The sequence below is a fragment of the Meles meles genome, chromosome 6 (genome assembly GCF_922984935.1).
Source record: "Meles meles chromosome 6, mMelMel3.1 paternal haplotype, whole genome shotgun sequence".
In the NCBI taxonomy this organism is placed as follows: domain Eukaryota; kingdom Metazoa; phylum Chordata; class Mammalia; order Carnivora; family Mustelidae; genus Meles; species Meles meles.
This window is the reverse complement of record NC_060071.1, coordinates 121,494,644-121,911,312: the sequence shown is the minus strand read 5'-3', so window position 1 is coordinate 121,911,312 and position 416,669 is coordinate 121,494,644. Positions and strand designations below refer to the sequence as shown.

Sequence of the window (416,669 nt, the reverse complement as noted above, 5' to 3'; positions counted from 1 at the left end):
TTTCCAGGCCTGGCCAGAGAACCCCCTGCATAACCACTCATGCTTTCTTCTCTTCCCATAGCAACTACAAAGGTCATGTTCTGAATATGGGGGTACCACCTGAAGAAGAGCCACCCTGACCTACATCAGACTGTGATGTAAACCATAAATAAACCTGAGGCATAAGCTACCAAGGTGTTGGGGTTGTTTGATACCAAAGCAAAGTATCACTTACCCTGACTATTTCATAAGGGAATTGTTGGAAGGGGAAGGGGGAGAAAATTTTAGGATGATGCAGATGCCAAGTCCTGAGGCAGGTAAAGAGTCTATGTATGTTAGGGGTTGAGAGAAAGTCAGTGGGACCATAATGCAATGAGCAAGAGATGAAGTCAAGGAGGCAGAGACGCAATCATGAAGTGTATGGAAGGCCTTATTAATATTTCTGGAGTTTCTCCTGTGTGAAGTCCAAAGCAATGGAAAGAATATAAACAAGAGAATGATACAATGGAATATTATTTTCAGAAGTCCCCTGCGAGGGGCACCTGTGTGGCTCAGTGGGTTAAAGCCTCTACCTTCAGCTTAGGTCATGATCTCAGGGTCCTGGGATTGAGCCCCGTATTGGGCTCTCTGCTCAGCGGGGAGCCTGCTTCTCCCTCTCTCTCTCTCTCTGCCTGCCTTTCTGCCTACTTGTGATCTCTGTCTGTCAAATAAATAAATAAAATCTTTTTTAATTAATTAATTAGTTAATTTTTTTTTTAAAAGGGTCCCTGCGATTAGTGTTTGGAGCCTAGGCTGGAAGAAGCAAGAGGGGATACAGGGAGACCAGTTGGGTGGTTATCACCGTAGTATGGGCAAAAGGTGACAGTGAATGCAGTAGATATGGTAAGGAATGGAATGTTTCTAGATATGTATTTTGGACATCATAAAGGACTGGATTTGCTGAGTGAGGAAAAGAGGGCACCTAAAATGACACCGAGGTTTTTTAGCATGAGCAACTAGGTGTAGAGGAGGACGGAGGTATCATTTAATGAGAGGGGTGAGTTAAAGGAAGAGCACACTACCAGACGGAAGATTTTTGAGACATCCAAGACAATATTAAGTAGCTATGTGGCTATGAGAGTCTGAAGCTCTGCAGAGAGGTCGAGGATAGAAAAGATATATATTTAGGAATCGCTGGAAGATAGATGGTGTTTGAGGCCAGAGATAGGAATAAGATTGCCTGGGGCAAAAATGTACAGAAGGAAGAAAGGAAAAGCCAAGGACTGAAGTCAAAGGAACTTCAGCACTGAGATACTGGAATGAGAAGGTAGAGCTGCAGGTACAGGAAGAAAACCCACTGAGTTTTGTGTCTCAGAAGCTAAAGTGTCTCTAGAAGGAGGGAGGGGTGAGCTGAAGCCCATGCCCTGAGAGGTCACATAAGAGAAAGTCTGGAAAGATCCTGTGAATTTTCCAACTTGGGTGGCATTGGGGACAAGATGCAGAGTGGTTTTTGTAGAGCTAATGAGAGGTGAAGGGGTAGAAATAGTGTGTGTGTGGACAATTTTTCCAGGAGTTTTCTCCCTGAAGAAATAGAGAAGGAAGGCCCTAGCTGGAGGGACCCAGGGAGGTTTTTTGTGTTTTTTTTTCTTTTTATTTTCAAAAGTTTTTTTAATTCCAGAAAAGTTGCGAAAGCAATACAGTTTCCCCATACCCTTCATTTAGCTTCCTCTAATATTAATATGTTACATACCACAGTTCAATCAATAACACTGAGAAATTAACATTTGTAAGATATTACTAAATTATAGACTCCACCAATTTCACCAGTTTATCCATAAAAATGACTTAATCTTTTAATGGTTGAAAAAGAATTAGAAGAAGAATATTCTGTGACACATGAAAATTACAGGAAATTTAAATTGCAATGTCCCTAAGTAGAGTTTTATTAGAACACAGCCATATCCTTTCTCTGTGCCCGTATCCAATTCAGGATCCTATGTTACATGTAGTTGTCATGGCTCCTTAGTTTCCTCTAGTCCTTGGCAGTTCCTTAGTCTTTCCTTGTCTTTCATGACCTTAACTCTTTTGAAATGCAGTGGTCAAGTATTTTGAAGAATGCCCTTTCATTTGTGTTTTCCTGATATTTTGTTATGATTAAATTTGAAGTAATACATTTTTGGCAAGAGTAACAAAGGTGATGTGCTTGTAAATTCACCATATCAGGGGTAAAAGAAGTTTATATTCTTATTACTTGTGATCTTAACCTTGAAAATTTGGTTAAGGTGGCATTTGCCAGATTATTCTAAAGGTGTTATTTTTCCCATTGTAATTAATAAGTATTTGGGAAAGTATGTGAGATTACTTGTATACCATGCAAATACCTGGCTTCTGGTTAAACTTTCACCCACTAATTTTATCATCCGTTGGTGGATCTGGCCTATGGCAGTTATATCACTGGGATAATCTACAGATGGTAATTTTCTATTTGACTCTCCTTTAAAATGAGAAATACTAGAACGTGTTTGAGTGGTTATGAATAGATGGATGGGGAGAGGTAGAAGAACCAAGGAAGAGAGTGTCTGAAAAAGTGAATAGGGCTGGGGACCTGAGCTTACTGAGAAGTTTGCCTTTGAGCCTTCGATGGAAGGAATGGAAGGAGGTTCTTTACTGTGGCCAAAGAGAGGGAGGAGGGGCTGGAATTGGGCAGAGATTACCTTGTAGACTCGGGGCTAACTTACTTGGTCATCTTATCTCAGTATCCCCGGCTTCTAGAATAGGGCCTGAACTTTGGGATGTTTTTAAAGTTCCTCAAGTGATTGTTAGGTAGAACTCTAAGGCAGAACCATCAGCGTAGAGGAAGGTAAAAAAGAGCACACTGGAGTTTTGAAATAACAGCAACTCTTTATAGGTAGTGATGGTGCTAGATAGGGTATGGAGAAAAATGACAGATCAGTGGTTGAACACACCCCTGAGGGAGGGACTTTGCTGAGAGCAATAGAGTGGATGGTTTAGAAACCAAGGAAGAAGATCTGTCGGAGGCACATGATGGTCGGGATGTAGCTGTTGGAATTAAGGAAAACATCACTGTTTCCTCCAGCCCTGAGAGATGGACAAGTAGCGGGGGAAGACCTGTCCGTGAAGAGGCTGGGAAAGGGAAGGTGTCGGTGAGAGCATCAGTTTCTGCTAAGGCCCAGAAGAGTAATAGAGGAAAAAGCTTGAAAATATGTTTTTCCCCCTTAGAAACTGCCTTTCACCAGGCTTGCTGGTTCCTGGTGTCAGAATGGGTGCCCCTAACCACCCCCATCTTTATCTTTATCTTTATCTTGTGAGCCTGTGACTATGGCACCATGCTGTGACCTCCCTTGTCCTTAGCATGGGGGGAGGGTCAAAGCAAAGTTGGGATAGACCTTAATTGGTGTGAGGCTTTAGGGCTTCATGATCTCATTATTCAAGCAATGTGAGCAGAGAGCCCCTCACCTTTGGATTTATAAGATTTGGGGAACACCAGAGGCTTACCCCATCTTGCCCGCCTCTAACTGATTCTATCAAAATACTTAGATATACACTCAGAGAAGAAAGGAGTTCTTTCAGAGAAGTCAAATATGACATGATCAACATCTTGAGTGTGTTTTTGACCTGGTCAGAATCTTTTCTGTGTGAGAGAGATCCAGTAAATGTAAGGGACTCACTGCAAGATACAGAGATGACAGGGGGTATAAGGTTCATACTCTCAGAAGACACCCCACCACCGCTGAAGTTGACATATGGCCACTTGTTCTCAGAAAGGATGTTGGGAAGGCGCACCCACACCTGGAGTCCGCAAACCGGAAGAAAGTTCTGTGAGGGGGCAGCGGCATGAAGGCTGTTTCGCACTCTACCTTCTGGTATCCCAGATACGAGCTTAGAGATCCTGGAATGTGGCAGACGCAGAGTGCTGGGCTGAGCTGGAAGATCTGGTCGGAGCTCTGGCTGTGTGGACCTGTGCCAACTCGTGCACAGCGGGAGAAACTTCAGAGGAATGCCCTCACAGATGTATCCAGCGAAAGATAGTAAAGATATTTTTTACCCCCTACCTCCCCAGCAACTCCCCCACCCTCAAAACCTGCTAAAAGCCACAAAAAACAAAACAAAGCAAAAACACAGAAAAAGCCCCGTTTTTAATGAAACAAGGAAACTCTCAAAACCTCAAACCACAAACCATGAAGTTTGTCTGCCAAATGCTGTAAAATCGGTACTGAAATTGGTGAAATGATGAGAGCCAACCTACACTGCCTCCAGCCTTGAGCAGGAAACACCTTTTCTTAGCTGCTAGTGCCACAGTCCCAAGGGACTGAGTCACTGATCCTTGAATGAGAGTGAGGTTTCTCAAAGGCCGGGGGCCTTGTATTACCGGGGGAACAGGAAACAAACTTTAGGTGGTACATGGACAATCATTTAATTACATCAAATAACATAATGAAAAAGTCATTCATTTAGAGTTTTCTTTCACTGGTGATTACATTGAGAAGAAAGTCTTGGTTTGGTGCCAAGAGTCTTTAACTTATTTCTAGTTTGTAGTAATTTCTCTTCTAACCAGGAATATGTGGCCCTCTGAATCCACTTGCAGCAGACAACCGTATCTAGCTAAAACATACTGTCATTGTTTCGTTTTTGTTGCATTTATAATTACCTCCTATTTATCACAAACAGTACTGGCTTTTCATTTCTGACAATGAGATGCCCTCCTTTTAAATAAGTAAAAATTAGGAATTGATTCAAAGAAGAACCTTGATTACAATAGAGATGATATACAGATGAAGCAAAATTGTAGAAGGGGTACTCAGGTCACTGAAATTTAGATCTGCGTAATAAGATCTAAGGACTTCAGAGGAGAAACCGGGAGTGTTGTAGCAAGAACCAGGATAACAAGGAAGGTCAATGCCAAGGAGAAACCAGGCGGATACTCATTTTTTTCTATTGTCTGTCACCTGGTCTCTATGCCAAAGGAGTCTTCTCGAGATGATAGGGTAAGGGATGGAGAAGTAATTTCTAGATTATAACCCAGACAGCTTTAGACTGAGAGGGCTCTGCTGGGAGCCTCAGTAACCTCTTCGGTGCCCAAACCTCAGAATCCAAGAGACATTCTCTCATGGAGAAGAAATTAACAGATTTGGAAACACACCAAAGAAAGCTGCCAAGTGCCTCAACATTGTTCTTCTACCCCTTTCATGTAATTTTTTTTTTTTTTACACCCCTTCCATGTGGTTCTTTAACAGAAAATGCTCTGGGGCACCTGGGTGGCAGTCAGATAAGCCTCTGACTCTTGGTTTCAGCTTAGGTCATGATCTCAGACTCATGAGATGGAGCACCGTGTCAGGCTCCACACTCAGTGTGGAGTCTGCTTGAGATTCTCTCTCTCCATCTCCCTCTGCCTCATCCCCCTCTAAAGTAAATTTAAAAATCTTAAAAAGAAGAAGAAGAAGAATGCCCTATCCCAGTGGGGAAATTACAAAATTACAGAAAAAAAAGCTCAAAGAGGAGGTTCAGGGGTACAAACAAAGAATTATGTAACAGCAAAAGACAATGAGACTGAGTAGCAGAGCTCAAGAAAGTAAAGAGAGGAAAGCCCTTTGGAATCAACCAAATATGGGGGATCCTGGATGGTTCAGTTGGTTGAACCATCTGACTCTTGATTCTGGCTCAGGTCATGATCTCAGGGTCATGGAATCAAGCCCTCATGTTGGCCTCTGTGCTCAGCTTGGAATCTGCTTGGGATTCTCTCTCTCCCTCCCCAGCTTGTGCACATTCTTTCTAATTAAGTAAGTAAGTAAGTAAATAAGTAAATAAAATCTTAAAAAAAAGAATCAACCAAAAATAGAAGGAAGACTAGTAAAAGACATAATGAAACAATATTGAAAATAATAAGAAATATTATAAAATATACAAATGCAAGAGCTATGGAAAATAAACAATGGAGACCCAGGACGTAAGTAATTAACATGCTTGAAGAAGAACCCGGAACACAGGGAGCAGAAGGAACTTAAGTGAAATAAAGATTGAGTCAGCAGGTAGAAAGCATACACTGTGTGTCAAGGTAAAATTTGTTCAGAGTGATCAATAATAAAATATACCAGAAAAAAAATCAAAAGTCACACCTAATATTAAATAACAATAAAGCAAGCTCTACAAACCTTAGGAGCATGAAGATGCTATGATTCATGAATTTTATATTCTGCCAAGTTGTCCATTAAGTACAAAGTCTATTGGCAGTCATTCTCAAACACGAAAGAACTCAGGGTTGCCACATTCTTGAAAAACATCCTTTATACTGAAATCCAGTCAACCAAGGGACGAACCAAAAGAAATCAAAAGGAGAATTAGGGATTTTTTTAAAAATAACCAAGATGAGTTTTGAATCATTTTAAATATGGAATTAAGACTAAACAGCTGTGAAATTTATCATTAAAGAACAAAATGTAAATGCTGAAAAGGCTTACACTTTAAAAATAATTATATACCTAACAAAAATTGGGAAAAATTGGAGTGGGAGTACTTGGGAAGATGTACATTTACTCATCTTTAACGGCAAGGAAATAATCATTGCCGCTTTTTTAAGCAAACATAATTCCAACTTCTTTATGATTTTTTTAAAAGATTTTTAAAATTTATTTGACAGAGAGAGATCACAAGTAGGCAGAGAGGCAGGCAGAGAGAGAGGAAGGGAAGCAGGCTTCCTGCTGAGCAGAGAGCCCGATTCAGGGCTCGATCCCAGGACCCTGCGATCAGGACTTGAGCTGAAGGCAGAGGCTTTAACCCACTGAGCCACCCAGGCACGCCTTCTTGATGATTTCTATCATAGCTTTTCTTATCTTCAAAGGGGATCTTGTAAGGTTTTTTGTGGTATAGAATATGTGCTGACAAAGCGAGCACAGGTTTTTTTGTGGTATAGAAACATTTAGCTCAAGTTCCGTTTCTTTTTCTATAAGATTAATTTTAATCATTTTACTTAAAAGTAATTTGCAGGGGTGCCTCACTGACTCAGTTGGTGGAGTGTGTGTGTGTCTTGATCTCAGGCTGTGGGTTCGAGATTACCCACGTTGGGTGTAGAGATTACTTAAAAATAAAATCTGTTAAAAACAATAAAAGTCATTTGCAAAGTAAAATCCCACCGGTGTCTAGTGATCTTTTTGTTGGTGTTGAATCCACAAGGACCTGCGAAGATGATACTATTCCAAATGTTGATGCTGTTTCTGGTGAGATTTGGGGCACGTTTTTTTAAAACTTCCTCTTTGTACTTTTCTATGTTATTTTTATCGTAAAGCATATCATATATAAAAATAACGGTCATGTTCTGCGTGGTAGAATGATAAAAAAAAAAAAAAAAAAAAATGGCCCCTGTGACCTTTGTCCCCGGGTGTTGCTCCTGTGATTACCTCCTGTTCTACAGCAAAAGGACTTTACAGATGTCATTAAGGTTACTAATTAGTTGACTTTGAGATTGGGATGATCTGGGTGGGCCCAGCCTTATCACATGAGCACTTGAAAAGCTGAGACTCTTCTCCAGCTGGCCGCCAAAGTCACGGAGACTACGAGCATAAAAAGGCTTCCATTCAAGAGAGATATGCTGGTGCTGGCTTTAAAATGGAGGGGGGCCCCTAGAAAGGCCCTGAGAGCAGCCTCCTTTGTCAAAAACCAACAAGAAAACAAGGCCCTCGGCCCTTCTATAAGGACCTAAATTCAGCCAACCCTGAGTGAACTAGGAAGTAGATGCTTTGCCCCAGCCCCCAGACAGGAGCCCCCCCTGGCCTAGACCTCAGTTTCAACTTTGTGAAATCCTACACAGGGACTCTGTTTGATCTGACAGGTTCCGACCTGCAAAACTGTGAAATACGAAATGGATGTTGTTTTAAGCTGCTTAAGTGTGCGCTCATCTGTTACACAGCAATAGAAAACTGAAAAAAAAAAAGTAGTAAACCTTTTTTTCTCCATGCTAGACACACAGAATCAGAATCATCATCGTCAACATCATCTTCCTGCGCCTGCCATCCTGACCCTGTTGCAAGTCCTTATTACTCTCCATGCAGAGCTCAGAAACATCCCCAAATGCTCCCACATACCCTGTGAGAAAATGGACAATTTTGTGTAACAGATGGAAAACTCTAGTTTGGGATCAGATGTTCGTGGAGACTTGGAGTCAGATTATGCCGGTTGTACTAGCTGACTTTTTAAACCAACCAACCAACCAACCAATCAACCTAACAAACAAACAAAGGTTCTAAGTGAATAAAGAGACAAGAGAGGGCTAGAGAGCGAGAGAGGAAGGAGATGGGGTGGGAATGGGGGAGTCGTGAAGAGGACAGCAACACAGTGCAGGGCTGAATACACAAGCAGAATGAAAATACTCCTGCCCCACTTCCTCTTTCTCCCAGTCCTCGGAAATAATCATGTTTATCTCTTTTAGGTTTTTCTTCTGGTGTGACCTCTATAGCTTTAAGTAATTTGCTTTTATCACTGTTGATTGTTCGTTTTATACCTTAACTAATGTCCTCCTTATGTGATAAATGTGGATTTCATGCATTTTCTCCAACACCCGCTCTCCCCTTTATAAGGTTACATAACTTTGTTTTTCTAGAGTTTTCCTGTGTGGCGTTAATATACCTTGATTTCTTTTTCCATCAACTAAGGGCAGTTATCTCCTGACTGCTCACAAAAAAGATGAAGGCCACAGCAACCCTACACTCTCATTTGTATCTACATTTCAATCTCTGCCATATATAATTTTAAGGATAAAGAATATTTATATTCTTTTCTTGATAACTAACTCTCCCATAGACTGAGCACAAAAAATGACAATCATTACCACATTTACACTGTTGTGGCTTTTTCAATATTGTGTTCTGAGGTGGCAAAAGGTTTGTCTTCTTCATCCAATCAGGTATTCTGTGGAGTTTTTAAACCTTCCCCTCTGAGGCCCACCATCCATCCCATAGCAGACATGATGGGGTTTCCCTTGATGGTTTTCCTGGTTCAATTCCAGACTTCCCAAGATCCGTATCTTCCTACTTAGATTACGTCTTCGCTTTCCTATTGCACATTTTCAGGTATCTTCCTAAGAAATAGCGGGCAAGAAGTCAATTTTCTGAGCCCTGTTTGTCCTGAAAAATCTTTACTCTGCACTCATACTTGGATGATAGTTTGGCTGAGTATGACGTTATAGATTGAAAATCCTTTTCCTATAGAATACAGAAGGCATTACACTTTGCCTCTAGTATCTGGCATTGCCCTTAAGATATCTGTTTTATTTTCACTCCTTTATAAAGGAACTTTTGTTTTTGGAAGTTTTCCAATTATTCTCTTTAACTTTGATGTTTCAAATCAGATTATGTGACTAAGTGGATCTTTTTTCAAATTCTGTGTTTACCACTCTGTGGGCCCTTTCTGTCTAAAGATGTATGGGTTTCAGTCCTAGACTATTCCCCTGGTGTATTTCTCTGCTACTGTCCTCTTCCTTTGTTTTCTCTGTTCTCTCTTTCTGAATCTACTATTAATTGAATATTGGACCTCTTGTATTTATTTTATATATCTTCTTTCTTACCTTTTAATGATTTTTTAAAGATTTTATTTATATATTTGATAGGGAAAGAGAGAGAGAAAGCACAAGTGGGAAGGAGGGGCCCAGGGAGAGGGAGAAGAAGACCTCCTGCTAAACAGGGAGCCTGAGGGGTACAGGGCTCAATCCCAGGACCCTGAGATCACGACCTGAGCTCAATCCCAGGACCCTGAGTTCATGACCTGGGCCAAGTCAGATGCTTACCCCACTAAGCCACACAGGTGTCCCTCTTACCTTTTTAAAAATTTTCTGTCTAGGGGAGCCTGGGTGGCTCAGTTGGTTGGGCGACTGCCTTCGGCTCAGGTCATGATCCCAGAGTCCTGGGATCGAGTCCCACATCAGGCTCCCTGCTCCTTGGAGAGTCTGCTTCTCCCTCTGACTTTCTCCCCTCTCATGCTCTCTCTCACTGTCTCTCTCTCAAATAAATAAAACCTTTAAAAAAATTTTTTCTGTCTTTTGTTCTCCATTAAGAGAGAGTACCGTAATTTAATGATCACACTTTCCTACTGATTCTTTACAACTTTAGTGGGCATATTTCCAGTTGAGAAGAACTCACCCTGTTTGTCCTTTATCATCGCATTCTGTTCTTTTATGGATGAAATAGCTTCGTGAGTCTTTCTGAATCTATTAATTGGAGCTTTTTAGTTCAATTTGCTTTAATTTGGGTTCTCTTCCTCAAATAATTGTTTCTTCCAAGATCTTTGTGTTTTTCCTGTTTACTTTTACTTCTGTTCGTTTTATTGAGACATAATTGATTTACATCCCTGTATAAGGTTAAGGCATACAGTGTGATGATTTGGTTTACATATCCTGTGAAAAGGTGACCACAGTAGTTTCGGCTAACATCCATTTTTTTCCTGATCATTTTAGTTTCTCTCTTTTATTATGGAGTCTTTTCCTGAAGTATCTGGAGTTCCTTCATTGTCCCTTCTTAATTAAGAGTGATGCTCCAGGGCACCTGGGTGGTACATCAGTTGAGCATCTGACTCTTGGCTTCAGCTCAGGTAGTGATGTTAGGGTCTTGAGATCAGGCCCCTGTTGGGCTCCCCACTCAGCGTGGAGCCTGCTTGAGGTTCTCTCTCCCTCTGCGCCTCCCCTTGCTTGCATTCTCTCTCCAAACAAAGAAAGAAAGAAAGAAAGAAAGAAAGAAATTAAAAAGCAAAAGAAAGAAAGAAAGAAAGCAATCCCAGGAGTGATTTGGTGCATGCCTAGCTTCTCGGCTCGGTTCTCAGACTCTGGTGACAAGGGGCAGTTTTTAGCCAGAGGCCTGCCTGGAAACTGGGAAATGGACCAGAAACCATTTAACATCATTGAGCCCGAGCTTCTGCTTCTATTAAACTGAGATCATAAAAATAACTGCTTGTACTTCAGAGTATTGTTCCGAGAATCAAATGAGATAATGTGCAAAGTGGTGGTATTGTGATTGCAAACACACTCTCACCTCTGCTGGAGAAATTAAGCATGCATTTGGATTGTACCAGGTGGGGGCAGGAAACAACCCACAGAAATATCCCAAGGTTACTCTGTGATGAAATTTCCAGTCATTTCAGGGTTGATGTCATCCCATCTGATGCAATGGACTGCAGTTTATTTTATTTAATTAAACTTCTTTAAATAACAAGATACCTGAAATAACAAGATACTTTGGAAAAGAAAGTGAGCCCGTCATCGGAAGTCCTTGGAACACGCTGACTTCCCACATCCAAATGACGACGTGCAAAGAGCATTTCTAGAACACATGCGTTCTCAAGTTTTCAAGAGCTCTGTTTATGTGCTGGTCTCCTTCCTCCCAAAGAATCCCTTTTACAACTTTCAGTCTTTCGGGAAACGAACAGAGAATTGTAGTGTCATGGCCACACTGAGTTCTAAGTCAACCCAACCATTAGGAGAGGAGGGACTTCTAAATGTCTTTTGGTTGGGAGATTATGTCCAAGACTCAAATGGTGTCTGCTCTGTCATTCAGTTTCTTCTTTACTGCGTACATTTCATATTGAAAGACACAAAGATTCAGGCACGAGTACATTCACCGAAGCAATTTTTATAAGTGCAAACCATTTGAAAATGACATATTTGCTTAACAACAGGAAAATGGTTAAATAAAACATTTTATGATAAAGGATTATCAAAGCATGTTTGCACAATGGTTCCTGCGGGGGGAATGGTAGCAATACAGACATAGTTCTGCTGGTCTGGTCCGAGGCAGACTGGGAACATCCACTTCTGACCAGTACAAGCTAGCTGAGACCACACGGAACCATGACTTTAAATAATGTAGCACGCTGTGCAGTGCTGGTAAGTATCTGCAGCCTACAGACAGGTGAGGGCTGCACCTGTCAGAGGTGATGCTGTTCGCAGACACATCTGGAGCCTTCCGGGGAAACAGGTCGTACAGACCCTGTATAATCTGTGTACACTTGCATCTGGGAAACACCCCAGAAGCCATTAGTAGTACATTTTCTGAGAAGGCCGCATGTGGGGACACAGCTGCCATCAGCGATTTCACCTGGAGTGAGAGGAGCCAGGTCACCAGGTCATGGAACGAAAGATCTAAGAGGAGCTCAGTCATGTCTATCAGCAGAAGTGGAGATCGGTATGCTTATTCTAAGCTGTTATTGAATCCAAAAGAAAGTTGCAATTAAGTCATTGCTGTTGTACTTGACCCTGGGATTTGTAACAGTTGGAGGGGAAGGGGTGTTACCTCAAGTCCAAGGGAATGGGTTGGATAAGCTCAACAGAAGACTGTTTTCAGAGGAGCTAGAAAGCCTTAGAGAGTGAGCATCCCAGGAGAAAAAGCGCATCCAGGCACAGAGAGATTTCCCTGATAAGAATGTCAGGATCATTGGAGAAATAGGGTGGTTCTGACGTTAGTCTCTGGGCTGGGCCTTTGAGGCTTCTCCCAGCTCAGGCTCCAGTGATCTTTTTAAAGATTAGTTGTTAATTTATTTGATAGAAAGAGATACACGAGAAAGGGAACACCAGCAGGGAGAGTGGGAGAGGGAGTTTCCCACTCCCCAAGCAGGGAGCCCGATGTGGGGTTCAATCCCAGGACGCTGGGATCATGACCTGAGCCGAAGGCAGACACTTAACGACTGAGCCACCCAGGTGCCCCTCCAGCGATCTTTTCTGTGAATTCTGCAGAGTGGGGGCTGGACATGGAAGGGTTATTTTGCCAGAAACTCTTTAATATTGGGCCATAAGTAGATAGCTATGGGCCCCTCAAACAGCGAACTATAGACAGGACAAGGCAACCTCCCTCCCAAGTCATCCTAGATGACCCACCATATCGCCCTGGCATCATGGTTGGAGTCTTGACCCAGGGCACCAGCAGAGTCCACCGTGACTTGGCTAGACCATGGTGGTACCCAGAAGGCATGGGCTTGTAGGGGTGGGACCCCTAGAAGTCATGAGGGAGGCTTCAACAGGGACCAAGGGCCCTAAATAAAAAGGTGGGGATGAATACTAGGAAAGCTGGCGACTCCATCTTTGCCCACAATATGTTGATGCTTAAAAACCAGGTTACATACAGATGGGGAAACTGAGGCACAGGGAGGTTAAATCACTTCCTCAAAGGCATAGATCTGTCAAGTGACAGAATCCAGATTTGAACTCAAATCTTCTTGACTTCTGCTTGTTCCTCTGGACCACGAGGCCTTCCAGGAGAAACCAGAAATCATCCAAAGAACACCAATAATCCAGTTGGATGGAAAAAGTTATCAGGGGAACAGCAGTGGTCAAAGCTCGAAAGATCTTGGGACTGTCTTGCGGAGGAGCTTGCAAGAATTTGGGCAAAAGTGGCCCAAGGATGGGCCACATGTGGCCTGCGGACAGAATCTGCTCCCTGTTTGGGGGCCGCGAGTTAAGAACAGTCTTAACAGGTGAACATTCACCATTGATCTGCTGAACTTTGAACCCCACTTAGGTGAAATATTACCCAGTAGAAAATAATTCCATTCTTCTCATTGGTAGACTGATACGATAAAATATTCAATTATTATTATATTTTGGCTTCAATAAAAAGGTGTGGAAATTTGTTATCTGATTCTCTATATAATATCCTTGATTTTGCCTCTTGGCCTACAGCTTAAAATGTTTACTATCTGACCCTTTGCAGAAAAATGTTGTCAACCTCTGGCATAACCAGCGACTGAAAAAAGTCACAGAGTATAATTATGTGATTGCATACTCTCTCACCAATAACAAGTCGGGGCATGCGTATCCTGTATGTGCGTATTATTTCATATTTATTGCGTACTACACTACTAATGTCCACCAATAACGCAGTCAGGGCTATGAATATAGTTAGACTAGCAAGTTAAATTGCCTGAGTTCAAATCCCAGGCCTGCCCCAACTAGATTTATGACATTAGAAAAAATTTCCTAGTCCTTGTGCTTTAGTTTCCTCCTCTGAAAAATGGGGATTAAAATAGTATCTATTTTATTGGACTGTTGCAAAAATTAGGGAATATATGTAAAGTGCTTAGAACATCCCTGAAACATAGTAAATGCCAAATAAGAATTATTAATAATGGCACAAACATCATGTTATCATTTGTGCACAACAAATAAGAATTTAAAACAAGGGGGTGATAATAAAAGTCTGAAACTGTTCCACAGGGAGACAGACATGGGAGCGAGCATGTGTGATAGTGTCTTGGGGGTTCTCAAAAGAACCTAGAGAAGGTGAAAAGGGGTGAGAGGCTCAAGCCTAGTGCAGGGGTGGGGAGGGGAAACCTCACAGGGATGGCCATGGTAGGGTTAAAAGAAAGATGCGTGGGTGCGAGCTAGGGATGGAGAAGACATTCCAGGCAGGCAGCGCAATAAGACCAAAAACAAAAAGACACAACACAACCCAGGAAGTCCTGGGGACTGTAAATGCCCGGAGTCATGAGGCTACACGTGGGGAAGGGGGTCCAATGCCAAGCCATGCGGCCATGGCAACTCCGAAGAAGCTGGGAAATCCCTGATGGTCAAGTAACAAATTTCTTTTGAACAACATCCTGCAAAACAGACCCTGTTTCCCAAGTTTTTCTGGTGCAGTGCACATTGCCAGGCTTAAAAGAAAAAAGAAACTATTTTGTTTTCATTATTTTTAAAGGCAGTCTCAACGTCAATAAAAGCTACTTTGGATGGTATGCTAGGGAGCAGTTAAATTGCGCTCCCCTCAAAAACTGAATTTAATAACCTTGACCTTACATTTACTTTCAAGGGACTTGGCCGTCCGCTTTTATTCTGAAAGCGGAAACTGGTGGTTTTAGAACCTAAGTTTTCATGGTGAGGTTTCAGTGGGAGAGAACAAAGCAGTCCCCACCCCCCCACTCCCACCCCAGCCGGTTTCCTCCTTAGAATCCTTTTCTCTCTCTGTCTTTTCACTCATTTATTTACTGACTCGTCCGTCTGCATTTCTGTGGACAAGCTTGTGCCTTTTTGTGAAAACGCTAGACCGACCTCCACAACTAGGATTGAGCAGCGGTTGTCAGAGAAGAAGACACTCTTGTACCGGGAGGATGTGGTAGCCCCAAATGAGCAAGAACTAGGCCACAAGGAAGATGTGGGGTTGGGGACATTTTGGGGTTTTGGTTTGGGGTCTTTAAAATAATACGTTTTCTGAAGAAAACTGGAGAACACAGGGTAGCAATAAAGAAATGGGGGGGAAGTAACTTTTCCCCAAACATGAGGGGCAAACATGGGAAACTTTCTCCAAATAATTTTATACTAAGTTTTTAAATTTTTTAAAAAAGATTTTATTTTTTTAAGTGGTCTCAACACCCAACATGGGGCTCAAAGTCACAACCCAGAGATCAAAAGTAACAAGCTCCACTGACTGAACCAGCCGGATGCCTAAGTTTTTTATTGTTTAACACACCTGGAAATCATACGAATCATACAGAAGTATACTCCGCCTTTTTTTAAGTGGTAACATTATAATACAATATAATGTTAGTAAAACTAACATGTCCATAAAATATTGCATCAGTAAGATCTCTTCATGAACATGAATTTCTAATGAGTGTCCGTGATGTGGATATATATTAATAGCCTGACAAATCACCAGCTAATAAACTTTAAAGTTTTGTAGAATATTTTATAACTCAAAACAACATTGTGGTGAAGAGGCTTCTGCAAAAAAAAAAAAAAAAAAAAAGGAAAAAATTGCTCGCATTTCATATTGTTGCATTAGAATAGATTCAGAGAAGAGATTTTAATGTTTTTTACGAATTTCAAAAAAACTGTGGAAAAATATATAAAACGTAGTATGTATCACTATAACTGTTTGTAAGCCTGCTGTTCAATGGCTTAACTCCATTCACCATGCTGGGATAACATCACCACTATCTGTACCCGAAACATTTCATCATCCCCAACGTAAATGCCGTACCCATTATGCAATAACCCCCAATTCCCCTTCCCCTGCTGTTGGTAACCTCTACTCTACTTTCAGTCTTTATGAATTTGTCTCTTCGGGGGACTTTATATAAGTAGAATCCCATGACAATCTCCCTTCTGTGACTGGCTAATTTCACTTTAGCATGGTGTTTTCAAGGGCCGTCCAGCAAATTTTCATTCTGGTTTTTTTTTTTTTTTTTTTCGCTAAGAGGTGTTCCATTGCATGGAATATACCACACATTTTGTTTATCCATTTATCTGTTGATAAACATTTGGCTTGTCTCTCCCTTTCGACTATCATGAACAATGCTGTTATGTACATTGGTGTACAGATGGCTTCGTACCAACCTTCCGTTCTTTTATATATCTGGAAATAGGTGATTATATGTTTAACTATTTAAGGAACTTCATACCATTTTATAGAGACCCAAACTGGAAATTACAGGTGAGGTTTGTGTGTTATTTCAACAAAAGTGACTGGAAGGAACTCCTATTAGCACACACTCCAAGTCCTGGTCAATCCATCAAAATTTGGTGAATGTTTACCCGTTTATATGTTTTAAGTTAAAAGAAATGTTTAGAGAAGGTGTTGCCATTTTTAATGGTTTCCCCCATTTTATCCAACAAGTCCCAAACTCATATGAAAAGCCTTCAGCAATAAATATGAAACCGGTGCAAAAGGGGGGGTCCTGGTGAAAATGTATGTATGTTTTGAACTTTCAGAAAAGGATCAACAGATACATGAGTACCTTTTGTGTACTTTGTGCAGTGTTCATTCGTCTGAGAAATATAGAGAAGTCCAAGGAAAAGTTTGTTTATTTTTCATTCACTTATTCAAAAGCATTTGCTTAGAAAGCTCCATGATGGGTAAAGGCCTGCTCCCTGTTCTGCAAATGCCATGTCTACTAAGCCAAGGGAGATGTTCAAGAAGAAAACAGGAGGCATATCCCATAACAATATAATATTAACTTTCAAATGACTAAATAGAAAGAAAGAGGCATTCATAAACTAGAACAGTCCTAGAGGGCCTCAGGTCTGGGCCTACATAACTTTTCCAAAGGTTGAAGGATTTTAGCTGGTGTGTTACTTTCCTTTTGCTGTTGTAATACATTGACACATATTTTGTGGCTTAAAATGACGCACATTTATTATCTTACCGTTCCAGAAGTCAGAAGTCTGAGATAGGGCTTCTGGGCTCCAATCAAGATGCTGGCAAAGCTCTATTCCTTCTGGATGCTCTCAGGTCACATCTGTTTCCTTGTCCTTTCCAGATGCTAATGGCCATCTGCATTCTTGGCCCATGGTCCCTTCCTCTGGTCTTCAAAGACTGTCTGTCCAAGCTTTATTCCTGTTGTTGCTTCTCCCCTCTTTTCTCTGACCCTCCTGCCTCCTTCTTACAAGGACCTTGTGATTACATTGGGCCCACCCAGAAAATTGGGGATAATCTCCCCATCTCAAGATTCTTAACTGAATCTCATCTTCAAAGTGCCCTTTAGGCAAGGGAATGATGTAGTCACAGTTTAGAGCAATTAGATCGTGGACATCTTTGGGGTTCCCTATTCAGCCTACCCCAGCTGGGTAGGATTTGGAAAAGCAGAGAAGAGGAAAACTGTGCTAGAAACAGCATGTCAAGGGCATTTACCAGTTTGAGTGCCAGCATACAAACACCCTTTCATATTTGAGAGTAATTCCCAGAAGAAACGTGAGACAGGCAACCCTCTTCCCATGAAAGAGGTTCATGACCCTGGTGTGGCCCATGCGACGATCCCAGCCATGATTCTGACCAAACTGCTTTGCTTCTGCAAGTTGCTCTTGGCCTTGCACTTTAGAGATCTTCTAAGAAACAGCCACATAGAACTTGTTACTGCGGTTACTTGAGAACCAAGTGTAGCTCCTCACAACTTTTAGGAGGGGACATGTTTCCTAGGTCTCAGAATCAGCAAGACCGAACAATTCTTTTAAGGATAAGGCCTACATTTGACCTGTTGAGGTTGTAATTCCTGTAATTCAACATTTCCTAGCCCTCAACGTGGAATGCTGGTATTCTGTGAGACTGAGGCCAGATCTTAAGGGTTTGATGGTGTCTATTAATCACCCACCTTCCCTCCTGTGTTGGAAACCAGTTTAAGGCAGACTTAAGGACTCCAGTGAAATTCATGTTTGGTATAGACTCCATCATCCCCAACAAAGGCTTTTGGTTAACTTTGTTGGAGATACAGGTGTGCATCTTTCATTCAGAAAGGTCAGCAGCCACTGTGTGCCCTGCCCCTACTTTCAACCCTAAGTCTGAAGGTTGGGAACAACATAGGGGAGTCTCGATTGGGGCCCTGCTCTCAGCACATTGACACCTCAGCCACACTGAGGGTTGTGGTCTGCCTCGCTCTTACAGAACAAAGAGAGAAAGACCCAGTGAAGAGTGAGTCTCTGGATGTCCAGCCGTGTTTGGGCAAGAACAGAAGGAGAAGGGGAATATGCTCCGTGAAGTTCCTTCTGGGGAATGGAGATGTCTCCTTGCTTCTGTGTTGACTTAAGAACAGGATACTAGCAATGTTCATTCTTTCAAAAAAAATTGTTTTAATATATAAGAAATAGGTGTTCCTGCCCTGGAGCCCTCGATGTTCTGCTCCCAGATCTTCCCACAGCTCTCCGCTAAAGAATTGCCTTACCGCCATCTCTCCACCTGCCGTGTTGTCTGCCCTGCATTGACTATTGACCAGATGGTCTTGTCCATGTATTTATTTGCTTGTTTGCTGCCCATCTTCCTCCTTCTAGAATGCAAGTGCCATGGAAATTGGGGGATTCCTTGTGCTGGACTTGGCTGAATGGCCAGTGTTCAGCACCATCTCGGGCACACAGCAGGACTCATAGTGCATGTGAGCCAGATGCTCTGGATCAGGGCTCTGAGCTCCTGATTGCCCCACATCTACTCAGTTCCACGCTTGAATGGTTCTCTCCTCCACCCCCCATCATGAGCTCTCTCTTCCTCTCCATCCTCCCTAACACCAGCACGGATGTTCAGCCCTTAAGACAATGGGAGGGGTTCTAACTGCTCCCTCTGCCTCAGTCTCTACCCCACTCTGCCACCAAGTGTTCCTCGGGCTTCCCATTCACAAGCCCGACTTTCACCGCCACTTTGTGCAAATCACTGTGCAAATCTGGTGACAGAGAGGGGCACCCCCCCCCCAGGTGGCTACGTTGGAATGGGAGGGGCCGAGTAAGGATGGGGATGTGCAAACTGAAGGCAAAGCTGTGCTTTCTCGCCTGCCTTAGCTTTGCTTTTCTGTACTCACAATATTTACTTTTTCTTTTTTAATCAAATGTTGTTAGGGGAGGGCCTGAGATGTTCGTGTTTATCAAGGAGGCCAGGGTGTGGTTTGTCAAGTTACGGGGACCTGTCGATCCGAGGTTATGAAACGTCAGCCCTCTGCCCTGCCTTCACCCACCGGCTACTCCCTCCGGATCTCTGCTGAGGAAACGCGTGCTTCTCTTCCTGGACCAGTTCAAAGGGCACGTCTGTGATGCCTGCCCACATGTTTTTCTTCTTCCTCAGCAGAACTAACTGCCCACTCCCTAAGCTCCACAGCACTGTGTCCACAGCTCTGAAGGGTAATTATTTTGTACTTGCTCTATTTCCTCTCAGACTGGGCAGGACAGTGGGTGGCTTACTTAGCCAGCTCAGGCCGCCATAACAAAACGCCATGGACCGAGGGGCTTTAACAACAGGATTTTATGTTCTCATAGTTCTGGGGGCTAGAAGTCTGAGATCAGGGGTTAGCATGGTCATGTTTGGGTAGGAACTCTCTTCCTGGCTTGTGGTGTCCACCTTCTTGCTGTGTCCTTACACCATAGAGAAAGAGAGAGTATGCAAGCTGTGTGGGGTCTTTCCAAAGGACACTAATCCCATCAGACCAGGGTTCTACCCACATGAGCTCATCTAAACCTACTCCCAAAGCCCCATCTTCAGTGTATGGTGTGGGGGTGGGAGGGCAGGGGAGTTTGTGCAAACATTCGGCCCATAACCCTCAGTAAACATTTTTAAGTAATGAAAGAAACTGTGCTTCCTTAAATTCCCCTTGACTGAGGACCAGACTAATTCCAGCACGGACCCACCTTTCAAAGTCAGAGACACAGATGAAGTCTAGAAATTTGCTACAATGTTGATGTCAACTGATTTTGTCCCCTGGTTTCCTTGCTACAGATTGAGAAAATCAGTCCCTGAAGAAGTTCCAGGGGACTCTATCCATGCCTTATTCATCTAGCCTGTGCCTAGAATCGAATATGGCTTACGAGATCATTTTGTCCATTCAGAAAAGATGTATTGGTCATCTACTGTGTGCCAGGAATTGTGTTGCCCTCCAGAAGCCCCCTCCCTGGTGGGGGCCACAATAGGGCAATATGGCCGCTGTGCTGTGAGACAGCCCGTGGGAGGAGCCGCTAGCCCAGCCTGGGAATCCGAGGAGGTGTCTTAGAGAGGGGACATCTGAATGGGCTCTCTGGAGACAAGGAGGGGTTAGGCAGGCAAAGGGCCAGGAGAAGATGTTCTAGGCAGAGAAAGCAAGCCGGAAGCCAGGCAGAACAGGGCCTCACTGGGAACTGCAAGTAATTACTGAAATTACTGGGAAGTCAGTGTGTGCCAGCTAGTGCTGTTCCCAGCTCTGCGGTGACAACAAAGTAGAAAACAAAGACCCTGCCCTCAAGGAATTTAAGGTAAAATATACTTGAAGGGGCACCAGTGTGGGGTGGGGGGTGGGGAGGTGGTACCTTAAAAAAATAAGGTACGTGAAAAGTGAAATAAATAACAATTCATAGCATTGTGTTCAACCGCACCTTTTCGGGGGGTACTTTTTTTTTTAAAGTAGGCTCCACACCCAATGTGGGGCTTGAACTCACAACCCCAAGATTAAGAGTCACATGCTCTACTGACCGAACCAGCCCGGCGCCCCACCAGGGGGTGCTTCATAAAATGATAGCTTATACTCTCTCTCTTTAAGTAAGCTCTATGCCCACGGGAGGCTTGAACTCCCAACCCTGGGATCAAGAGTCAGAGGCTCTACCATCTGAGCCAGCCAGCTGCTCCAATAAAATAACAGTTTGAATGTGCTTTTGAGCCCCCATGCCATTGTTTTGAGGATGTAGTCCTCCCTTCTTGGGGGCACCTCTATAATTCCCACAATCTCAGGGCTCTCAGTCCTAGTGACTCTGCCTCTTGGCGAGAAAATCAGAAAAGGTGAGGAGCCCGCGGGAGGGTTGTGTTCGAATCTGTTATTGCTGCTGCAGCCCACGGTGCCTCTGCTGACCTGTGGGAGTCTGGGGCGGAGCTCATCCAGGGCAGAAAGTGTCTCCAGGACGGAGATGTGGCCAGTTGTCTGGCAGGGGGAAGGGAAGAGGTCTCCTTTCCATAGGGTCACCCTCAGCGGGGGATGCTATGGGCCAACGTGGACCTCAACCCCCAGTGCCTCCGGTCCTGTGAAGACAACAGACAGACAGGCTTGCGCGCGCACGCACGCGCACGCACAACTTCAGGGGCCAGGAACTCCCGACCTAAAGCCACATGCATTCTGGGATCCAGCATCTTTCCCCAGGAATCCCGCCCTGGAGCAGGGAAGCCCCCCACCCCCTCCTGCTCTGGGACTTTCTGCAGGGACCATGAAGGAAATGAGTCCTCTGTGGTACATCAGTAACAGCCAAATAGTCAGAAAATTGCCACGGGACTCACACGGTAACTATTGGATGTTGACTGTGCCGGACACGAAGGGGGCGTCCATTCTATACCCCTCTCCTTTCTCCGTGGTCTCTTGGTTCCCTGGAGAGCCCTGCAGCTCCCTGGCCCTCCCACCCACAGTGTGGCCTGAAGTCCCTTCTTTGGGACAGTTGTGCACTTGCAGCCGAGAACGGCAGTGTCTCTAGGATGACAGAAGCTGTCAAATGCACAATTCCAGAGCGGGGGGGCAGCTTTGTCTCGAAGACAGGACGGGGCTGCAGAGTGAAAAGGCACCGAAGCCTCAGAGTGGAGAAAAGCAGAAAGGACGGACAGCAAGGGGTCACGTGGGGTGCAGGTCCCTGGTTCCCACTAGGTCTGACTGTCCTGTGGACCGAACCACAGAACCTCCCTCTGCCTAAGCTACTTTGTGTGCATTATGTAAGTCTGTCCCTCCTAACTAGGATGACCAAGTAATGTGTTGTCCAAACCAGGACAGTTTGAGAATGAAAGAGGCCCTAGTAATGATTACTCGGGGTCAGTAGTTGTAACCTGGGCCAGTGCCGGGCAGACCCTCCCTATAATCGACCGATGCGGGGATGGGAGAGATCAATCTGTGCAGCGTCGCGGTGTGGCCGGCGGGGCCGTGAACATGGAGGGGATACCGGCCCGGGTAGATATGGAGCTGGCAGCTGCCAAGCTGTGGCCAGCTAGCTTTTCCTCCCTCCCCTCTGCCCAGCCACACTGTCACTACAGCACACAGAGGAAAGCACCTGGTCCCAGCCTTGTTCCAAAACTGCATGGGTTCTCGTGGGGATAAACCCACAGGTCGGGAACTGGACTGGTCCCCGTCCTAACTGTGGAGCTCAGTAAAGATCACGTACTCTCCTCTGTGTACCCCAGTTTCCTCAACCCAGAAAAGGAGAAGGGAAGGAAATCTGTTGAATGGCAGCAGTGCTGTCCCCACGGGCTCTGCTCTCCTGTTGCAGACGTCACTGCCTTCTGAAATATCACCTGCCTGTGACTTTTCTCAGACCTCCCTTCCCAGGTTACTTTGACCATGAGCAGCCCTCCGCATCTGAGCTGAAGAAGACAAGGAGGCAGTGTCTCCTCCTGCCTAGGCTCTGGGGAAAGTGAGTCCTACTTAGGACACTAAGAGCCCCTGGCACAAGCTTGTTGGTGGTAAGAAAGAGTCCACTGATGGCCACGGCGTGCATGACCCAACCTCCCACCCCTATCCCCCAAACTCCTCTGGTACAACTTGAGGAATCACACAGGTCAGCTCTCAGGACAAGTAGGAAAAGGGAGATGCCCACAGGTTCTCATGCAGCCAAGCTGTTTCCTCTATGCTGTCCTGGTCCGAATCCCAGGAAATGTACACCCCGAGGTGGGGTAACAGCACTGTCCCCCAAGTTCACTTAGGGTGAGCCATCAGGGACTATCAAATCTCAGCCCCAGAGGCTGCCTTCCTGGGGATAAATGAACCAGTACTCCGGCTTCTCGAAACATCCCTCCCTCTTAGTCTTCTACCCTTTGCCCTCAGCAAGAGTGGGAGAAAGGTGTGGCCAGTGTGGACTTTGCCACGAGAAGGGCTGTTGCTTCTAGGAGTGTCGAGATGGGAAGATATCTATAAAACCAGCATGGCAGACTTCCAGTCCAATTGTCCATTCCTAGGGTCATAGGCCTTTCCCTGAACCTTGAAAGAATGCAAAAAGTTGTGGAAGCTAAGCAAAAGTCCATAGCCTGTCCGGGCAATTCAAATTTGCAGGTCTGGAGCAGAAGAGGGTTGGTACAGAGGGCAGACAACTCAGTTGCCACATAGGAGACCACTGCAAGTACAGACCCCTGTTTCATCCCTGGTGGAGGGTCTGTAACAATTGCAGCCTGGAAACAAAGTCCCTGAGTTCCCCCAAACCCATCCCTGGCTCCAGCCTCTCCTGCTCCAGTCAGGCTGAGTTGCCTGGGACACACCTTTCATTCAACCATCAACTGCACTAAAATGTTAGGGCTTTTGGCTGCCCATCTGTCACCCTTGCCACTCTGGGGCTCTGACCTCTGACCTCCTTAGCATGGGGACTGACTATGTCTCCCGGATCAGACCCTGACTCCAGGCAAGCCCATACTCCTTACTCATTCCCCTCTCTTCCCGGCATAGAGCTCCCTGCCCTCTTCAAACTCTGCCTGTCCTTCAAACCAGACTCTTCCTTATAAGCCTTTTCTGAGCATTTCAGGCGCCACTAATCTCATTTACTATCCATGTGGCTAATGTAACCATTGGTTTTAATAGGGTTCAGGGTAGGTGGCCCCAAGGTGTGCCTCTCTTGCATAATAATTATTTTGAATTAAAGTTACTTAGGAAACAGCCAGTGTAAAAAGGACACTCTGACCTTCCTCTGTCCCCCTAAAAGCAGTAAATAAATTTCCCAGGTGAAGTGTATCTCTCTGCCCCTGGAAGGTAGAAGGCATCCTTATTGCCAGAGATAGGGAATTCAGGATCAAGAAGGTTGCACAAATAAACTGGTTACTTCTTCGTTAACTTACTACACCAAACCTGAAGTTGTTTGTCTTGTCAACTCTTCACAAAATTATTGTTTGTCTGAAAGGTTTAGAAGCTATCTGCTTGGGTCACTCTTTGGGGTCTCTTATCTTTGGGGCCCCAGTACTTACAAATTAAATTACATTTGGTTGGTTGTTTGTTTTTGTTTTGTTTTGTTTTTTTTCCTGTTAATTTCTCTTTCATTGCAGGGAGTGTCTCAGCCAAGAACCTGGAAGGGTGAAGGAAAATGTCTTTTCCCATCCCTGCAATTTGGTGCAGACACATTTCCTAGTGTACTGGCCTGTGGATCTGGTCATCTCAGTTTCAGAGCGTGCAGGACAGAAGCTACCCTCGGCTTATTCATATTCCTACTCCCCCACCATGGTGCTTAGGCGAGTACCAAACTCATCGTTGATGTTCGATCAGCTCCTGGGCATGGTTTGCTCCCCAGACTGAGCAGAAACGCTTCCATTTCTTTTGGTGTCATCGTGTGCTGGTGGCTTCTAACCTTCCCAACGTTGAAGATCCCCACCTGAGATGAGTGGTAGTCTGAGTGTTTGCTGGACTGAGGAAGCAGATGATGATGGAGGCTTTGGATGACTTGGCTTTTATTTATCTCAACAGCGACCACCCACACGTGAGAGACAGTCACGCCTGTGTGCGCAGGAGACTAAGAGCCGCCGCTGGGCACCGTAGAATGTTTGCTGCAGACATGGTTCAGGAACTCTTTGCTATAACCGTGCAGCCAAGTAGCTTCATGGTCCCCAGACTGGGAACCAGTGGGGGATGCATTCAACACGATGCCAGCAAGTATCTAATCCATGCATCTTCCTCTCTGCTGTCAACCCTGATGGCATTTAAGCTATTTTGTAAAACAAGTGGACGGATACAACTGAAAGAGTGGTTAGGAGGAACTCATGTACTCCTAATGATAGTGATATATTGAGTGCCGTTTGTGGTGATTTGGGTCACTTTGTTATATATGATTTAACCCTCCTAGGATGCTATGAGCCATCATTATTCCCAGGAGGAAAATGGGAGTGGAGTCATCATAGAAATGGGGAAGGAGCCAGGCTTTGTGTTCGGGTAGATAAGGTGCAGAATAGCAACAACAGATACACAAAGTGTGGTCTATCCATGCAAAAGAATACTATTTAGCCGTAAAAAAGGAATGGAGGGCTGATTCATACTACAGTGTGGACAAACTTTTTTTTTCTTAAGATTTTATTTATTTGTTTGACAGAGATCACAAGTAGGCAGAGAGAGAGGGAGAAAGCAGGCTCCCTGCCGAGCAGAGAGCCCAATGTGGGGCTCGATCCCAGGACCCTGAGATCATGACCTGAGTCAAAGGCAGAGGCTTAACCCACTGAGCCACCCAGGCGCCCCCAGTGTGGACAAACTTTGAAGTAGCATGCTAAAGGAAGGAAGACCAGATACAAAAGGCCACTTACTGTATGACTCTGTTTATATGAAATGTCCAGAATAGGTAAATCCAAAGGGAGAGAAAGCAGATTAGCAGTTGCCAGGAGCTATGAGGAGGCGGGGAAGTGGGGAGTGACTGTTCAGTAGGTATGAGGCTTCCGTTTGGAGTGATGAAACATTCTGGAAGTAGCTAGAGCTAGTTAGTGGTTTCACAACACTGCGTACCCTGAATGCCACAGAAGTGTACACTTTAAAAGTGGCAAATTTTATGTTATGTGCATTTTACCACGATTTACAGTAGCAACAACAAAACACACAAAAATAGCAACAGCCCATGTGGAAATGGGATCCCAGACACAGAACAACCTTTCAGAAAAAGCACTTGAGGAGCCTGTAGACGCAGGTGGGAGCGCTTTGGGGTCACAAAACAGTCACTATCGCTAAGAAATGAACCCACCCTTGCCCGTAGAGCACCCAAGAGCCATGGCTGGGAGATGCTGTTTCCTGCTGAGCACAAGAAGCAGTGCAGCTGGTTCTCAGGATCCTCACAAGGTGCCCCTCACCTTCCAGCCTGATCTTGTTCTCACCACCTGCCACAACCAGGCAAGTGGCCCGGAAGAGTGTGCTCCCTGCTACCTATCTGCACGTGAACGAAAGCAAATGTTCGATGCACTCCATGTTCTTTCTTTTCCAAGGGAGTGATTTCCTCCTATTGGAGTCCAGCCTCTTAAAAAAAAAAAAAATTTCTTTTGTGGATTTCAAAAGAGATGCTTTATTCAGTTCAGATATGTGGCAACAGCTGGAGAGCAGAGGCAAAGAACAAAAACTTGCAATTATTTGTCGTATGGGATGGGAGGAGAGGAAGAAGACTGTGCGAAGAGCAGAAAGATGGCGGTTGAAGGAACCAGATGGAATGGAGAAACACCCCAGATTTTTCCTCAAATTTGGGGACCTTCTCCTTCCTATATCTCTTCAGTGGTACTCTTCAATGGCCCTCCCCACCCTTTGCAGTTTCTTGTCTGGTCCACTTTTCCCCAAAAACATCCTGTTTATAATCTAGAATGATTACTACTGGTTACCACCTCAATCCAAACCTCACATCTCCATTGCATGCAGGATACAATCCCCACTCCCCGAAATGGCATCTTGCTGGCCTGAACCACTTGACCCAAACCCACGTCACAAGAATCTTACCTGTAGCCTCTGGGGGCCACGGCGTAACTCAGAGGAATCTTAGGGACTTCAGATACTACTGCTGACTGGAGGTGGGCATTTATTTTGAGATAGTTAAGTCTTCATCATGCCCTCAAGTTATACTGCACGAGTGGCCACCTGAGCCAGTGGAGTGAGGCACTGTTGAAAACTGGGGTGTGAGACCCTCTTTTTAATCCTCCTGGGGCCACCAAGTCAATGGTGGAGCCTAAACGCTTTGAGCTTCCTCAGAAATGTCTAAAGACTGACCACACCATGTTCTCCAGAGACACAGCTGTCCTTGGAAGTCTCTGAGTCTATAGTCACATCGGGTTGCTACCTCAGTGCACAGCCCCCTAGCTTGCTTCTCCAAATTCCTCAGCTGTCACGATTGCAGCTCACACCTTCAGCACGTGGCCAGCTCAAAAAACAACTCATCTCTCCTCTATGAACTTTTCCTCCTTGCTCCATCCCCAGGGAAGCCAGGTGGCCCACTGGGAGGGAGTGGGTCAGCCACAATCAGGAGGCTATTTTGTCAAGCTTGCCCTAGGGGATCCTGGGTAAATTACTGACTGGCACAGGGCACGCAACCCATGACATACTCTCCAAGATGAACTCATACAATTTCTGGTTTCTGTGTCAGCTTTTTTTAAAAACCGCCTTAAATCTCTGAAGGCAGAAAGTAGATTAGTGGTTGCCTAAGACTGTGGGTGGGGAGGGGAGTTGGGGCGAAATGGGGAGTGTCTCCTAATAGGTACCAGGGTTTCTCTCGAGGGTGTTGAAAATGTTCTAAAGTTAATTGTGGTGATGGTTGCACAACTCTGAATGTACTGAAAAAACTGCGCACTTCAAATAGACAACTTATATAAGCTTATGAATTACATCTCAATAAAACTATTATTGAAACAAATAGACTCATCTTTCCCTCCAAAGACAATTCGACATTGACATGTAGACAGATTTACCCACCAATACCCTTACCCCATCTCTCTCTACTTAGCATTCAAGGACCAATTAGAACCATCCCCTCCAAATATTCTTTTTTTTTTTAAGATTTTATTTATTTATTTGACAGAGATCACAAGTAGGCAGAGAGGCAGGCAGAGAAAGAGGGATAAGCAGCCTCCACGCCTGGCAGAGAGCCCAATGTGGGGCTCGAACCCAGGACCCTGAGATGATGACCTGACTGGAAGGCAGAGACTTTAACCCACTGAGTCACCCAGGTGCCCCCCTCCAAATATTCTTATTATCCATTTGGTTCTTCTGCCTTCTGCTATCACTGGTAGGCCCTAGTGTACTACCACATGGCTAACAACCAGCTCTATAGAGGGGTGGGAAACTATCCCTTGGTCAATGTCAGACTATCTGCCTGATGGCTGCGGCAGACTTGGGAAGTGCCTAGCAGAGTGCCATTAGGTAACCCTTCTACCATACAGACTTTAATAACGTCAGGATCATAGTAAAACATCAAAAGGTGGTTGGGAAGGCATGACTTTTGAGTGCGTATCAACTTGGAGTGTTTCCATCATCTTTATGATGAGTTTTGAGTGTGTACCTTTAATTTACTTAGTTGTACATTTATATATCTTAATTTTAAATAATAGCTGCTTTTTAACCACGGCTCACAAAATCCCTGAAAATTTAACAATTGACTCCTACAAGCTTATATGAGCCAGCTCCAGCACCCCACCTTTCCCATCCTGGTCATGCTTGCCCTTTTGTGGAAAGACAACATTGCCTACAAGGCAGCCTGGACACCACCAAGAGCAGGGACAGTGCCCATCTTGTTGGTCATCGAATCATCTGTGGGGCTCGGTGGCCAGCAGCACGAGACAGGCTCATGACATGCTTGCTGGCTGACAGCAAGGGGGCTGTCTTTGAACCACTGCAGCAATTAAAGTGTGCTCGCCAAATCAGAGGCTACTGAGCAGTAGAAAATAATGGAATAAGAGAAAAATTAATGCAAATGGGTCTTAAACCTATTCATTTTTTATAAGGTAAATCAAAGTGAAAGATGTCTGTTCTGCACTGGACTCTCTGCATTTGGGGTCTCTCTGCATTTGGGGGCTAACGTTAGAGGAAGATGAAGGAAGATGAGGAAGACCAGAGGAGTCTGTATGCAGGAAGTAGTTTTAAAAGAATTAATGCAAAGAAACTGGTCTGCCTTCTGACCTACTAAAGAGAAGGAAAATATTAAGCAGGGAGATGACTTGGCAGAGGACCAGCGTTTCTAAACTCTTTTTAACACGTGCCCCTTACCGATAAGCATAAAAATGTCCCCTTTTCCTCAGTGATTGTAATCTGTCCCCCTAGGAAATATAACCATTGCCTTTGGATGACAACCTCGCATACTCAGGACTCCTGGGTCTCCCCAGAAGCCCAGGGCGATTTGCAATTGTATTTAGGAAAGGGGAACATTTTTGGTGGCATGAGCTGTTTTTTCCAATGACCCCTCCCCATGCTCACCACTACCGGCTCCCCCCAAGCCAAGAATCAGGAGACAGCCCAGGACTGGCGGGCGGCACGATTGGGTTCCCAGGCTGCGCCTGCCCTGGGAATTGCTGTCGGGCCTTCACAGGTTCCCGCCCAGCCCCGCCCTGCCCAGCTCCCCGGGCTCAGTTTCCCTACCACCAGCTCTCCCATCTTTAACAAGAAAATTAGGTGGTTCTAAAGTTTCTTCTCAGCTCTAACATTGCATGAGCCCAAGTTCAGTTTTCATCCTGACCTAGATTTTAAAGATAATGTACTTAAAATATTACAAAATGTGAAAGTGATCAGTTATCTCCTCCGCTTGGCAGTGTCATCGCTGGAAGTGCATTGGTGGGCGTGGGGGGGCTATTTTGGTGCCTGGATGCTCAGAAGAGGAGGAAGAGAGGGTGGAGAGATTACCAATTCAGTAACCTCCTCACGACTTCTGAGGCCAAGTCGATGCTTGTCTTGAATGCCTAATCCAAAGAGCTAGGAGTTGTGCAGGTGTGTTAGAAGAGTGATTAAAAATAGTTGCCTCTTTCTTTTACTGACTGCCTACTGAGGGCCGTGGACTTGACATGACTCTCTTTGATTTGCAAAACAAGCTCTCAAAGTGGGCAGTATGATCCCCGTTTTATATAAGTGAGCAGTGAAGTAACTTGCCCGGGCTTCCCTCGCTTGATGGAACCAGGATTCAAACTTGAGTCTGATGCCAACCAACACCTGTCTCCTTCCACTCTGCCAGTGGCTATAAAGTGCGGTCCCCAGAGCAGAGGAAGCAGCATCCCCTGGGAGCTTAGGTATGCAAATTCCCTAGGTCTGCTGCATCCAGAAATCTGGGGCTGGGGCCGGAAAGCCCTCCACGGGATTCTGATGGATGTTCATCGGGTTTGAGAACTCCTCTATGATGTTAGGCTGACCTTGCCAGTAGCTTGGTTCAGCAGTCACACCATGGAGATCCTCAGAAAGCCAACATTTCTGATGACCTTGCAGTGATATGACCGGGACATTTGAAAACCATCCATTCCCTGGATAAGGGGTAACAGCTTAACACTTTAGGGATGTTCTAAATGCCACAGAAATCCTAAAGTTGGTTTATTGAAGAAACCTTGAGTCAAAGATAAACTGAGTCAAAGTCAAAATTAGTTGCCAGAGATCATTTTTCTAATTTGACTTCCTGGCTCAAAAAAAAAAGGAGAGGAGATCAGCGCTCCAGAATTCCGGGTGCTCTCTGAGAGAAAATGGATGGATTCCAGAAGGAGGTGTTGGGGTGAACTGAAATTTCTCTCATTGGAATTAACTTGCCTCATGTCTAGAAGAGGACGTGCCTCTTTTTAAGATGAGCAGATCATAAGGTGTAGAATTTTGCATGTTGATTCCTACATGGAATGGTTGCTCAGACTCGCTGTTCCTCTCTCTGGGACTGGGAACAGTAGGCTAAAGGAAGATGTCTTTGGAAGTGGGAAACAGACATGACTTACAGAGGAGCAGGGGCGTCCTTGAGAGAATGAGGAGGATCAGTGGACTTTGGGTAAAACTTGGTGGGCTCACAGGTGTGCACACAGAGGATAGAGTTGGAGGATGGGGGATGGGCTGGGAGATTTGTGCATCTGCTCCCAGGGATGAGGGTGCTATGGCCCCTGGTTCTTGATCTTGAAGGTGTACGGTTGCCTCCTGCTAAAGGAAGAACCACCAAACGTTGGGGCTTGGCCACCTGGGGGGAGCTGTGGCCAGTCACTAAAGTCTTCATGCACCTGCCCCATGCTGACGCCAGCACAGATGAAGTTACTGGGAAAATCCTCACACCGCATCAGCTGGCTTCATTTCAGATTCCTGGTCTCAGACTGCAAATGGGCCATCAACACTACCTCTCCTCCTGTTAGCTGGCTTTGCTTTGCTCTCATACAAGTATTGTGCCTTTTCCTCCCTCCTCCTCCCCGCTCTCCATCCCAGCTTCTACTGCTGACCGAGGCCGCGTGTTTGGTCGGGAAAATAGAAACCAACAGATGGAAACTCCCTCCTTTTGCCACCATCAAATGTACACATCTTCCTACATCTTCTTCGGCAACACGCTTCTCTTTCTTCTCTTACACTGGAGCAAGTGTTTCTACTCCTTCCAAAGGCAAATCCCTCAGCCCGTGGTCTGTGTCCTACTCCTTCTTGCTTATCCCAGAAAATCACATCTTCTCTCTCTCTCACTCTCTTTCTCTCTCTCTCTCTCCTTCCTCAGCAGATTTTCACTCTACCCTGGATCATTGCCATCAATCTCTAGATCTCTGTGTCTCATATGTATATAGAGAGTTTTTAAACTTTCAAATATAAGAATAATATACATGTGTGAAAATAAAACTCATGTATACACGTATGTGTGTATGTGTACATAGGCATATATATACATACACACAAAACTGTATATAACTTATAAGCATATATGACTCTTACAGACAACAAAGGTTATTCCCATTGGCCCCGCCTCCCACCTCATTTCTGCCTCTCCCCTCATGCCTCCCATTCTCTCCTCTTGTCCCTCCAGTCTAGCTTCTGTTCCTACCACTCCGCAGAGCAGTAGTTCTCAACCTGGTGCATTTTTGTCCCCCAGGAGAAATTTGGCAATGCCAGGAAATATTTTTGGTCATCACGACTCAGGGGAGGGGTCCCCTGGCCCCTAGCAGATGCAGTCTGGGGATGGGGCTTAACAAGCTACAGTGCACCAGACAGCCCCCCACCGCAGAGAATGATCTGGCCATGAATGTCAATAGAGCAGCCACTGAGAGCCCTGCTTCAGAGACTTGGCTCTTGCCAAGGTTCCCAGGAGCTCCCATGATGCCAAGTCTGAGCAACTATTTTCCATACTCAACACACCCAGCCCCTCTCTCCTGGATTCTCTGACGCTTCTTTCTCTTGGTCTTCCACCTATGATTTGGGCCATACCATTGTACGTTCTTCTTCTGCCTGACACAGTCCTGGGCTTTCTTCTCATATTCCTCTTCCCCCTCTTCTTCCGAATTGGCCTGTCCAGTGGCTTTCTATTATTCGCATGCGGGCTCTGGAGCCAGCCGGTCTGGTTCGGATGCCAGCTCTCAGCTTCCCAGCTGTGTGACCATAGTAACAATTTCTTCTCCATTACTGGGCAGCCTTAGTCTCTTCTTCAGTAAAATGGGGATAATAATAGCACTTACTGCGCTGAGCTGTAATCACTGAAAGAGGAAAACCAAGTAAAACTCCAGAGTTTAAATGCATATCAATTGTGATTGTTGGTGTTTCTGACTCTGTGACATGAAAATCGCATGTCTTTTTTTCCTTTTGACCAGAGAGCTCAAAGATAGATAGCTACTGAGGACTCACCAGATCAAATCAACACAGGGGTCAAGTTCAATCTGATTCCAAACCAAACCAAACAAAACAAAACAGAAGCACAGTTTGAGCATGAGATGTGTGCCAGGCACAGAATCGGGCTAGGAATTCCTGCCCTGTAGGGCTGACTTGCACGGAGGACACAGGAAACAAACACAGAAAAGTACAAGGAAGTGATAGCTAGGGTAGGATGGGCGCCAATTACCGGAAAACCAGTTCTCAAACAGGATTCCGTGAAACCGATTGGTTGAGAGGCTTCAGGTAGGTCCTCAAACTCCTGGATTCCAATGTCTGTATTTTTTTCTATTGAGGTAGCGCTGACACACAGCATTTTCGTCTGAAACGCACAGTGCCATGATTCCATATTCAAATTCCTATTTCAACATATGCTTTAAACTATTTTTTAAAACTGAGATGTTTTAGAGTATTATTTATTTATCTATTTATTTAATGTAATCTCTACACCCAACGTGGGGCTTGAACTCATGACCCTGAGGTCAAGAGTCACATGCTCCACTGACTGCACCAGCCAGGCACCCCTCTTTCAAACCATTTTAAAATTGTAAAAAGAAGAACACACTCATGAGTGGGTTGCGGGCTAAATTGCAAGATGGTTGAGAGCATCGACACCTTGAGTTTTGTTTCAGGTTGACAGATTTTCGTCCCGACTGAGGAAGTGAGTGTCTCCTTCCATCTCTGTTTCGTAAAAGAAAATCTTCATCCATCTAGAGAAGAGTTGCAAGAGGAACTATTTTGCTTAACAGCTTTTTTTGGCGTTATAGTTCATATACCAAACAATTCACGCATTTACAGTTTGAGGAACTCTAAGTTTTTTCTTTTAATAGTTATACTTTGCAACTGCTTACCTTGGGGAATCAGATTCTGCTGAGACTGTACAAAGAAAATAGGGGCGCCTGGGTGATACAGTCAGTTAAGCATCCGGCTCTTGGTTTAGGCTCAAGTTGTGATCTCAGGGTCATGAGTTGGGAGCCCCACCTTGGGCTCGACACTGAGCGTGGGGTCTACTTAAGCTTCTCTCTCTCCCTCTGCCCCTCCCACTCATGCTCTCTCTCTCTCTCTCTCTCTAAAATAAATAAATAAATGAATCTTTTATAAAATAAGAAAATGCAATAACAAAGTAAAATGATGGTGCTGTGGGGGTGATGCCCACAAGTGTCCATAATATCAATTTTCAGATTTTTATGTTCAAGTAAACCCAAATATTTCTTTTTTCAATTTTTTAAAGCTTTTATTTATTTATTTGAGAGAGAGAGAGGGGATGAGAGAGAGAGAGAGCATGAGAAGGGGGAGGGTCAGAGGGAGAAGCAGACTACCTGCCAAGCAGGGAGCCCAATGTGGGACTTGATCCCGGGACTCCAGGATCATGACCTGAGCCGAAGGCAGTCGCTTAACCAACTTAACCCAGGTGCCCCTGAAACCAAATATTTCCAGCGGCTGCCTTTCTAAGTAATTACATAAAGCTGAATGTAGAAAACCTTTGTTTATGTGCCTTATATGTTGAAGTTTCCCATAAGAGTTAGAGGAAGAGATTTAATTTAACAAATTTTTTTTAAAGATTTTATTTATTCATTTGACAGAGATCACAAGTAGGCAGAGAGGCAGGCAGAGAGAGTGAAAGGGAAGCAGGATCCCTGCTGAGCAGAGAGCCCGATGCAGGGCTCGATCCCAGGCCCCTGGGATCATGACCTGAGCCGAAGGCAGAGGTTTTAACCCACTGAGCCACCCAGGCGCCCTAAGTTAACAAATATTAATCCAGTATGGGCCACACACTGGGGCTCGTTCCAGGTTTTGGGATTCAGCCATGAACAAACAGGCACCAGGCCCTGCTCTCACGAAGCTTAGATTCTAGTGCAGTGACTGGAGAGAAATACATGAGAGGATGCATCAGATGGTGAGATGTGCTAGGAAAAACCCAAGCAGGCCCTGAGGGGTCAGGAGCTGAGCAGGGGAGGGTGGGAGACAGGGAACAGGCCAGTGAGGGGTCATATTAGTGCAGGATCCAACCCTGTCTTCATGTGAAATTTTGGTATTTTGCTCATCATGAGTTTTCTTCCATTAATTCTCATTTTTCATTTTTACTCAGTACTTTCTGTTACTGAGTTCTTTGGTGCCCTCTTAAATTTTACACCCTGGTTTCTGCCCCGGAAGCAGGGTCTGTGTAAATGTGATCACAGTCACGCAAGGAAGGCTAAGATGCCTGACTAAGTCGTCAGACTTTACTCTGTGGTCTTTGGAAAGGGCACTGGAGGGTCTGGAACAAACAGACGAGTGACCAAAAATACCACCTGGGGGCTATTGGTCTGCAAGCCGTGTGGAGAATGAGCGGAAATGACCAGCGCGCCAGGACCAGTTGGGGGAAACGTACTGTGAATTATCTGGGGATGCCGGAGCAGCAGGCAGTGGAAAGGAAGGCTGGTGGCCCCATGCCCTTCGTGTGTCTTTGCCTGCCCCTAAACCAGCCCCAGAAGTCAAGCAGCTGAGCAGACACAATGGATCCCGGTCTCTTGCCTCTTTCTGTTTTTAATATGGTTGATTTGTGCAAAACAGGAAATTCTGCCGTGACAATGGCATTATTTGCGGCTGAGAAATGCACTTTCGAGAACTCTAAAAACCAGCGGCCCCTTGTGCAGCAGGTCAGCCATGGTTATGGAACCTCCTCCCTTTTCAACAGGGGCCGCGATTTCCCCCAGCTCTGCCAGTGAAATGAACTCAAGAGCTGCTCTGTCCCTAAGACAGGGGACAAGGTGGCTTAGCCTTTCGGGAACTCCCAGCTGCCTGGGGCCCTGGCACCACAGAGGAGAGTGTGGCTGGCTGAGGGCCAGCCAGGTGCCCTGTGAAGGCAGGGAGCTGTACAGAGAGGTGGCAGGAAACCCTCCCCCGCCCCCAGGCTTTGGTCCTAGATAAACGGTTCAATGGGAGGTAGAGCTTTGGGCTGGGGAAACTCAGAGAGGTAAGGTAATTCAATTCCTGGAGAAGGAGGCAGACAGGAATGTGCCGTGAGCCCCAAGGGTCTGGGCCTCCAGACCCTTCAGCAGCAACTTCTAGTCCCTGTTCAGTGGACTTGGAATTTCCGGCTCTGATTCCTCTTGGTGGATTCACTCCCTGAGACTTCTCTGGTCATTGTCTAAAATGAGATTTGACCTTCTTTTACAGACTAGTCTTTTGGAATCAGAGTCCAGTTTGAAACCTGCCTGTGGCTTCCTAGTAGTGTGACCTTGTCCAGGTTGCTTGGCCTCTCTGAGCCTCAGTTCCTTCATGGAGTTTACATGAAAAAACCCAGCAAGAGTCAAATCCCTGCTTCTCTGCTCGGAGTCCCTAGGATGGTGGGCCAGACACTTCGCCCTTCAGAGCTTTGACGTTCTTGTCGCTGATAGGGCATAACTGTAGAGCTTACTGCACTTGTCCGGATCAAAGGAGACAAACCCCTAAATAAGATAAAACATGAACGTGGCAAATAGTAGGAACTCAGTAAGCATTTACCGTGATTACGGCTATGGTTGGAATTAGTAGCTCTTATAACAGAACTCTGGAATAAGCTTCAGCAAACATGGGAGCAAGTTGAATTTCAGGGCCCCAGTGAGATCCTTCAGAACTCTCCCCTGGCTCCCCTTGACCGACCCAGCCAAGCGCTGACGGAGCACCTACTCTGTGCCAGTCCCTGTGTTAGGAACAGGGAAGCCGGCAGCAAAACAGATATGCTTCCTGCTCTCGTGCAGCTTAATGTCTAGTGGGAAAATCAGAAAACCAAATAATTTTATGAATTTAGAGTTCCCTAAAGTGATTTGAAGGAAGAATCTGGCAGTTAGGAGAACTTACCATAGAAGGTGCCAGCTTGGTCTAGGGGGCCAGGGACACTTTCGGAGGAAGGAAAGGTTGATTTGAGATCTGCTGATGAGGGATGTGATGAAGCCAGCCCTGTGTCCCTCCCGGGTCCTGTGGGGCTGTGATGCCTGGAGGTCTTCATACCTCGGCTCCCCTATACTCTGGGGGCCTCCTCTGCCAGGTGTTAGGTGCAGTCTGTAATACCCAGGGATCTCCCTCCCTGCTCTCCCTTCCAGGAGTCGAGCAGACGGGAGATCAGAGTAACAGGTGCCTGTTGCAGAAAGGGGAAGTAGTATGATGCGCTAGAAGGCAGAAAGGCCGATGGAGACAAGAGCCGACAACCAGAACCCAGGTCCTTCCTGGCTACCTCTGTGGACGCAGCAGACAGGGATTTGCATGTTCCCTGCCTAACCCAGACTCCCCGGGCTGATGTAAAATGAGTGAAACGAGGCAGAGGGTTGCTGGCTGTGGGCCGGTGGCGTGCGGTTTGTCCTCGAGGACTCCGTGGAGTCAGAGCAAGGCATGGCCTTTGATCTCTCTTCAGCAGTTGGCAGAAACCTCAGGTCTAACCGGAGGCCAGATCTACTTTTGAGGACTGATCCCTCAGCCCCACCACTGTCCAGGGACAGCCACTTCTGGAAGCTTCCCATTGAATTCAGTCTGGGCAAAGCATCTCGAATTCCCATTTCTATCACCCACTCAATCCCTTCCATGGCCTACCCTTTTCTTAACTTCGGAATAGTTTCAGTCACCTGTCATACAGTAATCACCTGGGTTTAATTTTTTTTTTTTTGAGGGGACTCATGTTAGCTAAGCAATTACCAACAATAGCTTGATTATACTCCTAAATTCTTTGGACACAAGCAACTGCTTCTTCCCCCAAGCACGCTCTGACGCTATCGGAACATTGTACTGGTTCCCTCCCCTAGCAGTTTTGCTGGATCTCACCCCCTGAAGAAACCAACTGTAAATATTTGACATTCCTCGTACCTCTGGTAGTCCCCGCAGCCTAACCTTCTGGGGCTTTCCATTTCAGCTTTATACCTCAAGGAAAAAAAAAAACAGAAAGAAAAGGCCAGGGTGTGTTCCAGGTCCTGAAGATCTTTATAAAGATTCTTTATAAGGGGCACCTGGGTGGCTCAGTGGGTTAAAGCCTCTGCCTTCGGCTCGGGTCATGATCCCAGGGTTCTGGAATCGAGCCCCACATCAGGCTCTCTGCTCAGCAGGAAGCCTGCTTCCTCCTCTCTCTCTGCCTGCTTCTCTGCCTACTTGTGATCTCTGTCTGTCAAATAAATAAATAAAATCTTTAAAAAAAAAAGATTCTTTATAAATAATCACCACTTGTGGGATGGGCCTTAGTTAAGGTGTCCCCGTGGTTTAGGATACTAATAAAGCCTTTTGTGTGTGTTCGGTCAAATATAGACATACAGAATTTACCATTTGCACCATGTTTAGGTGTGAAGTTCTGTGGCGTCAAGGACCTTCACAGTGTCGGTGCATCCATTTCCAGAACTTTGTCATCGTCCCAAACACGAGCTCTGTACCCAGTAAACAGAAGCTCCCCATTCTCCCCTCCTCCAGCCCCTGGTAACCACTCACCGATTCTGACTCGACGAATTCGACTCTTCTACCTACCTCATGTAAGTAGAATCAGGTAATGTTTGTCCTTCGGTGTCTGACTTTTTTTCACCTAGCGGAATATCTTCCAGGTTCATCCATGTTGTGGTGTGTACAGACTTCCATCCTTTTCTAGAGATCCCATTCTGTGTTTATAGGATACCTGACGTTTATCCACTCATCTGCTGGTGGGCACCTGGGTTATTTCCATCTTTGGGTTAGTGTCCAATAAAGTTTAACGTAATACATGGGCTCTGGCTCCTCTGTGACTTAGGACCAATGTGACAACTACCTTTTACTTTTAGTTCATCTTCTAGAAACAGGACGCCCATCAGAGCAACTTCCTACTCTAGGGCTCTGCAGGCAAAGCTGAGGCTGGGGCTGGGGCTGGTGAAGGAAGAGCATCTGTGGTCGCTGGGGACCTTGGCAAAGTGACACAGGAGGAGGGTCTGGCTTGTCAGAGGTAGCAGCCAGGTTGGGTGGGATGGTGCAACATGGGGTTCCTGATTCTATAATACAAGAGAACTTTCATTCATTCATTTGAGTAATTAATCCATTCATTCTATTGTCCTCTCACTCATTGATTCCAATATTATTTAACACAGTCATGAGCTCAGACTTCCCCGAGTTTCCAACCATCAGAGGCAGAGAGACAAGCGAAGCCTAAGGGTATGGGGCTTTGGGAGGAGAAGTACGGCTGGGAACCCAGAGGAGGCACCTGTCCAGTACTCAGGAACCAGGAAATGCTGTCTGGAGGAAGCTCACACCTGTGTCAAGTCATCAGGGAAGGGAAGAAGTTAGCCAGTGGAGCAGAGGATGGAAAGAGGGAACCAGGCCTGGGAGGGGCACACGAGAGCCCAGAGATGAAATGGCTTACATGCGTGTGACTCATGTTTTAAGGTTGGGGGTGCAGAGACTCAGGAGAGGCAGGAGGGGAAGCCACGGATGTGAGCAGGGACCATTCGGTGAGGGAACTCGGTGGTGTTTAGGCTTGATCCTGGGGCAAAAGAGAAGTCAGATGGCTTTGAAGCAGGAGAGGAAAGCAGATCTTGTTCTGCCCTTGAGGGAGCCAGCATCCCCTGAGCCCTTTCCGAGGGCTCCATGCCTCCCTCAGCTAACCCTCACAACAGCTGGCCTCCATGAGGGAGGAGGTCCCGGGCTCCCCATGGGGGCGGCAGGGTGCTGACACCACCATCCCCTCAGCTCTTCAGCTCGGTCTTTGGAGCTGGTTGGAACCTTGGCCCTCTACCTTTTGGATCTGAATCTGCCTTCGAAGGGGATCTGCTGGCGGTCCCTGAGCACACTGAGGTCAGAGCACGCTGGGGTGATTCCCAAGACTCAGTGCATATCAGAATCTCTGGGACAGTGCTCCGGCCCTACTCTGGATCACAACTTCTGGGGCTGCCACTCAGGCATCAGGACTTTTCAAAGTTCCCCCAAGCCCCTTGTATTCCATGTCCCCTTTTCCAGGGAGTGCAGGCTGATTCCTGCGGCAAGCACCGGGCGCCCAGCAATTGGAGGCTCTGCCGCTTTAAGAACGGGAGCTGGCTGCCTGCCCAAGAGGCCGCGGGAGGCCACCCCGCCAGGGCAGGGACCGAGTGAGCACGGGCTGCTGGCTGCCAGGGTCTGCGCTGGGGCTGGCCTGGGCTCCCAGACCCGAGCCCCACGAACAGCCCCAGCGGCGCGGTGGCGCGGGCGAGCCGAAGAAAGGGGACCTTTATGCTTCTTGGGGGAAGCACACATTCTGCGAGGCCGTGGAAACAAAGAGAGGAACTGTTTGTAGCCCTAGTCCCGACGTCCCAAATCAACAGTAAGTCAGGAGGGCGCAGAACACGACACAGCCCCTCCCCCCAGGACAGCACACACACGCCCCTCCCCCGCCCCGCCACCACCCAGGGGCTGTTCCCTGAAATTCTTTCCCTACGGGGTGGGGGGGGGGAGCCTCTGAAAGTCAGGGCTCAGCTCCTGACAGGCAGCACCTGATGACCTCAGGTGTGGGTGGTGTTTCTCCATTCTGTCCCCCTCTCCTGCAGGGGCCTGGAGGTCCGAGCCACTGTCCCCAGAAGCCCAAGGTCCTGTGAAAGCAGAGAAAGTAAAACTGAAACCTGTCAGTGTAACTGTCGGTCTTGGGACCACAGGTTTTCCTGGGGACGAGGCAGTGAAGCTAATGGCCACAACAAGGATGGCCATGGGGGCTGTGGCCGGCGTGGGGCAGTTGGCCTGCACCTAGGCAGGGCCCTTGAAGGAGGGAAAGGGGCGTGGAGGCAGGAGCCTGGTCATTGACTGGAGGCTGAGCTCCGTGAATCCCATTCCAGGCTCTCTCCAGGCCGCGCAACGGCTTGTCAGGCTTGTCTCCACTGGGGGCTGCAGTGACACGCTTTGGACCGTGCGCCACCAAACGCTAAAGGCAAAGCCTTGTGACTTTGGAGTGTCTCTCCTCTCATGTTATCTGTACCTTCCTGCCCCCCTTCTTCATTGCGGACAATTGAGTGCTTCCTGAGACCGTGTGCAAAAATTATCATGCATTGGGGGCGGGTAGCAAGTTGAGATTATGTTGGCAGAAAGGAGAAGGTTGGCATTGATTGGCACGCAGAGGAGGGAAGCTGCTTTGTGTCTTCAAGATCAGTGGGTATGCGCTAGAAGGAAGAGAAGGGGAGGTCTGAGAGTAGGGAGCAAAGAGAAAGCTGGCTTTACCAGGGGGTGGAGTGGAGATGAGGAAGAAGGAAGAGGAAGGTGGCCTGGGGTGAAGGGCAGCGCTTAGGGTCGGGGCGCCGACTGTGGCTTGTCCAAAATGATGATGAAGCATCTGAAAGAGCCAGATGAGATATCCAGCAGCAGGGCTAGGTCCCGGAGATCAGTTGCTGGCTCCTGAAGTGTTTTATTTATTGATTAATCGGAGCTTCCTTGGAAAATGGGGAAATTGCCTGTTTGACTCTGAGAGGCCTGGACACCAGGCTTACACAGCGGTCCCCACTCATACGCAAACATGTTGCCTGCCCCTCCCCAACTCCCGACTTCTGTACCTGTCCAGTTCCCATGGGCATTGTAAATTGCTGCAACTCCTGGTCTTGATAATAATGATTCTTTTATATCGAGCCTTCTATTCAGTGTGTGTGCATGGGACTCTGTGTGTGTGTGTGTGTGTGTGACTGTGCATGCGTGCACAGCAGGCACACAGGTGTGCTCTCTTTCAATGAATTTCAATTAATCTCTCCCTTTTTCCGTTGAGGGTGACAGATGCACAAAACCAGACATACCCCTCTCCTTAGCAGATTCCACAGCCTTTCCAGGCGATCTGCCAAATTGCTAGATGACATTTGCTTTAAAAAAATTTGAGTGCATTTTCTTTCTTTTTAAGATTTTATTTATTTGACAGAGAGACAGCGAGAGAGAGAACACAAGCAGGGGGAGTAGGAGAGGGAGAAGCAGGCTTCCCGCCGAGCAGGGAGCCTGATGGGGGCTTGAACCCAGGACCCCAGGATCATGATTTGAGCCGAAGGAAGATGCTTAACGACCAAGCCGCCCAGGCGCACCATGAGTGCATTTTCTTATTCTGATCTGAAGCATTTCCCGGCCTGCATTAAGGTGCTATTTCACCTACGCCACACTTGGTAGTTTTGAAAGCATTCCTTAAACATACGTGAATTCATTTTCTCCTTCCAGCAGTTCCGTGAGATCGATAGTTTGGGTCCCCTTCCTGTGCTCTCTTGGAGAAAACTGACAGCACAGGAACCAAATGACTTGCCTTGGCCCTGCAATGATTTTGAAGAAAAGTTAGTAAAAGTAAGCTGTGTCCTTTACACTGCATGGAACTAAAGACATTCTGCTCTGAAAAGCATAGTGGCTAAGGGTTAGGCTCTCCATCCAGATACTGGTCTGACCGCTAGTTAGGCCGCTCAGTAGCTAAGCATCTTCAGACAAAGAATTGTGTCTCCCAGGGCCTCCTTCTGTCCAATGGAGATCACGGCCCTTACCTAAGGAGGACTGGCCGGATTAAATGAGATAACATATGCACGGTATCTAGAACCGTGCCGGGTACACTGTAAATTTTTAATAAATATCCCACTGGGTTCTCAAACTGTTAGTATCTGTATCTCTGGGAAACGCTTTGTATGGCTTTGGGCACGGAGTAAGTTGTAACAAAAAGACCCCAAAATACATTGGCTCCAAAAGGATAGAAATGTATTTCCTTTTCACCTACTGGCCAGGAGGTAGAAGGTTAGTGCAGGACAGGGAAACGACTCTGCTCCATAGGGTCATTCATGAACCCAGGTTCCTTGACCTGTGTTTCTTCCCACCCCCTCAGGGCCTAGGGTGTGTCCCCCTCTTCACCCTAGTTGTAGCTTCTCAACCACATCCATCTTCTGTTCCTGCCTGCAGGCAAACAGCCCCCTTCTTGATGACGTACCTCAGAAGCTGTTCAGGCCCTTCCACTCGGATCGCTCTTTGACCAGAACCGGGGCACACTTAGCTGCAGGTGAGTCTGGGAACTGTAGTCTGTAGCTGGGCCAACTAAATGTGCCCAACGAACACGAGTTGTCTTACTAAAAGGAAGAAAGGGAGGGTAGAAATTGGGAGCAGGTCATGGTCATGGGGCTGTAACGTCCCAGAGGTGCACTTTAGACTTGAATCTGGACTGGCTAGTGTCTTCTCAGGCTGCCAGATTCTCAGCCTACCTGAGCTCTACTTGTTAGGGATGCCTGATTTTCTCTGGGATTTCTTCTTTAGTGAAATCCAGGGACAGCTCTTGGCTCTACATTTCAGACAAACACCTCTGGTGGCAGCATGGTTATCTCCTGCCGGCTCGTCAGACTGACTGTCCATTGGGTTGGGCAGCCTTGTCCCCTTACCACCCAAACCTCCTAGCAAGGGTGGCATTGGCTCTGTTTATTTGTTTGCTTTCTTCTGGATCTTTCAACAACTTCCCCAACCTGCAAGAGTCCCTATTCCTTGTGATCTTGAGTCCGGGGTATCTGATGAAGGAAAGGTCCCAGCTCCTTCCATTCTCCTGGAGTCCACGCTTGCATGTGCGGAAGAGGGAACCCTCTCCCCACATCATCAAAGATTACCCTCGAGCCGACAGGGCTGTAATGAAGTGATCAAGCCACACGTTTGGTGGGTGGTTGGGCAGCCATGTGGTCTGGCAGTTCTGTGGTCTTAGAGGTCAACCTCCATGGTGCCTGCGTTTCTGAAAGCGCTGCGTTCAATAGCAACCTGGCTCAATAAAAGGAAGTGTAGATCAACGTTCCATTCTTATCATTGCAAGTAACAGCTTGGATGGGCCAAAAAAGGGAATACCAATGGTAATCCCTTCTCTAGGGGCAGAGAAGGTAGTTTGAAGTATATTGCCTAACAGATGAAGGAGGAACTTTGCATGTGTTGAGGCCCTACCACGTGTCAAGCACCTGCTCCAGGCAGAAGCCAGAGCCCTGAGTCACAAAACAGCGCCTGATGGAGTCTACAGCCTAGCAGGCTTGCTCTGCATTAACCATCTCACTCAATCCTTGTACATTCTGCAAAGCAAGTATTTTTCCTATTTTGTGGACCAAAAATGTGAGCTCAGTAAAGGAAATGGTAGGGACAGTTTTAACCCCATGTCTGCCTGATTTTAAAACTCCTGCTCTTTCCATTTTCATTCTGTCTGCCCCCAGACACTGTCTTTGTTGAAGAGGGTCTCGAGCCTACACACAAATGTGACCTGGCCCCTGTGCTAAACACCTGGACCGGTTATTGCTATTAACTCAGGGCTTGGCTTCACTTGACTGTGGTGGTTGGGATTTCGCTCTAATCTGCATCTCTCTCTCTCTCATCCCTCTTGCCTGCTTATCCTTCTGTGTGCATCTACCCAGCTAAACTATTTTGCTCCTTCCTGGGGCTCTGACTGCTGTAGGAGGAATTGCCCATCACATCATCTGGACCATTAGAGTCCTGGGTTCCCAAGGCTGCCGGGAAACCCTTCCAAGGGTCCCTAGAGCCTCCCCTGTCCCATTTGGTCCTTGGTGTCTCCTCCTGACTGTTCCTTTTCCATCAAGCCCTGTTCGAACCTCCATTGCTTTGTCTGTCATTATCATGTTAGAGGATCCATCTTGTCCACTGATAAAACTGAACAAAACTGAGGGCCCAAGAAATTCTCAAGATCTTCCCTGGTCATTCCCACAGTGTGTCTCCTACTCTGCTTCTCTGCTCCCCCCACGCCAGGAAAGGGGTGTGCCCCTGCCAATGGCTGACCTTCACTGTGTGCTGCTGATGCCCATCTCCCTTGGAAACCCCCCGCTGTGTTCTCTTGCTCACGTCATTAGCCTCTTGTCTACTGATATTCTCATCAGTCTCTCCCGTCTGAACAGGACTCTGTTCTGATCCCATATTTCTGTCTAACTTCTCCCTTCAGTTTCCCTTTCTCTCTCCCCTCACAGCCAAGCTTCTTGAAAGAATTATCTACACTAGCTGTCAACACTGTCCACCTATACATTCAGACCTCCATCACCCATTGTGATCTGGTATATGTTCCCATGATCAAATGCCAAGACGGATGTCATGAAAGGCAGCCATTCTCCAGGTCCAGCTGGTGTTTTTCTTCCCGGAGGTGACTCCATCTGTCTAGAACATTGGTACTATTGCACACGCCCACATTTTGAGCCTCTCTCTCGAGGTGCCTCTGCTCTCTAGGTTTCCACGTTACTTTGCTGGACACTGTTTTCCATCTCTTTATGGTCTCTTTATGGAGACCTCCTGTTCCACTCATTCCCTTAATGTCCCCTGCGCCTCTGTGTCTTACTCGCTCCTCTTCTTGCCTTCTCCCTTGGTGTCCTTGGTGTCCTCCCTGCTCTCCCTCCTGCCATCGGGTCCTGAATGTCCAGTTTTTCATGGACACCTGCTGGGGCTGTCCCCAGGCTCCTCCCACTTAGCATTCTAAAGCCAGACTCCTCATCAGGCTCTTCCAAGACTTACCCATCTTCTTATGTCCCTTATTTTCAGGAATGGTACCATTACCCCAGCTGCCTGTGCCAGAACAAGGAAATCTAGTCATTATCTTGGAATCCCACATCTCATTGCATCTTTTGCTTTCAATCTGGTAACAATTCCAGTGAATCTCGCTCTTCGAACTCCTGTAATCCCCCTCCTCCCCCCATTCTCCTACCATTGGGGAAAGACTTTATTGCTTCTCACCCAGATATGGCAAAGGAAAGGACCCTTGAGGGACTGCCTCTACTCCTGTCCTCCTTTGGAGTCCTGCCATAGTCATCCCTCTAATGCCTTTGGCTCAGGGCATCCTCCTGCTCCTTAGTGCTCCCAGAGATCTCCAATAAAGTTCACGCACCTTCAGTTAATCACCTGACCCTTCCGAGTAATTTCTTGCCTACCTTTCAAGTGTCCCCACCATTCGAGGGGCCGCAGGTTCATGCCTCAGGACATGCCTTCACCAGCAGGGCCTTCTTCTACCTTCCTCTTGGGGCTAATTTCCAGTTGTCTGTCAAAGCTCAGCTCAGGCAACATCTTGCAGACCACGACTGCTGGCTCTGCTCTCACGATCTCACTCACCAGTCTCCCCATCAGCAGCTCCGGGGTGGAAGCACGTTGCCAGCACATAGAAGGTGCTCTACAGATGGTAAAGGAATGGACTATTTTTTCAGAAACTTCTAACTCTCACTCAGGAAGCCTGAGGCATCAGGTTAAGGTCCTTTGTAAAAAAAAACAAAACTCTTCAGGGTGTATCCAATTTTTTTAACGGAAGCGCGCTTTGGCCTTGACTATCAGACATGTAGAAGCGGCACTGCCAGTCAGCTGAGGACAGGGCTAATCCGCCCTCCAGGAGCTAAGCAAAGGAAAGAAACACTACCGTCCCTCCTCCCCACTGTGTCTTTCCTCTGGGTTGTAAGAATACACGGGATTTTTGCATTTGCCCAGGGGTTCTTTATTCTCTGGCGTTTCTGAATTCCTTCAGTTATGGCATTTGGTCTGGGGGGTTGATGGTTCAGCAAGATTTAAGGCTTCAGGTAGGAAACAGGTCTCTGTGGGGGTAGCAGCTGGTGCTGGATTGGACTTTCTGTGAGCAGTGACTTTCCTCAGCAAGGAGCACAGAAGGCTGGAGAAAGCACTGGTGGAAGGCGATGCTGCCCGGGCCAGGGAACGCCTTGTGCTCCAGATCCGTTGTTGGCATCTCGCTCGGATTCTGTGGTTCAGTAGAAGCAAATCTTCATGTTTTACAGAAACTTGCATTGTTCGTGATGATGCGATTTTACCTCTGTGCTTGAACTTTACTTGGCTGCCAAATACGTTCTTTGGAATGGCTGGGATTCTGTCTGTGGTAATCACCTCAGCGTTTCAGATAAGGCACTGGCCAGCTGTCCAGCTGGGCGGACTGGGCCTGGTCCAATGGCCCAGACCATGAGTGCCAGAGATGCCAGGAGCCTCAACCCTGTCACCCGAGGAGACCTCTCCTTCTGCTGCTCTCCCAAGTGTGGGCTCCCTGTGGCTGAAGAGATCGGTTGGGCTCAGCTACCTCTCCGAATGTGGAGATCAGGACCCGGGGTCTGCAATGGACAGCCCCGACTTACGTAAGAAAGATGAATTTACTGACCGAAAATCCCAGAGGGAAATCTGTATTTAGCTATGCTTGTTTGTAGGGTCAGGGATAGCCTCTCCCTTCCTACCCCTTGGCCCTGCTTCCTTCTCAGCTGACTCCCTTCTCAGGCCAGCTCCTTCTATGGAGGGAGAGAAATTGTCCTTGCATCTGGAGATTTCAGGGCAAGAAATTCTTCTTTCCCAACAGCTATACAAATACGAAAGGTAACTCTGATTGCCTATTCTGGGTCGTGTGACTGTCTGAGTCTATTTGGGGTGCTAAACAAAAACACCACAAACAAGGGCTTTAAACAACTCCCATTTATTTCTCATGGTTCTGGAGGCTGGGACATTCAAGACGGAGGTGTTGGCAGATTTGATGTCTAGATAGAGCCTGCTTCCTGGCTGGCAGATGGCCATCTTCTCTCGAAGACCTCACAAGGCAGAGGGGAAAGGGAGCTCTGTTGGGGTCTCGTCTACAAAAGCACTAATCCCAGTCACGAGGGCTCTACCCTCATCACGTCATTACCTCCCAGACGCCCATCTCCTGGGGGTTAGGATTCCAATATACGAATTTTGGGGACAGATGAATAGTCCATTGGAGGGACCATCACCAAACCAACCAATGTGATCTTGGGGACGGGGCATTTCGACAGGTCCCCTGGGTCTGAGGGAGTGACTGACAGCCCCGCTGGGAGAGGGACAGTCAAATGTCTGGGCATGTATGAGTTTCTTGGGACTGCCACAATAAATTTCCACAATTTGGTGGCTAAAAACAACAAAAATATATTATTTCACCCTTCTGGAGGGCAGAAGTTTGAAGGCAAGTTGTTGGTGGAGCCACATTCCCTGCAAAGTCTCAAGGGAATTACCCTTCCCGGCCTCCTCCAGCATCTCTGGCCCCCGGCAGCCTTCAGTGTTGGCTTACGGCCCTATCCTCCCAGTCTCGGCCTCCACCGGGCTGTGGCTGCTAGTTCTATGTTTCTCTCGTTCTGTGTCTCGTCCTCCTGTAAAGACACGCGTCACTGAATTCAAGATCCACTGGATTAATCTATAATGATCTCTTCTGGAGATCCTTCCCTTAATGACATCGGCAAAGACCCTTTTTCCAAATAAGTTCATATTCAGAGGTGCTGGGAGTTAGGACTTAGACATACTTTTGTGGGGGAGAACATAAGTAAACTAATTCCAGGGCAGAAAGAAACTAATGGATAGCCACTGCACTGTACCCCTTGACTGCCTAGCGTACAAACAATTTCAGAAATGCACCACCCAGCCTGGTACGGGCTGCCCACATTGCGGCAGAGCTGACGGCTGTACATTCTTCTTGGTTGGGTCTGGATGTTACTGCTAAGAATCTGTCAGCTGACAGCTAACGATCAAGTTCAATACCCTGGCATCATTTAATGGTGGCGGAAACAAAATAAGACCCTGGGAAGAAAAGCCACTTGGCATTGAACAAAGGGACTAAGGGAAACAGCCTGTTGTGATCACTCGGCCAACAGGCTGTAGATGATGGCTGGCAAGAAGCCAGATCCTACCTACTGGAAGACAGGAGTTCCTCCATCATCTGAGGGTGCCTGGGGTTCTGCGCTCTGGAAGACTTTCCCTGGCTCACTGCCTTCCGTGAGTGGCATCAGAGAGGATGTGTCTTCTGGAGACTGTACCCTCCAGCAGACCCTTGACAAGGCTCTCAGCCCAGAGGTCCGGGCCCGGCCCCAGCAGTTGAGCAATTTCGTGCTGTGGTTTGCTAGAGGGGGTGTCTCTGGCAGTATGAGTCTCTAAACTTCGAGACAGTTGCTGAGCAGCAAGTTTTCTGATAAGTCTGTGAGCTGGCAACCGGGACTGGAGCCCAGTCAAGTCAGGCTCTGGAATCTGGACCCTGTCCTCACCCCGTCTGTCTGCTAACATCATCTCTGGGCTCTGCCCTTCCCTAGCTCTCATTTAGGTTTACAGCCGTTAGGCCTCTGCCCTGGACACACTGGGTAGCGGGGTGGGGGAGGGTTGGGGGGGCAGGGCTAATCAGTCTGCTTGTGCTCAGGCTCTTTCCCAATGGACACCGGTCCACGCTGGGGGGAGTAGTCACTTTGGCCAAACCGGGAGGACCCAGCAAGGGCTGCTGGGAAGAAGCCCTCTCCAGCCTTCCTCTCTTATCTCCCACTGTGTTTTCCTTCTCTCAGACTGTGCTGGCACCAACCTTAGCCCCACACAGGGATCTGACTTTTGCAATACCAAAAGATGGTGTTCTGGTTCTCAGCTCGGTTGAATTACTGGCCACAGGCACAAGGAGGATCTCATGGCTCTGTTTTCCCATTTCCCTGCTTTCAGAAAGGCAAGCTGAGATTCAAGTGTGTCTTTTTGTTAGAGTACCTTACTAAAGGCAGAAGAAGGGCACCTGGGTGGCTCAGTCAGTTGAGTGACTGCCTTTGGCTCAGTTCATGATCCCAGGGTCCTGGGATCGAGTCCCACATTGGGCTCCCTGATTAGTGGGGAGTCTTTATCTCTGCCCTTCCCCTGGCTTATGTATGCTCTCTCTCTCTCTCTCTCTTAAATAAAGACATAAATAAAATCTTTTAAAAAGACTGAAGATGTAGCCATCGCACACCCATTACCTGGCTTTTTTTTTTTTTTTTAACAAGGTCTTTGAATTCCCAAACTCACTGAGCATTGTAGTCTGAATTCCCAAACTCAACAGGATAGAGTTTAGCAGCTTTGCTCCATGTATCAGACACTGCTCACTTCCTGGTCAGGTAGGGGGAGCTCCACACTGCTCCACTCCCCATCCCAATACGGCCCATGCCACATATTAGGCCTTGTCACTTGCAAACCCCTGCTCCTGATACAAAATTCTGTGCTACACAGCACGTTTTTGATCACAGCTGGATCCACAACTGTCTCCATGATGGGAATCAGGAATAGCTGGATCCAGGCACTCAAATGACAGGATGAGGACTTTGCCTGTCTCTTACCCTCTCTCTGCCCCTCTGTGATTCCCCAGTCCTCATTTCTGCTTTTCTCTCTGCTGGCTTCATTTTCAGGCTGATTTCATGAAGCTCTAGGCTCACCATGCATTACATATAGTAATATTCCCTCTTTCTTGATTGTTCCAGTAGAGAGACATGGACAGCTCTAATTGGGCTGGCTTGGGACCTCTGTTCATCCCTGTATGTTCACCACTGAGGCCAGACAAGAGGAGGTACCCTGATTAACTGTCCTGAGTCGCATGCCCACCACACAGCCCCTCTGGGTTGCAGAGAAAGGCAGTTTCAGAAAGGGAAAAATGCTTGAGAGGCAAAAATAGATGTTCAGAAATTAAGCCTTCTTGATCTGCATTTTCCTGTTGGTCCAGAGTATGACAGACTGCCCTGCCTTTGCCTGCCCTTCAGAGGATTTGACCTCTCTCCTGCATCCTTAACCATCACGGAGAGGCTCTTTATCTTTTATGTTATTTTTTTAAATTGTGAAATGTATCATGCATACTTATAAGCCGTATGTTCATCTTAAAGAATAGCAAAACAAACACCTGCATCCCCACCTCCCAAATTAAGAAATAGAACAGTGTGAGTTTCTTAGAAGCCTCAGAATGCCCCTCCCCAGTCAATACTCCTCTCTCTATCAGAGAGCAGCTACACAGAATTCATCTGCCGTGCTTTTCTTTATAGTTTTACCCCACACACACACAAACACACACACACGCACACACACATGCATGCACACACTTAAATCTCTAGTAGTATATTATTTGGTCTCGCAGAGCGTGGATGCCTACTTTAATGCTATATTATAGAATACAATACATATTCTTCTGTGACTTCTTTCATCCAACATTACATTTTCGAGATTCCTTACTGTTGATGCAAGTCACTGTAGTTCTTTTTTTTTTAAAGATTTTATTTATTTATTTGATACAGAGAGAGAGAGCAGGAACACAAGCAGGAGGAGTAGAAGAGGGAGAAGCAGGTTTCCCGTGGAGCAGGGAACCTGACATGGGGCTCGATCCCAGGACCCTGGGATCACAACCCGAGCCCAAGGCAGACACTTAATGACTGAGCCACCCAGGCGCCCCACTGTAGTTCATTTTTACTGCTACATACTAGTACGCTGTGGGAGTATCCCACACTGCGTGGGGCTCTTCTATTCTTTTGAGTGTATACCAATGTGTGGAATGGCCAATCTGAAGGACGCTCGCACCTTCAAGTCTCCTGGATGGTGCTAATTTCGCCCCACCCAGCCCCCCAAGAGACTGTAATAATCTACGCTTCCAATAGTGGTCAGTGGTAGTGTTTTGGTTGATCTCATTTTTGTCAACTCTAATTTTTGTCGGTCGCGTTGGCATGGTCCGTGGCTCCTTTTGGTTGTAATTTGTATGTATCATTTTCTTTTCCTCTGCTGTGAAATGCCCTGTTTATGTCTTTTGCCTATTTTTGAATGGGCTGTTGATATTTTTTTATTGATTACTAAGGGCTCTTTAAGGGTTTACAGGATTATAATCTGGTATCAGTTCCGTACATTCAGATATCTACCTGCAGCTTGAGATTGCCTTTGCATTTTATTTATGGTGACTTGAACAGAAGCTGTTCATTTTCATGTGAGATTTTTTTTCTTATCCAAGACAGCTTTACCAAGCTGAGTCATAAAGGTATTTCCCGATACTATCTTCTAAGAATTTCTTATTTTGTCTTTCATATTTTAAGTGTTAAATCTTTCATGTTTTAAGTATTTAATCTACCTGGATTTTATTTTTGTGCTTGCTGTAAGATGCTTGCCTCCCAGTTTTACTTTCTTCCCCATTTATTTGCAATGTCCTCTCCATCAGAAGTCAACTTTCCATGTTTGAGCGATTGTGTTTTTTTTTCCCTCTAAGCTCCCAAACTTTCTGTCTTGAAAGGGAGAGAGAGAATCTCAAGCAGATTCCATGTTGAGTGGAGCCAGATGTGAGGCTCTGTCCCATGACCCCAAGACTATGACCCGAGCCAAAACTAAGAGTCAGAGGCCCAGCTGACTTGGTATCCAGGAGCCCCTCCCCCAATCTTTTAAAGAAATGTGGTAAACTATCCATAACTTCAAATTTACCATCTTAACCATTTTTAAGTACACATTTCAGTGGCATTAAGTACATTCACTTAATATACAACCATCAACACCATCCATCTCTGGAACTTTGTCAGAATCCCAAACTGAACCTAGAAACCTAGCCCTAGAAAGTGGAATAAGTGGAATCACATGGGATTTGTGTCTGGCTTACTTCACAAGTGCAGTGTCATCAAGGTTCATCCATGTAGCACGTGTCAGAATGTCCTTCCTTTTGGGAATATTCCGTTATATGCATGTACCATATTTTGTTTATCCATTCATCCATCACTGGACCTATTACAGAATATTGTGAATAATAATATTGTGACTATTCCACCTGCGGTGGCTGTTGTGAGTAGTGCTGCTAAGAACATAGATGTGCAATGTCTGTCTGAGTTCTTGCTTTCCATGCTTTTGGGTCCATACCCAGAAGTGGGGCTGTAGTTTGACGTTTAATGATTTTGAGTATCTGCTATACTGTTTTCACAAAGGCTACCTACACCATCTTACATTTCCATTTCTACCTGCAATACACAAATGTTCCAATTTCTCCACATCCTCATCAACACTTGATATTTTCAGTTTTTAGGTATTGTTTTGTTTTTAATAACAGCCATACTAATGGGTGGTGGAGCAAAGTTACATCTTTTTTCAAAGATGTATTTATTTATTTTAAAGAGAGACTGAGAGAGGGACAGAGAGAGTCTTAAGCAGACTTCGGGCCAAGCGTGGAGCCTGACGTGGGGCTGATCCCATGACCCTGAGATCCTGACCTGAGCCAAAACCAGAAGTCAGGTGCTCAACCAACTGAGCCACCCAGGCACTCCTGAAGCAGTATTTTATTTGGTTTTTCTTTGCATTTCTGTAACAATTAGTGATTTGAGCATCTTTTCATATGCCTATTAGCTCTTTATATAATTCTTTGGAGAAATGTCTTAAGTCCTTTCTTATTATTTCATTGGGTTGAGGTTTTGATTTTCTTGGTTGTTTTTTTTGTTTGTTTGTTTGTTTGTTTTCAGCTTGTTTGTTTTTGCTTTTGAGTTGTGGGAGTTCTTTCATTTACTCTTAATTGCTATGGTTTTCTAAGAAGTCTTGATATCTGATCAAGGAAATGTCCTCTGCTGCCAAACAGACCCATACGTATCTGTCCTTTAAAAAATGATCTGGCATTTCTTGGCCCTTTGCCCTTCCAAATAAACTTTGGCATCAGTTTGTTGAGTATCTTTTTAAAAATCTTGTTCAGATTTTGATTGGAATTGCCTAGAATATGTACATCAATTTGGGGATAACTGATATATTTACAAGATTGACTCTTTCTGTCACGAGCATGCTGTCTCTCCACTTACTCGGGTCCTTTAAAGTCTTTCAGTAAAGTTTTACAATTTTCTCCATAACAGTTTTCTCATGTTTTGTTAGATTTACTCTGAAGTGTTGATGTTTGCTCATGCTCTTACAGGTGGTATCTTTTTAAATTACATTTCCTAACAGCTACGGGTAAATGGAAATGCAACTGACTTCTGCATATTGCTTTTGTATCCAGAAAACTTCCTGAGCTCTCATACCAATTTTAATAACTTATCTGTAGATCACACTGGGTTTTCCATCCAGACAATCATAAGAGCTGCAAGGGTATTTGTCCTTCCTTTCCTATCCTTCCACGTTTCGATTTCCTTTTTTCCCCTTGTTCTACTACACTGACCAATATAATGTGCTGATAATGGGACTTCCTAGGCTTTGTTCCAGATCTTGAAAGGAGTGCTCTCAACATTTTATCATTAAGTATGCTGCTGGGCTTTTTGTTCTTTTTTCTTGTCTTGAGAAACAGAACCAATAGGAAATAAATCTGTATTATCTATTGCATCTTATGTATAATGTATAAGAAATTGCTCAAGGGATTGTGGAGGCTGATTCACAGTCTGTTATCTGCAAGCCAGAAACCCAGGGAAGCCAATGGTATACTTTCAGTCTATGCGAGTCCAGAGGCCTGAGAACCGGAAGCACCAGGGGTGAGGTCCTAATCAGAAGGCAGGAGTAGACCAGTGTGTCAGCACAAACTGTCTGGCAAAAGGCATATCTCCCTTCCTCTGCCTTCTTGATCTATTCAGGCCTTCCAGGAACTGGATGATGCCCACCCATGAGGGCCAGTTTGCTTTACTCAGCCCACTGATTCAAATGCTAATCTCATCTGGAAACACCCTCACAGACACACCAGAAATAATGTTTAACCAACTCTCTGGGCACCCCATGACCCAATCAAGTTGAGAGAAAAAAATTAACTATCACAATATTCTTGGTTTTGTTACTTGTCTATTTTATTATTTTTATTTTGTTCTTTGCTATTGATATTGTTCCCCTCCTCCTCTTTTTTTAACAATGCTTAAAAAATATAAAGACCATTCTTAGCTCACAGGCTATGCAAAAGAATTTGCCAGTCCCTGGTTTAGATTACCACCCCATCTCAATGAAGTTTTCCTGTTTCCTACAATAGAGTGATGCCTGTGTGATTTCTTAAAGTAAATATCTTCGGAGGTGCTGAGTCAGAGACACAGTCACCACCCACCACGCTAATGTACACCACCCAGCTGTGAAATTCACACTACTGTGTCTCCACCCACCAGATCTGGTGTCTTTTCAAACTAGTACCAACCTGGACCACACCAAGTGCCTCCAACACTCAGGCATGGTAACTGGAAAGGCTACAGTAAGACTCTGGCTCTCTCTTGCTGCCCTCTCCTGGCTGGCTCGTTGTTGAGAATTTGCTGTGAGTCCTGGTGGAGTTCCTGTGGATCATGATACCTCCCTGTCCGGTTGCTGGTCTACAGACTTGTCAAAACCTGTAGTGGTAGACTCTTAACACTGGTTGTGATGGCCAAGTTTATTTCTTGTACATAATAAGCTCCTGAGACCTTTTTGAATGCAGTATTATATGAAAAGAAGAGTTAGCATGCAGTGAATGTTTACTAGACGGCAAGCATGGTTAAACAAGCATTATCTCGCTGCATCCTTGCAGCAACCACAGAAGCACCATCCCTCTTGAGTGTCTAGCATTCCCCTGGTGCAAGTGATGATCGTGAGACCCAGAGAGATTACATAACCTGGCCAAGGTCCGCAGGTAGTAGGGATTGGAGCTGAAGCTTGGGGTTCAGTCCATACTGATCTGACTGTAAAACCCAAGCTCTTCACCTGTGACCCAAGGTTCTCCATCTCTGGTAGCGTCTAAACCAGTGGGAATCCTACTGAGCCTGAAGTTTGCAATTTTATCAAGCACTGTGTCCTGAGGATCTATACTTTGAGAGTGCCGCCTCCCAGAAACAGATAGAGAACTGCTTCCAGCAAAAACAAAGAACCATTTAACAGAAGCCTTTTACCAGAAGCCTCATCCTGGGGTGGAATGAAATGCTGGGCAGACCTGCCTTCTCTGAATACAGGAGGAGATGAGAAGAATTGATAACATGTGGGGCATTTTATCTCTTCCTGTCCTTCGGGCTTCCCTGCCCCACTCCCCGCCTTAGCCACAGAGAAGTGCAGCTCATTTACTGAAAGAGGTAGGACATTCCCCTCCGGCTGACAAAGAGCCCTGAGCAAGTGTGTGCTGGTTATTCGAGAATGCTTAAAACCTCAGGGGGAGTCTGACTGTTTTGAGGAACAGTGTCACATCTTAATTGAAAAAATACAGACTGAACCACCCAGCAAATCCCCTTTCCTTTCTTTAATAAGTTAGACCCAGGGCTCAGGCTGTCAGATCTGGAACTGTTCACGGCTTGCTGGGCAGAGACAAAAGGAGAAACACTTCGTTATAATCCAAACACAATGAACTTGCGGTGAAACAAAGCAGCGTGAGCCATAACCACCCCTCCTCGGCCCACTCTGGCTTTCTAGCTGCTAATCTATGTTTGGCAAGGAAGGAGATGGAAAGTTCTCCCCACCTGGTGACCCATGTTTCCTTGAACTCTATCTCCCTGGCTCCTGGGTAGGGCTGGCCAGCATCCTGGAGCTAGGGTGTGGGACACACACCTATGTGAGAGCCGGCCACTGGTTCGTGCTCAGCAAAGAAGAAACATAGCAGAACAGAGCCAAAAGGATGCCGGGCATTGCGCTGGGTGTTCCATACAATGGAATCTTCCCACAGCCCACAGAGGTGTTGGGATTGGATCATCATTTGACAAATGAGACAACTGAGGCACAAATACACAAAGTAACTTGCCCAAGACCAGCCAGATAATAAGAAGTTGAGCCGGAAATCGAACCCAGAGTCCTGGCACCTGCCGTGTGCCACAGTAAGGGACCCTGCCCTCTATGTTTGTTCTTCGGGAGAGAGCATACACTTTCAGTCCAAACAGGTTCTGCTCACAGGCCTTGGCGAAAGGCCACTTGCCCTTGGGCCCAAGAATAATGTAAATACAGTGAGCCATTTTTTAAAAATGAGAACACATATGTCAAGCGCTTTGCCCAGCGCCTGGTACTTCTTAAAGAACTCGGCAGATCTCCGGGCATTGTCGGGCCCCTGGCCAGGGTGTTTCTGGCTGTAGGAGGTTCCCTTGGCTACTGGGTAACAAACACATCTCACGTGACTCCAATGGATGGCCCAAAGAGGAAGAAAAAATGGCTTTGGACTCAAGAAAATTCGAATCCTAACTGGGGAATTAAAATAATTCATATTTAGAAAAAGGAATAAAAGCTTACTCATAGCCTCCCTATCACACAGGGTCCTCATTTCTAGTCCCGGTCTCACCAACTAATAAACGGGTAGCCATGGAGAAAATGTCACTGGGGCCTCATCATTTTCAGTGGGAAACAGAGACACTACCAATTTTATTGTGAAGCTTCCATGCATGGCCGAGTCCTAAATAAAAAGCACACAGGAGCCCAGGGGAAAGGAGGTAATAGGATTCGTTGGGCTTTCTTCAAGAGCTAGCTTGGGAACTGAGGTCTGAAGGTGATGGCGGCTTTGGAACTCCCAAGAGGAAATCATGTTCGTGGTGCATTTTTCCTCGTGTTATGGAAAACCCAACTCAAATTGCTTTACACCAAATGGGATTTATTGACCCCACCCCTGGGTGGGGCTTTGGCCGTCACCCTTCGAGTGTCTGTTCTGCCCAGAGGCTGGTCTTGCTTAGGAAAGTTGGATGACTGGAGCGTTCCTGGCCTCACATCTACAGCCCCTATGGACCTTCTGTTTCCCATTCGCAAGACAGTCACAAGGGACATTCTGATTGGACCCACAGAGGCCCCATGAACCACTCCCTGGACGCAGGAGATAGAAATACGTGATCGCCTTACCTCCGGCCACAGGCTCTGTCCCTAGCACGTTGGAGGGGGGTCCAGTTTCTTGGAAACACATGAATCCTCAAGTGGAAAGTGGGCCCTCTTGGGGGTGGGACTCGGCAGAGAGATAAGCATTGTGGGGAAATTACTTTTACAAAATAAAAAGGGACAGGTAGGGGTGCCTGGGTGGCTCAGTCGGTGAAGCATCTGACTCTTGGTTTTGACACAGGTCGTGATCTCAGGGTTGTGAGATCGAGCCCCGTGCAGGGAGTCAACTTGAAGATTCTCTCTCTCCCTCTGCCCCTCCCCGCCCCAGTGAATAAATAAATCTTTGAAAAAAGGAACAAGTAAGACATGTGTGAGAGCGAGCCCACCATTTTGTTTGGCAGAGTGTTCTTGAGAAGCGGTGGTGAGGGAGGCAGCCAGCAGAGGCCCCAGAGCCAGCCATGCCAACCCCAGAGGCCCCAGAGTCAGCCATGCCAACCCCACGCCTGGCCTTGGGTGAGTTTGGGAGTTTCAGCATCTACCAGGACCTCAGCAAACTCAGGAAACACACCGGTTTCCTTCTATTATAAAGGCTAACACTTACTTCATTAAAGAGAGTATTTACTCCACCTTAAAACATTCTGTGGGGGAACAGAGAAGAGGGGAGCCCACCAGGTGCTGACTCTGGACTGGAGGCTCTTCCTGCCTCTTCTCCTTGAGTGCCCCAACCTCCCTCTGAGACAGGAAGCACAACCCCATTTCACGGATGGGGAAGGAAAGGGAAGAGAAGTTGAGTCACTCAGGCAACAGATAGGCAGAGGGGAGATTTGAGTCCCTAGGGGCTGCTTGACTCCAAAAGCCCACAGGCAGAGAACTGGGTTGGGATTTTCTCCTGTTCAGGGGGATTTCATTGTCCTGTGTGTCCCAGTAAGTGCCAGGCTGATGAGCCTTCTGCCTGGCGACACCTGCTGTGAAGGGTGAGCTTGTCCTCAGCCACGAGTGTGCCCAAGGACACAGAGGAAGGTGCCACGTGTGTGCCCAAGGACACTGAGGAGGGTGCGGGTCTGGAGGCAGGGGGCAACTCAGGCCCAGGGGCCCTGCTCATACCTGCCCCACCAGGACGGAGGCAGGAAATCCAGCTGGGGAGAAACAGGGCAGGCTGAGCACTCTGTCCTGACCATTGTCACATTGTCACCGCCCCCCTCCTCACAGCTTCCTCTCGAGCAGCTCTGCGTTCTCTATGCTAGATGCTAGATGCTCTATGTACAGTGCTTCCTCCGCACTCACAAAGCTCTTAAGGCTGGCAATGCCCCCATTTCATAGCCGGGCAAACCAAGGAAGGACCGTGAAGGCTGAGGTCACAGGAAGTGGCTTGTCCCTGCTAGACTCCAGAGCCTGGTGTGAGGCCTGGGCTGGAAAGGATGGCCCTTAACTTAAGGAAAACCTTCCAGGAAGCTGTTTGCCTTCATGGATCTCCCCCTGAAGAGAGTGTCCCACGTCCTCCCAGAAAAGCTCGTGATCCGCTTTGTTGGAATAAGCGCGTCCTTTCTTGGGTCATCTGTGTACACTGATGTCACCATCCCTCTCCCCTACGCCCCACTATCCCCCCCTTCCTGAAACACCTCCCAGGAGGCCTCGAACAAACTCTGGGAGGGGTTTTCGGAGGGGCTGCCTGGGCCTGGGAGTTTTACACCCGGGGCAAGTGGAGCGCAAACTCCCCGGAGCCTCGCGCCACATCACCCCCAAGATGAGGCGGGTGCTGAGACCAAGCCTTTTGTTTTTCAAAGCCACCTCCAACAAAATCGCGGAAACCGGGAAGGCATGAGGTCTGCGTGAGCACGCCAAAGGTCTGACACCAGCTGCGGGAGAAGGGGACTGACTGCGGAGAAGTGAATTGCCCCCCTTTCCTTCAGGTTCTGTTTTTAGCCTGTGTTTTTCAGAGCAAGTAGGTGCCATGGTGACAGGTACCATAGAAATAGATGGGGCACCCCGCCTAGTGTGGGGCTGCCGAGCTGTTCCCATGGAGATGCACTGAGAGCTGGGGAGCCCGGGCTTCGGCTGTGTGCTGGCTGCCTGCCCGCCAGGACCCCCAGGGGCCCGGCACACCTGCCAGCCGCTCGGTCAGGGGAGAAGGCGCCACGGGAGGCTAGCCCGAGGAGGCTCCTCACTCTCTCCCTGTGACATCTGAGCTCTCGGTTGGCATCCACCCAAGGGCACCAGTGGGGGCCTTCTCTCTTGGGGCTCCCACCGGACCCCCTTCGGGGGCTTGGCCTTTGCCCAGCACGGGGAGCACCGAGGCCAACAGCGGCCTCTGAACTAATGCCTGGCCGTTATGGTGCAGCGCGCCATTCCCTGCAAGGTCCCCATCCTGCTCACATATGGGACCGGCGTGAAACTCGGTGTCGTGCGATGGGCAACAAGGAGCTTGCAGTGTGGGCTCTTGGTCCCGAATGGCTGGTATCAGGAATACTCATGAAAGGAAACCTCCGAGAATCTCAGCCATGACACAGAACGGGGAAGGACACCGTCCCTTCTGAGAGTGTGGTTTTCAGTTCGTGAAAGCTCCAGCTGTCAGGACCGAGGCCCGGCCTTGACTATTTCTGGATGCAGCTTTAATGGGACTGAAAGACCCTTTGAAACAGTGGCCCAGGCCATCCTGGGGCGTTCACACAACCGTCTCCGCACAGCTGTCGAGGGACGCACGTAAATGAGACGGGTCCAAGCTTAGCTCATTTTTACTTGGGTTTACGTGAATGACGGTGCCTTCTGAAATGTGACCCATAGATACATATGTCCTTTAAACCTGAATTGTACTGGGCCTGGCATAAGAGGGTAAGTCTAAAGGGCCTGTGTTATTCCTGCTGCCCTACAATATCTGTTCTGGAACGGGGCTCTAGTCCTATAGTATTTGTTGCCGTACAAGTACGCTATCAGGTGGCACGCTTCCTTCAGGGAAGGGCAAGCATAATTCTGGACTAATGTATGGTTCTCAGACCAATCATTCCAAGAACTGACCAACTAAGAGTTAGTTTTACTCTCAAAGACACACACACGCCCCTAACAAAGGAATTAAAAAAAAAAAAAAACCTTTAATAATCAATACCTCCATCTACTCATAAATTATTGCCAAGTAGTTACTGATTATGAAAACCATAGAACTGGAAGGCACTAAAGGGTCTATCCTGGGGACCCTAGGTGACTCCGTTGGTTAGGCATCTGCCTTCAGCTCAAGGATCGAGCCCCGCATCGGGCTCCCTGCTCAGCAGAGTCTGCTCCTCCCTTTCTCTTTCTCTGCCTCTCCCCCTGCTTGAGCTCATGCGTTTGCACGCTCTTCCTCTAAAATAAATAACAAATAAAATCTTTAAAAACAAAATGTTTCTTCAGGCATGTCTGCCATTTGACACAAAGGAACCATGGCCCAAAGTGTCAAAGTGCTTTTCTGTTTGGGTCACCGTAACTTCTTCTGTGCCTTGCCAGAGTATTACCACTAGGCAAGATCTTTCCCAGCGGTGGAAGTGCATGGAGCCATCAGCCTCTCCAGCCGGAGAGTGGTGCTCACTGTGACCCTGAAGTAGCCTTGTAGGTCATGCCATTGGTTGAGCTGTGCAGTGAACGGCTAGCTAGACATTAAAGCAACTGTTGGGTTTATCCCTAGCATTCACCCATGGGACTACGTGACAGCATTTACTGTTAGTGATGTCATATACTTAACCTCCATCTGGATGCCTGTGTCTCGCTTCATGGCTGTGGGAGTTTGCTCTGACAGAGCATTCCAGTACCTCCGTATTAAATATGCAGACGCACAACTTCTAGTTTTATAGGGGCAAGCAAACGATGAAACAGAAGGGTTTGCCTTGTTTGCCCATAGCAATGTCATACCTTGGAGTTCTGCCACTAGGTTGGATTGCTTTATTTAGCTAAGTTACTGAAAGCAGATTTACTTTGAAGAATGAGCTCTCAAATATTCTATAACTCTCTAAGAATGGACATTCACAGCCACGTTTGGCAGAGAGTTTTTCCTAAATTTCTATGAAGTCGTAAAGTTACTGCTTGGCCATGTGAAGCATAGACATGAAAATTTTCCTTTTCCAAGATGCGCTCCCTCTCTTGGCACTGGAACAGGAACCCTGAGCTGGAGATATTTGACACTGAATCCAAGACACACACCGACACCTGTGTCACTTTTCACAGCAATAGTCAGAAACTGAACATCAAATGTGAATGCGCCTTAACGATCTCAGTTTCCTTTGTTCAATTTACATGTCATGTTGTGGTAAAACTGATAGAACATAAAATTTACTCTCTTAACCAGTTTTACATGTACAGTTCAGTGACATTGAATACATCCATGTAGCCCTACAACCATCACCACCCTCCATCTCCAGAACTTTTCATCATCCCAGACTTACAGTCTGTTCCCGATAGACACTAACTCCCCGTTGCCCCCATCCCAGCCCCTGGCAACCACCCTTCTACTTTCTGTCTCTATGAATTTGACTATTCCAGGTACCTCTTATAAGTACCATCACACAGTATCTGTCCCTTGTGGTGGGCTTTTTTTACTTATCATAATGCCTTTTTTCCCTTAAAGATTTACTTATTTACTTGAGAGAGAGAGAGCCCGAGTGGGAGGGGCAAAGGGAGAGGGAGAGAGAATCCCAAGCAGACTCTGCACGGAGCATGGAGCCTGATGCAGGGCTCGGTTCCACGACCCCGAGATCAGGACCTGAGCCCAAACCAAGTCAGATGCTCAGTCAACGACACCATTGAGGAGCTCCACTCATCCTAATGTCTTTAAGCTTCATCCTTGTCATAGCATCTGTTAGAATTTCCTCCCTTTTAAAGGCTAAATACTATTCCATTGTAGATATATGTCACATTTTGTTTATTTACAATTTAATTTTTCAATACTTGTTTCTCATCATTTTTGAATTTTGAAACAATCACAAAGTGACAGGAAAATTGCCAGGGTGGTACCAAAACAACAACAACAAAAAAAACCCTCTTTTTTTTTTCTTGAACTTCTCAGGAATAAGTTGTCCCCATAACTCCATCATCTTCTAATACTATCCTATGTTTTTCCTACAAAGACACTTCCCCAACTAACCACAATACAACCAATTTTTGCAGTCACGTCTTTTACCACAAGAGGATCCAGTTCAAAATCCATCTTGGATTTAGGTATGTCTGTTTAGTCTCCTTCTGTCTAGAAGCACAGCTTCTCATTGTCTCCTTGACTTTCATGATTTTGACACTTTTAAAGATCACAGACATTATAGAACATCCCTCAGTTAAGATCAGATTTAAGTTATGCATCGTGGCGGGAATATCGTAACAGTGACTGCCTTCTCCTTGTACCCTACCAAGGGATCCGCCATTTTGGTTTGCTCCTATACTTTGATCACATGATCAAGGTGGTGTCTCCCAGGTCTCTTCATGATAAAACTAGTCTTTTCCTCTTCGTAATGGATAGGTATTTTATGGCGAGGTACTTCGAAACTGTCACTATCTCCTTCCTCATCAACTTAAATTATTTCTATCTCCACATGAATGTATGGATTCCTATATTAGTTAGTGGGTTATATCCATTCCCATCATTATTTAATTTAAAGCTCACACTGTCCCCAGTTTGACTGCTGAGATCTCTTTCATTCTGTGTCCATTCTGTATGGCCCCATCATTCTTTGAGCATGTCCTCACTTTCTAGCACAACGAGATGGTTTAGGCTCATCTTCTGACTTCCTGGCCCCGGTTGTGGAATCAACCATTTTTCCAAGGACTCCTCACTCATTTTAATGGATGATGGTATTTTGAATCCAAGAGTGGGACACCAGATGGGCTCGTACCTATTGAAATGTTGCGGCTGCTCCCAGGCAGAGCTAAGGAATATGTGTTTCTCCGCATGTAGGTGTACGCACACACACAGATACATGCACACGTGGGTACACTCCTTACCCTCTGATGCTACATACCAGGCCACCATTCTCTGACCCTAGGAAGCATCCCTCCTTGCCCTGAATCAGGCAGTGACACCACAGGCCAGGCCACCCTCCCTGGGGATGTCCTCCTCATCACTTGAGCTCCAATCCCCTGCTTTGGGCCACCATGACCCCCCCTTCTCTCCCCCACCATGGACCTAACGGCCTTAGGTAGGACTGAACTGTTTAGGAAGGGGAAGTAAAAGGGACCACCATTGGCTTTGGTTGAGAATATGTGTTTTGTTAACAATCTTTTTGCTTATTGGGAGCATGTGTATCTGACCTCTTAGATAAACAGTACTAAACATGACTGCCAGCATTTCCCCTGATCTTTTGTCTCTGTGATTATAATGAAACTAAATGTATGAATTATTTATTACAGTTAGGATGCTTCTTCCATACGACGGCATCTATTTCACAAATGTACCATTGTATTTGGACTGTCATCAGCCACTCTCCTGGCAAATGTTGAGTAACTCCCACCACAAAAATTAATGAGTGAAGAAAAGGTCTGTACACCTACTTGTTCTGCTCTTCCATTATCAAGTTGTAGGACTCTGTGCAAGGGATCCAGGGACCTCGAAAGAAACCAGAAATGGAGTTTTGTATTGCTGTGAATTGGCTTGCGCTTGTGAATAAGTGAGACCCTCCTGGCAGGGCTGTGAACATCAAGGAAATGGACTGGGTCTCCTACTAATTTTTTCATACCCTTCAAAGTCAGGGGCTAAGCACAATCCTGCTTCTGGTGTGGTGCTCCCCGTGCTTGTTAGCCGGCAGAACCGTGATGACTTCATCATGACAGTGAGGGAGAAAGGGTGTGAGTTTGAAGTGCTGATGGATGCTTGTTGGGCTTTATCCTCCTTGACCTCCATGATCTCAAATTCCTGCTTGCAGTACTTGCTTCCCTGGGTTTCTGAGCTGTATGGTTTCTCTCTTGCCTCCCGGGCTCTCTCATCATGGTTGTCTTTTTGCCTGTCACTTGCTCTGCTTGTCTCCCCAAACAGCGGACTTTTATTGGGTGTTTCCAAGATACAGCAAGGAATAAAGCAGATCAGAAGTCCTTCCCTGGGAGGACTGAAGGGAAACAGAAAGCCTTCCTGTGTGTGTGTGTGTGTGTGTGTGTGTGTGTGTGTGTGTGTGTGATTTTTCTATCCCCATTTCAGAGGAACAACAGTTATGGACCCCGGAAGGGTGTTGAGTCCTCGCTGGTTCAGCCCAGCAATGAAAGGTTAAGGCACCCACTCTCCTTCAGTGTTCTTGTCTAGGAGGGAGACTTTCTGGACGCTCATCCTTCAGCCGGTCTCCCCCTCCTCTGCCAGCCTCCTACTTAGCCTGCCCCGTGGTCCAGTCCCCCACCTGTTACCTTCCTGGTAAAAGGAGAGTCTTACCGAGTCCCTCTACCACGGACCACCGTGACTTCCCTTCGCTCTTGGATCGCGCAGGAGCTGACTTCTGCTTGCCCTCCCAGCCCCTGCTCCCCCACCTCCTCCCTTACCTCAAATATTCCAGCAGCACAGGAAGCCGGTTCCCTTCACACGCCTTCCTGCTTTTGCTCGCGCTGTCTCCTGGCCTAGAGAGCCCCCTCCCCACCCGTCCACTCATCTGACCCCCACTCTTGCTGGTAGACCCAGCCTCTTTCCCTCCTCCCCACCCAGTCCACGCGGCCCGGGAGCGCTCAGCACGTGGTGTTGCAGCTACAGAAGACAGATAGGGCGGTAATTATGTGCTTCACGTCTGTCTCCAGGGATGGTAAACCCCCCGTGAGCGGGGGCGGGGGCTATCTTCTTCCCCGAAGTCCCTGCCACAGGCTGGGTGCCGAGTGACAAACAGCTGGCCCTTCCAGGGTGCTAAGTGTGGATCCCTGGCCAAGAACTGTTCTAAGGCTCTCACATGTGCCAGCTCCTCAGATCCTTCCCACCACTCAGTGGGGCACAGATTCTTATTAGCCCCGGTTTACGGAGGAGAAGGTGGGCACGGGGAGGTCGGTGATCCCCTGCCGAGTGTGGAGGCAGGTTTGGGATCCTCACGGCCTCCCCCAGCATCTGTGCTCTCTGCCGTGATGCCTGCTGGATGACGGTTGGAGGATGGGTTGTATCTGGACTCTAGGCACCTAGTGGGCACCCAGGAAGTGACAGCTGTCATTGTTATCACCGTGCTGTCCACTCTCCCAGGCGTGCAGGACTTTTACATGGGGATAAGTTTTGCTTTACTCACCTCTGTGTGTTCAGTGCAACCCATACAGTAGGAACTAAATAATGTTTCCCAAATGAATGAAAAACTTATGACAAATGTATAAGGAATGACTTCATATTAGTATTATTTTATTATTATTATTTGTTTTTAGAGAGGGAGAGAGGAGTGAAGGAGAGGGGCAGAAGTAGAGAGAGTCTTTTTTTTTCTTTTTAAAGATTTTATTCATTTTTTTGACAGACAGAGATCACAAGTAGGCAGAGAGGCAGTCAGAGAGAGAGAGAGGGATGGAAGCAGGCTCCCTTGCTGAGCAGAGAGCCCGATGCAGGACTCAATCCCAGGACCCTGGAATCATGCCCTGAGCCAAAGGCAGAGGCTTTAACCCACTGAGCCACCCAGGTGCCCCAGGAGAGAGAGTCTTAAGCAGACTTCGTGCCTGCAATAGAGCCCAATGGGCTCAATTTCGCAACCCTTGAGGTATAACCTGAGCTGAAATGAAGAGTTGGATGCATGGGCGCATGGGTGTCTTAGTCATTTAAGAATCTGTCTTCGGCTCAGGTCATGATCTCAGGGTCCTGGGATCGAGCCCTACATTGGACTTCCTGCTCAGTGGGGAGTCTGCTTCTCCCTCTGTCCTTCTCATTCTCTCTCTCTCTCATTCAAATAAATAAATAAATAAATAAATATCTTAAAAAAGAAAAGAGTTAGATGCTTAACCGACTGAGCCCCCAGTGCTCCCAGGAATGACTTATTTGATTATAATATTTTATTTCTTTAAAAAGAACCTAGTCCTGGGGTGCCTGGGCAGCTCAGTTGGTAGAGCATATGACCCCAGGTCTCAAGGTTGTGAGTTCAAGCCCCACACAGGGTATAGAGATGACTTTAAAAAGATCTGATTCTTGGGACGCCTGGGTGGCTCATTGGGTTGGGGCCCTGACTCCAGCTCAGGTCATGATCTCAGGGTCCTGGGATCGAGCCCTGCATCAGGCTCTCTGCTCAGCGGGGAGACTGCTTCCTTTCCTCTCTCTCTGCCTACTTGTGATCTCTGTCTGTCAAATGAATAAATAAACCCTTTAAAAAATAAAATAAAATAAAAAGATATGATTCTAACTTCCTTATATATGTTTAAATTAAATGTCATTTTTTAATTACATAATATGTCCATGTTGTCCCACTCAAAGGTGCAGGAAGGACAGATGTAAAAGATACCTCTTCCCTCAGGGCCACCCCATGGCACAACTCCAGAGGGCGCCATTCACATAAAATACAGTGTGGCAAGCCACTGCTCCTGCTCAGGACCCCATCCACCTAATTTCCCTCTCAAAGGCAGCTCTTCTCCAACCTTCCAGAGATCGTCCAGTACACTCAAACACATCATGGGTGTTATTCAACATAGAATAACCTTGCCTCGTGTTATTCATTTTATCCATTTTCCATTGTTCATTTTATGTCTTTGGGAAATTGTTTCACATGAAGTGTATAGACTAGCCTCATTCATTGTAATGGTTACATAGTATCTCTTTGATTGGTAGGGATGTACCATAGTTTAGTTACTCTTCTATTTAACCAGTCCTCCATGTATCTGATCAACCTCTATTAGGTTGTTTCTAAATTATTTCTATTACAAATAGGGCTGCCATGTGCTCCCATCATTTGGCCTCACTGCTTGAGCACATCTGGAGCATGTCTTTCTACAACTGGATTACTTGGGTAAAGCAGAGAAATTAATTTCTAATGGTGGAATTTCAGTTATCTGTGACAGGCATAGCTGAGATATTTTTACACTGAGCTTTGGAGCGTGTCAGATCCTTCTAAGGAACTGATGGGCTGTGGGCCCCTCTCTGGTATATTCATGACTAAGAAATGATATTTGTGGACCTGAAGTTTGTTATTCTCTAAAGAGAAGGAAATTCAAAGTGTAAAGCAGCTTCTTAGGGTCCAACCAGGGCTCACTGATTAGTCCCTTACTTAGAGTAAGACCTCACTGGGCATTGAGGCACCTGGACTACTCAGGGCCACTCAGTAGTGAGTTCACTGGAGGCCCTGATGGAAAGCCTGAGAAACTTCACTTTGTGTGGTCTAATGGTTTGAACCCATTCTCTACCTTTGAGTTCAGTCCCTCCAAAACACATAGAGAGCCAAGAGACTCTGGCTCTGGAATCACCCTATGTGGGAAAAGGGGAAGGTCCCTACTATTCTTACTGAGGATGTGATTCTTTTTTTTTTTTTGAGAGAGAGAGAACATGAGTGGGAGGGGCCAAGAGAGAGGGAGAGAGAATCTGAAGCAGACTGCTCTGAGTGGGGAGCCTGACATGGGGCTCGATCTCACAACCCTGAGATCATAACCCGAGCAGAAACCAAGAGTGGGATGCATAACACTGTGCCACCCAAGCCCCAGGATGAGATTCCTATTAATAGAGAGGATGGGGTGCCTGGGTGGCTCAGTGGGTTAAAGCATCTGCATTCAGCTCAGGTCATGATCCCAGGGTCCTCGGATGGAGCCCCACATTGGGCTCTCTGCTCAGCAGGGAGCCTGCTTCCCTTCCTCTCTCTCTGCCTGCCTCTCTGCCTACTTGTGATCTCTGTCTGTCAAATAAATAAATAAAATCTTTAAAAAAAATACAGAGGATGGATGGTGGGATCGATGGATGGATGGATACATATATATAGACATAGGAAGGTAGAGTCAGTCAAATAAGCATGCACTTAGACTTTGTTCTTGGGGTTGGGCTCTACAATTTACTAGTTATGGGATTTCAGGGAGTTTCTTTGGTCTCTGCAAGACCCATTCCTTGTCCATAATGGGATTAACAATGTCTTCTTTGTGGGGCAGTGGTGAGGAAGCAATGGTTGTAAACCAGTGAGAAGAAAGGGTCTGGCTCACAGTGGGTTCTCGTATATGGTGGGTTGGTGACTGCTATCATTTATTATATGATCAGGCATTCTGTGGTTGGTGTCTTGAAGGCACTTCTCTGGCAGGAGCCAATGAGCACGCACTTCATGCCCTGTTTGACCCCTGCCTCCAGGGGATGACTCTGTAAGGGAGGAGTTCTCAGTCTTCTTTCCCTCCTGACATACACAGTGGATGGTATTTGCCTGCCGGGCACCCTCCCAGTGTACATTTCACAGGGCAGGATTTCGAGCTACCTTCATTTATCTGCAGGCCAGGAAAGCAACCTTATTACAGGAATGACCTAGATCCACTTACATTTATATTAAAACAATAAATAAATAAAAGAGAAGAAAATAAAAGAGAAAAAAAAAGAAGGTTTTGGTGTTTGGGCTATAATTTGTTGGCAAAACAGCACCCCGCTCCCACCGGCTATCTTCCTGAGTGATAATAATGAGGGGAAAGGGCTCACAGGTACCCCTGGGGTCTCTCATTTTGGTAGGTTTGGGGTAAAATCCATTCTCTCCAACAGATATGAAGTGAAGGCCATTATCAGAGGGGTCTGGCCACCATCCCCACACCATTATGGAGTGGTTCTCTCTTTGACCTTTGCTGGGTGCCTGGCTGAGGTGCTAAGCCTTCTGCTGTGACCCTGGGGGAACCACAGACATCAGGCCTGTAGCTGGCCGACAGGTCAGGCCTGCCGCATCCAGGAGGACTCTCTCAGCCCAGCAGGGAAGCTCAGGGTTGACCTGTGGAAGCAGCTGCTTTAATACTCAGTATCTTCCCCTGGGGGATGGAATCCTACCTCCCCTGACCCTCCAGGCATACAGCCCCCTCAGCCCTGTGGGACCAACTGTTCTTTCCTCTGGGTCCCTGAAGCACTTTGTTCTGTAGCCATGAAAGCACTCACCGTTGCTTTAAAATACTTCTCTACCTTTTCCAGGGCAATGATTTCTTATGTTTTGTTTGTTAGAGTTTTCACACAATCTCAAATTCTCCATTAAAATGGCTATGGAGTTCGCATGGTTTTCTATCTATGAACCTGGAGTTGAAAACATACGTTGGTGGTTTGGAATCTCATTGGGTTCTTCTCTAGATGGAAATGGTTGTGGAGGGGCACCTGGGCAGCTTAGTCTGTTAAGCATCTGCCTTGGGCTCAGGTCAGAACGCTGGAGTCCCGGAATTGGGATTGGGATTGAGCCCCACATCAGGCTAGCTGCTCAGCAGGGATTCTGCTTCTCCCTCTTCCTCTCCCCCCTACCCCAGACTTGTGTTTTCTCTCTCTCACTCATTCACTCTCTGTGTCTCTCTCAAATATATAAAAAAAATTCTTTAAGAAAAAAAACACAGAAAGGATTGTGAAACATCTCGCTTGTCTAGAACCTTCACTGTGGACACTGCCCTGGTTTCCTGCTGTCATCCATTCTGCAGTCAGCTAGTCATTCAACAAACGCTGAACTCCCACCTTTGTGTCAGGCACGGTGCTAGGCACGTGGTATATTGGGAGGAAGAAGACTGGGCTGTGCCTTGGAGGCTGACACGATGTGACGCTCTAAGCCTAGATTGTTTTGTAATTGAAGTCTAGGTGACATACAATGTTGTATTAGTTTCAGGTGTACAAATACTGATTTGATAATTGATATGCATTCCTCAGTGCTCGCCATAAGAGTGATAGTCTCTGCCTGTCGACAACACAGGACTGCGGTGTTATTGACCATATTCTCTATGCTGTACTTTTCACCTCGTTTTTTTCCTTTCTTCACCTACCTTAGCCCTAGATTTTAAAAATAAAACTTCCAGCTATTTGACTAGCAAAAATGGGCCTATTTGGAGATAGCGGAGAATTGCAACTCAGGGCAAGTCAGCTGTGGCCAAACCACAGGCAAGTCCGGAGGCGGGGGGGGGGGGGGGGGGGGGGGGGGGCCCGCAAAGGAGAGAGGTAGCTCCTTCCCAGAGAACAGCTGTTACAGAAACAAAGAGTCATTGGAGTAAAGTCGGGGTTGAGGCTCCTCATTGATTGGGCTGTTGTGGGAGAGGAGGACACCTTTCTTTCTCCTACTCGGGTAGTGAAAGTGAAATAGGAGCTCAAATCGAACTTGGGAAGTGCGAGGTGGAGGGCTTCTGTGGGGTGGGCCAAGGGTAGGGTGTGAGAGCGCCCCCTGCTGGCCTCCCAGCTCCATTTTTAAACTAAACTATAAACCGAAGTAAAGGAAGGTTTCGTTTTAAGAATTTTCACAGGAGGGGCGCCTGGGTGGCTCAGTGGGTTAAAGCCTCTGCCTTCGGCTCAGGTCTCTCTGCTCAGCGGGGAGCCTGCTTCCCCCCTCTCTCTCTGCCTGCCTCTCTCCCTACTTGTGATCTCTGTCTGTCAAATACATAAATAAAATCTTAAAAAAAAAAAAAGAATTTTCACAGGAAGTCAACATACAGGATTCCTTTCTGGGTGTAATTTCCTAGAGCTCGGACACCATCTCCATATTTGAAAATCTACAGTATTTTATTCATTCACCAAAAATCTCTGTGAGGCACGGTACCTAGAGTCCATGGGGGTGGCGCAGGGAGTATAAAGCAGAAAACATGAAACCTGTTCCTTCTGGGCACCCAAATCTAAGTAAGAGGAGTCACACGTGGGCGGAACATCTGGCCTCTTGTTTCGTTTGTGAGTGCCTGTGGTATGCCATTGTCTGTTCTCTGGCACGGGAGTGCTTCAGCGGCATAAGCCCTGGGAGAGGTCCAGGAGGTAGCCCTGCTCTCCAGACGCGTGGGAGTCTCCCTGGGAAAGAGAAAGGGGGGATTCAGAGTCAAGTGAAGCATCAGGCCCAAGTCAGTGGCTCAGAGAACACTCTGGGGGCGCAGAGGCCCAGCAGCAGCAGGTGTGGGCCTCGGGGCTGCTGCCTAGATGGGGAAGATGCCAGCCAGTGTTGAGGAATGGGAAGGCCTTCAGGAGGGAGGAATGGGGGACATTTCAGGGCAGGGAAGGGCTTGAGCAAAGCTCTTGAAGTTCTGGGCATTTCTCATTAGAAACTGAGACATGAGGGGCCCTTGGGTGGCTCATCTGGTTCTAGGTTTCCGCTCAGGTCATGATCTCAAGGTCAAGAGATTGAGCCCCACATTGACTGCGCACTTGGGCCGGGCGGGGGAGTCCGATTGAGATTCTCTCCCTCTCCCTCTGCCCCTCCTCTCTCTCTCTCTCAAAATGAATAAATAAAATCTGAAAAAAAGAAGAGAAAGAGGAAAAGAAGTAACTGAGATATAAGATGGGAGTTTACTCCAAACAGTGCCCACCCAGGGCAGGGCCAGGAAAGGGCCAGCAGGCAGGTGGTAGGTATCTGAGGCCGAGTCTGCCATCTTTGGGGAAGCTGTGCCCCTCATTTTGTCCCCCTTCTTTCCTTCACCCAGACTCTGGCCCCTTCGAGGACGCCATGATACCCTTCACACTCCACCTGAAGTCCTGCCTTCCGCCTGCCATCAGGACCCTGATTCTACAAAAGAAACCAAACATCAGGAGTGTGTCCAGCATGGCTGGGGGTGAGTGGTGCCAGACGGGTAAAAAAAAGAAAGAAAAATTCCTTGGGAATACTAGCTGTCCTGGGCCCAGGAATCCCTGAGATTTCTAGCTTCTGCTAGGGAAACAGGAAGTAAGGGCAGGAGGCTATTACTTCTGGTCGCTACTTAATTTCGCAGAAGGAGATGTGGCACCTGGGCCAAGACTCAGGTGTGAAAACCTTATCAGACGGCTCAGCACCAGCAGTTCTGCCTGGTCACCTCCCCACCTCCACGGGGGGGGAACCGCCCATGGCCTTAGAGCATGCAGTGGGTTTTCCCTCGGGGGAAGGGTGCCCCCACATCACACTGCATTTTAATCTGGCTTTGATTCAGACCAGTTATCCCTGGTTTGGTCTCCTCTGGGTGCACCGTCTCCTGTGAGAGAAAACAGACATCCAAGCTGTCACTGACCCGAGTCCCAGCAAAATTTCATGACAAGGAAGACTTTTCTGGAAAGAGGAATGGCCAGAGGGAGAGCCAGCCGCATGGTTTCAAGTGCTAGAGCAGGACAGTTTTCATTGCTGATTGACACGTCTGGCTCTGTTGCTATTTCCAGGCCAGTAGAATTATCTATTGTTGCATAACAAAGCGCCCCCAAATTAAGCAGCTTAAACCATATTCTGCCATGAGGCTATGCAGAGTGGGTGGTTCTTCCGCCTCACGGGCTGTCCTGTCTGCTGGGGCTGGACTGTCTATGAGGGCTCCTTCCCTCATGTGTCTGTGGAGTGTCCCCTGGGAGGATCTGGAGCAGCCAGGGCTGGCCTCGTGCTTCTGTCTTGCCAGAAAGCCTCCCCAGCAATGGCAGCCCAACTTCTTTACAAGGTAGCTCAGGATTCCAGGAGGATGGGCCATAATTAGCACATAGTAAACACCTGCTTGATTCATACTTCCTAGCGTCCCGTTGTCAAAGCAAGGCATGTGGCCAAGGACAGAGTCAACTGGGAAGGGGCCACTCAGGGCTGTGAACACGAGGGAATGTGCCTTATTGAAAGCCACCAAGGTTATGGTCTCCCACAGCCCTACATGCACACAACGTACCAGGAAACACCAGCTATACCCCACAGCTCCCTAGAACTTCCGGGAGCCAAGAGAGCCATGTGCATCGGAGAGACTGGGTGCGAGTCCCCGCTTGGCCCCTTACTGACCAAAGCTGTGGGTGAGCCGTGTGACCTCTCTAAGCTCACCTGGGAACTGGAAGTAACAATACAATCCTCCCTAAGGAGCTCATGGGTAAGATGGTCCGTCCAAGTTGGCCGCTGTCATGGAATGCGCCACAAGGAAAGACGCTCATTTTGCAGAACATCTGGAACACCCCAGTTTGGGACTGTCTTCCAGGGATTTACATCAAATTAGGAACATTAAACGGGCTTTTCTCTCTCTCCCTCTCTCTCTCATCATTAAATAAAAAAGGAAAATATTGCATTGAGGTAAAAGGACTCAGAAGACTCACTTCATTCTCTTCACAAAGAAAAAGCCATCAGGACCTTAGCTAGAGCTCGAGAGACCCACGGGATGCAGCGATCACTTCAGACCCTCCCCTCATGCGTCCATCACTCCCTCTAAAGAACCACCCGTCACAGAGCCCTCTCTTGGTGTCCTGTCACTAATGGGGGCAACTCAGGGGACTCTCTCCGATCTGCAGTGGAGATGAACAAACCTCAGTGGAGATGAACCAACCCCGAACACAGTGCCCTCTGAAGTACATTTAATTAAAAATGAAACAAAGAAGCTTTGTGCACATAATACCTCTCTGATTTGTGGTATTCAAAATCCAATTTGCTCTCCCAACAGGCTTTGGAGGTGAGAGAGGGCAGCTGAGGAAAACCGGGCTTCTAGGCTGGCTGAATTCCCTTCTACCCCACTCTAGAGTATTTTTGGAGACACACTGGGCTTGCTCGAGACGTGCAGTCAGCTTCCTTGGGCTTGCAGGGGCTGGGAGTGTCCAGTCTGTCTGCATTTTGAAAGTCTGCAGCGTTGGCAGGCACTGAGGTTTGAGGTCAGGAGTTCCAGGCTGTTAGACACAAAGGCTTGTTCTAGAACTTTCCCTGCGGATGGTTGCAGCTGCTTCATTCTACCATCCCCGAGGAGGAAGGTACCAGAGGGGATGGTGGACCCATCCTCAGGAGGCCCGGTGCCTGCAGCCATGTGGTGACCCAAGAGGGACTCGGAGGTCGCCCCCCATCTCAGGCTTAAGTCCTGGCTGTGTCACTCGCCAGGTGTGTGATGTCACTCATCCCTTCGAGGCCTGTTCTCCTCGTGTATAAAATACAAGTGACTACATCTATAAATGACTCTGCACGGAGTAAGTACTCTGAAAGTATTAGCTGACAGTTTCATGGTGGAAAAGAGAGGGCCACACGTTGATACAGCAAACTGAGCTCTTAGAATTGTCACCAAGGTCACTTCTTCAAAACGGCGTAATTATGTTTTTCTTTGAGACGGTCTTTTTAAAGGAAATAATTTTTTAAAAAACATAACTTTTCTTGTTTGTTTTTGCTCCCGTTACAGAAAGATACTATTTATTACATAAATTTTAGAATATTGAGAAAATCATAAAAGAGAACATAAAAAAGCACCCAGTCTTGTCACTGGAGATCACCAGATTAACATGCAGATGTATTTCCTTCTAGTTCTTTCTCTCATCAATTTTATTAAAAGGAGAATAAGCCGAACATACTGTTTTGTTATCTGCTATTGTTTCTTTTTAACCCTACGCTACCAACATCTTTTCATATCATTAAACATTCCTTCTGTCCCATAATTTTAAATGTCTACACCACATTCCACTGAATGAATGTAACTCCAACTCCTTCTTCCTGTACGTCTATGTGTTGGGTAATTGATGCACAGGAATGAACTCACGGGGTTCCCTTTGAGGTGGGTATCATTACAGCCATCTTGTCCGTGGGAGTACTAAGGCGGAGGGTCACACTGCTGCTCGGAGGCAGAATCAGGATTCAAACACGGTTTTGCTTACCCCAGAGGAAGTCATGGCATGCAAGGTGGGGTGGTCGTCCTCCGTGGCTGCAGCAAGCCCGTATACTTGGAGGGAGAGTCAAGGATTCTGGGAGCCTGCTCAGCCAAGAATCTGCCCAGACAGAAGACACACGCAGTCTCTGTCCCATAAAGGATATCCAAATGGCTAATAAAATGTGCGGGAGGGCTCCCAGCTGTTTCCAGCCTCAGGGCAACATGACCCCAGAGTGCACCTGCCAAGGGGCTAGAATGCAAAGATGGGCAACACCAAGCATTGGGGAAGAGAAGGAGCCAGCAAGAGCTCATGCAACCATTTCGGAAACTGCTTTGCTGGAACTCCTAAAGCTGGACATGTACACACCCTACCACCCCAGGTCTATGCCAAACAGAAATGCACGCAGGCATGCCCCGAATTCCATCCATTAATATGCTCGTGAGAGTACCATTGATAAGAACCCCAAACCAGAGGCCACTTGAATGTCCATCTGCAGCTGGGCTGGGTAAGTACGTCGCGGTAGAGACAGTATCACCCAGCAACGAGGTTGAACGAGCTACTGTCAAACGTGGCAGAAAGGATGGCTCTCCTGAACTCACAGCTGAGTGACAGAAGCCAGACCCAGAAGGCTCACGCTGTAGGATTCCATCAGAGGAAAAACAGGCAAAAGTAATCCGTGGTGTTAGAAGTGGGGGGTGATGATCATGAGGGGCCCGGAGAGATACTGGGACGTTGACAATGTTCTGTTTCTTGACCGAGGTGCTGGCGACCTGGGTAGGTTCATTTCCTGAAAATTCACCAAGCTGTATACCAAAGGGCGTTGTTCTGTGCTGGGCTACAAGAAAGAGTTCAAATGAAGTTTCCACCAAGAAGCAACTGACGAGGCATGTGTCTCTTCTCTTGCCCCAAACCCAGGGCTCCGACCCGCCAGCGTGGTGGTCCTGCACCGGTCCCTGGCTCCAGCCTTTGAAAAGTTCTGCCAAGCCAATAATGGCCCTCTGCCTCTGCTGGGCCTCTGCGAGCCAGGCACGTGGTCCCTGCCTGCCCTGAACGCAGTCCCGGACCCCAGGTAAGATGCGTGGGAGTGTATCAACAGGGACCTCTATGTCCAGCCACAGGGACCCTCCATGCCTGGCACAGAGTGTTGCTCATAACTCTCTCAGAAACGAGCTGTCCTCCCCTCCATTCCCATCCTGTCCTTTGCCCCATCTCCGGGAAGAATCTTGGGGATCACCCAGAAAGTCCCGCCCTGGCTGCGGAAATGCTGACGCCATCTCCCACCCACCTCATCACCCAGGCCAGAAACCATCGGCACAGCCTGCAGGAGAAGACAGAAATACTCGTATGGGCCATCCCTGAAGACAGCCATTGTTGACCCTGTGCGGCGTGTCCTCCCAGACTCAGGAATAGAACATACGGCTTCACGGCCCCGCGGACTGCTTCCACAGTAGCATTGCAGGGAGCCCCCCGTGCTCCCACCACCCTGGCTCACACTCCCATCTTCTCTGGCTTCTACTCGCCCACCAGAGCGACTTTTCCCAATGCGACATCTGGTCGCCTGATTCTCCCATTTCAAATCCTCAGTTCCTTCCCATGCCCTGCATCTTAGCCTGATGGCAAGACCCGTGTGGGGCGCCTGGGGGAGGGGACTCAGTCGGTTGAGCGTCTGACTCTTGATTTCAGCTCAGGTCATGATCTCAGGGTTGTGAGAGCGGGTGCGTTCTGCAGGGAGTCTTTCTCCCTCTCTCCCTCTCCCTGCTCACACACGTATGCGCTCACTCTCTCTCTCTCAAACAAAATCTTAGAAAGGCCTGTAGTGACTTGGCCCCAGCTCCGTGCTCTTCCCCACCCCTGACACTCCAGCCATCCTCAGTCCTCTCCCCAGAGAGAACGCTTCTCAAAAACATTCTGTTTTTACGTTTTGTGGACTGTGGTGTGGGAGGGTCCCTCAGAGACCCACCCTGGACCCGAGGTCAGCTCCTTGTGTTTTTCCCTCACACCCCCTCTGCTGTCAGCTCAGGGACTCCTGGAGCAGATCATCCCCTGATGGGTCACATGTTTGAGGCCTCCTGCTGTTCCCATACCGCTCCCTCTGCCAAGGATGTGCTTTCCTCCTTGTCCGACTGGTGAACTCCTATTCGTCCTTCAGGAGCCCAGCTCCGTCACCACCGCCTTTGTGGGAGAGAACGGATTTCTCCCTTCTCAGAGTCACTCCTCTACCTGGACTGTTAACACCCTTGCCCGACTGGTGAACTCCTATTCGTCCTTCAGGAGCCCAGCTCCATCCCCACCGCCTTTGTGGGAGAGAATGGATTTCTCCCTTCTCAGAGTCACTCCTCTACCTGGACCATTAACACTCGCTGCTCTGTGTTGCAAGTGTTCTCTGCTGCCAATGTAGGATGGCAAGCTTCTTAGGGGCTGGGCCGGTGTCCTCTCTATCACGATGGTCCCATCACCTGGCTTGTGCCTGGCATGAAGGAATGGCTCAGCAAATGATTTTGGAGTGAATGAAAAATAGGCTTATAACAACTCTACAGAAAAGTTTCTTTAAGGGAAGAGAAAGGCCTCACCCACTGCTAGCCCTGGAAACTTCTTGAGACACATGTCCTTTGTCCCTTTGGTCTGCTGGCCCGGCCTCAGGGGCAGAGAGGCCGCCATCTTTTCTTCCTTGCTGGTGTGGTTGGTCCTGGGCGGAGGTGATAGAAAATATAACAGGGTGGGATCAGGGAGTACACTATACGCACGCTGATTTAATAGTTTCCAGTCTGGCGTGACTTGAAGGATGCCCGCAAGATGCCCGAAATTTCAGCTCCAGACATCCTCTTCATTCTCCCTCATCCGTTTAAACAATGCACGGTCGGGGGCCGTCTTGAGTCGGGACTGTGAGCTTTCCCTTGTGTCCCCAGGACGGGCCGTCCGCAGTTCCGGAAGTACGAGTTCGGTGCCTGCACGGGCAGCCTGACCTCGCTGGAGGAACACAGGGAGCTCCTGAAGGACATGGTGGCCTTCTGCTTGGACTGTAGCTTCTCCCCGGAAGCAGCCCTGGAGAAGGTGGGGCTCCCCAGAAGAGACTCCCCAGGCCACGGCCATGCGGGGGCCTACAAGGTGAGGGCACAATCGACAAGGGGCAGGATGACCCGAACAGGTGGGTCACCTTGAGTTTTCTCGTGGCAGAGAGAACGCTGACACGGGAGGCAGGAGACCGACGTGGCCCCAGCTCAGCCACTTCCTAGGCGTGCAGCCTCTCCGAGCTCGCCCGCTCAGCTGGGGAATGCGATGTGCAGCCTCTCCCCTGCTGCCGTGGGATCACTGTGAGCGCCCCGTGTGTCCTTGGGCCCAGGAGTCGAGCTCTTACAGACGGGTCGTTGCTGCCGTGTATGCCGAGCCCATTTGGAGTTTTGTCTGGCTCCTTTAACTCAGAGCATGTCAATAGCTTTTTGAAAAATCCTCCTCGGCTCCAAAATCCTTGCTGGGATCAGGGAGAGCGTGCCTGGCCCGTGCAAGACCTGAGGATTTGTGGCAGAGCCTGGGCCAGCCCGTGGGCGGCTGGGCTGGGTTTCTCGGCCCACAGTGGCCCCCGGTGGCCCCCAGTGGTCGCCTCTCCTGAAACCCTCGTTCTGTTGGGGTTTCCCAGCGCTGTTGGGTGACCCCCCTGCTGTGTGTCTGAGCTTCCACACCAGCCCCTGGTCATCAAGGAGAGAAAACCAGATTCCCTCAGGCCACTGACCCCTCCCAGGACATCTGTGTGAAGCCCGAGACGCCACCGTGCTGGAGGGACAGTCGGCTGTGGGTGTCTCTGTGGAGACCTTGGGCTACAGATGTTGTCCTGGGCTCCCGGGTGCTGATTAAAATTGGCTCAGTGGGGGCTCCTGCCAGGGAGGCCTGAGCTGCCTCTGATGAGAAGCAATTTTATTCTCTCTTTTTTAAAGATTTTATTTACTGATTTATTTGAGAGCCAGAGAGAAAGAGTGAGCGGGAAGGAGAGGGAGAGAGAATGTGAAGTAGAGCCCAACACGGGGCACGATCCCGAGACCGCAGGATCACAACCTAAGCCGAAACCAAGAGTTGGATGTTTAACCAACTGAGACACCCAGGGGCCCTGAGAAGCAATTTCTACGTGTGAAGTGTGTGCCTGAGCGGTTTTCACAGGCAGAGGAGGGCAGGGGGCAGAAGTGCAGCTACGGGAGTGGGGGCGGGGGTCCTGGGCACAGTCTGCCCTCCCCCCCGAACACATGGCCATGTGCAGCAGATGCCCACGCTCAGCCTTTCATTTAGATGAGGAGCTGAAAGCCCGGAGAGAGACAAGGACTTGCCCGCCTCCCCAAACCAGCCTGGAACCCAGAACCCCAGCTCCTATCTGTAAATGTCACCGGTGGGCGTGTAACACGAGGAAGGGATGCTTGGCACAGAGTGCTCGTCACTGCCCCTAGTCCGTGCTCAGCAGAGCTGTCCTTTTCCCATGACCTTGCACCTAACCATGGGCTTTGGTTCAGCACGGTCGCTTCTGGCCCACGGCTCTATCCACAAAGGCCCACCAGCCCTCCTGGATTCAGTGTTGACCCTGAGGGGAACTCGGCCTGTCCCCTGTGAAAGTTCCTGACCTGCGTCCCTTCCCAAGTGCTGTGATTCACACGCCAACCGGGCAGACACAGCCAGCGTGCTGCAGGGGAGGGAAAGCCGCCCCTTCTTCCCTTCGAGGTCCTTAGGCTGGTCTACTACTTAAAGTGACCTAAGATGGATCAACAGGAGAAGAATAAGTTTAGTGTCAGACCTGCAGGAGCCCCAAAGGGGTGAGGCTCCAAGAAGTGACCAAAGCAGCTGGCTTTTGTGCCTTTCAGACAAAGAGTGGGTTTGGGAAGGATTGGCAAGATGGAGAAGTTTGGGCTTGGGGTAGTAAATCAGCCAGGAAGTCCCAAGTTTGTTGAGAGAGCTCTCTCGTCTTGGATGTCCCATCGCTGGAGACAAGGATGCCTTCTACCCCCCTGGTGCAGGGAGGGCGCCTTCACATAGGACGTTTATTTCTTGCTTTTCGGTGGGCGAGGGGAAGGGGTGTCGGAGTGTTCTTCTTGCACTGGCATTTTCTCAGGTAGCTTGAATTCAGAATGATAGTATGCCGAAGTGCTGTGTTTGCCGGTAGCCCATTCCCCCCTCAGCGCCAACAGCAAGCCCTTTGGGCAGCAGCCAAGACTGTCCCAGCGGGTCATCATCCTGGCCATGTCCTAAATCTTTCGTAAGCCCCACTGCAGTGACCAGAAACCACTCAAGGGAGAGAACACCACCACCAGAGAAAGGCAGGCAGGTCATTCCAAGGCAGAAGGAGGGAGGCAGGGCTCGGTGGGGTCTGGGCACAGACCAGCAGCCCCCTGTGTGGACTCAGGAGGAAAAGCAGACCCCAGCGCCTCCTGTGAGATCCTTGTCCCTTGGGTTGCTCTGCCTCTGCCTCTCCTGGAGGTCTTCACCTGTGGTCCACGGGGCCTTCTGAAGTCCGTGGAGAAAATTCAGAGGCCCATGGAATTGGATGCAAAAAATTACATTTTGCTATTCACAGACTCACACGGAGACTGAGCATTTCCTTCCATTCCAAACGCAGGCAACAAGCCGCTGTTGCATCAGCAGATCCCGTGACCCTGGCTGCCCAAAGGACCCCTTATGCCCAAATGCCCAGATATTTTCTTGTCCCACAGCAGTTCTTCCTGAGAGCTCAGAAATATCCTATATGCCGGTCACTACTTCACATTCATATCGGTATATCTGCCAGCTCGTTCCTTAAGCTGTTAATGAAGCATGCATGTCCCTCTATCACACTTTTTCATAATTTGTTAGTCACATTTGCAATATAACTGGTTTCCTTTGTAAACCTATGCATTTCCTCGTATGCAATCAAAAACTTTCCTCAGAGTGGGGGTCCCTAGCTGCACCACGCTACCAGAAGGGTCCACAGCACAGACAAAGTGAAGGTTCTCTGTTTTAAACCAATCACTGCCAGCAGCCTTTCTCATTTCTATGTCACATGAAAGTAGAAGCTGTATTTTTATACTAGCTAGTTGGACCCCCTTCTTCATTCAGCGGCCCTGAACTCGGTGCTCAGGGTTTCCATCTGGGTCAACTCTGTTTTTCAACATCTTTTCCTTGATTTTTTTTTTTTAAAGCAAAAAAAAAAAAAAAAAAAAAAAAATTATTGTGTTGTGTTAGACCCCGTTGGAGCCAAGATGCCCTTTTCCTCAATTTCTTTTCAGACAACCGTGCCTTGTGCCTCCATGGCTGGCTTTTGCTGCCCCCTGGTGGTCACAATGAGGCCCATCCCCAAGGACAAGCTGGAAAGGCTGGTGCAGGCCAGCTGCTCCATGGGAATTAAGGGACAACCCATTCATATCGGCGACCCAGGTGAGTGTCCACTATCCTTCATGATTCTGACAGCCACCCATGAACTTCAGCCTCAGAAGACGGGAACTTGCTATGTTCCTGAACTCCCCTGGCTTGTCCTCCTCCTCCCCAGAGTTCCCAGGGGTCCTGGACAAGGCGGAACTCAGGAGGGCTGGGTTTACAGGGGCCCCTCAGACCGGGGCGGTCTGAAAGTGCCGCTCCAGCCTCACCCACTCTCTCCTGTGAACTTCAGGTGAACCTGGGGTGGGAGGAGCCGGTGGCAGAGGATGGCAGCTGAGCTATTGGTCCTGGAACTTGAGCTCTGAGCCACCTCTAATTTAGGCTGTTGCTCAGTAATATATTTGGGCAGGGGAGGGTTTTGTTCCAATTGTTAACTTGAACTGATCCCCGGTGTATTAACTCGGTCTGAGAGCAAGGGAGAAAATCCCAGCTTGGCGGCGTCTAGGCCTCTTTGTGGTTCTCAGAGAGCCTGATGAAAACTTGGGTTTGGGTCTCGGGTGACAGAGATCGGTGTACCTGGACTTCAGAATCACACAAAGCCTGCGTTCTGCAACGATGCAGTCAGCCCTGGCCACCTCTCTCGTAGAAAGATCTTAGGACCAGCCAAAGCAAAGTGTATTGCTGAATCCTTGACTTGTTTTCTCATTAGTGGAGCAGGGTTGGGCCCAACACATCCATCTTTGCTGTCCTCGTGAACCTTCTGATGCCGGGCCACGGGTAGAGACGCTGTTGTTGGTAGTCAAGCGACAGAGCTTACATCTGTGTTATGTGACCGGTAGCCTGTGCCAAGATAAATGCCAGCTCACAAATGCTGGTTTGGGTTAGCAATCTGCACGGGATGTCAGGCTGAGTGCACCCCGGGCTCCTCCAGCAATCACAGCAGGTGTCTGAGGTCCGTGTTCTGAAACTGTACTACTCAGAATGCACTAGAACTTAGCCAGCGTCCTGCGTCCTTAAGGTCCCAAATCCTTTTCTCTGGTACCATCAACGGCAATCCTATGATCAGAGTTTCTCTGGGAGAAAGAAACATAATCTATTCGATGTGCTCAATCTGGATGCGAACTGCCAGGGCAGGACCCGCAGGAATTCATTTTCTTTTTCCATTTGCAGAATGGCTGGGAATCAAAGATCTTTCCAAACCTGACTATGGGGATCCTGTGGTGTGTCAGCCAGGGGACGTCCCTGTGTTCTGGCCTTCTCAGATGACCAGTCTTGAAGCCGTCAGCAGCTGCAGTATGTTGGGGCTTGAAGGGGGCTCTGACTATGACCCAGGATGGAAACGGCTGGGTCTCCAGCTCTTGGAAGCACAGGGTCACAGTGCAGTGGCTTAGGAAACTGAGTCACAAAACAAAACATAAAACAAACAGCTCTCCCAGGGCTGGATCTCACCAGCAGCTTGTACGTTTTGATGAAATATATTTCCACCTGCAGAAAGACCAATATTTAGCTTGACTTTCTGAGACATCCTGAAGGTTGTAGGGCTTTGAAAATAAGAGTGAAGGCAAACAGCAGCACTAAACACCCTATTTCACGTGGTATTTTCAGGATGCAAGGTCCCCCCCTCCCCATAGCTCCACTTCCTGAGGTTTGTTACCTGCAATCAGTTGTGGTCCAGAAGCCCATGACAATCCTTCTCATGAATCAGAGGGTCACAGTGGCCTCAGGTCACGACGCATGCCTACTGCACTCCCCTCTCTTCCTCAAGTCGTATGGGCATGTTTTCATCTCACATTGTCACAAGAAGAAGGGTGAGGACAGTACAGTAGGGTATTTTTGGAAAGAGAGACCACATTCACAACACTTTTATTATAGTATATTTTCTAATTGTTCTATTCATTTTTAGTTATTGCTGTGAATCTCTTACTGGGTCTAATGTACAAATTAAAATTCATCATAGGGATGTACAGATAGGAAAAAACATAATCTATAGAGGGTTCAGGGCTATGCACTGTTTCTTGTCCACGGGGGGTCTTGGAAGGTATCTTCATAAGGAGGGGGGACCTCTGCATTTTAAAGCAATACTGTCCACTTGTTTTTTTCAAAGACATAGGGTGATATTACAACAAAGAGACACACGAGGGCGCCCTAACCAGCTCGCTGTAAGGTAGGGAAAGTGCTAGAAACATTAAGAATAACTATGGCAGCCCATTTCATAGACACCAGAAAATTCTAGGTCAGCCACACTTGCATGACAAATCACAGAATTTAATGTTATTTATTTATTTATGGAAAGCATTCATATAAGTTTAGCTATCAGAATGGCCTCATGATAAAGGAAGATTACTTCTAATATGGCAATGAGGCATAAATGCAAGACGCATGGAATTCTATTCGTTTATTTTTTTAAAGACTTTATTTTTCAGAGACAGAGAGAGAGAGCACAAGCAGAGGGAGGGGCAGAGGGAGAGGGAGAAGCAGAATCCCCGCTGAGCAAGGGGCCCGATGCAGAACTCAATCCCAGGACCCTGGGATCATGACCTGAGCTGAAGGCAGACACTTAAATGACTGAGCCACCCAGGCCCCCCTATTCCTTTGTTTATTTAACATTAAATGTATTGGACACCTGCTATGTGTCAGGCAGGGACCCAGATCTTGGGAACACAGTGTTACACCAGACAAGATGCCATTCTCAGGGAGTTTGTGGTCATTTCCGAGTGTGTGTGTGCTCACGTGTGTTCACACACCCACACATGGGTGATAAATATGGTTCAGCACGATGGCATCACACATGTTCTGCACCAGCCACGGGGGTTGAGGTGAGCAGGGGGTTGCAGTGAGCAGAGGGCTCACTGCAGCGGGCATCCCGGCAAACTGCAGGCATTAGCTCTGGCTTGAAATAGCACAACTGCTTTGTAACTGAGGCCAAATGACATCATTGGCTTAGGGACAACCCTGAATAGTTCTAGTTTTATACAAATCGTGCTGGGACGCCTGGGTGGCTCAGTCCGTTGGGCATCCAACTCTTGATTTCTGCTCAGGTCATAATCTCAGGGTTGTGAGATCGGGCTCTGAGCTCAGTAGAGAGTCCGCTTCTCTCTTTCCGGCCCCCCCCTGCTTCTCCCCCCACTAGTGCTCTCTCTCTAAAAATAAATAAATAAATCTTTTTTAAAAATCTTGTTCAAACCTCTATATAATATTTAAACTTCTATTATTTTTTTCTAAAATTTTTATTTATTTATTTGACCGACAGAGATCACAAATAGGCAGAGAGTCAGGCAGAGAGAGAGAGGGGGAAGCAGGCTCCCATTGAGCAGAGAGCCTGATGTGGGGCTCGATCCTAGGACCCTGGGATCATGACCTGAGCTGAAGGCAGAGGCTTTAACCCATTTTAGGTGCCCCTAAACTTCTATTATTTAAACTTCTATTAGTGGGGGCCAGGCTGTCTCAGTTGGTGAAGGGTTTGGCCTTCGGCTCAGGTCATGATCTCAGCGTCCTGGGATCAGGTTCCCTTCCCAGCGGAGTCTGCTTCTGTTTCTCCCTCTCCCTCTCCCCCTGCTCATACTCTCGGTCTTTGTCTCTCTCTCTCAAATAAATAAATAAAATCTTTTTAAAAATAAGAAATAAAGAAAATAAACTTCTCTTGGTGATAGATCAGTTGCTATATTACAGACCTCACAGCTGATGGGGCAAAAGCCTGTGTCACCCTTGAAGCTGACTAACCTGGTGTATGCCTGGCATTAGAATGACCAGTTTTCGGTGCTGTCCAAAACACAGAAAACCAGTGATCGCATTCATCAAAATCCTTAATTCTTGCCTCTCTAAAAATTACGTTAGAATGCTTCGTGCAATTATCAGTAGATTTTCCTTCTGAAGTGTTCGTTCGGCTTTCTGTTGAATTTGAAAACAAAATGTTACTGTTTCCGGTGACATTTATGACATTGTTACTTACTCAATTCACACCAATTCACACGGAGCCCCTTTTATGTGCAAGGTACTACGCGGTGTTCTGAGATCAGTAAACAACGGTCCTCGTCTTTGGGAGCACACAGCTGAGTGGGGTTAACGTACCCCAGGGTAATAATGACACTGAAGAAAGCAGATGGTGTAAATTAAGTATAGTAAATATGAAGCCCCTCATGGGCCAGGCAAAAGGACATGGAGACACAGTAACACAAACCTTCATTTACCGAGGGCTGACTCTGAACCACGTTGCGAGAAAACACTTCTATGTGCATTTTCCAGCTTAGTTCTGACAACAAACACCTGAAGCATTGTCATTATTTTATAGTTGAGGAAACAGGCTTTAAGAGAATCAAGTCTCATCTCTCTGGCACACGAAAGCCATGTTCTTATTAGCGACACTCGAGTGTTTCACATTGCCTGGAATTTAGTACGGGAGAGTTTTTTAAAGAATGAAATTAGCAAGCAAGGTAAAACTGTTGTGGGAAAAACAGATGCTACGTTCAGAGAGAGCTATTTATTAGCAAGGTCCAGAGAGGTGTCTTCATGCATCTGAAAGCGTTCAGTAAGTACTTTCTGATACCCCTGGGATTCAACTGATGGAAATTCCTATCTAGAGCTGTGGTGGTACCTCCCTCTTTTCCCACACTCAGCTCATCTTCACTTTCCTAAACACTGGAAGCACCTGTTTAAGTGGGGCTTGATTTAGTCATCAACTGGTTTTTCTGATTTGGTACAACAAGCCGTGTGAGGAGCGCTGTTGGCAGCGTTGATGCCTGGCACCATCTTGCCCATCAACCGTGGGCTAGATGAGAATGGACTGAATTTGATGGCATGAGCAGGCTCAGTCCCTCCTGTTGTGTGTTTTAGAGACCCAGCTGGCTTTCACCAGTGCACCGGGTTGCACCGTCATGACCAACCTGAAGGATACAGAAGCTCCAGCCCGTTGTCTTGCCCCTGAGGGAATTCCAGAGGTCCATCGCATTTCCCAAGATCCTTTGCACTACAGCATGGCATCGGCTTCAGCTGTTCAGAAGATTAGAGAGCTAGAGACTATAATTGCCATAGACCCAGGTAAGAAACAAAGCGTTCTCACCTTAATGACCTGGAGAAATTCATCACTGGTGTAAGGATCAGTGAAAAAGACCACATGCAAACCACCTGCTTCTACAGTATGAATTTTTTTTTAAAGATTTTATTTATTTATTTGACAGAGAGATCACAAGCAGACAGAGAGGCAGGCAGAGAGAGAGAGAGGGAAGCAGGCTCACTGCCAAGCAGAGAGCCCGATGCAGGACTCGATCCCAGGACCCCGAGATCATGACCTGAGCCGAAGGCAGAGGCTTTAACCCACTGAGCCACCCAGGCGCCCCATGAATTTTTTTTTTATTTTTATTTTTTTATAATCTTTTTTTTTTAAAGATTTTATTTATTTATTTGACAGATAGAGAGAGATCACAATTAGGCAGAGAGGCAGGCAGAGAGAGAGGAGGGAGCAGGCTCGCCACGGAGCAGATAGCCCGATGCGGGGCTCGATCCCAGGACCCTGAGATCATGACCTGAGCCGAAGGCAGCAGCTAAAGCCACTGAGCCACCCAGGTGCCCCTGAATTTTTTTTTTTAAAAGAGAAGACTATAGGGGCGCCTGGGTGGCTCAGTGGGTTAGGCCGCTGCCTTCGGCTCAGGTCATGATCTCAGGGTTCTGGGATCGAGTCCCGCGTCTGGCTCTCTGCTCAGCAGGGAGCCTGCTTCCCTCTCTCTCTCTCTCTGCCTGCCTCTCTGTCTACTTGTGATCTCTCTGTGTCAAATAAATAAATAAAAAATCTTTAAAAAAAAAAAAAAAAGAGAAGACTATATTCCTCTTTATTTAGCTAACACTATCAAAGAGAAGAGATTGATATTTTATCGAGAAAGCAGGCTTAGCCTTAATGTCATGTAACGACTATAACATTTTTCATTAGATTATGAAGATTGAGACTTCATCCAGTGAGAGTTAAGTTTCCACCTGTAAGGTCATTCTAAAGCACAAACCTCAAAAACCAATGTTATAACAAGGCTTCAAGGTATTTAAAATCCAAACTCTTTAAAAAGTACTTGGGAATCATTAAGGTATTTTCTTGAGTCCTCTTTCCCCTCCACCTCCACCTTCATTTAGAAGGATCAGCTGCCTGAACTCTCTTTGCCTCTACTGTGCATTCCCACAGTGCGATTTTTCTAAATGCTTAGAGCGCATATGAATCCCCAAAAGAAGTAAATGGACCAAAATCCGGATGTTGATGATCTCTGGGTAGTTCAGTTGTGAATAATTTTTGTTTCTTTATTTATGTTTTTCCCCAAATTTTCAACACTAAACATAAGAGGGAGTTTGGAAGGCAATCTTATTAGCTGGGCACATTGCCATCGCGATTAAATTGGGACTGGGATGGTAAGAAAAAAGGGCATAGTGTGGTTCTTAAGTCATCAACTGCGACCGTTTAAATGAAGTCATCCTTGTGTCCCCAATCTCCTTTTGCACCATTGCCCTGGGGTTGGATGTGGAATACATTTTTTTTATGCTGGGCAGCAGAGGTTGGGGCAGGGGGCTGGATCCCCACTCTCCTGGGGATGCTGGTGTGGCAGGACCCAGCAGGGAACAGCTTCACAAGACTTTGCAATCAATATTGTGCATTGCGTCTCAGACAAAGGACAGCCCTTCTGTGGCTTGCACCCCGTTGGCTTCTAGAGATGGAATCCGCTAGGGGTCTTCTGGTTCCAATTAGGAGGAAGTTGGCCACCCCCAAGTTGACCACCCCATAATCATGTAAGAGCCGCATGTCTTATCCAAGCTGGCCAGCAGAGGGCGGTGGTGGGCACGGAAACAATCCATTTGCCCCCAAAGGCTCCAGAGAGATTGAAGGTGCAGCCTTCCCTGCCCCTCTCTGCCTCAGTTTCTCATCAGTATAAGAGGAGAAATAACACCTAGACCTCCCTTTTGGGGATGTGATATGTAATAAGAACGACAGGTATGATCTACTGAGTTTTACCGTGGGCCAGGCATGTGCTAAAAGCTTTAGGAAGTTTCATCTTTAATTCTTCCGCGGACCCTATGAGGCCACCTTGACTAACAGCCTTTAACAGACGAGGAGACGGAGGCATACAGGGTCAAGAAACTTGCCCAAGTCCACAGACCTGGTACGTGGTGGGAGCAGACGTTGAATCCTCACCCACTGACTCCAAGGTCCACGACCAATAAGTACTAGAGAAATTGGAGTCTGGGTTTGCTTTGTATTATCACCAGGCCAGTCCCTGTGGGAAGCAGAGGGGGGAGGTCAGCCTGGAGAGCTCGAGCCTCCTAGCCAGAGTCCCAGCACCCAGACAGAGCTGACGACAGTGACGCTGGGACAGAGAACAGCACCTGGGCGGTGTCATTGTGCCACCAAGCTGGGTGTATTTTTGAGTGAACAAAGATCATCGCCAGAACTGAACAATGCAGAACAGCCTTAAAAATGTCTGCTCTCTCCCCTCGGCTTGGGACCAAAGGTCTGCAGTAGCAAAACTTCCTTCAGAACTACAAAGCCTAGCTTTTAGATGTTTTGTTTGTCTGTTAGGTTGTTCATTCATTCATTCTTTCCGCAGAGAGTCTGGTTTCTTTTGCATATAAACCCCCAGTAAATTCAGGGTCTATGCCCCTCCTCCCCCGCCGATGCCCCTTTTGGGACACACGCACCCATAGACATGGAAGCCCGTGGCTGTGTGTACAGAGCCTCTTACATAGCTGAGCTCCTGGGTGGATATATTTTTCTAAATTTTTGCAATCCTTTCTCCCTCACAAACATTTTTACCCAGGCTTACAGACCCTTCCATCCAGCACAAGGGTCATGAGGGAAGAAGAATTATTAACTCTGCCATTAGCTCAGATGAAAAAGTAAGTGGGAAGTAAATTTATGGCAGACCCGGGGCACCCGAGCTTAATTAAAATGACCCGGGAGGTCATCCACAAAACCCCCCTTGGGGGCCTGTGCAGAAGGGGTCTAGGTTTGCAGCATGAGTGAGGGAAGGGCAGATTTACGACTGCCCAGAAACGCCCATGCTGTAGATTACGGAGCATCATCAAGCCTCAAGAACAAGAGATGCTTTGAGTCCTGCTATATTAAATAAGCCCAAAATAAGATTAATGGCATTATACTGAGCATTGCTCACTGGGCTTAATAATAGAGCCGCTCAGTCATTTTTGAGAGGACGTTGGCTTGCATTTGAGGTGCCTGAGAACAAGAAGGAACCGCAGAGTTCATAGTGACGATGTCGGCCCTCATGCTAAAACCATCACAAGTGATGAAATCATTGACTGCCCTAAATTTGACAAAGTTCTCTCTCTCCTCCTCCTCTCTCTTTTGATGCTTATCCCATCCTATGAAATAGGTTACATTCTGATTTTTTTTCTGGTACAGTGTTATACTTCTCCCCTTCCACTAACAGCCATTCACGTTGGTTGTAGAAATATCAGAAAATATATGAATGTAAAGAGGCTGTGAAAATCAGCAGAATCCCCTCACAATTCACCCACCGTTCAATATTTGCCCCTAAAGTCTTTTTCTTCAGTCCTAAGTCTGCAAGGCTGAAAAAAGAATATATATTTCCTTTTTTAATATATTGTGAACACCCTCCCATGGCATTAATCTTCTACAGCATCCTTTTCAATGTTTGCATAGAATTCCATTTTGCAAGCATTCCACCATTTTTATCATCATCCATCATTTGACACCATAGTCAAGGCTGAAACAACCACATGTGTGGACCTCCCCGCGATCACTTTATCAGGATAAATTCCTAGATGCGAATGGCTGGAAAGTACGGATCTGAGTGGAACGTACAAATCTGAGTGCTAATGACCCTCCGGACAGGGACTCCTGTCCCCACTCCCACTACAGGCATGAAAAGAGCCCTTTCCTGCAGCCTCCCTCCACCCGGAACCCCCACCCCCACCCCACCCATGCTCCATGTAGGAAAATGGAGACCCGGAGCAATCCAGGGACGAGGTCAAGGTCACACAGCTACTTTGGACTTGAATGTAAGTTTCTAGATTCCAAGTCTCGAACTGTCTCTTTACAACAGGAACCCCAACTCTGTGTCCTTTCGTGTTCTCCTCGCACCTCAAGGGGAAGCTGACACCCTCTGGCCACATCCTTCGGTCTACCTGTCACCTTAGCCAAAACGCAGGGGGAAATTCTGAGTCACATCCTGCTATCACCGGGCACAGATATGCTCTGAGGTGACCTGAGTATGGACGGGGCCACAATGATACGTGATGGGCCCTGGGGGACTGTGCTGCCCAGCTGGGACCAGGTTGGCAGCCACTGGAGGACGTTAGAGCAGATGCTGCTGGCGGCCTGCCTGTCTCCCCCGCACCCAGCGGGGGATGGGAACAGGTGCATCAATGCCCGGTCCCCCGTCCTCTGGCAGAATAGCCCTGAGGTGTGAACTCCACAGTTTCCTAGAGCAGCTCCATCGGACCAAAGCCCCAGTTGCCTTTACGGTTAAGCTGTCACTCATACATTCATTCTGCAGGACCTCTTCTCCCTGTCTTCACACTGCCTCCATCTTCTGACTTCCTGGGCTCACTTTCCATAAAAATACCTGCTCCCAAGTCCTTGTCGGAGGCCTTCTTCTGGTCACTGCCCTACTGGGGCAGTCCCATTGCGCCTCCTTCGACTTTCCTGCGTTAGTTAGAGTCTGCTAGACTGCTATAACAAATTAACCCCTAGATGCTTTCCTCAAATACAGTACGAGTGTGTGCCTCTCATGCAACCGTCCAGGGCAAGCCTTCTGTGGTAAGTATTAGGGTTCAGCAGGAAGGGGGACCTGCTCCAGCCAGAATCTTTGCCCTGATGCTCTGTGACCTCAGGAGGTGCTGGTTGTCAACACCCCAGCAGCCTGGAAGAGAAGAAGGCAGGGGGCAGGGATGGCAGGCCTGGAGGGGGCCCCCATGACTTCCGCTCCTGGTCCCTTTGACTGGTCTCCGGATGCAGCAGAGGGAACCTAGGCTGGTGGAAGACTGGAACCCCTAACGGGAAGAGCTCCTGGTCGGCCACAGATGGGCTTCCCTTCATGACCGGGAGGGGTGGAAAAGCCATTCTGGGGAACAACTAGCCATCTCTGCCACATCCCCTCAAATCCTCTCCAGAAATAAGAGTAAATAAAAAACCAAACTGCTCCTTACATAAGTTTCCACTTAAAACACAGGACGTTATTTTGTGACTTTAAAAAAGAAAATAACGGAGCATATGGGTGGCTCAGTCAGCTGGGTCACCGACTCTTGGTTTCAGCTCAGGTCATGATCTCAGGGTCGTGAGATCGAGCCCCACGCTGGACTCCCCGCTTAGTGTGGAGTCTGCTTCTCTCTCTCTCTCCCTCTGCCCTCCCCCTTTCTCTAAAGTGAATAAATGGATCTTTAACAAATTTTAGGCCAGCGGGGGATCAGACACCTGCTCGGTAGAGATGAGCTGCTGCGAGCCTCCCTGTCACTGTCCCACGCCCACTCCGTGCTCATCACCACTGGCTTCCCCACACACTTCAACCACCAGCCCTCAGAAGAGACGGATGGGCCACCGGGAGCCGTGGCCCTCGCCGCCTTCCTGCAGGCCTTGGGGAAGGGGGTCTCCATGATCGTCGACCTGAGAGCCTTGAGTTTGTTCGAGAAGCTTATGGAAGAGGCTGTTGAGCAAGGTGAGGAGTGAGAGGAGGACTGTCCGTTTCCCCCAAATGGGCCTTTGGGGGCAGAGGATGTGGGAGGTAGGGGGGACCACAGTGTGTGCAATTCCTGCCAGACACCCAGCTCCGGGCCATACACTGGACAGGGGGCGTTTTCCTTCCTGTTTGAACCTTCTCTGGTATCAGCAGCATTAGCCCTATTTTATGGATGAAGACGCTGAGTCTCTGAGAGGGGCAGGCAAGTTCCCCAGGTGGGAATGGTGAGCTCCAGTTTGAACCTGGGTCCTCCAGGCTCTGGAGCCCAGTGTCCCACTGTGCACCTGCTCCCTTCCCTGTGTGGCCTGCAGGGACCTCAGCAACCCAGGCCAGCCCTGGCCCCCCCAGGTAGGAGGAGTCAAGAACAGAGATGGCAGTGCCCCCCTCCGCAACCCCGCTGGGCCAGCTGGGCAGGGATGCCCCACGCTGCCCAGGTTCCTGGAGCACACAGGTGCATGACCGCAGGGGACGCTGGCGTGAGGCCGTGATGCTCCGGTCTCGGGCCAGAATCGGTCTGGGGTGCACGCTAAGAGGACGCTCTTCAGCTCTCCTCTTTCTGCAAGGGTTGTTGGGGCATCAGTGGAGAGCCTGGTGCTCTAACCTTCTTCCCACTGCCTGTCTCAGTGTCCAGAAAATGCGTTCTTTAGAAACACATTTTTCCATCTTAGCCTCTCAACAGGCTTTCAACCCAGTAAGACATGCCCTATAGCACCGTGACATTGAAAGCTTCCCAAAGGCTGTGTCCGAGCACACAGAAGCCACGTCACACAACAAATGTGTACGGAACACCTGCTCTGTGCCAGGCACTGTCGTGGGATGTTGAGAGCCATCGATGGCTACGACAGACACCGTCCTGCCCTCATGGGCAAGCGCATCCCAGGAGAGCGTGGCGGGCGGCAAACCACATGGGGATAAAGCACGTGTGTGGCCCGGAAGCAGGTGTGAGGCTGGGGGTGGGGGAGCAGACCAGGCTAAGGGGAGGGGGACTGGCAGCCCAGGTGGTAGGCTGCTGTTCTAAACAGGATGGTCAGGGAAGGCCTCGTGGACAGGGTGACCGCGGAGCCAAGACTGATGAAGTTGCTGAAGGGAGAGGCCCCGGGCTGTGACCATGGCCAGAGCAGAAGCCAGGCAGCCTGGGAGTCCTGGCAGGTTTCAGAAAGGGCTACCGGCCAGCTGAGTGGCCTGGTACACATGAGGACAAGAGAAGCCAGAAAGGGAGGACAGAGGGGTCATGGGGGCAGCCTGGAAGGGCCTCAAGGGACATGTGAGCAACTGGGCTTTTCTTCCAGGTGGGAGGGGAGCCCTAGAAGGGCACTGAGCGGAGGAGGGCCACATTCTGGCTTCAGCTTTAAAGAATCACCCAGGTAGCTGTAGGGACAAGGGTAGAAACTGGACAGGTCCCTGCAAGGAGGAGATGGGGTGGCTTGGGGTGCCCGTCCCTTCGGTCCCCAGTGACTTCAGCCACCGCTGGAATGACCACACGGGGCACCACACGGACCTGACCAGACCCCATGGCAAGCTGGTGGTTTCAGGTTTTCTTCAAAGCTGTGCCAACCCACTCAGTTCACTAGTAAGGGAACTGATGCTTCTGGGAACCCCTCAACCAGGAAGGAGCCCTGCCTCTTGTCTCTCAGAGACAGGCAGGTCCCTGCGGAACTGGGACCCCATTGCCTAAAGCAGTGGCCTCGAATGTGCCCATTCCCTCCTGTTGGTTTTTCCTCCTTCCCGCCCTCACTTTCTGCCCGTCACCTGCCTCCTGGGATCATCTTCCCAATACACCGCCTGCACCCAAGTCTTTGGGTCAGACTCTGGTTTCAGAGAACCCCAAACAGACGAATGGTGTGGGTGGAGGTTTCGAGAAGCAGACAGCTCTGTCTCTATTTTGAACATAGGGTCATGATTCTGGGTGGATTGGATGCAGGGGTGAGATGGGGGAAGAGGAGGCCTCCACAGTTCGGGGAGGGTGATGGAGAGGGTGCGGCGGCAGGGAACCCACATCAGCGGAGACCTCAAGTAGGCAGATATACAAGTCAAGTTCAGGAGAGCCGTCTGGGCTGGAAAGATAAATTGGAGACCAGTTGGCATGTTGATGGCATATTGATGGCCTTTTACGTCCAGACACGGAGTGAGATCACCCAGAGAATAAGAGACAGAGAAGGTCCCAGGATTATACCCTGGGATGCTCCACATTGAAAGGTCAAGGAGGAGAGAGGGAGCCAGCCAGGGAGGCTGGGAAGGAACTGCACGGAGGACCAAGGGAAACTGAAGGATGGTATGGCGAACAAGGAGGAGGCACGGGCCACAGCGCTGCTGCCAGCCGCTGCCAGCAGGCTCAGCAGCCTCCCCCATCTGACAAGTGGCTTGGATATTTTTTTCTGTGTCCACTTTCCCAGAAGCAGGTCTGCCCTCGCAGCTCACCGGCTGGCCTGGCTCAGAGGCTCCCGCTGCCTGGGAGCTCAGAACTGGGGCTCACCCATGGGGTGGTTTCAAAGGTGGCATCTGCTCTATTCGATTTTGCAGAACCTTTGTGACATGTGGACGAAGAAAGGGAAAGAGATTTGGCCTTTTAATGAAAATTAGTTCAGTTCCTCTTATAACCAGAGGCTGAACATGTTTAAAGAAGAAAAAGCTTAGTCATTTCTTCCCTGTCTTGGGCCTCAATGGACCAAATGGATAAATGGATTCTTCGCAGCTCAGGTGCAAGTTCTCATCTTGCTGACGTTTCTTTGCAGAGGCTCTTTCGTTGTGTGCCCCCTGAGGGTTATGTTATGTTCCCTGCCCTGTTTGGCTCCCTGGTGCCCCTTCTCACCAGTATCCTGTATCCATGATCCAATGTTAGGAAGGAAAAATGCACCAGCTTTAACTTACCACCTACTACATGCCAGACCCCCAGCTCACACCATTGCATCCACAGCAATCCTGGCTCGGGGGACACATGACTAACCCCATTTTGCAGAGGAGGAAACCCCAGCTAAGGGAGTCTCTGTGGCTTGTCCAAGGTCACACAGCTGGGAATGTTGTTTGGTGGTGGTCAGTCCCCTTGCCAGGTCACCAAGGCTGCTCCTCCCAGCACAGAGAGGGGCTGGATCTTTCATCTTGTGACCACGCCTCCAGCCCAGCCCCAATCCTAGGCTTGTCCCTTATAGAATGTGCTCAGTGAGTATCCCCCGATTGACTGTTCTCTCCTTGACTTTCCCCCTTAGACAACGGGTGGGTCTGGGGAGGGAGGTTGGAAGGAGTCACATTGGGGGTCCCTTAGGGTCTCTGACAATGATTCTGTCTCCTCCACCCACTGGGGAGGCGGTGGCAGCTCCCAAAGGGCTTGGGGCGGCCCTATTGTGAAGCTGGGGTGGGAAGCAGCATTTATAACACGAGCCCATGGTTTTAAGGTAGACGGTGTGCTTGCTTGGGCTGTGGGCCACAGAGCAGGGTGGCGGGGGTGGGGGGGCCCTGTAGAACCAGGGGACCCATAAGTGCTGGGTCCGTCCCTATCACAGACCCACTGTTAACCATCTTCATGGAGACCTCATCCCGGGCCCGGGAATGCACAAGCCTTCTACCCCAACTGCTAGGACGTGGATTCCTTCATAAAAACCAAGTCACTCTTATTTTAATCTGGGGTCTGTGTGTGCTTCCCACGTATTCTCTGTTAATATGTATTGCTAGTGTAATTAGGGAAGGTGCTGTTTTTGAGAGTCAAATTCACTCTGGCAATCACTCCAATACCAGTAGCCAATTCCACACCCAGCCTCTGGGACTCTCCACTGTTGTTCTGGAACTTCCCTGAAGGTATGCAGGGAGGAGAGCAGATGAGAATTTGGAGTGGAAACTGAGGTCGGGACCCTGACCTCCATTCTTGGCTTCACCCAACTTATGTAGTACCTCTGAGCCTCCATTTTCCTCTTCTGTAAAATGGGCTTAATAATGGTTTTTCTCACAGAGAATTGTTGTGACAATTAAGTGAGAGCATGCATGTCCCATGCTTAGCAGAGGGCCAGCTCCCCGTCACCATGGGCACCGCGTGTCCCTGGCACTCACAATGGCAGTGAGCCAGAATAGGCCTCCGTTCACGGGGTCTCGTGGACTATCTACAGGCAGCATATTTGCTCGCCCCCAAGAGTGGTGAAATAGCCCAATTCCATGCCACTCAGGGTCACACAATCCACCAACCCTAGGGTTTACTCAGGACTAAAAGTCAGCAAATATTCTTGTGCTGAGGTCTCGGGTTTCCTAACAAAGTATTCGACAGGTAGGTGCAGCTCCGTAATGACAGTGATACTTTCCAAAGAAGCTTTCGAAAAGCCACCATGAATTCCCAAATGCAGCACCAGGACTGACGTGTCCGTCCTTCGCCTTTATTTTCAAGGTGTTCTAAAGACAGCAGTCCCCTTGCTAACTTTCCAAGGTGAATCAGTGGGAGCCGCTCAAGCATTTCTCTGCAAAGATGGGGACCCCAAGTCACCGAGGTATGTGTGTCCCATTCCAGTGTAAGCCAACAATGGTCGTCACTTCGATAACTCCAGGAAGAACAGAGCCATGAGCCCGGGGGTGTCTAATGGGGCAGACTTCTGAGTTTCAGGGTGTCCTGGGGGCTTCTCAAGGCATCTCTGGGCATAGCAGCTCCCTGAGAGTTGGCATGTCCATAGACGGAGAAGAGAGGAAAATTACAAGAACCAAAAACTAGCATGGGTCAAACTGGGTCATGACCCCTTAGAGAGCAGGGAGTCATTTTGGTGGGGTCACCGGCACGTTTGCAAGGAGAATGAGAAGTAGACATACCATCGTCCATCCTGTGTGGTGACGATAAGTATGCTGTTGTGACATTTTGTGCAAGTGGGTGTGTTTTTTACTGTGTATTGTGATCAGATATTTTGAAAAATACATCTTTATTATGTAGGGTGTATTTCAGATCTTATCTTTTTAATAGTGTTTTTTAAACTTTTTTGACAACGGTAATGCCTTTTGCACTGTAAACTGGTATGCACACGCGTGTATACACACATATGCACAACTAAAACAAAGATTCAGAAAACAGTATTTACCTTTGCTATGGGTAATATATTCTGACGTTTTCTATCCCAGTCTGTTCTAGTCTATTCTACAGTGTTCTGTTTTACTTTTCTAGAAATGTCAACCTGGCCTAATAAATTTATTTCACAACCCACTAATAAGTGTCCAGTTAGAGCTTAAAAACACTGCTTCCATAGGCCTGGCAGGCATATGCTGTTCTGCAGCTCACAGCAGAATTGATGATCATAACAAGGACCACGAGTCACCAAGACAAAGTTCAATTGTGGCTCCCATATGCTATTTAAAACTGCAAAAACATGTGTGGTTCCTATTAGAGATGTTTCTATTCTCCAGATGGTTGACATGTAAACAGAGCTCCGGATGGTCAGGGAGAAGCTAGAAAATTCTCTTGGGTGGGATTCCTGATGCCTGTTAACGCAGGAGCTGCTCTGTTCGCTGAGCGGAAGGGGGCCAGGCAGATCAGATTATCGTGGGGAGAGGGGCGTGTGCTGTCTTTGGAGAAGATGTGTTAACTCTTCCCAGGCAGCCGGCTTCCCAGGAGTGCATTACTTCCCACTGTAGCTAAATGGATCCTGCTGGCCTGAAAAAAAAAAAAAAATCAATCCACCCATAAGGTATATAACTGACATTCTCCTGGGGGGAAGGTCCAGAAGTGGTGTTCTCCCTGACAGACAGAGAACATACTGATCTTAGTCAGAGATCCTATTCCAAACAGGCTTTCATCACCATGGATATAGGTCTAGGGGAAATTCAAGGTCAAGTCTTCTTCCTCCTATTGACTCTGCTTCTCGGTGGCTGCTTTTCTTTGGCCCCGGGCATGTAGTCTCAGGATTACATTCTAAAACCTTCTCAGTGGCCTGATCCCAGGCATCTATGATGTCACCACATTCTACCCAACGGGGGGCATAGCCAGGCACTCAGAGTTTAGATTTTTTTTTTTATTAAGGTAAAATATACATAACATAAATGTTACCATTTTAAGCGCGCAGTTCAGTGACATGAAGGTCGACTTGCACCGGTGTGCAGCCATTCCCACCGTCCATCTCCAGACTGTTTTCCTCTTCCCAAACGGGAATGCTGTACCCGTTAAACAGTGACTGTCCATTCCCCCGGGATCCCAGCCCCACCTTCTGTCTCTGTGAATCCACTGCTGTTTGTCCTTCATACCCGTGAGACCATCCGGTATTCGTCCTTCAGTGACGGGATTATTTCAGTTCGCGAATTATCCTCAAGATTCGTCCACATTGTGGCGTCTGTTAGAATTTCCTTCCTTTGTAAGGCTGGATAATATTCCCTTGTATGTGCGTGCCACAGTCTGCCTCTCTGTCCCTCTGTTTGTCCCTGTCGCCTAGTGTGAATAATGCTGCTGTGAACAAGGGGGTCCCGGCATCTCTTTGAGACCCTGCTTTCAGTGCTTTTTTGGGGTGCGCACCCAGACGTGCAATCACTGGACCCTGTGGTGATTCTATTTCACATTTTTTGAGGAACAGCCACATGGTTTTCCACAGCAAAGATTTTAAAGAAATCTGTCATGGGGCGCCTGGGTGGTTCAGTCAGTTAAGCACCTGACTCTTCATTTCAGCTCAGGTCACAATCTCAGGGCTGTGAGATCGAGCCCAGCTTCGGACTCCATGCTCAGCGGGGTTCCCTGCTTGAGATTTTCTCTCTTCCCTCGCCCTCTGCCCCTCCCTCACCCCTGCTTGCTCTCTCTCTCTAAAATAAATAAATCAACCTTACAAAAAATAAAGAACTCCATCGTGGGGGATTTGGAGAGCTATAAAGGTGCAATTTTCACAAGTTGGTTTATCAAGACAAGATTCCTCCTGATAATGGCAACTGTCACCAAGACCACAATTTACCGTGCACTGAGTAGGTACGGGCCTGTCTGCGAAGTACCTCTCGTGCATTTTCTCCATTATATTGTTGAAGCCTCTTTGAAACCCTACGAAGTCGATAATGCAGTGTCCTACAGTGAGGCCGAGGGAGGTTCCTTTCACCACTGTATGAGACCGTCCCCACGGTTGGGTCATCGGATATAGTGAACATGGGTCGGAGAGGCTAAGCACTTGGCCAAGGCCAGGAGCGTGAGGGTCTGGACAGGAACCTACATCTGATTCGCAGCCCACAAGCCTACGTCACTGTCTATGCCGCCGATCTAATCTCAGTCTTGCATTAGATTCATTTGTCTTCCATTTCAACTCTTTAAGTCTGTCTGTGTACATAAACGGAACAAGATCCTGGGAGAAGGCAGCGGTGTGCCAAGAGCAGGTAACGCTCAGACCTCTGGGTGCTGGCGCCCACCAGCTGGTGGAGATTGGGCCAGGACAGCAGCAGCATCCAGCATGTGACCCTGACCGTCAGCCTTCCTAGTTTCACAGCCTCTGACTCGAATGAACTGTTAAAGATTCTGATGATATTTTCATTTCTTAAAAGATTTTATTTGTGTATTTGAGAGAGAGCATGCGTGCACGCGTGCACGTGTGCGGTGGGGAGGGGCGGCGGTAGAGAGAGAGAATCTCAAACAGACTGAGCAGAGCGTGGAGCCCAACGCGGGGCTCGATCTCACAACCCTGAGATCAGACCTCAGTCAAAATCAAGAGTCGGATGCTCAACAAACCAAGTCACCCGGGTGCCCCAAGATTCTGATGATATTTTTCTAAATGATCTGATAGACAAGGCCCCAGTACAAGCCCTGGCAATTAGACCTAAAGGCTCAGCCAAATTCTGTAGGAGTGAAGGAATTGGAGAAAAAAATGCAAGGGGTCCTTCACACAAACACATGACCCAGCCAGGCAGCCACCCTCCCCATAAGGTCCCCATGACCTTGCTTCCTGGCAGATTCGACCATCTGGTGGCAATAGAACGTGCAGGAAGGGCTGCCGATGGCAATTACTACAACGCCAGGAAGATGAACATCAAGCACTTGGTTGACCCCATTGATGACCTTTTCCTGGCAACACGGAAGATTCCTGGAATCTCATCAACGGGTAAGCGGGGAGCACTGAGAATTCAGCAAGACTGTGTCAGCACTAACTGCCTTTTCACTGACTATAGAACACTATAGAACGACAAGGAGGAGTTCTATGGGGACCGTAGCTTTCTGCCCCAGCATTGTTTATTATGGCCAGTTTAGATGATAAAGACACCATCGCTTAGAAATCCAACATTCCCACAAGCAAGAAAGGGAAATGACGCTTAATCGAGCGTGTCCTACTGGCCCAGCTCTAAAATATTAAAACTAATAATCAAATAATAACAATAATAAAATCGACACAGGGTGTGTACTATCAGTCATTCAGGACACAGGTACCACGTATACTGTTTCGTCTTCTGAGTGCACTCATTTTTCATATGACTTAAATAGGTGATTAGTGCAATGTTTTGACTGCTAATGATATAGCAATGTGACCATTTGTGTTTGTACGGAACTGTATGGTCTTCAAAGAGGTTTCACATCCATATGTTGTCAAAGCTTCTTTAATACCCTGGCAGGTAGATAAGGCAGGCAGAGTGTCCAAAAATGAGGCCGAGGGAGGTTCCTTGAGGTCACCTAGCCCATTAGGGTTGCGGGTAGAATTTAGGAGTCCAGACTCCCAGAATCCCTTCCGACATGTTTTTCATGGAATCCTGTTGCCTTAATGAATTTCTGAAAGGCTTGACACAACTCCCAGAACAGCGTTCCTCCCCTGGGGGTAGGTATAGACCCTCGGGTAATGAAGGCAAATTTCTCGTTCTGTGTTTAATTGTTCTCTTTGTTCAGACACTTCAGAGTGGTTCCCGGACTCATTAGTCACCTTTGGCTTTTGAGGTTTTGATGAGACAATGAAAGTCTTCCTGGTTGAGTAGAAAATTTCTGCAAAGCGCCTGGTCTTTCCCAGAAGAAGCCTTGGGTGTGGTACCCACGGCACACTTGGCTTCAGCTTCCTGCCTCTCTGGGCTGGACAGGCCGAGGACTTGAGGGCTGGAGGAAGGAGTGCCCAGAGTAGAGAAGGAAGGGGTCTCCAAGTCAAAGGGGCAATCAGGATCTGAAGGTGCTGTTCTTCCCCTGCCAAATGGACCCCCAATCTTTGCTGATCCCCCCAAGGCTGCCCCCAAGACTGCAGAGGAAGCAAGTAGAACTGGCTGTTTGTGCCTTCAAACTACTTCCCCTGTGGACCTCTGGAGCCTTCTCTTATCCTCAAGAGCCCAGGCTTCTCCTGTGGTCCCCATGGTCTCCTGCCCTGTAGGACCATCCCTGTCTGTTCTCTCCTCTGTTCCATCGACACCCCGTTCCTCAGTTTCCACAGGCCGCTGGCTTGTCATGGACATAACACTGACCTGCCACTTAGCACCAAGCTCCTGCGTCTCTCAGAGACCCCGGGAGTGCCCTCAAGTGAAGAAGACAAGGCCCGGGCAGGACTGAATGGGAAGCAGACAAGACAAAATTCATAAAGTATGAAAGACCAGAGACAGATGTAGACAAACACCAATGCTAGCTTTGTCATGGTTTCCCTTCATTCCGTCGCTGCCATGGGCCTAGAAAAGGATGTGTGTCAGTCCATCTTAGTCTGACGAAGAGAAGTCCTCAGGGTGTGGACCTGAGGCACCAGGCCATTGAGATCATCTGATTCTCTCGGCTGCGTCCAGGTCTCCGGTGCTCGAGGTGGGGAGCTCTCGTCCCCGTCCACCACCTCACGATGCATGTGGCCTCAGGTGGATTTCTTGCATGCGTTCTAGGCCTCCGTAGAAACCCACACAGAAACAGCCATGCAACCATGCCTCAGGCCAGCGCCTGGGGGAGCTGTTACCTTGAAGCAGCGACAACTGTCTCCCTGCTGACCTTGACCTACAGAATCCTCCAGAAACAGCGGAACCCAGGACCAATGGTGGTCCTCTAGCACCACCCGAGACGGCGGCAGGCTGCGGGGTTGGTTAGATTATTTTCACCTTGTGAAAGGTGTTTGGTATTTATTTTGGGCCAATCCCCCTGTCTCTAACACCATTCACCAAAGAGTTAAATAATTTCGAACACTGATTTATTCTAGCATGTTTGTTCTTGCATTTATTATGCGAATTAACAAACCCTCAGATGCCTGATCAGCCTTTACAGCTGGTCTCTTTCACCTGCCAACCAACTCCCCCTGTGGTAGGCAGTCCTGATTCGGCTACTTCCCAGGGCGTCGGGCACCCCTCTAGCGTAGACGAAGATGAACTGACACACCTGTATTTCATTCTCTTTCACCAGAAACCTTTAAAGTAAATGGCAGAATTGACCTTAACCATCTCTACCTGTTCCCCGCCACGCAGGTGGGGCTCACGACCTTGTAGCCCCTCCCTGGGCAGGAGCCACTCAAAAGTTGAGGAAAGCCACACCTGCTTCTCCCATGGGCCTGGTAGCACCAGCATAGGGGTCCCTATCTGTGACTTGAGAGCGTGACTCAGTAGGGGACATGGCTGCACGCTGGTGAGTTCCAAACTTCAACTCACTTTTAACTAAAGAAGCCTCTAGAAGACGTGAAGGAGAAGTACATCTTCTGACTGTCTAAAAATAGACCCCGAGCCCATCCTTTTCCCCTTCCTGAGGCAACACAACACAGGTGAAGGGGCTCCCCTTCCCCCAAACAGTCTCCCCCCAATTCTGTCGGATCCTGTACATGGATTGACTTGGTTCTTCTTCCCTTTAGGGGTCGGTGATGGGGGCAATGAGCTTGGGATGGGCAAAGTCAAGGAGGCTGTGAAGAGACACATACGAAATGGGGATGTGATCGCCTGTGACGTGGAGGCTGACTTTGCCATCATCACTGGTGAGTGCTCAGATGGTGGGTCAGTCAGGCCCGGCTCCCCAGGAGGAGGAACCTGGAGGCCTGGAGCCCATCCAGCCAGAAGCTCCCCTCCTCTGTGAGTGGAGTCTCCAGTGCACCAGGTCAAGATGGGGACCTGGTTCTCAGCCTTAGGCCTCTCATTCAGTCATCCAACAAACACTGGTCCTGGAGTTAGTGTGGCAAGGGTCGGGCTCCACAGGGCGCTTGCTCTAGTGGGGGTAGATGGACAAGGAGCCCTAAGAAATCCACCAGCTCATGCTAGGCAGTACGAGGAGCTACAGGGAGATGAAAGGGCAGGAAGGCCACTTTAGATCGGTGGTCAGGGAAGACCTCTCTGAAGAGGAGTCATCCATGCTTTCCTCTGTGCCTCCTGTGTGGTGGAAGGGAAGTGAACAATCTGGTAAGTGTTCGGAGGGGGCAAAGTTCTTCCCACCTCTCTTCAGACTTACCTCTGCCCCAGGCTGCCCTGTCCCTCCCTTTCCCATCAGGACCGACCTTGCCCATGTCCAGGTCCTAAAGGGCTCCATCTCTCCTCCCTTGACTGCACCACAAGTTTCAGGACTTTTGACAGATACCCAAGAAAGGCTCTCCCAGTTCATCCTCAAAACCGAGCCTGGAGAGGAATAGAAATCTCTGAGGGCATTAGTACCAGGGTAGGAAAACCTGCAACTGATGGATGGCTGGAGGTTCAGTGTGGACAGGTCTAAGAGTTCAAAACTCCACGGGGCCCTGGTCACAAGGGGTCCCCACACTTTTGTGACTTTTGCCCCCATTAGTTCCACCTGGTCCACACCATGGATATCAGAGAAAAATCCCCTTGTGCTTTTGGGGGTAGAGGGAAGAAACCATTTTGAAATACATCAGAGCTCTCCATTCTTTTATTTTTTTTCAAGATTTTATTTATTTATTTGAGAGAGAGAGAGAGAGCAGGCGTGCACAATAGGGGAGAAGGACGAGGGAGAAGCAAACTCCCCACTGAGCAGGGAGCCCCATGCAGGGCTTGATCGCAGGACCCTGAGATCATGACCTGAGCCAAAGGCAGGCGCTCAACCCACTGAGCCACCCAGGCGCCCCCGGAGCACTCCATCCTTAACAAGCCCTGCCCTCAGGAGAAACCGTTTTATCAGAGCCTAGCGGGCTGGGGTTTTATCAGATCCTAACCTACCTGGGGGGAAGGGAAACACCCCAAAGTAGTCAACATGCAACAGCAGTTGGTCCTATAAGCAGAGACATGGAAATTCTGAGAAAAAAATGAAAAAGAAATGCCAGAAATCAAAAACACTGCAACAGAAATGATGAATGCTCTCAATGGGCCCACTGGCAGGCTGGACACAGCTGAGAAAAATCACCTCTGACCTTGAACATACAACAACAGGAACTTCTAAAACTAGAAAGCTAAGAGAAAAGACTGGATGAAACAGAATAGGATATCCAAGAATTGTGGAACAATTACAAACATCCATGTAATGGGAATATCAGAAGGAGAAGAAAGACAGAAAGGAAGAGAAGCAATATTTAAAACAATAATGAGGGGCACCTGGGTGGCTCAGTGGGATGAGCCTCTGTCTTCAGCTCAGGTCATGATCTCAGGGTCCGGGGATCGAGTCCCGCATCAAGTTCTCTGCTCAGCAGGGAGCCTGCTTCCCCTTCCTTGGTGCCTGCCTCTCTGTCTACTTGTGATTTCTCTCCCTGTCAAATAAATAAATAAAATCTTTTAAAAAACAAATAAATAAAACAATAATGACTGAGATTTCCCTCCTTGGATTAATGTCAGACACCAAACCATAGATCCAGGAAGCTCAGAGATCACCAGCAGGATAAATGAGGAGCTCAGGTAGAAATTACATCCAACTTCTCCTCAGAAACCACACAGGCCATAGAGTAGCATGACAAATTTCAAGTGTTGACAGAAAAAAAAACCCACTAACCTAGAATTCCGTGCCCTGTGAAGTTATCCTTCAAAAGTGAAAGAGAAAGAAAGAATTTCTCAAACAGAGCATTGTTTCTAGTAGACCTGCCTTGCAAGAAATGTTAAAAGAAATTTTCAGGGAGAAGGAAAACCGCGTAGGTCAGAAACTCAGATCTACACCTAGAAGAGCATTGGAGAATACATAAGTGAAGGCAAAATAACTTTAATTTTTCTTGTTCTGAAATTGCTCTAACAGATAACACCTTGTTCAAAGTAATAATAGGAATGACTCATTCAATTACGTTCCTGGATGTAAGTGAAGTGGTTGACAGCAATCATTCAAGCAGTGGGAGGGAAGAATGAGGAGCGTTTGCCCTAACTGTGAAATGCTTGTTTGAAAGTGAGCTTGGATTTGTTGTAAAGGTTATTGCAAACTCTAGGGCAACCACTAAAAATAATTTAAAAAAAAAGAGGTATTAAGAATATGCTAAGAAAGGAGAGAAAATAGAATCCTATAACATGCTCATTTAAACCACAACAGACAGAAAAGGGGTGGAAGACAAAAATAGGGGTGAAAAAAAAGAGCTAGAGCAACAAACAGAAAATTGTAACCAGTGTGGAAGATATTAATTCAGCTGTATCACTGATCATCTTACATGTCAGTGGTCTAACTACCCCAGTTAAAAGGCAGAGATTGTCAGAGCAGATCAGAAAATAAGACTCAACTATAGTTGTAAGAAACCCACTTTAACCATAAAAACACACATAGATTAAAAGTGGATGGAGGGAGGAAAATCTACCAGGCAAACTATAACCAAAACAAAGCATTAGTCACTATATTAATCTCAGACAGAGCAGACTTCAGAGCAGGAAAAGTGATCAGCGGGGCAGTCCATGATGGAAAGGGGTCATACTCCAAGAAGATGTAACAATTTTTTTGTTTGTTTGTTTGTTTGGGTTTTGGTTTTGAAGACGGAACAATTCTTTTTTCAAGTTTTATTTAAGTAATCTTTACACCCAGTGTTGGGCTTTGAACTCACAACCCCAAAGTCAAGAGTCACATGCTTTTCTGACAGAGCCATCCAGGTGCCCCAAAGACATAACAATTTCTTTTAAAGTTTTTTTTTTTCATTCATTTATTATGAATGAAATATGAATGAGAGAGTATGTGTGTGTGAGTGTGAGCCAGGGGAGGGGCAGAAGGGGGAGGAGAGAATCCCAAGCAGACTCCTCAGGGTTCAATCCCATGACCCCGAGACCACCACCCGAGCAGAAACCAAGAGTGGGACACCCAACCAGCTGAGCCACCCAGGTGCCCCAAGACATAAAATTCTTCATGTGTATGCTCCTAACACAGAGCGTCAAATATGTGAGGCAAAAGCTGATAGAAACACAAAGAGAAATGGCTGATTCTACTCTAAAATCTACGGAGACTTATTAGCCTTCTGTCAGAAAGGGACAGATCCAGCAGGCAGAAAATGAGTAAGGGCATGGTTGAAATCAACAACACCATCTAACTAGCTAGAAATAATTGATGGGCGCCTGGGTGGCTCAGTGGGTTAAACGTCAGACTCTTGATTTCGGCTCAGGTCTTGAGATCAAGCCCCATGTTGGGCTCCACACTGAGCGTGAAGCCTGCTTGAGATTGTTTCCCTCTCCTGCTGCCCCTCCCCCAACCAGCCCCTTCCCCGCCTCGTTCTGGTATATGTCTTCTATTTATGTGCCACACGCCTCTGTACTCACTGCATATTGGGACTTTTTCCTACCTCCAGGGCCCCCACTCTCCACCCTTCCTCTGATAAATCCTGCCCAGCCTACAAGTCCCATATGAAATGACCCCTCTTGTGTAAACTTTTCCCAGACCAGGTGGGATGAGTGGTCCCTCCTGAGTGCTCCCATCACCCTCCGTGAGCACCTCCCTCGCCTGGTGTCGGCTGCATGCACAGGCCCTCTCTCCCCGGGTCCAGAGCTCCTCTTTCTTTCTTCGTTCTGACGCCCAGAGTCTAGCAGGTCCTTCCTCAATCCTTCTTCAGTTGAAGGGAGGACTCCGGCAGGTGTCAGAGAAGAGCAGGTGTCGTCCCCGTGCTGAGGAATAGGTGCCTTGGGGCTGACTCACGGAAAAGGAAGGCAGGCAGAAGCTAACTAGGAACCCTCTTCGAGTACAGTCACCAGCCCCTCTGGGGGCCAGCTTCTGCGCAGCATGATGGACACCGGTCCGCCATGCAGGAGAGTTTCTTTCTTTTTTTTTTTTAATTTTATTTATTTATGTGGCAGAGATCACAAGTAGACAGAGAGGCAGGCAGTGGGTGGGGGGAGTAGGCTCCCTACTGAGCAGAGAGCCCGATGTGGGGCTCGATCCCAGGACCCTGAGACCATGACCTGAGCCGAAGGCAGAGGCTTAACCACTGAGCCACCCAGGCGCCCCAGCAGGAGAGTTTCTTAATGTCAGAAGATGTGCAGCAGCTTCCTAGGTGGAGAGCCTGAAGGTTCTCGGCTGGTCGGTGGGTAATTGTAGGTAACCCAGGTGGTTTGGAGCAGTGCCTCTCGACCTTTAACTTGAATCAGCATCCCCTGGAGAGCTGAATAAAACTCGGTGTGCTCCCTGTCTCCCCTGCGGAGTTCCCCGGACATAGGTCTGCACTGGGGCCCAAGGATCTGCTTCTCACAAGTTCTATGGTGCCACGCGTGCCACTGACCTCAGGGCCATTCTCTGAGGTGAGTTCTAGCTGCTGAGTGGCAGGGTGACGGACCCCATTACCTTTCCACTTCCGTGATAGAATCTTTTTTTGTTCTAGGTGTTTCTAACTGGGGAGGCTATGCCTTGGCCTGTGCTCTGTACATCCTGAACTCATGTGAGGTCCACCGACATTACCTCATGAAGGCAGTTGGGCCCTCCGGAGCACCTGGGGAGCAGAATTGGACTCAGGCCCTTCCATCTGTTGCCAAGGTGACACACCAGGTGGCCACACCCTGGCGTGACGGGCAGGCCTGTTCCCGGCTATAAGCTGAGGGTTCCAGGCTATAAACCAAGGATTCCAGGTTATAAGTCGAGGGTTCCAGGCTATAAACCGAGGGTTCCAGGTTATAAGTCGAGGGTTCCAGGCTATAATCCGAGGGTTCCAGGTTATAAGTCGAGGGTTCCAGGTTATAAGCCGAGGGTTCCAGGTTATAAGCCGAGGGTTCCAGGTTATAAGCCGAGGGTTCTGTGTTATAAACCAGCGGCCAACACCACTGCTGCCTGTCAGCAGCCAGAAGCAGAGCCTGCCTCTGTAGGGAAGCAGAATTTGCCACCACACAATGTGGCTCTTTGACATGTGGATTATTTTAGACTGATTATTTTTAAAAAACAGAAGGACTCAATGACTCTGCCATTCCCTTCTTGGGCCTCAGTTCCTGCGGCCCCACCTGCTGACACTGATTCCAGGCTCAAACCCACCTCTTCATGCCCTGCTCCTCCCAGAGCCTGGAGCACCTTCTGCTCTGAATTTTCCAGAATAATTTGGATCTTGGGAAATTGGTGCCAAAGCCCCGACTTTATGTTGAAATCCCAGGCCTGAGGTGACTTTCCCTGTGAGCTCTAGTTTCTGTCTGAGCATCCCCTTCACCTGACAGCAGGCAGCAGGCTGACAGGGCTGCAGAGCCTGCATCAGTGGAGGAAGCGGGGGTGTGTGTGGCCTGGAAGGGGCAAGACTGGGGGGCCTGAGGCCTCACACCTGAATGGTGTCCTGGGGGAGGAAGACAGACCATGCCCTCGGCCACTTGAGAGAGACAAAAGCTGGCTGAGGGGCAGAGGTCACAAGAGTGGACTATGGTTCACGGAAAGGAAGAGCTTGCCTTCTGCAGAGCTGCCCAGCCTTGTGAGGAGGAAGGCCCTGACACGGGCCCAGTCAGGGTTGAGGGAGGGGTTCCCGCGCTAGGTCAGGCTGGGCCACTCCTAACCGGTCCAAAAGCAGTCTCCTGCACCTTCCCGCCTCACGTTCCCAGTGTGGTCCCCCAGAGGTCTAGACTGTTAAATGCAAGACCAGGAACTGAATTTCTTGTGTCTGCTTTTCTAGCAACCAGTGGAGGGAAACAGGGTTCTTGGTAAATTCTAGTAGAATGAAGGAATAAATGAACAAATGAAAAACACATGGATGGATGGATGGACGGACAGACAGACTCAGTGCCCTGTTAGGACAGCAGTTCCCCAACCTCAAAGGCATCTGAATGACCTCAGGGTCATCTTAAACCCCAAAGTGCAAAACCCACCCCAGTCTTCCTGGCTCAGTCGGCCTGAAGTAGGCTGGACAAGCAGCCTATCTGACACGTTCTGGGTGACCGCACTCGGAGACCCTGGATTCGACGGTTGGTCAACAGGAATGCAGTCTAAGGGCAGGAAGGTTCCCGAGCGTTGAGCCTGGACATAACAGCTCAGGTCGGGGAAGCGGTTGTGATGAGTGCCCAGGCAGCCAGTGGCTGAGGCCCAGAGCCTCTCACTGCTGAGAGGCAGGAGTTTCCAGAGCCTGGTGTCTCCCTCTGTTTCTCTTTCTGCCTCCTGCCAGCCCATTTCTCCCCAACACCTCTCTGGATTGACGTTGTGCCCACTTTACAGATGAGGGAGCTGGGATTCCCACAGGGGAGGTGGTTTGCCCCACACACCCAGCTGAGAGGGGAGCTGGGACCTGAGTCTGGGTCTCTCTGACTCCATTCTCTGGGCTCATTCCAGGGCTCAGAAGTTTCCCGGTTCCTGGTAATGCCAGGGTGCCACGTGGGGTGGGGGGGCGGGGACTAGAGCTGCTGAAAGGTATTTTCAAGGGAAATGGCCTGTCCCAGTGGTGCCCAGGGGGCCTTGCGTACTTTCTTTGCATTTCCTGGATCTGAACTGGAAAAAAAGCCTCAGGGGCCTGCCTCACCGCCTGATTCCTGATTCACAGACACAAAAGAATGAACCCAGCCAGGAAAATTCATACAACCCAAACGCTTACCCTCCAGGGATGGAAAATTTTCCCTTTGGGTTTCCACACCGTCCTTCATAAATACATTAATAATGTATCACCCTTAGGAGGAAAATAAAAGGGAGCATTTTTTTCAAAACAAAAGTACAAACACATGTGTGTTGAGCCCCTCCTCTGGGCCAGGCCAGCTTTGCTCTGGGAGAAAATGGAGGGTCAGACCCAGCCCCTGGGTAGGGACCTCGGGATCCGCTGTGGGTGGGTGGAGGATAGACGGATGGAAGTGTGCAGGGCTGTGGGGACAGAGAACAGGCCCTTAGCTCATTCCGAGAGCTCAGGAAAGGCTGCCTGGAGGAGGTGGCACTGAGCTGGGTCTTGGAGGGTGACCAGGCTCTAAGTAACCAGGTAGGAGAGGGTGGGAGGGGCCTTCCAGGCAGCAAGACCCATAAAGCAAAGGTGCAGGGGCATGACGCAATGCCGCGTGCGGGAGAAAGAACTGGAATCGTCACAGTGGAGCTCAGTAGGTCGCTCCCTGCACATCCCTGAGTCACCCAGGAGTGCTGGGCAGAGCTGTGGCACGAGCAGGTGGTGCAGCCGGATTGGCTAAGGTGCGAGGAATGTCCTTCATCTCGGCAGTGTGAGTTGCTTGTAAGCGGGGCCTCCTGTCTCAGGGGTCTGATCTGATCGTGACTGTGACGGGTGTGGGCACCATGCGGAGGGGCCCAGGGAAGGCGGCCGCCACTCATCTAGGGCACACCCTGCCCGCTCTGGCCTTTCCCTGTGCCCGGGAGGTTTATCTGAGGGCATTCCTCAGACCTCATCAGGAGCTACAAGCTGACTGATGACAACTTACAGGAGGGACTACGGATGGATGGACAGATGGATGGATGGATAGATGGATGGATGGATAACGCAGATAATGGACAAGGCAGGAACGTGGCTTCATCCTGGGCTCCTATTCTCTCCCAGCACTCCCATCCCACTCCATTTCTCTTGCCAGCTTTGAAACACTGAGTTACATGGAATAGAGAGGTGCTTCAACCGTAAGTGGACAGTAGGTGGATTTTTCCGTATGTACACATCCACGCAGCCATTGCCAAGGTCATGGCACAGAACAGTTCTAACTTCCCAGAGGGCCCCTATCTCCCAGCCCACTTTGAAGAGCAACATCATCCCCCCACCGTGAATATCAGCCTGCCAGTCTCCCCTTGTGAATCCCAGAGACCACCCCCACGCTCAGCCTCCAAGCCCAGAACTTATCTGGGCCTCTTTCCCTGCTCACAGTGCACTGGGCCCCAAGCCCTGTCCTCCCGGTCTCACTTCAGGCCTCTGTCTCTCCCCTCATGCCACGCTGTCACTGCCTGGCCTGGGATGTCACAGGAGGTCCTCTGCCTCCAGCTCGGTTCTCCTCTCCTTCTGCCACCTCCTCCACTTGGTGGAGTCTCTTGGAAGGTGGTGAGGTGATTCAGTGATTCCTGGAAATGTGCCGGCTGTCCCTGCTGGCCCAGCTGTTCCTTGTGGCTCTTCCTAGAGGCTGAGTGCCAGCCCCTTCCTAAGCTGCTGATGGCTCCCATGCAGCCTGACACCCCCAAGGACCCTCCCTGGGGCCCAGATGGATGGGAATGGTGCCAGCAGGCAGTGTGTGGGAGGAAACGCACCCCCCAACTCCCGGATCCTAGAAGCACTCCCCCATAAAGAGAGGATATGACCCAACTGGGAGAGAAATGGAAGAATAAAACCCAAACAAAGGGCAGGAAATGGCATTCTGGGCCAGGCAGCCTTTGGGAAGGGGCTGGAGGACAAAGAGATGCCAGGAAATGCCCTTGGGTGTCCCTCCCAGGGCAGAATGGAAATGCAGGCTCTCAGGCCAGCTGAGAGGAGAGCCATTCCCAGGCGACCTTTGCCAGCTCATTCTCCATTATTTAGACAAGTTTGCAGTGAGAGCTCCTCAAGCACCCCTGGCTTGGCTCATTCCTGCTCTTTTATCACCTGTGGTCCGAGATGCCCCTCCTCCAGAAAACCTTTCCTGAGCCACTCTGATAATGGGGGTTGGATGCCCTTGCCCTGTGCCGTGATCTCCACGGACCATTCCTGCCTGATCAGTCATCTGGACAGTGAGCCCACCAGAGCAGGGACCGTGTCGCATTCACCTCTGTACCCCAGGTTCAGGGTGTGGCAGGTAGCAGGTGAGAAAACTTTGACTTTGACAGGGGTGGGATCACTGAGCAAGTGCCTGGGAAGGAAGGTGAGAGCCCTTCTTAGATGAGCATTTTTTTTTTAAATTTTATTTATTTGACAGAGAGAAACCACAACTAGGCAGAGAGGCAGGCAGAGAGAGAGGAGGAAGCAGGCTCCCTGCGGAGCAGAGAGCCCGATGCGGGGCTTGAGGATCATGACCCGAGCCGAAGGCAGAGGCTTTAACCCACTGAGCCACCCAGGCGCCCCGAGAGCCCTTCTTAGAACCGTCCTAACCTTTCTGTTGGAGAGTCATTGGTCTTCTCCACCCATCCCCCTCCACTGCTGGTGGAGGAGGAGGGAGAGGATGGGCTGGACTTTTGCCCCTCAGGTACCATCCTCCTTGTGTCTTCACTTAAGACCCACCTTTCTCAGGGTGACCAGAACTTTCCAACCAGAGGGAGATGCATGGAGGGCAAGTAGGCAAGTAGTTCTTTGGGACCTTACTTTCGGAGGAAGGGAGGAGGATAATCAAATCACTTAAAAAAAAAAAATCAGCAAGTACGGCAAAGGAAAAAAGCTCTGGGTTAAAGGCCAGGGGACACAACCCTGCCAATAATAATTTACCTGATTTCATGAGCACCTACTGTGTGTCAAGGACCACACTAGGTGCTTTACTTTCATTAGCTCATTTAATCCTTACAACAACCCACTCAGAAGACATTATTACTATTGTTATTATTAACATCCCCATTATACAGATGAGGACACTGAGGCATGGAGAGGCCAGGGAAGACCCAAGTCAGACCTGTCTGATCCCAAACCCTGCTGCTGGGCCCAGGATCAGGCTGCATTTCCTGCAGAGCTCTGTTCCCTCCAGCTGCTCCCCTATCTGCTCTGGGGAATGCTGAGGGAGATGGGACATGGCCCACACCAACAGATGATCAGAGCTGAGCAGAGGCTGGTTTGCAGGAAGTAGCCTACGCTGTACCCACAGAAGTGAATCTTCCGTGTTTTTAACAAATGCTAAATGCAATTTTCCATAATAACCACAATTTAGTTACATGACTATAACTCCCAGAAGAACACCCCAGATTCCTCGAAGTGGCTGCTTCTGAGGAGGGGCTTGGGGCAGTTGGGGCATGATGTAGGACACCTAGTCTTCATCATGAGTCTTTCAGTGGCATCCATATGGTTAAGTGAAATTTTATTCTTAAAAAAGAGACCACACCAAGTCAAAAGCTCTTCCTCCGCTTATAAATGTATGCATCTCTTTCTTTTTCCTCCCCCCTCCCTCCACCACTTCTGTCTCTGTCCTCTTTTTTTTCCAGGAAGAGAAGATGTTGGGCATCCTGGTGCGGCACAAGGTCCGGAGTGGAGTGTCGGGGGTCGTGGGCATGGAGGTGGACGGGCTGCCCTTCCATGGCACCCACGCCCAGATGATCCAGAAGCTGGTGGATGTCACCACAATGTGTATGTGACTGTGCCTGTGGCCCACGTATCAGATGGTCATGCCTGGATACGAGAAAGTGTTCCCCAAGGGTCTCAGCTTCTGTCCACGACAGCCTTGCACATGAACCCTCGCTCTGGGTGAGCCCTGCCCAGGATCCTACATGACCACTGCTGGGACAGGGTCATGCGGATGATACGGACCCAAGGAGAACCGTTCTTTTCTTCCTGAGTGCGTGGAAGCATTGATTTCAACCCTCCTCCCCTGGGCACCCACGTGGTCTGCTCTGAGAGTCTTCTGATCAGTCCCATATAGGGACACCAGCAAAAATATTCCTTGCCAGGCAGACACAAGAGTAGGCATGACCAGGGCTGTGAATAATCCCACAGGCTCATTAGGAAATACTAAAATGTACAAATACGGAGTGCCTATTTACGAAGCTCTGGGACTCTACCACCAGTACCTAAATATTTATACCTTTGAAATGCTTTCTTATTCAAACAACGTTTTGTTTATGTGGGCCTTCAAACCTGACGCTTCTCACCATCACCTCCTATCTGCCCCCCCACTCTCTCTACCCCCACAGGTCCTGGCACCTCCCACCCACCCTCCCCGCAGAGCCGGACACTTCTCCCACTCCCTCCCCGTATGCTCAGCCCCAGCCAGGAGCCAGCGGCTTTGGCCTTCCCACAGAGGAGGGCAGGCACACTCCTGGAGCTGGGGGCTGGGTCGGGATGGTGTTGGGCTCAGGTGCCTCATGGGATCCTTCCGGACAACTGCAGTCAGCCCGCCCACATCTCCTTCACCATCTTCCACTGCATATTTCCCAAGAAAATTAGAAGTAGAGTCACTGACCCATATCAAACGGGGACAGTACCTTGTGCTGGTTCACGACTGAGTGATGGCTGACTCATCCAGATGACGGAGTCTGGCTTCCCGGCTATAGGCCCCACATGCTTATTGGGGCTGCTTCATTTGATTTCCTTAAACGCATCTACTCCAGTTCTTTAAGGGGCCTTAGTTGTAAAGCGTGGAACACATGCTACCCCAAATTGTCTACCCAGCTGTAGAAGTTAAAGCCTGAGTTTACAGTAAGCAATCTGGGATTCACTTCCAGCACGCCCTACACCAGGGCATGGCCAAGAGCCCCTGGCCAGAAGCAGCTGGGGTGGGGACCTTGTCCCCTTGTCATTTTGGCTGAGTGTTCCCACCTACAGGCCTGTGCTTCTGCTGGCGTGAGCTCAGGGCTGATGTGCTCATTTAATGAGCTCACGGTCCCTCCACCTGCAGTTTCTCGCAGCTTGCCGAGTCCCTCCCAGCCCCAGGCTTCATGGGCCAGGGGTCCTCCAGGGACAGTTTTGGTCCTGATTTGCGATGGCTGAGCTCCATGTCAGGCGGGTCTCTGAGAGCATCCCCTGGCATTTTTGAAGTCTCGATGGCTAGGAGAGAGGAAAACTCCTCTTTGGTAAAGCTGCCATCACTCTTCTGATTCATATTTTGGAGAAAGACACTAATGGGCCTTTGGTTTTACAACAGTAATAATAGAGTTTTGTTCTGATGTGGAGCGGTTTAAGGCAGGACCGTGTAATAAATTATATGCACTGTGGCCAGAAGTTTATGGGGAGATGATGAACTTGTTTGGGAAAGAGGCTGGGACGCAGGTGGAGCCCAGAGAAGACTGAGAGTGGGGGGTCCTCACTCTGGAGTGAGGCACCCAGAGGCCCCCCTGCAGGGAGAAAGGGGCTAAGGTGCAAGAGAGAGCCAGGAGTATACCTCTTAGCTTGGTCCAGCCCAGGGACCACTAGAGCTCTGAGCTCCAGGATCCAGTTTTCATGTGTTTCTGTCCCACAGTAGAGATTCCTGGTCAAGCCTTTGAAAATTTTGCTCAAATATGTCTCATCTTGGCCATATTTTGATAAAAAGCCTGTGTCTACGTCTGGGGTAGCATGGTGAGCATGGCTCCGACCTTGGGGAAGCCAGTTACAGCAGGACAAGAGTGACCCACAGGGAATGGTAGGGCAGCTCAGGGGAAGAGATGGGTTAGGGTATCCATAGATTGGATGTGTGGGGCAAGTGAACATCTCTGGGCATTTCCAGGAATTTAGGGGTCTCCTGGCAAGCAGGATCTAGGGTGCTCTTTGGGTGTTCAAGGGCAGGCTGGAGACGTTGGGCATATGGAGGAGCACATGCCCTGTAGACCCTGCAGGAGGTGAGACTCAAAGGCAAGCAAGGTAGCTAATGGGGTCAGGGTTCCTTAGCCCCCTGCTGTCCTCTGGTCCAATGTTGTCCCATTGCTCATCTGGGCAAGACATTCCTCTGAATTCATTTCCTGCCCCTCTTTGCCCAGGCCCTGCTGATGGCCAGCGCCCCCCTCAGTCCAGCCCTCTACATTGTTCTACTTCCTACCTGTCCGTGTAGTTTCCTCTATCCCTCAATGAAGTCTAAGTCTCAGAAGACCCCCGCTCCAGGCAGGATGGAGAAGATGTGGCTTAACATCAGTTCCCATAAACTCAACATATGTCAGTCATGATGATTTGTTTGCCAGAAAAATTAATGTGTCAACAGAAGCACAGGGAGGTAAATGGTCCCTTTCTCCTCAGTGCACATCAGACAGGCTTAATTTCACTTCAGATCCAAGCATCACATTTGAAGGTGTGAGTTTTGTTCAGGTGAGGTGCAGAAAGGTGAGAGTTTAAAACCTGTTGAGTGGAGGGAGGTGGCTTAAAGAGCTGTCTGTCTGAGACTGGGCTGGATGCTCACCGCTTCTGCTTCCTCTTCCTGTCTACATAGGAAAACTACATTTCCCAGCCTCCCTTGCAGTTGGGTTGGACCATGTGACTGGAATCTGGCCAATGGAGTGTGAGTAGTAGAGCTATCAACCACTTCCAGACTTGGCCACAAATGCGCAGAGAGATTTTGTTGCTTCCCCACCCTGTGTGGATGGAAGAAGACACCAAGATGTTGGAACCTCTTGACAAAAGGATCCTGAATTATATCCATCACTTGGATAAAGACTTGCCAGAATTGGCAGCTTCTCATTGGACTTTGCGTGAACAGGAGACAAACTTTTCTTGTTTTAAGACACTGTGATTTGGGGGGCTATATTTGTTACTATAGTATAATGCAGCTTTGTCTAATTCAAATTTAGAGAGTTTAATACTGAGTAGTGGGATAAGACAACTGTCTTTAGATGCTAGTACCTGAAGGACCATGTGTCCCCAGAGGCACAGTTCACATGCTCTAAGGCCAGTGGGGAAAGTGATCTACCTTGGCTCATTCGGAGTTAAGATTTTCTCCCCAACCTTGGAATGACTTATCTTGGTTAGTAGCAAATTGGTGTCATTAGTGGTATTTGAAACTGGACCATCATTTGGGGGGAGGGGATATGTCTGGGATAATTCAATGGAGAGGAAATTGGATATCATGACCTCTATGGTACATTCCAGCACTGCTATCTAATGTCTAATCTAGCAGTGTCCCAATAGTTGTTGAATTAAAGCAGATGGAATTGAAATCCTACCATTTCTCCTATCATTGGGTACTATAGTGACCTGAGGGTGACTGCCATCAAGGGCCATTGTCTTGCTAGATGAGTTCCAGGCATGGATGCTATAGGATCACCAGCTTCAAGAAGCAGGTTTTTGAGAAAAGCACTGAACCAAGCAGACCACCTTCTGGCTCTCTTGGTTATACCCATCAGAGGAAAGCAGCAGATGGGGATGTATTCCGTGCTGAAAATTTCTCCCACTCTTGTCTGGCCAACCCACAGACCAGTGTATATAAACAGGAAGATGAGCCCTCATCTTGCTAAGCAACACTGGTGAATGAGAAAGGAATCTAATGACTCTGTCACCTTCTGTCCAAACCAGATGGGCCTTTTCCTCCATCCATTCTCTCAGGAGAGAAAGGAGTCTTAATCTCCAATGACGTCCTCACTTAGTCTGTTTGGAAGAAGGATCAATTCTAGCAGAATCCTCCAGGACTCCAGGAGTCTGACCCAGGAAAGGATTAAGTATCCAAAACCAAATTTATGTTTTAATATGATGCAGCCGATCTTGAGCAATAAACATGTAGCCTGTCACTGTTGAGAAAAAGCTAAAACCTCAAAGGTCTGGTCAACAAATGTGAGCCTCCCCAAACAAAGCTCAAGTGGTGAGGACAGCCCCTAGAGATGACTCAACAGGTCTTTCTACTTCAGCTGTCTTCCTCCCATTAATGAGGAGGGTGGTCTGTCTGATCAAGCCTGTCTTCACTGTGGGGAAAAGCCACCTAGAGGGCAGAAGGGGCCATGTGTCCAAGGACAGAGTGATAGTCTCCAAATCACAGGGTCGGACTATGTCCTCAAAGGGGAGGGGGCCAAATTAAGTCCGAGAGTGGATTTGCAACAATGTGCTGAAGAGTTGAAGATACTTTGTAACTCTCAAGAAGAGGGAGAGAAGACCCAACTTCACTTGAAGGCTCCATCCTTGTGGGTCACTGCTGGGTAACCAAGGGCAAATGCCCTAATTTCTCTGAGTTTTCTCTAAGAAAGCCGATCCCTGGAACATCCTGACTCTGCTGGATATTTCAAGAACCCTCTAGGCTCCCCCTGGTATCAAAACAGCATTTCCCCCCTAAGGACTGCGGCACACTCCAGCTGTGGCTGGTTACTTTGCTTTATTTGCAGACTCAAGTTTGCTACATAAATCCAGTGCACAGTCCAACACGCACATACTTGGCATAAAAGAGAGGACAATACAAAAATACAACTCTTGATAGTAAAAGGAACCACCCTCAGCTCACCCCAGCCCATCCCAGTGGGAATGCCCATGTTTAAGGTCAAAATAGGAGGAAATTTGGGCTGAGGGGGCATGGAGGCCTCAACCAGTGCCATAGCCCCAGTAAGATTCTGGGGTGAGACTAGGTAGACTTTTCTTGGCAGGATGGCCATTTCTGCCACCTTCATATCTGGTCACTTCTTCCTTCAGGAAGGGAAGAGAAGCTCCCCAGGTTATGGGAGGCCCTCCCTAAGGAGCTACAGTGGGGCTACCCAGTCAAAGCCAATGTCACTTCCAACCTGGGGCGTCTGCCTCGGGATAGCCCTGATTGGAGGGTAAGAGAATCAGGATAAACGTACTTCTCAGAGAAGGACGGGAGGAGAGGGGAAGAGAGATTGGAGATATTCTCCTTGGCCCTCCTTTTAGCCGATTCCAGAAATGTTCTGTGGATGCCAGCTTGAATCTCCCCATCCCTGGTCCCATTCCAGGCTTCAGTCCACCCAGTCCACCCAGCCCCTTGGTGTGGGGAGCTTAGCTTGAATCCCAGAACTCTGAGGGAAGTCAGAGCTGGCCCCAGCCCACGGCCAGGAAACCTGAAGGGCTAGCATTTCTGCCAAGGTGGCCAGATCCTTGGAGCAGCGAGAAGTTCTTCTGGTCCTTGGCATGTGCGCCAGGGTGGAGGCTCAACATGGCTGGGCACAAAGGTGTAGGAGAGATGAGACCCGCACTGAGCATTCGGGGACAGAACGAGAGAGAGCAGTCAGTACCTTGGGCTACAAGCGGCTCCTGGGACCTGCTGTCACCTTTCAGGGAGTGAGGTGGGCCACCCGGCAGATGAGCCGTACTGGGGAACAAGGGCAGCAGAAGGAGCCCAGGGCCCCCTCCTCTCCTTGTCCCAGGAGCTATTTAAACCATCATGAAGCTTAACCCCAGGCCTTTGGGCTGGGAGATGCTAGAGAATATGTCTCTGTTTTACTTTGTTAGAGCTGAGAACAGCGAGAGGATATCATGAGACTGCTGGACACTCCACAGGGTGTTTGGCAGGGGACAAAGTGGGAACTGGGGGGCAGGGGGAGGCAACACCACCAGCAGTCACACAACCCCAGCCTCAGTGTCTTGGCACACAGCTGTCATGGAGACTGGCATTTGAACCATGAACACATGCACGTGTGTGCGCACACACACACACACACTCCCCAGCTTCCGCGTCCGGTGCTTCTGGGAGATGGAAACAGAAAACTAATGAGGAGGACTGTGCGTGCTGGGAACTCTGTCCTGACACAGAGCTTTCGGTACTGGCTGTTTGAAAGGACCACAGGGGAACCCTGGGACTTGTCTTCTATCATCCTGGGGCTTGGGAAGTCCGCTCAGCTCTCCCTCTGAACGTGAGATGAGCCTGGAGCCGGGGTCTCTCCTCTGCTGTCATTCCCCTCACTGTCCCCCAACACACACTCCCAGTGCCCAAACACCTCCCCACCTCCCTTCTCCCCATCCAACCTCCCAGCCGGTCCTCTTCCCACAAAGGGGTGAGGCCCAACTGTCAGTGATGACAACACAGCTTCACGTGTCATGACCCCAGGAAGCACTGGGGCCTCCGGACAGGTGTCATCTGTGACGATGATGGCACTGGAAGGTCCTTGCATGTGTGCTCCCAGGAACCCGCCCTCACCCCCCAGTCCCATCCTCCATGCCCTCACACTCTGCACCAACCCCCTCCCATCAGCTTCTCTTCGAGAACCTCGTGAAGTGACAATTCGCCCCCTTCTCCTCCTCAGGAGCCCAGCCAGCAGCAGACGACACCCATCAACTCCCGGGGCTCATCCCCACCGGGTTCAGCAAGCTGGAGCAGGCTCCCTGGGCCAGAGAGGTTCTCACTCCAGCAGAAAGAGGCACCTGTCCTTGGCCAAGGGCAGTGGCCAGTGGTAGCCAGCAAGCTCAGCCCTCACCAGCCCCCTGCCGATGGTGAGACACTCCCCACTGCCCTGAACTAGGCCAAGCCGCCTGCAGGGGACCCCCCGGCTCCGGGTGAGTTCGGGGCCTGGAAGGTTGAGTGGAGCCTGGTTAGCAGCTCGGGCTCGTCGCTTTTCCCGGAGGCGTCTGCGGCGCCCAGCGGGTAGGCCTCCCGGGCGCGGCCACCGCCAGCGCAGGCGAGGAAAGCCAGGCAGGCCCCACGGAGGCGGCCCAGGTCCCTGTGCGTGGACTCGCTGACAAAGCAGTAGAGCACCGGGTCGGCCACGCAGTTGAAGCTGGTGAGCAGCAGGGAGAAGTGGTAGGCGTTGAAGATGGCCCTGGCGAACTGGCAGCTGGCCTCCCAGAGGCTGCGCACGAGCAGCAGCGCGTGGTAGGGCAGGAAGCAGGCCAGGAAGATGACCACGGTGCTGAGCACCAGCCGCTGGATCTGGTCCTTGCGGCTCTTCTGGGTGCCGTGGCTCCGGCGCACGGCCCGCAGGATGCCCCGGTAGGAGGCCAGCAGCAGGCAGAGCGGGAAGAGGAAGCCCACCAGGAAGCGGTAGTGGTTGATGCCCCGCTGCCGCGGCTCCAGGGGATAGTGCTCGAAGCAGACGCGGTGCCGGTCCCCGTCCTCCACCACCTCCTTGTGCAGGAAAAAGTAGACGCTGGTCAGCAGCTCCTTGACCCAGATGAGCACGCTGACGGCCACGGCCGCCTTGAGCGTGCGGAACTGGTGGAAGCGGAAGGGGTGGGCCACGGCCAGGTAGCGGTCGATGGAGATGCAGCAGAGGAAGCCCACGCTGATGTAGATGTTCTCGTACAGCAGGATACCGCACACCTGGCAGGACAGGTCCCCGTGCGACCAGTTGTCGTGCTGCAGCACGTACTGCAGCCAGAAGGGCAGCGAGCAGATGTAGAAGAGGTCGGCCACCGTCAGGTTGCACAGGTACACGCCCAGCTCATTGCGGGCCTTGATCTGCAGGTACCCGAAGTAGAGGGACAGGCAGTTAGCCGGGAAGCCCACCACCAGCACCGCCACGTAGACCACCGGGGCCAGGGTCTGGTGGATGGTGTGGTCAATGTTGCACAGCGAGGTGTTCTCCGCGGTGGCGTTCCCCATCGCGGGGCCCCAGGGCACCTCACCCCTCACGGGCGCAGGGAGCAGGCAGGTCTCTCCGCGGCCATCTTGCTAGTCGGATGCGGCTCTAGATGTATGGAGAGCTGAGTCTCCTCGGTGGTGGGTAAGGCCCTGAAAGGTAAAGGTGGGAAAGGCTTCAGAGAACGGCAGCTGACATTTATGTAGCGCCTACTGTGTGTCAGGTACTGTTCTCTTTTTTTTTTTTTTTTTTAAAGATTTATTTTTTTGACAGATAGAGATTACAAGTAGGCAGAGAGGCAGGCAGAGAGAGAGAGAGAGAGAGGAGGAAGCAGGCAGGCTCCCAGCCAAGCAGAGAGCCCGATGCGGGGCTCGATCCCAGGACCCTGGGATCATGACCCGAGCCGAAGGCAGAGGCTTTAACCCGCTGAGCCACCCAGGCGCCCCTGTCAGGTACTGTTCTAAGGGCCTTCCTTAATGGAGAAGATGGACCAACCTCAACCCAACTCAACTATCTAGTTGACTCTCTTGGTCACATGCCAAGACACTAAATGGTAGTTTATGCCTCCCTGTCCCCCCTTCCCTGGCTTCCTGTTCCTTATTTATTTTCCTGGTCACTCAGGGCAGCGAGCCAGGAGAGGAGCTCTTATGAGCACAAATTCACCCTGAGCCCCACTCTCCAAGGGACGCCCAAGGTGAAGATCAATTCCAACCCACACACAACAGTGAGGGCTCTGGCCACTCTCCCCACGACAGCACTAGGCATCATTCACATTTTCCTACTTGCTCCCAGGAAGGTACCAGGTCAGTCAGCACTGAGGCCACAGCCGCTTCTGGGAGCCTCTCCAGACAGCCCGGAAGTGGCCCCACCTTGCCATATCCTAGTGGGCTCTGGCAAGAAACGAAGACCACACTTCCCACGGGGCATGGTCTGGACCCCCAGGTGCTCATCAGGAGGTGTTACCTCACCTCCTCTCTGTGGAATTGAGGACACAGTGCAGGGAATAGCACGAGGAAGCAAGAGAAATGAGCACCAGACCAGGGTCAGCTGCTTACAGGCTGGGAGAGTGGTTTCCCCTCTCTGAGCATCTGTGTCCTCATCTGTAACCCGGCCATAGAAACACCTGTCCAGAGGTCAGTATCAGGGCTACGTAAAATGATGGGTGATGGATGGATGGATGATGGATGCCAAAATCCACAGCATTGTTTTGCCAGAGGCAAAGGGGCAGAGTAAGAGATGGGAAGTCTCACATTGGTGAAAAGCCCATATTGTTGAGAATTTAACGAAGAAAATGCTATTGCTGTGTGTACAGATTCATTGGAACAAGAGAGAACAAAGATTTCTGTTGTAAGTCCGCTTTATAAATTAATATATCGAAACGAAAGGCCGGAGCTACTCTGTTGATTGAACTCTTCTGGCTCCACTGAAAAATCTCACTGCCTCTAAATCAGGACTTCTCAATTTTTTGTTTGTTTAAGAATCATCCTCCCAGAAAGCCTCATTAGGCAGTTTTTCCCCCCGACTGCCCCCTTCCCATGCAATTTTAATACCCCAGATATATTGCACATCTGTTTGTGTACTGGGGCCCTTCGAAGGGCGACAAATCATTGTCATAGTTAAGGGTTTTTTCCACCCCACCCAAGAATCAATTTCAGCCCTGCCTTGAGCATGTACAGCCCACATGATTGCAAATTCTGAGTGGGTGAGGTTTGAACGAAGCTGTTTTGAAGTATCAGGAGATCCACTCTGCCCTTTCCACTGTCCTGCCACCACAGTCAAGCTGAGCTCGAGGACCCAGAAGGGAGACCCCTCAGAGTCTGCTGCGGCCACCTCACTACTTGCTGACCACGGCCCCTCCGCCCACCACCTCCCCCCTGCAGCTCTGTTGTGGCCCCTGCCTGGCCCTGGTGTCCCCTGGAGCCAGGGCTCAGCCTGGAAGCGGGTGCAGCGTGCTGGGAAGGGACTCAGAGACACCCAGCCCAGCAGTTCCAGTCCTGGGGTGCATGGAGGGAAAACTCGAGGGATTCCCCTCCAACCCCCTGCTCAATCTTATAAACATGTAAGTATGGGCATTGTCCCTGGGAAAGTACCCTGCAACTTTCATAAAGTTCTCTCCTAAACGGGCAAGAGATGGTCCTACCAAAGCTACCCTCCTCGCCTGGGTTCCCTGTGGCTCCCTCCAGCACCACTCCTCCCTCACCGAAGCTCTCCCGTCCACACCCCTGCCCATGACCCACGTGGAAGCCACAGCCCTCTTTCTCTAAAATAACCAGGCCTTTTCTTCCTTGCTTAAAAGCCACTGAGATGGCTTCTTATCACAGCTGCAGTAAAACCCAAACTCCTCATAGGACCTATAAGGCTCAGCGTGATCTGGCCCCAGCTCCCTCGGCGTCGCCCATCACGGCCACACACCATGAACTTGCCACAAAGGCCTGCTGTCCGTGGCTCAGGCCTCGGCTGCATAAGTGGCGGCCTCTCGGGGTGCTGTCTCCTGCCTTCCCCCCCACCTCCACCTCCACCTCAGGCCTGGCTCCCTTTATGCAAGATCTCCCCTGACTGCCCCACATAAGCAGCCCCCCACCCCGCCACCCTCACACCAGCTGCTTGACGGCTCCCCAGAGCCCCCAGAAGCACGCAAGATTGCTCTTGCCGGTTTGCTTGTCTGCGGCTGCTGGTCTCTCCCCTCCACGGGGATGCGAATCCCAAGAGGCCAGAGTCCAGGGGCGCCTTGAACGCAGCCTGGCACCTCACACGTACTCACGAACACTTCTGGAAGGAATAAGTGAAGACCATCGCCTCATTTCACAGGTGAGGACACCAAGGTTGCCAGACGCCAGACTGAAGAAGGAAGCCTGGGCCTTCCCGCTGCATGTCCCACCTCCCTGCCCCCACCGGAGACTCACTCCCAACCTCTCAGTCTCTAGAAGACGAGGACTCCCCCTCCGGCTCAGCTCTTTATCCTCTCCAGGACACAAGCCTGGAGTCTCAGTGATGGTGCTGGAGGGGAGTGCTTCTTGGTGTTTTTAATGGTGGTGAGATATATATAATATACCATTTACCACGTGGAGCATTTTTAAGTGTACAGGTGATCACTCACACTCTCATGCACCCAGCACCACTGTCCGTCTTCAGAACTTTCTCAATTTCCCAAACTGGAACTCTGTTCCCATGAAACACTAACTCCCCATCCCCCTCTGGTCCCCAGTCCCTGGCACCCGCCGTTCTGCTCTCTGTTCCTGTGAATGTGATGATTCTAGGGCCTCCATCTAAGGAAATCGTTCCGGGTTTGTCTTTTGGTGACTGGCTTATTTTACTCAGCGAAATGTCCGCGGGATTCATACCTGCTGTGGCATTTGCAGAATTTCCTTCCTTTTTAAGGCTGAATAATATTCTATTGTATGTATTTACTATATTTGGTCTTTCCATTCATTTGTCAGCGAACTTGAGTTGTTTCTGCCCTCCCTGTTGGCTGTGGCTGCAATGAACATGGATGTTCAGTTATCTATTTGCGTCCCTGCTCGCAGTTCTTTTGGGTAGATACCCAGAAGTGGAATTACTAGATCATATGGTAATTCTATTTTTAATTTTTTGAGGAACTGCCATTCTGTTTTCCACAGCAGCTGCACCATTTTACATTCCCACCAATGGCGCCCAAGGGCATCTTCTTGTATTTTGCTTTTTGTGTGTTTTGGTTTTGCTTCTACATTTTGATGGTGAGAGGAAGGGGAAAGGGGCAGCTGAGGTCTGTAACCCCAATACTCAGCTCAGTGTGTCAAACCATGTCTCCCTTCACCTTCCTCTTGCCAGACCTCCTATCCCCAAATCCCAAGCCCACACCTGTGGGGCCAAACGGTCTGGCTGGCTTCTGGATGAGAAGTGGACCGCAGCACAGGGCCCCAAACAGTCCCCCGGAGCACTTTCTCGGGTGAATGAAGTCAGAGCGAAAAACACATCCTGTCAGGTCTTAGGAATTCACTGGGAGTCACTAGGCTGAAGCCTATTGTTTACTAGCAGTGAGTGTACACGTGTGTGTGGGAGGGGGAGGGGGGCAGGGGGGTTGGGGGCAGGGTGGTGCCGGGGCACTGGCTTGTCCCTTCCTCCCTCCTAGGCCAAGAGTAATCGAATTCTGGCGACCAGAGTCAAAAATATTCAAGTCTGCAGGGCATAGAAGAAACATTTACTATGTTTAGATTCAAGTACCTCCTACCTTCACTTGTAGCCAAAACAGGATTTGGGTGTTCGAAGAGCAGTGGCTTTCGAATTTAGGTAACATCCAAATGCCCTGGAAGATCTGTTGAAAACAGATTATTGAGCCTCCCCTGTGGGGTTTCTAAGTCAGTGGGTCTGAGGTGAGGCTTGAGAATTTCTAGCATGTTCCTAAGCTGATGCTGGTGTGGCTGGCCCTCTGCATTCTAGAAGGTCTGGGATTTGGCTCCCGATAAGTGGCAGGATAACACAAATTCCCAACCTGGGGAGCAGAGGTGGCTGGAGTGGAAACTGAAGCCCCAGCAGGACCTTGCGGGCGGAACCAGGAGACGGCCCATGCGAGGTCAACAGCCTGATTCAGTCTCTCAAGAAGCAGTGACTGGATCTGTCAGGATACTCAGCCCTCGTATTTGCAAAATCCTTCGCAGAGCATTTCACACATGCCCCCACCCTCATCTTTGCAACGGCCCAGTTATTTCCCCCATTTGAGGGATGAGGCAGCTGAGGCCCAGAGAGATGGAGTGGCCTGCCCAAGGGTCCAGCTCCTCTGTGTTTCTCCCGCCCTCCAGGGGCCTCCAATCTCACAGGACAGGAGCAGCACATGCACAAATTACTACCACACGACAACAAGGCAGGGTATGGCGGTGCTGTAAGCATCCCTGACACTCACATTTAATGTTGGTTTATTCTTTTCACTCCACACACACCCTCTGGGGCACAGCATCCCTCTGTCCTGCCAGGTGGATGGCGGACATCACCAGCGTCCTCCTGCCTCAGTGGCCAGGCTCAGTGAGACCCACCCCACTTCCATTGTTTCTGCACAAATCTGCTCTTGGAAGGGGCATCTCTACCTGTCCAGCTGAAGAGCCCTCAGCTTCTTTCCTTATCTTCATCCAAGGCCTCCAGTTAACTATCCTGTTCTACCATTTTCAACTCCTAAATATTTCCCACATCAGTCTCTTCCCCTTCAGTTTCCTCACCAGTGCCCTAGACTGGCTTGGTCAAGATGTCATCCCCAGAAGCAGCGCAGTGGCCTCCTATTGGATACTTGGCTCCATCTTACCCTCTGTAAAGCCATCCACTCAAATACAAATCTAACATAACCGTTCCGACTTCAGATCCTTCAATGGTTCTCCAATCTTCCTTCCTTCCATCCATTCATGCATCCATTCACTTACCCGTTCACACGACAGAAACTTACTGAGCGGCTATTGTATGGAAGCCACCGTGCCAGACACTGTCACTCAGTGTAACTCAAGCTGCATTTACTCTCATGGGACAGTGAAGAAGACAAGCGAAACCAGCTCCTGAGGAGAGCACAGGATTTTAAGGGAGTTCGTAGGAGGTAACCCAGCCCAGCCCCAAAAGCTCTCCTGAGCAGCAAGTCAAGCTAAGACAGAAGAAGGGGGAAGGGCTGCCCCAGCAGAGGGAAGTTTCTGTCTGTGGAAACAATGTGTGCAACAGGCCAACTATGAGAGATAATGGGCACTTCTGGGGAACTGAGAGTAGCCTGGCATGATGGGGTTTAGGTATGAGGAAGTGTGGCCAGAGAGGGGAAAGAAGAAGCTGTAGCCACTGACAAGGGAGGTGGATAAATCGGAGCCAGGGGCAAATCTGAGATGTTCCTCAGCACTTGGTCCTTATGAGCTGTCAGAAATTATTTGGTAGGTGGATGGAGAAGTACAGAGGTACATGGGTGGGTGGGTTGAGTGGGTGGGTAGATGGAGGGCAGGTGATGAGGACATGAATGTCTGAGGGTAGACGGGCAGATGGGTAAGCGAATGGGGAGAGAGATGGAGGAATGGGTGGGTGGATGGGTAGACGGATGTGTAAACAGCTAGATGGGTGCCAGGTAGGTGGATAGATGGGTGGGTTAATGGGTACAGAGATGGATGAATGGGTGAGTGGATGGGTAGAAGGGTTTGAGGTTGGGTGCTGGGACAGTAGGGATGTCATTCATAGAAAGAGAAAAGGAAGAAGGGAGATTTACTGTAGATTTCACTCCAGCAGCCGGGAATCTATACAAGGCTCCAGAGCTGGTCCGAGGCTCCAGCTTTCTCACCTGGTCTAATCCCAGCCAGCCTCCCCTTCTACCGGTTCCCGACAACATGTACCCTCAGATGGCAACTACGCCTTGCCAGGAGTGTCCTTTCTCTACCTGGTCTCCGTAGGAAACTCGCTTCTCAAAAATCAAGGGTCACAGTGGGTGCAAAAGTAATCTGTAAATGGAAGAACGCAGACAGAGTGGCAGGACCAAGCCACGTCAGCGGAGAGCCGTCCACCCGCCAGGAACCTTCCCGTACACTCGTTCTCTTTCAACACCACTCTTATCAGTGCTCACTTTACAGATGAAAACACTGAGGCGCAGAGAGAAGAACCGACTCGCTCCAGATTCCACAGTTACAATGTGGCCGGCCAGGTTTTGAACTCAGATCGGCCCACACTTTCTTCTGTGCCATGTTCTCTTTCTCTCCATCACGATTATCACTGAGCAGTCACCCCCCACCTCCAGGCCTCACGGAGCCCCAGTCCTCAGATGCCACCAGGAAGGCCCCCAGGCTTAGTCCTGGGCTAGCTCCCTGCACCTGGCAGGTGCTCTGCTAGGTCAACTGTTTCCTCAGCAGCCCCTGAGGAAAGCCCATGGTGTGCCGCGTGCGTGGCTGCCCAAGGGGTGGAGGTCGGGGCGAAGAACCAACACAAGGAGCCCCTCCGTCTACCTCAAATGCTTTCATCATGCCTCTAAGAAACCGAGAGACTCCACACAAAACAACCCAACACCTCGAGGCAAATCTTTACACAAATGCCCATCAGCAGGGAGGCCTCCGAGGACTTTAACGACCATGAGAAATGAGCCCTGAAAGGAAGAAAGCACGGCTTTGTGGCAAACTCAGAGTCTCCTGCACATTCCCAGCCAGCAGGCGGAGGGGCTTGACGCTGGCCTTGAGCTGATGCATAAACAGTGATCTAATCTTCGCGTCTCTTCCGTGAGCAGCACACAGGCACGCACGCAGTTACTCACGGAGCCCCGAGCCCATGGAGTGGGGAGTTCCCGGCAAGCCCAGCTTCCCTTCCCTTCAGCGGTCAAACCTCTACATGCTTTTGGAGGCTGACATTTCCCTCCAGGACAGAAGTAGAAAATATGGACTATATTCCTTCCTTGGTCCTATTTGGCTCCCAACTGTCCTCACTCCAGCACCAACAAGGAGGAGACAGTGTTGTTTCTAAAGCCCTCGCAACTGTTTCGAAGTTTGGTCCCATCGGGGCTCCAGCGGTCCCTCTAAGGCGAGTGGGGCTGGTACCACTATCCCTTTGAATCCAGAACCCAGGATCATGGCATGAATTTGCTGCCTTTTAAGCTCTTTCGACCACAAGCCACAGCAAGAACACACTTGACATTGTAACCAAACCCGCACAGACATTATACACACGCATACTAAGAAACAAACTTCCCCAAAGCAATACTTACCCTACTACTTGTCACGCACTCTGATCATTTCTATTTCGTTTTTCAAAATGCAGGTCGTTAGCTACTAAATTGATTTCTTGACCCACTAATGAGTCACCATCTTCAGTCTGCAAACAACTGGGCTGATCCCCCGCCTTGCTCGGCCTCCAGACCCCAGGAAGGCGATGGCAATCTCTGCCGCCAGGTGAGGAGCAGGCAGGGAGCAGCGGCGAAGGGGGACTCTGGCTCTTCTCTGACTGTCCACCCAGGCTGAGCTCTGCCCTCAAACCTCAAACAGCCAGGCTCCCTCCAGCTGCTCCGGAGAAGCCTGGAGGAGGAGAGTGGACCCACTCTGATGGGCCCAGAGGAAACCCCAAGCCGGCCACCCTGCCGCCAGGACCTGAGCTTCCCCTCCAGAGATTTTCCACAGACCACACCTCCCCAGCTCGGTCTAGAAAATCCCAGCTGGAGGCTGCCCATTCCTGAGCTGAGGCAGAATCATGTGAACTCCGATCTGGTATCAGGCTGGGCGGTTGCCGAGGAACACTCCCCAGCCAAGGATGAGAGCGGGGGACTGCATCCTTGCATCCTCAGAATGCTCGTCACACACCCCAAGGGGGGCAGGGAGAAACCTTGCCAGGGCTGTTCAAGCTTCTGTTAGGGGCGGGGGCCTGGGGAGTGGGAGGCAGGGGATGCCGGGAGGAGCCAAGGGTACTAATTCTACCCATCAAACCACCTTGAGCACCTTCAATACCAGGAATGGGGGTGCAGGAGGTTGGACCCCTGCCCCAGGGGTCCTTACTTGAGCCATTCAGACAAGCCAGGGCTCCGGTAACTAGAATGTACTGTGGACACAGGCAAGGACAATGGGATAACGGCCAAGGACAGGGGAGCATGGCTATTTCCGCTCGCATTCCCTGCCTGTCACCCTTCAGCCGCTCCCAAGGAACATCTGGGTCAGTGGGTCATACCTCACCTCAGAAAACACCTGGGGAGCTGATACAAATGAATGCCAGCCCCCATGCCCTACCTCGGATGGATGAAGTCATCCTTCCTGGAGGGGAGGCGTGAGCACCAGTGTTTCTCAAAACGTCTCTGGACAAGCCCAGCTGGCAGCCAGGTGCAGCCGTGCTGATGGGGTGGAAGCAAGTTGGGTCCTGTTTTGCGGACCAACAGAACCAGGGCGGCAGAGGAAGGCTCTGGGCGCTGAAGAAGGCAAGCAGCAATGTTGTAAAGCGGCCTGGCCCTGAGCAGGGGGCCGGCCCAGGGCTCTGGCTTCATGGGGGCCTGCTGTCTCTCAGGAGCATTTACTAAACTTCCTCAGTGCAGCGGGATTGAAAGAACCCCTGGTGGTGACCCAGGTCAGGCCCCTCATTTTACAAACGGGGAAACTCGGGCACACAGGGGCCAAGGCTCTAGACCAGGGCCTTACGCTAAGCGAGAGAGCCGCTGGCTTCAGGCGCCGCGCTGGGTCGGGAGATCCTCCTTCCCTTTGACGTGATCTCCTTGGAACCTGCTGGTCCGATAACATGGCTGGAGCCAGAAAGCCAACATCTACCATGTCTTGCGGCCACTGAGAAAGTGCATTCTCTCTGGCCCATCGGGTGATCTGTGGGACTCATCCTCTCCAGAGGACGAATGGCTGTGACAGTCCCTTGGGGGGCGGGGGGACTATATTGGTAGGAGTGTCAGAAAAAAAATCTCCTCCTGTGGGGTGGGGCCCGCCAAGCGCATGCTTCGGTGGCAGCTGCTGCTAAAGGCTGCATCTCGTGAGAGAGGGGTGGAGCAGGTTAGACCCCGAGGTTTTCCCTGAGCCACGGAAGTGTGGCTGGCGTTCCCCCATGTCACAGGAGGAGCGGGTGCGCGAGGGGAGCACGGTGAACTTAGTGGGGAATGCCGGCCCCCGGCGGACACACAGGCCCGGGAGAACGCCTCTGGCTCTCTCTCCAGGCCGGCCCCGCCTAACCAGACAAACACAGACGGGACGGTCTGTACCTGCGGGAACCACAGATGCCGCTGCCTCCCTTCCCCCACCCCAGGACCCCCAGAAGAGCTGCCTCCAGGCTGCCCAGCCCCCTCTGCAAGCCATAGACACCATATTTTACCTGGAGTGGGGAGCCTTCCTCTCTCGAGGGCCAGAGATCCCCTCTTCCTCCCCAGTGGGCCCTCAGGACTGTAGGTGCAGGGGTGATGCTTACTTTAGTTTAACTCAAATCAGCTGAGCCCACATCCTCTGAGACACCCACTCAGGAAGAGAAAAAGGAGCCCGTGCTGTGTTCTACTTTGGTGCCACGATTTCGTCTTTAACCTAAAACGGGAAAGAACGACTAGAAACTGTGATGATGCCACGTCTTGAGCTGGGTGGCCTGAGGGGTCCTAGGGACCCCACCACTTTGACTCCCCTAAACCTCACTCAGTACAACTAAGTGCAAAGTAATGAGTTTGTAATAAAAACAGCCTCCAGAGAAGCCCTTGGCCTGCCTGCCCCATTCATACTTCTGTCCTTACACCCAAAGTGACAGGATCTTGGAGCGGCTGTTGAGCAAAGGGGGGAATTTCGTGAAGGGCAAGGGCGCCTGAGCTCCATGGGATACGGTGACCTCCCAGGGGTTGCCAGGGTCCACCTCTGTGGCTCCCTCCATCCTGGAAAGACCTAGGGCCTAAACTGTGCCAGGCCTGCCACCTACAATCATGGTCTCCTGCTCTCAGCCCTCGGTGACAGCAGTCAGGAAGCATTGTAGGTCCCCATGAGAACAGCAGCCCCAGAAGGTCAGACTGAGCCCTGGGCATCCCTGTCTGCCCCCAGCATAAACATCTCCTCCAAGAACCTTGACTCTGGAGGGCTGGTGGACTTTTCCGAGCCACTCTGAAGCCTATGATTTTGAGGGCAATAGCACCGTAGGCCGTAAGGCTCTTGGGCACCCACTGGCCCCTAGAAGTCCAGGCAATTTAAGAATCACTGTAGGGAGAGCCGTGGAGTCTGCCCTGAGCTGGGAGCAGGTGGCAGCAAGCCCAGGGGCAAGAGATGAAGGTTAAATCGGAGGCTCTGGGACAGACTGTGCAGGCTCAGTCTCCGTGCTGCCACTGTCTGGCTTTGACAGTGACCTTGAGAAACTTCAGACCTTGCTGACCGATGGTCTCCTATGAGAACCAGAGAAGATGAGGTCCAGCAAACACCTGGCACCTAGACGGTCCTTAGATGTTAGTCAGGATACGGTGATGATGGGCCTGGTGATGATGGCGGAAACAGGATAAAACAAGGATAGGAGGTCCTGCCCCATGATCTGATTTACCCTGGGAGGAGTGAAGGGTGGGCAGGCCAGCTTGGTGAGGTGGTTGTTACAGTGCACTACCTGGTTCCCTTGGCTACTCTACCAATTTGGGGCTAGCTGGGGGAAAGGACTTGGAGGCTCCCTGAGGGCTCAGACAAGTACAAGTGTCTTATCGTGAGCCATGTGCTATTCGACTGCAGGGACCTTTGTTGGCTTGGGTCTTGAAGGCTGGCCTTGGCCTTCCCCAGGCCTTCTACTTTCCCACAGGCTTACATCAGAGGAGCTGATGCAAGGTGCAGTACCGTTGCATTTAAAGGTGGCCAGGTGTGAGGTTAAGATGGCTTCAAGGACCAAAAAAAGAACCAGCAGGGAACCTCCTGGAGTGCCTGGCACCATGGCCTTGGTGGGGTCAGGGAAGAGGTGGGAGCGACTCAGGATCCAGGAGCATGGTCATTGCCAGTCGGGGAGCGTGTGCTTAGTACCTGGTCTGAGCACCTTTCAGATGCTTCCTGTTGTAACTTTTGCATCAGTCCTGTGTGGCGGGTTTATCCCTGTCTTCGAGCTAGGGCAACGGAGACTCAAGAATGCCAGCAGCTGGCCTGGGGCCCCATCACTAGGGAAGAGCAGTCTTTGGGGGAACTGACCCCAAAGACTCTGGACCACTGTATGAGTTTCTTGTTGCTGCTGGAACAAATCCCCACCCACTTAGTGGCTAAGAGAACACAAATTTCTTGTCTTACAGTCTAGTGGTCAGAAGTCTGACATAGTTTCCCTGGGATGAAATCAAAGTATTGGCAGCCCCGCATTCCTTCTGGAAGCCCTAGGGGAAAATTCCTTCCCTTGTCTTTTCCAGCTTCTAGAGGCTTCTGGCATTCCTTGGCTTTCAGCCCCCTTTCAGCTTCCAAGACAGCAGGGATGGGTTGAGCCTGTCTCTTGCCGTTTACTCTGGCCTCTGCTCTCAGCCTCATACCTCCTTCTTGACTCTGACCCTGCTTCCCCCCTCCTCCACTTCTAACGATCTTTGTGATGGTACTGGGCCTGCCCAGGTAATCCAGGACATGGCTCCTGCTATAAGGGTCAACTAATTAGCAAGCTTGATTCTACCTGCTCCCTTAATTTCCCTTTGCCACGTATGGTAACATATTCACGGGCTGCAGGGGCTACGAACTGGACATCATTTGGACGGGGGTCATTATTCTGCCGACCATGCCTCCATATTGTCCTTATTAAAAACCCTACAGAGCAGTGCTTCACAAATGTCGGTGTGAATCTCCCAGGAAGCTCGTTTACATGCAGAATCTGGTTCAGTAGGTCTGGGGTAAGGCCTAAGCACATCTAACAAGCTCCCAGGCCCCTGAGCCAGGCCTGCCTTTCTCTCTTTTGTAGCCCCACAGTGCTTGGTACCATGCTGCCCAAGGGGCTGGCTCTAATAAATGTTTGATAACTAAAAGGGGGGGGGCGCGCAGCTGGGGTGAGGGGCTCGGAGGTGGAGGAGGTAAGGAAGGAAACAAAGACCTGGGCTTTTCCCCCCACGCCCACTCTGAATTCAGGACCAAGAAGGGAGCGTGATGGAACCAAAGCCACGTGCCCAATCCATAGAGCCACCTGGGGAGGCGTGGGGAGTTAGGATAGAGCCTCTGGGCAGGGGGTGGGCTTGGAGCTGTGTCCCTGCAGGGGAGGGCAGGCAAGATGGGCAGAAGGTGGCTAAAGTGTGAAGGAAATGAGGAGGCCCCATCAGCCCTTGCTCTGAGGCTCAGTCCATGGCCAACCACTTCCTGACCTCTTCTTAGACTCTTCAAGGCCAAATCCCTGCTCTGGTCTTCAAGGCAGCATCTCCCAGACGAACTTTAGGAAGCCCACCTCAGTATTCCTGGGCCTGCCCTGGATTCCCTCAAAAAGAATCACTTCGGGATGAGGTCCAAGAGTCTGGCCTTGGAGCAATTCCTTTGGGATTTTCTGACACATGCCAAAATCTGAGAAGCAGAGCTTGTTCAAGGCCCAGTTCAAATGCCACTTCCTCCACACAGCCCTCCTTGGGTTCTTTTTGTCTTGCCTTGACCAACTCGAGACTTCTGAAAGGTGAGGTCTGGGTGTTCCACTGCCTTGACTGCCAGGGAGCTGGGACCAGGGCTCCTCCTACAGAGAGAAGGCGGCTGGCGAGTCCCGAACAACAAACAGGCGGTGGACAAGGGGACGCTGGGGGTCGGGGGACGATTCTTACATATTTGGAGTTACCACTACATGTGAGACGCCGAGCATCCCAGAGCGTGCCTTGGTGATGCCTCACAGCAGCCCCGTAAGGTAAATATTATTATCCTGGCTTTACCACCGAACGGACCAAGGTCACAGAGCTGGCTCTCGGCAGGGCTGGGGTTCAAGTCAAGTCTAAATTAATTATATTTCAAAGATTAACAGGGCAATGGGTGGGAATTTGCTCATGCCTCTCTCCCCTTCTAGACAGTAAGCCCCAGGAGGAAGGAGGAGCAGGGTCTGTTTTGTTCTCTCCCAGGGAGAAGGTGGGTCAGCCCCAAATAAACACACGACACAAATGTGTCAAATGTGTGAATGAATACATGAATCTCAAACCCACTTCTTCCTGCAGTCCAGTGTGGCTGAAACTGAAGTCAGGAGATGAAGGACTGGGCCAGACAGTCAGGCTCTGGGGTGAGGCAACAGGAAAGAGGGTTGGTTTTGACTCTGAAGACATGGGTGGGTGGCCGTGTGAAAATACTTTACAGTGGAAACCTCTCTCTTTGGAGCGTCTGTGGTCTTTCTGAGAAGGTCTCAGCTGTCTTGGGCATCCTTCCTGCTTGGAGCCAAAGCACAAACCACAGACCTGGAGGTTGCCATGGCTACTCCCGGGGCCTGCTGCCCTCTCCGGCCTCCTGCCTCCCCACTCACGGTGCTCCAACCCATCAGTTAATAACCTAATAATGTAGGACAACAGTCACTCCAAACACCCAGGCAGCAACCCTCTTGGAAAACAAACAGATTTTTCCAGGGAACTGAGAGAACGTTGGTGCTCATTACATTCAGCCGGAGCCACCTACTAAAATCCACTTTTCTGAATCCAAATTACCTACCCTCTTCCTGGCTTCTCCCTCTTGTTTTAAGGACAAGGGATTGGCAGAGCAGGGGACTGAAGCCTCCAAGGGACCAAGGACACAGACACTAGAGAAGCCACTATTTAAGGGGGCCTGCTTCATCAGCCTGGAATCAGGCCCAGAGAGTGATCCTGACCAAAACAGGCTCTGTGATAAGGCCCTCGTTAGGGATATCTGGATCTCTACTGGTCTTCTTTGCAAAGCTGAATGAATTTGTCACCATGGCACCCAGCAGGGGGGAAAAAAAAAGCCAATGCACAGGGAAGGCTTTCAAGTTGGGGTGGATTCAAGATAGTCAGAAATTATGTGATGTTTTTCTCATTGAGAGACAGCCTCGAAGTCCCCTCCCCTTGAATTGCAGTGAGCTCTGTTGCTACTGAGGCCAACTCTGAAGAGACTGGAAGCTCCCACCTCCTATCACGTGGGATAGTTGCCCTTAAAACCTGGCTGCCATGCTGGGAGGAGGCTCAAACAGCCTCTTGGAGCAGCCCACATAGACAGGAAACCAGAACCTGAATGACGGTCCCAGGTGAAGGCCAGGATTACCTGGCTTGTCGCATGAGCGTGTGATCTTAGAAGAAGATTCTTCTGTCCCAGCTGGCCGTATCAGCCGATGCTGCAAGGAGCAGAGATATGCCATCCCCCCACCCCAACCCTGCCCAATCACAGATTCCTGTGCAAAATAGATGAATGCTCTTATTTTAAGCTGCTGTCTTTAAAGTGGCTTTTAACACAGAAGGAGATAACTAGAACAGGAGTTCTAGTTGTTTTTTTTTTTTTTTCCAAAATCAGGTGAGCGTTTGTCATGGGCTAGATTCATTCATATAATTTTCATTTTTTAAACAACCTTGTGAGGTGGATACAATAATAATCATTTTCCCCATGAGCTACTAAGTCTCAGAGAGGGAAGGTATCTTGTTTGAAACCAGTCAGCTAGGAAGGACAAAGCCCATTTTCCCACTGTTTGTTGTTGGATGAGGCTTCTCTCCTTACAGTGTTCCTGTGCCCAGAAGGGTGCGACATAATGGCAATAACAATATTCAGACATAATGTTTAGGGAGCACTGCAAGGCTTTCAAGGCAAAGTCTTCAGCTGCATGATCTCAGGACCACCGTAGGAAGCAGGCTCTACCATCATGCCCATTTGACAGAAAGTAACACTGAGGCTTAAAAACAGAGTCACCGATTGGCCTAAGGTAACAGGGCTAATAAAAGGAAGAGCTGAGATGTGGGCTGGAGTCATCTAGCTCTGGAATGGAGCTCTCAGCGGCAGATGCCCTAGTCTATAGCTTCCACACTGCTCCAGCCCCTATTCCTCTGTTAAGCCTTCTTTTCTTCAGAAGCTTACCTGTGCCGGCAGGCAGGGGGAGCAAGACAATCACGTCATCTGAACTTGGCCCATTCTCACATCTTTTTTGATCTCACCACCCGCCATGCCCATGCGGTGGCCCGGGCTAGTAGTTATTTCTGATTCACAGAGACCCGGCGCCAGAAAGTGACAGCCTCTGGCTCCAAGTCAGCGCTCCCTCCTCTATTCCTCCTCCTAAATCCCCAAAGTGTCTTCCTCTGCCATTTGGCCACCACGTCACTGTTCTCCAGCTTGAGGACAACGTGTGTGTGTGTGTGTGTGTGTGTGTGTGTGTGCGTGCGTGCGCGCGTGTGCGTGTGTGTGTGTAATTACCAGGTGGTCACAGAGCCGGCCGAGGGGGTGGCTGCCAAAGCAGGCAGCAACCGCGGACAGAGACATTCCACCCCAGAGAGGGACCGGGACGCGACGGCGGCGCTGGGGGGCAGACACTAGGCTGGCCGCAGCCGCAACCGCGTCTGCCCGCTTCCGCTAGGCGTCCGCGGCGCTCATCCCGGGTGCGCCGGCACTTGGCCGCCTCCGCCCGGCCCCGAGCGCACGCGCACACGCCGCCGCTCCCGCGCTGGCCCGCCCCGCCCCGTGCACCCACGCGGGCACGCGGCGGCTACCGCACTTCGTCGCTACCGCACTTGGTCGCTGCGCCCCGCGCACGTACACGTGGTCCCCACGGGTCCGCAGCCTCAGCGCGCGCTCGCGGGGCCGGGCCCGGGGAAGGCGCAGAGCTGGCTGCCGGTGCCTGGGACCGGGCCGCTCTCCACAAGCGGTTTCCTGGGGCGCCAGGGACCCTGCGACCGACTGTGGCGAGGGGAAGAGGTCTGGCTCCGGGGGACACATACCTGCGCGGTGAAGGGCCCAGGGTGCCGGTCGCAGTTACCCCGCGCGCCTTGTCCGCGCCCCCTCCTAGGGCCAGCGCGCAGCACGCAGGGTGGGCACTGCGTCCTCTGGTTGCGGGCAGAAGCGGTCTGGGAACGCTGGCGGGTCCATTTCCTGGCCGGGCCTTCCTCCTCCTGGTGTCCCGATTTCTCCCATCCTCTGTCCTCTTCCCCTCCTTGCCCCCGCCCCCCGTCGGGCACACCCAGCCCTTGCAGGTCCTTGCCCTGCCCTTCATGACCACAGGCCCCAGGCTAGGCGCCTGCCAGGAAAAACCACAGTTGCTCAGACCTGTCCTAGAGGTACAGCCCTCCCAACCCCCGCTACCATTGTGTCCCCCGCACAGGCTCTGGAGCGCCTAAATGTGGGCTCAGACGGGCCTTGCTTGCAAAAGGACAAGGGTCCTTCTCAGCCACATCCCTAGGTCAGCTGAGAGAAGAGTCCAGGAAGCACCTTTCTGTACTTTTCAAGTCCTTATCCACAGCGCTGGCACCTGGTAGCCACTCAGTAAATGCAGTCTGTAGCGGCTGCCCTGAGCCTTTAGCTCAGCCCCAGTGGCCCAACCTGGGAGCCTGCCCTTAGGTTTTCTGCCTCCTGGATCCCTGCCCTGGTGCTTCCTGGCCCAAGTGTGCCTGAGTCATGGGTGGCCCGGCACAACACAGAGGACCTCCTGCTGGTTTTGTTGAGAATTCAAGGAGGCGATACAGCCGGGCTGCCTGCCCTCTGCCCCCACAATCTCCCAGAGAACAGCAATAACCATAGCCAGGGCTTGCAGTGTGGAGCACGTAGTGTGTGCCAGGCACCGTGCCAAGCACTTAGAGGCACGGAACACAACTGATCCTCGCCCCTCTCTTAGGTACATGCTGTTATCATCACCATTTTGCACATAGGGGGATGAGGCACAGAGAGGTCAAGTAATGAGCCCAAGGCCACGCAGGTGGTGAGTGGAGGCACTGAGATTCAAACCCAGGCAGGTGAGGTCAGAGCCAGTATCCTACCCAGCCTAGCTACCTTCAGCAGTTCCTCCAGCATCTCTGCTCTTTCACCCTTGCAGATCTTAACTCTGGCTCCTGTCCTCATCTCTGGAACTCCAGCCCCAGTTTTTAGACCCAAAAGTCACTTTCCCTATCAAGACTTCTTGGCTCTCCCAGGCAATTTGTGCTATGCTCCCTTGGCTCCCTTCCCAGCATCTTTTGCACCATCCACTGGGGGCACTGGCACCCAGTGGTCTCTGTGCAGGACACTCACTCCTGGCCCAGCCCCTGGCTCTGAGGAGAGCACCCTATTCCTGTTTGCAGAACAAGTGTCTTGGAGTGACACCGCGGGAGTCTGCAGAATCTCATGCCATCATGGTCATTAGGACTGATGATCAGGTGGCAGGATGGAGGGCAACCAGAGAGCAGGCAGAGAGGTAAAGAGAGAAGTCGACGTCTCACCTTCAGCTAAGCCCTTCGGGTGGCTCAGAGCTGCCCGCTTTGTGACTGGGTCCCTCGGTGAGTCTCCGGAGGGAAATGGACAGTGACAAGAGGGGAGAAGCTACCCTGGCTAGGCAGGCAGGGGAAGCAGAGGGAACCCAGAACCTCCCAGCAAGCTCTTCTCAGAGGCTGCATGAACCCCTTGGCTGGTCCTCATTTTGAAATTCTTCCTCCTTGCAAAATCTTCACAAATGGAGTTTTCTGGATTAACTATGCATGCCATAAAAATGCACATCTGCTTTTGAAAAATCGCCAAGCTGAGAATAGTTGTTAAGAATTTGCCCTCAAAAGCCAGAGTATCTAGAGTTTGAGCCCCAGCTCTACTACCTACTAGTAGGGCAACCTTGGATAAAACCCTCAACCTCTCTATGCCTAGTTCCTTATGTGGGAAATGGGGACACTGATTCAAAAGGGAGTTGAGACGATTCCACAATAAATCAGGAAAAGTTCTTAGCTCAACACCCAGCAGATATTAGGGTTCCATAGATGTTCGCTGTTACTGTCCCCCCCTACACACCCTCTTATATATGGCTCTTACCTTTTGAATGCTTACTGTGTCCCTGGTGCTTATGAATGGTCTCCTCAGGAAACTGAGCTTCAGTGAATTACCCGAGGGCACTCAGTTCTGAGTGTCTGAACCCGGACTTGAACAGAGTCCTAACTAAAGCTGCTTCTTGCAGCAGTTATGATCGGTCTCATCCTATCCCCCCAGGAGACAAGTGGGGTGTTTTAAAGCCCATGGTCAGTTGCCAGATCCAGGATTCTGGCTCCCAAGGGCACAGTACATGCTGTGTAGGAAGTTTGTTACAAAGTGAATCCCATGTGGGCTACCAGGTGCACAATTCAGGGTGGGGGGTGCGGGGAGGCATATACATTGTAACTTACAAGATGGTGGTCCCTTCTCTCCCGGTCTAGCACTAGGGATCTCCAAACCCAGAACCTTTTACAAGTGTCAATACTCTTCAATTAAAACAAGCTCCGTTTGGATTCATGCTTCACTTTTTAAAGACAGAACAGCAAGGCACCTATTCTAGTTATTTAAAGATCCAAAATTGGCCAGTGGAAAAGGGTTGGCATCTCTGGCTCTGCTCTCCCTAAGAAGATGCTAGATTTGGAGAAGTGGAGATTCATTGTGCTGCCTACAATGTCGCCTTTTGGCTAGACTTTGCTCTGTTTCTTGGTGTTAAGATGTCCAGTCCTTGGCAAGGGGAGCAGAATTTGTTCTTTTGTAAGTAAAACCTGGCCTTGTAAACAACAAACAGCTCACTAAGTTAAAATGATGTATGCATTGTTTTCCAGAATCTTCCTGGTTCTAGGGGATGGCAAATTATGGCCCATGCTCCTGGAATGCTGATTTGAGACACTGTACTAATAACCATCTTCCTTGCCCACAGCAATCATCTCCCACAATGGGCTGGCCTCCAGAGACGCGGGCAGAATTTCTCCATACCCGGCATGAGTGACGTTTACGTCCATTGCTTCTTTAACAGCCTCTCCTGCGTTTTTGGTCTCGGCGTTTGCTTTTCCCAGTGTCTGCTTAGGGAAGCCCCTGCAGGTGGTCAGAAATGGCAGCAGAGGGGATGGATGAAAGACGGTCGCACCAGGGCCAGAAGTGTGCCGAGGACTTCTTATCAGCCCATCCAGAACCCCTCTCTACCTGCCTCCTTCCTAACTCCATGGGTTGGATCGCAGGCCTCCATTGCCCTCTGGCTTCTGTTGGGTTTGGCATTGGGAGGCGCCAACTGGGATCAGAGGATGGCAGGAGAGTGGAGAGGAGGGAGTGTTTCTCCCCCTGCCAGGCTGGCTGTCTGCCTTTAGCTACCGCTGGAGTCCTTGTCCGGCACTAATCTTCCCTCTCCTTCCAGCCTGGGGGAGTGACAACTGCCCCGACATGCTTGCCTCAGGCTCGTGCACCGTCCTGCCCTGGTTCCCTTCCCCCAACCACACCTCGGAAAAACCGCGCGTGGGTTAACCTCCCCTCAGTCACCCTGCCCAACAGTGCCTCTGCTTCCTGCCAAGACCCTGATGCACAAACGTGGAGACCAGATGTCTCTTCCCTGCAAACTCGCATGAATGGAAGAACATGCACACAGTTTATGTGCACAGATTATCTACTTTTAAAAAATTACTGTTTCTTCCAGTTTGTTCTTCCAATTAGCACAGCTGGCCAGCCTCAGAGGAAATCTGTCTTTATCCCCGGAAGAGCGGAATGAGGTCCTGCTTCCTCACAGGGCTCCAGCCCCAACCCGTCGTCGTCGCCCCTGCTCAGCTGCGGGGCTCTGCCTCTCACGGACTCCCCTGCCCTGTGCTTCCTGTTGCCGTGAGCCTCCTAGCTACTCCTTTTGGTGTGTCAGACTTTCCTTTTGAGAAATGCTTGTCACCATAGAGTCAGGCTTGTCCCTGGACAGTTTCAAGCAGCAAGAAGCTGGCTTTTTTGAGAATTCTCTTTCCTGGCACCAGCCATACTCCAGCAGGTTTGGGCCTGAATGGATTAATCAGACTGACTGACTTGGTTAACACAAGGTTGTTTCCGCTCCCACTCAGATAATCCTTGGGCCCTCAGACAGTGTGACTAATAGGGCCACCCGAAGGCAGGAAACTCTGAGGCTGGTGGAGAGGGAGTGCAAGTCCAGAAGAAGTGTGAGTGCACACATCTGGCACACTGGGGAAACCCTGTTGCGTGCCTGGCTGGACTTCAGACTTCTGGAGGAGGCCTTCAGGCTAGGCTCGCTCAGTCTTAGGCAGTTGGGAGAGGGATGGGGGGAAGCATCTGATCGTCTGGGTTCAAATCCTAAACCTGTTGCTTTGTGGTTGGGGGAGCTCTGGCAAGTTTTCAGGTTCCCTGCAGTCTGCTTTTCCTCCTTCAAAAATGGAGGCAATAATGAAGTTCAGCGTAAGCATGAAATAGAAAAGTGCTCTCAAGAAATCTGTTGACATAGAAACCAAGGGCCCGGCCCAGCCCAGCAGGTGCTAAGAGAGCAGGTTATGCTAGGAAGGCACAAAGGGGGCTTGGCCGACTGTCATCGGGTGGGTCCCAGCCAGCTTTGACCAGCCTCTGCCTTGGTTCTCCTGCTTATGGAGAATGGACGGAATCCTGGATCTTCATCCTGGCTATGGGACCTCGGAAAGTTACCTGACTGCTCTCTGCCCCCATTGCCTTATCTGTAAAATGGGGATAATAACAGGACCTCACAGCGTTGCTAGAGTCAATGAATTAATAAGTATAAAACTCTTAGAAATATGCCTGCCCCTCCTGGGTGCTCAGGGGATGTTAGGGCACTCCTCTCCATCCAGTGCCTGTGGAAGGCTTGTGTGTTCCCCTCTGGCTCAAGTATGCAAGCTTCTCCATGATGGCGAGCTAGGAAAGTGTGGTTTAGTGTCTTTGGTTGGTTTCCTGTGGGGCTCATATGATTGGGGTGTGGCTGTGGAGGCAGGGCAGAGGTGAATTTGACTGGCGGGTGGCATCCAGGGGCTCTTCCAGACTCACCTGCCTGGACCCCCGAAAGAGAAACTTTGAAAGCTCCCTGCTGTTCCCTGGGATAGGCTTGGGTGCCTCTAGTGGGGAGGAGAAAGGGCTGACATGGGAGGGGACTGGCGGAGAATCTGTGACCCAGATGGGGTCTCCCCCAGAAATCTCGGTGACAATTCTCCCTCTGTGTTGGGCTTCAGACCTTGCCTGGTCTCTCCAGGCTCTGGGATCCTGGAGGTGAGAGTGGTGACAGAGAGGCAGTTAGGAGGTGAGGAGGTTAGGAGGACGCACATGGTGGAGCCAGACTGCCCAGGTTCGAATCCCGGCTCTGCCACTTGCCAAGGTATTTAATCTCTCGGTGCCTCTCCTGTACAGTGAGGGTGATAATGGTGGCACCCGCCTCAGGGTGTTGGGGAACGTGCTCAGAACGGTCCCTGGCCCAGAGTCAGTGTTCAGTAAACGGCAGTTATTATTAATACATCACTGGCCACAGTGCCCTGTGATGAACCAGGACAGCTATTACGCAGCCTGCATAATGTTCATCCTCAGAGATGTCCATGTCCCAATCCCCAGGACCTGTGACTGCGTTGCCTTTCATGGCAAAATGGACTTTGCAGGGGCTGAGTAGCTCAGCTCAGGTCAAGGATTCATGGGTCATGGGATGGAGGCCCCGTCTGGATCCACGTTCAGCGGTGGGAGGGGGCGGGGCGCGGGTCTGCTTGAGATGGTCTCCTTTTGTCCCTTCCCCCACTCTCATGAGCACTCTCTGTCAACTAATTAATTAATTAAAAAGAGGGAGCAATGGGGCATCTAGGTGTCTCAGTGAGTTGGGCGTCCGACTCTTGGTTTTGGCTCAGGTCATGATCTTGGGGTCCTGGGATTGAGCCCCGTGTCTGCTCAGTGCTCAGGGGAAGCCTGCTTCCCCTGCTCCTCTCCCCCCTGCTCTCTTTCTCTCTCTCAAATGAATAAATGGGTCTTTTTTTAGGAGACTTTGCAGGTGTGATTCATTTAAGGATCTTGCGACGAGAGTATCCTGGGTTTTCCACGGGTGGGAAAGACACAATCAGCAATAGTCGGCTTTGAAGATGGGAGCTGGCCACCAGCCAAGAAATGCAGGCAGCTTCTAGAAGCTGAAAAAGGAAACGAGATGGATTCTCTCCTAGAGCCTCCATAAAGGAACTCCACTGTGCTGACAGCTCGAGACCCACTTCTGACCTCCAGAATTGTAAGATGAGATTTGTGTTTTAAGCCACTAAGCTTAGAGTGATTGTCACAGCAACGCTAGGGAACCCATACAGTGTCTCGGAGCCAACACAGACGCGTCCTTGAAGGGGGAACCACGCTGAGCCACTGCACATTAGATATCAAGCTTCTGTGGTGTCACCCATACTGCTTGTCCCGTGCAGGTGTGGGGAACACACTGGACCATGGAACTGAATGTCCCCTGGGCACAGGCAGCGCCAGGGATCGAAGATTCAAGGGCAGGGTGCTCAGGATGGGCTCAGTGGGTTGAAAAAGGCCTCCTGGAAAAACTGGGCTCTCAAACAGGGCCTTGAAGGATGGAAGGTGTGGGGTGTGGGCAGGGAGGAGGAAGTGGAGGAGGAAGGAAAAGCCTTGCTGGAGGTGGGGGTGCCCAGCAAACCAAAGTCAAGAAGGTCAACCCAGCTATGCATTCATTATTCATTCATCTATTCAACCCCTGTGCTCCAGGCCCCGTGGGGACAGACACCTGGATAGTGAAGTGAGTGAGATGGACCTGGTGGTCGTTCTTATGAACTTCTGCTTGGGAGTGGAAGCCAATACTCCATTACAGTAGAGCATAATGACCCTTAAAACAGGAGAAGTACAGCTGGCTAAGGAGGCCCATCTGGGTGGGCTTCCTGGAGGAAGTGACCCTTCAGGGATGGATACACTGAAGGCTTGTTCTGCATCACTTCAGGCACAGTGTGGTGCTCTGTACTCAGTAGGGGCTGACTGATAGAAGTTTGGCCATGTATTTTGTTCTTCCCTATCCATTTCTCTCTTAACCTGTTCTGCACTAAGGAGAAAGTCTAGCTGGGTGTCAGTATGCCTTTAATTCTTAATTCTTGTTAATCTCCCTTTGTAAACTAGAGAACTAGCCTCAGCTGTGTTCTGCAGGCAACAGGTGCTAATCTAAGTTTAAGACCAACACTGCTTGGTTTTCCTTGTTTTTATTTGTTCAATTGCCTTGCTTTTGTGGCAGAGGATACTGATTTCCCACTTCTCTGAGTGAAACACAATTTCCTTTTAAAAATAAGGGTATTTAAGTGCCCCAGAACCATGAGTGTGTGGGGGGAAGGGTTCTCCCTCCTGTTCTGGAGTTGACCACTGGGGTCCAGTTGAAGACCAAAAGGAGCACCGAGAGTGTCCCTCAGCAGTGGGCCTGACCGCTCTGGGGCTTCCAGTCCTAATCCGGGTCCCTGGTCCACATCTGCAGGGCTGGGGAGGGTGAGCCCTGAGAGGCTAAGATTCTCCAAGTGAACTCTCGTGGAGTGGGGTTGGGGCCGCTCCAGAGAGAGGAGCCCAGTGGTCCATCTGCTTAGGCAGGTGATGCTAATCAGCTCGGTGCGCCTTTTTGGTCGGGAAGGAAAGAAGCCTGGAGAAAGGCAGGAGCCGGCCAGGGGAGACTCAGCCCCCTGCATGTCCTCTACTTGTCCTGCCCGCTGGTGTGGCTAAGTGGATAGGGAGGACAGGAGCTGAGCTCCCATAGGGCTGTCTGTGGGTTGGGAGCCAAGGTGCCGTGTCAGGATCTGGACAGTGTGGAGACCCCAGGGGTTTTTTGCATGGTGTCCCCGAGGAGCCACCCAGGGGCCATCAGGGCCAGTGCAGGCTGGCCAGAGAAGGGATGACCAACAGTGAGAGGACATCGATAGGGGAAGGCTGCATAATGGGACACGTCCTGTCCCTCCTGCCCCCAATACAGGAAGGGAGTCAGGCCCTAGAGGGGTGAGAAGGAGGGGGCCCTGGTCCCTGTCCTCTCTTCAGAATATAGGTTCTCTTTGTCCTCTGTCAGGTGCCCCAGGGGTCATTCTGGGGTATCAGGGCTTGTCCCCAAGGTACCAAAAAGCTGATGGACTCCGCATCAGAAGTTGTGAAGCAGCCTAGGGGAGATCTGAAAATAGTGGCAGCGAGAGATTAAGTTTTAAGTTTCTGTTTCCTGAGTAGAGGTTCTGCCATAATACAGTTCCAAAGTAAAATAGTCAAGAAAAATATTATGTGTATAATAAAATGGAACCCGAATGGCTGAGTTTTTTAAATGACCTAGCGGGGGAAACTAGGATAGACACAGCAATGACAATACTCTGATTACAGCTATGAGCAGAGGATGATGGGCAGGGAGGGCAGTCAGGGTAGCCTTCCTGGAATAGGTGACTTTTAAAGTGAAACAAGGGGATGAGGGAATGAGGAGGCATCCTGGGAATCCTCCCAGTGACTGGTGTGTGGGTGCTGTGGAAGGGGTCCAGTGATTATTGATGGTGGGGGCGTAAGAATTTCTCATCAGTGCAGGGATAATACTGCCTTAGATTCTGATCGGCTAGGGCAGGAAAGAGCAGCACGGCAGACCTTCTATCAGTTAGAGTGTGAGTTGTATGGGCAGGGACCAGCTCCCTCCAACCCGTGTTTCCGCCTGGCAGAGGGCCCATCGGCTGAATGAGTGATAGGGAGTGGAGGGGGCACAGCTGAGGCAGGTGGGAATGCTGACGGAGAGGTACTGTCACCGCACTGAGCAGGCACTGGGGAGATATCAGTTTGCTCTCTCCCCCTCTGCATCAGGAAAGTCTCCAGCCTGGGACCTGGTCTTTGGACTCCGCCCGCAGTGCTCCTTCCCAGGGCCTTCGCTGCAGTTATGCAGGGTCAGGGCATGTCCCCAGAGGACCTGAATGGTGTTGGACTTTTGAGATCTAACCCACCGCAGGGACCCTGGGCTGGGCAGCCCCTCTGGCCTCCTGTCCCCTCCCCCAAATGCCAGCGTTGTGACACACCCTCTGGGTGGTAGGTCCCTGGGCCCCCAAAGCGCTATGGATGTGGACCTTGGAATGACAGGACCTGCTTCCCAGCCCTTCTCCTCCTCCACTCCCCACAAAGGCCTTTATCCAGAGACTGGATTTTGAATTTTCCGCCGCAGAAGATGTCGGGGAGCCGGTCTTGCGGAAGGGCCAGCGGTCGGCTCCGCCGCCGTCATCCCCGCACTACCTGCCCCGCTGTCCGGGCCCAAACCCCAGCTGCCCGGGCGCACTCACCTCTCTCGGGTTCCCGGCGCAGGAAGCCTGGCGGCGGCTGAGCACGATCCGCTGCGGGCGGGAGGCAGCGGAGGGACGCGCGGCGGCGACGGCGGTGCGGGGACCGGGTGAGGACCGCGGGGGCGGCGGGGACGGGCGGGGGGCGTGGTGCGGGCGGCCCTGCGCAGCGCTCGGCTCCGGCTCACCCGCCGCCTCGGGAGAGGGTGAGGGGGCGGGGGCTCCTCCAGGGGCCCCGGGAGGGAGCGGCTTCCAGAACCATTGCTTTAGAACCACCGCGCTGCCGGTACCGAGGGCCCGGGGTTTTCTGCCCGCTGTTTCTCAGGGGCCTCTTGGGAGAGGGGATGGTGGGGGGGCGCAGGTGGCTGGCCTTGCTCCGCCAGCTCTCAGACTGACAAGGACTGCCGGGGCCATGTGACCGCCCATAAACTTAACCTGAGTGGGCTGGACCGAAAAGCCAGAGCTTGGGAAGGGGAGGACTGGTTGAGTGTGGCCACGACCCTTTCCCTGTCCCCAGGAAGTACCAGACCTGCCAGGACACCGGGGCTCCTGCCTGACCTTGTGTGGTTCACCGCCCTCCTTGACAGAGGCAGAGGTGATGGGCTTTCCTCAGGCCCACTCTCCCCCTCTGCCGCCTGCAGAAGGGCAAGGGCGGGGATGGAGGGGAGCGAGCTGCCTGGGACAGTTTCCAGCCTCCCGCTGTGGCTCGGTGGCCCTGTGGGCCCTGGGTAACATGGAGTCGGTGGTCAGCCGTTCACGGGTTCCTCCTCCTTTGGTCACTTCTCAGTTGTTCTGTGTCTGCTTTTTCAGCCCATCCCTAAAGGATTCTGCAAAGCCCTTTGTGAAACAGTCATCATTAAAAGCTGACTTATGTAAACCTCTGATTAAATACTGTATATTAAAAATGAAGGTAATAAATACATAAAACCTGCCACTTCCTAATTATTTTACTGTTTCTTACACTCTTAAGGTTATTTACACCCACTGTAGAGGGGTGTGTGGGGGGTCCTGTGACAGGGGCTGCTGCACATCCCTTCCCACCTCCCTCCACGCTTCCTGACACCCGGTCAGCAGCTTGGAATCAGCCCTAGTGAGAGTATCGATACCACAGAAACTGGCAAATATTCCCAATCCAGGCTTGATGTATGTTTTCTTGAGGGTCTAGACTTAAGAAAACGATGGAGAAAATGTTAAGAGGCAGATTAAACGTAAAAGTGGGTCTGGGGTGCATATTAATGGCAGGTGTGCTGTGTTCATAGCCAATACAATGTGAACAGTGGGGAAACTGAGGAAACTCCTGGTCCTGCCTTCAGAACCATCGCATGACCGAGCAGCCATGCCATCATCCACCGGTGTGTGGGGGGGTGGGGGGTGAAGTTCTGACATGCATCTTTGGCTTGTTTCACTTTCATCTTTCTGGTTAACATAAACGAAAATACGAACCAGCCTTCCTGCAGGAACGACACGCATCCGTGAGTGGCACGCATACGTTGGCTATAAATACACGTCTGGCAAAAATCAGTGAGAGCTTTCTAAGAGAAGCAATGGGATGTGTGGATTTTGCAACAAAATGTATTGCACATTTTATTATTTGTAAGTTTTGTTATATATTTTATATCAGCAAAACTATTCACACACACACGTGTGTGTGTGTGTGTGTGTGTGTATGCACACACATTCTTTCCTCTTCCCCCACTTGGTTGATAAACATTTGGCTGGATGTTAAACGCTGGCTGGATGCTTCCCAAGGTTTCTTCTATCCCTCTCTCATTTTCTCACTTTTGTGTCCTACTTAGGGTGAGCCCCTCCTGTCCCAGAGATGATCCCACTTCTCTTTCCAGGCAGACCTCACCCCTCAGCAAAGGACATGAATACCAGCTGTCAGTTGGCTCCTTCCCAGCCACAAGGTCACACAGCTACCAGGCCAGTGCAGAGGGTGGGGGCCTGAAGCTCAGGAGACACATGATCTGGGATGTCCCGCTCAGCAGCAGGACCCTGGGGTGCCGCTCACGGGGGGAAGCTTGCCAGGGTTGGGCTGCGAATGTGAACGAGGTGTCAGAGTTGTAACTTGCTGATGAAGTCATGGATAGGACACGGGGAAGTAGGAAGGGGAATATTGGATCTCGTCTAGATGTAAGGGGACAGATAGGACAAGATAGGGAATGTAGAGAAGCTTTGGTGGGGGAGGATGGTGACCTCCATGTTGAGCGTTCTGAGTTGGTGGTATCTTGGGGACATCCAAGCTGGAAATGCAGGTCAGGTCTAGAGGTTCCAAGGAGAGGCCGGGGCTGGAGATGTCTGGAGCCTTCTGGGAACAGATTGTAATTAAAATTGTGGATGTGTATGAGCTTGTCTGGGGTGAGAGGAGGGAGTGATAAGAGGGCTGGGTGCACCTCAAAGTGAGCCATGCCGAGGACCCAGGCCACAAAGGGATGGGTGTGGTTAGTGTGGAGGTAGGCAGAGGGGGGATGGTTCAAAAGGTCACCTGGGGTGAATACCATGAGGACTAAGTCATCCAAGGCAGGCAGCTTCAGCCAACCCCGAAGGCCAGGTGTGTATGCGACCTGGGATGAGAACAGCTGGCTAAGATAAAGGGTGGGGGTACAGATTCCAGACCCATCCTCAGTCCAGGATGTGGCCTATAACATGCGGGGTGCAGAGACAAGGGCCAAGCCTTTATCCTGGGCTTCTGGTTTTTGTGATCGCAGGACAGTTTGCCCCTGGATGAGGTAGAGGAGCCAGAGGGGTGGGGGCGGGGGTGGCCAAACCCAGGAGTTGAGGCCTGCAGGCCCAGCAAGGGGGAATCGGACAGCAGGTGTGACCTCAGGCCTCAAGGTCAGGACTGGTCAACACTCGGCTAGCCCTGGGGGTGCGTGGAAGGGGAGGCCTCTAGGACCTAGCACTTTAGCTTTTTTTGTTGTTTTTAATTTTATTTACATTCAATTAACATAGTGTATTAGTTTCAGAGGTGGAGTTCAGGGATTCATCAGCTGCACATAACCCCTAGTGCTCATTCCATCACGTGTCCTCCTTAATGCCCGTCACCCAGCTACCCCATCCCCTCACCCCCTTCCGTCCAGCAGCCCTCAGTTTGTTTCCGATGGTTGGGAGTCTCTTACGGTTTGTCTCTCTCTGATTTGTTATTGTTCCCTCCCTTCCTCTCTGCTCCTATTCTGTTTCTTAAATTCCACATAGGAGTGAAATCATATACTTGTCCGTCTCTGACTTATTTTGCTTATGCTATACCCTCTAGTTCCATCCATGTTGTTGCAAATGCAAGTTTTTTTGTTTTGTTTTTAGATTTGTCAGAGAGAGCAAGCACAAGCAGCGGTCGGGACAGACTGAGGGAGAGGCAGGCTCTGCCGAAGAAGGAGCCTGATACGAACTACATCTCAGGACCCTGGAACTACATCTCAGGACCCTGGGCCGAAGGCAGATGCTTAACTGAGCCGCCCAGTCGCCTCAAGATTTCGTTTTTTGATGGCTAATATTCCACTCCTTAGCTTCCAGTGAGTTTGTGGAGAGAGTGAGTGAGTGAATGAAGGGCTGGCAAGTGTGAGCACTGAAGAGACATTCCAGAGGGCAGAGATTCACAGGCTAAGTTCGAGGAGTGACAGGCCACGCGTCAAATCCCACCGAGGCCCCACAGGAGGAGGCCGCGCTGCCCAGTTGGGCCCAAGCTTGCAGGCAGCAGCTCTCACTGAGCAGTCACGGGCCAGAGTGCAGAGCTCCGGAAGGGACAGGCGGAAGGAGAGGGAAGAGGGGACTTTCACATCCAGGGAGGGAGGGAGGAGACACTGAAGAAGCCGCTAGACAGAACAATTTGAAGAAAGATGTTGTCATGTGTGGGCAGGTCTATGCCAGTTTCCTTCTCTCCATCTGACTTAAGCATCTGAACTGAGGCCCCGGAGATCTAAATTCCAGATCCGACCCTTCAGAGTTGAGTAGCTGCAGGAAAACCCAAAGGACCAGCTGAAAGCTGAACTTCTGTCACGAGATGAATCCCACACCAAAATGGGATCCAGCTCTTCCAAGCTGAAAATAAATGCGAGTCTGGGAACAAGCCATTGCAGAGTGAGCCCGAAAAACTTGCTCTTTTGTGTTCTGTGACCTGGAGGCAAAGGGGGCTGTGGGTTCCAGCAGCCGAGAAGGTTCTCTGGGGTGAAGCCGGGCGCCCAGAGAGCCCTGAGACCCCCTGAGGTCCCCCCAGCCACCATGGCCGGTCCAATGCCACCAGCCCCGCCCAGTGAGAAAAACCAGGACTCGAGTCTCTGCCGTTCTGTTTTATTATCAGCCTGTCCTCGTGTTCCAGAATGAATGGCTATTTAGTACACAACCCAAAGCACTCCTACAACTGATCTTGTTAACAGAAAAAAGTCACCAGGTTTAGTACATCCCAGAAAGAGCACCTTTACTAAACAGAAAACGTTTGTCAGGAATCCGACCAAATACACAAAGCAGCAGGTAAGATTCCTGAGAGAAAAGACAGACTCCCAATGGAACATAAATAGATCCCCCTCGAAGTATATATATTTCACAGGAGTGTGTACATATACAATATATTAAAAGAAATTTGGTTTCTACCACAAGAAGTTATTCAGAAATAATAAATCAGTCTCTCCTCTGAGACTGGGGAAAGGGAGAGGCGGCAGCCACATTACCAAGCAGGCCTACGACCCACTCCTGCACGTGCTTCCCCTCTGTACACGACGCCTGCTTGCTGGGAGGGGGCCGAGACCGGCGCTCCTCTCTGCCGCGGCCCCCAGCCCCAGAAGATCCAGTGTTTCTAGAAGAGTGAGCCAGGGAAGGCAGGTCTCCACGGGGCCCCCAGAGCCTACCGTTCGGAGCCCAGGAGCCAGCAGTGGGTGGGCAAAGCCCGAGGCCACCTGCCCTGGGGTAAAATGGAATTGCTTGGGACCCCAGGAAATGGCGTGGCCGCACTTCCGGTTTTCAGCAGCAATTCTAATTCTGGCGTCTCCCCGAGGTCCTCAAGCTCTTTGTAGTTTGGCCAGTCTGGACTTCTCCTAGGATCAAATGGCTTTTAGGAAGAGGACATGGAGTTTCCAGAACCACTAGGGCTTGGCCATGGGAACGTGTGTTTGCACACACACAAACACAAGTGCCTTAAGAGAGGTCGCCAAGTTGTAAATGAGTGTTCTGCCGGGACGCGCTCAAATAGTGTCTACTCTGGGGTCAGTTGTGTCACTGTATTCTGAGTGTCCCCATGCTGAAGTGGATTTGTTCAAAAGACAGCGGTTGCTGGAGGCTACACATACAGCAGACACACACACACACACGCACGCACGCACGCACGCACACGGGAGTGTAACCCTCTCAGGGCTTGGCACAGTGTTTTCATTAACAGAACAAGCGGGAGAGATGCCCAGGAACCCCGGTCCGCATTCTAAGCCCCTTCCCGGCACCACAGGCAGACAGAAGAAAAGGCCATCGTAATTAGAAGGTGAGTCAGTCGCTGGGAGGTTCAGAAGCCGCTGGCCCAGATGAGTCACACGCAGCCATACTCATACCACACCGTCTGCGGGTCCCCACCAGGCTCGGGGGACGCCGGCGTGCTCTTCAAGCTGCTTCCGCGGCTGAAGTCCTCCGGGGCCCGGCTGGGGTGGGGAGCCAAGTCAGGGGACCTCCCTGGGCTCTTGGTGGGGAGCCCCTCACTGTGGCCTTGCCTTGGGACCCCATCACACTCGGAGAGGCTGAGCGGCCCCCGGACAGGGGCAACGGCGGCCACCTCTGCCGCGTGGGGGGGCGTCTGGGCTTTGGTCCTGGTGGTCTGGGCTGCAGCCGGGGGGAAGTGCTGGGTCTGGGAGCTGCCGCTGCAGGAACCACCAGCTCCAGCGGCGATGGCTGGGGCTGTGGCGGACTGCTGCAGGGGGGCCAGCCTCTCCTCCTTTGGGGGAGCCAGTGAGAAGCGCCTCACATCCGGGGGCCGGCTGCGGGGGCCTGGGCCCTGACCAGAGCCGCCAGTCTTTCCCACAAGTGGGGTCCGCTCCCGGGCCAGGCTGTGGGAGCTGGGGGGTGTGGGGCTTTGCAGGACATGGCTGCCCGTTTCTCTGCCCCCTGAGCTATCAGGACCCCCCAGCTTCTGAGGGGCTTCCTGTTTGCAAGCCTCTGGCCCGCTGGCCCGGAGAAGGTCGGCAGAGGCGAGGCTGAAAGCCCGGCTCAGAGACGCGCTCCGGCTAGCAGGTGTGTGGGATGTCCGGGGCATGGCAGCCTGCCGGGGTCTGCCCAGAGACAGGCTCTGGGGAGGTTGGACCTGCCTCGGGGGGCCACTGGGCAGGGCCTCGGCCTCAGCAGCTCTGAAGCTTGGTTTCACATACTGCCCGGGCTTCGGGAGCTTCCCCTCTGAGGTGCTGATGGCCGTCTTGATGGTGGGGGCCACAAAGCTGGTGGGCATCTTGACCCCTTCTTTCCTGGTAGGTGGTCCTGGCTGGCCTCCAGTGGCTGGGAGGTCGCTGGCCTTCCTGAAGTAGTCACTCAGCAGGTCATCCCGGCAACTGGGAGCGTCCTACAGGGAGGAAAGAAGAAGTGAGAGGTGGCCACGAGGGCCAGGCCGGTGCTGGGACAGCCCTCCCCCCAACCCCCACCCCAGGATGTCCTCTGGGCAGTGCAGGTGGCCAGGGCGGGGTTTTTTTGGCTCCTGTTTGGCCTCTTCGAGGTCTAATGTCGCCCCACCACTCACACACCACCCCTGGTCAGGCTTCAGGGGCTATACATGGTTCACCAGGGCGAGAACCGCAGACATCACTGTGGCAGACCCGTAACGTCACAAACAAGCACACACACCGGACAGGAGAAGACTTCCCACAAATCTCATCCACGCTATGGAAAGGTCGGGACTGAAAGCCTGACCGCAGCTAACTGTCCCCATCTGTTCTTGCTGTCCTACCAGGCAGGGCACGGGGAGCAAGCCGACCCCTAGTGCTGTAGTCAGCCCACCACGCTCAGACACACCCCAAGGACTTTGTCTGGGGCCACTGAGGAAAGGGAGCAAGAGCGGCTCTTAAAAAGCCAGAACCCTCACTGCCGCTCAGACCACTGCCCCGTGAGAGGCGGGCACGGTGGGGGTGGGTGGGAGCAACAAACGCAGACTGCCCAGGACCATGGGGCTGCCTGGGGGGGGACCAAAGGCAGGGGATGGCACAGCCCACCAGTCTGCTCCCCTCAGGGGCTGGGCTTCCCCTGGCTGGTGAACCGGTGTCCTCTCCACCACCCTGCAGGCACATAGAGTCACCAGAGGCCAGGGTCTATGATGCCGCTTGGTAACTTCAGCCCCCTGTCAGGACCCAGAGCCTGGAGGAGCCAAGCAGAGGTTCCTCCTTAGACCGACGGATTCCGAAAACCCAGGATAGGAAGTACATTCACGTGGCAGGTGGGGGTGGGGAGAGCTGAGCTCAGAAGCCGTCCACACCTGCCAACAGCTCCTGGCCCCTAGAAACATCTGGATGCTCAAATTGATGGAGGCACACTCTGCTATCTGATGCTCAGCAAGGACACAGATCTTGGTGGAGCGTGTGTTAAGACCTTCCATTGTTGGGGTGCCTGGGTGGCTCAATGGGTTAAAGCCTCTGCCTTTGGCTGTCACGATCCCAGGGTCCCCTCATCGGGCTCTCTGTTCAGCAGGGAGCCTGCTTCCTCCTCTCTCTCTCTGCCTGCCTCTCTACTTGTGATCTGTCAAATAAATAAATAAAATCTTAAAAAAAAAAAAAAAAAGACCTTCCATTGTTAACACTGACGGGAACCCTTTCTTGAGTGCCAGGCTCTGTGCTAAGAACTGTGGGTGTAATCACCAAGAAACCAAACCCTCCCTTCATTGTCAAAGCAACCTTGCTTTGGACTAAAACAATCTTTAGCAGGTGAGGAAGCTGAAGCCTCAGGGTTGCCACAGGACCCGCATCTAGAGAGCAGACTAGGGATGAACGCCTCCTGCTGCGTGACGTCTGACTGCAGCGGCTGATAGCGCCACTTGGGTCCACGTGGCACATTTTTAATTCTCCATATGCACCCTCAGGGGGCCACCTGCTCTGGCCACCCAGGAGCCCATTCTGAGACACCCCTCTCCCAGCATCATCAATACCCAGGGAGTGGAGGCCCGGGTGGGGCAGGCTGTGACTTCCCTGGGGCGGGGAAGGGCCAGGTGCATGGGGTTGGCAGGGGGTCCGCATCCTGGGCAGGCAGAGAGGTAAACGTGGCTCTCCAGGGCCACATGGCAGCCCCCAACATGAGCTGCCACCGTGCAAGTTTATTTCGGGCTTGTTTAGGCTGTAAAGGGACAGGTGACAATATGGAGCGTGAGTGAGGAGCAGTGCGAGGGACAGGTCTGAGCTGAACAGGGTGGGCCCTGTCGCTTTGCACAGAGCTGCTCCTCTCCCCTGAAATCTGCAAAGGGAAAGCAAACTCACTGTGACATGTACGTAGTCAGAAAAGAGTGGAGAAGGAAAGTCTCCCAAGTGCAGGCAGCCCTGCTTTCTGGACTATTTTCACTTATTCCACCAGATCGGGGCTTCTTGGTGTGGGATGCCTGGACACACGCCGAGAGCCAGAGCCTCATCCGGGAAGCCAGGACAGCTGCAGATTCTCCAGGAGCCCCAGCTCAGACTCACGGAGCCCGAAGCTCTGGGGGCAGCCTGTGTCCTGGCAAGGCCACCTGGTGAATATGGGAACCACTGAGCAGACCCTAAACTTCCTGAAAGAAGCAGGGCTTTTGTCTGGTTTCTCCAACTCCCAGCACATAGAGTAAGTGGTTGCCAGATGGAAACATCAAGGGAGGGAGCGCAGGGACCACGTTTTCCATTTCCTTTCAGGGACAACACGAGACCACACTAGCAAGTGTGCCATTTGCCATTCACTGGTTTGCTCTGGCTCTCAAGAGCAGGCCCTAGGCACACTGCGTCACACACGGTAGGTGTTCAGTAAACAGCTACTGAACGAGACTGTGTTCCCCCACGGCCTGCTGACGGGGCTCACAGAGCTTACCGTGCAGCTAAGGAAAGTTCAGCGGTCGAAGGAGAATGAGACGGAATCCTGGAAGCATTAAAAATCCTTAAAAGAGCTCAACTGCAAGACAGCATGTTCACGTGTCCAGTAACGCAGCTGCTCACAGACTGAAGTCAGGCACAGAGTGCAAAAGACGTGCCTGTCACTTCGGAAGAGCTGAACTGAGGCCCTGAAGAGGGGACAGAGGACGGGGACCCCCATGTACAGGACATCCGGGGGTCAGAGCCGCAGAACACAGGCCAGCAAACTCCAGCTGTGTGGCTCAATCTGTTTGCCACAAGTTCTTGCATGGCCCATGCGCTAAGAACAGCTTTTATGTTTTTAAATGATCGAACAAAATTTTTTAAAAAGAACAGCCATGGGGCGCCTGGGTGGCTCAGTCCTTCAGTATCTGCCTTTGGCTCAGGTCATGACTACAGGGTCCTGGGATGGAGCCCCGAGTCGGGCTCCCTGCTGGGCGGGAAACCCTCTCCCACTCCCCCTGCTGGAGTTTCCTCTCTCACTGTCTCCCTCTCTCTGTCCAAAAAAGAAATAAAATCTTAAAAAAAAAACAACAACCCCCCCCCCAAAACACCCAGCCTTACGTGACCCATGAAAATTATGCGAAATTCAAATGTCAACGTCCGTGAGGAAAGTTTTGTGGGCCTACAGCTGTGCCCGTTCGCTGAGAGATGGGCTCCATCTGTGTTCTCACAGCAACGGCAGAGCTGAGCGGTCGACTAGAGATCTTACGGTCGGTCGGGAATGCCCAAGACATTTACTCTCCGGCCCTTTCCAGAAACAGTCTGCCGACCTCTGCTGGTGAAGGCTCAGGGTGAGTGGGTAAGTCAGAGCTTCACCACAAAATTTACTGTGAGATCCTCCCCCTGCCAAGTGGGGGGCTGGCCCTATCTTGAGAGAAGCTCCTAGGTTGGAGGGGCACACCCCATCCCTGCCCACCGTGCTGGCAAAGAACTCCTGCTGGCTCACTCCACAGATGGAGTCAACGGCCCCTGGGGTCCGGGGCTGGTGGCCAGTGTGTGTGGCTTGCCGGCTGGTGGGCAACCTTCTCCACCCACGCCAGCTCTGCACCCAGGCCACGGCACCCCTGCCCTGGCCCCTTCTATGCCTCTGCTGTCAAGGTCTCTGCCCCGGGTCCTGACTCAGGGAGAGGGCGGGGGAAGAGAGGCACGCGGTGTCCTAGCCCTGGGCCACTCACAGGGGTCGGGGAGCTCCGGTTGCTCTCCTCTAGAAACTCTTCCAGCGTGACCATCTCACTGCTCGGCGAGGGAGAGCAGGGCCGCCCCCCCGCATGGGGCTGTGCAGCGCCTCTCTTCTGGACGCTGTCCTGGGGGAGAGGCCCGTTCCAGGGTGGGGGGTGCTCATGGCGGCCGAGGGCGGTTCGTCCTGGGGTGCTGGCATCCCGTGGCAGAGCAGTCGTGTCCCTGCTGGGGATCAGGTCTTCGCTGCTGAAGCTCTCAGACCTGCCGTGGAGCTGGTCGGAGGAACCTGGGTGGTGGGGTGGGGTGGTACAGAGGCACACACCTGAGTCTCCCTCCCCTCTCTTGCCTGCCTCCGGAGCAGCTCTGGACTGTCTTGGGTTCACCCAAAACAGAACCCTGGCAGAGAAGCCGGGCGCACTTCTCCCAGGCTGGGATTTTTTTTTTTTTTCCATTTTATTTATTTTTTCAGCGTAACAGTATTCATTGTTTTTGCACTCCCAGGCTGGGATTTTGATAGTAAGAACATTTAGGAAAGGGGCGCCTGGGTGGCTTGGTAGGTTAAGTGTCTGACTCTTGATCTCAATCTCAGCTCAGGTCGTGAACTCAGGGCTGTGAGTTCAAGGCCCATATTAAGCCTACTTAAAAAAAATTTTTTTTTTTGAGAGCTTCAGAATTTCAGTCTGGCATTTGTTATTTTTATTTAAATTCAATTAACATATAGTACGTTATTAGTTTCAGAGATAGAGGTCTGTGATTCATAGTTGTATGTAACACCCAGTGCTCATTCCATCACCTGCCCTCCTTAATGCCCACCACCCAGTTACCCTATCTCCCCAACCTCCTCCCCTCCAGCAACCCTCAGTTTGTTTCCTATGGTTAACAGTCTCTTATGGTTTGTCTCCCTCTCTGAGTTTATCTTGTTTTATTTTTCCCTCCCTTCCCCTATGCTCTTGTTTTTTTTTCTTAAATTCCACATATTGAGTGAAATCATATAATTATCTTTCTCTGATTGACTTATTTTACTTAGCATAATACCCCCTAGTTCCAGCCACGTCATTGCAAATGGCAAAATTATTTGTTTTGATGGCTGAGTAATATTCCCTTACATATCTCCACCACATCTTCTTTATCCACTCATCTGTTGATGGACATCTTTCCATAGTGTGATTATAGACATCACTGCTATGAACATTAGGGTACAGGTGCCCCTTCAGATCATGACCTTTATGTGTTTGAGGTAAATCCCTAGTAGTGCAACTGCTGGGTCATAGGGTACCTCTATTTTTAACTTTCTGAGGAACCTCCGTACTGTTTTCCAGAGTGGCTGCACCAGCTTGCCTTCCCACCAACAGCGTAGGAGGCTTCCCCTGTCTCCGTCTGGCATTTAAAAATAAAGTAACTTGAGATAAAAGTGGAGAGCTCTTGGTGAAGTTCAAGTGACTATCTAATATTCATCACTATGAGGCCCCATGCTCGTCAGGTGTCATCCGTTCACTGAAGGGTTATTTAGGCCTGCTACATGCTAGTGTCTTCCATGGGCCGGTCAGGTGCATGCTAAGAGAAAAAAATTTTTGAAAAGCTTCTAGTCTTGGGACAACATACACGTCCTTTTCAAATGCACAGAAATGTTCGTTAAGACAGACGATACCGTGCACTACAGTGGTTAAAATATGGAAAGAATCAGAATGGTGCAGCTGTGCTCTCTGCCACCCCAGACTCCTGGTCCTAATGACACCCCACTCTACAGATAAAGTAGTGGATTCAGAGCAGGGGTGCTGGGCCCAGGCACCCTGGGCTGGGCGGGGGTAAAGGGATTCACTCAGACACCCGGGTCTGGCCCTGAACCCGCATGACATGGACTATACGTGCAAACACGTGAGGCAGCAGAGAAGCCTGTGTGTTTGCTCGAAGTATAAAAATAAATGAGCCCAGAACCAAAGACCCAAATATAACGAGAAGTGCACGGAAGTCAAGGCTGACCTACCTTTCAGGTTAAGAGGCGAGCTGTCGCTGGATGTGTTCCGACTGCTCTCCAAGCTGTCTGGCCGGGACACTGGAAGGAAGAGACACTCAGCCTGAATGGCCAGGGGCAGGTGGGCCCCCGACCGAACCATCGAATCCAAGAAAAGCTGCGTAACAAAGCCGCTCTACGCTGAAGTTAAGGCAACGTCCTCCGGAAGGGCGGACTCTGGGTTTCTCTATGTTCTCCCTTCAGGGGATCCAGCTTCACCAAAGTGGGTGTGAGGCACAGCATCCCACAGGCGATCCAGAAACGACCACTAGCTTTGTCTTTATTAGCTCTAGTGCTAGGGACTCTGGCACTGCAAACAGACTGGAGAGAAGGGAGGCTCGGTGTGAGCCAACAGCTGAGGTGGAAGGACTCACTCCCCTGATGGCACAGAGCTTTCTGGAACCGGGGAGACCTGGAGAGAGTGGGAGCCGGGCATCTGAGGGTCGCACACATGCACCTGTGCACAAGGGGGTGTGGGCTTGCACACGGGCACCTTCACTCCGGTGAGCTGCAGGGGCCGGTGCAGGAACCGGGGAGGGGGGCCCGGGGTGGGGGAGAGCTGGCTTTCCCTGGCCATTCGTGGTCCCTCAGCTCCTTGCTTCCCCATCTCAAATGCACATCTACCTGCGAGGGGAAAATCGACCTGCACAGGGACAAGGGCCAGAGAAACCAGCCCTTGTGGCTGCTGCCAGTGTGTGCCCGATGCGGCGTGTGGGAGCTCTCAGGTCATAGGCTGAGTCAGCAGGAGGGGCAGCTCTACCCCTTCAAGGCCAGCAGACCTGCTTCTCCTGGTCTGCTCTTCCAGGAGCCCTGGAACCAGGAACCACTGGGGACAGGGACCGCACTTCTGTCATCCCCATATCCCCTCAGCACACAGCAGGTGTTGGGTCGAACTATAGGGAGACCTGGAGACAGGCCAGCATGGGAGATGCTCTGCTCCCCATGCCCCAGGGACGCTCTCCTGATTGGGTCTATAGGGTGCGGGGTTCCCAAGTGCTGTGCACTCTGCAAAGAGCAGGCATCTGGAAAACAAGTATTAGCAAATGGGGTTTGGGGAGGAGCCAAAAAATACTTAAGTTTTCGTGAAAAGCATAAAAGCAGAGTTAAATCTCCTCTCTGGGAGGGGAAAAAAAAGACAGAAAAAATGCACATCTTTTTAAAAGGAATGAAGTTTCATTAAGAGGAAAGGGAGATACAAATCAATAGGACCCAAACCACTTTTTTTTCTTTTTAAAGATTTTATTTGAGAGAGAGAGAGAAGGGGCGGAGAGCATGGTGGGAGGGAAGCCAAGGGAGAAGCAGGCTCCCTGCTCAGCCCAATGCAGGACTCAATCCTAAGACCCTGAGATCATGACCTGACCCTTAACCAAAGGGAGACCCTTAACCGACTGGGCTACCAGGAGTCCCCTAGTCCCCAAAGCACTTTTGCTTTTCCTTCTTTTTCCTGCTAAGAAAAGCTCAAGGAATCAGAGTACTTAGGAAGAAAACCCCTGAGTGGTCAGCTCTTGGAGCACCAATCTGGCTCCTCAGGGTGCCTTAACAGAGCACGGGGGCCAGTACTCCCAGGTGTGCTCCCCGCCCCTCGGTGTGAAGACACGAGGGCCCATGCATTAAACTGTTCTGCCACAGAACCTGTATTTTCTCACGCCGAGTGTGGTGCCTGTATCTGTCCAACACCAGCATCACAGAAGGTTTACGACAATGACTAGGGTAGGAGGGGCACCTGCGTGGCTCAGTCCGTTAAGCATCTGACTCTTGATTTCGGCTCAGGTTGTGATCTCAGGGTCGTGAGATGGTGCCCCGAGTTGGGCTCCATGCTCAGCAGGGAGTCTGCTTGGGATTCTCTCTCTCTCTCTCTCTCCCTCTGCCCCACCCACCCCCAACTCATGCTCTTGCTCTCTAAAATAAATCTTAAGGGGCGTCTTGGTGGCTCAGTTGGTTAAGCGACCACCTTCGGCTCAGGTCATGATTCTGGAGTCCCAGGATCAAGTCTCACATCAGGCTCCCAGCACAGTGGGGAGCCTGACTCTAACTCCCTCTGACTTTCCCTCCTCTCATGTGCTCTCTTTCATTCTCTTTCTCCCAAATAAATAAATAAAATCTAAAAAAAATAAATAGGGGTCCCTGGGTGGCTCTGTTGAATAAAATATCTTGAAAATAAATAATCTTTAAAAAAAAGATGATGACTGGGGTAGGAGACAACGCTAGCCCCTACATTTATTGTTGACTAGAAATAAACAGAACTCGGGGCGCCTGGGTGGCTCAGTGGGTTAAGCCTCTGCCTTTGGCTCAGGTCATGATCTCAGGGTCCTCGGATAGAGCCCTGCATCACGCTCTCTGCTCAGTGGGGAGCCTGCTTCCCCCTCTCTCTCTGCCTACTTGTGATCTCTGTCAAATAAATAAAATCTTTAAAAAAAACAAAAACAGAACTCACTGTGAGTTCTGAGGGTTTTTTTTTTTTTAAAGAATTATTTTCCCACCCTACTAGGACTTTTGTTTTTCAAAAATCATTAAAACCCACAGCAGCTTTTAATTTTTGAGAAGGCTGGTATATAATTCACTGTTTCCCTTCTGCAGAAATTTACAATATAGCTCAGTCAAATGGCCGAATGCTTCTAACAATTTCTAAGACCACACACATCTCAGAGCTACTCTAGATAATTAAAATCCAAGTGAGAACAATGAGCGGCCTCCCTGCCTCCAGGGCTCCCACCGGGGTCAGCAGAACATCCTGGCAAACCTCAGGGGCATTTTCAAGCAAGGGGAGTTGGAACCTGTGGAAGTGGGATACTCTTAAGGTGGTGAGTTCCCTGTCATGGGAGGTATGGAAGCAGAAGTCACATGCCCAGGCCCCTGGGGAGGGTGGAAAGGAGTCTGGAGGAACCGTGGCCCTCTGCAATCCCATTCAATGCAACAACGTCACGTCTACCTGTTTTCCACATGGGACTGAGCTCGAAAGAAAAGCACTGCTGATGAAACCCAGTCTGAGACGCCGGGCCCAAGGGTGCGAGGCTCTGAGCACTCACCGTACGGCCTGTGGTTGAACTCCAGCTCCAGGGATGGGTCACAGAGGCTGTCATCTGAATTATAGCCTATGGTGGAAGTAAGGTCACTGGTTAAGACAGGGTTTTCTGGAACACTCTGAACAACTATAGACTCTTATTTAGGAAAAGTACATTTTTATTTGTCCTTTGACAGGACAACCCTGCTTCTAGAAATCAGCTCTGGGGGTGGGGTGGTTGAAAGGATCGAGATGTGGGCATTTTCATTAGCATGGAGCTAGAAAGAGACTAAGAAAGATCTCCATGATATATGCCCGGGGGAAAAAAAAATCAAGGTGTGTAGATTTTGTTTATTTATTTATCATGTTTTTGCTTTTGAGTAGCCTCCACGCCCAATGTGGAACCCAACACAGGGCTTGAACTCACGACCCTGAGATCAAGACATGAGATCAAGAGTCGGATGCTGAACCTACTGAGTCACCCAGGTGCCCCTATTTTGGTTTATTTTTACAGAAAGAAATACCGGGAATATAAACAAGGGACTAAGAGAAAAGCTTATCCAGAGGGTGTTTTTGGGAATGGAGTCGCGGGGACCAAGGGGGAGAGAGGGCACCAAGTATACCTTGTCATGTAATTCAGGTTTTCGAATATTTTTGGTTTGGTTATTTTACACGTTAAAACACACAGGGTTACAAAGAAAAAAGTCTAAAACTAAAAACAGGAACAAAGCTTACTGTGTCAAACTGTTAACCTTATCAGAGAGAAACAGTGATCTGCAGTGAATTTTTAACGTAAAACTCTATGAGAGCATCCTTAGTGAGACAAAATCCAAGGACTAAAAAGAACTACAAAGAAAACATTGCTTGCTGAATTTATGCTGACTGGTAGCACTGGTAGGATTACTTTTTAAACCATTATTGCAGGAATGCCTGGGTGGCTCAGTGGGTTAAAGCCTTTGCCTTCGGCTCAGGTCATGATCCCAAGGTCCTGGGCTCGAGCCCCACATTGGGCTCTCTGCTCGGCAGGGAGCCTGCTTCCCCTCTCTGCCTACTTGTGATCTCTGATTGTCAAATGAATAAATAAAATCTTAAAAAAAAAAAAAACATTATTGCATATTTTCAGGGGAAAAAAATGTTTCAGGAGACAGGCATTCTATAAAGCAAAGGACGTGCAAATGTGAAATCCTGCAATGTTAAATCTGTATTGGAAATGGACACAAACCAGTAATATATATCTGTCCTCTCTTCCTTTACTGGAAGGGCCTAGAAGCAAAGGCAACTCCACAGGGCCCTGATCCTGTTTGTTAAATTCTACTCTCAAAGAAACCAGAATAACTTAAAAAACGGCTGATTCTAAGGGGGTTTCCTTCCACTGAAACTGGCTATGTGCCCACTGGACGTGAACACAGGAGTGTGAGAATGGGCTGCTGGGAAATCGCGTGGCCAGGGCAGGGTCTGCAGCAGTGACTGACTTTCCCATGGACTCTGTAGGTGTAGGAACAGCCAGAGGTGTTTCTAGGCTCAGACTCTGGTTTAGGAACGGGACCTAGGCTGACACAGCCCGTGGGTTAGTCTGAAGGGCTGGCTGGCCCTTGAGCCACACAGGCCGCCGAAGTCTGGGGGGATTTGGGAGTCCCCAGCCCCCACCCAGAGACCAGACAGGGCTTCTGTACCCCAAACCCAGAGAGAAGGGGGAGGGGAAATGTTGACTGTCCGTCCCAGCTGGTACACGGCCCCATTCCCCTGACCCCCAGCAGCAAGCGACTTGCTGCTTCCAGGATCAAGCCGGGAGCAGAGAAGGCCTGCATGGCCGCCCTGTGCTCGCCCCTCTCCTCTCCCCAGGTGCACCCCGAGGGCGGGGACCCTGTGCACTCTACCTGTCAAAGCAAGGCTCTGCGCAGCCAGGTTTCAGGAGTCGAGTTGGGGGGTGCGATGATGAAATGCAATCGCCTTTCCCAGTTCTGACTCCCGACACCCGAGAGGCACCCCTCCCGGCTCCGCCAGCTGTGGCTTCGGATACGCTCTTATCTCTAGTTACACGAGGGATGTCGTTCTTAGTCTGAGGCTTGATCTTCCTTTCTGTTCGCATATTTTAGATTGCCAAGAGCCTTTCCCTTCACTGCTCTCGCTTACAGCATCCCGTTCCTGTGCTGTGGGGCGAACGCGTCACCTCGCCCGACACGCCAAAGACAGACACCGCACAGTGGCCGTCTCTGTGCTGCATGTCGGGTGACTCTGCGGCCCCACACTCATTTGGGTCACTGCTATTGTATGTCCGGGGAGTCCCTGAACTTTCAGAGGTTTGCTTGACAAGATCTGACTGAGCCGCTCTGTGGGGGAATTTCTCAGGCTTATCAGATCCCTTGAAGAACACTTTAACCTCATATCTGAAGGTACAACCAGGCATGGCTGCTGGCCCCTGGGAGAGACTCGCTGTGTAAACCCTTCCCCGGATCCCCTTGTGTTCAGTGAAGGAGCCCTGATTCCTACTCCCCCAAGCCACCTCTGGATTCAGAGACCCGTCACGTCTCCTCCACAGAGAATAAGCCTCCAAACTCCTACCAACGTGGGTTAAGGCGTTGCCTGCTTTTAGCCCAAACTGTCGTTCACGTCCCTTCCGGAGCTACTTGGTACCACCAATTCCTGAATGGAGGTGGTGAGAGCGGCTGAGGATTGGGCCGCTAGGGGGTGAGGTTGTCCGCCCCACACCACACGGCTGACGGGCCAAAGCTGGGTCTATGGGACGGCAAAGCAGGTCTACAGCCTCAGCGGCCTGCTGACCACCTGTCTCTGCAAGCCTGAGGTCTTGGGGAAGGACCCGTGACTCACCTTTGGTGCGGCCTGGGTGCCGGGAGAGGGAGGTGGAGCTGGAAGGGGTTGTAGTGATAGCTGAGGTCGAACAGGTCCGGGAGCTCAGCTCCGAGGGCCAGAGCTTCACGGCTGGGTCAGCGGAGGCATCTGTGCGGTCAAGGCTGCCTCTGTGCGGGGACCCTTGCTTTGGTTTTAGGTCCCCAGGGCCTGGGGCAGAGAAGGACATTGAGAAACAGAATGGCATAATCCTGTGCAAGGCTGGGCTGCCACACTGAGGCCTAGAAGCAGGGGCACCGGGGGTGCACAGACCACAAGGACGGAAGCTGGGCTGCGGTGCTGACAGGAGGTCCCTGGCTACGGGCCTGTGGTTGGGGCTGGGGGCAGAGAGGCTGGCCCCAGCTCCACGCATGGGTCAGACTGGGGACCCCGAAAGGCTGGGACAGGAGAAGGACTCAAGAGGAGGAACCAGCTGTTGCCAGAAGGCCACCATGTGAGCTGTGGGCACGTGTGTAACTCGGATGCCTGATTATAAAGGATCCTGATGAAGTCTTCTCAGGGTTTTGCTAGGCCTGCAGCCAACGTCCCGAAGGTCCAGGATGGATGGATGGACGGAGAGACGTGCATCCTGCCAACTGGCTTCATTTAGGATTTGAGAAGGCAGCTTACCCCTACACTAACAATCACTTAAGAAGCCTGAACCACTGTACGAGTGACTTTTTCCATTTCTTGTGCTCGTCTGCAATCGCTACATTATCTACCCTGAACACATACTCCCATTAAAAAAATTTTTTTCTGTAAAAACATTAAAAAAAAGAAAACAAAAAACTCTCCCACTGCCTAGTAGTAGGAACAGGGCCAGGCTCTCTCAATGGAAGATACGTGTGCGGCCAGAGCCCTGAGCATGAGGACAGCCCTGTTTCGTACCATGTCCCCCTCTAGGTACCCCAAGGCCGGGACCCGGTGCCACGACCTCCCGCGGGGCTGATCCCGCCGGCCCTTCAGCCACTTGGGGGTCTGCACTCCCTGGGACGTTTTCAATGCCCAAATCTTACAACTTGAAACCAAGGCAAAATTTGGATTCTGGAAGATACCCTTGATGAGAAGCAAGATTCAAGTCTGGAGGAATGAGTCGGGACAAGCATCCAACAGGTGCAGTTAAAATGAGGAGCGGAGGGGAGGTGGAGGGGAGCGGACAGCACGGATGGCAGAGAAAAAGGACAAGGCCGACAGCATGCTGGCGAGACAGGGTCCCTGAGGACCGGGGCCATGGGTGCCCAGGGTCCCCGAGGCGAAGCATATGACATGAAGTCAGTGCCACATCAACCGACCTCAACAGCTTAATCGGTATGTATCTGTCCGTACAGTTACCTTGCTTTTGTAGTGACACCGGTTTCTCACGGACAGTTGCTAACAATCTCTCCCTTGAATTTAAAATAAATTTAAGCGATAACAGTGAGTCAATTCAAGGGAAGACATGTACATGAACCACACAGGTGGATACAAAGATGTGGCAAAACTCAGAAGACGGCATGAGAACGACAGCAGACAGCAGACAGCGCAGTAGCTAAAGGCCTCTATCGACCAGCGTTCCCCCTGCTCGGGGCGTGAGTGGTGTGCGGACGGGCTTTCTGTCCGAGGCCGTCTAACATCCGAGTCCAAGAGGTCGTAAAACTTCATTCTGGGCTGACCTCTGGCTTGGCAACATCGATCCAATTATACAAACTGCTGGAACACAGCCATAAATCCTTCGGGACCCAGAGCACGTCTACAAAGGGCCTTGACAGCAAAAGCCACAACTCAGTGCTCTGACGGAGGAGGAGGAAAGGACAGCAGCTTTAAATTCAGCTGCTTAGAAGTCTTCAAAAAAAAAAAAAAAAAAAAAACCAAAAATCTCACTTGACAGAGGCCGTCTATTTTAGGAAGCAAAGCAACAACTGACCAGTTCTGCTTCACACACGGGCGCGACATAGGGCTGCGAGTGCGAGCGTGGGGGGGGCGGCACCCGGCCACCGGACTTACTTAGCGCGGACATCCTGGCCCACGGACCTGCGCGTGGATGTCCCGAGGCTCCCTACAACTGTGCTGTGCTGCAGAAATGGTCCAGAGGGTGTGACAACTCATCTTCTCTTTTGAAATCAGAATCCACGCTGGCTACTTTAAACTTGGCTTGGAATTGGGATCAGGAGGAGGAGTCCACTGGGGGTCATCAGGCCTTTAGGTACTTTTTTTTTTTTTTTTTTGGTTTGTTTGAAGTTCAGAAATGAAGGAGGATGCATGATGAAAACACATGATAAAGGAAAAGGATTAGAAATCCCCAATTTCTGAAAAAGGGATAGGCTCGTTAGGAGAGGATGGGATGTCAGAGGAAGACCAGAACCGCAGGCGTTTAGAGAGAGTCGGATGGGCCGTTGGAGACTTGTCTTTGTCCTTGCTTTTGCTTCTCAAAAAGGGACTCTTTTTGCGCTGAGTAGCTAAATGGTTATTCCCCGGATACCCAAGAGAGGAAGGAAAAAAAACAAAAAAAAAAACAATAAATGAATGAAATGGATAATACAACAAACGACTCTAAATTAGCTAAATGCAGGCAGGAGGTCAGAATCCTGTCCGACCCAGGAAACATGGGAACAATACCCAAGACAAGCCCAGAATCAGGACTCGGTGAATCGTTTATGCTCTGACTCAACGTGATCAACGCAGGGGCGTCTTAGCGCCAACGCTTCTCTCTGCACGGGATGAGAACTGTGTATCGCTCAAGGAGCCGAAGGCTGAGACTTTTTTCAATTTCGACGTGTTAAATTATTAAAGGAGGATGTTTATTCATTTAGGACCCGGCTTCTCTTACTCATCCATTTTAATGACAGGCCCCCTGACACTCTGGGGCACGCCCCACTCCCATTCCTGTTCAAGGGCCCGGGAAACACCTCACGGTGTGTTTCTGGCCTGATGCCACGGGAGGGCGGTCTACTGAAGCACTCACCAATAATTCTGTGCATCTCAACCTCTTCTGATGGGACAAGTTTCAAAATAATGAAAATAGCTCTTTTTGCCCCCCACCACCAAGAATGTTTCCTTTAAAACCTCCTGCACACCCTCTACTCCAGTCCTGTACTTCATGGATGGTCAGAGCCCTCAGCCGTATTTTCTGAACACGACGCATATGGACACAGCAGGGCCACGGGATTTCTGATTTAGGATCCGGGAGGATACCACGGCCTTGCTTATTTCTGCCACCACAGCGCCACCTGGTGGTTGGTGCTCGCGCCACAGAACAAGGGGCCCCAGGTTCTCCGGCTCGTTCTAAAGGGCTTTACCGGCACATGCAGGTGACGAGCTCCAGCTCCGCAGCCCCGCGTGGGCATCCCAGTTCCACCAGAGATTATACTGGCAAGTGTTTAACATCTCGTCAAGACTCTCTTTGAAGGAATGATTAATCATGCCCACCTCAGGGGGTAGTTAGAACTCCGAGAGCCGGGTAAAGCGTGTCAGTCAGCTAAAAGGAGCCCGGAAGGGACGCCCGGTACGTGCACAGCGGCTGCTGCTGTGAATGATGTTCCCTGACCCACTTGTCCACGGGCCGGCGCAACAGCCTGGACCAGTCAAATACTTTTTTCCTCCCCAAGTTTTCCTAGCTCATTAGGCCGATGGTAATCAAGTCAGTTCAGAGAATAACACAAGTTGAGGGGATAAAGGCCAACAACTCTGAAGAGCCTACGGGAAAACCTGAAGTGAGAGCGCCCAGCTAGACAGAAACCAAGGTTCAGCCTCATCATCGCTCAGTGGCTCCTGAGCCCTTTACCTAAACTGGTCTCCAGCATTCGTCCCCACGTGTGCGCACATGCATGCTTTCTCCTCTGCATTTGAACGTGACACAACAAGACCCACTGAATGGTGCCCCCAAAAGGCTTGTGCCCACGTCACACTCACGGGGCAGCTTGTCACCACTGGCCCTCAGCACCATCACAGCAGCCTGCGGGGGCACAGGGCTCTCAGGCCTAGGCCTGGTCTTCAGAAAGTTCCAACGTCCTTCACAAAAATTTAAATTGCTCAGGGTGCACGCCTGGCGGGTTTAGGGGTAAAGGATCCATAAACTAATATTTAAAAAGTAAAGCTGAAAACCTAACAATGTTTCTGGCAATTCCTGTGTTTAGTTGCTTCTGAGGTACACAATTTCCCCCATTCCTTCACATCTCCGCAATCCGGACACAGCTCCGATGGGTCTGATGGTCACCGCTGGCCAGGTGGGGCCTCTGACGGAGCGGTCACGGGCACACCCCACGCACGGCGCTCCTGTGTTCCCCGTGTGTCTGTGCACAACAATCTGAGTCTGCAGAAGAGCCCTCTAACCAGAGTGTGACACAACCACGAACTCCTCAGGCTGCCTGTGCTTCTCCCGGCAGTATAGACAGCAATTACACAGCATACCGCTGAGAGCCTCTTAGGTTAGAGGAAATACACCACATACGACTAGGAATCCATGTCAGAACTTCTGGCAAACTCCAGAACACAGCTGTAAGTACAAAGGTAGGCAGGGCTCCATGGCTGGGAGGACTCGGGAATTCCTGAAGATCCCGTGTATGCACAGAAGGGATTAAATGCACCGAGGATCTCCCTCCAGAAACAGCTGCCCCTGACTCTTTGACACACACAGCCCTGAAACACACACCCCTGAGCCCGTCTCCACTGCACCTGCGTCATCATCGGCCCGGGACGCTACCACAGCTTACATGACGTGGGACACTCCTCGTTCTAAAATAACAAAACTGTCACAGGACGAAGCTGCCAATGTGAATTTGTATTCTCTACTGGGCGGCGAACCTAGGCAAGGAGGCAGATCTTTGTGCAAGCCACACGCCCTCTTGTTCCTATAGGCACGCGTGTGACACCCACACTCTGTCTCTCGTCCTGCCCCATCCAGGCAGAGCCCTTCCGAGCACCCGTCCCCTCCTTCGCCCAACGGCAGCCTGGTCAGCTGCTCCTACCTTTCCCCACAGGCCCGTTGAGGGTGTCGCGCTCTTCTGTACTGTTGGAGCCAGATGGGGTGGCCTCGGGGTTCTCTGGCTGCAATCTGAGGGCCTGAGGAGATGGCGAGGCCGGGTCTGGGGACTCCACCTGCCAAGGAGGGCTCTCGGCAGTGGACTTCAGTCGTTCTCTGGAACCTTCTTTCTTTGGTTTGATGAACTTGACTAAGGCTTTGGCACCAATCCAGTGGTTCTTCCTAGTGAGAAGCAGACTGTTAGGAGGATACAACCAACCCTCGATGCCGCTCCAACAGGTCACGGGGTGCCCTGACGTGAGCCGGGCTTTTCTTCATAAGCCGTTAATTTGGGGTTCAGAATGATGGCGCTCCTTGCCATCACTACGATCACTGGATTTGGGGCGCAGGGATGGTAGAAATGCGCACCGTGGCAGAAATCCACACTAGCCTCTTGGGGAAACAGAACTTCAGACATGGTGTAACATTCCAACTCTTGATTATCTGTGCAAAATAAAGTCCCACCCATGGGCGATTTTTCAGTCAAAATGCCATTTTGGGACTGTGTCACAGACCTCCTTGTTTTCTGCTGATGTTAATAGTAAGTGGAATAAACTGACATTCTTCAACCAGTCCCTGGCATGAAGGAGCCTGGGAGAGCGGGGGCGGGGGGGAGGGAAGAGTGGGCTGTTTAAATGAAAACCAGCAAATTTCAAGAGCAAGCGATAGAGCTGCAGCTGTTGGGAAATGGGGGCATTCTGATATCACCAAAAAAGTTAGCTCCGAAACTAGATAGTACTGCATTTGCACAAAGCATTGGGTCTCATCTGGGCCTCCATTTCTGCCAGACAGAGGGAAGAGGACTGAGGTTCGGAAAATCTGTGGTTCACCAGAGAACCTTAAGGATTCACGGTGATCCTAACTTTGAGGTTGGGCTGGGTTGGGATGTGGAAAAGGTCGGCTCCTGAGGCTCAGGCCTGATCCAGGGGAAGGCCTCCCGTAGGAGGCTGGCACTCCGCAAAGACTGGGCCGGCCCCACCGCCAGGGGGATGCTGCTCCCTGGAGAAAGGACTGAATTTGTGAACCTGCCCTGGGGTTCAGGGAGTCCAGAGGAATGTGTGTGAGGCCCGGAGGTTCCCGTGTTTAAAGGGTACAGGTACACAGCTTCCGTCCCCCAAACAGGAATGTGACATCCAGTGTCTTATTAAATCGTGAGACAGAATCTCATATGGCCACCCTTCTGTCCCACATTAATGGCTCCCAAACCACAGACTCTCTGCCCCCCCTTGCCAAGGGTTGTGGCTAAATAGTGTCTCGTCAGGGTCAGCTGGCATCCGCTGACCCTCCCAGGACAAGCTGGGGGACAGAGGGTGAGACTGAAAATCTAACTCCTTCAGTCCCGGGGGAGGCCTGCAACACTGAGGGCCTCCACAGAGCAGGAGGCATGGGCCCTCCAGGCCGGGCGCCGCTCTAGGTGGGAGCGCGTTCCACTCCACTCCTGCACGAGGAAGGGCTCTGCTCTGGGCTTACGTCCCCGACACATGAATCGACTCACTTCTTTGGAGCAGGATCATAGAATTTGTACTGATCCATGATCTTTTCTTCCAGTTTCTCCTTATGCCTCCGCAAGGCATTTAATTTGTCTCTGTGAAGAGAGAGGGAAGGGGGGGTTGTCAATCCCGTTGTAAATAAAGTAATGTGAATTCATCCGCCCAGCCCAGGACCTTTTCTGGGAATTGGACGTCATCGTGCTCATGACCATCACGACCATGAAGTCGGGGATGTGTGCGTGGAAACGTCTGGCATGGCTCCGGGAACCTGGATACCTTGCAGAGTTGTGCTAGAACACTCAGGGTTGGGGTGCAAGTCAACTCAAGCAAAACCCTCACCATCTAAAACTTATGTACTTCTAGAAGCCCCAAGGACTTGCCAGCCAGGTCGTTCACAACACTAGGCATGAGGGGTCGGACACAGAGTTTGTGTATTAACAACACCTGTGGTGAGGGGGGAGAGGTGTGCCTCTCCCCCTCGGGACGCTGGGTGGGCATCAAGGTCGAGAGAGTCAGCTCTGCCAAGGCACACCTCTGACCCAGACCCACTCTGACACCGGGTTTCTGATGACCTTCCCACGGGGGCAAACTCGAAAGCTTTTGCGGGCCAGACCAAGGAGATAAAGAGCAAAGCAGGCCTGGAAGGAGCAGGGGAGTTGTGGGGATGGTAGCCCCGGCAGCTGGCCACCAGGCAGGCATGCGCGAGACCTATAGGGCAGATCTGTCAGTTTTTCAGAGAAGCCAGGACACCGAGGTTACTGAGCCAAATCTCCTGTAAATGTTGGGAACCAGTTCACGTTTTCAGAAACACGGAAAGGATCAAGACACGTCTGGACCCCAGGCCTTGCAGTGCTTACGCTTTATCTCAGGGAGTCATGGGGGCTAGAGCCCTCAATCCGCCTTGCCCACAGCCGCCAGGAAAAGGAGGCCTCTGAACCAGAGGCGAGGGCTCGGGCCCCTCTGCTGTGAGGCTGGTGGGGTTCCACCTGAACTGAGTGCCGAACCCGCAGCACACAAATGCCTCCACGAAGAGTGACAGCTTCGTGAACCTTCCGTTTGAGTTCTTTCCCTGAGATCCTGCTTGTTGGCACCGTCCTGTTTGTTTTTCTTTAAGATTTTATTTATTTGACAGAGATCACAAGCAGGCAGAGAGAGAGGAAGGGAAATAGGATCCCTGCTGAGCAGAGAGTGCGATGTGGGGCTTGATCCCAGGACCCTGGCATCATGACCTGAGCCGAAGGCAGAGGCTTTAACCCACTGAGCCACCCAGGGGCCCTGGCACCGTCCTGTTTTTACAAGTGAGCTTATATTCCAGAAGCAGATTCCGAAGCTTCTGGCAGTAGGCATTGCCTCTGAACAGCAAACTAGAGCCAACCACGACAGGTGCACAAGCCCAGACCCATTCCAGGGACGACAAGAGAAGGACGTGCTGGTAAGATGGACTGTCCCTATGCCCTCGGGACACCAATGGGCCCGGGGGCCGTTCCTTGCCCAGAATGTCATAGGTCCTGGCACGGGCCCGGGGAAGCCAGAGCCCCTCGGTCTACAGGCATCGCTCACACACACATCCTTACATGTACTGCTTCTGCTCCTCATGGTACTGTTCCTTACTCTCCAAGTTCTGCTCCAGGAGCAGCTGGTTCTGCTGGCTCAGCAGCTGGATCTGGCTCAGCAGATGATGATTCTCTTCCTCCAGGTTCCCCTTGAGACGGGACAGCAGCTAAAACACACATCAGCATGTCAAACAGTGCAACCCCAGGATTCCACCGCTGGGAACCCGGCTTCCAGGGCAAGGTCACACGCACAGAGACGTGCTCCTCTCCTCCTGTGAGAACCTGCAAGGACCGAGTGCGCCACCAGCCCAGGGACAGCCGAATCCCCACCTGCCCCGCCCCAGCTGGTGGCCATCAGCCACGTGAGGCCATGGAGCACTGCAAACGTAGATGGTCTGAGCGGTGACATGCCGAATTAAACAAGGATTCCGAAGACTTCATAGTAATAAAGAAGGGAACATAAGATATCTCAGTAAGGGTTTTGGGGGGTCACACGTCAAAATGGTATTTTAGATATGTTGGCTAGACAGAGTAGATTATTAAAATGAGTCCTGCCCCCCTTTTCACTTTTTTAGTGTGGTTACTAGAAAACCGTAACTCAGGTCTGTGGCCTGCATTATATTTCCGTGGGGCAGCTCTGCTCTGGACAAGGGTTGGCACACCTCTTCTGTGAAGGGCCCAAAACTAAGTATTTCAGGCTTGCCCGGCCGGCCGGGGGTGTCTGTGGCAGTGTTCCCACTCGGCCGCCACCACCACCGGAAACAGCCACGGATGGCACGCAAACACACGGGTGCGGCTACGTCCCCATCACAGACACTTAAGTTTTTGAACATTTCCACCCGCCACAACCTATCGTTTGGGAGAATCTCCCCACCCCTAAAACTGTACACAACGGTCTTAGGTCACAGCTGTCCGAGAACAGGCAGCGGGCTGGACGTGACTCTCGGCTGAGATTTGCCAGCTCCTGCCTCGGAGTACCGCCATGGAGATGCAGCAGGAACATCGCAAGCCTGGGCCTTAGACAGCCTCGGGGATCCGGCCCCCAACCTCCTCCACACACCCCGTGCCCCAGCCCCAGCACAGGGGAGCTCGGAGGCAACTGTGTGCCCTGGGCCTCTGTTTTCTCAGCTGTGATGTCCCACCGGGCTACTGGGAGCTTGAAGGACAAGGCCTCTGAGAGGGTTTCTGGACAAACGAGAGGCAAGAGGAGCTGTGTCCCAGGGAGGCTGCTGTCCTTGGGGCTTCTTGAAGGGGGATGGGACCAGGCCGCTCTTGCCAGCTCCACCCACTTTGCCTTCCTTATCTGTCCTGGGATCTGCTCATAATCTCATCTGAGATGGTTCTGCTGCTTAAGAAGACAAATTTCCCACTTAGCACAGCACATGGGACAGCTCTGCCTCTCTGGAAACCAGGGAGCCCCCGAGTGAGCACTGTCCAAGCTGCCCTGGGAGCCGGAGCCAGAGTCAGCCACCCACGCCACTTCTCTAGAACAGTGTGGACACGGAACTGCAATGGTGAAAGACAAGGGTAGACACAGCGGCGGGGCTGGATAAGAAACCACCCCTGCTGCTCCCATGCGCATCCCCGAACCTGAGAGAAGCAAAGGGCAGCTGGACAGGTGCTTTCTGACACATCCCTGCCCACCATGGCGGCTGTCTCCCTTTCCAATGCCTCCGTTCCCTCTTGGCCCCTGGGCCACCCCCACACGGTCTTTGAGCGCCAGCGTCAGCGCCGACCCACCAGCACCCCGGGCGCGGAGCTCTCGGCCGTGTCCTGAGGCCTCACCTCGCAGTGGTTGTCCAGCTTGGTCAGCGAGATGTCCATGCTCTGGTGTTGCCCCTTCAGCTCGTCGAACCGCGCCTGCCAGCGGCTCAGCTCCAGCTGGGAGTTGTTCAGGGAGGTCTTCAGCTCCTTGGCGTGGGCATGTAGCTCCTCGTACTCCCCTCTCAGCTGCTGGTGCAGGAAATTGACCCTGGGGGTGGACAGCCACAGGCCAAGGGCTGAAGGGCATGACAGGCTCCGTCCCCGCTGGGCACCCTGACACAGGACGACAGCCTCTCTGGGCCTCAGTTTTTTCCAGGTGTAAAATGAGGGGGCTGAACAGAATAAGTTTTCAAACTGTGCTCCTTGGGGTTTCTCTGAGGGTTCCCCCAGTGCCCCATGGTGGGCTGGGGGAGACAGAGTGGGCAGGCTCAGACACGTGCCCCAACGCAGCCTCACCGTGATGCTCTCTTTTACATTTAACGCTTTGGCCTATCCACATGCGTACTTGGAAAAAAGAGTTCGGCTGTTAACTTTTTTTTTTTTTTTTTTAAAAGAAACACTGATCCAGAATATTTTTGCCTTAAAATCGTGTGTCTAGGGCGCCTGGGTGGCTCAGTGGTTTAAGCTGCTGCCTTCAGCTCAGGTCATGATCTCAGGGTCCTGGGATCGAGTCCTGCATCCGGCTCTCTGCTCGGCAGGGAGCCTGCTTCCCTCTCACTCTCTCTGCCTGCCTCTCTGCCTACTTGTGATCTCTCTCTGTCATTAAAAAAAAAAAAAAAAAAAAAAAAAAAAAAAAAAAAAATCGTGTGTCTACGTCCAGCTCTTCTTCCCAATTTCAAACTCTTTTCTAATTTCACCTCCTGAGATGAATAAATTAGGAGATGCCAGGGAATTAGAGAAATCCTCTAAAATTATCCTCATCGTCACTATCATCCAATCAGGGCTTCTGAGGGCAAGATTTGGAGGCCCACAGACTACATCTGCACAGATGTCCCTTGTTCGGCCTAAAAGCTTCTTTGAAATGGATCAGCGTGCCAACATTTAAAAACCTGAAGGTCTCACATCCACGCTCAAATGTCCTATTTCTCTTACAGAAAAAAGCGTAAGACGGAAAAATAACCTGGAAAGCTCTGGGCAGGCTCTCCCTCCCCCGTGGGCCCAGCCTCCCCAGGTCCCTGGAGGCCGCCGAGTGTGTGGCCCCAGAGAACACTCGCACAAGGACTTGGAGAGGAAGCAGCTTCACACGGTCATGCCTTTGTGACGAGACAAGGCCTGATTCACGTCCTGACTCTGCCATTCACGGGAGGCACTAACTCTGAACAGGTGAGTTCATCCCTGAGCCTGTTTACTGAACTGTTGCTTAAAAGGGGGGCGGGGGGGAGATGAGATACTGGTTGTACAGCAGAGTCTTGTTATTCAAGGGAGTGATGCTCTAGGAAGACCCCAGGATCACTGGACTGGCGGGAACTGAACCATGGCCTCTTGGAGAAACACAGGGTATATGTTCCTGCAAGCTCTGGTCACACTGCAGTCAAAGGATCACGACATCGATTATTCAATCGGGGATTCTGTTTGAAGACCCCTCAGGGAACATACGGCCACAGCACCATAGCTCGTGCCTGAACGGAGCTTCTTGAACGTGTACTTTCTCCAGAAGGGAGCACAGCCTTGCACTAGGAGCCCTACACCACACTGCAGCCCTCACTTGGGAGCTATTTTAAATAACTGTGGGGGCGCCTGGGTGGCTCAGTGGGTTAAAGCCTCTGCCTTTGGCTCAGGTCACGATCCCTGGGTCCTGGGATCGAGCCCAGCATTGGGCTCTCTGCTCCGCAGGGAGCCTGCTTCCCCCTCTCACACTCACCCTGCTTGTGTTCTCTCTTAAGCAAATAAAATCTTTAAAAAGAAAAATTAGCAAAATTGCCACCAAAAAGCGCAAAATTATAAAAACACCATGGCACTGAAGAGACTTCAAAAAGGATGCTTCTTCACGGTACGAGAACTACAGTAAGAAAGCAGAGCACCCTTGTTCGCCCTCAGCCAGAGACGTCTCTGGGTCGTCCTGGGCATGTGAGTGAAAGCACCTTCTCCGTATCAATCTGGGGCGATTGTAGCAAGGAGGTGAGTTCACAAATAGGGAATGTGTGAAGAATGAGCATCCATGGCGTGTCCTTCCTGAGACTGCCACGTGGCCTACATCAGAGGAGGGTCCGTGCTGGATACAAGGCGCCATTCCCAGGTGTCACTTGGGTCCTTCCGTCCCAGCCACCAGCTAGAGTTCCCTCTCAGCCTGTGCCCCGCAGCTGTGAACATGCCAGCCAGGGGACCCCAGGGACCACTTGCGGTGGGGCAGGGTGGTTGTGGTGGGGCAGGGCGGGTCTATGTGAAATCTGGGAGGGCAGCTGTCCTGCACGGAGCCTGACGGGGTTCTGGGTGCTCACCTGTCCAGCTCGCCCCGCAGCCGCTGGTTCTCACCCACGGCCATGGCGCCCGTCCTCTGCTCCTGCTGCAGAGCCTCCCTCTCAGTGTTCAAAACCTTCTCCCGCTCATCCAGCTCTGCCTTATGCTTCAGCATGTCCTCGTGCCTGTTGGAGGGGAACGTACCCATTGGGAGCTTGCCCGGGGCCTTCCCTTCCTCTGGAACGAAGTCCCCGGAAGACTGTGGAACCTCCCACAGAAAACGGGGTTCCTCTGGCCGCTGCTCTCTGCAAAGCGGAGGGGGACAGGGCAGGGAACAGGCGGGGCCTCTTCTTCCCACCTGACAAGTCCGCACAGTCCCCTGGACTTCCTGCTGAAGCAGGACCCCCTCCCTTGGCCACCTGGGCACACCGAGACTCTCTTTTCTGCACTTGGACCCCTTTGCTTCGGGAGTTACAAATACTTACTAGGTGGCTCACCAAGCACAAACAGATCTAAAAGGAACCACAAAATAAAGAGCTCCATTCCAGCAGGTAATCGCTCTTGACCAGGGGCTGGGTAAGCCCTCTGCCCTCCTCCCCTTGGGAACCGAGTCTCCCTGCTCTGGGTCTGTCTTGGCTGTAGGGATGGAGGCTTAACCGGCAGGGGCCCAGCAGCTGCCAGAGGCCAGGTCTTCACGTGCACACACGTGTGTGAGCACACACACATGCGCACATCCCCTCCCCTTTCTCATGGGCCCCAACCACAGCCCTTTCCCTCCCCCATCTGCTCGGTTCCTTTCCCCCCTTCCTGCAGCCCCCGTCTCTGTGGTTCTGGCACAGCGGGCTCTGGAGGGCAGCAGAGCGCAGATGATGAGCTCTGGCTGTCCCTCCTGCGCACGCAGCATCCGTGCTCAGAGAGGACTCGGGATCCCCTTCTAGACCAAGGCAGTGACTGACACACCGCCTTTCAGCCGTCCGCGCTCAGGGAAACCCTTCTTTCCAGACCCCCTCCCTTGTCTGAGCTGTTCACACTCGCAGACGGTCAGACCACAGTGTCCAACCCGTCTTCAGACCTCCACCCCTGGGCTCCCAGTCCCCACGGCAGCCGCGCTCGAACCATCCTGCCACCAGGAATCGTCGGGGAGTAAAACTCAGAAACACGCTCGGGCGGCTGTTCAAGGACAAACTTTCGCCCGGCCTTCAGCCCCAGGGTGGAGGCTGCCCCACTGCGGACAGGTGTACGGCGGGAAGTGGAGGCTCGGTCTAGCTCTTCAGGTGATGACAAGTCTCCAGGTTTGACAAATCAGGGCCACAGGCAGATGATTAAGGTTCCCCAAATCCTGCTTCCCTACTATAATGGCTTAGAAAAGGGCCAGTGACCAGGGATAACTGTAACCACTAGTAACCACCGAAGGGCAGGACACGCTGGGCGTCTTGCTCATCCGTGAATCCCGGGTATGAGGCCGGGCACTCAGTAAATCTTTCTAAGAGAATTAAGAAACAAGCATCTAATGTCAGAGCCATCACCCCTGTGTTCCAGGTACCTACATTCTCAAACTCCCAGCCCTGCTGCAGACAGACCAAAGGTGCCTCCAAGCCACCTGCCCAGCCAGGGAAAATTCGAGTACTACAATAGTTCCGCCCGCTGTATGGACAAGGAACCAGATGGCAACCAACAGTCACTCCTCCCTCAAGGCTGGTCCAGATTCCACCTGCAAAAACCTTCCCCCTCTAATCAGACACTAAGAATACCACGGGGGGCTATCATAACACATAGGTGCCTGGTGAGTGGTGGGCATGGAGCTCATTCCAGAGCTCAGGGAATGCTGTGGGCTCTACTTCCCGAGCCAACTGGGAGCACCCCTCCATGTCCAGACAGAGCATGTGCACATAGTACATGCTAAGTGTTGCATGAAGTATGGGTGGGCTCCAGGGGAGTGAGGGCGGAGATGCCTGGAGACAGAAGATGCTGATTTTGGCTTACTGGGGGCAGGTGTCCCAGCAGCCCCTGAAGGAGGGCGATCTGGGTGGGTAAAGCAGGTAGAGGAGCCCAGAGAGAGGCAGAAAGGAAGCAGCGGGTGAGTGAATAAATGAACGTCACCACCTCTGTGCCCTCGGCGTCATTACACGCCCTCACAGGGCTCCACTGACCCAGCGATGAAGGCGAGTCAAGGGAAATGCCAGCCTCTCTGCAGAGACACAGCTTCCTCCTGTGTCCCAGCCAGGTGCATGCCACCCCTCCCTCCCGCCAGATCCCTGCCATAGCTGCCCGGGTGCCAGGGCTATCGGGGGCCCACCCAGGGCAGGAGCTCAGGCAACACAAGCTGACCCAACAGACCCGACACCCAGGAGTCTGGGTTGTCAAGGGCGCCAAGTGAAGATCTGTCCAATTCAGTGCAGACAAATTTGAGGTCAGGTAAGTAAAGGAGAGCAGGCAGGTATCAAGAGAGAGGGATGGCTAAAATGGACTTGGTTTCACTCTACTGTTCTCTTCCCTTTCTCCATATTCCAAAGCTGCCAAAGTTGAAGGCTGGAAAGCAAGGGTCCCACACCCAGACAGGGAAACGAAGCAAGTCACTGTGGATTGGCAGTGGCGGGGAATGTCCTCTTTATGCCCGATCTGGAGTGGAGTGGGGAGGGGGTGGGAGCCCTCAGGGCAGCAGGGACCCTGAAGCTGGGTTTCCCTGAGCTGGGATTCGCCATGGCACTGCCTTCTCCATGCGGGGGGACCCTCCCGTTGCTCAGGCTCCAGCTGCACGTGCTCCCAATGGCTGAGAGTGACTCCTGATTTTACACCCCACCCCCTTCTGGAAAGTTCCGGAGTCCTGGGCAATGTGAAGCAGCGGGGCCAAGAGGGAAGGCGGGGGAGGCCCCCAGGCGGGGAGGTGACCCCCGGCGGCCCCGACGCCTGCACGCACCTCTCGCGGAGCTCCCTGTGCTCCAGCTCCAGGTTGCGGTGCAGCGTCTTGAGGCAGCTGTGCTGGCGGATGAGGGCCTCGTACTCCGAGGACTGGCGCTCGTGCAGCGCGGCCAGGTGCTCGTGGTCCTGCATCAGGGCCTCGTGGGCCGCCGCCAGCCGCTCCTGCTGCCGCAGCAGGTTCTCGTTCTCGCTCTCCTTGGCGGTCTGCTGGTTCTGCAGCTGGGTGTACTGCGCGGTGAGCGCGGCATTCTGGGAGCTCAGGGTGGAGTTCTCCACCTGTGGAGGGAGAAGGGGCAGCCTCACAGACCCCGCGTCCCCATGCGCGGCCACCGCACCAACACAGGAGGCAGATATCAAGACCACGGGGACCCTCCAGGCAGGCAGCACCCGCCACCGGGACATGGGTGCCATCGCCTCTGAACTTCAGAACCACTCTGGGGGATGGGGGCACAGCAGACCATCCCAGGCGGCTCCGTCTCGTGCCCCTCCCCACAGGTGGCCTACTGAGGCAAATTGTGTCCTTTTTCTGGATAAGCTCCTTGGGCACCCTCTTTGACCACTTTTAAAGGTCTATTTTTCTAGGACCCGTAGAAAATCAGGAACAAGAGAGAACACCTGAACACCACCAGCAGCCACCCTCACCGAATGAATGTTTACAGGACCACGGCCCAACAACATCCCAGACCCCCAGAAAACCAAGCAGGGAGCGCTAACTCACTCTGGGGCTGGAGTGACCAACTGCAAAACCAGACAGAGACCTCCCCACCACCACCACCAAAACCATGAACTGATACCCTATTTCATTATTTTTGTTTTAAGATTCATTTATTTATTTATTTGACAGAGATCACAAGGAGGCAGAGAGGCAGGCAGAGAGAGAAGGGGAAGTAGGCTCCCCACTGAACAGAGAGACCAATGCAGGGATCGATCTCAGGACCCTAAGACCATGACCTGAGCTGAAGGCAGACGCTTAACCCCCTGAGCCACCCAGGCACTCCCTATTTTGTTATTTTAAAAGAATAAACCCCAGCCCCTTTGCCAAATAGTTTCCTACATACCGTCCCAACCCAGGCTGCACATTTTCAAATGCTTTTCTCACAAATGGCATTAATAAAGGATTAGTTCATTTCCCTACAATCTGTCAACCATAAATAAAAACCAACATCCTCGACTAGGTGGCATGGGACGGGAGTTTTGCTAGAAGCTCTCAACAGCCTTGCAGCCATTTCACCCCCTACTTCCTTCGTGAAGACTCAAAATTCCCATCAGCTTAAAAAAGGCTCTGCCAGCGTTTATAGTAAACACACCTCATTAACTCTGTTGAGCTCAACGCGTCTGAGCCTAGGATCTCTTTCCAAGTCACTCCTAGTAAAATCTCAAGGAACAGACTTGGGGAAACAGGCAACCCTACAGGGCAGAGCAAAGAAACCGAGTCGCCAGCCCTGCCGTCAGACGCTCGGTGGTAGAAACGGCTGCACACCCGTACCACCTTCCAGCACCCTGAGGCTCAGCACCCCCCACTCACAAAGAGTCTATGAAACACAAAACAGAACAGCACAGCCTCCCACGCGTAGCCTGGCTTCCTGAGGAGGAGGAGCTGGCGTGCATGCTGGGGCTGGTCTTGGGGAGACCCAGAGATACCCTCCCCCCGCCCCCCTCCCCGGGGCCCACCGCATGGGGCTCACCTGCAGCTTGGCCGTCTGGGTCTGGAGCGTGGTGTTGTGCTCCTGTAGGAAGGCACTCTGCTTCTGCAACGTCAGGATCTGAGAGCTGAAGGCCACGTTCTGCGTCTCCACGTGTTGCAGCTGTTCCTTGAGCAGCTGCTTCTCGGCCTGCAGAGCTGCATTCTAGGGGAGGCAGAAGCAAGAGGCCCATCAGACATCAGCTCGGTCAGTGTTCACTGGCCCCAGGCACAGGGGCTGTAAGGAACCGCCAAGAGCTGACACTTTGGGGACTAAAGCCAGAGTCCACCAGTTAAGAGAAGTAGCCTGTTTCCCTCCTGGAAAAGACAGACGATCAACAGAACTGCAAGGGAAGGGGGAGAGCGCTCCTTTTCTTGGTATGTGCTTTCCAGACAGAAATGCATGCACATCATGGGGACACTGCTTCCAACCTAAGCATCTGAGTGCAAGGCCAAGGCGAGCTGGGGTTAAAGCCAAGGGATCTCTTCTCTCATTAATGCTTCTGCGGAACACCCCATGAGTGTACTTCTCTGAGCTTGTCTCACTGGACAGGGAGTCAAAGTCTGGGACCACACCTCACCTTGCTCAGGAGTGACAGCAGATAGAGTAAATAAGTTGTTCCATAAGACTGATAAAGACTGTGTAAAATATGCCACCAAGAGGACAGGTGGGCTCTAGCCTGGTGCTGTCCCTCGCTAACACGGGATGTAGCATCGAGTCTTTATTATTTTTTTTAAAGATTTTTTATTTATTTGAGAGAGAGTGCACAAGCAGGGGGAGAGGCAGAGGGAGGAGCAGACTCCCCACTTAGCTGGGAGCCTGATGCAGCACTCAATCTCGGGACCCAGAGATCATGGCTTGAGCTGAAGGCAGACGCCTAACAATCTGAGCCACCCAGATGCCCCATAGGGTCAAGTCTCTTAAACTCTATCTCCACTTTCTCACCTGCCAATGGTGAAAGTCCTGACTACCTGCTTCACAAGGTTGTTGGCAGAGTCAAACAGCATCAGGGGATTAGATGTGCACCGGCAAACTCTTCTGTAAAGCGACGGATTGAATTTGGGGGTTTGCTAGGCATGTGGTGGCCTCTGCCACCACTATGGTGGGAAGACGAACCCACACAGTATGTAAATAAAGGGCATGTCTCTGGTCCAATAAAACTTTATTGACAAAAACAGGTGGCGGGCTATGCTTTGGCAACCCCTGAGAAAGCACTGTGGAGATGGAGGACTGGTGTACAAGCTGCAGGCCAAGTCTCATGGGCAGGCAGTTGGATTCGCTGTGGGAAAATGTGAATCCACACCTTTCCACTAGAAAGGGCAAAGGGATCTCAAATGAAAAGGAGATTGTAGGACTTGCCAGGACAGCTTAAGAAGTATTCAACTAGAGAAGGGGCACCTGGGTGGCTGTTAAGCGCTGTTAAGTGTCTGCCTTCGGCTCAGGTCATGATCCCGGGGTCCTGGGATCAAGTTCTGCATCGGGCTCCCAGCTCAGCGGAGAGTCTGCTTCTCCCCTGCCTCTCCCCCTTCTTGTGCATCTGTCAAATAAATAAAATCTTAAAAAAAAGAAAAGAAAAGGTATTCGATGAGATCTGGATAAATCTCAGCAGATTCTGACCTCCTGGGTCCTTCCCATTGAATGGCGGCCCATCAGTGGAACAATCACTAGGGCACAGCGGCTTGCACCCTCTCTCTGAACCCAGGCAGCAGGGGCAGCCCACTCACATTCCGCTCCAGCTCGATGGCCCGGTCCTTCACTCGGAGCAGCTCCATGGTGGCCTCCTTTTGGCTGGGCCCCCAGGGCTCCTTCCCCTGGTGGCCGGCGACCAAAGTCTCCACAGGGTGTCTGAAAGAGTTCTGTAAGTGCTTGCCTTCCTCCTGGTTCCGCCTGAGGATCTCACACTCTGTCTTCAGCTGCGGGGTGTGGGAACAGGAAAGCAGACTTGGGGCAGGAAGAGGCCGGCTCAGAGCTCTGTGTTCACTGCTAGAGGACAGTCCCACAGCGAACCCAATTCCTCAGCGTCCCTGACCCCTCACCTGGTATTAGGGATAAGCCTGACACCTGGCTCTTGCTCTGTGGGGAATGCCCACAGCCTAGCCCATCCTCCCCCTTTCTCCTTCCAGAAATCTGCCTCAGTCCCAACTCCAGTCTTCTCTCTTCCCTAAGCCTCAGCAGCCCACTCCACAAAATGGAGGCGAGTCTGGGGAATACGGACCAGGGGAGGTTATAAAGTCGCTTCTAGCCCGAGAACTCTTTTTCTCTAGATTCCTTATTCAATCACACAGCCAAGAACTGCGCCAAGGCTTCAAGAAGGAAAGATGGAAATCACGTATGTTCCAGGAGTGGACATCCTGACCAAGCCCCGGTGCACCCACACCTGTCCCATCTCAGGGTGCCCCTGGGACTCTGGGTCTTTCTTGGTCCTGATGCTCACGGTCTCATGCCGATTCTCGCCAGTGTCCCAGATCCTGCCTAACAGACTCAAAGCTGCTCTGGATTTGGACTCCTCTGCCCCCAGGCCTCTGGTTCACTCTGGTTCCATCTGGCCCCGATGCGTATGATTCTGATGGCAGCCCCGCTCAGAACCCCGTGGGTCAGTACATCTGCTCCGGGAGATGGGCATCCAGCCACCCCTCTGCTACCAGGGTGAGGGACTGGAGAAGGTGAGGCAGGGGCCTCATGGCTGGGACTCACGGTTGGCCCGGAAAGGGGTCACATCTTACCACCTGGAGTTCATTCTGTAACTGGCGGTTCAGGCTGGCTTTCTCTTCCATCTGTGCTTCCAAGAACACAATCTTTTCTTCTTTCATGGCTAACGTTGTTTTTAGTGCTGACTCATTTCTGCCCTCCAAAATATTGCACTTTCTGAAAGATACAAATATACAGTAGTTTTTAGCTGTCTCTTCTGCTCACAGGCTCCCAATCTCCCAGCTGCCAACAACTGTCTCCCCCACTGAGCCGGTTTCCTTTGTAATTCTTCAGCATTTGGCCCAGAAGAACCATAAGAGCCACAAGCCATCATCCAGAGCCCTCCCCAGGGTTCTCCATAGAGACACCCATGACAGCTTCAAATGAAATGTCACTGCTGCAGTTCTACAAGCAGAGTCTTAGGGAGGGATTATCGTGGCCATTTTACAGATGGGGAAACCAAGTCTCAGAAGGGTTAAGCAATTTGCCTAAGATCACAGCGCGAGCTAGGTAAGTGGTAAGTCTGCGTGGCCCTTTTGCCACACCAACGGGGTGCCACATCACCCATCACGTGGAGCTGGGACTCTAGGTCTCTGCAAAATATTGGATTCCCTTGGAAAATGAGATCGTTTTGGAAAAGAATTGCAGGCGAAGTTCACAATAGTTAATTTTTTTTTTACAATTCAAGGTCTGGGGTGGGGGAGAGAGGAACGAATAAGTAGGCAGAGCACAGGGACGTGTGGGGCTGTGAAAACGAGTCTGTAGGATCTTGTACGTAGACCCGGGCAGCACACCTGTGTCAACACCCATGGACGTGCAGCATGAGGAGTGAACCCTAAGGTTCCCTGCGGGCACTGGGGGATGAAGGGTTGACGGGGACACAGCGAGTGTAACAGGTGCACCACTCTGGTGGGGGCTTACGGGTACGGGGGAGGTTATTCCTGGGCAGGGCAGACAGCATTCAGGAACTCTCTGTATCTTCCCCTTAATTTTGCTTTGAACTTAAAACTGACTTTAAAAAAAATCTATTTTAAAACAATTAAGAGGCCTTCTCACTGGACAAAAGAGTCTCTTTGCACTCCTCCCCGGGACTCTCCAGGAAGAAGCCCTGTCCCATAAGGGACGCCAGCCTCTTCCAGAGCCCACATGCAAGCCCCAGGCCGTGCAGAGTGAACTGAGCTCTGGAGCTGGGTGCGTGCAGCGCGTGCTGAGAGCGCCCACAGACCGCAGCAGGGGGTGCTCACATGTTGCCGTGGCCGCTCTCGTCCTGCAGCAGCAGGTCCTTGTGGAGGCCGACCTTCTCCAGCCCCTGGCTCAGCTTGTCCAGCTCGCTGCTCAGCTGCTGGCTCTTCAGCTTCTCCAGCACCAGGTCCTGCCAGGACAGGGAGAGGACGGGGAGAGGACGTGGGTGGGATGGAAGCCCAGTGGGGAGGGCCTGGCATGGGCCCCTTCTCAAGGCTGAGCAGCTGCCTTCCAGAGTCACAGCTGACTCAGGTGTCCTGAGGGCTGAGCTGACAGTTCAGTGGGGACAGGTGAACCCCAGGGATGTCTTCCAAAGGGCAGGGGAGAGACACACGTTCCCAGCCTCCTCGCACTGAAGGTGACAAGACTACACGGCAATGCGTCCAGGATGTGTGTCTGCAATACCATTTCTGCTGACCTTGGAGGAGGAGGCCTGGATTCTGACATGCCTGCCTTTTTCTGTGGAGTCATGGAACGAAATACTTTTTCCTATTGCAAATTCTCTGCAAGAAGTACTAGGAGGAGAAAGATTTTACTTTAAACCCTGGTTTGGGGGCACATGGGTGGCTCAGTCATTAAGCATCTGCCTTTGGCTTGGGTCATGATCCCATAGTCCAGGGATCAAGCCCCACATCGGGCTCCCAGCTCAGCGGGAAGCCTGCTTCTCCCTCTCCCACTTTCCCTGCCTGTGTTCCCTCTTTTGCTAAATCTCTGTCAAATCAATAAATAAAATCTTAAAAAAAAAAAAAAATCCTGGTATTGGTTCGCTTTGCCAAAGTGGGGCTCTCCTTTAGGTGGGTCCCTTCCTGGAGGCCCAGCTTCCTTCCACGTGTCTCAGGAGCTCTCCAGGCAGGTACTGCTCTCTGCCTGGTGCCACAGCTCCTGGCATGTGAGCCACCACCCCTGCCCCAACAGCAAATCCTCAGGCCTGAGATGGCAGTAATGGAGTGGGGCTCACCACACATTCCATCTGCTCCCCCAAATTTCCCAGCCACCCAGCAGCTGGCGGGTAGTTCTGGGCAGCAAGTTGCAAGTGGACGTGCCCTGAGTTATCGCAGGCCAAGGCACGAGCCTCTCTCCTGCCGCAGTGACTGCCTAGGCCCTGTGCTGGGGGAGGAGGGGTGGAGCCACTCGTCCAAGCAGCCTGGACTGCGGAGTCACAGCACAGAGGGCAGGGTCCCGGGGGGTGGGGGTGGGGGTCGTACCTGGACTTTCGTGAGTGAGAAGCAGCCAGGGGTGAGGAGCTGCTATGATTCTGGGCTTGTCTGTGACCTCAGTGTAACTGATGTGAAGCTCACAGAGACAGGGGTGAGGGGTGGTACTCATGTTGTGTGTCTCCCCCCACAGCATACAGACTTGCCTGCATCATTGTCTGTGCTCCTTTTAGGACATGGAGACGACTGTGTGGTCCTCAAACCTACTTCCTTTTCTCCCCTGGCACACAGCTAATGCACATCTCCTCGCCTGACCCGCAGCCAGACGTGGCTGGGTGATCGAGTTCTGGACAGCGCAGTGTGGTCCCCCTCACTCACGCTCTCCCTCATCCACCTGAGGCCACAGGACGGCCACGCCACCAGGTGGCAAAACCGAGCTGCCAGACTCACTGCATTTAAGGCTGCCCGTGAACAGCCATGCTGGGTATCCTACAGGCGCGAGACCCGACTTCTGTGCCACACCCTGTGGATGTTTGAGTCATTCCCAAAAGCAGTTTATTCCCCTGCCCCAATCCTGAAGGAATAGCCAGATGACCTGGGGGATAAATACTGGGGGAAAAGGAGGACACAGACATAGTAAGAAACTTTAAAATGCTCATACCCGTACATGCCATAGTTTCACTTCTAGGAACACAGGCTGGAAACAGAGATGTGGGTGTAAAGATGTCCAGTGTTATTTAAAATAATGAAAAAAATCGAAAAACCACCTAAATGTCTAAAAAGTAATTGCAGTCAATCTACAGGATCTACAGAATTAATATCTCGCAGTCATTAGAAACCCATGGCTTAAAGCTTACTCGCTACACTGAGGAAAGTTACAGGAAGTGAAAGGCAAAAGAGGTTAGGATGCAGGAAAGGAGGATGTCAAGCACGTACATGTGCAAACGCCCACGGGAGGTGACGGGACCCAGAGAGCCAGAGTGGGAGTGGTGGTCAGCTCTGGGCAGGCACACCATAACAGGTGACATCCCCTTCATTCTTCATCCCCACAGACACCATCCCGAGTAGCATCAGGGATGACACATACAGTCCCACTTCTGTTTGGGAGGCGCACCCCACGGCGTGCCCCTGTGCCCTGGGACCGAGGCGCCAGCCCCGCCCCGCTCACCCTCCCCTGCGCCCGCAGCAGCTCACCTCTCGCAGGGTCGTCAGCGTCCGCGTGTGCACGGTGACTTGCTTGGTGAGGTCCCTGTTGTCCCTCTCCAGCTCCTTCAGCTTGCTGGCCGCATCCCTGCAGCGGGCCAGCTCCTTGTCCAGGGCGCGGCTCTCCTTCTCGGCGGCGGACAGCTTGGCGGTGCTGTCGTCCAAGACCGCGTCCTTGAGCTCCACCTGCTGCCATAGCCGCTTGGCCTCCTTCTCCAGCAGCTTCTTGTCCTTCTCCAGCTGGGCCACCTCCTGCTCCAGGGCCTTCCGGTCCTTCTCCGACCTCTCCAGCTGCTTGTTGGCGAGCCGGAGGGCCTCCAGGTCACGCTGCAGGGCCTGGTTTTCGGCCTCCAGCTCCCTGAGCTCCTGCTCCAGGGCCTGGGCCTTCTGGCCGCTGCTCTCCAGCGTCTGCTGCAGCCGCAGGTTCTCGGCGCTCACGCCCTGGTAGCTGAGCTCCAGGCGCTCGGACTTCTTGCTCAGGGCCTTGAGCAGCTCCACGTTTTTGCGCAGCTCTTCCTTCTCCCGCTCCAGCTCCTGGTTCTCGCGCTCAATCTGCGCCATCTTGGCGCCCGTGAAGCGCAGGGTCTCCACCATGCGGCGCAGCTCCAGGTTCTCCTCGTCCAGTTGCTTGTTGTCCCGCTCCAGACCCTCGAGCTGCACCGACACATTCTGCAGGGTGTCCAGCGACTTCCTCAGCTGCCGGTTCTCCAGCACCAGGCCCCGACTCTCACGCTCCAGGGCGTCCGCCTTCTCGGTGGCGGTCTTCAGGGAGGCCACCTTCTTGGCCAGCTTCTCGTTCTCCTTCTCCAGCCGGTGCAGCTCCCTCTCCAGCTCCTCCGCCCGCTCCACCTTCTCCTTCACCTGCTCGAAGTCCTTGTGCAGCTGCTGCTTCTCGAACTCCAGCTTGCTGAGTCGGCTGCTGGTCTCCGTCACCGTCTGGTGGAGGGCTTTGTTCTCCTTTTCGATGTCCTTCGCGCGGGCCTCACTGCTGACCTGCGACCTCTCCCGCAGCGACCACACCGCCTGGTTGAGACGATCCTTCTCTTGCTCGAGGCCCTTGATCTGCAGAGAAACAGAACGGGCACGAATGACACGGCGGCTGCACGGATGTCGTTCAGTGATCTGGGTTCAAACTGGGAGACTCAAGTTCAGGCCCCTGACAGAGCAGCCAGAGCCGTCCCACTGCTTCCAGGGGGCTGGTGTGAATAGTAGGTAAAGGGCACTCGTGACTTTGTTCAACCCAAAACACACCCACAGCAGCCCGAGTGATTCAGAAACACAAGCCACAGCTTGCGTTTGGATGAGATTTCCTGGTACCTTTCACCCTGGCTGGTGGGACCCCCACGACCTGGGCCCGTCCGCCTGTGGCCTCCCCTTACACCACTCTCCCCCAGAAGACACTGCAGGTGATCTCTCTGCCTCGAACATTCACCATCCTCAATGCCCCCACCCAACACCAACCTTTAGCAACCCCGGCTCCCCCTCATCCTGCAGGGCTCAGGGTGACTGTCAGTTCTGTGCCTCTAACATGCCCGGCACGCCATAGGACGCATATCTTAGGCATCACGATCTCCTTCCTGCCCAGAGCTTGGGGGTGACAGAACGGGAAGAGAGAGGCCTGGCTTCTGGCTGGCATCCCCGAGCCACTGCACCAGACCTGGGCTGCCCACCCCAGGACTTCTTGTGGCGTGAGCCAAATAAAGCCTGGAGGCTGGCCGGGGCTGTCTGCTAGGATGCTGTGGATGCCTGCAGCTGGGTCAGTTCCTTGTCCTGTGCATTGCAGGACATCTGGTAGCCGTTCTGACCTCCACCCACATGCCATCAGCCCCTTCTCTCCCCTCCTCCCAATCACGACAATCAAAACCAGGACAGCCGGTGTCCCCTGGGAGGCAAACTCTGACCACCTGCTCCTCCATGGTCAGTTCAAGAATTGCTGGTTTGGGGAGCAGCTCGGCTGGGCAAGTGGTGACCCGTGTGTCACTCATCCACTACCAGGAAATGGCTGGAATCCTGGACGTGCCCTGTTGCGGGCAGGAGCATCCGTCCCGGAGACACCTACCTGCCTGGCTCTGTCAGCCTTCAGGCTCTCCATGTCACTCTGCAGCTGCTCCTTCTCTCTGATCAGCTCCTCGCTGAGGGTCTCCAAATCCTGGTTGCTCTGCTTCTCCCTCTCCAGCTGCGTCTGTAACTTCTCAATCTGTGGAGCCCAACACCCAGCCCGTGCACGAGTCAGCCTCGCAAGGCAAGCTCCGCTTTAGGACAAACCCAAACCCGTCAGCTTCGCAGAATACTCTACTAGGTCTCTTCTCGAGGAAAAAAAAAACATCCGGGGGCGCCTGGGTGGCTCAGTGGATTAAAGCCGCTGCCTTCGGCTCAGGTCATGATCTCAGGGTCCTGGGATCGAGTCCCGCATCGGGCTCTCTGCTCGGCAGGGAGCCTGCTTCCCTCTCTCTCTCTCTCTGCCTGCCTCTCTGCCTACTTGTGATCTCTGTCAAATAAATAAATAAATAAATCTTTAAAAAAAAAAAAAAAAAAAAAAAAAAACCATCCGGACGGTGTTCTGCAGCGACCTCAGTCCTGAGCCCACACCTTGCACTTCTGGCTCGGCGGGGACGGGAAGGTCCTGGTCGCCAAGTCCTCCTCAGCCTCACTACCGTGTTCTCAGCCTCCTCCAGGTCCCTCGCCTCCGTCTCAGGCCTTGTCCACCCAAGCGAGGGTCAGACCCCATGCTCCAGGGCCACCGCCTGATGCCCTGCCAGGAACTCCTGCTCACCCTCGTCCCTCCCCCTCCCCCACGACTGCCGCCTGGGTCGGTGACACTCCTGTTCACCCAGCCGCTTGGAGCCATCTTCTGATGCATCTCTCCTTCCTCCTGCACCCACCAGGTAAGTTTGTCCCCGAGTCGTGTCCTGTCTGCCCATGCTGCTCCCCGCGCCACATGCCCATCTCCTGCCCCAGGCCAGACCATGTTTCATCTTGCCCGGCTGACCACCCAAGCCCCTCCTGGGCACCAAGCTCTCCTGCTGGGCCCCACCAGTGCCCGGGCTTCCTAAACATGAGCCATCTAGCTCCAGCTTGTCACAGTTGTGCCCCATGCTCAGGGAGCGTGGTAGAAGCTGACTCAGCGGGCTGAGGCAATGCCCGTGGTGCCGTTGGCAGCATGAGGGTTTCAAGGAGGCTGCTGGCCCTTCCTGCCAACACCAAACTCCTTATCACTGCGGACAGGAGTTGGGAAAAGGGCAGGGACTGGCGTCAGAGGGACAAGGGTTCAGGATCTGGTCCCTTGCTCCTAGCGACAGGACCAGGAGCAAGTCTCTCTAATGGACAGGGGGCCAGCAGCGTCCACCTTCACGAGCTTCTACCAGCACGGAGCGCTCAGCAGACACCAGGCGCATGTCAGGCGTGCCGATGTCAGCTGACCTCCCTGAGAGCGTGCGGGTGGTTATGACCAGTCACCACACGGAGGGCGACTCTGGGCTGGAGGAGCTCAGTGACGCACCCAAGGCCTTACAGCGAACACAAATCAGAGCTAGGACGCACACCAGTGGACGACCCCAGCCCTGGTCTCATGCACAGTCTGGGGGCCTGTGGTGCGTGCGCCCTGCCTTCCCAACTCACCCCCGAGCTCACGGTTAATCTACCTCACTGTCCCTTGTCTCCCAGAGAGAGGCTTTTCGACTGAAGACATGAATTCCCCACATTCACCCGCCATCACTGCTGGCTGCTCACTGTCCTCTTTCTTCCTTTCTGGTTCTTTCTGCCATGAAACTGGAGCCCCGATTCTTATTCATCCCTGAGGGACCGCAGTGACGCTGGGGGAGCTCGCTGCCATCCTGCTAGCCCAGAAAAGGCTTTCTGTCCTTCCTCAAGACCCCGCTCAGGCTGTGGGCTCCCAGGGTATGTGGGTGCCAGGGACTTTCCTCTCAGCCGTGGGGCTCTGTGCTCCCCCAGAGGGTTGCCCCTTCCTCTGAACATAAGGATTCTTTACCTCTCGGCTCAAGGCACAATCTCTCATGAGATCGACATAAAGTTACAGTCACGAGAGGGAGGCGGTTTCGCTAAGGTCCGTGGAAGTTCTGTGAGTGAGAGGGAGGATATTAACTTTGGGGAATGACGTTTCCCACAGACACTGCAAACCTAAGCAAGCTTACAGCCTGGGCTACACTCGGGTTGGTGGGGAGAGCCAGGCTGGCACCAGGGGTCTGGGCCTCCAGGTCACTGTGTCCCCGCTGGCCCGTGTCCGTCCTATGCTATGCTGTCTGGACTAGCTCCGGGAAAGTCAGTGTCAGGCCATGTCCCTTGTGGGGCTCTGCCAGGTCGGTGGTTCACCTATGGGCCAAGAAATGCCAGCTGGTAGCTGAAACACAGCCCACAGAGAGAAGGACAGCAGGGTGAGGTGACCAAGGCTGGGGAAAGGAAAGAACATAACCACCCACGCCAGGTCAGAACAGACCCAGCCAGGCCCTGGGCAGGCTGAGCAGAACAGGGAGGAGAGGCGCTCTGGGGGGCAGGAGGACCTTCTTCCAGGGCTCCTGGCACCAGACACAGAGGACTCCAGTCTGGGAACAGGGGCACCTCCTTTGCACCGGGAATGCTGTGCCAAGACACGTTTCCCATGGGCTGTGGCAGGGGAGGGGCTGTCCCCTGGGGAACTGATGCAAGAGGAAGTGGGGAAGGGCGAGAGACGGGGGCTCAGGACTACGCTGGGCAGGCAGCCCCCACCACCAGTCCTGTCTGCAGCGAGGGTGCGGGGGGGGGGGGTGGTGGTGCTGGGGCGGACCCCAAAGGCAGAGGAAAGTGTGAGTGGTGGCCTCGGAGGCCAGCTGGCAGCTGGGTCAGCGAGATTACCCTGCAGCTTTTCTATGGCTGACCGTGAGGACCTGCGGAGTCAAAGGTTCTCATCTCTCTAAAGGTCAATTTTTTTTTAATCTTGGCTGAGGTCAGATTGCCATTTATAAAGACATTTCCTGTGCTAGGCCCCCGTGAATGTAAAACCCCAAACCGTCTCGGTGCCTTCCACTTGCACGAGAAGCCAGCACTCGAGAGGGGGTGCTTCCTATTGTCCTCCGGGAGACCACAAAGTATCCGGCACCCAGCAGGCTGCAGAGCACACAAACCTTCAAAGGGATGAGGAGGGTGAGTGCTGGAGCTGGGAGGCCCCCCGGAGGGGACCGGAGAGAACGTTCCAGCCATGCCTCACGCGGCGAGGACGTGCTGGGAGAGCCAGGACCGGGGTGTCTGGTCTACGGCCTGCAGCCCCCATCCCCTGCCAATGCAGCCTCCGTACACGAGGCCGGCGGGACCTGTGTGCAGGACGGATCCCTGCACCCCTAAAGCAGCCATCCTGCGCAGCGGTCGGCAAGCGAGAGCTCCCCCGCCCTTTCCCCCCGGTGGGATCCGGCAGCGGGTATGCTCAGAGCCCACATAGTATCTGTGCCGTACCGTGTGGGTGAGGAGTCCGAAAGCCCTGGGACCAACATGCAGGGGTAACCCCTAGCTCTCAACGGCCCCCTCGCGCACCCTGGCATGAACTGGGGTCCTCGTCACCACAGAGCAGACAGTTGGCAAGCCTGTGTCTGTCCTCCCAGAGGTCTGGGCTCTACTGTGCTATATCAAAGACCCAGCCATTGTCCTGCAAGGCAAATACAATTCAGCCATCTCTTCTTCCTCATCCCATAATCCAAGAGAAACTGAGCTCTGACCTTGTTTTACCACCAGCAATGCCCTAAAACTGTCCACCCATGTCCCATACACATACAAACACACACATGTGTGACTTACATCGCTGCTTCCTCTCCCATGTCCCATCCTATGCTTTTTAACAGTGCACTTACTCTGTGCCAGACCCTTCACCTACAATAAGTCCTATCATCCTTATAATCCCTGTTAACCCCATTTCACAGATGAAGACAACAAGGCACACAGAGGTCAAGTCACATGTGGGCCACACGCTCAAAGAAGTTGTGTAGGGGCGAGCCCCGCGGCCTCTTAACTCTTGTCAATGACCTTCCTGTCCCTCTATTACAACTGACTGTGGCTGCACCGCAGTCAGCATCTCTGCCGGGCTGTGCGTGCTCGCTACTCCTATGTGCTCTGCCCGCTATATACTACAGACAAGGGCTGGGGGAGGAGGTCACCCACCCCTGGCTGGGGTTACCTTCTTGCTGAGCTGGTGGTTCTCCTTCTCCAGCTCCCCGCACTTCAGGCTGTTCTCCTCCAAGGCCAGGGACGCATCCCGCAGCCCCTGAATGGTGCTCTGGAGGCTCTGGTTCTCCTTTTCTAGCTTCAGGATGCGGCTGGAGGCACACTCGTTCAGCTCAAACACAAACGACTTCCTAGAGGCTAAAGCACAAAGTCGGGTAAGAGACCAACAGAGATGGCCAGTCGGTGACATTTCTGTGCCTGCCCTGGGAGGCTCAGCAGGAGGGGCATGGTAATAGGCTAGTTATGTCTGCCCCAAGCAGTAAGGTGGCTGTGTGGGTACGTATGCCCGGTAGCTGCCATCCTTCAGACAGATTTTGTAATTTCACGACTGTATTGGAAAAAAATGAGACGATATACACAAATTTGTTTAAAATTCTAAGTGAGATGAAAATGTGAGTTGAAGAGAGAAAAAGGCAGATTATCTATTCTGCCCCAAAACAGCTCAAATACAAATGAAGAAGGGGGCACAGACCCAAGAGTCATGAACTAAACTTCTTGGCCCCCTCCTGCCACAAGCCAGGAAGGTAACTCGGGGGGCTTTTTTGGAAAGGAAGAAGGAATGTACATGAAAGCCCATGAAAGAAGGGACTGTGGGGGGTGGTGATGGTGTCTGGGTGGCTCAGTCGTTAAGCGTCTGCCTTCGGCTCAGGTCATGGTCCCAGGGTCCTGGGATCAAGCCCCTCATCAGGCTCTCTGCTCAGTGGGGAATCTGCTTCTCCCTCTCTCTGTGCCCCTCCCCCCCGCTTATGCTTTCTCTTTCTTAAATAAATAAGATCTTTAAAAAAAAGAGAGAGAAAAGAAAAGAAAAGAAGGGATCGGGGCTGTCCTGTCCCCACCTGTCCCGTCAGTAGTTCCACATGCTCTGTTCTGGGAGCCTTACCACACTTGCTAACACAGCCCCCCCACTGGCTTCTTATTCATCAGGCCAGGGGCTAGAGGGACACAGAGGGGACAGCTTTCCTAGCAAGCACATCAAGCTGGAAACAAAACGTGCATTCACACCCTCTGCCTGATCGTAAGAACTGGAGGCATCAGCATCCATCTTGAAGCGTTCTTCACCCACCGAGGATGGCAGGACAGCTCCAACAAGCCGAAGTGTCCTACAGACCCCAGGCAACAACAGGCACACCGCGGAGGCGGTGGCAGGAGCATCCACCATGCCAACCCTCCCAGGCCGGCGCACACGTCAGCACAGGTGTTCTCAAGGGACACACATGCATGGAGGGGCTTAGTCCCCACCATGCTACAAATGCAAGGAGCCCGACCTAAGACCCTAGGGACTTAGGACCCGGGATCACTCGGACCATACCTCTGCAGCAACCATGGGGAAAAATAACATTTTTAAATTGTGGTGTAATCCACAGAACATAAAATTAACCACTTTAATCATCTTCAGCATCCAGCTCTGTGGCGTTCAGTACAGTCTCACTGTCCTGCCATTGGCCCCGCCGTCTACCTCCAGACTTTGTGGTCATCCCCGACCGCAGTTCTGTGCTCATGGCGTCAAAGCGAAGGTTCCACAAGTTAAACAATGGAACTGATTACAAGCCTCATTTCCTCTTCAGTGAAAGGCAGGACCTCAGAGACCACAGTTGTGAGGACACAACGGTTTATCACAAAGAAAACCAACGGCTCTTAGCCGAATGCTGTGCTCATCAGCATCCCCAACAATCAGGAGGTGTGGGATATGGATGCGTGTGTGCGCAGGTGCATGTGGGGGGGGGATGGGTTTTGATGTGACCAAGAGGAAAGGTGCTCCACACAGATCGCCTGCCCGAGGGCCAGGCGCAGTGTAACGCTTCTTGCCTCCTGTCACTGGATATTCACGGCAATCCTGTGAGATGGCTTCGTTACCCCCATTTTGCAGGATAAGAAACTGAGGTTTAAAAGAGGTCATCTAGGGGCGCCTGGGTGGCTCAGTGGGTTAAAGCCTTCGGCTCAGGTCATGATCCCAGGGTCCTGGGATCGAGCCCCACATCAGGTTCTCTGCTCCGCAGGAAGCCTGCTTCCTCCTCTCTCTCTGCCTGCCTCTCTGCCTACTTGTGATTTCTGTCAAATAAATAAAATCTTAAAAAAAAAAAAAGAGGTCATCTAGCCAGCTGCTCTGACTGGAGAAGCCACCACAGCACACACACACCAGGATGTTCAGGCTCTGCTCCCCCTATGCCGCCATGCAAACCAACACTCATCAGCTTCCAGATAAGCACTAGGAGCTGGGACCACCAAGAAGAAATCATCATCACTGACCTGAAAGGGCTCACAAACATACTTTAGTCTGAATCAGTGAGGCTTCCGACCCCATCAGCTGCCCCTGGTCTCTCACTGAAACCCTTGCGGTTGGTCTGAGCCTGTCCTAGGCAGCCTGCACCACCTCTCTGCTCCACCAGGGGGCAGCGGTCCTCCCCAGTGGACCTCAACTCGCAGAGCAGGGGATCCCTGTGACCCCCCCAGCCCTGCGGGCCCACCCCACCAACAGCACCGGGGCACCAAAGCTCGGACAGAACTAACTTCTCACATTGATTAACAATTTACTCAACTGATTTTAGGTTCGGAGCTTGAAGATAAGAAATAACCAGCTGCTCTCAGCGACCTTTCCATTATGCTCAGGGACTGTACTAGATTTGAAAAAGCCATCCCCAAGCCAGCCAATGCCCTACCAACGGCTCCGTAAAGTTCTAAGTAAACATTAACTTGCGCTATCAGGTGCAGGAGTACTATTTTTGAACAAAGGAACTGGCTTATTGTTTGCCCAGCAGGCAGAGCTTCCTGCTGCCGGGCTGACTCCTGCCCCACCCACCTTCCCCCAAGCCAGCACCTCGTCTGGGGTGCTGGGCAGCCGCGGACACGTAAGCACAGGGAGCGAGAAAGAAGAGAAAGAGTCCTGCGAACAGCAGCCACTTAGCAATCCCCACCCGGAGTGACAGAAAACAGACTGCATCCATCTTGCCCAATTATGCAAATGAACAGAGGAAATAACGCGGGTGGTACAGCTAGAGTGGAGATTAATAGCCCCTGGGGATGTCACCTGCCATCCAGAGCTTTCAACCATCCACAGAGAAGCCTAAGATGTCCTCTGGGGGTCAGCATGCTGTAATCTGGAAGCTCCTAGGACAGCCCATATGGGAAATGAGACAGCGGGCAACACTTAATTTGCATTTCACATCCCGACACGGAGGCTGCCAGACCCCTCATGTTCTCCTGGGGGAGAACTGCAAGGAAACTGTTCCAAATGGCACTTGAAAGAAATCCTTTTTACTCGAGGGCGAATGGACAGACTGACATGGAAGATTCTGAGCCAAGTGTTCAGCTCCCCGGCCGAGGGAGAAGGGGCAGCCGGATCGGCTGGAGACACTAGGCGCTACCCACCGTCGGACAGGTCCGCGTTCTTGGACAGCTGCTCCAGCTCCCATCCAAGGTGGGCGGACTCGTTCATGCTCTGCTTCTGGGCTATCTCGAGGACCATGTTTTCCTCCAGCAGCTCCTCGATTCTCTTCTTGTCTGTGTCCCGGTCCTGGTGTAGAAAGAGGGAAGGAGTAAGACCCCGGCCCCTCAGGCACCTGCCCTCATTTCCCCCAGGATGAAGGGACTCCACACACCTGCTCACTGCAAAAAAAAAAAAAAAAAAAAAAAAAAAAACACCCAAAAAACAAAACAAAACAAACAAAAAAGTCCAGCTGCAAGGAAATGTCTCCAACCCTACATCCAGCTGTGAGAGTTACAGCCGCTAAAAGACACCCTGTCCCAGTGACCTGGGTGATGAACAGAGCCCCGAGGTCTCTAATGACCGCTGTCTGCACAGAGTGACATACCACGTGGGGCCTTAGAGAAAGTATCTTGAGGCCGGGCGGCTCTGTGGCCTTCAAGCAGGCCCAGCAGGCCTTGAAGACGATCCCGCATCACAGCTCAGCCCACACCATGGAGGCCAGAAGAGACCTTCTTGCAACAGACACACGTGGACATCCATCCTTATAGGAAGGCATGAGCAGTCGAGTCCCGTCTCGTAGGCATCAAGTGCTGCCCCCTCCACGGCCCCCGGGACCACCACAGCAGCAGCAGCAGCAGCAGCGTGAGCCCAAGCCGAAAGCCCAGAGAAGGGCAGAGTGTAAACCTGAACCTGCCCCAGTCCATGGAGGATGCAGTGACAGCGGTGGGGGCGGGGGGGGGGGGGGAGGGTAGTGGCGGCAATACCAGTTCCAGGTCGTGAAGCTTGGACTTGAGCTGCAGGTTCTCTTTCTCCAGCTCGTGAACTTTGTCGCCCCGGGCCCGGGCGGCGGTCAGCTGCTCCTCCAGCATGGCCTTGGTCTCAATTAAAATGATGTTGTCTTCTCTCAGCTCCTGCTCGGCAAAGACACACATGAGAACGGTCAGATGAAGGCACCCGGGTCACAAAGGCTCAAGGCCCAGACACATGCTGCAGGGGTGAGGCTGGGCTGCAGTGCTGGGGGAGCGGTGCGGGTGTGGGCACGGCTCCACCTCTCAGCACCTGCACCCGACCGGTCCCATTGCGCCAGGCCAGACGGGAGTCGTTGCTGGGAGAGAAAATTCACCATCAGGCAGCTGCCTGAACTCCGGCCCTCCTTCAGTGCACTTGTCTCGGTGCCTACTTCGTGCCGCCGTGGTAGGAAGGCGTTTGGCACCTACAACCGCATCTGGGCGGACAAGTGGACGCTGCCGACCGACATGGGACCTTGCCGAGCCCCATTTCCTTAAGCAGGAAGAGGTGGGGCTGAGAAACAGTCCCTGGCTCGAAGGCTGAGTCCAGTCCTCGGGACTCAACACGTGTTTCGTGCTCGGGGTCCTGGGAGGAAGGAGCTTTGACACGAGCTTTCGTTCCAAACCTGGCTCCTATCCGGACATCCTACGTACATGCTCTTGGACAAAAAATGGTTCTAGAAATGGGGAATCTCTAAGACTTAAGTCACAAACAGAGGCAAACCCCACAAATTAGCACCCCGCTCCTTGTGTGTTAGGCACGTGCCAGGTGTGGAACGTGATGGCCATTTCCTCGCAGAGCCCCTTCACGTAGGAGGGGCCGCTGGACTCTTAATCCTGCACCAGGCAGGGCCATTTCTCCTCCCCTCCCTACCCCACTTATGGGGCCTCTTGGTTTCTCCTCTCCCCGGAGCCCTTCCAGCACCACTCAGTATGTTGGAGGCACTGAGTTTCCCCAAATGCCTTCACAGTGTGCAAACACCCAGATGTGGGGACGTGTCTGCTTTTCTCGGTGGCGGTTTTCAAAGGCCTGTCCCGCTGACAGCTGGGTAGCTCCTGCTTGCCCACTGCGTGTTCATTTCCCCTGCTTCGGAGATTCTCAGGAAAGGGGAAACCACGTGCCTTCTGGTCAGCGGTCACGGTTCTGATCAAAGGCTGGCTGCTGAGAAGGCTTTAAACCTCAGGATTACCCAAGTGCCCTCTTTCTGTTAAGAGAACATGTCCACCATGAGGCTGGTCCTGCACTGGGTGCTCCCTGCCCCTCCCTCCCTCACTCGGCCCCATAGCCCCAAGAGGGAGGTAGGGACTGTCCCCTCCTATAGACGAAGAGAATTATTTGGGTAAATTAAGGAATGAACCCAAAGCCATGAAGCTCAAGAGGAGTTGGGATTTGAATTCTGTCCCGAGAGCTCCAGACTTGGTTCTCTCCACTGCCCTCAACTGTCTGCAAACCATCCTCAAGGGGTTCATAGGGGAAAGAGGCCCCAGCCAGCAATAATGATGTGACCTAGAGCACACACAGGGGTTTTGAGCAGAAAGAAGGCCTGGTCTTCCCTCTCCGGTCCCCACAGTTCACACCCTGAGTTCCAGCAAACCCACCCAGCCGCACTCCCCATATCACCTCACGGCTGAGCCCTCAGCTCTCACCGCACAGGCTGTCCCTTCAGCCTCATAACCAACTCCTAATCAGCCTGCAAAACCCAGCCTGGGTTGCCCCCTCTGAGAAATGCTTGCAGATTCTTTCTGTCTTGCCTGCTGAGCCAGGTACTTGGGCTCCAGAATGCTCTGGACACATCATGAGGCAACGTGGCCTTCCCTCCTCCCTGAGATCGTCAGCTTCTCAGGGTAGGGCTGTTCCACGTCTGTTCTTGTGGGCCTCAGAGATATGTTCAGTAACGCCTGTCGGCTGAATCATGCCATGGTAAGGCAGGGGCAGAAGGCATGTGACATGGGCCCTGAAGGACTCAGCGACCTCCAACAGGCAGGGATGGAGAAAAATGTACAGGAGTGAAAGAGAGCATGGAACACGACGGTTTTTAACTACTTCCCAAATATGTCTCCATCATTGCTTCTTGGCCTTTTGGCTAAGATCAAGTGCAAATACGTCTCCCATCTTCTGGCCTCCACCTCGACCTCCACCGTATTCAAGCCAACAGAAATACCTCAGCTTGCCTTGTACACCCTACTACCTCAGAAGCGAGAAACCGGATCTGCGCGAAGTTGTGCCCGAGCTGCTACAGCAAGCCGAGGGCTCGGCCTGGAGGACTGAGAGGCCTCATTCCTCATGTCGGGGCAGCAGCCGAAGCCAGCCCGCCCCCCTGCAGACCTGACCTCGACTGAACCAGGAGGCTATTTCAAGGCCTGACCCAGCCCCGCGAACAGCTGAGGGGCCACATTTAGGCAGTCACAGGCCAGGCCTGATGGCTGGTCCCCAAGGGCTCGAGAACTGCCACCGCTAATCTGGCACGGTGACCGGGAGCAGGGACCGGGGATATAGGCTGACAGGCTCTGGCTCCCAGGCCTCCCAACACGCCATTAGCCATGGGACGTGAGGCAAGAGCTTGTCCCTCCATCAGGGATCCCTCCCTCTCTAACACGGACAGGGCGGACCCGGGATCAGGTGCGGTAATGCCTGGGATATACTCCAGACACGGCGCCCAAGGCCCGGGGAGCAAGGGGCTGTCACCATCTCCTCACACCCCTGGAAGACACTGGTCAGCCCGGCAGCCTCTGAGCCTCCATCCACCAAGCAGCAGGCAGACACTCGTTTCATGGGGCCTCCTTGACCCCAGTGAGCGCCAAACAGCAGAGGCAGCAGTGGGGTGGGCCTGGAGGGTGGGGGCAGAATCAAAGACACAACCAGCTCCTTCCCGCTGGGCTCAGACCGCAGCACCCAGCCCAGAGGTGTCCTCGGGAGGGAGACAGGGCCCTCCACTCCGGCAGGCGGACCTCCTGCTCATTCCGTAGAGATCACCTCCTGGCGGAACGCCACCTACTCGGCCTTTTGCATCGCGGTCTGCTAAGCTTAGGTCTGCTAAGCTCCATGGAAGGTTCCAGAAGCGCGGTGGACTGAAGTGTAAGCCCAGCATCAGATCTAGCCTGCTTTAACTTTGCACCGTACCGAATTTTATCAGAACTCCTTAGAACACTGAGAAATGCAAAGTCGCTTGTGGGAACGGAAGATCAACGCTCCAAGGTTCTTGCTCCGTTCCCTGAGTCTGAACCTTCCCTGCTTACGGCATGATGTCCAAATTCCCACATGGACTGCTGGAGGCCAGGCCCCCCCTGCTCTTCCGCCATCACCCCCTCCTCGAGGCCCCCCATCTCACCTCTCCCCTGTACCCTCTTTGTCTCTACAAGCCCCCACCCTTATTTCCTTCCCCAGCAAGGTCACAGCCCTGCAAGCAGACACACGTGTTTCAACATCAGGTGCGCCTCCTTACTGGCAGGGCAGGCTGCACGAGGGGTGGAGGAACCCTCAGCTTTCCCAGCTGGAGAAAGTGAGAGGAAGCCGCAGTGGCCGCTAAACCTGGTGGGCCACCCCGAGGTTTACGTGTGATGATGTGGCTAGAGCTTAGCCACTCCTGGCAGGCAGAAAAAGCTCCAACAACCCAGTTCTTCCTGCTCATCTAAAAACCTCACTGTGCACCTACCCTGGGCCAGACCACAGCTGCGTGCTTCTGGCTTTTCAGGCCATCAGTTTCTGTCACAACGCCTCAACTCTGCAGGTGTACCAAAAGCCGCCGCAGAAAACACTGTGCGTGGATGGATAAGCGACGTTCCAGTAAGACTTTACACTTACAACGGATGGGGGGCGGGATTTCAGCCTTGATGGACTATAGTTTGGACATCCCCAAGCTACACAACATGCTCGAGGACTCAAGCTCTAGGTCAGTGAGGCACAAGTCGGCGGGGACAGAGGAACACTCACCATCACAGCCCCACGGGTTGAACACTGCTGGGGGCGTGCAGGGGGCCTACAGGAAATGAGAAGCTTCAGAAGGCCCCGCACAGCTTGACCTACCCTCTCCTCATCCGGCCCTGCTGGGGGAGACAGACTGGGCCCAGGATGCCTCAGTGGGACGATGGGGGGACCTGAAGTGGGTGAGTGCCCGGCAAGGGGCAAAGTGTGGATTTTATCCCCAGAGCAATGCACAGATGCCTGAGGAACTCTTAGAAGGGTCACCATGATGGCAGGACAGAGGGATATGAATGAGGACCGACGGAGGCTGAGCGGCCGGTTCAGATGCTTGTGGAGGGCATCCTGGGGGTAGGCTCTGGGGTCAATGACCAACGACAGAAGTGGGCAGAGGCCCTCACTCTTCAGCCTGCCTTTGGGCAGCAGCAAGGACATGCTGGCAGGTGGGGAAATGGGCTCTGGAGGATGGGGAGCCCCTGGGGCCAGGCGGGGCTGGGGTGGACTGCTCACAAATCCAACTGCTAACTGCCCTGCCAACAACCCACCCCACCCCTTGGTGCATGATCAGTCGGTTCCCGTGTCTCACTAGGATAAGTGCACTGGAAACACGATGCCAGGGCACCCCCTTTTACAGATGGGGCAAGCCTCCCTCAACAACCCAGCAGGGGGCGAGGCAGCTAGGACTGTGCCCTGCTCAGTCTCCACCTCTCAGACTGTGTTGACTTTGGAGCCAGCGCTGCCCAGAAAGCCATAAATCTCAGAGGAGTGAGGACAAGGTCCGTCTTACCTTTATTCTGCTTAAGACGCACATGGTAGCGAGGCACCTGCCCTTTGCTGTTGGGAATTTCAGCCAAAAGCAAACTGTGGGACAAGACGAACCTCCAGGAAGCAGCTCTGCCTCTGTCCTCCTCCCACATGCCCTGCTGGCAGGAGCGAGGCGGGACACCTGCTTGCAAAGGGGAGTCAGGGACCACCGGTGCACCCACCCCAGGCTTCCCTCCATGCCGGTCTCCTGCCACGTAAGCCCTCGTATAAACCAGACTGTGAGCCACAGAAGAGTTACCAGGAGCGTAACAACAAAACGTGGAAACTCACGGTCCATATTTTTCAAACCACAATTAACTCTGCCCTCGCCCTGAACTCCAAGGCCTTTGATCAAAAGTATCCTCCCATGCGGCACTAACACATGCTGCCCCCCATGACACGGGTTACCATGTTTCTCCTCAGTGAGACTGGCCGGGATCTCTGGGAAGGCACCTGGGCCACCTGCCACGCCCTGTGTCTAGAAGTGGGTCCCCTATGGGGTAGGTATCCACAGCATGAGTGGGCATGAACACAACAATCATGCTTGTCTTGCTGCCCTCCAGCCTGTTCACACCCAACACCACTCCCTCCTGGAGGGGACAAGAGCTCTTGATCCTTCCTGTCCTTGTCCCCAGGTTAAGTCTCTCCATTGCTGAGCAAAGGGGCTCTGCCCGACTTGTGGGGTGATTATGAAACACCCAGTGAGTGCCAGGCCCTGGGGCATGCAGTCTGGTTAAGACACGGTCCCCGCCCCCAGGGGCTCCAAGGGCACACAGGAGGCCTCCCGCCAAGGTCCACCCACAGACCTGCCGGCCACCCCGCCCACCCCATCTCTGGCCCAGAGAAGCCAGCAGGAAGGAGAAAGCACCCTTGGGGAGGCCTGGGAACCTCATGCCTGGCAGAGCAGAAGAGCCATCTGGGTGCAAGCCCGCACATTCCTTGTGGATCCACTCATTGTGGAATGCACACTCCTGGGGTCCACTCCCAGGACCAAAGGTGGAACCCAGGAATCTGCATTTTGAACAGGCATCCTGAACGGACGTGGACACGGCAGCAGGTGGATATAGACATCTTGAGAAACAGAGATGATCTAACACTCACCTCGAGTGGTTTCACAGCTTGAAACTGATTAATATTTTACATTATCTCATTAGTAAACTGATGTTAATCCCGAATCAGCTTATTCAAAACAATTAATGCCCACTGCTATCTTTTTACTTTCCACCCCTCCCCATATTTTGTTATGGAAATTTAAAGTACCCTGAAAAATTGAAGTAAGTATTCTAAACGTCACGCACAGACCACCTAGATTTGTAATTAATGTTCTGCTTTCTCTTTGTCACACGTCTGCCCATCTATCCAGCCCTCTGTCCATTTTGTCTTTGGTTTTTTGATGTGTACACATCATCCTTAGCTCTTTTCTAATCTGATTTTAGCATATGCAGGTCAATCTCAAGTCACAGCCACATTTCTGTATGTCACTGCACACTTCTCATTGTTCAGAAATCGTTCGGGAATCTTACGGTGAATCCCTTGGGAATGGGCATCAGCACACCCTGGAAAATCTGATTTTCCATAAAAGCTGGGAAACCCTGTTTACTGAAATACAAACACGGGCCCATCCAACACACCTGTGCATCAAGGCGGTGTTGCCCCTAACACAAAGCACTGGGGGGGACCAAGTGGCCCAGGCCTAGGCCCCCACATTCGGGGCCAGACAGCCCACCTCCACCCCTGGGGGCCCCCAGTACTGCTGGCTCTCCTCCTAAAGCAGCCTGCTTTGAGGTTTGTGAGCTGCATTCCAGGTTCACTCCCAGCACAGAGCCAAGTACTCTGGTGGGCGGCCAGCTGCGAGGGGAGGGGGGGCGTCCTAGGCAGGGGTCTGGGAGGGGGATACTCCACGTGGTCCAGCGGCAGCCAGCTCTGCAGACACTGCCCCAGGAAAACCCCAGACAACATTCTTTCAACAAGTGTCTGTCCACTGGTCTAGATGCTGAGCATGGAGCCACAATCACAGCAAACACACTCCCCACCTTGGGGCCTCCGCCAGTGGGAGTGAGGAAAGCTGCAGCTGAAAGGGAGCCTGGAACATGAGGAAGACCCCGGTCCGCACGGGATGCCACCTACCCCGTGCGGTCCATGCAGCCGCCCTGAGCTCACCGCGTCCCTGGGGTTGCTGTGAGAAATGAACGAGAGAACACCGCTGTTGCTCTATTCCTGCTCAGCCCCTCCTGGCTTTGTGGCAGGGAGCGGGCAGGAGGAGGTGGGCCCGTCCGGGCGGGTGATACCTGGCTGGTAGACTTCTCATAGCCCGTGGCTTCCTGACACCCCGTGACCTGTTCCCACCCAGCAACCCGAATGTACTTTCTGAAACAGAAACCACACTGTTCCCCTCACTGACACGCTTCCTGAGGATGGCAGGTACCTTCCACGCGGGGGCCCGGGACTCCCCTCCAGACAGTGAGCAAGGCTCATGTAACTACTTCAGATCTAAGGAGGAGTGCCCACGTACTGCCGTCCGCTGACCCCCGTTATCACGGGCATCACGGCACAGCACGACTCATTCTCTCTCCGGCAGCCTGAACTCTGCAGACCAGCCCCAGGGCATCAGCCAGCCTGGGCTGCAAAGCGTCTGCAAACCTGCCCCCTGCCCCCAAGGAAACACCGTACGGAGACACACGCTATTTCTTTCGTGGCTAAAAAAAACTAAAACAAAAATTCAGGCACTGCCAGTTTCATGGTAGCTCTTCCCTAGGACATGCATCAAGGTGAAAAAAGTCGTGGTTGCCACAGAGAGCCATGAAACACGAGAACTGGAGAAATCGGACCGGGGGGTCCCAGGAGAAACCCTGAAAGTCTGGGAAGCTCCGTGAAGCAGGGCATCTAGATCCCTCACTGCCACTGCAGCTTCGCACACCACGGACGCGCCATGGACTGTGTCTGGAGAACTGCACAAGGCCGCTCGGACAGGGCCAGGCATGAGCACGAAGAGCAGAGGCCGGATCCTGACATCCACCACCCTATGGGACAGAGTTGGGGGAAGAGGTGGGAATCACACTCTGCCCCTGATCCCATCTGGGACTGCATCAGGTCCCCCCCGCCCCACCCAGTATGCAGGAGGGGCGGCTGGGGCAGTGGTCTGGGCAAACATGAAGGACAGTCTTTCCTTCTCCCAACTATGGCATTTCTAGTGAGGAGAGGCCCTGCTGGGTGCCCACATCCCAGAACCTGTCTCCCAGGATTTATGCCTTTCAAATTCAGCACCGCCAGCCAGCCAACCATTTCCAGAACAAAGCCAGAGCTGGCGTCCCATCCGCACCCCAGGCTCAGGCCAAGGCCGCAGCACCAAAGGCGCCTTCTCCGCAGGAGGTAGGGTGTCACATTCCTCAGGGAACAGATACTCCTTGGGCAACTAACAGGCCCTGCCCCTATGGCATCCCACCCACCTCCCATGGTCCCAGGGCAGGGCCCGCCTGCTGCGGGAGAGGCTGTCTGGTCTTCAGCCACACAGCCTTCCCCAAGCGCCTGCCAGCAGCACGGCTGGGAGAGGACCACTGTGCTCGGTCCCCTCAAAACCTCCTGGGTGGCAACTGGGATTATTTCTTACCAAACAAGCCCACTTGGTATGCGCTGACATCCTGATTCTACCAGCCCAGAACAACTACTTCCAGAGCCCCCGGGGTTAGTGATGGGGGCAAAACCCCCGAAGCCTTGGAAAAGAGGGTCCCAAAACCTGCGGCTGACATGAGGCAGTTGGGGTGAACGGCTGAGGCATCAGGGACCCCACCTGGGTCTTGGCCTCCAGTCCCCTCAGCCCCGATGCCCTCCCAGGCACCATCTACCCAGAACCTCAGGATCCGGGTGGATTCCACGACTGAGGGCTTACTATGGGACCAGCCCAAGTGCCAGGAATTCTGCCCCTTTCATCTGAAAAAAACAAAAACAAAAACAAAAACAAAAACACCTCGTGAAGTGGTAGGACTATCTCTATTTTAAGAATAAAGAAATGGAGTCCTGGCAAGAGTTAACCACCAAAAACAGCAAGAAGAAGAAAAAGAAAAGTCCTTGAGTAGAAGGTCATCACTGTGGTATGAAGCAGGAGAAGGAAAACCCCTAAAAGAAATCAGAGGACTTCATTACAGGAGCTCTCCCTCCTTCTCCCCCTGCCCTCCCCACCTCCGGCCAGGCAGGGAGCACAGAGAGGGACCTTCCAGGGAAGCGTCGCCATGGAGATCCCAAAGCTCCCTTTGCCCCACACCTGGCAGGTGCGTCTGGGAGGCACGGGCTCACCTCCATGCGGGCCTTGTAGAAGTCCACGTCATGCAGCTTCTCCTTGCAGCGCACGAGCTCCATCTCCAGCCTCTCCACGCGGTTCGCCTTCTCCCTCAGGGAGTCTAGCTCGTCTCGGTAGGCGCGAGCAGAGCGGGCGTCAGCTGCCAGCTGGATGTTCTGGAAGGCGGGAAAAGGCAGGGGAACCCAGCTCAGGGCATCCCTCTGCAGAGTGAGGAGGGGTAGAGCCCCGGCGGTATAGTATTTCCAGGACGCCCCGGGGAAGCCAGGTTCTAATGGTCGGGCAGGTCCATGTTGGGGGGGGGTCCCCCACACACTGTCATGGACACACATGGTCACTCCCCCACCAAAGCAGTTCTGAGGACAACTGGCTCTCGGGCCGTGCTGCTTTGGGCCGGACAGAAACAGAGGCCTTTGCTGGAAGCTCCTGAGGCCGCATTCCCAAACCTCCAGGCCACAGTTCTGGGGGAGCCCCAGCCACCACCAGCCCCTCCCCCCAGACATGTGCACAGCCCCTCCCGCTCACCTCCTGCTTGACTTTCTGCAGCTCTAGCACCAGCTGGTCCACCTCGTGCCTGGTGTCCCCAAGCTGCTCCGTCTTCTCCTCCCTGGAGGCGATGTGGAGGCACCATGGTGAGCCCTCCTCAGCACCCCTCCAGCCCCCTACCTCACGAGACCACAGCAGGGCGAGGGAAGGGGACACTTCCGGGAGCCAGGAGGGCAGTCGGCAGACCGAGTCCACCAAAACGTTCCTACTCAAATTCTTCTCCCGTTTCTAACTTTTAAAAACCTGCTCTCAAACACCCCCCACCAGACACCGGATTTCCTTCTGAGGGTGCGGACAGGTAAGAAGGCTCTAACTACAGGTGCATCCCCACAGCCAGGCAGGCAGCTAGGGGGAGGCGGGCAGCTCCCTGGGTGGGGTGAAGTGAATGTCACTTCACCTGCTGCAGGAAAGAGGGGTCAGCAGGTTCACCTGTTGGGGGAAGTCACATCCTCCCTCCAGGCAAGAAAACCTCCCCCCGGGTGTGATCATTCCTGCCCCTGACCAGACTGATGTGGACAGACGATCTGTAACCTGGACTCGCAGGACCCCAGACAGGGAGGCGACCGGGCCACATTCAAACTGCGACCAAGCTGGGGGCAGAGCCCGCTGACACTGGGGTCCACACCAGCGCGCTCCGGTCGGCCACACCGCATCAAGGGAGATGGCACGACAGACACTGTGCTGGCGAGCCCCCACGCGGCAGCAGAACGGCAGCCCGGGGTCACTGGAGACTCACAGTTCCTGCCTGACACGGCGCAGCCTGGCCTTGGTGTCGGCCAGCTCCACGGCCAGGTGCTGCTTGTCCTCGCTGGAGAGGCTGCTGGTGGGGCTGGGGGTAGACTCAGTGCTGGACGACTTGAGCGGGCTGGGCGGCTGCTGTGCCTGCAGGTAGTCCCGCTCCTGGGTCAGGTCCACGATCAGCTGCGGCATGGGGGAAGGGGGTGCAATCTCATCAGTGCAGCCCACACGGTGCCCATGCCCCCCACCCCTTGGCCACACACGTTAGAAGACAAGGAGAAAAATCCCCACTGGGAGCCAGACACCCCGAGAGAGGGAGGCAGGAGAAAGGGGGTAGGAGTTTTAAGAGACGAAATATTCATTGGGATGACTAGGAGCGTATGAATAGAGGAGCCCCCCTTGACCAGCTCGGCATTTCTAGAAAATTCTCCCGCTGGTGTCAGAGGACGCACCTCTGTGCATTCGTCTCGTTCATCGATGAGCCTCCTGAGATGAAACACCATGTTCCTCGAGAGGGCCTCCAGCTCCTCTGGGGCCACGTCTGGGAGCTCCAGCCACTGCAGGTCAAACACGTTCTCCTGGTTGTGGGTCACCTGTGGGCACACGGGGAGGCACTGCTGAGGCCGGCCGGGAGCATCCACCTCTGGCTGGCTGACTCGCCCCACCGGCTGGCTGACTCGCTCCACCGACACCAGCAGCCCTTCACCAACAAGCCCTCTGCTGTGGGAAGGGGGCTGCATAAGGAAGTGCCAGCTCCCCTCAGCAAGTCACTCCCACTTTCAACACTGCCTGAAATGAGGACCTGGGGGTTGGCTTTAATGCCAAAAAGCACTCCTCCAATATGGTATTTTCCTAAAGAGTCCTTTGATGCTGTTCCCAGAGTACTGCCAGCTTCCAACGCAAGGCAGGGAAGCCTCAGGAGCTCCGAGGGGGAGGAGAGGGACCGTGTGTTATTACTTCCAACTCAATGGGATACACCAAATGTTAAATCAAACTCTTCGCCAGAATGTTGGACACACGACAATTATATTGGGGGGGGGGATAGGTCTGAATCAATCTAAAGCAATCTTCAGGTAAGCCTGTATCTCACCCCTGAAGGTCATATGAGATCTTCCCCTTTCCGACAGGCGTGAGCGGAGGCCCATGGCTACGTCTGTACTGGGCTGCCTCTCCATGGTTTCTGCCAGCCTGACTTCTTACCTCCTCCCCTTCCAGACCTGCCAAGGGTGCATAAGCCCCCTATTTTGAGTACCTGATGTTTCAGTTTGGGAAGAGAAGTAATCTCAGACTCAGGTCTCAATAGGAAAATAAAAAATCAGGGCTATCCACTCAGTGAGGCACACCAAAAACGTTCTTAAATGAGAGGCAGGGGAGACGCCTGGATGGCTCAGTTGGTTTAGTGTCTGCCTTTGGCTCAGGTCATGATCCCAGGGTCTTGGGATGGAGTCCCACATTGGGCTGCCTGCTGAGCTTCTCCCTCACCTGCTTCCCCTGCTCCCCCTGCTCATGCTCTCTCAGATAAATAAAATCTTAAAAAAAAAAAAAGGTAGAGTCCTTTGGTTTCTCAAAAGGCACCCCCTTTCTTACCTCTCCCCACCTTACAAAGGAAAAACAGATGTAGCTGATCATGAAGGATAAGGAGAAATCTCAGCCCGTCGTCCAGGGCAGGCTCAGGACGAGGAGTAGAGGCTGAGTGCTAGGCCTGCCCCAAGCCAAGGCTGCGGAAAGGCCCCTGAGGAAGGAGCACAGGAGCTCAACCCCAGGAATACGTCAGTTACCCAAGGAGCTTTTAAAGGCTGGTGCCCGTCCTCCCCCAGTTCTGTACACCTGGACGTCTAAGCAGCACCCAGCCAATCGTGAAGGCCAAGCCCCTCCACCAGCCTGAGAGGCATACAGGACTCCTTTCTGGCTACATCCCTTCTAGCTCTCTAATATCCCGCTGTCTGACCAGGAAAGGCAGCAAGTGGAAAGAACTAGCGAGTCTCAAGGACCCCAGTCCCGGAATAAACACTATTTTCCAAATACACAGACATGCAAGGAAAATTAAAGAGCAGAATCATTCTGAGGCTCACCGTCGCTCAGCCCCTGATATGGGGGCTGAGAATATCTGCTACATTACTGACTTTCCCTGACGGCCTCCCCTCCCTGTGACGAGCTGCCTCCATCTCCTGCTTCCAATCCTGGCTCAGAGCTCACCAGCCTTACGCACCATGCCCTGCACAGCTCTGGGAACCCCCGAGCCTAGGAGCTGTGGTCCCTGGTACTGGCACGGGGAGCTCTGCCCCCAGCTGCCCCTGCCAGTTATCCACGTGCTCCTATGAGTTCCCGCTTGTGTCTTTTTTGTGTCTTCACCGCAGGCTGAACCGTATCTCCGGATGTGAGTAAAGCATACAGTGCTCCTTCTGGAGACAGGGTGGGGTGGTGGTTGGGGGAGGAAATCAGGTAGGCCCTTGCCTCTCCAGGCTCACTTTCCAGCGAAACCACGTCCACCTAACGGCAATGGGGGAGGGGCTGCTCTCGGTGCAGAGCCCTCCTGACCCAGGAGGCCTGGTCTCCTCACAGCCCCCCTGGGACTTGCTGGTTTTTACCTCCGCAAGTGGGGGCGGCTTGTTTCTCTGCCGTGTCACCAACAGAGGCGGATAATCTCTCTATATAAAGATCTACCATTCGAAGGAGGGTGACATTTGCCAGAAGACATCCTCAGGGTCTGTAAATCAAATTCTGAGCCTAAACCACTTGACAGCTCTTAAAAATAGTCTGAGTCCATATTAGGCAAGAAGAAGAGGCAAAAGAAGACTTGATTGAGGGTTTAAAAAAATTTTTCTTATTTTTATCCCGTTTTAGCTTGCCGATGGTTACCTTTCCAAATAGAATCAGTGTGTCTGCAGCGTCTGAATCCTATTAGTGGCAAGATCATTAACAGGTGACCTACTCCGTAAGCTTTTCCCCGGTAGAGCGTGCTGCGGTCCGGGTGGCCACAGGAGCAATCTATAGCCACGCCCCCCCAGAGCCACACACCTACCTCCTGTATATGAGCCACGATCCCAGCTTGGGTCTCAATGTCCAGCTGTTTGATTCTTTCGATAAATTCCTCTTTCCTCTCACACTGTGGAGGGTTACAGGCATTAAAGGAAGCATCGTGCGAGGGCGACCTAGGGCTACCCCACCGCCTAAGTACAGTTTCAGACCAAACTGGCCAGCTACCCAAACCTTCTCCTGGCTTTCTCCTTCACAACCAAGCAAGCTCCTGTCCACCCACCAGCTCTCCCATGGAGGTTTCTCTAGAAGTTGTCAGACGACCCGCATCAGACCTACAGCAGAATCACGTAGGGGGGTGATTCTGAAAAAGCTCATCCCAGACTGACAACACCAGGTGGGGTGGGGGGCGGGGGATGCCGACATCTGTAATTTAAATCAGCTCTCCCGGGGATTCTTAAACAAGCAAAGAAGAAAAACACCCAGTCTAGGCCAGAAGCTGGCCAACTTCATCTGTAAAGGGCCAGATGTTTAAAAAAAAAAAAGGTGGCCACAGGCCCTAGTTTACTGATGCTCCTCTAGATCTCTAGATGCTTCGATACTGGGGACAGTGCACTAACAGCATCCTGGCCCATGGGTCCCCACCTGCTGTCTGGCCCACAGTGCCTTGTGCCAGACACAGTGGCCACCGCGCTCCCAGGAACCCTAGAACTCCCCGCTCAGGAATCCCAGCTCAAGACGGCTGAGAGGAGGAACTCCCCATCCCTGGCCCAGTCCTTACCTGGACGGCACAGCCCAGCACCAGCAGCAGCAGCTTCTTGATTTCTTCCATGCTCTTCCCTAAACCGAAAGAACAACATATCTAGTTAAGCTCAACTGTTCGTGAAGTTTCACCGGGGAGCTCTGTCTGCTGCAGGGGGGAGGGAGGAGAAACCCAGCTAGAAAAACGGTAGTCTTCCTGCCCAGCGATACTCATCTAGATCAACACACTCCCATCTGTTTTCTTTATATGGGTGATTTTTTTTTTTTTAACAAATGAAAATTCCGTCCGTAGCTATCTGTGGCCCTTTTCCATTCCGATAACATAAATATCCTCTCATGATAATGAATGAACTGCAGAAGCAGCAGCTCTTTTTCGTGTGTGGGAAGCAAAGCACAGGGGAGAGAGTCCTCCCCACGGGAAATACCGAGTCCTCCAAAATAAGGCTGCATGTAACTCCACCTTTCCATCATGCGGAACGTCAAACAGACAAGGGAGTGCAGCTGCAAACCCCCCTACCCCATCCCCCCCCCACCTCACAGAATCAACAGTTTACCCATCGGTTCCACACCCCTCCCCCACGTCCTCTGTATTAGTGTTTGGTTGGAGTATTCTAGAGCAAATCCTAAATATATACGTGTCATTTTTTTTTTTTACAGTTTTATTCATTTGCGAGAGAGAGGTAGAGAGTGAGTGAGCACAAGTGGGGAGAGGGGCAGAGGGAAAGGGATAAGCAGGCTCCCAGCTGAGCAGAGAGCCCGACACAGGGCTTGAACCCAGGACCCTGAGATCACAACCCAAGCCGAAGGCAGATGCTTAATCGACTGAGCCCCCCAGGTGCCCCTATATGCATCATTTGTGATGGTCTCATATTGACTTTGTACAAAGGCCAAACACTTAATCAATACCCTTCAAGGGTTCAAGTCTTCACTATTTTGATGTGAACACTGCTACAGAGAACACCTCGTGGCTAATTATGCACGTCCTTCCTTCCTTCTTTAATAAATTGCCCTGCAGAAAGGCTTTACCATTCTACTTTCTCACAACCCCAAAACAGCCAGTCCCAATACCCCCTTCTCCCATGCCTGTGTCCTTTCAGTCTGCCTCCATTTTGCCAAAACACTCTTATTTTGCCATTTCGCACTGTGTCTCTCCGATTATGGTTGAGGCAGCAGGCACCCTCATCGGCCGGCCTAATTGGTTTTGATCACGTAAATAAACAGTCAGATACTGGGCTCCACACCTGCTCCGTCACCCAGAGAGGTGTGGCTCCGACAAGCCAAACTCTGTCTGGCAGGCTTGGTCTCCGTATCTACGAAACCGTCTCTCCACTTTCCAATGCGATGAGCTGGGTGACGTGCAAGGTTGCTGCCAGGTGAAAAATTCCACGGGGCTCTCCCTTTCTTATCATGTCCTGTTCTATTGGGGAGAGAGGCGACAAGCCACCAATAGCTCGGTTTTCTTGACAGACTTACTGGCACCCACTCACTCTGGGCAAAAATGGCCCAAAGTATCCCCAGCAACCACTGGGACGAGCAAACCCAGCCGGAGCCTCAGGAACTAGTGTTGTGGTTCATTTCCAGTCCCTGGGTATAATGTGTGTGTGGAGTGATGTGCGATCTTGTCCTAATATTTCTCAACCAAGAAGCAGATCAACATGGCTTTTCCCGAGATCACGGCTGAGTCTCGGGTATGGGGGCTGGACATTCGCTCAACCAAAGCTGCACTCCCCGTTGTCACCTTCCAGCCTGAAGGTGGGCAGGACGGGTTGGGGGACTGGGCCTTGGGGACCCCTGAGAGCACTCAGATCCACAGTCCTAAGAATATGCTTAAGGTGTGGCACTGCACGGGAGGCAGATGGTCAAGCCCTTCTCTTTGCTGATAAAGTGCAGAACTTCATCAATGTCTGAAATGCAAAAATTTCAGACTAAAGCCTTTTGTTACCTGGAGGCCTTTCCCTTGGCCCCAGAAGTCCTAATCCATAGACAAAAATAAATGCAAGACCACAATGACTAACTTCTGCCTTAAACCTGAGCTGATAATCAATCACAGTTTTAGTCTGGATGACAAGGAAATGCCCACGGGAATATTGAGAGCCTGCAGTCAGTCTCACCAAAATCTTTCCCCGGCCATAGTGCTGTATCCAGCCCACATGCGTGTTCTCACCTCTGGCCCCTTGGTCAGTCCCCGGACACCTGACAAGTGCCCCTCATAAGCCTTTGGTGGACCTAACAGGTGCAGGACCCACCCACCCCCCGCCCCCCGCAACCCCCGCCAAGCTGTTGCCAGTGATGATTCACCTTGCATAGGCCACGCACCTGGTGTGTAACCAGCAGGGAGCGGACATGCAGAAGGAAAGCATTTGGAAGGTCTCAGATCGGCCCAGACGGAAGTCAGAGGTCATAAGGCAAATCTTTACATGCTCTGTTCACAGGAAAGGCCCCAAAGGTCCTAATTATATCATACTCTAGAATAATTTAAACAACTCCGATGATCCACATTCCCAGGTCACAACGGATAAAAACAGCAAACTGACAGCGGGAACAAGCCCTGGACAGGCCCACTGCCAGCAGCAGGGGCACCGGCTGCAGGGAAGAGCCCAGAAACCCCGTGTGCGTGTACACAAAGGGCTCAGCCCACATTCTGCTGCTCGGTGGGAGAACAAAGGGTTCTGTTCCCTCAGCACCCAGCAGCCACACACAATGACAACCGTGAGTCACTCACTCACTCATACCCCTTAGAAGTACGGAATTCCTGTTCGCTGTTTTAGAACAGAGTCGGCGCAGAGGTTTTAAAGGGAGAGAGAGTCTTTGAAAAAATTTTCATGGAAAAAAAATTATTTAAAATGAACTTCTTGGCCATGAACAGGGTCCTAGGGAATTTATCTCTGCCCACATTCATTTCTTTAAAGATTTTATTTATTTGAGAGAGAAGGAGAGAGAGCACAGCACGTGCACAGAGGGAGAGGGAGAAGCAGACTCCCCGCCAAGCAGGGAGCCCGGTGGAGGGCTCAATCCCAGGACCCTGGGATCACGATCCAAGCCAGAGGCAGATGCTTAATCGACCGGGCCGCCCACCTCTGCCCTCACTGAAATGAGGTGGAGCTGTGTGTGCTCGGTCTCACCAGGCGAAGTGAGTACAAACATTTGCTTACAACAAATGCACCCTGTGATTTTCACCCCGTACATAGATTCCTATGCAATTAAAAAAATAAATACATTTTAAAAAGCACAAGATTCCTCGTTTTTCCTGGGAAGCTGCTGCCCAATTTCTCAAGATTTCAACAGTAAAGCGAACTACTGCTATTTTCATAAATCTGCCTGATCTGGGTTTTGAATAGTTTCAAAACATACCAGAAGACTCTGTACTGGGTCCCTGCCAGCGAGACTGGCTCAGTGACAGAGTTAGGGAGGCAAAGAAGAAACAGACCTACCAACAACGCCCTCCCAAGCACCTACTGGGTGCCAGGGGCTCGCTGAGCTCAGGAGCGCAAACCAAGACTGCCAGCAATTCTAAAAAGCCGATAAGCACTACAGAAACCCCGAGGAAGGACATCCAGCTTGGAGTAAGGCTCAGGCAAGGCTTCCGCAAGGAAGTGACCTCTGAGCTGCGACCCAAGGATGAGAAGCCATGTGGGAGGCAGGAGAACCAGAGCTTTTCAGGCACGGGACCAGCACATGCAAGGCCCGGAGGAAAGGGAACAGAGCGTGTGTCAAATTATAAATGCTTCCTGGTTAAGCTCACTAGGGTGGTTTTTCGGAGTGAGAAATGGGGACAGGGCACGAAGCGATGTGCACTTCTGTACTGAGTGAGTCATCAGCAACCAAGGAGTGGGGGGAGGGCTGAAAACATCCAAGAGCCTCTACATCTACTCGCAACCCCAGGGGGAATCCCATGACGGCCTGATCTGATGGCTGAGTCTAAGAAAAACCTTGGTTACTTTACTACCTGCTTCCTGAAGCCCTGACACAGAGAAACTCACAGTGGCCTTTCTTCACAGAGCTGGAATGCATCTACTGATTGAAGCTATGTATAAAGCTACAGATGTCTGTGGTAATCAGCTTCCAAAACAGAAGAGAAGCTATCTGACATTGCACGTGGGGTGAGGGTGGGCTTGGGGATAGGACCAATTAAAGTACATGAACATGGGGCGCCTGGGTGGCTCATGGGTTAAGCCTCTGCCTTCAGCTCGGGTCATGATCTCAGGATCCTCATCTGCCTACTTGTGATTTCTCTGTGTGTCAAATAAATAAAATCTTGAAAAAAAAAAAAAGTACATGAACTTCTGAAATATGGCAGCTGGGTTAGATCTGGGTTGGAAAATCCCCTCTCTCATCTTGCGTCCATGGTACACGTGGCTCGTCATCTCACCAGCTTCTTTTAATTAATTAATTTGACAGACAGAGATCACAAGTAGGCAGAGAGGCAGGCAGAGAGAGAGGAGGAAGCAGGCTCCCTGCCAAGCAGAGAACCCGATGCGGGGCTCAATCCCGGGACCATGACCTGAGCTGAAGGCAGAGGCTTTAACCCACTGAGCCACCCAGGTGCCCCATCCCACCGGCTTCTTACGGAACCTGGAATGAGGCCTCAGAATCCTCCTGAACAGAGCACACGACAGCCACTGTCGATCAATGGAAGTTGACACATGAAACAAAACCCGTCCCCTGTGCCCAGTACACGATCTCAAGAGTCCTTTTTCGCTCTACTCGGATTTGCTAAGAGGCAGCCACTTCCTAGTCTCTGGATACGGAAAACAAAGCTCATCGTCTGTAAATGATCACTGAGCTATGAAGGTGGGGACTTGGGCAAGGGGACACCAAGGCCCCTCTTAGATGGAGCTCCTCCAGCCCCCAGCTGCACACCACCCTCTGCCTGGCTGTGGTCGGAAGACAGCGATTATCTTTAAGACCAGAAAAGGTAGTGACTCAGAGTCCCCTCTGTCTCGCTAACTCCCCTCTCCACAACCACAGAGGCCCAGGATCTGCAAACGGCCACCAAGGCTGAGGGTTAAACCCTCACAGGCTGGAAAATGGACCCATTTGAGTTAATTCTGTCTCCCCACATGTCCGTCACGCCCACAGACCATGTCTGCCCTTGCACAGAACACACGACCATTGGACTGAACCCCCAGAGAACAGTATTCTCTCCATCTTACAAACAAGAACAGGTTTCGACAAGCAGGGTCCCGAACTCAGATCTGGTTCCAGACTGGCCACTGCTTGCTTTGCCCCAACTCCCTATCATCCCTGCCATTACCGATGGTCCTAGTTCCTTCCAGAGCAAGGCTCTATCTAGTTGAGCATCTGATCCCAGTGTGCTAGTGGGCGGGCAGTTAACCAGCACCTGGGAACTAGACCAGTCACCTGAACAGCTCACATCGAACCCCCGGCAGAAGGACCCAGAGAACAGGCTCGCCTTCCTTCCCTGCCGCGATGGAGGCCTCGCACACACACACACGAACATACTTTTCCTTAATACTTCCTCACGCTGCTCTCCTCTGCTTTATGGGCTTGAGTCAATCACGAACTATGCTCTTCCCAGTTTCTTATTTTAAAAACGGCCGTTTCCTGAGGATGATCATGGGCCTGTTTCGTTGATTTGAAACTAGCCCTGCGCTGAGCATGACCCGTGTATGTGTCTCCTCTGTGGAGACACCCCGGGACTCACCCACACGGGCACAACTCTGCGGGCCCTCCTGGGGTTCCACTTATATCAAGAACAGTTGTTTATTACTATTTTAACAGTCAGGGTCGCCTTCCCCGGGTGTTGCTGGTAAATAGTATATAAGGGGGAATTCCTGGTAGGTGGGCCCATGGGGACCCTCCATGTACCTGTCCCGGTACGAGCCGGCTGAGGAAGGCACCCCCCACACACCTGCTACCTCCCTGTCTGAAGCGTGAACCCTGTGAAACCTTTACCTAGCTTTCTCTTACGCAGAATGCGGCCCCCACCAGGCATTACCATAACCCCTTTAATTATTAAATAAATGGTCATCACAGGTGGGCTCTGGCAGGCTCAGAGTCACATGTCTGTGCGAAATGGGGCAGAGGCCTCCCAAGCGCACAGTGACCAGCGGCCCCCTCATCCCAGTGTCTGTCCACTGCCCACAGCAAGTCCGCCCCCAGCCCTTGGGCCCCCCCCCCCCGCACCACCATGTGGGCAACAAGAGGCCTCTGACGGGAGGCAGCTGCTCCCAGATGACAAAGAACACCCGAAACGGTCCCACCATGCCCCTCCGATGGCATGGACCCCTCCCCCTCCCCCTGCCGCTGCCGCATCCAGCCTTCCCCGGGCCCAGCAGGTGAGAGTTACTTCTCCCGAGCAGCCAGCAACAGAAGACCAGAAAAAGCAGAAGTGACCACGAGAATTCAGCTGGAGACCCAGCGTCTGCACGGGCAGGAGAGGACAGGAGGCAGGATCCCTCCAGACCACCAGGCAAAAGACTCAAAGCCCAAATCCTCTTGGGGACCATAAAGACCTTTCACAAATAACATCTCGTCCCTCCTCGGCGGACGGCCACGGCCACAGGGCACAGTCCCGCTGGAAGCCATGGTGTGGTGATCGCAGCCAGCGGAGCCGTCTCTGTGTACAGCCCATCGCTAAGAAGTTTGCTAAACAAAGGCTGGTCTCCAGGCCGATCCCACAGGCTGTTCTGAAGGCCGGCCTTTGGCGGTGCTGGAACGCTTGCCTGGGCCTGGTGTTAACCAAACTCCTCACGTTCCTGGAGGAGCCAAGGGCTAGCTTGCCGATGAAACGCCCAGCAACCCCCCCGTGTTCTCGATGGGACTGAAAAACTCATTTCTGAATCCAGCCAGCAGCACAGAAGCCAAGGGGCACGATGTGGCCTCGCCATGCGAAATACGGTTTGGGAGATTTTCTGAGCCTATTCCCTCAAGGAGGGGACAGGGAGCATAAACAGATGGCTGCAAGGCCTTGGTTTTCCTTTTTGTTTGCTTACTTCTTCCCTCTTCATTTCAAGGACCTGAGGTTTTTATAATAAATCCAGAAATAAAAATATATGCATACAAGACAAGATCAGACTCAGGGAGAAATGAAAAAAAAAAAAAAAAGTATGGAGAAAGAACACAACTATGTCTCATTAACCCCCAACGGTGGATGCTTGCCACCATGTCCCTTGCCAAGCAGGACAGGGGGGAGGGTAGGACTGCAGGAAGATGGCAGGAGAAGGAAGCCAGACCTTGTGGTCTTTAAGACAGTACTTCACAGGGACAAGAAGATTATTCCTAATAGTCCAGACTGGGCCCTCTTTCCTGGCTGTCATGGGCACACCAGCCCTGCACAATCTCCCTGTTCACCACTGAAACACGGAGCTGCACAGTGTGGACCATGAGGGAAGGCTTCCCTGGGATCTGAAAAGTACTTCCAAAGTGCCCTTGACAGGAGAGCAAGCAAACACTGTTAAATTCTGGGAGTCTCAGGGAGCTCCGTTTCCCTCTGGCCTTTGAAATGTGTGTCAGCTGTGTCCTGAGTATGATGCTGTTCATGGAATTCCCAAGACAATTCTACCCCTCTGAGCTCCTCCATCCCAGGACACCTTCCTTTCTGATGCTCTGCCACACACCTCCTCCAGGAAGTCTTCCTGACCTGCCTAGGCAGAGCTCATTACCTGCTCTGCACTCTGTGGAAAGTACACTTGCATCACTTCTCACCCTGGAACAGATCTAGTAGTTACCAATGTTGCCTTCCTCCCGTCCTTTCCCCAACAAAGACTGGGAGCTTCTTGAGCACAGATAGCTTGCTTGGTTCTGGGGCCCCTGGACCCACCTAGAGATGGTGGGCATTGATACAAACGCTGGAGGAGAGGGACAGGCTGAGCTTCTCTGTGGGGGCTCTGGCTGAGGGGCAGGTAGCCTTCTCAGAAAAGGAAAGGTATAGGGTCATTCTCATCTACTATGTCGGGGGGGGTGAGGCGGGCGGATTGGAAAGTGGCCCTCTGGTTTCCTCAGCCAGAGCAGCGATCAGAATGGAGGCCTGCAAGGACTGGGAGGAAGGACATTCACAGGATCTGTGGGCTCAGAACACTCTGACACCTCACGGTGCTTTCTGTGTCTCTAGAAGCCGTTCTAGGACCCCCAGTACATGGAGAAAACCAAAGACCAAGGGCAAGCACACTGAATAAGGATAAATGGAAGGCCCCAGCTCTCCTCCAAAGCTCCAGCCGTGTTCACACAGGGAGCACTCTGTAGGCTCTGGGGTCAGCCTTCCCAGGGACCAGGGATCTCGCCGGGTGTCTGGAATACAAGCAGCACCAGGCAGAACGCGGAGGGCGGCCGGCACTTCTGCCTGCCCACGTATGCATCCCCCTGCAGAACTCAATGACAGATATGTCTCTCTCCCACGAGATCCCCATGCTGTGTGCCTCTGAATGCCTTCCCTCTCCTCTCTGGGCTGGGTTTCTGCACGTCAGTGGCTCCCTCCCTCCCGTTCTGCACGTCTGAGGTGGGATCAGCCATGTACAAGTCAGAATACCACCGCTGCACTTGGGTACAAACCTGGCAAGAAGAGCCATGCTTTCCCCCAGCACGACTATTCAATGACTCAGTGGAGAAATTAATTTGCTAACACCACCCTGGCTTCCCATCAGGCGAATCTAGTTTTTTGTGTGTGGCACGGTGACAGGTCTGGCTGCTGAGAAAACAGGGCTTGAAGGGACGGGGAAGCTGGTCTAGGTCTGGTCCAAAACCTTCTCTCTTTATGGACAAAGCGGACATCCAGAACAGACTCTGGTAAATCACGCCAGGGTACTTAATGGATGTGCAGCTGGCAAGATGGTGGGGTGAGGGCAGTTTCCAGGGCCTTGGCTCAGGCCTCGTGGAGCCGCACACACAGGCTTGGGCAGAGAGCAGCTCTCACAAGACCCTGACCACGGACATCCGACCTTCATATCTGGGAGAGCTTGTGTTTAACCCTTCTCAGGAGCACTCGCTTGAAGGAACAGGAAAGTGAGGACAGGAGAGAGGATGAAGGTGGGTGTCCAGCAGTCTTCATTTACTGAGCACCTACTATGTGCCAGGCACTGCTCTAGACATCTGGAACATAGTGGCAACAATAGAAAAATAAAAAAAAAAAAAAAAAAAAACAAAGATCCTGCCCTCATGAGAGATTACATCGTTGTGTGTGCGTGTACACGTGCGTGCATGTGTGTGTGTGGGGGGGGTGATAAACAATGCAACAGTCATGAAAAATAAATGATCAAGTGTACTGGAGAGTGACAAATACTGTGAGAAAGGGAGGGCAGAGCAGGATGAGGGGAGGGGATCCCAGAGGCCGAGGGGCTGCAGCCACAGGTGGCCCCTGAGCCAAGACCCGCGCATGCCTGGGAAAAGGGAGCCAGGTGGTGGGACCAGCCAGCATGCGCAGGTCCTAGCACCAGGAGGGAGGGGGCGGTAAAGTAACACAATCTGACTCACTTGCTAAGGAGACCAGGGCAGGGGACAGATGGCGGGGAGCAAGGACAGGGACAGCAGGTGGGCAGAAGGCTACTCTGGTGTGTAGCCAGGGGAAAGTCAGGGGTATCTGGAACCGGGGTGGCAGTGAGGCAGGAAGAGGGAAGAAGAGCTCAGGTGTTTGGAAGGTAGAGCCGAGGCATCAGCCTGACAAGCGAGTGTGGGTGAGAGAGGAGGGCAGGATTCGGACAACCAGGAAGAAGCACAACACACGACACCCTACAAGACCCAGCCTTGAGAGCCACCAGCACAAGGCTTTCCCACCAACAGCTGTCATATAAAAGTGAGCAAGGGGCTCAGAGCAGGGTCCTGTGAGACCCCAGGCTGGGCTCTAAGACATGGGGTCCACAGTAATGAGGCACTAGACAGACACCTCCCAAGGGACTGATATCCAGTTGAGAGACCGCTGCAAAACCAAATACCGATAGAGAGAAAACCCAGAGAGGCCATCAAGGTACAAAAGAGACAAGAGAGAAAGAGGATTTGGGGTCAGGCAGGGAAAGACACTGAGGATTTTTTTTTTTAAGATTTTATTTATTTATTTGACAGAGAGAGAGCATAAGTAGGCAGAGGGGCAGGCAGAGAGAGAGAGAGAAGGAAGCAGGCTCCCTGCCGACTTAATCCCAAGACCCTAAGATCATGACCTGAGCTGAAGGCAGTGGCTTAACCCACTGAGCCACCCAGGCGCCCCTGAGGAGAGATTTTAAAAGCAATTTAAAGTATATGAAGTTCTTCCTCACTTTTTTTTTTTTCATTTTATTTATTTTTTCAGCGTAACAGTATTCATTCTTTTTGCACAACACCCAGTGCTCCATCTTCCTCACTTTCATGGAGCTGTCCCTGAATCCCATCCAAAGCAGAAAAAAAAAGAGAGAACATCCTTTTGTTCAATGGGTGTGGCAGGTTCTACACACAGAAAAAATCTCATAGTAGTAGGAATTATGACATCTTCCTTCCCTAGGTCGGAGGTTGGGGGCAAATGCTTGGTGTCTTGGGATGGGTGTCACTGTGTGTGTGTGTGTCTGACTAGACACTTAGCTGGGTTCTGTCCCGCCCCTGGCACCGGGCTCCACTGAGGTGCATTTGCCAAAAGAAATTAAAAAAAAAACAAAACAAAAAAACCCACCCACCAAACAAAACCATGAACTGTGAAACGTTGTAAGTAACAGTACGGTTCCCGCACCAGCCAGCAAGAGCACAGGCCTGCCCCTAAGATATGTGTGGCAGCATTAGTGAAAAGGCAGCGCCCCTCCCAACTCCCAAACCCACTTCTAGGCAACCACACAAAAAAGAAACCAAAAGGCTTTGTTCTTTATTTAAAAAGAAACCCCAAATGCTTCTTCCCTCATCTATGTTTTAAAATTTAAGACAGAACACACTATTCCATATACATGCCTCTGTGTCTTCTCGCTGGCGGGCCTCCCTTGCCAACCTCCCCTGTTCTCAGAGGCCCTGGGACCCCTGTCAGAACTACCCAAGCGTGCACCCAGCTCACAGCTCCCCGCGGTGATGCCTGGGTGAGGCGGCCCCAGCCCCCTGGGGGCGAAGCTTGCTGAAGCCACGGGGAGTCAGGCCGGCCCGGAGGCCCCCCCGAGCTTGCTGCCAGGCCAGCGTGCACGCTCTCTTCCCCGCCTGTCCGTCAGAGCTGGTGACGCCACCTTTTCGACGGATGGGTACTGACTCTGTTCGGTGCTAGGGACACTCCGTTCACCCATCACAGCCTCAAAAGCAGCCGCTCCGCAACGTTCTAAGCCTGAAAGATGGTGAAGGCTGCCCAATTCTATACACTTACAACAAAAACTACGTTGTATCCTGAGGGGGAGCGAATGTGATGGCACAAAACTAGAGCTCAATAAAGCAATTTCAAAGACAAGTCACGGTGTCCACACCCTTGTAGCTTCTTCTGCTCTGCACCAGACCCGAAGTGGGGACCCGGGTCCTCTGTGTATAGACACCCCCTCTGGGCCCATGTGGTTCAGAGGCTGGAAGAGAGACTCTGCTAGGGGAGAGGCTGGAGCCAGGGTCCCAGGGTGTGGAGGTGGCTGGTGAGGAGGCCTCTAGAGGACAGGCTTCCAGATGGCAGCAGGAAAGGGGGGGGGGGACACGGACAGGGAAGAGGAGGGGCCCCCCTAGAGGCAGGGCGGGCAAGTTACACAGCACGATGGGGTGACAGGATGGCTGGATGTGGGTGGGGGGTGGGTGGGATGTGTTTAATGGCAGGTTGAACCATATGCCACAGCCATGTCTGTAGGTCAAAAGGGTCAAATCCTGGCCCAGCCTGGCCTGTCTGCGTGTGACACAGGCGGGAAGCTCAGGCTCCAGGGCCTGCTAACAAGCCATGTAACCGCAGGCTTGTCACTTAGACCCCACGGGCCTCTGTCTTCTCATCTCTGCACCCCAGAAGCACGATCCCATTCCCCTGTTTTAACACATACACGACGCCCAGCACGTGGCGCGCTCACCAGGGGCTCGAGGAGGGAGCGCTCTTCTTTCCTGCTGCTCCACCTGCCTCTTCACCTTACACCGCTGGCTGTCCCCAGAGCGGACAGAATAGCGGAACTAAGTCTGAATCACAAACCTCCCACGGGCATCTCTCCCCGCCCCTAGAAAACCAGCCGCCGAATAAATCAGGACAGGAAGCACAATTCTGCACAGTAAAGCAGACCCCCCACTTTCCTGACGTTACCACGGAAACACGGGAGTGCCAACTGCCCCTGGGGCCCAGGACTATGGCTAGAATGGGCTGCATCTGGCATCCTCAACCTGGGGGAACCCTGAAAAAAAGCCAGACGGCCCGAAGGCAGAGCCAGAGCCAAGGCAAACCAAGGGCTCCCTGTTACCGACGCACAGAGTGGGGAAGGGCGTTCGCTGCCAGGAGCCAGCAGGTGGGCCAGCAGGTGGGCCTGGGCGGCCTCTGCAAAGCCATCACTGTGCAAGGCCGTCAGTGTTCACGGCCCACAGCGCTAGTGATCAAGGGGAGGCCCAAGAAACCTCTTCCTTTTGGCTCATGAGGAGACAAGGTGACATGCCAGCCAGCGGGACCCCTGACGACACCTGCCACGAGCAAAGTGATTTGATGTTCTGTGGTCCTAACTTGGTGCCTCCAGATACAAGGGCAGCTCCCGGGGCCATGGCACTCAGAGACGGCTTCTCTGTGGGGACTGTCCTAGGCCGGTCACTCAGGGTTCTCTTCCTTCAGTCCTGAGGCAACACCAGCTACTCTCATAAGAAAAGGGCAAGAGGGGCCAGATGCCAATTGGAACAGGGTGAGGAGATGCCGCAGAGGAAAGCTTGTCTTTTCTGTAAAAGCCACTCTTGTGTGGGACCTTTCCTGCACTCCTGGACCCTCACCTATTCTAGGAGGCCAGAGACCAACGACAGCCAGGTCCCCACCGGAACAAGTCCCAGCCAGCGAGTACACTGTCCCTGGGCCTGCACGCTGACATCCACGAGCCATGGGTGCAGGTCACGGCACACGATTGTGGCCAGGAAAAAAATCGATCACCCTCTTCAACTCACTCGGTGAGTTAGCTGGTAGGTATGAACTAAGCTCTGCTTTCCTGGAAGGTGTCCAGGTGGACATTTCCTTCAGTCCTTCAAAGTCACACCGAGGGTCCAAGCCCAGGACTTAGAAACCTTGCCCTACACTGATCTCCAGAGACCGGTGGAAGGCGTGAAAGCTGAAACAAGACAGGGCATGCCGGAGAGATCCAACTCGGGGTCAATGAAAGCATGTTGGGATCCCCGAGGAAGGGACGTTCGTTCCCACAAAATACTGTGACCTTCTTGCCAACAGGTAATATGGTGTGGATTCGGTGCTTACTACGGAGAGACCCCCGGCAACTCCAGAGAGAGCAGAGGGTTCACTTGCCTCTGCACTTGCAAACGAGGGGTCGGGAGGACTCATTCACAAGGGAAAAAAATTCTGTCTTCGCTTCACACCTCCGGGGAGTAAACCACCGTTCTAGAAGCTCACCCAAACGATCCCGTGTTTTCACCAAGCTGGCTCAGAGCTGTGCGTCCAGCAGCTGCTCAGAGCCCACGGTGATGCCCGGGTACCCCAGGGGGCAGCTGCCACTCACCAGACAGCGGGTCTTTGCCAATCATCAAGACATTGGGCAAATTCATTACGATCAGCTGCTGGAGAACTTCCTACAGAAACAAAGGGGGAAAAGATACCGTTAAGAACAGGAAACAAAATTAAAGAATGACTAAGAAAATTACAGTCTGTCCCTGGATGAGCATGCGGCCAGTAAGTGCTAAGTCTGAGGATCCTCTAAAATAGGAAGGAATATTTAGGACATAAATAAACGTGGAAAGCCCAAGTTAAGTACGTTTCTGCCTTGATCACTAACACATAAAAATCATGCCTACCCATGCAGAGAGAGACCTACTGCAGGCCAGGATAGAAGATTAAGTCTAAGTTTCTTTTTAAGAGAGGTCTTTATTTTTATTGTACGGTTTGCTGGTGCAATTAAAAAAAAAGTACACAGCAAAGATGAGAGAGAGACTACGGAGTCTTTATAACCTGATGATTCAGGATCCTAGCATGCGGCAGGTCTTTGGGACGAGCTGTAAATGAGGAGACTTCCCTCATTTACAGCAGCCGTGTCCTGGGGGGAGGGGATAAATCACAGCTAATCTGCACCCGTTAAAGGAGGCTCGAGGAAATGAGCTGCCTTCTGGCCCTCACACCGAGGGGCTTTGAAAGAAGGGCCCAGGCACCAGCCATCAGTCATGCCCCCGTGTCTAGGGTCTTTAACAAGCTCCCCCAGTGGAGCGTGCCGGCTCCAACTCCAACGCGCCGAGCCCCTGCACCAGTTTCCCAGAGCACTTCTAAGGACAGGTCGTCTTCTCTGCCCAGATGCGCCTTGTTTTTCACCAATCGGAAGATTAAAGTCTCATTTTTACAGAAGACAAGGAAGGGGGGGTAGGTTTCCCTAAGTATTCTCCATCTGCAAACATTACAAAAGGGGTCACTACAGAAATTTTTCACCGAAGCTCCTCCTGTGCCTTTTTTTTTTTTTTTTTTTAAGATTATTTCTTTACTTATGTACTTGAGAGAGAGAGAGAGTGAGAGAGACAACACGAGCAGGGCCGAGGGACAACCAGACTTCCTGATGAACGAGCCCGGTTCAGGGCTAGACCTCAGGACCTGGGGATCATGACCTGAGCCGAAGGCAAGTGTGTAACTGACTGAGCCAGCCAGGTGCTCTTCTCTGATGCCTTTTGGAAAAATGTTTCCAGCAAGACAGCTTCTTTGCAGCACCACTCTATTGCACCAGGTGAACTCGAGCACCTCTGTAACCTGTGTAATGCCAACTAGCCCTGAGGAAGAAAACAGGAACAATCACACAGTCCTCTAACACTACGGGGCCCAGCTGAACAGCCCAGAACGATGTCCAAATTGTCAGATCAGAGTAGTAGCCTTGGAAATCATGCCCGGAGAGGCCAATACCTTCAAAATATACATAAAGTGATTTTCTCCTCCCCCCTCAGTGTCTCTCCATGGCTCCTGTCCACGCCAGATTAGGGGCAGGGGGAGAGGAGCGGATGCAGACCCAGACACACTGGACCCCTCTCCACTCAATGCCGGCGAACGTTTTTATTATCTGGGGTCGCAGATCACCACGTGAGATGCTAATGGTCTCTCAAACACATCTTCATTGGGAAGTACCTGTGCCAGACAGAAGCATGAATTATAGAGCAGCCTCAGCCCTCCTTCAGGGCCTGAGGGAAGTCAACACACATACAAAACAGTCTCTCAACTGAATGCTCCCGCCAAAAGATTCCACAGTCTCTCCCTGGGGCAAAACACACACGGAGAGTAAAATCAGCAAAATCCACTTTCCAGCTCGCTCATCCAGCCAAAGGAAGGACTCCAGGCCAGATTAAGCCCATTCCTTCACGGAGTCGCTACTCTGCCTCCACGCTGAACTCAAGGGCTCAGCCCGGCTTCTGGAAGATTTACTTGCTGTCACCATCCAACCAGTTACAGTCCCATTGGAAGCCCAGGCTGGTTTCCCTCTCCCACCATCCAAGGGTCAGGGGCACCAGAGCTATGACCCGGTGCTCACGCTTACAAAGGAGACACAGAACGTGAAATCATCTCAAAGAATTCTCCAGTAATAACAAGGTGGTATTTTTATGCTAATGATCATCTCAGCAAAAGATCATTGGAAACACTGCTAGAAACTATTGCTAGAAAAACCACGTATCTTCTCCCCAAACACAGTATTTCACATCAGTGTTTTTAATTTTCCCACAAGAAATGTGTCTCTTGTGCAATCAAGAAGTATTACTTTATGAACTGATGATTTTTTAAATTTGTTCCTTTCAAACAACAACACTGTAGATCTCCTAAGATCTAATCCTGTGGCCCAAAGCACTCCTGAGACATTAACGTTCTCCCTACAGGCCCACCAAGCACATTTTCAGCAAAAGCAGGCTCCAAGGTGTGAGGACACGGACAGAGCTATCCAGTAGAAATACAATATGAGGCACACATTAATTTCAAATGTTCTAGTAGCTGCCCTAAAAAGGATAAGGAAAAAAAGGTGTGTTTGCGTGTATGAAAATACTCGAATAATATGTTAAACCAACATATCCAAAATATTATCATTTTGCCATACAACCAACATAAAATCATGAATGAGATGTTTTACATTCTCTTCTGGTACCAAGGTCTCTAGAATCCCTAAGATTATACCCACAATCCGTGTCAACTCAGACGCTAAATTTTCACTGGAAACACTTGATCTGAAAAAAGTAGTTTCCCAACACACTTATAAGTCTTCCAACGACCGAATCAAGTGTCAGTTTTCAAATGTCAGGAAAATTTCACTTCCTCAGTCACACCAGCCACACACGGAGGCCCCAACAGCCACATGTGACTAGCAGCTGTCATGCCCAGGACATATCAGTCACTCCCCAACACCAGTGACAAGAGGACTCGGTGGCAGTCAGTCCCTGAGGAAAGCCGAGAAAATACATCCCTCGTCCCCTCGGGGTGGCAGGGCCTCCAAGGCGACAGGCCAGGCCCTCCATCTAGTGGGGACGTGAGGTGGTTGCTGACAAGGAGACCCTCCCTCCTGGGACTTAGAACAGAAAGCCACTGTGCAGACCGCAGCTGACTCTGGACAGCTCGGCGGGCACCTGGTCACACCCCAGACTGCGGCGTGGGTGGGAAAGAGCCAGGATGGAGGACACAAGCCCAGGGGTGTGCTCTGAGCACCCTCTAACTTGCCAGCAAGCCCTCCTGGTGCCAACCCAGGCCTCTGCAAAGAGCAGCAGCAAAGGGCATAGTCACAGGCAGAGGCAAAGATGAGGGAAAGGGGCACACACGAATCTCCACGCAGTTTCGTCTTGTCACCGCATCCCTGTGGCCTGATGGGCAGGAGGGAAGAGTCAGACTCAGGGTGCAGCTTCCCCAGAGACATTCACCCCACACACCTTCTGCGCAGACTGGGGAGGACGAAGGGTTAACTCCGGAGATCCAGGAGGGATTCTGTACCTCTTCTCTCTGCCTCCCCTGGTCCCCTCCTCTGAGTGTGTTCTTAGATCCTAACATAAGATGCTGGGGAAGCCCCAGATGTTCCTTTTCATAAACAAAGCCGCACTAATTGCCTCCTAGAAGGGTCCCATTGGTAACTGCTGTAAACAAATCCAGAGTCCTGAGAATGGGTGAGAGGAGGGTGGGCATAGCGGATTCTCAGTGGCGGAGGGCTGGAAAGTGCTCTGTGATGTAAGAAGGGGAGAGAGCCCCCCGGACACCAGCCGGGCTACAAATCCAGAAGCTGGATCTTACCAGAATTCTGAAGTTCCTTGCTGGGGGAGGGATGGGGTCAGCCAGGACACTCTGCAGGGAGCGTCTGTCGCCCCAGTTGGCGGTGCTGAGGGCTGCGCATCTGTGTTTGCACATGGTGTCAACAAGCCTGGAGGCTCCCCCTGACGACATCCCGGCCCCCATCCAATTCCCAGCTTCCTGATTTCAGCAGCAACCCAAGGATGAGAACGCAGGGCCCGGTGGCATGGCTGTACAGGTCACGGCTGGGGAGAAGTTCTGAGAACAGAACCAGGGAGCGGAGTGGGAGGAAAACGCTCCCTTCCTATTACAATTCTCTCCCGGCAAGTACAAATGTATTCAATGGGGGGAAAACACAGGAAACAGGAGGGGGAGCCCCATTCTGGGCCTCACGGGTCCCCGAGCACAGCTAGGGACAGGAAGGACGACAGAAGATGCTAATGAGCAGATTCCAGAGGCGGCCGGGACGCACACACCTCACACTTGATTACAACGAAGCGGGTGGCCCTGGTGGACCCAGGAGCGTGGCCTCACCACCGGTGATACCAAATGCTTGTCCTGCTGGTCTTTGAAGCCACCGTGGGGCCCGGGCCACAATGTGGGCTGACGCCACAAGGTCAAGCTACACCCTCAGCACCCCTTCTGTCCCCAGCCCTTCTCCTCAAACCCCCTCCCACCTCACTCCTCTCCGGGACGTTCAAGGTTTCCCGAACGTCTGCACTAGGCCGGTACCAGCAAAGTCTCAGGATGAAAAGATCTGGAAGGCTCTGTCACTGCCCTGTGGACAGAGCTGCCCGGCTAGAGGCAGGAGGTCACAGTGAGGGGGAGTCAGAGGCCTGAGGCAGCACAGCAGGGGCTGAGAGGGACCCGGGATGGACCCCAGCAGGGGCCTGATGGGACCCCCTCGCTCCCAAAGGCTTGTAGATGAAGCTCAATTGCTGCATTCTGTCCAGCCACTCCATTAAACTGTGAGGTCCCAGTGGAAGCTGGGCCCCCAATTCCATTCTGGCCAGTCCCCATTCAGGGCTTACAGACAGCGCACCTGTCCGCCCATGGCCGCTGAACGTCCTGGAAGAACCAGAATGAACCCGTGCTTTCTCCCAGGACCTCTTCTCTTGGTTTAGGAATAGGGGGACACAGCTCAGGCCCCTCAAAACCTCTCCATTGACCCCGGGCATCAGTGCACGTAAACAGTCCACCTCACAATACCACTGTCAACGGCAACATAGTAAACGGAGCGCCAAAAACAGCCCCCCAACACCTCAAAATACAAAAGAAAGGATGACAAGGCATGCGATCGAGGAAGGGCACCTCCGCACGGTGGCTACGAGTGGATCCCGGGGGCGGGTTAGGTCCGGGGAGATCCAGCACTCATCCCGGGTTCCTGGGACCATGACAGATGCCTGAGACAGGGATACACGGCTGCACGGGCCGTCCTGAAGCCACGTAGTAAAGAAAGAGAAACCCACAGAGAAGCTACCAAAATGACAGCACGTTCTTTCCTACAGCCACCATGACAAGGGCACTGCCCAACATTTTCTAACGATCCTGGGGCTTGTACCCCCTTAAATGACGCTATTTTAACCCCATGACCTGGCTTCTCAGATTGTGTTGGCAGCATCGATTTGCCAGTGACGGAGCTGTGCAATGACAGGCTCCCAGAAATCACCTTTTCCTTTGAGACAACTCACCACGTATCCAAGAGGAAAATGACGGGATTTCACTTCCGTTTTTTAGAACACCAGGCCCTGCTCCCTCATCGAAATGCACTCTGGCATCTCCCACCAGGAAACGCAAAGCCTCCCTCAGCTGGGAAGAGCAGGTGCCAGCCAGTAGGACCCCAGTGACCCCGGACAGGTGGGGGGTGGGCAGAGAGGGCTCACTCCCCGCTGCATCCTGGGGATGGAGGCTAGAGACCCTGGGGGGAGGGGTGGGCTCCCGAGCACCAGGCCCTTGAAGATAGGGGCTCAGGTGGTCCCAGAAAAGTTCCATCCACTACCTGGGGCAGTGTAGGGGCCTCCCTGAAAAGACTCACAATCCCGCCAGGGCCCATCTGGACCTCTGCGCCTGCCCAAGCAGAAAGATCGTCTTCTCTCGTGGTGGAAGAGACGCAAGGTCCTGGAGAAGTTTCAGGGTGGAAACACTTGTGTATGTGTACTTGTGCATGAACACTGGGACTGCAGGATCAAGGACACGGGTGTCATGAAGACACTGAAAGAATTCTTTTTCTCCCCTCCAAATGAAACTCACTTTTATGGCTTGATATTATGCCAGAAAGACAAAATAAGTGCTGCCATAGGCCAGGTTCTCAGAATCACGAGTGACCCTCCATAGGGGTCAGAGCAACACAGCACAAGGAACAGCACTAAACCCTACCCAGGCAAGTCTGGGAAGGCTTCCTGGAGGTGGCTTTTGAGCTGGGCTATGTAGAATGCTTAGGAGTCCCACAGGAGAAGGAGAAAGCCCAAAGATGGCTGAACTGCTGAATGGGGCCAGCAAGTCAAGCCTTGGGTTACACTGTACCACACACTCTGCAGGTCCCCGTGGGGCACGTTTTCTTCCCCCCACATCCCTAGCCTGCACTCCTCCCAGTCAGAATCCTAGTCATCCTCCAAAGCTCACAGCAAGTATTACCTTCTCCATACAGCTACCTTTGATGCCATGAAGCACATGCAATTTTCTTTCCTCTGAATTCCAAATGCCTCATTTGTCCACATCTGTGGTCCTTTCGCGTTTTGCCTTGTCACGCAACACCCCCTCCCCACTCAGAGGCAGCAAAAAGCTGCTACAATGCCAGCTGACAAAATTAGACTGATCAGAAAAGATTTCTCAAAATTTATATTAAATTTTTTTTTTAATGGGGGCACCTGGCTAACTCAGTCCCATAAGTGTCTGACTCCTGACCTCAACTCAGGTCTCGATCTCAGGGTCATGAGTTTAAGTCTCACATTGGGCTCCACACCCAGCATGGAACCTACTCAAAAAAAAAAAAAAAAAAAAAAAAAGTCTCTTTTTTTTTGAGGGAAGAGGCGTCTTCTCCATCTCTTTCTCACTAACGGGGAATCAGATCCTGAAAATCACCTGCTTTGCTCCACCACCATGATCGAAGGAACTCAACTGTCTTTGCTTGCAAACTTGGTAAAACCGGCGGCCGCAGGCCTTAAGAGTCACCAACCTGCAGGTGTTAACAAAAGTTAAAACATCTCACAGTGAGTTTGTAATGCTGCTTTGGATATGCCATGCTTTCCTACTGTTAATTCCCAAATATGATTGTTCTAGGAGCAAACAAAGCAAAACAAGTTTCATTTAAAATTCCTACACTACCGAAGCGAGTCCGACAAGGAAGGTATCGCCCGAACTCCAACGCTCCCAGGGTCTATTCCAGTGCCCTATATGAGAAGACACATCTAACCCCCACAGCAAGAACCCTGCCAGGGAGTGCACAGCACCAGTGAGGGTTCACGCAGAGGATGTGCCTCTGGGACTCCACAAGGCTCAGATGCTCATGGAGCAGCCCAGACAGACCCACAGAGCTGGGGTAGTGTCTGGGCCCTCCGCACACATGTCCTCCTCACTGTTTATGCTCATGTCACCAATGAGCTGTCCTCCCAGCGATGCATCTCAACACCTTGCACCCGGATCTGGCCCAGAGGAGTTCCATAATATCCTTTGGTACTCCTCGGTCAAAACAAAAACTGCCCGAAAGCCTGGCCTTGCCAGACACATGCCCAACCACAGAAAGGGTCCCATCTCTTTCCTGCTCCCCTCAGTCCCGTGAGGCGGTTAGGAAAAGAATCAGAATTTCCAATCTGAGGGAACCAGAGTGCGGTGTTGGTAACGAGGCTTCGTGGTGGGGTCAGAGTAGGGGCCAGGAATGGCACTCTGGGTAGTAAGCTCTCCCCAGGACCACGCCACCTGCCCCATGGCCCAAACCAGAGCACTCTGTTATTGGTGATGTTGGCCTGTACCTTCCGTGGGGATTCATGGCACCCACAGCCTGCTGCCCTCAACCCCCGGCAAATCTTGCCTCCCACAGTTTTGCCCCATCTGAGGTCAATAGGGACCTGACCCCAACCGTGCGCCCCAGCCCGCTTTCTGGGGTATCAACGCCAAGAGCATGAGTTTCTAATTGAACTGCTGGGAGGAGGTGTAAGCCTGATGATTTATCCTCGGCCGGCTGTTCAAAGCCTGGGCCCATGGGGCCACGGGCTTGTAATCCCATCTGGACAAGGGGCACTGGCTCCTAGCGCATTCCCTGTGACAGGGGCAGGGAGCCCCGGCAAAACGAGTGGTAATGAAGTACTTTATGTTAAGAGGCTGTCACGTAAAGCTGCTGATAGATTCAATCCATCTGTTCTAACCCCTTTCAATTACTCCGGGGTCCCCAAGGCCTGACACCAGTGCAGAGTGGCACGAGCCTGACAGACAGCACGGGCTCTCCTAACTAGGCTACACCACGTCACAGCAGCCAGTGATTGAAAGCTACCCGCTGGGGCCACCCGGGCTTACAGCAGCAGAAGAAAACCGCCTGCCCCCGTGTTCGTGTTCGTAGCAGCCTCTCCCCGTGGCTCTGTTCACAAAAACAAACCAAGACCGCGCTTTGTTCACAGAAAGGGAAGCAAGTGTTTCCTCCAAGCAGATCGAGGAGCAGACCTGTGGGAAGGAGCCCCTGGAAACGCAATCACCACTGTGTGCGGGCAGAGCTAATTGCTGTGTGACCTCAGGCAGGCCACAGTCCCTCTCTGAGCCGCACCTTCCTCAGTTCCAGGACAGGGACCATCTCTAAGGGATGTCTGGCTCCTTCCGAAGTTGGGGGAGGGGAACTGGGAGAGGAGACGTGGTGCTGACACAGAGGAATACAGCACACTCTCATGTAGTCACTAACTTAGGGCGGCCAACTCCGAACACGGGCAAGTGCCCACATGGCCCGGAAGAACCCAGGGGAAACCCAACAGGGACAGGGCTGGAGGACGCTCAAGTGTCCCCACAAATGCCTGTCCCCTCCCCTCTAGGGCTGGTGTGACGCCTGGGGAGCTCTCTGTGGGAGGACCTGTCTTATCTGATGCTGGGAAGTGCCTGTTCTGAGCCCCTGGACCAAAAAAGGTGGTGGGGGAGCCCCGGAAGCACGGAGAGGGCACTGCATTCGGCTCCTCTGAGAACAATTTCTGCCCATAAATGGTGTTTCAGGAACCACTTCACATGGTAAATACAAGCCTGTCACCAGCACCAAAAGTGGGGCTCTAGGGAACAACGGCAACCGCAGGTGCAGGGGGTGGGGGCACAGGGCCCCAGATGGCCCAGCAGAGGCACACACGGCCTTGCAGACAGACCCCAGCCAGCAGCAGGGGGCCAGCGAGACCAGCTCTTGAAACAGAGCCTTCCAGTTGACCTACAGAGCAGGGAAACTGGGGCCCAGAGAGGAAAGTCACAGACGTGCTGCATCACCTTTGGGTCTAGAAACCCAGGTCTCCTCTGACTCTGCCCTGGAGCTCTTCCTGCTCCAGCAAGGAGCTCACTGCCCTCCATCAGCGTCTACGGAGGGCCTCCTACACCCAGGACCGTGCTCCAGGAGGGGCCGCAGGGGAGAAAGGGGTGTCCTGTCCTCACACTCGCCTGGAGTGGCTCAGAGCTGCCCGGTGCTCTCCCCCCAGCACGAACATCAGCATTGGTGCTTGGCACTGACACTTGGTTCATGGCAGCGAGGGATCGCACAGCCGTGCGCCAGCCCCTGGAGAACCTTTCTTCAAGCTTCTCGGCAGAGTTGACATATGTGTTAACCGGCAGGTGAGGGAGGGCGTGGGGCTCATACTGGCACCATCTGTTGACCAGAGGGCCGCGGGCGTGTGCACACAAAGGGAAGGCTGGAGGAGCCACCAACGCCACCTGGTCCACGGGACCCAACTGCTCCCCTGCACCCCCAGCAAGTGGGAGCCCCAGGCTGACTTCCTGGGCACCTTCCGCCCCAGGCCTGCCCACAGAGCAGCGGAGGAGAGGCGTGGCTCTCCCCTGTCCCAGCAAGCTGCAAAGGGCGTCTGCGCGTCCGCCGGGTCCCACTCTCTTCCCCGCCCGCCCCTAGCAGCCGGGGCAGGGCTAGAGCTGGTGCCACACCCTGGAAGCCATCCCCACTGCCTGCGGGTGCTGTGGCGGCTCCCACGCTCCCAGGATACAAGTCAGAGCAGGAGGGGCACAGAGTACCCGGGAGCCTCCAGCTGCTGCACGTGGCAACCTGCTGGGACCTGTGAGGGCAGGGAAAGGCAGGTGGGGAAGCCAGGCCATCACACCACCCCACAGGTGAGCGTCAATGCTCCCAAGTCAGCCAGGCCTCCACACATCCATCCCCCCAGGGCAGAACAGAAGGGCAGCCGATCCCTCTCTCTCTGGCACCACTGTGTTTCTGGGTACCTAATGGCTGTCAGGGGGTGTGCTAGTGTATGTGAGGGGGTAGGGGGTTACACAGAGAAGATCTCTGTCCTCAAATCTATGATATGCAGACAGACAAGTTCAGCAAACCTGCAAAAAGCAGTGAGGGTGTCCCGGGTGCATGTGCAAGAGCCTGGGAGGAAGACCCAGGGACAGACTCGCCAGCCAGAGGGGATGTGAAGCATCTGAACTGAGGCACAACAGGAGAGGCCAATCCAGGAAGGCTTTCAGGAAGAGGGGGCACTGAGCTACAGAGGGACAGAGAAGAGCAGATGCCATCCAGGCATGTGAGTATGGACGGATGTCATGCTGGTGGCTGAAGAAGCGGTCCCGTCGCACGATCACCCACCTGGGAATGACAATAAAAACAAACACACAGTACAAGCAAACAAATGTTGTAAGAACCAGTCACTTCTCATCGTTACGGGAGTTTGCAAATGACGGCCAGACTTCATCTAGAGAGCAAGAAACGCTGGAAAGTTTTTTTCTGTTGTTGTTGTTTTTTTTCTATCACCAAAAATGCATTCTACAGCAGGAAACTGGGGGAGGGCAGCTCAGGACACAGTTGAAAACTGGGGAGGAGGAAGGTTAAGAAATGACAAGTCTGTAATGGGTAATGTTTTAGCAGGAAGTGAAAATCTCAACAGATGGTATGGACTTCAAGGCAGCTGGACCAGGGGTTGGCGGGAGCTCGACCCCCTTACCCCCAGCACTGGAGGCAACCCTCCCCACGCTACAGCACTCACGTCCAATGCCACCCTGCACCCAGATTCCTTGGCTAGAAATAACAACTCTCTCCTCTGGGCCCCCCTGAGCTCCTGCACTGTGTAGCCCCACAGTCAGTTCAAGGTGACTGGGAGCCTCAGGGTCTTGGGGTGCTGTAAGGTGCTCCTCTCCGAGTCCCCCCTCCCCACCCCAGGCCTCCTGCACCTGCTGTCCACAGATGCTCACTAACCGCTGGCTACACCAAAGCCACTGACCACAGGAGAGGAGGGTCTGGTGAGAACAGAGGCCCCAGGACCTCCGCCCATTGAACCCAGCCTCACCCTTCGTCCAGAGGTCAACAGACCCTCGCTTATGGACAACAGTCAGAGAGGGCCTAAGGAGCCAACCTTCTGGATCCCCAGGTCCTGGCTGGCTGGCTATTTGCCAGGGCAAGATCTGTTTGATCGATGATGATTTCGGCTGGTGGGGATCAGCCAGTAAATGAGAACAATGAAGAGGTCAGTGAGTGTATCACATGTGCCAGGAAATACTAAGTGCTTAAGAAAACTAAGCAGACAAGACAAGAGTGAAGGAGGGGCGCCTGGGTGGCTCAGTGGGTTAAAGCCTCTGCCTTCGGCTCAGGTCATGGTTCCAGAGTCCTGGGATCGAGCCCCACGTCGGGCTCTCTGCTCAGCAGGGAGCCTGCTTCCCTTCCTCTCTCTCTGCCTGCCTCTCTGCCTGCCTGTGATCTCTGCCTGTCAAATAGATGAATAAAATCTTAAAAAAAAAAAAAAAAAAAGACAAGAGTGAAGGAGAAAGAGATTACAGAGGGGAAGCCAAAGAAGCCCCACCCCACCCCATCGATGAAGCGACGGTGGGACAAACATGAGCGGAGAGGGTGGGAGCCAGGGGGACATGAGGAATGGGAGAATTCCAGCCGCAGGGACCAGCAAGGGGGAAAGTCTTGCGGCAAGAATGTGCCGTGCAGTCCTACTGAGCGCGACGCATGTGGAGAGTGGGGCCATTTCCAGGGTCAGACAGCCCCTGCTGATGCCTGAGGAAGCCCAGGAGCTCTCACACAGGGCACTCGGCAGGACACGGGGCTTACATAGACTCTGAGCCTAGACACCAGGCACAGGGGACAGGTCGTATCAACCGGGAGTGCCATGGTGAGGGTCCCGAAGCCAGGGCTCAGAGTCAGAAAGTGCCCCCATCGATGAGTGATGTCTGCTCGAGCTAAGCGGCGGGGACACTCCCTGCTGTAACTGCTTGTGGCATATATATTGTGGGGACGAGAGGAAAGGGACCGGCAATTCTCAGTCCCTCGTTATGAGGCTGCGGACTGGGCTTCCTTTGCCAAATCAGCTTCACTTCTCAAGCCTTCTTACCAGGCTGTGGGTTCCCCAGGATGTGGATTGGCCATTTCCCTCCCCACGGCTCCCCCTCAACCAGGACAAGGCACCAGGAGGGGCTTGCTACGTATTTGTCAGAGGAGCTAAGCTGGCACGGGGGCTCACTGTGTGAACAGCCTGAGCGCAGATCCCTACAGGACAGGGACAGAAACCGTGCCCTGCCTTTCTGCACTGAGGATGTGAAGACCGAGGTGTGTGTGTGGGGGGGGGGGGTTGCTTTCCTTCAGCTGTGGGTAAGGTGGGTATGAGGACCACCAAAATCAAAGAACATTTGGGAGGAGGTGGGAAAGCGAAGGCACGCAGACCCACCCCAGCACCTGGTCACAAGGCTGGCCAGCTGCTCTGGCTCCCCGTGGGGCTAGCTGAGCGCCTACACTTCTAGACAAAGGCACCTTCACCAGCTGTTCCTGAACTCAAATCAAGCAGGATGACGGTCTGTGCCCGACCCGCCACGCAGCAGGTGGCTTCTCCCAGCCCAAGCCGATGACGATGAGACTCAGCCCTGCACACTGACCGAGCACCCACTGCCGGCACCCACATTATGCAGGCTGCGTGTGAAGAAGAGCTCACTCTGGTCCAGGGGGGACAGAGCAGCTCCCAGTCAGTGGGGCCGGTGCCCATTTCACATCCGGCTCACGGGGACTGCATTGCCTCCTGAACTCAGTGTCACTGTCCTCTGTGCTTTGCACACTCATGGGCTGTCTCACTCGAACGCTCATCAGAGAACTCACTGAACATGTATTCACCGAGCCTGGGTCGATTCCAGGCAGCATGCTAGGAGTCGGGGACGTGACAGTGAGTGAACATGGGCCCATGGCCGAGCCGGCTGTGCACCCGCCCCCCTTGAGAGTGAGCTCAGAGTCAGGAGCGGAGCTCTGGTCGGGCCTGGGGGGGGCTCCGGGTAAACGTTTCCTGAATGAACGCAGCTGAGAGAAGGCAGGCTGGAAGGCCAGCAGCCGGCCTCATAAACCCCACCTCTCACCCAGGAGCAGAGAGGAAAGACGCAGAAAGGTGGGGCGTGCTGGGCCCTCCCAGCCAGGGCCACAGGCCCGAAGAAAGACTGTGGCCGTGGGGTAAGCTGCAGCACTGGGCTCAGCACATGGCGGACTCCCCAGGGCAGGGGGGCACACCGGGGCTGCAGAGGCAGGAAAGTCATTTCTCCCACAGCCACGCTCCTGCTCCCTGGCTGTGGAGATGCAGGAAACAGGCTGCACATTGGCTCCAGGTGGGCAGGCTGGCTGCCCCCAGGGGCTCCTGTGGCTGCCGCTCCACGTGCACGCGAGCCTCCCCCTCCGCCGTGCCCCTTAGGCCAGCATCGCCGCCTGCCCCCTGCAGAGGGCCTCTCACCCTGCATCTGAGACACCGGTCTCTGCTAAAGGCAGGAAGGTAAGGAGAAACTGAGGCCACGAGAAAGCACCCCCACCCCCGAAAGAGCAAGCTCATCTCATCTCACACCGTCCACCCTGACCCTTCTCTAGACACTCGGGAGGTTGCTGTGACGGCTGAGGGCTGGCAGCATCAGGCTGGGTCACGGGGGGTCGGGGCGGGGGGCCTGAATCCATTCTGGGGGAGCAGCACCGCTGCTGAGGGCAGGCCGAGCTGTGACTTTACTCCTCACAGTGGTACTCCGGAGCTCATGGGGCTGCTGAGGAAGTGACAGCACCCGGGACACGGGGCTCCCCATAGCTGGCTGACCATCCATGCTGATTAACTCGGGTGCCCGCAGGCACCGTCCTAACTCCCTGAACTAGCTGGGTTCAGAGGGGTTAAGTGACACCCAGGCCACTGGCAGTTGAGGGGAGCGTGGGACCCAACGGCAGCTCCCGGGAGTCCAGATGCCAGTTTAAGGCCCCACTGACCTAACCCACAGGCCTCACTGTGCGGTCACCACCTACCTTATGGGGCTAGAAACTGTGGAGATGGGGGCGGGTTCCATGGTAACAGCCCTGACAATGACAGTAATCTGTGAGTACAGACGACCTGACAACGGAGACAGACCCAAGAGTCAAGACATGAGAAGCCAGACTGACCACGAGAACCACCCCCCCATCCCCTGCCAAGCATGGCTCCAGGTGTCAGGGAGCTGGGCACCTCGAACATTCCCGGCAAAGGCAACAGGCAGCTGCTCAGAAAGGCAGGCTGCTGCTTCCCAGGTGGGCTTCCCCGAAAGGGCCCTCCACACTGCCCACTGACAGGACACGGGCCCCAGGGCCTGCCTCGCTGGCAGCGACTGTCTGGAACCCTGTGGGGTAAGCGGCAGCGCTGGGGATACTGGAGCTGCTTTTAGTGAGGGGGAGAAGGGGAGAGTGGCCGGGAGCTGGCGAGCAATCTGCCATGTAAGGTAGGAGATAAAACACGACCTCTGGCCTCGTTAGAAAAACTCACACATGTGGAAATGATTGGGTGAGGCTGTCTCTAGCCAGGCCCTTCGACACACAGGAAAGAAGTGGTTAAGGAAGAACAGAGCCACGAGCTGCGGAGGTTGCAACAGCCGGCAGGCCTTGTGGAAGAGGGGGGCGTGGGGGAGGTGAGAGAGCAGTGGGGGGGGGTGGTTCTGGAAAGGGGGACCCCCTACCTCCACATGAACACCAGGTCATCACAGCCTTTGCTCAAACGAACTTGGCAGTGGCAGGCGAGGGTTGGGGGCGGTGTATGCTGGACCCTCCGAGCACAGAACTGGGTTAATTATTAATTACAGTCCTTGGCTCACAACACTCCTCTGTGGTCACACATGGCTCACTTTCATGTAGTTACTTTTCACAGTGTAAGAGCCGCCTGCACACCCACCGCCCCGCACACAGGCTCCGACCCTGATAATCTATCTAACCAGATGGCGACCCCTTCCCGCCCCGCCTCCTCCCATCCAGGAAACCTCCATCCCGAATCACAAATACACATTCCCTTGCCTTTCTTTTTAACAGCTTTACTTCATCCATAAATATTCCTGAAAAGCACAGTTTTATTGCTTTTCACGTTGTAGGAAGAGGAATGGTGCTGTATGTGATCTTCGGGAGCACATGCTCTTTTTACCTGGTATTTATAATTGCTAAAATTCATCTACATCACTGCACGTCGTTGCAGGGAATCCATTTCAACAGCTGCCTAATATTCCATTGTGTGGCCACATCTCTGTATTCATCCATATTCCTACACTGATGGGCATCTGAGCTGTTTCCAGGTCTCTGCCGTTGGGAACAGAACTGCTATGAACGTTCTTGCATGAGTCTCCCAGAGTCCACATGCCCGAGACTCCTTTGGGTACACACCTAGGTGTAAAATGAGCGGGATGCCAGGGTACATGGATGCAGAACTTTTGGCATTCATGCCAGACTGTTTTCCAAAGTCGCTGCACCAATCTGCACTCTCTAGCAGTGTTTGAGAAACAGAAAACCAAGCAGAGCAGCAACACCCAAGCATTAGCCAAGAGCTTTAACCCTTCCCGATGGCCTCTTGTCAGCCTGGGAGCAAACACTGACCCAGCGCCACGACCCCCAGATGCATGCAAGAGCCGGGTCTTGACCCCTTGCCAACCTGACTCTAAAACCCTGCGTTCCTAGCCACAAAGGCCTCCCACAGAACAGGCCAACTCCTGCCAGATGGAAAAGGCTGGAAGGGCAAGGATGAGGCTGCAGGCAGAGCATGACATCAAAGACACCTCAACAGGATCAAGGTCAATGTCAAGGGCTGAAACAGAGATACCCCAGGTCAGTCTGTACAGGATCCTGCCCTTGTCACCCAGGACTAGGGATGAGCTGTTGCGAGGTCTGGTCTAACTGGTCTTCCATGGCCAGAATTTTTCTCACCCTGCCGTCTGCTGCCCCGGGCTCTCGAGCCTCCTCCAGGTGAGCCTGTGTGAGGAGGAGGCTGCTGGGGCCACACAAGCGTTGGCCCCTCGAGCTTGCCTCCGACTCCATTCCAGCACCTGCTCTCATTCTGGGCTCCAGGGACAGGTGACAGCAATGGCCTTCCATGGTACCCACACTGGTGCTTGGGCCTCCCATTGGAGTGCCTTGTTCCCACTTCCAGCGGGTCTGCTGGAGATCCACACACAAAAAACTGAACGTTCCCTGCCCTTTGGTACTTTAATGACTGGTGAAAGGGTCTACCATGAGAACAGAAAGGAAAGGCAAAGGGGTCTGGGCGGACTGTAAGTGTTACGGGACATCAGGCCAGGGTGACATGGCTGGGGACTGGACAAGGCACCTCCACGCTATGCCATGGGGCCTCAGGACCCTCCCTCTTCCCAGGGCCTCACCTTCCAGCTTCACGAGTCATCCCCACACTAGCGGGGCCCTTCCCCCACGTCACTTCCGCACAGTTGTCTGGCCTTCATACACATGCTCAATAAACACTTGCCCAACGAAAACAACACTCACATCACTATTTATACAAGAGCACCCAAAACCTTTGTAAAATCCTACAGATAGAATTCTGGTCATCCTGGGGGTGGCTGAACGTTCCGCCAACTTTTCGGAAAACAGTACATGAAGAAGCACATCTGTTTCAACAAGCAGCAAGAGAAGCAAGGACACAAGAGCCCAGTGTCGTTCTGAAAGTCAGACATGCACCTCGAAGTAGGTAGAGAAGCTTAATCGAAGACCATCAAAAATCACACGCAAGCCAAAACATTTCCGGAAGAATCCTATACACTTTTAGAACAAGGTCCTTGTGGAAATTTTCCAAATGGAAATAAAGGAAGACAACAGTGCAACCAGCAAGCCCCATGTATGCATCACTCCAACAATGTGCAAGACCTGGTTCATCCATCATGTCTCCCTTTGCTCCAAAAATTATTGTAATGCAAACTCCAACATCACATCATTTCGCCTCATCAGAATGTTTCTCTAATGAACAATGGCGTTTTCTTACATAACCACAAGTACATGCTTTCATTTTTTTTTCCTATGTGCTTCTTAAAATGAAGCACTCTGTACATTTTCGGAGGCCAGCCGGAAGTGGAAGAGAAGGGGTGGGGTGGGGAGTGAGTGGATACAGAGTTCACATTAGGGAGCCTGCAGAAGCTCCAGGGCGGGTTTCCTATATGCACGCCCATGAGGACTTGTTCCTTCTGTGACTCTAACCACTGGCCAAGGAGCATGTGAAATGGAGGGGTGGGGCAGGCGGGGACTGACAACATGCAAGGGTGTGGTTACATATGGAGAAGTTGGACGTGCAGGGGCTTCTCTGGGGGGAGTCAGAGTCTCCCATCCCTGGCCTATCCTAGGAAGGGGGCTGTGACCCACCAGACCCATCACACATCACCAAAGGGGATGCTTCCGGGGTGGGGGGTGGGGAAGAAAACCTCAGGTCTCAGAAACACCAGTGCACAGATGCAGGGGACACAGCAGGTGTGACAAGCCAGCTGGCCAACTATGGAAAGCATCTCTTGGGTTTAGGCTTTTATCTTAAGACTCTGCATTCCCCTACGCCCACAAAGTTACACATTCCTCCTGCTACTGAAGGTCAGTGCTTCCAAGCCTGACCCATCAAGAGAAGGCTGAAGGCAGCAGCTTCTGCACGTTCTGCCCTAGGTGGCCAGGCTTGCCTAGTGGCGGGAAATAGCAGGGGAAATAGCAGAACTGCCTTCTGTCCAAATGGGCCCTCTCCTGCAAGACCCAGCTCACTCCCCTCTCCAGCCCAAGCCCATCTCCCAGTCACCTTTCTGATTCCTTCTTCGGTATATTTTTCTGACCAGCCCATTTGACCCGGGCCAGTCTTATTTCCCCTCCCTGCTTCACCCTTGCATGTCTGGCCTCTCTAGCTAGGATGGCTTCTTCAGTGTCCGGGCAGCAGAAAGAGCCCTGGGCTGAGACTGAGCAGCCTTAGGTTCTGGTCCCAGACTCACTGTTAAACACAGAGTGAGTCCGAATTTCTCCAGGTCTCTGTTTCTTCATCTGTGAAATGAGAGGGAACACCCATTGTCCTCCTCCTCCCACCTCTGTGGCAGACATTGCTACCACAGATCCAAGTCACAGCCTCTCAGCCCTTCTCGACCCAGGACTCGGGGCTGCCACAACTGCTCTTTCTGTGCCCAGGCATAAACCCATCTGCTATCTCCCCACAGCGAGATGGTTTCTAAGGACACTGTAAATAAGGGGGGGGGGCACAACACAACACCCAGGCCCCTGGAGTTGGGGTGACATCTCCCGTCTCTCCATCCTTCCTCAGGGCCCAGCCCCAACCACCCTATGCCCTAAGGCACCCAGCAGTTGAGGGAGAGGGCAGAGGAGGAGGAAAGAGACAGCTGCTAAGGTTGAGGGACAACGCCTCCCCTGACTTCAGCCTGAGAAGGGGGTGAGGCACAAGGGAAGGATCTTCAGGGTCCCACAGACTATCTGGTCTACAGAAAATCCAAGGGGAGACCACAGCCCTCCTGGACACAAGGCACAGACTCGCCCACACCAGGATTAAATCCTGACTTATCCCACTCAGGACACACAGCCTCATCTGACTGCGCCTCTTTAAACATCTGTGCCAGGGCGTCTGGGTGGCTCAGTCATTAAGCGGCTGCCTTCGGCTCAGGTCATGACCCCAGGGTCCTGGGATGGAGCCCCGCATAGAGCTCCTGCTCAGCGGGGAGCCTGCTTCTCCCTCTCCCACTCCTCCTGTTCGTGTTCCCTCTCTCACTCTGTCTGTCAAATAAATACAATTAAAAATAATAATAATAAACACCTGTGCCATAGGAGGGAGAGGAGGCTGCCATCCCTGTTGGGGGGGGGGGGCGGCGTTCCTTAGCCTCAAGCCTCCAGGGAGAGAACAAGGCTCCTGAAATGCCGGCCCTCCACCCTCCCAGCTGTGGCTGCCCTCCCTCTTCCCAGCTTCTTGTGCTGCAGCCTCTAAGATCAGGCTGAGAACTGCTGAAGGACCCCAGGGTCTGGCGCCCAAGCCTCACTGCACCTCCTCTCAGCCCCAGATGTGCTCCAGAGCTCCAGGGCCTTTCTGCCAAACCCTGCCGAGAAACTTTAAAAAGCCCACAGCCGGACTGCAGGAGCCCCCTTCTCACCTGCTCCGAAGAGTCAGGGGGATGAAAAGGCTCATCCCCCCAAGGGATCTGTTTTAAGCCCAGGAGTCCCCCCACCTAGTGAAGGGCCCCAGGCACGACCGGCCATGCCGATCAAGCCCTTCCCCTCACAAGGCCGAGGAAAGGCCAGGCCCTCCCTCATTCTGCGCGTGCACTCGAGTGTTAAGGACCCAGAGCAAAAGGGGATGGGGGAAAAGGCCAGGAGCCAGGGTCATCCGGCCTCCTCAAAGGTCTGCCAGTAACTTATTAAGCTGCTCTATGCTTATTCGGAAGAATCCCCGCGGAAGTATCAGTTTACTTTGCAAAACTAGTTTCTGCCCCTTGAAGACCGGGCTGGGGCACTGGGAAACCGGACACCCCTGGGAACAGCGCCGTTCTGGCGGAGAAAGAAGGCGCTGGGAAAAGACACAAGCGCTCCCGCAGGTCATCAACCACTTTATTGTCCACTGCATGCTAGGACAGGGAGCTGGGGCCACCCGCGGAGAGGATGGACCCCCGAAATGTGATCACTTCAAACTACAGGAGCTCCGTTTTTCTCCCAGGGAGACAGAAACAAATTTATCCATGTGGTTCAACTCTTCCAGTAACAGGTGACACCGTGAAGCCTGCAGAAAGCCGGCATCCTCCATTTCCATTAGGGAGCGGGGGGTGGAGGTGGGGGGCTTCTGGACAGCCACGGCTGCAGACCCCGGAGCACCGGGGGATCCAGGGAGATACTCGGAGAGCCACACCTGCGGACCACGGTGCTCTCGTGCCCCCGGTAAGCCCAAGGGGAGATAATAAACGCATTGAAATCCAAGCCACGGGGATCCTCCAGATACTCAGAGGAAAGGCCGTGACTCCCACTACCAGGCTGTGCGCCACGTGCCAGCACAAGGGAGAGAGGGCTGCTCACCATTCCTCCAGCAACCCCCAGGGCCCCATCAGCCACACGCTCCTACACTTCCAGCGGCTCCACTGGCCAGCCGGCAAATTGGGCTCCTCACGATGGGCTTTGCAATCTTCGCTTCCCTTTCTCCCTGGTCAAGCCCACGTGGACCCAGGCCCACTGTGCCCTCAGCCACCAGAGAACCCCAAGACAGAACACACGGCTGAATCCGGTGAGGCCTCAGACCCATAGCATGGAGCGGCTCTTAGGTCACCAACCACCCAGCATCAAAGGACAGTACGGTCCCTACTTCTCTGAAGATCAACTTTTCCATTGTTTGCCTTCAAAGTAACTTCTCCCCGGGGATGCCCGGGTGGCTCAGTCGGTGAAGCGTCTCAGGTCACCATCCCAGGGTCCTAGGACGGAGCCCCATGTCAAGCTCCCTGCTCAGTGTAGAGTCTGCTTCACCCTCTCCCTCCCCCACCTCTGTGCTAATAAAATCTTTTAAAACACACACAAAAACCTAAGTAACTCCTCCCCATGAAGCACGGCAGTGTGATTGCTTAGGTCCCCAAAACCCTTCCTAATCAACCACATGGTTGAGACCAGCACCCACAAATTCTCCCTTTCTAACAGAAAAGGTCCATCAGGAACATGGGCCCCAAGACGGTACTACTTTGAGGTTTCAGTTCAAGGGTATCCAAGACTCCAAAGCATTGGAACTGCAGGTGAAACATAGTTTGTTGGCCAGGATTTATCTACAGGATTCCGGATACTTTTTTTTTTAATAATTTTATTTTTTATAAACATATAATGTATTATTAGCCCCAGGGGTACAGGTCTATGAATCACCAGGTTTACACACTTCACAGCACTCACCACAGCACATACCCTCCCCAATGTCCATAACCCCACCCCCCTCTCCCTACACGCAATTCCAGATACTTCTAACAAGCTGGGAAAACAAGGAGCCTATCAACAAATTCATCCAACCAGAGTCCCAACAATACCTTTACCCGTCTCTGTGGTAGAGAATCATTCTCTCGTCCTGCTGAAACGGGTAATTTTAACACCAGCCATGCCCCCATGGCTGCCCTCCCCATCAGGCCCGTGGCCCAGATATTCTCTGGTTCCGGTTCCGACAGCAGCCTCTAGGCATGCATCACGAAGCTGGGAGCCACCTGCCACCTCAACGAGAAAGGGAGCCGACGGGCAGGAACTCGCGAGGTGTAGGGTGTTTTGCATCTCCGCTGGCCCTCCACTGTGGAGGGGGGGGTTTCCATCACAGCAAACCTGTGCTTGGAGACGGGCTTCAGGTCACCAACTGCTGGATGACTTTGAAGCCAGAAGCTGGTGTCCTTCCTGGGAAGTACAGGGTATGCCCAGGGATCTGGATATTTGGGGCGGGGGGTGTTGTCTTTTTGTTTTAAATTTTATTTATTTATGGGTGGGGGGAAAGTGTGTGTGTGTGTGTGTGTGTGTTTGCGCACACACGAACTGGGGAGGGGCAGGCGAGGAAGAGAGAGAGAACGTAAAGCAGACTCCACAGTGAATGTGGGGCCCCACTTCCGGCTCAAGCTCACGACCCTGAGAGTCAAAGGCTTCACCGACTGAGCCACCCAGGATCCCCTATTTCAGGCGTTAAAAGTCTATGTCACGGGTACAAGGTTTGTTGCTCGTGACACATCTCCGCCCACCTTTCTCATCGCCTAGAAAACCCACCTGCGTATTTATTTGCGAGGTCCCCCAGCACAGAGGAAAACACTGCATCGGGACCAGAAAGGCCCAGTTTCCAATTTCAGGTCTGACTCCCACGAGTTGCTTGTGACCCTGAGTCAGCTACTTTGCAAAGGAAATGAAGCCAAGGCCTCATCTCCTCATCTGTGAAATGGAGTTGATAATCCCAGAGCCATTCGCCATATACTTTTTATGGATCTTCTGAGGACTGGGCGTTTTCTCTCTCTCTCTCCTATGATGAACCTACAATTAACATAAATGCGGGCAGCAGACTCAGGCCGGGACCAACGGGATTTGTGTGTATTTGCACATGCGTGCACACACACATCCTCACCATGGTCACATCCCGATTCCTCCCTGCTCTGGTGGCTGACAGCCTCCGTTGCAGAGGCCCATCTGTTTTCTGCCCGTGTAGCCTGCCTCCTGTGAGGCCACCATCACGGTGTGGGACATGACTGCTCAGACTCGGGGAGATCCTCACCAATTCCTTAGGCTGACACCCTTTCTCCTCACACCCCATGCTGGGATGACCCAAGGGACCCAGAGGGCCCGCCTAGCCCCCTAGACCACCTCAGGGGCCTGAGAACTACCTGCGGCACCTGCCCGAGAAGGCGGCCAGAACCCGATGCCACGGGCTGGTCTGGGCCCCCTCTACCATCAGACGCAGTGATGACAGTGCTTGCCAACAGTTACCTACGGAGGGCCAGGCCCTCCACAATATCCTGGCTGCCTTATCCTCTGTCCAACCTTGTTATGATTCCCATTTTACAAATGAGGGAATCTGAGGCACAAAGGAGTGGAGTCACAAGCCCGGGGTGACATCAGCTTTTGGTGCCACTGTTCATGTCAACATGGGTGTAGGCCTCTAACAGGGGGAGGCATGTTGGGAAAGAAAATGAACCACAAGGCTGGAAACACAAAATGCTTCCGCGAAGATCACTGAACTGGTTTGTGAGGTCTGTCAACAGAGAGTTCGGGCTCCGAACCTGGTGAAGGTGTTGCCTTGGCCTGGTTATGGTGCCGAACCATTGGGCCGCTCGGTTCCCGAATCGCAGAGCCTCTCCGGGCACCATGGAGAGCTGTGCGCGCACAGCAGGCGCTCAGCCCAGAGGCTCCCAGCCTGCAGCAGGGCAGTGACTGTGGGCAACAAGCACCCCAGGTTTTCTGCGGAAGGCTTTCAGCAGAGCAGCAGCGAAACGGAAAAGAGCATCTGACACTCTGGAAAAACGCCTCCGGATGGTTAAAGCTTGAAACAAGATAATGACACCGAACAGGAGCAATCCATCTGCCTAAGGACAACCTACAAGGTCTCTCCCAACAGCGTGTGTTTTCCAGCCTTATCTCGAGGGGCACAGGACAAGCCAGCTCTGGTTCAAAGGGCCCGAGTTGATAAGGTGAGCCCCTGGAGGCAAGGCTCCTGCTCAGATAGCTTGGGGGCTGTCCTGAGCGCTGTGCCAGGCAGACCAGGGAGAGAAGCCAGTCCGCAGCCCTGGGAGGCCTGGCCATCAGGCTCCCCTGTGTCCTCTCCCAGAAGCCCGCTCAGGCCATGCCACCCGAGCGGCAAGCATCGTAGGAACCACACTCCAGACAAAGCCGCCCTGCGACAGCGCGGACAGCTGCCGCATGCATCTGCGCACTCACTTTCTGTCCCCCGCGATGTCGCAAAGCCGGCAGCAACTGAAAGCCGGGAGCCACCTTGTCCTGTCTGGTCAGGCTGGGAAAAGACACCGAGAAGCAAAGGCAGGCGTTCCCAGGTCGATCTGCCTCTGAGAAGCTCACAGGCACGCCAGCCACCCCAGCCACTTTTCACAGCCTCAGAAGATCTCCCAGACTGATGCTTGACCTGGAAACAAGGCAACGAGGGGGAGACAGGAGCCGAGGCCTCGGGTCCTGGGCTCAACCGCCGGCTGCCTCCAAATCGCAGGAGGAACAAAAGAAAACCACTCCACGACCTGGGGCTTCTGCCCCCCCCCGCCCCCCCCCCCCCAGTCTGCTAAACGAGGAGCAGGCTGGACAGGATCAGAGGCTCTCAGCCTAGCGGCTCATCACAGTCATCCGATTAGAAGCTTCGAAGAGAGCTTTGAAACAGTACTGATACCCAAGCCCAGCAGGACCAGCTAAAAGCCAAACCCCTCCCTTTGGGGCAGAAGGGTCCACACACTGCCTTTGGGGAGCTCCGGGTATTCTGGAGTGAGAATGCTGCACTGAGCCACTCCTCACTTCCCTCCTGGCTTTCACGCTGCCAGCCAAGCCCCATTGTTCGGAACCACCCCCCACCCCCCACCCCTGCCGCCGCCCTGGCCCCATTACATTCTCCTGAGCCTGACCACCACCATGTATCAGGCCCCAGGCATTTCCCACCTGCAGCTCTGGCCAGCAAGAGAGAGGATGGGGGGGTGTAACTGAGCCCCAGTCAACGTACACAGATTTTGGTCATATCACAGGAGGTCTGACTTGCAGCTCTACTCACCGTGTGGCTGCAGCCAAGCCCTTCTCCCATTCCCCCTGCCTCCCACCCCGACACCCCTTCCCCGGTAATAAAACTCAGCACAGCCTTCCAGAGCTTTGAGGCTGCCCCTAAACCCTTGGGGTCCCCAAACACTAAGATCCGATCTCAGGGTACCGGGGGGCACCTGCCCCAGGGACACCCCAGACCGAGGAGTCTATCACGCTCGGCCACCGTGACTCTAGATCCTGGCTGAGAACCTCAGCCGTTCCCGCGAGACACAAGCTCCAGGCACCACTCAGAGCAGACCATGTGTATGTCTGCGCCCAGGCCCTCAGTCAGGAGCTCACAGTAAGCTCTCAAAGCCATCTGTAAATAAGAAATACACACAGCAAGCTGTCAGCCACTGGGGCAGCACAGAAAATGACTAAAAAAGGCTCGAAAACACTCTAACACATGACGTTTCAACCAAATAAAGACCAAGATCTGTTCTCACAGTGGGCTGTGCCCCAGAAGCAAGCTTGGGGGCAGAGAGGCTCACTCCTCCCCCTTTGGGGCCTATGTGAAGGACTTCCTTGGGTATTAATAACCCCCAGCTGTCCCCGAGAAAGCCAGAGATTCCCTTCCCAGGGCAGAGCCACAGGCTGGGAGGGACAGTGAACTCCAAACCACTTTCATGTGCTGAGCTGGCAGGATGGTAGGAAGACATCTGCCTTCTCTCTTTTTATGTGATGCTTTATTCTGAGTACCATCCTGTTCTGTGGTAACAATAGAAGGCAGCAAAGAGAGCATCCAGATACCTGGTTCTGGAGAGTGGGCCAAGATCTCCTTCACGGGGCAGGAGGCGAGGGGGGTGTGTTGCGGAAAAAGCTCATTTCCAGATGGAAAAGGACCTCTCCCCCGGCAATTGTTCCCCAGCCCAAGGCAGGATATCAGTCTGGATGTCAGGCCACCACAGATCCAGGACCGACCGAGGAACGCAGGGAGCATGCCTGCCTTTCACCTGGAGGAGGATCCAATTAGTTCACAGTAAGGCCATGGCAGCAACCGCCAAGGGCAGTGGGGCCATAGGTCAGGTGGGGTTAGGTAAGGGGTCGTGGGGGCTGGGAGGAAAACAGCTTCATCCACTCTCCAAGTCCAGACACTAAAATGGGAATAGGAGGGGCTACAGGCCGTCACCTCCACTACCAGCTCCCTCCTCACCCTCTCAGTTAGAAAGGGGAGGGAGTCACAGACCGCTCTTCTAGACAGACAGTGATCCCAAATTCAAAGCGGAGGTCATTGACCTAGACCCAAAAGACTTCAAGGGGAAAGGGACGCTTCTGTGTCTGACAATTTAATCCTTGTTTGATTTAAGCAAGAGCTTCTAAAAAGTCCTCAACTCCCAGGACTATCCATCATCCCCAGGAATATCCTGGCTGCCCGAATTTAAGATTAATTGCTTTGAGGTGGAAAGACCCCTATGCTGACTCCAGGTGAAAAGGTTATTCTTTTAAACAAAAAAAAAAAAAAAAAAAGGAAAAGAAAACAAGGAAAGATGGAGGATAAAGGGAAGGGCAATAAAGGAAATGCTGACTGACCCTGCTCAACTAGCCACACAGGGTCTGTCAGCCACTGGAGTGGGACAGACACACGCCACTCTTAAGCTGGGGCCGAGGTTTCAAGCCCTTGGTGACCAACATCACGTACACCAACATTCACGAAATATTCTTCAGGAAAAATCATTCTTACTAGATGCCCTCTTCATTCCTGTGGAAAATATTTGAGACCAGTGTCTGGCGCAGAGCCACATGTTCCATAGAAACCTTCTATCCTCCTCTTCATTTATGCTTTTAGCATCTCCATCTCATCATGGTATGGAGGGGGGCATCTAACTCAGTGCCACACCCACACGCATGCCTCGAGCTCTGTGCTAAATGCAAGAACACCACAGGCTGGCATGTACCAGGTACCAGTGCTAAATAAAGCCCCTCCCCCCCCCGCCCCACTGCAGAAATCCTTGGGGCTGTGATGCACACGTCTCCCGGGAGCATGCACCAGCCCAACCTCTTGATTCTCTAACTGGCTGTGTCTAGTCCACACTGCCAGACCCGAGGAAGTAAAGCCCACAACTACCCCCCATCCCCCAGTATCCTCCTAAAAAGTGTCACTGAAGCCACCTTCCTGGTACCATATGCAAAAAGCCAACAGCTGGTCTCATTCTACTATGAGGATTCCCAGAGCCCAAAGGAATTAGAAACAAAGAAATCCAAAACAACACAGACTCTCCCAAAAGAGAGAAAGGAGTGGAAACTTCCTACTTCCTGTCCCTGGGTCACAGGTCACCCATCTGAACCAGAAAATGGAGGGACCAGAGGCTTCCACAAGGAAAGGGTATGGGTTCAGTCCTTTATTTCTTTATTTATTTTTGGTAAAACTATGTAGAACACACAACATAAAAACCACAGAAAATACACATTCACACTTACCAGCTTAACTGATCTCAAGTGTACAGTGTAGTAGTGTTAAGTACATTCACAATTACACCAACCTCCAGAATCCTCTTCATCCTGCGATGTCAAACTCTATCCCACTAGACAGTGTAACTCCCCATTTCCTCTGCCCTGTTCCCCAGTCCCCGGCAACCACTATTCTGCTTTCCATCTCTACAGATCTGACTGCTCCTGGTCCCTTACAGTGGTGGGATCATGCAGACTGCGTGTCTCCGTGACTGGCTTACTTCACAAACACCATGTCATCTAGGGTCATCACGCTGTGGCAGGTGTCAGAAATTCCCTTTATAAGGTGAATATCCCATTGTATCCATAAATACAATGTATTTTGTAATCCATCCACCCAGAGATGGGACACTTGGGTCACCTCACCTCCCGGCTTTTACGAATAAATCTTCTACTAGCATGGGTGTTCTTCCTCGCTTTTTAAGTCAAAGACGATTTCTAAATCAGATAGCCTACTCAAAGACTAAAAGGTCAATTTTCCTCAACATACCATGTTTTTATTTTTTCTCTTTCTTCCAGTTGTGATCTCTTACACATTATAGACTCCTCCCACCCAAATCTGAACACACACTCCAATTTCAAAGTCATATCATGAATTCCCTTCCCAACTCCCACCAGTTTCTCCCAGCTCTTTGGGGACTCTCAGGGTGGCAGCCACCACCAGGACCACCATAAAAGCCATTCCCAGTTGCCCATGTTCCTGCCAACCTGGCCATCCCCAGTGGCTCAAGCTCTCCCGTCCACAGACTGTACCTAGGAGCTCCAACACACTGGGAACATAAATGACCTACAGCTTTGGCACTGGGTCACCCCTCTCTACCATACGCCTGCCCTCCAGCTCCCAAAAGAACACAACCCTCTACCCTTTGGAGGTGGAGGGTGGTTATGAACATGGAACCCTCATGCCCTGACCTTGACCTGCCAAGAGCAGAGAGGGAAACCTCAGTCAGAACCAGAGGAGGAAACTTTCACAGGGAAAAGAGGAAGGTTCTGCTGGTGACAATTCCGATTACTTTCTGTCTAAAAAAGGCTGCTAAATGGCTTCTCAAAGTGACTTTGCCTTTGGAAACCAACGTATCCCACCTTTTGAGCCCCAGAGTCAATAAAGACCCAGAGTCTCAGTGCAGGGAAGGCACTCCAGCAGGAACACTGGACCCCAGCCTGTCACGGACAGCTTGCCCTGGGCCACTTCTTTCAGACACAGCTCTTGGGATCACACCAAGTGACAGGGTGGCCCATCCACCAGCATTTATTAACCCCCCAGTCCCGGGGAGGGCACAATCCCGGGGAGGGCACAACTCCCTGGGAGGGAGCCCTGCCCTGAGAAAAACCTGCAAACTGGTGTAGGACCCAGAGAAGGCAGGTGGGCTCTGAAATGATGGGGATCAGGAAAAATCATTAAACCCAGGTTTGAAGAGGTAGGCAAGGGAATGTGCTCCGATGGGAGAAAGTGCCGAGAAAAGATGTAGAGGTGTATGGGGAGGGGGAGTGGGCATGGAAGGAGCAAAGACAGTACTACAGGCTGGTAACAGGTTCCATCCACCCGCACCAGCCTCCAGCTCTGCAGTGAGTGCCAGGCTGCCTGCCACGTGCTGCCTGCCACACCCTCTCTGACCCAGGGAGTCAAGGGCAGCTGTCCCCCTTGGACAAAGGAGGAAATGGCGCCGAGGGTCAGGTTGCTTCCCCGGGGAAGGAAAGACCACACGGCCTGCTGTCTGTACAACAGTGGGGGGAGGTCACCATCCAGAGGCCTCCCCAGGACACTAGCCAGGGGCAGACAAGTTAAAGGTGGCCTCAGAGTTTACCTCCCAGAGGAAGAAACCGGAGTAGTGACAGGTGATGACAGGTGAAGCAGGTCAGATCTAAGCACCTCTACCTCCCCGGTGACCTGTACCACTGTCCCCGTCTGCCGTCCAGGATTAACTGCTCCGGGCAGCCAAAGAAAAGAAGGGCCTGGACTCATCAGAAACCACCAGCTCTTCTTTCTTTTGGCATCTCAACCTTGGGACATCCACAGCTATAACATAGCTTCCATCTGAAAAGTCCAATTTTATAAACTGTAGTCTATAAAACTCCAACATCACAAATTCTCACTGTAAAGGGGCAGGGCCGGGGAAGCGTCTAGAAGAACAGCTTTGCACCAGAAGTGCCAAACTGCCTTCAGAGTTTCTGATAACTTCAGCAGCCACCGTTCCACACTGTAAAGGGAAGTAAGCAGGAGGAGGAGCCTGTTTGGTGGTTGTGGTTTGGAAAGGAGGCATTCATTTTCAAGTTTTAAAATCATTAAGCCTACACGCTACAAAGCTCTGGGGAGCCTAGCTGGCTAGACAAAGTTGAAAACAACCAATGTAATTTCCACCCCCCAGGGACTGAGCCTTCCCAATACCTGACATATGGCATCTCCATCAACAAAGCGGAACACCACATGAAAAGCCTACAGGTTGGTGTGAAAGCAGCAGGGGACCCCTCAAAGACTGGGATTCAAAGGCTCTAGCTACCCCACCCCAGCCGCTCCCCTGCATCTCTGACCTCCTCAATGGTCGGGTCCTAAGTCCCTGAGATATGTCAGGCACTCAAGGGACACAGAACAAATAAAGCAATGCCCTGTCCTCCAATTACTCAGTCTACAAAGCAGCCACAGGGCAGAGAACTTTCTAGGGCCATTCTAGCCTAGAGGCAGGATCCTGGGTCCAGGCCCGGTACCATAACAAGTTTCCCGAATGCCAGGACTGACCAATTTTCTGAATTGCTTACTCCAGACTCATGGGTCCTGTTGTGTTGCATCTTGTCTCTAACACATGCTACTGGTAGACCTGTTTCCACGCTGGTGGGCTGGGACCCAAAATGCAGTGCCTGCTTTTAAGAGAGTTCACTGCTGGCAGCAGATAAAACCGTGAGCTAACAGGTCTAGACACTCAGGGCACTGTAAGCACACAGGAAGCTCAAAAAGATCACAGAGGAGGGAAACGCATAGGGTGAGTCAAGCACGTATGGACGTGGTTATTAGACTGATCCAAACATCTCACAGTGGACCACAGTGGACCCCGGGGGAGGGCCTTCCTCAGACTCCCCACTCATGTCAGTGAAGCATGACCAGTGAGGCAGATCGGCTCACGACTCTGCCCAACCAGTGGGCGTCTTACCCTCGAAGTACGGGCACCAGGCCCTCACTCAACCCCCGTCACGGTCCTTAACGCAGACACTATCAATATCCTGTCGCAGATAAGAAAGACTCTTGGGAGATGAAGCTTCCCAAGGTCACAGCGCGAGGGGTGAGCTCCAGGGAACCCCACCTCTACCTCCTGCCTCTGCAAACAGGCCCCCGCCGCTCTCCTTGCTGGCTCTCTGGGCTTGGCCCTTACAGGATACAGACCGACTGCACTCAAGGCCTCCAGAAACTTGGCATCACTCCAGGTGAAGCACAGCAACAACTGCAATACGGTATCACCCCAATTTTTTTTTCTTTTTTTTTCCCATTTTATTTATTTTTTTCAGCGTAACAGTATTCATTGTTTTTGCACAACACCCAGTGCTCCATGCAAAACGTGCTCTCCCTATTACCCACCACCTGTTCCCCCAACCTCCCACCCCTGACCCTTCAAAACCCTCAGGTTGTTTTTCAGAGTCCATAGTCTCTTATGGTTCGCCTCCCCAATGTCCATAGCCCCCTCCCCCTCTCCCAATCCCACCTCCCCCCAGCAACCCCCAGTTTGTTTTGTGAGATTAAGAGTCATTTATGGTTTGTCTCCCTCCCAATCCCATCTTGTTTCATTTATTCTTCTCCTACCCCCCTAACCCCCCATGTTGCTTCTCCATGTCCTCATATCAGGGAGATCCGAAGGGGCACGTGTACCCGAATGTTTATAGCAGCAATGTCTACAATAGCCAAACTATGGAAAGAACCTAGATGTCCGCCAACAGATGAATGGATAAAGAAGATGTGGTATATCACCCAAATTTTATAGGTGAAGTTACATGATGCGCCCTAAGTCACAATGGTAGTAACAATGACACACACGTCTCTAGACCCCTGCAAGGATTAAATGACCCGACCTGACAAAGCAGTGAGCTTGCCCTTACTTCCTCCCCTACCCCCACTCTTCCATCTGGTTCTCCCCACTCTTGCTTCACCTTCCTGCCCCTCCCACCCCCTATCCACTGGGGGCAGTGGCCAACCTGCTCCCCCGAGCTGAGAAAGCAAACCTGACTCCTCCCCCTCCAGAGCCAACACCAGGACCATCCCCTGCCAGGGGGCGGCCAGTGGAAGTGTGGAACAAGACATCCCATTTTCCAGCCCCTTCTTCCTTTCCAAGGGATGAACTCTTGACCTGGGCCAGAAGTGGCAAGAGTTTAACAGGCAATTGCTCATAACATTTCAACAGAACAACTGACAGTCGTATCGCAGGAGGACAGGAAGGTTAATACATACATACCCGGGACAGTTCTGTTTGCTGGCATCAATAATATAATCAATGAGAAAGTAATCAGAAGCAACCCAGCTAGTCAGCCCTCAATTAGCCGTTGGGTTTTCCCCCCCTCTTCTCTTCCCTAGGTACATCATGTAATTCACCTTTCTTTCTCATAAAAAAAACCCTTGCTTTCCCCACACAGGTGGGAGACTTTTCTGGTTACTCTGGGATCTGTGCTCCCTGGATTGCGGTTCTGAGACCCCGAGTGAAGAAGGCCTTGTTCTTCAGTTCTGCCTCTTTTCTGGGTGGACAGAAGCAATGGGAGGCATCCCTCCCCCCACCCCGGGAACAACGTGCCCCCTTTCCTCCCTCACGGCGTGGTCCTGTATTCAGAACACCTCCCCTCCCCTCTTAACCTGTGGAGAAACCTAATCCCAAGTCAATGGAACCCTCGCAGAGCATACCCGGCAGCCCTTCTGAAACCCTCCCCTCCCTTCAAAATATCACCCACACACTCCAAGCTAGGGCCTCTCTCATCCTTGGTGAACCCACCGATTTCGGAAACGCACTTCCTCATCCTCCTCAGGCTTTCTCCTCAACACCAGAAAAATGACTCAAATTCAATCATAAAGGGAAAGGACCAAGGCCCTGAATGCCTCGGCGCCGTTGCAGGAAAACGCTGCCTTTCCAAAAAGAACAGTTGAACAACAAAAACTGTTATTAGCCTTGGAGGTGAGCCATGCAGGAGGCCCGACGGAGGGGCGAAGCCTGCCCGGGCAAGTTCTTCAGAGACTCCTTTTGACAAAGCAGTTGTAACATCCAACATGCGGAGCTTGGCACCGAACACCAAAACCCAAGGCAAGGGAGAGACTCTTTTTTTTTTTTTCCCTCCTCAAAACAAGAACTCCATCTCCCTCCTTCTCATCACAAAAGGAATGGGTACCTCTTAGCACTTCCTCCGCCTCTCTGATGACCCAGCAGTGCTGGACTCCCATGGCCCTGCCACTCGCAGCCCGGTTCTGAACCTGACCAACAGGAGCTAACTGAAAAGGAGGGCTGTTCACCTCCCCTAAGAGCAGTGCGGCCCGCCCTCGGCATCTGAGCGCTTCGCAGTCGCGGCTTGGCTAATATTTTGGTGCAAGAACACATTTAGACCACCTGCCCGATGCGTGGGTGTGACCCCCCCCCCCGGCCCCAACTTCCACTCCCAGGTCTCTTCTATGCCAGGCTGGAAAAAGGACAATTCTTACAGACGTGGCCACAGACCACGAGAAACTTTGAACAAAAAGGTATGGAGAAGTAAATCCATGGTGAGAGAACAGGTATCAGAAACAGGATTCTGGAAAGAAGTGCCATTCAGAGTTAGTAGAGGAGCCAGGACAAGGCTCAGATCTGCAGATGCAAAGGTCTGAGTGGGCCATCCCTGTACGGGGTGCGTGGGCTCAGTGCTGTGCCCAGTGGCCAGAGCCAGGCGGCGGCCCACGGGGCCTTGGAGGAAAGGAGAGCGTGGCAGCGTAGGGGCAGGAGGGAAAGCCCCAGTGATTCATGGTCTGGACTCAAGGTCAAGAGGGGAAGCCCAGAGAGACCAGAAAAAGGGTGTCTACATACATTCTCCCCGCCTCCTGTCTCCGTACCTCCCTCTCTCTCTCTCCCCTCGCCTTCAGCCTCCACGGTCTGGCCAAGTTCCAGGTCCACTAATTACATCAGACCCACCTTTCACCCCTCCCCACCCTCCACAGTTAGCCTTGATTCTCTGCTTCCTGCTGCTTTGGGGGTGCAGCCTGAGGCCAGCTGCTCCCTGCATCCCACCCCTGGCCCAACCCTGGAAGTGGTGGCTTCAGAAGGGGCCTGAAGCGATCCGGTCCCTTCCTCTGCGGCTCCAGGCTGGTGTGAAGTCTAGTTCTCAACAAGGGGGAGGCCAAGCAGGAGACCCCCAGGAGGCAGCACTCCCAGCCTAGCCTGCCACAGGAGGCTCCTGGCTCAGGAAGCCCCCTCACACGGTGTCCTTGCAGATCCAGAGGGGCCCTGCCCACCTTCACAGCATTGTGCCTCCGCCTGCCCCAAGCTACCTCCCGGCACGATACACACAGAAAGCCTGATTTTCAAAAAGACATTTCGCCAAGCAGCCGATGACCGAGAAAACCTGAAGCTCTCTGGGGCTGTTTCTAGATCTCATTCGATGAGCCTCACTTTACTAATCTGTAAAATGGAGACAGCAATTTCTTCCGCGCGGAGCCAAGGCCTGGCTCACAGGAGGCACTATTACCTTCCCTCAAGCTTCTGACTGGGCCAAGAAGCTGAATCTCGAAAGTCCTGGCTTGCTATTCAATATGTCTGGACAGCATTTTTTTCTAAAAACAGGAAGGAGAAAAGACAAGTCAAGTCCATCCGACATGTGGTCTCCTGTTGGGCAGAAACAAAACCTGCGTCTGGAAAGGTCTGGGATGGTGCAGCTCGTGACCAGGTATTCTCAGCCCTGGTTGCTCCATCCCTGGTCAGCAGGACAAGGAGGGTCACAGGTCAAGAGCAAATGCCTCTGTTTAGTGTAGAAAAGGGGAATTCCAGCGGCCCTGAGAGCGGCCCCCTCCTGCAGTGGCTCCCCCTCCCGCTGACCGAGCTTCAGCCACTCAGCCCCACGGGGCAGGCCCTGAACCCCGAGGCCCTGGTGAGAGCAGGGAGATCTGCTGCAGACCTCAGAAGTCTGAGGCCTGGGAAAGCATTTACCTTCCCCTCAGATGCTCGCTCCAGGTGGGGCACGGAGGAAGCTGCCGTCCACCGCCCCACGTGGGCAATGCCCCACGTGGGCAATACCCCACGTGGGCAATACCCCACGGGTATCTCTCAGAGCTCGTCTCCTCTGTCCCTGCTTTGGTCCAGGCCCCCACGATCTGCACCGACTCCCCACTCCCTCCTGATACTAATTCACTTTTTTTTTTTCTTTTTAAGATTTTATTCATTTGAGAGAGAATAAGGGAAAGAGAGCATGAGAGGGCAGAAGAAGAGGCAGAGGGAGAAGCAGGCTCCCCACCAAGCAGGGAGCCCAATGCGGGGCTCGATCCCCGGAGCCTGGGATCATGACCTGAGCTGAAGGCAGATGCCCAACCAACTGAGCCACCCAGGGGCCCCAACACCAACCCATTTTTAATATGGGGACCAGCATTTCCTTTTTTCAACTTTCCCTTTTAAAAATTCTCCTGGGGGTGCCTGGCACAGATGGTTAGCCATCTGCCTTTGGCTCAGGTCACGATCTTGGGGCCCTGAGATCTAGCCCCGCATCGGGCTCCCTGCTCAGTGGGAGCCTGCTTCTCCCTCTACTGTTCCCCCTGCTTGTGCTCTCTCGCTCTGTCAAATAAATAAATAAAATCTTTTTTAAAAATAGAAATGTTCCCAAAGACTCTCGAGTCCCCCAGGATAAAGTCTGAATTCATCAGCATGGCATCTGCTCCCGCCACCCCACCCCGGCACCTCATCGTCTTCCTGCCTCACCAATCACCACCGGGAAAGACACCCAACCTCTAGCCACCTTGGAGAGATTTAATCAGCCTTCAGGCTATTTTATGTCTCTACAGCTTTGCAGATGCTGTTCCTCTACCAGGACACCCCCGTGGACCGCATTTTCTGCCAGTCTAGTTCACTGCCAAGCTTCCAAGACTCAGGGCAAGTGTCACCCACCACTAGAGAAAGCTCCCTATGAACTTCACCCCTTCCCAGGCTGTGATCACTCAAGTGTTACAGCGGCTGGTTTATGGCCTCTCTCCCATGCCACTAGATGAGGGCACCTCAGGCATGGAGAACGGCCTTCAGAACAAGAAAGGAAAGAACCAGGCAGCCCCTGGCAAGGGACACCCATCTCTCCGGGTTCCCAGAGCTTCCCCATCCCCCATTTCATCACTACCCTAGAGACAACGAGGGCCAGGAAGTGAGATGAAGGAAAGAGGAAAGGAGGGGTCCATGCAGACCACCGCCCCTCTCGGGCTCACTTCCCAACAGAGTCTGGAAGGTCCCCTCTTGAACTGTACACGGACAGTTCCCAGTTCCAAGGAAGCAGGAAAGCTCCCGGGTCAAGTCCACAACAGAAAAAGAGCTCCCACTGCCGACCTGGGGACAGGACGCCAGGGCCTCTCTATTGAAGACTGCCCAGCCTCACCACCATGCCGTCACCGCTGGAGACTCCAAACCAGCCTCTGACAGTACTCCCCATGCAAGAAACCCCCCCCCCCAGGTGTACAGTAAAAACTTCAGCCCTTCATCTGCATGGCAGAGACCCAGAAATAGTCGTCACGCACTTAACAGCAACATGAAACATGGCAGGTCTTAATACTACATGAGGGGCATGAACGGGCAAGTTGGCAAGAAACACAGAAGACCTCCAAGTATTCATGCCCTGTGACCTGGGAATTCCATACCGGGCCTGTCGTGCAAGGAAATGAAAACATTTGGTGAAAGGGTTAAGTACCAGGTATGTTCATGGTGGTGGTGTTTGCAATTCGGAGACACGAGTAACTCAGTATCAGCCATAATGGCAGCCAAATGATGGGAGGGCCGTGTAGACACAAGTAACTCAGTATCAGCCGTAATGGCAGCCACATGATGGAAGGGCCATGTAGACGCTAAAATTCCTACTATGAAAGAACATTTAACGACGTGGGAAAACACTCACTGCACAGTAAATGAAAAGAAAGATAACACCTGGTCTAGATAAGGTAATCCACACTTTGAAACCCAGGTGCCCACGGACGCAGAGAGGGAAGGCATCAATACAGAAATGTTAACGATGGCATCTCTTAGAAGTGAGATAACCGGTGAACATCATTTTCCTTATTTCTCCCAATCAGCAATCAGAACATATCTTTTTAACACAAGAGACTACTTTCTACACCCTCAGACTATAAGTCCAAGTTACAAAATCTAGAATATTCAATCTCCTCCTGTGGAGCCTCACAGTCCTGCTCTATAAAACCGAAAGCAGAAGGGCACCCGGATGGATCAGTGGGTTAAGTGTCGGACTCTTGAGCTCAGCTCAGGTCATGACCTCAGGGTCATGAGATTGAGGCCTGCATCCAGAATTCAGCATGCGGCTCTGCACTGAGCTGGGAGTCTGTGTTTCTCTCTCTCTCCCCACTCCCCTGCTCCTCTGCTCCTGCCTTCACTCTAAATAAATCTTAAAAAACAAAACAAACAAACAAAGGGGCGCCAGGATGGCTCAGTGAGTCAAGTCTCTGCCTTCAGCTCCCGTCATGATCTCCCGGTCCTCCCTGGGATCGAGCCCCGCATCAGGCTCTCTGCTTGGCAGGGAGCCTGCTTCCCCCTCTCTCTCTCTGCCTCCTTGTGATCTGTCTGTCTGTCTGTCTCTCTCTCTCTGTCAAATAAATAAATAAATAATAAATAAATAAATCTTAAAAAACAAACAAACATTGGCAAAAGCTCTCCCCTGCAAATGTGATACACTGTACACGTCATAAAGCAAATTCCACTGATACTGTAGAAATGGCCCATGTGGACTGTTGTATGTTCCCCCGAACACCGTCCCCATCCATGAAAGCAGGTCATGCCCATCTACGCAGGCTTCACTTTAACTGAACACTACCTCCGCCCCACGAATGGGACAGAGCTACGCGAGCTTGCCATGTTCCCACCGACAATATCAAATGTATGTTTCCCTCTATTCTTACTTGTGACAAGTCTTTCACTTCTCAAACTGAGTGCTCATATTTCTAGAGATAATTCTAATTTTAACTAGTCAGCCCATGCTTATCTAAAACAACCACCACTGAAAATGGACAGATCTCAAAAACAGGGAGAGTGGGGAAAAGGTACAGGCCAAGTGTATGGAAGTTTTATCTAAAGGCACCACACAAAACATATATATATATATATACACACACACACATAAACACACACACACACACACACACACACCCATATATACAGAGAATGAGAGTATAAAATCGTGAAGCGGATACCCACAAAATTAACAATGGGGATTATCCCTAGGGCTGGAAGAAAGGATAAATGGACACGCTGTTAATGTCCTGGGGACTTTGATAAGAGAAATTTTATTTAAGGGGGAAAAAGGCCTCAAACAGCTATGAACTATATTCAGGTATTCATATTTAACAGATACACAAGTGTTCATTCGAAACATCTGTACTGCTTTAATTTTCCAAAGCAATAAAGAAAAAAAAATGACATAAGATAAAGCAACCCCAGACTCTTCATTGTACCATTTCTTCTGAAGTAAAAAACAATGTTTGGGACAGCTGGGTGGCTCAGTCAGTGAAGCGTCTGCCTTCAGCTCAGGTCACGATCCCAGGGTCCTGAGATCAAGCCCCACATTGGACTTCCTGCTCAGCAGGGACCCTGCTTCTCCCTCTCTTTCTACCTCTCCCCACTGCTCATGTGCAACCTTGCTCTCAAATAAATAAATAACTTTTTTAAAAGACTTATTTGTTTGACAGAGAGAGACACTGCGAGAGAGGGAACACAAGCAGGGGCAGAGGGAGAAGCAGGCTTCCCGCTGAGCAGAGAGCCCAAAGAGGGGCTCGATCCCAGGACCCTGGGATCATGACCTGAGCCAAAGGAAGATGCCAAACCACCGAGCCGCCCAAGTGCCTCTAAATAAGTAAAATCTTAAAGTACATCATTCTGGGTCGGTCCTGGCTCCTGACCATGGTGAGAGACCAGAGCTCACAAGTTCAAGGACCTCCTAAAACAAAGCTTCCTGAAAATGACCTGTAATTCTTGGTTGTCTCTGGCCATTGTGTGACTGTGGAATCTGAGGCTCTTAAGGGCCCATCCTCTTCTGGACAGATAAGAACTCAGGCCAGAGAAGGAAAGCAGACGGTTCTGGCACATGATCCGTAAGGGGTACAGCTCCAAGAAACTCTGCAGATTTCTCATTTCAGGGTAAGTTCTGCAGGTGGGTCCCTACATCCACCTGAGGGTCCCGATTTCCAGACCGAGGTCTACGTAGACCTGACAACAAAGACCAACACACACCCGAATGTATCCAGGTTGCTGTTCAAACCACTTCCCACCGGCATAAGGCCAAAGAAGCCTCTGTAACGTCACGTGACAAGCAGGCCCCAACTGTTGGGAGGAGGAGCAGGACGGCAGGGGTCCGGGGCAGGGCGTGGCAGTGGGACACAGTGTACAGCGCCCAAGGAATAAACACACACCAGCCCCTGCAGCACCCAGGACTTCTGCTTCTACTAGATGCACTTTCCCACGGGCTCGACTGTCAAAGGAACGTGCGTTTAATGTAAATCCTCAAGAATCTGAATATAAAACAATCATTCTATAAATCCAGAATTTAACCAAAAAAAAAAAAAAAAGGACTCAGAGGAAAAAGAGTCTGGCTTTGAGTAAATAAAACGAGCATCCTATGATGGCGGGGCGTGGAGCTGGCCCACCGGGGGGCTTGAGGCAGCACGCAGGTCTGGTCTAAGCTTGCCTTTCCTCCAGGCCTCTCAGCAGATGTTCCTCCGCCTGTGCGGGCTCGTCCTGGAGCGGGAACCTCCACCTCGGGCTGTCAGTCTTTTTTTCTGCAAAAGGCAACGACTAAACCAAGCACTCTCTTCCTGCTTCCCTGTTCCTGGACACACGAGATATTCGTCCATCATATGTGACAGAGAGGAGTCACCTGGGGGGACCTGGCCGAAGGTGCCTCTTCTGGACGTCACTAGAAACACTCTAACCCTTGGTTCCCACGAGAGTGCACAGCAGAATCACCCAGAGGGCTTGTGAAGACAGATTGCTGGACAGCCACAGCCGGCGTGGGGGGCGGGAGGGCAGACAATCTACATTTCTAACAGGTTCCCTGCAGGTCCGGGGACCACATTTTGAGAAGCCCAGATTCCCCAGTTTGCTGGAAGGATGGTGAGAGTAACAGCGGGGGAACTTCTGAAAATGCCAGTTCTAGGCCCCAGCCCTGGAGAAGTCCAAGCAGCAGGTCAGGAAGCAGCCTGGGACCCTGGCTGACACACCAGTGGTCAGACTGAGGCGGCCATGCTGATTTCCACCCACCATCTACTGTCTGCCCCAGACAAAGGTCAAGGGTCATCACCTCCACAGGTTTTCAGAGGCAAAACTTGAGCTTCCTTGTACGATAAGCCCGTGCTACTCAAGAGAGGTCCCCATCCTTTCTAATGGTCCCTGCCTTGTGATGCTTCAGAAAAGAAGGGGACAGCTAGTGGGCAGAACCGCTGCTTGGCAAACAAGACCCAAGGCAGGATTCTGTGACCTCAAGAAGTCTACCAACAAAAAGCCATGGGCAAGCAGTAGTCTCACTTACTCGGGGGCAATCTCTCGCCCTTCCAGATACCCTGCACCAGTAAGGAGCGGCATCTGCCTTGCTCCTTCCCGAGCCCTCCCAAGTTGGAGGGCCACTTTCACAAGGAGACTCGGGCCGTACTCCTCTTGGGAAACTTTCTTTCACGACCTCTTATAATAACAACCAAGTATGTGTATACTTGAACGTCAGGTGGCAGGGGAAAAGGCAGGATATGCAATTGTATATATGGGGCGACCACAACCGTATAAAACAAAAACTATTCATGCAAAAACTGGAAGGAAGTTCTTTCTCTTCTTGCTATTTGTTTTCCAAGCTGTTTATAAAGAGCAGTGATTACTTATAGGACCAGGACTTAACTTTGTTTTACAATAAATCGGAAAGAAAAAATATACAGAGCTGCCCACACATCTAACCTGTGCCAGCCCCGAGAGGAAGAGGCCAACTAGCCTCCCAGGGAGCAGGACTGACTGGGGGGGGGTGGGGAACAGCTCGCAGCAAACGCTTGTGCAGGGCTGGGGCTGCCAGCGCACCCCGGCCCCGAAGAGTTAACAGCGTAGGAGCAGACCAAGGACGCAGGGTCCTCCTTTCCACCTGTGAGTCTTTCTGGGACCTGAGAACGGACTGGACATCTCTTCCTCCCTCTGACCGTGTCTCGTCTCCTGGAACTCTACACGGAGCAGCTACCTGCCTCCAAACTGACACGGTCTCGAGTGGTTGTCACGCTCCGTCCGCCCAGCCCATATCCGGATGGTGGGGAGCTGCAGCTCAGCACCAGCTCGGGACTCCTGGGGACAGCGAGAGCCGAGGACAGCCCCGCATGGCTGACAGCTTGCAACAAGGGCCTGATGCGGCATGCTGCTCACGGACAGCTTCGCCGCCAGGGAGAGGTTACCACCCCCCAGCCGCACCTGTGGCCCAACACACACCCGTGGAGCTACTGCCACTGGCTCTGGCCAGCCTTGCAAGTCCGTTGTTCTGAGTTTCTGTCTCTCTCATGTTCACATCCTCCCGAGTTTGGATTCATGTGAAATTGGGTAAAGCAGACCTTTATCTGAGCAACTGTGCAAAACTTGGACCTTGACAGATCAAGGACAGGCTGGTCTCATGCCTCCATGTCTTCCTCTACCTCTACACACTTTCCCCTTCTCTCTTTCCCATGATCCTCCAAAATGGAGACTCACGTCACCTGCCAAGACTCCACTCAGGTGCCTCCTCCTCCAAGAAGCCTTCCCCACCCTCTCCGCAGCATGGGTTAAGGGTCTTAAGCTACCTGCACTCCACAGCCCTGGCACTTAGCACACAACACCAAAAGCCCCTGCTCACCAGGAATGGTGCCTACAGATTGGGATAAAGCCCTAAGGACAAGCTGAACCACCGGCCCCTCCACCAGACAGTCCCCACCATGCCCAGACCTGAGTTCACAGGCAGCCTCACTGTCTTTGCTCAGCTTCCCTGCCCATGGCCATCCCCAGGAAAACACTCGCTGAGTATTTCCCACCTGTCTACAGCATGCCTGGGTCTGAGTGTGGCGCCCCTCAGAGGAAAACAAACCCATTCAGCCCCACAGATCCAGCTCGCCCAGGCCCCCCATTCCAGCAGAGCTGCCATCTATCTGGAACTAAAAGGATGGGGCTGGATCTAAGCCTCACAGAGGCTGCTCAGGAAGTCCACAGTGCCCGGCCACCGATGGTCCATGCAGGGAGCCCAGGTGGCTTGCAGAACTGGCCATGCATGGAAAGAGTCCCAGCACAGTAACCCTCTCTCACGCACCCCAACCTTGGTGGAAGGACAACAGAAACAATCATCTCGGAAAACCCAGGACACTGTCCATTCCCTCCCTCTCCCATCCGTCTTCAAATTCGTACTGAGTCCTCAGAAGGGACGCTCCTGCAGCAACCGCAGTCCCCTGCAGGAGACGGCCCAGCACGTGGTGTGATGCCTCAGCTGACCTCAGAACCAGCAATGACTGCATGAGGACAGACAGTGAACCACGGTGGCCTGAGGACTCCCTCATATTGACAGGGACCTCACCACCCTGCAGATGCCCCTAAACCCCAGCACAGAGACTGAGTTATAGTCCAGGAATCTGATGCTAGGAAGAGGTTCCAGAGGCAGAGTCTGCTCAAGGAATCGGTGAAGCCCCAGCATGAATTCTGGAAAAGATACCTTCCTGAGCAGCCGTTCTCAAACCGTGTTCCCTAAGGTCCTGGCAACCAACAGAGATGCCCCAGTGGGAAAGGAGGGTGCCATGCAGAGAAAACCAGAGCCCCCTGACCCTGAAGTCAATCACAGTCACTAGGGCTTCACCTGGGGTTGCAAGAAAAATGCACAGCGGGGAGTAAAGTTTCACCGCTAAGAAGTTTATAAACCAGAGCTCTGAGAGTCACAGTTTAAATCCATTTCCCATCAACATCAACAATTCTCACCTGACCTTCCGAAGGCGAACAGCCCTTCCCCATCAGGCCCCCTTGCCCAACCCATCACCTATCTGCTGCTGAGACACAGGGAGCACCTGCCACTTGGCACCGTGAACCCCCAGTGCTCCCATCTGCATGCTGGGAGCACGAACATAACCCTTCCGTGGTTTCTTCTTTCCCTCAACCCTGTCAGTTACTCCTGAACAAAGACTCACTCGCTGTGGGTGACACCGTGTCAGGGTCCCCGCTCAAGAGCATGCTTGGGGCTGCAGCTGTGAATCACAGCCCATCCCTGGGGTCCTACCATACCAAGCATGATGCTCTGCACACAGCTCAAAGGATATTAACTGGACAAAGTGATCCAGCATCTGACACATTTCCCGCAATGCAAAAAAAAAGAAAAAAGAAAAGGATGCAAGTGAAAACACACCAAGCGTGAGCAAGCAGATGCCTAACCATGAACACCATTTCCTCTCGGCTTCCTGTGGGGAAACCTTTCAGTGACGATACCACCAGACGCACAGCCGAACTCCAGGGGAACAAGGTTCCCAGCCCTTACCTGGTAGTACGTCTTAATGTTTCTCACCAAGATGGTCAAGTTCTGAATGCGAAGGTTCACGTCGTTGTTGACGTGCTTGTTGATGCGCTGATTTGTTGGCCTGGGGTCTCTGGAGAAGGAAGAGAACGGAGGAAACTGCTTATCCCAGTATTTGCCACACACCCCGTTTCTGGCCGAGAGCCAGCTCCAGGCCGCCCCAGCCTCACTAACTACATGGTTATGACAACGTGGCTCAAGTCAAATCCTTATTCCATTACTGCCAAGCCACGGACCTTGTGGGGGGGGGGGGGGCATCACCGCCCTGATCACCCATTCCCCATCACCAACCCATCACAGGCCCTGAGTCAACATTATTTCCGCTCCCACTGCTAGCAGCACCGAGAAACCACCATCAAAGACCAATGCAGACCCCAGAAGTGATACTGTCTGAAAACCAATAACCTCTCCCAAGACAGATTTCAAGATTAAGAAGAGCAAACCAAAATACAGGAAATACCAAGAAAGGGGGGGGAGTACATTTTCTGAGTTAGTAAATCAAAATCATTCATGTTCCATCTCACCGGGGTCCTCCACCTCCGTCACCAGATTGGTCTAGGGCCGGTGGTGCCTGTGATTTACATTTCAGGGACACAAATCTACCTTGAAAACCCAACAGCAGGAGTCTGTGATGTGACCTGGTGTACCACATACTCTACAAGAAATGCTAAGCGCAGAGATATAAATAATTCATGTGGGAAACCCCCATGGTGTCATTTATTTTCCGATCTCGGGCAAAAGTCAGGTCTGGTTGGGATGAAACTAGAAATCAATCAAGTGATTTGTATTTCCACTCATCCACGTCCTGGACGTTTCTCAAAATGTTTCTTACGTGACGAGAACAGACTGGGTAGACTGTAGACCGGATTTAGCTTCTACCTTCCCATTTACCACACAATGCTTCTAACAAAGCCCTCCATCCCATGTCACTGTCTCATTCAAATGAGGGCTGTTTTCAGGGTTTCATCTGTCATTCCGGCCCTGGGAGACAGGCACGAGGGCAGAATGTCAGCCCCTCTTCCTCGGTAATCACCCCCACAAAGGGACAGGAGCACAGACAGGAGTTGGGCAGTTAGGGAGATCAACCTCCATGCCATGGGGCTCATTCCAAAGCCAGTAATTAACACAAAACTGACAAACAGTTAAAAAAAAAAAAATCCACAAGGTGAAATCATTTCAGACCTCACTGAAAGTACCACCTTTTTTTTTTCCTTTAATAATATGAGCTGTTTAGAATTCGACCATTAAATATTTGATATATACACCAGGAGTCCCCACCCTGCATGGTGTGTTTGTAAACCCCTTTACCTGTGAAACTGGTCATAGCCACAGATTTTATTCAGTTAGCCTATATCCCCCTAAAATAATCACATGGACACCTTGGAGCAACCAGGGAATCTCTTTTCAACTGTCATGTGACAACGTTTCTTATTGTCCCCACACAGTAATGGCGTCTGGCCAAGCCATTTGCACGTTACAATTCTCTTGGAGCCATTCATTACTGAGAAAACAAAGGTTAACAGTTCAGTGGAAATTAATTTAGGAATAGAGGCCGCATTCAGAATTTAAACCACAAGGGCATTTTTAGCTACAGAAGGATACTTGACATTACAAACAATTTATCTTAAAGGCTCACTTCTCTCTTTAGGTACCTCAAGAGAGGAGAAGCAATTTCATTAAGTGACTAAAGTACTTCTTAAAACAGAACTCAGAGAGCACGCAGAGCTTTCTCCACTTTGTCTCTGTAGTCCCAGCTTTAAGTCAGGGGGCCTCGCACGTGTGTTGGAAAACACGGTGCACAGTTCCTGCGTGTGCAAAGGCACATCGCACACCCAGGGTGGGGACCTGTGGGTCCCCCAGATAATAACAGAGGAGCCTCTGCCCAGCTCTGCTTTTGTTCTCCCAGGTCAGCTAACTGAAACTACACTCCAAAAGAGCCTCAACATTCACTGTACAAATAATTAGACTAATTATCACGATCATTAGTGCTCCATCCTTCAGCGAAGGCTCTCAGGGTCAAGAGGTTATGAAGAAATAACTGGAAACAAAAGTCAACTACAGTTAAGAAAGGCTCATCCTCACTCTCCCAGCATGGAGTAACCCCCACCTTTCTGTGCTGCAAAAAGGGGGCAGGAGACACAGATGCCAGTCCATGGCCAAGGTTCTCTGGGCCCCAGGCCATTCATCAGCAAAATGACTACAGGATTCTTCCAGCCCTAGGGGGTCACTCAAGAAGGCCAGCTCTGCACAGGCTAATGTGGGCCCATACATGGATCTATATCCCAGCAAGAGGACATCCCATAACCACTGCACAACTGTATGTCCCCAAAAGCCATCATTACTAACAGGATATTTTTTTCATGATAGCCCTAGAATGCAAAGGCCCAAGAGCCCCATAGCAAGAGGTCAGAGGACAGGAGAGAGGCACTGGGTGCAAACATCTGGTAGCTTGTCCGATTTCAGGAACATTTGGAGTCCCACGTGTGGGGCCCTCAGCACTTCCTTATAAAAACTCCTAACTAGGGGCACCTGGGTGGCTCAGTGGATTAAGCCTCTGCCTTCGGCTCAGGTCATGATCTCAGAGTCCTGGGATCGAGCCCCGCATCCGGCTCTCTGCTTCGCGGGGAGCCTGCTTCCTCCTCTCTCTCTGCCTGCCTCTCTGCCTACTTGTGATCTCTCTCTCTGTCAAATAAATAAAATAAAATCTTAAAAAAAAAAAACAACAAAAAAAACCCTCCTAACTAGAGGGGTACCTGGGTGGCTCAGTCAGGTGAGCATCTGCATCTTTGACTTCGGCTCCAGTCATGGGCTTGGGCTCCTCATTCAGCGGGGAGTCTGCTTGAGAGTCTCTCTCCCCGCTGCCCTCCCATTCCTGTGCACACGTGTGTTCTCTAATAAATCAATCTTTCAAAAACAAAAACTAGAAAAAAACAAATCAACTTGACCTAGAATTTTAAAGACAGAGGATTTATATTTATGGCAACCTTGCCCCCTCCCTTGGGAAAGCTAGCCTGCAAATTTTAGTTCTATTCCAAAGGCTTCCAAAATTTAAAAATGAATCAAGAAATGATCTATTGGGGTGCCTGGGTGGCTCAGTGGGTTAAGCCTCGGCCTTTGGCTCAGGTCATGATCCCAGGGTCCTGGGATCGAGCCCCGCATCGGGCTCTCTGCTCAGCAGGGAGCCTGCTTCCTCCTCTTTCTCTGCCTGCCTCTCTGCCTACTTGTGATCTCTGTCAAATAAATACATAAATAAATCTTTTAAAAAAAAAAGATCTATAGATATAGAGATGTCCATGTCCACAACGTATCACGGGTTGAAAAACAGGGATGCTGAAAGACAACAGCATGAGCCCATGTCTGCATAAAATACCTTAAGAAGCATATATCTACATACTATAGACATCTGAAGACACCAGAATAAAAGCATTGCTACCTCTACATGGTAAAATCATTAACAATTTTATTTGGCTCATCTGTCTCTTCTACTCTCCTACAACCAATGTAAATTTTTGATATAATTTTTAAGGACTCAAAGCCCCCACGAAGAGTCTCAGATTCTGTAGCCAAAAAAGGAAATCACTTAAGTTCACAAAAATCTTTTGTATTCTGACACTTTTCCGCCAACACAAACTCATTCAACTAAAAGTACTTGCCCTCAGCTTTTATACATGCAGAATGGGACTAGAACTCCTCTTGCAACACATTAGGGGAAAAATTATTCTACAAATGCCTTTTAGAAACATAGGAAACTCAGGGTGTCTGGCTGGTTTGGTTGGTGGAGTGTGCAACTCTTGATCTTGGGGTTGTGAATTCGAGTCCCACGTTAGGTGTAGAGATCACTTTAAAAAAGGTGGGGGGGCACCTGGGTGGCACAGTGGGTTAAAGCCTCTGCCTTCGGCTCGGGTCACAATTCCAGGGTCCTGGGATAGAGCCCCGCATCAGGCTCTCTGCTCAGCATGGAGCCTGCTTCCTCCTCTCTCTCTGCCTGCGTCTCTGCCTACTTGTGATCTCTGTCTGTCAAATAAATAAACAAAATCTTAAAAGAAAAAAAGTCTTTAAAATAAAAAAAAAAGAAATTCAGGAAACTCTGTTTGACTTGAGGATGTTTTCAACCCCTAAATAACATATTATCCTGATTTTCACAGTAAGCACTGAGGGAAAATCTGAACAAAGCAAATAATGCTGGATTTACTACAAGCCTTGCAAAGGCACAAGCTGACCTCAGGCCCAATCCCAAGTTTCCAACTACACGCAACAGCCATTGCCTTAAATCAGGTGTCCATTCTCAGAAGTACAGATGCATACTGGCTCAGGCATGTGGGGACACACACACACACCCCAGGCCTTTGGCCTCGCTCCGAACAATGCTGAATGTTTGTTGGGCATTTTCTAGATGCATAATCTTATTTAATCCTCCCAAGTGTATAAAATACAATACCCTTATTACAGATCAGGAAGTTGAGGCTTAAAAATTTTAAGTAATTTGCCCAAGGGAGCAGAACAAGTGGTAGAGAGGGGAATGTGAAATTGTCTATCCAGAGCTTTCAGAGCCCAAGGGCTTAAATATCTTTCTACAAGACAGTGAGAAATGTGTCCAAAGTGAATGAGCAATCTGGTTTTCCCTTGGGTACCAGCAGATTTCCCAGAAAGACTGCATTTACAGAGGAACGATTCAGCACCTTCTCCCATGAATCTTGGTCCATGCCATTCAATGCCTTTCACTGGGAATGCTCCTCCACTGGGCCTCCCCTGAAAGCTGAGCCACAGGGCTTTCCTGCTTCCAGGCACTGATGTCACCGGGAGGCCAGGGCCAAGAGACTACTACTGCAGCCTTCTTCAGTTGCCAGAGACAATGCCCAGGTGCAGCCACGTGACCCCCGCCGGCCTCCATATGGCTCTGAAGTGTTAGGTAACCCGCCTCTTATCTGAGCTCCATACCCAATTAGCATACTGCTCTCTTAATCTTCCTAGGTCCTACCAACTTGGGGAAAATTTATCAAAATGGGCAAATAACACCCGTTGGAGCTACTAGCAGAGGAGATAAGGCAGAATATAGCCTTATTACTGACCTGCCCGTTAGCCTGACATTTCTGCATTTGGCGGAAGTGAACACAAAGGCTTTTGTACAGCATTAGATGGAGGGGTTGGACGTGGGTTCCGGAGTCCAGTTTTGCTTTAGTTCTCCTTAAGAGAGGGCCCAGGCTAAGAATGATGCTGTAATCTAGGAGATTAAGAATGTGGAAGAAAGGAAGACTAGAAAAATTCTTACAGGGCACCTCCAATCCTTTCTGGATTAAGACAAAGTATTTGTAATTGACACTTGTACCTATTAAGTGATAAGGACGGTGCTAACTGCTAACATGTTATCCCATTTAATCCTCACAACCATCTCTTAAGAGAGGCACTTTAGTTCCCATTGTACAGATGAGGAAAACAAAATCCTCGAGTGGTATGTCCAGCATCACTTGGCCAGTAGGAGACAGACCTAGAGTTCCCTAAGCTGTCAACACCAGGGCTGAAATACACTTTTTTTTTTTTGCATACTTTTTTTTTAATTGAGATCATCTTTACATAGAATGATATACATAGATCTTAAGTTACAGCTTGATGAATTCTGAAAAATAAGATGTACTCCCACGAACACACAGAACATTATCACCATTTCCGCACCCCCCAGAAGTTCACCTGTGTCTCCTTTACAGACAATCCCCACCCACCCCTAGGAGCAACTAGTGTTCTGATTTCTATCCTATCACCTGGAACAGGTTTTTTGTTTTTTTTTTTTAAAGATTTTATTTATTTATTTGACAGAGATCACAAGTAGGCAGAGAGGCAGACAGAGAGAGGGGGAAGCAGGCTCCCTGCCAAGCAGAGAGCCCGATGCAGGGCTCGATCCCAGGACCCTGAGATCATGACCTGAGCTGAAGGCAGAGGCGTAACCCACTGAGCCACCTAGGCGCCCCTGGAACAGGTTTATTCTGATCATACAATCAGTAAACTGTGCTTCTGGTGCTCCTCACTCCTTGATCTCCTCAGCTGGAAAGCTACCCACCCAGCTTCCCGCTGTCCCTTCCTCTGCTCCTGACCCTGGCCAGAAGGCACCAGAAGCCCGGTTTGAGGCCGTAAGAGCGAACTTCTCAGTTCCCACTCCCAGAATGATTATCTCAGCATATCACAAAGGAGAGAACAGGTAAAAACTGCCAAGGGAAGTGGAGACGCCCTTAAACTGAATTTAGCCACGGGCCAAGTGTGAACGAGTGATGAGCACTGGCACTTCTCAAAGGAATGGTCCAACAGGCTTTCCTGATTTACAAGCAAGCAGTAAACGCTTCAGGAATTCCAAAGGTCAGGGAAGAAAGAGAAACAGTCCTAGGGCTTTTGTTCTCCCCTCTGCCTGGGTGTAAAAACTGAATGAAGAGGCCGGGAATACTGCTGTTTTTAATTAAACAGTCTTGGGTTTGAGTAAGGACACAACGGTCACTGCACCAATGGAATCCAGTCATTTTCGGGGTCCACCAAAATGGGGGGGAGTTGCCAGAAATTAAATATGCCACTAGACAACCCCAGGAAAACTCCTTTTCATCAATATTCTCAGACAAGTGCTGCCAAAGCTGGTAACACACGTCATTTTAGGATCTAATCAAACACAAGATTAGTAAGATTAGTTGTGCCTTTAAAAAAAAACAAAACCAAAACTAAGGTGTCTCTCCCACAACATGACACCAAGTGATTTATTAAAAGAAGCAGTGTTCCCAGAAAATTTTCAAAGCAGACTTTTTTTTAAGTAGATCTATTTAAACCACTTTCTGAATATGTCAAAGCTAATTGTTCCCCCTCAGGGGCCACAAAGCTGATTCTCATTAGCTAATGCATTCATGCTAGAGTAGGACAACTTGCTTAGTTGCAGGTGAGTAAGTGAGCCTAAGTGGCTGATCTGCAGAGAACATGAAGACGTTTTGTTTTGCTTCCAGGGCCTGTGAATCATACCAACAGTCACTTCCAATATGTTCCCTGCACTTGGGAGTTAAAAACAGAACACAGCCTCAGGAGCCAACACCTACTTGTGGCAGGCTGTCAATCAGACAGGCTCTGCAGAATTCAGCTGCAGGAAAGGATGTGGTCAAACACACAAGCTAGTAAGTTTAACTTCCACCAAGACCCTGTTTAAGCTCTAGGGCTTTAAGACAAACAGTACGCCAGCATTAGACTCCCAGGACTCTCAACACAGTAACTTTAAATCCATGTCATGAGAAAGGCCTTAACCAATTGCACTTGCTACTGGGCACCTGAAAAGGTACAATCTAGTGAAGAGAGCTCAGAAACACAGGCATCCCACCTTACGGTGAAAGTTACAGTCACATGGATGCTCTGGGTCCGCCCTAGGCACTTCCTGTAACCAGACTCTGTTACAGTTCCCTGCCCCCAAAAAGGGTGTTTTTTTTTTTTTTTTTTTAACCTCGTTGCTCAAACCTCAGTCAACTATCTAAGTTCGGAAGTCCATTGTGCTATTTACACCAAGTAAATGATGACAGTCATTCAATTCCAAACTGCCTTTACCAAACAAGCTGCCAAAAAGCCGACCCAGAATTCTTCATATCCACACGAATGTTAAGAAGTCACCTTAAAACCGAGACACACCAGGGGCCGCACGGGCAAAGAACCCTCCTGTTCGAACTCCATGTTCCATTGCTACAACCTCAAACTTTCTGAAACACCGCTCTTTCCTTCTTCCCTGGAGGTAACTTACATTTGCAACATGATTTGGTTCAAAAAGATGCCGTCGGCTAGATCCATGTACATTGTCAGGTTGTCCTGGTTGCCGCTTCCGAAGGAGCCAAAAGTTTTCACCTGCCGGGTAGGGGCCGCGGAGAGAAAAGCAGGAAAAGTCACCCCGGAGCGCCCTGTCCAAAGCTCTCCAGGGCAAAGGCGGGCAGGGCCCCTGTGGGAAGAGTGGGTCACCCACGCACGCCCGTCCGCCCTTCCGCAGGCGAGAAGCCCACCCTGCTCCAGGGCCTCTACCCCCACCCCGCGCCAGGAAACAGACAAAACTTCCTCCCTGCTCTTCTCCAGTGTCCCAGGGCGAAAAACAACAACAAAAACAACAAAACCAAAAGGGACTTTTTAATAAATTTCTCACGTCTCAAATCTACTGGAAATGACTGCTCCGAACCCAGCCTGTACGCATTCTCACTGGGAGACTGCAATCCCCGCCGCCACCCACCTGCTGGTCTCAGAGGTTCAGAAACTACACGAGGATATTTTCGGGGAATGGGTCCTTTTCTCGAGTGGTCAAGCCACGACGGGGCCCAGGTCACTCCTCGGATCCTGTCCGCTACGAGGACGTAGCCCAAGGCCCGGTCGGGAACAGGTGTACCCGCTCAAACCCTGATCCGGTCGAGAGCGCGGCGAGGTCCCGCACCCGGTGCGCGGGCTCCCGAGTTGGAAATGCCTCCGGACCCCAGGGCTCAGACCCCGACCTCTGCCGGGAGCACTTGCTGAGTCCCCCGCGTCCCGGAGGCTACCCGGGACCCCGGGAAGGGAGATCCACGGCAGGCAGCGAGGGAAGAAGCCGGTGCACCAACAATGGGGCAGGAAGCTGGGCGCACTCACCCAGGTCACCAGCGGGCTCTGCAAGAAGAGCTCCATGAGCTCCGAGACCGTCACGTCCATGCTGAGTCTGCGCCCGCCGGCTCCACGCCCGGGTCGCCCGCGCCGCGGTACAAAGCAGCTCTGCCAGCGAGCGGCGGGCGCGGGGCTGCTGCGGCTCGCACCCGGGAGACAAAGGCGGGGCGCGAGCCCACGTTCCGCGGCTTCGGCGGCCCCGCGCCCCGCCCGGGGCTGGGGGAAGGGGAGGGCCCGCCACTCGGGGAGGAACAATGCGGACGGCAGCCCCGCCCCTCGGCGGCCCTAGGCAGCCGGTGCGCCGCCTCGCGGTGCCGGGGACCGGAGCCCCGGCGCGGGCGCGGCTGCGCGGGGAGGGGGCGCTGCCCGCACGTGTATGGGAGGGAGGGGTCTCTGAGCGGCGTCCTCTGCAACCTGCACGTGGGGCCGCGCCACGCGCCCACGCTGAGCGCAGCCTCAGCGCTCTGGGCCCCTGCACCTGGCGCCTCGCGGCGCGCGCGCGCCTGAAGCGGGCCGGGACGCCAAGTGCGGGCGGGAGCCCGCCGGCACTGGCGCCCTTCTGCCTCCCCGGGGGGGGGGGGGGGGGGCGGGCGTGCGGGAGGCTCGGGCACAGCCGTCAGCCGGAGTCGTCTCCGGCCCATCACACGCTAGGACGCGACAGAGCTCGATCCCGAGACTGCAGGCCCCGGGCAGGTGCAGTCCATCGGCCGCGCGGAGCTCCAGCCCCCCAGGTGCCACCAGAGGACCTTCCTTGGCCGGTGGCAGAAGAGCGGAGCCCGCGCTCTTCATGTAGAGGTGTCGTCCTCGCGGGCAGGTGGGACTCGAGCCCCGGGGTTTAAGGACGAAACTTAGTGTTGAGTTTAGATCGTGAGAGCGCGACCTCTTGCGTCCCACCGCGCCACCTGCCTTCTAGAAGTTCCTGCAGGAAGCCAATGATGTGGCAGAACAGCCCTGGGGCCGCCCCACCTGAGACCCCGACCCCCAAAACTACCGTCACTTTGCAGTAGAGGAGCCAAATCCCGGATTCCAAGTTAGAGACATAGCAGCAGCTTAGTGGAGGGCGACAGAAGAAAGGACAGTGGTCCCAACTGGATGGAAAGTAAGCCCTGGGCAGAGACCAGCTTGCTGAGACGGCTGCGGTGGACCCAAGTTCCCGTCAGTCTCTGCCACCTCACCTTAGGCTAGTAATCATTTCACACTACAATTCAGTTCATTGTTCAAAGCACTTAATGCGATTTAAGTAATCTAGACCTCACGAGTTGTCCAGATGAGCCAGCCGGTGCAGGGTTGACCGGAAGTGCCTAGTGTAACGCTCTTCAAGTATACAGTAGGCAAGGGGCCTGGGTGACTCAGTCGGTTGGGCATCTGATTCTTTATCTCAGCTCAGGTCTTGATGTCAAGGTCATGAGTTCAAGCCACGGGTTGAAATCCACGCTAGGCGTGGAGCCTACTTAAAAAAAAAAAAAAGAAAGAAAGAAAGAAAGGCATACAGTAGGCACTAAATGGCTGCCGGTTTTGTTGTTAGTAATTTGAAAGTTGGCCGTGAAGTGTTGAGGCTGCGGCATCTGCCGGTGAGGTGTGGTATTGCAGCCGAATTCCGTCCCTTGTCACCTGGTGAGGAAGTGACATTGTGGCCCTCCAGGAGCCAAGTGGAGAGATCAGGAGACCCTAAAGAGAAATGTGGAAGTCAAGGTAACTGGGGAAAGCAGGGGGACAGTGCGGAGGAACTAAAATTTCTACTATAGTGGTTTTCTTATGCAGCAGAAATGCAATAATTCGCTGATTGCCCTGATTGGAAAATCACTTGGAAGACAGGTGTAAGCGGTACCCACATTCATCTTTGCTTAGAAGGTCCTTGCCCTGTAAAGTAGGGAATGCCTGTGAGACCAGAGTGTTTTTCACATTGACCCCAGCTCTTTTGGAGAGACTAAAGTTATTTGATAAGCATATTACTTCACACTGAGATGCACATTGGACCAATGAACGCTTTCTGATCATTGTGTTGAGACATTTCTCATGGTGGTGAGAGAATGTGTCCCTGGGGATATTGGTCATCCCTGGGCCACAGCCAGGTCAGGAATTTCTGATTTGGGGGTCACTTAGCTGCTGTGATGGTTCGTGATCATTGATGTATCTGTCATTCTTTGATTCAGCCTTGCACCGCCCAGAGAGAATTAGCTCAGCATCCTTGTTCCGTGGGAGACAGGGGGTCAGGTAAACTAGAAGGTGCCCAGCTTACAGGGTTGAAGAACTTTGAAGGGCTGGACGACCTAGACAAAGTACTTCCGGTCTCTCAATCCCTAAAATTGGAATGAGGCTATTTTCCCCTATACGACTTTATAATTTTGGGGAGTCAAGGTGGTACATGTAAAACAATTTATAAATATATTAATGACTATCTTCCTGAAATTTTGCTTGGTCATCACTATTTTAATAAGAATTGTTTTCCCTAAGCCACCTTTGGGTTGGGGGATAAGCTTCAGGGAACATACACACGAACCACCTGCTAACCACCAAGCAGAGTCCTTCCAACCATGCCTGAATGCCCCTTGGCATTCACTGTGAGACCTCACCATTTAAAATTACTTTTCTTGCTCACTTCTGCATAAAAGTAATATCTCCACTGTATACATTGCTTCCTGGACAGAACTATTTTAATTATGTTCTTCATTCTGAAAAGGAATTTTCCTTCCCTTTCTGGAAAATGCTGGCTCAGCACTGTAAGGTAATGGCGTGTCTAGGTTACCTGATAGGAGCTGAAATTATTTGTACAACTTCGGGGCTAGGGGAGGAATAGCTATTTGTTAACGTGTCTCTGCGTTTGATTTTTTATTATAACAAGTGTAAATTACTTTCATGATTTAAACATATTTTTTATATTTTTGTCAAAATAGAACTAACCTAAAACCATCTTAACCATTGAGTGTTAAGTAAGTTAAGTATTCAGCTTTAGTAAAATTAAATACATTCGAATTGTTAGGCAGCCACTGCCCTTTACCGCCATCACTCTTCCTTTTGCACATCTGAAACTCTATACCTATTAAACCATCACTCTCCGTTCTTCTTCCCCACCCCTGCCCCCCAGCCCCTGGCAACCTCCATGCTACTTTCTGTCTTTAGGATTTGACGATTCAAAGTACCTCGTATAAGTGGAATCACACAGTATTTGTCTTTTTGCGACTGGCTTATTTCCCTGAGCATGATGTCCACATTCATCCATGGTATGCCAATATATTGCAGAATTTCCTTCCTTTTTAGAGCTGAATATTATCCCATTGTATGCATATATCACATTTTGTTTACCCGTTTACTGATCAATAAACACTTGTATTGCTTCTGTGCTTTAGCTGTTATGAAGAATGCTGCTGTAAACACAAATGTGCAACTACCTCTTCGAGACCTTGCTTTCAGTTTTGTGAGTTTATACCCAGAAGTGGGATTGCTGGATCCTATGGTGATGCTATTTTTAGTTTCAGGGAAACCTCCTTTCTATTTTCCACAGTAGCAGTACCATCTGTTTCCCACCGGCAGAGCACAAGGGCTCTGATTTCTTCACACCCTCTGAAACACTAGTTTTCTGGTGTTTTGGTAGTAACCATCCTAATGGGTGTGAGTGGTATCTCAATGTAGTTTTAATTTGCACTTCCACGAAGATTCGTGACATTAACCATCTTTTCCTGTACTTACTGGCCATTCGTATGTATCTCCCGTTTGGAGAAACGTCTATTTTTGAATGTCTTTAGTGGTGGTTACATTTGAGGTGTCCTCTATATATTCTGAACATGAATCCCTTATCAGATAAGTGGTTTGCAGCTATCTCCTATCGTTCCATGGGTTGCCTTTTTACTCTCTATATAATGTCCCTTGACATACAAATTTTTAAAATTTTCACGAAGTTCATCTTGTCTGTTTTTTAGTTTTATTGCCTATGGCATCATATTCAAGAACTCATCGCCAAATCCAAAATCATAAAGTTTTGTCTTACGATTTCTTCTAAGTTTTATTGTTTTAGGTACTTGTTTCATTTTGAATTAATGTTCGTATGTGGCCTTAGTTAAGGGTTCAGTTCCATCTTTCTGCATGTGGGTCATCCAGTTTTCCCTGCATCATTTTTGGGAAAGACCGCCCTTTCCCCATGAATGGTCACGGTACCATTTTGTCATTATGTCAAATATCATTTGACCTTCTATGCAAAGGTTTATCTCTGGACTTTCCATTCCACTGGTCTAGATGTATGTCTTTATGCTAATATCGCAGTGTTTTGATTACCATCACTTTATAGTAGATTTTGAACATTTTTTTTTTTTACAGTTTGAGGTAAAATTGAACTACAGCAATGTTAAAGGCTGTAGTGATTTAACTTACGTGTTGTGAATTGATTACCATAAGTTACCTAGAACTTATTTGTCTTATAACTGGAAGTTTGTACCTTTTGACCACCTTCATCCAGTTTCCCCTCCCCCGCAGCTCCTGCTTCTGGGGACCAAATTTCTACAAGTTTTCATGGAGTTTTTTTTTTTTTTAAGATTTTATTTATTTATTTGACAGAGAGAGATCACAAGTAGATAGAGAGGCAGGCAGAGAGAGAGAGAGAGAGAGAGAGGGAAGCAGGCTCCCTGCTGAGCAGAGAGCCCGACGCGGGACTCGATCCCAGGACCCTGAGATCATGACCTGAGCCGAAGGCAGCGGCTTAACCCACTGAGCCACCCAGGCGCCCTTCATGGAGTTTTTTTGTTTGTGTTTTGTTTTTAGATTCCGTGTAAAAGTAAAATCATATGCTATTTGTCTTTCTCTGACTTAGTTCACTTAGTGTGATCCCCTGAGGGTCCATCCATGTTGTTGCAAATGACGACATTTCAGTCTTTTTGGTGGCCGGACTGTGTTCCTCTGTATATGTGTACCACAAATTATTTATCCATTCATCCATCAGTGAAGGGACACATAGGTTGCTTCCATGGCTAGGCTATTTTAAGTAATGTGGCTATGAACATGGGCATGCAGGTATCTTTTTGAGTTAGTGTTTTTGGGTTTCTTGGATAAATACCCAGAAGTGGAGTTGCTGGTAGTTTCTATTTTATCTATCATATGGTAGTTCTATTTTTAATTTCTTGGGGAACATCCATACCGTTTTCTGCTGTGGCTGTATCAATTTACATCCCCACCAACAGTGCACACGCGTTCCCTTTTCTCCACACCCCTGCCAGCATTTGTCATCTCTTGTCTTTTTGGCCATTCCTGACAGGTTGTGAGGTAACATGTCATGGCTGTTTTGATTTGCATTTCCCTAATGATTAGCGATATTGAGTATCCGTTCACATACCTATTGGCCATTCTTATGTCTTCCTTTTTTAAAAGATTTTATTTTTTATTTATTGGAAGAGAAAGAGGGCACCCACGAGGTGGGGAGGTGGAGAAGGGAGGGGCAGAGGTAGAAGCAGATCCCCTGCTGAGCAGGGAGCCAGCCTCAGGGCTCGGATCCTAGGATCCTGAGATCATGACCTGAGCCGAAGGCAGACACTTAATGGTCTGAGCCACCCAAGCACCCCCATTCTTCATCTTCTTTGGAAAAATGTCTATTCATGTCCTTTGCCCATTTTTTAATTGGATTGTTCTTCTGCTTTTGAGTTATATGAGTTCATTATTATATTTTGAGTGTGAATCTCTTAGCAGATACATGGTTTGCAAATACATTTTCCCATTCTGTAGGTTGTCTTTTCATTTTGTTGATCTTTTTTTCACTGTGCAGAAACTTTAAGTTTGATGTAGTCCCTCTTGTTTATCTCTGATTTTGTCATTTGTGTTTTAGGTGTCCTATCTAAAATAAATCATTGCCAAGACCTATGTCAAGGACCTTTTTTTCCTATATTTTCTTCTAGGATTTTCATGATTTCCAGTCTTGTATTTAAGTTTATATCCATTTTCAGTTAATTTTTGTGAGTAGTGTAAGATAGGGGTCTAGTTTCAATCTATTACCTACAAATACCCAATTTTATTGGCACCATTTATTGAAGAGACTGCCTTTTCTCCATTGAGTATTCTCGGCTCCCTTGTCAAATATTAGTTGATCATATATGCATGGGTTTATTTCTGGGGTCTCGGTTCTGTTCCTTTGGTCTATATGATGTTTTTTATGCCAATATAGTATTTTGATTACGACAGCTTTATAATATAGGTTAAAATCAGGAAGTGATTGTGATGCCTCCTGCTTTGTTCTTCTTTCTCATGATTGCTTTAGCTATTCAGGGTCTTTAGTGGTTCCATATAAATGTTATGATTTTTTTTTTTTACTTTTAAAAAAATGCTATTGGAACTTAATAGGGATTGCATTAAATCTATAGATGTCTTTGGGTACTAAGGACCCTTTAACAATATTAATTCTTCCAATCTATGAACAAAGGACACCTTTACATTTATTTGTATTTTACTCTTTTTTTATCATGTGTTACAGTTTTCAATATAGAGATGGTTCACCTTCTTGGCTAAATTGTTCCTAAGTATTTTATTGTTTTTGATCCTATTATAAATGGATTTTTTTCTTTTTCAAATAGTTCATTGTTCGTGTATAGAAATGCTACAAATTTTTGTATGTTAACGTTGTATCCTGCAACTTGAATGAATTTGTTGATTAGATCTAAATTTTTTGGTGGAGTCGTTAGGATTTTTCATATATAAAATCATGATGTCATCTGCAAATAGAGAAAATTTCACTTCTTCCTTTGCATTTCTGATCCCTTGTACTTATTTTTCTTGCCCAATTGCTGTGGCTAGGACTTCCAGTACTAGGTTGAATAGGAGTAGTGAGAGTGGGCACCCTTGTCTTTTTTTCTGATCTTAGAGCAAAGGCTTTCAACCTTTCACCCTTGAGTATGCTGTTGGCTGTGGGCTTGTCATATGTAGCCTTCATTATGTTGAGATATGTTCCTCCTGTGCCTAATTTGTGAAGAGGTTTTATCATGAATGGATGTCAAATTTTGTCAAATGCTAAAGCTTTCTGTGTCTATTGAAATTATCATATGATTTTTTCCTTTCTATTCTCTCGGGTACATCACATTGATTTGTGCATATTGAATCACCCTGGCATCCCAGGGATCCATTCCATTTGATCATGGTGAATGATCTTTTTTTTTTCCCCCATTTTATTTATTTTTTCAGCATAACAGTATTCATTCTTTTTGCACAACACCCAGTGCTCCATGCAAAACGTGCCCTCCCCATTACCCACCACCTGTTCCCCCAACCTCCCACCCCTGACCCTTCAAAACCCTCAGGTTGTTTTTCAGAGTCCATAGTCTCTTATGGTTCGCCTCCCCTTCCAAATTTTTTTTTAATAAACATATAATGTATTTTTATCCCCAGGGGTACAGGTCTGTGAATCGCCAGGTTTACACACTTCACAGCACTCACGATAGCACTTACCCTCCCCAATGTCCATAGCCCCCTCCCCCTCTCCCAATCCCACCTCCCCCCAGCAACCCCCAGTTTGTTTTGTGAGATTAAGAGTCATTTATGGTTTGTCTCCCTCCCAATCCCATCTTGTTTCATTTATTCTTCTCCTATCCCCCTACCCCCCCATGTTGCTTCTCCATGTCCTCATATCAGGGAGATCATATGATAGTTGTCTTTCTCCGATTGACTTATTTCACTAAGCATGATACGCTCTAGTTCCATCCACGTCGTCGCAAATGGCATGATTTCATTTCTTTTGATGGCTGCATAGTATTCCATTGTGTATATATACCACATCTTCTTTATCCATTCATCTGTTGATGGACATCTAGGTTCTTTCCATAGTTTGGCTATTGTAGACATTGCTGCTATAAACATTCGGGTACACGTGCCCCTTCGGATCACTATGTTTGTATCTTTAGGGTAAATACCCAGTAGTGCAATTGCTGGGTCATAGGGTAGTTCTATTTTCAATATTTTGAGGAACCTCCATGCTGTTTTCCAGAGTGGTTGCACCAGCTTGCATTCCCACCAACAGCGGAGGAGGGTTCCCCTTTCTCCACATCCTCTCCAGCATCTGTCATTTTCTGACTTGTTAATTTTAGCCATCCTGACTGGTGTGAGGTGATATCTCATTGTGGTTTTGATTTGTATTTCCCTGATGCCGAGTGACGTGGAGCACTTTTTCATGTGTCTGTTGGCCATCTGGATGTCTTCTTTGCAGAAATGTCTGTTCATGTCCTCTGCCCATTTCTTGATTGGATTGTTTGTTCTTTGGGTGTTGAGTTGGCTAAGTTCCTTATAGATTTTGGATACTAGCCCTTTATCTGATATGTCGTTTGCAAATATCTTCTCCCATTCTGTCAGTTGTCTTTTGGTTTTGTTAACTGTTTCCTTTGCTGTGCAAAAGCTTTTGATCTTGATGAAATCCCAATAGTTCATTTTTGCCCTTGCTTCCCTTGCCTTTGCCGTTGTTCCTAGGAAGATGTTGCTACGGCTGAGGTCGAAGAGGTTGCTGCCTGCAGTGAATGATCTTTTTACTGTGCTGCTTAATTTGACATAATTACTAACATTATGTTAGTTTTAGGTATACATCATAATTATTGTTTGTATGTGTGACAAAGTGATGACCACAATAATCCTAGTCAACATGTCACTGTACGTGGTTATGAATTACTTTTCTTGTCATAAGAACTTTTAAGATTTACTCTGTTGGCAACTTCCAAATGACAATACAGTCTTATTATCTATAGTCACCAACCTGTACATTATATACCCTTGACTTATTTTACCACTGTGAGTCAACTTATTTTGACTCACCTATATCTGCTAGCGCCCCCTCCCCTGCCCCCTCGCCACTGCCAACATCCAAACTGTTCTCTGTGGGTTTAAGATTCCACATACAGACTATATCAAAGGTATTTGTTTTTCTTTGCCTTAACTTAGCACAATGTTCTCCAGGTCCATCTATGTTGTTGCAAATTGCAATATTTCATTCTATTTTATGGCTAAATAATGCCATTGTGCATATGTATCACATTTTCTTTCTCCACTCATTGGTCAGTGGACACTTAAGTTGTTTCCATATCTTAGCTTTTGCAAATAATGCCCTGAACATGGCATGGGAATGCATATATCTTTTTGAGTTAATGTTTTTGTTTTCTTCAGGTAAGTATCCAGAAGTGAAGTTGTTGGATGGTAATGTTAACTCTATTTTTAATTTTTTGAGGAAGAGCCATACTGTTTTCTGTAGGGGCTGCATTAATTTAGATTTCCATCAACAATGCACAAGGGTTCCCTTTTCTCCACATTCTCACCAACACTTATTACTTGTCTTTTTGATAATAACCATTCTAACATGTGTGAGATGATGTCTCATTGTTGTTTTATTTGCTTTTCCCTAGTGGTTTGCCGGCATCTTTCATGTATCAGCTTTATGTAGGTCTCTTTGGGAAAATGTCTTTTTTTCTTTAAGATTTTATTTATTAGAGAGAGCGCAAGCAGGGGGAGTGGCAGGAGAAGGGGGAAAACCAGGCTCCCCATGGAGCAGGGAGCCTGATGCAGGACTTGATCCCAGAACCCTGGGATCATCACCTGAGTCGAAGGCGGATGCTTAACTGACTGAGCCACCCAGGCACCCCTCTTTGGAAAAATGTCTATTTAGATATTCTTCCCATTTCTCTCTTTTTTTCCCTTGTTTAGTATCATTATATGAGTTTCTTTTATATTTGGGATATTAACCTTTTATCAGAGACATAATTTGCAAATATTTTCTCCCATTTATTAGGTTGCCTTTTCCATGTTGTGGATTGTTTCTTGTACTGTGCAGAAACATTTCAGTTTGATGTCGTTCCATTTGTTTATTTTTGCTTTTGTTGCCTTTGCTTTTGGTGTCAGATTTAAAAAGTAGCACCATGACCAATGTCATGTTACAGCCTGTGTTTTCTTTCAGGAGCTTTATGGTTTCAGGTGTTATGTTCAAGTCTGTAATTCCTTTTGAGCTAATTTTTGTATGTGATGTAAGATACTCATTAGTTTCATACTTTTACCTGCGGGTGTTCTGTTTTCCCAGCACCACTTACTGAGAAGGCTATCCTTTCCCCATTGTGTATTACTGGCTCCTTGGTTGTGAATTAATTGACGCTATACGTATGGGTTTATTTCTGAGCTCTCTTTTCAGTTCCCTCAGTCTGTGTGTCTGTTTTTCAGCTGCTACCATATTGTGTTGATTACTATGGCTTTGTCATGTAGTTTGAAATCCGAGCATAATGCTTCCCACTCTCTCGTTGATTTTCAAGATTGGCTATTCCTGGTCCTTGGTGGTTCTATACAAATTTTAGGATTGTTCTTTTTTTTGTTTTGTTTTGTGTTGAAGATTTTATTTATTTGATGGAGAGAGAGAGAGAAAGAAAGAGGGGAGACAAAGCATGAGCTGGGGGAGGGGCAGATGGAGAAGTGAGTCCCCTGCTGAGCATGGAGCACGTGTGGGACTCCATCCCAGGACCCCAAGATCATGACCTGAGCCAAAGGCAGACACTTAACCTACTGAGTCTCCCACACACCCCTAGATTTGGTATTTTTTTGGCAAGTATATTTCATGGGAGTTGGTCTGTACTTCTACCAGGAGGCACATAACATCTGTGATCTTAGCTTCATTTGGGGATCCATTAATTTATTAGGAGTTGTCAATGATTTTTTTAAAGAATATTTTTATTTGAGAGCGCGCACTCACACACAAGTGAGGTGAGGGGAAGAGGGAGAAGCAGACTCCCCTCTGAGCAGGGAGCCTAATCTGAGACTTGATCCTGGGACTCTAGGATCATGATGCAAGCAGAAAGCAGGTGCTTAATCAACTGAGCCACCCAGGGGCTCCTAGGATTAAAACGCTATTAAAATTGTGATAGGAATGGCATTGAATCTGTAGTTTGTAGGGATCGTATGGACATTTTAACAATATTCTCCCAATTCTTTGCATGATTATCTTTCCATTTGTTTGTATTTTGTAGTTCATCTTTTACTTTCCTTTTCCCTTTCTCCCTGTTGTGGTTCGAGGAACTTCTTCAGTGATGCGCTTAGATCCCTTTCTTGTTATTTTTTGTGTATCTGCTGCAGGTTTTTGCTTGTGGTTATCATGAGGATTACTTAAAACACTTTATAACGGTATTTTAAGTTGATAACAACTCAAGTTTGAAGGCATTCTAAAGCTCTGAATTTCTACTGCCCCCTCATGTTTCATATTTTTGATGTCACATTTCACATCTTTTAAAGTCGTGTATCCCTTTACTAATTACTGTATAGTTATTTTTGCTACTTTTGTCTTTTAACCTTCACATTGGCTTTATGCGATTCATCTACTGCCTTTACTGTATATTTACCTCTGCAGTGAGGTTTCTTCTGGTCAGGCGTTTTCTCGTTACCAGTCAGCCTGAGGAAGAGCCTTCAACGTGTCTTCTAGGGCTGGTTTAGCAGCGATGAAATCCTGCATGTCTGGAAAACGCTCTCTCCCTGCATTCTGAGTGACTTTCTTTCCAGGCAGTGCGTTTTGGGTTTGTGACTTTGAGCACTTTTTAAAAACTTTTTAAAATTTTAATCCTGGATAGTTAATTAACATACAGTGTCCCATTAGTTTCGGATGTACAACACAGTGATTCAGCGATTTTTTCCGTGACTCGGTGCCCATCACAGTGAGTGTACTTTTTATCCCCTTCACCCTTTTCTCCCATCCTCCCACCCAGCTCCCCGCTGCACACCACCAGTTCGTTTTCCTTAGGTAGGAGTCTGTTCTTTGGTTGGTCTCCCCCCCCCCTTTGTTCATTTGTTTCTTAAATTCCACATCTGAGTGAAATCATACAATATTTGTCTTTATCTGTTTCGCTTAACACTGCTTCACCTGCATTTTTGCAAATGGCAAGACCTCCTTTCTTTTTTACGACCGAATAATATTCCGTCATACATATACACACCAGATCTTCTTCTGCCGTTCATCAATCGATGGACACTTGACCTATTTCCATAATTTAGCTCTTGTAAATAATGTTGCGATAAACATAGGGGTGCGTACATCTCTTTGATTAAGTATTTTTGTACTTTTTGGGTAAATACCCAGTAGTGTAATTGCTGGATCTCTGGGTCATTTTATTTCTTTTTGAGGACCCTCCATACTGTCTTCCAGAGTGGTTGCCTCCAGTTGCATTCCCACTCACCATGCGCGAGGGGTCCTTTCTCTCCACATCCGTGCCAGAACTTGTTTCTCCTTGTGGTTTTTATTTTAGCCATTCTGACAGAGCAAGGTGGTATCTCATTGCAGTTTAGAGTTGCCTTTCCCTGATGCTGAGTGATGGAAAGCACTTTTTTATGCATCTATTGATGCATCTGTGTGTCTTCTTTGGAGAAACGTCTGTTCATGTCTTCTGCCCATGTTTATATTGGGTTATTTTGTTTTGAGGGGTGTTGAGTTGTATAAATTCTTTATTTGGATTCTGGTCCTTCGGCAGATATGTCCTTTACAAATTTCTTCTCCCATTCAGTAGGTTGCCTTTTAGTTTTCTTGATTGTTTCCTTCGCTTTGCGGAAGCTTTTTATTTAGATGTAGTCCTAATAGTTTATTTTTGTTTTCATTTCCTGAGCCTCCGGAGACATATCTAGGAAAATATTGTTATGGCCGATATCAGAGAGGTTGCTGCCTTTGCTGTCTTCTAGGATTTTTATGGTTTAAGGTCTCATATTCAGATCTTAAATTCACTTCAAGTTTTTTTGAAATATTTTATTTATATGACAGAGAGAAATCACAACTAAGCAGAGAGGCAGGCAGAGAGAGAGGAGGAAGCAGGCTCCCTGCTGAGCAGAGAGCCCGATGCGGGGCTCCATCCCAGGACCCTGGGATCATGACCTGAGCCGAAGGCAGAGGCTTTTAACCCACTGAGCTACCCAGGCGCCCCAACTTCTAGTTTATTTTTATGTATGGTGTAAGACAGTGGTCCAGTTTCATTATTTTGCATGTAGCTGTCCAGGTTTCCCAACATTATTTTTTAAAGAGACTATCTTTTTCCCATTCTGTGTTACTTCTTCCTTTGTCAGAGATTAATTGACCGTATAATTGTGGGTTTATTTCTGGTTTTCTATTCTGTTCCATTGATCTATGTGTCTGTTTCTATGCCAGTATCAGAGTATTTTGATTACTCAGGCTTTATAAGATAACTTGAAGTCTGGAATTGTAATACCTCCAGTTTGTTTTTTTGTTTGTTTTTCAAGATTGCTTTGGCTATTTGGGGTGTTGTGTGGTTCCATACAAATTTTAGGATTGTTTGTTCTCCTTCTGCAAAAAAAAAAAAAAAAAAAAAAAAAAAAATGCTGTTGGTACTTTGATAAGGATTGCATTAAATCTGCAGGTTTCTTTGGGTGGTATAGACATTTCAACAATATTTGCTTTTCCCAATCTGTGTGCATGGAATGTCTTTATTTTGTGTTGTCTTCAATTTCTTTCATTAGTATTTTATAGTTTTTAGAGTACAGGTCTTTCACCTCTTTGGTTAAGTTGTTTCCTAGATGTTTTATTGTTTTTGCTGCAGTTGTAAATGGGATTGTTTTCTTAATTTCACTTTCTGCTGCTTCATTATTAGTGTACAGGACTGCAACAGATTTCTGTATGTTAATTTTGTATCCTGCAACTGTACTGAATTCATTGATCAGTTCTAGTAGGTTTTTGGTGGAGTCTTTAGGGTTTTTGATATGTAATAATCCTGTCATCTGCAAGTAGTGAAAGTTTTACTTTTTCCTTAACAATTTGGATGCCTTTATCTCTTTTTCTTATCTAATTCCAGTACTATGTTGAATAAATGTGGTGAGAATAGACACCCTTTTCTTGTTCCTGTTCTTAGGGGAAAAGCTTAGTTTTTTCCCATTGAGTATGATATACACTGTGGGTTTTTCATATAAGGCCTTTGTTCTGTTGAGATATGTTCCCTCTAGACTTCCTTTGTTGAGAATTTTTATCACAAATAGATGTTGTACTTTGTCAAATGCTTTTTCTACATCTGTTGAAATGCTCATAGGGTTTTTATCTTACTGATACAATGTATCCTGCTGATTGACTTGCAAAAATTGAACCACCCTTACATCCTGGATAAAACCCAATTGATCATGGTGAGTGATTTTTTTTTTAATGTATTGTTGGATTTGGTTTGTTAGTATTTCATTGAGGATTTTTGCTGTATGTTCATCAGAGATATTGGCCTGTAGTTCTTTTTTCTTGTGATACATTTATCTAGTTTTGGTAACAGGGAGATACTGGCCCCAGAATGACTGGAAGTTTTCCTTTCTCTTCTATTTTTTGGGATAGTTTGAGAAGAATAGGTATTAACTCATCTTTAAATGTTTGGTAGCATTCACCAAACTGTCTGGTCCTGGACTTTTGTTTGTTGGAAGTTTTTTTTGTTTTTGTTTTTTTTTTTTGTTTGTTTGTTTGTTTGTTTTTTACAGATCCAGTTTCATTGCTGGTAATTGGTCTGCTCAAATTATCTATTTCTTCCTGCTTTGGTTTTGGTAGGTTATGTATTTCTAGGAATTTATCCATTTCTTCTAGATTGTCCAGTTTGTTAGCATATAATTTTTTATAATATTGTCTTACAATTTTTATTTCTGTGGTGCTGCTGTTTCTTCCTGTTTCATCTGTGAGTTGGGTCATTCTCTCTCTCTTGCTCTCTTATGAGTCTGGCTAGTGGTTTAAAAATGTTGGTCTTTTCAGAGGACCACCTTCTGGTTTCATTGATCTGTTCCTTTTTTTTCCCCCGCCTATATCATTTATTTCTGCTCTAATCTTTATTCTTTCTTTCTGCTGGTTTGGGGTTTTGTTTGTTAAATCCATCTGGCCCAGTGTTTCACTTAAAGCCACTGTTTCCTTGTTGATTTTCTGTTTGGATGATCTGTCCCATTGACATAATGGGATGTTAAAATTCCCTACTATTATTGTATTCCTATTGATTAATTCATTTATGTTTGTTATTCACTGTTCTATGTATTTGCGTATTTGTTAAATATTGTTGGATTGTCCCCTTTATTATTATATAGTGTCCTTTTTGTTTCTTTTTACAGACTGTTTTAAAGTCTATTTTGTCCAGAGTAACTATTGCTACTGTCCTGTGGTGGCTTTTCTTTTGACATCCATTTGCATGATATATGTTCTCCATCCCCTCACTTTCAATTTGCAGGTGTCTTTAGGTCTTAAATGAATCTCTTGTAGTTGGGTTGTTGTTGTTGTTATTGTTGTTATCTACTCTGTCACTATTTGTCTTTTGATTGGAGCATTTACTCCATTTACATTCAATGGAATTATTGATATATATTTGTTATTTTGTTACCTGTTTTGTGGTGGTTTTTGTTGGTCTCTGGTATTTTATTCTCCTTGCTTTCATGGTTGCTGGCTTTCTTTAGTAATATACGTGGATTCCTTTCTCTTTATTCTTTGCCTATCAGTGGTTTTTGATTTATGGTTATCATTAGGTTCATATATAATATCTTATGCATATAGCAATCTATATTAAGTTCATGGTCACTTAATTTCAAGCCCATTCTTTACTCCTCTTCCCACCCCCCTCATGTTAAGTGTCATACTTTACATCCTTTTATTTTGTGAATCCTTGACTGACTTTTTTCAGAAATACTTATTTTTACTGCTTTTTTGTTTCATACTTTTAATACTCTCATTTATGGTTTTTCCATTCAAAGGGTCCCCTTTAACATTTTTTTTAATATTTTATTTATTTGACAGAAATCACAACTAGGCAGAGAGGCAGGCAGAGAGAGGAGGGAGCAGGCTCCCCGCGGAGCAGAGAGCCCAATGCGGGGCTCGATCCCAGGACCCTGGGATCATGACCTGAGCTGAAGGCAGAGGCTTTAACCCACTGAGCCACCCAGGCGCCCCCCCCCCCTTTAACATTTCTTGCAGGGCTAGTTTGATGGTCATGAACTCCTTTAGTTTTTTGCTGTTGTTTTTTTTTTAAGATTTTATTTATTTATTTGATGAGATCACATGTAGGCAGAGAGGCAGGCAGAGAGAGAGAGAGAAGCAGGGAGCCTGATGCAGGGCTTAATCCCAGGACCCTGAGATCATGACCTGAGCCGAAGGCAGAAGCTTAACCCACTGAGCCACGCAGGCACCCCTCCTTTAGTTTTTGTTTGAGAAGCTTGCTCCTATTTTGAATGATAGCCTTGCTGGGTAGATTATATTGGCTGTATAAGATTAGATTATAGATTACATTGGCATGTTTTTTTCCTTTCAGCACCTTGAATATATCATGCCATTCTCTTCTGGCTTGCAAAGTTTCCACTTATAAATCTAGTGATAGCTGCATGGGGTTTCCCTTGCATATAACTGTCTTCTTTCATTGATTTAAATTTTTTTTCTTTAACATCATTTTTGCCATTTTGATCAGAATATGTCTTGCTGTGGACCTCTTCAGGTTGATTTTGGGGGCTTAGTCTCATGACCCTGAGATCATGACCTGAGAGTCACATGCTTAACTGACTATGCCACTGAGACACCCCATCAGCTATTATTACTTTCAATATTTATTATTACTTTCAATAAATTTTCTGCCCCCTTTTCTCTTTTTCTGTGGACCATATAATGTGAATGTTATACTGTTATTATGCTAGATTATGATATTATTATTATCACTGAGTCCCCTTAGACTATTCTCAATTTGAATAATTTTTTTTCTCTCATTTGCTCAGCGTGGTTACTCTTTATAACTCTGTCTTCCAGGTCATTAATTTATTCCTCTGCTTCCTGTAGTCTGCTATATATTCCATCCAGTGTATTTTTAATTCCATGTTTTATGTTCTTCATCTCTGATTTGTTTTTTTAATCTCTTTTTTAAGGGTCTCACTGATGTTCTCCACCCTTTTCTAAGGATAGATTTATTAAGAGTGTGTGCTTGGGAAGGGCAAAGGAAAGGGAGGAAGAGAATCTCAAGCAGACTCCCCACTGAGTGAGGAGCCCGACATGGGGCTCAGTCTCACACCCCTGAGATCATGACCCGAGCCAAAATCAGGAGTCACATGCTTAACCAACTGAGCCATGCAGGTGCCCCACGTGTCCTCCACTTTTTTTTTCAAGTCCAGTGAGTATCTTCATGATTATTACTTACTTCAGTTTCACTTAGGTCCCTTGCTGTGGTTTGGTCCTCTTCTTTAATTTGGGACATATTCCTCTGTCTCCTCATTTTGTCTAACTCTCTGTTGTCTGTTTCTCTGTGTTAAGAAAGTCAGCTGCGTCTCTTGCTCTTGAAGGTAATGGTCTTAGGAAGAAGAGGTCCTGTGGTGCCCTGCAGGGCAGTTGTCCCCTGTCTCCAGAACCTGGCACTTAAGGTTCTGAAGTGTGTGCTGCCTATGTTCTGCTCTTGAGTCCTGGCCTCTTGTCCCTTCAGTTCACTTGTTTGCAGAGGCTCTCTTTGCCTGCTGTGGGTAATGTTCAGTCCCCAGCCAGGTGTCTTTTAGAAATTTGAATATATCATGTCACTCCCTCTGGCCTGCAAAGCGTCCACTGAAAAATCTGCATATGGTCTCATTGGGGTTCTTCTGTATGTAACAAGTTTTTTTTTCCTCTTTGTGCTTTCAGTATTCTTTGTCTTTAACTTTTGATGTTTCAATTATAATGTGTCTTGTGGGTTTCTTTGGGTTTGTCTTATTTGGAATTTTTTGTCTCCCTGGATCTGAATGTCTGTTTCTTCCTGAAGTGAGGGACATTTTTAGCAATTATTTTTTAAAATAAGTTTTCTCCCCCTTCTTCTTCTGGGGTATCGATAGTGCAAATGTCGGTCCTCTTTATGTTGTCCCATAAGTCTCAGGCTGTCTTCATTTAATTTTTTTTTTCTTTTAGCTGCCCTGATTCAGTGAGTTCCTCTGCCCAGTCTTCAAATTTCTTATCCTTCATCTATTCTGCGGTTGAACTGTCCTGCAAATGGTTACATCTGAATAAACTCTTTGCAAGTTGAATACATCATAAGTTGTAAATGAATTAATACACCTAACTTACCAAACATCATAGCTTAGCCTAGCCTACCTTAAATGTGCTCAGAACACTTATATTAGCCTGCAGTTTGGCGATATGATTGATCATTTAACAGCATATTTTATAATAAAGTGTTAAATATTTCATGTAATTTATTGATTACCATACTGGAAGTGAAAAATATAATGGTTCTATGCATACAGAATGGTTGTAAGGGTATCCATTGTTTACCTTTGTGATTGTCTGACTGATTGGGAGCTCTGGCTTGCTGCCACTACCTAGCATCACAAAAGAGTATTGTACTCTATACACTAGCCTGGGAAAAGATCAAAATTCAGAATTTGAATTATGGTTTCTACCAAGTACATACCATTTTCATACCACTGCAAAGTCAAGAAATCAAAAGATGAACACTGTAAGTCAGGAACTTTCTACAATGTGGCCTTCAGGTCTGTCACTTCTGTTTGGTACTTTTCCTTTATTTTTTGTCTCTTTGTTGAAGTTCTCCCTATTGTCTTCCATTCTTCTCCTGTGTTCAGTGAGCATCTTTGCGACCATTACTTTGAACTCTTCATCAGATAAATTTATTATTTCTATTTTATTAAGGTTTTTTTCCAGAGGTTTTAATTTTGTTTATTTATTTGAAACGTACTACTGTTTTTCATTTTGTTTGGTTCTCTGTGTTGGCTTCTAACATTAGATGAAACTGCCACCTCTCCCAGTCTTGAGGAGTGGCTTCTTGTAGGAAATGCACTTTGTTGTTCACCCCTGCCTAGCTCTTGGTTGCCTCTCAAACCTTTGTGATGGTCCAAGCAGCCTATTTCATTTTTAATAGCTCCTAGTATTTGAGGTTTGCCAAGACTTGTTAGGGTCAGCACCTTGATTCAGACTGACTGACAGCCAGACACCTAAGGCAGCAGTTTTTAATCTATGTGAATATGTCTGTAACGGTCCTGTGGGGTCACAACTTCAAGCCCTACTGGCCACCAGAGGTGAGCAATCTGGCAGTGTCCCCTGGGAGGTACTTGTGAAAACTGGGGCTCCTGGCACGTGTGTAAGGTCCTTTCTGGGAGATATTGGCAAGCTATAGTGAGGTAGAAGCACAGCCCAAAGATGGCCTCCCTCAACCTACATTCCCTGAGAGCCCCTCAGTAGACGCCTAGGTGTGTGCCAGACCCAGAGCCTGCCCCTGAGGGGTGGGACAAGCAGATAGGCCTCTTCCACAGAACGACTAGGGCTGTTTTCAGTATGCTGTTTGTGCCGTGCCCTAGGAGTGGTAGGCCAACAACACCTGTCTCTCCGATTGTTAACAGTCCCCTGGGATACTCCAACACCTGCCTCCAGAACCAGACAGTCAAGGGGCCTTCCCTGAGTGGATCTGCCAAAAACAGATGACCACATGTAAAGCCAGAGCACCTGATGCACGTAGGAAGGAGGTCCCCTCTGGAGCGCCTAGAATTCCAGAATGCTGTGGAGGAGGAGTGTGCACATGGTGCCTGCCAGCTGGAACAAGGCAGGGTAAGTGTCAAGTGTCAAGTGTCAAGTGTCAGTGGGGGCAGGGCAGAAAGAGACAAAAGAAAAAGGGAAGACGTGGTACGTGCCTGCGCTAGCAAGGCAGAGGGGGAGCACGAAAATGGCACCCATCAGCCCGTTTCTGGAGGGTATCCCAGCAGGCCCCTGCCCCTCAGTCCAGTGCTTTAAAATTACCAAACAAGCCTGCTTCACATAAAGTAGGGGTGCTTTTAAAGCAGCTGCTTCTGTGCTGTGCTCTGGGGCAGGTGAGCGTCCTTGCAAGCCACTAAAGAGCGTCTTCTCAGTTTGCTACAGCTCCACGTGCTTACGCGCTTAAGCCCCATCAGTTTTCACAACTGGATGTTGTGGGTGCTAGTCTCTCAAGTTCAGGTTGTAAACACTGAGGTGCCACATGTGGAGTATTGAGCCCTTCAGCCCTTAGGGGGAATTCTCAGCGTTTTGAATTACCTCCTGAGTGTGGGTCGCTGTACCGCAAGCTAGGGTATCTGGCGAGATTGTGTCTCAGACTTTCCTACCGTTTCTATGTGATTTCCTTCTCACTTCAATATGCAAAGTCCCTCCACTAGTTTTAAGAGGTTTGTGGGGGTTTTCTCCCCCCATAGGAACTTCTTTCATGTAGATTCAGTGTGTCCATGGGAAGAGGGGAGTTCAGGATTTTCTTACATCACCTTTTTTTTTTCTGCTAATGGAATGTGTTACATGGCTGATTACTGAATTATTTTTATTTTTAAGGTTTTATTTATTTAACAGAGAGAGCACAACCTAAAGAACAGCTGGCAGAGGGAGAAGCAGGCTCAGCAAGCAGGGAGCACTGTGCAGGGCTTGATCCTAAGACCCTGGGATCATGACCTGAGCCAAAGGCAGATGCTTAATGACTGAGCCACCCAGGTACCCCTACTGAGGTGTTTTTTTTTTTAAGGTTTATTTATTTATTTGAGAGATAGGGAGAGTGAGAGAGCGAGCATGCAGTGGGGAGATACAGAAAGAGTAAGAGTCCCAAGCTTACTCCACGCTAGGTGCGGAGCCCAACACAGGGCTTGATCTCACATCCTAAGATCACAACCTGAGCCAGAGCCAAGAGTCGGATGATTAACAACTGGGCCATCCAGGTGCCCCTGATATTTTAATCACTCCCATTTTCTAGTATATTCCACTAGGTATTGATCTGTTTTCTTATATCACCTAATTAGTATGATAATATACTTGAAATGTCTATTTCTTTGTTTATAACTGTCACTATCTTGAACTGGATCTCCTCTTCTGCTTTTTTGGGGAGGGTTTGAGAAGGATTGGTGATAATTCTTATTTAAATGTTTGGTAAAGTCCCCCCCCCCAAATAAATAAATAAATAAATAAATAAATGTTTGGTAAAGTGCACCTGTGAAGCCATCTGGTCCTGGACTTTTCTTCACTAGGAGAATTTTTATTACTGATCCAGTCAATCTTCTTGTTAGTGCTTGGTTTATTCAGATTTTCTATTTCTTTCTGATTCAGTTTTAGTGGGTTGAATGTTTGTAAGAATTTTTCCATGATTCCTAGGTTGTCCAGTTTGTTGGTGTATAATTTAAAGTCCATAGTAGCCTCTTAACGAACTTTTATGTATTTGTGGTATCAGTTATAATGTCTTCCCTTTTATTTATAATTTTGTTGATTGGGTCCTCTCTCTTACTCAGTCTAGCTAAAGGCTTGTCAATTTTGTTTACCTTTGCAAAGAACTCTTAGTTTTGTAGCATAGTAGGTTTTGAAATCAGGAAATGTGAGTCCTCCAATTTTGTTGTTCTTTTTCAAAACTGTTTTGGCTACTCAGGGTCCCTTGAGATTTCATGCAGATTTTAGGATAAGTCTTTCTATTTCAGCAAAAAATGTCATTGGGATTTTGATAGGGATTACACTGGGTAAATTTAGTAAATTGCTTTGGGTTAAGTCTTCCAGTCCATGAACATGGGATGTGATTCCATTTATATATGTCTTCTTTAATTACTTTCAGCAGCCTTTTCTAGATTTCATCCTGCAAGTCTTTCATCTCTCCCGTTAAATTCATTTCTAAGTATTTTACTCTTTTTGATGTTATTGTAAATGTAGTTTTTTTTCTCACTTTCTTTTCTGATTATTCATTGTAAATATATGGAAGCGAATCTGATTTTTGTGTGTTAATTTTATATCCTATTACTTTGTTGAATTTATTTATCCTAACGCTTTTCTTTTTGTGGAATATTTATGCGTTCTACATTTAAGATCCTAACATATGCAAACAGGTAATTTTACTTCTTCCAAATTTGGACAACATTTATTTCTTGTTTAATTGTTCTGGTTAGAAGTACTGTGTTGAATGGAGATGTTGAAAATGAACATCCTTCCCTTGTTCCTGATCTTAGAGGAAAAGCTTAAAAATGTTTTTTAAAAGCCAAGTGCAGATAAGAAAACTTGATCTTCCTAAGTTGAGTGGGTGTTTATGCATTCAGGGTTTGTCACAAATGTCCTTTAAATGGTCAGTTCTTAGTTGAATTCATTTAACTTTGTCATTTCATTTGAATTTTAATGGTTTTAATTTAAATACAATCTTTTAGGAATATATCTTTGCAGAAATCTGTGTAAGTTAATGGAATATGAACATATATAGTAAAAGATGATATTCTTTTTTTTTAAATTTATTTGAGAGAGAGAGAAAGAGAGCCTTTGCTCCATGCTAAACATGATAAGCACTTTGAATAAGATATGAACCTTTTTTTAAGAGGGAGTGAGAAATGAACACAGGTCAAGTTGAATATTCAGCATTTTAAAGAGCCATATATAGAGCAATAAAAATAAATGTTGTCATTCATTAGGAGGCTGCATTATTAAACAATGCAGTATACTTTCAGGTAGTGAGAATACCTTGCATGAGACCTTACTAGAAAAATGCCTAAGTTCAGGGCCAACAAGGATCCCGGAGTATCACTGTAAGTAGGAGTTTTAACTTCTCCTAGCTGTGGTTTGCCCCTCTGCACTGTGGGGCTCCACTCCTACCTCACCAGTGTTGTGAGGATTAGGAGAATGGAAAGTCCCTGTTAGACTGGAAGCATTTGGCAGAAGGGGACTTTTTTATTGGTCAAATTATTGCAGCACTTGCTAGTTTTCAAAGCATTCTCATTTATATCGTGCCTAAAGCTGCTGGGCATTGGCAGATTTGGGGCCAAGAGCCAGGCGTCCTGAATGAGTCTTTTGCTGTCTGTTTCTGATGACTTTGAAGACAGGTGCCACATTGCAGAAATGTGGGTCCACTCGAAACTCCGTGTTCAGGACATCTGGGTGGCTCAGTCGGTTAAGCGTCTGACTTCAGCTTAGGTCAGAGTCCTGGGATGGAGTCCTGCATCAGACTCCTTGCTTCGCAGGGAGCCTTCTTCTCCTTCTCCCTCTGCTGGCTACTCCCCCTGCTGGTCTCTCTCTCTTTCTGACAAATAAAATCTTTAAAAGAAAGAAAGAAAGAAAACCAGGAAAAAAACCTCTGTGTTCACTAAGAACATGATGAAGACTAGAACATGGTCCCTGACCTTGGGAGACTTCTGGTCCATAGAGGGATGGCATGTAAATTAATCACTTTAAAATATGTCTTCGAAAGCCCATGTAAGGTATAGAAATAGTACAAAGAAGGGTGTGATTAACCCTTCACTTTGCTGAGGATGGATATTGGACCAGAATTTTTAGGGGTAAGAGTTTGCCTTCAGAGAGGTGGGCATATCATGGGCACAGGTCCACGGAGGAACGGCAGGTGACCTGACGTGCTGAGACATCGAGAGGGAGATGTGGGCAAGGTTGGCAGGACACAGCCTGTGAGGGGCCTGCTGGGCCCAGTCAAGGAGTATAGACATTAACGTGAGGAAAAGGGAAGCCATCAAAAGGACTGAGGCTGGGTGGTCCTGTCTAGGTCTGCAGGTTGGTGTGGGGGCGGAAGATAGAGTCTGAGTGTGCCACCAACCCCGGGGATCCTACCCAAATATCTCTCTCATGACCCCTTACTTGGCAAAACCCAGGCTGTGAACCAGCAGCCTTAGCATCCCCTAGGAACTTGGTAGAAATGCAGAATCTCAGAGCTCTCCCAAGACCTCCTTGACCTTGAATCTGCATCTTAAGGAGATCTCTGGTTGATTCTTGGCACTTGGGAGTTTGAGAAGCAAGGCTCTGGGAAGTACAGCTTCCATTCACCTTTTCCTGACCAGCTGGCCTCTAGCATGACCCTCCATTTTGGCAAAGCTGGAGTCACTGCAAAAAGGCAGGATTGGAAGACCTGTCGCAATAATGATGTGTTTGGTGGCCTCTGGCATCAGAAGTATGTGGGTAGGGGCGTCTGGATGGCTCAGTTGTTAAGCGTTTGCCTTCGGCTTAGGTCATGATCCCGGGGTTCTGGGATCGAGCCCCATATCGGGCTCCCTGCTCGGCAGGAAGCCTGCTTCTTCCCTCTACCCCTGCTTGGATTCCCTCTCTCACCATCTCTCTCTCTGCCAAATAAGTGAATAAAATCTTAAAAAAAAAAAAAAAGAAGTATGTGGTTAATGGAGCAGAAACAGGTTTGACAGGCACAGGGCCACCCAGATGTCACAGCGTGACAAGACAGGATCCACATTTGTAGTATGCTTTCATTTGTGACAGCTACAGGCGAGACCTCTGTTTACTGTCCGGCACCTGAGAGGGAGCGGATATTCAACAGAAGGCTGGCTGGTTGGAGGGAATTTTTAAGAATCAATAGGAAGATGACTCTACCTTGCTACTGAGAAAGTTACCTCAGAAACTCTGCTCCTAACAGCCGAACCAGAGCAGAACAGAATGTTTTCAGGACCTGTTGCAGGCTCTGACTGGTGTCCTAACTTGGCCTCATTTTGTGATCAAATATTAAGACCTAAGGGAATGTCTCAAAATATATGAACGTGCCTGTGTGTTCCCACCGCCCCACGACAAAGGATGTTGTCCTGCTTTTGAGTCTGTGGAGTGGTGTGTTTCTCTAACTGGGAGTGACCTTGAACATCATGCTTCCAGGCTGCCGTTGGATATCTCTATCTGTGAACTCTCTTTTCAAATATCTTTTGTCCATTTTTTTCCTACAAGATTTTTGAAGTCTAAAATTTTTTTTAAGTTTCTTCACACAAATTATAGGTTTTGCCCCCTAATCTGTGATACACGTTGTGCATACTTTCTGCCAGTTTATCCTTTCTTTTCACTTTATTTATGGTGTTTGTTTTTGCCATGAAAATGTGGGGTATTGCTATATACTCACATTTATCCATATGGTGGATCCCATTGATTTTTCGAATGCTGAACCAGCTTTGCATTCTTGGGCTAAACCCAAGCTGACCTGGATTCTTTTCATGTGCTCTTATTCTCAATTGGCTAGTAATTTCTTGAGAATTTTCCCGTCTGTAATCTTGAGGGATATTGCTTAGTGGTGTTCTTTTTCTGTAATGTCTTTTTCTGATTTTGGTGTGGAGTGTTGCTAACCTTCTAAATGAATTAGAACATATTCCCTCTTCTATCCTAAAAGAGTTTCTGTAGAGTTGGCATGTATTTTCTTAAATATTTGTTACAACTTCCCCCAAGGCATCTGGGCCTGGAGTTTTTATTCCTGGAAGGCTTTGAACTACAAATTTAATTTCTATAATAGACACAAACTATTCAGGTTACCTCTTTCTTTCTTTCTTTTGTTTTTTTTTAATGATTTTATTTATATTTTTGACAGAGAGAGAGACAGAGAAAGAGGGAACACAGCAGGCGGAGTGGGAGAGGGAGAAGCAGGCTTCCCACTGAGCAGGGAGCCCTGTGTGGGACTCAATCCCAGAACCTTGGGATCATGACCCGAGCTGAAGGCAGATGCTTCGTGCTTCACGACTGAGCCAACCAGGCACCCCCAGGTTATCTCTTTCTTCTTGATTGAACTTTGGTAGTTTGTGTCTTTTAAAAAGGAATTCCTCTATTTAAATCGTCAAATTTTAATGAGCCTAAAGCTGTCATACTAGTCTCTCATCCTTTTAACATTTGCAGCATCAATATTGATGCTTCTTTCTTCTTTCATTCTTGTTTGCTGTTTGTGTCTTCTCTCTTTTTGTTCCACTGGACAATTTGGCTAGATCTGAACTTTGATACTGGTTTAAGAAATTTTTTTTTCATTTTTCTATTCTTAATTTCAATTTCTTCTCTTCATTTTCTCATTTCTGCTTGATTTGGGTCTAATTACTCTTTTCTCCAGTTTCTTAAATTGGAAGCGAGGTCATTGTTTTGAACTTTTTTTTTCTTATTTCTAAAAGTGCCTATATTGAGGTATAATTATCGTAGTATACTGTTCACCCATTTGATGTGTACAACTTGATGTATTCACAGTTCTTTGCAATAATCACCGTAATTTTAGAGCTTTTTATCCCCTCAGAAAGAAACCCTGGATCTTTTTTGCTACCTCTATTAGCTACCTAATAAACCTTCCATTTATCAAAGTACTGTTAAACTACAACATTATCGGGGCGCGCCTGGGTGGCTCAGTGGGTTAAGCCTCTGCCTTCAGCTCAGGTCATGATCTCAGGGTCCTGGAATTGAGCCCCACATTGGGCTCTCTGCTCAGCGGGGAGCCTGCTTCCCCCTCTCTCTCTGCCGACTTGTGATCTCTATCTGTCAAATAAATAAATAAAATTTTAAAAAAATACGACGTTATCTTAATTTCAGGTGTATGACATTGTGAATGGAGAATTCTGTGCATTATTAAACTGTGGTCACCGTTGTAAATGTAGTGACTATCTGTCACCATACAGTGTTATTTATTAGAATATTATTGATTATATTTTATGCTGCACTTTTCATCCCTATGATTTATTTCTATGTAACTAGGTAGGACTCTTAATTTCCTTCTCCTATTTTGCCCATCTCCCCAAAACCCTCCCCTCTGGCAACCACCAGCTCTCTGTATTTATGATTCTGTTGCATTTTTGTTTTGATTTTTAGATTCCACATATAAGTGATACCATATGGTATTTGTTTTTCTCTGTCTGACTTAGCATAAAAAACCCTCTCAGTCCATCCATGTTGTCACAAATGGGAAGATCTCTGGTTTTTTATCTTTTCTTTTGAAAAAGATTTTATTTATTTGAGAGAGAGAGAGAGAACAAGGGGAAGGGGCAGAGGGAGAGGGAGAAACAGTCTCCTCACAGAGCAGGGAGCCCAGTGTGGGGGGTTCAGTCCCAGGATTCTGGGATCATGACCTGAGCCGAAGGCAGACGCCCAGCCAACTGAGCAACCCAGGTGCCCCTCCGTTGTTTTGTTATGGCTGAATATAATTCCATTGTGTATATAAAGCACATCGTTTTTAATCCATTCATCTATCAGTGGACTCAGGTTGCTTCCATATCTTGGCTGTTTTGTAAATAATGATGCAATAAACCTAGGGGGTGCATGTGTCTTTCTGAATTAATATTTATATTTGTTTTTGGAAAAATACCCAGTAGTGGAATTGTTAGATCATATAGTATTTCTATTTTTATTTTTAATTTTTAGAGGAACTTCCATATAGTTTTCTGCCATGGTTGCACCAATTTACATTCCTACCAACAGTGCAGGTCGGTTCCCTTTTCTCCACATTCTCGCTAACACTTATTTCTTGTCTTTTTCAAAATAGCCATTCCGACAAGTGTGAAGTGATATCTCATTGCAGTTTTGATTTGCATTTCCCTGATGATGAGTGGTGTTGAGCATCTTTTCATGTGTCTGTTGGCCATCTGTTGTCTTTGGAGAAACGTCCATTCCAGTTCTCTGCCCATTTTTTAATCAGATTATTTGTATTTAGGTGTTGAGTTATATAAGTTCTTTATGAATTTTAGATATTAACCCCCTATCACTTCTATCATTTGCAAGTATTTTCTTCTCTTCAGTGGGTGGCCTTTTTGTTTTGTTGATGGTTTCCTTTGCTGGTCAAAGGTTTCAATTTTGGTGTGGTCCCAATAGTTTGTTTTGACTTTTGTGTCCCTTGCCAGAGGCAGCCTGTCTAGAAAATTGTTGTTAAGGCTGATGTCAAAAAAATCACTGTCTCTGTTTTCTTGAAGGGGTTTTATGGTTTCTGTGATCTCACTCATATGTGGAATTTAAGAAACGAAACAGATAAACTTATGGGAGGGGGAAAAAAGAGAGAAGGAAAAGGAAACAAAACATAAGGGACTCTCTCCTATTTTTTTTTAAATTTTAGTTAACATACAGTGCAATATTGGTTTCTGGAGTAGAATTCAGTGAGGCATCAGTTACGTACAACACCCAGTGCTCATTCCAACAAGTGCCCTCCTTCAGGCCCATCTAGCCCACCCCCCACCCATGTCCCTCCATCCACCCTGTTTGTTCTCTGTCATTAAGAGTCTCTTTTGGCTTGTTTCCCTCTCCTTTTTTTCTTTTCATTCTTCCCATATGTTCTTCTGTTTTCTTTCTTAAAATCCACGTATGAGTGAGATCATACAGTATTTGTCTTTCTCTGACTTATTTCTCTTAGCATAATACGCTCTAGTTCCAACCATATCATTGCAAATATCAAGATTTCATTCCTTTTTATGGTTAAGTAATAGTCCATTGTATATATACACCACATCTTTATACATTCATCAGTCGATGGACATTTGGGCTCTCTCCAGAGTTTAGTTATTACTGATAATGCTGCTGTAAACATCAGGGTGCATGGACCCCTTCAATTCTGTATTTTTTTATCCTTTGGGTAAATACCTAGTAGTACAATTGCTGAATTGCTAGGTAGGCCTATGTTTAACTTTTCGAGGAACCTCCAAACTGTTCTCCAGTGTGTGTGTACCAGTTTGCATCCCCACCAACAGTACAAGAAGATTCTCCTTTCTCTTCATCCTTGCCAACACCTGTTGTTTCTTGTGTTGTTTTATTTTAGCCATTCTGGGGCTCAGTGGGTTGGGTACCTCAGTCAGTTAAATGTCTACCTTTAGCTCAGGTCATGATCCCAGGGTCCTGGGATCAAGACCTGCATTGGACTCCCTGCTTAGCAGGGAGTCTGCCTCTCTGCCTACCCTCTAATCCTGGTTCATGATCTCTCTCTCTCTCTCTCTCTCTCTCATAAATAAAATCTTTTAAAAAATTTTAGCCACTCTGACCAGTGTGAGGTGGTATCACATTGTGGTTTTGATTTGTATTTCCCTGATGAGTGATGTGGAGCATCTTTTTATGTGTCAGCCATCTGGATGTTTTCTTTGGAAAAGTGTCTATTCACGTCTTGCCCATTTCTTCACTGAATTTTGGTTTGGGGTGTTGAATTTGGTAAGTTCTCTATAGATTTTGGGTATTAGCCCTATAGGAGATGACATCATTTGCAAACACCTTCTCCCATTCTGTAGGCTGCATTTTAGTTTTGTTGATGGTTTTCTTTGCTATACAGATGCTTTTCAATCTTGTTAAATCCTAATAGTTCATTTTTTCTCTTGCCCCTGGAGGTCTATCTAGTAAGAAGTTGCTATGACCAATGTCAAAGAGGTTGCTGCCTGTGTTCTCTAGGATTTTGATGGTTTCCTGTCTGACATTTAGGTATTCTATCCATTTTGAACTTATGTTCATGTCTGGTGTAAGAAAATGGTCCGGGTTCACTCTTCTACATGTAGCTGTCCAGTTTTCCCAGCAGCATTTGTTGAAGAGACTGTCCTTTTTTTTTTTTTTTTCATTTGATATATTCTTTGTCGAAGACTAGTTGACCATATAGTTACAAGCCCATTTCTCGGTTCCCTGTTCTGTTCCATTGTTCTGTTTTTGTGCCAGTAGCATACTGTTTTGATGACTACAACTTTGTAATATAGCTTGAAATCTGGAATCGTGATACCTCTAGTCTTGTTTTTCTTTTTCAGAATTGCTCTGATTATTTGGGGTCTTTCAGGGTTCTACACAGATTCTAAGATTATATGTTCTAGCTCTGTGAAAAATGTGGTATTTTGATAGGGATTGCATTAAATGTGTAGACTGTTAAAATGTCTATACTACCCAAAGCAATGTTTGTTCTTCCAATCCATGAGCATGTAATGTTTTTCCATTTGTGTTGTCCTCAATTTCTTTCATAAGTGTTCTGTAGTTTTCAGAGTACAGATTTTTTTTTTTTTTTTTACCTCTTTAGGCTTTTTCGTGGTTATCTTACTGTTTTTAGTGCAATTGCAAAGGGGATTGATTTCTTGATTTCTTTTTCTGCTGCTTTGTTATTGGTGTATAGAAATGCAACAGATTTCTACACATTGATTTTATACCCTGCAACTTTGCTAAATTCATGTATTAGTTCTAGTGACTTTTTGGTGGAGTCTTTTGGGTTTTCTACATAGAGTATCCTGTCATCTGCAAATAGTGAAAGTCTGACTTCTTCCTTACCACTTTCGATGCCTTTTATTTCTTTTTGTTTTCTGATTGCTGAGGCTGAGATTTCTAGTACCAGGTTCAGTAGTAATGGTGGAAGTGGACACCCGTGTCTTGTTCTTGACTGTAGGGGAAAAGCTCTCTTTTTTCCCCATTGAAGATGATATCAGCTGTGGGTCTTTCATATATGGCCTTTATGATGTTGAGATATGATCCATTTAACCCTGCTTTGTTGAGGGTTTTTATCAAGAAAGGATACAGTATTATTGTGAAATGCTCTTTCTGCATCTACTGACAGGATCATGTGGTTCTTATCCTTTCTTTTATTAATGTGGTATATCATGTTAATTGATTTGCGAATATTGAACCATCCCTGCAACCCAGGAATAAATCCCACTTGATTGTGGTGACTAGTTCTTTTAATGTCCTGTTGAATTCGATTTGTTAGTATTTTATTGAGAATTTTTACATCCATATTCATCAGAGATATTGGCCTGTAATTCTTTTTAGTGGGGTCTTTTGTTTTGAAATCAAGGTAATGCTGGCTTTATAGAATGAGTTTGGAAGTTTTGGAAGTTCTACTCTTCCTTCTTCCCTCCTGCTCCTCTTTCTTTCTTTTCTTTCCTTTCCTCCCTTTCTTTTCTTTCTTTCTTCCTTTCTTTCCAGTTTGAGAAGAGTAGGTATTAACTCTTCTCTAAATATCTGGTAGAATTCCCCTGGGAAGTCACCTGGCCCAGGACTTTTTTTACTGGGATATTTCTGACTACTGATTTGATTTCTTTGCTGGTATGGCTCTGTTTAAATTTTCTATCTCTTCCAGTTTCAGTTTTGATAGTCTGTAGGTTTCTAGGAATTTGTCCATTTCTTCCAGGTTGCCCAGTTTGTTGGGATATAATTTTTCCAAAGTATTATCTTATAATTGTTTGTATTTCTGTGGTGTTGCTTGTGATTGCTTCTCTTTCATTTGTGATTTAATCTATTCATGTCCTTTCTCTTTTCTTTTTGATAAACTTGGCTAGGGGTTTATCAATTTTATTCAGTCTTTTAAAGAATCAGCTCTTATTTTTGTTAATCTGTTCTGTGTTTTGTTTGTTTCTAGATTATTTCTGCTCTAATCTTTATTATTTCACTTCTTCTGGCTTTAGGCTTTATTTGCTGTTCCTTTTCTAACTCCTTCAGATATAAAATTAGGTTTATAGTTGAGATTTTTCTTGCTTCTTGAGGTCAGCCTATTATATTTGAATATACCTCTCTCTCAAGACTGCCTTTGCTGCATCCCAATGGTTTTGGACTGTTGTGTTTTCATTTTCACTTGCTTCCATGTATTGTTTATTTCTTTGACTTCCTTGTTAACCCATTCATTCTTAAGGAGTATATTTTTTAGCCTCCATGTATTTGTGGTCTTTCCAAATTTTTTTCTTGTGGTTGACTTCAAGTTTCATGGCCCTGTGGTCTGAAAATATGCATGGTATGATCTTAGGGTTTTTTGTACTAGTTGAGGCCTCATTTGTGACCCAGTATGTGATCTATTCTGGAGACTATTCCATGTGAACTTGAACATGTATTCTACTGCTTTCGGATGAACTATTTTGAATATATCTGTTAAGTCCAGTGCATCATTCAAAGTCATTGTTTCCTTGTGATTTTCTGCTTAGATGATCTGTCCATTTCTGTGAGTGGGGTGTTGACATTCCCTATTATTGCATTATTATCGATGAGTTTCTTTATGTTTATTGTTAATTGATTTATATATTTAGGTGGTCCCAAGTTGGGGGCATGAATGTGTATAATTGTTAGATCTTCTTGATGGATAGACTCCTTAATTATGATATAATGCCCTTCTTCATTTCTTGTTATGGTCTTTGTTTTAAAATCTAGATTTTTGATAAAAGAATGGCTACTCTAGCTTGTTTTATTTTTAATGTCGCTTGGCATGATAGGTGGTTCTCAATCCACTGACTTTCAATCTGCAGGTGTCTTTAGATCTAAAATGAAACTTCCTTTTTCTTTTTAAAGATTCTATTTATTTATTTGACAGAGAGAGAGAGAGAGAGATCGCAAGTAGGCAGAGAGGGAGAGTGGGAAGAAGGCTCCCCATTGAGCCGAGAGCCCCATGTGGGGCTCGATTCCAGGACCCTGAGATCATGACCCAAGCCAAACAAAGGCAGAGGCCCAATGCACTGAGCCACCCAGGTGCCCCTAAAATATCTCTTTATAGGCAGCATATAGATCTAGTTTTTTTATACATGTCATGTCCTATGTCTTTTGATTGGAACAATTAGTCCTCTTTTACACTCAAGATAATTATTTTTTAAAAAGATTTTATTTACTTATTTGAAAGAAAGAGACACAGGGGGAACAGAAGCAGGGGGAGTGGGAGAGGGAGAAGCAGGCTTCCCACTGAGCAGGGACCCCAATGCCAGGCTCAATCCCAGAACCCTGAGATCATGACCTGAGCTGAAGACAGATGCCTAACGACTGAGCCACCCACCTGCCCCTACACTCAAGATAATTATTGAGAGATATGAATTTAGTGCCATTGTGTTACCTGTACAGTTGGTGTTTCTGATGCTGTTCTCTGGTCCTCTCTAGTCTTTGTTGCTTTGGGTCTTTTTTTTTTTTCTCTCCACTCAGAGATTCTCCTTTTAAAATTTCTTGCCAGGGGCACCTGGGTGGCTCAGTGGGTTAAAGCCTCTGCCTTTGGCTCAGGTCATGATCCCAGGGTCCTGGGATCGAGCCCCACATCAGGCTCTCTGCTCAGCAGGGAGCCTGCTTCCTCCTCTCTCTCTGTCTGCTTCTCTGCCTACTTGTGATCTCTTTCCGTAAAATGAATAAATAAAAAATCTAAAAAAAAAATTCTTGCCAGACTGGCTTAGTGGTCATGAACTCCTTTAGTTTTTGTTTTGGAAACCCTCCCCTTCTATTATGAATAATAGCTTTGCTGGATAAAGAATTCCTGGCTGCATGTTTTTTCCCATTCAACACACTGAATATTTCCTGCCACTTCTTTCTGTCAACAGCTTTGATGTGAACCTGATCTGTCTTACCTTGTAGGTCAAGAACTTTTTTTCCCTTACTGCTTTTAGGATTCTTTCCTTGTGTATGCATTTTGTGAATTTGACTATGATATGCCGTGGTAATGGTCAACTTTTGTTGAATTTAATGGGAGTTCTCTGTGCTGCTTTGATTTTGATGTCTGTGTCCTTCTGCAGATTAGGGACGTTTTCAGCTATAATTTGTTCAAATAAGACTTCTGTCCCCTTTTTTTCTCTTTACATCTTCTGGGACTCCTATGATATGAATGTTAGAATATTTTAGTAAGTCACTGAGTTCCCTAAGTCTACCTTCATGGCCCATTACCTTTCTTTCCCTCTTCTTTTCAGATTCGTAATTTTAAATAATTTTATCTTCAATATCACTGACTCACTCCTCTGCTTCATCCGTCCTTGTTTTTATGGGCTCCATTTGGGATTGCATCTCAGTTGTAGCATTTTTCATTTTGACCTGACTAGATTTTAGTTCTTTTATCTCTGCAATAAGGGATTCTCTAGTGTCTCCTAAGCTTTTTTTTCAAGCCCAGCTAGTATCCTTATAATGATTTAAAATTCTAGTTCAAATATCTTCTGTCTGTATTGATTAAATTCCTGGCTGTGAGTTCTACCTCCTGTTCTTTCTTTTGGGGTGAATTTCTCCATCTTGTCATTTTGTCCAGAGAAGAAAGGAAGAAATAGGAAAACAAAACAAAACAAGCAAACAAACCTAGAAAACTAGATCCTAGGTGTGTTTTGGTTTGCTTGTTAAAAGGATCTATATCCCAAAATAAAAACATAAAATGAAGAGAAAATAAAGAAATAAATATATATAAAGTATATGTATAAAAATAATTTTTCCTCTTTTTAAACTCAATTAACATATAATGTATTATTAGTTTCATATGTAAAGTTTAGTCAGTTGCATATAATACCCAGTGCTCATTCCGTCAAGTGCCCTCCTTAATGCCCATCACCCAGTTACCACACATCCTCCCACCCATCTCCCCTCCAGCAACCCTCAGTTTGTTTCCTCAGTTTATCTCTTACATTTTGTCTTTTCTTTCTCCCCTCCCTTCTCCTATGATACTCTGTCTTGTTTTTTTTAAGTTCCACATATGAGTGAAATATGTAATTATCTTTCTCTGCTTGACTTATTTTGCTTAGCATAATATCCTCTAGTTCCATCCATGTCATTGTAAATGGAAAGATTTCACTTCTCTGATGGCTGAGTAATATTCCATTATATATATATATACCACATCTTCTTTATCCATTCATCTGTCAATGGCCATCTGAGCTCTTTCATAGTTGGCTATTGTGGATATTGCTACTATAAACATTGGGGTGCAGGTACCCCTTCAGATTACTGTTTGTATCCTTTGGGTAAATACCTAGTAGTACAATTGTTGGGTTGTAGCATAGTTCTATTTTTAATTTTTGAGGAACCTCCATACTGTTTCCCAGAGTGGTTGTACCAGCTTCCATTCACCACCAGTATAAGAGGGTTCCCCTTTCTCCACATCCTCACCAAAAATAAAACTGTTTTAAATGAAATATTGTAAGAATTGAAAAAAGTAAGAAAACAAAAAGAATAATAAATGAATAAAAGTACAATGAAAAGCTAGATACTATTTCCCCTAATGCTATAGCTTTGTAGCACTCTATGATTAGTAGACTTTGTGTGAGCAAGTTATTTGCTGGTCTTCTGGGAAAGGGGTGTACTGCATGGATTCTCAGGTGGATTTGCCCTAGTGGAACTGCACCTCCAGTGCACAGGGAGGCAGGGCCCTGTATAAGCGGCTCTGGCCTCCACCAGGTGGTGATGTTTTGTTCTTTGAAGGCTTACAGTGCTGATGAGTGGGATGAATATGGCGGTGCCCTGCTCTCTAGCTGAGGAGCTGAAATTTCCCCCTAACACATACACTCTTTAGTGAACCCCCTCACAGAAGATCAGTCACTCTTGTGTCCCTGGTTTCTGTCACAACCCTGTGTTTGTTCACCCTGCTTCTCCCCACTGCCTTATCCACTGCTCTCTCATTCTCAAGACCACTTCTGTACTTCCTACCTTCCAAAAAGTGGTTGCTTTTCTATTTGTAAACTTGCAGTTTTTGTTCTCTCAACTCTGATTGATTTCTTGGGGGTTCAGAATGATTTGATAACTATCTAGCTGTGTTTGAGAGATGAGACAAGCTTAGGGTCCCCCTACTCCTCTGCCATCTTAACTCTTCCACCAAGAGTCTCAATGATAGTGAACAAACTGAGGGTTGATGGAGGGAGATGGGTGGGGGATGGGCTAGATGGATGATGGGTAATGAGGAGGGCACTTCTTAGGATGAGCCCTGGGTATTGTATATAAGTCATGAATCACTGAATTCTTCTGAAACCAATACTGCACTGTGTGTTGACTAACGAGAATTTAAATAAAAATTTGAAGGAAAAATGAGTTTTATGGTTTCAATTCTCATATTCAGGTCTTTAATCCATTTTGAGTTTATTTTTATGTAAGGTATAAGAGAGTGGTCCCGTTTCATTATTTTGCATGTAGTTGTCCAATTTTCCCAACATCATTTATTGAAGGGGCTGACTTTTCTCATTTGCGATATATTAATTGAGCAGATTAGTGTTGGTTTATTTCTGGACGCTATCCTGTTCCATCAGTCTTTGTGTCTATTTGTGCCCATATCATGCTGTTTTGATTACTGTAGCTTTGAAATGTATCATGAAACTGGATTTGTGATACCTCCAGCTTCACACTTTTTACTTAAGATTGCTTTGGTTACTAGGGTATTTTGTGATTCCATACAAATTTTAGTATCTGTTCTAGTCCTGTGAAAAACTGTGAACGGGTAAACTGTTCTGTGAAAAATACTCTTGGTGCCTGGGTGACTCAGTCAGTTAAGCATCTGCCTTTGGCTCAGGTCATAATCCCAGGGTCCTGGGATCAAGTCCTGCATTGGGCTCCCTGCTCAGCAGGGAGTCTGCCTCTCCTTTTCTCTCTATCCCTACCCCCTTCTTGTGTTCCTCTTCACTCTTTATCTCTCTCTCTCTCTCTCTCTCTCAAAGTAAAATTTAAAAAATACTCTTGGTATTTTGATAGGGATTGCATTGGTTCTTTGGATTCCATTGGGTATAAAAGACATTTCGAAAGTATTAATTTTTCAAAGGAATGAGCATTGTATATCTTTCCATTTGTTCTCTTCAGTTTCTTTCATCAGTGTTTTATAGTTCTGAAAATACAGGTCTTTCACTTCCTTGTTAAATTTATTCCTAGGCATTTTATTCTTTTTAGTACAATTTTAAATATAATTATCTTATTTTTTTCCTACTACTTCATTATTAGTGTGTAAAAATGCAACTGATTTCTTATATTTTGTATCCTGAAACTTTACTGAATTTATTAGTTTCAGTAGGTTTTTGGTGGAGTCTTTAGGGTTTTCTATATATAGTATAATATCCTCTGCAAATAGTGACAGTTTTACTACCTCCTTACCTATTCGGTTCTTTTATTTCTTGTCTGACTGCTAACACTTTTGGTATTAAATTGAATAAAAGTGGTAATAGCTGGCATCCTTGGGGCACATAGGAGGCATCCAACCCTTGATTTCGGCTCAGGTCATGATCTCAGGGTCCTGAGATTGAACACTCGGTGCAGAGTCTTCTTGTCTCTCTCTCTCTCTGATCCTCCCCCTGCACTCACTTGCTTTTTTTTTTCTCAAATAAAAATAAATAAATAAAATCTTAAAAAAAAAAGTTGGCATCTTTTTCTTGTTCCTGATCTTAGATTGACTGTGGTGTTAGCTGTGGGTTTGTCATGTACGACCACTATTATATTGAGGTAAGTTTCCTTGCGTCCACTTTATTAAGAGTTTTCATCAAATGCTTTTTCTGAATTTATTGAGGTGATCATATGATTTTTATTTTTCATTTTATTAATGTGAAGTATCACATTGATTGAATTATAGATATTCGACCAGCCTTACATCCCTAGAATAAACCCCACTTGATTGTGCTGAATGATCTTTATAATATATTATTGAATTCAGTTTGCTAATATTTTGCTGAGAATTTTTGTATCGACGTTCATCAGGGTTAATGACCTGTAGTTTTCTTTTTGGTAGTGTCTATGTCTAGTTTTGGTATCAGGTTAATATTGACCTCATAAAATGAAATTGAAAATTTTCTTTCTTTTATTTTTTAGAATAGTTTGAGGAGAATGAAATTAACTCTTCTTTCAATGTGTTTTGTAGAATTCACCTGTGAATCCCATCTAGTCTGGGACTTTTGTGTGTTGGGAGTGGGTTTTGGGGGGGTTTTGTTGTTGTTGTTGTTGTTGTTGTTTTTAACTGTGGATTTAATTTCATTACTGATAATCGATCTGTTCAGGTTTTCTGTTTCTTCCTGATACACTTTTAGAAGATTTTATGTTTTTAGAACTTAAACATTTCTCCTAGGTTGCCCGGTTTGTTGTCATGTAATATTTTGTAGTACTTTTTTATAATCCTTTATATTTCTGGTGTGTCAGTTGTTATTCCTCTTTCATTTCTGATTTGTATCCCTTCTATTTTTTTTTAATTTTATTTATTTACTAGAGAGTGAACATGAGTAAGTGAGAGAGCAGAAGCATGAGCAGAAGGATAGGGTGGGGGAGAGGGAGAGGGAGAAGCAGACTCCCCACTGAGCAGGGAGCCCAGAATCATGACCTGAGCCAAAGCCAGACTCTTAACTGACTGAGCCACCCTTCTTCTTCTTTTTTTTTTTTTTTTTGATGAGTCTGACTAAAGATTTGTCAATGTTTATCTTTTTAAAGAACCACCTCTTGGTTTCATCTTCTCCCTTCTTTTTCATTCTCTCTTTCACTCATTTCCACTCTGATCTTGATTACTTCCTTCTTTCTACTGACTTTGGGCTTTGCTTGTTCTTCTATTTCTAGTTCCTTTAGGGGTAAGATTATACTGTTTATTTGAGATTTTTCTTGCTTTTGGGGGTAGGTCTGTAATGCTATAAACTTCCCACTTGGAACTACTTTTGTTGCATCCCAGTGATTTTGGATCATCGTGTTTTCATTTTTACTAGTCTTTGTGTATTTTTTTCTCTTTTCATCTTTGATTATTTTTTTGACCTATTGGTTGTTCAGTAGTGTATTGTGTAGTCTCCACATGTTTGTGTTCCTTCTAGGTTTTTTTTTTTCTTATAATTGATTTCTAATTTAAAACCATTATGGTCAGAAAAGATGCTTGATATGATTTCACTCTCCTTAAATTTATTGAGACTTCTTTTGTGGTCTAGCATGTGACCTGGGGAATGTTCCATGTACACTTAAAACAATATATATTCTGTTTTTGTATGGAATGTTTTATATGTACCTAATAAATCTATTTGATCTAATTTGTCATTCAGACACTGTTTCCTTATTGATTTTCTATCTAGATAATCTATTCATTGATGTAGATTCGTGTTGAACTCCCCTGCTGTTCTTGTATTACTGTCAGTTTCTACTTGTAAGTCTGATCATTTTTGTTCCATATATGTAAGTTCTCCTTTATTAGGTGCATAGATATTTATAATTGTTATATCCTCCTATTGGATTGATCCTTTATCATTGTTTAATGATCTTGCCTCTAGTTAAATTTTTGGTTTTAATGTTTATTTTATCTGGTATGTTGCTACCCTGGCTTTTTTTTTTTTTTTTTTTCTGCTTGGAATATCTTCCCATCCCTTCACTTTCAGTCAAATACAAATACTTTCAGTATTTGTCCTTAGGTCTGAAGTGAGTCTCTTGTAGGCAGCATATAGATGGGTCTTGTTTTTTGTTTGTTTGTTTGTTTTTTATTCATTTAGTTACATTATGTCTTTTCACTGGAGCTTTTAGACAATTTACATTTAAGGTAATTATTAATAAGTTCGCATTGCCAGTTTATTGAATGTTTTGTGGTTATTTATGTAGTACTTCTCTGTTCTGTTCTTTTTCTCTCACTTTCTTTAGTGTTGTGCTTGGATTACTTTCTCTGCATGTATTACAGATTTTTGGTTTGTGATTACCATGAGGCTTGTATATAACATCCTACATATAGGTAGCAGTGCATATTAAGTTGATGGTCACTTAAGTTCCAACACATTCTAAAAGAGTTTCAATTTTACTCCCCCAACCCCACGTTTTATGAATAGGTTGTCATATTTTACATCTTTTTATCTTGTGAGTCCCCTTAACTAAAACTGATATGTTACCTTTACGTCTTTTACTCATGAAATTTTTTCCTTTCATAATTTTCTTTTAATTATGACCTTTCTTTTTCACTTAAATCTCTATAACATTTTTTTTCTTTTTTCTTAAAGTAATAGGCTCCTCAACCAACATGGGTCTTGAATTCTTAACCCTGAAATCAAAAGTTGCATGCTTTTGACCAAGCCAGCTAGGCACCCCTCTTTTAACATTTCTTATAAGGTTGCTTTAGTAGTGATAAGTTCTTTAACCTTTGTCTGGGGAACTCTTTATTTCTCCTTCATTTCTAAATTATAGGCTTGCCAGAAAGAATATTCTTCCTTGTAGGTTTCTTCCTTTTAACACTTTGAATATATCATGCTACTTCCTTTTGGCCAGTAAAATTTCTTCTGAAAAATCAGCTCAGAGCCATATGGGGTTTCCTTTATATGTAAATAGTTGCTTTTGTCTTGCTGCTTTTAAGAGTCTATCTCTTTATCTTTAGTCTTTCACATTTTAATTATTAGTTGTCTTGGTGTGGATCTCTTCAGTTCTTATTTACAGCTCTCTGCTTCTTGGATTTGACTATCTCTTTTCTTCTCCAGGTTAGGAATGTTTTCAGCTATTATTTCTTCAAGTAAGTTTTCTTTTCTTTTTTCTCTTCTTTTTCTGGGACCCCTTATAGTGCAAATATTGCTATATCTGGTGCCCCAGAGTTCCTTTACCATACCCCCATTTTTTTTTTTTTAGATTTATTTATTTGACAGAGAGAGATCACGAGTAAGCAGAGAGGCAGGCAGAGAGAGAGGAGGAAGCAGGCTCCCCGCTGAGCAGAGAGCCTGATGTGGGGCTCGATCTCAGGACCCTGAGATCATGACCTGAGCTGAAGGCAGAGGCTTAACCCCCTGAGCCACCCAGGTGCCCCATACCCCCACTTTTTAAAAATTCTTTTTTCTTACTGCTATTCAGCGTGGGTGCTTTCCATCATCTTGTCATCCACATTGCTGATCTTCTGCACCTTCTAATCTACTCTTGATTCCTTCTAATGTATTCTTCATTTCAGTTACTGCATTCTTTAACTTTGATTCCTTTTAATATTTTCTTTTTGTGAAGTTCTCACTGAGTTAATCCACTTTTTTCTCCAGTCTAGTCAGTATCTTTATGACTATTACTTTGAACTCTTTATCAGGTAGATTGCTTAACTCTGTTTTGTTTAGTTCTTTTTCTCACATTTTGTCTCATTCTTTTGTTTGGAGTGTATTCCTCTGTCTCCTCATTTTGTTTGACTTTCTGTGTTTATTTCTATGAATTAGGCAGAATAGCTACTTCTAACATTGAAGTAATGGCCTTGCATAGGGATATTCCCTGTGTAGACTGTGTGCCTGGTGGCTTTGGCTGGCTGGCTGGAGCTGTGGCAGATGTGGTGCCAGGCTGTCTTCCAAAATACATTATTTTTTATTTCCACAGTTACCTATGAGGATTATGATTTCTCTGTGTGCTTGCCAATACTTGTTATTATCTGACTTTTTGATCTCAGCCATCCTAGTGGGTGTGAAGTATCATCTCATTGTGGTTTTGATTTGCAGTTCCCTGAAGGCCGGTAATGTGTAGCAAGTTTTCATGTGCTTATTGACAATTTGTGTATATCTTTTGGGTAAGTGTCTCTTTAGATCCTTTGATATTTTTTTAGTTGGCTTATTTGTCTTTTTACTTTTGAGTTGCAATGTACTTTATATATTTCAGATACAAGTCTCTTATCAGGTGTATGACTTGAAAATATTTCTTCCCATTCTGTGAGTTATCTTTTCACTCTCTTGACATTGTCTTTTGAAGTATAAAACTTTAAAATTTTGATCAAGTTCAATTTACGCAATTTCTCTTTAGCTTATATTTTCGATTCATTGCCAAATCCAAGATCAAAAAGATGTACCCCTATATTTTCTTGTAAGAAGTCCATAGTTTTAGCTTACACTTAGGGCTTTGATCCATTATGAGTCAATTATTTTATGAGGTATTTTTCCTGTGCCTATTGTTCTAGCATCATTTGTTGAAAAGACTTTTTCCCCTGTTGCGTGATCTTAGCTTGGCATCTCTACTACTCAGAGTTCTCCAGAGCATCATAACCAATAAGATGTGTGTATCTCTAGTCATATTTGTATGTACATTTAACATATATGTAGATATTGATATACCTAGAGAGGGAGAAAATGTGGAGGGATTTATTTTAAGGAATTAGCTCTTGCAATTGTGGGGGCTGGCAAGTCCAGATATGCAGGGTTAGGCCAGCAGGCTAGAGACCCAGGAAGGAGGCATAGCAGCTCTTGTCCAAAAACAGTCCAGAGGCAGAACTGCCTGCTCTTCCAGGGACTGAAATTATTTTCTCTGTATCTTCAACCAATTGGATGAGACCCACCCATGCTCTGCAGGGCAATCTCCTTTACTCAAAGTTAATCTCATATAAAAATGCCTTTACAGCTGTATTCAGATGTTTGATGAAATCTCTGGGTACTGTGGCCTAAGTTGGTTCATAAAATTAATAATCACAGGCCTACCACTTATCAACTTGGTACCCAAACACATCTCCTTGAAGCATACTTGATCCCTGAAAAAAAGAAAATAATGAGGTTATACTTCTGCCTAACATGACAAGTTATACTGTATACAACTGAAAATGTACTGAACTTTTCCCCAGAAGAGAATATGAAGTCCTTTTGTGACATGACCTGTTCTACTTGAAATCCTGTATCTGAAATACTGTGGTGTACTTAACAGCACTTACATATATAAAGTCAGGACATCTTATCTTATATGATAAGGGGGATAAGAGAAAGAAAAAAGATATTTGAGATATACATATTCATAACAAAATAAAGAAGATGGGTTTTTTAAAGAGATTTTATTGATTTATCTTTTGAGAGAACAGCGGGGCAGAAGCAGGGAGAGGGACAGACGGGGAGGGAGAGAGAAAATCTCTCAAGCAGACTCCATACTGAGTGTGGAACCTGATGTGGGAGGAGCGCTCCATCTCACTACCCTGAGATCATGACTTGAGCTAAAATCAAGAGTTGGATGGTTAACCAGCTGAGCCACCCAGGTGCGCAAACAGTCCTCCCTTCTGTAACTGATCACCTGGTTGTAGCTGGTATTTATAACTACTTCTTCCCCTAGCCATTCCACAGTTCCTTTGCTCCCAGAAGCACGACAGGTGATCATGGCTCTTTACCTTCATTAGTTGGGTGGTGTGATTCAAACCTTCATTCCTGAAGGGTCTGGGCCATTGAAAGTCCTCCATAAGTTGGGTTGTTGTAGTTTTCCATTGACTTTAATCACAGTGCATGGTAATACCAAGAGAGGCCCTAAGAGATCTCCTATGTTCCAGATACACTCTTCCTTACATCCACAGTGTTGTAGTAATAGTCTTTTCCTCTTGGTAACCAGGATCAGTCACCCCAGCCAGCACAGAACTCCTTTTTACTGTGTTGATTCAGAGGTATTAAAGAGTCCAAAGTGGCTGGGCAGCAGTCTTAACTTCCAATTTAATAAAATCATCTTTGTATTTCTAGGTAGAAGTATTTCTCCCTTTGAAACTAGGACCTTTGGGCCAGCAGTGCATCAGATTGTGGGGATAGGAAGCAAACATTTTGCTAGTGGGTCACTAGGGGTAATAGTGAATGGCACCACTTCCATTTCCAGCCTCGAGGCCTGGAGCTATGAACCCTGGCTACTGGAGAAACAGAACCATATATAGATACCGATTCAGAGCATATATAAATTTCTAGTAAAACTTGTTCCATCCTTGCAAGGTATTGCCACCTAGTTGATGCTGTATCTGTGTCTTCAAAAGGCCAACCCGATATTCTTTGTCAAGGCAACTACTACAGCGTGGTGAAGAGCATGGGAAGACCACCGAATTCGGTGAGCATGAGCTCTTTCACACATTTCATTGGCTGTGAAATGAGTTCACTGAGCAGAAACAGGGCTGTGGAGCACCATGACGGTAGATGAGGCACCCTTTAAGTCCACAGTTAATTTTGTGAGAAGCCATTATGCAGAGAAGGCAAATCTGTATTCAGAGTAAAGAGTATTCAGAGTAAGAAAAATAATACTGCCTTTCCATGGTGGAAGCAGTCCAGTGTAATTAGCCTGCTACCAGATAGCTGGCTGATCACTCCAAGAAGTGGTCCCACATGGAGGACTCGGCACTGGTCTCTGCTGCCAGCATACTGGACACTCAGCAGTGGTTGTAGCCACGTTGGCTTTGATGAGACAATGTCCATGTTGCTGGAGCTCCTGTCTAACCTCCGTCTTTGCTACCCTGGCTACTTTGTTCTTGAGCTCATGGGGTGATTGGGGAAAGAAGATAATATCCACAGAATGAGACATTATATCCTCACCTCTTGATTAAAATCTTCCTCTGCTGAGGTCACCCTTTGCTGAGCATTTACACGGGAAAAAAATATCTTTGGGTTTTTGCCTGGAGATGTCTGTCCACATACCTCTTCCTCAGACTTTGTTGTCACTAGTTTTCCAATCATGTTCCTTCCCAGTTTTTGACCATCCAACTCATTGGTTACAGCTGATGAACTGATATAATTGGACACCTGACGATTTCTCCTGTAAAGCACAGCTTGCAACTAGGTTCACTCAGAGCTCTGACCTCTGTAAGGATTTCCCTCCACGTGCTGTCACTTGGCCCCCGTCACCCCAGGATCCAGTCACTCCTGGTGCATGTAGGTTTCCCAGTGCTCCAGCAGCAGTTCCCACTGAAATTCCTCACCTACAGAAAAGAGTGACCACACAGCACATCTAGGGTGTGGGGGCTTCATGCACAGATTTTTAGCAGTTATGGTGACAGGCATATCGACCCAGGATGGGTAAGCAGATCTTAAATGTCAAAAATCTCTAACATTCCAGCATCCCCAAGCCTTCGAGTCTGTTCCACTACAGTCTACCAAGGCACATCTGGCATTTCAGCTAAATTTACTATAGCCAGCATTTGGTCCATGTTTCAATCAACCGAACTGTTAGAACCCTTTTTATTAAATTAAATAATTATTAAATGGAGAATGCTTAGTAGACCCCTGTGAATAACTTCAGCTTGACCCAGTTTTGTGTTCCTTCCACCATTACTGCATACCATAATATCTAGTCCCACATTGATTCCCTGGATTTCTGTGTGTGTGAATTGGGAAAATCATGTAGTTCTTATGGAGTGCAGCACACCTCCTCACAGGTCACACTTTGTACCTGTAGGAACTTGGGTCTAGTTGTATAGATCCAGAAGCTAAGTGGGGGTGGGGAGGAGGTGTTGACGCGAGACAGCAGCATCTTGTGAGACCGCTACCACTAGGGAGACCATTAAGGTTTTCCCAGGTGCAGCAGGGTTAATCTTAGATGGAGGTGGAGCAGCTGCTTCCACTGGCAAAGAAGACTCATCAGAATTAAGGGGTTCTGGACACCTGCGTGGCTCAATCTGTTCAAGTATCTGACTCTTGATCTCACGGTCCTGAGTTTGAGCCCCGCATTGGGCTCCATGGAATCTACTTAAAAAAAAAAAAAAAAAAAAAAAAGGGGTTCAGTGTCTCCAGCTTCATCAAGATCTTCACATATGTCCCCATTCCAATTTTCAGGATCATCTTCCTTTCCAGTTGTATTTGTCTGCCAAGGCTGCCATATCAAAATACCACAGATTGCAGGGCTGAAGCAACAAGTTTATATTCTCACAGTTCTGCAGTCTAGAAGTCTAAGACCAAGGTGTCAGTAGGGTTGGTTTCTTCTCAGGCCTCTCTCTTGGCTCAAATTTGTTGTCCTCCTGTATCTTGCCTCTGTGTGTTTTTCTGTCCTCGTTTCCTCTTCTCGCTCTCTTGCCCTCTCTCTCTTTTTTGGTTTCAATTTTTTATTTAAATTCTACTTAGTTAACATCTAATTCCCTCTTCTCATAAGAACACTAGTTGGGGGCACCTGGGTGGCTCAGTTTGTTGAGCAGCAGCCTTTGACTCAGGTCGTGATCTTGGGGTGCTGGGATCGAGCCCCACATCTGGCTCCCTGTTCAGCAGGGAATCTGCTTCTCCCTCTGCCCCTCCCCCTGCTTGTACACTCTCTCTCTCTCTCTTTCACTCTCAAATAAACAAAATCTTTAAAAAAAGAAAACCATAGATACATGGTTTTATTTCTGAATTTTAAATTCACTGATCTATATTTCTCTATAGCAGTACCACACTGTATTAATTTCTGTTGCTTTCTAGTAAGTTTTGAAATTTGGAAGTCTCTCTCATCCTACTTTATTTTTCTTTCTGAAGATTGTTTTAGACATTTTGTTTAGATTATTTTTAGATGTCTTGAAATTCTGTATAAATTTTAGAGGTAGTTTTTCAAAGTCTATAAAGAAGTCAGCTGGGGATTGATGGAGAGTTCATTAATTATGTAAACCAGTTTGAAAAGTATTGCCATCTTATTCTTGTCTCCTAATCCTTAAGTGTGGGATGTTTCTCTATTTGTTTAGATCTTCTTTCTTTGAACAGTGTTTCACAGTTTTCAGGCACTGTTGTGTTAAATTTCTTTCTAATTTTACATGTTATTATAAATTGTTTTCTCTATTTCATTTTTGGACTAGTCATTACAAATGTATAGAAATATAAGTGATTTTTGTATATTGATCTTGCATTCTGGAACTTTGCTGGACCTATTTATTGGTTCTGATAGTTTTAGAGTAGATTCCTTAGTGTTTCCTATATACAGGATCATGTCCTCTGGAAAATAGTTTTACTCCTCTCTTTCAAATCTACATGCCTTTATTTTTTCTTGCCTAATTGCCCTGGCTCAAACCTCCACTACACTACTGAAGTAACAAAAGCAGATAGTTTTGTCTTGTATCAGCTCTCAGGTGGAAACATCTGTTCTATTACTAAGTGTAATATTAGCCATCAGTTTTTTGTAGAAGCCCTTTATCAGGTTGAGGAAGTTTCCTCTCTCCACAGTTGAGTATTTTTGTCATGAAAGAGAGTTGAATTTTGTCCAGTGCTTTTTCTGCATGTATTGAGATGATCATGTAGTCTTGTCTTTTGTTATTTCAATATGGTGCATTTTACCATTTTTACAAGTGATTTGCAACTGTTAAACCAACCATGCCTTGTAAGTCTGTAACCTACAAGGGTAGAAACATAAGACTGACTATCCACAGAGACCTGGCAGACCAGAAAGGACTGGCATGATATAATCAGGGTGCTAAATAAGAAAAATATGCAGCTAAGAATACTTTATCTAGCTAGGATGTCATTCAAAATAGGAGTTATGAAAAGCTTCCAGAACAAACAGAAACTAAAAGAATTTGTGATCATCAAACCAGCCCTACAAGAAATATTAAAAGGGATCCTCTAAGTAAATAAAGAGCCTAAAAGTAATACAGACCAGAAAGGACCACAGACAATATACAGTAACAGTCACCTTACAGGTAATACAGTGGCACTAAATTCACATTTTCCAAGTTACTCTGAATGTAAGTGGACTGAACACCCCAATCAAAAGACACAGGGTATCAGACAGGATAAAAAGGGAAAACCCACTGATCTGCTATCTGTAAGAATCTCATTTTAGACCCAAAGACACCTCCAGATTTAAAATGAGGGGGGTGGAAAACCATTTATCATCCTAATGGACATCAAAAGAAAGCTGGGGTGGCAATCCTTATATCAGACAAATTAGATTTTAAACCAAAGACTGTAATAAAAGATGAAGAAGGACACTATATCATAATTTAAGGGTCTATCTGACAAGAAAATCTAACAATTGTAAATAATTGTGTCCCTAACATGGGAACAGCCAATTATATAAGCCAATTATTTTAAAAAATCAGGGAAACACATCAATAATAATACAATAATACTAAGGAACTTTAACACCCCCCTCACTGTAATGAACAGATCATCTAAACAGAAGATGGACAAGGAAATAGGACTTTGAATTACACACTGGACCAGATGGACTTCACAGATATATTCAGAACATTCCATCTTAAAGCAACAGCATGCACATTCTTCTCTGGTGCACATGGAACATTCTCCAGAACAGATCATATCCTAGGTCACCCATCAGGTCTCAACAGGTACCAAAAGATTGGGATCATTCCCTGCATGTTTTTGGACCACAGTGCTATGAAACTAGAACTCAGTCACAAGAGGAAAGTTGGAAAGAACTCAAATAGATGGAGGCTAAAGAGCATCCTACTAAAGAATGAATAGGCCAAAAAGGAAATTAAGAAGAATTTAAAAATTTAATGATAACAAATGAAAATGAAAACACAACTGTTCAAAATCATTGGGATGCAGTAAAGGCAGTCCCAAGAGGGAAGTATATAGCAATACAAGCCTTTCTCTAGAAACAAAAAATGTCTCAAATATACAAACAAACCTTACATCTGAAGAAGCTGGAGAAAGAACAGCAAATAAAGCCTAAACCCATCAGAAGAAGAGAAATAATAAGGATTAGAGCAGAAATCAATGAAATAGAAACCAAAAGAGTAGACAGATCAATGCAATTAAGAGCTGGTTCTTTGAAAAAATTAATAAGATTGATAAATCCCTGACTTATCAAAAAGAAAAGAGAAAAGACCCAAATAAATAAAATCATGAATGAAGGAGGAAAGATCACAACGAACACTAAAGAAATACAAATAATTATAAGAACATATGTCATGAGCAACTATATGTCAACAAATTAGATAATTTGGAAAAAATGGATGCATTTCTAGAGAAGTATAAACTATGAAAACTGAACCAGGAAGAAAATGAAAACCTGAACAGACCCATAACCAGTAAGGAAATTGAAGCAGCAATCAAAAATCTCCCAAAGAAGAAGAGCCAAGGGCCAGATGGCTTCCCAGGGGAATCCTATCAAACATTTAAAGAAGAATTAATACCTATTCTCCTGAAACTGTTCCAAAAAAATAGAAATGGAAGGAACATTTCCAAGTTCATTCTATGAGACCAGCATTACCTTGATCCCAAAATCAGACAAAGACCCCATCAAAAAGGAAAATTACAGACCAATGTCCTTGATGAACATGGATGCCAAAAATCTCACCAAAATACTAGCCAATAGGATCCAACAATACATTAAAAGGATTATTCACCAAGACCAAGTGGGATTTATTCCTGGACTACAAGGTGGTTCAGCATCCACAAATCAATCAGTGTGACACATGCATTAAAATAAAAGAAAGGACAAAAACCATATGATACTCTCAATAGATGGAGAAAAAATATTTGAGAAAGTACAGCATTCTTTCTTGATCAAAACTCTTCACAATGGAGGGATAGAGGGAACATAACTTAGTACTATAAAAGACATATATGAAAAGCCCACAGCAAGTATCCTTCTCAATGGGGAAAACTAAGAGCTTTTCCCCTAAGATCAGGAACATGGCAGGGATGTCCACTATCACCACTGCTATTCAACATAGTACTAGAAGTCCTAGCTTCAGCAATCAGACAACAAAAAGAAATAAAAGGCATTCAAATTGGCAGAGAAGTCAAACTCTTACTATTTACAGATAACATGTATTTTATGTGGAAAACCGAAAAGACTCCACCCCCAAACTGCTAGAACTCATACAGTAATTCAGCAACATGGCAGGATATAAAATCAATGCACAGAAATCAGTTCCATTTCTATACACTAACAGTGACACAGAAAAAAGAGAAATTAAGGAATCAATCCCATTTACAATTGCACCAAAAGCCATAAGATACCTAGGAATAAACCTAACCAAAGAGGTAAAGGATCTATACTCTAAAAACTACAGAACAACTTATGAAAGAAATTGAGGAAACACAAAGAAATGGAAAAACATTCCATGCTCATGGATTAGAAGAACAAAGATTGTTAAAATGTCTGTACTACCCAGAGCAATCTGCATATTCAATGCAATCCCTATGAAAATACCATCAGCATCTTTCACAGAAAGGAACAAACGATCCTACATTTGTACAGAACCAGGAAAGACCCTGAATAGCCAGAGCAATGTTTTGAAAAAGAAAACCAAAGCTGGTGGCACCACAATGCCGGACTTCAAGCTGTACCACAAAGCTATAATCACCAAGACAGTACGCTACTGGCACAAAAACAGACACACAGATAAACAGAACAAAACAGAGAGCCCAGAAATAGACCCTCAACTCTACCGTCACCTAATCTTTGACAAAGCAGAAAAGAATGTCCAATGGAAAAAAGATCATCTCTTCAATAAATGGTGTTGGGAAAACTGGACAGCCACACGCAGAAGAATGAAACCGGACCATTCTTTTACACCACAGACTTTCGTGAAAATAGACTCAAAATAGATGAAAGACCTAAATGGGAGACAGGAGCCCATCAAAATCCTAGAGGTGACACAGGCAGCAACTTCTTTGACCGAGGCTGCAGCAACTTCTTGCTAAACACATCTCAGAGGGCAAGAGAAACAAAGGTAAAGTGAACTATAGGGACTTCATCAAGATAAAAAGCTTCTGCACAACAAAGGAAGCAGTTGACAAAACCAAATGACAGTAAACATACTGGGAGAAGATACCTGCAAACACATATCAGATAGAGGGCTAGTATGCAAAATCTATAAAGAACTTATCCAACTCAACACTCAAAGAACAAATAATCCAATCAAGAAATGGCAGAAGATAAACAGACATTTCTGCAAAGAAGACATCCAAACGGCCAACAGACATGAAAAAATGCTCCATGTCACTTGGCTTCAGGGAAATAAAATGAAAACCACAATGCGAGACCACTTCACGGGAGTTAGAATGGTTAAAATTTACAAGTCAGGAAACAACAGTTGTTGGTAAAGATGCAGAGAAAGGGGAAGCCTCCTACACTGTTGTGGGAATGCAAGCTGGTGCAGCCACTCTGGAAAACAGTATGGAGGCTCCTCAAGCAGTTGAAAATAAAACTACCCTATAACTTAACAATTGCACTACTGGGTATTTACTCCAAAGATACAAATGTAGTGATCTGAAGGGTACCTGCACCCCAATGTTGATAGCAGCAATGTCCATAAGAGCCAAACTGTGGAAAGAGCCCAGACGTCTGTCAACAGAAGAATAGGTAAAGAAGATGTGGTGTGTGTACACACACACACACACACTCTCACACACCCCCCACACACAAATGGAATATTATGCCAGCATCAAAAAAAATCTTGCCATTTGCAATGACATGGATAGAACTAGAGGGTATCAGGTTAAGCAAAACAAGTCAATCAGAGTAAGACAATTATCATACTGTCTCACTGATATGTGGAATTTAAGAAACAGAACAAAGGATCATAGGAGAAGAGAGGAAAAAATAAAACAAGATGAAACAAGAGAGGGAGATAAACTGTAAGACTCTTAATCATAGGAAACAAAATAAGGTTGCTAGATAGGTGGGAGGTAGAGGGATGGGGTAACTGGGTGACTAACATTAAGGAGGGCATGTAATGTAATGACCCCTGCATATTATATAAGACAGATGAATCACAGGTCTAGACCTCTGAAACCAATAGTACATTACATGTTAAATAACTGAATTTAAATAAAAAATATTTTTTAAAATTTGGAACTCAGTGTGATGACAGATATTAACTAGAGTTATTGTGATGATCATTTTGCAGTATAGACAAATACATCCTTATGCTATATACCTGTAACTCATACAATGTTATTGTCATTTTACATCAATAAAAAAGAATAGACAATTTGAACAGATCCACAAACTAGTGTAGAGATTGAATTAGTGATCAAAAAACTACTCACAAAGAAAAGACCAGGTGAGATGGTTTCAGGACTGAATTCTCCAGTTTTCACAAATTCTTCCAAAATGCGGAAGAGGGGTAATTTCCCATCTGATTCTGTGAGGTCAGTATTCCTTGATACCAATTCCAGACACAGTCATCACAAAAAGAAAACCACAAAACACTACCTCATGCATATGGTCAAAACATCCTCAACAAAATACTAAGACATGAATCCAGCAACAAATAAAAAGAATTATGCATTATGACCAAGAGGGATTTCTCCATCTTATCTGCCCAAAGAAGAATAGTTGAAAGAACAAAATACTAAAATGGCAACAATAACCCCAGAGAAGTATTACTAAATGAATCAGAAGAGAACCAAAACTGCAGGGAAAAAAGAAAACAAAGAGAAAGAATATAATCAGGTGAGCAGAAAAGAACAATGCACTGGATTCTGTGTGTATTTTGGTCAGTTTTTTAGAAAACTAAAATCCCAAAATTGTAAAGAAAGAAAAATTTATATATGTACAAAAATGAAATTAGATGCAATGAAAGTATAGAATGTAACTGTAAAGGTAGAAATTAAAAGACAAGAAAAAAAAAAGGAAAACTAACAAAAAAGGGAAGGGATATGAACAGACAGTTGAATAGAATAGAGCAATACACTATCTCCTGAGTGTATTTTGATCAGTTTGTTAGAATAAATTATATCTTGAAATTGTAAAGAAAAAAAAACATATATACAAAAATAGAATTAAATATGTTGAAAGAGTAGAATGTATCTGTAAAGATGAAAATTTGAAAAGACTTTAACAAAAAAAAAGGTAAGAAACAGGTTAAAAACAAAAGAGAATATGATCAAACAGTTGAATAGAGCCATACACTAGATTTTTAGTGTATTTTGATCTTGTAGAAGAAGCTATATCCCAAAATTGTAAAGAAATAAAAACTTATATATACAAAAATATGATTAAATACAATAAAGGGATATAATATAAGTAAAAACGAAAATTAAAAAAGTTTTTTTTTTAATTTATTTATTTGACAGAGAGAGATCACAAGTAGGCAGAGAGGCAGGCAGAGAGAGAGAAGGAAGCAGGCTCCCTGCGGAGCAGAGAGCCCGATGTGGGGCTCGATCCCAGGACCCTGAGATCATGACCTGAGCCGAAGGCAGCGGCTTAATCCACTGAGCCACCCAGGTGCCCCTTAAAAAAGATTTAAAAAGGAGTTGATAAAATAAGAAATTGGTTGAAAAAGGAAAGAACAAAATTTTTAAAAATTAGTGTTGAAAGACTAAAGAATCATGGAGAAAAAGCCATGAATTCTACGTGCTGTACTCCCCTAGCTCTGAAGTTTTGCAGTTCTCATTGATGGGTAAACTTGGTCCTGGCTGGATGTTCTTGCTGATCTTCTAGGGGAGGGGCCGTTGCAGTGATTCTCAAATGTCTTTTCCCGAGGTGGAATTGCACCACCCTTGCCAGGGGCCGGTCTAAGCAATCTGCTCTGCTGGGGTTTGCTCTCAGGAGCTTTTGTTTCCTGAAAGCCTCCTGTACAGCTTTGGAGGACAAGAATGTGCTCACCTGGTCTATGACCAAGCTTTTCTATCTCTGGCGCATGACCCCATTTGGAGTTTCCAAACCAGCAGATTCCTGCCGTGTATCCCTACGCTGCTACTCCCCACGGAGGAAGGGCGGGTTCTCCCCAGATCTGCCACTTATGGGGTCCCTGCTGGAAGAGTCGTGGCCTGACTATGCTGGCAATCACGGGTTTTGGCATTCTCGAGCTGATAGCCCACTCCGCGGCTCTGTCTCTACGGCAAGCCTCGGGCTCCCATACCTGGCAGCTCTGCCACACTCAGGCACCTGCAGTCTTTCTGTGACCCCGACATACCTGAGACCACACTGACCCAGCAAGGGTTCCACCTCCCCGCTTAGTCACTGGAGCTACATCCCCAGCAGAGCAGACTTCTCAATGTTCTGATTTTGTGCTCCACAGCTCTCTTGCTTGCCCGGAGCCAGCCCCTCCCGCCATGGTCTATCTTCCTGTTTATCACCTCGGATTCACTTCTCCACCCATCCTACTTTCCAGAAAGTGTCTCAGTTATTCTTTTCTTTGATCTCCCGTTTTTCGCAGGTGTTCAGAATGAGTTGAGAGCTCTTTAGCTGAATTCCTGGGACCAGACGAAATTAACGTCTCCTATACCTCTGCCATCTTGGACCCCTCCTCCCCCAATTTTTTATTTTGTGATGAGAGCTTTTAGGATCTTAGCAAATTTCACATATACCATCCTATAATATTTCTGTCCTCACCTTGCTGTACGTTACATCCCCATAATCTACTTACTTTAAAACTGGAAGTTTGTACCTTTTTATCCCTCTTGTCACCCTCCACTCCCCACCTCTGGCAATCATGTGTTCACTGTCAGTTTATTTGTTTAAAGATTCCACATGTGAGATGAAATAGTGTTTGTCTTTTTTGGACTTATTTCACTTAGTATAATGCCCTTAGGATCCATCTATATTGTTGCAAATGGCAAGATTTCCCTTGTTTCATGGCTGAATATCCCATTGTCTGTATTAACCACATTTTCTTTATCTTTCTTGCATTGATGGACACTTAGGTTGCTTCTATGTCTTGGCTGGGGTAAGAAAAGCTGCAGTGATATGGAGAACAAACGTATGGTGTTTTCATTTCTATTAGATACGTAGAAGTGGAATTATTAGATCATATGAAAAATCTATTTTGTAATTTTTTGAGGGCCCTCCATACTTTTTTCGGTGGTGGCATAATTTTATATCTACACCATCTGTGTACAAAGGTTCCCTTTTCTCCACATTCTCACCAACCTAATTATCTCTTTGATAATTACTATTCTAATAGGCATTAGGTGAGATCTCCGTTTGGTTTTATTTGCATTTCCAGGGGATTAGGGATGTTGAGCATTTTTCAAGTGCTTGTGGCAATCAGTATGTCTCTTTTGGAAAAATGTCTACTCAGATTCTCTGCCTACTTTTTAATTGGATTGTCTGGGGCTTTGGTATCAAGTTGTATGAGTTCTTTCTATATTTTGCATATTAATCCTATATTGGGTATGATGAGGAAATATTCTCTCCCACTTAGTGTAGCCTGTCTTTTCATTTTCTTGATGGTTTCCTTTGCTGTGCAGAAGCATTTTAGTGTAATATAGTCCCACTCATTTATTTTTGCTTTTGTGGCTTTTCGTTTTGGTGCCAGACTCAAAAAGTCATCAAAACTCATCTCAAGAAGCTTATTGCCTATGCTTTCTTCTAGGAGTTTGTATAGTTTCAGATATTATGTTCAAGTCTTTAATCCATTTTGAGTTATTTTTTTTTTTTTGCTGTAATTTTTTGCATGTGGTAAGTTAGTGGTCCAATTTCATTTTTTGCATGTGACAATCCAGTATTCCCAGAACCACTTATTGAAGAGACTGTCCTTTTCCCTTTGTATGTTCTTGTTTTCTGTTGTAAATTAACTGAGTATGTATGTGTGGATTTATTTATGGGCTCTCTGCTCTGTTCCTTTGATCTGTTTCTGTTGTGCCAATATCCTACTTTTTAAATTATTATATCTTTGTAATACACTGAAACAGGAAGTGTAATGCCTTCCACTTTTTTCTTTCCCAGGATTGCTTTGGGTATTCAAGGTCTTTTGAGGTTCCATACAAATTTTAGCATGGTTTTTTCTATTTCTGCAAAAAGTGCCATTGGAATTTTGATAGGGATTGCATTAAATCTGTGGACTGTGTTGGATAGTATGGACATATTAACAACTCTGTCTTCCAATTTATGAGTACAGAATACTTCCCCTTTTCTGTGTGTCTTCAGTTTCTTTCCTCATGTCTTAAATAGTTCTGAGTACAGGTTTTTCAACTTCTTGGTTAAATTTATTTCTAAGTATTTTCTTTATGGTGCAGTTGTGAATGGGATGGTTTTCTTAATTTCTTTTTTTATTCTAGTTGACATAGAATATTATATTATCTGTAGGTGTACAACATAGCAATCCAATGTGTGTGTGTACACACACATACATATATATGTATAATATATATATATATATAAAGTGATCACCACAATAAACCTTGCTACCATCTGTTACCATAGGAAGTTGTTGCATATTGTCACTCTGCTTCCTATACTGTACATTGTATCTCTGTGTCTTAGTCATCTTGTAACTGGAAGTTTGTACCTTTTCGTCTCTTTCCCCTATTTTGCTCATCACCCACCCTATCTTCTGTCTGGCAACCAACAGATTGTTCTCTGCATCAATGAGTCTGTTTCTATTTTGTTTTTGTTCATTTGTTTTGGGTTTTTTGGTTCCACATATAAATAAAATTGTTCCTTTTTGCATAATTTGTCTTTCTAAGACTTATTTCACTTAGCATAATACCCTCTGGGTCAATCCATGTTACTGCAAATGGGAGATTTCATTCTTTTTAAGGCTAGGTATATTACCATTACAATATATCATTGTGTGTTTGTAAATATGTGTCTCCATATGTGTACACACACACAAACACACAGAGTACCCTATCTCTTTCATTCATCTGTTGATGAAAGGACCCTTAAGTTGCTTCCATATTTTGGCTATTGTAAATAATACTGCTATAAGCATAGGGGAGCATGCATCTATTTGAATTAGTGCTATTGTCTTTTTTGGGTAATACCCAGTAGTGGAACTGTTAGTTCATATGCTAGTTCTGTGTTTAATGTTTTAAGGAACCTCCATACTGTTTTTCATCATGAAGGTGCCATTTTGCATTTCCACCAACAATATGGGTTCTCTTTTCTCCCTATCTTTTCCAACCCTTGTTATTTGTCTTTTTTAATACTGGTCATTCTGACATGTGTTAGTTGGTATCTCATTGAGGTTTCGATTTGCATTTCTGCAGTGATTATTTGATGGAGATTACATTGAATCTTTAGATTGCTTTGGGTAGTGTAGACATTTTAACAATATTAATTGTCCTAATCCATGAGCATGGTATGTCTTCCATTTATTTGTGTTCTCATCAGTTTCTTTCATTAATACCTTATAGTTTTCAGACTACAGGTCTTTCACCTTCACTAAATTTATTCCTAGGTTTGTTTATTTGATTTGTTTTTTGTTTTGATGCAGTTGTGAATGGTATTCTCTTAATTTCTCTTTTGGGTAGTTTATTAGTGTGTAGAAATGAAACAGATTTCTGCATATTAATTTTTCATTATTATTTAGATTTTTATTTATTTGTCAGAAAGACAGATTGCATGAGCAGAGCAAATGGCAGGCAAGGGAGAAGCAGGCTCCCTGTTGAGCAAGGAGCCTAATGTGGGAGTCAATCCCAGGACCCTGAGATTGTGACCTGAGCCAAAAGCAGTTATTTAACTGAGCCATCAAGTCATCCCAGCTCATTTCTTCTCATTTCAGTCCTGGAAGGTTTTATGTTTCTATTAATTTATCCATTTCTTTTTTTTAAATATATGTATATTTTAAAAATTTTTAAATGATTTTATTTATTTATTTGAGAGAGAGAGAGAGAGTGAGAGCATGAGAGGAGAGAGGTCAGCGGGAGAAGCAGACTCCCGAGCAGGGAGCCCGATGTGGGACTCGATCCCAGGACTCCAGGATCATGACACGAGCTGAAGGCAGTCGCCCAACCAACCAAGCCACCCAGGTGCCCTGAATTTATCCATTTCTTAAAGGTAATCCCATTTGTTGGCATATAATAGTCTCTAGCGGTCTCTTGTCCTTTGTTTCTGGGGTATTAGTTGTAACTTCTGTTTAACTTCTGATTTTAAGTCCTCATTTTTCTTGATGACTTTGCCTAAATGCTTTTATTTTCAAAGAACTAGCTCTTAGTTTCACTGATCATTTCTATTGTTTTTAGTCTTCATTTATTTTCACTCTGCTCTTTATTACTTCCTTCTATCTACTAAGTTTGGACTTTGCTTATTCTTTTTTTTCTTTTTCTTTTTCTTTTTTTTTTAAGATTTTATTCATTTGAGGGGGGGGGGCATAAGCCAGGGAATGGAGGGCAGAGGGAGAGGGAAAAGCAGACTCCCCACTGAGCAGTAAACTCAACACGCCAGATCCCAGGACCCCCTGGGATCACGGACTGAGCTGAAGGCAGGCAGATGCCCGACTGAGCCCCAGGACTTTGTTTATTCTTCTTTTTGTAGTTCTTAAGTATCAGGTTAGATGTTTGAGACTTTTCTTTTTTCTTGAGGTGGGTCTATATCACTGTAACTGTCCTTCTAAAGTATTTTTGCTGCATCTCAAAGATTTTGGACAACTGTGTTTCCATTTTCATTTGTGCGAACGTGTTGTTTGATTTCATCGTTTTCTTCATTGACCCATGGGTTGTTTAATAGCATGTTGTTTAGCCTCACAAGTTTGTGCTTTCCCAGTTTTTTCCTTGACCTGGTTTCTGATGTCATGCTGTCATGGTCAGAAATAATGCTTGATATAATTTCAGTCTTCTTACATTTATTGAGACTTGTTATGTGGCCTACCATATGATCTGTCCTGAAGAATTTTCCATGTGCGCTTGAAAAAGTATATATTCTGCTGTTTTTTGGATGGGATGTTCTGTAAATACCTGTTAAGTCTATTTAGTCTAAGGTGTTATTCAAAGCCACTGCTTCCTTATTGATTTTTCTGTTGGATGTTTTATCCATTGATACAAATAGATACTATTACTGCGTTATTGTCAGTTTCCCTTATGTTTGTATGAATGTTTGCTTTATATATTTAGGTATATACATTTATATATTTAGGTATATATATTCAGGTTTGCTCCTATGTTGAGTGCAGACATTTTTATAATTACTATGTTATTGTTGGATTGATCCCTTTATCATTACAGAATGACCTTATTGTCTCTTGGTATGGTCTTAATTTTAAAGTCTTTTTTTTCTGTTGTAAGTATTGCGCATCTGGGTTCCCCCCCTCACCACCACTTCCATTTGTGCAGAATATCTTTCTCCATCCCTTTGCTTTCGATCGGTATTTGTCTTCAGGTCTGAAGGGAGTCTCTTGTAGGCAGTATGTAGATGGGTCCTGATTTTTGTGTTTTATTCATTCAGTCACCTTTAAAGTAATTATTAATAGGTATATATTATGGGTTGACATTTAGTTATTTCCTGGCTGTTTTTTCTATGCTTCTCTGTTCCTTCTTTTCTTGCTCATTTATGATTTAATGACTTTCCTTAGCATTAAGCTTGGATTCTTTTATCTGTTTTTTGTGTATATCTGAGTTTTTTGGTTTGTGGTTACCATGAGGTACATAGAGAACATCCTGCATTTATAGCCATTTATTTTAAGTTGATGGGCACTTACGTTCGAGCACATTCTGGAAGTACTACATTTGTCTTCCTCTCCCCTCCATGTTTTATGTGTATGATGTCATATTGCCCATTTTTATTGCGTGGATCCTTACCTAAGTTTTGTAGATGTAATTGCTTTTATTACTTTTGTTTTCTTAAACTTTATACCAGCTTTCTAAGTGATTGATCTCTTACCTCTGTGCTTTTGTGAGATCTTTTTTCCTTTTATAATTTTCTTCTATTATGGCCTTTTCTTTTCCATTGAAAGAAGTCCCTTTAATATTACTTGTAAGGTTGGCTTAGTAGTGACTTGGTAGTGATAAACTTCTTTAACTTTTCTCTTATTTCTTCTTTAATTCTTTTTTTATTTTTTTTAAAGATTTAAAGATTTTTCTTTGTTTATTCGACAGAAGAGATCACAAGTAGGCAGAGAGGCAGGCAGAGAGAGAGGGGGAAGTAGGCTCCCCACTTTGCAGGGAGCCTGATGCGGGGCTCAGTCCCAGGACCCTGAGATCATGACCTGAGCCAAAGGCAGAGGCTTAACCCACTGAGCCACCCAGATGCCCCTCTTCTTTAATTCTGAATGATAACCTTGCCTATTGGTTTTTCCCTTTTTTTTTCTCTTTGAAAATATCATACCACTCCCTTCTGCAAAGTTTCTGCTAAAAAAAAAAATCAGTTTGTAGCTTTATGGGGGGTTTCCCTTGTATATAACTAGTTGCTTTTTCTCTTACTGTTTTTAAGATTCTTTTATCTTTAATTTTTGACATTTTGATTATTACCTGTTTTGGTGTGGACCTCCTTGGGCTTATCTTGTTTGGGTCTGTGTTTCCTGGGTCTGATGTCCTTTTTTTCCCAGCTTAGGGAAGTTTCCAGCTATTATTTCTTCAAATAAGTTTTTTGCCCCTTACTCTCCTCTTTTTCTGGGACCTCTATAATGTGATTGTTAGTATGCTTGATGTTGTCTTAGAGGTTCCTTAACCTATCCTCATTTTTTAATGTTCTTTTCACTCTTCAGCCGGGATGATTCTCCCTACCCTGTCTTCCAGATCACTGATCTGTTCTGTATCCTCTTGTCTGCTGTTGATTCTATCTAGTGTATTTTTTTTATTTGTTAATATATTTTTCAGCTCTGGTTGGTTCCCTTTTATATTTTCTGTTAGTTGAAGTTCTCACTGTGTTCGTCTGTTCTTCACAAAGTTTGTTGAGTATTCTTTTGGCTGTTTTAACTCTTTATGAGGTCGATTGCTTATCTGTTTCCTTTCCTGAGGTTTTGCTTTGTTCTTTCATTTCGAACATACTCCTTGCACTCATTTTGCCCACTTCTCAGTATGATTTGTGGGGTCGGTCAGTTAGTTCCCCCAGTATTGAAGGAGTGGCTTAACGCAGAAGGTGTCCTTGGGGCCCAGGAGCACAGGCCTCCCTGGTCCCCTGAACCAGGTGCCCTCAGAGTGTCCCTTGTGTGGGCTGCGAGCTCCCTGCTATCTCGGCTGGGTCACTGTTGCTGCAGGCTCGCTGGCGCTTGGGGCTGTCCTGCAGAGGGATTGCCTGTGAGGTCCCACGGCAGCTGGTCTGGCCTGGGTGTGCCAGGGTGCGAGCTTGGCCGTGGCTTACCTGCCCGAGCGGCCTGGCCACCACTGTTGCAGGCACGTTGCTGTGTGGGTTCGGGGCCCTTTGGAGGGCTCCAGTGCTGGCTGAGCCCGCCCACCCCGTGAGGTGGGGCAGAGAGCCACTTGTGAGGGGCTCCAGGCCTATCCGGAGGGTCAGCAGAGCACGTTCTCAGGGGAACCCCGGGGAGGGGCGAGCAGGGTCAGCAGAGTAACTGGAGACGTTCCTGCCTGCACTGGGCTTCCGGGAGGAAGGTAAGTGCCCTGCCCCCCTGCGCCCCCAGAAAGGGTGCCCACCTGTTCTTACATTACCAGGGAACATTCCAGTGAATCCCTGCCCCTCCGGCAATGCCCTAAGGTAGTGAGTGGATTTCCTTCACACGTAACCCAGGTACTTTCCACACTGCTGCGTCTGTGCTAGGGCTCGGAGCGAGTGAGATGTGGGGGTCCAGCCTCAGTTTCCCGCAGCTCTTCCCGGGCATGAAGCCGCCGACATTTGCAAAGCCGGGTGCTGTGGGGGCTCATCTTCCCAGGACAGGTCTCCAAGCTGTGGAGCCCAGATCTCTTGCTCTTCAGGAAGAACCTCTATCTTTGCGGGGTTGTGGGTCCTGGCCAAACCACGTCTCCACCCCTCCATCTTGTCGGTGACTTTTTCTTGTCTTTTTTTCATCGGGTGTGGTCTGTTCTGCTGGTCTTAGGTCCTCCCAGAGGTGGTGGCTCTGTCTGGAGCTGTAGAGTTCGGTGTGTCTTTGGGAGGAGGTGAGCTCAGGGTCCCCCTACTCTACCTTGGTCCTGAGCCCTCACTTCTCTGAGTTTGTCATTAGTGTGTAGAAATGCAGTCGAATTTTATATGTTGATTTTGTATCCTGCGTCTTTTCTGAATTTATTTACTGCTTCTAACAAAACTTGTAGTGGAGCCTTTAGTTTCCTCTCTGTAATGTCCTGTCCTCTGCAAACACTGACAATTTTACTTCCTTTCTAATTGGATGTCTTTTATTTTTCTTTTTGCCTAGTGTTTTCGGCCAGAACTCCCAGCACTCTACTGAACATCAGTGGCAAGAGCGGGCATCCTTGTCTTGTCCCTGATCTTAGAGGAAAAGCTTGTAGCTTTTCACCATTGAGCACGATGTTACTTGAGGACTTGTTACCCATGGGGTTTATTATGTTGGGGTGTCTTCTCTCCACACATATCTGTTTTTCTGAGAGTTTTAATCATCATTAGATGAACTTTGTCAAATGCTGTTTCTGCATCCACGGAGATGATCCCATGACTTTTATCTTTCATTTTATTGATGTATCACATTGATTGATTTGTGTATGTTGAACCATATCTATATATCTGGAATAAATCCCAAGTGATCATGGTGTATGATCCTTCTAATTATTGTTGAATTTGGTTCGATAATGTATTTTGTTGATGATTTTTGCGTCTGTGCCCATCAGGGATATTAGCTTGTCATTTTCTTTTCTTGTGGTGTCCTTGCCTGATTTTGGTATCAGGGCAATGCTGGTCTTGTATCATGAGTGAGGAAGTGATCCTTCCTCTTCTGATTTGTGGAAGAATTTGATAATTGGTATTAATTATTCTTTAAATATTTGGTAGAATTCACCAGTGAGGCCATCTGGTACTGGACTTCTGTTGGGAAGTTTTTGGTTACTGGTCTGTTCAGATTTCTGCCCATTTCTTCTTGAGTTAACTTCAGTAATTTGTGTCTTTCAGGAATCTGTCCATCTTATCTAAGTTACTCAATTTATTGGTATATAGTTAATCATAATATTCCTTATAATTGGAGTGCCTGGGTGGCGCAGTTTGTTAAGTGTCCCAGCTCTTGGTTTAGGCTCAGGTCATGATCTCATGGTCCTAGGATCGAGCCCTGCATCAGGCTCCCTGCTCCCACTCAGTGCAGAGCCTGCTTCAGATTCTTTCTCCTTCTGCCTCCCTGCTTGTGTGCCCACACACACTCTCTAAAATAAAAATTTAAAAGAAAATTCCTTTATATTTCTGTAAAGTTGGTAACAGTGGCCCCAACCAATGTCTTTCATTTCTCAGTTTAATAATTTGAGTCATCTTTTTCCCCCTTGGTCAAGCTACTGTTTCTGTGCACAACCAAGTGTGTGTGTGTTTTCCTGCCTTCCAAGTGGCCGCTTCCGGTTCTGAAAGCGCGTTCACACCGACCTGCATGGGTAGCAGGTTGAGCTGAGGGAGTGGGGGAAGGCGGGGAGGTGAGTAACCCCAGACCAAAATACCAGACTATTCACTGTTCTTACTAGGTATTTTCTTCTAAGATTAATTTATTTTGAGGGTGGAGGGATGACAGAGTTCATTCTGACAATTTTACGCAGTTTTTAAATTGCTTTGAGGGAGGCTTTGCCAGGCTCCTTACTGTGCCATTCCTGGGTGTGCGCTCTTAGCCGGTGCATTGCATACTGAGCCCCATGCTGCAGACTGCGAGTGACATCTAAAAACAGGCGGTTTCAGGTTGTAAATGGTTCACAGCGTAGTCACGTCCTTCCAGGTGTGGATGGTGTTAGTATAACACATTAGCTACCATCCCTCGAGTAGCTACCATTGGGAGAGTTGCTGTCTCTCCCTCCCTCTCTCTGCACACACACACACACACACACACACACACACACACACACACGCACATCTATTCTGTGGTCCTCACACTTGTGATGTTACTTCCGTTAGAGGTGGGGAAACCAAGGCTCAAGGAACTTGCCTAGGGTCTTAGTAGCAGAGTAAGAATAATTCAAACCCAAATCTTCCTATGGTGTCTATAATACTTGGTCTGTGTTCTCAACTTTTCACCAATTTCTACCAGCAAATCTAGACCACACCGATCCATCAACATGCATGGGTGTGACATTTCCCAAGGACCCCCTCAGCTCTTCAGTTTATTTCATCCACCCCACCCAACCCCTCTTACCCTTCCAGAATAGGTTCTCCAAAGGCTTCAGTGGGGGCAGGGTGAATTTGGCTAGTAGCAAGGCTCACATTCTCTGTCTAAACTTGTTGAAAGCCACCCTGGAGTCCTAAAAGCAAATTTTCTGGGCTCTTGGTCTTGATGGGACTCCCACCTCACAGCGCAGACCCAACAGAACTGTCGTGGAGGTTGGTTAATGAGCGGTCTCATTACTGCTTTCTGTCCCTTTATAATCCTGCTTTACAACTGAGGATGAGAAAAACTGAAGTAGCAATTTCCTTAGGAATTACAGGAACATTAAGAGTGGGATTACTCTGCTTTTCTCTGTAAGGCAACAGAAACACATTCCTGTAGAAAGATATTTAATGCTAAAATGAAGTGCTGTGATTTTTTTTTCAAAGATTTTATTTATTTATTTGACAGACAGAGATCACAAGTAGGCAGAGAGACAGGCAGAGAGAGAGAAGGAAGCAGGCTCCCCACCGAGCAAAGAGCCTGATGTGGGGCTCGATCCTAGAACTCTGGGATCATGACCTGAGCTGAAGGCAGAGGCTTTAACCCACTGAGCCACCCAGGTGCCTCTGAAGTGCTGTAATTTTTGAGTGACCACATTTTCCAGGCTCTTTACCATTCCTGTGACAAGTATCCATTGATTCCACACAGGAACTCTGCCCAGCCTATCTACTATCTGTGCATCCTCCTGCCCTGTTATACCAACAGCCACACAAAGAGAACCGCATACAGCGCGGTCTGCCTTCTAGGATCTCACATTCCAGGAATTATACTGAGATGTGAAAGGTTAGTAAGAGGATGAGATTTAATAAACATCTGATCCCAAGAGGTGCGTGTTCTGTAGACCGGTAGCTCATGGCTAAGTCCAGTGATAAAAGGCAGGGGGTCTGAAGTTACGGATTGGCCTAAAAACCCAGTAAGAGATATAGTTAATGAGTTAAAGGTAACTGGAGCCAGGGAAGAGACCAGGCAAGCTTAAATAGAATTTTAGGAGTTGCTGAAATGACTTGATAAAGGGTAATTCTGTGAACTTAAAATTGTCCCTTGTTGGTATTACTAACCTAAGGCCCAAAGGTACAAAGGACAGGACAGAGGTCCTCAAGCCCTCCCTTTACATCCACAGAGGGAATCTTATGGTCAAGAATGGGTCAGACTCTTGACTCTGTGAGGGCATGAGCCGAAAGACTTTCCCAGTCTGTATATTCTCGTGTGCACATTACTTGGTCTTTTCTTCGTTCCCCCAGTGAACATTTCACAGGACCATCTATAGGCTGGGTATCATGCTAGTAGATCATGGAAACAAAGCTGAAAAGGATGTAAACCCCTTCCTTAAGGAAGGAACAGTGTCAGGCATATTTCCAAATGCTGAAAGACGAATAGACGTTTATCAGCAGGCGAGGCAGGAGGAAGGGCATTCATAGGAACACATGACAGGTTAAGGCCGTCTTTCAGGACACAGCACACGTGACTGGGTCAGGGACATCCAAGTACAGAGGTGCTCTGGCTGGAGCTTAGGAAGATAAGCACCCAAGGTGAGGTGGTAAAGAATCCCAGCTTTTAAGGGGTGAAGAGGGAAGCTATCAGAGGATGGAAAGGCAGCATTCGTATGAAGTATGAAGTATGGTCTTCCCCGTACCTTGGCCTCTGTAACACCATGTGCTTTAGGATTTCTTACCCAAGTGTCAAGAAAGATAAGGATGGAAAATGGTCCCTCAGTTGGTAGGTAGAATGTGATACACCAGATACATTTCTTTAAAATGGTGGGAATATAAGTTAAACCAAAACCCATTTAGCATCATGTTGGAGAAATCTGTATTCCAAGTCCACTGAACTTACCTAGGACAGCGAAAAGATCAAGGAAATTGGTCTCTCCAACCAGAGCTATTTTAAGACCAAGACATCTGACTCCAGTAGACATTCATCTATCTGAAGAGAGGAGCCCTACACGTAGTTTCCTTTTAATTATCATTCTCAAGAGCCAAGATGGAGCATTAAAGCCAAAGAGAGAGAAATCAAACTGGTTTACCACTGGCTGTCACAGTATACTACTGCCCCACTCTCATCTCTGAGTCCCAGTGTAATGGCAGACAATAGTCCATCCCATTAAAAAACTTGTTTTTGTAATCCTTTTGCTTGAAATGGATGTTAGGGCAGAAAAAGTTAATTATAACCTTGTATATTAAAAATTTTGAAGGTCCTGAATTTTCCTCCAGAAGTGATTTTTGACAGTGCCAGTTTAAGCAATTATTTAGTAAATACTAGAACTCTGTTGACTGAAGTTTTCTACTTAAAAATATCTTCCAGGGGCGCCTGGGTGGCTCAGTGGGTTAAAGCCTCTGCTTTTGGCTCAGGTCGTGATCCCAGGGTCCTGGGATCAAGCCCCGCATCGGGCTCTCTGCTTGGCAGGGAGCCTGCTTCCTCCTCTCTCTCTCTCTCTGCCTGCCTCTCTCCCTACTTGTGATCTCTGTCAAATAAATAAAATCTTAAAAAAAAAAACAACCTTCCAGTTTAAACGGCTTGCTGTTCTAATCTAGCAAACTTTACATCGCTTCTCGGCCTTTTGGCTAAGATCAAGTGTAGCAAACTTTACAAAGGCTACTGCTTTAAATCAATTAAGAACAAAAACGGGAAGACTGTTTCCCCATTCCATGCCTCTTCTTCATTTCCAAATTCACAAAAACTGACTTCCAGAGAAAATTATAGACAGGATTTGAGTATAGTCAGGGAAAAAAGAGTCAGGCTTTAATTCTATTAAAAAAAAAAAAAAAAAGCCAGAGTAGCTTTTCTGGACAAGACAGGACATCAAGGTGTTTCCTGTAGTTAATTATAAGTCTGTCTTTGTCAGAAGTTGTTGGGTAATCACATGGGAAGCGAATTTTTTTTTTTCATTTTCAACATTGCAAAATGAGCAAAAGAACCAATACATATCATTAAAATGGAAAATAAGAGTTTCTAACTAACTGTTCACACCATGGTATTTACATCCGTTACCAAGACAGGCATCTGTCCAGCACCAGACTTTTGAGTCAGGTGGACTTGTGAATCCAGTGTTGCTGTCTTTCTAGCAATTTATTAAGTTCTTCCTCTATGAAATGACAAGCTGTTTTAGATCTAATTTCTGTTACAGCAACTTGTGTCAATTTTCTGCTTCAGTAATAGTAATCACTAATGGCTAAGAACAAGGAACCATCCATCAGTGAAGGGGTATCACTTAACATGTTGAGGGCCGATAGTGAATATTTTTTTTTAAATACTGGATCAGAATTTATGAAGGCACGGGATGCTCCTCCCGTCTTCTCAAGCACCGTCAGAATACCAGGACAAGTAAGTGTTCCAGGAGCCTAGCCAGAAACGTCAATAGGGTTAAGGCACAAAGGAAGACGTAATATAATTGAACTTCAGATCTTTCTTCTTTATTTTCAAGATAACTTGATTAACTTCAATTATTAATACCCACAACTTGGGACTCACAAGTAGCTCTATACTGTAGTGAAATACACTGAAACTCTTATAGTTAATTATGCACCTAAAATTTATGTTAAAAAAATACGTAGCCAACGATAAAACTCGTTTTGTGACTGTAGTAGAAGTTGTCACTTTCTGGTTTTCTACCCAGCTCTTCAATATAACCTTGTTTTGGTACCACACGTGCGAATTTACGGAGGACTAAACAAGAGAAAAGACAGAAGCACACGGTGCTTTGTCAGACACTCAGTTGAAGCAGAGGATACTTAAAATAGTATCTCTTCCTGGGTATGGATTTTTGTTCACGTTTGCAAACACATTCTTCAGTAAGTTCTAAAAGCTTATTAAAAAAAAAGTGAGGGATGTGACATTTAAGTACTGTTTTCATTTCCTTAAAAGAATTTTAGCACACCTAAGACAACAAGAAGAGCCTATTTAAAAATACTGTTACAACAAGGGAACAGCTAGCTGATGGTCCTTTGGTCAAGTATTTATTTAGGAACCACCACTTTTACAACTGCAGCTGGTATTCCGAAGTGAGTGGTTTAAAAAAAAAAATGAAAAAAAAAGAAACATACAACTAATACAATTTCTCTTACTCTTCACTTTTCTTTTTATTATTCAAAAGTCAAATGTTATTTTTAAATCATCCAGCCTCGATTTTGATTTAATGTACCGTCATTTTCCCAAGATATGAAATTTCAGAATCTCTTTGGAATACTAATTTCACGTTTCTAGGTTTAACAAAACTGTTGAAATTTTAAATTCCACTCTAGTTCCCTGAATTCTCAAGACAGTTGCTGATGTAAATTTTAATATAAAATATTTAGTCACAAAATAGTATTGCTTTTGTATGCACATAGTTGTAAGATTACTTTGTTTTTGTCAATAAAAACTATACCATCTTTCATAAAACTCTAAACAAATTAAGAACTGTGATGTGAACAAAAATTACACATGGTAAAACAGGTACCAGCACAACGTTAGGTTATATTACATCAAAAAAAGTTTTAATGGTCCCAAATATATATACTCAACAACTAAGCATACACTCAGGGGAGAAAAAAAAATCCAAAACAAAATAAAACAAAAAAAAATTATGACACAAATGACCACATCTAGAATTCCACTCAATCTTTAATCAAGTAGGGACAAATCCCCACTTTAAAAAAAAATCTGCAGTTTGAAGGGCAAAGGGAACAGATAAAAAAGAAGAAACTTTATATTCGCCCCTCCCCCAAAGAGGTTTTCCAAACCTGTTGTAGCTTGACTAAAATGTTCAGAATGTAGGATTTTAAAGGCAGGTCTCTTTATACAAAGAAACTGCTGGCATTCTTAACTAGTGAAGAATCACGGCACAAAAGCCTGTTCTTCTGAGTCTCAAACATGGTCCAAGAAAGCATATTCTGATTGTAGCAACTGACCAGTCAATCCAGAGTTCCACTTACAAAACCCCTGCCCTGTTGGCTTTTTGTTTCCATTTCCTTCCCTGAGAAAAGGGCAATGTGTGGTCCAAGCTGGAGAGCTCAAAGGCTTAAGTCTTTCCCCTAAATGTGTGTTATCCCCTCCGCCTGCTCCATTGAATTGGCACTTGATGAGCAGAAGTCAAGTTTGCGAGGCTGGTCTATATCAGTCATTCACAAGAGACCACTGCTTTTCGTGGATTTTGTAGGGGGGAGGGGTGGAGAACCAGTTTTCTCAACAGGTACTGATCAGAGGCAGTTGCCATTATTAGGACTCAAACTTCGCTTTCTTTGACAATGGTAGCGTGTCTTCCTTGTCTTCATCCTCGTCATCATCTTCATCATCATCGGGATAATCTACCAGACCCACGAGGCCTCCCTGTTCAGAAAGAAAAATGTAGCTTTTAAAAAACAAATCTTGGGGCGCCTGGGTGGCTCAGTGGATTAAGCCGCTGCCTTCGGCTCAGGTCATGATCTCAGGGTCCTGGGATCGAGCCCCACATCGGGCTCTCTGCTCCGCAGGGAGCCTGCTTCCTCCTCTCTCTCTGCCTGCCTCTCTGCCTACTTGTGATCTCTCTCTGTCAAATAAATAAATAAAATCTTTAAAAAAAAAACAAACAAAAAAAACCAAATCTTAACACACAAATACTAGATTCTCAGCCCCCCTACCCCCAATAAACTATTTTTGGATAGTGAGATTATAAGGAAAAATATGACTTTCAGTTGCATATAAATTTAGCAAATGGCCAGGAGATAAAACCTTCTCAATTTAACAATTACTGTGTCTAAGACTTAATAGTGCATCACAAAATCTTGAAAACTACAACAGATAAATGGACTACTAGAAAGGAGGGCAGCCCAACTATCAGAAGTTAGGTAGGCAATTCTGCCTTTCCTCCTGGCCTCCTTTTAGACCCCTGCCTTCGCCAGAAACCACTGCAGCTCTTCTCTGTGGGTGGCTGTGGAAGAGTTCACCCCGCTCTGCCCTCAGCCTGCACCTTCAGTTTAACATCGATTCACTTAGCCCTCAGGGGTTTCATGCTCTCGGCAGAGTAAAGAACTGTGTACAGGGCATTATATTCCTGGTTTAGACCAACCCATCCCAAATGCCAGTATGTTAACTGCTAGTCCAGGACAGCAGGAGGTAGTGAAAAGAATTGGTTTTTGTTCTGATATTATGTCTTGTCCACATTTTTGCTGTTAAAATTGTGATGCTTCCTTATGAAACGTGAATGACAGATGGCTAATTCTTTTTTATAAATCCTGCTTGACAGAACAATGTTCGAGTGTCCAGATGCTGATCTTTCTTCCATACAAGTCTTTAGCTGGGTAGTTACCGGGAAAGTTGATAAAGAATAACTAAAATTTCTGTAAATGTTCTGACACAAATCTGAACCCGAGTTCTAAAATGCAAATAACCAAAATAATTCATTCAGCCTTTTGTGTTGGTCAGAAAAACCTCTGAGAAATTGCTCAGGTTTTCAATACATTCAGATGGTAGTGGGAGAATTATTCTTTCTCATTCAGAAAGCTTAGATCAGTTCCAAAAGACAATAACCAAAGGAAATCTTAGTCACAATTACTGTTGAGAAAGATGAAATGAGACAGGCCGGGAAGTCAGAACGTACCTTGGTAGTAATAGCTGCCGTCTGAGATGTACTTTTAGGGACAGAGCCAGGAGAGCCTGGAGATCCTGGGGATCCCGGGGAGCCTGGGGAACCAGGCAGATTGGTTGCAGGTGACTGGCTGGTGAGAGAAGTCTTGGTTCCACTAGAGAGGGAAAGCTTGAAACTTGGGCTCTGCCGACCAGATAGATTCGTTTTCAGAAGCACCTCTTTTTCCTCACTTTCTTTTACTAAAAGTAAGAATATTGTCAAAGGTGTCACTCATCCTCCTCTTTTTTTTTTTTTACACCCCCCCCCCACCATGAGGTGGCACTAAACCACAAGTAACTGCTCACTCCTCTGCTAGGGAAAAACACAAGTTCAATTCACTACTGAGGAGTCCTTCAGAATTCAGTGTCCCTCCCCTTCCTGAAATAATGTATTTCTCCTGGGTCAAGTCAGATTAAGAAAATTTGGTCCCTACCTTCACCCGCAGCTATTATTAATTCACATTCTACAAAGCAACAAAGTCTCTAAAATCTAGGTCATGACAAAGGAGATACTCCCCATTTTGTCAAGAAATACAGAATAAGCCTGGAGTTGGAAAGTCACTATTTTTCCTTGCCCAGTTTTTCAACATACATTTCTTCCTTTCCATGAATTTACTTATTGGATCCATAATATCATCATCGTTTTTAGTTTTGTCGGACGGAGACACGACAGCTTCTCCATCTTCCATGTCATCTTCATCTGTATTAAACCACATTTCCTCTTCATCTTCTAGTGTTCTGGCATCTCTTCGATATCTATGATTCCTCAAAATGGAACGCATACTAGGAGTAAAGAGAAGTACACAGACTCAGGGCACCTGGGTGGTTAACTGACATCAGTCAGTTAATAAGCATTTGCCTTCAGCTCTGGTGTGACCTCAGGAACCTGGGATCAAGTCCCACGTGGGGTTCCCAGCTCAGTGCAGAGTCTGCTTCTGCCTCTCCCTGTCCCAGTGCTCTAATAAATAAAATCTTAAGGGACTCACCCAAAGACTTTTAGATAATCTTCAAGTGGTGCTCCAAATTAGATCGTTTGAACAGATCAAGGAGATAAAAGATTTATATATGGAGAGGCTAATGAAGAACCAGACTTTTCACAGAACTAAACATTCGCCCTATCAAGTGTTAACTAACGCAGTCAAACTATTATGGAAACTGTACTATCACGGATCAGTTGTTAAACTTGTTAACATCAGAAACTCCCAAGTCCAAATTCATGGACTTTAAAACATAACGCTTTGATTTTGCTTTGGACACATGAAGCCCCACTACCATGTAAGTGATTGGGTTTTCTTTCTCATTATCTAGCTTAATATATACCCGAGGAAGAGTCTACAGATCCTACTAACACCACACCTTCAGAAAAACATTCATTAGCCATTACAGAAAGCTGCAACCACCACTCATCCCCTCCCCTGGCCAAGCCAAATAATATGAAACAAGCAAAAAGAGGCACCACCATACAACTTGAATGAAGGTTAAAAATGTGGTAATTTACCTGTCAAGTTTGGGATTATCTTGCCTTTCTCTTTGTTGTTCAAATCTCAGTTTCAATCCTTTAAATGTCTGTACATAATCTACATCTTCCAGTGCTTTCCAGTAATTTTCAATGACATGAGCAGTTAATGACTTTATATCTTCCTACAGACAAGGATTATAATGAAAAATACAATAGGAAAAATGTTATTTTAGCAAGATAGACTTAATTGTAGTAAGTCATAAACCTGCCCAAAACAATTTAACTTCATAAAATTATTAGCCAGTCTCAGAGATAACAAAATAATGAAAATGGGCTAAGTGGCCCATTTCTCTGATGTTTGGTGTATCTCTGAACTATGGGTCTTTCTCAAGTAAATGCCCATGTCCCACCTAGATGACTCTTAAGTAAGTGTGGTGCTGGTGGGGGATCAGCACATCACAGGAAAGTGCTAGAGAGGGACAGTGGGGATAGCAGTACAACAGTGTGAGTGTACTAATGCCAAGGAACTGTAAACGTAAAAAGGCAAATTTTACATGGTAAACATTTTACTATAATTTAGAAAAAAAAAAAAAGCACACTACTGATAATTCTGACACACACTTGTGGGAGAACCACAAGCCAACTACTATTAGTAAAGAATCGAGTTTGTTACGAAATTGTTCTTTAAAAATATAGAGGGCAAAGTCCAAACTCAGAAAACCTCAGTTAAAACAAAATAAAATCACATCAAATATTTTCTATTAACTGTCATTCTACTTTCTTAAAATGAGTAGAGTATCATGAGAGCATTAGATCAGTTTTTTTTTTTTTTCAAGCCATCCTATGAAGGACTAACAGCTGCTGAAAGAAGATTTCTTTTTGGTTTTCATACTTTGAACTGAATTTCTACAAACTTAAAAATTTTCTTCAAATATAATCTCAAGCCAGAATACCAATAATACATATTCAATAATCTTAAATAACTAAAACCAACATTCTAACAAATACAGAACCTACCACTCTAATAAATTCAAACATCTCTATAATGGCAGAGTTCATCAGATTGTAGCGGGATCCATTGTTGAGAAATGCTTTGACTACTGGTTCAAACAAAAAACTTTTCATTATGTAGCGGTTGTAAAACTCATCTTTTAATCCAATAATCTTTCTCTTAAAACGAAGAGCACCTGAAACACAGAGGCATTATTGTTCAAATTACATACCACACTTCCATATTTTAGACTTTCTTTAAAAAGACCTGCTTAATATAATTCTTCGTGCAGTGATATATTACTGCTTCCAGAAGCATGAACCTAAAGATAAGGACTGCAAAATGGTTATCAGAAAAATGCACCCTAGAAGTAGTGTATGTCATTATAGAACACAAGTCTTGGAAAGCCAGAAAAACTCTGAATTTACTAATGACCAAAATGTACTTTACATCTAATGTAAGAGCTAAAATAGGGCTAATGAATTAACCTCATACTACTTGAGAAAATGCTAAATATATCCTTTATATTCACCTTAAAAACAACAGAAAAACTGTTCTTTTATTAGGGCAATCCACCGTATAATTTGATCTTCATTAGTTTTGGACACTCTTAACTATTTTGCATTAGAGTTCTGGGTTTACACTGGTTGGTTTGTGGATGTGTCAGGATAACTATAAACCCACAAAACTCTGCATGACCCAAAACTTGCCTTCCCATAGTTTAGAAATAAATTTAGAGGCTGTTTTGTTTAAAATGTGGTCCTCTATGCTTATTGCAGCGAGTATGCTTTTTAATTTTTTTCCTAATTTTCCTTTTTACAATTAATTAGGCTTTAACTTACAGATTAAAAGGTATATTTACATCTTGAGGTATGGGGAGTTACTTAAGTCACCATTCGTCAAGATCCAAATATACTCAGACAGCTAGACAAAGCCCTCTTTACCTACATGGGAGTTTGTCAGTAAGTTAATGCCCCACTTATTGTAAACAGTTCAAAAAAGCATACTCACTTCATGCAGTCACATCGTCTTCGGTTGGCAAGATTAAATATTGTGTTTGTATTTTGGTTTCTTTGGAGATCATGGAAGTGGCTCGTTAAATTGCCAATTTGTTATTAATCAAGTCCTTCATGAGCAGGTAGCCAGGCAACCATGCTGACACGGTTTCTGGGTGGGAAGGCAGAGGAGTAAAGCAGCTCAATGTTTCTTTAGTTGGCAGAAAAGAGGTCCACAAGTGAATGCCCAATTAGGTACAGTTGGCTATAAACTGCCTTAACAATGCAACTTATTTAAGAGTGTCTCTCTCTAAAGTGACACTCTGGGCAGGGAGCTTCAAAAATAATTTATAGAATAGTAACTGCATTTTTTGTAAACTACTGAATTATTTTCAAATACATAAGCATGGTGAAATAAGACATTTTAAACAATAAGAGGCACCTGTGTGTTAAGTCAAAGCCTAACAAGGATCTGTCTTCCCAAAACAATGATTTTAAAGTTTGGTGTTTTGTAATGTCACTTGACAAAGGAACTAGTGAGGCAGTTCCATTTGTTAGAATAAAAATCAATACTTTAGAGCTCAGGCCAAATGTGAAGTTTTTAGTAATTAAGGCAAGAACTATTATTTTAAGAGTTTTTCCTCCAACTATGCAGGCTTCGTGGAGACTTGTGTCCTACTGTAACACACACTAGCTGAACCCCGTGGGCTGCACGCAGTTCCTAGGTAAATGAAAAGAAACTCCCTTCCTAGAATTCACTAAGCCCAAGCTATGCAGTGCCACCACTATCTCAAAAGCAGTTCTGTCCAGAAACTGCTGGTACAGACAGCGGTGCTTCTAATGGTCTCTGTTTTGCTCATTTCCATTTGCTCTAATTTATTTAAATCCAGAACTGGGTTATTTCCATCCAGACCCCTCCCCCAAAAGAAACCTGCATCAAGAATAGCCAACCACTACTTGCTGATGAGTAAGAGTTGCTTTCAAAAATGTACCAGCGAGCTCTATGAAGTCAAATTGCTCAAAGGAAATTAGAGAACACTTTTGGGATAGGTCCTATTGGCAGAATTGCAGACCTCCAATGTGAAGTGCATTCGGCTTCCCTTCTTATCTATAACCTTCATTAACATGCCAGGAATCTCTGGTGTTTCATTTCAATCATCTTTAAAACAAATAATTCATCTTTACATTAACACATGAGCTTTCATGTCCCAAGATGACACTTTTTGCCTCATATGTAACTTACGATGGCTGAATAAAAGCATCTACGATAAAATTTTTCTTTCATTCCTGTCATGGATTTCCATGTTTTAAACAAATGCCTAGACAACATGAATCCTGAAAAGCCAAGGAAACAAGACGGTAAAACTGGTGTATGTGTATACCTAAACTTATGAAGACCTAGATTTTGAAAGGATTGCTGGTCTCACCTACACACCTGATTCATTGTCTTTAAATAGGATAAAAACATTCTAATAAGCAGCAGATAGAAAAAAAATGAGAAGTTCTGTAAGTCCCCAAAGTGTTTACATTTAATCACTCATTATCCTGTCCTTACGACAGGGCATCTTAAACTTAATCCCTCCTTCAAACATTATACCTAGTATTTTCCGTGTATAATCTTAGAAGATTGAAAATAACCTAAATCTCCCACTTAGCTCTTTTAGAAATCCTTGATCAGAAACTCCTCCTATATACTCTTCAAGCCAGTGCTAGAGTGCTCATTCCTAATGACTGGCATCTTCTTCCAGAAACTACTCATGTTCTTAATCTGGGAAGGCAGCCACATAGGATCGTTTAAGAGTCCTCATTTTCTAAACTGAGTTATCATTAAACCAAACAATAATAAAACAACTAAAAATTTGCTAACGTGCTTAGTTTCCTACAATATAACCTTCCTTGTAATGTATCTCTTCGTAGTTCTCAAGCTGCTGAGAAACTTTCTTTGTAATACGGCAAGCAAAATAAAGAGATAAACTGAACTGAAAGGCTTTTCTTTTCCTGCACTCTCCCACTGGACTCGTATGTTCTACCCACACCAAACCACTGTCATGCTACACTTTCCCACATATATACATCAACTGTGCTGGCAACCAAGAAAGTCACGTTCTCCCAGGACCAAGACACAACCCAAGTTACCTCTCTTGCAAAATTTTCCTAATCTGACTCCTACATGTAGAATAAATTATCTCCACTCTGCTTCCAAACACACCTCAATACAGTACTTCTGACATTTTGATTTTTACATGACTATCTCCTCCTAGTGAATTCAAAACCGCTTGGCAGCTGAGCCCAGGTCATAATAGTCTGTGTTTTCCTTGTAATTTCCAGGTATCTAGCATCTTCATCAAATCTAAGATGCCCCTGATTGCTATAAACTTTCTCTACCACTAAGAAAACCAAATAAACAGAACTATCGATCACAACGATATGCCATTAATAGTACAACTCACCTTGATTTGAGAGATGATAAATGTCTAAAATGTGGAGCTTAAAACTGATAAATTATGTTGTTTAACACATTTATCAAACTAAAACTGATTAACTTATTCATTTAGTTTTTCCATTCTGTCCTAACTTCCCTTTCCCACACTGGAACAAAACTTTCTATGTTGACATGACAAACTCCCTCTCAACTTGGTTGTGGGGCTCTGTTTTGCTGTAGTAGGTATATAAGGAAAAGGAGTGTAAGTTTAAAAGCTCTTCTTTTACAAATGCTAACTAAGCTCATGGATATTAGTACCGCAGAACCAAAATAATTCATTTATTTTTGCTGTCCTTAGCAGTCTAGGTTAATGCCATAAAATGCTACCTCTTACTTTTGGCTGAAAAAGATTACTCAGGTAACATCAAAGTTCCTGGACAATCAAAAGAAAGTAACTGTACTAAATATCTGAAAGGTGGAAAATGAAAATATACCATGAATACAAGTATTCTCAGTCCATCCTGCAGTGTGTACATTAACCAGAAAAACTAAGGCAACTGTTACCCTGATAGAAAGTTTAGTATTTTTAGGATACCAATTTCTAATACTATTTTAAAAATAAAATACTATAGAGCAAATCAACATCAGAAACATCCTTATAAAACATGTCTTTATAATTTTAGGATATTTTTTAAAAATCCATTAAGTAAAAAAATAATAAAGTTAAAAAAAATAGCAAAAATGGATATATGTTTAGGCTTCTAATTAGTGAATGACTGTGATGCCATCAACCACCAAACAACCAAACTTACCTACAGACACCAAAAGACAGACGTTACCAGTAGACATACCTTATTGAGCTTCTAAAGTACCCCAAACTTGGTCTGTCAACTTACCAAAGAAGGCTGGCTGCTGTGATCAAGAATATTCTTATATAATCTATTTCCAATTCTGGAACATGTTTTACTTTAACAAACTAGGGCCTTACGAACACAGTTAAAGTTACCTTCCCCATAAATTTGGTTTACAAGTACACATTTTAGGCTTCATAGGCCACACATGGCCTCTGTAGTTGTTGTTTTTTTCTTTTTAAACAACCTTTTAAGAAACCTAAAAACTGCTTTTCAGCTTGCAGGTTGTGCAAAAATAGAGTGCAGGCTGGTTCTGGTCACTTCTGAAGTTTGGCACCCTTGCTCTAAAATATCTGAGGTAACAAAGTGTTTTATGTTCAATATAGCTCAATAAGGCAGAGAAAAAATATTTGTGCAATTAAAGAATGGACCATCTACAGACATTTGTGCTAGGCACTCTGTAACTCGAAATGTGTTTTAGCAACTCAGTGCTATTAGCTATAGATTTTCCAAATTATAAAAAGGTTCTTCATGATTTAATGTAAGATTCACAAGAATGCCTAATTTGTAATGAGGAAGGCAGTACTAAAAATAACAGGGTAAAATGATCTTAGGTGCCATTTTAATAGTGGAATAAAATACTTTAACATGTTTTGTGGATACATACTAAGCCCTTTGCTGTATATGAAGATGTGAAAGGAAAATTATCTCATGGCGAAACGACATAACTGGTGTAGTTTCCTGTTAACAATCTATGTCTCTTGACATCAGTGATCTTTTCTTCTCAGGCAATAAGACCCAAAAGTACCAACAACATGATGACCTACATGTCATAATTCTACCAGAAGCAACACTTACACAATGCCAAGAAAGCATGCTTCGAGGCCATCAGAACCAGCACTCTCCGGAGGATATCCTTATTGATAATGTAGTTTTTTATGTGGTACGTGTGGTGCTCCACACAGAATGTTAACAATTCCAGTACAAGTGCCAACAACTGGGCAGTCTGAAAATCATCTGAAAACAAAACACAATTCTATTTAATGACTAACGTTCTTTTCCTTTCTAAATTTAAGTATCCAAATTCCAACCAAGTAAAATCCTTTCTGTTGACCCAAAATTTTAAAGTTAAGGAAACGGGAACAAACACTGAATCCCTACCATGTGCCTCAAGAACTGTGCTTTACATTTTCTTAACTCTGATGAATTAGTTTCACAAAACCCAAGTCTGAATGATAAGGCAGAGCTGGGACACAAATCTATTAGATCTGCTTTATTCCCAAGTGCAAGAATGCTCTTTTAAGATGTACACATAGCATAGGAGATCCAGAAGGATCCCACCCGCTCCTTGGTGGAATTACTCTCTCTGCTCCTATAATTCCAATGTGTTTTGTGGCTCCTTTATTACAACAGATGAACCCACACTGGATTATGATTATTGGCTTACCTTTCTTCCTCAGCAGGCAGCAAGCCTCTGAAGTATTTTACTCACTTTTTATTTCCCCCATTTAGCCCCTAAAGATTGTAGTACAATGCCTTCCACACAATGGGTTTTTTTTTTTTAATATTTTATTTATTTGACAGAGAGAGAGGTCACAAGTAGGCAGAGAGACAGGCAGAGAGAGAGGGAGAAACAGGCTCCCCGCTTGAGCAGAGAGCCCGACGCAGGGCTCGATCCCAGGACCCTGAGATCATGACCCGAGCCGAAGGCAGAGGCTTAAACCACTGAGCCACCCAGGCGCCCCATACACACAATGGGTTTTTAAATAAATGTTTGCAGAACTAAATATATGTGTTTGGAAAGAAGCCTCAAGCTTTACCTAATATGAATAAAGTAGACAGGAAAAATGATAATCAGGTTTCCAAGACATGATTCTAGAATCACAAAAAAAAGGATAAATTTAACATTTACTTTCTAAGTAGGGTTTAGTTATACTATACTGGTAATTCATATGACAAAATAATAATCTTGAAATGTCAGTAAGGGATTTCCCACTGAAGACCCTAAAACTACTTTCAGAATTAAACACACACTATGCAAGCTAAAGGAATAAAATGCAGAAGTAAGTATCCCTAACCTTATGAATAATCCTCAATGCAAATAAAAAGTTTAATAGTAAGCAGCTTTGCTCTATACATGCAGAGTACAAATAACTTTTTTTTTTTTAAAGATTTTATTTATTTATTTGACAGAGACCACAAGTAGGCAGAGAGGCAGGCAGAGAGAGAGAGGAGGAAGCAGGCTCCCTGCTGAGCAGAGAGCCCGATGCGGTGCTCAATCCCTGGACCCTGAGATCATGACCCGAGCTGAGGGCAGAGGCTTTAACCCACTGGGCCACCCAGGTGCTCCGGAGTGCAAATAATTTAAAATGACTTTTCCTAATTATGTCCTTCTATTTAACCTATGCAAATATATTGCTTTAACAGAAAACTGTTTTTAAATTCTGACAGCAACAATTATCTCCTCTTGTACATTTTATTATCTCCAATTATAGCACTTTAAAGGAATTCTACCTTGAACACCTTTTTTGAAAATATATTACTACACCTCTCCTCTGTGTTAACCAAATGGCTGAACTTTAAAAGACTATTACTCTACATCAACTTTGAACTTCAGAAGTCAAGAACAAAGAACCTTACTATCAACCTGAATTATCTTACCTTTGCTAGGTTTATCCTCTGTTGTATTTGCCAGTAAGGGAGCAGTGAGGACATGCATACAGTGCTTGTAAAAGAAACCCAGAAATTCAGTCTTCTCTGTTTTCTAAGGAATCAAAAACACTTCCATGAATTTTAACTGCATTGGTTCCTGCCAATAATAAACAACGTACTAGTATGAAAAAGAGAAAAATGCCTGTGGCTTACATTGGCAGTAGCTAACATGTTTTCTGGGTCAACTAAAGTTCGAAGCAGGCCCATAAGTTGGACTGCTCCTCCAAGTTCAGGGTCTGTATCACAAATCATATGCTCTATAATGAGGTTGATGAGCAAAATATCCTGGTGAGAAAAGTACACACAGTAAGGATCACTTATTATGAGAATGGAAAAGCACATACTATGCATGTTACAGCATTGTATCTAGCTCTAGATGTCTTGTTAACTGCAATCCAAGTGATACGACTAATAGGATATATGGCAGCATTTCCCTCAAGTGTTGTATAGGCACATTTATACTAAGTAATACAGAAAAGAAAGTTTCTTTCTCTATTAAGTCCTTTTGATTAAAGGAAAAATCAAACTTTGGCGCGAAGAGATCTTTACACTTCTTGATAACAAAAATCTCCCTTATGAAGGAAGCTAATGGGCCTTCAGTTTAACATTTAGCTAGAATTTACACCATTGTTCTACTTCTACTGCATTTCTATAGATTCCTTCTATTTACAGCAAATGAGATCTGTATCTATTCTCCATTTATGTAAATGATACAAAGTTTCCATTTAAAGTAAATGTGTTTGGTACCCAAATGTGTGAAATTAGGGTAATACTATGCTATTTAGATAGCACAGAGAACAAGTCTGTTACATGGGATTCCAAATGTCACTGAAAATTGATTACTAGTTTTCCTGAGGCTCTATGACTGGTGTTCCTGGCCCAAGGAGTAACTACAAACAGATGCATTGAGGAAATCTCTGCTCTTGTCTGTGTATGCAGTGGTAAGATGGACCTAAAGACAGACTGGGAATCAAGAGGCCTACTGCATGTGCAGGAAGTACATCACTGTAGGTGCATGTAGGTTTCAGGGCCAGCAAGAATAGGCTTTATTTTAAATTAATATAGGTATTTTGGCACTCTGGATAAGACTATTTTATTGAAGAAAAATGTAACACAATATTCAACAGTTCAAACTGGTACTTTCCTACACTTACCCTGGCAATAAACAAAAACAAAACAAAACAAAACTCAACCTTAAACACAGAAGTCACCAGGCATTCTACTTCACTTTGACACAACACATTAAGATTTTTAAAAGGTAGAAGTCTATTTTCTCATTTTGTAAAAATCCAATAGGAATTGTGCATATATTTTTTCTCCCCCAAGAGGATGCTCCCCCTTTTAAGATGCAGTTGAGGGCAAAAAAAATATATCAGTTTATTCTTAAAAGTTAACTGTAAGATTTTGGGGGAAGGAGGGGGAAAAACCCAGGATCATTGGTTTAATGATCTAAAAGTAAAACAGAAGAGCGTACATATTTGGGGCTGCTGCATATGCCATGTACCATATACTCCAGAATTATATTACCATATAATGCTCACATTATCAGGATAGATTCCCTCACTTACTCTGTAACAGATGTGTGTATGTGTGCACGTGTGCATGTGCGTGAACAAGACAACAGCTTGTTCCTTATGGTTAGGCAGTAAAACAAGTGGGACTGTGCTTCATTTCTTTATTCCTGGTAATTTTGAGAATCTATCCCTAACAAAGTCAATTTTTCCTAGGGAAGTTACTTGTAATTCCATATATAGAACAATTTATTGATTAAATGATTAAAACAAGACAATGTTAATGACAAAATTAAGAAACGTGATCTCAGAAATTTAAAAAGACATTTAAGTTGAGCATTAACAAGCAACTGCTTTAAGACACAATTTGTAAACTGAGACAGGAGCCAATTTAGGGAAAAATAAGCCATTTCACATTCTGGCTACACTTTCCCAAATATCAGCTATTTAAATCTTTAAAATAAATAATAAATACAGTTATAGCTTCCCATGTATAAATACTTACTGTTAGTGCAAATAATATTTACCTTGTTGGTTATTTTTTGCTCTGTTAACTTCTTACTTACATCATCATTCTGTTGTGCCTCCTGCATGACAAACTCTCGTACCATGGATGGATTATATTCAACCAAGTATGAGAATATATCAGTAGCAGCACTTCGCACCTGTGTATCATCCATGCCCTGCAGATAAAAACCACTTATTTCTCCTATAATTATAAAAATATAGACCTTCTAGCTATGTAAATCAAAAATCTAACAAATTATAAGGAAACACTGCAATAAGAGAAGTCAAGGAAATTTGGCATATAAATTTGTTCTATGCATAAAGTTCCTTTCTTTTACTCCTGTTTACTTTTCTTCTTTAACATTTCAACAGGCTGCAAAATTAACAACTTATTATTAAAAATACAGAAAATTCCTCTGAATATTCTTTCAATAGTATGTAAGGACTAATATTAAAATTTTACAGCTTTTTTACTTTATGTAATACACAGCTAATATTAAATACTGGCTATAGTCAAACACTTGCATTACATAAAAATACATTTTTGTGGATTAAAAATATAATGGTAATTGGGGTGCCTGGGTGGCTCATGTGGTTAAGCAGCTGCCTTTGCCTCAGGTCAGGATCCCAGGGTCCTGCTCAGCGGGGTGTTGGATTTTCCCTCTTCCCCTCTGACTCTCCCCCTGCTCATGCTCTCTCAAATAAAATCTTAAGAAATAAATCAAAATTAAAAAAAAAATTATATATATATATGTATATATATATATATATAAAATGGTAATTAACTATAAGGAGAAACAAACTTACAAGGATGACTTCTAAAGCTGGTAATATGCCCATATTTGACAAAGTCTTGAAAAAAGCATCTCTGTTTTGAGGTTGTAGCGTTTGGGAAAACGCACAAAATTCTTTTAAAAAGTTAACCTAAAATAAGGAAAAGGACAAATGAATATATAAAAGATCTGTTGTTTTAGTCTTGTGTCTTTCATAAGTATCAAATGTCTTACCAATTCCTGTCTTTTTTCCTCATCTGTTGCTTCATCTGTTAGTTGTGCAAACAAATCTGTCAGAAATTTTTCATCCTCCTGTTAAATCAAAGGATAAACTTATGCTAATGATAAGAGTGTATTAAAACATAATTTTCAGATACTGTAGAATATAAATTGCACTAACTGGAAGAAGAAAAGATGGTATTGGCAACAGTATTTAAAACAGAAAAGGAAAAACGAAACTATTAAAGAATAAACTAGGGATTTATACAGGAAGGTTATTCTTTATATTCTGGCAAGGCCTTATTTCCCAAGTTTATTTAAAGGCCACATTGTGAGTATATAAGGCTTTGTGAACCACATGGTCTCTACCACAACTATACAACTGTTATTACAATAGGAAACGTCCACAGATAATATGCACATGAGTGTGGCTATGTTCAATTTAAAACTTTATTTATAAAAACAGGTTTGGGCCATACTTTGCAAACCCCTCACTTAGAGTTTTAAAATCTTATAGTGACTAAGGTTCTACAACCTCTCAAATGAAGGTAAAAATTAAGATAAATCTTTCACATTTTAAAGACACAGAAAAGGATTCAATTATTTAAAAAGTTAAATGCAGAGCTTTAAAAGATAGACCTATTTGACAATATCTCATACAGACACACAGAATTTAATAAGCATTATTTTGAAAAAGATTAAAGAGGTACTCTCCTAGGATACTAATCTGGGTTAAGTCAATAAAAAACTTGGAAAGAACCTCAGATGTTATCTTACCTCATTGTATAATTGAGACAGATTTAAGAAATTTACCCAAAGACCAACCACAGGAGGTGGCAGAGACCTTCCTGATAACCTATTCAAATTTCTTCCATCACTCTTTCTAACCAAGACTGTGTTATACTTTAATTCCATACTATCTTAGCTAGTATGAGATTCAGCACTATTTCAGCCCTACAGACATGCCTAAGTCTAAATATATCCTCATATGTATAGATGTATATGTGTGTATGTAATCTCTCACTAGATTATAAACTCCATATTCACTGTTGCAGAATCTTTGAAAATATTTTCTGTGATATTAAAATGGTTATTTCTATTTTTACTTTTTCTAAAATGTACAAATAGGCCATAATTCAAATGGCATGCAATTTTAAGATGCATCCCAGATCTAATATATCCCACCAACTGGAAATCAAACTACTGAAAAAGAGTCTCTGAACTGCTGCTTTTGGGGTACAGAAGTTGAGAGAATAAGAACATTAAAAAAAAAGGATGTTTAACAGTATTACATACAGAGCAGTTAACAGTAAAGGGAGGGTATGATTGTATATGCAAGGGGGTAAGAACCTGCTTTAAATTATATCTCCATCACCCATTGTCACAAAATTTATAAAATTCTCTCTCCTTCCTAGCAGCACTTAGAAAAGAAGTGCCTGTATCAAGAAAACAGAAGTACAGCATGGGCAGCCAGGATTTTATAAAGCATAATGTAGGGAAACAAAGACTTGAAATTATTCATACTTAATGAGTAAAACTGGCAGTTCACAGATATGAAGACCAAGAAAACAAACAAGTGACAAGTCCCTGCACAACAAAAGGAGAATCATGTGGCACTGAAGGACCAGACACACTCAGGACTATCCAAGGAAACTAGGAATCAAAAGTGGATTGGAACAAAGGCTCACTAGGGTAGCCAGTAAAAACAAGATTCTTATCAAAGAATAACAATTAGTACCAAAACCTTTTCCCTCCTCCATTATCAATCACAATACACTGTATAGAGATACTACTGTCCTTACTAGACTGTATTGCCTATATGATTTGTTTACATGCCTGTCTTAAATGAATAGGAAAAGCACATCAAATTGGTCAATGTGGGGGCGCCTGGGTGGCTCAGTGGGTTAAGCCGCTGCCTTCGGCTCAGGTCATGATCTCAGGGTCCTGGGATCGAGTCCCGCATCTGGCTCTCTGCTCAGCGGAGAGCCTGTTTCCCTTCCTCTCTCTCTGCCTGCCTCTCTTGTGATTTCTCTCTGTCAAATAAATAAGTAAAATCTTTAAAAAAAAAAAAAAAAAATTGGTCAATGTGAACTGGAATTATTCCTAGCTTCAGGAAGCAGTGTTAGTAAAACCGGTCTTTCTTTCTTTTTTAAAACATTTTAATTTTATTTTTCATGTTCCAAGATTCACTGTTTATGCACCACATCCCGTGCTCCATGCAATATGTGCTTTTCTATCTGAACTCATGTTTTGTTTATGTTTTAAGATGTCAAAGGCAGGGCCTCTGAAAATACAGCAACTTTCTAAAAATGAACAGCCATACAAGTTAAGCTTACTGCTTTATTCATAATGTGCCACCAAACAGCTCATACTGATATTTATTTGCCTCCTTTAATAAATCCAGATTTCAAATATTATTTTATTTATAGATCTGAGGAAAGGTCTCCCAAGTCCTATCATCTATCTGTTATCCTTCAGTATCATGAGCATCAAAGAATAAAAAACATGGGAGGTGTACAACTCACAAAATCTTTACACCACACCAACTTTAAAGTTCTAGTTAGAACAAACTAATTCCTACATTATGGGATAATATACTGAGAGGTCCTCTGACTTTGGCGGAGGGTGGTGGTGGGGGTCTTACAAACAGACTACTGGCCAGCTATAGATTTTGTGTTTTGTGCAGAATCCAGGGAATGTTACACCCTGGCAATTCTGATGCAAGCACCCAAAACACTAGACCTAAGAGACTCAGCATACTGTAGAAAGAAAATCTAGAGTTTAATATAGCAATTACAACAGATATTTTGAAATAATGCTTGGGGTGCCTGGGTGGCTCAGTAGGTTAAGCGCCCGACTCTTGATTCTGGCTCAGATCACGATCTCAAGGTTGTGAGATCAAGCCTGCCTTCAGCCCTGAGTCAGGCTCTCTGCTGGATGTGGAGCCTGCTTAAGATTCTCTTTCCGCCTGCCCCTCCCGCCACCTGCACGCTCTAAAAAAATAAAATAAAAAATACTCAAGAGTGTTGCATAATGTTCATGCATGATCTTTAATCTTCAGATGACTTTATAGAGTTGATACTAAAAGCACCATCCTTCAAATCAGAGAACTGAAGCTTTAAGAAGTTAAGAAAGTTGCCCAAGTAGCACACAGCTGTTGTGACAGGTAGAGCTGTAACTCATATTCACATCCAACTTCTCCAAACTCTCCTCTGGTACAAAAGCATGCCTTTTGGGAAGGAGACCTTCAACTATAATTTGCCAGTATCTACTATATTCCCTTGACCCTAACACTAGGCCTTTAATATATAATGATCTGGCAGTGCTACCAATTCTACAGAATTTATATTCTATATTTAATGACATAGTTCTTCGCTTCTTTTTTCTTTCCCTTTGAATCTATTCTATGCATAACTGAAAAATTAATATATCTAAAATTCTACATTCAATCATTTTGTTAAGACCATTCATTCCCCTGTAATTTCGTCAAGCTAGACTTCTCACATTTATGTTCCCTGGTGGAAACAAAACAACCTTCTGGTCCCATAGTATTATATATTGCAATCTTTTCTAATATCAACCAAATACATACCTTTAGACATAAATCACAACTCAAAGTAGGTACTTCAAAGGAACGAAAACTTCTGCTGAATCAATTAACAGTTTAAATGGTATCAATCAAGAAGGTATCTTTGTAAGTATGGAAAAAATTGATCTAACTCACCTGTAACATACCAACAATTTCTACCTTATTGAAAAAGATAAAGGAGTGAAGTGTTGATAACATATTTTCTTCAAAGACTGAAGGGGTAGGTAGAACCATATCTTGGATATACTGAACTCTGTATGTCTGATGAATTTTTTGTTTCAGCTCAGGATCTGATATGGGAATCACTTCTTTAAACTTGGCTGTTTTTGTTAGAAATTCCCTGTGTTTTCGTGGCTGTGATAAAGCAGGATCATATTCTAAGCATCCAATGACGTCCATTATACATTCCTCAGAGAACATAACTTCAAAAAGAGCAGTTCGATTCAAGAGGAAGATGCCTTTGATAATTTCATACAAGTGGTGCAGTCCTTCAATATTTTCCAAATCCTCACACACATGAAAAAGCTCTAAGAGCTTTTTAATATAACCCTCATTTTCCAGTGCTAGTGCAAGTTTTTCACGACGCAGGGGGGAAGGTAAAGATGATGCCACAAGTTCTGCAATTTCCTCAAGGCGACTTAATTCACAAGATGGCAATTCTAAACCTGGTGATGACATATCATCAAAACGCTCCTCTTCAGATTCATCTACAAGGTCCTGAGTGATGTCCACTGAAGGGTCCTTTCCTTGAACCTATTAAATAAGATTTATGATAGCTAACAGAATATAATCAAACAAATCCAAATGATATTCTTAGATGAATATGAGAGATGTTATAAGAATCCTAGTGTCATATTCCAGGATAGCCACCACCAAACCCTTCAAAATTTAAGTAAAATTCAAATAAATATTAAACATCATAATGTTGTGACCACAGAATATACATGTAATTGTAAGCAACAAGGAAAATTTTAACATCAATTCCAGAAAGCAAGGCCCAAAGAATATGGGCCCTTCTGCTTCTGGACCAAAGTGGGTCACCGATGTGCTGTGAATGCTGGCTGGTGGCCCAAAAACATGAGTAAGAAAACTGTGGGAAATAAGTGTCCTCACACAAAAAAGAAACCATATAAAAAGTAACTGCAACATACATGTAGCAGAGCATAATACAGTAAATTCCCTAAGAAAATCTACCCAAAGTAACCAACCATAGAAGTTTTCCCTTCTGTTCACCCAAACCTGTAGCTTTCATGCTCACCCCCAGAAGCTCTAGAAGTTTGTCATAAACCTCAACTTTATGTCAGGACAGGGGCTCTAGTGATAAAAACATAACTTAGAAGTCTTCACAAAGGGGCGCCTGGGTGGCTCAGTGGGTTAAAGCCTCTGCCTTTCGCTCAGGTCATGATCCCAGGGTCCTGGGATCGAGCCCCGCGTCGAGCTCTCTGCTTGGCGGGGAGCCTGCTTCCTCCTCTCTCTCTCTCTCTGCCTGCCTCTCTCCCTATTTGTGATCTCTATCTGTCAAGTAAATAAATAGAATCTTTAAAAAAAAAAAAAAAAAAAAAAAAAAGTCTTCACAAAAACATTTTGAGATAAAAGAATATTTTTACCCAAAAGTCAAGGACTTATTCTGAAATGAGTTTTGCTATGTTGGCCTATAATTTGAGACTGTCTAAAGCAGGCCAAGGTGAATGCTAAAGAAATGGAAAATGGAAAAATTAGATGTATATGAAATGGCCAAGAAACTTAAATTGCTTAGCATGGTGAAGAGAGACTGTTAATGGATACTGGAAGGGAAGAGGCCTGGAATAGTTCTTGAAATATGTTGCAAGTTGATAGTGTCTTGACCTTAACCCAGTGGGCGGTACCACCAAAAGGCAACTAGGCACATTTACAGATTGTACCTGGCATGGTCTCAGGCTGGCTCTGAATCTGTTAATGATATAAATTCTCAATACAGCTTTAGATTCCTGGAACTCAATCTATGGCTTTACCTAAAGAAATGTGACAGCATTTGCTTAAAAAGTCAAATGTAAAAGGACAAGAGCCCTTACTGTAATGAAAATGCTATCTTTTTTTTTAGCTTATTTGCAAATATGAAGGCTAAGAAAGTCATCAAAAAGGCCTGTGGTTAGGATTTTCTTCGAATCTGATATGCTCAGGGAATTAAGGTGGAATTGTAATGATCTGACAAATATGTTTCAGTCTTACTGAATGGAGCAACGGAAGAATGAAAACAAAAGGTAGAATAAGCTAGAAGAGAGTCTTCCTTAAGAGAAAGGTTAGTAAGTCTTAGCAGTCTGTCTGGACAGGTATGAAGAAAATGAGAATGTGAAGGCCATCAAAGGTCTATAAAATAAAGAGATACACCCAGACCTAGTAACTACTATCAAGGAAGACATTGGAATATGGAGACACTTTCTGCTGTTTCTAGATCAAAAAATGATGAATAGGGTTCAAGAAATAAAAAGACATGTTAAGACCTCAAAGAGCAAAACGCAGTGAATTCTCTAGAACAAGCCAGGATCTAAAAACTGGTAAGTACAGAAAGGATCATAAAAAGACTGGTAGGAAACAACATCTTGAATATAAAGTGTGCACAAGTAAGATTAGACAGAAAATAACAAAACAGCCAGTGATTCCTAGGTAAGTTACTCTAGAGAAAGCATAGAACTACTACTACCTGTGCCCCAAGTGTAAATGAAGAACTACAGACTAAGGAAAAGTATAGTAAAGATCCGACAATTTACTAAAGGAGAGCCAGGCCTGACAGCAATGCACCGAGTCCAGGTATGAGTTAAATATTGGCTTAATAGAAGACTGTGTCGGGGTGGGATTGTTCGACTCAGAGAAGTGAAGGAGAACAAGATCTATATGAGCGGGGCACCTGGGTGGCTCAGTGGTTTAAGGCTCTGCCTTCGGCTCAGGTCATGATCTCAGGGTCCTGGGATCGAGCCCCGCATCAGGCTCTCTGCTCAGTGGGGAGCCTGTTTCTCCCTCTCTCTCTGCCTGCTTCTCTGCCTACTTGTGACCTCTCTCTCTGTCAAATAAATTAATTAATTAATTTTAAAAAAAAAGATCTATATGAGCAATGGGTGCTTTTAGCTCCTCAATCTCTTTTCTTTCTATGGGAGAACTCCACAGGACACAAATCTAGAGGCAGGCTGTGAATACAACTGTATGGGAAAGCAAGCAAAAAACAAGTATGAAGAGGCATTCAGATACAAACCTAGTCCTTCACAGCAGAAGGAAAGGGAAGTTGACAGGCCGGTTACTATATGAAAAATACAGCTGAGTAGATGATCTAGCAGAAATAAATTCTACGAGGTAAGGAAACAATGTGCCTCAAGAACACATAGCTTTATTAAGGCAGTGGCTCTCAAGCTTCAGGGTGCATGAGAATCAGCTAAAGCAGGAATTGACAAACTAGAGCCAAACATGGCCCACCACAAATTTTCATAAATAAATTTTACTGGAAGAGAACCATGGCTGTTTATTTATGTGTTATGTATGGCTACTTTCGTAATACAATAGCAGAGTTGAACAGCTATTCAGCTGTGTGGCCCATAAGGCCTAAAATTATTTTACTATCTTGCCTTCTACAAAGAAGTCTGACCTAGAGGGCTTGTTCAAATATAATTCAAATACAATTACTGGGACCTACTCACAGAATTTCTGATTCAGTAGATCTAGGATGGGGGTCCCAGAATTTACATTCCCAGGTCACGCTGCTGGTCTGAGGACCACACTTGAGAACTAGTGAATTAAAGAATCTGCTGAAGGGGGCACCTGGGTGGCTCAGTCGGTTGGAGGTCCGACTCCTCAGATTTGCTGTGGGGTTCAGCTGTGGGTTTGGCCCATGTCAGGCTCCATGCTCAGTGGAGAGTCTGCCTGAGATTCTCTCCCCCACCCCTTCCCCCCGCCATGTGTACACTCACTCTCTCAAATCTTAGAAAAAAAATCTGAAGATTATTCTCTAATTAGAATAAATGTGGAGATAGAGAAACTGTCCTTAGGAGACATTGATTTAAATTAGTCTGTAACAAGAGCCAATGGCTTTAGCATATAATAAATGCAGAGTGCATAATAAATGCATACCCAACAAGACTGTCACTAGTCCAAGATACTAGAAACACTAGGAAATTCCAGAATCAACTGAGAACATGCAAGATGAGCTGAAGAGATAATCGAGTCACAAGAAGTTACTGAATAAAGTGATATTTAAAAGTTGGCATTTTAAAAAAGATCTTCTATCTGTGGTATGGATTTGGGAAGACCAGTCAAGATGAAAGCAATAAACCAGGCAAAAAATGATGGTGGCTTAGTAAACTGTGTTAGCAGTGAAAACATTAAGATTTATAAAACTAAAGAACTGAATGGATTAAGTGATGAAGGAAGGATAAATAAAACCTCCAAGTTTCTGGTTTCAGCAACTGGATGACATTGACTGAGATGAGAAAGATGGGAGAATGAACAGATGTAGGGGAGATTAAGTTTGGTTCTGGATTACTAAATCTGAGATACCAGTGACCACTTATGACAGAGCTCTCAAAGGCAGCTGGATACAGAAGTTCAGCAAAGGTTGTGGCTTAGACAGTCTGGTGTCAGTAAATTGTACTTTCCTATAAATCAACTTTTCACAGACAATAATGAATTTAAGAGATCAATATGAAATGCTATTTATTTAAAATCTTGGGCATTAGCTAAAAAGCAAAGCAAAAAACCCAAAATACTTAGATAGCATACTGATTTTCTAGTTTTTAAAATTACCTGACATATTTTCTCCCAAATTTCATCACATCCAGCTTTTTCTTGAAAGCTAAGAGCCAAGTCATAATTTTCTGCTTCAGACCACACAATCAAAGTGTCCTTGAGAGGGAAAAAAAGGTCTGATTAACATCCATTAACTATCACAAACTTCTTCAAAGTACAAGGCAAATGAAAAAAGCAACAAAAAATTGAGAACAGTATTAAGCAACATTGATACAGTGATTGACAATACACCTAGCTTTGTTCACACCCAGTTCTGTTCACCCTATAAAATGAAAACAATGTTTTCCTTAAGGAGAAGCACTACAAAGTGACCAATCTCAATGTACTGAAAGATACAAACTAAACAATGTATCAACTCTTTGCTCGCATATTAGATTACATGTTATGTTCTAGTCAAACTGCCCAGAGAGGAAGTCTGAGCATTCAATAACCAGGGCATGTCAGGAATGTGGGATTAATACCTAAAACCCATTCTCTCATCTATTATCCACATTGAATGTTGTTTACCTGAGACACATGAGGCCCATGAAATTATTTGCTAAATCTGTAATATCTGAGATTTACCTGAGTAAATCTTTTTTTTAAACTTTCACCAAAGTGCTATGGTTGAAGAACCAAGATGCTCCTGCCACCCACAGTCCCTTTACTCCTGTTCAGAGAGACTTTTATTTAATGACAGTAAGTGTAATGAACAGTTCAACAGTTTTTATTAACATGTAACCTCTGCAAGACACTACACTTACAGTACTGACACCATTTTGTATTTCCTGTAGTAGAGTCTGTATACTACAATATGCATTGTTTTCACAAAAGTATTTACAGGATCTAAGGTATCTTTTTAAACTTACTGACAGTAAAATAAACATATATACTGTTTCAGAGCCATCAACCATTTCAAAAAAGAAACCACTCGTTGAGAGGGGTTTGTGAATCATCTTCTATGTGAAATACTGAGTGGTACTAGGGAGAGTTACATTTTAAAAAAAGAAGTCTGGGGCTCGCCTGGGTGGTGGAGTCGGTAAGGTGTCTGACTTTTGGTTTCAGCTTAGGTCATCAGCTTAGGGTCGTGACAATAAGCCCTTCGTCAGGCTCTGCACTCCATGCAGAACATGCCTGAGATTCCTTTTCCTCTCCTTCTGCCCCTCCAGCTCATGTGCACACATGCTCTCAAATAAATAAAACATTAAAAAATAAATAAAAAGAAGCCCAACATAACAATGATCATATAGCAGTTTTTCAGGCTGGCCCAAAGAGAAGAACTAGGAAAAGTCAGAGTTAGAGGAATTATGAGTACAATATAAAGGAAAAATAATTCAATCTAGTAAGTAACTGAAAGGAGCCAGGCAAACTCTAGGTGAGCATCTATAGGGATAATAAAAGTTCCTACACATTAAGAAGGAAACAGGACTAGACCAGCTTTAAGGTACTTTAAAAAATATGTCTCATGGAGGCAGTTTCCAATAAGATACCTCTTACTGTACACAAATGGATCCCCTGATTTTGTTTGCTAAACTGCGTATTAATTCTTTTCAATTAAGTAACTGTCAACAATGAGAACAAATAGTCTCTCACTGAACTAAAAGGGATATCAGCTGAAAGTAAATAAATGATCATTTGACTGGGCTGTACAGCATTTAAATTCACAATTTTTATTCAGAATTTTAAACACAAGATCAAAGACCCTGTTTACTATCTTCATGAACTTCTAGAGATCAAGGATAGTAGGCATCGGTTCTACAGTGACTAAGCAGCTGTTTAAACTCAAAATAACTTACATTAACACTGTAAGATCAAGGAATGCTTAGGTGGCTCAGTCAGTTAAACTCTAACAAATAAAATGTTAAAAAAAAACAAACAAACCATAAAACATTGTTAAGATCAACACGCCAGAAATGAGCCAGCTGTGTAGCCTCCCTGAGTCTGTTTCTTCATCTTTAAAATGGGTATAATACATACAGTTGTGAAAACTGGTGATAAAAACCCACTGAAACTAAAACCAGTATCACATTGGTAGTAAGTTAGATTTAAAACAACTATAAGCAATTAACGCTGGTATAATGTAAATTCAGAATCATCTGTAGGCTTAAAACAGGGTACAATTAGATATAGACTCTTAAATGCCCATTTGACAAATTTAGAATTTTGAAAATTTTAGGAACTGCTCTTCTGTTTTCCCTAACGAGTCTAATTTTCACCAAAGCATCCTATTTACCACCCAACAACCTACAGATTAAGACACAGGGATATCTTCATTCATCCTCAAAACAGACTTGATCTTTTCTTTTTCTTTGGATGGGCTTTTACTCTTCAACTGAGTGAAGCCTCAAAACACGAATTTATGTATTTAAGTATAGAATATCAAAGACAAAATAGTCTCCAGCCATTCCAATCAAACCAAACAGTTTTCTTAAGAACACTACATGCAAAACATTAGTAGACCATTATACTATCAAGAGAATATTTCATATTGTACCAAATGTTTTTTGGACAAGCAAATCATCATTAAGCAGACTTAGCGGAGTTAGTAACAGCTTTCCTATTTACTATCTGTGTGACCTGAAGCCAGTCACAATCTTTAGGGATCATCTAATGTACAAAATAAATGCAACACTAACTTCCTTATAGTAGTATTTTAATGGTCAATGATGAAGCAAAGCATTTTATAATTTATTTATAGAGTAACAGTAATATATACATATGAATATGCTAGTAATATTCTTTATTCTAAATTTATTTCTGTACCTTCATGGCACTGAGGGGACTGATACTGCCTTCACTGGCTTGATACAGCACTCAGTATATCTGTGTGTGTGTGTATGTTCTGAATACCTTTTGATGACAGTGCTATTTGCCCTACTAAGTAGAGAAAGATTTACTTTCAGATATTGCTTGTTCATCCGTAGGGTACAAGGAAGAGTGTACTAAAACTGAAAGATGCCTTAATAAACTGTATCATTAGTCTATCATCATATTATTATAAGGTCCTATTCAGGCTATGAAACAAATCAGATTTTTACCTACACTGGATTGCTGTATAGGGACAGAAACGTCCCTTCTGCACTAGCATCTACAATAGCAAAGGAAGTAGTTTCTACCATTTTGTTGTGTTAATAGCTGATTATTATTACATCAGTGGTCACTTTTTATTCTTTAAGAAGAAACAAGAAAACTATTGTTCTAGTTTTAACTTTTGAGAATTAAGTCTTGGTTGTAAGAGTATCTGGAGCAAAAACTTAGCTTAATTTGAAGCAATTTTTTAAAAATTTAAAATAAAATGATTGCTTTATAAACCACAGAGATTGGGTAAAATCACATTTTAGAATCGGCTGGGAAAGTATGTTGTAACCTGTTTTAAAATTTTTCACTGCTAAGGAATCGGTGGCAAATTTTCATTTAGTCACCCAACTGAGAGGATAACATACAAGGTAAAACAACATCTTCAAAATTTTACCTGTTGTTTCTGATATGCAGTGTTAGGATTTATTTTGGATTCTAAAAGTAGAGAACCTGGGAAACAGAAAAACAAAACATTCCATTATGTCACTGCAAAGCAGCATAATTGCATTCCACCATATACACACACACTTACTCCTTTCCTGACCACTCGATACACATGTAACTTCAGTTAACGAAACAGTACGTTTAAAAACACATTTAAATATAATAAAACTTGTAACCCAAGAAATGCTTGCTTTGTGCAGTTTACTTTTAACAAGGACACGATCATCTGAAGAGTAAAGGACTGGATGGTAATAGAGATCCAACAACTTACAGGCAGCATAGGGCAGTGAAAGGGCACCGCAGGAAGCCAGGTGACCTGAGTTTAAATCCCTGACATACATTACGACTTGGATACGATCTTCAAAAAGTCTCTTATGTCTGTTCCAGAATTATCACACTTCATCTTCAAATAATCAATTTTTTCCCTATAGTTAGCTAATTTTATTTTGCATATTTTTGTCTTTTCCCTGGCCGTAAGACTTGTGATATTCAGAAAATAACTACTGCTTAGTAACAAGGTGCAAATTTTAAGACCAGCTTTTACGCCTCTCCCCTTACTCTAGTTCCAGTTTATCCCCAAAGTACTATTTAAAGACAAGAACTGGCCCAAAATGCTTAAGAAGCAGCGATTTTCTCTGCAGCTGTCCTTCATCCAAATCTTTCATTTCTTTTCCTATTACATGTCACCATTACTTTCCAATTCCAAAAGCAGTGAGGCAGCTCAGAAAAGGGTGCTTCTTTACATCCCCAAATTAGTTTGCTTGTAAGTTAAAATTCATTTACTAATCTAAAGATACTGTCTCAGCTGGCGATTTACTGACCATTCTACTCCTCTGTGCTCAGAACAGTGCTAAGTGATACCGAATGCAATACAATTTCAGCCATTTACCAAGATGTGAGGACTTAATTTGGGAACACCTTCCCAGTTAATTCAAATCCTCCTGAAGCACAGGTAAAATAATTACAAATGTGTCTTTTATTCTTTCTATACTCAAGGTAACCAAACAGTCTCCATATTTTTCCTACCTGTACCCCCCCCCCAACACCCCGTTTCTTTTAGGCTTTTTTTTTTTTTAACGATTTTTAAACTTTTTAAAACTACTTCTAAACTTTTTTTTTTAAACTATTGCTGGCTTACTCAGACAAGTATCCTCATATTCTAGAGGAAATTTGTTTTAGTCTTCCTCCTCTTCTCCCAACCTTTGCCTTATTAATTAAAAACAAATTTCCAGTGCTTCAATTTTCCTTATGCACTATTAATCGATTTTTTTTCTTTTGGTAATTATCAAGAGTTGTCCAGTAATGCAGTCATAACAAGAAAAAGCAACAAGCAAATGAACTCAATGTCTAGAGTCTCTCAAAAGAATTGTCTCAACTTTCTTCATGAATATCCTTCCAGTTTTTTCTATATACAAGAACAGAAATTGCAATCATTTCCCAGTGAAATCAGAATATGTTAGTTACATTAAGATCAAACTTATTTTTGTGGCATACATTCAATATGTGGTTTCTAGGAGAAAATACATCCCCAAAAAACCACTTTGAAATATATCATATCCTGAAAAACAATCCATCTTTAGAAAATTACAAAAACAGTAGAATGAAACAACTGGATTACTTTGTAACATTCAGAAGATGTAAAAGGCCTAGTGTCCTAGAACCAAACTAAGTAAGCCTCTTTAAAAGTGAAACCTCACAAAAGCAAACCTACCCAAAAGAAAATACTGTACATCACTGATAAATGATAAATGGATATGTTCAAAATCAAAATCTATGCTACAAATAATACCATTGAGAGTGTGAAAAGACAACCCACAGAATGGGAGAAAGTTATCTGAAAATCACGTATCTGGTAAGGAATTTGTATACAGAACTCTAACACTTAAAAAGGCAACCAAATTTAAAAATGGGCAATAGATCTGAACAGATATTTCTTCAAAGAAGACACACAAATGGACGACAAACATAGGAAAAGATGCTCAACATCATTAGTTGTCAGGGAAATACGAATCAAAACCACAAATAAGATACCATTTAACACCTGCTAAGATGCTTATAATCAAAGACAGTGCTGCCAATAATAAGTGTTGCCAACGACCCGGAGAAATTAGAAACCTCAGACATTTTGCTTGTGGGTATATAAAAAGGCATCCACTCTGGAAAACAGTTTGGCAGTTACTCAACCGCTAGTTACCAGCAATTCCATTCCTAGGTGTATACCCAAGAGAAATGAAAACATACGCTCACACAAATACGTGTACATGTTATTAGCAGCATTTCTAATAGCAAAAAAGTGCAAACAATCCAAATGTCCAAAACCTAATGAATACTATTCAGTTACACACAAAGAAGTACATGCTGGATGAATTGAAAACATTACAAGTGAAAGAAGCCAGTCACAAAAGACTATGTATTATATGACTGTTTTTATATAAAATGTACAGTGTGCAAATCAGAGACGATGTATTGATTAGTGGGTGTTTGGGGAGGAAAGGGAGAGTGAATGGGTAGTGACTTGCTTATGGGTACATGATTTCTTTCAGAGAGAACAAAGTATTCTAAAATTAGACTGTGGTGGGGTGCCTGGCTAGCTCAGCCAACAGAACATACAACTCTTCATCTCAGAGTTGTTAAGTCTGAGCCCCATGCTGGGTGTAGAGATTACTTAAAAAATTTAAAAAATTGTGGTGATAGCTGCATGACCCTGTGAATATACTACAAAACGATGAATTACAGACTTTGAATGGGTGAATTATATACAGCATGTGAAAAACATTAATTTTAAAAAGGTGTAAATATTCATACAGTGGAATACCATATTATAAATACTAATGAATGAACCAAATACGTGAATGTAACACGAATGCAAGAAACCTCAGAGAAAAATATATAACATGTAATTCTATTTACATAAAGTTCAAAGGGCTGCAAAAATTAATCTATGGTGCTAGCAGGCAGGGGGAGATAATGACTGTGAAGGGACATGAAAGCAGGCTTCCAGAGTGCTGGTTATTTTGTGAAAATTCACCAAGTTGAATACTTAACATTTGTGTAATTTCTTGATCTGTTACACTTCAAAACTATTTTTTTTTTTTTTTAATGAGTAGGGGTAAACAACATAAGGCACAGGGGTGAACTTATCACTTCAAATTGTACTTTCAAGAAACATATCTCAAACACTGTGTGTCAACTATATTTCAATTAAAAGAGAAAAGGACAGAGCACCTGGGTGGCTCTGTTTGGGTGACTGGTTGATTAAGCATGAACCCTTGATCTCATCTCATGTCTTGGTCTCAAGGTCAAGAGTTCAAACCCCACACTGGGCTCTAGGCTAGGTGTGGAGAATACTTAAAAGAAAAAAAGGAAAGAAAAACACATACTTAACTTGGCTGCTACTAAAACAAAACAAAAACCAGCAGGGGTATTAACTATTATTTTTCAAGTACCAATCCCTTTTGCAGTTGCTCCAAAACTCTCCATAAAGTTACAGGGTCAGAGTAATTAGAAAGGAAAAATCCGAAACTGAAAGCTTGGGAAGCGTGCCCTCCCAAAACCCTAGCTAAAACAAGAAATAAGTAGATAACTGGAAGCTTCTGGTGTTGGTGAGTTTTTCTTTACTGGGTCATTCAAGATGTTAAGAGGAAGTATCTCTCCTGAAACACATGACAGACCAAAGGCACCACCTTAGGAAGTCCAGCTCTGGTCCCCAAATACCATGCTCCCTAGGAAATTGGTAAGCTGGAGCATGCAAAACTGTCTTTTAGTTTGGGTGCTAGAATAATAATAGACGCATATTTCTAGTTTTATTTCTATGCCATCTATTAGGTTCCCTTTCCTCATCTCTTAGTTTCTACTGGATCAAATTATCAGTGCTTTACCAATCAATGGAAAAAGATCCAGCTGAGTGTTAATATGCACTAACACAATCCTTTCTCCCAACAAGTTCACTTTATCAGTTGCTACAGCTACAGTACGGGGAACAGCAATTCCATCCTAGTAATATATGGGTAGGGCTGGGGATGTAGAGTTCAACTGTAGGTGAGAGGCATTTATCATGGTTAACAGAGACAAAAGGGGAGAAATGAAGATGATCCTTAGCAGCAGACCTTAAGCAACATCACAGGAGGTTCTCATTAAGGGGAACACACACTTTTGATACAGGGTAGGTTTAGTTTAATAACTGAAGCACATATGCACAACAGCCCCCACCCAAACTTATGTGAAAAGCATACCCATCCTCTCCAATAAAACAGATGCCCTTATCCCCCAAGAACTCACTCACACCCTCTAACACCTCCTCCTCACCATCTGACAAAGACACGCCATCACACAGACCAGAGAAAGACAAGCCTACACAGCAAATTCCAGTATCAAGACTTGAGAAAGGGCTTCCCACTTTCAACCTAAACACTTGGAAAGGAAATATAGAGAAACAAAGAAACAGTAAGACAGTGACCAAACTAAGGGGAATGCATAACTACATGTAATTCACTTTGTCGCTGGAGAATCTGTTCACTCAGACCACTAGCAGAATCAACCATCTTCCAGGAACCTAGAGGACTCCCGCATAGTAAGCGCTTGTAAGTCTGTTTCACAGAAGCTCTGATAGACCTACAAGCTCATATTTATATACATAGTTCTTCAAAAAATAAAGAGGGTCCTTAATTCTTGTTTACTATTACCAAAACTACAATCAGAACAACTTTTTGAGGCCATTTTATCTTTCTCTATCAGCTTTTAAAATAGTCCCCTTTGGGAGTTCGCTCTGTCAGGCCAAAGGAAGGTCTGCCCCCTGTATCCCAGTGCCTACCTACACTTGTGGTGAGGCCCAGCAAAATGAATGGATGTTATAGAATGTCTACAGGCAGTTTCCTATGCCTATGGCTCCACTGAATTTTTAAACAGACAACTTGCTTGCAGGTTTCACAGTAGCAACAGGTAACAATACAGACCACCACAACAAAGGTGAATCTGCAGTATCAGAGCAAATGAAGGAAAAGAAACTGGTTTTGGTGACACTAGGCTAAGGCTCTGCCTGAAGCCAGGCTGTCTTCGGGTTTCCCAGTTACAGGAGTCAAATAAGTCTTTTATTGTTTAATCCAGGTTAAGGAATGGGTATACCTTGTTCAACACAAAGAATCCTGATTAAGCCAATTAAAAGCAAAGTTGATCTTTATTAAAAAAAAAAAATAGTCCCCTTTGGTCCAACAGTTCTGGGAAATTAGCCTACATCTCACAGTGCCAAGTATATGAACAAATAAGTCACTAGCAGTGTAATGGTAAAAATCTAGAAACAATCTCTATGCCAGCTGTTCTCAACGTGTGGGACCTCAGGGAGTCTGGAAAATCAAAACTATTTTCAAAGTATTACTACTAAAAGGTTATTTGCCTTTTCCACCCCTGTTTTTTCTCAGTGTCTATACTGTGTTATTACAAACAACTGAATGCAGCGGGTTAAGAATGCTTTTTTAAAAAAATTAAACCAGACATTGAAGAGATTTGTAAAAGTGTAAAACAGTAACACTCTTCTCACTAAATGCTGACATAAAAGCTTTTTAAAGAATTAAAGTCCAATGTGGCAAATATCAGTAGATACAACCCACATAAATAAAAGCTTTTGAGAATCCCCAATTCTAAGAGTATAAAGGTATCCTGAGGAAGGTTTCAGAAATAATGCTACCAACAGTGTACCGTGTGAATTAAATATATACAGTGAAATACTGTGCTACTCTTAGACGACAGATCTGTGTATCCTCACATAGATAGATGCCCCAAATAGACAAAAAGGAGGTCTGTATACTCAGAAGGTGGGGGAACAACGGTGTAGGAGGGAAAATGCACTCAAAACATCACCAAGACAACTACAAGTAGAAGCTGTCAAACATGGATAAGCAAGAAAGATGGACAATAAAACATTTAGTACAGCTATGAGTATACACGATTTTTGGTCATTAAAAATGTTCCCTCCCTGCTTCACAACATGTTTGTTCTTCCTGTAAAATGAAATAGGAGAGCCTTTCTTGTATTCTGTTGCGAATCCCCAACACACCTCTATCAAAACAAACACCTCTGGGGAGTGGGGTGATAAGGAGCTGGTAGTCCTGAGTGAAGTATCATTCCAAAAGTGTTTAAATCCGAGAACTGCAACTAGTGCCTGCAGCCTGGATCCAACCGGCTGACAGCATATATGAGTTGTAGTCTTAACACACATACTCATATGCTGAATTTGTGCAAATATTTTAAAACGGAAAGATTGTACATTTAAAAAAAAACACAAAAACCTAGATTTCTGGCTGAGTGCAGGAAAAAAAAACCCAAAGAACTACCCAATCAAATTATCAATACATGAAGACAAGGTTAGAAAAAAATAACACCTCAGAGGGTTGCTACATTAACTAAAAATTCATAAAGTGCCTATCCCGGCATCTACTACATAACCAGCACTCAATACTTGTTTCTCTTAGAGCATGGACAAAATAGCATTTCACAAGCATCACTGTGCTGTTGAACAGTAGAGAAATAAGTAATGATAACAATAATCCAGAAACACATTAGAACGAAAGGTTAACAGTTTTATTACACTGCTTAAGAAAAAATTTTCGTATATAATATTTAGGAAACATTCCAAGAAAACTTAACATTTTTAATCTTTCTGATACAGTGTTTTTTAGCAAGAAATTTCACTTGTTTAGAAGATATCACTCCCTAAAAAAAAAAAAAGAAAAAAAAAAGAAGATATCACTCCCTTTCACTGGAGAAATGAGACATTGAGTTTCTATAACTTTTATGGTTCTATGTCCACTATCAACCTACCAACCAATCAGATTCAAGTAGTTAAAGAACCGTAGGTCCTGATCTTAGTTTAGATTTGGATAAACACGTAAGGATTTCAAAAGGACTAGGTCCAGCTCTGTCACAATATCTAGGCATTGCTGGTATATTGTCCTTATTAATGCTCAAAATAAGGGCAGCAGCCTAAGTACTGTGCTTCATTAATGGGAAGAAAAAATAATCAAAAATAAATTAATCGAAGTCCAAAATATCACCTGGACAGTACACCAGGGTAGGCTTTAAACGTATTCCGTGTTCACACTCTCCTAATTTTGTGGTTCACGATTACACACAGCATTTAAAAACTGAAATGAAGGCTCAGCATAGGGGGAGGGAGGGTAGCCCTACATTAAAAGGTCCCGTGCCTGTGTCAGGCCTTCACTACACTCAGGCCCTATCACCTATACCCAGAAGGGCTAATGGACTTTGAACTGTCAGAAGTTACCACACACAGAAAATGGTAAGTAAGGGTTTGCCTACCCTAGGCCTAATCATTTTCTACAAAGCAGGTCTACATGAGAGGGAAAAAAAAAAAAGGGTTTAAATGAACTTTTTGAAGTCAAGTATTTCTCCCAGTACTGACACTGAGCTCTTCTCAGTAGCTAAATCTGGAATGCTTACTGTATGCAAGATTCTATACGGCTTACTAATTTGTAAGAGAAAAAAAATTGCTGATACTTATCTCTGCTCATTTCTTTCACCACAACAGCCCAAACAAAGCAAAACAAACCAGGCTTTCCACCTAGTGTTCTGACCTCCTTTTCTAATTATAGTTGGGGTGAGGCACTACCTACAACCAAGTTCTACAAGAGGCAGAGGTAGAGGATTCTAGTTTTTACCATTAGCTAGCAGTGTTAACTTGAACAAAAATATTTCCCCATGCCTCATTTTCTTCATGCCTCAACACTGAAAATTTAACCTTTTAAACTTGGAAATAGGCAACTCAGATAATACATGAAACTATCTGAAATATAAAAATTACTTTATAAAACTTAAGGTAAAAACCAAATACAAGAACACTATTCTTGATGCCTGGCAAGTAAATCAGAATAAAGAGCATGGATAATGATTTTATGTTAAAAAGACATCCTTCAGTGTGTGGAGAAATCCTGAAGTCTTTATCAATTCTAAAATTGGAAGGTAGAAGTGGTAAAAACCATAATGCAATAGTAGAATGATTTGAACATAAAGTGACAAAGCGAGTAAGGGATGACATTATTACCCTTCATGCAACTTAACAGGCACATTATAAACTGAAAGAAAAAAACAATACCAAGTAATTTTTTTTTTTTTTTGCAAGATGGAACTTTGCAGGTAGCTCGCTATGACAAAATCCTGAGAAATGAGGTAATCTATCTTCATTAAAGAAAGGGCTATGTTCCTACAATACATTTTGCCAGTAGGAACCTACTAAATAAGGATGCAACCTAGAGAATGGGCTCAGTTGCTTGCAAGAACATCTCTTTCCTCCAAGGCAAGGTGGGCTTACAGATATGCCAAACCATCCAGTTCAGAGGAGAAAGGCACACTTACTCAGAAAAATGTGCCCTGTTAATGGGGAGGCCACAAGCAAGTACTTCCACTCAGAAACTGCGTTCCTGATTTTCGATTTAGTGTATAAGCACCCCTAACAAGATAAATGACTCATTTTATGGAAAATCAGAAATACTTTCCACTTTGCTCACCACAATAAAAAGAAAATTCTCAATTATCCTATAATGGAGAATGGGAGAAGCATAAAATAATGAACGACCCAAACTAGCAGTCCATACAAAAACTCCATGTGGCTTTTAGATACACTGTAATTTTAAATATCTTTAGGCTAAAAATTCTTTTCATGTTCTTTGAGATAAACTTTGAGTCTTTAAGTATAAAGCAGCAAACTCAAGTGGACAGCAGTAAGGGAGTTTAAAACATACTGTAAATAGTTAACGATACCAATTAATAACAATCTCACCCATAGGCTAACTGTCTGAACCTGTTTCCCCATCAGCAAAATATGGCTAATAACAGTACCTATATCAGCAGATACAAGTAAAGAGTCTCTAGCACAGTAGACACTAGATAAATTTTGATTATCATTCCTATTTGGAGTGTCCTGTTAGAAAAAAAACATTTATCATCAAAACTAGAGATCATTTATGACAGTACTTCGTCTAAGTATGCTGCAACCTTCTAAGCCCACTCTTTGGATTTAGTTTTCCTTATATCTTAAATTAACAAGGGCACATCAGTTACATTTATTTCATCTCTCTCTATCAATAAGTAAAAATAAAGAAAATTAATAGATAAAAAATTAAGGCCTTTTGCTTTTACCATTCAACCTATTTCATTGCAGAGTCCCAAACTTTCCCAAGGGAAGGTGGGAGTTTAGGGGCTCTTTCCAAAGTGGTAAAAATAAAAATGGGGGGAAAAAACCCCAGATCCCTACATTAGTAGGTTATTAGAGTAGTATTCCCTAGAATATGACATCAAAACTTCATGCTTAAAAATACTGTAAACAATGGACTCTGTATAACAAGTGCAATTAAATACATGATCTGACAGTTATTCGTGTTACGAGATTTCAAAGAACTGATCTCAAACCTACACATACTTTCTTCTGAAAGTTAACTGAACCTACAAAGCCCATACTTTTCGCTCATTACGTAAAAAGTTTTCCAAACATGCAAAGGAGGATATGTGAGAGTAGCTGGTGACATGTGATAGAAACATACAAAAGCACCTGACACATTCAAGCTTGCATTTTTAAGAGGCACTAGGCCTCAGAAAAATATACTCAGTGTATTAAAAAATCCTTTAGATCCCTCTGATAGGAAATAATTTATATCCAATTAAGTTATTTGGGAGTAGCCTTATAAAGATGCCCCGTGGACAATATAACTCTAAATTACAACTTTTCAATTCAAATTGATAATTGATGTCCCTAGAGTCTATAATTACAGAAAGGGGAGTCTTGTTTGTTTTTCATGGAAATCGGAGTTCTGGATTAAAAATACACTTAAAATTCATTGAGAGGAGGGATGCCTGCCTGGGTGGCTGGGCCGGTTGGGTGTCCTTTGGCTCAAGTCAGGATCCCAGTGTCCTGGGATCCAGTCCCCCCACTGTGCTCCTTGCTCAGCAGGGAGCCTGCTTCTCCCTCTGCTTGTGCTCTCTCACTCTCTCTCTGACAAATAAATAAAACCTTAAAAAAATTCCTTGAGTTGTAATTAATTCAGATACAGAACAAATACAATTGTAATAAACTGAAATAGTTAGCATGAAATTAGAGACTAATGTAACAAGACAAGTTTTCCAATTCAGAAGAAACAATTCACAAATACTTTCACATGATATGAACATTTTAAGCAAAATCCAAGGTATATCACAGAGGGAAGTGGCAAACCCTAAACAAAGTTTGGAAAATTCTGAAACACGTATTTTCAAACAACTGGGTCTTTTGAACCTTGAGGCTATTTCAAAATAGGTGAAGCACTGGTACTATGGCAGACTTCTCCCCCCCACCTGTTAACTGAACCAAATTGTGATTATATATTTAAATAACCAAAAAACCTCGCATAGAGTAGTTCCACAGTTGCAAGACGTTTACAGCAACGTTACACAAAATTCATTATTAGTGAAAAAGACAACACAGGGAAACACAAATCTATCCTCACAAGGCAAAGAAGCATTTTCTCTGCCGAATGCAGTTGCCAGATCCATGAACCGGTGTTGCCAACCTGCGACAGGATCAAAAAGATGTACCAGAAAAATAGTTTAAAGAGGCGGCGGGGGCACAGCCAGAGAGTGAAACACCTAAGAACTTTCTTCGCTGCGAGAAAGTTTCACGCCTGCTTTACAGATGAGTGAACTAAGGCAGATCGGATTAATCAGTGCCTTTCTCAAGGTCACTCTAGTGCAAAAGAACAGCACAGTCCGGGCTCCCGATCCCAGGCCCCCGACCTCTCCACACGCCCAAGCAGCACAGCTCAAACGTGCTGGGCTCCCCTCGTCCCCGCCAACTGCTACCAGGCGCTGGGAAGAAAGACATTTCCAGCGCTCTCCGTGCAGCTAGCTCCGAGAGAACTGGGGGTGCTGGTGGCCCGCCCTCCCCCACGGCGGCAGTCATCCCCAGCCCGTCGTCCCCTCCGTTCTCTTAGCGGGCCACTAGCCCTCAACAACCAGGGATGAGGCCCGGGAGCCGTGGAGGAAGGCAAGGGACCCACCCCAAGGGGCTTCACTTACCATCGCTCTCGGCCCTGACAAGCAGGGACATGCCCTTCAGCCGCTCCACGTAGCCGGACGACACATGCCCGGTGCCCCGGTCGTCCCACTGCCGGTCCTCATTGAGCGTGTAAACCTTCACCCGCCGCCGGGTGTCGGTCATCGTGCCGCCCGGGGGCCGGGGCAAAGGCCCCGCTGGAGTCGCCCAGGAAGGGGGCCGGGACACGCGGGAGCCAAGGCGGGAGGATGCCCGCAAGCGGATAACTCCTGGGCCTCACTGCCGCCGCTGGCCGTCGCGGGGCCGCGGGGCCGCCCGCATGGCCCGCTCTCGGGCCCGAGCTCTGGGTCCCGGTCTTTCCTCGCCTCCGACTCCTCGGCACTATTGTCCAAGCCCGGCGAGCCCGACCGCCCCGAAAGGGGCGCGCAGCGCTTCACAGCCTCCCAACCGATGCGGTAGCAACTCGGGGCGCTTGTCACTGCCCTGCTCCCGCCTCCGCCATGATCTCCACGAACCCGCTTCCCGCGCCGCCGCCGCCTCCTCAGGCCGCCGCCGCCATGTTTTCCTTCCTTATACCTGGCCCTGCCACCGCAGCCACTGGCTCCGCTCTGCTCTCCTACTTCAAATGTCCCAAGCCGAGGGGCGCCTGCTCCTGCTGCAACTGCTGCCAATGGGCGGGAGACTGCGAGGGCCCCCAGGCGCACGAGTGTTCCTGCCTCCTGGAAGTCCCTTTTCCTTCGCCGCTGCCGCCGCCTCTTCCGTCTTCCTCACACAGCCAAAGCCGCCGCCATCTTGGCTCGCCCCTCAATAGCGGCGCGCGGGGCCACCCAGGCAGCAGCTGCAGGGGCGGCCCGTTGGCCCCACCATTTAAAGAGACAGGAGCGAGGCCCGGAGCCTCGCTGCGGCGGAGGCCTCGGACGGAGGCGGGAGGCGGGCGCCGAGTTGCCGAGGTGGCGGGAGCGGAGGAGGCGGAACGCTGGTCGCGCCGGTGACGGCCCGGGGCTCCCTCGCGCTCCCTGCACGCACCGTCGTGCGAGCGCGGGGCAGCGTGTGCGCCGTCGCGCCCTGTGTTCGTCATCAGCCCGGCTCGGGGATTCGAAAGGGGCGTGGAGTCCGCCCCCGGCCTCAGCGCGCCTGCCCGCCGGGGGCCTGGCGTCGCGGGCTGCTGGGGCTGGCGTTTTCTTTCGCGGTCCAGTGGCCGCTGCGTCTGTCTGCCCTCGGAGGCCGGGTCGCGTCGGTGTGGGGCTCTCCCGCGGCGGCTCCCCTTCCGTGTCCACGAGTGTTCTCTCCTAGACCTGGGGCGCACTGCTGGGAAGGCGCCAGAGCCTCGCGGACTTCAGGTGTTTCTCCTTTGGGGAGAAATGGAAAAGCTTCCGGGAAAGGCCACAGGTTTGCATGCCGAGGGCAGCCGCAGGGCCTGGGAGTCGCCATGGGGCACGCGCCGGTGTGGCGAGTCTAGAAACGGGACGGTTGGCACCAAGCCCAAAGAGACGAGACTAAAACCTTACAGTCTAGCTGCTACCGCCATTCCTTTATTCTTTACCAGAACTGTTCTTTCCTAGTCCTCCATGTTGCAAAAAGGAACTTGAAGGGCTCACGAGACCAGTTAAGGATACGATAATTGTGTAATCAAGATGAGTAATTCTCAACGTGAGATGTTAAGCACTGCTAATCTTTACAAAGGAACCAGTCTCATTCCAAATTCTCATTCTCACGCAAGTAAGAGCCGCGGTTTAGGGGGCTTTTACTGTTTGCCAGGCCGTCGAGGTCATTGCTGTCCACTAGAAATAAAATGAGCCACATGTAATTTTAAAATTTTGCAGGAGCCAATATTTGAAAAAGTACAAAGAAACTGCTGAAATTTGTGTTTTGATATCATATTTTTAATAATATTTTTTATTTATTTGACAGAGAGAAATCACAACTAGGCAGAGAGGCAGGCAGAGAGAGAGGAGGAAGCAGGCTCCCCGCAGAGCAGAGAGCCCGATGCATCCCAGGACCCTGAGATCATGACCTGAGCCGAAGGCAGAGGCTTTAACCCACTGAGTCACCCAGGCGCCCCTAAATTCAAGATACGATGGGTGTTTTACCCCTGATGTAAATTTCTACTTGGAAGCTAAGTTTTTATTGGAAATGCCTAATCTGTATTTAGAGTTTATTAAATTTACAATTGCAAAAGTAGATTCATATAATCAAGTTATTTCAGTTTTTTCCAAAGTATTAATTTTTAAATATAAAATTTAAAATTAAAGTTTAATATTCAGTTTCTTATTTGCACTAGGCACGTTGCAAGTGCTCAATAGCTACATATGTCTAGTGGCCACCATGATGGCAAGTTGCTTAACATCACCAGGAATCTCATTTTAAACCTGGAAATGCAGTTTGAGTTGCACCCATCTATTAGGAAAAGCACCTGACAGCATGATCAGTACTGAGGGGTTTCCCAGGATGTGGGATTTTTCTGTCTTAAAATCAGAATTTGGGAACTTCCTTCCTCACTGCCAAATACAAAGAGGTGCTTAACAAAAAATAGGTGGAAACTTTTTATCTTTTGCAAACAAAAGGGAAATTATAAAAATAAAAACATTTTCTCTGAAAAGTGAAACGCAATAATTTCAAGCCTCCACGCATGACAGCAATTTTGTCCACTTTTAATGTAGTAAGACATTAAATTTATTTATATTATCACTTACTTGATCCCCAAACCAAACATGAAATAATTTATGGAAAAAATCAACTGGATTCATTGCCATCACTCTTACCTCCCTTCTAAAACTCTCTACGTAATAGCTGGTGGTGCTGTTGTCGAAGTTGGGACAATCTAGCCAGCCAAAATGGTTTTATTTCTACTTTTTGCATTTTTCCCCTCTCTGAGTAAGAAAAAGAACTTGAGCCACTGAGAGAAAACCCCTCTCCTGAAAATCAGCCCTTGAAATGAAGGCAGGTATTGGGTAGGAGGGGACCTGTGGAGTGGAACACAATAAAACTGGTGTCTAGGGGCACCTGGGTGGACCAGTCAGTTCAGCATCTGCCTTGGGCTCAGGTCATGATCCCAAGGTCCTAGGATGGGGCTCCAAGTTGGGCTTCCTGCTCGGCAGGGAGTTTGCTTCTCCCTCTTTCCCTCCCTCTCCACACTTTCACTCATGTTCTCTCTCACTTGATCTGCTCTCTCTCTCAAATAAATAAATAATCATAAAATAAAATAAAACTGGTGTCTATTCAGGAGGTAGGTGCGGCTATGATGTTCGATAGGTTCCTTGAGTGGGTTCTTTCATGGCCAAGCCAACTTCCCAGATAAGAACAAACCAAGCACTTAAAAAAAAAGAGGCCTAGAATGTACTAAATCGTGGCCTAAAAGGGGGTATTAATGTCCTGTCACTCACCATGCAAATCTGTCTTGAAAAAGAAGACCACAGCTCCTGAGACTGCTTTCGATCTAAGGGAGGGAAATCAGGTTGGGGAGAGGAGAGGGGTGACCGATACCAATATAGCCTTTCCTTGTTCTTGACCACAGCTGCCAAGTCTCCTCTCTCACCCTTTTTTGAGATTGGTGTCAAAGAATGCTTCTTTTGGTTGAGATGCACAGTTGGTTAATAAAGATTTGAAATGTATCTGCAAAACAAGTCAGTCCAGAGCCATTTTCTAATACTTGAGATGAAAAGTTGAGTCATTTAGACTTTTTTCCCGTTACCTTTGTACTTAGTCCCTCGAGAGGCCTGCTAACTCTTCTCTTTCATATCCCCTGGATTTGATTCTACTGTTTAATTTCTTTGGTTATCACCATAGGATTTGTCATACCTGAAATTCTCCAACTCGGTTACAAAAGGCGACTCCAGAAACTGTTGAGACTCTGATAATGGAATGGCTCAGAGCCCTGGGAAGAACGCTCCCAGGCACTAGCAGAATATAGCAGCATTAGCATCAGCGTTCATATTAGTTTGCAGGACAATTGAAGAACCCAGAGACTTTTTTTTTTATTTAAGATTTATTTATTTGACATATAGAGATCACAAGTAGGCAGAGAGAGAGAGAGGAGGAAGCAGGCTCCCTGCTGAGCAGAGAGCCCGATGCGGGACTCCATCCCAGGACCCTGAGATCGTGACCTGAGCAGAAGGCAGAGGCTTAACCCACTGAGCCACCCAGGCGCCCCTCCCAGAGACTTCTTTCAGTGAGCCTGCTACCAAGAGAGTCTCCCGCCTATTTCCCAAGCCCTCACGCAGGACATTCCATGCACCCAGAAGTAAAAGCAAGTATACTGGAAGACTGGCCAACGGAAGTATTTATAGCAATGAAGAGAAAGAGGAGATAGGGTATTGGAATTTCCCATGGGAAATTTCAGTGTACACATGCTTTCTCGGTTCTGTACATTTCCCTCAGCTAGCTGTTCCTCTTCCATTTCCTCTTGCTAGGTGTTCGGATAGCTCTACACCTGCATATTATTCAGGTGATGCGGCAGTCGTGAGACTATGCCTCACACACCTCTTTTTATTTTTATTTTTTTAAGATTTTATTTATTTGTGTGACAGAGCATGAGCAGAGGGAGTGGCAGAGGGACAAGCAGACTCCCATCTGATGTGGGGCTCGATCCCAGGACCCTGTGATCATGACCTGAGCCGAAGTCAGATGCTTAACTGAGCCACTTGGGTGCACCCCTTGCAGACCTCTTTTTATAAGGAACATAATTCACCCAGGGCCCCAACTGCACTCTGAAATGTATCACTGTACATATGAACGCATACCTCCCATAGGCTTCTCCCCACCAATGACTAGATACAGCAGGATACTAAGGCAGATATTCCTAGGAAACACCTCTTCTGCAGGATGACTTGGGCTCAAGACTCCTTCAGCAGCTTTGCCAAACCTTCCTTAGGGTGCACTACATTCTAGAATGCTTCCACCCAACATTCTCTCCCTCTTACTTCACTCAGGATTGGACTCATGCCTCTCCCAGCCATGCTGGCTCTCTATTTCCTGTTACGTTAGTGTTTCCTCTAATAAAATCCTTACATGCTTAATCTCATCTTGGTGTGTGGTTTTTAGAAGCCCCAGACTAGTGCTAAATTCAGCTCTTAGGCACAGTAAGTCTTTAAATGTAAAAAGAGATAAATCTTGATTTATCCACAATTAAGATTTTAACTAGAAATGAGAAAAGTAAAATTAATACACATAACTACACTTATGTTGAGGCCTGCTGGATTATATACTGAGAGTTAATATGTAGGTTCTTAATGTATTTGATTTTTATAATGTTTGGTAAAGTTCTACACAATGAGAAGAATGTTCTGATACAACTATTTGTTCTTTCTCAGATTTTTCCTAAGAATTCTGATTTTTCTCTAATATAAAAGGTTTGTAATACAAAAAGAGATTCTCTTTTTTTCATATTTACATCTTTTTGAGTTTTTTTTTTAAAGATTTTATTTATTTATTTGACACAGAGAGAGATCACAAGTAGGCAGAGAGGCAGGCAGAGAGAGAGGAGGAAGCAGGCTCCCCGCGGAGCAGAGAGCCCGATGCGGGGCTCGATCCCAGGACCCTGAGATCATGACCTGAGCCGAAGGCAGCGGCTTAATCCACTGAGCCACCCTTTTTGAGTTTTGAGAAGGACTTCAGGATGAAAAGATCATGTATATCCTCCCTATTCTCATCTGAGTAGACCAGATTCTTCTTAGATCATGTCAAATCTGGATTTTTTTTTTTAAATGTCTGACACTTTAGTCATCCCCAAAGGGACTGAGTTGTGTTAGTTTCATATCTTCGGTGACCAGATCACAAGGGCTCCTTGTGTTTCATGTGTTTCATGGCAGATAATTTTTTCAGACTACTTGGCAGAGAAGAAATAATATATTTTGAATGTAAAAATGCGTCCATACATTCCTTGTTCCCAATTTGTTTTCCCACCGTTTGATAACCAGAAAGGTAGTGTAGGTGGCCAAGGATGATGGTATCGACAAGAAAGCATGAAAGTTACTTATTTAGCTATATTTAAATCAGAAACCAAAAGTTTGTGTCTTAATTTTTGTCACCCCAAATATTCTAACTTTGTATTTGAGCATTATATGGTTATACTTAAGTGATGCAAAAATTCTGTACCTTATCCCTTGGCCATAGTGGTTAAGTTAGTTCTTGAGAAAAGCCAGGACAATCAAAATGTCACCTGTATTTTTCAGACTATCACTGGGTGAGAAATGTTCTTACCTCCTGAACATGACAGCTAGAAGGGTGCAGTATAGGGCTGCCAATCCCCAGGTGTTCTCTGCCTCCCTACCCCACCCCCAATTGTGGGCCAATATGTCTGCATCAGAGAGAATAAAGCAGAGCATTCTTTTTGGGAGTACAGTTATCTCCCAAGCCAGACCTGGTCTCCTAAGGTTCTGAGGTCTGTTAAGAAGTGAGATGAACACGGCTTGCCTGAGTGGCTCTAACTCAGAGCCTGAGTTATGCCTCTAACTCTTGATTTCAGCACAGGTTGTGATCTCAGCTCATGAGCTCCGTGCTCAGCAGGGAGTCTGCTGGAGATTCTCTCTCTCTCTCTCTCTCCCTCTCCCTCTCCCTCTGACCCACTCCTATGCTCTCTTGCTCTCTCCCTTAAAATAACATATATATGTATGTGTGTGTGTGTGTGTGCACGTGTGCGCGTGTGTCTGTGTGTGTGTGTATATATATATATATATATATTTTTTTTTTTTTTTTTGTGAGATGAACTTGTCCTTTCATCTATACCCTGCTTTGGTCTCTGAAACTTATCTTGTATTATTGGTCATAAATGCAATCTCTTTCCTCAGAGTTCCGTGAGTAAACATCATCTAACGTCCTTAAAAAACTCACTCTCAAGTTCTTCAACATTTTTCCCCCACTAAAAATGGAGTCTGTCTCTTCCTTTTAAATCTGGGCCGGGGGCGCCTGGGTGGCTCAGTGGGTTAAGCCTCTGCCTTCGGCTCAGGTCATGATCTCAGGGTCCTGGGATCGAGTCCCACATCGGGCTCTCTGCTCAGCAGCGAGTCTGCTTCCCTCTCTCTCTCTGCCTGCCTCTCTGTCTACTTGTGATCTCTGTCTGTCAAATAAATAAATAAAATCTTTAAAAAAAAAAAAAAAAATCTGGGCCGGGCTTCATGACACGTCTGTTATAAAGAAAATGAAGCAGAAATGACACTGCGGCGTTGGAAGCAAGGCAACATCTGCCTATTTTGTGTGTGTGTGTTTGTGTGTGTGTGTGTATGTGTGTGTGTTTAAGATTTATTTATTTGAGGGCAAGAGAGACTGAGAACGAGTGAGAAGGCAGAGGGAGAGGGAGAGAGGGTCTCAGCAGACTCTGCTCATGGGGCTCGATCTCACAACCCTGAGATCATGACCTGAAGAAACAAGAGTCAGACATTTAACTGACCATTCTGCCCAGGCACCCCTCGCTGGTTTTCTTAGAATGCTTTCTGTGCTGCCAGGTAAGAAGTTCAACTCCCCAGCTAGGCCACACGTAGCTGCTCTGGTAGACAGTCTTGGCTGAGATCCCAGGTGACAGGCAGGATCAACTGACTATCAGCTGCTCATGGCTTGGTGAATGCTTCATTTCAGACAACCACTGGCCCACTGAGCTCTTGGAGGACAGCGACACAACTCTCTGACTTGCAACCTCATGACAATGGTCAAGAAAACTGCCCAGCCAAACCCTTCCCCAATTCCTGACCTATAAAAGTGAGAGCAGGATAAAATGGCTAATTTAAAACCACGAACTGTTGAGGTCATTGGGTAATTTGTTCTGACCTCAAAGAGATGCCATAGTACATTTGCCAAGGGTGGGATCCAAATAGTTTTTTTTTTTCCTAAGATTTTATTTATTTGTCAGAGAGAGAGAGAGTACACATAAGTAGGCAGAGAGGCAGGCAGAGGCAGCAAGAGAAGCAGGCTCCCTGCCGAGCAAGGAGCCCGATACGGGACTCGATCCCAGGACCCTGGGATCATGACCTGAGCTGAAGGCAGTGGCTTAACCAACTAAGCCACCCAGGCATCCCAATAGTTTTGTATTTTAAAAAACTTTCTTCTGATATGTTCCTGACCTCTCAGAACTCTGAATTAGATACAATGACTGGATGAATGGATTTTTGAGCACAGTCTGGATCTCTAACTGCTGACTCTGGTTCCAAAATTTAATTTGGGACATATAGATCAGATCTTGTTAAGTCAACCTTACGGGAACTGTATGGATATTTTGTAATACTGAAATTCTGTAGTTTCACTTTTTGTTGTTGTTGATTTTAACATACATGGCCTTGACGTTTTTGTTTCATTAAACTGAACTTTTACTTATATTATTATTTCTATCTGAAGTTGGATCAGAGGAGAAAAAAATGAAGGGGGGAAATGATGATAAAAAGTGGGGGCAGGACCTTCTTTCTATCAGTGATGATGGGAACACTGTGTCTTCTCTGAGAGGCAGTTAAAGGTCAGTGTTACTTTCTCAGGACTGATTAAAACTGAGAACGTGGGCTTGCAAGATTAGCGTGGGAAAGGAGAGAACTGAAGGGTAGCCAAAGCTGAGGCATATCCCAGAAAGCAGAGCCTGAGACAAAGGCCTAAAAAGGAGTATTTTGCTGGGGAGTATGAGCCCTGGAGAAAAGCACGGAAGCGAGGAAGAGGGATACGAGGCAGAGGAGGAGGAACAATACAGGGAGCCACCACCACAGCTGAATGAGTCTTTGGTTCCACAGAACCATTAATCTGCAGGGAGAAGTGGGAAGGATTTATCCTTAGCTCCCATGTCCATCAGTCAGAAGTTTGCCCCAGGGACACCTGGGTGTCTCAGTCAGTTAAATGTCTGCCTTGGGCTCAGGTCATGATCCCAGGATTCTGGGATGGGTCCCACATTGGGCTCCCTGCTCAGTGGAGACCCCGCTTCTCCCTCTGCCTGCAGCTCCCCCTGCTTGTGCTTTCTTTCCCTCTCTCTGACAAATAAGTAAATCTTTAAATAAATGAAAAAAGTTTGCCCCAGGCAGACTTATTTCCCCTGCATTTTTGGGTTCTGTACAATTGGACATGGAACAGTTTCTCATGGCACCCCACACTCCAGCACTGGAAAAGCCCTGGGGAGGGAAGGGAGAAGCACGTGGTACATGGCTATGGGGAGGCCATTAGGTCACACCTGTATGAATCCAGTCTCTATCACAAAGATCTAACATTGATGTTATTAGAGACTCAAAAGGAGGGTACAAAGAAGACAGGGCTGAAAAAATACTCAAAGGAACAGTGACTGAAAACTCCCCCAGTATGGCAAAATACCATAAACCTACAGATTCCGGAAGCTGAGTCTACTCCAAACAGGGTAAACCACACCATTTACATGAGTCAAGCTTCTGAAAACCACAAAGTCTTGAAAGCAGGGAGAGAGAAACACTGCCTTAAAGAGAGAGGGAAAACAATTTGAATGACAGCAAACACACAGAGAGCAGCCACCAAAAAGCTACACAAACAGACCCACCTAAAACACCACAGATACATCAAAATAGAATTCTAAAAAATACTCAAGAAACCCCACAGAATAGCAGGAAAAAGAAAGAAAACAGAGAACTGAAACCAAAAAATGAAGTAACAGACTTAAGCCCCAGCACATCAATAATTATGAAATATAAATGGTCTAAATATGCCTCTTAAAAGACAGAGATTGGCAGAGTGGGTTAAAAATAGTTAAAAATAGCCCCACCACAGCCCCGCCATATGTATTTACAACACTCTCCCTTTATTATTTGTTTAAGGATTTTATTTACTTATTTTTGCAAGAGCAACAGAGAGAGCGCACAAGCACAAATGGGGGCAGGGTGGGGAAAGGGAGAAGCAGACTCCCCATGGCAGGGAGTCCCGGGATCCCAGGACTCCAGGCTCATGGCCTGAGCTGAAGGCAGATGCTTAACTGACTGAGCCACCCAGGCACCCAAGAATCTCCCTTTAAATATAACAACAGAGGCAGCTCAGGGGTAGGAGGGGAGAACAACATTTATTGTGCACACAATCAAAAGAAAGCTGCAGTGGTTACAGATCAGAGAGAGGACTCAGAACAAAGAAAATTTCCAGAGACAGAGAGTGACTTGATATCATGATACAGGGGTCAGTCCATCAGGCAGACAAAGGAATCTTAAATGTGTATGATCCAAACAACAGAGCTCCGAATGAATGGCTAGAACTGAAAGGAGAAATAAGCAACCACCTGATATGGCTGGAAACCCCAACACCCTTCTCAGAATTGACAGAACAACTGGACAGGAAATCAGCAAGGCTGTAGAAGGACTGAACAATACCAGGCTGTAGAAGGACTGAACAATACCATCAACCCACAGGATCCATTTGATGTTTAGAGAATTTCACCCAACAAAGCACAATAAACTTTCTTTTCCAGTGCCCACAAGATATACCTATGTAGACCATATCCTAGGCCCTAAAATAAACCTCGATAAATTTAAAAGAATATAAATCATGGAATGTGTTCTGCAATCACAATGGACGCAAGCTAGAAATTGATAGCAAAAAGAGAACAGGTATGTCTCCAGCAAATGGAGACTAGGCATTTATAAATAACCCATGTATTAAAGAGAAAGTCTCAAGGGAAATTTAAGAAATTGAATTGAAGGACAATAAAAATACATTATCTTAGTAACAATAAAAATGAGCTGAATGAAAATTAAAACACAAATTTCAATAGTGTGTTACAGTCTGTAGGACACAGCTAAGGCAGAGTGGAGGGGAAATTTATAGTTATGCATAGGTTAGAAAAGTGGGAAAATTCTCAGATCAATCATCTAACCTCCCACCTCAAGACCTAGTAAAAGAAGAACAAAATAAATCCACAGCATGTAGGAAAGAGGAAGGAATAGAGATTAAAGCAGAAGTCAATGAAATTGAAAACAAAAATAATAGAGAAAAATCGATGAAAAAAAAGCTGATTCTTTGAAAAGATCATTAAAGTTGACAAACCTCTGACAAGACTGACAAAGGGTGGAAAAGGACACAAAGGATCAATATCAGGAATGAAATGGGATATCATTACAGACCCGGTGGGCACAGGAAGGATAATAAGGGAATTCTATGAACAACTCTATACACTTACACCTGATAACTTAGATGAAATGGACCAATTCCTTGAAAAGCACAAACTACCACAACTTACCCAGTATGAAATAGATCATTTGAATAGCTCTGGGATTGTTAACCTTATGCATGTATAATTAAAAATCACCCCCGAAAGAAATCTGCAGGCCCAGATGGTTTAACTGGAAACTTCCTGTCAAGATCCTTAACTTAATCACATCTTTTGTCCTTTAAAGGTAATATTACTCTTTTGTCATCTAAGGGATATTTTTAGGTTCTAGGGATTAGGTCGTGATCATATCTTTTTGGGGACCACCATTCAACCTACAACATAAAGCCACAGTAATCAAGATTGTGTGATGAAAGGTTAGACAAAGATGAATCAGAATATACATGTAGAAAATGGACACACATAAACATGTCCAACTGATGGATTTTTTTTTAAGTGCAAAAATAATTCAGTGGAGGCAAGATAGCCTTTTCAACAAATCCATGCTGGAGCATTAGGACATCCATGAGCGAAAAAAAAAAAAAAAAGAACTTTAATTTCACACCTTACAAAAAATTAACTAAAAATGGATCTTGTCCTTAAATGTAAAATGTAAAGCTGTAAAACTTTTAGCAAAAAACATATGAGAAATTCCTTGGGAACTAGGAGAAGGAAAAAAAATCTTGGACTCAACACCAAAAACTGCAAATCTGTATGAGGAAAAAAAAAAATCAATAAATAGGATTTCATCAAAATTAGAAACTTCCTCTGTGGCAGATCCTAGATGAAGAGATAAGGTAGAGACTGGGAGAATTTATTTGCAAATCACAATATCGGATTTTTTCTAAAGATTTCTAAATATTTTTTCTAAGATATATCAAGAACACTCAAAACAGTAAAAATATGAAATGAAACAAAACAAAAACATCCCCAAACTGCAGAATCCAACTAGAAAATGACCAAAGACATAAGCAGGTATGTCACCAAAGAAGATGTACAGATGGGAAATACAAAGGAGATGTTCACCATCATTAACCATTAAGGAAATGCACACTAAACCTACAATGAGATGTCTCTATGTATGTAATGGCTAAGATGAAAAAGCAGTGACAACACCAAATGTTGGTAAGCATGCAGAGAAACCAGACCACTCATATTACTTCTGGAAAGCAGCTCGTTATTTTCTTAAAAAACAAAAACTTGTGAACCAGCAATTGCACTCTTGGACATCTGTAGAGAACCAAAAACTTACACTTTTTAAAAAAGATTTTAAAGAGAGAGATTATGAGTAGGAAGAGAGGCAGGCAGAGAGAGAGGGAGAAGCAGGCTCCCTGCTGAGCAGAGGGCCCGATGTGGGGCTCGATGTGGGGCCATATCCCAGGACCCTGGGATCATGACCTGAGCCAAAGGCAGAGGCTTAACCCACTGAGCCACCCAGGTGCCCTGAAAACTTACATTTACATAAAAAGCTGTGCATGGTATTTATGGCAATTTCTTTGTAATAACCCCAAGCTGGAAATAACCCTAATATGTTTTTATGGGTGAATGGTTAACCCAACTATGGTCCATCTATACCATGGAACAGCTTTCACCAATAAAAAGCAATGCAACAACCTGTATGAATAGCCAGAGAACTGATGCTGAGTGAAAAAAGCCAATCCCCAAAGGCTGCATACTCTAGGATCTCATTTATAGAACATTCTAGAAATGGCAAAATGATTGAAATGGAGAACAGATTAGTGGCTGCCAGGGGTTAAGGAGCTGGGTGGGTGGAGCTGGAAGAAAGTAGGTGTGGTTATAAAAGACCAACAGCAGGGATCCCTGTGGGGATGGAAATGTTTCGTATTTTGATTGTATCTATGTTAGCATCCTGAAGGTGAATATTGTACTATATATAGCTTGCAAGTTATTTCCTTGGAGGAAAGTGGGTTCAAATTTACACGGATCCCTCTGTATTATTTCTTACAACTGCATATAAATCTATAATTACCCCAAAATAAAAATTGTGTGTACCACCCTATACATTGATTAATATGCTGTTTTTGATCATCTGTATGACATTGTCAGCCATCATTCTTCAAGCATTGCCCTCACCCTCTTAGCAAGTTCCTTGGGGGACTCCATCTGACTGTCTCCTACTGTCTCTTCTAAATCTACTTTATCTTCTGTGTTTTACATCATTTTGTCTCTCTAATTGAGTCTGACATTCTTTGCTTTTTCACTAGGTTGCTTAGTTATGACAACCTGTGACCTAGTGAATGAGCTCTCTCCTTTCCTGGAGCCATCTCCAAACTCGTTTTTTTTTTTTAAGATTTTATTTATTTATTTGATAGACAGAGATTGTAACTAGTCAGAGAGGCAGGCAGGGAGAGAGAGGAGGAAGCAGGCTCCCGCTGGGCAGAGAGCCCGATGCGGGGCTCGATCCCAGGATCCTGGGATCATGACCTGAGCCGAAGGCAGAGGCTTTAACCCACTGAGCCACCCAGGCGCCCCAAACTCGTTTTTCAAACTTAGCTTACACAGCTGTTTTGTAGCCTGTGCCTGATAACTTCAAGTCCTGAAGGCTTTGTGGGTCTGTTTCTGTTAATTTTTCTGCTTGCTCTTGCTCAGAGAGTCTGTTTTTTGGGGGGAAGGGGGTCCTGTATTCTTTGGCTATAGTTTGGACACTGTATTTGAAAATTATTTGTAGGGAAGCCTGGGTGGCCTAGTTGGTTGTGTGCCTGACTCTTGGTTTCAGCTCAGGTCATGATGTCAAGGTCATAAGATCGAGCCCCACAATGGGCTCCGTGCTTAGCATGGAGTCTGCTTCAGGATTCTCCCTCCCTCTTCCTCCTGCTCACTCACTCTCTCTTTTCTCTCTCAATAAATAAATAAAAATCTTACAAAAAATTATTTGGAGATAGAACTTGAGGCCAAGAATGGAGGTACTTTACCTCAAAGAAGAGTGCATTTGCCTCTGCAGGTTTCCTCAGTTACTATCAATTAAGAATCACCTTGAAGCAAGTTGAAGGCTTGAGATACCTTGTCAAGCCAGGTGACTTGAAAACTGGCTATAAATCTGTGAGGGATTGTTCTACTCCCCAGCCATCCTGTCCAGTGAGACCTCTTTCTGATGTCCCGGGCTTTGATTCTCTCCTCTCCTGAGGAACTGGTTTCTCTTCAATTTTGGCCATATAATTTCTTACTGTATTCTCATTAGTTACGTTACTAAGATTTTTAAAAATGTCTACTCACCAATTTTAGTTGTTTTCACCATACAAATTAGCTTTCTGTGATAGGATAACAGAGGGTATCTTTTTTTTTTTTTAATTAACAGATACAAAGTTCTTAGTAGCTACCAAGTTCTAAACAATGTGATCTGGAGAAACAATGCATCAATGAAACCTCATTCGGTAAGATCTGGAAATATTACAATTTGTTGTCACAGATTTAGTCGTCTTTGAATCCAGAACATAATAGTCCTTTCTTAAGTATCTTTTAAGCTTCTGTTATTAAAACAAATAATTATAAGCAACTGTGAAAGAGCAGAAAATGTCAAAGCAGTTGATGTCCTAGAAACACATCTGAAAAGAGTGAAACAAGAGTAATGTATTAGTTTCCTAGAGCTGCCATAACAAATCACAACAAACCACCTTAGAACAGAAATTCATCTCTTACAGTTCTGGAGGCCAGCGTCCAAAATCAAGGTGCCAGCACAGTGGAAGGTCTAGGAGAGAGAATCTGTTTCTTGTCTTTTCTGGCCTCTACTGGCTGCAGCGCCCCAATCTCTGAGGCCATGGGCATGTTGCTCCCTACTCCTCTGTGTGCACCAAATCTCCCTCTGCTTCCTCTTATAAAGACACTTGTGATGGTCTTTAAATCTCATTCAGAGAATCCAGGATCATCTCCCCACCTCAAAACCCTTAACTTAATTATAAGCGCAAGTTAACATTCACAGGTTCCAGGGATTAGGACATGGGTGTATCTTTTTAAAGAACACCTTAGAGCCCACTACAGGTGATATGATGCAAAATACAATTAGGTATAGCTCTTCTTGGTATAACATCTTGTTAAGGTGGAGAATAGACATTATAAAACTCATTTAAATATTGTTTGATCATTATTTCTGTCTGCTAAACTGAAAGTATTAAAGAGTCTCTTTCTGGGTGCCTGGGTGGCTCAGTCAGTTAAGCGACTGCCTTCAGCTCAGGTCATGTTCCCAGGGTCTTGGGATTGAGCCCCATGTAGGCTCACTGCTCAGCGGGCAGCCTGCTTCTCCCTCTCCCATCCCCCTGCTGTGCTCTTTCTGTCTGCCAAATGAACAAGTAAAATCTTTTTTTTTAAATTCTATTTCTCGGGCGCTTGGGTGGCTCAGTGGTTTAAGCCGCTGCCTTCGGCTCAGGTCATGATCTCAGAGTCCTGGGATCGAGTTCCGCGTCGGGTTCTCTGCTCGGCAGGGAGCCTGCTTCCTCCTCTCTCTCTGCCTGCCTCTCTGCCTACTTGTGATCTTTCTCTGTCAAATAAATAAATAAAATCTTAAAAAAAATTCTATTTCTCTCTCTCTCTCTCTCTCTCTCTCTATATATAGACACAAACACATACATAGTTTCTCCCTCTAATAATAATATATATAAAATAGTCTTTTTTTAAAAGATTTTATTTATTTATCCGACAGAGAGAGATCACAAGTAGGCAGAGAGGCAGGCAGAGAGAGAGAGGAGGAAGCAGGCTCCCTGCTGAGCACAGAGCCCAATGCGGGACTCGATCCCAGGACCCCAAGATCATGACCTGAGCCGAAGGCAGCGGCTTAACCCACTGAGCCACCCAGGCGCCCCAATATATAAAATAGTCTTAAAGCGATTCAAGCATCTCAGAGAAAAGGAACTATATTAGAATGGCCTGGCATTTACAGCACTAATCCACATGGTTGACTTGAATTTAATTTACTTAAATTCTTACCAGCAGTGTTTTCATCACATTGAAACCATTAGAGTCTTGGGGTACTCCACTACCCCAAACACTCAAAAGAGAGGACTATCTGAAAATGAAATGCAAAGTTTTCATATAACTACAGGTACTTTTCAATTTCCACACAATTGTTGATACAAAGCACTCAGGTGATACCATCACATAGCCAAGGCAAATGATTTCGAACCCTGGGAAAAAGTCGTAATTGAACTACATTCAATGCTAACTAAAGAGGAGAAAGTTCACTATGCAGATTTTTACTGTAAGGCTATCTTTTGGGCAAAAAAGGGTGATTTTTTTTAAGGGAAAAGGACACGTGCTAAACATTAGCAGACTGTAAGATCAAACAAAGTACGATTAACTGGAATTTGAATGCTAACATTAACTGCTAAGATTACATAGAATCCTGTCTCTCTAAACACCGCTTTACAAATACGATTTGTTAAAATATTGACATGTCTTTCAGCAGTCTAAATTCTACAGGCACATTATGCAAACACCAATTCGCCAACCTACCTAAATGAGAAACCCAATAAAAAGAGAACAAACGTGTTCAGAAGTTGTCATCCTTTTGGCAGTGTCTTTGAATGATAGGAATTTATGTTCAGCAACTGTCTGCATAGTTGAAAATATTCATATTTAGTTTAATCTAAGCATTTAAAAATATTATTAAAATTTTTAGAAGATGTTATTTATTTTGGGAGAGAGCGAGAGAGGAGAGAGCGTGAGCAGGGAGAGGGGCTGAAGGAGAGGGAGAGAATTGCAAACAGACTCCCCACTGCCGAGGAGCCCGATGCGGGGTTTGGTCCCACGACCCTGAGGTCATGGCCTGAGTTGAAACCAAGAGCGGGGCACTTAACTGATTGTGCCACCCAGGCGCCTCTATTCCTTTTTTTTTTTTTTTAAAACCATGGTTTACTATCGCTTGTTAACAGGATGTATAGAGGGAATGTCAAATCTTTAAAGATTAAAAAAAAGTTTGTATCACCCTACCATAAGGTTTGGCAACAGATTTACTTTTTAAATTTATTTTTATTTGCTAATTTTTGGGGGGTGGTAGGGACAAAGAGAGAGTGACAGAGAGAATCTTTTTTTTTTTAATATTTTATTTATTTATTTGACAGAGACACACAGAGAGAGGGAACACAAGCAGGGGGAGTAAGAGAGGGAGAAGCAGGCTCCTTGCTGAGCAGGGAGCCTGATTCAGGGCTTGATCCCAGGACCTTGGGCTCATGACCCAAGCTGAAGGCAGACTCTCAGAAGCTCAGTCGGTTGACTGAACCACCCACGTGTCCCCCTTCTGTCTTTTTACCAGAGACTGGCAACTAATGAAACACATGCTTAAAATATTCCCAAGATAATTTGCACGACATGATCAGTGCTGCTCCAGGTCAAACTGCAAAGTGTCTTATTCTTTATCCTTTTCTCATTCTTCCACTTACCCTGAATGTCTCCTTCTAAAACCCTGATGGATACAGCCTCCTATCAATCCCACAATGATTACTCCAGAACCTGATAACCCGCTCAGAACAGGTTGATGACCCTTCTGTATAATATGGATTCTCAGAGCAACTTGAATGTCCATGGCCATCCTCAGAAATTTCTATGTAAGCAGTTAGTCAAAATGTATATTCTGAAATTCCAATTTTATACTCATTTCAAAAGGATTTCCATCCGTAAGGGCTTTGGCACTACGGGGCTCTGTATACTGTTTGCTGTTGCATTCCTCCCTGAGCCAGGTGAAGATTTTCCCATTAGACTGGTCATCCCACCAGATCTTTTTTTTTTTTTAAGATTTTATTTATTTATTTGACAGACAGAGATATCAAGTAGGCAGAGAGGCAGGCAGAGAGAGAGAGGAAGAAGCAGGCTCCTCACTGAGCAGATAGCCCGATGCAGGGCTCGATCCCAGGACCCTGAGATCATGACCTGAGCCGAAGGCAGAGGCTTTAACCCACTGAGCCACCCAGGTGCCCCCATCCCACCAGCTCTTGACCCACAAGTTCAACAGTGTCTTTTGTATTTGGGAGTGGGCTTTTTGAAAATTTTAGTATATGTGCTGCTGAAGTGAGCGCGGGAGTGGGTTTTTTGAAAATTCATAATGGAATTGACTTCTCGAGTTTGAAAACATTAAATAATAGAACCAACATTAAAAGAGTGTTGGCTCTTTTTGATAAACTATTTATCAGAATACATGGTAAAGAGCTGCATTCTTCAAAGAAATGTGAAACTCAGCATATCTTTGCATTTCTAAATGGAGGAGAAGCGGATAAAGAAAAGAGAGTATGGTCCACTGCACCATTGGGCCACTAATGGCAGGTGAAATTTTAATAATCAACATGCTTCTGATTTCTGCATGCTTAACCTCTTAAATCCTTCACCAGGAGAACATTTTAATCCCTTGATTAGGGGTTGCAAACTACTAATCTGAGGGTCAAATCCAGTTCACTGACCTATTACATTTGCCCTCATAGTTTAAAATTTGGGAAATTTTACGTAAAAAGTCTGTACTTCTGACTTGTCTTGGGGGATTGGGAAATCTGGCCACATTGCTCACATTATCATGGGACAACAACGGGTAGGTGACACAGACTAAAAACCAGCTTAATCAGAGAGGGTGCACACCCCTGTAAGGTTTCAAGTGTCCTGCTTCCTTATCGATGCCTGTCCCCATAAGCCCTTAAGTTTCGGACAATTCTTAGAAGAATCAGTAAGTACTTGCAGTAAGTCAGGGGACTCTACACAGATGAACCAGCTGAGCAGTTCAAAAAAATTTTTTCCCCTGTATATCTGCAAGAAAATTAAGTTCCAGAAATTCAGCCAACTTCAAAAGGTTGAAAATTCCTCTAGGTTTTGTGTCTTCTTCTTTTTTTTAAATCACTTTTGAAGTCCCTTAATTCTTTTGTTTATCTATGTAATTTGTTTTTCTTTTGCTGAGAACATTAGAAAATTTAACTGAAACTAACAACTGAATCAAAGTAATCCAAAATCTTTACAAAGGCCTTTTTTTTCTTTCTAAAATGATTAACATTTTTTTCCTTTTGCGTACTGAGTTGTGAACCTGGTAGACATATTTCTAATGGTAGAGTTCACCAGAAACTATTATTTCCACTGTGTAGCTGGCAGTATCATCCACATAATTTCTCATTTTTATTTTAAGCACATTTAAATTTCTGACGAACACTTGAATGAATGGTGAATACAATACACGGGCAGTTGCTGTGCTAACCAGAACAACTATTAACGCTCACCTGGTAAGATGATGAAAAAAAAACCAAGTTAAAAAAAATTCAACGTTATACTCAGTGGCAAGATTCTAAAGTAGAGGTCATAAACTGGCAGCCCTTCCACTATATCTGGCTCACTCTGGGTTCAATAATTCCTAAGTAATTCCTAAATAATTGCCAACACGGGAAATAGCAATGCTTATCATGAACTTCCACAAGGGGGCGCTTCCAGGACGCTTGATCGGCCAAAATGACGTGCCCGGCCCCAAAGACATTTGAGTTTGTGACCTGGGCTCTAAAGTTATCCTTCAACTCAGAAAAATTACAAGGAAGCTCATTTTCACCATTTTTTCCTGTTGCTTAAAAAGTGTTGATAATATATAAAAGCATAAAAAATACAAGAAGTAGCTGCTGGAAATGGTGAGACTAAAATGTGACATCATTGTATTGGGCATACAATCCAAAGAAATCAGCCAATTCCCAGAACTAACCAGAAGATTTAATAAGATGACTGTGAACAAGATAAACATAGCTGTTAAGAATGCTCAAATAAGGGGTGCCTGGATGGCTCAGGGGGTTAAAGCCTCTGCCTTCAGCTTAGGTCATGATCCCAGGGTCCTGGGATCCAGCCCTGCATTGGGCTCTCTACTCAGCAGGGAGCCTGCTTCCCTTCCTCTCTCTCTGCCTCCCTCTCTGCCTACTGGTGATGTCTGTCAGATAAATTAAAAAAAAAAAAAAAAAAAGAATGCTCAAGTATTTCAGCATGGAAAACATGAGATCTTTTCTCCCTTATCTGATCTTTTAAAACACAGATAATAGACACAAGTCAGATCCCATTATGTGTGCTAGACGCGTTCTTAAAGAGAGGGAGCAGGGATGGGGCAGAGAAAGAGGAGAGAGTCCTAAGTGGGCTTCATGCCCAGCACAGAGCCTGGTGCAGGGCTGGATCTCCCAACCCTGAGATCAAGACCTGAGCTGAAATCAAGAGTCAGGAGCTTAACTGACTAAGCCACCCAGGCATCCCATGAATCATTGCTTCCTATGAGCCTCTGGTCACATTTTCATCAACTGATCATAACCTTGCTTTAATGTATGTTTCTATTGATTGATTTGGAGTTATGAATAAATTTTAGTGAGTAGGCAAACTGGGAAATACAGAATCTGCAAATAATAAGAATAGACTCCATGTAAAATTGCAAAACACCCACTTATAATTTTACAAAAATATATACATTTTTTAAAAATGTGGTCTTTTTTATTTAGTTTTTTGGTTGTTTCTCTTCTCATTCTCCTTCTTCTCCCATACTACATCCTTCCTCACTTTCACACCGTGGCCCAGGGTAACTGATGTGGACAACCTAATTGTTGTCATCCTGTCTTTTCCTTATGTTTCATCACATACAAAATAAACATATCGCTTACAAAATTTGAAGCAAACACTCTTGTCTTTGCTTAATATCTCGTAGAAATTCATCCAAGTCAACCGGTGTATCTCTAAATCAGCCTTTATAAAGGCTATGTGACAGTCCATGGATTGGAGATGTACCTGTTTTCCTACAGATAAACGCTCACTTTGCATTTGTTTTCTTTTTGCTAATATAAATAATACTACAGTAAAGTTCATAGAACATACAGGCTTTCATTTCTATGGGCGAGGTCCCCAGGAAAGGGACTATTGGCTATTGCCAGATTATTTTCCAGAAAGGCTATTGTCAGATTATTTTCCAGAAATTTCTACCAGCAGTATCTGAGAGTCCTCTGATCTCGTATCCCTAAAAGGAATAGATTCAATACGTCTTCTTTATTTTTTGCCAGACTGCTGGTAAAAGGATCATTTCATTGTTATCTTAATTTGCTTTTCCCCAAGTATCATCAAATTTGAGCAGTTTTTTGTGTTTGTTGTCATTCGGATTTGCCTGTCTGGGAACAATTTGCTTTTTCATGGGGCTGACTAATCCCTTTTTGCTGAAGTGTTAGTGTTCTTTGTATATTCCAGATCATAAATAATGTGTTCTGTGTTCTTAAAATATTTTCTGAATTTCTTATTTTTTAAAGTTTTTATTTAAATTCCAGTTAGTAGACATACAGCGTAATATCAGTTGCAGGTGTACAATACGGTGATTCAACAGTTCCATACAACACCTAGTGCTCATCACAGCGAGTGTCCTCCTTAATCCACAGCACCTGTTTCACCCATCCCCCCCACCCGGCTCCCCCCTGGTGACCATGATGTTTATTGATTTGCCTCTCTCTTTCTTTTATTTCCCCTTTGCTCATTTGTTTTGTTTCTTAAAATTCACATGCGAGTGAAATGATACGGTATTTGTCTTTCTCTGTCTTATTTCACTTGGCATAATACTTTCTAGCTCCATCCAAAGAATGAAAGGCAAGGTTTCATTTATTTTTATGGCTCAGCAATATTCCGTTGTATTTATACATCACTTCTTCTTTATCCATTCATCAGTGGATGGACACTGGGCTTGTTTTCATAACATAGATAATGCTGCTATAAACATTGAGGTGCATGGATCCCTTTGAATTAGTATTTTTGCATTTTGGGGGTAAATACCTAGTACTGCAAATTGCTGGATTGCAGGGTAGTTCTATTTTTAATCTTTTTGAGGAAATTCGACACTGTTTTCCAGAGTAGCTGCACCAGTTGGCATTCTTGCCAGCAGTGCACAAGGGTTGCTTTTTCTCCACATCCATGACAACACCCGTTGTTTCTTGTGTTTTTGATTAAAAAAAAATTTTTTTTTTTAAAGAAAGCTCTATGACTGAAGTGGAGCCCAATGCAGGGCTTGAACTCATGACCCTGAGATCAAGACCTGAGCTGAGATCAAGAGTCTGTGGCTTAACCAACTGAGTCACCCAGGTGCCCCATCTTGTGTTGTTGATTTTAGTCATTCTGACAGCTGTGAGGTGATATCTCATTGTGGTTTTGATTTATATTTCCCTGATGATTCTAAAGATTTACTTATCTATTGATTTGAGAGAGAGAGAGAGAGTACAAAGAGCAGGGTGAGGCACAGAGGGAGAAGCAGACTCCCCGCTGAGCAAGGAGCCCTGATGTGGGGCTTTTAAAATTTTACCAAATACCTTTTAAGGATTAAATTATACAATTATTTGATTTTCTCTTTTAACTTACTGAAGAACTTATAATGAAATATATTGGTTAGCTTCCTGATACTGAATTCTCCTTGCATTCCTGGACTATAGGAGTTGATCACGTTGTGTTGTTCATTTGTCGCATGGCTGGATTCGATTTACTAATACTTCATCTGGAATTTTTGCTGATTTTTACTACTAAAGGCACATAAACTTTATAACAAGAATTGAGGGGAGTTTCCACTCTTTTCTATAGCGAGTAAACATTCAAATAACATTGGAATTATCTGTTCCTTATAGGTGACATAAATCTCAGCTCTTAATCTCTCTGATTCTGTTTTTATTTCAGTGGCAGTTGCTTGATACCCTTTCCAATCTCTTTCATGATACTTGGTTTATGCAAACTTTCCATCTCTTCTTAGGTCTATCTTGGTAATTTAGAATTTGTTAGGGAGGCATGAATTCCTCCAGCTTTTTTTTTTTTAAGATTTTATTTATTTATTTGACAGACAGAGATCACAGGTAGGCAGAGAGGCAGGCAGAGAGAGGAAGGGAAGCAGGCATCCAGGCTGAGCGGAGAGCCCAATTTGGGGCTCCATCCCAGGACCCTGAGATCGTGACCTGAGCCGAAGGCAGAGGCTTTAACCCACTGAGCCACCCAGGCACCCCCCTCCAGCTTTTTAAATTCGTTTTTTCCATCCAGTTGCCCTAGGAATTCTACGTCTTTTCATCTTGCCAGTATTTGTGGTTATATTGTCTTACACATTTCTGTTATTTTTTATTAGCTTTATTGAGATGTAATTGGAATAAAAGACACCATATATGAAGTGTGTAATTTGGTAATTTTTGACAAATGAGTATGCCAGTAAAAAAACCTGACCACAATCAGGATAATGGAACTATCCATCACCCTCTAAAGTGTCCCCACTGGTCCTCCTACTTCTCCACCTCACCCCCAGGCCACCGCTGATCTACCTTCTGTTGCAAAAATTTGTTTGTGTTCAGTGTGTACTCTCTTCGGTTTCTTTTGCTCAGCATCATAATTTGGGGTTCGTCCTGGTTGTTGATTATACCCATAGTTTGTTCCTTCTTTTTCTCTGCGCAGTGTTCCATTATGGGGGTACAGCCCAATTTGCTTATCCATTGACTTGTTGGTGATATTTGTGTTGTTTCCAGCTTGGGGTTATTATAAGCAAAATTGCTATGAGCATTTGTGTGCAAGTCTTTGTATGAACATGTGTTTTCATGTCTCTTGGGAAAATATTCAGGAGTATGGTGCGCAGATGTTTCACTTTTTAAGAAATTATAAAACTGCTTTCCAAAGTGTGGCGGTACCATTTTACATCCAACATTTGTTATGGTCAGGCTTTAAGTTGAGCTATTCTAATAGTTGGGTAGTGGATCAACAAATGTTGACAAGGGTGTGGAGAAGAGGAACCCCTGGGTACTGTGGGTGGGGGAATGCAAACTGGTGCAGCCCCTGTGGAAGCGAGTATGAGGGTCTCAAATATTTGAAAATAGAACTGCCCTATGATCCAGAAATCTCACTACTGGGTACGTACCCCCCCAAATAAAAAACACTAATTTGAAAAGATATATGTTTACCGCATATATGTTGAACATATATATTGAAAAGATATATGTTTACCCCTATGCTTACCGCATTTGCAATAGCCAAATTATGGAAACAGCTCGTGTCCATCAATAGATGAATGAATAAAGAAGATATGGTATCTATATTCAATGGAATATTATTCAGCTGTAAAAAATGAAATCTTGGGGCGCCTGGGTGGTTCAGTGGGTGAAGCCTCTGCCTTCAGCTCAGGTCATGATCTCAGGGTCCTGGGATTGAGTCCCGTGTCGGGCTCTCTGCTCAGCAGGGAGCCTGCTTCCCTTCCTCTCTCTCTGCCTGCCTCTCTGCCTATTTTTGATCATTCTCTGTCAAATAAATAAATAAAAATCTTAAAAAAAGAAAAAAAATGAAATCTTGCTGTTTGCGACAACAGAGATGGAACTAGAGGGTATTATGTTAAGTGAAATAAGTCAGTCAAAGAAAGACAAATGCCATATGTTTTCACTCATATGTGGAACTTAAGAAACTGAACAAACAAAGGGGAAAAAAGATACAAACCTAGAAATAGACTTTGTTTTTTAAAGGTTTTATTTATTTATTTGAGAGTGAATGAGCAGGGAGAGGGGAGGGGCAGAGGGAGAGGCAGAAGCAGACTCCCCCGTGAGCAAGGAGCCTGATGCAGGGCTCAATCCCGGGACTCTGGGATCATGACCTGAGCTGAAGGTAGACACAACCGACAGAAACACCCAGGCACCCCAAGAAATAGGCTCTTAAGTCTAGAGAACAAATTTATGGTTACCAGAGTGGAAGGGAGAGGGGGGATGGGTGAAATAGATAATAAAGATTAAAGTGTGCACTTGTGATAAGCACTGAGTCATGCACAGGATTTTTGTTGAGTCACTATATTATACATCTGAAACCAATACAACACTGTCTGTTAACTATACTGGAATTAAAATAAAAAACTTAATTTAAAAGAGTTGTGCAATAGTATATTACTGTAGTTTTAATTTTGATATGGTCTTGATTTTGACTAGCGTTTGATTTTGAGTCCTGGTTCGGATTCTCTTTCTGTTTGTTTTTGTTGCTTCACAACTCAAACAATTAGAAACAAACCAAGAAAATCTACTCCTTCCACAACAACCATAGGCAGGGATACTTGTAAATCTTGTAAAAAAAAAAAAGGGGGTATATCAGATGATTAAGAAAATTTTAAGAGAAAACACATTTGCAATACTATACTGTATTTATTGAATAAAATCCATGTATAAGAGAATTTGCACAGTTCAAACTCATGTAGTTCAAGGATCAACTGTACTGTTTTCCTAACCAATAACTGCTATAAACTATAAGGTGTATAACTTTGGGTTCATTTTTCACAATTTAAAAAACACAAGTTTTGGGACACCTGGGTGGGTCAGTCACTTAAGCATCTGCCTTCAACTCAGGTCATGATCCCAGGGTCCTGGGATCAAGGCCCATGTTGGGCTCCCTGCTCAGCAGGGATCCTGCTTCCCCCATTCCCTCTGCCCTTCCTTTTCATGCTCTCTCGCTCACTCTCTCAAATAAACTAAAAATCTTAAGGGAAAAAAAAAGCATACCATGAGTCTTATTTTGAAGTTGGGGGAAATTCACCCCTAGAAGAGACCATAAACTGAGGCTCTTTTGATAAGGACATGAGACAGACTGCTTTCTCATTGAGTTTGGAACAAATAGGTGACATCACAGTGGGGTCAGCTTCCAACCAAAGCTAAAACACAAGTGCCTCGGATTCGCCCACCTAGTCTTCTTCATAGTCCCCTTTGTGTCCTTCTCATCATTCTTTCATTGTCTATCACCCATTAGTTCCATGACTTCCTTGAATCATGCCTTCCCTTTCCTTTTCATTTCCACCCTCCTTATCATTTCTCTATTCCTCATCCACCTACAAACATTCAAGGCTTCTGGTTGTTGCACATTTGTTCCCCTATACCTCCCTGACCTCCACACTGTAAGCAAGAACATTTGAGATGCTAACCAAGACAGTCATTGCAAGGCAACCATGGTCCTGACCCATCGTCAAAGGACCTCTCCATCCCAATTTCTTGAATCCACTAGATGGTTTCCAACTGGCCTCAAGTCTTGGTTTTGCTTCTTAATACAGCCTCTAACTATCACTTTTCTCCTCGATCTTGTAATTATCTTCCCAACTAAATGCCTTGCTCCAGAACCCTTTCTCAGCTCCAGACCACCATCAGAGCTCAACAGATGGTTTAGCCAGTGCTCCAAGAAGAATGCCAACAAGGGATTGCTGACTCCACAAAGTTTCACCGAGTCTTGACCAAGACCCCACAGAGACTACTCTAACCCCTAAGAGCGTTCTAAGACAAATGATGTCTGTCTTGCACAAGAGGGAGCACTGACAAGGACAAACACAGACCTTTTCCCTTTTGCCTGAACCCACTGACAAGGCCAGCCACTGGTCCTCCAACTCCCCATTCTTTGTCTCATGATTGATTTGCCAAGATTAAAACTGTCCCCTGAAACTCGCTAACCACAGAGAAAAACATTTCCTGTTCACATAACTGAGACTTCTCCTGTTTGAAAACAACCCCAACTATAAATCACCCCATCTGCAACTTATTTACTCCTTCCTATAAAAGCCTAAGGCAAAAACATCCTGCTGAGATGCCCTAATCTTTGGATTTTGGATGCTCCACCCATCGACTGAAAAACACCAATCTTCTTACCTGTCTGACTTTTGTTTTTGGTATAAATCTCATGAAAAAAATGATCAAACCGCAGAGCACTAGCACAAAAACCAACAAATGGACCAAGAAACAAAAATAAATTCATTTTATGTGGAAATCTGATCTGTGATAAAGAAGGCATCACTCCATGGAGAAAAAGAAAGGAAATAAAGTTAAATCACCACCTTATATTAAAATAAAAGGGGAGGGAATCTCAGACTGAAGTCCTAGATTCAAAAGTTAAACTTACAAATCAAATTGAAGAAAATGTAGGAAAAGATCTATGAACTAGAAGTGGAGGGAAACTTTCTAACCCAGACTCAAATAATGCATGAATTTGAGTACCGCAAAATGAAAGATTTCTGATAATGCAAGCATTGGCAAAATTAACAGAGACATGACAGACTGACTAGGGATTACATCAAGGAGAAATTATTTTAGACTCTCATTTGTAGCCATTATTGGGTGATAAATTCAGTGTAGTGATTGCAATGATCATTAAAAAAAAATAAAGTAGAATAGAATGGAAAGGATCAGAAATCATAGTAAGTGTTAGAGGAATATACTCATTAATTTTTTAAGTTATGTAAATAAAATGCAAATTCAAATATACATTATACACAATGTGTATTGGTGGGGAATATATTTACATATATGTAATATATCAATACATAGTAGCATATAATTAATCACATTTAATTACATCGACTTAATATATAATCATATATTAATATAATCAATATATACTATAATTAATATATTTACATATAATCTTTATATGTACTAAAATGATATATATTATAGATTATGTATATATGTTGATTATGTTAAATATATTTTTACTGTCAATTATAATTAAAACAGTGAAAACCATTTGATAGTTACTTGAGCAAATCACAGAGAAAATAATAATACTCCACAGAAATTGAGCATAGTATCCCAACAGGCAATGAACACAGAGAGAAGCCTCTGTTACTTCTTAACAAATATATGAAGAGCTGCTCAAATTTATTAGTAATCTGGCAGATACAGATACATTTTAGAAAAATATGTTACATCAGAATGACAAAAATAAAAAAGACATATGCTACTAAGTGTTAGGGTACATGGGAACTCTTGTAGTTTTGATGAAACTATAAACTGGTTAGGACATCCTGGAAATAATAATTTGGAGGTACTTAGTGGAATTAAGAACGTGCATTCTCTTTGACTCAGCAAAGAGAAATCCATGTCTAGGGGTGTGTCTCTGGGAGTGGGCTATATACCACTTCCGCCCTTAAGGTGGCATATAATGGGAGGCTTGCCATGGTGGTGTTGAAGGATTGCAAGTTCGCAGGCAAATCTAGGCTTTATCATTAGGGGAATGGATACCTAGAATGTGGTAAATGCACATTTATGATATGAATTCCTATGCACTAGTTAGAAGCAACAGACTGTGTACACCAAATAAAATCTTGAGTGATAAAGGAAACAGAATAAGATCTGCAGCATAATGCTATATATGCACACACTGATCTGCGTATTTTAACAGTTGAAACTAGTTATCTTTAAGTAGTAGCAACACAGATTTTTTTCTTTTCTTTATCCTTTTTGGTATTTTTAAAGTTTTCCACAAGTCTATTTATATTGTTTTTATTTTATTTATTTACTTATTTTTCGATTTTGTTTATTTATTTGAGAGAGAGTGAGTGCGTGAGAGAACATGAGTAGGAGGAGGGGCAGAGGAAGGAGAAGCAAACTTCCCACAGAGCAGGGAGCTTGATGTGGGGCCCAATCCCAGGACTCCAGGATCATGACCTGAGCCAAAGGCAGATGCTTAACCAACCAAGCTACCCAGACACCCCTTCTATATATTATTTTTCATAATGAGAATATAAATAATAACTTTTGCATTAAAAAGTCACCTATGTGAAAGAATCGTCTTTTCAACAAGTAGATATTTTTTCAAAGAAGATAAATAAATGACCAACAAGCACACAAAGATTCTCCACATCATAGCCATCAGGCAAATGTAAATCAAAACCACACTGAGGTACTGCTTCCCACACATTTGGATGTCAGTAAAAAAGAGACAATATAAAGGATTGGCAAGGATGTGGAGAAATTGCAACCCTCTGCACTGATTCATGGTTGCCTGCGGCTGGGAGTACAGACTGAGAGATGACTGCTAATGGGTATGAGGTTTCTTTCTGAGGTGATGATATGGTCTAAAATCAGACCATGGTGATGGTTGCCTAATTCTTGATGCTTTTTAGGCATTGTGATGAATGCCAGAGCATTCTGCATACCTCTGTTTTCAGTAATAAGGAAACACTGGAACTAGGAATCACCATAATTTTCCCATCATCAATGTCTCCAAATAAAGTCTGATTACTTAGGGGAAAAAAAACGATGAAAAATATTTTATATAATATTGTTAAATATACTTGTCTTTTATAAAATTAATAAAAGCTCATTGTAAAATTTATAAAACATAAAAAAATTAGAAATAGCTTTTTTTTAGAAATACCTCTTATTTTGTGGTATCTATTTTCTCAGTTTTTGCTTTAAATAAAAGTTTTATTGTATATTTGGATTCCATAGAATGTCGTATTTTATAATTATTTTATCCTTTTAATTCTGATCTAAAACCTAGATCTGGGCACTAGATGCATTTGTCCTTACTGGATTATCACTGCTTGTCTGACCTCTCTGAGGGCTGAGATGGGAGAGGGAACATATACTAACCCATCCATATCTATGTGTATCTATTAAATAAACCCAAATTTACATTTCAGATATAAGACACCTGCATAATGAAAGTAAGGGTATAGAGAAATATTTGTCATGCAAATGGATGTCAATGAGAAAGCCAGAGTAGCAATACTTATATCAGACAGAAAAAAAAAAAAACCTTATATCAGACAAAATAGAGTTTACAACCAAGTCCGTACATGTCTCCAAAGAAGACATCCAGATGGCCAACTGGCACATGAATAGTTCCTCAACATCCTTTATCACCAGGGAAATGCAAATCAAAACTATAATGAGATATCTCCTTACACCTGTCAGTATGGCTAAAATCAAAACCCCAAGAAACAGGTGTTGGCAAGGATGCGAAGAAAAAGGAACCCTTGTGCACTGTTGGTGGGAATGTAAACTCGTGCAGTTTGGAGGGTCCTCAAAAAGTTAAAAATGAAACTACTCTATGGTCCAGTAATCACACTAGTGAGTATTTACCTCCAAAATACAAAAACACAAATTCAAAGGGACACTTGCACCCCTATGTTTATTGCAGCACTATTTACAATAGCCAAATTATGGAAACAGCCCAAGTGTCCATCAGTAGATGAATGGATAGAGAAGATATGGCATGTATCTAATAGAATATTACTCAGCCATAAAAAGAATGAAATCTTGTCATTTGCAATGACACAGATGCAGCCAGAGAATATAATAATGCTAAGTGAAATAAGTCAGAGGAAGAAAAACACCCTATGACTTCACTCATATGTGGAATTTAAGAAACAATTGAGCAAAAAGAGAGAGAGATAGACAAACCAAGAATCAAACTCTTAGGTAGAGAACAGATGGTTACCAGAGGGAGATGGGGGGAGGGGGCAGAATGGGTGAAATAGGTAATGGGGATAAGAGCACGCTTATCCTGATGAGCACAGAGTAATGTATAGAATTCTTGAATCACTATGTTGTACACCTGAAACTAATATGTATTTATTTATTGAGAGAGAGTGCAAGTAGTGGGGGGAGGGGGCAGAGGGAGAGGGAGAGTATCTTAAGCAGGCTCATGCTGAGCATAGAACCTGATTCAGGGCTCAGTCTCATGACCCTAAAATCATGATCTGAGTCGAAATCCAGGGTTTAGCACTTGGGGGTGCCTGGGTGGTTCAGGGGATTAAGTGTCTGCCTTTGGCTCAGGTCATGATCTCAGGGTCCTGAGTTCGAGCTCCGCATCAGGCTCCCGGCTCAGCAGGGAGTCTCCTTCTCCCTTTCCTTCTGCCCTTACCACCCCCACCCCCGGGCGCTCTCTCTCTCTCTCTCTCTCTCTCTCTCTCTCATAATTAAATATAATCTTTTAAAAAAAAGAGTCTGACACTTAATCGAGTGAGCCACCCAGATATCACACACCTGAAACTGACATAACACTGTATGTTATCGATATTGAAATTAAAATTTAAAAACCCCTGAGTTTGTACTACTATCTCCCACTTTAATCTAGCATCACAGAGTTCATTCTGCCTTCTCTTCCTCTGCTTCTTTCTAATTTGTTTCTCTTACAGTGACAAACCTGGCTCCTATAATCTACACTTTATTTACTTATGTGCTCAACCCTAGAATACACTTTAAGTAGTTTCAGAATTTCGAATCTGTACCCCTTTAAGAAACAAATTTAACACCTAGAGTACAGTGTTTATGTCCAGTTCATTTTGTCTTCAGCCTTACAGTATCCAGTCAAGACATTTCTTTCTCCAAAATTACTCTGTCACCTCCTTTTCCTTCATGCTTTTCACTGAAGTCATATCAGACATTTGTAATGCATTTGTTACAATGTGCATTCCATCCTGAGCTCCCTCAACATTTCTGGATGATGTTTTTAAAATGGTAAACAGTTAACTTCACTCTTCATGGTGTATGTTTCTAACGATCTTGATAAATGCAGGGTCGTGTATCCCATCACAACAGGACCATAGGCAGTTCCATTACTGTAAACACATCCAAGCATGACCCCTTTGTGGTCGGCCTCTCCAATTTCCCCCAATATTAGGCAACCACCAATGTGTTTTCTGCCTCTCTAGTTTTGCCTTTTCCAGAATGTTGTGAAAGTGGAATCATACGGAAGTATGAATATGGGTTTTTGAGTTTAGATTCTTTTCCTTAGCCAAATACATGTAAGTTTCTTCTGTGTTGTTGCATCAATTGACAGTCCATTCCTTTTTATCACCAAATAGTATTCTCTGGTATAAACAGGTTGTTTATTTGTACACGAGTTGAAGAACAGCTTGGTTGTGTCCAGTTTGTGGGGATTATGAATAAGGCTGCTATAAACATTTACATTCAGGTTTTGTGTGAATATAAACTTTTAATTTACTTGGATTAATATCTAGGAGTGGGATTACTAAGTCAAAGGGAATGTGTATGTTTATCTTTCATAGAACTAACAAACTCTTTTCCAAAGTGGCTGTACTGTTCTACATTCCCACCAGCACTGAACAGAGTTATGATGACTTTGGGACCATACTGGTATTTGAAATAATCATGTTTCTTCCACCCCTGCCTTCCAACCTCCACACTTTATTGTTTGTTTGCCATATGTATATCTTCTTCTGTCAAATGTCTGCTCAGATCTCTCGCCGATTTTAGAGGTTGTTCATTTTCTTCTTGTCTAAATAGTTCTTTATATATTCTTCATTCAAAGTTTTTACTGGTTATGTGACTCACAAATATTTTCTCCCAGTCTGGATGGTTTATCATTTTCTTAATAATGTCTTTTGCAGTGCAAAATTATTAATTTTAATAAAGCAGAATTCATTATTTATTCTTTTATAGATTGTGCTTTCATGTTGTATATAAAAACTCATAGGTAGGGGCACCTGAGTGGCTCAGTTGGTTAAGCATCTGACTCTTGATTTCAGCTCAGGTCTTGATCTCAGAGTCGTGAGATGGAGCCCCATATAGGGGTCTACGCTTACCATGAGTCTGCTTGAGATTCTCTTTCTCCTTCTGCCCCTACCCCTGGTTCATATGCTCTAATAAAAAAATAAATATATAAAATCTTAACAATCATCAACACGCTCAAGGTCATGCAAATTTTCTCCTGGAAGTTTTTTCCATGATACATTGGAATTAATTTTTGTATAAGATTTGGAGTATGTGTTGAGGCTGATTTTTTTGGCATATGGACATCTAGTTGTTTGAGTACCATTTACTGCAAAGTCTTCCCATTCTGTTCCATTAACTGATGTAGCTGTCTTTTCCCCAATACCACACTCCTTTGATGACCGCTGAATTATACGAAGTCTTGAAATTGGACAGCACGAGCAACCAAATTTGTTCTTCTTTTTGAATTGTTTTGGCTAATCTAGTTCCTTCAGCTTTCCATATAAACTTTAGAGTCAGCTTGTATCTGTAAAAAATTTGTGTGATTATGATTGGAACTGTATTTAACCTGTTGATCAAACTGGAGAGAGTTGACACCTTAACAATATTGTTTTTCATCAACACAGTATATCTCTTCTATTTACTTAGATCTTCTTCGACTTACTTCATCAGTATTTGTGGTTGTCAGCAGATAGATCATCCATGTACATCATTAGATTTCTTTTTTTCACTGAGGGTGGAAATTGAAATTAAAACAGCAATACTTTTTACAACGGCCCCCAAACCATAGTATACTTAACAATAAATCTTTTAAGTTGTGGGCAAGTCCTATATGCTGAAAAGTAAAAAGACAGACTAGAGAAATGAAGGAAGATCTAAGAAAAGGGAGAGAGGTGGCAGGCTCAGGAGTTGAAAGTAAAAATAGGAATTGGGAAGATCTGAAAAACATGGTTTTCTTTTTTTTTTCTTTAAGATTAAAAAAAATTTGTAAGTAATGTTATTCCGTGGGGCTCCAGCTCACAACCCTGAGATCAACAGTCCCATGTTCCACCTACCGAACCAGCCAGGTACCCCTGAGAAACATGGTTTTTTCCAAGAGATTCTCCATTCTCCAAAGAGAATACAAGACATACATATCAAATGTTATTATTCTCTGGAGATGGAGACAATGTCTTCCTTTCAAATGTTATTTGCAATCAATCTCTTTATTGGTCCACACAGAGATGCTGAATTAAAAACATTTGAGCAGAGCAAATTAAAATAGTACTAGGAAGTTAGGTCAGGTGACACTTTCTTAGTAGATACACTTTCGTAAAGGTACTTACTTTGAATTCTTTTTTTTGGTCTGAATTTTTTTAAGTTTAATATTACAAAGTGATTAAAACCAATTATTAATTTTTTCTATTATTAATGTTTTTATGAACTTCAAAATTTGATTCAAATTGGTTCAATTCAAAAATAAGTCTCCATACTGGTATTATTAACATTTAAACTGTAGCCTACTTAGAAATAATACAAATCATTTTAACTCTGTATTATCATTGATGCTTTCTCATGGAATATCAATCAACCAGGTGCCCTTCATCAGTTTTCTTTTCTTTTCTTCTTCTTTTTTAATCTCTGCACTCAATATGGGGCTCAAACTCATGGCCCTGAGATCAAGAGTCACATGCTCTTCTGACTGAGCCAGCCAGGAGCCCCTCATCAGTTTTCTTTAATAAAGAACACATCATAAAAAGCATTTATAATCTTAATGGTACTTATTTAAAGAAAATCTTAAAAAATTAAGTAAATCAGATATCAAGCACTACTCCTGTGTTCCATGTAGGGTGAGTGGAGAAGGGACATCTTTTGATAAAGAATGGACAAGAGGGCCATGATGATGGTCAGCATTACTATAAATAGGAAGGCTTCTACACCAGAGTCCCTTTATTTCTAGGACAGTTACTCATCACTCAAAATGTAACCATAATCTGGAAAAGTGACCATAGGAAAGAAACAAAAACAACGGCCATAATAACTTACTCTTTCCATGTGTCAATACCCTCCCTTCTTCATGGTCAAGACCCATCCCATATGCATACCCAAACTCTTCACTAATTTTATTGACTTTAAATCCATTTTTCTTTTAAATTTATTCATGCTGATAATCACCTCTTTCTGATGGCACCATATATGAATATTTTTAGTTAAACTCATATATTTTTTTCTTCCAGTAGATCACAAATTCTATAAGGGAAGAAGATATGCTCTCTGCATCGTTATAGCCCCAACACCCAGTCCAGGGCCTGGTATACAGAACATGTAAAGGAATGAATGAGTGAGTGAATGAATGAATGAATGAATGAATAAACAACTTATTGAATGAATGAATGAATGAATATGTGTGAATTAATAGATATTAATGCTCTCTATAGGAAAGAAAACAGGAAGGAAATTGTTTCTATTAAATTAAAACAAACTAAGAATCCAAAAGCATGGGGTGCCTGGGTGGCTCAGTGGGTTAAAGCCTCTGCCTTCGGTTCAGGTCATGATCCCAGAGTCCTAGAATCGAGCCCCGCATCGGGCTCTCTGCTCCGTGGGGAGCCTGCTTCCTCCTCTCTCTCCGCCTGCCTCTCTGTCTAGTTGTGATTTCTCTCTGTCAAATAAATAAAATATTTTTAAAAAAAAGAAACCCAAAGCATGCTATATACAAACTCTAAAATGAAAGAAGATGAGCACCTCAAAGCTGAAATATTAATGTATCAGGGGAAAAAAGAGGTATCTTCAGTATCAAACAAAAATAAAATTAAAGGCAGAAGAGCTACAGATAAACACATTTGTTCTAATATAAATAGGTACTTGACTAAGGAACAAAATGTCACTTTCATCACTAAAAAAGACCTATTGATGGAAGGGAAAAGATCAGCTCCTTATCCCTTATAATGTCTATACTGATTAGTGTATATACACTGAGATTAGTGGGTACCCAGAACAGTGCCTGACATTAAATAAATTATTTGTAAAATAAGTGAATCATATCAAATCAAGAAACTCAATATATGGGAATAACTGGTCAAACTGATAGCTGAGGAAGCAGGTAATAATTTGGAAGATCAAGAAAAGAAACACCCCTGGAAGGCATAAGGGTAGAAAATAGGCATGAAAAAAATAGTATTCAGCAAAATTAAAAATAAATAAATCCAGGAGATTGTATAACATAGAAAGAAGAGCAAAGTCTAGCTTAGCCCGTGATTGATACAGCTTTACTAGTGAGTTATAAAATCTTTATGGAACAGATAATCCATACTTTAAAGGAACACTTCCATAAAAGAGGGAAAGCTGCTAAGCTCATTTTATAACGGAACTAGAATAAAATATTAGCTAGTCAGACTCAACAGGGTATTAGAAAAAGAAAACATAATGG

The 416,669-nt window shown here is 47.4% G+C and overlaps 4 protein-coding genes across 17 annotated transcripts; 1 reads left to right on the top strand and 3 right to left on the bottom strand.

Moving 5' to 3' along the window:
* The first annotated feature begins 39,643 nt into the window (after positions 1-39,643).
* Positions 39,644-116,410, top strand: DGLUCY (D-glutamate cyclase). 7 transcript variants are annotated; one of them, XM_046008131.1, is made up of 19 exons: positions 39,644-39,871; positions 42,442-42,538; positions 57,351-57,462; positions 58,734-58,859; positions 62,077-62,127; positions 63,307-63,433; positions 71,404-71,532; positions 75,437-75,590; positions 77,428-77,626; positions 80,758-80,905; positions 82,016-82,138; positions 85,676-85,879; positions 91,246-91,506; positions 95,894-95,993; positions 99,397-99,545; positions 102,222-102,341; positions 107,064-107,215; positions 110,055-110,242; positions 112,706-112,837. In XM_046008131.1, exons 7-18 carry the CDS (start codon positions 71,427-71,429, stop codon positions 110,211-110,213), a joined length of 1,875 nt encoding a protein of 624 aa, XP_045864087.1. In that variant the 5' UTR covers positions 39,644-39,871; positions 42,442-42,538; positions 57,351-57,462; positions 58,734-58,859; positions 62,077-62,127; positions 63,307-63,433; positions 71,404-71,426; the 3' UTR covers positions 110,214-110,242; positions 112,706-112,837. The 7 variants fall into 7 exon arrangements, with proteins under 7 accessions (XP_045864087.1, XP_045864088.1, XP_045864089.1 ...); XM_046008132.1 differs by lacking the exon at positions 57,351-57,462; XM_046008133.1 differs by lacking the exons at positions 57,351-57,462; positions 58,734-58,859.
* Positions 116,411-117,475: 1,065 nt separating this feature from the next.
* On the bottom strand, positions 117,476-146,504 carry GPR68 (G protein-coupled receptor 68). 6 transcript variants are annotated; one of them, XM_046008138.1, is made up of 3 exons: positions 130,385-130,445; positions 129,310-129,485; positions 117,476-120,780 (listed from the first exon to the last, which is right to left on the bottom strand). In XM_046008138.1, the coding sequence occupies exon 3, from the start codon at positions 120,649-120,651 to the stop codon at positions 119,569-119,571; it is 1,083 nt and encodes a 360-aa protein (XP_045864094.1). In that variant the 5' UTR covers positions 120,652-120,780; positions 129,310-129,485; positions 130,385-130,445; the 3' UTR covers positions 117,476-119,568. The 6 variants fall into 6 exon arrangements, with proteins under 6 accessions (XP_045864094.1, XP_045864096.1, XP_045864093.1 ...); XM_046008140.1 differs by lacking the exons at positions 129,310-129,485; positions 130,385-130,445 and adding an exon at positions 146,097-146,504; XM_046008137.1 differs by lacking the exons at positions 129,310-129,485; positions 130,385-130,445 and adding an exon at positions 136,857-137,029.
* Positions 146,505-150,363: 3,859 nt separating this feature from the next.
* Positions 150,364-276,610, bottom strand: CCDC88C (coiled-coil domain containing 88C). 2 transcript variants are annotated; one of them, XM_046007733.1, is made up of 30 exons: positions 276,407-276,610; positions 275,544-275,644; positions 267,761-267,869; positions 225,254-225,323; positions 211,726-211,784; positions 210,991-211,074; positions 208,421-208,561; positions 207,967-208,151; positions 207,210-207,291; positions 206,684-206,842; positions 197,647-197,793; positions 196,825-196,969; positions 193,412-193,596; positions 189,314-189,451; positions 187,246-188,316; positions 184,900-185,027; positions 183,691-183,832; positions 182,692-182,880; positions 180,971-181,132; positions 179,284-179,561; positions 176,408-176,551; positions 173,991-174,177; positions 172,227-172,372; positions 170,658-170,747; positions 169,110-169,345; positions 164,149-164,337; positions 161,345-161,410; positions 158,292-158,360; positions 156,304-156,593; positions 150,364-152,616 (listed from the first exon to the last, which is right to left on the bottom strand). In XM_046007733.1, exons 1-30 carry the CDS (start codon positions 276,464-276,466, stop codon positions 151,600-151,602), a joined length of 6,069 nt encoding a protein of 2,022 aa, XP_045863689.1. In that variant the 5' UTR covers positions 276,467-276,610; the 3' UTR covers positions 150,364-151,599. The 2 variants fall into 2 exon arrangements, with proteins under 2 accessions (XP_045863689.1, XP_045863690.1); XM_046007734.1 differs by lacking the exon at positions 275,544-275,644 and having other exon boundaries at positions 276,407-276,500.
* A 67,085-nt stretch (positions 276,611-343,695) lies between these two features.
* On the bottom strand, positions 343,696-381,530 carry PPP4R3A (protein phosphatase 4 regulatory subunit 3A). 2 transcript variants are annotated; one of them, XM_046007997.1, is made up of 15 exons: positions 381,049-381,530; positions 369,944-369,999; positions 366,490-366,588; positions 361,858-362,475; positions 358,149-358,226; positions 357,949-358,065; positions 357,162-357,317; positions 355,277-355,408; positions 355,073-355,175; positions 353,270-353,428; positions 348,170-348,339; positions 347,192-347,334; positions 346,286-346,476; positions 345,668-345,894; positions 343,696-344,418 (listed from the first exon to the last, which is right to left on the bottom strand). In XM_046007997.1, exons 1-15 carry the CDS (start codon positions 381,188-381,190, stop codon positions 344,308-344,310), a joined length of 2,502 nt encoding a protein of 833 aa, XP_045863953.1. In that variant the 5' UTR covers positions 381,191-381,530; the 3' UTR covers positions 343,696-344,307. The 2 variants fall into 2 exon arrangements, with proteins under 2 accessions (XP_045863953.1, XP_045863954.1); XM_046007998.1 differs by having other exon boundaries at positions 357,201-357,317.
* Between the last annotated feature and the right edge of the window lie 35,139 nt (positions 381,531-416,669).

Coding starts and splice junctions, on each gene's coding strand:
- PPP4R3A (XM_046007997.1), bottom strand. CDS start 381,190: ATGACCGACACCCGGCGGCGGGTGAAGGTTTACACGCTCAATGAGGAC. Junction 358,066..358,148: donor AGGAAAAAAGACAGGAATTG/GTAAGACATTTG, acceptor TCCTTATTTTAG/GTTAACTTTTTAAAAGAATT. Junction 348,340..353,269: donor GCATGCTTTCTTGGCATTGT/GTAAGTGTTGCT, acceptor TCTGTGTTTCAG/GTGCTCTTCGTTTTAAGAGA.
- CCDC88C (XM_046007733.1), bottom strand. CDS start 276,466: ATGGACGTGACGGTCTCGGAGCTCATGGAGCTCTTCTTGCAGAGCCCG. Junction 206,843..207,209: donor TGCAGAAAGTCAAGCAGGAG/GTGAGCGGGAGG, acceptor CCCGCCTTCCAG/AACATCCAGCTGGCAGCTGA. Junction 185,028..187,245: donor CGCTGACGACCCTGCGAGAG/GTGAGCTGCTGC, acceptor CTGTCCTGGCAG/GACCTGGTGCTGGAGAAGCT.
- GPR68 (XM_046008140.1), bottom strand. CDS start 120,651: ATGGGGAACGCCACCGCGGAGAACACCTCGCTGTGCAACATTGACCAC.
- DGLUCY (XM_046008129.1), top strand. CDS start 71,427: ATGATACCCTTCACACTCCACCTGAAGTCCTGCCTTCCGCCTGCCATC. Junction 75,591..77,427: donor AACGCAGTCCCGGACCCCAG/GTAAGATGCGTG, acceptor TTGTGTCCCCAG/GACGGGCCGTCCGCAGTTCC. Junction 99,546..102,221: donor TCCTGGAATCTCATCAACGG/GTAAGCGGGGAG, acceptor TCTTCCCTTTAG/GGGTCGGTGATGGGGGCAAT.